We start from the raw sequence: 455,623 nt of genomic DNA, 5'->3' as shown, positions 1-455,623 counted from the left end.
TATTTGGACAGTGACACAAGTTTTGTTATTTTAGCTGTTTACAAAAACATGTTCAGAAATACAATTATATATATATAATATGGGCTGAAAGTGCACACTTCCAGCTGCAATATGAGAGTTTTCACATCCAAATCGGAGAAAGGGTTTAGGAATCATAGCTCTGTAATGCATAGCCTCCTCTTTTTAAAGGGACCAAAAGTAATTGGACAAGGGACTCTAAGGGCTGCAATTAACTCTGAAGGCGTCTCCCTCGTTAACCTGTAATCAATGAAGTAGTTAAAAGGTCTGGGGTTGATTACAGGTGTGTGGTTTTGCATTTGGAAGCTGTTGCTGTGACCAGACAACATGTGGTCTAAGGAACTCTCAATTGAGGTGAAGCAGAACATCCTGAGGCTGAAAAAAAAGAAAAAAACCATCAGAGAGATAGCAGACATGCTTGGAATAGCAAAATCAACAGTCGGGTACATTCTGAGAAAAAAGGAATTGACTGGTGAGCTTGGGAACTCAAAAAGGCCTGGGCGTCCACGGATGACAACAGTGGTGGATGATCGCCGCATACTTTCTTTGGTGAAGAAGAACCCGTTCACAACATCAACTGAAGTCCAGAACACTCTCAGTGAAGTAGGTGTATCTGTCTCTAAGTCAACAGTAAAGAGAAGACTCCATGAAAGTAAATACAAAGGGTTCACATCTAGATGCAAACCATTCATCAATTCCAAAAATAGACAGGCCAGAGTTAAATTTGCTGAAAAACACCTCATGAAGCCAGCTCAGTTCTGGAAAAGTATTCTATGGACAGATGAGACAAAGATCAACCTGTACCAGAATGATGGGAATGTTTATTGATAACATAACAGCAGACAAGAGTAGCCGGATGAATTCTGAAGTGTACCGGGATATACTTTCAGCCCAGATTCAGCCAAATGCCGCAAAGTTGATCGGACGGCGCTTCATAGTACAGATGGACAATGACCCCAAGCATACAGCCAAAGCTACCCAGGAGTTCATGAGTGCAAAAAAGTGGAACATTCTGCAATGGCCAAGTCAATCACCAGACCTTAACCCAATTGAGCATGCATTTCACTTGCTCAAATCCAGACTTAAGACGGAAAGACCCACAAACAAGCAAGACCTGAAGGCTGCGGCTGTAAAGGCCTGGCAAAGCATTAAGAAGGAGGAAACCCAGCGTTTGGTGATGTCCATGGGTTCCAGACTTAAGGCAGTGATTGCCTCCAAAGGATTTGCAACAAAATATTGAAAATAAAAATATTTTGTTTGGGTTTGGTTTATTTGTCCAATTACTTTTGACCTCCTAAAATGTGGAGTGTTTGTAAAGAAATGTGTACAATTCCTACAATTTCTATCAGATATTTTTGTTCAAACCTTCAAATTAAACGTTACAATCTGCACTTGAATTCTGTTGTAGAGGTTTCATTTCAAATCCAATGTGGTGGCATGCAGAGCCCAACTCGCGAAAATTGTGTCACTGTCCAAATATTTCTGGACCTAACTGTATGTCCTTGTCACTTTCCCATGTGTTTGTGTTGTGAGTTGTTTGTCACCTTTTGGACACCTTTGAGGGTGTTTTCTAGGTGTTTTTATGTGTTTGTGAATGCCTGCCATTGTTTCCTATGCAGTTCGAGTTCGGTTCGTCGAACATTCGACGAACCGAACTCAAACGGGAGCTCCGTTCGGCGAACCGACCTCGAGCCGAACCGTGACCGGTTCGCTCATCTCTATTTGGGACCCGAACTTGACCTGATCCCCAATGGAAGTCACTAATTGTTCAGTGTGGGTCACATATGCAGCCAGCCATAAACACTTCATTTCCGGGGGCAGTTGGGAGGGGTTTTTACATTTTATTCTTCATTTTTTTGGTGCATATTACATCTGATCAAACTGTCTTAACCCCCAGTGCAAGCCATTCAAACACTGTAAGCAGCTCACACTGGACTGAGCACCAAGCATATCCAAGCACAGGGATGCTGGAGAAAGTGGTGTTCATAAGTAAATCAAGTAAACCGAATATGAAGTCTATTTTTTTTTTTTTTTGTAAAATCTGTGTTTGGTACGAACACTGAACCTTGGTTCACTCATTCCTAGTTCTGAGTGGACTTACACTTAAGGGTGCTTTACGCGCTGTGACATCGCTAACGATATATCGTCGGGGTCACGTCGTTAGTGACGCACATCTGGCGCCGTTAGCGACATCGCAGCGTGTGACACCAAAGAGCGACGATCAACAATCGCAAAAACGTCAAAAATCGTTGATCATTGACACGTCGCTCCTTTTCATATCGTTGCTGCTGCAGGTACGATGTTGTTCGTCGTTCCTGCGGCAGCACACATCGCTATGTGAGAGACCGCAGGAATGACGAACATCTCCTTACCTGCGTCCACCGGCAATGAGGAAGGAAGCAGGTGGGCAGGATCTTGCGCCCACTCATCTTCGTCCCTCCGCTTCTATTGGACAGCTGCTGTGTGACATCGCTGTGACGCCGCACGAACCGCTCCCTTAGAAAGGAGGCGGTTGGCCGGCCAGAGGGATGTGGCAGGGAAGGTAAGTCCGTGTGACGGGTGTAAGCAATGTTGTGCGCCACGGGCAGCGATTTGCCCGTGTCACACAACCGACGGGGGCGGGTACGCTCGCTAGCGATCTCGCTAGCGAGATCGCAGCATGTAAAGTGCCCTTTAGAATTAGAGATGAGTGGACCTGTGGAAGTTCAGTTCGGCAGGTTCAGCCACACTTAGATAAAGTTTGTTTGGGACCTGCACTTGACCTGAACCCCTATGGAAGTCCCTAGTTAGGCAATTTGGGTCTCCACCCATATGTAGCCAGCCATAAACAGATCACTTCTGGAGGTGAGTGAAGTTTTTCCATTTTTTTTGCTTGGCGCACACTACATCCCACCATGCTGTTGTTACCTCCAGTGCACGCCACTCAAACACTGTAAGTGGCTTACACTGGGCTGAGGACCGAGCATACCCAAGCACAGAGATGCTTATGTGAGTGGCTTTCATATGTAAAGCATCTGAACTCTGGGTTTTGTTTTTTTTTGTTTTTTTTTAAAAATCTGTTTTCAGAATGAATACCGAACACCAAACCTGGAATTCGCTGATCTCTAGTTATCAACAATTTATCAATTTTTCAACTAAATTTCCCAAACCATTATATTAAACGACAGCATCACTGTCATGTGGTGTTCAGCTTTGCAATCACTGGGTGTCATGGCGGTGTCGAACTCTATTCCCCCCACAGAGTTTGACATACAACCTGAGGTCTCTTAGTTGGTTAGCCTGACTTGGACATCGGCTGTATTAGCTTCACTGCTCTACAGTCCAGGAGGAGTTAATTCTTGCTGGGTTTGTGAAATACTGCTAGGAGCTCAGGTTGTTTTGACCACTCACAGCCATCTTCAGTGAACCTGAATATCCACGGGTGCGCTCATCACTAGTAAAAAGTCCAACCGCGTCAGATTTATTACAACTTACTTGTCACAATTGCAGTACCTTCCGGATCGCAATGAAATCCTCTTCACTTATATTGTACTGCAATGCAGCTGTGATGCTCAGAAAATTTCGTCACATGACCGGTATCAATGTCAAAGTTGCCGTATACTCTCAGTCTTATTTTCCATTGAGAAGCAAGGTTATGTTCTTAATAGCAAGCGAATGGGTGCGAGAGAAACATCGGACTGCACTCGGATGTTATCCCAGTGCAGTGCATTATAAGCACAGGCTGACAATGGAGGAGATGGGGGGGATTAACCCCTCCCTCCCCTCTGCAGCGCCCGCCCTTAGCTTCACAGCTGTGACCCGATTGCAGGATCGGCTCACAGTCGCATGACACTCGGCTCACACTCGCAGCAGAGCCTGAGCTGGGGGTCATTAGCATATCACATCAGATGTCATACGCTCGTCTGAGTCTAGCCTTAGATTAAAAATATTTATTGGGCTTTGGGAGGGACATTAGGGGGTGGGAGTTGTTGAGTTTAGTTTATTTTAGTAAAAAGGACATGCTAACTTTTATGCATGTCAGTAGAATTAAAGTTAAATCAAATTTCTATACTTAGAATACTTTTACAAAAACCCTGTCCAAAAAAAATCTAGATTTAACTTGATTATCCTTGTGTCACTACATTGCAAGTTCAACAATGTTTTTATTTCTCCATTGAAGGAAACCTGTCACCAGATGTTGACCTTCTGAACTAAAACTACCCCCTGACCCCTGTAGACCCCAAAAATACCTTTATAAAATTTCCCTCCCTGTATATAAGTTGACCGTCCGGTCCAATGTGCAAACTAATCTGCGCCTCCTGTCCCTCCTTTCACCCTCCTCCTGTGCTGATTGACGTGGATGTCACCTTGAACACATCCACGTAGGCAAAATCTCTATATTCCCGGCTTGCGCAGACGCACATCACTATGCCCTGTTGCTGGCAGAGCCAAAAACATAGGTGTGCCTGCACAAACCGGCGACTTCTCTGCGCAGGAGCGAGATTTTGCCCAGCAATGTAGATGAAGCCGGTGATGTAATCTACACGGCTGGGCAGAATCTTGCGCCTGCACAGAGAACTCACCAGTTTGCACAGGTACGCCTTTGTTTTTGGCTCTGTTCGCCCACCTACGTGTAAGGCGTCCAAGGCGAACAATCAGCACAGGAGGAGGGCGAAAAGAGGGACAGGAGGCATAGATTTAGGATGCCCATCAGACCGGACCAGACAATTTAAATACATAGCAGGAGATTTTATAAAGTCATTTGTGGGGTCTATTGGGAGGGGGGTCAGGAGGTAATGTGCACCTTTTATAGAATGCAGTACAGGTGCTGCTTAAGGTGCTAGTTTTAGTTTAGAAGGCCAACATCTGGTGACAGGTTCCCTTTAACAAAGCTTTATGAGGTCAATCAGAAAAAGTCACTGTATCACTAGCTCAGCTCCGGAAATGTTATATTTTTGGGCACTTCATTTTTATTTTTCTCATATCACTTTTTATTCTCCTTTGTTTGGGAGACCTGATTGAAAATGTCTTGTCTCTGATTTTTATTTATTTTATTTTTTTTTATTTTGTTTTTGCTATGTTTTATTATTTAGTTAAATTATGTGTTTAGATCATGTCAAACAGACATGAGGAGTTCATTAGGTTTGCCAAGAGATCCCATCGCCTCTCTGCAGGAGGCCCTCCTTCCTTCTGTCTAACTAAGTAGTTTACAATATTGAAGGAGTTAAATAGTCTTGATCTCACACTCATGCTGTGCTAGCTCCTTAAGGTACCGTCACACATAATGAGATCGCTAGTGAGATCGCTGCTAAGTCACCGTTTGGTGACGTAGTAGCGATCCCGTTAGCTATCTCGTTATGTGTGACACCTACCAGCGATCAGGCCCCTGCTATGAGATCGCTAGTCGTTGCAGAATGGTCCAGGCCATTTTCTTCAAAGGCGATGTCCTACTGGGCAGGACACATTGCTGTGTTTGACACTGTGTGACAGGGTCACAGTGACTGCTGAGATCATTATACAGGTCGCTACTGCGACCTGTATTGTTCCTGCATCGCTGGTAAGATCTGACTGTGTGACATCTCACCAGCGACCTCCCAGCGACTTACCAGCGATCCCTATCAGGTCGCATCATTTTCTGGATCGCTGGTAAGTCGTTATGTGTGACTGGGCCTTTAGCCCTCCCCTATCTGGCACAATAGCAATAGATGTACAGAAAATAGTCAAAGGATTAATACTAAGTTTGATGGAAAACAGTGGCAGTTTCAGGTATCTTGCATATTTTCCTTTTTAAAGTGAACTTGTAAGCAGGTCAGAACATAGGTGTGGATTCTGACCCCCAAATACAGCCCCCAGCTAAATAATGGTGCAGTGACAGACACAGAAGGGTTAACTTGAAACAGGTCTACTCAAAGTGAAAAAAAGCATAGTGGTCATGATATCTCAATAAGAACACAAGGTAAATAGTTACACATTAATGTTAGTTCTGTTCTTAATGGATTAATAGCAATATTATCGTATAGACCTTGGTAGTCTCCCAGTTTTGGAACCCTACAATATTGTGGCACAGAGTTTAACAGAAATGCTAATGTAGCGCCCCTGAACCCCTCAGAGCACTACTAGGTACATCCTAACAAAGATGCAGGGCCTTCCCCCAGGGACTTGGAAGACCAGTTCTGGTACCACCAAAACACATAACATCCCCAGGTTCCCACGCCCTATTAGGGATGACTGACTAGTCCAGAATGCCACTCAATAGAATGCCACCCAGAGGCGGAGCCAATCCAGTCCACTAGAAGGCAGCCCGGTGGGAGGGGAGAAACACAGACACTCAGTCAGACAGAGAGTCCGTTAGTGACAGTTGAAGGGGACGGACGTATCTCCAGACGGGGTCGTGTAACAGTGACTGAGGTGGCAAAGGAGAGTGGTTGCCAGGGAGGGTACAGCTGGGTACCTCTGGAACCAGAGCACCGACAGGGCACAGGGCCCTAGGTCAGGCTACAGCTTCAGGCAACCTGACAAATATCTGCACAGTGAGGGGACCTTCACGGACCTTACTGACCCAACAATCCGGGGGCACCAGCAGTAAAGATTGAGCCAGGGACCGAAACAGAACATCAACCCTACAGGGTTCGCACTGCCTGCCGTATGAACGAGAGACTGCCGAAAGACAGTAAGGGACCCACAAACGCTCAGGCTATGGGGTCCCACCAATAAGTGAGAGGTGCCGGGGAAAGAGACTACCAGGTCACCACACCGGCACTGGGACAAAAAGAGACCAGGGGTCCAAACCAGCCATCCTCAAGACCACAGCTCAACAACACCATGAGTAAACAGAAGTTGCGCTGCATCCCAATCGTGTGGTCTCCCTCCTTTCTGTGACGGACCCCTCCATTCATTCCCTGGGGACCAGCCCTACTTGCGGAGGGCCTACCATCCAGGCTGCCACCACCACCAGCCCTAGAGGTTGTGCAGCGGCGGTTCCATCACCATAGCCGCAACCTGCAAGTGGCATCACAATACAAACTCTTTCACTCCCCTGTATATATTTCCTATTAAAAAATGTCCCAGGGTCACGGAATCGGGCATCGGCCATAATACAACCGTGACACAGCATCCCCGTACATATACGGCCCGGGACCAAGAACCCCATAGCCCCGGGCAACACACTAACTTACATTTTACAGGAGCTGTCTCAGACACTGGTAGAGCTCTTTATCACAAGCCACAGTCCTTCACACTCTTTCAGGCCACAGCACCACTCAAGGTTGCAGGCTACAGCTCTTCTCACTGTTTGCCTAGTAGCCTAGTCACAATAGCAAAAACATCTCCTGCAAGCCACAGTACTTTCCCAATAATTCAGTATAGAGCTGCATAAAATAACCTCTTCAAGACACTTCATGGAGTGGTTCAAAACCATTTGCTAATTCCAAAACCAAATGCCTTTCCGTCACGCACTTAGCCCACTCTCCTTTGGCAGTAATTCCAAGAAGGTCTCTTGACCCCTTTAATGCAAACTATCCAAAAGTGATGCTTTTTATCTGGATCTGCCTTATTACACCTAGAATGGTGCAGGACGGTAGTCATGAGATAAGGATTGACTTCAGACACCCTGGCATACAACATGGAAAAACTGGTCCTGGATGAGTGGTGTTCGTGCACACGACCCCGAACACGAGCTTTCTTGGGAAGCTCATGTTACAGTTTGGGTCCAGTTCGGGTCCATGGGCTGTAAAAAAAAAAAAAGCACTCATGTTATTAAAAAACATTATGATCATACTTACAGGTCCCGCGACGTATCCTCCAGACTCTGTCTCCTGGCCGCTTCTGCGTCTGTCTGATCATTACTGTGCCGCCCGGTAACCAGCACAGAGTTACAGGACCTTCCATGATGTCATACCCATGTGACCAGTCACATGTGAATGTTGTATTACCTCATTGGCTACAGACTGGTCACGTGAGTATCTCATCGAGTCGCATCGCATCGCATCACGGTGCACAATCTCCAGACAGCAGCGAGTCAGCTGTGTTTATTTCCATGTAGCTGAGTCGCTCCTGTCGAGAGTGGGGTGATGCAATGCGAGACATAAATGCAATCATCCCCTCACTGTCAACCTTTGCTTCATCGCTCTGTACAGAGCGATGTAACAGACCTGACATGGCTCTCTGTGTTACTCACTATGTATAGACACTGTCTGTGCACGGTGATGTAGCAGAGCTGACATGGGTCTCTTTGCTTCTCACTATGTATAGACTGTGTCTGTGCACAGTGATGAAGCAGAATTGAGTTTGCCGTCCCTGTGGATTATGTCGGACTAATGATTTTCTTATAATAAAGATAGAGTCTCTAAATGTTTTTTTTTGTTTTAATTCTAATAAAAAAGTTTTTCTATGTGTTGTGTTTTTTTACTGTTTCCTAGAAATGCATGGTGGCCATGTCTAATTTGGCATGACACCATGAATTTCAGGCTTAGTTCCGTCTGAAAATAAAAAGCTAGATTTAACCGCTTTATTACTCAGCATGCCACCACCATCAGGGCCACTGGACGAGTCAGGTAACGCACCTGGAAATGGCGCTAATAAACATTACACAATTTTCCAGGGCCGCTGTGGGCTGCAGAGAATCCCAGCCCTCAGATGGCTGGCTTTACCTGACTGGAGATCAAAATACGGCGAGAATCCATGCATTTTTTTTCTTTTAATTATTTTAAATAAAAAATTAATGGGCTTCCCTGTATTTTGATCGCCAACAAAGGTAAATCAGGCAGATGGGGATGGGGTGGCAGCCCCTAGCCGTCTGCTTTATCTGTGCTGAGAATCAAAAATACTGTGGAGCGCTACCTTATTTTTTAAATTAGGAAAAGCAGAGCAGTACACATGGACCTCATTCAAAGTAAATGGCTAGAGACACCTCGGACGTCCTTAGGAGGCTTAATGGTATAACGGTGGATGGTGGAGTGTCACTGGTGACATTGGACGTTGAGACACTATACATCAATATTTGTCACGAACATGGCCTTCAGGCAGTGGAGTATTTCTTGAGTATGAGCAATTGGGAACCTTCTCTGCAATGCCTGATTTTGGAATTATTGGAGTTCATATTGACGCACAATGCCTTCACCTTCGGTGAGCGGTTCTTCCTCCAGCGGCGCGGCACTGCGATGGGGGCGGCTTGCGCACCGTAGTATTCAAACCTCTTCCTGGGCTTCTGGAAGAGAAAGGTTTGCAGCGGCAGTGTGCTTGTTAGCTCCCATGTGTAGTGCTGGCTCCGCTTCATTGACGACATTTTCGCCATTTGGGGAGGAACCGCCCCGGAGCTTAAGGGCTTTTTGCACCACTTGAACTCCAATTCCTATAACATCTATCTTACTTTTCAGGCTGACCCAGTTAACGTAGACTTTCTGGACCTTACAATATCTATTGGCAATCAGGGGGCCTTAACCACCGACATCTACCGCAAGCCCTCCTCTGTGAATGCTCTGTTACACACATCCTCTGGCCATCCCAAATCTACCATCAACACTGTGCCTACAGGACAATTTATTCATCTAAAGCGAATTTGCTCTGATATGAGTTTATTTGAGGATCAGGCCAGTGAGATGCATGACAGATTGAGGGAGAGAGGGTATAGCGGAAGATCTATTAAAAAGGCGTATAGACGCGCCAAATCGGCTCCACGAGATCAGCTCCTCTTGAGATTCAATCTTGGAAAGACACGACCAGCTGAGCCTAAGGCTTTGTTTATCTCTTCTTTCAACCATCAGTGGGACCATATTAGATGAATCCTTACAAAACACTGGTCGGTTCTACAAACAGAACCAGTGTTGAAAGATATGCTGCCTGAGCGACCTCTCATGACAGCTCGTTGGGGCCGGAGTTTGCGCGACATGCTGGTGCACAGCCATTATGTCGCGTGAAATGGTCTACCGTTTCCTATGGGACGCCCTAGGTGGGGGTCTTACCCCTGTGGCTCATGTCTTGCTTGCCGCCATAGCAATATCATTAGGGCTACATCCTTTGCCTCCTCCGACGGATCCAAAACGTTTGAAATCCGACATTATATTTCCTGCAGTAGCACGGGCGTAATTTATTACGCCACGTGTGGATGCGGTTTAATATATGTCGGGCTTACGAGCCGTGAGTTAAGGGTCCAGGCGAGGGAGCATATCAGGGATATAATTGCTGCCAAGCAGGCTAAGCCTGAGAATATCGGTACCCTTAAGACTATCCCCCGCCACTTCAGGATGCATCATGGTTCTGACCCCTCTGGCCTTAAGGTCAGGGGGATCCATCATGAGCATCTTGGACTGAGGGGTAGGGATATTCATAGGGCGCTGGCACGTGTAGAGTGTCGCTGGATTTTTCTCCTCGGCACGGTGGTATCCGATGGGTTGAATGAGAGACAGACGTTTGTGTCTTTCCTATGAACCAGTTTGCGCCTTCTGCAGTTATATTTCTAGAATGTTGAATTACCTTCAGTGGGGTATATAGCCTTTATTTGGGTTGCGGAGTCCCTGTATTGATTGCATTTTTTTGAGTCTTTTAAACTTGTTTTTAATTCCCATTTATAATATGACCTTTTGTGTCTTTTTTGTCCACAGTTCACTTTATCCTGTGTCTTTTTATATCCTTGCCGGATGTCTTCATGCTAGGTCTGGAGTCGATGTCCCACTGCTCAGAAATAAACCTACTTGTGAACACCACTTCATGCTGCTTAGCTGATCATTGTACAACTAATAATGATATTATGCTGATGTCTTGTAACTATATACCTTAATATATTGTGCTTGATCTAATCTGTAAAAAAATATTTCAGCCTCTGTTTGTGGTGTTCCATAAATCTATTTTCTGCTACCTGGTTATGTTTATATGATGCTCTGGGACGTTCCTCACAGTTTTCTGATTTGCCCTCATTTTTGCCACTACTTAGCATGGCATTTGCTGTCGCACTTCTGGGTTTTGGTACTGCGCATGCGTGGTGGGCGCGGCTCTCCTTTCAGCGTCCTCTGGGTAAACTGACGTCACAAAGGGGTTTTCCCCAACCCAGGTGATGCCGGAGTAGCCGCCCACGCCAGCGCTCTGCATCCCTACAACGCTGAACTGCGACAGTTGCTGCAAATTCCATGATGTTACGGCAAGTATATATATTCACCTTGTTCCTCTTGTTGTCCATGGTCCCCTGAGGAAGTCACACGAAACACGTGTTGGGACTTGTCCCCATGTGTGTCCACATGCGATCTACTTCGTCTTGGTAAGCTCCCCTGTATTGGTACTCTGTGCTGCTGTGATACCTCTAGCTCACTGGATTTTTAGCATGTAGATCTCTGACATTGTTCAGCTTATTTACTAAAATATCTTTCTGCTATTTTGCTCCATATGTATGCTTGGTTTCTACCACTCAGCACCTTTTTTACTTGGGAGCTATTCTGTATACTATTTTGCATGTGGCCCCACATGGGGATTCTTTCACCTTTCCTTGTCAAACTCCTGTTATTAATGTTTTGATAATTTTTATATCCCATGTACTTGCTGTCTAAATAAATATCTATGTTTACCATAGAGCTTTTTACTGCTATTTTCTGACCGTGGGATATATGGATATTTAGGCAAATCTAAAGACTTCTGTCTTTCTCTGTGTGGTTATTTTTTAAATTATTTATTTTTACAGTACTGTGATGTCGGGCAATCACAGACCTGACACAGAGAATGGGCGTCTGTGATTGCCTGTTTCAGGAGGGGACAGCCATGTAGTCTTGATCAGCTAGCCACACCCACTTACCTGGAAACAGATCATACAATCATAAAAAGTGAAAATTTTGCAGTGGTCTCTCAATTTTTGCCAGAGCTGTATATATATATATATATATATATATATATATATATATATATATATATATATATATATATATAAACACATACACAGTGTATATATTTTAAAAAAAACGTAGCGCTCCGAGGTATTTTTGATTCTCAGCGCACATGAAGCAGACGGCTATGGGCTGCCACCCCTACCCCCATCTGCTTAGCTTTAACTTGGCTGGCAATCAAAATACAGGGAAGCCCTTCTTTTTTTTTTTTTAATATATTTAAAAAAATAATTAAAATAAAATGTATTGGCTCCCGCTGCATTTTCTATTGCTAGCTAAGGGTAATCCAAGCAACTACTGGCTGCTAACCCCCACTGCTTAGTGTTTCCTTCACTGGCAATGGAAAATCCAGGGAAGCCCTTTTTTAAAAAACGTTTTTGCCAAAAAACTAAAAAAAAATGACGTGGGCTTTGCCATATTTTTGTTTGCTAGCCAGGTACAGCAGGCAGGAACGGGTTGCCCCCAACCCCCTGCTGCCTATTTGTTCCGGCTGGGAACCAAAAATATAGGGAAGCCCAATTTTTGTGTCCAGCCAGGTACATTTAGGCAGCTGGGGATTGCAATCCGCAGCACAGGTTTGCCAAAGCTTTCTGGGCCCCCTGCTGCAAATTGCAGTCCACAGTTGCTCCAGAAAATTGTGCTTTCATAAAGGCACCATGTTCTGGTGCTGTAACAACTCTCCAGCAGCCATGGTGCTGGGTGGCACGCTGGGTAGTAAGGGGTTAATACCAGCTTTGTTTTACCAGCTAATATTCAGCCCAAGATTCTTAATATCAGGTCAAGTTTGACCCGACTATTAGTAATCTCCAATAAAGGCTTAAAAAAAGACACCACACAGAGAAAAAATACTTTATTATAAATAAATACACAGACACAATAGGCACTCCATATTTATTACTCCCTCTCACCCCTCCACAATCCTGGTCTTCTGTCACTGATCTATCTCTGCTATATCAGAATGCACGGGGCAGAGGAAGAACACTGCTGCTGCTGCTCCCTGCACTGTCTAATCACTGAATGAGTGATGAGAGGCTGCGGGTTGGTAAGCAGTGACGTCACTGCTGCCACCATTGCCATAGCAACCTAACAAGTGGGTACTATAGCAACGGTGATCTCCGATCACCTGATTCCTGGCTCCGCTGTTCATCACCGCGAGTGGCAGCCAATCCCTGCATGTGGGCTGACTCTGTAAAGAGCGCCAACATGCAGGGAGGGGGAGCCGAGCATGTGCCCGAGCATCACGCCGGTACACGGCACTCGCTGAGTATACCGAGTACTGAGATGCTTGCGCGAGCACTTTGTAATGGCGAGATGCACTGAAAGGACCTAGCATGACGTCATAGCTATGTGACCAGTATGTAACCAACGAGATAATACAACATTTAAACGTAACTGGTCACATGGGTATGACATCACAAAATGTCCTATCGTCAGTGATGGTTACCAAGAGGGCACAGCGATGATCAGAAGCAGAAGTGGCGGGAGACAAAGTCTGCAGGATGCGTCGTGGGAGCGGTATGTATAAAGACAATGTTTATTATTAACTGTATTCTTTATTTTACAGGTTCAGTGTTTGGACGCAAGTTTGCGTTATCTCCGACCCCAAACACGGACTCTATGAAACGTTCGGGAAAGTCACCCGAACAGGAACATCGGGGGGTTCGCCCATCACTACGGATGACAACTCACATTCACGAGGAGACCAACAGTTCATTTTAAACAACTCTTTAATATATGGTTCACTCACTGTTACAACTTCCCACTCCAAATAGCAGGCACCTATCTTCCAGCAAGTTACAGTTTTGTAAGGCATGTTCATACATAGTCTAACTTCACACTGGATTTCTTCAGATCTTACTGGTCCTGTGATTTCCAGCGCAACTCAGCCCAGCATTATAGCACAGTTTGGGATGGTCACCTTCTCCTCCAGTCCACATTCAGACTCCTTAAAGGGAAGGTGTCATCCAAAAAAAACTATTTCAATAACTGAAAAAATGTAAAGTATTAATGTTTTAATGTTTTGTTTAAATATTGTTATTTATTTTTAATTGAGCAAAATATAAAAAAAAGTTTGATATTTTCCACTCTTTCCACTAGGGGGAGCAGCTGCTGAAATGCTACAGAAATCCCACTGTAGAACTAGCCTGGATTACAGCTGCAGTAAAGTGGGCAGAATCTGCTCTCCTGTGTGTGATGTCACAGCTCCCCCTCCCAATCTGGGTGTTTCCAAAGGATAACAGAGAATGAAATTAAGGATCACAGTGCGGAGCCATTTTGCTGATGACCAGAAATGTCTAAAGTGTCACCAAGGACAGCAGGAGTATCACACAGGATAGGATTAGATACACAGCTCAGCAGGCAGTATCACACAGAATAGGATTAGATACATGGCTCAGCAGACACTATCACATAGGAAAGGATTAGATACATGGCTCTACAGACAGTATCACACAGGATAGGATTAGATACACAGTGGCAGGGGGAGGGGCTGTCAGTACTCATTCACTGCTCTGCATGCATGCCCGCAGCGGCCTCAGTAAGGAGAGTGGGGGTGAGCAGGGCGGCGTCATTGGAGACAGTAGCAGCAGCGGCGGGGGGAGGGGTGCCGGCACTCACATGCTCTGCATACACAGGCAAACAAACACACACAGCTCTGCTGCATTCACGCCGGTGGGGGTAGAGCGGGGGGGAAGGGGTGTCATTGGAGACTGTAACGGCAGGGGGAGGGGAGGCGGCCCGATGCCCTGTTCTCACATATCCTGGCGGTTGACAGGGGTAAAGTGGAGAAAACAGCATACTCTGTAAACTTCACAAACATGGCACCGTTCTCCTCCCTCTGCTGTGATCTGGACAGCCCAGGGGGTGCGTTCAAGTCACAGCAGACGCCTTCTCTATGTACAGTATCGAGTCACAGCCCGACCACGGTCTTCTATGCCCCGGGCGCTGCCATAAAGGAGGTAAGTAACTGTCGTTACTCACAGCAAATCCAAGATGGCAGCGCCCGGGGCTTCAGTAAAACTTGAATTAAATAAAAACTTAATAAAAAGGGAATTTAATTTTGTATTAACAATACTTTATTTCTTAATCACTATTATTAATACAAAATAAAAAAACGCGACACCTTCCCTTTAAATGTCCCATCATGACTAGAGTAAAGCTTTGCACTCCTGGATACTTAGGGGAAAGCTGCTTAGGTAATCGACTACATTCACATGCCAGTTAACACTGACTTTTAAGGGGTCTGGCCACTAAAGTCCTGTCCTCCGACACCTATTGTCTGAGGCCACTCTACTCAAAGATCAGTCTCTCATTTCAATGCTGTTCACACTCCGTGGCTCTGTCAGCAATCAAGATTTACGCTATTTTGTCTTCCATCTTCTCTCCTTCTTTTGTTGCCACAAACCACTCACTGTATTCGACTTTCATGATCCACCAACTATATGTCCGTCACTTTTGCTCACTAGGCCCTCCCAGGGGGCTAATCCCAACACTTAACTGTTACTGACACTACCATCTGCCAACTTCCTAAACAAGTATTATGTAACACATACACACATACAATACCTACTATACACTATACCTTACATTATATATCCCATTATCAATACTACTTATCACAGGTTACACATTACAATACAGTACATCTGACACGCCCACGCCAGGGCCGTGGGGCACTCGTTACTGGGCCGCGGTTCTGTTTCTGGGACGCCGCGGTGGCAATGCCCGGTTCCGTGAGCCTGACGGTGTCCGTTAAAGTAGGGATGATAATGGGGGTGAAACAAGGTGAACAGATATTCCCAATATTTAACAAATTTTATTATAATAAAAAATTCACACCACAGTGTAAAGCAAACATATGGCCATATAGGTCATGTACATACAAATATTGTCAAATGACAGATTAAATATAAGAAGGTAGCAGTGGTTCACAGACAGGTGATAATATTAGAGCATAGGACTTAGCTTGTAGGCTGTAATTAGTTATTTGTTCAGCACCAAAAATGTGGGGTATAACAGTCCATACGGTCCAAGCAGTTATATGCTATTGCTCTTCAAGGGTCCTTATAGTAGGAGTGAACCATCAGCCTTCATAATCCCAATAAAATAATTCCACCTCAGTAACTCCACCTCGACGCGTTTCCCCACACAGAGAGTGTGGTTCATCAGGAGGCTGTGAGGTAAATACATTATATCAACATGGAGATACATATAAAGTGCAAAGTTTGAAAACATTACCACAATAGCATGAAAAATAAGAAAGGAGATAATATGTAGTACTTGCCCAGAATGATATGGAAGTCAGGTGTGCAGGTCCATGGCGTCAGGTAAAAGGATCAACGGTGGTACAGATAATACTGTGCAGATGACCACCACAGTCCAAGTGATCGTCATGGGCCTGCACAACCATGTGGTGGTATAAATACCCCACATCATTCAAGACACCTGAGGGCAGACAGGGCGGACGCCATCAGAGTACCCAGTGCGCATACCCGATGTGGCGCACGCAGCACGCACGCGCCAAACGGGAGCCTATAAGGATCAAATAACTACGGGCCGGCTGAACTAGCACCATCAGGGCCATCAGGGTTCTCACTGCGCATGCCCGATGTAGCGCGCGTACTGCGCACACGCCGAACGGGATCCCATAGGAGTCAAACCTATTGGTAAGAGGCAGTAGCTACCGCGCGTGCGTGTGGTCTCCATAGATGCGGCACCCACGTCATCAGGAAAGTAGATCACATGACACGGTGAAGTAAATGTGGGCACGCATGCGCAGTGCCATATAATTGGACTTAGATAGATTCTTAATTCACAGAAGTCCGATACAACCACTGATAGAGATCACTAAAAGACAGCGGTGTAAGATTGCGTTATTGGGCACCACATTCACGGAAGCTACTACCCCAAACCTCTAGGTATACATATAAAGATAATATACATAATACGGGGCATTATTAAAATGGATATCATATATTGTTAGGACATACATGTAACTTAGAATGCAACATAGATAAACAGTGCATCTACTCCATGTTCTCCACAACAGATCCCATTATAGGCAAGTACAGTATATGAGATAGTAGTAGTGATCATATCCAACAATATGGATAAACACCCTATAAAAATAGGGGGGTATTCTTCCAGAATAAGGCATAATGGATTTTTCAAAACAGTATAAACCCTGTCTATGCTAAGTGGGGAGGAAGCAGTTGAAAGACAGCTGCTCATTAAGCCCCCCGGTGTAAGGGAGCCCAATTTAAATATCCACGCTGACTCTTTCTGCAACAGAAGCCTGTCAAAATCTCCACCCCTAGGGCTAGGTTTAACCAGCTCTAGTACAGAAAAACGAATATGAGTTGCATCACCACGATGAATCGTATTAATATGGCGGGAAATTGGTGTATCTCGTCTGTTCCGGATATCAGAAAGGTGTTCCCCCACCCTCCTCCGGAGTTCTCTCAGGGTCTTGCCAACGTAGTCCATAGGACACGTGCAGGATGCCCTATAGACAACTCCGGAGGTCCTACAGTTACTAAAATCACGTAAAAAGAATGTTTTACCAGTGGCCGCACTTTTTACCCCCTTACATTGTTCCATTGATCCACAATACTTACAATTACCACAACGGAACATACCGACAATTCTTCTATCTAGCCAAGTTCTTTCCAGTCTAGGTGCCTGGTACATGCTGTGAGTGAGTCTATCACCCAAAGAACGTCCCCGCCTATATGTAATGCATGGAAATTTTGAGATGTGTTTAGACAGGTTGGAGTCAGCCCTCAGAATCCCCCAGTGTTTTTTAATCACCGAGAAGACTCTATCGGACTGGGTGTCAAAAGTACCCATTATACGTGTGATGTTAGAGTTGTTATCACGTATCCTCGGAGTCATAAGCGAGTGTCTGTTGGTACTTTGAGCATAGGCATAAGACTGCTGTAGGATGTGCCTCGGGTAACCACGCTCTAGAAAACGGTCAAAAAGATCTGCTGCCTGTTTCCTAAAATCATCCTCTCTGGAACAATTCCTGCGTATACGCAGAAATTGCCCCTTTGGAATACCCCTTCTAAGAGGAAGAGGATGGTGGCTGTCCAATTTTAGAAGAGAATTAGTCGCCGTAGGTTTGCGATGTGTGAGAGTCTGGATCTTACCCTTCCCATCTTTCACTATTACCAAATCCAGAAAAGGGATAGAATCACGGTCACAGGTGTGGGTAAATCTAAGCCCCAAGGTATTGTTATTGAGACCCCCAACAAATTGTTCAAACTCAAAGATGGACCCTGTCCAGAGGATGAGGATGTCATCAATGTATCGGACCCAAAGTCCGATACATTGATGAGATTCCCCATCCTCCCCCCAAAAAACTACCGTTTCCTCCCACCAACCCAGGAATAAATTAGCATAACTGGGGGCACATGGGCTCCCCATAGCTGTACCCCTGAGTTGGTGGAAGTACTTGGTATCAAATAAAAAATAATTGTGATGTAATGTGAAGGACAGTAATTCTTCGATGAAATTACTGTGCCTCACACACTCGACGGCTCTAGTCCTAAGAAAAAAATTGACCGCCTGTATTCCCAGATCATGGGGGATCGAGCTATAGAGTGCCTCAACATCAATGGAGGCCAAGATAGTCTCTGGGCTCACGCTTACGTCCTCAAGAATTTGTAATAGATGGGGGGTATCTCGGACGTAAGACGGGAGAGAGGTAACAAATGGGCGTAAGACTTTGTCCACATAAATACCGACATTTTGGGATAGGGAACTGATCCCTGCCACAATAGGCCTGCCCTTAAGGGGCTCCAGGCCTTTGTGCACCTTGGGGAGTGCGTAAAAGACGGGGATTACTGGGCACTGTGGTACTAGAAACTCATATTCATTATCTGAAATCAAGCCAGCAAATCTAGCTTGGTCAAGTATGGGGAGAAGAGTATCAACATAGGCCTTTGTTGGGTCACTAGGTAACCTTTCATATGTCCCCCTATCCTTCAGTAGAGAGTAGCACATGTCAAGATACTTAGAATGACTTAAGACCACAAGATTACCGCCCTTGTTGGACTGTTTGATAATAAGACTACCATTTTTTGATAGCCGATCAAGTGCCAGGGATTCCCCCTCCGTGAGGTTGGAATTCAGGCCAAGAGATGATTGTGGAATTTTCAAAAGGTCATCCTGCACAAGCTTAAGAAAGATGTCAACACTTGTGCAGTTATGGGCTGGTGGAGATTTTTTGCTCGGCCTCTTTAAATCAGTGAAGGGACCGTCTCCCCTTCCCTTAGCACTATCTTTGAGGAGATCAGTGAGGGACTGGAAGCATTCATAGTCCTCTTCTTGAATGCCCAAGGCCCTACACTGCTCCTGAGTATTATGTTCAAAGAAGAGCTTCCACTTCGGCTTTCTGCCAAATAGCTCCAGGTCTTTGACCCAACTGAAGCAATCATAACGATTCGAGGGAATAAAACCCAAACCCTTTGATAGCACCGCATAGTCATCATAGGAAAGGGGAACATCTGAGATTTAGAATCCTCCCCTGGCCTGATGTGCTCTTGTACGTGGGTAATAACCTCCCAGGTGTCTCTGCTCCAAAAAGAGCCAGACGGACCAGAAGACACATGAGGTGGCCCATGATAACCAAAATGTCCATCCCTCCTTTTTTTTGATGTTTTTGGAGCTGGCCATAGATGTGGGGGTCGACTAGCTACCTCAGGGGGGTAAATACTCGTCCTTGGTCTTTCGGAATCAGACGTATCAAGATCGGAAGATGATACTAACGATGGTTGTCTATTGGGAGGTTGGAACACCTTATCCTCCCTGAATTCTGCTAAAACCCTAACAAATTGGGAGTGTTTCCTCTCTTTCAAATTATTCTGAAATCTTTCTATAGAGGTCTGTAGTAGTCCTTCCCTTCTAGTAAAGTCAGGGTCGTTTTTAAGGCGTAAGATGTTGTCAATACCTGTATTGAGAATAATAGTAGATTCAGCAAATAATTTTTTCTCCTCCTCTAGGAGTAGGGTCATTAATCTCAGGGAGGAGGCTACAGATTCCTTTCGCCACAGGGTCAAGAAATTTTAAGAGGCAGTCCTCGGGGAAGGATGGATGTTAATCCTTAATCCCCTAGGGACAATCTGGTGTTTAAGGTAGTTCTCCAAACCCTTTATTTCCCACCAAGATCGTATGTTATTTTTATAATTAGCTAGTAATTCTTTAAAGGAATCCTTAAGAGTTGAACCTGTATTCCCCGTAGAGAATTCACTAGTTGAGAATACTTGGTTAGCTTCCTCAGCCCAGGGAGCCGTATTAACAGGTCCTGATAGAAATCCTGCCATACTCTGGAAAATCAGGTAGTATATAAGATTGGATCAATAATGTCCCGGGAATATTACAGTTTAACAAGGTGAACAGATATTCCCAATATTTAACAAATTTTATTATAATAAAAAATTCACACCACAGTGTAAAGCAAACATATGGCCATATAGGTCATGTACATACAAATATTGTCAAATGACAGTTTAAATATAAGAAGGTAGCAGTGGTTCACAGACAGGTGATAATATTAGAGCATAGGACTTAGCTTGTAGGCTGTAATTAGTTATTTGTTCAGCACCGAAAATGTGGGGTATAACAGTCCATACAGTCCAAGCAGTTATATGCTATTGCTCTTCAAGGGTCCTTATAGTAGGAGTGAACCATCAGCCTTCATAATCCCAATAAAATAATTCCACCTCAGTAACTCCACCTCGACGCGTTTCCCCACACAGAGAGTGTGGTTCATCAGGAGGCTGTGAGGTAAATACATTATATCAACATGGAGATACATATAAAGTGCAAAGTTTGAAAACATTACCACAATAGCATGAAAAATAAGAAAGGAGATAATATGTAGTACTTGCCCAGAATGATATGGAAGTCAGGTGTGCAGGTCCATGGCGTCAGGTAAAAGGATCAACGGTGGTACAGATAATACTGTGCAGATGACCACCACAGTCCAAGTGATCGTCATGGGCCTGCACAACCATGTGGTGGTATAAATACCCCACATCATTCAAGACACCTGAGGGCAGACAGGGCGGACGCCGTCAGAGTACCCAGTGCGCATACCCGATGTGGCGCGCGCAGCACGCACGCGCCAAACGGGAGCCTATAAGGATCAAATAACTACGGGCCGGCTGAACTAGCACCATCAGGGTTCTCAGTGCGCATGCCCGATGTAGCGCGCGTACTGCGCACGCGCCGAACGGGATCCCATAGGAGTCAAACCTATTGGTAAGAGGCAGTAGCTACCGCGCGTGCGCGCGGTTTCCATAGATGCGGCGGCCACGTCATCAGGAAAGTAGATCACATGACACGGTGATGTAAATGTGGGCACGCATGCGCAGTGCCATATAATTGGACTTAGATAGATTCTTAATTCACAGAAGTCCGATACAACCACTGATAGAGATCACTAAAAGACAGCGGTGTAAGATTGCGTCATTGGGCACCACATTCACGGAAGCTACTACCCCAAACCTCTAGGTATACATATAAAGATAATATACATAATACGGGGCATTATTAAAATGGATATCATATATTGTTAGGACATACATGTAACTTAGAATGCAAAATAGATAAACAGTGCATCTACTCCATGTTCTCCACAACAGATCCCATTATAGGCAAGTACAGTATATGAGATAGTAGTAGTGATCATATCCAACAATATGGATAAACCCCCTATAAAAATAGGGGGGTATTCTTCCAGAATGATAATGATAATGGGGGTGATAGTATTCGGGCCAGAGATAGCCGACGTTGTAGGATGGGGCCTCTGGGACAGATGGTGATGCAGCTTGGTTGGTATAGCTCTCCACAGGTAGAGCTGAGACCCAGGTTGGATGAGGGTAGTAGTAGGTAAAGGCAGGTGTGCAGGGCCGGAGGCGCAGGCGAATAACGGAGCGAAACAGGGATGCAGTCTCAAGGTTTTTACTCACTGTAGCAGGTTTAAAGGTTATATGACTAGTCAGTGACAGCCTTTGGAGTGCTGGGTTCCACTGAGAAGGGCTCCAGCTGATTCCGGGTAGTTCGGAGGTCAAGTCCGGTGCACCTTTTTTATGTACCTTCCCTGGTCGTCTTCCTGCTCTAACTTCTATCCCGCCTGTATCACCCCTATGCACACCGTGCCCTGAGCCGGTGTCCGCGGGCCCTGTCAGGTGGCTTGAAGCTCTATCCCATGGCCCTATATGGTCACCTTCTAGCGGATTCATGTGCGGAGTTGACTTTGGTACTAAATGTGTTCAGCCTCTTGTTTTACTAGCGGAGCACGTTGGTTCTTCTACTCTAGTCTAGGGACCAGTCCCCATTCTGCAGCCAAGTCCTTTCACTCCGATGTTGTATGTGGAACGAGGCCATGGGAGTATGGTGCACTTCCTGTAGTCTCTAGGACCCCTTCTGTCTTGCGCCTGGGTCGAGCTGCACCAGCTCCAGACCACAGGTCTTCACTCCTCAACTGCTCCTTCTCGACTCTTTGACACTACAGTGTCCATTCACTAACTTTCTACAGGCTGTTCCCACTAACTAGACTCCACTCCCCATCCTGGCCTGAACTGTGTGTTCCTATGGAGAAATTAAAGGTGCAACTTGTCCTATCCACGGTCCAGTGGAGTGTTGCTGAGTGAGTGTCTGTGTTTTGTGTGCATACTGGTGGATGACCTCTTCCGTACAGGGGATGGAATACCACACCTCTGGGTGAGGTGCAGTACCTCTGTTGCGACTGAACCCTCAGGGGCACCTGACATCACAGTTCACATAACATACCATATGCAAAAGACGCAAGGCATTATTCACATTACACTACTCAACAATACAATAACCTGATTGGTATCTTCAGGGGCAGGAACGTGACAGAAATAGTCTACCACTCTTACACGCCCTTTACCCAACACCCATCTACATAGCTTGTGTGGTGCCATGCTGGCCTACATGATGGTTGAACTTAAACTGCTTACATACCCATTGCACTAATATACCTTAGTGCTCAGTACTGTAGATGCATCAAACATTTACACTTACATTTCCCTTAAATATAAAAATGACAATCTTATCATGTATGTTGGATGTTGGTTTGTCTGGTCAAGTAAACTAACAAGGGCTCTAGTGGGACAAGTCACATAAGATTCCTGGTCATTTTACAGACCGGAGCCCACATTATAACACCTAGTGAAGCATTAACAAGACTCAGACACAGCTTAAAGATATCTAAGGCGCTGTTACGATAAAGTCTTAACTCAACCTTCTTACCTGTGCCCTTTCACACAGAGTTCATATATGTTTGGTATGTAATGTTAAACCATAAGTCATAATATTACGAAACATCAACTTTTCAGAACAATATACAATGGTTAAAAAGTATCTGAAAAACTTGTCAAGTGTCCTTCCCCCTTGATCTCTGCATTAGCTTGTCATTTGTTAACATTTTCCTGGTTGGATGATATATATTTTAGAAAAGATCACATAGCATATAGCTTGAACTACAACTTCTCACAGACCAGCCAAGCATAGCAGATGAGCAGTCTACACACACTGTAAGTAATACGAGGTATATAATGTGATTGTTGTATATGGAAAATGGAAATATTCCACATATTCTTGATTAGGTACTAAAGAAAACAAAGTAGTGAACAAAGCAGATGAATAATAATTTAAAAAAATGACTGATATTTAGTCTAACAATGACAAGCTCATTTATATCGCCACAATCATTAACTTGTACTTGGGTTGCAGAGAATTGCTTTATTGGTGTTGTTGTTTTATCAGATATTCTGCAGAGATTACAATGGAAAATCTGAGAATAGACAATTAATTAGGAGAAGTCTGTCATGGGTACAATTTTGTGTATTCCTGACAACCATAAAACACACACACCTCAGGATTTTACTTCTACATTGGGACAGTTATATTTTTGCAGTCTTCTTCTGTTGAGGAAAGAACTATATTAGGGGGTGGTGGCAATAGGAGGCCACCCTCAATACCTCTTTTTATCTCACAATAATGTAAATAGCAAATAAAGTGAGATAAAACATACCTTTTTAATGAACAATTATTAAAATTTTACAGTGTGTGAAAAAACACTTACAGCACAATTGTGGTAAGTCATACAAGGAGAAAGTTTTTCCCAGAGTATAAAGTAAATAGATATATTATCAAAGTTTCTTGCCACCTATCTACTTTATGCTACTACAAAAGATTCCTAGGGTGCAGAATCAAAAAGTGTTCTCCTAGAGTGACACTTCACCACAAGGAACACAAAATACTACATACGGCAAAACACATAGACACATAATATTACATATAACACAACAATTGAGTCCTACTAGTCAAATAATCACTCATCTCACAAAGAAATATTATTGATCTCACACAGTCAATGGTATTCAGATCCTGTTCTCCTCTTTCGTAATGTCAGAAAATTCAGACTCCTGAGGCTTCAGCCGCCACAGAGTATTGCACCTGATTTAAGGTGTAATGCTGCACCCGGATCCTGAGGAGGTCGGTACTGGTTTCACCACTTACACACTCAAATACACTAGAGTTGAGCGCGGTTCGTGGTTCGAGGTTCTCCAGTTCTAGGCTCGAGTGATTTTGGGGCCTGTTCTAGATCGAACTAGAACTCGAGCTTTTTGCAAAAGCTCGATAGTTCTAGAAACGTTCGAGAACGGTTCTAGCAGCAAAAAACCAGCTAATTCCTAGCTTGGTTTCCGCTGTAATAGTGTAAGTCACTCTGTGAATCACACTATTATGACATTTCAGTGTATAGTGTGCGTGAACAGCGCCTTCAGATCACTGCTGTTTCTATAATGGCGATCGCCATTTTTTTTTTTTTTCCTTGTCTTCCTTCCCTAAGCGTGCGCGTGTAGTGGGGCGGGCCAGCATGTCAGCCAATCCCAGACACACACACAGCTAAGTGGACTTTTAGCCAGAGAAGCAACGGCATGTGTGATAGGATGTCCATGTCACATGTCCCTGCATTATAAAACCGGACATTTTCCTCCAGGACGCCATTATCTCTTCTGCGTCTTTGGTGTCAGACATCACTGTCGCAGCTCCGTCCTCCTGAGTCCTATCGCCGATACTGCTGTATGCGCTCCATACACAGCGTTAGACAGCTTAGGGAGAGCACTTTCTATCAGTCCTTTTAAGGGCTCAAACCGGCAGGGTCAGAGAGCCATAGGTGACAGGTCCTGAAAACAGAGACAGCGTCTGTGTAGCCAAGGTCAGGGATTTCGTCGCTGCATTTCACCATTAGGAGGGAATAGAAAGGCAGGCTTCCATTCCTCTACCCAGAACCCCACAATCCTGGCACTGTACCCTCCTGTCCTCTGCACACTCCAACTCATTATAACTAAGCCATTATACTAGCAAACACTCAGTGTACCTAGTAGCATCCTAAACGTGGCTATTGGACTTTGCTATAGTCCCACTAGTGCAAAGACATTTGCAGAGCATGTCTGCCTGCATTGCACACTCCAACTCTTTTTAACTAAGCCATTATACTAGCAAACAGTCAGTGTACCTAGTGGCATCCTAAACGTGGCTATTGTACTTTTGTCTAGTCACACTATTGCAAAGATATTTGCATCACGTCTGCCTGCATTGCACACTCAAACTCTTTTTAACTAAGCCATTATGCTAGCAAACAGTCAGTGTACCTAGTGGCATCCTAAACGTGGCTATTGGACTTTTGTGTAGTCACAGTAGTGCAAAGATATTTGCAGCACGTCTGCCTGCATTGCACACTCCAACTCTTTTTAACTAAGCCATTATACTAGCAAACAGTCAGTGTACCTAGTGGCATCCTAAACGTGGCTATTGGACTTTTGTGTAGTCACAGTAGTGCAAAGATATTTGCATCACGTCTGCCTGCATTGCACACTCCAACTCTTTTTAACTAAGCCATTATACTAGCAAACAGTCAGTGTACCTAGTGGCATCCTAAACGTGGCTATTGTACTTTTGTCTAGTCACACTATTGCAAAGATATTTGCATCACGTCTGCCTGCATTGCACACTCCAACTCTTTTTAACTAAGCCATTATACTAGCAAACAGTCAGTGTACCTAGTGGCATCCTAAACGTGGCTATTGTACTTTTGTCTATTCACACTATTGTAAAGATATTTGCAGCACGTCTGCCTGCATTGCACACTCCAACTTTTTTTAACTAAGCCATTATACTAGCAAACAGTCAGTGTACCTAGTGGCATCCTAAACGTGGCTATTGTACTTTTGTCTATTCACACTATTGTAAAGATATTTGCAGCACGTCTGCCTGCATTGCACACTCCAACTCTTTTTAACTAAGCCATTATACTAGCAAACAGTCAGTGTACCTAGTGGCATCCTAAACGTGGCTATTGTACTTTTGTCTAGTCACACTATTGCAAAGATATTTGCATCACGTCTGCCTGCATTGCACACTCCAACTCTTTTTAACTAAGCCATTATACTAGCAAACAGTCAGTGTACCTAGTGGCATCCTAAACGTGGCTATTGTACTTTTGTCTATTCACACTATTGTAAAGATATTTGCAGCACGTCTGCCTGCATTGCACACTCAAACTCTTTTTAACTAAGCCATTATACTAGCAAACAGTCAGTGTACCTAGTGGCATCCTAAACGTGGCTATTGGACTTTTGTGTAGTCACAGTAGTGCAAAGATATTTGCATCACGTCTGCCTGCATTGCACACTCCAACTCTTTTTAACTAAGCCATTATACTAGCAAACAGTCAGTGTACCTAGTGGCATACAAGAAGTGGCTATTGTACTTTTGTCTATTCACACTATTGTAAAGATATTTGCAGCACGTCTGCCTGCATTGCACACTCCAACTCTTTTTAACTAAGCCATTATACTAGCAAACAGTCAGTGTACCTAGTGGCATCCTAAACGTGGCTATTGTACTTTTGTCTATTCACACTATTGTAAAGATATTTGCAGCACGTCTGCCTGCATTGCACACTCCAACTTTTTTTAGCTAAGCCATTATACTAGCAAACAGTCAGTGTACCTAGTGGCATCCTAAACGTGGCTATTGTACTTTTGTCTATTCACACTATTGTAAAGATATTTGCAGCACGTCTGCCTGCATTGCACACTCAAACTCTTTTTAACTAAGCCATTATACTAGCAAACAGTCAGTGTACCTAGTGGCATACAAGAAGTGGCTATTGTACTTTTGTCTATTCACACTATTGTAAAGATATTTGCAGCACGTCTGCCTGCATTGCACACTCCAACTTTTTTTAGCTAAGCCATTATACTAGCAAACAGTCAGTGTACCTAGTGGCATCCTAAACGTGGCTATTGTAATTTTGTCTATTCACACTATTGTAAAGATATTTGCAGCATGTCTGCCTGCATTGCACACTCCAACTCTTTTTAACTAAGCCATTATGCTAGCAAACAGTCAGTGTACCTAGTGGCATCCTAAACGTGGCTATTGGACTTTTGTCTAGTCACACTAGTGCAAATCTATGTGCAGCACCTCTGCATGACACCCTCCTGCTCTGTTTTTAATAAGCTATAATGATAGCAAAAAATACTGCCATTTAGTGGCATCATAGAACTGGCTGTTGTATTCCATTAGTGCCTTACTGGTGCCAAGCTATTTCTAGCACCTCTGCATGACACCCTCCTGCTCTGTTTTTAATAAGCTATAATGATAGCAAAAAATACTGCCATTTAGTGGCATCATAGAACTGGCTGTTGTATTTCATTAGTGCCCCACTGGTGACAAGCTATTTATAGCACCTCTACATGACACCCTCATGCACATTTTGCTACGCTAATGTTATAGCAAACTCATGGAATTCATTGCTGCATTTGATAATTCGGAGGGATAGAAAGTCAGGCTTCCTTTAGCTTTTCCTTCTGTTCATAGACAGCATCTCCAAGAGCAATTTCCCCTCCACGTCTAAGTGTGGAGAGGCAGCTAGTGCGCATGCGTGTGCCGATTTACCCCAGCTGCAGCCTAATTACAGTGTTTCGCCTAGTGAGCATGCTCAGCCTGACTGTGCTATTCCTGACGCTAAGTCTTCATTTCGGGATACAGCGCATGCTCCCACACTAAGTGTGAAAAGCCTCTTTGCACAGGTGCTTGCATTCCGTGCCGGGTCTAAGTCCTGTTTTGTGCCTAGACACCATGCTAAAGCTGATAGTCTTTTTTCAGAGACTGTATTTCATGCTACTGAGCATGCTCAGGCACTTACTGCATAAGAGACTAGGTCCGGTAATGAACTCTTTGGCCCTGCCCCTGATGTGGGGGGGCACATATAGACCACAGGGCATCAGGTGTCCTCCCAAATGGCTTGCAGAGGCCCACCCCTATGACTTTTCACCGCATTATTGATGGTCAGACGATGACTGGTGAGGTGTTTGGGTCATGGCAGCCATGAGGTCATCATTGAAGTTGCGGTTCCAAATAGGATGCTAGTTATGCCACTCATGACGTGTCACTCTACTTTTGTCTCCAGGAGGTGCATTGTGGTTCACCCTGGTTTGGGGCGGACCCAGGTTATAAAAGGGGCTGGAGCCAAAAAGGAGGTGCGCAGTCTTCTATTATGCTCCGAAAGAGCACACCTCCATGTGTTTAACCCATTGCGGCTTTAGGCCAGAGGTAGGCAGGGATAGGGCGTCGATGCAGGCCACCACCACAGTTGGTAACGCAGAACGGTTAAGACCAGCTCCTGTCCTACCAGTCCTGCTTGTGCAGCCCAGTGGCATTAACAGGCCTGCTGCTGCTGATGCGCCTGCTGTCCACAGGTGTGCCCCTACGCACACGGTCAGCGTACTTAATGGCCCCTGTGTTGTTAACAGGGAGTTCCTGGGCTGGGTGGGCATGTGGACCCTGTGACGCTAACAGGGCTCACAGTCTCCAGATCCGAATGGCGTCTAACTCGGTTCAGGCTACTATTAGTTTCATAGCCACACAGCTCTGTATCCTCCACCAAACCTTCCAGTTGCCAACCTCTCCTTTTCCAACTGGGAGCACGGTGGACACTGACTGCTGATGGGGATATATACCTTTCTCTTTCTTTTCTTATAAATTTTCGTTATATAGCGGTAACATAGTATATACCACTTTATCCAAATCTGCCAGTCCCACTGTAACAGATGGTGTTTCTTCAGCAAATGTTACTGTTGCTTAACCACCAAATCCACGGACCAAAACTTTTTTCCCCTTTCCAACACACCTGTTCCCCTTTCCACCAGCATCTGTCCTTTTTCACTTCATTTTGGTATATGACCAAAAGTGCAATTCTGCAGGGACACCGTACTCAACGCCATCTCAGCACAGCAGCCATCCCTCGGTCCCTCCGATGTGGACAAGTAAAAGACCATTTCCTCCTATCCATGACAAAGCATTGAGATTCACTCTGTGCAGCACTGGTGTTTAGTGGAAAAGTAGATCTAAGATTGCGTACCACATTCTGCAGATACTCCTGTATACGTGCGTCCATTTCTATGGCAGGAATTATTTTGCCAAATTTTGTCTTGTACCGGGGATGTAACAGTGTGGCAACCCAGTATTCTGGATTACTTTGAATTCGTACAATCCGAGGGTCATGTTGTAGGTAGTGCAGCAAGAAGCCGCTCCTGTGTCTTGTGCATCCAGGAGGACCAAGTCCTTGGTGTGTTGGTGGCAGAGAGGTGAGAATCGTGCTTCCTTCCTCTGCCCTCTCCCCACAACCTCGCACAACCGAAATGTGAGCAAGCTCTCACTCATCTGCTGAGTCTTCCATGCCCATCGCCAGTTCGTCCTCCATTTCTTCATGGGCTCCTGCACCTTCCTCAACACTTTTTGCTGATACTATGCGCCCTTGTTAATCCCTCTCCCTCACCATGACTGCCGCATAGGTGCCGCTGACCATCTGGACCTCGTAGATCTTGTTATCCCTTCCGCATATGACTCCTCCTGTACTTCCTCCCCTTCCTCTTGTCCCAACACCTGACTCCGAATAATAATTACAGTGCGCTCCATCATGTAGATGACCAGAATTGTCACGCTGAGAATGACATTGCCAGTGCTAAACATCTTCGTCGACATTTGTAAACTGTGTAGCAGGGTGCATAGGTCCTTGATCTGACACCACTCCAGCAGCGTGATCTGCACCACCTCTGGATCAAGTTATCCCAGGCTATATGTCATAACGTATTGCAGCAGGGTTCGGCGGTGCTGCCACAAACGCTGCAACATGTGCAGATTCAAATTCCTGCGTGTGGGCACATCGCATTTCAGGCGTTTAACCACCAGACCTAAAGACTTCTGTAGCGACGAAAGTTGTTGAGCTGCTGTGTGCGCACGATGGAAGTGAGCACATAGCGAGCGTGCACGCTGCACAAGGCCATGTAGGCCGTGATGGTGTTTTAAAAATTGCTGGAGAATTAGGTTCAACACGTGAGCCATACAAGGCACGTGTGTCACATTGCCCTGACGATGGCCCGCAGCTAGGTTTGCATCATTGCCGCACACGGCTGTTAAGTCACCAACGGAGTCCGCTCCGTCAGTTTGTACTCCGGTCGCCAGGTGACAACGTGTTCCTTTCATGAATAGTGCTGATGATGGGAGAGGAGTCGATGCCAGCGGCGCAGATGGACGCAGGTTATGCTCACCCACTGGGCTGCATTACCTTGACAGATGCAGAATCTCTGGCTGAATGTAGCTGGTGGGTATCTCACAGATGAAATACCATCATTCAGCTACAACCAATGGGAAGACACCACACCCTTTTTTATGCCCATCCTGTATGCAGACCACTGCCAGACATAGCTATGACCTCTGGTTACTTTTACCCCCAGTTCAGTTTTATGATTTTGTGTGCTTGTTACCTGACTACTTTTCCTGCTTGCTGTTTATGTACCTTGTTGGCCGATCCGCATTTCACCTCTGCTTGTTTTCTGATTAAGTCCTGGCCGTCCCATTCTGTTCCTGTTCCTCAATTAATGTTTTGACCCTGCCTGACTACTATTCTCTGGAACTGCAGCCTTCCACAGGTATTAATCACCTTGGGCCCTGTGCAATTCCTAATCCCTGTATAGGGGTTAAAGGGTTTCAGGGTTCTAGGGGTCCTGCTTGGTGAGTGGCTTCCCTCTAGCCTATCATTAACAGCCCATCTGAGTGTGTGGATCAAGGAAGGCGTTACACCGTGCTCTCTGCAGAAGGCCATGTGGGCCAGGATAGTGCTTTAAAAATTGCTGGACAACCAGGTTCAACACGTGAACCACACAAGCCATGTGTGTCACATTGTCACAGCGAAGGGCCGCACCCATGTTTGCATCATTGTCGCACCCGGCCTTCCCTGGCTGCTGGTTGAGTGGAGACAACCATTGATGAAACTCGGTATCCAGAGCTAACCGTCCACAACTTCTCAGCGGTGTGACTCACATTTCCCATACATTTCAAAGTAAAACTTTAACCGCCTGATGGCATTGAGCTCTGCTGCCAGCATAGTAAGGAGGTGTGTGGTAGTCCTTGTGCGCAGTTACAAGGAAGGGTGGCCTGACCACACAGGGTTTGCGCCAAGGTGGAGGACCCACACAAGGATGAAGAGGCAGAAGCAGTGTATTAACTTCTACATACAGAAGAAGGATTGAAACAACTCGTGGGGACGGCAAGACTTGTACAGCAGACCCTTCTCCATCTCTCACCATAGTTTGCCAGTGCCCAGTCAGTGACATGTAATGACCCTGTCTATGCTTACTGGTCCAAGTATCTGTGTTGAAATGCACCCTGTTGCACACAGAGTTTCTCAAGGAAGTGGTGATGTTGTGTGCGACATGCTGGTGTAGCGCGGGCATGCTTTTCTTGGAGAAGCAGTGGTGATTGGGCATCTGGTACTGGGGCACAGCGACAGACATAAGGTCTCTAAAATGCAGGTTTGTGAGGAAAGTGCAGGCGGAGACATGATGTTGCCTTCATCCAACGTTGGTGCTATCGATGTCTGAGAGAGCTGTACACACTCACTTGTTTCCCCTTCCAAACCAACTGACGACCTACCAAGCAAACTGCCTGTTGCGGTTACAGTGGTTGAAGTTGTGGGTGGAAAAACAGGTGTGACAGCTGTCCCCACAGTCCTAGAAGATGACGAGCGCGCGGATGCACTGGAAGGGGCAGGCGGTGGAAGGTTCGCTCCGCTAGGCCACATTGCAGCACGGTGAGCTTCCCACCGGGCCATATGATATTTATTCATGTGACGATTCATGGAAGAAGTTGTCAAACTGCTGAGGTTTTGACCTCTACTAAGAGAACCATGACAAATTTTACAGATCACATAATTTGGGCGATCTTTTTCTATGTCAAAAAAGGACCAGGCTAGGCAAGGCTTAGAGGCCATGCGACCTGTTGATCCACCCCGAATAATGCTCAGAGGCAGAGTGGTGGCTGAGGATGCAGTTGTAGACGTGCTACCAGTGCTCCGACTCTGTCCAGGAAGGCGCAAGGTAACTTCGTCGTCGGTTGCATCCTCCTCCACCGCCTCTGTTGACCTCCTCGAGTGTCTGACTGTGGGTTGACAGTAGGTGGGATCTAGAACTTCATCATCAATTGTTGTGTTTGCACTCCCCTCCCCCTCAGACCGAGCCTCTTCTTGCCCTGACCGAATATTTAAGTTGTCATCCCAATCGGGTATCTGCGTCTCATCTTCATCAGAATGTTCCTCATTGTCTATAACCACAGGTGTTGGAAAGGCAGCATTTTGGTAGCCAACAGTTTGCAGATGCTGAAAGTCAACCTCCAAGCCATGTCATGCCCTTCTAAAAGCATGTAAAACACAGCGAGGGGACTCCAACCACAGTCTCCCTCGTTTCCACTAACTGGGCCACACACACCCCACTTGACTGGCATCGGTTGACCCCCCTTTTGAAAAAGAAAAAGATGCTTTGCATGAAGCACTCTCAAAAATACGCGTGCCTTTCCCGTCCCCTGGCTGACCCAGGGGAAGAAAAGTCCTCTGAGAGCCATGACTTGTTCATCTTGGTTCTTTTAGAAACACAGCGAGGGGACTCCAACCACAGTCTCCCTCGTTTCCACTAACTGGGCCACACACACCCCACTTGACTGGCATCGGTTGACCCCCCTTTTGAAAAAGAAAAAGATGCTTTGCATGAAGCACTCTCAAAAATACGCGTGCCTTTCACCTCCCCTGGCTGACCCAGGGGAAGAAAAGTCCTCTGAGAGCCATGACTTGTTCATCTTGGTTCTTTTAGAAACACAGCGAGGGGACTCCAACCACAGTCTCCCTCGTTGCCACTAATTGGGCCACACACACCCCACTTGACTGACATCAGTTGATGCCCCTTTTCAAAATGAAAAAGATGCTTTGCATGAAGCACTCTCAAAAATACGCGTGCCTTTCCCGTCCCCTGGCTGACCCAGGGGAAGAAAAGTCCTCTGAGAGCCATGACTTGTTCATCTTGGTTCTTTTAGAAACACAGCGAGGGGACTCCAACCACAGTCTCCCTCGTTTCCACTAACTGGGCCACACACACCCCACTTGACTGGCATCGGTTGACCCCCCTTTTGAAAAAGAAAAAGATGCTTTGCATGAAGCACTCTCAAAAATACGCGTGCCTTTCACCTCCCCTGGCTGACCCAGGGGAAGAAAAGTCCTCTGAGAGCCATGTCCACATTGTCAGTGGACAGACACGTGTGCTTATCTGCCAGCAGACCCCCAGCAGCACTGAAGACAGGTTCCGAGAGAACGCTGGCTGCAGGACACGACAAGATCCCCAAGGCGTACGTGGCGAGCTCAGGCAATTTATCCAGATTGGAAGCCTAAAATGAGCAGGGCTCAAGTTGCACAATAATGGAATCGATGTTTCCTTGCATATACTCATATATCTGTGTGTCCTCCTCTTTTTCCTTGTCCAGCTCTTTTGTTTTCGCATGAGTATATGTCCTTGTCACTTTCCCATGTGTTGTGAGTTGTTTGTCACCTTTTGGACACCTTTGAGGGTGTTTTCTAGGTGTTTTTCTGTGTTTGTGATTGCCTGCCATTGTTTCCTATGCAGTTCGAGTTCGGTTCGTCGAACGTTCGACGAGCCGAACTCGAACGGGACCTCCGTTCGGCGAACCGACCTCGAGCCGAACCGGGACCGGTTCGCTCATCTCTAAAATACACCACCAGCTTGCCCTCCCCAATGGGGACCGGGCTAGGATATGGTCTTAAGGTGGCCTTCAAACATGGGGGGGCACCACCCACTAGTGACAGGGACCAGGAGGAGGAGTAGACACCAGGGGGAGTGTGGAGCCAACACAACAGTTTTAGGGAGTTCTCCAGCAGGAGAGAAAAGGAGCAGACATGTCTCCCAGGTGCTCTGGTTTGACACAGGAGTTCACGCGGTTGCCAAGGGGAGAGCTTCATTGCTCCCTCAGAACTGGTGCCACACTCAGGGTGCAGGACCCTAGGGAAGATCGTTATCTAAGTTGGTTTTCCATAAACTGCTGGGACAGGGAGGTTTCAAGCTTTCCTGGTCACAAAGAGCCTGAAAGCACAGTGCCTTGGACAGAACCAGGCCCCACTGCAGAGCCACGGTACTTGTAAATAGGGACAAGAGTACTACTCGAGACGTACTGGGGTCCCCAAGTAGCTTTAAGTCATGGGGATCCAACTCACACAGCGCTAGGAGGAAGGGACTCACCGAGCACCAAACCGGACTGACCTCTGAAGGGATTTGAGTTCGACGGAGCCCATCACAGTGGGTGACCAGTACTATCCGGGAGAGCAGTAAAGCACAAAGAGTGAGTAAAGACACCTGGAACCACTGCAATTGACTCTGACTCATTACCGGCACCACTGCCCCGTGCCTCGGTGCTCAAATGCCATCACTATTCCCCTCATCATCCCCCCGGGGCCCACCCCACCTGCGGGAAGTGATACCATCTCCGGCTGCCACTACCATTCACCCCGGAGGACAGAAACAGCAGTGGCGGCTAAATCCCTGGCCGCATACCACAGGTGGCGTCACAACATTCATCCTACTACTACCCCATCATCTTCCCTCCTTATTGGTGTACACCTCGGGGCATGAAGCCGGGCAGGCCACCGTGACATCCTGGATCATCACACCAGCCCGAAGACGAGTATGAGATACCCTGTGCCTGACAACCCCTGCCCCCTGGGTTCTAGAGATTGAGCTTGGGGGACGAAAAAAGTCCCTGTCAAGGGTGTAGAGGTTATCAAATAAGTGAAGGACTATGGGTGCTATCATACTGAGTGAGGAGCTTTTTTTTTGCATCATACTAGCTGATTATCTATGGGGGCAATCATACACAGAGGGAAGCCATGGAGACATCATGCTAATTGATGGGCTCTAGGGGCCATCATACTTATTGAGGGGCTTCACATAGAATATAGGGTTGTCAGTGCATAATATTGAGTGGCTGTGAGTGCTATGATACTGAGATACTGACAGGATGGCTGTGGGGATATCATAATAAGTGAGGTCTGTTGGGTCATCATACTGAGGGAGCTGTGCTGTGGGGCATCATACTATGTGATTGGCTATGGGAGCCATCATATTAAGTGAGGGACCTTGTGGGCCATAATAATTGTGTGTGCGGATTGGAGATTCATGTGGAGTGGGAAACATCATACTGACAGGTCAACATACAATGTCATGATACTGTGTATGGAAGAACTATGGGGACATCAAACTGTGGGGGCAGTACTTTAGGGACATCCTGCTGAGGGTGTCATTTACTATATTGTGAGCACAGTGGGGGTTGATTTACTGTACATGTGGGAGGCATGTGGTGTTAAATTATGGGCGCGGTTCACTATGGGGATATCATACTTTGTGTGTGTGTGTGGTGGGTGCCATTTTTTTCATACACTATGCCCTTGAAAGGGATATCATGGATGAGAACACTCAAGGGGCTTAGGGGCAGAATTACTTTGTACGTAACACAATTAATGTTTCTCTTCCTGTTTTATAAAATTCGGTTAGATATGACCCTTCCTACTTAAAATCTTTTTTTGAGGGAGAGAGAAAGGCCCAATTAGAACTTTGGCTAAGAGATGCCATTATTTATATGTATGCCTCTCACAGTAACAGGCGCTTGGAACTAGTATAGTAGGTCTCTTAATGAGGGCACAATCTTCAAAGTTACACACAGTATTGAAACACAGACCTTAGCAGCTATCAACTAAATAATGTGCAAAGCTTGGCAATGACATAACAGAATACACTGCAGAGCTTGGTAGTTACATAACACAATACAGGGCAATGATTGACAGTTAGACAACAGAATGTGGTGCTGAGCTTGGTAGTTAAACATCAGAGCTGAGGTATACATTTTGGCTGTTGCTAGCAGCATCGTGACAAAGTTCACAAAGAACTTGACAAGGTTAAAATCTATTAAAATATATCTCATAATTTGGGAATTAAACAAGAGGTATAACTTTACATCTGACCCCTGTTCAGCTAGAACCCAGTGGTCTGAACAGATAATTGAATTGATACATCTGCTGGAAAACAGGCAGAAATCCTGGCTCTATATATACCAGAGGGTGAGAAAAGACAAATGTATCACCGGAATCAACTCTGCCTGACTTCAAAGTACTGCAACCAGATGCTTTGGAGCCACTTTACCAGCGTTTCTGTGAAAAGTGTAGGTTCAACAGTTATTTGAGACACATTTTCGGCATCTTCATCTGAAGGGGAACATGTATAGTCTTACATAAGTGTGCAATCCGTGCATGTTCCCAAATTAATATCGGCACAATGCATAAGGTTAATATGCTACTTTTCCTATCTATGTAAGGCTAAAATCATAATAGAAAATATTTAAATTAAAGAATCCGGTACTCGATAATGTGGTAAAAAGAAAAAAAATCTCTTTAATTTGTTCAAACATGAAATATGTATATGTATATCACTGACCTTCTTCATAAGTATACTGAATAATTACAAAGATGAAAAATACATAATTATAACTATGGACATGGTATATGAAATCACAATAAACATGAAGAAGATGAAGCAGACCAAGTAAGAAAAGATGTCGATAGACAAAAACACACTACACGTGCAATTAAATAAATTAGAAAATCATCAAAAAGTTAATATATTTCAGTAATTCAATACAAAAAGGGAAACATATATATTATATAGAGTCATTACAAACAAAGTGATCTATTTCAAGCGTTTATTTCTGTTAATGTTGATGATTATGGCTCACAGCCAATGAAAACCCAAAAGTCATTATCTCCAAAAATTAGAATACTTACCACAAAACACCTGCAAATGCTTTCTTAGCGTTTAAAATGGTCCTTTAGTCTGGCTCGGTAGGCTACACACTCATAGGGAAGATTGCTGACTTGACCGATATCCAGAAGGCAGTCATTTACACACTCCACCAAGGAGGATAAGTCACAAAAAGTCGTTGCTAAGGAATCTGGCTGTTCAGAGTGCTGTATCCAAGCATATAAATTGAAAGTTGAGTGGAAAGAAAAGTGTGGTAGAAAAGGGTGCACAAGCAACCGGAATAACCTCAGCCCTTATAGGATCGTTAAGAAAAGGCCATTCAAAAATTTTGGGCGGTGGACTGCTGCTGAAGTCAGTGCTTCAAGAGACAGACGTATCAAGGGCATGGGCTACAACTGTCACATTTGTTGTGTCAAGCCACTCATGACCAATAGACAATACCAGAAGTGTCTTACCTGGACCAAGGAGAAAAGGAACTGGACTGTTGCTCAATGGTCCAAGGTGTTCTTTTCCGATGAAAGTAAGTTTTGCATTTCATTTGGAAATTAAGGTTCCAGAATCTGGAGGAAGAGTGGAGAGGCCACAATCCAAGCTGCTTAAGGTCTAGTGTAAAGTTTCCACAATGAGTGATGGTTTGGGGAGCCACTTCATCTGCTGGTGTAGGTCCACTATGTTTTATCAAGACCAAAGTCAACGCAGCCATGTACCAGGAAATTTTAGAGCACTTCAAGCTTTCCTATGCAAACAAGCTTTTTGGAGATGGAAATTTAATTTTCCAGCAAGACTTGGCACCTGTCCACGCTGCCAAAAGTACCAATACCTGGTTTAATAACAACAGTATAACACAGTATCTCTGTGCTTAATTGGCCAGCAAACTCGCCTGACCTAAACCCTATAGAGAATATATGGGATATGGTCAAGAGGAAGATAAGAGACACCAGACCCAACAATGCAAAAGGCTGCTATCAAAGCAACCTGGGCTTCCATAACACATCAGCAGTGCCACAGGCTGATCGCCTCCATGCCACGCCGCATTGATGGCGTAATTCATGCAAAAGGAGCCCCAACCAATCAGAACATCAGAACAATTGTGGTACACAATACAGGGCTCTGAGGGAAAGAGGCAATGTTTGATAAGCAACCAACAGAACTCCATAGAGAGACTAAGGGGACGGCCATAAAACTTACCGCTGTTTGAATTCTGGGAAGTAAGAAAGAGTGCCTCTAAATCGCGGCTGCTATCGCTGGGTAATTGTGGCATACAATGTGTGATGTCCAGCATTCATTTTGAGTCTCTGTGATTGGAGCCGTGATTGTGGAAGCGATCTGTGCGTAACATCAATTCATTGGTTGACAGTGAATGGCAATCTGAGTAGCCTGGTGGCGATGCTACTGTGAATGCCTGAAAAAGAACAGTGCCTACTGATAATTTGGTCAGGATAGCAATGTGAGCAATGTGAGACAGTCAGAGAAAGGAAAATACTAAGATAATGGAAAAAATGAGGAAAAACAAAGGGGAAAATCAAAAAGAGAATTACTGTATTGCTACACAGCTAGCTGGAAATTCAGAAAATGCATAGGATCAGGCAGCATCAAAAGAACACAAACTCATCTCCTGACACCAAAGAGTGGAACATTTCCATGCCTAGGCTGCCTGCAGTGCAATAATGTACTCAAGGGCAGCAGGGTATACACCCCGAGACAGGACATGGCTATCCAATACAAGGTATTTCACCTCTGAGTCTTCGTATGTAGTCTATGCCATTAAATATCCTTGTGGGCTACTAAATATATGGGAAATGACCCAGCAGGTGGGGGCCGGATCTTGCAGCACAAATCTACCATGCGCTGTAACAAACTGTCCCTCCCAATTTGTCACAAACAAGCACTTTGCTACCTCCAATCATCATATTATCCTGATGTTTGGAGGCCGCAAACTGCTTCTTCGTGACAAATTGGTGGCAGTGGTGAAATATCTGTGTAAGTTCACAGGCTGTCTACTTAACAATGTGCCTAAAAAATTACAGGCAAGTAGTTGCTAACAGAGAGAACTACCTGACTGTTGTGCACAGTGCATAAAGTGGTCAATAAGCTTCTCCATGTCAACAAAGTAGCTCTTCTTCTTCCAGGTAGCTAACATACCTGTATTACATACCATAATCAGGTCAACGTCTGGGGGATGTGGTGTTGGGTCTGTATAAGAGGAGGTTTGGTTTGGGTAAGTTTGATGGGTGGGCCTGTTCTGAGATCCATATAAATGGGCTCTAGTCAAGTTCTATAGCTCTATTTAGTGCGTTTGGTGTGTGGCTTATGCAGAAAGGGATCATTCATTATTTACAATATATACAGTATGTGTGCAGCTTTTTTTATACTCCTTTTTAGATTATTCCTGGTAGCTCACAAGCTGACAAGTATGCAAATGAACCTTAAGATTTTCTGTAATCATAGATAAATGTCCACTCCTCTCCAACAGACTCACCCTGCTTTATTTATACCTACCTTCAGTATATGGATGATTGGCAGTAAGCCGTGATAGTTTTTTGACCTCTTTGCTTTTTTACTTGGGGTTAAATTGGCTGGGTACCATTATTGCAAGATTAATCATTTAATTGTCTGTCTATTTAAAATTCCCATACATCTTTTTTATTTTCCAGGTATTAAATAGATGGCTGTTTTACCAGTTCTACTTTTGGTCCTCGGTTTATATCCAGTAAATGAAGCAGCTGCTCAAAAGCCAAGTATACTATTATTTTTGGCTGATGACCTTGGAATTGGAGATGTTGGTTGTTATGGAAATACCACTATAAGGTAACTTATTGGAGAATTAGTCTGGTTTGTAGTTGGCATTCTAATATGTACAGTTTTTATAAGGACACATGGTTTAGGTAGGTAAGGTTTTGTAGACTGTAAATTTATTGTAAAAATCTATAAATAAACAATCCTTTATCAGTATTCACTGGTATTATATAAAAATGTCCTTCTTCCATTTCAAGTGTTCACTAGATTAGAGAGGAGCGATCCTGCCAAGGATCGGATCCATTAAAGATTGTCGATCCCGCCTCAGATTGCGATCGTATCAACGATGCTAGCCGATCTGATCGTCGATCCTAGCCAAACCCATTAGATTCAATGGGAGGTATAAGTGATGGGTTGTAAAATGGTGTAGGGGGTTGTAAATGAAAGAAAATAAAAAGGGTTAAAGTCCTACAGACTTATTGAGTCTCCTCACGGCTGCAGCACTACTTCTGAGTCCAAAAATTATCACTAATGCATATTCACTGCTTTCCCCTTCCACTGTCTGCATCAGATTTCAGCACCAAACTTGCACCTCCTGGAAGAAAACTGTACCAAAACGGCATCAAAACTGTTTTTGTGCATTTTTTTTCAAAGAGATGCAGATTTGTTGCAGATTTTTTTACACCATATTCCTGCATCCAATCTATATCCCCTGGCAAAAAATAGCACCACTACTGCATCATACCGCATGCAGCAATGACGAGATTTGTTTTTGCCAAGAGGTGTAGTTTGGGGCAGGAATATGGTGTAAAAATTGGTGAAAGAGGGTGTTTTTTTTAATATTTTTTTGAAATAAAGGATTTTTTTGGTGTTAGTGTTTATTTCTTTTTACTTATAGGATAGTGACAGCTGTGGGCTGTAATCTCCTTATATTACCTCGATTGTCACAGCACCAGGGCAATCAGGAAGAGCCGGGTAAAGTGCTGGGACTGTCGCATATAATAAATGCGGCAATTCCGCACAGCTGCAGGCTGATATATTCAGGCTGGGGGCTACCAATAATCATGAGTCTCTCCAGCCTGAGAATAGCAGACTCCAGCTGTCGGGCTTTATGTTGGCTGGGTATCAAAATTGGGGGGAACCGCAAGCCGATTTTTTATATGTATCTATATATTTATTTAAATAATAAAAAAAAAACTGCATGCAGTTCCTTTTGTATGGATACACAGCCAATATAAGTGCATGGCTGCGTGGTGCAGTCTACAGCAGACGGCTTTATCTGTGCTGGTATCAATACAGGAGGAACCCTACTCCAAATGTTTTATTTAATTACTTTTCACCAATCTAAGGACACAGACAGCGTGTGTGATTCCAACCAATCACAAATGCTGTCTCAGAGGGTAGGGGCGTGGTCCAACGGCAGCCAATCACAGATGCCGGTGGAAGGGGAAAGCGGTGAATATCTATGAGTGATAATTGTCGGACCCGGAAGTAGCGCTGCAGCCACGGGGACGTGGTAAGTACTGCTTTAACCCTTTTTCTTCTTTTATTTTACAGTGACCAATCACAGCCATGCCAATATTTGACATGGCTGTGCTGGGCAGGGAGAGGATGGTTTTTGCCATCCGATCACTTTACCAAATCTTGGTAAGATCGACGACTTTTGCGTTAAATGCTCGGCTGTCTGATCCTGATCCTATACGGCCAAAAATTGTATGATTTTAGCATTTTCTCATTTTTGCCAATTGGAATTTTTTTTTAAGGTTTTGCTTACGTAAAGTCAAAGAAAACTGATTTGAAGGGTTAATTGAATTAAAGTAACTTTATGAAAATAAGTATTCCCTATGCTTATACCAGACTAGCTCAATCACATATAATCTCTACTAACACCCTAATTGTAAGATGTCTCTGATACGTTATACTTTGTATATTTCCTTTCTTGCTTATGATTACGACAACCAAGTATTAAGGGGTCTAGACTCTGTGGTCACTGAGATAGAAAATTATGGAATTTCATTGAATGATGCAGATATGAGCACATTATATTTTTAACTGTTAGGTTATTTTTGTTGTGATAATTAATGATTTCATTTTGTAGAATACACTTAGCACTCCAGTATTTTGAGCAAAGAAGATTTTTATTATAAAGAAGTCCCAAAAAAATGCAATGTCTTGATTCTTAATCCTAGATCTTCATCAATCACAGACTGCTGTAGGAGGAAATAAATGCTGTGAAATTGCGAGCACTCGTTGGGTATGGGCACCCATATCCAGCAAGTGCTCACTATTTCACAAGGTCATTCAGCATTTATACACTTTTCCAGCAGTTTGTGTCTCATGAAGACCCAGAATTAAGGGTCGAAACTGTGCATTTCTTTGGGACTCTATTATTATATAATGCTCAAAATATTAGTGTGCCAAGTGTTTTCTACAAATTGTTATAGAACGGGTTGGAACCCTCTTTGGCAAACGACTTCATTCAAGATTAACTAATGATTTAATGTCAATCATATTTCAGGACTCCAAATATTGATAGACTGGCCAGAGAAGGTGTAAAGCTAACTCAACACATTGCTGCAGCTTCTTTATGTTCTCCAAGTAGAGCAGCATTTTTGACTGGCCGATACCCTATCAGAACAGGTAATATTCACACTTGTTAATTTTAGGCAAATATGTAAAAAAATGTAATCTATTAAAGGGACATTTTAATGCAGGTTTACAGTAAATGTTTCTAACTCTACTGAAAAAGAGACAATTGTTACTTTATATGATATGGTTGAACAAAAAGATTGGGTCCAGCATCCAGTTCTCTGTCACCTCTACCAGGGCAGTCTTTAGCTGTTAATTCAGCATCCTCGGCCTGGCATCCCATGTGCAAATTGAACATACAAGTATTAGGCTTTGCAACCTAATGAGGTAGTGACGGATGCCATGGCAATTTAAGCCCTTCAGCCCCCGGGCACTTTCCGTTTTTGCGTTTTTGTTTTTTGCTCCTTTTCTTCCGAGAGCCGTAACTTTTTTATTATTCCGTCAATCTTGCCATATGAGGGCTTTTTTTTTGCGGGACGAGTTGTACTTTTAAATGAAATCATAAGTTTTACCATATAGTGTACTGGAAAACAGCAAAAAAATTCCAAGTGCGGAAAAATTGCAATAAAAGTGGGATCGTACAATAGTTTTTGGGATATTTTATTCACCGTGTTCACTATATGATAAAAATGATGTATGTATGTGATGCCTCAGGTCGGTGCGAGTTTGTAGACACCAAACATGTATAGGTTTACTTGTATCTAAGGGGTTAAAAAAATTCACAAGTTTGTCCAATAAAAGTGGCGCACGTTTTGCGCCATTTTCCGAAACACGTAGCGTTCTTATTTTTTGGGATCTATGGCTCAGTGATGGCTTATTTTTTGCGGCTCGAGCTGACGTTTATAATGGTACCATTTTTGCGCAGATGCTACGTTTTGATCGCCTGTTATTGCATTTTGCGTAAAATTTGCGGCGACCAAAAAACGTAATTTTGGCGTTTGGAATTTTTTTGCCACTACGCCGTTTACCAATCAGATTAATTGATTTTATATTTTGATAGATCGGGCATTTCTGAACGCGGCGATACCAAATATGTGTATATTTATTTATTTTTTAACCCTTTAATTCTCAATGGTGGTAAAGGGGGGTGATTTGAACTTTTAGGTTTTTTTTTTTTTATTTTCTAAAACTTTTTTTTACTGTTTTTTATTTTACTAGTCCCCCTAGGGGGCTATAGCAATCAGCAATCCGATCGCTGATCGCTATCTGCTGATCACAGCAATACAGCTGTAAACAGCAGATTCAGTCACTTTGGTTTTCCCTATGCTCTCGGCCGAGGGAAAACGAAAGTGAAACATCATAGCAGCAGGCGTCATCACATGACCCTTTGCTACAATGGCAACCACCGATAGTCACGTGATAACACACGTGACTTCCGGTGGGGGCGGCGGTAAGTAACAAACATGTCCGCGCGCGTGCATTTAAATCTTGCTGCCAGACTTTGCCAACAAGATTTAAGGGGTTAATGGCCGCGGGTGGAAGCGATTCCACCTGCGGATAGCAGGCACGCATGTCAGCTGTTGAAAACAGCTGATATGTGTGCCGATCCACGCCGCCTGCCCGCGGCAGGGGACGGGGCTTAACGGGACACGATCCTGGACAGATAGATCCGTCCAAGGTCGTGAAGGGGTTAAACAAATTTAGGGGTGTACAGCAGTGCTGAGCTTTGTCTCATTACAAACACTTCTTGCATCCCTACTTTTGCAGTTCTGCAAACTCACCTATACTACCACCCATGTAACTCCACAAAGAAATGGAAACATTTTAGTAATCACGAAAAGTGTTTTGTGCCTTGGAACTTAAGCTAAATTATAACCTAAACTTTACAAGCCAATATCTCCACAAGACAACAGTAAGAAGAAATTAAAAACAAAACATACGGGTTTTTCAGCTTTGCAGTCACTATTCCATAATTTGGCCACATTAACCAATTCCGACTGGTGAAAGGTTCTCTTTAATCAATTATCTTTATGGAGTAACCTAACAAGATTCCTTCATAATGTAAATAATATCAGTAAGGCCATTATTTATCCTTGATTGTGCAGTTTTCTGTGATATTTAAGTTTTGGTAATATTCTAGCATAACTTGAACATGTGAACCATGAGTGATTGATATCTGTGCTCTGTTCTGGATTTGTTTAGGTATGACTGGCCATAGTAATGGTTATGAGGTGCTATTATGGAATGCTGTATCAGGAGGACTTCCTACAAATGAAACAACATTTGCCAAAATCTTAAAGGAGCAAGGATATTCTACAGGAATCATTGGTGCGTATTTACTGATTTGGGATTTTTTTTAAACTACCTTTGAATAAATGTATAAAGAGTTGTATGTTTTGAAAAAGACACTTCTCCTGAGTCAAGTGAACCAGGGTGGATCTCATCCAATTGTATTAAACCTACTACACATCAAAATTGCTCTTATATTTAGCAGGTACACATAATGACTATAGATGTTAAATTCAGCTGAGATTTTCCAGATCAGAGCTAGGGCTGCAAATCGATATTGGTTTCTAGCAGTTTTAGTTTAGATTTTTTTAAAATTGTATTTTAAATGGAATTTGATTCACGTTGTACAAACTATGTGTAGCCAGAATCAGAGACCGGCTCAGCCAAGTCAGTCAAGCATGTGATACACTGATATGCTGCATCTTTTAAGTGGTGGTCGAAACAATGTAACATGGTTAACTAGTCCAAGGAGCAGTGTGTATATAGGGGAGACTTGTCAATGTATTGGAGAAGCTGGCATCAGATAGCTTCTTGGACTATTCACCAAGCCAGGTTTTAAATCTATATCTTCTCTTAAAAGTTGCAGTGTTTCAAAGTAAAACATTCCTAGTTGCAGTGATGGAACCCAAGTCTGATTCACATTGCATATGGCTCGGGAATCCTGAATTAGATGTCAACTTAATAATGTAAATTTTAATGATATGTGTGTGACTAGTACTTGCATTATTATTTTCCAAGTTTTCTGACATGCTAAAACTTGCCCAAGCTGCTTTATCTCCCCAACTTTTATTACTGTGTTCACTCATTAATTTGGATTTAAGGTTTTTGTTCCATAAAGAACATAAAAAACCTATATAGAAGATAGATGTTAAATGTTTGAATACTGAGAGTGTGGCGCCCCTGACCTGGTCAGGCACCACTGAGTACTGCACCCATGCTGGGGACAGTACAAAACAGGTGATCCAGAAGGCTGACCGAGGTGTGACTACACAGGCGCATAGTGATCAGGTCTCACACATTTACCTTTGAGAGGACCCCTGGGGATCCCAGGAGGGGGCGAAGCCTCCATCTCCTCTCGAGGGGTGTGGTAGAGAGCCTGGTTGCTAGGTGACGTAGGCAAGAACAGGAGAGGAGGGAAGAGTGAGCCGAGGACAGTTGAGTGGTGAAGTTCAGGGAGGGCAGAAGCAGACCCTGTAGCTCTACACAATTCTGACAACGTACGCGCAGTGACTACCGACGGGGGAGAACGGTCACCTGGTAGTGCTGCCCGAAATCCACACACGGCTAAAGAGAGAGCAACGGAGTGGAAAGTAAGGAGACTGTCAGGGAGATACCAGGCCCAAACGGGTAACAGGTCCCAGTGCAGGGATAGATCCACTTGTCCTTTGCCAAACCTGCATGAGGGGGCACTTTACACCCCCAAGACAACACCACAGAGTCCGCAGCCACGTAGCCAAAGTGAGGGCCCATAGCTCACAGGAGGCAAGCAGCCGGAGTGACCTGGTCCAGGCTACAAGCAAACGGGCCAAAAAGAAGGGGAGAGAGGCACCAGCAACTTCCCTGGGCGACCCCAGCAGGGCTTCAAGCAGGGGTTACCCCAAAACACTACAGGCTAAGGAAGGCGAGTTGGTAGCCACCCTCATAAGTCAGCCTGAAGGACACCTGGTTCCAGCCTGGTTCATCCCAGCTACGCCCGGGTTACTCACCCTGCCACCATCAGTGAGTAAAATCCCTGAAAGACATCCTGCTTGTGCGTGTGAGTCATTCTGCGACTTGTAGTTCCACACACCTACACGGGACCCTGGGGCATGCCTCACTCTCAGGAGGCTATTACAACTGACTGCACCTACCATCAGCCCCAGGCACCCCTAACCTGCAGTGGCGGTCCCCATTGACCGCAATTCTGAGAGTCACGACAATCAAAATAGAGGATTTCCTACCTGTGACGAGATCCAGCCGCGTGGAGTCCCTGAAGGTAATGCACCGCTGCACCGACACCGAGCCTCGGGGCCCCACAAGAGTCTAGTTGCTGAGAACCTCACTGTCCTAAGATCTAGGGACCCAAAGTCCTGTGTGTGAATGAGCTGTAGTGAGCAACTGCTCTATTCACACAGTGGACTTGGGCTCATAAATTTAGCATCTGTCTTATGGATAGAAGATGTACAACTGGTGAAATAAGTATTGAACACATCACCGATATATTATTTTTTTTAAGTAAATCTATTTCTAAACGTGATATTGACATGAAATTATCAGCATATGCTGATAGCAATCCATCCAATCACCACATGCAAAGAAATAAAATCAGAGATGTCTATAAATAAAGTTGTGTGTAATAATGAGAAATGACAGGTAAAAAATATTGAACACACTTTCTGAAATTTAATAAAAATTTCGTACAAAAGCCTTTGTTGCTGATGACAGATACAAGATGCCTCCTTAATGGCGAAACTAGTTGCATATATTGCTCAGCTGTGATTTTGACCCAAACACTTTTCAAATCCTTGAGGTTCTGTGGGTACCTTCTATGAACTTAGAGCTTTAGTGCCTTCCTTAAATTTTCTATTGATTTCAGGTCAAGTGATTGGCTGGGTTATTATTAGTAGCTTTAGTTTCTTTCTTTGAAACCAATTGAGACTTTCATTGGGATCATAGTCTTCCTGAAATGTCCACCCTAGTTTCAGTTGCATAATACTGGTAGATGGAAGATTTTAATCAAAAATGTCTCTGAACATTTGTCCATTCATACTTTCTACAATTATATGAAGTTTGCCAGTGCCATATGCTGAAAAACAGCCCAACATCATTATATTCCCCCTTCCAAACTGCACTGTTGGTAAAGTGTTAAAGGCCTCCAAACATGGTATGCATTATGACATCCAAAGGGTTCAATTTCTAACTCCTAGGACCAGACTACATTCTCTGAGTATTTCATAGGCTTGTCTAAATGTTGTTGAGTAAACCTTAAATGTGCTTGAACATGATTTTTTTATTTAGCAATGGATTCTTGCATGGTGAACATGCATGCAGGTCATGGAGGTTAAGTGCATTACTTATGCTTTCTAAGAAACAATTGTACCTACTGATTACAGGTCTTTCTGTAGCTCTCTACAGGTGGTCCTTGGCTCTTGGACAACTTTTCTGATAATTCTTTTCACTCTTCTGTCCCAAATCTTGTGGGTAGCACCCGGTCGAGGCAAGTATATGGTCAAATTATGTCTTTTCCACTTATGTATTGTGGTCCCAACAGTGCTCAATGGAACCTTCAATAATTTAGAAATTCAGTAACCCATTTCATCTGTCTGTTTTTCAACAATAACTTGGCAGAGATCTTGAGACAGCTTACTGGTTTTTCCCATCATGAGATGTTTCTTGTGTGGCACCTTTGTAAGGAGATACCTTTTTTATAGGCCATAAGTTGAACCAGCTGGTATTATTTTTCAATAAAAGAAAGGATTGCTTTCTAATAATTGATAGATTTCAGCTGTTGTCATGACTTTGTAAGGGTGGCATGGGGCATTTGTAGTCGTGGGCGGGGACAAATCCCATCTGCTGAGCAGCCCTGCAGCGTCATTCCGTGCCCCAGCCACCTCTACAATGAAAGGGGACATTTGTGGGGACATGTGCTGCATGGTACTCACTTGTGGGTCAGAGACTCCAGCTATCCAGATCTTCTGGGCCACTTCTAGGCTGCCAGTAGCAGCTGGCTCCCACTTCTCATTTTCAGTATACGTCACACAGAATTCAGCGGACACCAGACACTTTTCTTCAATCTATAACTTTAATTAGCATTTTTATTTCAACATAATCTTTACAGTATGTGAAGCATAACATCTTCCGGCTATGTGGTTCATGGTAAGGTGTACATTCATATTGTTCCTTCTTTACACATAGATTACTCCTGCTTGCTGCTTGAGGACTTCCTGGCACAGACTCTCTCCTACTTTCTACCCACCCAGTGACTCCTGGTCTCTATTCTCCTGTAGAGTAGGGGTCTTTCAGGTGCTCTCCTAACACCAACCCTGAGCCTTAGGCTGTGTACCTCCGGTAGTGTTCCCACCGGGGATTTTCTGGGTCCAGCCAGCTGGAAACATGCATGCTTGGCCTGGCAGGCCAGGTTCTCACATCCTCTTCTCACTCTGTCCTCACACTAACTGACTTTCTAAGATACCTGCTGCCTGCAGCCTTTGCTCTGTCTCCACCTACATTAACTATTAATCATCCTACAAAATACCCATAATACAATAACGGACCAATAGGTAGCAACATCCTAGAACCTTTTTAACAAACTCCCTTAGGGACTATACCACATTAATATTTACATTCTTTACACATATATAACACAATCCATGGTGTTTGCCATGAATTTATTATCTGCTCCATTGCAACTGTCACTCAACAAGCAGCTAATTTTATAAACTTCACTTTCTTGGATATCAAAACCTAAACATCCGAGCTGACCACTACAGGTATGTAGAGAATCAGCCTCATAGTGCCAGTATAGCACTGGCATTAGGTTATACAAGAAAATCCGGATGATTGATTTCCTTTAAAAATTGTGATTTTCAGTTGAGGCAAACACTTAAAAGATCTTCAAAAAATGACCTAAGCTGTTTGATGAATATTAATTAAATATTCCAGTTTTACATCTGCAACATATTTTTATTCTGTCCCATTGTGATTTTCATGTTGCTCCCCAAATTAAATTTATAGATGTAAAATGAATATTGTACTAACACACATATGTTTTTGCTTTTTATTTTAACCAGGTAAATGGCATCTTGGGGTAAACTGTAACTCTAGGGATGATTTTTGCCACCATCCATTAAACCATGGCTTTGATTATTTTTATGGTACTCCGTTCACACTTGTCAATGACTGTGAAGTCTCAAGGCCAAGTGAGGTGCATGTGAACTATAAAAGGAAGTTATTTTTGCAAGCACAGCTATTCCTTATCGCGGTGCTTACACTTATAGCCTGCAACAAATGGAATTTAATCAACATTCCCTGGAAAATAATTGTAATCTGTGCCCTGTCTGGCACATTGTATTTCACGTATTGGTATATAGCTTATGCTTTCCAACCATACTGGAACTGTTTATTTATGAGAAACTTTGAAATTATTGAACAACCGATGGATCTAGAAGAAAAGGCTGGGCAAATGGTTAAAGAAGCCAAGGAATTTATTAACAGGTAAAGTATACAATTGCACATTAACAACAAAGAAGAGTACAATGGTTAATAGTTAAATAGTAGTAGAACATTATACTGTCGTTATGATTTATGTGTGAATAGCTCTCTAAGTCTTTTATACTTTATTAAAGCATGAACATTGTTTGGAACTAATAGTAACATTCTAAAATTTATAAGGGGTGCAAAAAAGATATAACTGCTAAAATATCCCAGATATGTGTATTCCAAAGTGTATAAGTGGCATTTATCCATGACCACTATACAGTGATACAGAAACCCTACAGTTCTCTCTTGCAGACCTGTATTGCACTTTATGCCATTGTTTGTTGCCTCTGTGGACCATTAGCCTATAGTGTGCTGATATGCTATGGTGGTATTTATTCGGCCTTTGATGTTTTGCCAAAAATCTCTATTTTATCAACAAATACAGTATAGAAATAGTGCTGGCTCCTTCTTTTGATTCTTATGGTAAAGAAGCCTATCCTCCAGTAGATTTAGGATAAAACATTATTTCTTTCAAATACAAATATGGCCACCAGATATTTTTCAGTTTTTCTAATGAAAAGTATGGGTGACAAATGTTCTTTATAGTTGTGAGGTGCAGAAAAGCTAAGAATTATGATCAAGACATGTGTTTGTGCAGTTTTGTGGGCATTAAACCAGAATGTAATATGAGCAATACTGTTTACTAAGTAAGCTTTATCTAAAGAATCTGGTTAGCCTGACATGAATCCAGTAACACTCTGGACTGATTGACAGGAATCCTGGACAACTCACTCGAGTTGCATAGTCACCTAGCCAAGTTTAAAGGGGTTATTGTGGACTTCTTTTTTTACTATGAGCCTAAGAACTAATAGGTAAGTAGTCGCTAACTACCTGGCTATTGTGCCTGGTGCTAATCTGTGCTGACATAAAGCAGTTATTGACCACTCCTGACCAAATGTAAATAGAGCAGCGGTTTGTCTTCTGCTCTGATCTGTTCACAATGCAAGACTGCCGATGTCATGCTTATTGACAACAAGGTCCTCGCTGCTTAACTGAGAAGAGTCTGCTGTCAATCAGCATGACTTCCGCAGTCACATCCCGCTGACAGAGCATACGGAAAGAGAATGATCTTCTCTGTTGATGTGGAGCAGCTAAATTGCCAGCAGGAGCGGTCGTTGAAAAATCTGTGCTGGCAGAAATCAATGCCGGGCACAACAGGCAGGTAATTATCAACTATCTGCCTGTTAGTTTTTAGGTCCTTTTTAAACATGACTCGCACTGCTGAGAACTATGGCAGCCTGTGTACCCTGAGCAATCTGTTAATGATCGCTCATTGCACATAATCTCCTGGGGTCTACCTGCGTAATTAGGCTATTAATCAACCAATGATCGGCAGTCGTTTAGTGTCACGATCGGTCCATGTAAACGGACCTTAAGATACCACTAAGGCCTGTTTCACACGTCAGTGAAAAACACAGACGTTTTTCACTGACATGTAAAAAATGCTTATGTCCCTCCATGTGCCATGATTCACGGAACACGTGGGTTGTCCATGTGCAATCTGTGATACATGATTCATGTTTGCATATGGATGTATATTCACCTGTCCCGTTCCTGCTGTCCCTGGAGGTGACCTCTCCAGCTCGGCAGCATACAGCCGCCGTTGACTCTGCTCTCTGCAGCTACTTCTGGGTTGGCTATGGCTGCGTTCATGAATACGCATGCCATAATGAGCCGGCCAGGAAGCTGCAGAGAGCACAGGCTGCACAGAGCGTCGCTGGAGAAGGTGAGTTGAAAATGCTTTTTATTTTCAATGTCCGTATTTTTCTGGTACGTGTTTCACGGACCACACCATAGTGTGCTCCGTGGAACATCAGTGATGCCAGAAAAAAACGGACTTGTCTCCATGCGGCTATCACAGACACATGTGTACGCCGCACGGAGACACAGTGAAAAATCACTGATGTGTGCACAGACCTATTGATTATAATGGGTCTGCATATGTCAGTGACTCTGGTACGTATAAAAAGTAGCACATACGTACCAGAATCACTGACGTCTGAAACAGGCCTTACACAAAGACAAATATTAACATGCAGAAAAACATGACATTAAAACAAACAGTAATAAAGCAGATTTGCAACATAGAACATTAGTTTGTATAACCTTTTCTAAAATGAGCCATACTGCTCCTTGCCCCACTTTTCCACCTTTACCATATATGTTACAAATTTAAAATATTTACACACATATTTTGCTCAGCTGAAAGACCAGTTTTTCTAGCGTGACTTTGAAGGACAGATCTCATCACTTTCATTAGTCTAGTTGCCTTTAAAACCTGTACATAATTTTTATAATAGTTTGCAAAAATGTTATTATATATTGATACCTCTTTTTTAGAGATATCTCCTGATTACTAAGTAACATAAACCCAGTAAAATTGTTAGAATATTCATTAAGACTGTATCGTTGTAAAATATATCCTACTAGGTCATTAATGCCTAGGTAAAAACATTTTTATTGTGTTTTAGGAATAGAGACAGGCCATTCCTTCTCCTTGTATCTTTCCTTCATATCCACACTCCTTATTATACTACTAGGCAGTTCAGAGGGAGAAGCCAACACGACTTGTATGGAGACAACATAGAGGAAATGGACTGGATGATTGGTACGTTCTATATACATACATTGGATATTTTTATACTTTGCGCCTTTATGAACTCATTATATACTTTATGAAACATTCAGTGTACTTTGTACATTAGGAAGCACACGCACAATACAAACAACGGGGATTAGATTTCATGAATTCCACTTGGATCTTGGATTTGTTGAAAGATATTTAACCATCATATGGATGGCACGATGGCTCAGTGGTTAGCACTGAAGTATTGCAGTGCTGGGGTCCTGGGTTCAAATCCCACCAAGGACAACATCAACAAGGAGTTTCTATGTTCTCCGTGGGTTTCCTCTGGGTCCTCTGGTTTCCTCCCACACTTCTGACATACTGAATTTATATTGTCAATCCTAATGGGGACAGTGATGATGCTGTCTGTAAACTGCTGTGGAACTATATAAGTGAGTAATATAAATAAATAAATATGTGTGATTCACTAGGAAAGTCTAGCACAATGTAAATCCATACAAAGGCACGATTGATCAACACCGGCATAGTGCATGCCTCTTTATGAATCTGGATTGACTAACAAGTGGCATGCGCTTCCAGGAAATCTTAATCCAATCAAGAAATCAAGTGAGATTTCTGGATTATGGATTGCCACAGATCATCATGAATAAAGGGGGTGTTACACGAAGCGATATCGCTGGTGAAAGCACCCGCCCCCGTTGTTTGTTGTTTGTCACGGGCAAATCGCTGCCCGTGGCACACAAAATCGTTTGGAGACGTCACACGGACTTACCTGCCTAGCAACGTCGCTGTTGCCGGCGAACCGCCTCCTTTCTAAGGGGGCGGTTCGTGCGGTGTCACAGCGGCATCACTAAGCAGCCGCCCAATAGAAGCGGAGGGGCAGAGATGAGCGGGATGTAACATCCTGCCCACCTCCTTCCTTCCGTATTGCCAGCGGCTGCAGGTAAGCTGTAGTTTGTCATTCCCGAGGTGTCACACATAGCGATGCTCAACAATAAACGATTATTTAAAAAGGAACGAAGTGTCAATGATGGACGATTTGGTGACTATTTTCCATCGTTAATGGTTGTTCCTTGCTGTCACATGCAACGACGTCGCTAACGATGCCGGATTTGCATGACGGAATCCGTGACCCCGGCGATATATCGTTAGATCTGTCGTTGAATGTAAAGGCCGCTTTATACGCTACGACATCGCTTAAGCGATCTCGTTGGGGTCACGGAATTTGTGACGCACACCCAGCCGCTTTAGTGATGTCGTTGCGTGTGACACCTATGAATGATTTTGCATCATCGCAAAAACGTGCAGAATTGCCAATCGGTGACATGCCCCCCGTATTCCCAATTATCGTTGCTACTACAGGTACGTTGTTGTTCGTCGTTCATGCGGCAGCACACCTCGCTACGTGTGACACCGCAGGAACGAGGAATCTCACCTTACCTGCGGCCGCCGGCAATGCGGAAGGAAGGAGGTGGGCGGGATGTTTCGTCCCGCTCATCTCTGCCCCTTCGTTTCTATTGGGCGCCCGCTTAGTGACGTCGCTCTGACGCCGAACGAACCGCCCCCTTAGAAAGAAGGCAGTTTGCCGGTCACAGCGACGTCGCTAGGCAGGTAAGTAGTTAGACGGGTGTTAGCAATGTTGTGCGCCACGGGCAGCGATTTGCCCTTGTGGCATAACCGATGGGGGCGGGTACGCACGCTAGTGATATCGGTAACGATATCGCAGTGTGTAAAACGGCCTTAACGGGCCCTTTAGCCGAGTTGTGCCGTCCCATACCTGCCGTACTCTGTCCCTTCCCAGCTCCTCATCATTTCGTTGTAGCGGGGAGATACTAGTGTAAAAACGCCAAAAATCACAAAATAATGCGCATCCCTGAATTTCACCAAAATTTTACAACTTTTCAAAGCTTTTATGCCAGAATTTTGGCTTGAAACCATTGATGATTTGGACCCAATGTCTATTCCACAGAACAATTTTTGCAGTAATTGTAGTTTTGATTAAAGGAAATCTGTCAACAAGTTTTTGCTACCCCATCTGAAAGCAGCATGATGTAGGGGCTAAAGGCCCTGTCACATGCAGAGATAAATCTGCGGCAGATCTGTGGTTGCAGTGAAATTGTGGACAATCAGTGTCAGGTTTGTGGCCATGTACAAATGACAAATGTCCATGATTTCACTGCAACCACAGATCTGCCAAAGATTTATCTTTTTGTGTGACGGGACCTTTAGCCCCTGATTCCAGTGATATATCACTTACTTTACTAGGCTACCTGCTGCAATTTTGTTAAAATCATTGTTTTATCTGTCACTGATCTACCAGTTCTCTGAAGATTGAGTTCTGCTTAAACCTGCCCACACCATTGATTGTGTGCACTGTGCATAGCCAGAAACCTGCTATTTAGTAGTTCAGTGAGGTTATACAACACTCATGAATATGGAGGGCTACACTGTCTCCAGCAAACAAAAGTGGCCCTTCTCTGGTCCTCCTGTGTTGCAGAAAAAAAAATCTATCTCTGCAGCATTAGAAAGTGCACTGTTCTGTCCCACAATGCAGCACAACAATTTTACTTACCTAAACTGTTAATTAAACAGGATTGTTCCTCCCATCACACCCGCAATTAGGAATCCAAAAGGCAGATGAGTGGGTTTTCTACTGTTCAGCAACATGAGAAAACCACATTAATAACTTTATAACCTTTGAAGTTAATGTACGTGAATGGGACAATGTATTGGCGGATATATCCGCAAGTATGTCCGCAGGTTTCCCGCAGTAGCTCCCATTGCTGCGGGATTCCAGCAAAATATCTGCGGTAAACCTGCGGACATTCATGCGACTTACCTGCAGAAGTCCCAGCCTCTATCTCCATAGTGGTATTTCTACATGAATAATTGACATGCATTTACGTGCGGCTGCGGAACATCTGAAGCATATTCCGCAGCTGCACATACCGCACCATTGATACAGATACTCCCCAAATCCCATAGGATAACATGGGGAGTGTATGTGTGACGCCCTGGACCAGCCAGGTAGTCAAAGTTAGAGCCCCGCACAACACCTGTCCCCTAATAAGGTGTCACCAGCCAGCCATAAAAACCGAGGGGTTAACATCTGGCTGCGCAACATCTCCCCCTGGTGCCCCGTAACTGCAGCGGTGGTGTCCATCCTCACCACAACCCGTGGGTGGCATCACGAACTTAACCACGGCTCTGGCCGTACACCTACGTCCCCTAAACCACCAGCCCTTTTCAGATCGGAGAGACCACGGGACCCCCGGGTCCGGAGACGCTTGAGCCACCCACCAGCAAGCCCGGATCCGAGCGGCTCGGTTGCAGCTGAGCCCAGGGCGGTACATCTGTACTTGCTAAAACCTGTGGATTTATCTAGAAAATCCAGATAAATCCGCAGGTTTTCCGCGTCAAAATCCGCGGGTACATTGTCCCGGGGGCACATAGCCTTAGGCTTTTTCTATGAGCCATCATGACCCTGTAAGGCTATGATATATCCGCAGGTACAGTACAGACCAAAAGTTTGGACACACCTTCTCATCTCTAGAACAACTATTAAGGGGAGACTTTGTGCAGCAGGCTTTCATTGTAAAATAGCTGCTAGGAAACCACTGCTAAAGACAGACAACATGCAGAAGAGACTTGTTTGGGCTAAGGGAACACAAGGAATGGACATTAGAATAGTGGAAATCTATGCTTTGGTCTGATGAGTCCAAATTTGAGATCTTTGGATCCAACCACCGTGTCTTTGTAGAAAAGGTGAACGGATGGACTCTACATTCCTGGTTCCCACCGTGAAGCATGGAGGAGGAGGTGTGATGGTGTGAGGGTGCTTTGCTGGTGACACTGTTGGGGATTTATTCAAAATTGAAGGCATACAGAACCAGCATGCCTACCACAGCATCTTGCAACGGTGTGCTATTCCATCCGGTTTGCGTTTAGTTGGACCATAATTTTTTTTTCAACAGGACATGGACCCCAAACATACCTCCAGGCTGTGTAAGGGCAATTTGACTAAGAAGGATAGTGATGGGGTGCTACGCCAGATGACCTGGCCTCCACAGCCACCAGCCCTGAACCCAATCGAGATTGGGTTGAGCTGGACCGCAGAGTGAAGGCAAAAGGGCCAACAAGTGCTAAGATTCTCTGGGAACTACTTCAAGACTGTTGGAAACCATTTCGGTGACTACTTCTTGAAGCTCATCAAGAGAATGCCAAGAGTGTGCAAAGTAGTAATGAATAGAGTTGAGCGCGGTTCGCGGTTCGTGGTTCTCCAGTTCGCGGCTCGAGTGATTTTGGGGGCTGTTCTAGATCGAACTAGAACTCGAGCTTTTTTGCAAAAGCTCGATAGTTCTAGATACGTTCGAGAGCGGTTCTAGCAGCAAAAAGCAGGGCTTTTTATAGCTACAGTGTGCAGGAGCCATCGCTGGCAGCCTGCCACAAGCTGGTAACCAAGATAAACATCGGGTATCCAACCAAAGCGCTTTGGTTAGTAACCCGATGTTTATCCTAGTTACGTGCAGGAAGCCCACACTTTCCCACTCAGCTCGCTCCGCCCCCTCCTGCCTGCGGCATGTACACCCGTACACAGACACACACACACACACACACACTCTGCACACACACTCTGCACACATGGCCCCGCTCGGCTTACCTGCGGTGATGAAGTCCCGCCATCCCGACCTCAGCGCTGTCACTGTCCTCCATGGCCGCCGCTTGTCACATCACCTTCTCTCGCTTCCGACCCGAAACTGACTAGCGGTGACGTCACGGGCCTCTCGCGATACTTGGCTGTGAAGGCGGCGGTCATTGAGCTCAGTGACAGGTGCTGTCAGTGTGCTGGAGATCAGCGCAGGTAATGTACCTCGCTCCTGACAGCAGCACTTGTCATGCCCTGCAGTGACCTGGGCTGACCCATTGATGTTAGCTCAGGTCACTGCATTGCTCTCCCAGCCAATGGGGAACATCCTGCTCTTCATTGACTGGGACAGTGTGGATCGTCATGGCAACCCCTTGGATTACACCAGACCTGGATTTGTTTTTCTTTCTAAGAAATTGGTTAAAGAGGGAATGTTTTGGGGAGTGTTTTTTCAAATAAAAATGTGTTTGTCGTCTATTTTTTTTTATTACTGACTGGGTTGGTGATGTCGGGTATCTGATAGACGCCTGACCTCACTAACCCCAGGGCTTGATGCCAGGTGACATTACACATCTGGTATTAACCCCATATATTACCCCGTTTGCCACCGCACCAGGGCGCGGGATGAGCTGAGGCGAAGCACCAGGATTGGCGCATCTAATGGATGCGCCACTTCTGGGGCGGCTGCGGCCTGCTATTTTTAGGCTGGGGAGAGTCCAATAACCATGGACCTCCCTAGTCTGAGAATATCAGACCCCAGCTGTCTGCTTTACCTTGGCTGGTGATCCAATTTTGGGGGGACCCCTACGTGTTTTTTTTTTTAATTATTTATTTAATTTAAAATAACAGCATGGGGTGCCCTCAGTTTTGGATTACCAGCCAAGGTGAGGTTGCCAGCTGTGGTCTGCAGGCTGCAGCCATCTGCTTTACCCTAGCTGGCTGCAAAACTAGGGGGAACCCTACGTCATTTTTTTTTTCATTTTTTTGGCTAAATACAAAGCTAAGCACCCCTTAGTGCCACATGAAAGGCACCAAAGGGTGCAAAATTACAAAATGCAGGAGAGTGGGACATTATGTGTCTTTCTGCCATTATAATGACAGAAAAGACTGATATGAAGTGTACAAGCACAAGAAAATCACCAGAGCGCTCTACGCTGTGAAAAGCAGTAGAAAATGGCACTGGAGTGAACATGTGACCGCCTCATGTAGGATGCAGCTATGGATCCTGGGTAAATTTATGCATTTACCCTCCTTCAGTTTTTTTGCAGTACACAAAAAAAAACGGAAGGCACAGGGATGACAAACAGATGACATACGGACCGTCTACGGAACGGAAACGGATGCCACACGGATGCACCCGTGAAAAAAAACGGACTGTTTTTTGCAGACCGCAAAAATGGATCGGTCGTGTTAATGTAGCCTTATTCTGATATGCCGTTTATAAACAGCAGGCAGAAATAAGTGAATAACGCCCCCCAGCGTCAGAAAATCTCCGGGGTTTCAGGGCTAGCTGAGACCCTGGAGATCATGATTCAGGACGGTTTTTCCGGTCCCCGCTCACGTGATCACAGGTATACACCGTACACCGATGATCACGTTACAGTAAATGACAGCGCCGGTAAAAAATTATTTATCTCCCATCTGGCATGAACAAACACTTCTTCTCCACTTCTTCTCCACTTCTTCTCCACTTATTCTCCACTTTTTCTCCACTTTTTCTACACTTTTTCTACACTTTTTCTACACTTTTTCTACACTTTTTCTACACTTTTTCTCCGTTCTTTTTCTATGGTCGGTCTACCCATTAGCTCTGCCATGCATAGTGTAGCTCTACACCTACTGCACATGTTACTTTATGATTGACATCTCTTTCGTACCAGAGCTGTCTAAGCCTACTCTGACCCCATATTTGTCATTACTATATTGTCCTTGTACTGTATTATGACATTTGTATCATGTGTTTCATTTCTTGCTGTGTTGCAATTTTTTTGCTGCATCCCAATTGTACCTCTACATTGTTCGAGTTTATGTTATTGTTCTCTCACTTTTATGTGATACTGATTATTGTCATTTTTCCTGATTACATGCAGATAAGTCCAATCTGACGAAGGCTCAGGCCGAAACGTCATTTGTAACTTGTTTTGGACAAAAACATATATGCTTATGAAAAAAATTTTTTTCTTAATACGGACCAATAAAGAGTGATTTTGCATTACTATCCATTGTGACTTACTGACTTAGTCTGGGAGATTTAGAGTGCCGAGGTTACTCACTAATTTTATCTATTATTACCTCTGAGCACCTATATACCAGTGAGCAGAGCTTCCTCTACAGTAGTTCTCCTGATTAGGCATGCCCTTACCTCATGAGCAGGGCATTGCAGCTTTGGTAGCAACCATTACGACATGGACTCTGCTGCTGTGGACCCGGGGAGAGTGAGTGCAGATTCATTGCACCCACACTCCTCACATGAAGGGTCCGCACTCCTAGAAAATGGGGGATACGTTCCCTGAGTGTCTTCCCCCCATATTCTAGATGGTCCAGAGTCGTCGTGGGACCCCTTTATTTTTTTTCTTACAATAAATTGGTAAAAGAGGAAATGTTTTGGGGAATGTTTTTTCAAATAAATTTCTTTTGTCGATTTTTTTTTTTTTTTTTGTTAGTACTGACAGTTTATGATGTTGGGTATCTAATAGTCGCCATGACATCACAAACTGCTGGGCTTGATCTCAGGTGACTTTACAGCTAGTATCAACCCGATTTATTACCCCGTTTGCCACTGCACCAGGGCACGGGATGAGCTGGGGTGAAGCGCCAGGATTGGCTCATCTAGTGGATGCGCCACGTCTGGGGTGCCTGCGGCCTGCTATTTTTAGGCTGTGAAGGCCCAATAACTATGGACCTTCCCACCCTGAGAATACCAGACCACAGCTGTCCGCTTTACCTTGGCTGGTGATCCAATTTGGGGGGGACCCTACTTTTATTGTGTAATTATTAATATTTATAAAATAATTATAAAAAAGAGCCTGAGGGGACCTCCACATTGGATCTCCAACCACGGTAAAGCTGCCAGCTGTGGTTTTCATGCTACAGCCGTCTGCTTTACCCTAGCTGGCTATCAAAAATGGGGGGACCCAACGTCATTTTTTTTTTTAACTATTTTTTAAATAGAAAAAATTAATGGGCTTCCCTGTATTTTGATTGCCAACCAAGGTAACGGCAGGTAGATGGGGGTGGCAACCCATAGCTGTCTGGTTTATCTGCGCTGAGAATCAAAAATACCGCGGAGCGCTACGTCATTTTTTTAAAGATTTATTTTTACAGCACTGTGATGTCCAGCAATCAAAATACAGGGAAGCCCATTTTGTTTTTAGTTATTTAAATAAATAATTAAAAAATATATATATGGGCTCCCGCTGCATTTTTTGTATTGCTAGCTAAGGGTAATCCAAGCAGCTACTGGCTGCTAACCCCCACTGCTTGGTGTTACCTTCACTGGCAATGGAAAATCCAGGGAAGCATTTTTTATTTTTTTTGCCAAAAAACTACAAAAAAAGGACGTGAGCTTCGCCATATTTTTGTATGCTAGCCAGGTATAGCAGGCAGGTGCTGGAAGAGTTGGATACAGCGCCAGAAGATGGTGCTTCTATGAAAATGCCATTTTCTGAGGTGGCTGCAGACTGCAATTTGCAGCAGTGGGGCCCAGAAAGCTCAGGCCAACCTGTGCTGCGGATTCCAATCCCCAGCTGCCTAGTTGTACCTGGCTGGACACAAAAATGGGGCGAAGCCTACGTCATTTGTTTTCTAATTATTTCATGAAATTCATGAAATAATAAAAAAAGGGCTTCCCTTTATTTTTGTTCCCAGCCGGGTACAAATAGGCAACTGGGGGTTGGGGGCAGCCGTACCTGCCTGCTGTACCTGGCTAGCATACAAAAATATGGCGAAGCCCACATAATTTTCAGGGGGCAAAAAACTTCTGCATATAGTCCTGGATGGAGTATGCTGAGCCTTGTAGTTCTGCAGCTGCTGTCTGTCTGTATGGAGAAGACGTGGGCTTCGCCATATTTTTGTATGCTAGCCAGGTACAGCAGGCAGCCACGGGCTGCCTCCAACCCCCAGTTGCCTATTTGTACCCAACTGGGAACCAAAAATATAGGGAAGCCCGTTTTTTATAATTATTTCACTTATTTCATGAAATAATTAAAAAACAAATGACGTGGGCTTCACCCCATTTTTGTGTCCAGCCAGGTACAACTAGGCAGCTGGGGATTGGAATCCGCAGCACAGGTTAGCCCGAGGTTTCTGGGCGCCTCTGCGGTGAATTGCAGTCCGCAGCCGCCCCAGAAAATGGTGCTCTCATAGAAGCGCCATCATCTGGCGCTGTATCCAACTCTTCCAACAGCCCTGGAGCCGGGTGGCTTGTTGGGTAATCATGAGTTAATACTAGCTTTGTTTTACTAGCTAGTATTAAGCCAGAGATTCTTAATGTCAGGCACGTTTGACCCGGCCATTAAGAATCTCCAATAAAGGGTTAAAAAAAAGACACCACACAGAGAAAAAATACTTTAATAGAAATAAATACACAGACACATTAGAGACTCCATCTTTATTACCCCCTGTCAGCCCTCCACGATCCATGGTCTTCTGTCTTTCTCGTTCAACAAATGCAGCTCTGCTACATCACTGCTGCATGGGGGAAGACGCTGCTTCCCATGGAGCATTCACTCCGTGAAAGCTGCACGAGAAGCAGCGTGCAGCCTTCACTCCGTGAGTGATCAGTGCTGCTAGCGGTAACAGCGGTAACGCTGACAGACGCGTTACCATAGCAACGGTGCTCCCGGAGCCGCGGTTAGCGGTGACGTCACCTCTAACTGCGTTGCTATGGCAACGGTGATCTCCGTTAATGACCGGCTGTGTCAGCCGGTCCCTAACGGAACGGGGAGTCGACCGTGTGCTAGAGCATGTCGCCGGTACACGGCGATACACAAATGTGCACCGTGTACCGTAGAGATGCACTCGCAGGTCCTACATGACGCGTCATAGTCATGTGACCAGTCTGTAGCCAATGAGATAATAGCCACGTGACTGGTCACATTGCTATTTTGACGTCACGATAGGTCCTGCATCTCTGCTGGCAGTGCCGGACACCGGGAGGATTCAGCGATCATCGGATGGAATAGCGGCAGGAGACAGAGTGCAGGAGGGATCGCGGGGACCGGTAAGTGTTATGGCAATTTTTATTAACTGTATGTGTACATTTATAATGCATTTTTATGTGTTTGTGATTGCCTCCCATTATAACCTATTGGTTCGAGTTCGGTTCGTCGAACCGACCTCGAGCCGAACCGCGACCGGTTCGCTCATCTCTAGTAATGAAAGCAAAAGGTGGCTACTTTGCAGAACCTAGAATATAAGACATATTTTCAGTTGTTTCACACTTTTTAAGTATTTCATTCCACATGTTTTAATTCATAGTTTTGATGCCTTCAATGCCTGATGAGTCTACAATTTTTAGAGTCATGAAAATAAAGAAAATTCTTTGAATGAGGAGGTGTGTCCAAACTTTTGGTCTGTACTGTATGTCCGCAGGTTTACTGCAGCTGCTGCTCGGAATCCACAACTATCCATTGCTGCGGGATTCCAGCGAAATATCTGCGGTAAACCTGCGGACATTCGTGCGACTTACCTGCGTAATTCCCGGCCTCTATCTCCATAGTGGAGGGCCGGGATTTCCACAGCTATTTCTGCAGGAATTGACATGCAGTTATGTGCAGCTGCGGGACATCTGCAGCATGTTCCGCAGCTGCACATAACGCAGCATTGATACAGCACTCCCCAAATCCCATAGGATAACATGGGGAGTGTCTGTACTTGCTAAAACCTGCAGATTTATCTGGAAAATACAAATAAATCTGCAGGTTTTCCGCAGCAAAGTCTGCGGGTACATTGTCCCATGGGCACATAGCTTAAGAGTTTCAGGTGCATCGGAGCTTAACCCACGGCTGTTAATATGTAAAATGCTGCTGTCAATCTTTGACATGTGTCGGCAGGTCGATCAATCATTCCCATTGATGTGCACGTTATATGATTGTGGAGTGCCAATTGGTTGCCATGAGAGCCGGGGTTTATTGTTGACCACCATACATGTAATTATAATCCTCCTGTGAACACTGGGCTGTTGCCGGCGTTTAAACGAGATTGTGATTTTAGCTATACATAGCAGTGCTGATGCACTGCTATGCACAGCACTAGCAATTGGATGAACACAACTTCAAGTCTCCTAAATGTACTATTAAATGCATTAAAAAATGAATAAAAAAGATTTTAAATATATGAAAAAAAAAAAAAATCCCATTTTGCCTCATTAAAAATAAAACAATTAAAATAAATGAAAATACACATATTTGGTATCATTGCATTTGTAAATTTGTTCTATTAAAATATAAAATAAATTAATTCGACCGGTAAACAGTGTAGCAAGAAAAAAAAAGATATAAACTCCAAAATTATGGGGTTTTTTGCCTCCACAACATTGCAATAAAATACAATAAGAGGCAGTTAAAACATCATACAGTATATACCCCAAAATGGTATATGTAAGAAAGTCTGCTCAGGGTACTAAAAATAAGCCCTCATGCAAGCCCATATCCTAAACATGAAAACGTTATGGCTCATATAACTTATGAGTCTCGGAAAAAGGCAACACAAGCAAAAAAATTTCTTGGAAATTTTTTTCAACACCTAAATCAAAAAAGCTATAAATGTTTAGAATCAGCTTACTTGTACTCACCTGGAAAATCCTATTATTTGCTCAGTTTTACCATAAAGGGAACATGGTAAATTAAAAAAAATAAAAATCAATTGTACAATAGCACATTTTTTGCAATTTCAACGCACATGGAACTATTTTCACACTTTTCAGTGCATTACGTGAAAAAATGAATCATGTCACACAAAAGTACAATTTCTCCCACAAAAAACAGCCCTCGTACAGCACTGTGGACAGAAAAATAAAAACGTTAGGCTATTGGAAAAAAATGAAGGAAAAAACAAATACAAAAAAAAATGGAAAATCAAAATGTAGAAAAAGGGTTAAGTTATCGAGTTTGACTGGTTTTAAAATGTACTAATTGTTTTTCTATGGATCCACATTGCGGTGCAATTTCCTTGAGAATCAGTTAATTAGAATGGTTCAGAAGATGAGAATTTCCCATCAGATGACAGCCCAGACTTTCAGTATTGCAGTGTATTAGATAATAACTAGTGATGAGCGAGCACTGGCATGCTCAGGTGTTTGGTACTCATAGCAAGTAGCTGGAAGTTCAGACAGTCATGACTTGCGTACCCGGAGTATAATGGAAGTCAATGGGGAACTCAAGCATTTTTCCGGAAGATTCCCCCAATCTGAGTATTAACTGCTCATTATGTGTACCGAACACACATTAATAATAATTTTAAAATATTGTGATTGCAGCAGAATAAGTAAGCTTGTAGATTTTGATACATGTGTAATATTAACATCTTTATTGGTTATGTCTGGTTATTCGAATGTGGGGTTTTTTAGTTCACCACTGTGGGTATGTAATAGGTTTTCTTTCATATTGTTTCACCTAAGTTATTATTTACGACCTTTCAAAAAGTCACAGAAGAGAATTTGCCCTTCCCTGGAGTAATTTATGTACATCAGGAATTTTTAGCAAGTTTTGTGACATTTTCGAAAAATAAGCTTCAAAAAGGTCACAAAAATTGTTAGATCGCAAACAAAGACTACTTTTATCTTTGAGCAAAAGTCAACTATGTGCACCATTTTGATGAATTTGGGGCAAGAACCAATAGCAAATACCCCAATACGTGATTGACAGACTGTAGACTGCTCCTTGTGGCCTCTCACAGTTCTCCTAATAGCCCACTACAGAGCAAAGCCATGACAAGGGAAGAGCGATGATGGGAGGAAGGCAAACTGTGAAGACACGAGCAGTGGAGGGTCTGTAAACCACTTCCAGGGGACAAGGTTACTGAACCTAGACTAATCTTATTGAGTAAATGCCTCTCTATTCTCTCATTTGTTCATTAGCATAGAGCTGGATGATATATAACATATACTGGATAAGTAGTTTTTCAGGTAATTACTAAGCAGAGTACAGATAGGAGGTGTGAGTCATTTTTACATTATTACATCTTTTTTTATTTTTTTCCCCTTTTTTAAAACATTTTTTTTTCTTACATTATTTTAGTGTAGATTTTTGCTTGAATACTGTCATTTTTTAACTTTCTAAAACTGCAGTCATCAAATTAACATCAAGTTACCTTATTTAATGTCACTAGAATTACATAACAAATATAATAGGTTTTTTTCATTCACACAGGGCAAATCCTTAAATCCATTGATCATCAAGGATTAGTAAACAACACATTAACTTACTTTGCTTCTGACCATGGTGCATACTTGGAAGGAATGGAGGGAAGTCCTCACCTTAAGGGCAGTAATGGCATTTACCGAGGTAAGAAACGTCACCCAAAATTTTGTATATAAATTCTGTTTGCTAACATTCTTTTTCAGACAGCTACAGTTAGGTCCAGAAATATTTGGACAGTGGAACAAGTTTTGATATTTTAGATGATTACCAAAAGATAATCAAGAGTAAATTAGATCATCAATATGGGCTTAAACTGCAGACACTAAGTTTAATTTAAGGGTATTCACATCCTAATTTGAGTTAGGGGTGCTTCACACACAGCGAGATCGCTGTTGAGATCGCTGCTGAGTCACGGTTTTTGTGACACAGCAGTGACGTCATTAGCGATCTCGCTGTGTGTGACACTGAGCAGCGATCTGGCCCCTGCTGTGAGATCGCTGCTCGTTACACACAGCCCTGGTTTGTTTTTTTTATTGTTGCTCTCCCGCTGTGACGCACAGATCGCTGTGTGTGACTGCGAGAGAGCGACGAAATGAAGCGAGCAGGGAGCAGGAGCCGGCATCTGGCAGCTGCGGTAAGCTGTAACCAGGGTAAACATCGGGTAACCAAGGTGGTTACCCGACATTTACCTTCGTTACCAGCCTCCGCCGCTCTCACACTGCCTGTGCTGCCGGCTCCTGCTCTCTGCACATGTAGCTGCAGTACACAATCGGGCTAATTAACCCGATGTGTACTGTAGCTAGGAGAGCAGGGAGCCAGCGCTAAGCAGTGTTCGCGGCTTCCTGCTCTCTGCACATGTAGCTGCAGTACACATCGGGTTAATTAACCCGATGTGTACTGTAGCTAGGAAAGCAGGGAGCCAGCGCTAAGCAGTGTGCGCGGCTTCCTGCACTCTGCACATGTAGCTGCAGTACACATCGGGTTAATTAACCCGATGTGTACTGTAGCTAGGAGAGCAGGGAGCCAGCGCTAAGCAGTGTGCGCGGCTCCCTGCTCTCTGCACATGTAGCGACGTTATGATCGCTGCTGCGTCGCTGTGTTTGACAGCTAAGCAGCGATCATAACAGTGACATACAAGGTCGCTGTTACGTCACAGAAAATGGTGACGTAACAGCAACGTCATTGTCGCTGTCGCTATGTGTGAACCCAGCCTAAGGCGGGCTTTGCACGTTGCGACATCGAAAGCCGATGCTGCAATGTCGCACGCAATAGTCCCCGCCCCCGACGCAGGTACGATATCGTGTGATAGCTGGCGTAGAGAAAATTATCGCTACGCCAGCTTCACATGCACTCACCTGCCCTGCGACCGTCGCTCTGGCCGGCGACCCGCCTCCTTCCTAAGGGGGCGGGTCGTGCGGCGTCATAACGACATCACACGGCAGGCGGCCAATAGCGGCGGAGGGGCGTAGATGAGCAGGATGTAAACATCCCGCCCACCTCCTTCCTTCCATAGAGCGGCCGGTGGCAGGTAAGGTGAAGTTCCTCGCTCCTGCGGCGTAACACACAGCGATGTGTGCTGTCGCAGGAACGAGGAACAGCATCGTACCATCGCTGCAGCACAATTATGGAAAAGTCGGAGCTTGCAACGATGATACGATAACGACGCTTTTGCGCTCGTTTATCGTATCATCTAGGATTTACACACTACGACATCGCAAGTGACGCCGGATGTGCGTCACTTTCGATTTGACCCCACCGACATCGCACCTGCGATGTCGTAGTGTGCAAAGCCGCCCTAAGGGTTTAGGAATTACAACTCTTTAATACGCAGCTGCTTGTTTCAAGAGATATAAAGTAATTGGACATTTATCTCAAAAGCTCTTTAATGGGCTTCATGGACAATTTCTTTGTTAATCCATCATCAATTAAGCAGGTAAAAGGTCTGGCACTGATTCCAGGTGTGACATTTGCATTTGAAAGCTGATGCTGTGATCCCACAACATATGGTCAAAAGAGCTCTCAATGAAAAAGAAATATTAGTCTGAAAGAAAGAAGAAATAAAGCAGAGAGATTACAGAAATGGGAGTGTCCAAATTGACTATTTCGTACATTTTGCAAAAAAGAGCACACTGGTGAGCATGGGAACTCAAAAATGCCTGGGTGTCCTCTGAAGAAAACAGTGGTGGATGATCACAGAAATGCCTTCACAGCATCCATAGAAGTGAAGAACACTCTCCAGGAAGTAGGTGTTTCACTATCTAAGGCCATATCCACATGTTGAGTATTTGGTGATTTTTTTCTGTCAGTATTTGTAAGGTAAACCAGGAGTGTTTAAAAAAATACAGTAGTGGAGCCTGTGTTTCTATTATACTTTTCCTCTGACTGTTCCACTCCTGGTTTTGAGCTACAAATACTGAGATAAAAAAACTCACCAAATACTTACCATGTACAAGTGGCATTAGTAATTATAGGGAAATAAGCATTCCTAGGAACGCTTGTTCATGTTAATTGTACAGTTTAAATAGGTAGTTTTTTGGCTTACAAATACAAATACTAAGGTTAAAAAAGCACTTTATACTCAATATGGGCACATGATCTTAGATAGTGAAACACCTACTTTTTGGAGAGGGTTTTTCACTAAATACATAACGTGTGTACGTGGTCCAAGTCTACGATAAAGAGAAGACTTCATGAGAGCAAATACAAAGGGTTCCCCATAAAGTACAAACCATTAATCAGCCTTAAAAATGAAAATCTAAAGAAGCAAATCCAGTTCTGGAAAAGCATTCTATGGACAAATGAAACTAAGATCAATGTGTACCAGAATGATGGACATAAGAAAGTATGGAGAAGGTTCATAATCCAAAGCACAGCACATCCACTGTAAAACATGGCGGAAGCAGTGTGATGGTATGGGAATGAATTACTGCTAATGGCACTGGGTCACTAGTGTTTATTGATGTGACTGAAGACAGAAGCAGCCGGGTAAATTCTGAAGTGTACAAAGATTTACTTTCTGCTCAGATTCCACCAAATTCAGCAAAGTTGATTGGACGGTGCCTCACAGTACAGATGGACAATGACCCAAAACATACTGCATCCCAGCAGTTGCTTAAGGCAAGGAAATACAATGTTCTCCAATGGCCAAGGCAATCACCAGATCTCAACCCCATTGAGCATGCATTTCACATGCAGAAGACACAACTTAAACAGGTTGCCTATTACTCGGTCAGCCCCTTCTCCTTTCTTATATATGTTCCTATTAAAATAAAAAAATTATACGTCCTTCCCATGCAGTTCCAAAGTTGTCTACAAGGTTGCTCACATGAGGTTGTTGCAAGGTTGTTATGTGATGCAAGCCCACGATAATGTTCATTTTATTCATTAGATTTTGGATAAAAATATGTTCCACAATTGGGTGTGATTAAAAAGGAAGTTCCTTTTCTAAGATAATCTTTAATATGTGTCCGTGCTATGTACTGTGTAATGGCTATTTCTGATATCACAGCTTCTGGACAGGGGGGTAAGCAAAAAAGGTATACAGACATTAGAGCATGGGATTGCAAATTATTCTTTCTTTGACGCATAACATTGTTTTTGCAAGGTAAATAATTTATCTGCCTGTTTCTAAATAATCAGCTGTGATCTGATGCTGTGCTATCTGTATACTCTTTTACTTCCTCTCCTGCCCAGGAGCTGTGGTATAGTCAGACCATGTACCTATACGGTCAGACACGGCCATTACACAGCACATTGCAGTGAAACATACAGTATATACGATTATCTCAGCACAGGAACATTTATTTCAATTACACCAAATTGTGGAACATTTTTATTTTAAGATTTATTGATTAAAATTAACTTTATTCATGGGATAATCCTTTAAGGCAAAAAGACTTACAGGCAAGCAACAACTAAAGTCAGCTGCAGCAAAGGCCTAACAAAGCATCACAAAGGAGGAATCACAGCGTTTAAATGACATCCATGGCTTCCAGACTTCAGGCAGTCATTGCCTGCAAAGGATTCTTTATAAAGTATAAAAATATGAAAATTTTATTTATGGTAAAGTAAATTTGTCCAATTACTTTTAGGCCCCTGAAATGAGGAGGCTTTGTAGAAAATGGTTGCAATTCCTAAACGTTTCACAAGATATTTTTGTTCAATCCTTTTAATTGAATCTTAAATTGTATCTCAGTTGTTTCATTTTAAATAAATAATAGCGCTATGCAGAGGCCAAATCAGAAAGGTTCAGTCACTGTCCAAACATTTCTGGATCTAAATGTATATCTAAAATGCAGGCTCGGTTGTAGACAAATTGTGGCACTGGGAAAAATTTAAAGTGGAACCTACATTGTATTAATGAATCTACATTGTGTTCATAATCATAATTTTAACTGTTAGTGAGTGAAGATGTGACGCCTTGGCAAAACCAGGTAGTCACAAAAGAGTACATCCTCCTTGCTACCACCAGAAACCCACATTCAGGTACAACACACAGCCATTAAACCCTAGCCACCCCCTCGTGATAATAAGGACACACCAGTGGGCGGGATCAGGTGGATGAGAACACCCACCTAGGGGTCCTGAGGTGTCAGAGGCGGGAACACATCAGACAAGTCTGGACAGTTGAAGTTTGGAGAGCTGACAACAGTGTAGTCAGGGGTAGCCCTTGGACTACCCGGCTAGGTGGCAGACAGTGAACAGGGCCACAGGCAACGGTCGCGGGAGACCTAAAGTGGACCGGGGCAGGGTTGTAGCCTGCCGGTGCTGACAGCGGGAATCTGGTCCGGAGGCCGTGCACAGCGAGGTGCCTGGACCCTAGGGCGAGGAAGGTTGCATGCCCCTCTCCAATTAACCAGCCGGGGACAAGGTTCCAGACTTTGTCCCGTTAACTGCCCAGATAGACCCAAATGGAAGCCCAACGCGGGGAATAGGGTGTCCGTCCAAAAACCCACTGAAATCAAAGGGTCAGCTTTCGCGGGCCACAGCTCCCAAATACATACAGAACCGGGAGTGAACTTCGCCGTTCTATGCAAAGTCGTCCAAAAGGAAAGACAAACACAGAGTGAAGGAGGAAGGGACACCTGTTCATTAAACTGGGTGTGGGACCCGAATGCGCCCTTCAATGGCAGCCGGCCACTGACAACTTGGTTTACTACTGGACTTGTGTGCAATTACTGAACTGTGAGTACACCATTGACCCCTGGTACAATCCAGCGCGTCACCTCCAGCAGCCATCACTCCCGTGTTCGGACACAGGGCCCCGGGACTACACCTCCCCTACCCGTGGAGGGGAACCCACCTTGCTGCCCCGCTCCATTAGCCCCGGGCACCCCATCACCAGGCAGCGGCGGTGCCACATCCCTCACAACAACCCAACGGGTGGCATCACAAACACAACACCTCCCTTGTAAATATCCCATTTCCGACAGTTGTGAGGACAGGCGGCCGTGCGAGCCCGGGTCCGGCCAGAACTCGAGCCGCAGCAGCGAACACAGATCCGAGCAGGCCCCCGAGAGAAGCGGCCCCCGCTCGCAACAAAAGACACCTTAAGCCATCCTAGCAGCTTTACTGTCATGATATTGCTGCAACATTTAGAGTACACAATGTCCTGGCGCCGATAGACAGCTGTCAGACCAAAGTACCATACTGACAGTGTGGCTCCCAGACCAGGCTGTTAGGAGATTTGGCAGAGTTGCACTTATGACCTCTGCAACACTGTTATACCTCCCAACTATGAAAAATAGGAAAGAGGGAAATGTACTGCAGAACACTGTGCCAATTTTACTTACACTAAGCTACTTCCGTTAACCTTGCCAAGTTCTTTATATTTGCCCACTGAAAAAGAATACCCCTTGTGAAACACATTAGTGTGCCCATAAAAGTACAAACTCTGGTTTATAGCTCCTATATTGTATAATGCCATAGATTAATGTTCTCTCAGTGCCCCATGCACAGTATATGGCTCCCACAGAGCCCAATATATACATTGTGATAAACCCACAGAGTCACACCACACAAAGTATTATGCCCCAGAGTGCACCCAACACGCAGCATGCTAACCCCACAGTACCCTAAATACAGTATTATACCCACAGGGTCCCTCCAGACAGCAAGATGCCTTCACAGTGTCCTCCCACACAATTCAATGCCACCAACACTGTCCCCCCACAAAAAAAAGCCTCCACAGTGCCGGTCAACCACAGTATTATTCACTCATAATGTCTCATTCATTATGATGTCCTCAGTGTCACATCACACACAATATGATTCCCCGCAGCCACCTACAAACACTAGAATTTCAAGCATCTTCTACATAACTTACTATGCCAGAAGGTTCTGGCAGGTCCTTCAGCCTCTACACAGAGTGACCAATGGCTCCCTACTGCATCATTACTTTCAAATAAGTCCAGAGGACAGAACTATAGTTGAAGTTGTCTATAGACTGAAAACATAGTTTGACAGATAGTCGCCTGCCTGCTCATTTCAGGGGTGGGTAGGACACAAGAAGTAGAGAAATTACTCTGTTACTGGAGGCAATGTGTAAAGGCCCAATTTGCCATCCACCAAAACTAGCCCTGTTTAAAGCTTTATTCTTACATTCTTAAGTTGGTATATAAAGCTAGAAATTGTAAAACCAAGCAAGTTTTCAATTAGAATGAAAAAAGAAAGTCTGCGCTAAAAATAGTATTCTAATTATGACTCGTTTTGAGGAACTGCAATTATTTTCAAAGTCCAGAACCTACTAATAAGTGTACATTATATATATATATATATATATATATATATATACAGTTAGGTCCAGAAATATTTGGACAGTGACATAAGTTTTGTTATTTTAGCTGTTTACAAAAACATGTTCAGAAATACAATTATATATATAATATGGGCTGAAAGTGCACACTCCCTGCTGCAATATGAGAGTTTTCACATCCAAATCGGAGAAAGGGTTTAGGAATCATAGCTCTGTAATGCATAGCCTCCTCTTTTTCAAGGGACCAAAAGTAATTGGACAAGGGACTCTAAGGGCTGCAGTTAACTCTGAAGGCGTCTCCCTCGTTAACCTGTAATCAATGAAGTAGTTAAAAGGTCTGGGGTTGATTACAGGTGTGTGGTTTTGCATTTGTAAGCTGTTGCTGTGACCAGACAACATGCGGTCTAAGGAACTCTCAATTGAGGTGAAGCAGAACATCCTGAGGCTGAAAAAAAAGAAAAAATCCATCAGAGAGATAGCAGACATGCTTGGCGTAGCAAAATCAACAGTCGGGTACATTCTGAGAAAAAAGGAATTGACTAGTGAGCTTGGGAACTCAAAAAGGCCTGGGCGTCCACGGATGACAACAGTGGTGGATGATCGCCGCATACTTTCTTTGGTGAAGAAGAACCCGTTCACAACATCAACTGAAGTCCAGAACACTCTCAGTGAAGTAGGTGTATCTGTCTCTAAGTCAACTGTAAAGAGAAGACTCCATGAAAGTAAATACAAAGGGTTCACATCTAGATGCAAACCATTCATCAATTCCAAAAATAGACAGGCCAGGGTTAAATTTGCTGAAAAATACCTCATGAAGCCAGCTCAGTTCTGGAAAAGTATTCTATGGACAGATGAGACCCAGATCAACCTGTACCAGAATGATGGGAAGAAAAAAGTTTGGAGAAGAAAGGGAACGGCACATGATCCAAGGCACGCCACATCCTCTGTAAAACATGGTGGAGGCAACGTGATGGCATGGGCATGCATGGCTTTCAATGGCACTGGGTCACTTGTGTTTATTGATGACATAACAGCAGACAAGAGTAGCCGGATGAATTCTGAAGTGTACCGGGATATACTTTCAGGCCAGATTCAGCAAAATGCCGCAAAGTTGATCGTCCGGCGCTTCATAGTACAGATGGACAATGACCCCAAGCATACAGCCAAAGCTACCCAGGAGTTCATGAGTGCAAAAAAGTGGAACATTCTGCAATGGCCAAGTCAATCACCAGATCTTAACCCAATTGAGCATGCATTTCACTTGCTCAAATCAGACTTAAGACGGAAAGACCCACAAACAAGCAAGACCTGAAGGCTGCGGCTGTAAAGGCCTGGCAAAGCATTAAGAAGGAGGAAACCCAGCGTTTGGTGATGTCCATGGGTTCCAGACTTAAGGCAGTGATTGCCTCCAAAGGATTCGCAACAAAATATTGAAAATAAAAATATTTTGTTTGGGTTTGGTTTATTTGTCCAATTACTTTTGACCTCCTAAAATGTGGAGTGTTTGTAAAGAAATGTGTACAATTCCTACAATTTCTATCAGATATTTTTGTTCAAACCTTCAAATTAAACGTTACAATCTGCACTTGAATTCTGTTGTAGAGATTTCATTTCAAATCCAATGTGGTGGCATGCAGAGCCCAACTCGCGAAAATTGTGTCACTGTCCAAATATTTCTGGACCTAACTGTATATATATATGTTACGAGGGGGACCCGGGGAAGTGTGCCTAGATGGTATAGAGACAGCTTCCACCGGTCAAGGTGCACTGTGCGGTGTAGGGAACCACTGCTACGGTTGAAGAGTGAGCGGGTTGCTGCTGACGATCGTCAGCTATGTCACAGACGATCTGCATACACCGGCTTTCCCGAACCCGTGAGGGTTGTATGGAACGGGGCTTACAGCTCGGTGTACTTGTTGCACGATGAAGCATAGTGGTGCCCACGCACGTATGCCCAAACGGAAGTCACGGAAATGTGGCACGGGGGTAGCACAGCGGTGCTCACGCACGTGTGCTTTAACAACAAGGTGAGTCTGAGGGAGTTCTGAGTAGCTCACCGAGGGCAGGGACACGGCCTGCAAACAAGGCACTGCCTGGGCAGTAAGGGCACAGCCCACAGGTAGACAAAACGACTGAACAGTGGCGTAGCAGCACACTGCCAGTCATCAAACAATAGAGAACGGTCGCGCGCTGCCATACTGGCAGGCGGAGCTTTTAAGGAGGCACAGCTCCATCCAAGGGCGGGCGTGAGGCGGTGACGATGGACTTGGCCCAATCAGGGTCCACGACGTCCCAGCCCGGCCAGTCAGGGTTCACCACGTCATCAGGCTCATCATCAAGCCATGTGACGTTAGTGGGCGAATTAAAACATGCCACGTGGTGCACATGCGCATTCTCCCGCTTCTGGGACATAGAGGTGGGATCTGTGGTCGTACAATGTGCAGGGATAATGAGACTCTTGCTGCTTCCCTGAGTAGCTATCCTCTGCAGATTGCGTAGTCTCCTAGACCTTTGGTGCTGCTGAGCAGGAGGGCTCGTGGCAGGCAAGGAATGGGAGACCACATCATTCCTTGCAACAAGGGAGCCACGAGGTGTAACATATATATGTATATATATATATATATATATATAAAAAAATTACTTAACAAAATTGCTCATTAAAATCTTTACTAGAAATAACTTCAACACAGAATTTAAAATATTGCAGACTTATACAGTTTACAGACAAAAAAAATCCTATTCATGGAGCCATATGAATGTTAGAATGCATAGGAATGTCATCTGTCCAGCCGGAGGCTCGCTTATGAAAGTGAACCTGTTAGGTCCTTTTATAGTTAATCATTATTGAAAAACAAACACTTCAATTTCATTATGAAGACCCTTTGATTTTAATGTATTTAAATCAAAGATCCATTTGCTCTCTGCTCTGGACATGATCCTTATGAAATCCCCACCTCTATAATTCCTTTTGATGTTCTGGATCCCCATACCTTCGAACCTTTAAATTTGTCTACATGTTTTACCAAATAGTGCTTTGATGATTTTGACAGGGACATCGGATGCAATAAATAACACCTTTAGTGTGACAGGTTATAAAATCATTTTTATCAATTTTCTGCCTCTCATTTATAAAATTACTCTCATTGTCTCTCCAGGGAGGAAGGAGACAAACTCTAGCGCCACCTATTGGAAGTAGCGATCCTAAATATCAAAAGTGGCTCTTTAACAAGACTTTTCATATGACTTAGGATTTATACCAGATCCGAACCCCAGTACGTTATATGAAAAGGCTTGTTAAAGGGCCACTTTTGACTTTTAGGATTGCTACTTCCAATAGGTGGAGCTAGAGTTCATCTCCTTCCTCCCTGGAGAGACAATTTGAATATTTCCCATAGGGGCATTTCAGCTTTAAGACCCCTCACTGGCAGCCAGACTGGCTTGTCAGGTCTCCGCAAGGAGAAATGATTTTCCCTTAAAATTACACTCTCACACACACTTTCCGGAAAATTTAGCATTTATGGCAAGGAAAAACTTTTGATATACATGTATGCTGGAAACATCTTTTTTTCATTCTCCGGATATCCTGGACTTTTAGGGCCAATAGGTTGCTAAAATTTCTTGCGTTCTTGAAAGTAAATTTAGGATATTGTGGTACAAATTTGCCCACAATTTTGTCTTCTTTCAAGATATCTCAATACTTACTGACTACCTGCCTTAAAAATTTTGATTTAGCAGTATGCTGTAATATAATCGGATTTCTATTAGACCACTATTTTCTTTTTCCTTATTTCTCTTGGATTCTATTAAAGGTAGCGTTCTTGGGATTGCCTTAATTTTTTGACTAGTATTCCTGAGAAACTCCTATCATATCCTTTTCCAAAAACCTTTTTTATAATCTCTCTGCCTCTTGCTCAAAATAATTAACCCGAGTGCAATTATGGTGAGCTTGCATGAACTGGGTTTTTGCAACATTTAAAAGCCAGCTCGTGAGGTGACAGCTAGATAAAGATATATAAACTATTGCTGGCAGTTGGTTTCTTAAAAGTGCGAATGCAAATTTTGTTGTCTTCTATATAAATACTTGAATCAATGTAAATAAAACTAATTTTTATTTAGATTACTAGCTGTAGTACCCAGCGTTTCCCAGGATAGTAACTAAGTCACCTACTCTGCCACTCACACCAACAAAATCATATTACCTCACACATATGCTGCCTTATACTAAGAATGTCCTTCGTTGCCTATTGCAACCAATCAGAGCTTCTATTAGTGACCTGTAACAAAATAGAAGCAGAGCTGTGATTGGTTGCCATAGGCCACCTGTTAAATATCCTGACTAACTGTCAAAACAGCCAATATATTGCCTCATAAAACCCCACACAACTAGAATACAGGTAAGGTCATGTGACTTACTTCAGCCTCTACAACAGTGTTGGCTAAGTGTCACCACAGAAATCATATTAACTTACACAAAGGCAGACCTATACTAACAATCTCCTTCATTGCCTATAGCAACTAATCAAAGCTCTTTGACCTCTAACAAAATATAAGCAGCGCTGTGATTGATTGCTATTGGCCACCTGATAAATATCCAGAATACCTGCCAAAACAGCCAATATATTACCTCAAACATCCAAACAGTTTGTGTGTGTGTGTCTTTTTTGTGTGTGTGTGTCTCTTTTTGTGTGTGTCTCTTTTTGTGTGTCTTCCTGTGTGTGTGTGTGTGTGTGTCTCTTTCTGTCTGTGTGTCTCTCTGTCTGTGTGTCTCTCTGTGTTTCTCTGTCTGTGTGTTTCTGTGTGTCTCATTCTGTCCCTGTCTTTCTGTCTCTTTCTGTGTGTCTTTCTGTCTCTGCATCAGTGTGTTTCTCTTTATGTGTGTGTTTCTTTATGTGTGCATCTCTTTGTGTGTGTTTCTATGTGTGTGTTTCTTTATGTGTGTGTCTATATCTGTCTGTCTCTGTTTATTTGGTTCTCTCTGTGTCTTTCTCTGTCTATAATAGGAGTCTATAATAACAGATACGTTCCCAGCTCCATTAACTTTAATATAAGCAGGTTTTTGGCAAATAATTCTAAAGTGCCGGGTTAAATTTTCCCCTCCAAAATATAGTCTATTACCTCCCCTAATTCAAATGACATGGTTGTGCAAAATTTCATGATTGTAAATGCGAGAGTGCGGGTTCTTTTAGTGGACATACATACACACACATATTATATATATATATATATATATATATATATATATATATATATATATATATATATATACATACATACATACACACACTTAGCTTTATGTATTAGATTTAAAAATATCTCTAATGCTTCTTGGTCCCCTGACCAAATAAAACCTATATCATCAATGAACTTGTGCCAGAAGACCAAGTTCTCACCCAGCTTTCCACCAGGATAGCTACAGGTCTCTTCCCTTCTACCCCTATACAAATTTGCATAGATAGGTGTGAACTTGGTCCCCATAGCAGTGCCCCACCTCTGGACGTACTAGTTCACTTTATTTTAAAATAAATGAATCAAAATAAAATATATGCATTCTTTTAAAAATCTGTTTCACATGTTAAATAAAAACCTGATTTCTTTAAAAAGAATATTCAGCTGCTTCACACGCTTCATGGCTTTCTATTGAAATATATAAAGACGTTACATCAATTGTTCCCATAATACATTTTTCCTCCAATTTTACATTCTCAAGGATTTGGAGAATGTGCTTACTGTCCTTTTTAAATAGGACGGTAATAGTGGGACAAATCTGTGTAGATGTAGATCTATATATCCCGACAAGTTACTTGTCAGACAGCCAATCCCCGATATTATTGGGCGGCTGGTGCCCTACTGCCATTTACTAGATACCGGCGGCTGGTCGGGAGATCTGCTTACTTAATCCATGAGACAAGCGCTTACGTTGTGTAATAATCAGCCTTGTAAATGGTAACCAAATACCACTAAAGGGAACAACATATCCCAGCACCAAAGGAACAGTGAATCAATATTTTTTTATTGTAGTAACAACTGTGTTTTTAAACATTAATATGCGTGCCACCGGCCGGTGCAGAAGACATTTCTATGCATTCTAACATTTATATTTATATGGATCCATGAATATAATTTTATTTGTCTGTAAACTGTATAAGTCTGCAATATTTTAAATTGTGTGTTGGTTATTTTTAGTAAAAGGTTTAATGAGTAATTTTGTTAAGTAATTTATTTTCATATCTTTATAAGTAGGTCATGGACTTTGAAAATAACTGCAGTGCCCAAAATGAGTCATAACTTGAATACTATTTTAATTGAAAATTAAAATTCTGTTAATTATTGGGCAAATTGGGGATATTTGCATTACGACAGCTGCTCAAATATTATACCAAGGTAGCGCTGATTAATGCTTTTTAATTTTAAATTATCTTGCTTTTTCTATTTTTTTTTTTCATTCTCTTATTGTCTACATCTTATTACCTTACACTGCTGCTGACTCGGAGCGGTTGTCGAACATGTACATTTGACACACTGCATAAAAAAACACAAAAGGCTCACTTGGATCTCGGAGTGCACTTTCTGAAGCATGTGCAGTAGGTCATTAGTAGAATGTGATGGGCAGTTGTGCAAGATCCCCAGCCAGGAGAACTGGCAAGCAAATGGTTGTCAGCTAGCCTCAGTAAAACTGGAAAGTCCAAATCAAAACCAGACTCATCGGGCACAGTCAGTAGTTAGGAAAACAGACCAAAGGGAGAACATGGAGGAACACTAATAAACACTGGAGGAGTCACAATCAAATGAGTAGAGCCACTACTATAACTGGCAACTAGGGACTAACTGCAAGAGGTTTAAATAGTAAGAGATCCCACGCCTTGCTCCAGCAGAAACTATTAACTATTAAGGTCCTTGAATGACAAACAGGGGAAACTGACTGAAGAGGAATGAAAACAATTGTTTAAAAGAACTGAGAGTCCTGAGTGGTTGATACCTTTTAATGGCTAACTGAAAAGATGGTACTATATAGCAAGCATTCGAGACTACTCAGGTCTCTTCATCAGGCTCAAAAAGGAAGAAGAGGAATGACCACATATCTCTAAACAAAATTTGTTTAAAAGAACTGAGAGTCCTCAGTGGTTGATACCTTTTAATGGCTAACTGAAAAGATGGTAATAATGCAAGCTTTCCAGACTACTCAGGTCTCTTCATCAGGCATGGTATAACACAAAATCTGAAGAGTCACATATTTATACACAACAGGACTTAGAATAGTGCAGTAAAAAAAAAAAACCAAAAAAAAAACAAGTTATATAAAACAGAACTATCTCTATGGCAGGGGGGCAAACTGTTGTGGCCATAAATTTTGCTGCAGTTCAGTGTGAAAGTTTTATTGTCCTTTGATAAGGGTCTGGTCCAGGGCTGTGACACGCTCGGATGGTCAGAGGAGCACATCTTTTAAGACTACGAACCCTTCTGATCCACAACAAGGAAAAGAAGCTACATAGACTGCGCCTCAATTCAGGACTTAATACAAACAGGTGGAGAACAAAGCCAAAACCTGACAACTTGGACAACCACTCCATTCAAGGCACAAAAGCATCTAACTGTGTTATCAATCTCTCGGATTACAAACCAAACAAAGTGGAACTTGCTGTGCTTTCTAGAGGACTCTCATTTTGTCCTACTAAAGCTCTAGACAAAATTGAACTCTGCAGCGACATGGAAGATTACTTCAGGAGACTATGTCTGAGGGAATATTTTAGCGATGCAGATGTTTCAGAATCCACGAAGACTGAAGGAAGACGGTTCTTGACAACCAGTAAAAGATCAGATTGGACACCTCCACCAGGACGTAACCCTCATCTGGATAACTATATAGACACTTTCAGAAATTTGGTAAAATCCACTTTCCTAGACACACACAGGAGGCAACCATCCAACATCAGTGCCCAGGAGAGAAGGGCCATAAAATCTTTGAAAACCAACAAAGAAATCATCATTAAACCTGCAGACAAGGGGGGTGCAATAGTCATGATGAACAAATCAGACTACATGAAGGAAGCACACAGACAACTGATGGACAAACGCTACTATAAGAAATTGGAGTCTGACCCTACACAGGACTATTACAAGGAACTTAACAAGTTGGCCTCTTGTCTGCCTGACATATCCATAAGAACTGATGAACTGATACCGGTGAGTCCAAGAATAGGCACATTCTACATGCTTCCCAAAATTCACAAATCTGGAAACCCAGGAAGACCCATCATTTCATGTGTGGGCACCCTCACTGAACAAGTCTCTGGATGGGTAGAGGGTATCCTTAAACCCTTGGTAAGGGATACAACCAGCTACATCCAGGACACTACTGACCTATTGAAAAAACTATCAGCAATAGGTCCTCTTCCATAGGGAACCATCCTTGCTACCATGGATGTGGAATCCTTGTACTCGAATATTCCACACCAGGATGGATTAAATGCTTGCAAAATTTTCCTGGAAAATACAGGAACTGATGCCAATTCTGTGGTGAAGCTTACAAAATTCATCCTCACCCATAATTACTTTGCATTTGACAATGACATATATCTACAGGAGACTGGGACTGCAATGGGAAGCAAAATGGCACCACAATATGCAAATCTTTTCATGGCCAAGCTTGAGAGTGACTTTTTATCCTCTTGTCCTATCAGGCCTCTGGCCTACTACCGTTACATTGATGATATTTTATTCATCTGGACAGAGTCTGAGGAGCAGCTGAAGACCTTCCATGAACACTTTAATCAGTTTCATCCCACCATCAACTAACACTCAACTACTCCTGCACGGAAATCAACTTCTTGGACACCATCATTAAACTACGGAACAATGAAATAGAGACATCCCTGTACAAGAAGCCAATTGACCGTCCAACATACCTGAAATGGGACAGTTTTCATCCAAAACACATAAAAAACTCTATTGTATACAGCCAGGCTATCAGATATAATCGGATATGTTCCAACAGTACAGATAGAGACAATCACCTTGAGGGCCTCAGAAAGACCTTTCGGAATCAAGGCTACCACCCAAGAACAATTGAAAACCAGATTACAAGAGCCACCAGAATATCAAGAAACCATCTCCTACATTATAAAACTAAAGAAGAAAATAACCGGGTCCCTCTTGTAGTCACCTACAATCCACATCTGGAGGTGTTTAGAGGAGCTGCACGGAAACTACAACCATTACTGCAAAAAGATGCCCGGTTAAAATCTATTTTTCCAGACCCCCCACATCTGTGTTTTAGACAGCCCCCAAATCTAAGAAGCATCATTGTCAGAAGCTCCCTGTCCTCTCCAACAACAACAGGAACATTTCCCTGCAACCAGAAAAAATGTAAGACCTGTCCATTAATATTGACAACGGACAAGATAAAGATTCCCAGATCACATCAGGACTACAAGATCCCAGGTACCGTCAGCTGCACCACAACCAATGTGGTGTACTTAATTATATGTACCAAATGTCCAACTGGGGGTCTGTATGTAGGGGAGACTGGACAACAGCTCAGGACAAGGATGAATTCTCACCGCCACACAATTAGAGAAAAAAGGATGGATCTACCTGTGGCCAAACATTTTTGTAACTCAGACCACAGCATCATGGACATGAAATTGCTGGTATTAAAAGGAAATTTCAAGTCCCAGAGAGATAGGAGACTATGGGAGTACAAACTTATGATGACCTTTGGATTCATGTCTTTTTACATCAGTTAAAAGATGTGCTCCTCTGACCATCCGAGCGTGTCACAGCCCTGGACCAGACCCTTATCAAAGAACAATAAAACTTTCACACTGAACTGCAGCAAAATTTATGGCCACAACAGTTTACCCCCCTGCCATAGAGATAGTTCTGTTTTATATAACTTGTTTTTTTTGTTGTTTTTTTTACTGCTCTATTCTAAGTCCTGTTGTGTATAAATATGTGACTCTTCAGATTTTGTGTTATACCATGCCTGATGAAGAGACCTGAGTAGTCTCGAAAGCTTGCAATTATTACCATCTTTTCAGTTAGCCATTAAAAGGTATCGACCGCTGAGGACTCTCAGTTCTTTTAAACAAATTTTTTTATCTCTACTGGCTAACACGGTACAAAGATATATTTTACTTCTATCACATATCTCTAGAGCTTAATATACGTTGGCCTGCAGGGGTAGCTAGAGCGTGGTTTTCTATCGAAGTTACAGTACCCCTCATTACTTATATCAAGAGGTGCCTCCGTACTTTAACCCCTTCACGACCTTTGACGGATCTAGCCGTCATGGTGCCCTGGTACTTAAAGACCCATGACGGATACATCCGTCATGGCGGAATCGCGGCACCAGAGCACCGGGCACCGCGATCGGTTTTAAAAACTGTAGATTCGGGAAGGAGAGGACTTGTACCTGACCTCAGGAGGGGTGGTGTCTCCTTCCCGGACCTACAGAGGCTGTGATTGGCTGACGAACGCCGCTCAGCCAATCACAGCCAGTGTTATGTTTCAGCCATTGAAAATGGCTGAAGCATTGAAATCCAGCTATGTCAGTGCAGCTGCAGCACTGGCCATTGGCTGGAGCTCAGTGAGCTTTACTATACCCGCCCCCAGCTCTGATTGGAGAGATCGGCCTTGTGACCGATTTCTCCAAGCAGCACCGTGCATCTGGGACCGGGTGAGCTCGCTGTAGGAGATCGCTCTCCTTAGCTTCTTCCTCCGTGGAATCTGAGGAGAGCGATCCCTGTGGGCGCCCATCTGTGAGTCACAGCCCCCGATCCACTGCTGCCCTGCTCCATGTGCTTCGCCCCTGCTCTCCCGCTGCGCTCCTGCACGTGACGCCGCTACTTTTCCGCTTCGCCCCTGCATGTTACGCCGCTACTCAGCAGTAAGAGAGCAGCGGCGTCAGATGCATGGGGGCATCTGACGCCGCTATTCTCCTCACGCTGCGCCCCCCCCCCCGCATCTGACGCTGCTGCTTTCTTTCTGCTGCCTGCTTGTATCTGAAGCTCCACCACCCCTGCATCTGCCACTGCACTCTCCCCATCAGCCGCTCCACCGCCCCTGCATCAGCCACTGCACTCTCCCCATCGGCCGCTCCACCGCCCCTGCATCAGCCACTGCACTCTCCCCATCGGCCGCTCCACCGCCCCTGCATCAGCCACTGCACTCTCCCCATCGGCCGCTCCACCGCCCCTGCATCAGCCACTGCACTCTCCCCATCGGCCGCTCCACCGCCCCTGCATCAGCCACTGCACTCTCCCCATCTGCCGCTCCACCGCCCCTGCATCAGCCACTGCACTCTCCCCATCAGCCGCTCCATCGCCCCTGCATCAGCCACTGCACTCTCCAGCCGCTCCACTGCCCCTGCATCAGCTGCTCCACCGCCCCTGCATCAGCCACTGCACTCTCCCCATCAGCCGCTGCACTTTCCCCATCAGCCACTGCACTCTCCCCATCAGCCGCTCCACCGCCCCTGCATCTGCCGCCGCACTCTCCCCATCAGTCGCCGCACTCTCCCCATCAGTCGCCGCACTCTCCCCATCTGCCGCCGCACTCTCCCCATCTGCCGCCGCACTCTCCCCATCTGCCGCCGCACTCTCCCCATCTGCCGCTGCGCCCCTGCATCTGCCACCTCACTCCCCCATCAGCCTCTGCGCCCCTGCATCTGACACCTCACTCCCCCATCAGCCTCTGTGCCCCTGCATCTGCCACCTCACTTCCCCATCAGCCTCTGCCCTCTCCCTGATCTGCTGCCTGCTCTCTCCCATCCCCTTAATCCTCTGCCCCCTTCCTCCCTCCCGGATCTGCTGCAATCCTGCTGCCTAGATCCATTCTGTAAGGTAGCTATCCCCAATCTCACCTCCCACTCCCCTTCCACCCTTCCCCTCGCCCCCCCCTTCCTCCGCCACTCCTGCATCCGTTGTGCCCTCACCCATCCTCCGCCGCTCCTCCATCCGCCACGCCCTCTCCCATCCATCCGCCGTGCCCTCTCCCATCCTCTGCCGCGCCCCCTCTCCCATCCTCCACTCCTCCTGCATCCGTTGCGCCCTCTTCTATCCTCCATCCATCTTTTTTCCATCCCACCTAGTCCCCCCCTCTTTCTGCAGCACATCCGTGCGTTCGTCCTAATTTTTTTTATGTAAACTAAGAAAGAAATACAAATAAACTTAGTTTAGGGCCAGAAAAATTATACTGTAGTAATCGGCAACTACAGTATTTTTTACTGAATATTGTAAGGGTCAGCCCGGTGCCACACATGAGAGCGATGCACAAGTCTCACACCGCATCATCCGGCATGGTCGCTCTCTTCCAGACAGGAGTGTGCGGCTGTGCCGCGTGATGCGTTGTGAGATTTGTGCATTGCTCTCACGTGTGGCACTTGCCCTAGTGTCAGTTGCAGGCGCTCATATATATATATATATATATATATATATATATATATATATTTTCTTTTTTTTACTGACGTCTGTATTTTTTATTTTGCCAAACTAATATTTCTCTGTATGGGGGGGGGTCTAGTTTCCAACATGGGGTCACATGTGGGGGAGCTCAACTGTTTGGGCACATAAGGGGGATCTCCAAACGCAACATGGTGCGGCTAACGATTCCAGCTAATTTTCCATTTAAAAAGTCAAATGATGCTCCTTCCCTCTGGAGCTCTGCCGTGCGCCCAAACAGTGGTTTTCTGCCACATATGAGGTATCAGCGTACTCAGAACAAATTGCCCAACAAATTTTGCGGTCCATTTTATCCTGATACCCCTGTAAAAATTAAAAAATTGAGCCTAAAATAACATTTTTGTGGAAAAAAAAGTACTTTTTTGTTTTTATGCCTCAATGTATGAAGCACCTGAGGGTTCAAAGTGCTCATTACCCATGTAGATTTATGCCATGGGGGTCTAGTTTCCAAAATGAGGTCACTTGTGGGGGAGCTCAATTGTTTAGGCACCTCAGGGGGTCTCCATACGCAACATGGCGTACGCTAATAATTCCAACCAATTTTGCTGTGAAATGGCGCTCCTTCTCTTCTGAGCCCCGACGTGTGCCCAGACAATTACTTTCCACCACATATGAGGTATCTGTGTACTCAGGAGTAATTGCACAATACATTTTATGGTGCATTTTTTCCTGATACCCTTGTGGAAAAAAAAGCTACCTGGTTGAAATAACAATTTCATGGTAAAAAAAAAATATATATATTTTCACCGGTGAACATTCTAAACTTTTGTGAAGCCTCCAGTGGTTCAAAGTGTTCATTAAACATCTAGATAAATTCAATGAGGGGTCTAGTTTCCAAAATGGGGTCACTTGTGGGGGAGCTCCATTGTCTAGGCACCTCAGGGGGTCTCCAAACACAACATGGCATCCACTAACGATTCCAGACAATTTTGCGTTTGAAAAGTCAAATGTCGCTCCTTGCCTTCCGAGCCCTGCTGTGCGCCCAAACATTTGATTTCCACCACATAAGAGGTATCTGTGTACTCAGGAGAAAATGCACAATACATTTTATGTTGCAATTTTTCCTGATACCCTTGTGAAAAAAAAAGCTACCTGGTTGAAGTAACAATTTTGTGGTAATTTTTTTTTTTTTATCTTCACGGCTCAAAGTTATTAACTTTTGTGAACCCCCTAGAGGTTCAAAGTGCTCAATAAACATCTAGATAAATTCTATGAGGGGTCTAGTTTCCAAAATGGGGTCACTTGTGGGGGAGCTCCATTGTTTAGGCACCGCACGGGGTCTCCAAACGCAACATCCCGTCTGCCAATTATTCCAGACAATTTTGCTTTCGAAAATTCAAATGATGCTCCTTCTCTTCCGAGCCTTGCCGTGCACCCAAACAGTTGATTTCCCCCACATATGAGATATCGGTGTACTCAGGAGAAATTGCACAATTAATGTTATGGTGCATTTTTCCTGATACCCTTGTATAAATGCTAAATTTTATGGCTAAAGTAACATTTTTGTGTAAAAAAGTAAAATTTTCATTTTTTCCTTCCACATTGCTTTGGTTGCTGTAAAGCTCCTAAAGGGTTAATAAACTTTTTGGATGTAGTTTTGAGCAGTGTGAGGGGTGCAGATTTTAGAATGGGGTCACTTTTGGGTATTTTTTGTCACCTAGGCCTCTCAAAGTCACTCCAAATGTGATGTGGTACCTAAAAAATTTTTTTTGTAAATTTTGTTGGAAAAATGAAAAATTGCTGATGAACTTTGAACCCTTATAACTTCCTAACGGAAAAAAAAATTGTTTCGAAAATTGCGCTGGTATAAAGTAGACAAGTGGGAAATGTTATATAGTAACTATTTTGTGTGACATATCTCACAGATTTATGGGCATAAAATTAAAAATTTTGAAAATTGCAAAATTTTCAAAATGTTCGCCAAATTTCCAAAATTTTCACAAATAAACGCAAAAAATATCGGCCTAAATTTACCATTGACATGAAGTACAATATGTCATGAAAAAACAATCTCAGAATCGTCAGGATCCGTTGAAGCGTTCCAGAGTTATAACCTGTCAAAGTGACACTGGTCAGAAATGTAAAAAATGGCCGGGTCTTTAAGGTGAAAACAGGCTGGGGGCTGAAGGGGTTAAAGCCATGCTTTTCAGGAAAAACTGGTTGAATTTCCTAATCAGACCATCAGCTGAAACCCAAGACAACTTCTGTGGCCTGCAACCTTTGCAGTGTTTTAGATACGGTAAGCACTTTCTCACCACAGGAGAATCCAAGATTTTTTTACCTCATATCCTAGGTTGATTTCAAACCTGCTCTTTATTAAATACTTATTAAAACGGTATACCTTAGAGCTATCAATACAGCAGACCGTGGTTAAGTGAAGGGGGTGCAAGGCACATAAATGTAGATGTACATAAATGTAGATGTAAGTAAAGGGGTAGTGGTATTAGGGTGACAATAAACCACCAAAAATAAAACCCAAGGGTTATAAAGGGCTTTAGGTCTAGCAATTAGCCCTCACTGTCACCTGCCTACCAGCGGAGTTGCACCATAATTTTTTGGGTGCCCCCCGCTCCTGGTCGACTCTTCCCTACCTTGCCCTAGATAGATAATTGGCAAAAAATGGCCCCAATCACCATTAATACGTGTGCAAAATAAACCATACCCAAAGCTGTCAATAGTCAACTATGAGGTAATAAGTTAGTCCTCCTCAGTTGCTAAGGAACATAAGTCTACATGCCTGAGTCTGCAAACCAGACTAATACACGTAAGGCACAGAAACCAGAATTATAAGGCCTAAAGATAATAAAATTCCCAGCAAGGACTTATCTGCCAGGATCTCCAAAGAACCTAGTTCCAACACGTTTCCCCCCGAATTTCTTTGGGTTCATCAGGGGACATTCACAGGACAATAGTCCATGAACAAAAAGGCCATCTAATAATATATATTCCAGGAGTAGATGATACAGATGCCTGGATAAAATCCCAAAATCGAGATTATTTAGTGTCCAAAAAGTGATAGGATGCTCCAAAGGTCAGATAGAGCTGTCATAATTCTGGTTTTTGTGCCTTACAAGTATTAGTCTGGTTTGCAGACTCAGGCATGTAGATTTATGTTCCTTAGCAACTGAGGAGGACCAACTTACTACCTCATATTTGACTATAGACAGGCACGGTTTAGTTTGAACACGTATTAATGGTGACGAGGGCCATTTTTTGGCAATTATCTATCTAGGGCAAGGTAGGGGAGAGTCGATGAAGAGCGAGGGGCACCCGGAAAATTATGGTGCAACCCCTTTACCTACACCTAAGTTTATGTGCCTTGCACCCCTTTCACTTGACCACGGTCGGGATGAACTGTATTGATGTATTGATGGTTTTAGGGTATGCCGTTTTAATAAGTATTTCATAAAGAGTATTATTTTAAGGGGATTTTTTTTTTTTTCAATTCATATTTCCTCTTTGAATATATATATATATATATATATATATATATATATATATATATTTTATTTCAATCCTGGCTGGAAGGGGAGGATCTTTGACAGAGCGAACAGTGAAGTACCCCTAAGTTGTGACTTAGGGGTACGTCACACACAGCGAGATCGCTACTGAGATCGCTGCTTAGTCACGGTTTTTGTGACGCAGAAGTGACCTCATTAGCGATCTCGCTGTGTGTGACACTGAGCAGCGATCTGACCCCTGCTGTGAGATCTCTGCTCATTACACACAGCCCTGGTTCATTTTTTTATTGTTGCTCTCCCGCTGATAAGCACACATCGCTGTGTGTGACAGCGAGAGAGCAGCAATCCTGAATGTGCAGGGAGCAGGAGCCGGCGTCTGACAATCGGGTAACCAAGGTGCTTACCCGATATTTACCTTCATTACCAGCCTCCGCAACTCTCACGCTGCCAGTGCCGCTGGCTGCTCCCTGCACACGCTAAGCTAAGCGGTGTGCGCTGGTAACTAAGGTAAACATCGGGTAACCATAAACCGACGTTTACCTTAGTTACCAGTCTCCGCAGCTTCCAGACGCCGGCTCCATGCAAGCGCAGCGTCGCTTGCACGTCGCTGCTGGCTGGGGGCTTGTCACTGGTCGCTGGTGAGATCTGCCTGTTTGACAGCACACCAGCGACCATGTAGCAACGCAGCAGCGATCCTGACCAGGTCAAATCGCTGGTGGGATCGCTGCTGCGTCACTAAAGTGTGACGGTACCCTTAGAGCAATGGCTATTGATTTTGTTATTTTTAGTAGACAACCATACATGTTCCCCAACATTTACTCTATGCCCTCTCTGCGTCTCATATTGGCAGAGGAACTTTGCCTACAATGTGCCCCTCTGAAGTTCACCCTGACCTCAGCCCAGACAAGAGTCAACTCATCTACAGCTTCATCAGTCTCTAAGTTATGTAGTTTACAAGGTGAGAAAGATTAAAATTGAGGGTGATACCCAAGGTTAAAAAAATAAATAAAGAAGTCTTATTAGATTCTTGATACTGATTAATAGCAAATTCTTATAAAGACAAATATTCCACCTAGACATATCCTAGACATAACAACAAAGATATTGTTCATGTGTCTGACTGGCACATTCAGTCTGGACATTGGATTCATGAAAATGGAGGCATATAAACAGGTCTTGAACCATCTGGGTGAGAGACTGCTTTTGATCAGTGAACGCTTGGTGTTGGTTCCTGTTGGGCCAGTTATTCTGTTATGATCAGTTATGTTAGATTGCCAGCCAGGTGGACTCGCACAAAAAGAGTTGTTGAATTTTATAAAATTTGGAGGTTCTGGTGAATTCAAACTATTTTCTATTCAATTTACTTTAATGGCCAAAAAAATGGCCACTGCTATTTTACACATTGCAGATTACTTCAACCACAGTAGGGTTACATGACCTCAGTTGTAACTGTGCAGTCTTTTTCTTAATCCCTTGAAGCTATCAAATTAAATATAATAGCACAGCCATTGAGGAGCATTTATCACAGCCATTAGAAAAGTTAAGGCAGGGAATACAGCAGTCATTTTAGGGTGATTTAGGATTATGAGAGGATGTGCTTAACAATTGAGATAGGAAGAAAAATCCGTAAGATTTTAGATAAATAATCAAGAGAGTACTATGTTGTACAATTGCTGCATTCAAGAAAATGGGTGCAGCAGTCTGTAAATAATAGATTCAATTGCTAGAGGGAGGAATAGTAGCGTTGGCAGTAGCAGTAACAAACTCAATGTGATTGATGAGTGATATAGTGCACCTGCAAAGTTATCAGGTTTCCTGATGCATTTGAGTTACATTTTTTTTATGAAACCAGTGTTTGGCCTCTTTCATACGTCTGTGTTTCCGGTATATGTGACGTCCGTTTTCACATGTACCATAGACACGAACACAGGTAGACCCATTATAATCAATGGGTCTGCACACATGTTTGTGTTTTCCCATGGACCGTGTGTCAGTGTGGAGTATATGCGTGTCCGTGTGCGCCACACGGTGACATGTCCATTTTTTCAGGTAGCACGGATGTCACACGGCCCGCACACTGTTATGATCTGTGTGACATTAGTGTGACACGTACTGGAGAAAAAAACTGTTTTTTAGAAATAAAATGATTTTCTATACTTTCCTGTCTCCATCCCTGCTGTCTTTAGCATAGCTGTCACTTGCTTCTCTGCCCGCTCATTATGCTCATGCATATTCATTGCACTGTGGACCTGGAAGCAGCAGCAGCATAGGACACAGCTGCATCGGGGACAAGTGACTATAGAAATTCATGCTGTCACATGAATAGCACACTGACAGCATATGGAACAACACAGACTGACACACTACGGACCCTGCAAAATGTGTGTGTTTTGCACGGACGTGTGAAAGAGCCCTTACTCAGAAATTTAGTGCTTGCTTTGCACATGTGACTATACTGAGTTTTGGCTTTTTTTTGTTCCTGATGTAATCCTTTTTTGAAAAGGGGGACATATTTGCTTTTAAAAATCTCCAAAGTTATTCCCCAATGTCCAGACATTTATCTACGACTGTCTGTCTTACAAAGTGTGTGTGTCACAAAGGTTTTCTTTAATGTATATCTGTTTCACTAAAACTTTACATCTGAACATATCAGTACAACACTTTTGCAGCTGCAGGCTTTTTGGACTTGTAGCCAACTGGCATTTCTTATGACTTATGTAGACATTTATTTGCACATGTTTTTTTGTGCACCTGTTTTATTTGTCCAATTTGACAACCATATACTCCACACCCATAGTGTAGCCTGCTGCCACATTTTGCTTTTTCTATGTGTATACCTACCAATCTAGCAATTCTTCTTAAATTCTTTTTGAAAAGGGTTGAATAGTTGTGGTTGAAAGGTTTGTCAAAAGTTAATTATAGTGTAGAACAAAATGGTAAAAGAAAAATGGCAATCACAATGGGTGGGTTAGTGTAAAAGAAAAAAAGCTCATACCAGAGCAAAGGATGCGAAGAACCGCAAGCAAAAGCAGAAGAACCACGACTGGCACCAACTGTAGTAATAAACACAAGTCAAAGTTTGCCTGTGGCATGCATATTAATGGGGAAAAAGCAGAAGGCATTATGGAATATATAGCACATCACTCATCTCAGTCACAGCAGGATGATGTTACCTCTGACAGTGAAAATTTTGGTGTCTTTCACAGAAAAGTTTGCCTTGGGGGAAATTTCTAGGCCATTTTATTAAAAACTTTTTACAATATTGTTAGTGTGCTGAGTTATTAAATTAGCTGATGGCTACTACCGGATTACTATCTGTTTCTAAGGTGAGGTGACTTTGACATAACTAAGGTGGTGTTTGTGTCATAGAGCTTGAAAAGGGTTGCATACAGTCTTAGAAAACCTCTGAGTGTTACACATGGCTTTTCAGGGCGTTCGAAGGGTTTGCAAGTAAGCAATTGGCATCATCTGAATTTGCCATGAATCAATTTTGTTGGGAAATATTTGTCAAACCTGACAAATTCAAATTTCAAAAGATTTTAGTCATCTTTACTCTTTAGCACTATTTATTTCTATGGTCATTGGACATTGCCTCTTGTCCTGAGTGACAAAACCCAGCACTATAAATGGAATGTTCTGCTCATGCACCACTCATCCAATCCAAACTAACCAACTAATGTGTCTACTTTATTTTCATGTCTACACCCATAGGTGGTAAAGGTATGGGAGGATTGGAAGGTGGAGTACGAGTGCCAGGAATCCTACGTTGGCCGGGTGTTCTTCCTGCAAATACTGTAATTGATAAACCTACAAGTCTAATGGATATTTATACTACAGTAGCTAAGCTTGGAGGAGGCATGCCACCACAAGACAGGTATTAAAATATCTTCTAGTATGATTTTCTTTCACATTTTAAGTATTTTTAACTCCTTTGTGCTAGATGACAGACAGATTCCAGAACTGGAAGCCTTTTCCAAGGAAGAATGGATGAAAATTACTCAAACAAGAAATAAAAGACTCTTGTCTGGCTTCAAAAAGTGTTTACAAAATGTGATACTTACTAAGGGGGGTGCTACTAGGTACTAACCATGTGGAGTACCCAAACAATTGCATCAGCCCATTTTCCTTTTTGTATTTTTAAAATTTAAAAGATGAAAATTATTTTTGGGGGCTAAAATACAAAGTAAATGTGTCATATTCAATTTTATGCCTTTTAGACATCATCTCAACTTCAACTTGCTTAACTACTCATAATAACCGTAATTTTGACCAGGGGTGACCAAACATTTGCACACCACTGTATTTGGTGATATTTTGCTGGGTCTATACAATGGAGAGAGTAAAGTGGGATCTCCAAGCAGTACAGAGCATTTCAGGAGAGGAGTGTACTGACCTTAGGGTAGGTGACAGACTGAGAGTTTCATAGTCGAAGAAGAAGAGTCTCCCAGTAGCATAGAGTAATTAAGCAGAGGAACATTACATAGTCAAGTCAGGAAATTAATATCAAGATATTGTAGAAGGTCACAATCTGGAAAGTGCAGATTCCACTTGCAGCACCATGTATTTCAGGGGTATGATAATCTTGTGGGTGTTCTCTTTCTCTCTCCAAGCATACAGTAAAAGATCAAATAGAAGTGGACTTCCACACTGTCGCAAGAAGATGGTCAGCCGTAATGGTTAAATCTTGATTTTAAAATGAAAATTTTGTAATTATTTCTCATTATTTTATAGTAGTTTTATAGGAACAACAAATCTGACTTTTTCCTTTACCTCTAGTGACAGAGATATATTTACAATGTATCTCTATGTGACTGCTTCTTGCTTTCCTGCGTGCAAGCCAGGTCAAGTTTACCAAATCCTTCTATACCTCTCTGTCAAGGCAGTGGCTCAATGGTAGAACTGCTGCCTACCACCACAAAGTTTGTGAGTTCTAGTCTTGGGGTAATCAGAGCAGAGGAGACTGTTTAATTTATGCACTGCAATGAGAGAAGCCACGACAAGATCAGTGAATGCTGGGACAGTGGGACTGAGCCGAGACAGTCCAGCTGAATCCGGAACAGTTGAAGGATAGTCACTCATAGTATTTGGTGTAGTGATATTAGTGATATTTGCATGTAATTAATTATTCTCTATGCTTTCAGAATTATTGATGGTAAAGATTTGATGCCTCTTCTTCAAGGACATGTACCCAACTCTGATCATGAATTTATGTTTCACTATTGTGATGAGTACTTGCACGCGGTTCGATGGCATAACACTAGTAGTAAGTACAGAAATTATATTTTGTATCTATTGCACATAGAACATTTTTTACCTATAGATAGCTTAGATCTAATATAGTAGTGTCTGCCATTTCACGCTGCCCCCAAGGTGCCTGATGTACTATGCTGTTCCTACAAGATTCTTCTGTTTATTTTTACTACTTGCTTGTATCACTGGGCACCTCTAATAAGTGCTAAACTCTGAATATGCCAGTAATTGCTCATCAGTAAAATTTATCAGTAATAATTTCAGTCATTTCAATAATTTAACTCCAATGAGCTCAATGTTTCAGTTTTTTCATAGATGTGCGCATTTAAATTTGCGTTCCTTTAATTCATTATACACAATTTGTACTCCCCCCCCTTTTTTTTGAATAGTACACATTTTTTATGTGTGTTCTATAGTCACACATATCAACACTCTTCTCTTTTTACTTCTCTAACACATCTAATTGAGCCCTTTTGATACACATACCCACCATTCATATATACAGTGCCTACAAGTAGTATTCAACCCCCTGCAGATTTAGCAGGTTTGATAAGATGCAAATAAGTTAGAGCCTGCAAACTTCAAACAAGAGCAGGATTTATTAATAGATGCATAAATCTTACAAACCAACAAGTTATGTTGCTCAGTTACATTTTATTAAATTTTCAACATAAAAGTGTGGGTCAATTATTATTCAACCCCTAGGTTTAATATTTTGTGGAATAACCCTTGTTTGCAATTACAGATAATAATCGTCTTTTATAAAACCTGATTAGGCCGGCACAGGTCTCTGGAGTTATCTTGGCCCACTCCTCCATGCAGATCTTCTCCAAGTTAGCTAGGTTCTTTGAGTGTCTCATGTGGACTTTAATCTTGAGCTCCTTCCACAAGTTTTCAATTGGGTTAAGGTCAGGAGACTGACTAGGCCACTGCAACACCTTGATTTTTTCCCTCTTGAACCAGGCCTTGGTTTTATTGGCTGTGTGCTTTGGGTCGTTGTCTTGTTGGAAGATGAAATGATGACCCATCTTAAGATCCTTGATGGAGGAGCGGAGGTTCTTGGCCAAAATCTCCAGGTAGGCCGTGCTATCCATCTTCCCATGGATGCGGAACAGATGGCCAGGCCCCTTGGCTGAGAAACAGCCCCACAGCATGATGCTGCCACCACCATGCTTGACTGTAGGGATGGTATTCTTGGGGTCGTATGCAGTGCCATCCAGTCTCCAAACGTCACGTGTGTAATTGGCACCAAAGATCTCAATCTTGGTCTCATTAGACCAGAGAACCTTGAATCAGTCTGTCTCAGAGTCCTCCAAGTGATCATGAGCAAACTGTAGACGAGCCTTGACATGACGCTTTGAAAGTAAAGGTACCTTACGGGCTCGTCTGGAACGGAGACCATTGCGGTGGAGTACGTTACTTATGGTATTGACTGAAACCAATGTCCCCACTGCCATGAGATCTTCCCGGAGCTCCTTCCTTGTTGTCCTTGGGTTAGCCTTGACTCTTCGGACAAGCCTGGCCTCGGCACGGAAGGAAACTTTCAAAGGCTGTCCAGGCCGTGGAAGGCTAACAGTAGTTCCATAAGCCTTCCACTTCCGAATGATGCTCCCAACAGTGGAGACAGGTAGGCCCAACTCCTTGGAAAGGGTTTTGTACCCCTTGCCAGCCTTGTGACCCTCCATGATCTTGTCTCTGATGGCCTTGGAATGCTCCTTTGTCTTTCCCATGTTGACCATGTATGAGTGCTGTTCACAAGTTTGGGGAGAGTCTTAATTAGTCAGAAAAGGCAGGAAAAAGAGATAATTAATCCAAACATGTGAAGCTCATTGTTTTTTGTGCCTGAAATACTTCTTAATACTTTAGGGGAACCAAACAGAATTCTGGTGGTTTGAGGGGTTGAATAATAAATGACCCTCTGAATAAACTTTTCACAATTTAAAAAAATAAAATAAAAAAGAAATAACATTCTTTTTTGCTGCAGTGCATTTCACACTTCCAGGCTGATCTACAGTCCAAATGTCACAGTGTCAAGTTAATTCCAAATGTGTAAACCTGCTAAATCTGCAGGGTGTTGAATACTACTTGTAGGCACTTGTGATGTATATATCTATGAAACTTACCTTCCATTCTCCTCAGGACAAAAACCCTGGACAATAAAATATAAAAAAGAAGAAAAACACTATATATATATATATATATATATATGTACATTTCATTGGATAATAGTCCTTTAACCCCTCCACCACCTGGATATTATCCATATTTTATTATTCCACATAAGAGCCATGACTTTATAATTTTTTGTAATTTTTTGTCAATATAGCCACATGAGGGCTTGCTTTTTGCAAGTGCTACTTTTGAATGACACCAATCATTCTGACACAAACTGTAGTGGAAAACAGGAAAAAATACAAGACCAAAAAACTTTACTCTGGCATTTTGATTTTTTTCTCATTACTAGATATGAGCGAACCGGCCGTGGTTCAGCTCGAGTTCGGTTCCTCGAACGGAGGTCTCGGTCGTGTTCGGTTCGGCGAACCACTCGAACCACATAGGAAACAATGGGAGGCAATCACAAACACATAAAAACACCTAGAAAACACCCTCAAAGGTGTCCAAAAGGTGACAAACAACACAACACAAACACATGGGAAAGTGACAAGGACATATACTCATGCGAAAACAAAAGAGCTGGACAAGGAAAAAGAGGAGGAGACACAGATATAGGCATGGCATGCCCTTCTAAAATCATGTAAATCACCGCAAGGTTACTCCAAGCGGAGTCTCCTTTTTTCCCAAAAATTGGGCCACACACACACCCACCCCTTCAGTGGCAGCACTTGTGCCCCAGTTGTACACTTCACAGCTAGATTTGCATCAAGCACATTCAAAAATACGCCATACTTAACCGTCCCCAGAATGACACCGGGGTAGGTAGCAAAGTCTTTCCTGATCCCAGATCTGTTCATCTTGGATCATTTTTAAAAACAATGTAAGCAAGGGTTACTCCAAGCGGAGTCTAACTTTTTTCCAAAAATTGTGCCCCACACACACCCACCCATTCAGTGGCAGCACTTGTGCCCCAGTTGTACACTTCACAGCTAGATTTGCATCAAGCACATTAAAAAATACGCCATACTTAACCATCCCCACGATGACACCGGGGTAGGTAGCAAAGTCTTTCCTGATCCCAGCTCTGTTCATCTTGGATCATTTTTAAAAACAATGTAAGCAACGGTTACTCCAAGCAGAGTCTCCCTTTTTTCCAAAAATTGTGCCCCACACACACCCACCCATTCAGTGGCAGCACTTGTGCCCCAGTTGTACACTTCACAGCAATTTTTGCATCAAGAACATTTAAAATCCAGAAGCATTTACTCTCCCCAGGATGACACAGGGGTAGTAAATTCCTTGTGGATCCATGACTTGTTCATTTTGATGAACGTTAGTCTGTCCACATTGTCACTGGACAGACGCGTGCGCTTATCTGTCAGCACACACCCAGCAGCACTGAAGACACGTTCACAGACAACGCTGGCAGCTGGACACGACAAGTTCTCCAAGGCGTAAGTGGAGAGCTCTGGCCATTTTTCAAGATTTGAAGCCCAAAATGAGCAAGGCTCCATTTGCAAAGTCATGGCATCGATGTTCATTTGGAGATACTCCTGTATCATCCTCTACAGCCGTTGACTATGTGTCAGACTTGTTGTCTCTGGTGGCCTTGCAAAGGATGGTCTAAAAAAATTATGAAAAGATTCAATAAAATTGCTGTTACCAGCACCACATACGGTGCTGCTGGTACGGGTAGACTTTTGAAGATGACGAGACCGTCCCATGCTTGTCAAGTTACAACTGGGAGACTCACTCCCTGCACCAGGGTTGTTTGGTGGAAAAGCTGAGCTAAGATCGAGTAACAGCTTTTGCTGATACTCCTGCATACATGCGTCCCTTTCTATGGCTGGAATTATGTCACAAAATTTGGACTTGTACCGGGGATCTAATAGTGTGGCAAGCCAGTAGTCATCATCACTTCTAATTTTGACAATACGAGGGTCATGTTGGAGGTAGTGCAGCAAGAAGGCGCTAATGTGTCTTGCGCAGCCATGCGGACCAAGTCCACGCTGTGTTTGTGGCATAGAGGTGCTAACCGTTCTTTCTTCCTCTGACATCTCCCCCCAACCTCTTTCAACTGAAATTTGACCAAGGTCTCCCTCATCCGCTGAGTCTTCCATGTCCATGGACAGTTCGTCCTCCATTTCTTCATGTTCTCCTGCACCTTCCTCAACATTTTGCCTGCTACCATGCGCCCTTGTTGATCCCTGTCCCCCATGGTCCCATGCCTGCCGCGTTGGTGATGATGAACGTCTGGACCTTGGTGATGTTGTTGTCTCTTGAGCATATGAATCCTCCTGTAGTTCCTCCCCTTCCTGTTGTCCCACCCCCTGACTCCGAATAGTGTTTAGCGTGTGCTCCAGCATGTAAATGACTGGAATTGTCATGCTGATAATGGCATTGTCAGCGCTAAACATATTCGTCGCCATGTCGAAACTGTGCAGAAGGGTGCATAGGTCCTTGATCTGAGACCACTCCATCAGGGTGATCTGCCCCACCTCTGCATCTCGTTGGCCCAGGCTATACGTCATGACGTATTGCACCAGGGCTCGACGGTGCTGCCACAGTCACTGTAACATGTGGCGAGTCGAATTCCAGCATGTCGGCACATGGTATTTCAGGCAATGAACCGGCAGGACGAAAGACTTCTGGAGCGATGCAAGTCACTCAGCAGCGGTGGTTGAACGGCGGAAGTGAGCAGACAGTTTTCGTGCCCTGTTCAGAAGGCCATCTAGGCCGGGATAGTGTGTTAAAAACTGCTGGACAACAAAGTTCAACACGTGAGCCATACAAGGCACGTGTGTCACCTTGCCCAGGCGAAGGGCCGCACCCAGGTTTGCAGCATTGTCGCACACGGCCTTACCAGGCAGCAGGTTGAGTGGAGACAACCATTTAATACAAGGATAGCCACTGGAATAGTATTAGTTATACGTCAATTATAATCAGCAATGTTTCAAGGCAGTATATCAACACTACAAAAAAATAGTCATTAAAATTTAACTTTTACTTAAATCACTAAAATGTGGTCAGAATCACAATTACAAGACAAACAAACAACCAACATGAATAAAAGAATTTGGCCCCTCCTTTTTTTGTCATAGGATATATAGTGGCCCAAAATAACACACCGCAAACAGAAATCGGATTTGTCTCACCAATTTTTTCTTTCAGTGAAGTTTCATTAGTAGAACCCAAGAAGGGTCTGAAGTATCTCCCGACGCGTTTCAATCAACTCTTCAGGGGAGTATTAAATGCATCTCAGGTCCCATAAAACATGGACCTTGCATTCATATAACATGCATTCTATAAATTTGTTCAATAAGATTGCGGTGATTCCATTATAGGTACCAATTATAGAGAGCCTGTTACCTATACAACATGCACATGGTACGGACGCCCGTGCTTCTCGCCCTATTCATATATATCAAACGCGTCGGGAGATACCTCAGACCCTTTTTGGGTTCTACTAATGAAACTTCAAGTAAAGTAAAAGTTAAATTTTAATGACTATTTTTTTGCAGTGTTGATATACTGCCTTGAAACATTGCTGATTATAAGAGAGAACCATTTACCAAACTCAGTCCCCAGAGCTGCCACAACTCAACCGCTGTGTGACTCTTATTTCCAAGACATTTCAAGCTAAAGACCGCCTGATGCCATTGCGCTCTGCTGTCAGCATAGTAGTGAGGGTTGTGTGATTCCTTCTGCGCAGTTAGAACGCTGGTGGCTTGGAGCGGAGGTGGAGGATCCAGACGAGGTGGAGGAGGCAGAAGCAATGGCGGAACTTGGACAGACAGAGGATTGACACACAAGTCGTGGGGATGGCAAGACTTGTGCAGCAGACCCTTCACCATCTATTACCATAGTTACCCAGTGCCCAGTCAGCGACATACAACGTCCCTGTCCATGCTTACTGGTCCGAGTATCGGTGGTGAAATGCACCCGTTCACACACAGAGTTTCTCAAGGAAGCGGTGATGTTGTGTGCGACATGCTGGTGTAGCGCAGGCACACCTTTCTTAGAGAAGTAGTGGCGACTGGGCATCTGGTACTGGGGCACAGCGACAGACATAAGGTCACTAAAATCCTGTGTGTCCACCAGGCGGAAAGGCAGCATTTCAGTAGCCAAGAGCTTACAGAGGGATAAAGTCAACCTCTTAGCTTTGTCATGGGTCGCAGGAAATGGCCTTTTATTTGTCCACATCTGAGGGACAGAGATCTGGCTGCTGTGTGTATAGTGTAGACGGTGTTGAGTAGGGTGTCCCTGGAAAAATGCAGGTTTGTGAGGAAAGTGCAGGCATAGACATGATGTTGCCTTCATCCAACATTGGTGCTATCGATGTCTGAGAGAGCTGTACACACGCACTTGTTTCCCCTTCCAAAACAACTGACGACCTACCAAGCAAACTGCCTGTTGCGGTTACAGTGGTGGAAGTTGTGCGTGGAAAACCAGGTGTGACAGCTGTCCCCACAGTCCTAGAAGATGAAGAGCGCGCGGATGCACTGGAAGGGGCAGGCGGTGGATGGTTCGCTCCGCTAGGCCGCATTGCAGCATGGTGAGCTTCCCACTGGGACATATGATATTTATTCATGTGACGATTCATGGAAGAAGTTGTCAAACTGCTGAGGTTTTGCCCTCTACTAACAGAATCACGACAAATTTTACAGATCACATAATTTGGGCGATCTTTTGCTATGTCAAAAAAGGACCAGGCTAGGCAAGGCTTAGAGGGCATGCGACCTGCTGATCCACCCCGACTAGTGCTCAGAGGCAGAATGGTGGCTGAGGATGCAGCTGTAGATGTGCTACCAGTACTCCGACTCTGTCCAGGAAGGCGCAAGGTAACTTCGTTGTCGGTTGCATCCTCCTCCACCGCATCTGTTGGTGTTGACCTCCTCGAGTGCCTGACTGTGGGTTGACAGTAGGTGGGATCTAGAACTTCCTCATCAATTGTTATGTTTGCACTCCCATCACCTTCAGACCGAGCCTCTTCTTGCCCTGACCAAATATTTATGTTGTCATCCCAATCTGATATCTGCGTCTCATCGTCATCAGTATGTTCCTCATTGTCTATAACAACAGGTGTTACAGTTTGTGAATAAGGGTCAACATTATGCTCAGAAACTTGGTCCTCACAGCCTGAATCAGAGTCACAAAGGTTCTGGGCATCACTGCAGACCATTTCCTGGTCTGTACTCACTGTAGCTTGGGAGCACACCTCTGATTCCCAGGCTATAGTGTTACTGAACAGTTCGGCAGACTCAGCCATCTCAGTTCCACCATACTGTGCAGGGCGGATGGAGACTTCAGAGCTGGGAGAAAGCAAGTGTGATTGGGATGACATCAGAGAACTGGTGTTTTTTGGATGCGGTAGTTGAGGTGGCGGAGAGGGCACTTGTTGGACCACTTGAGATCCATTCAAGCATTTTCTTTTTTTGGCCATCATCTACCTTTGGTCCAGTTGTTCGTTTCCGTAAAAAAGGGAGCACATCGGATTGTCCACGGTAAGTAGTAGACATCTTACTTTTCCTGGAAGATGGTCTATCTTCAGCAGATGATAATGGAGCTTTGCCACCTTCCCCACGGACAAACCCTTTTTTTCCTTTTCCAACACGCCTCTTCCCCTTTCCACCAGCATCTGTCATATAGCCACTCATTTTGATTGCGACAAGATTGGGCACTTAAAATGTGGTAGTAAAAATTGAGAGGTGGTGTAGATTGCAGCGGTGGTCTATCTTTATTAACAGCAGAATAAACAACAATAACTATCCCTGACAATGCAACTACGGCCCTTAAACTGGCAGCATAGTTTGCTATTAGAATGGCTTAGTAACAATGAGTTTGAGTGTGCAATGCAGAAGTGCTGCAAATAGATTTGCACTAGTGGGACACTAATGGAAGTCCAACAGCCACTTTTAGGATGCCACTAAGTTTACTCACTGTTTGCTAGTATAATGGCTTAGTAATAATGAGTTTCAGTGTGCAATGCAGAGGTGCTGCAAATAGCTTTGCACCAGTGGGACAATAATGGAAGTCCAACAGCCACTTTTAGGATGCCACTAAGTTTACTCAGTGTTTGCTAGTATAATGGCTTAGTAACAATGAGTTTTAGTGTGCAATGCAGTGGTGCTGCAAATAGCTTTGCACCAGTGGGACACTAATGGAAGTCCAACAGCCACTTTTAGGATGCCACTAAGTTTACTCAGTGTTTGCTAGTATAATGGCTTAGTAAGAATGAGTTTCAGTGTGCAATGCAGAGGTGCTGCAAATAGCTTTGCACCAGTGGGACAATAATGGAAGTCCAACAGCCACTTTTAGGATGCCACTAAGTTTACTCAGTGTTTGCCAGTATAATGGCTTAGTAACAATGAGTTTCAGTGTGCAATGCAGAGGTGCTGCAAATAGATTTGCACTAGTGGGACAATAATGGAAGTCCAACAGCCACTTTTAGGATGCCACTAAGTTTACTCAGTCTTTGCCAGTATAATGGCTTAGTAACAATGAGTTTCAGTGTGCAATGCAGAGGTGCTGCAAATAGATTTGCACTAGTGGGACACTAATGGAAGTCCAACAGCCACTTTTAGGATTCCACTAAGTTTACTCAATGTTTGCTAGTATAATGGCTTAGTAACAATGAGTTTCAGTGTGCAATGCAGTGGTGCTGCAAATAGCTTTGCACCAGTGGGACAATAATGGAAGTCCAACAGCCACTTTTAGGATGCCACTAAGTTTACTCAGTGTTTGCTAGTATAATGGCTTAGTAACAATGATTTTCAGTGTGCAATGCAGTGGTGCTGCAAATAGCTTTGCACCAGTGGGACAATAATGGAAGTCCAACAGCCACTTTTAGGATGCCACTAAGTTTACTCAGTGTTTGCTAGTATAATGGCTTAGTAACAATGAGTTTCAGTGTGCAATGCAGAGGTGCTGCAAATAGATTTGCACTAGTGGGACACTAATGGAAGTCCAACAGCCACTTTTAGGATGCCACTAAGTTTACTCAGTGTTTGCTAGTATAATGGCTTAGTAACAATGAATTTCAGTGTGCAATGCAGTGGTGCTGCATATAGCTTTGCACCAGTGGGACAATAATGGAAGTCCAACAGCCACTTTTAGGATGCCACTAAGTTTACTCAGTGTTTGCTAGTATAATGGCTTAGTAACAATGAGTTTCAGTGTGCAATGCAGAGGTGCTGCAAATAGCTTTGCACCAGTGGGACAATAATGGAAGTCCAACAGCCACTTTTAGGATGCCACTAAGTTTACTCAGTGTTTGCCAGTATAATGGCTTAGTAACAATGAGTTTCAGTGTGCAATGCAGAGGTGCTGCAAATAGATTTGCACTAGTGGGACACTAATGGAAGTCCAACAGCCACTTTTAGGATGCCACTAAGTTTACTCAGTGTTTGCTAGTATAATGGCTTAGTAACAATGAGTTTCAGTGTGCAATGCAGTGGTGCTACAAATAGCTTTGCACCAGTGGGACAATAATGGAAGTCCAACAGCCACTTTTAGGATGCCACTAAGTTTACTCAGTGTTTGCTAGTATAATGGCTTAGTAACAATGAGTTTCAGTGTGCAATGCAGTGGTGCTGCAAATAGATTTGCACTAGTGGGACAATAATGGAAGTCTAACAGCCACTTTTAGGATGCCACTAAGTTTACTCAGTGTTTGCTAGTATAATGGCTTAGTAACAATGAGTTTCAGTATGCAATGCAGTGGTGCTGCAAATAGCTTTGCACCAGTGGGACAATAATGGAAGTCCAACAGCCACTTTTAGGATGCCACTAAGTTTACTCAGTGTTTGCTAGTATAATGGCTTAGTAACAATGAGTTTCAGTGTGCAATGCAGAGGTGCTGCAAATAGATTTGCACTAGTGGGACACTAATGGAAGTCCAACAGCCACTTTTAGGATGCCACCAAGTTTACTCAGTGTTTGCTAGTATAATGGCTTAGTAACAATGAATTTCAGTGTGCAATGCAGTGGTGCTGCATATAGCTTTGCACCAGTGGGACAATAATGGAAGTCCAACAGCCACTTTTAGGATGCCACTAAGTTTACTCAGTGTTTGCTAGTATAATGGCTTAGTAACAATGAGTTTCAGTGTGCAATGCAGAGGTGCTGCAAATAGATTTGCACTAGTGGGACACTAATGGAAGTCCAACAGCCACTTTTAGGATGCCACTAAGTTTACTCAGTGTTTGCTAGTATAATGGCTTAGTAAGAATGAGTTTCAGTGTGCAATGCAGTGGTGCTGCAAATAGCTTTGCACCAGTGGGACAATAATGGAAGTCCAACAGCCACTTTTAGGATGCCACTAAGTTTACTCAGTGTTTGCCAGTATAATGGCTTAGTAACAATGAGTTTCAGTGTGCAATGCAGAGGTGCTGCAAATAGATTTGCACTAGTGGGACACTAATGGAAGTCCAACAGCCACTTTTAGGATGCCACTAAGTTTACTCAGTGTTTGCTAGTATAATGGCTTAGTAACAATGAATTTCAGTGTGCAATGCAGTGGTGCTGCAAATAGATTTGCACCAGTGGGACAATAATGGAAGTCCAACAGCCACTTTTAGGATGCCACTAAGTTTACTCAGTGTTTGCTAGTATAATGGCTTAGTAACAATGAGTTTCAGTGTGCAATGCAGTGGTGCTGCAAATAGCTTTGCACCAGTGGGACAATAATGGAAGTCCAACAGCCACTTTTAGGATGCCACTAAGTTTACTCAGTGTTTGCTAGTATAATGGCTTAGTAACAATGAGTTTCAGTGTGCAATGCAGAGGTGCTGCAAATAGATTTGCACTAGTGGGACACTAATGGAAGTCCAACAGCCACTTTTAGGATGCCACTAAGTTTACTCAGTGTTTGCTAGTATAATGGCTTAGTAACAATGAATTTCAGTGTGCAATGCAGTGGTGCTGCATATAGCTTTGCACCAGTGGGACAATAATGGAAGTCCAACAGCCACTTTTAGGATGCCACTAAGTTTACTCAGTGTTTGCTAGTATAATGGCTTAGTAACAATGAGTTTCAGTGTGCAATGCAGAGGTGCTGCAAATAGATTTGCACTAGAGGGACACTAATGGAAGTCCAACAGCCACTTTTAGGATGCCACTAAGTTTACTCAGTGTTTGCTAGTATAATGGCTTAGTAAGAATGAGTTTCAGTGTGCAATGCAGTGGTGCTGCAAATAGCTTTGCACCAGTGGGACAATAATGGAAGTCCAACAGCCACTTTTAGGATGCCACTAAGTTTACTCAGTGTTTGCTAGTATAATGGCTTAGTAACAATGAGTTTCAGTGTGCAATGCAGAGGTGCTGCAAATAGATTTGCACTAGTGGGACACTAATGGAAGTCCAACAGCCACTTTTAGGATGCCACTAAGTTTACTCAGTGTTTGCTAGTATAATGGCTTAGTAAGAATGAGTTTCAGTGTGCAATGCAGTGGTGCTGCAAATAGCTTTGCACCAGTGGGACAATAATGGAAGTCCAACAGCCACTTTTAGGATGCCACTAAGTTTCCTCAGTGTTTGCTAGTATAATGGCTTAGCAACAATGAGCTTGAGTGTGCAAAGGGCAGGAGGGTACAGTGGCAGGGTTGTGGGTCAGTGTACAGTAAAGGAAGCCTCACTTTCTATCCCTCCTAATGGGGAAATGCAGCGAGGAAATCCCTGAGCTTAGCTACACAGACGCTGGTATCTTCTGTAGCTGTTAAAATCTGGCTCTGAGCCTGCTGGAATTAGCCCTTACAAGGGCTAATAGAAACTTCTATCCCTATTCTGTATAGCGCTGTGTGTAGAGTGTACACAGCAATATCGGAGACAGGAGATACGCCAGCGGTGACTGACACCCAGACGCAGAAGGCATATAATGGCGTCTGGATGGGCAGATACCTGTTTTTATAATGCAGGGACATGTGACATGGACATCCTATCACACATGCCGTTGCTTCTCTGGCTAAAAGTCCACTTAGCTGTGTGTGTGTCTGGGATTGGCTGACATGCTGGCCCGCCCCACTACACGCGCGCGCTTAGGGAAGGAAAACAAGGGAAAAAAAAATGGCGATCGCCATTATCCCAGCAGCAGTGATCTGAATGAGCTGTTCCCGCACACTATACGCTGAAATTTCATAATAGTGTGAGTCACAGAGTGACTTACACTATTACAGTGGCTTTTTGCTGCTAGAACCGTTCTCAAACGTAACTAGAACTATCGAGCTTTAGCAAAAAGCTCGAGTTCTAGTTCGATCTAGAACAACCCCCAAAATCACTCGAACCGCGAACTGGAGAACCACGAACCACGAACCGCGCTCAACTCTACTCATTACTCCCTTTGCGGATCAGATTTATTTATTTCATATTTTGATAGATCAGGCATGTCTGAAAGCGGCAATACCAAAAATGTGTTTTTGGTTTTTTTATTATTATTTTATTTTCAATGGGGGAAAGATGGGTGATTTGAGTTGTTAGGTTTAATTTTTATTTAATAATCTTAAAACATAAAACATTTAAAACATTTTTTACTTTTTTTATTGATATTACTAGTCCCCGTATGAAACTTGAAGCTTACATTTTCCGATCACTTCTGCTGTTCAGAGAAGTGCTTTAGCACCTATGTGAACAGCAGAAATGCTTATCTCCTGTGGATACCGGCACTCAGCAGGCATTCAGTGGAACTACGTCATGATAGTTACATGGGTCACCAGATGGCACCTAGCTATCATTACTACCCATCGGCGCCCGATGAGTTATGTAGCAGTATGTCCAAGGTCATAAAAGGGATTAAAAAGCTCAGCATGTCAGAGGCTCCATTGATAAATATTCTTATTGTTCTCATCTTCCTCGTGCTTCTGATGTTTGTTTGCTGCACTTATACTAATGGAATCTTCCATGTTTTGTACCTAGACTTTGTGCTTATTCATGATCAATTTACTGATGTAATTCAAATAAATTTCTTGGTATATTCCACTTATCACTCATATTATTTGATTGACACTTCTATACCTCATTTGAAGTATATATGACGGTTGCACTTTGTAGTGCAAAATAGTGGTCATTCTGTGCTCCAGCTAATAATTGCTATTTCATTATCTAAATAGTGGAATATCAGTCCTCCAGATAAAAATAGGTATTTTCTCATATAAATAGTGGCCATTCTATGGTCAAGCTAAAAATTGATATTTCCTCATTTAAGTAGTGCCCATTCAGTGGTCAAGCTCAAAATTGCTATTTCCCTGTCTAAATAGTTGAAAATCAGTGCTCCAGCTAAAAATTGATATTTCCTTACCTAAACAGTGGTCATTCTGTGGTCGAGTTCAAAATTGCTATTTCACAGCTGTACGATATTTAGATAAGGGCCAGAAAGAGCATGTGCTACAGTGGATGGCAAGCGCTGCATCAAGTTTCCTCTCCTCCTCTTCATCTACCTCATCTCCACACAAAGTACAGTCCTCGGAGGTCGCACCCCAATTACCCTTGTTTACCACCATGTCTCCACTCTCCAACCACGAAACTGACTATAGGGAACCACAGATGAGAGAGTCTGCAGAGCTTTTCACACATTTTATTCCATGGGCATCAGAGGTCTGCCTCACAGATTCCCAGACTCAACAGGAGGAAAGCAGCTGCACCGATGTCCAAAATCTTTTTCAGTTGGATCCGGTGTCAAACAAAGTAGAGCACGAGCAAAATCCTGTCAGGGTCATGAGTGGGATGACAGAGAGGATGATGATAAGGTTGGAGAACCCACTTGCTGATAGCTCAGTAAAAGAGGTGAAGGAGGAGGAGGAAGACAAATACATTTTGTTGCCAATTCCCTCACAAACACATAGTGACGCAACCACGTCAAATCACTGCATCCTCAGCCACAACTCTAACTGTGGACAGCAGCAGTCGTGAGTCTGCAGTTTGCAGGAAGGGTTGCCTAGCCTGAGCCTTTTTGGAGATCACAAAGGATCACCCAACTTTCATCATCTGCCAACTTTGTAAACAACAACTCAGTAGAGGCAAAAATTGCAATAATTTGACTACTACATGGATGAATTGGCACATGCTCTATTAACATACGTTACTCTTACAAGCTTACTGTGCTAAAACATGGCCTAGCGGGCCTCCCCAAGCACTGGTTGACCCACCAACTGCATCTGCTGTTTCTTATTCATCCTGCATCACCTTCTAAACTATTCTCTCACAGATCTCCAGTCACAGAACCTCCACTTGTTTACCTGCTACAGTTGAAGTGAGTGAAAGCCCGTTGGCTGTTATTGAAGTTACAATGCCTGTTTTTTTTTTACCCATGTAAGACACTGCATACACCACATGTTTCTTTATCCAGCATTACATCTCTGCCTATGCCTCCCTCACAATTCACCAGTTTGTCGTGTACACCCTACTCCACCCTCTCTGAGCACAGCAGCCAGCCCTCGGTCACGCAGTTGTCACATAAAAAGATTTTTTCTTCCTATACATGCCAGCACTAAGAGCTTCAACTTAACCATATTAAACTGTTGGCCATGCATTGCTGCATATCCATCTGGTGGATACAGACAGTTCACGAAAATTGATGGCCATGGCAGTCCCCCAGTACTAGTTGCCCAGTCACCATAACTTCTCTAATAAAGCTATGCCTGCGCTACACCAGCATTATGCAGGCAACATCACCTGTTCCTTGAAAAACTCTGTGTCTGATAGGGTGGTTTTCACCACTGACACTTGGACGAACAAGCATGGTCAGGGCATTACATCTCGGTCACTGTACACTGGGTGACTCTGGCTGTGGCGGGGGCAAGGGGCTGCCCCACAAGTCTTGGAATCCCCAAGGCTTGAGGGACAAACCTCTGTATCTACCATGTCTAATGTGGTAGATCTAATTTCTAATGCTCAGGTGCTTGACTCGAGCAATGAGCATAATGGAAGTCAATGGGAAACTCCAGCATTTTTATGGCAGATGTCTTGAGAGGTCTGAAGAGGTCCTGGAAATTACTGAAATGGATGGAAACACCACTTAAATTGAATAACATCAGCACAGGTAATATGCCAGGGCACATCTCTGACTCCCAGCTCACTGCTGAAAACAATGTTGTCAGAGTATTACACCACTTTTACGGACTGACAATAAAACATACAAAACCGATGATAATTTTGATTTTAATGGACAAAATGTTAGAAAATATTCTTTCCTGTATATTGACATGTTTCTAAGGCAAACTTAATTAACAAGAAAAAATTGTTTTAAACCCTTAAAACCTCGACCCTTTTGTCTATATTAACACTGAGCATTCTTTCAGAAGTGCAACAGTTTCCCATTTCAGTCACGAAAAATAAACAATAGTGTGTATTAACTTTTTGAAATTTCATACCTTTTTGTCTGGGACTGTAAAATCAGATTTTAATTTGCATCAAAGTCATTAAAAACACTGCCAAAAACAGGAGCAAAAATTTAACGTGTGAACATAGCCTTAATAGCTGGTCCATCGCTAATAACTAAATTTCCCTACACCATACAGTACAGTAGATGACATAGTGCACTACAGTTCAAAAGTTTGGGGTAACCCAGACAAAATTGTCTTTTCCATGAAAAATCATACTTTTATTTATCAAATGAGTTGCATAATGAATAGAAAATATAGTCCAGACATTGACTAGGTTAGAAATAATTATTTTTACTTGAAATAATAATTTTCTCCTTCAAACCTTGCTTTCGTTAAAGAATGCTTCCTTTGCAGCAAATATAGCTTTGCAGACCTTTGGCATTTTAGCTGTTAATTTGCTGAGGTAATCAGGAGATATTTCACACCATGCTTCCAGAAGCCCTTCTCACAAGTTGGAGTGGCTTGATGGGCACTTTTTGATGATACGGTCAAGCTGCTCCCACAACAGCTCAATAGGGTTGAGATCTGGTGGCTGGGCTGGCCACTCCATTACAGATAGAATACCAGCTGCCTGCTTCTTTCCTAAATAGTTCATGCATAATTTGGAGGTGTGCTTTGGGTCATTATCCTGTTCTAGAATGAAATTGGCTCCAATCAAGAGCTGTCCACAGGGTATGGCATGGTGTTGCAAAATGGAGTGATAGCCTTCCTTATTCAAAATCCCTTTTACATTTGTACAAATCTCTCACTTTAGCAGCTTGAAAGAAACCTCAGACCATCACATTACCTCCACCATGCTTGACAAATGGCATCAGGCACTCTTCCAGCATCTGTTCAGTTGTTCTGCATCTCACAAATATTCTTCTTTGTGATCCAGACACCTCAAACTTCGATTCGTCTGTCCATATCACTTTTTTCCAATCTTCCTTTGTCTAATGTCCGTGTTCTTTTGCCTATATTAATCTTTTCCTTTTATTAGCCAGTAAAGTCACCTCTTCACTGTAGACGTTGACACTGGCATTTTGCAGGTACTATTTAAAAAAGCAGCCATTTGAGGACCTGTGAGGCGTCGATTTCTCAAACTAGAGACACTTGTCTTGTTGCTCAGTTGTGCAGCCGGGCCTCACACTTTTCTTTCTACTCTGGTTAGAGCCCGTTTTTGGTCTCCTCTGAAGGGAGTAGTACACATCGTTGTAGGAAATTTTCAGTTTTTTGGCAATTTCTCACATGGAATATCCTTAATTTCTAAGAACAAGAATAGACTGTTGAGCTGCACATAAAAGTTCTATTTTTCTGTCCATTTTGAGAGTTTAATGGAACCAACAAATGTAATGCTCCAGATTCTCAACTAGCTCAAAGGAAGGTCAGTTTTATAGCTTATCTAATCAGCAATACTGTTTTCAGCTGTGCTAACATACTTGCACAAGGGTTTTCAAGGGATTTCTAAACATCCATTAGCCTTCTAACACAGTTAGCAAACACAATGTACCATTAGAACACTGAAGTGGTGGTTGTTGGAAATGGTTTTATATACACTTATGTAGATATTGCATTCAAAACCAGACGTTTGCAGCTAGAATAGTAATTTACCACATAAACAATGTATAGAGGGTATTTCTGTTTAATGCTAGCTTCTTTGAAAAAAAAAGTGTTTTTTTCAAAAATAAGGAAATATCTAAGTAACCCTAAACTTTTCAACCGTAGTGTTTATAGTGGGAAATAAAACTAGACCAGTCAGTAGTCACAGGTAAATGTAATTTTAAAGTTTTACTAACTTTATCTGGGCATTTGTTGTGTGTGATATGATCAGAAACATCTTGTTTAATTTATGAAGGAGGGACTGTGAAACTCACAAAGCCTATGCAGACAATGTAAAAACTACCAAAAACTAGAAGGAAGAGGGACTCCGATACACTTTTTATTAGACATAAAGGAGAGCCTCATACATCTTCTGTTAAAATTGTTAGGTAGTGAAGCTGCTACACTTATAAAAGCTTTGCACTAAGTGCAAGGGCTGAAAAAAATAGAAGGAAGAACTGCAATACCCCCTGGAAGACATGAAGAGCAGGGCCTCAGACATTATTTTTGAGCATTTTTAAAGACTGGGACTCCTAGACTGGTAAAGTCTATGCAGTAAGTGCAAAGGCTACCAAAAACTAGAAGGATCAAATGGAATATTACAAACAAGTGTTATAGATAAGATACTCATATTCAATTATGGTACAATATTACAAAGAATCTGGCAAAGGCTATGCACTCAGTGCAAGGCCAAGCTAGAATTCCACGGACTGATTGTAATACATGCAGCAAGAGTAAGGAAGGAGGTCCTCTGACTACATTTTGTGTCAATTTTAAAAATATTCAGACTCCTATCCTGGTATAGCCTATGTACTCATTGCAAGGACTATCTATAATTAAAAGGAGGGATTGTACAAACAGCAAAGAACTGTAAGGAAAGAAACATTGACTATATGCCGACAATGGTAACCTATCCCTTCTTCAGCAGCTAGCCTTATAGTAATAAAGTCTAAGAGAAAGGGCTGCTAAAAAATAGGAGGCACTCAGATAAACCTTGGTAGAGATGGAGACTAGGGCCTCTGAATACAATTTACTTTAATTTTAAAATTGTTCTTAATTTGTGATTTTCAAACTGGGAGAGGTTATGCAGGAAGTGCGAGGTCTAGCGAAAATGAACAACAGATGTACAGGAGTCACTCTGAATAAATGTTAGTTCAATTTTAAACACACTCTGAATTTTTGACTTTCAAATGGGGAAAGGATATGCAGTCATTAAAGCCTGCGATATCACGATCGATTGTACCCGCCCCCATCGTTTGTGCGTCACGGGCAATTGATTGCCCGTGGCGCACAAAGTCGTAAATCCCCCATCACAAGTACTTACCTCCCTTGTGACGTCGCTGAGGGCGGCGAACATCCACTTCCTGAAGTGGGAAGGATGTTCGGCGTCACAGCGACGTCACACGGCGGCCGACCAATAGAGGCGGAGGGGCGGAGATGAGCGGGATGTAAACATTCCGCCCACCTCCTTTCTTCCTCATAGCCGGCGGGTGCCGCGGGACGGAGGTAAGCTGCTGTTCATCGTTCCCGGGGTGTCACATGGAGCGGCATGTGCTACCCCAGGAACGGTGAGCAACAAGCGCCATTTCAATTAAACGAGATTATGAAACCGAGCGACGAGTACACGACTCGTGAGCGATACTGCATCGCTTTGAGGTGTCACACAGCCCGACGTCGCAAGCGATGCCGGATGTGCTTCACAAAAACCGTGACCCCGACGATCTATCGCAAGATAGATCGTCTCGTGTAAAGCACCCTTAAGAGGCCTAGTCAAACTGACTATTAGGCATGGGTGACGTTATGGGACACAAGGATGTATAAGGCACAGACACCAAACTGGGAGAAATAGTGAGGGCTGTGTATCAGCCACTGCAATCTTGTTGCGGAAATTCTCAGTATCTACAAGCGTAAACACCAATATTTTCAGGGCAAGCAGTCTGGAAATGTGGCCATTTAGTTTTCAGTCTTCTTCCTGAGATATTGGCTGACTTCTTTTAACTTACCCATCATGTTACACAAAGAAGCAGTGTGTCTCAGGTGCACATTAAAATACATCCACAGGTGTGACTCTAATTAATTAACTCAGATGTTGCCAATAAACCTATCAGAAGCTTCCAAAGACATGACTTCATATGGACTGTCCCAAATTGTTTCAAGGCATAGTACTCTTACGGGCACTTTACACGCTGCGATATCGCTATCGATATCGCTAGCAAGTGTACCCGCGCCCATCGGTTGTGCGTCATGGGAAAATTGCTGCCCGTGGCGCACAACATCGCTTACACCCGTCACACAGACTTACCTTCCCTGCTACGTCACTGTGGCCGGTGAACCGCCTGCTTTCTAAGGGGGCGGTTCGTGCAGCGTCACAGCGACGTCACATGGCAGCCATCCAATAGAAGCAGAGGGGCAGAGATGAGCAGGCGGAATATCCCGCCCACTTCCTTCCTCATTGCAGGTGGACGCAGGTAAGGAGATGTTCGTCGTTCCTGCGGTGTCACACATAGCGATGTGTGATGCCGCAGGAACGACGAACAACCAGCACCACCAACGATATTATTAAAAGGAGCGACGTGTCAACGATCAACCATTTTTGACGTTTTTGCAATCGTTGATTGCCGCTCCTAGCTGTCACATGCTGCGATGTTGCTAACGACGCCGGATGTGCGTCACAAACACTGTGACCCTGGCGATATATCGTTAGCGACGCCGGATGTACTGTCACACGCATTGTTGCATGTAAAGCACACTTTAGTGTATGTAAACGTTTGATTTGCAGAAAGTAATAAAAATGCCTTAAAACATTCTCTCTCTCATTATTCTGGCATTTGGAAAATATAAATAATTTTGGTTCCTAATTGACCTAAAACAGGAAAGGTTTATTCTGATTTCATGTCCGAGAATGAGAAAAACATGCATATGTGTCATTTTAGATAGTGTATGCAAACTTCTAGTTTCAACTGTACGTACGCAGCTAAAAGCAGTAATATTAGAGAATAGATTAGATTTTTAGCTATCAGCAGCAGCACGCTAATACACGATCCCTACTCTCGAATTTCAAAAGACACTAATTGCAAACTAAAAGTGATATTTAAAGGGAATTCAATAGATTTTTTTTTAGCTATCAGCAGGAGAAGCACGCTGTGCAAGGCTAGAATTCCTGCATACAGGCCCATAATACACAATGCGTACTCCAGAATCTCAACCAACACTAATTGCAAACTAATAGCAGTATTTATAGAGAATAGAATAGATTTTAGAGCTAACAGCAGCAGCACACTGTGTAAGGCTAGAATCCCTGGCTACAGGCCTGTAATACACAATCCTTACTCCAGAATCTCAACCGACACTAATTTCAATCTAAAGGCCACTTTACATGCTGCGATATCATTACCGATATCGCTAGCATGCGTACCTGCCCCCATTGGTTGTGCGACACGGGCAAATCGCTGCCCGTGGTGCACAACATCGCTCAGACCCGTCACATTACTTACCTGCCTAGCGATGTCGCTGTGACCGGCGAACCGCCTCCTTTCTAAGGGGGCGGTTCATTCGGCGTCACAGCAACGTCACTAAGCGGGTGCCCAGTAGAAGCGGAGGGGTGGAGATGAGCGGGACGTAATATCCTGCCCACCTCCTTCCTTCCTCATTGCCGGTGGCCGCAGGTAAGGTTCCTCATTCCTGCGGTGTCACACATAGCGATGTGTGCTGCCGCAGGAACGACAAACTACATCGTACACGCAGCAGCAACAATAATTGAGAATAGGGGGGACATGTCACCGATTAGCGATTTTGCACGTTTTTGCGACGATGCAAAATCGCTCATAGGTGTCACACACAATGACATCGCTAAAGCGGCGGCCAGATGTGCATCACAAATTCCGTGACCCCAACGAGATCGCTTGAGCGAAGTCGTAGCGTGTAAAGCGGCCTAAAGAGTGGTACTTCAAGAGGATAGATTCCATTTTTATCTGGCTGTTTAATGCTACAATCCCTGCCTACATGCCTCTAATACATTATGCCTACTCCAGAAGCTTGTCCTACACTAAATTTAGTTAAGAGCGGTATTATTAGAGAATAAAAAATATATTTTAGCCAGAAGCACACTGTGTAACGCAAGAGTCCCCTACCTCAGGCCCGTAATACTTGATCCCTACTCCAGCAGCTTGCTCTATACTAAATGCAGCTAAGAGTGGTATTGTTAGAGGATAGATTAAAAAAAAATATAGATATCAGTAGCACGGTGTGTAAGGCTAGAATCCCTGCCTACAGGCCTCTAATAAACTATGCCTACTCCAGAAACTCACCGTACAGGGAATGACAAATAAAAACAGTACTATTAGAGAATGGAATAGATTTCATTTAGACCTGAAGAGGACTGTTTGTTTACTGTCGTACTACCAGGTACTGTGACACTATAACACACGGTCCCTTTTCTAACAGAATCTCTCTCTAGTACTTACACTATTTCCGGGTAGAGTGAGGAAAATATTGCATCTCTGGGTCTTATATAGACCAGATGACACTATGCGGCTGACCAGTCACAGTAATGTCAGTAGCCAACATGGCTACAGCATTACCATGACTGGCATGCAATCCCTTCATGTTTACTGGCTGTTAAAAAGCTTTTAAGCATACAGGGAGAGTACTTGAGCATGGCGCCCGATAACCAGAATATTTGATTGAGTATCGAGTGTTGCGAGCACTCAAATCCTCGATCGGGTACCAAGCGTGCTCACCCATCACTAATGAAATTTGTTGCTAAACTTTTAAACCTTTTAAAATTTTAACCACATAAAAGGACTTTTAAATAGAATACTGACTTAAGGTGCACATATGGTAAATATTATTATCTGATTTAATGGTTTAAAAATTTAAAATTTGAAGATTGCAAAGTTTTCCAAATTTTCATCTATTTTCGTAGATAAACGCAAAATATATCAACTAAAACTTTCCAGTAACATAAAGTGCAATGTGTCATGAAAAAAATAAATGTAGAATCACAGGGATATGAAGATGCATTTCAGAGTTATCGTATAAATTGAAATATCAGATTTAAAAACACAAAGGCAAAAATTGTCTTAGTCAATAAAATATTACATTTTTATAATAACATTTTTCATTTTTCAGGTAATACTGTTTGGAAGGTTCATTATATCTCTCCCAAGTTCAGCCCAGAAGGAGCTGGGGCATGCTATGGCTCAAAGCTGTGTGGCTGCAGTGATGAGATGGTGATCTACCACGTACCACCACTGCTTTATAATCTCTCCAATGATCCTTCTGAGAAGAATCCTTTCCCTATTAATTCAGAACTATACAATGAAGTGCTGAAAACCGTACAGAAGGCTGTGGCACACCATAATGCATCACTACATGCGGTGCCCCTGCAGCTATATAAATTCAATAACCTGTGGGATCCCCGGCTGCAGCCATGCTGTGGAAGTTTTCCTTTCTGTTGGTGCAATAAGCAAAATGCTACATAATTTTTAATAGTAGTTTTATTATTTCAAAAATTTGCATAAAACAATAAAGCTTAAGTTTGAGATTTATATAAATCTTTTTACATTCTTTTAGTCTTCCATTACACAAGCTTTGGCTGCAATCTGATCTAAAAAGTATTGATGAGTAGTGATGGGCGAACTCGGACTGTAAAGTTCAGGGTCCATACCGATCATCTAGTGACCGTGCCTGGACCCCAAGCAAGCACTTCTCAGGAAAGTCCGTATTACTGTTTGGGTTCAGCCACACAGATAAAACTAAAAAAAAAAGGAAATGGACACAAAATGGAGATTAAAGCACGACAATTATGCTAACTGACTTACCCCGCAGCTGTCACATTGTTTCGGGTTTGCTCATTAAATCTCATGAATATTCACTGTTTTCCTCGCCCACCTTCTGTAACAGCATCTGTAATTGGTTGCAGTCAGACTGCTGGTGTTTTGGTGTCTGTGATTGGTTGCCCTCACACCAGGTGACTGAATTCCGGAAGTGGAGTGTAAAAAAAAATGGCATAGAGTCCCCCGTATTTTGATACCCAGCACAGATAAATAATCAATATACATGATCACTCTGATTGGAGCGGACCCCTCCTAGCCACATATAAATCCTACAAATGACATTGGGAGTCAAAGGGCAATACTAAAAAAGAGGTGTAACTTTATTTTTCATAAACAATAAAATGGCATAGATAACAAGTAAAGTACAGGTAGACAAATAGGTCAGGGAAACACACACAAAATAAGGAGGGGTGGTACAGTTGACAATCTTGTGCATACAGGGACATATACAACCCAAGTAGGAATGTATTTTTATATGTATATATATATATATATATATATATATATATATATATACATACTGCGTGCAGACTTATTAGGCAAATGAGTATTTTGATCACATGATACTTTTTATACATGTTGTCCTACTCCAAGCTGTATAGGCTTGAGACCCAACTACCAATTAAGTAAATAAGGTGATGTGCATCTCTGTAATGAGGAGGTGTGGTGTAATGACATCAACACCCTATATAAGGGGTGCATACTTATTAGGCAACTTCCTTTCCTTTGGAAAAATGGGTCAGAAGAGAGATTTGACGGGTTCTGAAAAGTCCAAAATTGTAAGATGTCTTGCAGAGGAATGCAGCAGTCTTGAAATTGCCAAACTTTTGAAGCGTGATCACCGAACAATCAAGCGTTTCATGGCAAATAGCCAACAGGGTCGCAAGAAGCGTGTTGGGCAAAAAAGGCGCAAAATAACTGCCCATGAATTGAGGAAAATCAAGCGTGAAGCTGCCAAGATGCCATTTGCCACCAGTTTGGCCATATTTCAGAGCTGCAATGTTACTGGAGTATCAAATAGCACAAGGTGTGCCATACTCAGGGACATGGCCAAGGTAAGGTAGGCTGAAAAACGACCACCTTTGAACAAGAAACATAAGATCAAACGTCAAGACTGGGCCAAGAAATATCTTAAGAATGATTTTTCAAAGGTTTTATGGACTGATAAAATGAGAGTGACTCTTGATAGGCCAGATGGATGGGCCAGAGGCTGATCAGTAAAGGGCAGAGAACTCCACTCCGACTCAGACGCCAGCAAGGTGGAGGTGGGGTACTGGTATGGGCTGGTATCATCAAAGATGAACTTGTGGGACCTTTTCAGGCTGAGGATGGAGTGAAGCTCAACTCCCAGACCTACTGCCAGTTTCTGGAAGACAACTTCTTCAAGCAGTGGTACAACAAGATGTCAGTATCGTTAAAAAAAAACCCATGATTTTCATGCAGGACAATGCTCCATCACATGCATCCAACTACTCCACAGTGTGGCTGGCCAGTAAAGGTCTAAAAAATGAAAAAATAATGACATGGCCCCCTTGTTCACCTGATCTGAACCCCACAGAGAACCTGTGGTCCCTCATAAAATGTGAGATCTACAGGGAGGGAAAACAGTACATCTCTCAGAACAATGTCTGGTAGGCTGTAGTGGCTGCTGCACGCAATGTTGATCGTAAACAGATCAAGCAACTGACAATCTATGGATGTTAGGCTGTTAAGTGTCATCATAAAGAAAGGTGGCTATATTGGTCACTAATTTTTTGGGATTTGTTTTTGCATGTCAGAAATGTTTATTTCTAAATTTTGTGCATTTATATTGGTTTACCTTGTGAAAATAAACAAGTGAGATAGGAATATATTTGTTTTTTATTAAGTTGCCTAATAGGTCGATAGCCAAATCTAAAAAAAAAACACTCCAACTTCTAGAAATATTAAGCTTTGATATTTATGAGTCTTTTGGGTTGATTGAGAACATAGTTGTTGATCAATAATAACAAAAATCCGCTAAAATACAACTTGCCTAATAAGTCTGTACACAGTGTATATACTGAATGAATATATATATATATATATATATATATATATATATATATATATATATATATATATATATATATATATATATATATACATATATCTCGATCATCCATAAACATGTACCAACAGTAAGGAATTTGTTTGAAACATAACATGCACTCAAATTATCTAGCCATTACACCCAATGTATGACCTCAGACTAATAGCCACCAGCTGTGTGCGTTATCTTGGCTGTGTATTAAAATATAAAGGACTCCATGCTATTTTTTTAAAATTATTTCAATAAATAATGTAAAGCAGCATGTTTTAGATACTCAGCCAAGATAAAGCAGACAGCTGGGTTTGAGAGACCCATGGTTATTGAGCCCTCCCCAGCCAAAATATAGCAGCCTACAGCAGCCCTAGAATTGGGGCATCCACTAGATGTGCCAATGCTGGTGCTTTACCTGGCTCATCCTGATTGCCACCGCACCAGGGCAATCGGGGTAATATAAAAGGGGTTAATGACAGCTGTCATTTGTTAAAAAATCACAGCTGTCATTAAGCTCAAAGTTACTAATCATGCAAGTAAAAAGAAATAAACACAAAACACAGAAAAATCCTTCAATTAAAACAAAAAAGCCTCTTTCTCCAATTTATTAATTCACAAAACTCCCCTAGAGGTCAAATGTAACCCACAGACACGATGTCCCATGACAATCCTGACTCTGCTACAGCTGAGGTTCCAGTGCACAGTGACATTAGAAAACATTACCGCTCACTGTGGCTGGCGGGACACACTGAGAGTGTGAGAGAGGTGACATTAGTGAGTTCACGTGAGGGTACAGCTGGCTGTTCCTATACTATCCCAGTTGTGACCTCAAGTGAACTCACCTGAAATGAACTTAAATTGAACTAAAATCTGGTAACCTGGACTTGAGTTCAATGGTCCTGGATTACCAGATTATTGACTTCAATGGTGATGGATTACCTGATTACCTAACCAGCACAATTGAAGTCAATAATCCCGTAATCCTGCAGCATTGAACTCAATGCCAGAGTACTGGGATGTGCATGCATTACGGTAATCTGGGATTGAGTTCACCTGAGGTCACAACTGGGGAAGCAGGTGAATGCTTTGAACTCAATCCCAGATTACCGGATTAGGCAATGTGCACAGGTTGAGTATTTTGTCGCAGACATTTCAGCACCAAATCTGCATCTCCTGGCAGCAAAAGGCACCAAAAAATACTCAGCATGTGCACTTTAGCTTTATAGAAAGTGACCATGCAGGGCAACTTCAAGACTGGGTCTCCTACACAGGCAAGACCAATACACTAAGTACAAGGTCTGAAAAATATTTAACTCTGAGGGTCATATTTTATATATGGTACATATATATATATATATATATATATCTATATATATAATTGCCTTATTCTGTCTGTCTGTCTGTCTGTCTGTCTGTCATGCTCCGAAATTGTGTCCTTACGGTGACACAAAGCTGATTGGCCGCTGGGCTCGCCATGGCCCCGCCCCCCCACACGGATTGGCCTCTCGCCCCGGCTCTCTGCAGGCCCCGCCCCCCTCACGCAATGCACGCTCGCTGTGGCCCAACTGACACGGGGCTCCGATTCCCAGGTGAGTACACACACACATCAGATCACACTCACTCTCACACACACCTCACACATCACATCCACACATCACAACATGCTGGGATATCGCTTGCTTCTACACCGGCTCCGTCAGGATCCCGGCAGCGCCAGACATAACCTTGCGATGCTGGGATCTTAACGGAGGCCGTGAAAGCTGGTAACCATTATACACATCGGGTAACTAAGGTCCCTTAGTTACCCGATGTGTATCATAGTTACCAGTGTACACCGGCTCACACTCACTCTCACACACACCTCACACACACATCACATCGCATCCACACATCAAGGTCCTGCAGCTGCGGAACATACATAACATAACAGCACACACACATAACAGCACACACATACACACACACAAATCAGATCACACTCACTCACACACACACATCACATCGCATCCAAATACTCACAACATCCTGGGATATCGCTTGCTTCTCGGCGGCGATATTGTGCTGTGAGCTTCCAGGACCTGACGGAGGATCACATGGCCAGAAGCATGTGATATCCCCGGATGTTGTGAGTATCAGCGCGTATGTGCAATATCGTCAGTGTCTGTGTGTGTGAGTGGATGCGATCGGTTGTGTGTGTGAGTGGATGCGATCGGTTGTGTGGGTGAGTGGATGCGATCGGTTGTGTGGGTGAGTGGATGCGATCGGGTGTGGGTGAGTGTCGGCAGAGGAGCACGGCGTGCTGGAGGAGGCTGGGAGCAGAGAGGCTGATCTTGGGGAAGGCTGGGAGGGGGAGGCTGATGCTGAGGGAGGCTGGAAGGAGAGAGGCTGAGCAAACGTGCTCCATCCGCCATACTGCGCACTCCCCATCGTGCTGCATCCCCCATGCTGCGCACTCCCAAACGTGGTCCATCCGCCATGCTGCGCACTCCCAAACGTGGTCCATCCGCCATGCTGCGCACTCCCAAACGTGGTCCATCCGCCATGCTGCGCACTCCCAAACGTGCTCCATCCGCCATACTGCGCACTCCCAAACGTGCTCCATCCGCCATACTGCGCACTCCCCATCGTGCACCATCCGGCATGCTGCGCACTCCCAAGCGGATGGAGCATGATGGGGGGTGCGCAGCATGGCGGATGGAGCACGTTTGGGAGTGCGCAGCATGGCGGATGGAGCACGTTTGGGAGTGCGCAGCATGACGGATGGAGCACGTTTGGGAGTGCGCAGCATGATGGATGGAGCACGTTTGGGAGTGCGCAGCATGCCGGATGGTGCACGATGGGGAGTGCACAGTATGGCGGATGGAGCACGTTTGGGAGTGCGCAGTATGGCGGATGGAGCACGTTTGGGAGTGCGCAGCATGGCGGATGGAGCACGTTTGGGAGTGCGCAGCATGGCGGATGGACCACGTTTGGGAGTGCGCAGCATGGCGGATGGAGCACGTTTGGGAGTGCGCAGCATGGCGGATGGAGCACGTTTGGGAGTGCGCAGCATGGCGGATGGAGCACGTTTGGGAGTGCGCAGCATGGCGGATGGAGCACGTTTGGGAGTGCGCAGCATGCCGGATGGTGCACGATGGGGAGTGCGCAGTATGGCGGATGGAGCACGTTTGGGAGTGCGCAGCATGGCGGATGGAGCACGTTTGGGAGTGCGCAGCATGGCGGATGGACCACGTTTGGGAGTGCGCAGCATGACGGATGGAGCACGTTTGGGAGTGCGCAGCATGGCGGGTGGAGCACGTTTGGGAGTGCGCAGCATGGCGGATGGAGCATGATAGGGGGTGCGCAGCATGGCGGATGGAGCACGTTTGGGAGTGCGCAGCATGGCGGATGGAGCACGTTTGGGAGTGTGCAGCATGGCGGATAGAGCACGATGGGGAGTGCGCAGCATGGCGGATGGAGCACGTTTGGGAGTGCGCAGCATGGGGGATGCAGCACGATGGGGAGTGCGCAGTATGGCGGATGGAGCACGTTTGGGAGTGCGCAGCATGGCGGATGGACCACGTTTGGGAGTGCGCAGCATGGCGGATGGAGCACGTTTGGGAGTGCGCAGCATGGGGGATGCAGCACGATGGGGGGTGCGCAGCATGGGGGATGGAGCACGATGGGAGGTGCACACCTCCCCCCAACACACACACACACGCGCACTGCACAACACACACACACTAGGAATCACAAACAACGCCCTACACAGACACCCACACACACAGACAACGCTGCACACACAAATATACGCACATACTGCACAACACACACATTGCTCAAAACATACCTCCCCCCAAAACACACCACACCCACACAAACCGCACAACACACACACACACACAACGCTACAGACACACAGCGCTCCACAAACAACGCAACACACGCAACACACATACAACACCGCTCTCACCCCCCGCGACACTCAGAACATGTACAGTGCCCTACACAAACACTTGGTAACTACACACAACAACATCTATATATATAACAAAAATCATGCATGAACTACACAATACATAAATTCTAGAAACCCGATGCGTAGAATCGGGCCACCTTCTAGTATATATATATATACACCATATATAAAATGATATAATATATACAATGGTATAATATATATATATATATATATATGTATATATATATATATATATATATATATGTATATATATATAAATATATATATATCTATATATATAATTGCCCTATTCTGTCTGTCTGTCTGTCTGTCTGTCTTGCTCCAAAATTGTGTCCTTACGGTGACACAAAGCTGATTGGCCGCTGGGCTCGCCATGGCCCCGCCCCCCGCACGGATTGGCCGCTCGCCCAGGCTCTGCCCACACACGAATTGGCTGGCCGCTCGCCCAGGCTCCGCCCCCACACGGATTGGCCTCTCGCCCCGGCACCCTGCACGCATTGGCAACTCGGCCACGCCCCGCCCCCCTCACGCAATGCACACTCGCTCTGGCCCCGCCCCCGCACGCATTCCCCGAACCGACACAGAGCCACGACTCCCAGGTGAGTACTGTACCCCCGGGAGCCCACATCAGCATACGCCGCTAACCCAGCCGACACATACCCTCGCATTGCTGGGGTTGCCGCCGTATGCTGGTGTGGGCTCCCGTGCGAGCGGGGGACGGGATACGCTAGTAACCATGGTAGCATAGTTACCAGCGCATCAAGGTCCTGCAGCGGTGGAACATACACATCCGCACACACATAACAACAGACACACACGCACGCACACACACACATCAGATCACACTCACTCTCACACACACCTCACACACACATCACATCGCATCCACACACTCACAACATCCTGGGGTATCGCTTGCTTCTCGGCGGCGATACTGTGCAGTGAACTTCCAGGACCTGCCGGAGGATCACATGGCCAGAAGCATGTGGTATCTCCGGATGTTGTGAGTGTGAGCGCGTATGTGCAATATCGTCAATGTGTGTGTGCGTGAGTGTATGCGATCGGGTGTGTGTGAGTGTATGCGATCGGGTGTGTGTGTGTGTGTGTGTATGCGATCGGGTGTGTGTGAGTGTATGCGATCGGGTGTGTGTGAGTGTATGCGATCGGGTATGTGTGAGTGTATGCGATCGGGTGTGTGTGTGTGTGTGTGTGTATGCGATCGGATCTGTGTCGGCAGAGGAGCACGGCGTGCTGGAGGAGGCTGGGAGGAGAGAGGCTGATTCTGGGGAAGGCTGGGAGGGGGAGGCTGAGAGAAGAGAGGCTGATGCTGGGGACAGAAAAGGCTGATGCTGGGAGGAGAGAGGCTGATGCTGGGAGGAGAGAGGCTGATGCTGGGGACAGAAAAGGCTGATGCTGGGAGGAGAGAGGCTGATGCTGGGAGGAGAGAGGCTAATGCTGGGAGGAGAGAGGCTGATGCTGGAAGGAGAGAGGCTGATGCTGGGAGGAGAGAGGCTGATCCTGGGGAAGGCTGGGAGGGGGAGACTGAGAGAAGAGAGGCTGATGCTGGGGGAGGCTGAGGCTGGGGTAGGCTGGGAGGAGAGAGGCTGATGCTGGGAGGAGAGAGGCTGATGCTGGGAGGAGAGAGGCTGATGCTGGGAGGAGAGAGGCTGATGCTGCGGGCAGAGAGGCTGATGCTGGTGCAGCATGGGGGATGGAGCACGATGGGGGGTGTGCAGCATGGGAGATGGAGCACGATGGGGAGTGCGCAGCATGGGGGATGGAGCACGTTTGGGAGTGCGCAGCATGGCGGATGGACCACGTTTGGGAGTGCGCAGCATGGCAGATGGAGCACGTTTGGGAGTGCGCAGCATGGCGGATGGAGCACGTTTGGGAGTGCGCAGCATGGCGGATGGACCACATTTGGGAGTGCGCAGCATAGCGGATGGACCACGTTTGGGAGTGTGCAGCATGGCGGATGGACCACGTTTGGGAGTGCAAAGCATGGTGGATGGAGCACGTTTGGGAGTGCACAGCATGGCGGATGGAGCACGTTTGGGAGTGCGCAGCATGGCGGATGGAGCACGTTTGGGAGTGCGCAGCATGGCGGATGGTGCACGATGGGGAGTGCGCAGTATGGCGGATGGAGCACGTTTGGGAGTGCGCAGAATGGCGGATGGAGCACGTTTGGGAGTGCGCAGCATGGCGAATGGAGCATGTTTGGGAGTGCGCAGCATGGCGGATGGAGCACGTTTGGGAGTGCGCAGCATGGCGGATGGAGCACGTTTGGGAGTGCGCAGCATGGCGGATGGAGCACGTTTGGGAGTGCGCAGCATGGCGGATGGAGCACGTTTGGGAGTGCGCAGCATGGCGGATGGAGCACGATGGGGGGTGCGCAGCATGGCGGATGGAGCACGTTTGGGAGTGCGCAGCATGGTGGATGGAGCACGTTTGGGAGTGCGCAGCATGGCGGATGGAGCACGATGGGGAGTGCACAGCATGGCGGATGGAGCACGTTTGGGAGTGCGCAGCATGGGGAATGCAGCACGATGGGGAGTGCGCAGTATGGCGGATGGAGCACGTTTGGGAGTGCGCAGCATGGCGGATGGACCACGTTTGGGAGTGCGCAGCATGGCGGATGGAGCACGTTTGGGAGTGCGCAGCATGGCGGATGGAGCACGATGGGGAGTGCGCAGCATGGCGGATGGAGCACGATGGGGGGTGCGCAGCATGGGGGATGGAGCACGATGGGAGGTGCACACCTCCCCCCAACACACACACACACACGCGCGCACTGCACAACACACACACACACTGGGAACCACAAACACCGCCCTACACAGACACCCACACACACAGACAACGCTGCACAGACACAACACCCAACACACAAACACCGCGGCATACATAAATATACGCACATACCGCACAACACACACATTGCACAAAACATACCTCCCCCCAAAACACACCACACCCACACAAACCGCGCAGCACACACACACACAACGCTACAGACACACAGCGCTCCACAAACAACGCAACACACGCAACACACATACAACACCGCTCTCACCCCCCGCCACACCCAGACAACACCCAGAACATGTACAGCGCCCTATACAAACACTTGGTAAGTACACACAACAACATCTATATATATAACAAAAATCGTACATGAACTACACAATACGTAAATTCTAGAATACCCGATGCGTAGAATCGGGCCACCTTCTAGTATATATATATATATATATATATATATATTTATGCATAGATATATGTATATAGTACAAACCAAAGGTTTGGACGCACCTTGTCATTCAAAGAGTTTTCTTTATTTTCATGACTCTGAAAATTGTAGATTCACATTGAAGGCATCAAAACTATAAATGAACACATGGGAAGTGACATACCTAACAAGAAAGTGTGAAACAACTGAAAATATATCTTATATTCTAGGTTCTTCAAAGTAGCCACATTTTGCTTTGCACACTCTTAGCATTCTCTTCATTAGCTGATTAGCTGCAAGAGGTAGTTACCAGAAACAGTCTTCCAACAGTCTTAAAGGAGTTCCCAGAGATGCTTAGCACTTGTTGGCCCTTTTGCCTTCACTCTGCGGTCCAGCTCACCCCAAACCATCTCGATTGGGTTCAGGTCTGGTGACTGTGGAGGCCAGGTCATCTGGCGTAGCACCCCATCACTCTCCTTCTTAGTCAAATAGCCCTTACACAGCCTGGAGGTGTGTTTGGGGTCATTGTCCAGTTGAAAAAAATATGATGGTCCAACTAAACGCAAACCAGATGAAATAGTATGCCGCTGCAAGATCCTGTGATAGCCATGCTGGTTCAGTATGCCTTCAATTTTGAAATCCCCAACAGTATCACCAGCAACGCACCCCCACACAATCACACCTCTTTTTTCATGCTTCACGGTGGGAACCAGGCATATAGACTCCAACCGTTCACCTTTTCTGCGTCGCACAAAGACACGGTGGTTGGATGCAAAGATCTCAAATTTGGACTCATCAGACCAAAGCACAGATTTCCACTGGTCTAATGTCCATTCCTTGTGTTCTTTAGCCCAAACAAGTCTCTTCTGCTTGTTGCCTGTCCTTAGCAGTGGTTTCCTAGCAGCTATTTTACCATGAAGGTCTGCTGCACAAAGTCTCCAAATAAGAGTTGTTCTAGAGATGTGTCTGCTGCTAGAACTCTGTGTGGCATTGACCTGGTCTTTAATCTAAGCTGCTGTTAACCTTCGAATTTTGAGGCTGGTGAATCGGATAAACTTATCCTTCGCAGCAGAGGTGACTTTTGGTCTTCCTTTCCTGGGGCAGTCCTCTTGTGAGCCAGTTTCTTTGTGGTGTTTGATGGTTTTTGCCACTGCACTTGGGGACACTTTCAAAGTTTTCACAATTTTTCGGACTGACTGACCTTCATTTCTTAAAGTAATGATGGTCACTTGTTTTTCTTTACTTAGCTGCTTTTTTCTTGCCATAATACAAATTCAAACAGTCTATTCAGTAGGACTATCAGCTGTATATCCACCAGACGTCTGCACAACACAACTGATGGTCCCATCCCCATTTATAAGGCAAGAAATCCCACTTATTAAACCTGACAGGCCACACCTGTGAAGTGAAAACTATTTCCAGTGACTACCTCTTGAAGCTAATCAAGAGAATGCCAAGAGTGTGCAAAGCAGTAATCAAAACAAAAGGTGGCTACTTTGAAGAACCTAGAATATAAGACATATTTTCAGTTGTTTCACACTTTTTTGTTAAGTATTTCATTCCACATGTGTTAATTCATAGCTTTGATGCCTTCAATGTGAATCTACAATTTTCAGAGTCATGAACATAAAGAAAACTCTTTGAATGAGAAGGTGTGTCCAAACATTTGGTCTATACTGTATATATATATATATATATATATATATATATATATATAAAAATAATGTATGAGTAGAAGATTATTTGAGGTAGGCCTCTAAAATTATGTATTATTAGGTCATCATACACTCCCTGGAAAAATTAAGAGCAAGGCTCACATCCTGACCTTGTTGAAATGGTGGTGGAGGAGGAGAAATCAAGGACTGCATACCCTTGTTTGGATGGGAAGTGGCAAATTGGAATATACCACAACAAAAGGAACATTTCAATTGCCATTAGGTTTGGCTGCTATCATCTAGTGGGGTTGAGAAGTCTGTGCTAATCCATGCTTTGCTCATTTTGAGTCAGCTTGAGTCAGACTGTTAGCATTTTCAGTTGACAGGTGGATGTGTCTATTGGTTTTTATGCAAAGCAAAAAAAAAGACTGTTGCACTTTGAAATGTTAAAGCATGCAAACAATTAATGTAAGAATATAGATATGCATTACTGCATTAGGAAATCTAGGAAAAAGTTAGATATTTAGCATACAAATATGGCCATTTCTATATCTGCCTGGTAGCCATGTCAAGACATATCTTGTATACTGGGAACCTACACTGAACTATAAAGCCTCTCTCTGGGTTAAAAACCTCCATGTATAAGGGCAAGTAGGAACCTGCAAGGGAATAAAATCAACTGTGGCTAATGGGGGAGAGGTGCACAGTCAGAGGACATGACTCCATAATCTATGCTAAAAAACTCTCAATGCAGTCTCAACAGGTCAAAACTGAACATGACATATAAAAACAAAAAGAGAGACAGTGTTGAGGGGAGACTACAATGGCTCTCTTAAGGTCTGACTGCCATGTTCAGATTATATTGTCATGTGTGCACGCGAGAAAGGATAAAATGTTCGTTTATTTTTCAAGTACGAAGCCTTTATAGTTGTAGAAAAGTAAAGGGTGTTGACAAAATATAGTCCAATCAAATATCGTAGGCTGGACTCAGGACGTATAGGAATTTGCATAGTCTCTGCTGGATTGGTCAGTCCATACGTTGAGAATTCTCCTTTGTGTTCATCATCTTGAGAGTTGGCCAGGATGTAGGAGCCATCTTTAAGTTACACGTGCTAAATATCGTGTTAAGGTAAAACACTGAATATGTATATATGTGTGTATATATATATATGGGTTAGTAAAAATAAAAGCATTCATAAATATGTGTGTTAGGTTACATCAACTAAACTACATACCTGAGTCTATGAAATGGCTGAATTAAGTATTTTTGGTTACTCAATGCTTATCCTAAACAACAGTTGCACTCTGAAATGCTAAAGCATGCAAATGTGGATATGCATAGGTATGCATTACTGCTTAAGGAAATCAAGGAAAAATTTAAAAATTTAGCATACTAAAATGTCCATTTCTACTGTATATCTACCCAGTAGCCATGTCAAGGAACTAAAAGAGAAAACAGTGTATAACAGGGAGCTGCAGACCATAAATGAAGGAATAATTATTTATTTATTTTTCCCTGTCCCATGTGTGCTCCATCAGCAGCTGCAGATCTCTCTGCGTGCCAGTGTCTGAGTCTAGGCAATCACTGTAGTTGTGCAGGGGTGCACAACCATCAGGGTGAGTGGTACCTCCCATTTAATTTATTCTCACCCCTTTTAGCAGGTTCACACAGAAGCGCCCCCTGTTTTTTTTATTTTATTCCTACATGCAGTAGTCACGTCAAGGCAAATCTCGTATAGTGGGAACCTACACTGAACTGTATGTTATTATGCATCATGCAGCACTAAAAACTCTCTAATCTAAGACAAAACACTAGAGGCATGGCAGGCCAGCACCTCCAAGGCATAAAGGGACAGTTCATGCTACATGTCCAGCTTGGATACCCATTAAGTGAAGGGCACAAAAGAATCACAGAGGTCAATGATAAGGTCAGCTAGATACTCCTTCACCATCTTAATAAACGTTTGCCCCCTTATCAGAGTACCCCACGCATAAGGGCTTGGGTGCTCAGAGGGTCTAATGAAACTATCCCAGACCTGTGATAGTGTTTCCCTGCCTCTGGATGTCCTGCTGTGTGTCTCCCTCCTCTCTACTCCTTGGTTGTCTAAAGAACTCTGACCTCCAGTGCCAGCATTATCAGATGGGAATTTTGTAACCAATTCTTCAATTATGGCCTTCTGGTATCGCACCAGTTTAGTTGCCCTCTCCTTCGCAGGAAGAAGAGATGAAAAGATCACCTTGTAGCATTGGTCGAGAAGGGTGCAAAGCAAGTAATTGGTGTTGGACAAAATGCATATAACGCAAGGGTCATGTGAAAGGCAGAGGGACTTCCCTGTCCCCACAAGAAGAATGACTCTTGATCTCCTCCTCCTCCCTCTTCTCCTCTTGTTCCTTCTCTTCAGGCCATTCATGCTTAACAGATGAAAATCAGGTGTTGCTTGTGTCCTCTGTAGTCCAGTCACTCATCTCCTGTTCCTCCTCCGCAGCCTGCTCCTCCTCCTCCTCATTATCACACAATCAGCACTTTGTAGATGAGTTGAGGCTAGACTGGGTAGTGTCAACATGTGTACTTTCCTCCTCCACTTCTACTTGGTCTGCACGCAAAGCTTTCTCTTTAATTGTGACCAGCGAGTATTAAAGTAGACACAGAAGCAGTATGGTTAAGCTGATTATGGCATCATCACCGCTCACCATCTTGGTTGAGTCCCAAAGGTTTTGGAGAACAGCACAGATGTAAGACATCCATGGCCACCCATCACTTCTTATGTGCAGAGGCTGACTGGAATACCAACAGGCATGTTGTAGCTGGTATTCAACTACTGCTCTCTGCTGATCACAAAGCCTTGCCAATGGAGGTGTGCCACCCTGGCACCGACCAGGGTGCTCGGATCCGGAAGATGATCATGGCTCGAGGGGTCCGGACCCGGGCTCGGCTCACACTTCTATCTTTTAAAGGGGGTATTTACAGGGGAGAAGTTTGTGACGCCATCTGCGAGTTGCAGTAAGGGGAGTACCGCCGCTGCCGGAGGGAGTACCGGGGCAGATGGTGTGGGGCAGCAAGGTGTCAGTCCCTCCGCAGGTAGGGAAGGCCCTGGACTCTTTGTGAAGTGGCAAGATTGGAAGGTTGGGAGGCAGGTAACAAGATGCTCACTGTTGGTAGTCGTGGTGCTGGATGATGTTTGGCAAAGGAATTACACACACGCTGCAAGTAAACCAAAAGTCTCCATGTACCTCTGCCGCTTAGGGGAAGCACGTCCAAGTGATTGCTGCCAATGGTGGTGCTTGGTATTCCGGAGCCTGCCTCCATGCACAAATTTAGTGTTCATGGTGGCCCCTCGGCGTGAAGCTGTTGGGGCCCCGTTGCCCGTGTGTATGGCAGCTGTGCTCTTGATGGCTGACACGCGGGACTTTAGTGGGTTTCTGTTAGTTGGGAAACCCTGTCCCGGTCATTGTGTTGCTGTCTTCAATCTCTGAGCTCTTGGAGAAAGTCCACAACGTAACTGTCCTCCACAGGTTAATTGCCAGGACGGATAAACCTGCTCCTGACCTAGGGTCCTGTACCCCGCCTTGCTCGGTACTGGTCCGGTTATTGGGCCTTCTGGTGCCAACAGCCTGGCCAGACTATATCTGTCACACTTTTCCAAAGTCACTGCGACCGGTCCTCGATTCCTCCGGTCTCGGACTACCGTCTGCGACCCAATCTAGTCCGACCTCCCGGGAGCTACAACTCCCCAGCTCCTCACTCTTTGAGGGCTGCTACCGATCTACTGTCACTTCTCCCACCAGTCTGCCTGACCCCTAGATGGGCGGCCCTTTCCCTGCTAGACCTACCCACTGGTTTGTCTGTCCAGTCCTGGTGTGAGTGTTGATTGGAATTTGTGGTGCGGGTGGCAGCAACACCATTAGGTGGAACCTGGAACCAAGGAGGGTAGGTCCTGCATCCCTTGGAGGGGGTGCAGTTCTCTGTGGCACCCTGATATACTCAGGGGCGCCACATATGTGTTATGCGGGTGGGTGTGGATTCACTGTGCCTCAGCACCGGCTAAACCTTGAGAGGCACAACTAAGCAACTACCTCATCTTCACTAGAGCCTCTGATGGGGATGATATGCTTGTGCTAGAAGGGAGATGCCAGGTGCTACTCCACGGAGTCAAGGAACTCTGAGAGCTGACCCCAGGGGTCAGGGATGCAGGAATGGGAATACAGAAGCAGGCAGGAACTCTCTCAGGTGCAGACTGGATGGCTAGTGCAAGCATGTGCAGGCTGGTTGGCTGGTTCAGGCTGATGCAGAGGGTAAACTAGTTACAGCAGGTGCAGCAGGTATAGTAGGTACAGCAGTTGTAGCATGTACAGCTGGTACAATAGGTACTGAGTACCGAGGGGTGGCCGCTGCCATGAAGTTGTGGAAAGTCTCAGTGTCCACAAGCCTAAATGGCAACATTTCCAGTTCAATCAGTTTGGAAATGTTCCTGTTTAGTGTTTGGGCATGAGGGTGGGTGGCTAGGTATTTCTGCTTGCGTTCCAAGGCCTGGGGTAGAGATGGCTGAATCCTGCGCTTAGACAAGGAAGTGGACTTGGTTCCTGATGGTGGTTGTAAAAGTGCAATGACAGGTGCAGGGCAGGAGGCATCAACGTCTGCCTCCTGGACAGAGAATTGCCCAGCACATAGCACAGGGGTGAAGGCAGTGGTGTCACCCACACATACGGATTGTGGATCCAGGCATTTGGATGACATGCGTCTGAACATTTTGGTAGTGGTCAGGCTGGTAGTGGTCTGGCCCCTGCTGAGCTTGGAATGGCACAGTTTGCAAACAATCATTTTCTTTTCTTTTGAACTCTCCATATAAAAGCACCAGACTGAGAAACACTTAACCATTGTTTTGAGACCAGGCCACTTGTGAGCACTCTGGGGAACAGTATTCCACCTTCTCTCTCTGGTCACCCGACTGCCTCCTGCTGCCTGTTGCGGTGCTGTGAATCTCTCCCCCCTGCACTGCTGTGCTTGCTCTGCATGCCACCTTGCCAGGTTAGGTCAATGACTTAATTTTCCATTACCTTGTCTTCCATTTTGTCACTCAGGTTCTCTTCCTTGCTTCAATGTGAAGGAGACTGAGCAGACAAAAGGCGCTAATAGGGTACTAACATTACAAACGCTTGTAGGAAAAAAATAAGATGTGTTCACCTGATACAGTTGCGAAAATAGTCACATCTGCTATTGAAAGCATGTAGGTTACGGCTGCAGCAGGCACCACAAGGAGTTAGCGTCAAAATTTGAAATAGAAGTGGACTCCCTTGCTGTCGTATCAAGATGGTCAGCAATAATGGTTAAAGGTGATTTAATTACACGTTTCAGAGATCACATCTCCTTCCTCAGATAAATCACTCATGATGAAGTGGTGTCCACTGGGGTATTAACTGATTTGCGAAACGTACGTTGTGTTTTATAATGGCCATTTTTCCTTTGTGTGTCTCTGTCTATTTCATATATTAATAAACATTGTTATATGCTTTGCACTATTTATTACTCTGGATTCTCTTGTTTTTTCATATGTTTCAGAGTATGTGCTAGGCACGGGTAGTGCCCCATTGTGGGCACCCGTGTCCTTCAATATAATAAGTTATGGTTATGAGGTATATTCTTCTCTGTTCTGCTGGTGCATGTGATGGATGGTTAAAAAATGTGTGCCAAACCTCACAGAAATTAACTCTGCCAAATCAAAGTTCACCGCCTGATATAATTAATTCAACAAAAAAAGAAGTACGCCTATGTCTGAGTAATTTAAACATTGACAAATCCCGTGGGGTAGATGGCATTCATCCACGAATATTGAGGGAATTAAGCTCAGTAATTGACAGACTGCTGTGTCTCATCTTCTTATGTGGGAGTCACACGGTACGATATATCTGGCGATATGTCGTCGGGGTCATGTCGTTAGTGACGCACATCCGGCATTGTCAGAGATATCGTACCGTGTGACACCTCTGAACGACTGTGAATGAGCAAAAATACTCACCTTATTGTTGCTCGTTGACACATCGTTCATTTTCATAATCTCGTTCCTCCTTCTGTGCGCCGGTTGTTCGTCACTCCCGTGGTAGCACACATCGCTCCGTGTGACACCCCGGGAGCGACGAACACAGCTTACCTGCGTCCCGCCGGCAATGCGGAAGGAAGGAGGTGGGCGGGATGTTTACGCCCCGCTCATCTCCGCCCCGCCGCTTCCATTGGCCGGCTGCCGTGTGACGTCGCTGTGACACTAAACGTCCCTCCCCCTTCAGGAAGTGGATGTTCGCCGCCCACAGCGAGGTCGTCTGGCAGGAAAGTACGTGTGACAGGGGGTTAACGACTTTGTGCACCACGGCAACTAATTGCCCGTGACGCACAAACGACGGGGGCGGGTGCGATCGCTTATGCGTTCACACGATTTATCGTCCCGTGTGACGCCCGCATAAGACTCGCTTGTGACAAGGTTGGTGCCTCAGGATTGGAAGATTGCTTATGTGGTACTGATAGTTAACAAAGGTAAGAGGGTGGATCCAGGCAACTACTGTCCGGTAAGTCTGACATCAGTGATGTGATGTCCAAGGTTTTTGAGGGCATTTTAAGTGATGACATGCAAAAATATATTGCAGAAAATAAAATAATAAGTGACAGCCAGCATGGATTCATGAAAGATAAGTTGTGTCTAATCAACCTGTTGGGGTTCTATGAGGAGGTAAGTGCAAATATGGATATTGGTAATGCAGCTGATGTGATTTATTTGGACTTTGCAAAGGCATTTCATACTGTACCACATAATAGCTTTATACTAAAGGGTACTTTACACACTGCGATATCAGTACCGATATCGCTAGCGAGCATACCCGCCCCCGTCGGTTGTGCGACATGGGCAAATCGCTGCCCGTGGCGCACAATATCGCTTACACCCGTCACACGGAATTACCTTCCCTGCGACGTCGCTCTGGCCGGCGATCCGCCTCCTTTCTAAGGGGGCGGTTTGTGTGGCGTCACAGTGACGTCACATGACAGCCATCCAATGGAAGCGGAGTGTCGGAGATGAGCGGGCGGAACATGCCGCCCACCTCCTTCCTTCCTTCTTATCCGCTGGACGCAGGTAAGGAGATGTTCGTCGTTCCTGCAGTGTCACACATAGCGATGTGTGCTGCCGAAGGAACAACGAACAACATCGTACCTGCAGCAGCAACAATATTAAGGCAATGAACGACGTGTCAATGAGCAACGATTTTTCACGTTTTTGCGCTCATTGATCGTCGCTCATTGGTGTCACACGCTGCGATGCCGGTAACGGCGCCGGATGTGCGTCACCAACGCCGTGACCCCGACGATATATCATTAGCGATGTTGCAGCGTGTAAAGCACCCTTATGGCTCCACAAGCAAAGACTAGGGGAAACGATATGTAAATGGGTAAGGAATTGACTAAAAGACAGAAAGCAAAGAGTAGTCATTAATGTTATATTCTCTAAATGGGCTATAGTTAGTAATGGGGTACATCAGGGATCAGTGCTAGGACCAATTCTTTTTAATCTCTTTATTAGTGAATTCGAATGTAGCAGAGCTGCAATACTCATGGGACCTTGTGTGGATTACGTCAGACTTACAGGGGTGTTTTTTGAGTTAAAGAGGTTATCCGTCTTATTTTGCCTTTTTCTTGTCATTACACTATTGGGCTACATTGGGGCAGGTAAGTAGATAGTAACTACCTACCTGCTCTGCTGTCAGCCCCTCTCCCCTGGCTCAGAGCGGTCATGTGACCCCTCCTGCCATGATTTTGCTGCTTCCTGTGATGTCATGATGACAGGGCATGAGCTTATGCTCGCCTTGTCGATGGGCATCACAGCTGATGTCATTTAGCCGCCCTGCTGGGCAGGTACAGTGCGTGGAGTCTCCGCCATCCTTCCCTGCACCTTCTCACACATCCCACAGTGCAGGGGCCTTGCTGGCTTTACGCTGCATACAACCCCCATGCTGCTGGTGGCGCGCAGGCCAATGATTCCCTTTCTGATTGCTGCCTGTGCTGGGGGCATGCAGTCAGCGCTGTATATCAGATGACTGATTCACTGGCACTGTGCAGATGGGAGCGCTGTATACAGCTATGTTCAGCTGTCGCGGGGGAGGAGGGGACGCTGCGCTCACCCACTGCTCGGGTCCAGCTGCTGCTGCTGCTCGGTGGTGGCTCGAGCGGTGGGCCGGATCCCGGGGACTCGAGCGGCGTTCCTCGCCCGTGAGTGAAAGGGGGGTGGTGTGGTTTGGGGATATTGTCCGTGACGCCACCCACGGACGGTTGTGGTGAGGTTGTGACACCACCGCTGCTCTGGATGGGGATCCCGGGAGCGATGACAGGGAGCAGCTTTGATGTTGGTTCTCCCCTCCGTGGGTAGGGGGGTTGGTTGTCCCGGGGCCCCTTGAGGGGAGGGATGGCAGGCGGGTTACGGGGCCTGGTGAGGTGCAGGGTCGCGGGGGCAGCCATCTTCGTGTACCCCTTAATGAAGCGACGGTAATATCCCACCAGGCCCAGAAACTGCCTCACTTCCCTCACCGTGGTCGGTCTGGGCCAGTCTTGGATGGCGGTGATCTTCTCGGGGTCGGGGGCGACACCTTCCGCACCAACCACATGTCCCAGGTACTGCACTCTGGGATTCAGCAGATGACACTTTGAGGGCTTCAACTTCATCCCATACTTAGTAAGGGACGCGAACACCTTGGCTAGGTGCTCCAAGTGGGCTTCATACGTCTGTGAGAACACAATCACACCATCCAAGTACAGCAAGACAGTCTCGAAATTTAGGTGTCCCAGACAGCATTCCATCAGCCGTTGGAAGGTTCCGGGGGCATTGCACAGCCCGAACGGCATGCTGTTGAACTCGCAGAGTCCCATAGGAGTGGCGAAGGCAGTCTTCTCTTGGTCTTCCAGTGCCACGGCCACCTGCTAGTACCCACTGGTGAGGTCAAGGGTGGAGAAGTAGTTAGCGGTTCTCAGAGCGGCCAGGGACTCTTCAATGAGGGGCAGAGGGTAAGCATCCTTATGCGTTATCTGGTTAATCTTCCGATAATCCACACACATCCGCATGGTGCCATCCTTCTTCTTAACCAGCACCAGTCCCTAATAACCCCTGCCTCCTTCATGTTCCTCAACATGTCCTTGGCGCATTGGTAGTGCGCGGGGGGAATAGGCCTGTATCTCTCTTTAATAGGGGTGTGTGTACCGGTAGGGATGTGGTGTTGGACCCCTTTAATCTGCCCAAAATCTAGAGGGTGCTTGCTAAAAACTCGCTCATACTCCTGTACCACCCGGTATACCCCTTCCTTGTGGTGTGTGGGGGTATCATCAGTGCCGACGTGTAGCTCTCGACACCACTTGTCTAACTCCCCCAGGGATGGGTGAGAACCGGCAGTAGGCGGTGCGATTGGGGGAATGGCTTCATGGATGGTGTGGGGATCTAGAGTGAGCAATTTGGCAAGGGTAGCATACCGGGGAAGCCTAACCTCTTCCTCCCCACAGTTCAGCACTCGTACGGGCACTCTCCCTTTCTTGACGTCTACCACCCCTCGGGCGGCCATTACTGTGGGCCAGTGTTCGGAGGACATGGGCTCTATCATGGCGGGGTAGTCTCGCCCTTGGGGCCCTACCACTGCCCTACACCAAATCATCATCTCACTCCTGGGAGGCACAATCAAAGGGGCCGCATCCATCACTCTCACTCCTCCAATCTCTCCTCCTGTCGAGTTCACATGCTGGCGATACATCAGGGCCCGGATCTCACTCTGTACAGCTCTCTGTCGGCTCCCCGCCGCTGTGGCAGCCAGCTGCTGCAGTAGGGTCAGCACGTCACTCATACAGTGCTCCATCACACTAGTACCTAACACTACCTTCGGGTTATGATCACTGGGTTCATTCATTATCACAATCAAACCCTGGTGTTGCAGTTCAGCTCGTCCCACGGTCATGGCCACTTGTTTGTACCCCACTTGGGTCAATGGGAGTCCATCAGCGGCAATCAGTGTCATACTGCCATCTGGGGGGGCTAGTTCGTCTTTTCCCCAATACCGCTGATACAGTGTGTATGGTATTGTGGTTACCTGCGATCCAGTGTCCAGCAGAGCCATCAGCGGGATGCCGTCCACTGCCAGGGGGATAATGGACCGGGCTCCGATGTACCGGTCCCACCAGTCGGGGGGGCCACTGGGTTCGACTACTGAGGATTGGCCCATGGCCCCAGGGGTTGCTCGTTTAACGGACACCGTCGGGAGTAGTGGCCGGGCTTGCTGCACCTGTAACAAATCGGAGGTCCATACCGTGAGTCATTGGCCCGTCTCCGCTGCATCCAGGGGACGTCCTCAGGTCTGTTGGCGAGCTGCATCTTCCCCTGGGGCTGGGACCTGGTCAAAGGCTGGAGTGCGGCGAGGATCTTGGCGAGGTCCCCATCCATGCGGTGGACTTGGGCAGCCAGTTCCTCCATCATTCCGCTTGGGGCTGCAGGTACCGGAGGTGTTGGGAGGGCAGGGACCACCACGACGGGAGCCGTCTCAGCTGGCCATGGTGCTGCCTCAGGGACTTCCGATGCTAGAGTCTGCAGAGCTTTAATGGCCCGTTCCTTTAACACGGCAAAGCCCACATCAGGGTGTTCTAGGGCCCACAACCGGAGTTGCTTGCGGTCCTCCGAGGACCTCATCCCCTGTACAAACTGCTCCACTAGCATTTTGTTGCTGTCCACATCGTTGATGGTGTCTACCCGCTTCAGGGTGCGGTGGGCGGTTTGCAGACGCAAGGCGTAGTCCCGAATGCTATCCGCAGGCCATTGCCGGCATTGATAAAACTGCAGCTCGGCTTCGGTACGGGTCTCAAAGTCAGTCTGTAGCGTCTCAAAGATGGTGGCTACAGAGGACCGGTCCCCCTCGGCCCAGGTCTCCGCCTCCTGCTCAGCTGCGCCGGTTAGCTGCCCCAGCACTACCGCTTTACGTTGCTTATCAGTTAGGGGGTACAGTTCTAATAGCGGGCTAAGCTTCTTTCGGAAGACCTGCAACGCATCAGGTTTCCCATCATACTGCGGCAGCCAGGTAGCTCCGGGCACGTAGGGCAAGAAGAACTGCATTACCTGAGCGAGAGTTGGGGCCGCGGCACCTCCCGCCAGTGCGGCCGGGACCTGGGCGGGCCCTTTTTCATCCGCGGGTGCCACCACGGCTGCGACCGCCGCTCCTCCAGCGGCTCCGTCAGGCGCAGACATCTTGTTTCCATCCCCCTTAGTCTTTTTCCGGCTCCTCCTCTACAGGGGCGGGGTTTTGGTTTTCGCGCCTCCACTACTCGGGAAGACGCTCGAGCGGGGACTTTTCGCGCCCAAAATGGCGGCTTCTCAAAATTTTCGGCCGGATGCCTCCGGCGGTCACAAGGTGCACCTCTACCAGACGGCAGAGCGGTAAGATCCTGTTCATGACGCCAAGTTGTCGCGGGCGGGGAAGGGGACGCTGCGCTCACCCACCGCTGCTACTGCTGCTGCTCGGTGGTGGCTCGAGCGGTGGGCTGGATCCCGGGGACTCGAGCGGCGTTCCTCGCCCGTGAGTGAAAGGGGGTTGGTGTGGTTTGGGGATATTGTCCGTGACGCCACCCACAGTTGTGGTGAGGTTGTGACACCTCCGCTGCTCTGGACGGGGATCCCGGGATCGATGACAGGGAGCAGCTTGGATGTTGTTTCTCCCCTCCGTGGGTAGGGGGGGTTGGTTATCCCGGGGCCCCAGTGAGGGTTAGGGATGGCAGGCGGGTTACGGGGCCTGGTGAGGTGCAGGGTCGTGGGGGCAGCGCGGTGCCGCACGGCACAGTGGTACTCACTCAGCCAATGAATAATGCAGAGTCTCCGGTAAAACAAACGGCTGGATAGACGGGTCCCACAGGCGGCTGCGGAGTTTCTCCTCCTGGTAGGTTGATGGTGACTGCCTTTCCCTGCACCTGTGTTGTGTTTACGGTTCCAATGGCTTCCCACCGGTAACCCGCTCCCCAGCTTGGATGGATGCTAAGGGAGCCCCTTTTGCTCGCAGGCTCTGGCCCTGGGAACTGTAGCCTTGGCGGTGACGGTTTCCCTTTATGGTGTGAGCTGTAGCCTTCAATCGAGTCTTGACTGCTGGGAAACCCCGGAGGTTCCCTTCGCTAAAGGATTTGACCAGTTTTACGTCGACTCCTAGCCTGGTCGGGTCCGTAGGCGCTGCCGGATGGTGCTGGCTTCTCTTCACTCCCCGATCCGGTACCGGCGGGCCTTACGTTTCCGGTCCTTACGGTTCACTCAAATCAGCCTCTACTGCAGACGGTCACCACCGTCTGCCAACCTTGCTGTATGTGCCCCGGCCACACACCCGGACACAGTCAGTCTCCTCTCCTGCCACTTCACTTCTCTCTCCAAAACTCAACTAAACTGCACTGACTCCTTCTCCCGCCTCCAGGACTGTGAACTCCTCGGTGGGCGGGGGCCAACTGCCTGGCCCACTCCCTGGTGTGGACATCAGTCCCTGGAGGGAGGCAGCAAGGATTTGTGTTTGACTTCGGTGTGCCTAGCCGGGGTGTGGGATGTGTTGTTGTAGTAACTGTGACGTCCTTGCTTGTCCAGGGCGCCACACAGCCACTAGCCAATCGGAGGACACCAGCGAACCATTGCAGTAGCGACATACAGAACTCGGCTCTGCAGAGCGCCTGGGAATCTATCATCTGATATAAACCGTTGTCAGCAGCGGACCCTGATGCTGCTTGTGGTATGCAGGCCCCTTGGTGAACGCGTTGTCTGCAGGGGGCTGTGCAGTCAGCGAGCTCTGTATACAGCTTGATCAGCCACTGGCCAATCAGAGGCTAGCAGCAGATCACTGGAGAAGCTGCATAGAGAGCACGTCTCTGCACAGCGCCTGGAAATCAGTCCTCTGAAATAAAGTGCTGGCTGCCCGGCCCCTGCACCAGCAGTTATCAGCAATGAGAGGGTTGCAGCCATAAGAGGCAGGACACAGGCCACCGAGGGAACGAGGACAGGTGAGAAGAATTTGTGTTTGTTTTTTTGTGTGTGAAGACTGGCAGAATAGGGGGCAATTCTACAAGACAGGCACTGCTACAAGAAGTGGAGCCCAAATGGACATTACTACAGGATGGGCAAAAGGAAAGTGGAAATTACTATATTATGGGGACAGGGATGGGCACATTACTATAGTATGGGGACAGGGATGGGCACATTACTACATTATATGTGTGGTGGATGTGAGGTGATTGTGCTTTCACAGATTAGAGGAGCAGGATCACTGCTCAGTACTACCAATGATTGGAAATACAGAGCAGTGATATCTCATCTGTGCAGCACAATCACCTCACATCCACCGCACATATAATGTAGTAATTAGAGGCGAGCGATGTTCGAATCGAACCGTTCGCCAATTTCAAATTCGAGTGATTTTGGGTGGTGATCGAGTCGTTCGACGAACTCGAACGATTTGCTTCAAGTTCGGCCATGCGAGTTACCTTTCGATAACGGTTCGATCACCAAAAGCGTGGCTTTTCACAGTAAGGCTATGTGTGCACGTTGCGTATCTGAATGCGTCTTGCGTCCCCAGCACAATCCCTCTCTCTTTCCTACTCACCGATCATGGGCACAGCGCTGTACGGCTGTCACAAAGCTACGGCGGCTTTTCCTCTTTTGAAAATGGCTCCCGCTCATTATTCAATCTGGTATTCCCTGCTTTCCCCGCCCACAGGCGCCCATGATTGGTTGCAGTCAGACACGCTCCCACGATGAGTGACAGCTGTCTCACTGCAACCAATCACAGCCGCCGGCGGGCGGGTCTATATCGTGCAGTAAAATAAATAAATAAATAATAAAAAAAATTTGGTTCCCCCCAATTTTGATACCAGCCAAGATAAAGCCACACGGCTGAAGGCTGGTATTGTCAGGATGGAGAGCGCCTCGTTATGGGGAGCCCACCACCCTAACAATATCAGCCAGCAGCCGCCCGGAATTGCCGCATCCATTAGATGCGACAGTCCCGGGACTCTACCTTGCTCATCCCGAATTGCCCTGGTGCAGTGGTAATCGGGGTAATAAGGTTAGGTTAATCATGACAGGCGTCTCCCCGAGATACCTTCCATGATTAACCTGTAAGTGAAAGTAAATAAACACATACACCCGAAAAAATCCTTTATTAGGAATAAAAGACAAAAAAACCCCCCTCATTTACCACTTTAATACTCCCAAACCACCATCCAGGTCCGAAGTAATCCCCACGACGCTTTCAGCTCTGTGTCAGCTCCACGCAGCAACTGAAGTGAGCCGCGCTGTCACCGGAGACTTCACCCAGGTAGTACCTGCGTGTGTGTGAGGATGATGATGGGGGCAGTAGTGCATGTGTGTGCGGTAATGATGATGAGTGCGGTAGTGCCAGCGTGTGTGCGAGGATGATAATGGGGGCAGTAGTGCACGTGTGTGCGGTGATGATGATGAGTGCGGTAGTGCATGCGTGTGTGCGAGGATGACGATGAGTGCGGTAGTGCTTGTGTGTGCGAGGATGATGATGATAAGTGCGGCAGTGCTTGTGTGAGCGAGGATGATGATGAGTGCTGTAGTGCCTTCGTGTGTGCGAGTATGATGATGAGTGTGGTAGTGCTTGTGTGTGCAGTGATGAGAATGGGGGTGGTAGTGCCTGCGTGTCTCTCTCTCTCTTCCCTCTCTCTTCTCTCTCTTCCCCCTCTCTCTCTTCTCTCTCTCTTCTCTCTCTCTCTCAGACCTGGCGATGATCAGCTGATGCGGTCACCTGACGGAATCAGCTGACACTATAAGTTGAGCGGTGAGGCCAGCTTTTTACCGCCCGCTTGGCTAAACTCTCAGCTGATGCTGTCAGACAGGAGTCTGCACAGAAGTGTGTATTTTTTTTTTTGCACTGATGCATCAGCTGATTGTATAAAAGCCGTTTATACAATCAGCTGCTGTGTCATGTGATTCAGGCCCTTGAACCTGACCCATCATCTGATCGCTTTGCCTTCCAGCAAACCGATCAGATGATATTTGATACAGATTAGACGGCGCGGGACCCTTGACCCAGGATTACTGAGGAGGGGGTTCTTTATTTCAATAAAGATGGAGTCACTAATTGTATTGTGATTTATTTCTAATAAAAATATTTTTCTGTGTGTTGCGTTTTTGTTTTATCTGTACTAGAAATTCATGGTGGCCATGTCTAATATTGGCGTGACACCATGAATTTCAGGCTTAGGGCCAGTTGATAATATACAGCTAGCCCTAACCCCATTATTACCCAGCGAGCCACCCGTCACCAGGGCAGCTGGAAGAGTTGGATAGAGCACCAGAAGATGGCGCTTCTAAGAAAAGCGCCATTTTCTGGGGTGGCTGCGGACTGCAATTTGCAGCAAGGGTGCCAAGAAAGCTTGGGCACCCTGCGCTGAGATTCCAATCCCCAGCTACCTAGTTGTACCTGGCTGGACACAAAAGTTGGTCGAAGGCCACGTTATTTTTTTTAAAAACCATTTCATGAAATTCGTGAAATAATTAAAAAAAAAGGGTTTCCCTATACAGTTAGGTCCAGAAATATTTGGACAGTGACACAAGTTTTGTTATTTTAGCTGTTTACAAAAACATGTTCAGAAATACAATTATATATATAATATGGGCTGAAAGTGCACACTCCCAGCTGCAATATGAGAGTTTTCACATCCAAATCGGAGAAAGGGTTTAGGAATCATAGCTCTGTAATGCATAGCCTCCTCTTTTTAAAGGGACCAAAAGTAATTGGACAAGGGACTCTAAGGGCTGCAATTAACTCTGAAGGTGTCTCTCAATTGAGGTGAAGCAGAACATCCTGAGGCTGAAAAAAAAGAAAAAATCCATCAGAGAGATAGCAGACATGCTTGGAGTAGCAAAATCAACAGTCGGGTACATTCTGAGAAAAAAGGAATTGACTGGTGAGCTTGGGAACTCAAAAAGGCCTGGGCGTCCACGGATGACAACAGTGGTGGATGATCGCTGCATACTTTCTTTGGTGAAGAAGAACCCGTTCACAACATCATCTGAAGTCCAGAACACTCTCAGTGAAGTAGGTGTATCTGTCTCTAAGTCAACAGTAAAGAGAAGACTCCATGAAAGTAAATACAAAGGGTTCACATCTAGATGCAAACCATTCATCAATTCCAAAAATAGACAGGCCAGAGTTAAATTTGCTGAAAATCACCTCATGAAGCCAGCTCAGTTCTGGAAAAGTATTCTATGGACAGATGAGACAAAGATCAACCTGTACCAGAATGATGGGAAGAAAAAAGTTTGGAGAAGAAAGGGAACGGCACATGATCCAAGGCACACCACATCCTCTGTAAAACATGGTGGAGGCAACGTGATGGCATGGGCATGCATGGCTTTCAATGGCACTGGGTCACTTGTGTTTATTGATGACATAACAGCAGACAAGAGTAGCCGGATGAATTCTGAAGTGTACGGGGATATACTTTCAGCCCAGATTCAGCCAAATGCCGCAAAGTTGATCAGACGGCGCTTCATAGTACAGATGGACAATGACCCCAAGCATACATCCAAAGCTACCCAGGAGTTCATGAGTGCAAAAAAGTGGAACATTCTGCAATGGCCAAGTCAATCACCAGATCTTAACCCAATTGAGCATGCATTTCACTTGCTCAAATCCAGACTTAAGACGGAAAGACCCACAAACAATCAAGACCTGAAGGCTGCGACTGTAAAGGCCTGGCAAAGCATTAAGAAGGAGGAAACCCAGCGTTTGGTGATGTCCATGGGTTCCAGACTTAAGGCAGTGATTGCCTCCAAAGGATTCGCAACAAAATATTGAAAATAAAAATATTTTGTTTGGGTTTGGTTTTTGTCCAATTACTTTTGACCTCCTAAAATGTGGAGTGTTTGTAAAGAAATGTGTACAATTCCTACAATTTCTATCAGATATTTTTGTTCAAACCTTCAAATTAAATGTTACAATCTGCACTTGAATTCTGTTGTAGAGGTTTCATTTCAAATCCAATGTGGTGGCAGGCAGAGCCCAGCTCGCGAAAATTGTGTCACTGTCCAAATATTTCTGGACCTAACTGTATATATGTATATATATATATATATATATATATATATATATATATATATATATATATATATATATATATATATATATACTTAAAGTACAAAGAAAATTTGTCACCTTAACTTTATGCCTTTTAGTGATCATTTCATCTTCAGCTTGCTTAAGGCCTCCGACACACATCCGTGCCGCCGGTACGTGTTTGTCAGTTTTTTCACGTACTGGCGGCACGGAGACACGTACACCAATTCTACCCTATGGTAGCAGGCACACACACGTTAAACCACACGGAACGTGTGTCCGTGTCTGTTTGGACGTGTGTGCGGTTTCCAACACATGTTTTTCTCCGGCATCACGGGTGTCACATGGCCCACACCTGTACCACACGGATGTAATGTTGTGGATGTGGTCCCGTGTGACATGCGCCGGAGAAAACTCACGTGTCAGAGAAAAAAATAACAAATCTTTACTCACCTTTCCCAGCCCTCCTGTCTCTGCTGCTGCTGTTACTTGCTGTCGACCGCCGCTCATTATGCTCATTTAATATTCACTTCACTGCAGCAGCGGGAAGACGGCAGGGCTAGAGACCGAAGATCAGTACACTGGGCAGTAGGAAGGACCACGTGAGTATGCAAATTACCGGTTCTCCGTGTATTATCGCGTACAGCACACGTAGAACACACGTCGACTGCACGAACCGGAGACACGCACTTACCTACACGCAACACGCAGGGAAAATACGTGTCTCGCGGCAGAGGCCTAAGGCTGTGTACACACTGTTTTCTATCGCATTATTTAATGCGTATTTAATGCGTTTTTTAGTGCAGATTAGTCACTAAACTGAAAATCCTGATGCTAGCAAAGTCAATGAGAAACTTGAAGTGTAGTGCACATTTTGAGGGGTTTTTTCCTTGCAAATTTGGTGCCGAAAATAGTCTGCAGCATGTCAATTCTTTCTGCATATTTTCATATAACATGGAAAATTGGTCACTATTCCACACTGTATTCTTAAAGGGCCAACTGCAGTATCTCTGCTGTAATGGAGACCAACTCTCATTTAACACCTGTTACGGTGATTATGCTCACTTTAGTATGGATTCACAACTCGTGGTGCTCTGCAGAGTTCCAGTTCCAGATATGACAACTTCGATAAGTAAGAAAGGAGGCACTCACCGATCAGTGTAATATTTTTCAACTTCTTTTAATCTTCAGGCATGTGGGGAGGGGACAAGGATGGGTGCACACGGACGACGGTGGCCATTTCGCACCGATTACCGGAGCTTCCACGGGTCCATCTTGGAAGCATCAAAAAACACATGCAAACAAATTCATCAAAAGGAGACAAAAATGTGCGTTTTTGCACTGTGTTTTTCCTGCCAAGAAATGCAGAAATATTGCATAAGTTTCTGCATCCGAATACTATAAGTGCATACATAAGTTCACAATAAGGCTGTGCATTTGTTTTGGTGTACTTTTGATGCTGATTTGGTGCAGATTGTGTCCCAAATATGCATGTATCTCTTCATTCCAGTAAAGTCAATGAGAATCCTGAAGTGCTGTGCACATGTTGCTTATATTTTACTTTCAGATTTGGAGCAGAAAATAGTCTGCAGCATGTCAATTGTTGGTGCCTTTTTTCCTGGATTTTGGAGCCCTTCCACACTGGCTTCATTAAAAAAAACAAAAAAAAAAAACGAATGGCACAAAAAAGCATGCATTTTTTGGTGTGTTTTTCTGCCAGAAGGTGCAGATTTCATGCAGAAAATTTCCACAGCGTGCACACATAACCTAACAGTAATTTTGACCAGGGGTGCCCAAACTTTTGTATGCCACTAATATATATATATATATATATATATATATATATATATATATATACAGTTAGGTCCAGAAAAATTTGGACAGGGACACAATTTTCGCGAGTTGGGCTCTGCATGCCACCACATTGGATTTGAAATGAAACCTCTACAATAGAATTCAAGTGCAGATTGTAACGTTTAATTTGAAGGTTTGAACAAAAATATCTGATAGAAATTGTAGGAATTGTACACATTTCTTTACAAACACTCCACATTTTAGGAGGTCAAAAGTAATTGGACAAATAAACCAAACCCAAACAAAATATTTTTTTTTTCAATATATTGTTGCGAATCCTTTGGAGGCAATCACTGCCTTAAGTCTGGAACCCATGGACATCACCAAACGCTGGGTTTCCTCCTTCTTAATGCTTTGCCAGGCCTTTACAGCCGCAGCCTTCAGGTCTTGCTTGTTTGTGGGTCTTTCTGTCTTAAGTCTGGATTTGAGCAAATGAAATGCATGCTCAACTGGGTTAAGATCTGGTGATTGACTTGGCCATTGCAGAATGTTCCACTTTTTTGCACTCATGAACTCCTGGGTAGCTTTGGCTGTATGCTTGGGGTCATTGTCCATCTGTACTATGAAGCGCCGTCCGATCAACTTTGCGGCATTTGGCTGAATCTGGGCTGAAAGTATATCCCGGTACACTTCAGAATTCATCCGGCTACTCTTGTCTGCTGTTATGTCATCAATAAACACAAGTGACCCAGTGCCATTGAAAGCCATGCATGCCAATGCCATCACGTTGCCTCCACCATGTTTTACAGAGGATGTGGTGTGCCTTGGATCATGTGCCGTTCCCTTTCTTCTCCAAACTTTTTTCTTCCCATCATTCTGGTACAGGTTGATCTTTGTCTCATCTGTCCATAGAATACTTTTCCAGAACTGAGCTGGCTTCATGAGGTGTTTTTCAGCAAATTTAACTCTGGCCTGTCTATTTTTGGAATTGATGAATGGTTTGCATCTAGATGTGAACCCTTTGTATTTACTTTCATGGAGTCTTCTCTTTACTGTTGACTTAGAGACAGATACACCTACTTCACTGAGAGTGTTCTGGACTTCAGTTGATGTTGTGAATGGGTTCTTCTTCACCAAAGAATGTATGCGGCGATCATCCACCACTGTTGTCATCCGTGGACACCCAGGCCTTTTTGAGTTCCCAAGCTCACCAGTCAATTCCTTTTTTCTCAGAATGTACCCGACTGTTGATTTTGCTATTCCAAGCATGTCTGCTATCTCTCTGATGGTTTTTTTCTTTTTTTTCAGCCTCAGGATGTTCTGCTTCACCTAAATTGAGAGTTCCTTAGACCGCATGTTGTCTGGTCACAGCAACAGCTTCCAAATGCAAAACCACACACCTGTAATCAACCCCAGACCTTTTAACGACTTCATTGATTACAGGTTAACGAGGGAGACGCCTTCAGAGTTAATTGCAACCCTTAGAGTCCCTTGTCCAATTACTTTTGGTCCCTTGAAAAAGAGGAGGCTATGCATTACAGAGCTATGATTCCTAAACCCTTTCTCCGATTTGGATGTGAAAACTCTCATATTGCAGCTGGGAGTGTGCACTTTCAGCCCATATTATATATATAATTGTATTTCTGAACATGTTTTTGTAAACAGCTAAAATAACAAAACTTGTGTCACTGTCCAAATATTTCTGGACCTAACTGTATATATATATATATATATATATATATATATATTTATATATACACGCACACACACACACACACACATATATTTTTTTCTACATAAGTCAATATCAGATGAATGTCTTAAAAATGGAGTTGATATAATTCACTGACCATCTAGGGAGACCCTTGCTACTGTTAAATGTGTATGAGGGTATCTTCTCAGTTTTGAGCATGTAAGGCCAATTTCATATTTGTGTCGTTTTTACGGAAATGGAATCCAGCACAGATGCAGTACAGTTCATTTCTTTACAGTGGAAGCGCGACACCATGCGGACACATGCGGTAGTGTATGAAACACACAACCCACATGGTGTCGCTCTTCCACTGTTAATAAATGATCTGTACTGCATCTGTGCTGGATTTAAAATGACGCAAATGTGAAACCAGCCTAAAAAACAACTTTTCGTCCTGTTTCATATGTCAGGCCTAAGGATAGGTACAAGCAGGACACATGTCAGAGGTATAATCATAAGGAGATTGTGCCTATAGATGAGGAATAATTTCTGTTTTTATCTATCCAGTTCCTTAATATTTTCTACAGAAAAAGAAAAAGTTCAAGTCTAAAGGTATAGTTACATGGCCATATAAGGCTGGTTTTGTCGGTTGGCAAAAAAAAAACGCAAAACGCATCTTACAGGACCCATTGTCTGCTCAATGCAATGTCAATGGACTTGCGGCAACATGTGTTTGCATGCGTTTGCGTGAGGTAGTGTCAGGATCCGATGAGTTGCAGTTTTTTACCTTTTATCAAAAACGCAACTTGTTGCGTTTTTCACCTCCGTCCAAAAACTACAACTCACTGGATCCTGTACATTGCGGCAGTAGCTGCAATGTATTTCAGTGAGCGCCGGACCCAGTTTTAACAGTTGCGGTTGTATGCTGCAGGAAGGATCCTGTTTGTTGTACAGAACATAGCCTGAAAATCACACTCACACTCATTCTCACTCACTCACACTCTCTCAAGTACTCACACTCACTCACACTTTCTCAATCACTCACTCTCACTATCTCGTCCAGAGCTGCATCCACGCTGTCATGGCAGATTCAGCTCACTCCCGATCATGACTTTAATGCCCGCCCAGCCCCATTCAGCTCATTCCTGACCACATGACTCAAACTGCAAAGTCACAGGATCCAGTAAATAACACTTGCATTTGCATGCGTTCAACTCAAATTCAACAGGATCCAGTCACATGCAGTTTGCGTTTTTTTGCCTCAAGGTAAAAAAAACGCTCACGTGAAATCAGCCTAAGGCTATGTGCGCACGTAATGTTTGTCCCTGCAGAAATTTCTGCAGCGATTTGAACAGCACACGTGCGCTTCAAATCGCTGCAGAAAGAGTCCATAATGAAAAAAAAAAAAGCCAATTCCATGCGCTCTGAGTGCAGCCCCTCCCATAGACAGAGCAGGGACTGCATGCAGAGCGCAGGAAAGAAGTGACATATAACTTCTCAGAACGTGCGCTTTGGGCAGCAGCCGAAGCGCTGAGCTCTAAGATGCCACGTGCGCACATCTCCTGCATAATCTTCATAGATTATGCTGGGGACGCAGGACGCATGCAGTTACGCTGCGGTGCAGATCACAGCGTAACTGCATGCAAATACGCAACGTGCGCACATAGCCTAAGGGTATGTGCGCACGTTGCTTTTTACCTGCTTTTTACCTGCTTTTTTGCTGCTTTTTCTTCTGCGCTGTGTAACGGGGAGCCAGGGGCGCCTCTGGGCTTGTAGTCGTGGCCCCTTCTGTCAGGCGTACCCCTGGCGTCGCCGCCACTGGGGGGGACAGGAGGTGCCTTGGTGGGGCAGAGTGTGGTGGTGCAGGTGTTGTCCGGCGCACAAATACTCTTCAGGCGTGGGTCAATGCAAACAACAAACATCTTTTATTCTCCGCAGTTCTTCACACTTGGCAGTAATAAAGCACAATGCTATGGCGCTTCCTTCAGCTGAGGGGGAGTCTACTATAGCGTTCCCTCAAGTGGGCGACGTGCCTGACTACTTCACTCCGCCCGGCTCCCACTTCTGGCTACCCCCAGCCCGGACCCACACCGGACTGCTTCACCCTACGAGGTTCCGCCCGCTCCTGTCTTCTCCGGCTCCCCTGTACTTCAGCTGCCACACTCTGCCCCTGGCTGTTCCTTCCTCTTTTCTGTCCCAGAGACCACTTACACACTTTCTTCCCTCCTAACCTGCCGGCTCCTCCTCCCTACTGTGGTGACAGCCGTCCCACCCGGCCACTAGAGGGTACCCTGACAATAACATACATGCATACAATATAAAACATTTTAATTAATAACGTTTCCGGGTTAACTAGGCTTCCTGGTGAGGGGTCTACCCACCCCTTACACTCCTCCCCTCTTTAACCTGAGCCTCCCGGCCAGGCTCCAATCTAAAATTACAACTGTTAAAACCACATAAAACATGTTCAATCAACCGCGAACCTGTCCAGCGCCCGGAGGCTTGGCAGCGCTCCCGGTCTTTGGTGTGCCCGGAGGCTTAGCAGCACTCCCGGTCTTTGGTGTGCCCGGAGGCTTGGCAGCGCTCCCGGTCTTTGGCGATCACCGCAGGAATACGGAAGCTTTTCACTCAATAACGCGAAGGAGCCCCTGGCTCAGTCCAGCAAGCAGGCTCACTCCGGAATATGCAACTCAAACACAAAACTTTCTCCGGCTTAAACACGCCGGCTTCAAACAAAACAGTCCCACCATCCTCCGGTCTCGATACTCATTCCGGGTGGAAGGCCCGTTGCCACTCAGCCCTCTGAGCCTGGATGTATTCCGATAGGGACTGCCCGGGTAGTCGGCGCAGCCACCGGAAAGGCTCCTGACTGATGAGCTGCTCCACTGCTGCAGCCCCCGGCTTGGGCTCCTCAGTCTCTGACGGAGGTGAGGGGGTCGCTGCGCGGGACGGTGGCGGACTGCCCATAACAATCGTCGGGTGAGTAATAATGTTCTGGTTAATCGCCAGTACCGGCGAGGTTCCCTTCTCCGGGTCGGTACTTTGCACGGGCATGACTGCCGGAGCTACAGCTACGGTATGTCGGGGTCGGGAGGCTTCAGCCAGCACCGGTCTTCGTTGCACTTTTCGCCGGGCCTGGTGCTCTTCCCATTCTACCTCCTGCTGTCATTGGGCAGCCTCCTGCTCGGTAGGCGTACGATACACCCCCACCGCAAACAAGCCCCGGCAGCCCACTTCCCTCAGGAATCGTACTTTTCCCCCTGGGTATAGGGTATGCAGCCGCTGCGGGAGGCCTTCTGTATCCAAGTTGACGCGATTATAAAAGTAGTCGTCGCCGGTTTCGCCATCCCCGATGAAGCCATGCCCTTCTCTCTGGTTGAACTTGACGACCACTCCGGTGGTATACTGACGCTCAAGCTCTTCGCCGTGGGGACCCGCCATGATCTCCCGGACGACGGTTTCAACAAGCAGCCGCTCTTGCACTGGGTCCGGCTCGGGTGACGGGGATCTTCGGGTTGGTAGGGGAGACGCAGCACCGGGTCCCAATAGAAACCCCAGTCGTCTCTCTCTAATTTCGGGGCGTAGGTTTCTGCCGGAGTTTGGCTAGGTGCTCCAGACCCCACCGCGGCTGGCGGGGGTCTCTCTGGGCAGGGATATGGGGCTCCCAACATCCGGCTCCCCGACGGCAGTTGGGCGGCGTAGGTCGCCCGGACCTCGGTTGTGGTCGCACCGGTCTCCGCGTCCCACGTTGTGAGCCAAGTCACCCTACTGGCTTGCCCCGGTCCTCCGGGTACAGCCGGCAAGTAGGTAGGGAATCCCTCCGCAGACACCACCTGCTTCAGACGGCTCTCGTCCAATTTCTCCATATTCTCGGCAACACTAGTTCTCAGCAATGGCGTCAGGGTCAGTGGCGAGACTAGAGGAAGTGGAGGCGGGCTCACTTTTCCCGCTCTTGAGGATACTCCACCCTTAGCTTCGCACCACAGATCGACCCCTCCGCGACGGCACTTCTTTCTTCTTACAACACCGCCCACTGTACATGTCTCTGTTCGTGCCCTGGGACCGGCACCTCCCCTCTTTGGGCAGAGTGCTCCAAACTTCTTTTTCGGCACCGGCCAGCCCCAGGCTCTTCTTTTGGTGCCAATTCTTCGCGCGCTTTCTGTTTCTTCACAGACGACGGCCACCTTGCCGCCATCTTGTGCCCGGTCCTTCACCTCAGGCACTGTTTCTTCTTCCCACCATGGGACTGTAAATCTTCGCTGAGAGTCCGGATCAGGGGCCCTTGGCACCACTTGGTCTCCATCTTCTTGGAGCGGGTCCCCTTGCATATGATCCGGATCCTGCCGACTACGCCAATTGTAACGGGGAGCCAGGGGCGCCTCTGGGCTTGTAGTCGTGGCCCCTTCTGTCAGGCGTACCCCTGGCGTCGCCGCCACTGGGGGGACAGGAGGTGCCTTGGTGGGGCAGAGTGTGGTGGTGCAGGTGTTGTCCGGCGCACAAATACTCTTCAGGCGTGGGTCAATGCAAACAACAAACATCTTTTATTCTCCGCAGTTCTTCACACTTGGCAGTAATAAAGCACAATGCTATGGCGCTTCCTTCAGCTGAGGGGGAGTCTACTATAGCGTTCCCTCAAGTGGGCGACGTGCCTGACTACTTCACTTCGCCCGGCTCCCACTTCTGGCTACCCACAGCCCGGACCCACACCGGACTGCTTCACCCTACGAGGTTCCGCCCGCTCCTGTCTTCTCCGGCTCCCCTGTACTTCAGCTGCCACACTCTGCCCCTGGCTGTTCCTTCCTCTTTTCTGTCCCAGAGACCACTGCCCGTCTTACACACTTTCTTCCCTCCTAACCTGCCGGCTCCTCCTCCCTACTGCGGTGACAGCCGTCCCACCCGGCCACTAGAGGGTACCCTGACAATAACATACATGCATACAATATAAAACATTTTTATTAATAACGTTTCCGGGTTAACTAGGCTTCCTGGTGAGGGGTCTACCCACCCCTTACAGCTGTTTAATGCCAAAATGGATGTGTTCTTCTATTCAAGCAAAGTCTATGGGAATTTGGGTTTCTTGTTCACACTATGTTGTTCAAAATGCTGCCTTTTTGTGGCAGAACTTTGGTCAAAAACTCAGCTTTGCAGTGCAAAACCCAAATGGCAAAAACAATTGACATGTTGCTTCTTTGAAAAGCTGAGTTTTTGACCAAAGTTCTGCCACAAAAAGGCAGCATTTTGAACAACATAGTGTGAACAAGAAACCCAAATTCCCATAGACTTTGCTTGAATAGAAGAACACATCCATTTTGGCATTAAACAGCGCAGAAGAAAAAGCAGCAAAAAAGCAGGAAAAAAGCAGGTAAAAAGCAACGTGCGCACATACCCTAACACAGCTGACAATTGCATCACAATGCCTGGACTGGCTGGCGGCTGTCCTGACTTGAAAGTGAGAGCTGCACGTTCAGGTCAGAAGAGCCTCTGGCCAGTCCGGGCATTGCAATGCAATTGTCTTCCATGTTTTTACGAATGTCTGACTACGCCCTCAGACACACAAGTCTCTGCACAGAGCTGCTGTTTATTTAATGAAATCCGCTCCAGATGATTTAAGGTTCATTAAGAAGACACTGAACTCCTACATAACCAGGAAGTGAATAGAATCTTTGTTGTCTGCCTGTACAGAAAGTTCCTGCTATAGCAGCTTGCCATCTGAAAGACAAAGGTAAGAATTAGAAATTGGCTCAGCACAATACTTATATTGCCTTTAACCAATAATGTATCTTAAAGCCCATAGTTTTGGTAGCTAGGCATATAAGCAGTTACTCAGCTCAGAAACCTGCTGTTATGCACGAGCACATTCCTTGTATTACTGGATTTATACTAATAATTCTGAAAATGCCCCAAACCGATTACCGCAATGAAACACATTGATAAATTTTGTGCCGTATCAGCCACACCGCATCTGAAAAAGACTTTACAGGGTGATTCTATAACTTTTCCCCTTGTTTTGAAAAGTAACAGTTACTAGATAGCACATTGTTTTCGTGTTTTTTGTTTCAGTGCTTTCTTAAAGCCAGAAAGTTGACATTTGAAATCACTTTAGTTTTGTGCCATGTCTGTGATCTGCTTTTTTTTTTTTTTTTTTTTTTTTTTTTTTTTTTTTTAAATAAATAAAAGTAAACAACTGAATGAACATCCTCAGAGCCAGGTGAGTCCATAATTTTTGCCAGGGGTTGTATATGTAATGAGTAGAAGCAAGACTCCCATATACCCCATGGTCATTTACTGTCATGCACACGATATCAGTATGTAACATGCAGTAGCATGATTCCCATGTAGTATCGGACTGGCCCACCGGAGCACCGCGAAATCCTCCGATGGGCCCCAGGGCCCCCGATCCCCAGTGGGCCCCCATGCTTTATATTGTGCGGGGTACCACCTACTTTTTACTGCGGGTTGGGCAGGGGTGTTTCTCAGGGCCAGCGATAGAGTGGGCAGACTAGGCCCCCATACTCTGATGGGCCCCCCATTCTTTCCACCATAAGCTGCAGTGATCGCACAAATTCTGTGCAATCTCTGCAGTTTCCATGTTTGCGGAATGAGTTTTGGTGACACCACAGTCATGTGACTCACCATTGGTCCTTGCACTAGTGGGAGTCAGGGAAAGCCTCAGCAAATGTCGGGGCCATGGGACAGCATGGGGGGCCCACTCACAGTCTTCAGTTCTGCAGGTCCGGGCTGAGTTCTGGGGACTGGAGTGCTTGGGCTGGCAGCCGCACTATCCTGGATGCTGGATAGTTTGTTGACAGCCCTTTAGCCACATTGGAACCGAGCATTCACTGATCTATGCTCCGTGCTCCTCCTGCATTGAACTTCATCTGTGGGTGGAGCTACTGCGTGTCTGCTCCAGTCCCACAGAAGAAGAGGAGCCCAGTATGTCCTCCTGCACTGTATCTGGCCCCCCTCCACCTTAGCTGTAGGTTTCACCCCCTCCGGATCTGTATGGTGCCCCCACTCCTGAGCTGTTTGTGCCCCCACTCCTGAGTTGTATGGGCCCTGAGCTGTATGGGCTCCCACTCCTGAGCTGTATGTTCCACCACTCCATCTTTATGCCACCACCTTGTGAGCTGTATTTTCCACCCCACCAAAATCTGTATGGGGTCCCCCCTCCTGAGCTGTATGTTCCATCTCCCATGATCTGTAGCCACCCCCTCCTGAGCTGTATGTTCTACCCTCCCCCTGATCTGTATGGGCCCCCACTCATTATTTGTATGGGCCCCCACTCCTTTTCTTTATGGGCCCTCTTAGGGCAGTAGTTACCCACCTTGAGTTGTATGGGACCCCCGGAGCTGTATGTGCTGCCACCCCAGAACCGTATGTGTGATGCCCTGGACCCCAGGGGTCACAGAATAATAATAATAACACACCTGGTAGGGAACACCCATCAAACAAAACCCTTGTTGCCTCCTCCAGGGTCTGATGTCCACACCAGGTGGGGCGGAGCCAGGCGGTTGGCCCCACCCACCGAGGAGTTCACAGGACTGGAGGTGGGAAAAGTAGTCAGTTTGTAGTTGGAGTTGAGTTTGGAGAGAGTTGGATGAAGGAGTGGAGTGGAGAAGTGGAGCTAAGGAGGGTGAAGTGGAGAGACTGTGTGTGTCTGGGTCGGAGCTCAGGCACAGTCAGCAAGGTCGGCAGACGGTGGTGGCCGTCTGCAGGAGTTAGCAGACGTCTGCGGAACCGTAGGACTGGGGTCGGTCGGTGGCCCGCCGGTACCGACCCGGGGAGCGGATTGAAGCTAAGCACAAAGGCAGGGTACTCAGACCCCGACTAGGCTCGGAAGCCGCCGTAACGGTCAAATTCTCTGATTGCAGTCTGGACCTCAGGGGTTCATTCCCACCCAAGTCCCGTCAGAAGGCAACAGCCCAACCTGTCCGGATAAGAGCCATCGCCAAAGATCCAAGGGCCAGCGCCTGCGGGCAAAAAGGACACTCCCGACACGTACAAGCCGGGGAGCGGACCACCTGTGGGAATCCATAGGGGTCAAACACTTAAACACAGGTGCAGGGAAAGACAGCCGCCATCAACCCGTCCGGGTAAAGGTGAAGAAACCATAGCCGACAGCGGGCCCCGTCCATCCAGCCGTTTGGTTTACCAGAGACTCTGTCATTGACTACCAGAGTGAGTACACCAGTGTCATCCAGCACAGCGCTGCACTGCTGCCCTGCATCTGTGACGCCCTCGACTAGACAGGTAGTCACATACATAGCAACACACACACCCCCCCACCCTAGGCAGTTACACTAGCCAAACCAAAAACCCTGGTTGCCTCCCTCCAGAGTCTGATGTCCACACCAGGTGGGGCGGAGCCAGGCGGTTGGCCCCACCCACCGAGGATTTCACAGGCCTGGAGGCGGGAAAAGTGACAGTTCAGTCTTGGAGGTGAAAGTGAGAGGAGTAAACACTTGAGGTGTCTGGGTTGGAGCCCAGACACTGACAGCAAGGTTGGCAGATGGTGGTGGCCATCTGCAGGAGTTGGTGGAACTCCGCAGAGCCGTAAGGACCGGGGTCAGGCGTCGGCCCGCTGGTCCCGGACCGGGGAATGGAGTGAAGCTAAGCACACAGGCAGGGCCATCGGACCCCGACCAGGCTTGGAGCCGCCGTCAATAGTCAAATCCAAATGTGATAGGAACCCCAGGGGTTTCTCAACTACTAAAGTCCCGAAAGAAGGCAACCATCCACCCAGAGAGGATATACAGCCACCGCCACAGGCTAGAGATCCAAGGGCCAGCGCCTGTGGGCAAAACGGGCTCCTACGGCACCTATACGCCGGGGAGCGGACTACCGGTGAGCAACCACAGGAGTCAAGAACATTCTGAAAGGTGCAGGGAAAGACAGCCACCATCAGCCATCCGGGGAGAGCACAACAACAACACTGCAGCCGGCTGCGGGACCTGTCCATCCGGCCGTTTTGGTTTACCTACGACTCTGTCAGTGATTGTCTGAGTGAGTACACCAGTGCCGTCCGGCACCGCGCCGCGCAGTCCTTGCACCCCAGCCATCCGGCATCCCCATTACACCATCGGGCCTTGGGATCACCAACCCCTGCCCACGGAGGGGACAACATCTCAGCTGCACCCTACCATCTCTCCCGGGATCCCCGTTACCAGCAGCAGTGGTGCCATTATCACCATGACCCATGGGTGGCGACACGAACAATCTCCCTAAACATACCATCCCCATTTCACTCATGGATGAGGAGCGCTGCTCGAGTCCCCGGGTCCGGTCCACCGCTCGAGCCACCGAGCAGCAGAAGCCCCGGACCCGAGCATGGCGAGCGCGTCCCCTCCGCCCGCGACACATCCGCGCTGCATCCCCGCCTCAGCACCTAGCCCCTACTTACCAAATACATTCCATCCAAACCCCCCAACCGGGGCCCCGGGACCAACCGCCCCTACCCACGGAGGGGCCAACACCTCAGCTGCTCCCCCCCCCATCACCAGCAGCGGTGGTGCCCACCATCACCACAACCGACATCCCACCACCAAATCCCCCCCCCCCCTTTAACTCGTGGGTGAGGAGGCGCTGCTCGAGCCCCCGGGTCCGGCCCCGTGCTCGAGCCACCGAGGAGCAGAAGCCCCGGACCCGAGCATGGCGAGCGCGTCCCCTCCGCCCGCGACACATCCGCGCTGCATCCCCGCCTCAGCACCTAGCCCCTACTTACCAAATACATTCCATCCAAACCCCCCAACCGGGGCCCCGGGACCAACCGCCCCTACCCACGGAGGGGCCAACACCTCAGCTGCTCCCCCCCCCATCACCAGCAGCGGTGGTGCCCACCATCACCACAACCGACATCCCACCACCAAATCCCCCCCCCTTTAACTCGTGGGTGAGGAGGCGCTGCTCGAGCCCCCGGGTCCGGCCCCGTGCTTGAGCCACCGAGGAGCAGAAGCACCGGATCCGAGCGCCAGAGATTCCCCAGGCGAGCGGCGTTACCCCCCCCCCCCCCCCCAAACCTCTCTCCGCCCGCGACAACTTGGCGTACCGAAGAGGATCCTACCCATCTACTTACCATATTATACAATGAGGAAGGAAGAGAGGAGGCACTAAAGTATGCAAAAATAGTATTTTATTAAACATCAAAAGGATATTTGTTTACATCATAAAAAGTGAAACATTAAATAATTATAATTTGCATAGAAATATAGAATACTGAGGTTACAGGAGGTGGATGGGAAAAGGTGGAATAAATCAGGGAACACAATGATGTACCTACAAACACCTACCCTATACCCTGCCAAGAGGACAGAAGGAGGACTAGCCGTGGATCAGAGAGGTAGTATTGCCAAGAGGAAGAAATGAGGGGATGTAATCCCACGGTCTTGGTAAGAATAAAGCCAAAGACTGTGGAAAGGTCATTTCATGACAGTAACAGGGTATTGGCAAAATACATCGCCGAGCCAGGGACTGGCCCTGAGACCGTCCAGATTAAAAAGTTAGCCGTGGAACAAGAGGTGGGGCAGCAATAAAAACTCAGTATCAAAAACAACCCACAAAAACTATTACATGGCAGCAAGTTCCAACAAAGCGTATATAATCGTGGAGCACAAGAGTAAGGCTATAGTAACATATAAAATATGTAAATAGTAGCCAGCCCACAATCGCCCATGGAAAATGCTGGTAGCGCAGATTGTATAGTCGTGGAATGAGAGGGTTGTGATAATGAATCTTTAAAAAGTATATTAAGCAGCCCACCAAAGAAATCTATAGGACAATTTTTCCGGTATGAGGATGTGATGGAGGGTGGAAGACAGTGGCACCAGTGCCGAACACAGCAGCAAAATGCTGCTGCGTTGGGCAGTGGCGCGGTCGTGAGTAGTGACAGAGGTGACTGAAATGTGAAAAGCACAGGAGGAGTAAAAGTACAAGAATACCAGAGAAATTACCTAATAACTGGCAGGGTAAGCAGGTGGAGAGGAGGCTTCCTTCAACGACCGTTTCGCTTCAGGCGCTTTTTCAAGAAGATGGTATGCTTAAAGGTGCCGACGCCATATAAGCAGTCAGGCGCAGGTGTATTGAATCATGAAAGTATACAAACCGCAAGTGCGCATGCGCCGGCGGCGGAGGCCAGAGACCGAAGCACAACAAAGAACCACCATACTAAGGGCGCAGGCGCGACCGGTCGCTGTTGCTGTCATCATTCATCTACATGGTGTACTCAGCTCTCCAAATGTGTCCCTCGGGCCTCAATGCTTGTTATTTTCATATACATTCTATTATTTTTCCTTACTGTATGACCGCGCGCGTCTGCCGGCAGGCTGACTGCTAGAGCTCGGTTGCGCGACGCTGACCACCTGGGGCGCATGCGCGGGAGTCATGGAGACGTCCACCCTCTCGCGCCTGCGCCCTTAGTATGGTGGTTCTTTGTTGTGCTTCGGTCTCTGGCCTCCGCCGCCGGCGCATGCGCACTTGCGGTTTGTATACTTTCATGATTCAATACACCTGCGCCTGACTGCTTATATGGCGTCGGCACCTTTAAGCATACCATCTTCTTGAAAAAGCGCCTGAAGCGAAACGGTCGTTGAAGGAAGCCTCCTCTCCACCTGCTTACCCTGCCAGTTATTAGGTAATTTCTCTGGTATTCTTGTACTTTTACTCCTCCTGTGCTTTTCACATTTCAGTCACCTCTGTCACTACTCACGACCGCGCCACTGCCCAACGCAGCAGCATTTTGCTGCTGTGTTCGGCACTGGTGCCACTGTCTTCCACCCTCCATCACATCCTCATACCGGAAAAATTGTCCTATAGATTTCTTTGGTGGGCTGCTTAATATACTTTTTAAAGATTCATTATCACAACCCTCTCATTCCACGACTATACAATCTGCGCTACCAGCATTTTCCATGGGCGATTGTGGGCTGGCTACTATTTACATATTTTATATGTTACTATAGCCTTACTCTTGTGCTCCACGATTATATACGCTTTGTTGGAACTTGCTGCCATGTAATAGTTTTTGTGGGTTGTTTTTGATACTGAGTTTTTATTGCTGCCCCACCTCTTGTTCCACGGCTAACTTTTTAATCTGGACGGTCTCAGGGCCAGTCCCTGGCTCGGCGATGTATTTTGCCAATACACTGTTACTGTCATGAAATGACCTTTCCACAGTCTTTGGCTTTATTCTTACCAAGACCGTGGGATTACATCCCCTCATTTCTTCCTCTTGGCAATACTACCTCTCTGATCCACGGCTAGTCCTCCTTCTGTCCTCTTGGCAGGTTATAGGGTAGGTGTTTGTAGGTACATCATTGTGTTCCCTGATTTATTCCACCTTTTCCCATCCACCTCCTGTAACCTCAGTATTCTATATTTCTATGCAAATTATAATTATTTAATGTTTCACTTTTTATGATGTGAACAAATATCCTTTTGATGTTTAATAAAATACTATTTTTGCATACTTTAGTGCCTCCTCTCTTCCTTCCTCATTGTATAATATGTTCTGTCCGGAAGTTGGCACCCCCCCTGAGGGAACCCTTGGCTTCTTTCCCTCAGAGTATTGAATAGCCATGTTTTGCTTGTTTACCATCTACTTACCAGTAGAAGTGCACCTTGCAGCCCCCGCCGGCGGTGTCCGGCCGAAAAATTTGAAATTCCGCCATTTTGGGCACGAAAACTTCCCGCTTGAGCCGTCTTTCCCGAGCAGCGAAGGCGCGAAAGTGAAGCCCCGCCCCCAGAAGAAAGTGCCGGAAAGAACCAAGGGGGCGAGAAAAAGATGTCTGCACGTGACGGGGCTGTTGGAGGGGCGCAGGTCGTGGTTGCGGCGGCGCCCGGAGATGGCAATATGGCAGCCCTCGCCGCAGACGTGGGGGGGGGCGTGGGTCCGGCGGTCGGACAGGTAATGCTGATCTCCCTGCCCTATGTGCCTACCTGGCTGCCGGAATATGATGGGAAGCCTGATGTTTTGCAGGCGTTCCGGAAAAAGATTAGCCCGGTTCTTGACCTGTATGCCATGACCGGCAGACAGTGGGCGGCAGTAGTGCTAGGGCAGCTGACCAGCACGGCTGAGCAGGAGACGGAGACCTGGACGGACGCGGACCGGGCCTCAGTGACTATTATTTTTGAGAAACTCCAGACTGCTTTCGAGACCCGCACAGAAGCTGAATTGCGGATGCAGTTTCACCAATGCCGACAGCGACCTGCAGATAACATAAGAGACTATACTTTGTGCCTGCAGACTGCCCTCCGCACACTGAAACGAGTGGACATCATTAACAATGTGGACAGCAATAAGATGCTTGTGGAACAATTCCTGCAGGGGCTGGGGTCCACGGAGGACTGCAAGCAGCTGCGGCTGTGGGTCCTTGAACATCCCGATCTGGACTTTACTGTATTGAAAGAGCGGGCCATCAAGGCCCTGCAAGCCCCAAACCCTGATGCTCCTGATGCAGCCCCATGGCCGGCTGAAACCACTCATGTCTCAGTAGCACCTCTTCTCCTGGCTCTACCGGCCCCTGCAGCGCCCGGTGGACTGATGGAGGAGCTGGCCGTACAAGTCCGCCACATGGATGGAGACTTCGCCCGGATCCTCGCCGCACTCCAGCTCCCGACGAGTCAAGCCCCCGGAGAAGATCCAGCTCACCGACAGCCCGGAGGACGTCCCCTGGATGCAGCGGAAAAAGATCAACGACCCCCTACCTGTTACAGGTGCGGCAAGCCTGGTCACTACTCCCGGCGATGCCCGTTAAACGAGCAACCACTGGGGCCAAGGGCCAATCCTCAGGAGTAGACCCTAACGGCCCTACCGATTGGTGAGACCGGTACATTGGAGGCCGCCCCATCATCCCCCCTCCCCCCCCCACCCCCCCCGGCGGTGGACGGCATCCCGACCATGGCCCTATTGGACACGGGATCACAGGTAACTACTATGCCATATACATTGTACCAGCGGTATTGGGATGCTAGTGAACTTGCCCCGCCTGATGACAGCCTGACCATTATTGCGGCCAATGGGCTCCCTATGTCACAGGTGGGTTTTAAAGAAGTGACCTTTACTGTGGGACGTACCGAGTTAAAACACCAAGGGATGATTGTGGTGCTGAATGAATCCAGTGACCGTAACCCAAAAGTGATTTTAGGGACTAATGTAATTGAGCATTGTATGGGGGAAGTGCTGAGCCTGTTGCAGCAATTGTCCGCCACTGCAGGAGGATGCCGACAGAGGGCAGTACAGCGTGAGATTTGGGCCCTCCTGCATCGGCAGCAAGTTAATTTGATGGGTGGAGAGATTGGTGGAGGGCGGGTGATGGATGTGGCCCCTTTGGTAGTGCCACCCAGTAGCGAGATGATGATTTGGTGCAGGGCAGCAGTGGGCCCCCAAGGGTGCGATTTACCCGGCGATGGTGGAACCCACGCCTTCAAAACACAGGCCCATGGTGATGGCGGCCAGAGGGGTGATTGACGTGGGGAGGAAGAAGTTAGGCTTCCCCGTTACACTACCATTGCCAAGCTGCTTACCATAGATCCCCACGCCATTCACGAAGTCATCCCTCCTACGTCTGCACCCCCCACCAATAGCGGCACCCCCCCCCGAACAACTAGAGGAGTGGTGTCAGGAATTACATGTCGGCACTGAAGCCACACCCACGCATCACAAGGAGGGGGTATACAGGGTAGTACAGGAGTATGAGCAGGTTTTCTGCAAACACCCGCTAGACTTCGGGAGGATTAGAGGGGTGCAACATCATATCCCCACGGGCATACATCCACCCATCAAGGAAAGGTATAGGCCAATCCCACCAGCCCACTATCAATCCGCTAAGGACATGTTGAGGAACATGAAGGAGGCAGGGGTCATCAGGGATAGTTGTAGTCCCTGGGCAGCCCCACTGGTACTGGTGAAGAAGGATGGCACCATGAGAATGTGTGTGGATTACCGGAAGATCAATCAAATAACGCATAAAGATACCTATCCTCTCCCCCGTGTTGAAGAGTCGCTGGCTGCGCTGAAAACTGCTAAATATTTCTCTACCCTCGACCTTAACAGCGGATACTGGCAGGTGGCGGTTGCACCAGAAGATCGTGAGAAGACTGCATTTGCCACCCCTATGGGACTCTGCGAGTTCAACAGCATGCCGTTTGGGCTGTGCAATGCCCCTGGGACCTTCCAACGGCTTATGGAGTGCTGCCTGGGACATCTTAATTTCGAAACTGTCTTATTGTATCTGGATGATGTGATTGTGTATTCCCAGACTTACGAGGCTCACTTAGAGCACCTGGCAGAAGTGTTTGCGTCCCTTGATAAGTATGGGAGGAAGCTGAAACCCTCCAAGTGCCATCTGCTGATGCCTAAGGTGCAGTACCTCGGACACGTGGTGAGTGCAGAAGGTGTTGCTCCCGATCCTGAGAAGATTGCCGCTATCCAGGACTGGCCACGGCCGACCACAGTGAGGGAGGTGAGACAGTTCCTAGGCCTGGTAGGCTATTACCGCCGCTTCATCAAGGGGTACACAAAGATGGCTGCCCCAATGCAAGACCTCCTCGTGGGACAGACCAAGCATGGTAGGGCCCCTGGACCCCCATTTGTGTGGGAAGAGAAGCAGGAAGAGTCCTTTCGCCAGCTGAAGTCAGCCTTGACAGGGGAAGAAATCCTGGCGTATCCCGACTACACCCTCCCGTTCATCCTTTACACCGATGCCAGCAATGTGGGCCTGGGGGCAGTCTTATCCCAGGTCCAGAACGGGAAGGAGAAAGTGATCGCCTACGCCAGCAGAAAACTCCGGCCCACGGAAAGAAACCCCGAGAATTACAGCTTCTTCAAGCTTGAATTCCTAGCCCTGGTGTGGGCAATCACCGAAAGGTTAAGGCATTACCTCGTGTCGGCAAAATTCACTGCCTACACAGACAATAATCCATTGACCCATCTGGATACGGCCAAGCTAGGCACACTGGAACAGTGGTGGGTGGCTCGGCTGTCCAACTATGACTTCACTATCAAATACAGAGCCGGCCGCAAGAACACCAACGCGGATGCGTTATCCTGAATGCCCCACCTGCCTGACGGGGGGTCAGAAGATGACAACCTCGAGGAAATCGAGTTGCCCGCGTTCCACCAGCCGAAAAACTTTGTGTCAATCAGCAACAGGTGAACCTGGACCTGTTACCCAGCCAGGGGTGGCAAGAAGCCCAGGACCAGGCGCCTGCCGTCCAGTCGGTCAAGACCATGATTGAACAGGGCTCCTCCAAAATGGATCCCTCAGCTCCTTCTGAAGCCCAGCGGCTGTGGAAAGAAAGAGCCCGGCTATACCTGCATCAAGGGAAGCTATATCGGGAGCTGATCAACCCAAAAACTCATGAGAAGGTTCACCAGCTGGTGGTTCCCTCAACCGCTGGAGTTGGTCGCCTTGGACCACGTCAAGCTCACGCCTAGCTGAAACGGGTACACATATGCCCTGATCATCGTAGACCACTACTCGCGGTTCATGGTGGTTGTTCCAGTTAAAGATCTGACAGGCAGTACCGCGGCTAGAGCATTCCAGGCCTACTTTTGTCGACCGCATGGGTACATGAAGCAGAAGCAGAAGTGTTCCAAGAGTTTTGCCAGTTGTATGGGTGCAAAAAAATCAGGACTACACCATACCATGCCCAAACCAATGGGATGTGTGAAAAGATGAACCACCTGGTCCTGGGTCTCCTCAAGACACTACCGTTGGAAGAACGAAAACTGTGGCCGGAGAAGTTGCCTGACCTGGTAGACATGTACAACAACATTCCCTGTGGTTCTACCAAATGTACACCCGCATATCTGATGAGAGCCCGACCAGGCCGGCTGCCGGTGGACCTGGAAATGGGCCTGGATGCTTCAGAAGCTCTTCCCTCCACTGCAAACTGGGATACCAAGCAGCAAGCGCAGTACCGACGAATCCAGGAATATGTGGAAAAGAATCTGCGTCAGAGCCGAGGAAAACAAGAGCAGCGCTTCAACAGACAGTCCCCAGCTGTTCCCTTTGAGCCTGGGGATGTAGTGCTGAAACGGAAGAGGAGAACCCATAAGCTTGATGATCAGTGGGAAAGAACCCCGTATGTCATAAAGCCCACTGGATAGGGGAACGAGAAGACTTATCTGATTAGTCGCTACCAGGGGAGAACCACGACTACAGTTTCCAGGGACCACCTGAATAGATGCCAACACCCCTTGCGATTGGCAAATGAAGTCCCAGTCCCCATACCGAGCGGGGAAAAAGAGGTGATCCACACAGGGACTGGCCTATGCAGAACGGTGCGGTGATTATTCCGGTGATAATATTCCTACAACCCGTGGAAGAAGTGGAAACGGAAATAACCACCAGTGAACCACTTGAACCAGTGCCCAGGGATGCACCTAGACCAAGCCCCCGTAGATATCCAACTGCCATACCCGACAGACAGGAAGAGGAACCAGTTGTCTCCTCTGTCCCAGTGCCCCCCAATGACATCATTGGTGTTACATCTCGTGGCTCTCCTGAGGCAAGGACTGAGGCAGTCTCCCATTCCTTGCCTGCCACGAGCACTCCTGCTCAGCAGCGCCGAAGGTCTGCCAGACTGCGCAGTGTGCAGGAGATACCTTCTCAGAGAGGCAGCAGAAGGGTGACACCTAGTGGTTCTCCTGTTACAAGGAGTGAAGCGGTCTCCCATTCCTGGCCTGCCGCAGACTCTCCTGCTCAGCGGCCCCGAAGGTCTGCGAGGCTGCGCAATGTGCAGAGGTTTACTGCTCAGGGAAGCAGTGAGATTCCCGTTATCTCTCCACATTGTGAGACCGAGGATCCCGCCTCTATTTCCCAGAGGCAGGAGGGTGAGCATGTGCAATGCGTGGTGGGTCCTGATTCGCTCACTGACGTCACACGGCTTGATGACAAGGCTGGTGACGTGGTGAATACTGACTGGCCAGGCTGGGACGTCGTGGACCCTGATTGGGTCAAGTCCGTCATCTCCGCCTCGCGCCCGCCCTCGGGTGGAGCTGCACCTCTTTAAAAGCTCCCCCTGCCATCATGGCGGCGCGCGACCGTCCTTCTATGTTTGGATGTCTGGCAGCGTGCTGCCACGCCACTGCTCAGGCATTACTGTCTCTTGTGGGCTTGGCCCTTGCTGCTCCGGCAGTACCTCGTTTGCAGGCCGTGTTCCTGCCTTGCTGCTCCGGCAGTACCCCCGTCAACAGGCCGTGTTCCTGTCCCAGGTGAGCTCCTCAAGTCTCCATTGGACTCACCTGGTTATTGAAAGCACACGTGCGTGGGCACCTCTGTGCTACCCTCGTGCCATATTCTCGTGACTTCCACTGGCACACGTGCGTGGGCACCTCTGTGCTTCCCCGTGCAACAGGTACACCGAGCCGTGAGATCTGTGCCATACAACCCTCACGGGTTAGGGCAGATCGGTGTACATAGATCGTCTGTGACATTCCAGACGATCGCTAGCAGCAACCCGCTCACTCTTCACCCACCATAGCGGCGGTCCCTTACACCGCACAGTGGACCTTGACCGGCGGAAGCAGTCCATTTCCCATCTTGGCACGCTTCCCCGGGTCCCCCTCGTAACATTACGGTCGCGCCAAAGGTCTGGCTATGGCTGAAGAGCAGCAGTAGTTGCTGCGTTATGTGCAGCAGTTGGAGTCACGATTGGCAGCAGTGGAGCAGTCTTCCTCCGATAAGACTACTCTGACGACAGTCGCCACCCAGGCGGCTACCCAGGCTGTGCTATTGGGCAGAAGGTCTCCTCGCCTTGCGCTTCCAGAGCGCTTTAGCTGCAACAGCTCTGAGTGCCGTGGTTTTATAAACCAGGTTACCACCTACTTAGAGCTGTCCGCGACTCTTTACGCTACCGAGAAGGCGAAGGTAGCCTTCGTCCAGTCCCTGCTCACAGGGAGAGCGCTGAAGTGGTCCACGCCGTTGTGGGAGCGCGGAGATCGTGTGGTGAATAACTTAGCAGCTTATCTTGGGGCCATGAGAATGGTGTTCCTCGGGCCTCAAGTCACCCACGATTCCGCGCTGCGCCTCCTACGACTTCGGCAAGGGTCTGCTTCAGTCGGGGACTTTGCTGTACACTTTAGGACACTGGCCGCAGAGCTGGACTGGCCGGATAAGGTCCTTGTCCCTGTGTTTTGGGAGGGCCTGGCAGGGTTTGTCAAAGACGCACTGGCCACACGTGAGGTGCCTGCCACTTTAGAGTCCTTGATTCAGGTTGCCTCTCGCATAGACATCCGCCAGGCGGAGCGAAGGCTCGAGGTCTCTTCAGCACCCACGTCTTCTCGGCCTAAAAAGCGTCTGACTCCCGTCTTCCATCAGACAGGTCCCCCAGCCAGTCCTGTAGGCGACTCCGTGGAGTCAATGGAGGTGTCCAAGGTGGTCTCCTCTGCCCCAGGTTCTCGGTCTTGTGTCATCTGCTTTTCCTGTGGGCAGAGGGGACACATAGCTACCCTATGTCCCAAACCGTCGGGAAAAGACAGCGTCTAGTTTCTATCAGAGGGGGGACTCTAGACGCTACTTCTCCCTCTAGGTTGACTATCAGCGCCCAGTTGCAGTTCGGCACTACTCTCTTCTCTGCCTTGGCTTGCTTGGACTCAGGCGCTGAAGGCAATTTCATCTCGACCTCCCTGGCAACCCGATACTCAGTTCCCCTGGTTCTGTTGCCCAAGCCACTCAGGGTCCGGGTAGTCGACGGGTCCATACTACTCGATCCTATCACCCAGATCACCATCCCTCTCAGGATGGATGTACCACCGGGACACCATGAGCAGGTGTCCTTCCTGGTGCTTCCAGGGGGGACGGATGAGATCCTACTGGGCCTTCCCTGGTTGAGACAGCATGCTCCTATACTCAACTGGGCAACAGGGGAGATCTCATCCTGGGCAGGATCCTGTAGAGAGCACCTCGTGACTACCGAACCACCCGCTACCATTAGGTTGGTTGGGTCCTCAGGGAATACTGAGGGGCCGGGTTTACCGACACCTTATGAGGCCTACAGGGATGTCTTTTCCAAAAGGGCCGCAGATACTCTACCTCCCCACCGGCCATATGATTGCCGAATAGACCTGAAGCCAGGCTCCGAGCCCCCTAGGGGCAGAGTGTATCTACTCTCTGCTCCAGAGACGGAGGCTATGTCCAAATATATTCAGGACAGCCTGGCGAAGGGGTTCATTCGCAAGTCTATTTCACCGGCTGGTGCAGGGTTCTTTTTTGTGCAGAAGAAGGAAGGGGATCTGCGCCCCTGTATCGATTACAGGGGATTAAATGCAATCACAATCAAGAACAAATACCCTTTGCCCCTCATTACTGAGCTATTTGATCGATTCCGCGGGGCAAAGGTCTTCACAAAGCTGGATCTACGCGGGGCGTATAATCTAGTGCGAGTCCGAAAGGGCGATGAGTGGAAGACCGCCTTTAACACCAGGGACGGTCACTACGAGTATCTAGTAATGCCCTTCGGACTCTGCAATGCCCCCGCCGTATTTCAAGACTTTGTGAATGACATTTTCCGGGATTTGTATCTTTCCGTGGTTGCATACCTGGATGACATTCTTATCTTCTCCCCCGATCTTACCACCCATCGGAGGGATGTCATCCGAGTACTTAAGAGGCTCCGCACCCATTCGTTATATGCTAAGCTGGAAAAGTGCGTTTTTGAACAGGAATCCTTGCCGTTCCTGGGGTACATAGTGTCCAGTCAGGGGTTAGCAATGGATCCGGGGAAGTTGGAGACAGTGATGAACTGGCCTGAGCCCCGCTCGCTGAAGGCGATCCAGCGATTCTTGGGGTTTATCAATTATTATCGCCAGTTCATTCCCAACTTCTCGACGGTGGCAGCACCCATCATTGCCCTTACCCGCAAGGGCGCTAATCCCAAAGCATGGACACGGGAAACGGTAGAGGCATTTCACACTCTCAAAACTCACTTCTCCAGAGCTCCCATCCTTCATCGTCTAGACATCTCCAAACCCTTCCTATTGGAGGTAGACGCCTCTTCGGTCGGTGCAGGTGCAGTCCTGTACCAGAAAAACGAACGAGGAAGGAAACATCCGTGTTTCTTTTTCTCCAAGACCTTTTCTCCGGCCGAGAGGAACTACTCCATAGGGGATAGGAAGTTACTGGCGATGAAACTAGCATTCCAGGAATGGCGGCATCTCCTGGAGGGTGCGAAGCATCCATTTGAGGTTTTTTCTGACCACAAAAACCTCACATACCTCCAGACAGCACAACGCCTGAACCCAAGGCAGGCCCGTTGGTCTTTATTCTTCTCCCGGTTCCGCTTTATTATCCGCCACCTGGCCGGTGAGAAGAACGTACGGGCCGATGCCTTGTCACGTTGTATGGTTGTGTTGGAGGAGGACGAGGAGGAGCCTCGTCTTATACTACCCCCGGACAGCTTGAGAATGGTCACTCCCACTTCTTTGGACCAGGTGCCACCTGGCAAAACCCTCGTTCCCCCTGAACTACGGAATGAGGTGCTATCGTGGGCCCATGCCTCCAAGGTCGGGGGTCACTTCGGGGTCAAAAGGACCAGAGACCTGGTGACCAGGCATTATTGGTGGCCGAGACTACCCCAGGACATACAGGAATATGTGGGAGCCTGTATGTCGTGTGCTCGGAATAAGCCGTCCCGGCAGAGACCGGCAGGTCTTCTTCACCCACTGCCAGTGCCGGATCGTCCCTGGAAAGTGGTGGGGATGGACTTCCTGGGAGATCTGCCCAAGTCAGCAGGGCACAGGGTCGTATGGGTCATCACGGACCACTTTTCTAAAATGGTCCACTTGGTGCCTCTCCCATGACTCCCGACGTCACATGCTCTCGCCACCTTGTTCATTCAGCATGTATTTAGGTTGCATGGCATGCCTGACAAGGTGGTGAGCGACCGGGGTCCCCAGTTCGCGTCTCGCTTCTGGAGAGAGCTCTGTAAGCTCCTGCAGATAGAGCTGAACATCTCCTCCGCATACCATCCCGAGACCAATGGACTAGTGGAGAGGACTAATCAGACCTTGGTAACTTACCTCCGCCATTTTATATCCGCGCACCACGACAACTGGGCTAACCTCCTTCCTTGGGCCGAATTTGCCATTAACAATTCGGTCCATGAATCCTCTGGCCAGACTCCGTTCCTACTCAATAACGGGCAACATCCCAGAATCCCGGTTCCGATGCCCATTACGTCACCCGATACTAGAGTGGAGGATTGGGCGACCAAGGCCCGGGAGATCTGGGATGACACCCAAGAGGCTCTTAAAAGGGCTAAAGACCGGATGGTGACAACGGCTGATGTTCGCCGCCACCCTGCACCATCCTTCGCCCCTGGTGACCTAGTATGGCTGTCCTCTAAGAATGTTAACCTACGGGTACAGGCAGCCAAATTCGCCCCTAGGTATCTGGGTCCGTTTAAAGTACTACAGCAGGTAAGCCCAGTGGCATATCGACTCCAGCTCCCTCCATGCTGGGCTATAGCCAACACCTTTCACGTGTCCCTCCTGAAACCCATACGACTTAATAAATTCTCGGGGTCCCTGCCGGCTCAAACCGACTCCCCGTCCGACGACCCTGAGGTGGCAAAACTTGTGGAGACAAAAGTCATACAGGGCAAGAGGTACTACCTTGTGGAGTGGGCCGGCCATGGTCCGGAGCATAGATCCTGGGAGTTGGAGGATCATATCCGCGCCCCGGGTTTGATAGCGGCCTTCGAGCACGGACAGGGGGGGGGGGCCTAGACGGGGGGGTAATGTTACATCTCGTGGTTCTCCTGAGGCAAGGACTGAGGCAGTCTCCCATTCCTTGCCTGCCACGAGCACTCCTGCTCAGCAGCGCCGAAGGTCTGCCAGACTGCGCAGTGTGCAGGAGATACCTTCTCAGAGAGGCAGCAGAAGGGTGACACCTAGTGGTTCTCCTGTTACAAGGAGTGAAGCGGTCTCCCATTCCTGGCCTGCTGCAGACTCTCCTGCTCAGCGGCCCCGAAGGTCTGCGAGGCTGCGCAATGTGCAGAGGTTTACTGCTCAGGGTAGCAGTGAGATTCCCGTTATCTCTCCACATTGTGAGACCGAGGATCCCGCCTCTATTTCCCAGAGGCAGGAGGGTGAGCATGTGCAATGCGTGGTGGGTCCTGATTCGCTCACTGACGTCACACGGCTTGATGACAAGGCTGGTGACATGGTGAATCCTGACTGGCCAGGCTGGGACGTCGTGGACCCTGATTGGGTCAAGTCCGTCATCTCCGCCTCGCGCCCGCCCTTGGGTGGAGCTGCACCTCTTTAAAAGCTCCCCCTGCCATCATGGCGGCGCGCGACCGTCCTTCTATGTTTGGATGTCTGGCAGCGTGCTGCCACGCCACTGCTCAGGCATTACTGTCTCTTGTGGGCTTGGCCCTTGCTGCTTCGGCAGTACCTCGTTTGCAGGCCGTGTTCCTGCCTTGCTGCTCCGGCAGTACCCCCGTCAACAGGCCGTGTTCCTGTCCCAGGTGAGCTCCTCAAGTCTCCATTGGACTCACCTGGTTATTGAAAGCACACGTGCGTGGGCACCTCTGTGCTACCCTCGTGCCATATTCTCATGACTTCCACTGGCACACGTGCGTGGGCACCTCTGTGCTTCCCCGTGCAACAGGTACACCGAGCCGTGAGATCTGTGCCATACAACCCTCACGGGTTAGGGCAGATCGGTGTACATAGATCGTCTGTGACATTCCAGACGATCGCTAGCAGCAACCCGCTCACTCTTCACCCACCATAGCGGCGGTCCCTTACACCGCACAGTGGACCTTGACCGGCGGAAGCAGTCCATTTCCCATCTTGGCACGCTTCCCCGGGTCCCCCTCGTAACACATTGGTCCCAGGAGGTCCACATGCCCCAACCTAGGTAGACCCCCGCTTAGGTATAGGGAAACTGCCATCTAGGGGTGCTGTATGTTGATTGTGTATATATGTCGAATGAACCAGTAACTAATTAACCACACACTCACCTGATTTGCAACAGACAGTTGTCCCCGTTGGGACCCACAGTTTGGTAGCCCGTTGGCTATGAAGAATTTGGCACCCGTTGGGACCTTAAGTCACGTGTCTCTTTAGATACCCATACCCACATGAGAAACTACTCATGAACACGGCCAAGAACTAGCAGGCCACCCACGAACTAGTGGGTTTGTAAATAATGGTGGGCAGGAGTCCCGTTGACCGCCTCCGGAGAGGCAGGTTGGAGGAGGGACCCGCAGCGGAGCAGGCTGGGGTCCGGTCACCACCAGGACCAGTGACCATCCTCCGGGGTCAGGGGTACCCCCTGGACGTGGGGTCCCCTGAATGACAGTTGGGTGCGAGATACCGTACCCATTCCCGCTTGGGCAACCTGAACCAGGTTCTGTTTTCTGGACTGGGGAAAAGGGGTGCTGCCCGTTTCTTAAGGGCAGCATCAGGGTTTAGGTTGTTTGGGTGGGGAAACGGAAGAAATGGGACCCGTCTATTATTATTAAAAATGTTTTTATTCATGTTTGCAACGTTTAAGTGACATGCCTCCCGTAAGGGATGTTTTGAAAATGCATACTGTTTTTGTTTATTTATATTTTTCAGAAAAATTAAAACCGGTGGCGGACGGGCAGCCCGCGGATGGTCTGCGTTTTACCAAGGGGGAGTGTGACATTCTGGACCCCAGGGGGTCACAGAATAACATATATATATATATATATATATATATACACACACACACACCCACCCCTGGTAGGGAACACCCATCAAACAAAACCCTTGTTGCCTCCTCCAGGGTCTGATGTCCACACCAGGTGGGGCGGAGCCAGGTGGTTGGCCCCACCCACCGAGGAGTTCACAGGACTGGAGGCGGGAAAAGTAGTCAGTTTGGAGTTGAGTTTGGAAAGAGTTGGGTGAAGGAGTGGAGTGGAGAAGTGGAGCTCAGGAGGGTGAAGTGGAGAGACTGTGTGTGTGTGTGTGTGTCTGGGTCGGAGCTCAGGCACAGTCAGCAAGGTCGGCAGACGGTGGTGGCTGTCTTCAGGAGGTAGCGGACATCTGCGGAACCGTAGGACCGGGAGCGGATTGAAGCTAATCACCAAAGCAGGGTACTCAGATCCCGACTAGGCTCGGAAGCCGCCGTAATGGTCAAATTCTCTGATTGCGGTCTGGACCTCAGGGGTTCATTCCCACCCAAGTCCCGTCAGAAGGCAACAGCCCAACCCGTCCGGATAAGAGCCACCGCCAACGGCCAGAGATCCAAGAGCCAGCGCCTGCGGGCAAAACGGGCTCTCCCGACACGTACAAGCTGGGGAGCGGACCACCCGTGGGAATCCATAGGGGTGAAACCCTTACACACAGGTGCAGGGAAAGACAGCCGCCATCAACCCATCTGGGGAAAGGTGAAGAAACTGCAGCCGACTGCGGGCCCCGTCCATCCAGCCGTTTGGTTTACCAGAGACTCTGTCATTGACTACCTGAGTAAGTACACCAGTGCCATCCGGCACAGCGCTGCACTGCTGCCCCGCATCCGTGCTGCATCCCCGCATCGGCACCTAGCCCCTACCCACCAAATACATTCCATCCAAACCCCCAACCGCCCCTACCCTTGGAGGGGCCAACACCTCAGCTGCTCCCCGCCATCGCTCCCAGGAACCCCCGTCACCAGCAGCGGTGGTGCCCACCATCACCACAACCCTGTGGGTGGCGTCACAACCGACATCCCACCACCAAACCTTCCCCCCTTTCACTCGTGGGCGAGGAGGCGCTGCTCGAGCCCCCGGGTCTTGCCCCGTGCTCGAGCCACCGAGGAGCAGAAGCACCGGACCCGAGCACCAGGCGAGCGGCGTTCCCCCCCCAAAAACCCCTCTCCGCCCGCGACATATGCACTGCCACCCCAGAGCCGTATGTGTGCTCTTTGTGCGGCCCTGTCTGTTAGTGACTGCCACCAGTCAGTACGGCTCAGCCACATGCCTGGGAGGAGCTGGATGGGAGACAAGCGGGGGAGGTGAGAGAGGCTGTTGCCGGATTCCCCATATTAATAATATCTTTAATGTATGTGTGTATATGTATGATGTGTCTATGTATGTCAGTGTACTGTATATGACTGTGTATAGATTTATCTGTTTATATGTATTATTTGTGAATTTGTCTTTAAATGTGTATGTGTACGCATCTGTGTATGTGTACGGGGCCCAATGAGACTCTTTTGCCCGGGGCCCACAAAATCCTGGAGCCGGCCCTGACTGCTCAAAATGAGGTGCGCACAGGACCTGCAGACTTCGCCTCTTATATTGAAAGGTATGCGTGTCTTTTAGGCGCGCATACATGTGAACAGTGCAGTGCCCGGACTGAGGCGGAGGAGTTCCTCAGCACCGCACTGACATCTGTCATCACCAGGGATGCAGGGAAGAAGAGGATGCACAGGCACCAGGTAAGAGCTCTTGTGGAGCCGAACATGACATGGAGAATCATTTTAGATGCAGGGGCCGTGGTGGGGGAGGAGCAGTGTTACTTTACAAGTGACATTATCGGGCAGTGGGGGACAGGATGGGGTAATGGGGGGCAGGATCAGGCAATGGGGGACAGGATGGGGCAATTAGCAAGGAGATTTTGAAAGGCGGCATAGTAAAATTAGTATAATGAGGAGCGGAAGGGACTTTATGCAGAGACGTAGTATGTGGGAGATATTATAGATGGGGCAAGTTTTGGGGTGACATTATAGAAAGGGGCACTTCGTGGGGCTATTTTGGAGGGTGGATATTTTGTGCAGGAAGCAATAAACACCTTCTGATTTCCCCTTGTTTCCCCCAGCTAAAATAAAAGACCATGTATACACCTCTGGTGCTGGTACCATTTCAGCGCTGTCGGTAATCACAATTCGTAGCTCACATTACATTGTGACATCACAGGAGCCCCACGTCCAATCTTTACCAGCTTCTGTCTCCCCACCTTAGGAATGAACTATCATTTGAGAGACCATAGGGCTCAGGATGGGAATCTTTATCAAATAAAGGTGGCAAGGATGGGGACATTATTAAATTAAAAGGGGGCCAGGATGGGAGATATTATTACAATATGGGACCAGAACGAGGAACATACATTATTGGTTTATGGTGGACATAACTGTAGGGGCAAATTAGAGGACATTATTACTGCTGTAATATAATTTAATTTTAAGGATACTGTCTTCCATGGGGGGAACAAAAGTCTGACGTAATGTAGAAATTGGGGGGGAAAGTGAGGAATGTGCTCTGGGAATGATCAGCTATAGATGACTGTGTTATTTTTCTGTATAGTCGCGGCAGGAAGACGTGATGGCGGTCAGGGCCAGATGGAAGAGGAAAAGCGAAGATGAATAACTTCAACTAGAGACGTCACTGGTGAGTCAGTGTATTACATGTACACTCACACTATATACAGAGCTCCTGTGAATAATGTCACTAATGTCACTGGGGATCACTGTATTACCTGTACACTGTATACAGAGCTCCTGTGTATAATGGCACTGATGGTAATATTAGTGTTTAGTATTATGGTTTTTATTCATGATCATTATTGTATTATCCGGGCACTGTGTGGTGGTAATATGTAGTCTGGTCATAGTGTTGAGGTATTTATCCCTTGTAGAGATGAGCGAACCGGTCCCGGTTCGGCTCGAGGTCGGTTCGCCGAACGGAGGTCCCGTTCGAGTTCGGCTCGTCGAACGTTCGACGAACCGAACTCGAGCCAATAGGAAACAATGGCAGGCAATCACAAACACAGAAAAACACCTAGAAAACACCCTCAAAGGTGTCCAAAAGGTCACAAACAACTCACAACACATGGGAAAGTGACAAGGACATATACTCATGTGAAAACAAAAGAGCAGGACAAGGAAAAAGAGGAGGAGACACAGATATATGAGTATATGCAAGGAAACATCGATTCCATTATTGTGCAACTTGAGCCCTGCTCATTTTAGGCTTCCAATCTTGATAAATTGCCTGAGCTCGCAACGTACGCCTTGGGGATCTTGTCGTGTCCTGCAGCCAGCGTTCTCTCGGAACCTGTCTTCAGTGCTGCTGGGGGTCTGCTGGCAGATAAGCACACATGTCTGTCCACTGACAATGTGGACATGGCTCTCAGAGGACTTTTCTTCCCCTGGGTCAGCCAGGGGACGGGAAAGGCACGCGTATTTTTGAGAGTGCTTCATGCAAAGCATCTTTTTCTTTTTCAAAAGGGGGCTCAATCGATGCCAGTCAAGTGGGGTGTGTGTGGCCCAGTTAGTGGCAACGAGGGAGACTGTGGTTGGAGTCCCCTCGCTGTGTTTCTAAAAGAACCAAAATGAACAAATCATGGCTCTCAGATGACTTTTCTTCCCCTGGGTCAGCCAGGGGACGGGAAAGGCACGCGTATTTTTGAGAGTGCTTCATGCAAAGCATCTTTTTCTTTTTCAAAAGGGGGCTCAACCGATGCCAGTCAAGTGGGGTGTGTGTGGCCCAGTTAGTGGCAACGAGGGAGACTGTGGTTGGAGTCCCCTCGCTGTGTCTCTAAAAGAACCAAGATGAACAAGTCATGGCTCTCAGAGGACTTTTCTTCCCCTGGGTCAGCCAGGGGACGGGAAAGGCACGCGTATTTTTGAGAGTGCTTCATGCAAAGCATCTTTTTCTTTTTCAAAAGGGGGCTCAACCGATGCCAGTCAAGTGGGGTGTGTGTGGCCCAGTTAGTGGCAACGAGGGAGACTGTGGTTGGAGTCCCCTCGCTGTGTTTCTAAAAGAACCAAGATGAACAAGTCATGGCTCTGAGGACTTTTCTTCCCCTGGGTCAGCCAGGGGACGGGAAAGGCACGCGTATTTTTGAGAGTGCTTCATGCAAAGCATCTTTTTCTTTTTCAAAAGGGGGCTCAACCGATGTCAGTCAAGTGGGGTGTGTGTGGCCCAGTTAGTGGAAACGAGGGAGACTGTGGTTGGAGTCCCCTTGCTGTGTTTTACATGCTTTTAGAAAGGCATGACATGGCTTGGAGGTTGACTTTCATCATCTGCAAACTGTTGGCTACCAAAATGCTGCCTTTCCAACAACTGTGGTTATAGACCATGAGGAACATACTGATGAAGATGAGACGCAGATACCCGATTGGGATGACAACTTAAATATTCGGTCAGGGCAAGAAGAGGCTCGGTCTGAGGGGGAGGGGAGTGCAAACACAACAATTGATGATGAAGTTCTAGATCCCACCTACTGTCAACCCACAGTCAGACACTCGAGGAGGTCAACAGAGGCGGTGGAGGAGGATGCAACCGACGTCGAAGTAACCTTGCGCCTTCCTGGACACAGTCGGAGCACTGGTAGCACGTCTACAACTGCATCCTCAGCCACCACTCTGCCTCTGAGCATTATTCGGGGTGGATCAACAGGTCCCATGGCCTTTAAGCCTTGCCTAGCCTGGTCCTTTTTTGACATAAAAAAAGATCGACCAAATTATGTGATCTGTAACATTTGGCATGGTTATCTTACTAGAGGTCAAAACCTCAGCAGTTTGACAACTTCTTCCATGAATCGTCACATGAATAAATATCATATGGCCTGGTGGGAAGCTCACCGTGCTGCAATGCGGCCTAGCGGAGCCAACCATCCACCGCCTGCCCCTTCCAGTGCATCCGCGCGCTCGTCATCTTCTAGGACTGTGGGGACAGCTGTCACACCTGTTTTTCCACCCACAACTTCCACCACTGTAACCGCAACAGGCAGTTTGCTTGGTAGGTCATCAGTTGGTTTGGAAGGGGAAACAAGTGATTGTGTACAGCTCTCTCAGACATCGATAGCACCAACGTTGGATGAAGGCAACATCATGTCTCCGCCTGCACTTTCCTCACAAACCTGCATTTTTCCAGGGACACCCTACTCAACACCGTCTACACACAGCAGCCAGATCTCTGTCCCTCAGATGTGGTCAAATAAAAGGCCACTTACTGCAACCCATGACAAAGCTAAGTGGTTGACTCTATCCCTCTGTAAGCTGTTGGCTACCGAAATGCTGCCTTTACGCCTAGTGGACACACAGGATTTTACAGACCTTATGTCTGTCGCTGTGCCCCAGTACCAGATGCCCAATCACCACTGCTTCTCCAAGAAAAGCATGCCCGCGCTACACCAGCATGTCGCACACAACATCACCACTTCCTTGAGAAAATCTGTGTGCGACAGGGTGCATTTCAACACAGATACTTGGACCAGTAAGCATAGACAGGGTCATTACATGTCACTGACTGGGCACTGGCAAACTATGGTGAGAGATGGAGAAGGGTCTGCTGTACAAGTCTTGCCGTCCCCACGAGTTGTTTCAATCCTTGTTCTGTATGTAGAAGTTAATACACTGCTTCTGCCTCTTCAACCTCGTGTGGGTCCTCCACCTTGGCGCAAACCCTGTGTGGTCAGGCCACCCTTCCTTGCAACTGCGCACAAGGACTACCACACACCTCCTTACTATGCTGGCAGCAGAGCTCAATGCCATCAGGCGGTCAAAGTTTTACTTTGAAATGTATGGGAAATGTGAGTCACACCGCTATTCCAGAGAATAGTAGTCAGGCAGGGTCAAAACATTAATTGAGGAACAGGAACACAATGGGACGGCCAGGACTTAATCAGAAAACAAGCAGAGGTGAAATGCGGATCGGCCAACAAGGTACATAAACAGCAAGCAGGAAAAGTAGTCAGGTAACAAGCACACAAAATCATAAAACTGAACTGGGGGTAAAATTAACCAGAGGTTCATAGCTATGTCTGGCAGTGGTCTGCAGACAGGATGGGCATAAAAAAGGGTGTGGTGTCTTCCCATTGGTTGTAGCTGAATGATGGTATTTCATCTGTGAGATACCCACTAGCTACATTCAGCCAGAGATTCTGCATCTGTCAAGGTAATGCAGCCCAGTGGGTGAGCATAACCTGCGTCCACCTGCGCCGCTGGCATCGACTACTCTCCCATCATCAGCACTATTCATGAAAGGAACACGTTGTCACCTGGCGACCGGAGTACAAATTGACGGAGCGGACTCCGTTGGTGACTTAACAGCCGTGTGCGGCAATGATGCAAACCTGGCCGCGGGCCATCCTCAGGGCAATGTGACACACGTGCCTTGTATGGCTCACGTGTTGAACCGAATTCTCCAGCAATTTTTAAAACACCATCACGGCCTACATGGCCTTGTGCAGCGTGCACACTCGCTATGTGCTCACTTCCATCGTGCGCACACAGCAGCTCAACAACTTTCATCACTCCGGAAGTCTTAGGGTCTGGCAGTTAAACGCCGGAAATGCGATGTTCCGACACGCAGGAATTGGAATCTGCACATGTTGCAGCGTGTGTGGCAGCACCGCAGAGCCCTGCTGAAATACGGTATGACATATATCCTGGGATAACTTGATCAAGAGGTGGTGCAGATCACGCTGCTGGAGTGGTGTCAGATCAAGGACCTATGCACCCTGCTACACAGTTCACAAATGTCGACGAAGATGTTTAGCACTGGCAATGTCATTCTCAGCGAGACAATTCTGGTCATCTACATGATGGAGCACACTGTAATTATTATTCGGAGTCAGGTGTTGGGACAAGAGGAAGGGGAGGAAGTACAGGAGGAGTCATATGCGGAAGGGATAACAAGATCTACGAGGTCCAGATGGTCAGCGGCACCTATGCGGCAGTCATGGTGAGGTAGAGGGATTAACAAGGGCGCATAGTATCAGCAAAAAGTGTTGATGAAAGTGCAGGAGCCCATGAAGAAATGGAGGACGAACTGGCGATGGGCATGGAAGACTCAGCAGATGAGTGAGAGCTTGCTCACATTTCGGTTGTGCGAGGTTGTGGGGAGAGGGCAGAGGAAGGAGGCACGATTCTCACCTCTCTGCCACCAACACACCAAGGACTTGGTCCTCCTGGATGCACAAGACACATGAGCACCTTCTTGCTGCACTACCTACATGACCCTCGGATTGTATGAATTTGAAGTAATCCTGAATACTGGGTTGCCACACTGTTAGATCCCCGGTACAAGACAAAATTTGGCGAACTAATTCCTGCCATAGAAATGTACGCACGTATACAGGAGTATCTGCAGAATGTGGTACGCAATCTTAGATCTACTTTTCCACTAAACACCAGTGCTGCACAGAGTGAATCACAACGCTTTGTCATGGATAGGAGGAAATGGTCTTTTACTTGTCCACATCGGAGGGACCGAGGGATGGCTGCTGTGCTGAGATGGCGTTGAGTACGGTGTCCCTGCACAGTTGCACTTTTGGTCATATCCCAAAATGAGTTGAAAAAGGACAGATGCTGTTGGAAAGGGGAACAGGTGTGTTGGAAAGGGGAAAAAAGTTTTGGTCCGTGGATTTGGTGGTTAAGCAACTGTAACATTTGCTGAAGAAACACCATCTGTTACAGTGGGACTGGCAGATTTGGATAAAGTGGTATATAATCTGTGACCGCTATATAACGAAAATTAATAAGAAAAGAAAGAGAAAGGTATATATCCCCATCAGCAGTCAGTGTCCACCGTGCTCCCAGTTGGAAAAGGAGAGGTTGGCAACTGGAAGGTTTGGTGGAGGATACAGAGCTGTGTGGCTATGAAACTAATAGTAGCCTGAACCGAGTTAGACGCCATTCGGATCTGGAGACTGTGAGCCCTGTTAGCGTCACAGGGTCCACATGCCCACCCAGCCCAGGAACTCACTGTTAACAACACAGGGGCCATTGAGTACGCTGACCGTGTGCGTAGGGGCCACACCTGTGGACAGCAGGCGCATCAGCAGCAGCAGGCCTGTTAATGCCACTGGGCTGCACAAGCAGGACTGGTAGGACAGGAGCTGGTCTTAACCGTTCTGCGTTACCAACTGTGGTGGTGGCCTGCATCCACCACCCTATCCCTGCCTACCTCTGGCCTAAAGCCGCAATGGGTTCAACACATGGAGGTGTGCTCTTTCGGAGCATAATAGAAGACTGCGCACCTCCTTGTTGGCTCCAGCCCCTTTTATAACCTGGGTCCGCCCCAAACCAGGGTGAACCACAATGCACCTCCTGGAGACAAAAGTAGAGTGACACGTCATGAGTGGCATAACTAGCGTCCTATTTGGAAACGCAACTTCAATGATGACCTCATGGCTGCCATGACCCAAACACCTCACCAGTCATCGTCTGACCATCAATAATGCGGTGACAAGTCATAGGTGTGGGCCTCTGCAAGCCATTTGGGAGGACACCTGATGCCCTGTGGTCTATATGGGACCCCCACATCAGGGCCAGGGCCAAAGAGTTCATTACCGGACCTAGTCTCAGATGCAGGAAGTGCCTGAGCATGCTCAGTAGCATGAAATACAGTCTCTGAAAAAAGACTATCAGCTTTAGCATGGTGTCTAGGCACAAAACAGGACTTAGACCTGGCACGGAATGCAAGCACCTGTGCAAAGAGGCTTTTCACACTTAGTGTGGGAGCATGCGCTGTATCCCGAAAAGAAGACTTAGCGTCAGGAATAACACAGTCAGGCTGAGCATACTCACTACGCGAAACACTGTAATTATGCTGCAGCTGGGGTACATCGGCACACGCATGCGCACTAGCTGCCTCTCTACACTTAGACGTGGAGGGGAAATTGCTCTTGGAGATGCTGTCTATGAACAGAAGGAAAAGCTAAAGGAAGCCTGACTTTCTATCCCTCCGAATTATGAAATGCAGCAATGAATTCCATGAGTTTGCTATAACATTAGCGTAGCAAAATGTGCATGAGGGTGTCATGTAGAGGTGCTATAAATAGCTTGGCACCAGTGGGGCACTAATGGAATACAACAGCCAGTTCTATGATGCCACTAAATGGCAGTATTTTGTGCTATCATTATAGCTTATTAAAAACAGAGCAGGAGGTTGTCATGCAGAGGTGCTGCACATAGATTTGCAGTAGTGTGAATAGACAAAAGTACAATAGCCACGTTTAGGATGCCACTAGGTACACTGAGTGTTTGCTAGTATAATGGCTGAGTTTAAAAAAGTTTGAGTGTGCAATGCAGGCAGATGTGCTGCAAATATGTTTACAATAGTGTGAATAGACAAAAGTACAATAGCCACGTTTAGGATGCCACTAGGTACACTGAGTGTTTGCTAGTATAATGGCTGACTTTAAAAAAGTTTGAGTGTGCAATGCAGGCAGACGTGCTCTGCAAATGTCTTTGCACTAGTGGGACTATAGCAAAGTCCAATAGCCACGTTTAGGATGCCACTAGGTACACTGAATGTTTGCTAGTATAATGGCTTAGTTATAATGAGTTGGAGTGTGCAGAGGACAAGAGGGTACAGTGGCAGGATTGTGGTGCTCTGGGTAGAGGAATGGAAGCCTGCCTTTCTATTCCCTCCTAATGGTGAAATGCAGGGAGGAAATCCCTGACCTGGGCTACACAGACGCTGTTGCTGTTTGCAGGACCTGTCACTTATGGCTCTCTGACCCTGCCGGTTTGAGCCCTTAAAAGGACTGCTATAAAGTGCTCTCCCTAAGCTGTCTAACGCTGTGTATGCAGCGCATACAGCTGTATCGGCGATAGGACTCAGGAGGAGGACGGAGCTGCGACAGTGATGTCTGACACCAAAGACGCAGAAGGCAGATAATGGCGTCCTGGAAGAAAATGTCCGTTTTTATAATGCAGGGACATGTGACATGGACATCCTATCACACATGCCGTTGCTTCTCTGGCTCAAAGTCCACTTAGCTGTGTGTGTGTCTGGGATTGGCTGACATGCTGGCCCGCCCCACAAGACGCGCGCGCTTAGGGAAGGAAGACAAGAAAAAAAAAAAAAAAATGGCGATCACCATTATAGAAACAGCAGTGATCTGAAGGCGCTGTTCACGCACACTATACACTGAAATGTCATAATAGTGTGATTCACAGAGTGACTTACACTATTACAGCAGAAACCAAGCTAGGATTTAGCTGTTTTTTTGCTGCTAGAACCGTTCTCGAACGTTTCTAGAACTATCGAGCTTTTGCAAAAAGCTCGAGTTCTAGTTCGATCTAGAACAGGCCCCAAAATCACTCGAGCCTAGAACTGGAGAACCACGAACCACGAACCGCGCTCAACTCTAATCCCTTGTATGTGGTAATATTCGGTCATTATGTGCTCTGATTATGGTGTGGCGGTATTTCTCTCCTGTATGTGGCTGTAGTCGGTTACTATGTGGTGGTAAAATGTCATTGGTCACGGTGTGGTGGTATTTATCCCTTGCATGTGGTATTACTAGTCTTGGTATAGTGGACTGTGTTGTGTCTGGGGGACTTTTTTTTTTTTTTTTTTTTTTTTCCCCTCTCTCTCTATCAATAAAGGGAAGGTTATTTCCAGTAGAGATTAAATACTTGAATGCTTAACCCCTCCCTGTCATGTGACTATTACACTGTAACAAATATGCTAAATAATGGCCTATTCTAAGGCCATGTGCCCATGTTGAGTATTTGGTCAGTATTTTACCTCCGTATTTTAAGCCAAAACCAGGACTTGTAAAATCAAAGTATAATAGAAACACCTCTGCATTTTTAACCCACTCCTAGTTTTGGCTTAGAAATTCTGTTACTAAAGCTGTGTGAATTCCATGAGCAGTAATATAGGTGGCAGCTAGTGATGGGTGGGCAGTAAAATGCTTGGGTAATCAAATGAGCAAATATTACTGCTCAGGTGCTCATCTTGAGTAACGACTATAATAGAAGTCAATTGGAAACTCCCAAGTTTATAATTTTCTTTTGAGGAAACCTTCCTTGGAGGTCTGGGGGGCAGTAAAATTGCTAAAATGGATGGAAAAGGTGCTCAAATGCAATGGAAAGATGCCTGGACACATCTGACTGCCAGGTCACTGCTAGTATCAATGTTGTCAGAGTATTATGCCACTTTTACCGACTGACGAAAAAACCATACAAAACCGAGCATAAAATGGATTTTACAGGTAAAAAAAAAATGTTAGCAAACATTCCTTCCTGTATAAGTGTGTGTGTGTGTGTGTCTCAAACTTTAAAAAAGAGGGCAGGGGAACACCTCTAAAAAAAATTATGTATTAGAACATCATACACACTTTGGAAAAATTAAGAGTGATGGTCGCATCATGACCCTGTTGATGTGGCAGAGGACAAAAAAAAAAAGAAAACAAGGACTATATACCTTTGTTTGGTTGTGAAGTGGTACATGGAAATATACAGAAATAAAAGGAACATTACAATTATCTTTTAAGTTTTGCTGGTGTCATCCGGTGGGGTTGAGAAATATAGGCTAATCCATACTGTGTTAATTTTGATAAGTCAGCATTTTCAGTTAACTGGTGGCTGCGCCTATTGGTTATTATGCCTCCTTAGGCACTGAAAGCTCACTCAGACAAAACATTAGCAGCAGGAGAAGCCAGCACCTCCAAGGCATAGAGGGACAGTTCTTGCAATGTGTCCAGCTTGGATTCATAACTAAACAACAGAGAAATCAAGTAGATTGCTGGTATGGTCAGCTGGGTACTCCCCTTTTTTTGTTTACCATCTTCATGAATTTTTTCCTCTTTGTCAGCATCAAGACTTGGGTGCTGGGAAGGTCTAATGAAACTGTCCCATACATTTGATAGTGTCCCCTGCCTCTGCTGGTCCTGCTGTGTGTCTCCCTCCTCTCTACTCTTTGGCTGTCCAAAGAACTCTGGCATCAGAGCTGTCAATGGGAATGGGAATTTTTTTGATAAGTTCATCAACTATGGCCTGGTATTACACCATGTTAGTTGCCCTCTCCACCACAGGAAAGTGTTCTGTTGTTGTGTCTCTAAGTAATCACACTCAGTGGAGATCTTCAGGCTATTTATTAGGTGGTATTGTCAGCCATTGCATCTCTCTCTATGTACTATGCACTACTGCACTATGTCTGCAGTACCAGCGAGTTCCCTCTTGCTTGTGAACACATACAAGAAGAGAGACCCCTAGAGGCCATACAGCATATACATATTGCTACATCCTTTCTCTTTAAACAAGAAGAACAATCAAACTTAATAAACACAACAGTTAATCTGACGAAGTAAAAGAGAATTACAATATATACAGTTAGATATAATCCTTGAGGTGCGCAGGCTTTCTGATCATTCTGCCCGCCCTAGTAACATAAGAGTCAATGTCCACCTCTGGTAGTTGTTCTGATTCTGGTAATGTGCCTTCTGATATTGCCTGTCTCTGGTTAACAGTCTCACCCTGATGGTCACCAGTCACTGTTGGTACTTGGCTTGGACTTGCTGCCTCGTTATCTTGGGTATCAGAATATTGTTCAAAAGGCCAAGAATCATCTTGTTCTTGTGTTTTCCTCAAATATCTTCTATTTCTCCCTAGGCTTCTTCCGTCTTCTGTTACAATTTCGTAGGACTGAGGTCCTAGTTTCTGGACAACCTTTGCCTTTTGCCAGTGTTTGTCGTATTTGTTGCTTGGCTGCAGCCGTATGTTGTCATAACTCTGGAGATCTGGCAGATCCTTTGCAGATTTATTGTAATAGAAAGCTTGCCTATCTTGATTTTTCTTTAGTTGAGCTTTGATGTTTCCCACCAACTTTGGCTTTAACAGATGACTAGCGGTTGGTATGAGTGTCTTTGTACATCTACTCATGAGCCTCTGTGCCGGACTGCTGTCTATGCCTTGGGTGGGTGTGTTTCTATGATCCAGTATAGACAGATATACATCAGTACCTGCCTGTTTTGCTTTTTTAAGGAGTCTTTTGGCCATTTTTACTGCGGACTCTGCTTTGCCATTACTCTGTGGATATCTTGGAGAAGACTTCTGGTGTTCAAACTCCCATCTCTTGCTGAAAGTTTTAAACTCTTCTGAAGTAAACTGAGCAGCATTGTCAGAGAACACGATATCCGGAATGCCATATCTGGCAAAATGGGCCTTGAGTTTTTTAATCACTGTTCTCGCCCTTGTGTCCTGTAACAAATCAATCTCCCAAAAGTTAGATAAATAGTCCACTGTAATCAGGTATTCTTTGTCATTCCATGTGAACACATCTGTTCCAATTTTTGACCAAGGCCTCTGTGGAATTTCATGAGGCTGTAATGTCTCCTTTTGTTGCTTATCACTGCAGGATGCACATATTTCACATTGTGCTATGTAGTTTTTAATGTAGTCATTCATTCCTGGCCAATAAATAGATTCTCTTGCTCGCCGTAGATATCCTTCCCTGCCTAAGTGCAAAGAGTGCAGTGTTTCCAGTATGTCTCTTCTGAGTGCTTCTGGTATAACAGCTCTGTCTCCTTTAAAGATGATTCCTTGCTGCACTGACAGTTCATCTCTTATGTGGAAGAATGGAGAAACCTTCCTAGGCACATGCTGCTTGTATTTTGGCCAGCCCTGCAAGATGACAGTCTTTAAGATCTGGAGTATTTTATCCTTCTATGTACAAGTCTGTATTTGCTTAAACTTGTCTTTTGACACCACCAGATAGTCACACATATTGATGGTTTCAATTTCATTCTCCTCATCATTTGTGACAGGTAGGTATGCTCTTAGAGTATTTGCAATCAGTAAGTCTCTTCCTGGACAGTAACAGATGTCAAAATCTTATTTCTGAAGTTGTAACAACATGCGCTGTAGTCTCTTTGGGGCATTTAGTAGTGGTTTCTTTGTAATGCTCTCCAATGGCTTATGATCAGATTGCACTGTTACTCGTCGACCATAGGTGTACTGGTGAAACCTCTCCATCCCAAATACCACAGCCAGTAACTCCTTCTCAATCTGAGCATATCCCTGCTCTGTTGTTGTTAGGGCTCTGCTTGCAAACGTGATTGGCTGTTTGTTCTGCCATAGTGTAGCTCCAAGGCCTTTTTCTGAAGCATCACATTGTACCACAACTTCTCGATCTGGGTCGAAATACTTCAGGGTTGCTGCATCTGCAATAGCCTTCTTTACTGACCGGAAAGCAGTTTCCTGGTTTTCTGTCAATTCCCAGAGCACATCTTTGTGGGTTAGCTGTCTGTGGCTCACACATATCTGACAGATGCTTGCAAAACTTGGAGAGATAATTTACCATGCCCAGAAATCATTGTACTCCACACACATCAGTTGGGGTTGGCAAATCTTGAATTGCTCTCACCTTTTCTGGATCCACTTTTACACCATTTGAGGTCAGAAAATGTCCAATATATGCAACTTCATTTTCAGTTTGAATTTGTCCACGTTCAGCTTTATTTGTTTTGCTCTACATCGGTCCAAAAATTGTATCATCTTCTTATCATGATCCTTGATTGCAGATTCCATATCTTCGCCTTCTCCCACTATAAGGATATCATCTGCTATTGTTTTTACTCCAGGAAGTCCTTCCAAAGCCTGCATCAATTTCTGCTGGAACATCTCCGGAGCAGGTTTTAGTCCCATGGGCAGTCTCAGCCATTTATAGCGTCCAAATGGTAAAGAAAATGTTGTCAATAAACTTGATTCTTCAGTCAGTTCCACATGCCAGAATCCATTTTTGACATCACATACAGAAAATATTTTAGCCTTTGATAGATCTGGGAGAACATCGTCCAATGTTGGCATCGGGTAATGATTTCTTTTCAGCGCCTTGAGTGGCTTTGGATTAATGCATATTCTTAACTTGCCTGATGGTTTCTGCACTATGACCAAACTGCTGATCCAATCTGTACTCTTCTGGACTGGTTCTATCATGCCTCTTTTCTGTAAATCTTGTAGCTCTACTTTCAGTGGTTGTATTAAGGCTACAGGCACCCTTCTTGTAGGTAATCTGGTAGGCTGCACGGTTTTATCAATTTCTAGCCTGTATTTACCTTCAAAACACCCATCACCTTCAAATAAATCAGCATACTCCATTTTTATTTTTTTTAAAGTCCAAATTGCGCTCTGCATTTAGTTTGGGATTTGGTATATCCTGGGAAACTTCAACAGACATAATGTTCTGCGACTGTACTTTTATTAAAGGGGTTATCCGATTTATTTTGAGTTTTTTTCATTATTACCTTATTGGGCTACATTGGGGCAGGTAAGTAGATAGAGACCAATTACCTGCCCTGCTGTCAGCCCCTCTCCCCCGGCTCAGAGGGGTCATGTGACTGCTCCTGCTGTGATTTTGCTACTTCCGGTCATTTCATGTCAACATGGGCAGGGCCATGTTGACATGCAAATCTGGAAACAGCATGTCACCGCCCTGCTGGGCTGTACAGTGTGTGGAGTCCCTGCCCCCTTCCCTGCACCCTCCCACACATTCCCCCACACCCCTTACTCTGCCCACAACCTCCTCCTGCACTTCTGTGGGGTTCGTGACCTGGGGGCGGGGCCTGGCGGCGTCTGCCGTCAGTGCCGTGGTGTCAGCGCCAGCACCGCCCCCCTGCTCAGGATCGCACATTCAAATATACCGGCATCACAGATCACAGATGCCGGTATATTTGAAAGCGCTGATGAGAAGGAGCGTTGCGCTTCTCATCACTGCCCCGCTGTCTCTGTGCTCTCTTCAGCACAGCTGTGACGTCACTACTGTGCTGATATGTCCAGAGCACAGACAGCGCGCGAACGTGCAGGAGCGGTGGGGACCGAGGATGAGTGAGCATGTACTCCCTACATGTGTTCCCTATGGGGGTAGGGGGGGTCGGTACAGAGCGCTGTGTGTGCGTGCAGAGCCCGATGTGTGCATGCGGAGTGCAGGTGCCCGATGTGTGCATGCGGAGTGCAGAGCCCGATGTGTGCATGCGGAGTGCAGAGCCCGATGTGGGGCTGTTATTTGCAATGCTGTAGTGATAACAGGTCAGTGCTGGGGCAGAATATATTGACAGGGAATGTGTGTGCAGGGGGCGGGCAGGGGGCGAGGCTGGACACTGAGGCCGGGTGGTGCCAGCTCTGACTGGGAGGTTTGGCACAGGAAGTGGTCAGTTTGCTTGTGCTGAATGTAAACAGAGAGCTGCAGAGAATAAAGGGATAATTCAAGAGGAACAAAAGTTAGAAAACAAAAAATAACAATGTAGGGGTGTTTTATATGACAATACAGCACAGATTAGCTTAAACTCAAAAATTTTTGTTATGTCGGACAACCCCTTTAAGTCCATTGCCTGCACTGCTTTTACTCCCAGTATTGGTACATGGTTCCCACCATGCAGCACGGTAAATTCAGCTCTGTAACTTTTCCTGTTACATGGGTTCCGTATTTTGAGCTTACATGTCCCCATAGGTTTCAGAACACTTTTGTTGTACATCACCAGTACCTTGTCCGTTGGCTCAATGGAAACCTGCTTGTTCAGCAGAGCACTTGGAATTACATTACAGCTTGCTCCACAATCCAGCTGAAATCTAATGGGCTTCTCATCCAACAGGAAGGTTGCATAGAGCTGCTTGGCATCCTTGACTACTGGCTGCCTGATTACATTGACATTCTCGGTTGCAGCTGTAGCCATGTAATGTCCTCTGCACTGTCAGTGTCTGGTGTCACAGTGTGGACCTGTCCATGCTGTTTGCTTATTCCCAGCCTGCAGACAGCTGAAAAATGATTCTTCTTGCCACATAACCTGCAGGTTTCGCCATATGCTGCACACTTGGTCTTGTCTCTCTCATGTCTCTTACCACAATATTTGCATTGGATCATGCTTTATAGGGAAGCTTGGTCTTGTCTTTCCTCTCATAGATACTGCATGTACCTCATCATCACCATTATTATCACTGGTGCCTGCCATCATCTTCAGGCTGCGCTTTGTCAGCTCTGCAGCCCTGCAGATTTGCATGCATCTCTCTAAGGTCAGCTCTTCGTCTCTGAGTAACCTTTCTCTGAGGCGAGTGTCTGTGATGCCACATACAATTCTGTCTCTTATGAGGCTATCTCTGATTTCCCCAAAGCCACATATTGCAGCCAATGTCCTCAGCTCTGTCACATATCTGTCTACATTTTCACCATCCGCCTGCTGTCTTGTGAAAAACTTGTATCTCTCCACAGTCTCATTTCTCTTGGGGTCACAGTGCTTATCAAATGCCTCCACAATCTCTGCTAGGACGAGGTGGTCTGTGTCTGGCAGTAAGGTCTGGGCTAGTTCTCTGCCTTTTTCCCCAATTAAGTAATAAAAGAGCTTTACTTTACGTTTGTCATCACTGGGGGCCACTGTCAGATCCACATACAGAGTAAACTCCTCTTTCCAGTGTCTCCATGTCTGGGATAGATTACATGATGAGACATCCAGTTTCTGAGGGGGCTTCAGACCAGTCTCCATCTTGTATAATGACAGGAAATCTGTACTCACAGTTGCAATGATGTTCTGTACAGTCCCAATCTCACACACAAGCTCTGAAGATTTGTAGGTGTGTCACATGAAGGTTCTGTGCCCAGCTGCCACCATGTTCTGTTGTTGTGTCTCTCAGTAATCGCACTCAGTGGAGATCTTCAGGCTATTTATTAGGTGGTATTGTCAGCCATTGCATCTCTCTCTGCTGCCTGCACTCTGTCTGCAGTACCAGCGAGTTCCCCCTTGCTTGTGAACACATACAAGAAGAGAGACCCTTAGAGGCCCCTAGAGGCCATACTGCATATACCTATTGCTACAGAAGAAGAGATGCAAAGTTCTCCTTGTTGCATGGGTTAAGAAAAGTTCACAACCAGTCTTTCACGGGAAAGGCAGTGGGACATGAGAGTTTGGCATATATGGCAGAGTTTAATAGAAAAGACTTCCCGGTCTCCACACTAAGGATGACTCTCTATCTTGTCATCCTCCTTCTCTTCAGGCTATTCATGCAGGAAAGGTTTGTTAGACCTTTCAATAACTCTGTAGTGGTGTACTGCTTGTCACCTACTGTAAATATATCAGTTTCAGCAGAGTATGTGGCCACTTCACCAAGGCAGTGTTTCCAGCTTGCTACTGGTGTATAGGCGATAATTTAGAGATGGAGGTAGTGCAGGAACTAGTGTAGGAGATGAAGGAAACCATGATGGAAATAGAGCCCACAATTCTAGGTATAGTTAGCATGTGTGCTGTCCAAGGGTCTGACTTGGTTCCGGACTCCACAAAGTCTACCCAGTGTGCCATCAGGGAAATGTAGCATCCCTGGCCACAAGTACTTGTCCATGTGTTAGTAGTTAAGTGGACCTTCCCAGTAAATGTATTGGTAATAGCATGGGTGAGGTTATGGGACCTGTGGCTTTGTAAGCAAGGGTGGCATACTGGGAGAAATGATGGCTGCAGGGGACCGAGTCCAAAGGGACTGCCACCACCATCAGGTAGTAGAAGGCCTCAGTTTCCAAATTTCTAAACTGCAAGATTTCCAGGGCAAGCAGCCTGGATATGTGGCCATTTAGTGTTTAGGCCTTTTGGCTGGGTATTTCTACTTGCATTCCAAGGCTTGGGGTACAGAGAGAGAGAGAGCTGAAAGCTGAGACAAGGAAGTGGACATGGTGGCTGTGAATATGCAAAAAAAAAGGTGCAGGGCAGGAGGCCTCAAAGCCTGCATCCTGGATAGGGATTGCCCAGTACAGAGGAAGAGTCAGTGGTGTCGCACATAAACACAGATTGTGGACCCAGTTGTTCAGCCCACTTATTCGGGTGCTTGGATGACATCCGTGAGCATGCTGGTAGTGGTCTGGCCCCTGCTGAGCTTCGTAAGGCACAGGTTGCAAATGACCATTTTCTTGTTTTCTGCACTTTTTCCGTTAAAAAAAACACCAGAGTGGGAAATGCCTAACCCTTGGTCTGGATCTGAACGTATCTGGTGCTTTGGGAACAGTTGGACACTTTCTCCCTCTGACCACCTCACTCCCTTTTCCTGCCTGTTGTGGCACTGGGGATTCCTCCACCTCTGCATTGTTGTGCTTACTCTGCATGCTAACTTTCCACGCTGGGTCAGTGACTTCATCATCCACCACCCCCTCGTTTTCCACTTCCTCACTCTGGTCCTTCTCCTGACTAGTTGACTAAACATGACTTGTTTGCAACTGTGTCTCATCATCAATCACCTCTTGAGACAGTAATTGCCATTCCTCAATCACCGGATTTTTCTTACCATGGCTACTCAAATTTTGGGTATCACCACACAATCTCCTCATGTCCCTCTTGAAACGTGATTGGTGAGAGGCCAGAAGAACTCATGAATGGAAAGGTAAAAAGCTCCTCAGAGGTGCTTTAGTGTGGGGTCACTTGTTTTCTGGGCCTCACCATGGGAGGATGGAGGATCAGGGTAAAGATTGGCTAGTGAGACTCAATGGAGTAAAAGACAGTGTGGTGATGGGAAATGGACAGGAAGCTTTATGTGCCATCCAGCCCACAACCTGCTTGCACTGTTTTGGATTCAAAAGTGGCATCCCATGCCCCCTGCAAAGAAAGGACAGGAAGCTAGGTTTAGATGATGCATGCGTTTGGTGTGCTTCCGCAGCAGGTACTAGTTTACTATTTTGCTATAATAGTTTTAAATAAAATATGTCCTACTGCTGTCTTAACTTGTTATATATAATTATAATATATATATTTTTTTTTTTCTTATGTATGACATGAGGAATGATTCTGGAAACATGAATGATAATCACGTTATCTTGACTTGGTAGACACATGACCTTAGAAAGAAAAGTAAACATGAAGAAATGTCCCATACAAATGTTTCCTGTTCTACAGAATCATCCTGGATGTCTTCTCTTAGTGGGTTCCGTGTGTAGCGCCCCGGAGAACATCAGGGCACTACAAGAAACTGCATCCTCTCTGGGATACAGGGCCTATCCCCTGGGAACTGGAGTAACCGTTCCATTGACCAACAAAACACAAATCAAATCCTAGTGAACTCTCCACACCGGGCATAGAAGGGTTAACAGAGTTTAGCCGGCTTGGTGGGAGGAGTTAGTCTGTAGTCAGTTGGAGAGCGCACGTTTAAGTGTGCGAATGGGCCTGCACTGGGTCTGTGTAACGAGGACCCCGGGGGCACAGGAGAGAGGTCACCAGGGTGGGTACCAGAGATACCAGAAAGGAGAAAGTGTTTTAGGATCAGCTCACCTCAGGACTTGCTGTGGCCGATATCACAGATCAGTGCATGGACAGTCAACGGGCTGGTTCCCGAGAGTTGCAAGGCAGAAAAGGATTTACTTCCAGCATGCTATGACTAAGAGCCCTGTTTTGGCTTGAAATGCGTAAGACGTAATGATTTTAATAATTTGTACTTTTATACACCAATAAAATTAATAATGATTTTAGCAAGTGATTGAATATCCTGGAATTGGAATGATACATCTTCAGGTGCTGGAAGTAAATCCTTTTCTGCCTTGCAACTACCGGAGATACCGCTGGGACCGGAGCATGAATGGGGCACAGGGCCCTAGGTCAAATGTCAAGTTTCAAACTGTTTGATAAATACCTGCATGGTGTGGAAACCTTCACTGACTTCACCGAACCAAATAATCTGGGGGCATCAGCAGTAAACTAGGATCGGGGTTCTGACACTTACTTCCCCACATGGTTCGCACTGCCCGCCGTACGGAGGAGACTGTACCCCAAACGGGACAGTCGAGGCCCCCAAACACTTCAAGCTACAGGGACTCAACTAACAAGAGCGTGTCGGGGACACGGCAATCTGGGCCACTACATTGGCACTGATACTCCTGGGACCGGAACCAGCATACCGAGGGTCCATGTGAGTAGAGACTGTTAAAGTCAACCTGGTGTGGTCTCTGTCATTTCTGCACTCTCACATCTCCCAGACACTGCCCTACCTGAGGAGGGCCCAACACCAAAGCTGCCATTGACCATCAGCTCTGGGAGTAACCACGTTTAGCAGCGGCGGTTCCCATCCTTAACCGCAACTTGCAGGTGGCGTCACATGACAAAAACTTTCATCCCTTGTAAAAACCCCCATTAACAAAAGGGGCCCAGGGCACGGAAACGGGCAATGGCCACCAGAAGTGACATTCCCACATACAGATTCTGCCCGGGACAGAGTACCCCATTCCCTGGGCAGTACACGTGTCTCGGATTCTCTTTGTTTCCGTGAATGTTGTTTCTTTGGTCTGCTTATTCAAGTCCCTAGTAATTGTTCATGCTGTAACATGTTCTCTGTGTAGATAACAATTGAAATAAGATAAAGTAACAGGAAAGTGGTTCCCATCAAATAGAAGCTGTCTTTGGGAAACTTTTCTTTTTCTGGAAGGATTGATGTCCTCTTTCCTTCATCAAGGACTTGGTATTCCATATTCTAGCTTTTATTGGAATCCATTTCATTCTGGAAAGAAATGCAGTATCATTATTTTGCTACATACAATTTGCAATGATTCACATGTACACACACTTTTTGATGTCTACGAGTATTTTTAACTGCCTTCGCTGCTCATTGCACTAGAATCATAACGTGTCCCATAGCTTCAAAGTTTGCAAAGGGACCTTCTCACTTACAGTTAGGTCCAGAAATATTTGGACAGTGACACAATTTTCGCGAGTTGGGCTCTGCATGCCACCACATTGGATTTGAAATGAAACCTCTACAACAGAATTCAAGTGCAGATTGTAACGTTTAATTTGAAGGTTTGAATAAAAATATCTGATAGAAATTGTAGGAATTGTACACATTTCTTTACAAACACTCCACATTTTAGTAGGTCAAAAGTAATTGGACAAATATACCAAACCCAAACAAAATATTTTTATTTTCAATATTTTGTTGCGAATCCTTTGGAGGCAATCACTGCCTTAAGTCTGGAACCCATGGACATCACCAAACGCTGGGTTTCCTCCTTCTTAATGCTTTGCCAGGCCTTTACAGCCGCAGCCTTCAGGTCTTTCTTGTTTGTGGGTCTTTCCGTCTTAAGTCTGGATTTGAGCAAGTGAAATGCATGCTCAATTGGGTTAAGATCTGGTGATTGACTTGGCCATTGCAGAATGCTCCACTTTTTTGCACTCATGAACTCCTGGGTAGCTTTGGCTGTATGCTTGGGGTCATTGTCCATCTGTACTATGAAGCGCCGTCCGATCAACTTTGCGGCATTTGGCTGAATCTGGGCTGAAAGTATATCCCGGTACACTTCAGAATTCATCCGGCTACTCTTGTCTGCTGTTATGTCATCAATAAACACAAGTGACCCAGTGCCATTGAAAGCCATGCATGCCCATGCCATCACGTTGCCTCCACCATGTTTTACAGAGGATGTGGTGTGCCTTGGATCATGTGCCGTTCCCTTTCTTCTCCAAACTTTTTTTTCTTCCCATCATTCTGGTGCAGGTTGATCTATGTCTCATCTGTCCATAGAATACTTTTCCAGAACTGAGCTGGCTTCATGAGGTGTTTTTCAGTAAATTTAACTCTGGCCTGTCTATTTTTGGAATTGATGAATGGTTTGCATCTAGATGTGAACCCTTTGTATTTACTTTCATGGAGTCTTCTCTTTACTGTTGACTTAGAGACAGATACACCTACTTCACTGAGAGTGTTCTGGACTTCAGTTGATGTTGTGAACGGGTTCTTCTTCACCAAAGAAAGTATGCGGCGATCATCCACCACTGTTGTCATCCGTTGACGCCCAGGCCTTTTTGAGTTCCCAAGCTCACCAGTCAATTCCTTTTTTCTCAAAATGTATCCGACTGTTGATTTTGCTACTCCAAGCATGTCTGCGATCTCTCTGATGGATTTTTTCTTTTTGTTCAGCCTCAGGATGTTCTGCTTCACCTCAATTGAGAGTTCCTTAGACCGCATGTTGTCTGGTCACAGCAACAGCTTCCAAATGCAAAACCACACACCTGTAATCAACCCCAGACCTTTTAACTCCTTCATTGATTACAGGTTAACGAGGGAGACGCCTTCAGAGTTAATTGCAGCCCTTAGAGTCCCTTGTCCAATTACTTTTGGTCCATTGAAAAAGAGGAGGCTATGCATTACAGAGCTATGATTCCTAAACCCTTTCTCCGATTTGGATGTGAAAACTCTCATATTGCAGCTGGGAGTGTGCACTTTCAGCCCATATTATATATATATATATATATATATATATATATATATATATATATATATATATATATATATATATATATATATATATATATAATTGTATTTCTGAACATGTTTTTGTAAACAGCTAAAATAACAAAACTTGTGTCACTGTCCAAATATTTCTGGACCTAACTGTACATTCCCAAGGTCCACTCTTTCTGAAAATTTTGATCACTAGAGCCCTTTACTTGAATTTGGATTCATCTGGTGGCTCAATTTTCTGCATTAGTGTTGCCACATATGGCATAATAGTTTTCCTGTAATAATTGTAACCATTTGGACCTTGCAACAGCATCTTTTTGAGGAGTGGATACAAATGGCTTTTGTGGGAAAATCAATGGCATTTTTCTTTCTCATTAATTCGAATGCACTAAATTGGGTTGTAGAGAAAGTTGTTCCCCTTATACTCATTAGTACAAAAGTTATGGCATCATCCGACTTATTACCCTTAACCAAAAGCATCTTTGCAATTCTGGACTTAATTGTTCTATTCATTCTCTCTACAATTCCCGCAGATTGTAGGTGGTAGGGAACATGAAATTGTTGTTGTACACATGGCTTGCATGATTTTACCTGTGACATGAATTCCTCGATAAGATGTAATCAACCTTGGGATTCCCCAAGTTCAAAAGACATGGTTTACTAATACTCTCGCTGTGGACAGAGCATCATCTTTTCAAACAAGTAAAATTTCTACTGTTTTTGAGAAAACATCTACCAAGACCAATGCATACCTGAGACCATTTTTACTTGAAGGTAAAGGACTAATGTAGTTGATTTGTAGTGTACACTATGACTGTCTGCAGGTGCGATTTGTAGTAATAATAATAATGTATTTAACAGTTTCTGTCTTTTTAGGTCTTGGATTGATTTGGGCAAAAATAAGACATGTTTGAATAACACTTTGCACAGACGCTTCCATTCTTTCCCAGTAAAATTTCTCTTTGGCTAATAATTTTTGTTGACCCAAATGACCTAAGCTTTTGTGACGCCCTGACAAAATCAGTTTGTCCCAGGAGACTGCATCCATCTTCCAAATGCAGGACTCTCTCTCCTCCTTGTCCTTCCAACACAATCCCCAAAGGTACATACACCAGCCACAAAAGCCTAGTCACCCTCCCCTCAGGACAATAGGGACACAGCAGTGGGCAGGGCCAGGCAGATGGTGACTCCCACCTAGGGGTTATGAGATGTTAAGGGGAGAGAACACAGAGACAAGACAGTTAGTTAGTCGAGTGGAGACAAAGGAAGTTAAAGGAGTAAAGTGGTAGTCGGGGGTTGTAGCTCCCGGATTACCTAAGCTGACTAGGTGGCAGACGGCAGAGCAGGGCCACAGGCGACGGAGATCCAGTTGCAGGAGACCTTAAGTGGACTGGGGCAGGGTTGTAGCCCGCCGGTGCCGACAGCGGGAATCCGGTCCGGAGGCTGTGCACAGTCTGGGTACCTGGACCCTAGAGTGAGAACAGCTTCAAGCACCTTTCCAATCAACCAGCAGGGGACAAGATTCCAAGTCTTGTCCCACTAGCAGCACAGAGTGAGACGGAAGTTCATTGTGGGGGATAGGGCATCTGCAAGTGCCTGCTAAAATCCCAAGGGTCAGATCTTGCGGTTGACAGCTCCCACAGCAAAGACACCAGGAGTGGACTTTTCCAGTTTCATGCGGACTAGTCAACACACAAGACAACAACACAGAAGTGCAGGAGGAAGGGCCCCTGTCCAACGGTTAGCGGGACTCGAGCACACCACCTCCGCAGGCTACCAGTATCTGGCACTTGGTTTACTACCCGGACTCTGTGTGACTTTATTCAAATAGCGAGTACACAGATATCACCCGGTCCATCCCCGCAGACTGCGCCCCAGCACTCCACTCCACCCACACCTGGGCCCCGGGACAACACCTCCCCTACCCGTGGAGGGCATTCCATCCTGCTGCCCTGCTCCATTGGCTCCGGGCACCCCATACCAAGGCAGTGGCGGTGCCACCAACAATCACTGCAACCCACGGGTGGCGTCACTGACAAACTCTCCCCTGTAAATAACTCCTTTATTCAGTTGTGGGCGACGGGCTGCTGCACGAGCCCAGGTCTGGCTGCCACTCGAGCCACAGCTACAATGCCGGATCCGAGCATCTCGAGAAGCCCCCCTGCCGTGGTCTGTGCCCCCGCCCGCAAAACTTTCATGATTATACCGCGTGAATTCTAACTGTAAATGTTTTGGTACAAAAGGACGCAATTCTCCATTTGAATTGTGACACAAAGCCCTATTTTCACAAACAAAAGAATGTTTTGGATCAACCTGGGTAAAAACAAGAGGTGGATCTTTCCTCTGTTCTCCCACAAAAGAAGGGATTTGTGTGTTTTTATTCTCTGAACTGCTGAAACCTCAAAAGGTTCAGGTTCAAACACTTCTCCTGTCAGGGCAGCTCCTTTTGGCTAGCGCATCTGAAGTTGCATTTCTTACTGATAACTCCTCATCAGATATATATATATATATATATATATATATATATATATATATATATATATATATATATATATATATATATATATATATATATATATATATATATATAAACTAGAAGGCGGCCCGATTCTACGCATCGGGTATTCTAGAATTTACGTATTGTGTAGTTAATGTATGATTTTTGTTATATATATATATATATATATATATATATATATATATATGTGTGAGACTGTGACCGGGGTTATCTATGACGGCCGGTATGTCTCGCCCCGGTTGTGCTCACTCCATGATAGAAAGTAACTCCACTCCAGGGTTAATGCTGTTTCCCTACAGGCTTAAGGAAGGGTTAAAAGGAAACAGGAACGAGGACAGGTGTGCCGGGTGTGAGGGAGTGATCACAACTCTCTGAGTTCTCTGCCGGAGAGGCACATGTGTTCTGTGTGGACTTTTGTTTGGATAATAAACCGTGTGCTGTGAACCTTGGTGCCTGGATCCCATGTCCTCTGCTGCGCAGCCGACCACGCTACCACACATATGGTGGAGAATGCGGGCATGCCAGCCCAGTGAGGTGTAGCTTCCATTTCTGGTGATCCGGTAGCACATGTCCTGGATTCGAGCGGCTATACTACAGCCCAAACCCGGTGACGCCATGGAGGACATACTAAAGCAGCTGGCTCAGGCTAATGCACAGCAACAGCAGGCTAATGCACAGCAACAACAGGCTAATGAACACCTGCTCCAGTCGTTGGAACGTCAGCAGCAATCCTTGCAATTGCAGGAAAAAAGGCACCAAGAACAGATGGTTCTCCTGGCCAAGTCGATCCGTGCCGGACCGGCAGCAACAACCCTGGAACCGGGTGACGACGGCAGCGTCCGGAAAGCGGTGAGACAAGCGTTGCAAAAGATGACCCCGGGGGATGATGTGGAAGCGTTCCTGGTGGTGTTTGAGCGGGTGGCCGAGCGGGAAAAGCTGCCGACCCCCCAGTGGGCTGAGGTATTGTCGCCCTATCTGACGGGGGAGCCCCAAAAAGCGTACCTGGACCTCTGTACCGAGGACGCCTTAGAATATGTGACCCTGAAAGCCGAAATACTTGCTCGGATGGGGGTGAATACCTATGTACGGGCTCAGCGGGTAAATCAGTGGTTCTATGAGGAAGCTAAACCCGTACGCTCCCAGGCCTATGACTTGTTGCATCTCGTAAAGAAGTGGTTGCAGCCTGACACTCTGAGCCCTGCGCAAATGGTGGAAAGGGTAGTAGTTGATCGTTTTGTGCGCACTTTACCCGTCACCATTCAACGGTGGGTAGGACAGGGCGACCCAAGTACCCTGGACCAATTAGTGGGCCTGGTAGAGCGGCATGTGGCTACGCAGGACTTGATACGGGACACTGAGACTTTGCGTACCGCTCGTCGGTCCGGCCCCTCCAAGCCTAGGGCCAAGGACCCACCGCTAACACCGGGGCAGGAGTCTGCTACCGTCCCATCTGAGGCTGCGCCCTCCGTCCCTGAGGTCCGGAAGGCTATATACCCTAAACGACAACTCGTCAAGGGGGTTTCCTTCCCTATTAGATGTTGGCGGTGCCAGCGGGTGGGACATATGGAAGCCCAGTGTCCACTCACCACGGAGCCCATGGATTGTGGGGTTACCCGGTGGGGTTCAATGTATGCTCACGTGGTGTGTACCGCTGACCTGGTCTCCCTAGAGACTGAGCCCCACTTGTGCCAAATACAGGTGAATGGATGTCCGGTTACAGGCTTGTTGGATTCCGGAAGCTTAGTGACCCTTGTGCGATCAACCTTGAGGGCTAAAGTAAAGGCCACAGGACGTACCGTGGGGGTGGTTTGCATACATGGGGACCGCCGAGACTATCCCACGGGGATTGTCACCATCACAGCACCGTGCGGTCAGGTGCAACATGGGGTGGCACTTATTAACGCTCTTCCCTATGACGTGATCCTAGGAAGGGATCTGCCCTATTTTTGGACTTTATGGAAGGGACCTCCTAAGTCCCCTCAGATATTGGTCAGTCCGGGACCTGAGCCCTACAATCCTGAATCCGGGACGCCTGCCGTAGGGGTCCCCATGATAGGGACAGAATGTGAACCCGATAGGTCGCCCCTAGAGGTATTGGCAGGAGAGGCTGAGACGGTCGAGCCCATCCCGGAGTTGGAGGCGTCCCCGGATACGTTTGGGACAGCCCAACTCCAGGACCTTTCATTAATACGTGCCCGGAGTCGGGTGACAGTAGTTGACGGGGTGGCACAGCTGCCAGGTGCCCAGGTAAGGTACCCCCATTTCGCTCTTAAGCAGGATTTACTCTACCGGGTAGATGAAATACGGGGCGTGGGGGTAGAGCAGTTGGTGGTGCCCCAGCCGTATCGCCGGCGGGTCCTCGACTTGGCTCATAAACACCTGATGAGTGGCCACCTAGGGGTCAAGAAAACGCAGGAGCGAATATTACAAAGGTTCTATTGGCCCGGGGTCTTTGGGGAGGTAAAACGGTTCTGCGAAACCTGCCCGGAGTGTCAGCTTACCGCACCCCTGACCCACTTTCGAAGTCCGTTGGTACCGTTACCCATTATAAAAGTCCCTTTTGAACGGATAGGGATGGATCTGGTGGGGCCCCTCGTAAAGTCCGCTCGAGGGCACCAACACATCCTAGTGATCGTTGACTATGCCACCCGGTATCCAGAGGCGATACTTCTCAGACATACTGCGGCGAAGCTTATAGCTCGGGAGTTGTTTGCTGTGTTCTGCCGGGTGGGGTTGCCCAAGGAGATCCTTACGGATCAGGGGACCCCGTTCATGTCTAAAGTAACCAAAGAGCTATGCCGGCTACTCCAGATCAAGCAGTTGCGTACGTCTGTGTATCATCCTCAGACGGATGGGTTAGTAGAACGATTCAATAAAACCCTGAAAACCATGCTCAAAAGGGTGATCTCCAAAGACGGGAAAGACTGGGATATGATGCTTCCCTATTTGATGTTTGCCATACGAGAGGTGCCACAGGCATCCACGGGGTTTTCGCCTTTTGAATTGTTATACGGGCGACATCCCCGGGGATTGTTGGACCTGGCAAAGGAAACCTGGGAGCAAGAGCCCACCCCCCATAAAAGTGTGATTGAACACATTTTAGGAATGCAGAACCGCATAAGTGCGGTCATGCCAATTGTGAAGGAGCATTTACAGGAGGCTCAGGCCGCGCAAAGCGGCCGCTACAATAGACACGCCACCGTAATGACCTTTTAAACCCGGGGATCGGGTGTTGGTTTTAATCCCCACGGCGGAGAGTAAATTCCTGGCTCAGTGGCAAGGCCCCTACGAGATAAAGGAAAGAGTCGGGGTGGTCAACTATAAAGTATTGCAGCCCGGTAGGCGGAAACCCGAACAAATATACCATATCAACCTATTAAAACCTTGGCAGGAACGGGAAAGCCTGATGGTTTTTTTCTCCCCGTCTCCCTCCTCTTCGGGTCGTTCCCATCCGCCTCCCACGACCTCCGGAGAGGACGAACCGGAAGTAAGGATTGGAGAAACCCTTACCAAGACTCAGAGGCGAGAGGCCAGACGGCTGGTTCAGCAGAACCCCGATGTCTTCTCCGAGCTGCCTGGTAGGACCAGTCTGATACGACATGACATTGTCACCGAGCCTCACCTGAAGGTACGCCTGAAGTCATACCGGGTGCCGGAGGCTCGAAGACAAGCCATATCAGAGGAAGTGAAGACAATGCTACGCCTGGGGGTCATCGAAAAATCCCGGAGTGAATGGGCTAGTCCCATTGTCCTAATACCAAAACCCGATGGCTCCTTAAGGTTCTGCAATGACTTAAGGAGATTGAACGAAATATCCAAGTTCGATCTCTACCCCATGCCCCGGGTGGATGAGCTGATTGATAGGCTGGGACAGGCGCGATATTTCACCACGCTCGACCTGACCAAGGGGTACTGGCAGGTGCCCCTGACTGAGTCCGCCAAGGAGAAAACCGCTTTTGTTACGCCGGAGGGTCTCTTCCACTATGTTGTCTTGCCTTTTGGGTTGCATGGCGCTCCGGCCACGTTCCAGAGGTTGATGGACTTGGTGCTAGAACCCCACCAGGCGTATGCATCAGCGTACCTTGACGACATCATTATTTACAGCTCCGAGTGGCAGACCCACTTGGAACAGGTACAAGCGGTGGTAGACGCGCTTCGAACAGCCGGATTGACAGCCAATCCCAAGAAATGTGCGTTGGGACTCACGGAAGCCCGCTACTTGGGCTACGTAATAGGCCAAGGAGTGATTAAGCCCCAAATTAACAAGGTTGAGGCGATCCAGAAGTGGCCTAGACCCCTGACCACGAAGCAGGTTAGGGCCTTCCTGGGTATCGTGGGGTACTACAGGAGGTTTGTAAAAGATTTTGCGGGACTATCAGCCCCCTTGACGGACCTTCTCAAAGGCAAGAAGTCCGTCATGGTGCGCTGGACTCCGCAGGCCGAGGACTCCTTCCGGGCCCTGAAGGGGGTCCTGTGCGGACAGCCCGTTCTTGTCAACCCTGATTTCCGGAAGGAGTTCATAGTACAGACTGACGCCTCGGAGGTCGGCCTGGGGGCAGTGCTGTCTCAGGTGGTTCAGGGGGAGGAACACCCCGTCACCTTCTTAAGTAGGAAGCTCACCCCTCCCGAGCGGAATTATAGCGTAGTGGAGAAGGAGTGCCTGGCGATCAAGTGGGCCTTGGAGTCCCTACGCTATTACCTGCTGGGACGTCAGTTTCGCTTGGTGACGGATCACTCTCCACTGGTCTGGATGAGGTCCGCCAAGGAACGGAATGCCCGGGTTACCCGGTGGTTCCTTTCTCTGCAGAACTTCCGGTTTACGGTTGAACACCGGGCCGGTAGGTTGCAGGGCAACGCTGATGCCTTGTCCCGCGGCCCGTGTTTGATGGCAGGAGTTCAACCCCGCTCGCTTGAACTGACGGGGGGGGGTATGTGAGACTGTGACCGGGGTTATCTATGATGGCCGGTATGTCTCGCCCCGGTTGTGCTCACTCCAAGATAGAAAGTAACTCCACTCCAGGGTTAATGCTGTTTCCCTACAGGCTTAAGGAAGGGTTAAAAGGAAACAGGAACGAGGGCAGGTGTGCCGGGTGTGAGGGAGTGATCACAACTCCCTGAGTTCTCTGCCGGAGAGGCACATGTGTACTGTGTGGACTTTTGTTTGGATAATAAACCGTGTGCTGTGAACCTTGGTGCCTGGATCCCGTGTCTTCTGCTGTGCAGCCGACCACGCTACCTCACAATAAATATATATATATATATATATATATATATTAGAGTATATAGATAGATAAATGTTGTTGTGTGTACTTACCAAGTGTTTGTGTAGGGGCTGTACATCTTCTGGGTGTGGCGGGGGGTGCAAGCGGTGTTGTTTGTGTGTTGCGTTATTTGTGGAGCGCTGTGTGTCTGTAGCATTGTGGGTGTGGGGTGTGTGTGTTTTGGGGGGAGGTATGTTTTGTGCAATGTGTGTGTTGTGCGTATATTTGTGTGTGCGGTGTTGTCTGTGTAGGGCAGTGCTTGTGGTTCCCAGTGTGTGTGTGTGTGTGTGTTGTGCAGTGCGTGTGTGGCTGTGTGTGTGTTTTTTGGGGGGAGGTGTGCACCCCCCCCCATCGTGCTCTATCCCCCATGCTGTGCACCCCCCATCGTGCTCAATCCTCCATGCTGCGCACTCCCCATTGTGCTCCATCCCACATCCTGCGCACTCCCCATCGTGCTCTATCCTCCATGCTGCGCACTCCCCATCGTGCTCTATCCTCCATGCTGCGCACTCCCCATCGTGCTCTATCCTCCATGCTGTGCACTCCCCATCGTGCTCCATCCCCCATGCTGCGCACTTCACATCGTGCTCCATCCCCCATGCTGCGCACTTCCCATCGTGCTTCATCCCCCATGCTGCGCACTCCCCATCGTGCTCCATCCCCCATGCTGTGCATCCCCCATTGTGCTCCACAGTCACACATCAGACAGTATATATGCACACATCTGATCGCATACACTCACACACACCCCCCCACTTCTCCCTGTGCCCACCGGTGGGCGGTCCCAGCAGCTGTGCTGCGCACCGTGCTCCTCTGCCGACACTCACAGATCCGATCGCATACACACACACACACACACACACACACACACACATCCGATTGCATACAGTCACACACACACACACACTGACAATATCGCACATACGCGCTCACACAATCACAACATCCGGAGATACCACATGCTTCCGGCCATGTGATCCTTCGGCAGGTCCTGGAAGGTCACTGCACGCACAGTATCGCCGCCGAGAAGCAAGCGATATCACGGGATGTTGTGAGTGTGGGGATGCGATCTGATGTGTGTGTGAGTGAGTGTGATCTGATGTGTCTGTTCTTATGTGTGTGTGTGTTCCGCCGCTGCAGGACCTCGGGTCTCCGTATCGGTTCGGGGAATGCGTGCGGGGGCGGGGCCAGAGCGAGCGTGCAATGCATGAGGGGGGCGGGGCGTGGCCGAGTTGCCAATGAATGCAGGGTGCCGGGGCGAGATGCCAATCCATGTGGGGGGCGGAGCCGAGGCGTGGTGAACGGCCAATCCGTGCGGGGGGGGGGGCGGAGGCGAGGCGAGCGGCCAATCCGCTGTTTGTCACCGTAAGGACACAATTTTGGAGCAAGACAGACAGACAGACAGAATAAGGCAAATATATATATTATAATATAATATGCAAATGTTTATATATATATATAAAAAAAAATTTCCCCTCCTACCATGATCGCACCACCAAAGAGGGGTCCACCCATCTTAGGACAGGAAACCCACTGAAATAAAAGGGCGGTAGCTCTTCACTACATCAGTTTTGTTTCTTGTACCAAGATGGGAGACCCAGAGACCAGCTGTATAGGCAATGGTTAAGAGGGCGGTTATCATGGCTCTGAACCGGTGCTGGAAGAGCGGCTTACCTGCAGTGGCGCCAGAGTTCAATCTCTGAAGCGTCTCCCCTGGGCCATGGTAACCTTGTAGTAAGTGTGGCCATGGCAGGGTCCTGAAGATCCTCTGCCCAAGCGCTCTCCGGGTCTAGATACCTGCCTGGCAGTCTCTGGGTGCAGCTGGTGGTTAAAGTGCACCGGATGAAGAGCTAAAGTAGGTAGTGCAGGCATGGCAGGGTCCAGTAGAGCCTTTGCGCATATGCCTGGCAGCCTCTGGGTGCAGCTGGCAGAGTGCATTGGATGAAGATCTGAAGGGGGTTATCTGAACCATCAAGGGGGACTTGTTCTCTCTCCCTAATGAATGCCGCTCCAGAAAAATTTTCCATAGTAGGTTTTTATTTTTTTTCTCACTTTCACTTTTTGTACATGAAGGGGGTAAAGAATTCAACTGCAGATTTTTTTTTTTTTTTTTTTTTTTTTTTTAGCCAAACCCAATGAGACAGGGCATTAAACCCAGGAGTCTACTGTCGGATTGTAGAACATTGGGGGTCCTCGGTGGTTAGACATGTTTGCTAACAGAGCCACAAAGAAGGTAGACAGGTTCTTTTCCCTGAACCCCTTGAAGATCCTTGGATGGTAGATGGTAGATACCTTCCAGCTTCAATGGGGCTTGGGCTTGCTGTATGCCTTTCCCCCTCTTGTGTTGATACCACCAGCGGTTCTCAGGAAGATCCCTGAGGATTGATCTAGGGTAATTTTGATCACCCCATTTTGTCCCAAGTGGCCTGGTGTGGTATGTGTTGTGTTTTTGTTTTTTGTTTTTTTTTGTTTTTTTCCCCCTTGGTAATACCACCTGTTTTTTTTTGTTTGTTTGTTTGTTTGTTTTGGGATAAAGACAAAATGGCATATCCTGAGAAATAATGTCCGTTTAAACAGAATCTGGAATCACCTATTAAAACTGGTTCATCTACTCTGACAAGTTTGTAGATGATCATGAGTTTGTCCTTCATACAGCTTCAATTGAGGAAGAACATATTTGGTTTTATAATCTACCTCAATTTGATTTGGAGACAATAACTAATGGGCAAATCCGATAAGTCTAATCACTTTTCAGTACACACCACAAAGGGTTATTACTTACTAAATTCACCTTACGAATGACACTTTGATCCAACAATTCCTGAATAATTTCTCACAGGTCCAATTGATTCTGGGGGTAATTTATACTGACGCTGTGGTGTGGGATCACGTCCATCCACATTAACTACCACATCCTTCATCATACCAACTTCACTTTTAAACTAAGCCCACAAAGAAGGAAAACTTTGTACAATCTCCGTCAATACTTCATTACCACCAGTTTGGGGCCACGAATTATCTGATGATTCCACATCATTCAAACAAATGCTCCCAATATGACCATATTAATTTGGGTCTATGGCTACTGGCTTATAACCATCAGTCTTTCCAAATTGTTTTATTATCCAAATTAATAATCCAGCCCTGTTTTTCCATAAAATCTGTACCAACAATGTTTTTGGAATCAAAACACCAAATTTCCTTTTATTTAAAAAAAAAAAAAAAAACGAGTATTTTCAAAACATATTGAGCTAGCTTCACTTTTTTAGTTCCATCTTTACCACTAAAACCAACAATTGCGCACACACTGGTGAATCAGGCTTCAAAAGCAAATCAAGATTAGTAACACTTAGCTGTGCTCCTGTGTTAACAATGAAAACAGATTGTCCTTTTATAGTTGACCACAGCTGTCCATTGAAACACAAGTCAAAAATTCCACTGCATGATGTCTGAGTACAGTCCTTACTAGTCATAAAGATTATGTGGCTGGCAGGAGATCAGTACTAGGAGTTCTGTCCCTGGAACATGACTCCTCCACTGTCATCTCCCTGATCTGTCTGATTTAGGGGTACTTATGGTGATTGTGGGTTTGTGGTCAATATGAGTGGGTGTAGATGGGGAGGGGGGAATGGAGGTGCAGTGGGTATAGTGGATGATTTTGACATCAATTTTCTCTATCCAGCTTACCTGAGTCTGCCTCTGCCTTCATGAACTTTCTGCACTTCCACTTTAGGTGACCTGGGATGCCATAAAAAAAAAACCAACAATGTATGTTGCTTCTTTGTACATTATTTGTCCCTTTTTGATCCATGGGCCCTTTGTTCCTGGATGTTAGTGTGGGCCTAGATTTCTGCTTACTATTCTGATCAGCCTGTATTAGTTGTTGTTTGTCATTTTTATCCTGCGCTATGGCTATTTTAGACTTGACTTGATTTTGGTTCATAAATCTCCTTTTTCTATCAATGAAATTTGTTTCATCTTGCAATGATGTCTGCTCAGAAGCAAATGGGAAAACACACGAGGTTAAAAGCCCCTCCCACCCCCAACCTCCTCAGTGTTTTTCTTGTCCCTGCACAGGACAGATGTGCAAGACGTTTTTCCTTCTCACCGGAAATGCAAGGGCTCAGGAGGAACGGGGGGCCTCGCGCTCTCCTTCCTACCTGTCAAGAGGCCCAGGGCTGACGCATCTCGAGGAGAAGTTCCTCAGCCGTGCCAGTGGAACAGGAACTTCTGGTGTTTGCAGATGCTCTCGGCATCCTGCCAGCGGCCGCAAGACACTGCTGGTCATTTGCACGGTGTGCATTCCACCCTGGACCGTACTGCCAAATATGTTCAGTGGACCCGACTCTGACCTTCTGGGTCAGGAGGATGCTCCGGAGAGCGGCGGGCAGTACAGACTAAAAGTTTGGACATACCTCCTCATTCAAAGAGTTTTCTTTATTTTCATGACTCTAAAAATTGTAGATTCACATTGAAGGCATCAAAACTATGACTTAAAACATGTGGAATGAAATACTTCGTGTGAAGCAACTGAAAATATGTCTTATATTCTAGGTTCTTCAAAGTAGCCACCTTTTGCTTTCATTACTACTTTGCACACTCTTGGCATTCTCTTGATGAGCTTCAAGAGGTAGTCACCGGAAATGGTTTTCCAACAGTCTTGAAATAGTTCCCAGAGATGCTTAGCACTTGTTAGCCCTTTTGCCTTCACTCTGCTGTCCAGCTCACCCCAAACCATCTCGATTGGGTTCAGGTCTGGTGACACTGGAGGTCAGGTCATCTGGTGTAGCACCCCATCACTCTCCTTCTTAGTCAAATAGCCCTTACACAGCCTGAAGGTGTGTTTGGGGTCAATGTCCTGTTGAAAAATAAATGATGTTCGAACTAAACGCAAACCGGATGGAATAGCACACCGCTGCCAGATGCTGTGGTAGCCATGCTGGTTCTGTATGCCTTCAATTTTGATTAAATCCCCAACAGTGTCAGTAGCAAAGCACCCCCACACCATCACACCTCCTCCTCCATGCTTCACGGTGGCAACCAGGCATGTAGAGTCCATCCGTTCACCTTTTCTACAAAGACACGGTGGTTGGATCTAAAGATCTCAAATTTGGACTCCTCAGACCACAGCACAGATTTCCACTGGTCTAATGTCCATTCCTTGTGTTCTTTAGCCCAAACAAGTCTCTTATGCTTGTTGCCTGTCCTTAGCAGTGGTTTCCTAGCAGCTATTTTTCCATGAAGGCCTCCTGCACAAAGTCTCCACTTAATGGTTGTTCTAGAGATGAGGTGTGTCCAAACTTTTGATCTGTACTGTGTAATGTAATATATATTTATTATTATGTGTGTGTGCAGTGTCCCTGACAGCGCAGCACAGACGGAGGAAGCTACCCGCTCAGACGCCCCCTCCGAAGTCGCCCAGGTCCATGTGAGTGACTGGCTAGTAGTTAGCCTTCCCAAGGTGAGGCTACCTCTGAGCCCCTTGTATGATTTCTATAGGGTGCAGTGTCCTCAACAGGGTCTGGTACCATCCCAAAGAATGTGTCAGGGATGTCTAAGAGATGTGCAATGTGCAGAAAAACTGTGATTCCTGCATAGCAAAGATAGTTTAAGTGGAGCAGTCCTCCTCCTTCCTGACCAATATGCGGTCAATGATTAGGGAGGAAGTACTGGCCTCAATCTCAAGTGTTCCTCCTTCACAAGAGTCAAGACCCATCTCATGAAGGAGACAGAGATGGTAGAAGAAAGCATCCTCGGAAGAGGGGGAATAGTCCATATATTCTGAATGTGCAGAAGAAGTCCCGAAAGCTTCACCAGAGGAGAAGAGACCTCTTTTCCCCAGACAACATAACTACTTCCTGAGGGCTGTCTGAAAGACTATGCATGTGGAGGAGGCTGAGAAACTCCGGACGGTTCAAGATGAAATGGGGGGCGCTCAGGTCTCAAAGAAATAGGACTTTCCTGTGAATCGACATGTACAGGCCATGACTTTGGAGGAGTGGAAAATGTGGAGACGAAATTGGTTATTCCCCGAGATTTCAGAGTGCGTCTTCCCTTTGAATCTGACGACCTCAAGACCTAGGAGGATGTTCCAAAATTAATGTCCCGGAGGTGAAAGTGGACAGGAAGGTGTCAATACCTTTTTGAGGACACGTCCGGCCTGAATGAACTCATGGACAGGAAGGCTGACAGCCTCTTAAAGAAGGCATGGGAATCTTCTGCAGCCATAATTTAAAACAAATATAGCGGCCACGTCAGTAGCTAGATAAATGCTTATCTGGTTAGAAGATTTAGAGAGCCAGATTAAGCATAAGGTCCCGAGAGACCATCCTAGAATCCTTCCCCCTTTTAAAAATAACTATTGGGTTCATGGCTGACGCCTCTGCGGAATTGGTAAGATTCTCAGCAGAGAACAGCGTCCTTACAAATTCCACCCACCGTGTATTATGGCTCAAGTCCCAGGACAGGAGATAAGTGTCTCGAAGAACAAACTATGGTCCATCCCCTTCTCAGGTCTCCGGGTCTTTGGTCCTGTCTTAGACGACATCCTTAAGAAGGCTTCCGATAAAAGAGGTTTCCCAGAGGAGAACTCCCATAAGTTCCTACCCTCTTGTAGATTTTGTCCCTATCACATAGCCAGCCATGTTTCCTGTCAAAAATTTTTGAGGTTTGCCCTGCTGAGAAAAGGTTAGTTGCTACACTTCCAGTTCCGGTGCCTCCCCTTCAGTCTGTCCTCTGCTCCTCGAGCATTTACAAAACTGATGGCAGAAGCAGTATCGTATCTCAGAAGAAGGAACATAACGATACTACCCTATCTGGACGACTTTCTGTTAGGCCTGTTTAACACGTCAGTGATTCTGGTACGTATGTGCTAGTTTTTATACGTACAAGAATCGCAGACATATGCAGACCAAATAAAATCAATGGGTGTGCACACATCAGTAATTTTTCACTGATGTCCCACGGACCATGCTATGGTGTGATCTGTAAAACACGGACATTGAAAATAAAAAAACATTTTTAACTTTCCTTCTTCAGCGCTGCTGGTCTTCGGCCTCTGCTGCCTCTGCTTCAGAGCCGGCTAATTACTGGCATGCATATTTATGTATGCAGCCACAGCCGACACGGAATTGGCTGCAGCGAGGGCGGAAGCATAGCAGAGCCAAAGAGTTCAGCACCACGGACAGCAGGAGAGGCGACAGGGGAGTATACATCAGTACATACACCCTTGGAGAAAGCCACGGCGAAGCGTGTCAGGGTGTCCCACTGGTAAGGCTTTGTTAAAATATACCACATTGTTATATATATTATTTATTGCCATTTGTAAGTAAAATTAAGAAGAAAAAAAAATCAGGTTAATTTTTTTTTTTTTCCCCTGAGAGATATATATTTTTTCATTTGCCATCGTATTATCATCTACTCCACATTGCTACTATATTATACCTGTTGTCATCCTTATATGAATGAAGTTTCTACCATATATTAGTTTGTGGCACATTTAGCATTTGGCAAATTTTGTGGCTTATTTTTCACAATGTGTGATTAAGAGTATGTTATTCCATATTGTACACTTATTTTTCTTGGATACTCATAAATGTTATGACCCAAAGGAATCTGCTGCTCATGCTGTCTTCCCCCCTCCTCTCTACTCCTTGGTTGTCCAAAGAGCTCTGACCCATGCCGCCGGCATTGTCAGATGGGGATTTTTTATTTTGTTTTTACCAATTCAATGAGTTTGTTGTGTGTTCTGTGTTTTTTTTTTTTTGTTTTTTTTTTTAACCAATTCTTCAATTATGCCCTTCTGATATCGCACCAATATAGTTGCCCTCTCCTCCACAGGAAGGAGAGATAGAAGGATCGCCTAGTAGTATTGGTTGAGAATGGTGCACAACAAGTAATTGGTGTTAGCCAAAATACGTAAAACACAAGGGTCATGAGCAAGGCAGTGGGGCATAAAGTCTACCATGTCTACCAAACTCACAAAAAGCAAGATTTTCCTATCTCCACCAGAAGGATCACTCTTAAGCGGCCTTTACTTGCTACGATATTGCTAGCAATTGCTAGCAATATCCTACGCAAAAGCACCCGCCCCCGTCGTGCATGCAATTTCATGTGATTGCTGCCGCAGCGAACATTATCGCTACGGCAGCGTCACACGCACTTACCTGGTCGGCGGCGGTGCTCTGACCGGCGAACAATCCCTCCTTCAAGGGGGAGGGACGTTCGGCATCACAGCGTCATCACCGCGACGTCACTAAGCGGCTGGCCAATCAAGGCGGAGGGGCGGAGATGAGCGGGATGTAACATCCCGCCCACTCCTTCCTTCCGCATTGCGGCCGGCGGCAGGTAAGGAGATGTTCCTTGCTCCTGCGATGTCACACATAGCGATGTGCGCTGCCGCAGGAGCGACGAACTTTGATAATCAACCATTACCGATTTTTGGTTTTGGGACGACCTCTCCATGGTGAACGATTTTCACCATTTTTTAGGTCGCTTAAGGTCGCTGGTAAGTGTCACATGCTGCGATATCATTATTGACACCGGATGTGCGTCACTAACAACGTGACCCCGACGATAAAATGGTAACGATATCATAGCGTGTAAAGCCCCCTTTACTCTCCTCCTCCTTCTCCTATCTCTCCACATCCTGTTCCTCCTCTTCAGACTATCCATACTGAAAAGATGAAAATCTGGTGTTGATAGTGCCCTCTGTAGTCCAGTCAATAATCTCCTCTTCCTCAGCCTCCTCCTCCTCATCACCCAATCAGCAATGGGCAGATGAGTTGAGGCTGGGTAGTTTCACTATGTGTACATTCATCTTCCATCTTCACTTGGTCTGCACGCAAAGCTTCCTCTAGTTACTACAAGCGAGCGTTTCAGTAGACACAGAAGCAGTATGGTTACACTGATTATGGCATTATCGCTGCTCCCCATCTTGTTTTGAGTTCAAAAGGTTTTGGAGAACAGCACAGATGTCAAACATTCATGGTCACTCCTCAGTTATGTGCAGAGGCTAACCAGAAAACCAATGGGCAAGTTGTAGCTATTATTCAACTACTGCCCTCTGCTGCTCACAAATACTTGCCAATATATGTGTTATGCGGGTGTGGACTCACTGTTCCTCATCACTGCCTCAAACCTAGCAGGGTGTAACTGAGCAACTACCTCCTCATCACTAGAGCCTCTGATGGTGAGGATAGGCTTGTGCTGGTGGTGCCAGGTGATACTTAATGGAGTCACAGCACTGTGACAGCTGACCCCAAGGGTCATGAATGTAGGAATGGCCACAGATCCAGACAGAAACAGTCTCTGGTGCAGACTAGATGGCTAGGTTGGCTGGCTCAGTATGGCACAGAGGGTAGAATAGGTACAGCAGCTGTAGCAGGTAAAGCTGGTGCAATGAGTACCGAGGGATGGCCGCCGTTATGTGGTTGTGAAAAAGCATCAGTGTCCACAAACCTAAATGGCAACATTTCCAGTCTGTAAATATCCCTGTTTAGTTTTTAGACTTGTAGGTGGCTCTGCCTCCTGGACAGAGGATTGCCCAGTACATACCACAAGGGAGAAGGCAGTGGTGTCACTCACAGATACTGATTGTGAATCCAGGCTTACTTATCCAGGTGCTTGGATGACGTGCATGAGTATGCTAGTGGTGGTCTGGCCTATGCTGAGCTTGGAATGGCACAGGTTGCAAATGACGGTTTTCTTATCTTTTTTTTTTTTTTTTTTTCCCTTTTTCTCCATTTAAAAAAAAAAACCCACCAGACTTAGAAACACTTTAACCCTTGTCCTGGGACTTGTCTGCTTGCTAAGGCTCTGCAGAACAGTTGTCTGTCTTCTCTCTCTGGTCACCCCACAGCCTCCTCCTGCTTGTTGCAGCAGTGATGTGAATCACTCCCTCTCTGCCCTGATGTGCTCGCTCTACATCCCACCCTGCCAGGTTAGGTCAATTACTTTTACTTTTTGTTTTCCATCTTTTTATCTTCCAATTCCTCACTCATGTCGTCCTCCTTACTTGTTGACTTAACATGACAATTTGGCAACTGTTTGCATCATCATCCACCTCCTTGAGACAGTAACTGCTGTTCCCCACCATCAGCTTCTTTTGACCATGGTGTGATGCCCAGAGAATGGGGTACTCTGTCCCGGGCAATACATGCACTTGGGAATGTCACGTTGGTGGCCGTTGCCTGTTTCCGTGCCCTGGGCCACAGGGGAAGTGTCGCGGGCGGAGGAGGGGACGCCGCGCTCTCCCACTGCTTGGGTCCGGCTGCCGCGGCCTGCTGCTGCTCGGTGGCTCGAGCGATGGGCCGGATCTCGGGGACTCTAGCGGTGCTCCTCGCCCGTGAGTGAAAAGGGGTTTTGGGTGAGGGGATTGTTTATTGTCCGTGACGCCACCCACGGTTGTGGTGATTTGTTGACACCACCGCTGCTCTGTATGGGGATCCCGGGAGTGATGGTATGGAGCAGCTAGATGTTAGTCCTCCCCTCCGTGGGTAGGGGGTTGGTTGTCCCGGGGCCCAGTGATGAGGTGGGAGATGCAGGGCTTGGTGGGCGCAGGGACGCGGGGGCAGCGCTGTGCCTTGCGGCACTGTGGTACTCACTCAGCCTGAGACGATGACACAGTTCTCGGTAAAACACACGGCTGGAAAGACGGTTCCCATGGACGGCTGCACTTGCTTTTCCCCAGTAGTTGACGGTGACAGTCCCTTTTCCTGCACCTAAGATGATGATGGTTGCGATGGGTTCCCACCGGTAACCCGCTCCCCGGCTTGGATATGGGCCGGAGGAGCCCTACTTTGCCCGCAGGCGCTGGCCCTAAGAAACTGGTGCCCTGGCGGTGGCGGTGTCTCTCTGTAACGATTGGACTGTTGCCTTCAATCGGGACTTGGTTGTTGGGAGACAGTCTTCCCCTTCACTGACGGATTTGGCAAATTATGGCGACTCCTAGCCTTGCCGGGATCCGAAAGGCCCCTGCCCTAGTGCTGACTGTTCTTCGCATACTGCTCCAGACCGCCGGGCCACCACCCGTCCGCGGTCCTTCCAGCAACCTCCAAGCAGTCACCCCTGCAGACAGTCACCGCCGTCTGCTGACCTTGCTGTCTCTCTGTCCGGGGCACACACCCGGACCAGCTTCAGGCTTTACAAACTGTCACTTCTTTTACTCAAGCTCTTCCCTGAGCTAACTGTTTACTCCTTCACTTCCCTAGCTTAACTGCCTGGCTCTTGCCGCCTCAAGGGCTGTGAACTCCTCGGTGGGCGGAGCCAACAGCCTGGCCCACCCCCTGGTGTGGACACCAGCTCCTGGAGGAAGGCAACAAGGGTTTTTGGTTAGCCTAGGTGTTCCTAACTGGGGTGTAGGGTGTGGTGGTGTGATGACCTGTGACCCCTGGCTTGCCCAGGGCGTCACAGAAGATAAGAGCGTTTGTCATGTGACTCCACCTGCGTTTAAGGATGGGAACCGCTGCTGCTGTATGTGGGTACTCCCAGAGCTAGTGGTGATTGCAGCAAGATGTTAGGCCCTCCACAGGCAGGACTTGGTCTGGGAAATGTATAGTATATAATGGAGACCACACCAGGTTGACTTTAACAGTCTCTGCTCACATGGACCCTTGGCCTGCTGGTTCCAGTCACAGGATTATCAGTGCCAATGTAGTGACCCAGGTTACTCTATCCCCGGCAGTCTCTGTTGGTTGAGTCCCCGTAGCTTGAAGCGTTTGGGGGCCCCGACTGTCCCTTTTTGGAATACAGTCTCCTTCTCCGTACGGCGGGCAGTGCGGACCCTGTGGAGAGGTAAGTGTCCGAACCCCGATCCTAGCTTATTGCTGATGGTCCCAAATTATTTGGTTCGGTGAAGGTTTCCACACCGTGCAGGTATTTATCAAACCGTTTGAAACTTGACATTTGACCTAGGGCCCTGTGCTCCGTTCGTGCTCTGGTACCAGCGATTATCTACGGTATCCGTCCTGGCGACCTCTCTCCCGGGGTCACTGCTACACGACCCAGCTCAGGCACGTCCACACACCTCTCCGTGCACGCTCAGACTCTGACTACTGACTGACTGACTCCTCCCACCAGGCTGGCTAAACCCTTCTGTTAACCCTGCTATGCCCGGTGTGGAGGGTTCACTAGGATTTAATTCGTGTTTTTTCGTGGTCAATGGCACTGTTAATCCAGGTCCCAGGGGATAGGTCCTGCATCCCCGAGAGGATGCAATTCCTTGTAGTGCCCTGATGTATTCAGGGGCGCTAGAGTGGCAGGTAAAATAATAGGACATCACCGCACACAATCTCCTCATGTCCCTTTTTGAAACATACATGGTCAGATGCAAGAAAAAGTAATAAATGGAAAGGTAAAGAGCTCCTCGATGTGTCAAAGTGTGTGGTCACTTGTCTCCTGGGACACGCCAAGGTGGGAGGAAGGAGGATCCGGTTGAGGATTATGTGGTTCAGACTCTTGGCTAGTGAAACTGGACAATGTGGAAGACAGAATGGCATTGGGAAACAGACTGGAAGCATTATTGGTCATTCAACCCACTACCTGCTTCCACTGCTCTGGCTTCAATATTACTGTAGTGCGCTCCTTTGCAAAGTGGGACAGGAAGCTAGGTCTTGATGATGCATTTGTTTGATGAGCGGGTAAAATTTGACTTTGCTTACAGCCTCTGCATGCATCACAGGAGACTGCGTGCTGATTGCGCAGCTCACTTAGTCTCTGCAATCAGCAGTGACCTCATTCAGGCAATTTGCAGTCAATACTCCCATATTCCTCCACCTGTGACCGCAAAACACCTGAGTGACATCACTGCGGATTGCGTGGCTCTCTGTCTTTACCTGAACCTCACAGCGGGCGCTCTTTTTCTATGGCCACTTAGTTTGAATTCAGATGTAGCAGAGCCGGAATAGTCGTGGGACCTCGTGTCTATTTTGTTGGACCTGCAGGGATGTTTTTGGGGTTAATAAATTGTTGAAAGAGGGTGTTTTTTATTTTATATATTTTTTTTTTTTTTGTTTTTTGTTTTTTTTCTCCTTTCTTTCAAACTATCTGTAGTACCTGGGCGTTGCCAGGATAGTAACTGTCTGTCTCGCTCTCTGTCACTGTCGGTCTCTCTCTTTCCTTGTCTGTTTCTATCTGTCTCTATCTCTGTGTCTGTGTCTCTTTCCCCGTCTGTCTCACCACTGACATCATATTACCTCACACATAAGCATCTTATACTAACACTGTCCTTTGTCCCTATAGCAACCAATCACAGCTGCTATTAATAAACTGTAGTTCCAGGCTTCATTCACTTTAATGGAGGCATGTTTTTTTTGGAGAGTAACTGTAAAGTGCGGGGTTAAATTTTCCTGTCAAAACATAGTCTACGACGTTCCCTGAATCACATGAGGCATCTGTGCAAAATTTCGTGAATGTAAATGCGACGGTGCGGAATACATATATACATACATACATATTCATATATTAGATTAAGGATTTTTACTTTTTTTTTTTTTTTTTTTTTTTTTTACACTTGTATTTACTTTCACTTAGATTAGTAGTGGTGGGTCTCTCATTGATGCTTCCTATTACTAATCTAACTCTTAGTGGCAGGTGTTAGCTGCAATTAACCCCTTATTTCCCTGATCTCCACCACAACAGGGCAATCAGGAAAAGCCGGGTAGAGCAATGGGCCTGCCACCTCTAATGGAAGGTGCCTGCAGGCTGCTGTTTTTAGGCTGGGAGGTGGCCAATAAGCATGGGCCTCCCTAGCCTGAGAATACCAGTCCCCAGCTGTCAGGCTTTATCATGGCTGGGTATCAAAATTGGGGGGACTGCACGTCTTCCCACCCCAAACCCCCCTATTTGTTTAAATAATTAAAAAGCAGCATGAGGTTCTTCCTCCTATTTTGATACACAGCCAAGATAAGGGCACGTCTGGGGGCTGCAGCTTGTAGATGAATTCTTTCTGTGATCTAAATAGTAGTAAGTGGTAATCCAGCACCCATAGTCCAGTCTTCAGTGAAAATTAAGACATTTCTTTATTCATAAAACATGTTAAAAATATACATGTTTAAAATCCGAACAAACTTGCGCATTTCAGGTCATAGAGACCCTTACTCATCTCTATGACCTGAAACGCGTAAGGCTGTTAGGTTTAAATCTTATGTTTTTAACATGTTTAGTGAATAAAGGATGTCTTAATTTTCACTGAAGACTGGACTATGGGTGCTGGATTACCACTTAGTCCTATTTAGATTAACTTCTGCAGGGGTGGACCGCCCCTTTTCTTCATCCGTGCACCCTAGGTGGTTTGGATCACATGGCTATGGTAGGCTGAAATTTACTCCCGCTCACTTGGAAATTGCTTTCTGGGATGGCTATCATAATATGGGGGGGACTCTACACCAATTGTGTTTTTATTTATTTTTTTACACCACTATAGTGACCCACAGAAAGTGCCTGTGGTTGGTTGCAGTCAGACACTGTTACACATGCTGGGGGCACGTCTGACTGCAACCAGTCACAGATGCCAGGACGGCCGTTGGGCAGGGAAAGCAGTACATGTCGATGAGCAATAATGAGTGGCCTGAAGGCAGCTACAGCCGCGCAGGAGACATGTTTCATTTTTTATTTTATTTTTTTTTTATTTTTTATTTCCCAAGTGCTGTATTTGGATCATTAGCCGAAATTCCCTGAGAATCCCAGGCCTGGCACTCGAGTCCATTTGGAACCGCGCGGATCATCCGTACTTTCAGTCTGGGTCCACCCATCACTACTCTCCAACAATCCTAAAAGCAGCTCTCAAAGAAATTTTGCATGGTCTTTCAGACTTTTTCTTGACCTCCACTGTTCCTCTTAACTGCCATTTCTTAATTACATTTCGAACTGAGTAAAGGGCAACTTGAAAACGCTTTGCTATCTTTTTATCCCCTTTTTCCTGCTTTTTCGGCTTCCACCATTTTCATTTCTAGATTGCTAGGCAGCTGCTTAGAAGCACCAATAGCTGCTTCTTTTTGGAACAAGGTTGGAGAAAGCTATGTTTTTCTAAAACTGTGAAATTTTCACCACCTGGCCTTTCCTAACCATGATATTGAACAACAATCCAAGTTTGAAAAAAGCCAGCATCTGCCAATAATCCCTACAAAAGCCTTTGTTTTCTTATTCCATAAGATTTAAACTTACTCAGTCAGGTCTACGCATTTCGAGCAGAAATGTTGTTAATCATAATTGTTGCTGCTCAGAAACTGGCCTGAATCTTTCCGTGCACCATGCTCTCTAAGTTATCCTGTTCCATTATGGTGACCTGAGCTGTTTTCTCTTTCTATGTTGGATATGATGTTCAACAAGCCATAACCCTAAAGGTACATGCCCACGATCAGGGTTCAGTGTTTTGGACACAGTATGTTTTTGCTGCATTGTTCAGTACAAGCACAATGAATGGGATTTATAGAAATGCCATGCCCACTGTGCTTGTTTTTGGTGCAGCGAAAACTGACCTGCGGTGCAGCTTCCTGAGCCATAGCATGTCAGCTGTTTGCTACGGAGACGCAAGTGTCTCTGCAGGGAGCACACACGAGAGACTGCGACTGCCAAAGCCCAGATTGTGGGATGAGTAGCTGTGGTCTCCTGTGGAGGAGACTTGCGGCCCCGCTGTGTCCGGGACACAACAGGTCCTGATCATGTGCACGTACCCTAAATGGCTATGGTCTAAAACCTTGGTCAAGGTTATGAGCACACAAATCTCTAATGGTGGCCTAACTTTTGCATGGGCTCATTTTCCTAATTTTTAAAATGTGAAAGATGAGATAGATACTGTATATGTATATAGATATATCTTGCACACATACAGACATACAGCTCTGGCAAAAATTAGGAGACCACTGCAAAATTGTCAGTTTTTCTGATGTTTCTCTTTATAGGTATATTTTTGAGTAAAAGGTGGTAATTTTTTTTTCTTCTCTATAAACTTGTGACATGTCCAAGCAATACATTTTGTATGTATTTTTTTTTTTTTTAAATTGAGAAATGGTCAAAATAACAAATGCATTGCTTTCAGATCTCAAATAATGCAAATAAAGCAAGTTCATAATCATTTAGAAGCAACAATACTAATAATGTTTTAACTCAGGAAGAGTTCAGAAATCAACATTTTGTGGAATAGCCATGATTTTTAATAACAGCTTTCATGTGTCTTGGCATGCTTTCCACCAGTTTTTCATATTGCTTTTGGGTGACCTTATACCACTCCTGGTGCAAAAATTTAAGCAGTTCCTCTTTGTTTGATGGCTTGTGACTATCCATCTTCCTCTTGATTACATTCCAGAGTTGTTCAATAGGGTTCAGGTCTGGAGATTGGGCTGGCCATGACAGGGTTTTGATGTGGTGGTCCTTCATCCACACATTGATTGACCTAGCTGTGTGACATGGCACATTGTCCTGCTGGAAAAAACAGTCCTCAGAGTTGGGGAACATTTCCTGAGTAGAAAAGGAAGCATCTGTTTTCCAAGATAACCATGTATGCAGCTTGATTTATACGTCCTTCGGAAAGTTTAATCTGCCCAATTTCTAGAATAAGGTAATCTCTGAGTATAATTTTCAGCTTTGTACATTTCACAGTAGTTCTCCAGCATTTCACCTGTAAAACTGAAGGAAGGGGTAATTGTTGGTCCTCAGATCAGAGCGCTTAGGAGAGATTGTGTTTGAAGGAACGCTAAATGATAAGGAATTGAGATCTTGGGAAAAGCTTCAAGTGGATCTGTGACAACGTCTTAGGAAAAATAAATCTCCAGAATATGTTGAAAGTGTTGAGGAACTGCTAAATGCATACCAGTGTCTTGGAGGTTGCAGGTCTCTGAAAATGCACTTTTTGCATTCACATTTAATTTCTGCCTTCAGAATCTTGGGGATGTAAGTGATGAACAAGGTGAGCAGTTTTGCCAGAACATTAAAGTAATGGAACATCGCTACCAGGGATTTTGAATGACTCAATGATGGCAGATTACTGTTGGATGTTATATAGGGACAACCCTGAAAAATCATATCAATGAAAATCCAATGTCAAGCACTTTTTAATTTTTGCTTTCTATTTTGCATGTGAAATTATTGTGGTTCGATAAAAACGGTTTTGTAAGGTGAAGCATTTTTTTTTTCTCATATATAGATTACTGTTTTCTTAATGTCGCCAGTATATTTCCTAACAATAATAATAATAATAATAATGATGCTGCTCGATGGAAACTATGAACCTTTTTGCAATTGGGACAAAAAGATGATTCAGAAAAGTACAAAGTCATCTGCGATGATTACAAAAAATATATATATTTTTTTTTTCCATGAGTTAATCAAATGAATGTTTAAAAAGAGAAAAATGGAGTTGATATAATTCACTGAGCATCTAGGGAGATACTTGCTACTATTAAATGTGGATGAGGGCATCATCTCCATTTTGAGCATGTAAAAAAACATTTTGGCCTCCTGTTTCATGTGAGGCCATAAGGATAGGTACAAGCAGAACACATGTTAGAGGTACGAATAATCTCCGTTATTTTCTGTTCATTTCCTTACTATTTTCTACAAAAAAAAAAAAATACCTCAAGTGTAAGGGCATAGTAACGTGGCCGTATAATACAGACAACAATTGCATCACAATGACTGGACTGGCTGGCGGCTGTCCTGACCTAAACGTAAGAGCTACATAGAAATAAATGCTGACACACTAGGGTCCGTGTGTGAGAGAACTGATGAGCCAGCGGCAGTGTCTCTTGGTGAGCCAGCTGCAATGCCTCCTCCTGGCCACCAGAGGGAAGTCTCCGCAGCCTGGGAGGAGGAGAAAGGAAAGGACTTCTAGCAAGGAGATTGTGTAGAGAAGTGGCTGCCTGTTTCCTGGTTGGAGCTGAATACCTGGAGTGTTGGAGACAGCCTGCAGATGGCTGTGTGAGCAGACCTGGAGTGGGAGAGAGAGCCTGCCGATTGCTGTGCGAGCAGAGTCCACTCAGCTGCCTGTGAGTGGATATAAATGGCTGCCAGAGAGAGATCTGATGTGAAGCCGATCCCTGAAGTGAACCACACCTGAAACCTTACTATGAGACTAACTTCTACTCTGAGGTGAACTGTGCTCCTTATTGCTGGTGCTGAAGAGAACTGCTGCAAAGCCAGAAGCGAAGCAGATAGCCCTTTGTACCAGTGACCTTCCTGGATAAATCCATTGGTACTGGAAGTCCTGAGCTCAGGCCCAGCTATATATTTATGTTTTTGTGGACAAGTGTACACACTTATGCAGTATTGGTTTTGGTGCCAAAACAAGTATATTACATAATACGCAGCAGTCACCGCTGCAGTACTGAACCTTACTCATTGCATGTTCATGCTAGCAGGTGTTTAACCCCAGGGTACTTTCATATTTTGCTTACGTGTGGAGGAAGGGCAAGTAATTCGAGATTTAGCTAAGATTGTTAATTGGTGTACTGGTCCAGTTAGGGTCCTACTGGAATCTGTTCCTAGCCCAGCACACTGATCCTGGTTCAGTAACCAGGTGTTCGTACATTCCTTTGTGGTGTTATTTGCTTTCCACACTAGTTTCACCTCCCGTTTCCGTTATCGACTTTATAAACAGTTAGCATTTAAACTTAGTCTGGTCTTGTTCCTCGTTCATGGCCCGTTGTATCCTGAAAGTAATCTCTTGGTTCCATACGTATTATACAACTGTCGGACTACGCCTTCAGACACAGAAGTCTCTGCAGCAATATACTGTATATTTAATGAAATCTGCCTCAGGCGATTTCAGGGTAATTGGGAACACACTGAACTCCAAGATAACCAGGAAGTGAATAGAATGTTTTAGTTCTCTGCCTCTACGGAAAGTTCCTACTATAGCAGCTTGCCATCTGAAAGACAAAGGTAAGAATTAGGAATGGACTCCGTACACAACATGTATATTGCCTTTAACCAATAATGTATCCTAAAGCCCATAGTTTTGGTAGCTAGGCATATAAGCAGTTACTCAGCTCAGAAACCTGCTGTTATGCACAAGCTATGTACTGTACAGTAGATACTTGAAACATTCCTTTTATTACTGGATTTATAGTGATAGGGGTTCTGGAAATGTCACAAACTGATTACCGTAATGAAATGCATTGATAAATTATGCGCATTAAGTGGCACTACAGCTCGGAAGATGGGCAAAATAGCCACACCGCATCTGAAAAAGACATGTTAATCAGCAAAAAGCAGAGATTTCTGCAGGTTTTAAAGGCAGTTGGGGAAGAAAAAGGATAATATTTCCATAACATTGCTCTGGGAACATCTGTATTGAGTTAATGCACATATAATAAGCAGCAATATGAATTGTTAATACAATGAGAAGTGGGAATATGTCTGGACAGTGCAATATTGTGAGAAAAGCACATGTGAATGAACTGATCATTTATTGTGCTGCATGGGTTGTCTATATGTAATGAGTAAAGCAAGATTCCCATACACCCCATGGGCATTTACAGTCATGCACACATTCTCAGTATGTATCATGCAGTAGCATGATTCCCATGCACCCTGTGGCCTTTTAATATGCTTCATGGATTCTCATTAATATGCGCTGGGCATTTATAAGGCACAGCTGTGTGAATTCAATGAGCAGTTATATAGGTGGCAGCTAGTGATGGGTGAGTACTAAAATGCTTGCGTACTCGAATGAGCAAATCTGACTGCTCAGGTACTCGTCTTGTTTGGGGTGAACACTTTGAAATGTTCACTAGTTGCCTGCTCATGACCTAATTGATGTGGATCAAATTCATGTACGAAATAATTTACACCAGACAAATAGTCAGATGTAAGTCTCCTTGATCAGAGTATGGCATGGCTCCAAGAGTGATTTATTTCCACAGATCATCGACTTATATCAACTAGGAAAAGGGGCGTGGTTGGCTCTACAGTGGGCGTGCTTGGAGGTGTCCTTTGGACAGTGGGTTGGTCAATAGGTTAGTCCATGGGCTGATCCATGGGCCGGCCAGTGGGTTGGTCCTCTTCTCCCATCTGGACATAAGTTGCATACAAGGGCAGGGTGTGGAGAAAAGGAAGTGGTAGCCATCTTAAATGTGTCACACGATGATTATATATGAACTGACTTTTGTAAGAAGAAACTATTTCATTGGACGATTTTCTCACAATCCTCTGTCTCGAGGTTAAGTATTTGATCCAATGTTCCTCCTTAATAGTCCCCCCCCCCCATCCCCCAGATACTTTATTAACCTTCAGACCCTACCGGTTTTTTGATCGTTGAACGTCGCTCCTAGCTGTTACACGCTGCGATGTCGCTAACTGCGCCGGATGTGCGTCACAACTAGAGTTGAGCGCGGTTCGTGGTTCTCCAGTTCGCGGTTCAAGTGATTTTGGGGGGTGTTCTAGATCGAACTAGAACTCGAGCTTTTTGCTAAAAGTTTGTTAGGTCGAGTTACGTTCGAGAACGGTTCTATCAGCAAAAAGCCAAGCTAGTTACTAGCTGGCTTTTCGCTGTAATAGTGTGAGTCACTCTGTGACTCACACTATTATGAAATTTCAGCGTATAGTGTACAGGGACTGTGCGTTCAGATCACTGCTGCTGGAATAATGATCGCCATTTTTTTTTTTTTTCCTTCCTTCCCTAAGTGCGTGTGTAGTGGGGCGGGCCAGCATGTCAGCCAATCCCAGACACACAGCTAAGTGGACTTTTTGCTAGACAAGCAAGGGCATGTGTCATAGGCTGTCTACGTCACATGTCCTTGCATTAGAAATACGGTCATTTTCCTGTCTGGACGCCATTATCTGCCTTCTGCGTCTGGGTGACAGTCACCGCTGACGCAGATCCTGCCGCCGATCCTGCTGTGTACGCTCTACACACAGCGCTCTACAGATTAGGGATAGAAGTTTAATTCAGCCCTTTTCAGGGATCATTTCATCCGGCTCAGAGCCATAGGTGACAGTCAGGTCCGTGGAAACAACAGTTTTTAACAGCTACAGATAACAGCATCTGTGTAGCTAAGCTCAGGGACTTCCTTGCTGCATTTCACCATTAGGATGGATAGAAAGTGAGGCTTCTTTTCCTCTACACTGACCCACAACCTGGCCACTGTACCCTCCAGCCCTTTTTAGGAAAGCCATTTTAATTGCAGAGTGCTGCCAGTTAGTGCCATCTAAAGAGTGGCTGCTGTCCTCCATTATTGTGGCACTTGTGCAAAGCAAGTCCCACCACCTCTGTATTCTCCCCTCCTGCACATTTTTGCAAAGCCATTTTAATTGAAAAGAGTACTGCCAGTTAGTGGCATCCAAAAAGTGGCTCTTGGACTCCATTAGTGTCCCACTGCTGCCAAGCAATTTCCAGCACCTCTGCATTACACCCTCAAGCTCATTTTTACTAAGCTATTATAATTGCAAACCGTGCTGCCAGTTTAAGGGCCATAGTTGCATTGTCAGGGATAGTCTGTGTTGTTTCTTCTGCTGTTAATAAAGCTAGACCACTGCTGCAATCTACACCACCTCTCAATTTTTACTACCACATTTTAAGTGGACAATCTTGTCGCAATCAAAATGAGTGTCAAAATGACAGATGCTGGTGGAAAGGGGAACAGGCGTGTTGGAAAAGGAAAAAAAGTTTGTGTCCGTGGGGAAGGTGGCAAAGCTCCATTAACATCTGCTGAAGATAGGCCATCTTCCAGCAAAAGTAAGATGTCTACTACTTTCCGTGGACAATCCGATGTGCTCCCTTTTTTATGGACATGAACAACTGGAACAAAGGTAGATGATGCCCAAAAAAAGAACATGCTTGAATGGATCTCAAGTGGACCAACAAGTGCCCTCTCCTCCACCTCAACTACCGCATCCAAAAAACACCAGTCCTCTGAGTTGTCATCCCAATCAAACTTGCTTCCTCCCAGCTCTGAAGTCTCCATCCGCCCTGCACAGTATGGTGGAACTGAGATGGCTGAGTCTGCAGAGCTGTTCAGTCAAACTATAGCCTGTGAATCAGAGGTCTGCTCCCAAGCTACAGTGAGTACAGACCAGGAAATGGTCTGCAGTGATGCCCAGAACCTTGTGACTCAGATTCAGGCCGTGATGACTAAGTTTCTGAGCATAATGTTGACCCTTATTCACAAACTGTAACACCTGTTGTAATAGACAATGAGGAACATAGTGATGATGATGAGATGCAGATACCAGATTGGGATGACAACTTAAATATTCGGTCAGGGCAAGAAGAGGCTCGGTCTGAGGGTGAGGGGAGTGCAAACACCACGCTTGATGAGGAAGTTCTAGATCCCACCTACTGTCAACCCACAGTCAGGCACTCAAGGAGGTCAACAGAGGCAGTGGAGGAGGATGCAACTGACGACGAAGTTACCTTGCGCCTTCCAGGACAGAGGAGGAGTACTGGTAGCACGTCTACAACTGCATCCTCAGCCACCATTCTGCCTCTGAGCACTAGACGGGGTGGCTCAGCAGGTCGCATGCCCTCTAAGCCTTGCCTAGCCTGGTCCTTTTTTGACCTTGCAAAGGATCGCCCAAATCATGTGATCTGTAAAATTTGTCGGGAATCTGTTAGTAGAGGCCAAAACCTCAGCAGTTTGACAATTTCTTCCATAAATCGTCACATGAATAAATATCATATGTCCCAGTGGGAAGCTCACCATGCTGCAATGCGGCCTAGCGGAGCAAACCATCCACCGCTTGCTCCTTCCAGTGCATCCGCGCGCGCTTCATCTTCTAGGACTGTGGGGACTGCTATCACACCTGGTTTTCCACGCACAACATCCACCACTGTAACCGCAACAGGCAGTTTGCTTGGTAGGTCGTCAGTTGGTTTGGAAGGGGAAACAAGTGCGTGTGTACAGCTCTCTGACATCGATAGCATCAACGTTGGATGAAGGCAACATCATGTCTACACCTGCACTGTCCTCATAAACCTGTATTTTTCCAGCAACGCCCTACTCACCACCGTCTACACACAGCAGCCAGATCTCTGTCTCTCAGATGTGGACAAATAAAAGGCCATTTCCTGCAACCCATGACAAAGCTAAGAGGTTGACTTTATCCCTCTGTAAGCTCTTGGCTACCGAAATGCTGCCTTTTCGCCTGGTGGACACACAGGATTTTAGAGACCTTATGTCTGTCGCTGTGCCCCGGTACCAGATGCCCAGTCGCCACTACTTCTCTAAGAAAGGTGTGCCCGCGCTACACCAGCATGCCGCACACAACATCACCGCTTCCTTGAGAAACTCTGTGTGTGAACGGGTGCATTTCACCACCGATACTTGGACCAGTAAGCATGGACAGGGACGTTACATGTCACTGACTGGGCACTGGGTAACTATGGTGATAGATGGTGAAGGGTCTGCTGCACAAGTCTTGCCATCACCACGTCTTGTGTGTCAATCCTCTGTCTGTCCAAGTTACTCCACTGCTTCTGCCTCTTCAACCTCGTCTGGGTCCTCCACCTCCGCCCCAAGCCTGCCTGGTCAGGCCACTAGCGTTGTAACTGCGCAGGAATCACACACCCCTCATTACTATGCTGGCAGCAGAGCGCAACAGCATCAGGCGGTCTTTATCTTAAAATGTCTTAGAACTAAGAGTCACACAGCGGCTGAGTTGTGGGCAGCTCTGGAGACGGAGTTTGGTAAATGGTTGTCTCCACTCAACCTGCAGCCTGGTAAGGCCGTGTGCGACCATGCTGCAAACCTGGGTGTGGCCCTTTGCCTGGGCAAGTTGACACATGTGCCTTGTATGGCTCACGTGTTGAACCTTGTTGTCCAGCAATTTTTAACACACTATCCCAGCCTAGATGGCCTTCTGAACAGGGCATGAAAACTGTCTGCTCACTTCCACTGTTCAACCGCCGCAGCTGAGCGACTTGCATCACTCCAGAAGTCTTTCGGCCTGCCCGTTCATCGCCTGAAATGCGATGTGCCGACACGCTGGAATTCGACTCTCCTCATGTTACAGCGACTGTGGCAGCACCGCCGAGCCCTCGTGCAATACGTCATGGCGTATAGCCTGTGCCAACGAGATGCAGAGGTGGGTCAGATCACCCTGATGGAGTGGTCTCAGATCAAGGACCTATGCACCCTTCTGCACAGTTTCGACATGGCGACGAATATGTTTAGCGCTGACAATGCCATTATCAGCATGACAATTCCAGTCATTTACATGCTGGAGCACACGCTAAACACTATTCGGAGTCAGGGGGTGGGACAACAGGAAGGGGAGGAACAGGAGGATTCATATGCGCAAGGGACAACAACATCACCAAGCTCCAGACGTTCATAATCACCAAGGCGGCAGGCATGGGACCATGGGGGACAGGGATCAACAAGGGCGGATGGTAGCAGGCGAAATGTTGAGGAAGGTGCAGGAGAACATGAAGAAATTGAGGTTGAACTGTCCATGGACATGGAAGACTCAGCGCATGAGGGAGACCTTGGTCAAATTTCAGTTGAAAGAGGTTGGGGGGAGATGTCAGAGGAAGAAAGAAAGCTTAGCACCTCTCTGCCACAAACACAGCGTGGACTTGGTCAGCATGGCTGCGCCAGACACATGAGCGCCTTCTTGCTGCACTACCTCCAACATGACCCTCGTATTGTCAAAATTAGAAGTGATGATGACTACTGGCTTGCCACACTATTAGATCCCCAGTACAAGTCCAAATTTTGTGACCTAATTCCAGCCATAGAAAGGGACACACGTATGCAGGAGTATCAGCAAAAGCTGTTACTCGATCTTAGCTCGGCTTTTCCACCAAACAACCGTGGTGCACGGAGTGAATCTCCCAGTTGTAACTTGACAAACATGGGATGGTCTCGTCATCTTCAACAGTCTACCCGTACCAGCAGCACCGTATCTGGTGCTGGTAACAGCAATTTTATTGAATCTTTTCATAATTTTTTTTAGACCATCCTTTTACAAGGCCGCCAGAGACAACAAGTCTGACATATAGTCAATGGCTGGAGAGGATGATACAGGAGTATCTACAAATGAACATCGATGCCATGACTTTGCAAATGGAGCCTTGCTCATTTTGGGCTTCAAATCTTGAAAAATGGCCAGAGCTCTCCACTTACGCCTTGGAGATCTTGTCGTGTCCAGCTGCCAGCATTGTCTCTGAACGTGTCTTCTGTGCTGCTGGCTGTGTGCTGACAGATAAGCACACGAGTCTGTCCAGTGACAATGTGGACAGACTAACGTTCAGCAAAATGAACAAGTCATGGATCCACAAGGAATTTACTACCCCTGTGTCATCCTGGGGAGAGTAAATGCTTGTGTATTTTGAATGTGCTTGATACAAATATACCTGTGAAGTGTACAACTGGGGCACAAGAGCTGCCACTGAATTGGTGTCTGTGTGGCCCAATTTTTGGAAAAAAAGGGAGACTCCGCTTTGAGTCACCTTGCGGTGTTTTACATCATTTTAGAAGGGCATGCCATGCCTAGATCTGTGTCTCCTCCTCTTTTTCGTTGTCCAGCTCTTCTGTTTTCGCATGAGTATTTGTCCTTGTCACTTTCCCATGTGTTTGTGTTGTGTTGTGATTTTTTTGTCACCTTTTGGACACCTTTTGAGGGTGTTTTCTATGTGTTTTTATGTGTTTGATTGCCTCCCATTGTTTCCTATGGGTTCGAGTAGTTCGCCGAACCGGTTCGCCGAACCGAACTCGAACTAGACCTCCGTTCGACGAACCAAGCTCGAGACGAACCGCGACCGGTTCGCTCATCTGTAGTCACAACCACCGTTACCCCGACGATATATCTTTAGCGATGTCACAGCGTGTAAAGCACCCTTAAGCCTTTGCCCCCCTTGGTACAGACTGTTGATTAGAAAGACTGATGTACTCTCCCTACTCTGACTGCCTAGTTGGGGACTGTAAAAGACTGAAGAGGGCCTTATGATCCCATATCCATAGAATAACTAGCCTATTGAACTAGGAAAGTAGGAACTGGTATTTCTTTTCCTTTCTCAATAATCTTCTTTACACAGGGAAGGTCACAACAGACAGGCATAGTTATCATTGTTGCAGCTATTTTTATCTGAGCTAACAATCTCTGCCATCCCTTCATCCACAAAAATTATTGGTCCCAGGGATCTTCTGTACCTGAATTCTATTTCAATTCTTTTAATACAGAATTTTTTTTTTTTTTTTTTTTTTTATGGTTACTGTGACCTTTCAGGTGGGACTTGTATTACCTGGAATGTAGGTGCAACATGCGGACTTTGCAATTTTACAGACATCTCCCTTCTCAGCTAATATGTCAAGGGCCATTCTGTTTTGGAATGTCATTATTGATGTAGGGCATAGTTGGTCTACCAAACCTTGAATAAGTTCTCTAGTATAATTAACGAATCTTTGTTGATTATGATAGATCTAATTGATCCAGTGTACATTTTTATTTATGGTCACTAGAGGTAGTATGAACGATTCAAAGCCTGCTTTGACTTGATCTTTGGTTTTAAATTCGTCTGGTAACCCCCTTGGGGCTCCTATAGCATTGATATAAATGTGAGGGTCGAAACTACCTCTGGGTTCATGACTTGTTTCTCTTTTCCTTCTATGAAGGTCCTCAGAGTTTAGGGCTTCCTCCCCTTTTGCTGCTATATAAAGAGGCCTTATGGCTTTTGCTGGTGTGCATTCTCCCATCCATTCATCTTCTAAATGAGTTCTAATCTTCATGTCCCCACATATCCAGAAAACATCAGAAACGGACTGGGTCTGGTTGACCAGGTCCTGTCTGCTATACCTGCTACAATATCCTTCTGTGAAATTCTACAAAAATTGTGCTCCCTTCAGTGTTAATATAACAATTGTATTTTCCTGGATATAAGGTGATGCCTTGACCAGGCCAGGTGTTTCTGTTACTATTGGGTACTTCTTTTTCCACTCTTCACAATTGGAGATAAGCGAGTACCGTAGTATTTGTATTCAATATACTCGTAATGAGTATTTTGTAATATTCCTGTATTCTCCCTCACTCACTCTCCCATCAAAGCAATTAGATTTATTATATCGATTGGTCATATATTTCATCCACTTCAACCATAAGTAGGTCTCAGTGTACCCAGTTTCAACAACAAGGGTATCTTCAAATGTGGGATTTGAAATGGCTATCATTTTATTACATTTCTGGATGCGAGATACTAAAGGGTTTGAGTGTATGTTCTTATCATTTATCGACATCCACTTTCACGTACGCTAATTTGAACTTGCCCAGATAAATACAACTAGTACTTCCACCATATACATATCTGCCCATTAGGTAAGTGCCATTGTCAACAAATTGAGGGTTTTCTAGGTTGAGAACTAAAGGGTTACATTGACCAATGGTATCGCAGGGCTTGGAGACATTTTTTTACGGGAGAGTGTCATTCTAGTGAGTAGGGATTTGCCCCAAGAGTCACATTTATTCAAGACTGTGTTTGGTCTATACCTCCAATCTTCACCAGTGTTCCACTCAACCGCCCTCCATGAACTACAACTTTGTCCCCTTCCATCACCCATAACATATGTGTGTGTACGTGCGTGCGTGTGTATGTGTATGTACAGTTAGGTCCAGAAATATTTGGACAGTGACACAATTTTCGCGAGTTGGGCTCTGCATGCCACCACATTGGATTTGAAATGAAACCTCTACAACAGAATTCAAGTGCAGATTGTAACGTTTAATTTGAAGGTTTGAACAAAAATATCTGATAGAAATTGTAGGAATTGTACACATTTCTTTACAAACACTCCACATTTTAGGAGGTCAAAAGTAATTGGACAAATAAACCAAACCCAAACAAAATATTTTTATTTTCAATATTTTGTTGCGAATCCTTTGGAGGCAATCACTGCCTTAAGTCTGGAACCCATGGACATCACCAAACGCTGGGTTTCCTCCTTCTTAATGCTTTGCCAGGCCTTTACAGCCGCAGCCTTCAGGTCTTGCTTGTTTGTGGGTCTTTCCGTCTTAAGTCTGGATTTGAGCAAGTGAAATGCATGCTCAATTGGGTTAAGATCTGGTGATTGACTTGGCCATTGCAGAATGTTCCACTTTTTTGCACTCATGAACTCCTGGGTAGCTTTGGCTGTATGCTTGGGATCATTGTCCATCTGTACTATGAAGCGCCGTCCTATCAACTTTGCGGCATTTGGCTGAATCTGGGCTGAAAGTATATCCCGGTACACTTCAGAATTCATCCGGCTACTCTTGTCTGCTGTTATGTCATCAATAAACACAAGTGACCCAGTGCCATTGAAAGCCATGCATGCCCATGCCATCACGTTGCCTCCACCATGTTTTACAGAGGATGTGGTGTGCCTTGGATCATGTGCCGTTCCCTTTCTTCTCCAAACTTTTTTCTTCCCATCATTCTGGTACAGGTTGATCTTTGTCTCATCTGTCCATAGAATACTTTTCCAGAACTGAGCTGGCTTCATGAGGTGTTTTTCAGCAAATTTAACTCTGGCCTGTCTATTTTTGGAATTGATGAATGGTTTGCATCTAGATGTGAACCCTTTGTATTTACTTTCATGGAGTCTTCTCTTTACTGTTGACTTAGAGACAGATACACCTACTTCACTGAGAGTGTTCTGGACTTCAGTTGATGTTGTGAACGGGTTCTTCTTCACCAAAGAAAGTATGCGGCGATCATCCACCACTTTTGTCATCCGTGGACGCCCAGGCCTTTTTGAGTTCCCAAGCTCACCAGTCAATTCCTTTTTTCTCAGAATGTACCCGACTGTTGATTTTGCTACTCCAAGCATGTCTGCTATCTCTCTGATGGATTTTCTTTTTTTTTCAGCCTCAGGATGTTCTGCTTCACCTCAATTGAGAGTTCCTTAGACCGCATGTTGTCTGGTCACAGCAACAGCTTCCAAATGCAAAACCACACACCTGTAATCAACCCCAGACCTTTTAACTACTTCATTGATTACAGGTTAACGAGGGAGATGCCTTCAGAGTTAATTGCAGCCCTTAGAGTCCCTTGTCCAATTACTTTTGGTCCCTTGAAAAAGAGGAGGCTATGCATTACAGAGCTATGATTCCTAAACCCTTTCTCCGATTTGGATGTGAAAACTCTCATATTGCAGCTGGGAGTGTGCACTTTCAGCCCATATTATATATATAATTGTATTTCTGAACATGTTTTTGTAAACAGCTAGAATAACAAAACTTGTGTCACTGTCCAAATATTTCTGGCCCTGACTGTGTGTGTGTGTGTGTGTGTGTGTGTGTGTATATATGTATATGTATATATATATATATATGTATATGTGTGTATATATATATGTATATGTATGTATGTATATGTATGTATATATATATATATATATATATATATATATATATATTGTTGTCCTTATCTCAGCTGTGCCAGTTGACTCATTGAGAAAGGTGAGGAAACCCATTGAATGTTGCATGGTACTACATCACAATAATCAATCAAACTGAAAAGATTCAACATGTGCAGTGGTGTTTATACCAGAATGTGATCATCCCCCACTCCCCTCCACCCACTTGGATAATCGCAACCTGTTGAGCTCCTGTGAAGGGGTATAGAATAGCATAACACACAAAGTAAAAGATATTCTGCATTATGTTGAAGACTCTGGTGGAGGCACGAACATCTTGCAGTGGGAGGCGTGTATCCACATTGGGTTTTCTTTAAGCTTGGCTGAAGCGGGAGTAGTCAGGAGCACTTGGTAGGGACCCTCAAATCTCAGCTCAAGGGATGTCTGCCTGGTGGATTTCTTTACCAGCACATAGTCACCAGGTTGGAAAGTATGAATATCGTCACTGGAATCTGGGTCTGGAAAGGATGACAAAACTCGTGCATGTGTTCGGGTGCTTTCACATCAGTGGTATTTCGCCGCTCTGCCTGATCCATCACAACTCCAGTACAGTGCAATACAGTTCAATGGCATTGCGGCAATCTCCAGTCACATGTTGTCATGTGATCGGAGCTTACCGCGATGCCATTGAACTGTATTGCACTGTACTGGAGTTGTGACGGATCCGGCAGAGCGGCGAAATACCGCTGATGTGAAAGTGCCCTTACTGACAATTATTTAGTAAGGGCAATAACCTAATTCACAAGAGTATAATTTCCTAAGGCTAGCTGTTGTGGGAAATATTGACCCAATCTTGGAGGCCCCCCCCAAAAAAAATATCTCTTATGGTGTGAGTTTAGTGGGACCTCTGGGAGTGTTTGACTGAGTATAAGTCAATAGGCAAAATGTCTGTCCAGGGAAGTTTAACCTCCTGACTGGATTTTGTTTTTCAAGGTATCATTAATAGAGATGAGCGAACCGGTCCCGGTTCGGCTCGAGGCCGGTTCGCCGAACGGGGGTTCCGTTCGAGTTCGGTTCGTCGAACGTTCGACGAACCGAACTCGAACGTATAGGCTATAATGGGAGGCAATCACAAACACATAAAAATGCATTATAAATGTACACAAACAGTTAATAAACATTGCCATAACACTTACCGGTCCTCGCGATCCCTTCTGCACTCTGTCTCCTGCCGCTATTCCATCCGATGATCGCTGAATCCTCCCGGTGACCTGCACTGCCAGCAGAGAAGCAGGACCTATCGTGACGTCAAAATAGCCATGTGACCAGTCACGTGGCTATTATCTCATTGGCTACAGACTGGTCACATGACTATGACACGTCATGTAGGACCTGCGAGTGCATCTCTCCGGTACACGGTGCACATATGTGTATCGCCGTGTACCGGCGACATGCTCTAGCACACGGTCGACTCCCCGTTCCGTTAGGGACCGGCTGACACAGCCGGTCATTAACGGAGATCACCGTTGCCATAGCAACGCAGTTAGCGGTGACGTCACCGCTAACCGCGGCTCCGGGAGCACCGTTGCTATGGTAACGCGTCTGTCAGCGTTACCGCTAGCAGCCAGCAGTGATCACTCACGGAGTGAAGGCTGCACGCTGCTTCCCGATTGTAGTGAGCATTGTAGTTAGGATGGAGGTTCCCCAGCCCCAAGTGATGCCCCTCACTACAATCGTCACTACTACTACACTAGAAAGAAAGAAGACAGAAGAGCAGGATCGTGGAGGGCTGATAGGGGTAATAAAGATGGAGTCTCTAATGTGTCTGTGTATTTATTTCTATTAAAGTATTTTTTCTCTGTGTGGTGTCTTTTTTTAACCCTTTATTGGAGATTCTTAATGGCCGGGTCAAACGTGCCTGACATTAAGAATCTCTGGCTTAATACTGGCTGGTAAAACAAAGCCAGTATTAACTCATGATTACCCAACAAGCCACCCGGCTCCAGGGCTGTTGGAAGAGTTGGATACAGCGCCAGATGATGGCGCTTCTATGAGAGCGCCATTTTCTGGGACGGCTGCGGACTGAAATCCGCAGCAGAGGCGCCCACAAACCTCGGGCTAACCTGTGCTGCGGATTCCAATCCCCAGCTGCCTAGTTGTACCCGGCTGGACACAAAAATAGGGCGAAGCCCACGTCATTTGTTTTTTAATTATTTCATGAAATAAGTGAAATAATTAAAAAAAACGGGCTTCCCTATATTTTTGGTTCCCAGCCGGGTACAAATAGGCAACTGGGGGTTGGAGGCAGCCCGTGGCTGCCAGCTGTACCTGGCTAGCATACAAAAATATGGCGAAGCCCACGTCATTTTTTTGGTGGGCAAAAAACTTCTGCATACAGTCCTGGATGGAGTATGCTGAGCCTTGTAGTTCTGCAGCTGCTGTCTGCTCTTCTCCATACAGACAGACAGCAGCTGCAGAACTACAAGGCTCAGCATACTCCATCCAGGACTGTATGCAGAAGTTTTTTGCCCCCTGAAAAAATTATGTGGCTTCGCCATATTTTTGTATGCTAGCCAGGTACAGCAGGCAGGTACGGCTGCCCCCAACACCCAGTTGCCTATTTGTACCCGGCTGGGAACCAAAAATAAAGGGAAGCCCTTTTTTTATTATTTCATGAATTTCATGAAATAATTAGAAAACAAATGACGTAGGCTTTGCCCCATTTTTGTGTCCAGCCAGGTACAACTAGGCAGCTGGGATTGGAATCCGCACCACCGGTTGGCCTGAGCTTTCTGGGCCCCACTGCTGCGAATTGCAGTCTGCAGCCACCTCAGAAAATGGCATTTTCATAGAAGCGCCATCTTCTGGCGCTGTATCCAACTCTTCCAGCACCTGCCTGCTATACCTGGCTAGCATACAAAAATATGGCGAAGCTCACGTCCTTTTTTTGTAGCTTTTTGGCAAAAAAAAAAAAAATGCTTCCCTGGATTTTCCATTGCCAGTGAAGGTAACACCAAGCAGTGGGGTTAGCAGCCAGTAGCTGCTTGGATTACCCTTAGCTAGCAATACAAAAAATGCAGTGGGAGCTAACATATATTTTTTTTAATTATTTATTTAAATAACTAAAAATAAAATGGGCTTCCCTGTATTTTGATTGCTGGACATCACAGTGCTGTAAAAATAAATCTTTAAAAAAATGACGTAGCGCTCCGCGGTAATTTTGATTCTCAGCGCAGATAAAGCAGACAGCTATGGGTTGCCACCCCCATCTGCCTGCCGTTACCTTGGTTGGCAATCAAAATACAGGGAAGCCCATTAATTTTTTCTATTTAAAAAATAGTTAAAAAAAAAAAATTACGTCCCCCCATTTTTGATAGCCAGCTAGGGTAAAGCAGACGGCTGTAGCCTGAAAACCACAGCTGGCAGCTTTACCGTGGTTGGGGATCCAATGTGGAGGTCCCCTCAGGCTCTTTTTTATAATTATTTTATAAATATTAATAATTACACAATAAAAGTAGGGGACCCCCCAAATTGGATCACCAGCCAAGGTAAAGCCGACAGCTGTGGTCTGGTATTCTCAGGGTGGGAAGGTCCATAGTTATTGGGCCTTCACAGCCTAAAAATAGCAGGCCGCAGGCACCCCAGACGTGGCGCATCCACTAGATGCGCCAATCCTGGCGCTTCACCCCAGCTCATCCCGTGCCCTGGTGCAGTGGCAAACGGGGTAATAAATCGGGTTGATACTAGCTGTAAAGTCACCTGAGATCAAGCCCAGCAGTTTGTGATGTCATGGCGTCTATTAGATACCCAACATCATAAACTGTCAGTACTAACAAAAACAAAAAATCGACAAAAGAAATTTATTTGAAAAAACAGTCCCCAAAACATTTCCTCTTTCACCAATTTATTGTAAGAAAAAAAATAAAGGGGTCCCACGACGACTCTGGACCGTCTAGAATATGGGGGGGAGACACTCAGGGAACGTATCCCCCATTTTCTAGGAGTGCGGACCCTTCATGTGAGGAGTGTGGGTGCAATGAATCTGCACTCACTCTCCCCGGGTCCACAGCAGCAGAGTCCATGTCGTAATGGTTGCTACCAAAGCTGCAATGCCCTGCTCATGAGGTAAGGGCATGCCTAATCAGGAGAACTACTGTAGAGGAAGCTCTGCTCACTGGTATATAGGTGCTCAGAGGTAATAATAGATAAAATTAGTGAGTAACCTCGGCACTCTATATCTCCCAGACTAAGTCAGTAAGTCACAACGGATAGTAATGCAAAATCACTCTTTATTGGTCCGTATTAAGAAATTTTTTTTTTCATAAGCATATATGTTTTTGTCCAAAACAAGTTACAAATGACGTTTCGGCCTGAGCCTTCGTCAGATTGGACTTATCTGCATGTAATCATGAAAAATGACAATAATCAGTATCACATAAGAGTGAGAGAACAATAACATAAACTCAAACAATGTAGAGGTACAATTGGGATGCAGCAAAAAAATTGCAACACAGCAAGAAATGAAACACATGATACAAATGTCATAATACAGTACAAGGACAATATAGTAATGACAAATATGGGGTCAGAGTAGACTTAGACAGCTCTGGTACGAAAGAGATGTCAATCATAAAGTAACATGTGCAGTAGGTGTAGAGCTACACTATGCATGGCAGAGCTAATGGGTAGACCGACCATAGAAAAAGTGGAGAAAAAGTGGAGAATAAGTGGAACATAAGAGGAGAAAAAGTGGAGAAAAAGTGGAGAAAAAAATGGAGAAAAAGTGGAGAAAAAGTGGAGCATAAGAGGAGAAAAAGTGGAGCATAAGAGGAGAAAAAGTGGAGAAAAAAGTGGAGAAAAAGTGGAGAAAAAGTGGAGCATAAGAGGAGAAAAAGTGGAGATTAAGAGGAGAAAAAGTGGAGAAAAAGTGGAGAAAAAGTGGAGCATAAGAGGAGAAAAAGTGGAGAAAAAAGTGGAGAAAAAGTGGAGAATAAGAGGAGAAAAAGTGGAGAAAAAAGTGGAGCATAAGAGGAGAAAAAGTGGAGATTAAGAGGAGAAAAAGTGGAGAAAAAGTGGAGCATAAGAGGAGAAAAAGTGGAGAAAAAGTGGAGAAAAAGTGGAGAAAAAGTGGAGAAAAAGTGGAGAAAAAGTGGAGCATAAGAGGAGAAAAAGTGGAGATTAAGAGGAGAAAAAGTGGAGAAAAAGTGGAGAAAAAGTGGAGCATAAGAGGAGAAAAAGTGGAGAAAAAAGTGGAGAAAAAGTGGAGAATAAGAGGAGAAAAAGTGGAGCATAAGAGGAGAAAAAGTGGAGAAAAAAGTGGAGAAAAAGTGGAGCATAAGAGGAGAAAAAGTGGAGAAAAAGTGGAGCATAAGAGGAGAAAAAGTGGAGAAAAAAGTGGAGAAAAAGTGGAGAAAAAGTGGAGATTAAGAGGAGAAAAAGTGGAGCATAAGAGGAGAAAAAGTGGAGAAAAAAGTGGAGAAAAAGTGGAGAAAAAGTGGAGAAAAAAGTGGAGAAAAAAGTGGAGAAAAAGTGGAGAAAAAGTGGAGAAAAAGTGGAGCATAAGAGGAGAAAAAGTGGAGAAAAAGTGGAGAATAAGTGGAGAAAAAGTGGAGCATAAGAGGAGAAAAAGTGGAGAAAAAAGTGGAGAAAAAGTGGAGCATAAGAGGAGAAAAAGTGGAGAAAAAGTGGAGCATAAGAGGAGAAAAAGTGGAGAAAAAGTGGAGAAAAAGTGGAGCATAAGAGGAGAAAAAGTGGAGAAAAAGTGGAGAAAAAAGTGGAGAAAAAAGTGGAGAAAAAAGTGGAGAAAAAGTGGAGAAAAAGTGGAGAAAAAGTGGAGATTAAGAGGAGAAAAAGTGGAGAAAACGTGGAGAAAACGTGGAGAAAACGTGGAGAAAAAGTGGAGCATAAGAGGAGAAAAAGTGGAGAAAAAAGTGGAGAAAAAAGTGGAGAAAAAGTGGAGAAAAAGTGGAGATTAAGAGGAGAAAAAGTGGAGAAAAAGTGGAGAAAAAAGTGGAGAAAAAGTGGAGATTAAGAGGAGAAAAAGTGGAGCATAAGAGGAGAAAAAGTGGAGAAAAAAGTAGAGAAAAAGTGGAGAAAGTGGAGAAAAAAGTGGAGAAAAAGTGGAGAAAAAGTGGAGAGAAAGTGGAGAAAAAAATGGAGAAAAAGTGGAACACCCTTTGGTACCTTTCATGTGGCACTAAGGGGTGCTTAGCTTTGTATTTAGCCAAAAAAATGAAAAAAAAATGACATAGGGTTCCCCCTAGTTTTGTAGCCAGCTAGGGTAAAGCAGACGGCTGCAGCCTGCAGACCACAGCTGGCAACCTCACCTTGGCTGGTAATCCAAAACTGAGGGCACCCCACGCTGTTATTTTAAATTAAATAAATAATAAAAAAAAAACACGTAGGGGTCCCCCAAAATTGGATCACCAGCCAAGGTAAAGCAGACAGCTGGGGCCTGATATTCTCAGACTAGTGAGGTCCATGGTTATTGGAATCTCCCCAGCCTAAAAATAGCAGGCCGCAGCCGCCCCAGAAGTGGCGCATCCATTAGATGCGCCAATCCTGGTGCTTCGCTCCAGCTCATCCCGCGCCCTGGTGCGGTGGCAAACGGGGTAATATTTGGGGTTAATACCAGATGTGTAATGTCACCTGGCATCAAGCCCTGGGGTTGGTGAGGTCAGGCGTCTATCAGATACCCGACATCACCAACCCAGTCAGTAATAAAAAAAAAATAGACGACAAACACATTTTTATTTGAAAAAACACTCCCCAAAACATTCCCTCTTTAACCAATTTATTAGATTGAAAAACAAATCCAGGTCTGGTGTAATCCAAGGGGTTGCCATGACGATGCACACTGTCCCAGTCAATGAAGAGCAGGATGTTCCCCATTGGCTGGGAGAGCAGTGCAGTGACCTGAGCTAACATCAATGGGTCAGCCCAGGTCACTGCAGGGGGGTGACAAGTGCTGCTGTCAGTGAGGTACATTACCTGCGCTGATCTCCAGCACACTGACAGCCCCTGTCACTGAGGTCAATGACCGGCGCCTTCACATCAAGTATCGCGAGAGGTCCGTGACGTCACCGCCAGTGTCAGTCTCGGGTCGGAAGCGATAGGTGATGTGACAAGCGGCGGCCATGGAGGACAGTGACAGCGCTGAGGTCGGGATGGCGAGACTTCATCACCGCAGGTAAGCCGAGCGAGCGAGCGAGCGGGCGGGCGGGGGGGGCGGGGGGGGGTGGATGTGTGTGTGTGTGTGTGTTTGTGTATGTGTATGTATGTGTACATGCCGCGGGCAGGAGGGGGTGGAGCGAGCTGAGCGGGAAAGTGTGGGCTTCCTGCACGTAACTAAGATAAACATCGGGTTACTAACCAAAAGCGCTTTGCTTGGATACCCGATGTTTATCTTGGTTACCAGCTTGTGGCAGGCTGCCAGCGATGGCTCCTGCTCACTGTAGCTGTAAAAAGCCCTGCTTTTTGCTGCTAGAACCGTTCTCGAACGTATCTAGAACTATCGAGCTTTTAGCAAAAAGCTCGAGTTCTAGTTCGATCTCGAACAGCCCAAAAATCACTCGAGCCTAGAACTGGAGAACCACGAACCACGAACCGCGCTCAACTCTAATCATTAAGTCTTTCCACTTTTCCACTACTCTGAGGGGGATAAGGGGTATGTAAACCCAAATCCGCCCCTACCAATGTCCATAGTTCCTTAGTCAGTGCCGCAGTACATGCAGGTCCTTGGTTGCTCTCAACTACCTCTGGTCTCCCATCTCTGCATACTACCTCAGTCATCAGTTCTGTTGGTTAGCGGATAGGCTTCGGGCCATCCTGAGAACATGTCAGTCACTTCAAGTACATACTTGTACTTCCCTACTTTTGGCATTTGTTTATGATCGATTTGAATTCTTTGAAAGGGATGGCGTGATTTAGCCAAATGTTTCTTAGTAACTTTCTGAGGTGGCGCTGGATTGCATGTTGCGTGCACACACAGCAGGATTTTCAATAGTTTTGGGTGACAGTAGAAATCACAGGTGCCATATAAGTCTTTCAAATCAAGTAATTAAACTGATTCTTGCCTCTGAGTGATGCTGTGTGCCCATTCTGAAACCGAGGGGTACAGATTACCAGGTAGACAGATCTTTTTGTTCTTCCTCTAGACTCCAATCTTCGTTCTTTTTTAGCTTATGCTTCTTGCCATGACTTCTTTTGATCATCTGGTGTCTTGTCTTGATGTAGATGGATAAACCTCATAGGAGAGCTTTGAGGCCCTTCTTCAGGGTTTTGAGACATACACTTGCTATTTTCTCTTTCCCAAATGGATCCACAGCAAAGGTTTTTGCTGTTTTGTCAGCAAAGAATTTCCCCTTGCCTCTAGAGAATCCAATCTCCCATGAGCTTTGATCTTGATCACTGCAACCTCCAAAGGTAGTTCTAGAGCAGCCACAAGTTCTTGTATGGCAGCAGCATGTTTTACAGGAGTTCCACTAAGTGTTCGGCAGTATCTGGGAAGGCAGAAAATACCTAAGTCATGAACCACGCTGAAAGCATATCTTGAATCTCCGTGTACATGTTGACCAGCTTCTTGACAAGCCAGCGTCAAAGCCTTAAGTTCTGCTTCTTGTGTAATGAAGACAATTAGAAGGCCTTCAAGAGGGCGATAAATGTATTCTCCACTTCAGGAGTCCACATCTTAGGATTCGACTCCTTTTATAAGTTGATGCCGAAATAGGGAGTATCTGGGACTAATTTGTCATGAATTGGAGGAAATTATTTAGCGATTCTAGGGTTTTGCCATTTGTCTTCACTCCACCCAGCCGGGACCATTTCTGAACTGTTTACACTTTCTCCATATCCATCTTCAGGCCAGTGCCCGAGATTATGTAGCCCAGGAAGGGAAGGGAAGTCTGTTCACAGAGCTACTCTCAAGTTTGGTGTATAAATTATTCTCCCTCAGCCTCTGTAAAATCTGGTGAACTTTTTTACTGATCTGCAAAAGACACAGGAGAAAACACCGGAATGTCTTCCAGGTACCCCACCGCACATGAGTAGTACAGATCATGGAAAATATAGTTCACAAATTCCCAGGAAACTGCAGGACCATTGCTGAACCTGAACCCGAACGGCATCGCCTGATGCTCATAATGGCCATTACAGGTATTAAAGGCAGTCTTCCATTGTCGCCTGACCATATCTGGTTGTATGCACCATAGAGGTTGAGCATGGAGAAGATCCTGGAACGTTGGAGACAGTCGAACAATTCCGGAATAAACAGCAGAGGATACTTGACCATGATTTTGTCGAGAACTCTATAACTCAATAAATGGCTGACGAGAGCCATCCTTTTTATAAAGGGGGGGAAAAAAAAGCAGAATTCGACTCCAGCCAGAAAGGACTTCTGGATAAATCCCCTTGCCAGATTCTCCATGATTTACTCACACATGGCTTGGGTCTCAGACTGGGAGACACAAGGTAAATTCAGCTCTCGGGAGGTGAGGGGCCAGGCAGTAGGTTGATAGGCAGTGTGATTGTCCAATGTGTTTTTAAGTGTGTTTTAGCCTCCCTTCTGCCAAAGACTTGTTGGTATCGGCACAGTAGACAGATGGCCAACCTGGAATATTTGAGGGCACCACTGGTGGACAGACTGAAACGCGACAGATCATAAATATTATATATTTAACTTTATTTTTTTTTTTGTGACCAGACTGACCCCATGTGAGCAGATCTCCAGTCCAAGACAAGCTCGTGCATTTGAAGCCACGACGGACTTAGTAGCAGTGGATGCGACAGGCCAGGAAGCATCCAGAAGGCAGTCTTCTTCATGTGCTGCATTCTGACCCAGAGCTCAGCTTGCTTGGGGATGAACTGGATAGGCTTGTACAGAGGTTTTCCATCCAGGGCCTTATTTACCACTAGTCACCTGTGGTCCGATACCTGGAATGGCAAAAATATACGAACCGGAAAAAATGAAAATTTTAAAAGTTAAAGGTGTTTTCCCATTTCCCATCTCGAAGATCCTATTCCAATTTGTAGTAGGTGTATTAGTAATAATACTTCTACTAAATGCTTCCAGTTAGAAATGTAGTATAGTACTTTTGATGATACAGCCATGTCTCATACCTTATGTGCAGGGCAGCTTGAATATCTAAGATTACTACATACTTTACTACATCTCTATGTTGAGGCATTTCCTAATATTCTTATTACACCTACTGCATATTGGGATTGGATCTTAGAGATGGGAATAGCAGTTTAATGTGACATGGTGACAGGAAAACTTTAATGGTAGCAACTAAACTTTTAACAACTATGTCATTAAGACTAAGTTGCAAAGATGTTCTCGTTAGCCAACTTTTTTGGCTCCTGTGATGAGTCCTATCCTGGCTGTCCCACTCACACAAAAAGCAATGGTACATTGTGCATCCTACTTGCTAATTCCTTTTTTTCTGCTTCTGTACCATGCAAAACCGATATCGGGAGGTTGCAGGTTCTTGGACACCATCACACTTTTTTTTTTTATGAACTGTGACTTAATCTGTTTTTACTGTCTACAACAACAAATTACGGAGTCGCTTTCATTTCTTATACTGCTAAGATAAAATGAAAGATATGATATGGACACCACCACACTCTGTGGAAGCTGGGTGAACAAACTTCTTCTCTGCCCACAGCAGCCAATCGCAATACAACGTTCATTAATTTCTAATCAAAGGTTACGCAAAGAATTGTGACAGACCTGTTCCGGAAGCCTACCTCAACAAACACCTTCCTGCATTATACAAGTTTCCACCTGGTACATCAACGTAAAGGAATCCCAAAGGGTCAATTCCTTTGTCTCCGAAGAAATTGTAGCAGAGAGGAGGACTTCCGCATACAATCTATGGACCTGACGAGGAGCTTCTTGGCAAGGGGGTACCCTAAAAAGGTAATCTCCCGTGCTTTTCAACATTCTGTTTCTAGAGAAAGAAAGGATGTTATTAAAAAACAATGTGATGGGAACAGGGCAGAGCGTAAGACCAGTGTTATTACTACCTACAATAACCAATGGTCGAATCTGCGACGTATATTACAGAAGAATTGGAGAATTCTACAAAGTGAACCAGCCCTGGCCCAGCATATCTCTGACGTGCCGGGCATGGTGGCTAGGAGGGCAAAAAATCTCAAGGATTTCCTTTAGTTAGCCACTTTTGTAGACCTACAAGAAAAACGGATGGTGGTACTACAGTGGAAGGGTCCTACCCCTGTGGAAAATGTAATATCTGCCCTCTGATGATTGCTAGGGATCTAACTTTCTTCAATATGTTCCCATCTTCACAGAAACCATGTTTTTTTTTCAACTGCCGGACAAGGAACTTGGTTTATGGATTGATCTGTGGATGTCCTAAGATCTTATGTCGGTCAGACGGGTCAGGAACTTAGAAAACAGATTCAACAGCACTTGTCCACGATTGGTACAGTGAAAACTGACTTGGAAAAGGGCAAAACGATTTCTTCAGTAGCGATGCACTTTCTTAAGGAGCATGGTGGGCGTGTATCTAATATTAAGATTCTTGGACTGTAAGGAATTAAAACGAATATTAGAGGTGGCAATGTTACCCTGGATCTGCTTAGGCGTGAATCAGCTTGGATCTTCCAGCTAAATTGTCTTGCCCCTTTGGGTATTAATGAGGAGTTTTTATTTATGGGGTTTTATAAGCAGAGATGATGGTGTTTTCTTTTGTTTACCCCATTTGGATTTGGGTCCAGATGGGAGAATATACGTTAACATATATGTTCCCCGTTCCTATATATCCTTTAGCCTGTATAGGACTACCCTGGTCCCAATTGGAGCCTCGATGGTGATGCCTTTTACTATCTGGACCCTATTGGGAATGAGGCCTGGCAGAATTCAATTATAAGAGCAAAGGAGCAAAAAGGGATATATTTATATAAATATAAAATAAATAAATATGAATAAATATAATATCCCTTTTTATATAGGGATTATTTGATTGCCTTTTTGCCACCTTTGGGAAAGTATTCTCTATATTTTCTATGTTACATTCCATGGCAAGTTTGGCCCCTTTTTTTTTTCCCATAAAATATCTGGGTCCAGATGGGAAGATATATACATTATCATATATGTTCCACAATATCATATGTTCTCTGTTTTCTATATATGTTCCAGCTAGTATGGGATCATCTTTGTTATATCTGGTGCTTTAGGCCCTGTGCGCACTTGCCGTTTTTTGCCGCGGACTTCCTGCGGTTTTGCTGCATGTTTCGCTGCAGAAAATGTTCATAACATCTCTGCAGTGAATCACCAGCAAAACCTATGGGAAAAAAAATGCTGTGCGAACTAGGCGGATTTTGACAGCTGCATGTTTTGCTGTGGGATTCCCGCAGCAAAAACAATTGCATGTCAATTCTTTTCCGCACGGCGCTGCGGAATTTCACTCCATTGACTGCAATGTAATCGTGAAATCCCGCAGGGAATAACGCAAGCAGCAAATTCTGTGCGGTTCATTGCATTTTTCTGAGTTATTCCCTGCGGTATTTCGCGGTTTACCTGCGGTAATGTACATTGCTTGCCTGCGGTTTTCAGGGAAGTGATGTCATTATGACAGGAAGAGGAAGTGCAGCAGAGAATAAACACACATCACAGACACACACAGACATCACAGACATAGAACACAGACACAGACACAGACATATAGAATACACATAGAAATCAAACGGACATATAGAAAAAAAAACACGTGGGCTCCGCTGTATTTTTACCTTCCAGCCGAGGTAAGCACACAGCGGCGGCCCGGTATTCTCAGGCTGGGGAGGGAGAGGGGCAGGGTTAATGTCCCCCGCCTCCCTTTCACCTCCCGCAGCCGAGAATATCAGCCGTAGCTGCCCCGGGACTGTCGCATGCATTTTGCGGCAGTACCGGAGTGTCCCCAGCTCTTCTAGATGCCGTGATGCAGTGGCAATCCAGGTAATAAGGAGTCAATGGCGGCGGATCGCCGCCACTAAGTCCAGGCTTGATCATGGCAGCGTCTATGTGACAGCTGACATGATCAACCCGTAAGTAAAGTGAAAAAACACACACACCGAAAAATCCTTTATTTTAAATAAAACACAAAAAAGCCTCGTTCACCAGTTTATTAACCCCCCCCCCGAAACAAAGCTCCGACGTAATCCACAGGTTCTGCGCTGCTTACATCCAGCCGCGACTGACACAGCGTTGAATGCAGCCTCGCAACGAGACAGCAGAGGTAACCACAGGGCATTTCTCACGGCCGGTAAAGTGAACTCACTACCGACCGTGAGAAATACAGCGATCTGTCCTCTATCTGTCTATTTATTTATTTATCTATCTACTATCTATCTCAGAAGGAAATGATTTTTTTTTTCTTATTCAATGTGCTTTATTGCATTGAATGCAATAAAACACATATACCAAACCGCACGCGGCAATACCGCAAACAATACTGCGGTAAAACCGCAGCAAACTGCATGTGGTTTTCGGGTGTGGTTTGCCGCGTTTTTTTACCGTGGGTGCAGTAATCTTTCAATGCCTGCGGAATTTTCTTGAGAAAATTCCATTTTCCAGTGCCCACATAGCCTTATTCTATAGTTCGCTTCTTGTAAATCTGATAAAAAAACATTTAATAGCTCCCAAAACTGAACTTGAGCATTTCCTCTCTCCTTGTATGGCGGCCACCATCTTTTTGGAGTCCTGCACATGTGCAGTACCCAGAAACTCCCTCTGCCTCTATCTGATTGGATGCCAGCGTGCATGTGACTTCCAGGACACTGGAGACATGCATTACGCGGCGATTCTGAATGTTGGGAAGTATTCTGACACAGCTGATGAGGTAAACTCTTGGTTATTTAAACCCCCACTTCTTAGGTGGGCACATTCTACCCCTGACAAAGCTGTCCCATGTGACAGCGATACGCGTGGGGAACTTGTAATCCCACCCTGGCTATTTGTTGCTATGGATCCCACAATCTGGTAAATCCAGCTAAGGCTGGTAGTATCTGGGCTTTGTTTCAGGGATCTCTCTATTATCTGGATTGCATATATGATTGTTGTTTATATGTGCTGCTAATGATCTATGGGTATGTGGTAATTGTTATTTCTCTATGTATCCATGTTTGATGTAAAATTTATACTCATGCCTATGATCCAGTTACTTTTGAGTGACTCCTGGTTATATACATATTAACATAGCCCTGCTTAAATTTTACCTGTATATTGTGACCTCTGTATACAGCTAGGGGGGTGTTTGTCCCTTTACAGGGATCAAACAAGTATAAACTGAAAAATAAGGAGCGCTGATAGTGTAATACCAACAGATCAGTGAGGTAGATCAGGAAAAATACACTCCTCTGAAAAGGTTCTGATAGTCACAACCACTGATAGAGCATAGAATGATTGCGTCTGCTGCAGTCCCACGTGGATATGCATACAAATCACAGTGAAGAGGGGGTTAATGCCACGCATCAGCCAAAATGAAGATGTAGCACGTTGATGTTATAAACGTATTCTTTTATTCCATCGGTCTATGCGTTTCGAGGATATACCTCTTCTTCAGGACCAGTGCATCAACATAGTGACGTGCTACATCTTCATTTTGGTTGATGCGCGGCATTAACCCCCTCTTCACTCTGATTTTGTATGCACAGGGATCAAACAAGGAAATTGGAGGCTTCTTATGCCTTTTTAAGTGATTTTAATGTGTTTGTGTCCACTTTGTTTATAATAAAAACCAATATTTGTACTTAAAGGTGTATCCCTCATTTTGCACACCACCTTGCCTTTTTCTTCAAACTTCTCTGCCCACAGCAGCCAATCGCAATACAACGTTCATTAGTTTCTAATCAAAGGTTACGCAAAGGGTCAAACTGGTTCAAGAAAAAGCCTATGGAGTCAGTGTTTGTGAACCTCTACGTGATTGAAGTCTTTTCAATTTTTTTTACTGAGTTCAGCAAACGAAAGTATATAACAAATTACCATTTTGCTTTTCAAACTATTTTACCCTTGCAGATTGGTGTTAATGGCTGTCTGCAACAGATGTCCTATGTTAGTAATGGGCAAGGATGGGGTTGATATAATGGCAGTGTGATGACTCTAAGCTTTACAATGTTACATTTGGCAGACCTTATTGGGCTAAGTTCACACAGGGCATCTTTTGCTGCGTTTTGGGGTTGTATTTTTTTAGGGTTTTTTTTAGTAGTGTGTGGTTTTTTTGTCATGCATTTCCTTCTCCCAGCAAAATCTGAGCTTTTGATTTTGCTGTCCACACTGGGCATCTTTTGTTGGCTGCATTTTTTCAGGATGTATCCAGGATGAAGCATGTCAATTCTTTGTGTTTTTACTGCGTTTGTGAGCCCTCCAGATTTGACTCGTTGAACAAAGCCCGCGTTAGAGTTCGGTTCGGCGAGCCATTCGACGAACCTCTCAAACCCCTTAGAAAACAATGGGAGGCAATCACAAACATATAAAAAAACATAGAAAACACCTTCAAAGGTGTCCAAAAGGTGACAAACCACTCACAAGACAACACAAACACATGGGAAAGTGACAAGGACAAATCCTCATGCGAAAACAAAACACCTGGATGAGGAAAAAGAGGAGGAGACACAGATCTAGGCATGGCATGCCCTTCTAAAATCATGTAAAACACAGCAATGGGACTCCAAGCGGCGTCTCCCTTTTTTCCAAAAATTGGGCTCCACAGACACCCCTTCAGTGGCAGCACTTGTGCCCCAGTAGTACACTTCACAGGTACATTTGCATCAAGCACATTCAAAAATACGCCATCCTTAACTGTTTAACTTTCCCCAGGATGACACCGGGGTAGGTAGCAAAGTCTTTGCTGAACCATGATTGTTCATTTTGGTGCGTTTTTAAAAACACAGTAAGGGGACTCCAAGCAGTCTCTCCCTTTTTTCCAAAAATTGGGCCCCACAGACACCACTTCAGTGGCATCACTTATGCCCCAGTTGAAAACTGGACAGGTTGATTTGCATCAAGCACTGTCAAAAAAAGTCAGCCTTTACTACCCCTGTGTCATCCTGGGGAGAGTAAAGTCCTTGCGGATCCATGACTTGTTCATCTTGATTAACGGTAGTGTGTCCACATTGTCACTGGACAGATGCGTCCGCTTATCTGTCAGCACACGCCCAGCAGCACTGAAGACACGTTCAGAGACAACGCTGGGTGCGGGACACGACAAGATCTCCAAGGCGTAAGTGGCGAGCTCAGGCCATTTTTCAAGATTGGAATCCCAAAATGAGCAAGGTTCCAGTTGCAAAGTCATGGCATCGGTGTTCATTTGGAGATACTCCTGTATCATCCTCTCCAGCCGTTGACTATGTGTCAGACTTGTTGTCTCTGGTGGCCTTGCATTGGATGGTCTAAAAAAAATTATGAAACGATTCCATAAAATTGCTGGAACCAGCACCAGATACGGTGTTGCTGGTACGGTTTGACTGATAATAACGAGACAGTAACTTGCCAAGCATGGGAGAACTGGGAGATTCACCCCGTGCACCACTGGCGTTTGGTGGAAAAGCCGAGCTGCTACTCCTTCATACGTTCGTCCCTTTCTATGGCTGGAATTATTTCACCAAATTTGGACTTGTACTGGGGATCTAATAGTGTGGCACCCCAGTAGTCATCATCACTTCTAATTTTGTCAATCTGAGGGTCATGTTGTAGGTAGTGCAGCAAAAAGGCGCTCATGTGCCTTGTGCATCCATGCGGACCAAGTCCTTGCTGTGTTTGTGGTGTAGAGGTGTTAACCGTGCTTTATTCTTCTGACCTCCCCCCCAACCTCGCTCAACCAAAATTTGACCAAGGTCTTCCTCATCTGCTGAGTCTTCCATGTCCATCGAGAGTTCGTCCTCCATTTCTTCATGGTCTCCTGCACCTTCCAGTAGAAAAGAGGACAACCAGTCCATGCCCAAAGAACTATGTTGGGAAAACGCGACGTGAATTTCGAAGGCGTATAGGGGATCATTTGGGGGATATCCGGCATAAACGGGATACCCCCATATCCCGCCATGTTTGGGAAAATCATGGAGGTGATTCAGGCGTACTTAAATTTGAGGTCCTAGAAGTAATCACACAAAATGAAAGAGGAGGGAATTGGGACAATAAGATTCTTAGGAAAGAAACGGAATGGATCTTTCGTTTGGGGTCGGTACAATCGATGGGTCTTAATGAAAATTTAACATATGGGTGTTTTTTGGATTGATCTATATTTGGATGTGATATATCTGAGGATTACTTGGGGTGGTCTTGGTGTGGGGGGGAATGTTTTCTTCTTTACTTCCCTTAGTGTATGGTCTAGTGATATTGAAAAGACTAGAGGATGTTTGACTGAATGATAACCTCCATAATTTTAACCCCCCTTTTTCATTGGGTAGGGTTTCTATCGTTACTAATAGTAAGCTAAAGATCAACAATTGGTTAAGAGAGTGTAGGTGTAGGTGTAGGTCTTACTTTTTGTGTTTTAGGGACTGAATGTCCCCATTTTTTAATGGGCCCTAATTAACTTTAATATCACTATAATATATGTATGCAGTTAGGTCTCCTAAAATATCTATAAAGAAATAAGGTCAGGTAGTAAATATTACCCTGTTTTTCGTGTGGCCTTTCTTGATGTAAAAGTTTTATATGCCGAGATCAGCCTGTGGATGTTTTGTGCCGTGGGCGCATGCGCGGCGTTGCGCTAAGGAATCTTCTTGGAGCCGCTTTGAGAATATGGGCGGCCGTCTTGGTAGCGCATGTATGCGCAAGCGCGGTGGCCGAAATGAAGCATAATCTTGGGGCTCATGCGCTGCGCTATGGGAACTCCGCGATGCCGCTTTGTGAATATGGGCAGCTGCGTTGTTGGCGCAGGTTTGCGCAAGCGTTTTGGCTCTGATGATTTATACGGAATTTAACATCAGGTGTGTATGTATCAAGTGGGGTGTAAGACGTGATTGCGCATGTGCGCGGTCGCGATGGATGATGGGAGGCGGTTGGGACCGGAAATGTAATGGCTCCCGCTCTCATTTAAAAGGCTGCCGCATGGTGATTGTTTGGCGTGCTGGTGTCCTCATTTGGGGATTTTTGTGACGGAGGTTATCATGGCGTTTTGCCGATCTATACAGTCACATCTTATTTGGACCCCTTAATGATTGCTGTAGTGGTCCGGTTTTGCATACCATACTTTATCTGAGGTGTTTTTGGGGTAAGTGACATTGAATATATCTATTGTATTGTTAAAATTGGTAGACTGACTTGGTCCATATGACTGTTTCAGGGTTGGCTTATCTATATCTGCATACATCTTAGTGCTCTCCCCTTTTATTTATAGGGAGTATATTTACATGTATGTGGGGAATATATATATGGAATGGGGCGTTTGAGTACCAAAGGAGATTATCTATAGCCACAATTTAAGTAGGATCTTTATGATGTAGTCTCCACATGGGTGGGAAGTGTTTTTTACCTATACTGAGAGACTATATATATTTCTCTCTTTTTTTTTTCTTAGATCCATATCGAATATTGATACTAAACTCATGTATCAATAAATCCTCCTGATGAACCCTTTGGCTTTATTATACAAGGGGGAAACGCGTCAAGGTGTAAACTGTATCCCAAGAGTGTGGAGCTATCAAGCACAGAGTGTCTAACCATTACCATAAGGAACTTGTGACATGACATATGTCTGAAATTAATTGTCTCTATGAAGAAGGATATTATCTTATATGATTTCAAGTGGATATGTGAGAAATATTTCATCTATCAAGAATCCTATTAGGGATCAAATTATGGTTACTGGACTTTTTTATCTTGTATCATCTTTGGCATATATGTGTTTTGTTGCTTCACTGAGGTGTAGGGTGTAAACTGTATCCCAAGATTGTGAAGCTATCAAGCACAGAGTGTCTAACCATTACCATAAGGAACCTGTGACATGTCATATGTCTGAAATTAATTGTCTCTATGAAGAGGGTTATTATCTGATATGATCTCAAGTAGTGGATATGTGAGAAATATTTCATCTATCAAGAATCCTATTAGGGATCAAATTATGGTTACTGGACTTTTTTATCTTGTATCATCTTTGGCATATATGTGTTTTGTTGCTTCACTGAAAATATCTTTTTTCTTACAGTTCAGATGATGGCTTTGGGCCGATATTGGTTCTCTGTTCTGTGATGAATGACCTTTTTTTTTTTTTTGGCATTTTATAGGGTGCATGATATCCAAAATAACAGTTCATTAGATGAGTTACACTATATGTTGGGTGTTGGTTCTGTTAGGAATAACTTTGGGTATTCCAGGATGCGCTCAGTTTTAAAGCTATCCCTGTTTTTTCCTCTGTAAAAGTGACCAGTTAAGGATGTGATTGGGATGTTGAGTAGTGGTCATATAAGTATCAAAACAGAGTGACCAGGGATAACTTATGCATAAATGTGATGTGACTGTCTCTTAAACTGGATAGGGGTAGGAGCTAGGTATAGAGACGAAATATATGTTTTTTGTCTCTGTATAAAGCTCCTTAAACCATTGTGTGACAGTGAGTACAAATAGGTTTAATACATGTGTGTGTGTGTGTGTGTGTGTGTGTGTATATACATTATATATAATGTGAATAATGATATGAAATGTATATAAACCTTTTTCTCCCTTTGAGGAATGATGAGAAATATGTATTAGATTGTGAAAGAGGGATGGTTTATGTATTGCTATGCATCTATCCCCTTATTGATTGAATCCAGCTGAGACACTTTATATATGTTTTTATGTCTATGAGTCTGTTTAGCTTTTTGTACAATAAAAGGAATTTTTTACTAAATTTGGGGTTAATAATATTTTGAGATAAAAGTGACCCCTTTTAATATATCAAAGTAAGTTTCAACCAGTCCAGTTAGCCCAGGCCAACACATCTAATGCACAAACAGGATGCAGACAAACCTCTCGACATGATGGATACTTCACAGGTGCAAGGTAAATTGCACACTAGTGGCGCGCATAGGGCGCTGTTCACACTTGTATGCGCATGGTGTCCAGCCAGCAACCTATTACCACACCCTTACTATTAGATTAGGCGGGTTACCCGGACACTACTCACTTCAGCACACAAGGGACAGAGATTCCACTATGCACGGACGTATTAAGAGTAGAGATGAGCGAACCAGCCGCAGTTCGGCTCGAGTTCGGTTCGTCGAATGGAGGTCTCGTTCGAGTTCAGTTCGGCGAACATTCGACGAACCGAACTCGAACCGCATAGTAAACAATGGCAGGCAAGCACAAACACATAAAAACACCTAGAAAACACCCTCAAAGGTGTCCAAAAGGTGACAAACAAGTCACAACACAACACAAACACATGGGAAAGTGACAAGGACATATACTCATGCGAAAACAAAGGAGCTGGACAAGGAAAAAGAGGAGGAGACACAGATATGAGTATATGCAAGGGAACGTCGATGCCATTACTGTGCAACTTGAGCCCTGCTCATTTTAGGCTTCCAATCTGGATAAATTGCCTGAGCTCACCACGTACGCCTTGGGGATCTTGTTGTGTCCCGCAGCCAGCGTTTTCTCGGAACGTGTCCTCAGTGCTGCTGGGGGTGTGCTGACAGCTAAGCACACGCATCTGTCCACTGACAATGTGGACAGACTAACGTTCACCAAGATGAACAAGTCATGGCTCTCAGAGGACTTTTCTTCCCCTGGCTCAACCAGGGGAGGCGAAAGGCACGCATATTTTTGAGAGTGCTTCATGCAAAGCATCTTTTTCATCTGGAAAATGGGGGTCAACTGATGCCAGTCAAGTGGGGTGTGTGTGGCCCAATTAGTGGAAACGAGGGAGTCTGTGGTTGGAGTCCCCTCGCTGTGTTTCTAAAAGAACCAAGATGAACAAGTCATGGCTCTCAGAGGACTTTTCTTCCCCTGGGTCATCCAGGGGAGGCGAAAGGCACGTGTATTTTTGAGAGTGCTTCATGCAAAGCATCTTTTTCATCTTGAAAATGGGGGTCAACTGATACCAGTCAAGTGGGGTGTGTGTGGCCCAATTAGTGGAAACAAGGGAGACTGTGGTTGGAGTCCCCTTGCTGTGTTTTACATGCTTTTAGAAGGGCATGACATGGCTTAGAGGTTGACTTTCAGCATCTGCAAACTGTTGGCTACTAAAATGCTTCCTTTAAAACCTTTTTAACCGAGGATTTTCGAGACCTTATGCCCATCGCAGTGCCCCAAGAGCCGATGCCCAGGCGCCACTCCTTCACCAACAAAGGCGTGCATGCGCTACACCAGCATGTCGCACCAAACATCACCGCTTCTTTGAGAAACTGTGTGACAGGGTGCATTTCACCACAGATACTTGGCCCAGTAAGCATGGACAGGGGCGTTGCATGTCACTGACTGGGCAATGGGTTACTATGGGGAGAGATGGAGAAGGGTCTGCTGTACAAGTCTTGCTGTCCCCACGAGTTGTATCAATCCTTCCTTTGTATGTAGAAGTTAATACACTGCTTCTGCCTCCTCAACCTCGTGTGGGTCCTTCACCTGGGCCCAAACTCTGTGTGGTCAGGGCACCCTTCCTTGTAACTGCGCACAAGGAATACCACACACCTCCTTACTATGCTGGCAGCAGAGCTCAATGCCATCATGCGGTCAAATGTTTACTTTGAAATGTGAGTCACACCGCTGAGAAGTTGTGGACGGTTAGCTCTGGAGACCAAGTTTCATCAACGGTTGACTCCACTCAACCAGCAGCCAGGGAAGGCCGGGTGCGACAATGATGCAAACATGGGTGCGGCCCTTCGCTGTGACAATGTGACACACGTGCCTTGTGTGGCTCACGTGTTGAACCTGGTTTTCCAGCAATTTTTAAAGCACTATCCTGGCCTACATGGCCTTTTGCAGAGGACACGGTGTAACGCCTTCCTTAATCTACACACTCAGATGGGCTGTAAAGGATAGGCTAGAGGGTAGCCACTCACCAAGCAGGACCTCCAGAACCCTGAAACCCTTTAACCCCTATACAGGGATTAGGAATTACACAGGGCCCAAGGTGATCAATACCTGTGGAAGGCTGCAGTTCCAGAGAATAGTAGTCAGGCAGGGACAAAACATTAATTGAGGAACAGGAACAGAATGGGACGGCCAGGACTTAATCAGAAAACAAGCAGAGGTGAAATGCGGATCGGCCAACAAGGTACATAAACAGCAAGCAGGAAAAGTAGTCAGGTAACAAGCACACAAAATCATAAAACTGAACTGGGGGTAAAAGTAACCAGAGGTTCATAGCTATTTCTGGCAGTGGTCTGCAGACAGGATGGGTATAAAAAAGGGTGTGGTGTCTTCCCATTGGTTGTAGCTGAATGATGGTACTTCATCTGTGAGATACCCACCACCTACATTCAGCCAGAGATTCTGCATCTGTCAAGGTAATGCAGCCCAGTGGGTGAGCATAACCTGCGTCCACCTGCGCCGCTGGCATCAACTTCTCTCCCATCATCAGCACTATGCATGAAAGGAACACGTTGTCACCTGGCGACCGGAGTACAAATTGACGGAGTGTACTCCGTTGATGACTTAACCGCAGTGTGCGGCAATGATGCAAACCTGGCTGCGGGCCATCGTCAGGGCAATGTGACACACGTGCCTTGTATGGCTCACGTGTTGAATCTAATTCTCCAGCAATTTTTAAAACACCATCCCGGCCTACATGGCCTTGTGCAGCGGGCACGCTCGCTATGTGCTCACTTCTATCGTTCGCACACAGCAGCTCAACAACTTTCGTCGCTACAGAAGTCTTTAGGTCTGGTGGTTAAACGCCTGAAATGTGATGTGCCCACATGCAGGAATTTGAATCTGCACATGTTGCAGCGTTTGTGGCAGCACCGCCGAACCCTGCTGCAATACGTTATGACATATAGCCTGGCCTAACTTGATCCAGAGGTGGTGCAGATCACGCTGCTGGAGTGGTGTCAGATCAAGGACCTATGCACCCTTCTACACAGTTTACAAATGTCGACGAAGATGTTTAGCACTGGCAATGCCATTCTCAGCGTGACAATTCTGGTCATCTACATGATGGAGTACACTGTAATTATTATTCGGAGTCAGGTGTTGGGACAAGAGGAAGGGGAGGAAGTACAGGAGGAGTCATATGCGGAAGAGATAACAAGATCTACGAGGTCCAGATGGTCAGCGGCACCTAGGCGGCAGTCATGTTGGGGGAGAGGGATTAACAAGGGCGCATAGTATCAGCAAAAAGTGTTGAGGAAGGTGCAGGAGCCCATGAAGAAATGGAGGACGAACTGGCAATGGGCATGGAAGACTCAGCAGATGAGTGAGAGCTTGCTCACATTTCGGTTGTGCGAGGTTGGGGGGAGAGGGCAGAGGAAGGAGGCCCGATTCTCACCTCTCTGCCACCAACACACCAAGGACTTGGTCCTCCTGGATGCACAAGACACATGAGCGCCTTCTTGCTGCACTACCTACAACATGACCCTCGGATTGTACGAATTCGAAGTAATGCTAACTACTGGGTTGCCACACTGTTAGATCCCTGGTACAAGACAAAATTTGGCGAAATAATTCCAGCCATAGAAAGGGACGCACGTATACAGGAGTATCTGCAGAAGGTGGTACGCAATCTTAGATCTGCTTTTCCACTAAACACCAGTGCTACACAGAGTGAATCTCAACGCTTTGTCATGGATAGGAGGAAATGGTCTTTTACTTGTGCACGTCTGAGGGACCGAGGGCTGGCTGCTGTGCTGAGATGGCATTGAGTACAGTGTCCCTGCAGAGTTGCACTTTTGGTCATATACAAAATGAGTTGAAAAAGGACAGATGCTGGTGGAAAGGGGAACAGATGTGTTGGAAAGGGGAAAAAAGTTTTTGTCCGTGGGTTTGGTGGTTAAGCAAAAGTAACATTTGATGAAGAAACACCATCTGTTACGGTGGGACTGGCAGATTTGGATAAGGTGGTATATACTATGTTACCGCTATATACCGAAAATTATTAAGAAAAGAAAGAGAAAGTTATATATCCCCATCAGCAGTCAGTGTCCACCGTGCTCCCAGATGGAAAAGGAGAGGTTGGCAACTGGAAGGTTAGGTGGAGGATACAGAGCTGTGTGGCTATGAAACTAATAGTAGCCTGAACCGAGTTAGACGCCACTCGGATCTGGAGACTGGGAGCCCTGTTAGCGTCACAGGGTCCACACGCCCACCCAGCCCAGGAACTCCCTGTTAACATCACAGGGGCCATTGAGTACGCTGACCGTGTGCATTGGGGCCACACCTGTGGACATCAGGCGCATCAGCAGCAGCAGGCCTGTTAATGCCATTGGGCTGCACAAGCAGGAATGGTAGGACAGGAGCTGGTCTTAACCGTTCTGCGTTACCAACTGTGGTGGCGGCCTGCATCGACGCCCTATCCCTGCCTACCTCTGGCCTAAAGCCGCAATGGGTTCAACACATGGAGGTGTGCTCTTTCGGAGCATAATAGAAGACTGTGCACCTCCTTGTTGGCTCCAGCCCGTTTTATAACCTGGGTCCGCCCCAAACCAGGGTGGACCACAATGCACCTCCTGGAGACAAAAGCAGAGTGACACGTCATGAGTGGCATAACTAGTGTCCTGTTTGGAACCGCAACTTCAATAATGACCTCATGGCTGCCACGACACAAACACCTCACCAGTCATCTTCTGACCATCAATAATGAGGTGACCAGTAGACATGAGCGAACCGGTCGTGGTTCGGCTCGAGGTCGGTTTGCCGAACGGAGGTCTCGTTCGAGTTCGGTTCGACGAACCGAACTCGAACCAATAGGCTATAATGGGTGGCAATCACAAACACATAAAAATGCATGATAAATGTACACATACAGTTAATAAACATTGCCATAACACTTACCGGTCCCCGCGATCCCTCCTGCACTCTGTCTCCTGCCGCTATTCCATCCGATGATCGCTGAATCCTCCCGGTGACTAGCACTGCCAGCAGTGATGCAGGACCTATTGTGACGTCAAAATAGCCATGTGACCAGTCACGTGGCTATTATCTCATTGGCTACAGACTGGTCACATGACTATGACGCGTCATGTAGGACCTGTCATTGCACTCTCCGGTACACGGTGCACATTTGTGTATCGCCGTGTACCAGTGACATGCTCTAGCACATGGTCGACTCCCCGTTCCGTTAGGGACCGGCTGACACAGCCGGTCATTAACGGAGATCACCGTTGCCATAGCAACGCAGTTAGCGGTGACGTCACCGCTAACCGCGGCTCCGAGAGCACCGTTGCTATGGTAACGCGTCTGTCAGCGTTACCGCTGTTACCACTGACAGCCAGCAGCACTGATCTCTCACAGAGTGAAGGCTGCACGCTACTACCCGATTGTAGTGAGGATTGTAGTGAGGATGAGGTGCCCCAGCTCTTCAAGTGATGAGCTGGGGCACCTCATCCTCACTCAAATCCTCACTACAATCCTGAAGTGCAGTTTCTTCAAATTCATTTAAAGGCACTTGGAACGCTGAAATTGCTGCTTATAATTTAAGCCTCTATTAAAAACCTTTTTGCTTATGGATTGAAAAAAACTCTCCAGGTATCTGAAAAATCATATTGCAGTGATAGTTTCAATTGGCATTAAATATCATATGCCTTGAAGCATCACTTAATATACTATACTAGATTTAATAATTGCTCTACTACCGGCTGGGGTACTGCAACCAGACACCTGGTATCTGTTTGCTGCACTATCAATTACTTATTCTTTATTTTTACTTTTATTTTTATTTCTACCAAATGTGGTTTATTCTTCTTTCTTTTTCCTTGTTCTATTGTGTGAATTGTTTTGAATAAATTTGTGTCTAAAACAAGGATAGCAATAAAACGTATAAAATATTAATAAAAAAACCTTATCAGCGCTGGTTTATTGGGGATTTATTGGGCTGACAGGGGGTAATAAAGATGGAGTCTCTAATGTGTCTGTGTATTTATTTCTATTAAAGTATTTTTTCTCTGTGTGGTGTCTTTTTTTTTAACCCTTTATTGGAGATTCTTAATGGCCGGGTCAAACGTGCCTGACATTAAGAATCTCTGGCTTAATACTGGCTAGTAAAACAAAGCCAGTATTAACTCATGATTACCCAACAAGCCACCCGGCTCCAGGGCTGTTGGAAGAGTTGGATACAGCGCCAGATGATGGCGCTTCTATGAGAGCACCATTTTCTGGGGCGGCTGCGGACTGAAATTCGCAGCAGAGGCACCCAGAAACCTCGGGCTAACCTGTGCCGCGGATTCCAATCCCCAGCTGCCTAGTTGTACCTGGCTGGACACAAAAATGGGGCGAAGCCCACGTCATTTGTTTTTTAATTATTTCATGAAATAAGTGAAATAATTAAAAAAAAAAAACGGGCTTCCCTATATTTTTGGTTCCCAGCCGGGTACAAATAGGCAACTGGGGGTTGGAGGCAGCCCGTGGCTGCCTGCTGTACCTGGCTAGCATACAAAAATATGGCGAAGCCCACGTCATTTTTTTGGTGGGCAAAAAAACTTCTGCATACAGTCCTGGATGGAGTATGCTGAGCCTTGTAGTTCTGCAGCTGCTGTCTGCTCTTCTCCATACAGACAGACAGCAGCTGCAGAACTACAAGTTTCAGCATACTCCATCCAGGACTGTATGCAGAAGTTTTTGCCCCCTGAAAAAATTATGTGGGCTTCGCCATATTTTTGTATGCTAGCCAGGTACAGCAGGCAGGTACAGCTGCCCCCAACCCCCAGTTGCCTATTTGTACCCGGCTGGGAACCAAAAATAAAGGGAAGCCCTTTTTTTATTATTTCATGAATTTCATGAAATAATTAGAAAACAAATGACGTAGGCTTCGCCCCATTTTTGTGTCCAGCCAGGTACAACTAGGCAGCTGGGGATTGGAATCCGCAGCACAGGTTGGCCTGAGCTTTCTGGGCCCCACTGCTGCGAATTGCAGTCTGCAGCCGCCTCAGAAAATGGCATTTTCATAGAAGTGCCATCTTCTGGTGCGGTATCCAACTCTTCCAGCCCCTGCCTGCTATACCTGGCTAGCATACAAAAATATGGCGAAGCTTTTATTGTAGTTTTTTGGCAAAAAAAAAAAAATGCTTCCCTGGATTTTCCATTGCCAGTGAAGGTAACACCAAGCAGTGGGGGTTAGCAGCCAGTAGCTGCTTGGATTACCCTTAGCTAGCAATACAAAAAAAGCAGCGGGAGCCCATATATATTTTTTTTAATTATTTATTTAAATAACTAAAAACAAAATGGGCTTCCCTGTATTTTGATTGCTGGACATCACAGTGCTGTAAAAATAAATCTTTAAAAAAATGACGTAGCGCTCCGCGGTATTTTTGATTCTCAGCGCAGATAAAGCAGACAGCTATGGGTTGCCACCCCCATCTGCCTGCCGTTACCTTGGTTGGCAATCAAAATACAGGGAAGCCTATTAATTTTTTCTATTTAAAAAATAGTTAAAAAAAAAAATGACGTTGGGTCCCCCCATTTTTGATAGCCAGCTAGGGTAAAGCAGACGGCTGTAGCCTGAAAACCACAGCTGGCAGCTTTACCGTGGTTGGGGATCCAATGTGGAGGTCCCCTCAGGCTCTTTTTTATAATTATTTTATAAATATTAATAATTACACAATAAAAGTAGGGTCCCCCCCAAATTGGATCACCAGCCAAGGTAAAGCGGGCAGCTGTGGTCTGGTATTCTCAGGGTGGGAAGGTCCATAGTTATTGGGCCTTCACAGCCTAAAAATAGCAGGCCGCAGGCACCCCAGACATGGCGCATCCACTAGATGCGCCAATCCTGGCGCTTCACCCGAGCTCATCCCGTGCCCTGGTGCAGTGGCAAACGGGGTAATAAATCGGGTTGATACTAGCTGTAAAGTCACCTGAGATCAAGCCCAGCAGTTTGTGATGTCATGGCGTCTATTAGATACCCAACATCATAAACTGTCAGTACTAACAAAAAAAAAAACTGACAAAAGAAATTTATTTGAAAAAACAGTCCCCAAAACATTTCCTCTTTCACCAATTTATTGTAAGAAAAAAAATAAAGGGGTCCCACGACGACTCTGGACCATCTAGAATATGGGGGGGAGGCACTCAGGGAACGTATCCCCCATTTTCTAGGAGTGCGGACCCTTCATGTGAGGAGTGTGGGTGCAATGAATCTGCACTCACTCTCCCCGGGTCCACAGCAGCAGAGTCCATGTCGTAATGGTTGCTACCAAAGCTGCAATGCCCTGCTCATGAGGTAAGGGCATGCCTAATCAGGAGAACTACTGTAGAGGAAGCTCTGCTCACTGGTATATAGGTGCTCAGGGGTAATAATAGATAAAATTAGTGAGTAACCTCGGCACTCTAAATCTCCCAGACTAAGTCAGTAAGTCACAACGGATAGTAATGCAAAATCACTCTTTATTGGTCCGTATTAAGAAAAAAAATTTTTTCATAAGCTTATATGTTTTTGTCCAAAACAAGTTACAAATGACGTTTCGGCCTGAGCCTTCGTCAGATTGGACTTATCTGCATGTAATCATGAAAAATGACAATAATCGGTATCACATAAGAGTGAGAGAACAATAACATAAACTCGAACAATGTAGAGGTACAATTGGGATGCAGCAAAAAAATTGCAACACAGCAAGAAATGAAACACATGATACAAATGTCATAATACAGTACAAGGACAATATAGTAATGACAAATATGGGGTCAGAGTAGGCTTAGACAGCTCTGGTACGAAAGAGATGTCAATCATAAAGTAACATGTGCAGTAGGTGTAGAGCTACACTATGCATGGCAGAGCTAATGGGTAGACCGACCATAGAAAAAGAACGGAGAAAAAGTGGAGAAAAAATGGAAAAAAATGGAGAAAAAGTGGAGAAGAAGTGGAGAAGTGTTTGTTCATGCCAGATGGGAGATAAATAATTTTTTTCCGGCGCTGTCATTTACTGTAACGTGATCATCGGTGTACGGTGTATACCTGTGATCACGTGCCAAAGCGCTTTGCTTGGATACCCAATGTTTATCTTGGTTACCAGCTTTTGGCAGGCTGCCAGCGATGGCTCCTGCACACTGTAGCTGTAAAAAGCCCTGCTTTTTGCTGCTAGAACCGTTCTCGAACGTATCTAGAACTATCGAGCTTTAGCAAAAAGCTCGAGTTCTAGTTCGATCTAGAACAGCCCCCAAAATCACTCGAGCCGCGAACTGGAGAACCTCGAACCGCGAACCGCGCTCAACTCTAGTGACAAGTCATAGGGGCGGGCCTCTGCAAGCCATTTGGGAGTGGCCTGGCCACATCGTCAGGACACCTGATGCTCTGTGGTCTATATGGGCCCCCCACATCAGGGGCAGGGCCAAAAAGTTCATTACCGGACCTAGTCTCTGATGCAGTAAGTGCCTGAGCATGCTCAGTAGCATGAAATACAGTCTCTGAAAAAAGACTATCAGCTTTAGCATGGTGTCTAGACACAACACAGGACTTAGACCCGGCACGGAGTGCAAGTACCGGTGCAAAGAGGCTTTTCGCACTAAGTGTGGGAGCATGCGCTGTATTCCGAAATGAAGACTTGGCCTCAGGAATGGCACAGTCAGGCTGAGCATACTCACTAGGTGACACACTGTAGTTAGGCTGCGGCTGGGGTAAATCGGCACATGCATGCGCACTAGCTGCCTCTCCACACTTACACGTGGAGGAGAAATTGCTCTTCGGGTGTGGACTTGGAGATGCTGTCTATGAACAGAAGGAAAAGCTAAAGGTGTTTGTTACAGCAAGGAGCCACCGCGGAAACACTTTGTTCAATTGTGAGGGGAGTCATTTTGGAGTTTGGTGAGGAGTACCGTAACGCCAGTGAGCAGCATCCTGTGCCACAGACCAACATTCTTACGGTGCTGTGTATACTGCTTACCGTGAGAGGAGCGTAAAGTCTGTATTTCTGGCAACTGGACATCACAGTACCCGGGTATGGTAGGCTGTGCCCAGACAATAATGCGGGCACGCAACACTTTGTTTTATTAGCAAAACACATATCTGTTCTGGGTAGGCCGACTATATAGACAATAAGACTTGCTGCCTCTGCACTGTCAAATTGTCACATACAGTTTAAATCATAGAGGGACAGCGACACATGTTTGCATTGACAGTTGCTTTTCAAGATTTCCATGACTGTGTTGCAGAGCTGTGTGGTTTGCATTCACACTGTTATCATCTGCATTATCTGTGAGGCTTCAGCTAACAAGGGTATTCAGGGGGGGTAATGTGTTTTGTCTATGTTTACGTAGATAACTTGGAAGCTCTTGTGATGCGACACTGGTAAGTCGTGTTCGCACACACACACACACACACGCAGAAACACACAATTACTGCTACGCAGAGGGATTAGCAGGTAGTAGCCAACAGAATAGATTGTTCAATTATTTAAATTGTATGCATGGTTCTTATTGTTTTTTTTGGTAAAGTTAAACAATCATTTATCAACCCAACTGCCTAGAGTCCTTTTCCTGTTGCCTGGTTTTGCTGCATACTGGGGAGCCCACCCTGTACACGACTTAAAATGAAGCATAAGTCGCAATTTGAATTTCACTGTGCTACAATGCGGCCTAGTGTGCCTGTGCAACCACCGCCTGCCCCATCAAGTGCATCTGCGTGCTCTTCATCCTCTGTGACTGTGGGGACAGCAGTCTCACATGGTTTTTCACACTGAACTTCCACCCCTTTTCACGCAACAGGGAGTGTGATTGGCAGGTTATCACTTGTTTTGGAAGTGGAAACAGATGGTATTGTTGAGCTGTCAGACATCGAGAAAACCAACATTAGATGCAGGCTACATTATAACCACACCTGCACCTTCGTCACAGATTGGCTGGACTACCTGCAGTTAATAATTGCATTCCAGAAATGAAAAGGAGTGTAGAATGCACATGTGTTGTACCTTGCTTGGTAGCAAAGGAACACTAACTTAGTATTACAGACAATTTTAGGAAGGCAGAAAGAGTCAGCTCTTTGGGCAAATTAAATAGCGTGGCAAAAGTGAACAGGTGGGTACAGTGGCCGTGTTCTGTGGGTACCAGGACAGTAAAGGAAGCCTCACTTCCTATCCCTCCGAATGATCAAATGCAGCAAGGAATTCCCTGAGTTTGCTATAAAATTAGCATAGCAAAATGTGCATGAGGGTGTAATGCAGAGGTGCTTGAGATTGCTTGGCACAAGTGGGACACTAATGGAAGTCCAACAGCCACTTTTAGGATGCCACTAAGTTTACTCAGTGTTTGCTAGTATAATAGCTTAGTAACAATGAGTTTGAGTGTGCAATGCAGAGGTGCTGCACATAGATTTGCACCAGTGGGGCACTAATGGAGTACAACAGCCACTTCTTGTATGCCACTAAATGGCAGCAATTTTTGCTATCATTATAGCTTATTAAAAACAGAGCAGGAGGGTGCAATGCAGAGGTGTTGCACATAGATTTGCACCAGTGGGGCACTAATGGAGTACAACAGCCACTTCTTGTATGCCACTAAATGGCAGCAATTTTTGCTATCATTATAGCTTATTAAAAACAGAGCAGGAGGGTGTCATGCAGAGGTGCTGCACATAGATTTGCACCAGTGGGGCACTAATGGAGTACAACAGCCACTTTTTGTATGCCACTAAATGGCAGCATTTTTTGCTATCATTATAGCTTATTAAAAACAGAGCAGGAGGGTGTCATGCAGAAGTGCTAGAAATAGCTTGGCACCAGTGGGGCACTAATGGAAGTCCAACAGCCACTTTTAGGATGCCACTAAGTTTCCTCAGTGTTTGCTAGTATAATGGCTTAGTAACAATGAGTTTGAGTGTGCAAAGGGCAGGAGGGTACAGTGGCAGGGTTGTGGGTCTGGGTAGAGGAAAGGAAGCCTCCCTTTCTATCCCTCCTAATGGGGAAATGCAGCGAGGAAATCCCTGACCTTAGCTACACAGACGCTGTCATCTTGTGTAGCTGTTAAACTCTGTTTTCACGGACCTGACTGTCACCTATGGCTCTGACCCTGCCGGTATTAGACCTTACAAGGGCTGAAAGAAACTTCTATCCCTATTCTGTATAGCGCTGTGTATAGAGCGTACACAGCAGTATCGGAGACAGGAGCTATGCCAGCGGTGACTGACACAAGACGCAGAAGGCAGATAATGGCGTGCTGGAGGAAAATGTCCGTTTTTATAATGCAGGGACATGTGACATGGACATCCTATCACACATGCCGTTGCTTCTCTGGCTAAAAGTCCACTTAGCTGTGTGTGTGTCTGGGATTGGCTGACATGCTGGCCCGCCCCACTACACGTGCGCGCTTAGGGAAGGAAGACAAGGAAAAAAAAATTAAATGGCGATCGCCATTATCCAAACAGCAGTGATCTGAATGCGCTGTTCCCGCACACTATAAGATAAGCAGACCTGCCAACAGGCAGGGAGATGCAGCCAAAATCCTAAATATGATATATTGTATAGCAAGGATTTAAAATTTAACTTTTAATAAATATAATAATAAAATAGATCAAAGTGCAAAGTGAAGTACAATAAAAGGAAGGATCTCACCCAGTTCTTCTCCTGAGGGATCCACACCACTGTATAGACCAAGGCGGGCGGGCATCAGACCAATGACGTAAAGCCGGGGATAAACAGTATAGTTACATTACCCCTGTCGTGCCCCTGCAATAGCTTCCGCCCTTACAAGGGCAGCACCCAAGTCAGGATAACTACCCCAGTAAATACACAATAACCCTCCCAACGCGTTTCCCTCTCCGTGTAACAGGAGAGTTCCTCAGGGGAGAAAAAGAAAGTAAAGCCTGCAGTGGCAGGTCAATACATTACATTACACTACTTGCTTTCAGTAAGTGTGTTCACACACCGCTTTCAGTGTATGTGCTAATGGCCAGTGGGACGCTGTATACTGCCAGAGCCCGACCCTATATACCTCTCAGTACTCCTGTATCACCTGCAATCAGTGGGAGCACATATTTCAGCAGCCTTACTAATCGATCACCAAAAACAAACATAGAAAGATCTGCCCAGATTCTTATCAAGCTGAGCAGGTATACACATCCTCATATTCATGCAGGGCGGATCGGAATAATTTCACCCATCCTGCCCAACAAACTTACAGTTCAGGTGGACTCAAATGACTGTGCCCGTGCGATCCGCACTCAATCCATCAGGTCTAGGTTGTCCCAGAGGCCACTAGTGCGCACGCGCGGCTGAGTGATAGTTCTTACGCGCTCCAGAGTGGAACGCACACACCGCGCATGCGCGAGATCACGCTCTCCATCTATCGCGTGTATGCTGCCCGGGCGGTCACCAGAGCACACGCGCGGCTGGTTCAAAGTTCGTCCGCGTTCCACAGTGGAACGCACACACAGCGCATGCGTGGGTCACATTCTAATATTATTAATTGACAGGCGGTACTTCCGCGTACCACTCTGGAACGCACCAGCCACACAGCGCAGAACATAATGGACAACCAAGAGATTCTTACAGCACAAAAAATTAGTGTAATACATTAAATCGGTTAGCCATCACTGCCACCACTGGTACCTCCTAAAATGTAGGGGTACATAAGTAATGGCTTCTATAGAGCATAGCACATTCATCAGTCTCTTAGTCATGAATCAGTAATATTGTTAGATTCTCTGGAGCCACTTGAACAATGTACACGTTAATGAGGGAATAAGGGATCGAAATATATATAGGGTCGACATGGACCAAACTAACACTGCACAATAATGGGAGAACATAAATCATGGGATAACCCAACAAGGTATCAAATACTGGAAGAACTGTAGGGGCAAATTCACTGCACCCCACAACCACCATAATAGCTCCCACAAGCCTACTATCTCAAAAACCACGGTCCGGTGTAGGCTAACAGAAAGGCTTTATATAACTGATCATTGGCGCGGTTAAAAAGACGAAACCACCATCAACCACCACAACGTACACCTCAGCCCAAGATTTTAGATAAAGCTGCCATAATTAATCTGGTCATTAAGACCCTCAGGACGACAAGTCCGCAGTCTGAAAATCATCCTTGCTTCCTTTTGAAGGAGAAATCTATCCAAATTACCTCCTCTTGGGGATGGATTCACTCTCAAAATCCCCATGAAGGTAATTGCCTCCCTGTTGCCAGGGTGCTGTGCATTCATGTGCCTGGAAATAGGAGTTTCGCGTTCATTCCTTATATCGCCAAGGTGCTCACCCACCCGTCGGCGTAGCTCCCTGGTGGTCTTTCCAACATATTGCTTCCCGCAATGACACGTAGCTAAATACACTACCCCCCTCGTCTTGCAATTTATAAAGTCCTTCATTTTTAGACACTCTCCCGTGACCGTGCTAGTGTAAGTCTTGCCTGTCTGGACGTGACTACAGGCCACACAGGACCCACATCTAAAGCACCCAGTAGGTTTACTTGGGAGCCACGTTGTTGGTTTGTCCGGTGCCACAAAGTGACTGTGCGTCAGACGGTCACGTAAGGAACGATTTTTTCGGAATGTTATAGACGGTTGTGTACCAATAGTGTCTGCAATATCAGTGTCCATCTTCAGGACCCCCCAGTGCCGCTCCAGAATACCTCTCACTTGGTTTGCCCCCTTTGTAAAGGTCGTGATAAATCTCACCAAGCCACCATTCTCCTCCTTTTTAGGTTTTGGAACAAGGAGTCGGTTCCGATCCTGGCTCAGAGAATGGTGGTAGGCCTCCTTGAGAATATGGTTCGGGTAACCCTTATCAAGGAAGCGCTCCCTCAGGTCTTTAGCCTTTTCAACAAATTCATCCCTCGTGGAGCAATTCCGTCTGAGACGTAGGTATTGACCTTTCGGAATACCGCGTCGCAGAGGGAAAGGATGATGACTTCTCCAATTTAGGAGAGAATTGGTTGCAGTGGGTTTCCTGAAGATGGTCGTCTGTAAGCCCCCCTGAGAGTCTATCGAGACCAATAAGTCCAGAAAGGATAATTCGCTGGGATGGATGACGAACGTAAAATTAAGGCCTATCGAGTTACAGTTCAGATCTTTCACAAAATTTGTAAACTCATCCCGAGGCCCCTTCCATAGTACAAAAACATCGTCTATAAACCTAGTCCAAATTTCAATCATAGACGTATACCTGGACATTCTTTCGGAGAACACACATGTGTCCTCCCACCAGCCCAGGAACAGATTTGCATAACAGGGAGCACAGGGGCTCCCCATTGCAGTGCCCCTGAGCTGGTGGTAAATCGAACCGTCAAACGTGAAAAAGTTGTTATACAAGACAAAGTGTAACAGGGATAGAACAAACTGGTTATGAACCTCAAACTGCTGACCCCTTGTTGACAAAAAATACTCCACGGCCCTTATACCTTGTTCATGGGGTATTGAAGAGTACAAACTCTCTACATCAATACTTGCCAGGAAAGTCTCAGAGTCCACCGTGACCCCCTCTATCCTCTTCATGAAATCCATACTATCACGGATATAGGAGGGTAATGATGTCACAAATGGACTAAGGATTTCATCCAAATAGATGCCCACGTTCTGTCCTATGCTGCCGACGCCAGAAACTATGGGTCGACCTCTTAGGGGTGTGGTCCCCTTATGAATTTTAGGCAGGACATAGAACGTGGGCATCACCGGGTAGTCAGAGAATAAGAAGGAAAATTCATCAGCACCAATCAGCCCATCTGCCTTTGCTTTACCAAGCAGGTCTCTCAATGTTTTTTTGGAGAGTTCCAGCGGACTACTAGAGACTCTCTTGTATGTAGCCATATCCTTTAGACCATCCAAACAAATTTTACGATAATCTTGAGAATCCAAAACAACCACATTGCCCCCCTTATCGGAGGGCTTAATGGTAATTGTCTTGTCCTTCTCCAACATACAGAGAGCCTTCATCTCAAATTTAGTAAGATTATTACTCTGCGTTACAAGATTACTGGCTACCGATTTTGATAAACACGCCCGTTGGTCATGAGGGCTTCCAAATGATTCACACACATCACGGGTCACTAAATTCAAAAAGATGTCTATAGCTGAAATATCAGTGGTACTTGGAGGCATTTTGGTGCTCGGATTTTTAAGGTTGGTGAAGGGACCCCTTCCAGTGTTAGTAGTAGTGGGCATATCCAGATTAGCCAGCAATCTAACATCACCCAACATATCAGAGGGTATATTTAACTCCTCACACAATCGATTATCCTTTAATTTAAAGAACTTTCTCCAACGGAGTTTCCTGATAAACAAGTTTAGGTCAACAATAAAGTCAAAAATGGACATGTCGCTAGTGGGCACAAAAGAAAGTCCCTTGCTTAGGACCGACATTTCGGCACTGGTGAGAGGTCGCCTGGACAAATTAATAATTTGGGAATCTACTCTTTGCTTTTTGTTTTGTGGCTCCTCAAAAAATGTTGTCTCTCTAAAAAAGAGCCGTTATTTGAGCCAATGGGGTATTGGCGATTCCCTCTAAAGTTACCCTTATGGAATTTTCTCCCTCTCTGTTGGTTAAACGAATTGGGATGTCTACTCTCTGAGTCAGAGGCCTCTGTCTCCGTAGACGAGAGGTCCGATTCCCGCTCCCTGGCGGACGTCCCCTCCGTTGGAACAAACTGATAAACCTTATTTTCTTTAAAATCTTGGAGATCCCGCACAAATTGCTTGTGCTTCCTCTCCTTAATTCGATACTGGTATTTCTCTACTGTACTCTGTAGAAGGTTCTCTTTGGCTACAAAATCAACCTCTCCCTGAAAGGTCTTAATGAATTCAATCTGTTCTTTCAGTTTATTATCCAAAGCCTCAAGACAAACCCTCTCCTCTGTCAGCAGAATTTTCATCAGCCTCAAGGAACTAGCAGTTGCTTCTTTTTCCCATGCACTCACTAACTGAGGGGTACGGCACCTCGGTGCAGGTAGTAGCGAAATACGCAAGCCCCTTGGTACTATTCCGTTTTTTATATAATTGTCCAGGCTCTGTACCTCCCACCAGCTCGTTGTTTGTTCCTTATAGGTCTTAGTGATCTCTTTAAATGCCGTTGTATATGATGGCAGAAATTTTTTCTGAGCAAATTCTTTCTCAGAAAAAATATCTCTTGCCTCGGTTAACCATGAGGTAGTATCCGGCGCTGACGCCAAGAAACCAGCCATGCCAGATATTCAAATACAATAAGATAAGCAGACCTGCCAACAGGCAGGGAGATGCAGCCAAAATCCTAAATATGATATATTGTATAGCAAGGATTTAAAATTTAACTTTTAATAAATATAATAATAAAATAGATCAAAGTGCAAAGTGAAGTACAATAAAAGGAAGGATCTCACCCAGTTCTTCTCCTGAGGGATCCACACCACTGTATAGACCAAGGCGGGCGGGCATCAGACCAATGACGTAAAGCCGGGGATAAACAGTATAGTTACATTACCCCTGTCGTGCCCCTGCAATAGCTTCCGCCCTTACAAGGGCAGCACCCAAGTCAGGATAACTACCCCAGTAAATACACAATAACCCTCCCAACGCGTTTCCCTCTCCGTGTAACAGGAGAGTTCCTCAGGGGAGAAAAAGAAAGTAAAGCCTGCAGTGGCAGGTCAATACATTACATTACACTACTTGCTTTCAGTAAGTGTGTTCACACACCGCTTTCAGTGTATGTGCTAATGGCCAGTGGGACGCTGTATACTGCCAGAGCCCGACCCTATATACCTCTCAGTACTCCTGTATCACCTGCAATCAGTGGGAGCACATATTTCAGCAGCCTTACTAATCGATCACCAAAAACAAACATAGAAAGATCTGCCCAGATTCTTATCAAGCTGAGCAGGTATACACATCCTCATATTCATGCAGGGCGGATCGGAATAATTTCACCCATCCTGCCCAACAAACTTACAGTTCAGGTGGACTCAAATGACTGTGCCCGTGCGATCCGCACTCAATCCATCAGGTCTAGGTTGTCCCAGAGGCCACTAGTGCGCACGCGCGGCTGAGTGATAGTTCTTACGCGCTCCAGAGTGGAACGCACACACCGCGCATGCGCGAGATCACGCTCTCCATCTATCGCGTGTATGCTGCCCGGGCGGTCACCAGAGCACACGCGCGGCTGGTTCAAAGTTCGTCCGCGTTCCACAGTGGAACGCACACACAGCGCATGCGTGGGTCACATTCTAATATTATTAATTGACAGGCGGTACTTCCGCGTACCACTCTGGAACGCACCAGCCACACAGCGCAGAACATAATGGACAACCAAGAGATTCTTACAGCACAAAAAATTAGTGTAATACATTAAATCGGTTAGCCATCACTGCCACCACTGGTACCTCCTAAAATGTAGGGGTACATAAGTAATGGCTTCTATAGAGCATAGCACATTCATCAGTCTCTTAGTCATGAATCAGTAATATTGTTAGATTCTCTGGAGCCACTTGAACAATGTACACGTTAATGAGGGAATAAGGGATCGAAATATATATAGGGTCGACATGGACCAAACTAACACTGCACAATAATGGGAGAACATAAATCATGGGATAACCCAACAAGGTATCAAATACTGGAAGAACTGTAGGGGCAAATTCACTGCACCCCACAACCACCATAATAGCTCCCACAAGCCTACTATCTCAAAAACCACGGTCCGGTGTAGGCTAACAGAAAGGCTTTATATAACTGATCATTGGCGCGGTTAAAAAGACGAAACCACCATCAACCACCACAACGTACACCTCCAGAGAATCTAACAATATTACTGATTCATGACTAAGAGACTGATGAATGTGCTATGCTCTATAGAAGCCATTACTTATGTACCCCTACATTTTAGGAGGTACCAGTGGTGGCAGTGATGGCTAACCGATTTAATGTATTACACTAATTTTTTGTGCTGTAAGAATCTCTTGGTTGTCCATTATGTTCTGCGCTGTGTGGCTGGTGCGTTCCAGAGTGGTACGCGGAAGTACCGCCTGTCAATTAATAATATTAGAATGTGACCCACGCATGCGCTGTGTGTGCGTTCCACTGTGGAACGCGGACGAACTTTGAACCAGCCGCGCGTGTGCTCTGGTGACCGCCCGGGCAGCATACACGCGATAGATGGAGAGCGTGATCTCGCGCATGCGCGGTGTGTGCGTTCCACTCTGGAGCGCGTAAGAACTATCACTCAGCCGCGCGTGCGCACTAGTGGCCTCTGGGACAACCTAGACCTGATGGATTGAGTGCGGATCGCACGGGCACAGTCATTTGAGTCCACCTGAACTGTAAGTTTGTTGGGCAGGATGGGTGAAATTATTCCGATCCGCCCTGCATGAATATGAGGATGTGTATACCTGCTCAGCTTGATAAGAATCTGGGCAGATCTTTCTATGTTTGTTTTTGGTGATCGATTAGTAAGGCTGCTGAAATATGTGCTCCCACTGATTGCAGGTGATACAGGAGTACTGAGAGGTATATAGGGTCGGGCTCTGGCAGTATACAGCGTCCCACTGGCCATTAGCACATACACTGAAAGCGGTGTGTGAACACACTTACTGAAAGCAAGTAGTGTAATGTAATGTATTGACCTGCCACTGCAGGCTTTACTTTCTTTTTCTCCCCTGAGGAACTCTCCTGTTACACGGAGAGGGAAACGCGTTGGGAGGGTTATTGTGTATTTACTGGGGTAGTTATCCTGACTTGGGTGCTGCCCTTGTAAGGGCGGAAGCTATTGCAGGGGCACGACAGGGGTAATGTAACTATACTGTTTATCCCCGGCTTTACGTCATTGGTCTGATGCCCGCCCGCCTTGGTCTATACAGTGGTGTGGATCCCTCAGGAGAAGAACTGGGTGAGATCCTTCCTTTTATTGTACTTCACTTTGCACTTTGATCTATTTTATTATTATATTTATTAAAAGTTAAATTTTAAATCCTTGCTATACAATATATCATATTTAGGATTTTGGCTGCATCTCCCTGCCTGTTGGCAGGTCTGCTTATCTTATTGTATTTGAATATCTGGCATGGCTGGTTTCTTGGCGTCAGCGCCGGATACTACCTCATGGTTAACCGAGGCAAGAGATATTTTTTCTGAGAAAGAATTTGCTCAGAAAAAATTTCTGCCATCATATACAACGGCATTTAAAGAGATCACTAAGACCTATAAGGAACAAACAACGAGCTGGTGGGAGGTACAGAGCCTGGACAATTATATAAAAAACGGAATAGTACCAAGGGGCTTGCGTATTTCGCTACTACCTGCACCGAGGTGCCGTACCCCTCAGTTAGTGAGTGCATGGGAAAAAGAAGCAACTGCTAGTTCCTTGAGGCTGATGAAAATTCTGCTGACAGAGGAGAGGGTTTGTCTTGAGGCTTTGGATAATAAACTGAAAGAACAGATTGAATTCATTAAGACCTTTCAGGGAGAGGTTGATTTTGTAGCCAAAGAGAACCTTCTACAGAGTACAGTAGAGAAATACCAGTATCGAATTAAGGAGAGGAAGCACAAGCAATTTGTGCGGGATCTCCAAGATTTTAAAGAAAATAAGGTTTATCAGTTTGTTCCAACGGAGGGGACGTCCGCCAGGGAGCGGGAATCGGACCTCTCGTCTACGGAGACAGAGGCCTCTGACTCAGAGAGTAGACATCCCAATTCGTTTAACCAACAGAGAGGGAGAAAATTCCATAAGGGTAACTTTAGAGGGAATCGCCAATACCCCATTGGCTCAAATAACGGCTCTTTTTTAGAGAGACAACATTTTTTGAGGAGCCACAAAACAAAAAGCAAAGAGTAGATTCCCAAATTATTAATTTGTCCAGGCGACCTCTCACCAGTGCCGAAATGTCGGTCCTAAGCAAGGGACTTTCTTTTGTGCCCACTAGCGACATGTCCATTTTTGACTTTATTGTTGACCTAAACTTGTTTATCAGGAAACTCCGTTGGAGAAAGTTCTTTAAATTAAAGGATAATCGATTGTGTGAGGAGTTAAATATACCCTCTGATATGTTGGGTGATGTTAGATTGCTGGCTAATCTGGATATGCCCACTACTACTAACACTGGAAGGGGTCCCTTCACCAACCTTAAAAATCCGAGCACCAAAATGCCTCCAAGTACCACTGATATTTCAGCTATAGACATCTTTTTGAATTTAGTGACCCGTGATGTGTGTGAATCATTTGGAAGCCCTCATGACCAACGGGCGTGTTTATCAAAATCGGTAGCCAGTAATCTTGTAACGCAGAGTAATAATCTTACTAAATTTGAGATGAAGGCTCTCTGTATGTTGGAGAAGGACAAGACAATTACCATTAAGCCCTCCGATAAGGGGGGCAATGTGGTTGTTTTGGATTCTCAAGATTATCGTAAAATTTGTTTGGATGGTCTAAAGGATATGGCTACATACAAGAGAGTCTCTAGTAGTCCGCTGGAACTCTCCAAAAAAACATTGAGAGACCTGCTTGGTAAAGCAAAGGCAGATGGGCTGATTGGTGCTGATGAATTTTCCTTCTTATTCTCTGACTACCCGGTGATGCCCACGTTCTATGTCCTGCCTAAAATTCATAAGGGGACCACACCCCTAAGAGGTCGACCCATAGTTTCTGGCGTCGGCAGCATAGGACAGAACGTGGGCATCTATTTGGATGAAATCCTTAGTCCATTTGTGACATCATTACCCTCCTATATCCGTGATAGTATGGATTTCATGAAGAGGATAGAGGGGGTCACGGTGGACTCTGAGACTTTCCTGGCAAGTATTGATGTAGAGAGTTTGTACTCTTCAATACCCCATGAACAAGGTATAAGGGCCGTGGAGTATTTTTTGTCAACAAGGGGTCAGCAGTTTGAGGTTCATAACCAGTTTGTTCTATCCCTGTTACACTTTGTCTTGTATAACAACTTTTTCACGTTTGACGGTTCGATTTACCACCAGCTCAGGGGCACTGCAATGGGGAGCCCCTGTGCTCCCTGTTATGCAAATCTGTTCCTGGGCTGGTGGGAGGACACATGTGTGTTCTCCGAAAGAATGTCCAGGTATACGTCTATGATTGAAATTTGGACTAGGTTTATAGACGATGTTTTTGTACTATGGAAGGGGCCTCGGGATGAGTTTACAAATTTTGTGAAAGATCTGAACTGTAACTCGATAGGCCTTATTTTTACGTTCGTCATCCATCCCAGCGAATTATCCTTTCTGGACTTATTGGTCTCGATAGACTCTCAGGGGGGCTTACAGACGACCATCTTCAGGAAACCCACTGCAACCAATTCTCTCCTAAATTGGAGAAGTCATCATCCTTTCCCTCTGCGACGCGGTATTCCGAAAGGTCAATACCTACGTCTCAGACGGAATTGCTCCACGAGGGATGAATTTGTTGAAAAGGCTAAAGACCTGAGGGAGCGCTTCCTTGATAAGGGTTACCCGAACCATATTCTCAAGGAGGCCTACCACCATTCTCTGAGCCAGGATCGGAACCGACTCCTTGTTCCAAAACCTAAAAAGGAGGAGAATGGTGGCTTGGTGAGATTTATCACGACCTTTACAAAGGGGGCAAACCAAGTGAGAGGTATTCTGGAGCGGCACTGGGGGGTCCTGAAGATGGACACTGATATTGCAGACACTATTGGTACACAACCGTCTATAACATTCCGAAAAAATCGTTCCTTACGTGACCGTCTGACGCACAGTCACTTTGTGGCACCGGACAAACCAACAACGTGGCTCCCAAGTAAACCTACTGGGTGCTTTAGATGTGGGTCCTGTGTGGCCTGTAGTCACGTCCAGACAGGCAAGACTTACACTAGCACGGTCACGGGAGAGTGTCTAAAAATGAAGGACTTTATAAATTGCAAGACGAGGGGGGTAGTGTATTTAGCTACGTGTCATTGCGGGAAGCAATATGTTGGAAAGACCACCAGGGAGCTACGCCGACGGGTGGGTGAGCACCTTGGCGATATAAGGAATGAACGCGAAACTCCTATTTCCAGGCACATGAATGCACAGCACCCTGGCAACAGGGAGGCAATTACCTTCATGGGGATTTTGAGAGTGAATCCATCCCCAAGAGGAGGTAATTTGGATAGATTTCTCCTTCAAAAGGAAGCAAGGATGATTTTCAGACTGCGGACTTGTCGTCCTGAGGGTCTTAATGACCAGATTAATTATGGCAGCTTTATCTAAAATCTTGGGCTGAGGTGTACGTTGTGGTGGTTGATGGTGGTTTCGTCTTTTTAACCGCGCCAATGATCAGTTATATAAAGCCTTTCTGTTAGCCTACACCGGACCGTGTTTTTTGAGATAGTAGGCTTGTGGGAGCTATTATGGTGGTTGTGGGGTGCAGTGAATTTGCCCCTACAGTTCTTCCAGTATTTGATACCTTGTTGGGTTATCCCATGATTTATGTTCTCCCATTATTGTGCAGTGTTAGTTTGGTCCATGTCGACCCTATATATATATCGATCCCTTATTCCCTCATTAACGTGTACATTGTTCAAGTGGCTCCAGAGAATCTAACAATATTACTGATTCATGACTAAGAGACTGATGAATGTGCTATGCTCTATAGAAGCCATTACTTATGTACCCCTACATTTTAGGAGGTACCAGTGGTGGCAGTGATGGCTAACCGATTTAATGTATTACACTAATTTTTTGTGCTGTAAGAATCTCTTGGTTGTCCATTATGTTCTGCGCTGTGTGGCTGGTGCGTTCCAGAGTGGTACGCGGAAGTACCGCCTGTCAATTAATAATATTAGAATGTGACCCACGCATGCGCTGTGTGTGCGTTCCACTGTGGAACGCGGACGAACTTTGAACCAGCCGCGCGTGTGCTCTGGTGACCGCCCGGGCAGCATACACGCGATAGATGGAGAGCGTGATCTCGCGCATGCGCGGTGTGTGCGTTCCACTCTGGAGCGCGTAAGAACTATCACTCAGCCGCGCGTGCGCACTAGTGGCCTCTGGGACAACCTAGACCTGATGGATTGAGTGCGGATCGCACGGGCACAGTCATTTGAGTCCACCTGAACTGTAAGTTTGTTGGGCAGGATGGGTGAAATTATTCCGATCCGCCCTGCATGAATATGAGGATGTGTATACCTGCTCAGCTTGATAAGAATCTGGGCAGATCTTTCTATGTTTGTTTTTGGTGATCGATTAGTAAGGCTGCTGAAATATGTGCTCCCACTGATTGCAGGTGATACAGGAGTACTGAGAGGTATATAGGGTCGGGCTCTGGCAGTATACAGCGTCCCACTGGCCATTAGCTAGAAAAATATGGTGTGCACTCAGTTATTGGTAAATTGATGGAGGTGCTAGTGAGTGGACCGAGGTCCAGACTATCAAGTACAATGTAGACACTGCACTCTCCTATTCAAAGAACGAGGTATATAAAGACCAACAAAATTGTTTTAGTTCAAAAAGGTTATTTTTTGTTTTTTATTTTTGTATTTTCAAAGCTATAGGGCAATAAAGTGACAATAATACATATGGTGGGACGTTTCGGCCACAACACTGGCCTTCTTCACGCCGTATTTACACTCCAAAGAAGTGAAGGAAACTAATCTCCAATAGATGTAAGGAGTGTGTATAGAGAAATGTAGAGTAGGGGAACACCCTAGGTATTATTTTTCTATTTGTCACGGAAGGCAATTCCTGGTGGATAGGAGGTCTCAGGGTACGGTTATTCTGGAAAGGTCTAGTGAGTATATCAGAGGAGCATTTTAACTTATGGTTTCTTATGGTAATGCACCACCTTAAATCAGTAATTATTGAAGTAGTGTAGAGACCTAGTTTGGACTTAGTATTTTCAGATATGGGATCACGTTTTTTGTCCTTAATGGACTCCACATGTAGAATATAGATATAAGCATGCACTGAAAGGGTCCTTATAATGCGTACTTCCTTTGAGCCGTCCAGTATATTATCCACCACTTGCAGGGAAGGGGAGGTGTCCCTCTTGGAAGGCCGTCTTCCCAGCAGCCACAGTCTGGGAAGACGGCCTTCCAAGAGGGACACCTCAAATCGCCCTTCACATGTCGCCCATATAAGGACTATACAGGCAATAGCAAGTTGTTTTCTACACACTCCCCTTCCCTGCAAGTGGTGGATAATATACTGGACGGCTCAAAGGAAGTACGCATTATAAGGACCCTTTCAGTGCATGCTTATATCTATATTCTACATGTGGAGTCCATTAAGGACAAAAAACGTGATCCCATATCTGAAAATACTAAGTCCAAACTAGGTCTCTACACTACTTCAATAATTACTGATTTAAGGTGGTGCATTACCATAAGAAACCATAAGTTAAAATGCTCCTCTGATATACTCACTAGACCTTTCCAGAATAACCGTACCCTGAGACCTCCTATCCACCAGGAATTGCCTTCCGTGACAAATAGAAAAATAATACCTAGGGTGTTCCCCTACTCTACATTTCTCTATACACACTCCTTACATCTATTGGAGATTAGTTTCCTTCACTTCTTTGGAGTGTAAATACGGCGTGAAGAAGGCCAGTGTTGTGGCCGAAACGTCCCACCATATGTATTATTGTCACTTTATTGCCCTATAGCTTTGAAAATACAAAAATAAAAAACAAAAAATAACCTTTTTGAACTAAAACAATTTTGTTGGTCTTTATATACCTCGTTCTTTGAATAGGAGAGTGCAGTGTCTACATTGTACTCCACTGGCCATTAGCACATACACTGAAAGCGGTGTGTGAACACACTTACTGAAAGCAAGTAGTGTAATGTAATGTATTGACCTGCCACTGCAGGCTTTACTTTCTTTTTCTCCCCTGAGGAACTCTCCTGTTACACGGAGAGGGAAACGCGTTGGGAGGGTTATTGTGTATTTACTGGGGTAGTTATCCTGACTTGGGTGCTGCCCTTGTAAGGGCGGAAGCTATTGCAGGGGCACGACAGGGGTAATGTAACTATACTGTTTATCCCCGGCTTTACGTCATTGGTCTGATGCCCGCCCGCCTTGGTCTATACAGTGGTGTGGATCCCTCAGGAGAAGAACTGGGTGAGATCCTTCCTTTTATTGTACTTCACTTTGCACTTTGATCTATTTTATTATTATATTTATTAAAAGTTAAATTTTAAATCCTTGCTATACAATATCCCGCACACTATACACTGAAGTTTCATAATAGTGTGAGTCACAGAGTGACTTGCACTATTACAGCGGAAAGCCAGCTAGTAATTAGCTTGTCTTTTTGCTGCTAGAACCGTTCTCAAATGTATCTAGAACTATCGAGCTTTAGCAAAAAGCTCGAGTTCTAGTTCGGTCTAGAACAGCCCCAAAATCACTCAAGCTGCGAACTGGAGAACCTCGAACCGCGCTCAACTCTAATTAAGAGGCCCGGCTGCACCCCGTATAAAAAAAGTGCAAAAAATAAATATAAAATATATACGAGGTATTAGTAAATTGGCCAATGTACATAAGCCTGCAATCCTCATCACAGATCCTCATGCTTGCAGGTCCCTACACTGATAAATATCAAAAATAGCAACAAAAACTCCCCCAAAAATGTATTATAAAATATACTCCCAGCAGAAAAGAGGGCAACCAGTCCAGTTAGCTCAATTCTGCCTAATCTAATAGTAAGGGCATGGTAATATGTTGCTGGCTGGACACCATGTGCATACAAGTGTGAACAGCGCCCTATGCACGCCACTAGTGTGCAATTTACCTTGCACCTGTGAAGTATCCATCATGTTAAGAGGTTTGCCTGCATCCTGTTTGTGCATTATATGTGTTGGCCTGGGATAACTGGACTGATTGCCCTCTTTTCTGCTGTGAGTATATTTTAGAATACATTTTTGGGGGAGTTTTTATCTCCTCTTTTTGTTGCTATCTCCTGCACCTTCCTCGACATTTTGGCTGCTACCATGCACCCTTTTTAATCCCTCTCCCCCACCGTCCCATGCCTGCTGCCTTGGTGATGATGACCATCTGGACCTTGTAGATGTTGGTATCCCTTGCGCATATGAATCCTCCTGTACTTCCTCCCCTTCCTCTTGTCCCACCCCCTGACTCCGAATAGTGTTTAGCGTGTGCTCCAGCATGTAAATGACTGGAATTGTCATGCTGATAATTGCTTTGGCAGCTCTAAACATATTAGTCGCCATGTCGAAACTGTGCAGAAGGGTGCATAAGTCCTTGATCTGAGACCACTCCAGCAGCGTGATCTGCCCCACCTCTGCATCTCGTTGGCCCAGGCTATACGTCATAACGCACCAGGGCTCAGCGGTGCTGCCACAGTCGCTGTAACATGTGGAGAGTCGAATTCCAGCATGTTGATACATCGCATTTCAGGCGATTAACCAGCAGGCCAAAAGACTTCTGGAGTGATGCAAGTCGGTCAGCTGCGGAGGTTGAATGGCAGAAGTGAGCAGAGAGTGACCGTGCCCTGTGCAGAAGCCCATCTAGGGGGGATAGTGGGTTAAAAATTGCTGGACAACAAGGTTCAACACGTGAGCCATACAAGACACGTGTCACCTTGCCCTGGCGAAGGGCCGCACCCAGGTTTGCTGCATTGTCGCACACGGCCTTCCCTGGTTGCAGGTTGAGTGAAGACAACCATTTACGAAACTCAGACCGCAGAGCTGTCCAGCTGTCCAGAGCTTGTTCAGCAGACCCTTCTCAATCTATCACCATAGTTACCCAGTGCCCAGTCAGCGACATGTAAGGCCCCTGTCCATGCTTACTGGTCCAAGTATCGGTGGTGAAATGCACCCTTTCGCACACAGTTTCTCAAGGAAGCGGTGATGTTGTGTGTGACATGCTGGTGTAGCGCAGGCACACCGTTCTTGGAGAAGTAGTGGTGACTGGGCATCTGGTACTGGGGCACTGCGATGGACATAAGGTCTCGAAAATCCTGTGTGTCCACCAGGCGGAAAGGCAGCATTTCGGTAGCCAAGAGCTTACAGAGGGATAAAGTCAACATCTTAGCTTTGTCATGGCTCGGAGGAAATGGCCTTTTATTTGTCCACATCTGAGGGACAGATCTGGCTGCTGTGTGGAGACGGTGGTGAGCAGGGTGTCACTGGAAAAATGCAGGTCTGTGAGGAAAGTGCAAGCTGAGACATGATGTTGCCTTCATCCAAAGTTCGTGCTCTCGATATCTAAGAGAGCTGTACACCAGCACTTGTTTCCCCTTCCAAACCAACTGACGACCTACCAAGCAAACTGCCTGTTGCAGTTAGTGGTGGAAGGTCTGCGTGGAAAACCAGTTGTGACAGCTGTCCCCACAGTCATAGAAGATGAATAGCGCACGGAGGAACTTGAAGGGGCAGACGGTGTTTGGCCCACTCCGCTAGGCCGCATTGCAGCACGGTGAGCTTCCCACTGGGACTTGTGCTTGTTATTCATGTGACGATTCATGGAAGAAGTTGTCAAACTGGTGCGTTTTTGGCCTCTACTTATAGATTGCCGACAATTTTTACAGATCACATGATTTGGGAGATCCTTTCCAAGGTCAAAAAAGGGCCAGGCTAGGAAGGCTTAGAGGCCATGCGACCTGCAGAGCCACCCCGACTTGTGCTCAGAGGCAGAGTTGTGGCTGAGGATGCAGTTGTAGACTTGCTTCAAGTACTCCGATTCTGTCCAGGAAGGCGCAAGGTAACTTCGTCAGTTGCATCCTCCTCCATCGCCTCGGTTAACCTCCTCGAGTGCCTTACTGTGGGTTGACAGTAGGTGGGATCTAGAACTTCATCAAGCGTTGTGTTTGCACTCCCCCTTTCCCTCAGACCTAACCTCGTCCTGCCCTGACTGAATAGTTAAGTTGTCATCCAAATCTGGTATCTGTGTCTCATCATCATCATTATGTTCCTCATTGTCTCCACCAACAGGTGTTAGTTTGGGAATGAGGGTCTACATTATGCTCAGAAACTTGGTCATCACGGCCAGAATCTGAGTCACAAAGCTTCTGGGCATCACTGCAGACCATTTCCTGGTCTATACTCACTGTAGCTTGGGAGCAGACCTCTGATTCACAGGCTATAGCGTGACTGAACAGCTCTGCAGACTCAGCCATCTCTGTTACACCATACTGTGCAGGGCGTATGGAGACTTCAGAGCTGGGAGAAAGCAAGTGTGATTGGGATGACCACTCAGAGGACGGCTGTTTTTTGGATGTTCAGGTGGAGGAGAGGGCACTTGTTGGAGCACTTGAGATCCATTCAAGCATGTTCTTTTTTTTGTGCATCATCTACCTTTTGTTACAATTGTTCGGGTCCGTAAAAAAGGGAGCACATCGGATTGTCCACAGAAAGTAGTAGACATCTTACTTTTGCTGGAAGATGGTCTATCTTCAGCAGATGTTAATGTAGCTTTGCCACCTTCCCCACGGACACAAACTTTTTTTCCTTTTCCAACACGCCTGTTCCCCTTTCCACCAGCATCTGTCATTTTGCCACTCATTTTGTTAGCGACAAGTTTGTCCACTTAAAATGTGGATGCAAAAATTGAGAGGTGGTGTAGATTGCAGAGGTGGTCTAGCTTTATTGACAGCTGAAGAAACAACACAGACTATCCCTGACAATTTTTGTATGCCCCTAAGGCTAGGTTCACACACTGCGTTTTTTTGACGCTGCGTTTTTGTGCATTTTTGCGGCAAAAACCGCACAAAAATGCACCTGCGGCAAAAAAAGCGATAAACGCACGCGTTTTGCCGTGATTTGGTGCGTTTTTTGCTACGTTTTGCTGCGTTATTGCTCACTGCGTCTTTATGCGTTTTTTTATCAGTGAACAAGAAAAAAAGGTCTGATGTCATTTCCTTCTTCAATGTGTTCTTCATTCTCCACTAGTGTATGCAGAAGAGTAGACAGCTGCAGAACTACAAGGCTCAGCATCCTTCATCCAATAGTGTATGCAGGAGAGCAGACAGCAGCTGTCGAACTACAAGGCTCAGCATCCTCCTTCCAGGACTGTATGCAGGATTTTTTTGCCCCCCCAAACAAAAAAAAATGACGTGGGCTTCGCCATATTTTTGTATGCTAGCCGGGTACAGCAGGCAGGTACGGGCTGCCCCCAACCCCCAGCTGCCTATTTGTACCCAGCTGGGAACCAAAAATATAGGGAAGCCCTTTTTTTTTATTTCATGAATTTCATGAAATAATTTTAAAAAAAAATGACGTGAGCTTCGCCCAATTTTTGAGTCCAGCCGGGTACAACTAGGCAGCTGGGGATTAGAATCCACAGTGCAGGGTGCCCATGCTTTCTGGGCAACCCCGCTGTGAATTGCAGTCCCGCAGCCACCCCAGAAAATGGCGCTTTCATAGAAGCGCCATCTTCTGGCGCTGTATCCAACTCTTCCAGCTGCCCTGATGCCGGGTGGCTCGCTGGGTAATAATGGCGTTAGGGCTAGCTGTATATTATCAAGTGGCCCTAAGCCCGAAATTCATGGTGTCACGCCAATATTAGACATGGCCACCATGAATTTCTAGTAAAGATAAAAAAAAAACACAACACAGAAAAATATTTTTATTAGAAATAAAACACAATACAATTAGTGACTCCATCTTAATTGAAATAAAGAACCCCCCTCCGCAGTAATCCTGGGTCAAGGGTCCCGCGCCGTCCAATCCGGATCCAATATCATCTGATCGGTTTGCTGGAAGGCAAAGCGATCAGATGATGTGTCAGGTTCAAGTGTCTGAAGCACATCACACATCAGCTGATTGTATAAAAGCCGTTTATACAATCAGCAGATGCATCGGTGCAAAAAAAAATACTCACTTATGTGCTGATTATCGGCAGCTCCTGGAGCGATGGGGCGGGAGTCTGATCCTGTCCGATCGCTGCAGCAGCTGCCGGTAATCAGGGATGAAGTCTCCTGACGCATCCGCTGATAGCTTAAACCGGCCGGGCGCCCGCGTCACCGCGATACTTACGATCAGCTGATGCGTCAGGTGACTGCATCAGGTGATCCATCGCCAGGTCCTGCATCCATCGGAGGTGTCCCGGCCGTCTGCACACAGCCGGAGCGGCGATACCGTGAGAAGAGATGGGAGCGGGCATGGCACCGGGCGTCTGCAGACAGGTGAGTATAACTTTTTTTTTTTTTTCTACTGTTAACTTTTGATTTCGCAGCCGCTTCCACCTCCCGCCCGAACATGGTGCCGCACGGCAGCATACATGCACAGGACGGGAGGTGGAAGCGGCGGTGACGGTACCGGGAGGATTCACGCTTTTGTATTTACTGACAGAAGGAATCCTCTTCCTGTACACGTCACTTTACTACCCACCTCCTGCGTTTATAGCTGCGTTTTTGGTCTTAGAAACGCACCAAAACGCAGCTATTTGCGTTTCTCATTGCGTCTTTCAACATCCCATTGCACTCAATGGATGAAAACGCAGTGAAAAACGCGGGAATAATTGACATGCTGCGTTTTTGTGGCACCACAAAAACGCAGCTGAAAAAAAACGCTGTGTGCAGACAGCAAAAATGAAAACTCATAGACTTTGCTGGGGAAGCAAAGTCATGCAGTTTTCTGAGCAAAAACGCACCCGAAAACTGCGCAAAAATGCAGCAAAAAACGCACTGTGTGAACTTACCCTAACAGTGGCAGCACAGTTTGCAAATAAAATAGTGTGGCAAAAGTGTGTAGGTGAGTACAGTGCCCAGGTTCTGTGGGTCAGTGGACAGGGAAGGATCACTAACTTAGTATTCCAGACACTTTTAGGATGGCAGAAAAAGTGTCAGCTCTTTGGGCAAATAAAATAGTGGCAAAACTGGGCAGGTGGGTACAGTGCCCGGGTTCTGTGGGTACCAGGACAGGAAAGGAAGCCTCACTTTCTATCCCTCCTAATGATGAAATGCAGCAAGGAATTCCCTGAGCTGAGGTACACAGACGCTGTTATCTAAAGCTGTACACAGGGTTTGCATGGACCTGTCTAGCAGCTATGGCGATGAACGCCTGGAAATCAGCCCTGAAAAGGGCTAAAAAAACAAGCAGTCCCTAATCAAAACAGCGCTGTGTAGCTTGCACTATGGCTATAGCGCACACAGCAGGATCGGCGGCAGCAGCGTGAGCGGTGACTGTCACCCACACACAGAACACGAAGCAAACTCCAGCACTCACTTGCTTTGTGTTTATATTTACAATTTTCTCCAGAGCACCTATAAAAAGCGGTGAAGCTTAGCCATACTCTTTTCTATACCAACAGGCAGAAGGCAGATAATGGCGGCGACAGGGAAAATGGCCTATTTTATAAGGCAAGGACATGTGACATTCACAGCCTATGACACATGCCCTTGCTTGTCTGGCAAAAATCCACTTAGCTGTGTGTGTGTCTGTGATTGGCTGACATCCTGGCCCGCACCGCTGCACGCGCGCTTAGGGGGAAAAAAAATGGCTATTGGCATTCTCTCAGCACCACAGATCTAAACCGCGTCTCCCTCCGCACACTATATGCTGAAATTTGATAATAGCGTGAATTACAGTGACTCACACTATTACAGTGAAAAGACAGCTAGTAACTAGCTAGGCTTTTTGCTGATTTGAACAGTTATCGAACGTAACTCGAGCTATCTAGCTTTTAGCAAAACGCTCACGTTCGAGTTCGATCTCGAGCACCCCCAAAAATCACTCGAACATGAAATTGGCGAACCTCAAACATCGCTCAACTCTAGTGGACAATTTCCAGAAAGTTACGCCTCCTTTTTATACTGAAGATGATTTTGTAAGAGGTAGCCTACAAATATTAACCATCCCATTTTGAAATTTACTGTCTTGCTTTAGTTTACATTAATGGGCTTTTTTAAAATTAAAATTCCCTGATTATTAAAAACTTGGACTAAAACTGTATTTGCTTCTCTAAAGGTTGGTGGCCATAATGCTGAATGTTATTCAACATGCTTTAACCAAGAGCCGTGGGAGTCTATGGAAAAGGTAGTAGAATGGTCATGGGGACCTGTAGAGGCACAGAGTACTTACCTTATTGGGTCACTGATTCAACCCACAGGTTATATATAGGTGAGGTAGACTTTATTGGAAAATAGCATCCTGGAGATCAGGTGCCTGATGGGAATAGCTGTGAAACCAACAAACACTTTGGCTACATCCAACTTTTAAGGGTAGAGATGCTGTTCACTAAACATACTATTTTGCATCGGCATCTGCCATTTTTAGGGAGCTCTTCTTAGAATAAAACTTCACTCATGAGTTTAGTGCAGCAGATTTAGTTGGACAGGGGACCTTGGTTAGGAAGGGTCCAACTGTGCTACTCAGAGAAAGCTATAATGATTACCTTTCCTCAGTTTTAGAGGACGGCCAATTGACCCAGTTGGTGGCAACCCCACAAATTCAGATGCAGGGGCCTAGTAGAATGTATAATCCCATAGCGGTCTTAGCTCAGTTATTGCCATGATGACACAAGCCCTATCTTTGTTTATATCACAGATAGGGCCCCACATTACACCTGTCCCTCATGGGTAACACACAGCCAAACGCATAAACCCTAGTCACCTCCTCAGGGTTTGATGGACACGCCAGGGGGCAGAACCAGGCGGTTGGAAGATGCCCACCGAGCAGTCTCAGACAGCCAGAGGCGGAAAAGTAAACAGAAGAAGTCTAGAGTTCATGTTGGAGAGTTGTGTGGGCTGGAGCTGTGTACAGCTCCAGCAGAGAAGAGAAACCCAATTTGAGCAGGTGCCAGTGTAGGAGCCCTGGTACCGTTGGCTAGGAGGCAGACGGAGGCCTCTGTCTGCAGGAGCCGGGAAGACAGCTCGGTGGAACCGAGGTGGACCGGGACAAGGTTGTAGCCCGCCGGTACCGACCCGGGGAACCGACTCGGAAACCGAAGCACAAAGGGGGTACTCAGACCCTGAAGCTAGGTCCTGAAGCTACTGGGGGCTAGCTAATTAACTGATTGCGGCCAGGACTAGAGGTCCTGTCCACCCAAAGTCCCGACTGAAGGAAACAGCCCAACGAGGGGGATAGAAATCCACCGCCATGGCTCAGATATCCCACGGGCCAGCGTCCGCGGGCAAAGGGCTCCTCAGGAAACTACAAGCCAGGAGCGGACTCCTGAAGTTGCAAGCGCAGGTAGTCCACCATCACAAACAGGTGCGCGAGAAAGACAGAGACCACCAGCTCGGTGGGGGACCAGACTGCAGCCGGTTGCGGGCACCGACCACCATCACCTTGGTTTACCAGAGACTCGTGTGTTTACGAATAGTGAGTACATCAGTGCCCTCCGGCCGCCCATCTCCCTGCACCGCCAAGAATATCCCCTCCAACCCCCAACGGGTCCCGGTGCCACCATCCCTGCCCACAGAAACAAAAAGGAACCTGTGGACAAGAAAGCGCAATAGGGTCTTACCCTGACAAACAGGGGGTGAAAGATGAGAAATCCTGCTCACCAATCAGGGTTGTGACAGGCACAACTCCTGTAACAGCATATGTATGGATCAAAGGCAGCAGTACCCCAAGCGGCTGATAGCAGAGAAAAGTAGTGGAACAGGGCTTTAAAGAACCGCGCCAGAGATCACAGATGTAATCTTGGATTAATGTAAACTTTTATTTTGGCACAGGTCTACGCGTTTCAGGAGGCTCAGCTCCCTTCCTCAGGACCAGCAGGCACAAGATACATCAAATCTCAAGATTTGATGTATCTTGTGCCTGCTGGTCCTGAGGAAGGGAGCTGAGCCTCCTGAAACGCGTAGACCTGTGCCAAAATAAAAGTTTACATTAATCCAAGATTACATCTGTGATCTCTGGCGCGGTTCTTTAAAGCCCTGTTCCACTACTTTTCTCTGCTACCATCCCTGCCCATGAAGGGGTTAACAACTTGCTGCCAAACATCTCTCCCGGGTGCCCCGTAACTGCAGTGGTGGTGTCCACCTTCACCACATCCCGTGGGTGGCGTCACGAACTTAACACGGCTCCGGCCGTATACCTATGTCCCCAAGCCACAAACCACTCTTTTGATTGGGGTGACCGCAGGACCCCTGGGTCCGGAGACCCTCGAGCCACCCACTGAAGGTCCTGATCTGAGCGGCTCGGCTGATGAGCACGGGTCAGTACATAACGGTGGGTAAGCTGGCCTCTGGCCAATCATCTTACTGCGCAGGTATTTATGAAAAAAAAAATTGGTTAGTGTTTGTGCGGGAATGTGTTTCCCCCCCACCCTATAAAAAGCCTGATTTTAGTCAGCTGTGTCCGTCACAGCTGACGGACAGTGAGAATTGTGATGGCTACGCTTCTGCAGCAGCTTATCAGGATGGCTGACGAGGAAGACTGTGTACAATGGATGAGATTCTGCCTTGGTGGTGGTACCGCTGAAGTATCGGGTGGCCGTGAACCGGGCAAGTTAGCTGAACCCGATTTGTATCTGCTCCTGTCGTCGCCTTGGATGATGCTTCTGTCGCGGTTCGTAGGACGAGGAGGGAAGCTTACTCACCGCCAGCGTGGGAGAGAAGATCTGGGCATGGGACTGCTAGAGCGAGGAGTTCAGCCAGGCAGCCAGAAGAAATTGTCCACAGCGTCACGAAGCCAGGCCCGATGAGAATGGAAGAGCGGTCGCGCGAGATCATGGTCGGCACCAGCAGTCTCAGGAGATCTTGTGACATCATCACACGATTTCCAGAGGTCGTGTCATCAGGATTCGCCTGCCCGGATGTCGTGCGACTGGCTTCTGTCACCCTGGCTGATGTAGGAAACCTCGGGATTTCCAGCGAGCAAGGACTTCTCCTTGGGCTGTAGCATGCCGTTGCTGCTGCAAAAGAGCAGTGGTGGCCTGGCCCTCTGAAGATTCCGGGAGTGAGAGTGGCGAGGTCAGCGGATATCCAGGGCCTGCCGCTGAAGTCTGCTCGGTCACCGTCCCCCAGCTCTTGGAGCCAGGAAACAGGAGGGCTGATGGTTTCTACAGGACTGGTGAGCTATCCTATCCCCCTGTTTCTGACCATGCAGTAGGCGATGGGGATAGAGTTGGGTAGTTAATTTACAGCGCTTGCGCTGAATTTATGCAGACGTGAGCCAGGGCAGCCACCCACCCAGCCATCTTTACGGTCTGAGTCACAGTATGTTCGCTTTGTGACACAGGATGTTGGCCTCAAACATGCTTTAAGGAAGCTTTAACCTGCCAAGCTTCTCCTTTTGGTTTCCATTTGAGTGGTTCCGTTAAGGAGAGGATTTGGAAGAGGGAATATTTAGATGTCTTTTCCTTACTCCCTTCGGGTAAGGAGCCAACATGGATTGGTGGGCCTGAAGCCAAGGTTGATGCTGACGGAAATAAGAGAAAAATTTTCAATTCCATTCACAATTGGCTGCAGGCTTTTTCAATCCATGCGTCGGTGCTAAGTGAAAAATTTCCGTGTGATTTGTAGTGGGCTTTTCCAACACATTGATTCCATATTTGAGGCCTATCACAATGTTGGTGGGGTGGCTTGGCTTACATATGATGAATCATTCTGCCAGAAGATGACGGTGCATTCTAGGATGTAATGGGGCGAGAAGGACTCAGGGTTATGGTTGAACCTTATGTTGCCACAAAGGAATAATTTAGCGAAACAGGCTCTTAATCAACAGTTAAAGAAAGGAGTTTATTTTGCTTTCAACGAATCTACTTATAAGTGGCTTAACAATTGCAGGTTCAGGCATGAAGTCTCATCCTGTGGCAGCTTGTATCCGCTTGTTAGGTGCTTTAATCGTAATGTTAGCTGGTCAGCAGACTAGCAATCCTAGGGAGCTTTTTCTCAAAGGCGCAGACTCCTGTGATTTTGGCAAAAATGCTCCCATGGCTAAAGCTGTATCCAGACAGGGTGAAAGCCAACATAATAACTAATGGCTTTTAACATGGGTTTTTTGTTCCTCATTTTACAGGTCATGGGTGTGTGTTGGTCAAGAATTTACCTTTTGGTTAGGCCGCAAAGGCTTTTTGTTTATAACCATTGTGAGGTAGCGTGGTCGGCTGCGCAGCAGAAGACACGGGATCCAGGCATTAAGGTTCACCGCACGCGGTTTAATGTCCAAACAAAAAGTCCACAACAATATACATGTGCCTCTCCGGCAGAGAACTCAGGGAGTTCTGTTCACTCCCTCACACCCGGCACACCTGCCCTTGTTCCTGTTTCCATTTAACCCTTCCTTCAGCCTGTAGGGAAACAGCATTAACCCTGTAGTGGATTTACTTTCTATCATGGAGTGAGCACAACCGGGGCGAGACATACCGGCCGTCATAGATAACCCCGGTCACAGTCTCACACCACATTCAAAAAGAGTTGCTGTTAGGCAGATAAGCTGGTCCTTTTTCTGCTCCCCCTTTTTGACCATTTTCGTATTTTCCCACTAGGGGCAGTTCTGAAGAAAGAAGCTGGTGCTTTTAGGGTGATCCATCACCTGTCATACCCTAAAGGTGGATCTCTTAATGATGAGGTTGACACCAGTATTGCATCAGTTAACTATGCATCTTTCGAAATGGCAGTAGAGCTCCTTAGACTATTTTAGTCAGGGGGCTCTACTGGCAAAATTGGATATTAAATCGGCCTTTCGGCTGCTACCATTGCACCCTTCAAGATTGAACTCTAGGTTTTTATTTTCAACGAGGAATTTTATTTTGATAGATGTCTCCTGATGGGTTTTGCTTTGTCATGTTTTTCTCTTGAATGTTTGTTTGTTTTTTCTTCTTTTTTGCATTGGGTAGTGCAGGATTCAGTGCTGACTGGCGGGGTCCTGCACTATGTTAATAAGTTTTCTAATTTGTGCATGGAGTTGATGCAGAATTTTTTTGACATTCGTGGATCACTTTGGGGTCACTGGGGCTGCTGAAAAAATGGTATCCCCTTGCCAAAGATTGGAATTTTTAGGGATCACATTAGACTCTGCAGTTATGGAAAGCAGCCTTCCAGGGGATAAATTGCTCCATTTACAAGGACTGAATGACAGTATAGCTGTTAAATAAAAGTTGCCCTTCGAGAGTTACAATCTCTGTTGGGGTCTTTGAACTTCGCCCTTAGAATTATCCCCATTGGAAGGGTGTTTTGTCGACGGCTGTACGATAGTACGAAAGGTTTAAGCTCACCAGGTGCACACTTGGGTGTCTCTTGAGATGAGGGAGGATTTATTGGTCTGGCAGAGATTTTTGTGTGAGTTTAACAGAATTAGTTGTTTTCAAGATCGGTTTTGCTCTTCTGATGATCTGCTTCCTAGCATATGCACGGATGGTAATTCTGGGTTTTTTAGTTTCTTTGGGTAGTGCTTGGTCACCTGGGACTTGGCCGGATAAGTGGTTCGCTTTGGGTTTGAACAATAAGAAGGTTGTGTTAGATTTGTTTGCGGTTTTTGTAGCCGTCTCTACTTGGGGTGATCCGCTTGCTAATAAGCAGATTAGTCTTCGGTTCAGCTGTAAAGGGGTTGTTTTCGGGATCCATACCCTATTATCCAAACGTTTTTGGGCTGCGAAGGTTTTAAGACAGTTGGTATTCCAGTGCTTAAAATTCAATATTTGGTTGTAAGTGGCATAAGTTCAAGAGCCAATGTTTTTTCATCTTTGTCTTTTTAGCAGCAGCTGTCTAGTTGGAGGGAAAGAGTGTAAAAGGGACAAGTAGAGTTGACCTGCCCAAAGCACTTGTGGGAAATTTTGGGGATTTAATCCCTTTGTATATTAAAAATTAGTTTGCCCCGAATACATGGGCAGCCTATACTGCCGCATGGGACAGATGGCGGCAATTTTGTGAGTCAAGGGGTCTCAATTGATGTTCCAGTAATTTATCTGCTGTTTGGGATTATGTTCAGTTTGAGTTGTTGTATGGTATTAGTCACTCGGCTTTGCATAAAGCCTTATCGGGTGTTTCCTTTTTTCTTAAATTGTGGGGTTTTGAATCGCTTTTTTCATTCTTTCCTATTAGGCAGGTTTTGAAAGGTCTTAAGAGAGGATCAATGCAATCTGATGATAGACGTCCTATTTCAGTTGAGGAGTTAGACGAGTTAAGGGTGGCATTGGGTTCTGTATGTGCTAATAATTTTGAATCATTGCTGTTTAGGTCGGCATTTGTTCTTTCATTTTTTTTGCAGCTCTCCATATCTCTGAGTTAGTGTCTCCTAGCAAGGAGGTGGTTGGTGGTTTAATGTTCAGTGACGTTAAGGTGTTTAGCTCTCATTGTTTGATTTCTATAGTTAGTTCTAAGACGGATCAGCTTGGGAAGGGTCACTTAATTAAGCTCTCATCCATCAATGGTTCTCTGATTTGTCTGGTTTTTAACTTCAGGCATTGGCTCTCACTTCGTCCTCCCTTGGCGGGTGCTTTATTTTTACATGTCTGGCGAGCCTGCTACTAAATTTCAATTTAATTCGACTTTGAAGCGTTGTTTGGTTAGTCTTGGTAAGAGTAATTTTAAAAATGTCTTCTCACTCGTTCAGAATTGATGCCGCTACAGTGGCTGTTAGCCTTGGTTTAAAGAAAAGTAGAATTATGAAGTTTGGGAGATGGTCTTCTGGTAGATATAAGTTGTATGTAAGGCCTAATCTGTTGCTTAATTAATTCTTTTAATTTCAAAACTCCTGATCGTGTGGCTTGTTGGCCACTCATTCATATATTGGGCCCAGAAGCGGGCTGCTGTGCGGAGGTAATCCCATTGGAGGTAATCCCATAACAGAGAATCTTTCTTTTCCTCACGATCAGGTTAATATTTTTTGGGTTAGATGCAGAGGTATGAGATGGGAACACCTCCTGGCTGAATTGAAGAAGAGAGCCAGGTTCAAACCGTCACCGGACCTATTGATAATTCACTTGGGAGGTAACAATTTGGGTAAGGTAAAGACCCTTGATTTTTATTTTTCAGGCAAAGAGTGACATTATTTTTGTTAATCTTTTTTCTGCAGCCATGGTAATATTTTCTGAGATTATCCCCAGGTTGGTATGGAATTCAGCCCGGTTATTCTTTATGGAGAAAATTAGGAGAAGGATTAATAGTGTTAGCAAATTTTTTTTAGTTCTTTGGATGAATTTTCTTTTAGGCACCTGGATTTGTAAGGTTTTGAGCATGGCCTTTATAGAGTGGACGGTGTACACTTATCTGACATAAGTATCGATATTTTTAACCTAGGACTTCAGAGTATGGAGAAAAAATGGCTTTGTGGTTGTGTGGGGTGACACTAATGTCTGCATTAGTGTGCTAGTGGGGTAAAATCGCCCAGAGGCTCTGGGTGGATTTCGATATTTTATTTTGGTAATATGGTAATTTTATTTAGAAGTTGAAGTATTGTTATGGTTATGGATTTTATGAGATGTGATTTGTTATTGGTAACCCTTAACCCCTTCACGACCATGGACGGATATATCCGTCATGGAGCGTGTCCCGTTAAGCCCCGCCCCCTGCGGGCAGGCGGCAGCGGTCGGCACACATATCAGCTGTTTTCAACAGCTGACATGTGTGCCTGCTAGCTGTGGGTGGAATCACTTCCACCCGCGGCCATTAACCCCTTAAATCTTGCTGCCAAATTCTGGCAGCAAGATCTAAATGCGCGCGGCCATGTTTTTTACTTACCGCCGCCCCCACCGAAAGTCACGTGCGTGATCAGGTGACTATCGGTGGTTGCCATCGTAGCACAGGGTCATGTGATGATGCCTGCAGCTATGATGTTTCACTTTTGTTTTCACTCGGCACTGAACATAGGGAAAAAGAAAGTGACTGTATCTGCTGTTTACAGCTGTATAGCTGTGACCAGCAGATAGATAATAGCGATCGGATTGCTGATCGCTATAGCCCCCTAGGGGGACTAGTAAAATAAAAAAAAGTAAAAAAAAAAAAAGTTTTAAAAAATAAAAAAAAACCTAAAAGTTCAAATCACCCCCCTTTCCCCCCATTGAAAATTAAAGGGTTAAAAAATAAATAAATATACACATATTTGGTATCGCCGTGTTCAGAAATGCCCAATCTATCAAAATATAAAATCAATTAATCTGATTGGTAAACGGCGTAGTGGCAAAAAAATTCCAAACGCCAAAATTACGGGTTTTTTTTTGGTCGCCGCAAGTTTTACGCAAAATGCAATAACAGGCGATCAAAACGTAGCATCTGCGCAAAAATAGTACCATTGGAAACGTCGGCTCGAGACGCAAAAAATAAGCCATCACTGAGCCATAGATCCCAAAAAATGATAACGCTACGTGTTTCGGAAAATGACGCAAAACGTGCGCCACTTTTATTGGACAAACTTGTGAATTTTTTTTAACCCCTTAGATACAAGTAAACCTATACATGTTTGGTGTCTACAAACTCGCACTGACCTCCGGCATCATACCCACATATTAGTTTTACCATGTAGTGAACACCATGAATAAAAAATCCCAAAAACTATTGTGCCATCACACTTTCTTTTTGCAATTTTTCCGCATTTGGAATTTTTTTGCTGTTTTCCAGTATACCATATGGTAAAACTTATGGTTTCATTTAAAAGTACAACTTGTCCCGCAAAAACAAGCCCTCATATGGCAAGATTCATGGAAAAATAAAAAAGTTACGGCTCTCGGATAAAGGGGAGCAAAAAACAAAAACGCAAAAACGGAAAGTGCCCCGGGGCTGAATGGGTTAATAAAAAGCAACACGGACAGTTTTTCCAACCATGCTCCGTTGTCTGTGTCAGTTTATTTGAATGGGAATGAATGGGTTTTGTGTTATCATGATTGATTTGATTAATATGCTAGCAATTGAAGGATGAGAAAAGAAAAAAAGTTGACACAATGAGCATCTTTTCCTACAGTCTGGAGCACTGAATACTTTACAGATTTGACTCCTTTTGTGGTGCTAAGCAAATATAGGTCATGTCAGTTAATCACCATCAAATAAAACTTTTTTTTTTTTTAATCTACTTTTTGGACCTGTTTGCTGGAATTTCCTTCCTTCCTTGATTTTTATATTATTATTATTATTATTATTTATTATTATAGCGCCATTTATTCCATGGCGCTTTACAAGTGAAAGAGGGTATACGTACAACAATCATTAACAGTACAAGACAGACTGGTATAGGAGGAGAGAGGACCCTGCCCGCGAGGGCTCACAGTCTACAGGGAATGGGTGATGGTACAATAGGTGAGGACAGAGCTGGTTGCGCAGTGGTCTACTGGGCTGAGGGCTATTGTAGGTTGTAGGCTTGTTGGAAGAGGTGGGTCTTGAGGTTCCTCTTGAAGCTTTCCACGGTAGTGGAGAGTCTGATGTGCTGAGGTAGAGCGTTCCAGAGTATGGGGGATGCACGGGAGAAATCTTGTACACGATTGTGGGAAGAGGAAATAAGAGAGGAGCAGAGAAGGAGATCTTGTGAGGATCTAAGGTTGCGTGCAGGTAGGTACTGGGAGACTAGGTCACAGATGTAGGGAGGAGACGGGTTGTGCATGGCTTTGTATGTCATGGTTAATGTTTTGAACTGGAGTCGTTGGGCGATGGGAAGCCAGTGAAGGGATTGGCAGAGTGGCGAGGCTGGGGAGTAGCGAGGGGAGAGGTGGATTAAGCGGGCCGCAGAGTTTAGGATAGATTGGAGGGGTGCAAGAGTGTTGGAAGGGAGGCCAGAGAGCAGGAGGTTGCAGTAGTCGAGGCGGGAGATGATGAGGGCATGCGCTAATGTTTTTGAAGATTCTTGGTTAAGAAAAGCACGGATCCGGGAGATATTTTTGAGTTGTAATCGGCATGAGTTGAAGAGGGCTTGGATGTGTGGCTTGAAGGATAGAGCAGAGTCGAGGGTTACTCCAAGGCAACGAGCTTGTGAGACTGGGGTAAGTGAGCAACCATCAAGTTTGATGGAAAGGCTTGTTGGAGGAGGTGAGTGAGGAGGAGGAAAGACAATAAACTCTGTTTTGTCCATGTTAAGTTTTAGGAATCGTGCAGAGAAGAAGGATGAAATAGCAGACAAACATTGTGGTATTTTGGTTAGTAGAGAGGTAATGTCAGGTCCAGAGAGGTAGATCTGTGTGTCATCGGCATAGAGATGATACTGGAAGCCGTGGGACTCTATGAGCTGTCCCAAGCCGAAGGTATAGATGGAGAACAGCAGGGGTCCAAGAACTGAGCCTTGAGGGACACCGACAGATAGGGGGCGAGCTGAGGAAGTGGTGTGAGAATGGGAGACGCTGAAAGTTCGGTCGGTTAGGTATGAGGAGATCCAAGATAGGGCCAAGTCTGTGATGCCCAGAGATGAGAGAATCTGTAGTAGGAGGGAATGGTCTACTGTGTCGAAGGCAGAGGACAGGTCCAGGAGGAGGAGGATAGAGTAGTGTCGCTTGGCTTTGGCGGTTAGTAGATCATTGGTGACTTTGGTTAGGGCAGTTTCGGTAGAATGATGTGGTCGGAAGCCAGATTGAAGCCGGTCAAAGAGGGAGCAGGAGGAGAGGTATGAGGACAATTCAAGATGGACATGCTGTTCCAGTAGTTTTGAGGCATAGGGGAGAAGGGATATGGGGCGATAGTTTGACACAGAGGATGGGTCAAGGGAGGGCTTTTTGAGGATGGGTGTAATAGAGGCATGTTTAAAGCATGAAGGGAATACACCACTTGCTAGTGATAGGTTGAAGAGATGGGTTAGGGCTGGGATGAGGACTGCGGTGATGTTGGGGATGAGGTGCGATGGGAGCGGGTCCAGTGCACAGGTGGTTAGATGTGATCTTGAGAGTAGAGTGGAGAGATTGTTTTCTGTCATGGTGGAGAAGCTGGATTTGGAGGAAGAGGGATGAGTAGCTATGATGAGGGGCTGTGGTGATTGTGGGCCAAAGCTTGCTCTGATGTTGTCAATCTTCTGCTTGAAGAAAGAGGCAAAGTCTTCAGCTGAGATGAGAGGAGAGGGAGGTGGTGCCGGAGGACGGAGGAGAGAATTGAAAGTGTTGAATAGCTGTTTAGGGTTGTGAGAGAAAGAAGATATGAGGGATGAGAAGTAGGTTTGTTTTGCAGCAGTGAGTGTGGACTTGAAAGTGGTGAGGGACTCTTTATATGCAATGAAGTGCTCAGTGGAATGAGACCTCTTCCATCTGCGCTCAGCAATTCTGGAAGCCCGTCTAAGTTCTTTAGTCTGCCTTGTGTGCCAGGGTTGCCTGTTGATTGTGCGGGTTTTGGTGTGTGTGAGGGGGGCAGCTGATTCGAGAGCTGCAGAGATTGTAGTGTTGTATAAAGTTGCAGCGGCATCTGCATCATGTAGAAATGCAATGTCTGTGAGGGGGAGAAGGGACTGAGAAAGGGCGTGTAAATCAATGTGTTTGATATTTCTGCGAGGGTATGAAAATTTGTGGAGGGGGGGTTGCATACTTGGAGAAGAGAGGGAAGAGAATGTGAGTAGGTTGTGGTCAGACAGGGGGAGAGGTGAGTTAGAGAGGTTAGATAGGGAACAGAGGCGAGTGAAGATGAGGTCCAGCGTGTGGCCATCTTTGTGAGTAGCTGCAGAAGACCATTGGGTGAGGCTGAAGGAGGAAGCGAGTGTTAGAAGTTTGGAGACAGATGAGTGGGAAGTGTCAATGGGGATATTGAAATCACCCATAATGATGGTGGGGATGTCGGTGGAAAGGAAGTGTAGTAGCCAGGTGGTGAAATGGTCAAAAAAGGCAGTGGCTGGCCCTGGAGGGCGGTAAATGACAGCCAGTTGAAGGTTGGAGGGGGCGTAGATGCGTACGGAGTGCACCTCAAAAGAGGGGAGCGTGACAGAGGGTGGTAGAGGAATTGGTGTAAAGGAGCATTGGTCGGACAGGAGCAAACCAACTCCTCCACCATGCTTGTTACTAGGGCGGGGGGTGTGAGAGAGTTGGAGACCACCATAAGAAAGTGCAGCAGGAGAGGCAGTGTCAGAGGGGGTGAGCCAGGTTTCTGTGATGGCGAGGAAGGAGAGTTTATTAGTGATGAACAGATCATGAATATAGGATAGTTTGTTGCAGACAGAGCGAGCGTTCCATAGAGCTCCTGTTAGTGGGACTGGGGGAGCGGGGGCTGGGTGAATGGGTATGAGGTTTGCGAGGTTGCGGAAATTTGTGTTAGGTTGTTGAAGAGGGTTTGAAGTGACAATAGGGATGTGGTGAGGAGGACCAGGATTTGGAGCAATATCCCCAGCAGTGAGGAGAAGCAGTGAGAGTATTAGTCGGTGGGAGCAGGAGAGGCCATGAGATGGACGTGTGTATCTGGAGACACTGGGTGAAATGTGGAGGAAAATATCTGAGGTGAAGGTAAGATGGGTGGGGAGAATGGAGGGAGAGATGAATAGTTCATTACTGGCTTTAGGGATCAGAGGGAGCGATAAAAAGTGAAGTATTATAGGGGTGAGAGTGAATAGAAACACAAACATTGTTTACAGTGACTATGTATGCTGTTACCTTCCGGTCCCTTCCGGCCCAATTCTGGCCTAATTCAATGCATCATACTTATATGGTGCATACTTGTATTGGTGCAGACGAAAAGTCTTTGTGCAGACTTTTATTTGCCCCACTATATACACATACAAGTGCACTCAGCTGTGAAGGGGTGGGTTGCAAGACTAACCCCTTGATCACTCAATCAAAGAAAAAAAAAAAAAAAAAAAAAAAAAAAAAAAAAAGAAAAAAGAAGATGCTGCTTAACATAGGCAAAATAAACAAAGGTCATAAAAGGGGGGTGCTAAACAGGGGGGGAAAGATCACAGTGAGATGCTGGAGGATGTCAGGAAGATATTGAAGCAAAGAAAGAACAGGTCAGATATAGTGCAAAAGTAGAGTGCATGAATTGACATACCAGGTATTAGCACACACAGCAGAGCAAAGTGGAGTGAAGATCAGTTCATGGGAAAGTAGAGTGCATGAATTGACATACCAGGTATTAGCACACACAGCAGAGCAAAGTGGAGTGAAGATCAGTTCATGGGAAAGTAGAGTGCATGAATTGACATACCAGGTATTAGCACACACAGCAGAGCAAAGTGGAGTGAAGATCAGTTCATGGGAAAGTAGAGTGCATGAATTGACATACCAGGTATTAGCACACACAGCAGAGCAAAGTGGAGTGAAGATCAGTTCATGGGAAAGTAGAGTGCATGAATTGACATACCAGGTATTAGCACACACAGCAGAGCAAAGTGGAGTGAAGATCAGTTCATGGGAAAGTAGAGTGCATGAATTGACATACCAGGTATTAGCACACACAGCAGAGCAAAGTGGAGTGAAGATCAGTTCATGGGAAAGTAGAGTGCATGAATTGACATACCAGGTATTAGCACACACAGCAGAGCAAAGTGGAGTGAAGATCAGTTCATGGGAAAGTAGAGTGCATGAATTGACATACCAGGTATTAGCACACACAGCAGAGCAAAGTGGAGTGAAGATCAGTTCATGGGAAAGTAGAGTGCATGAATTGACATACCAGGTATTAGCACACACAGCAGAGCAAAGTGGAGTGAAGATCAGTTCATGGGAAAGTAGAGTGCATGAATTGACATACCAGGTATTAGCACACACAGCAGAGCAAAGTGGAGTGAAGATCAGTTCATGGGAAAGTAGAGTGCATGAATTGACATACCTGTGGGAAGATAGACATGGTGATTAGATGATGGCAGATGATAGATGATAGATGACCAAGTGCATCATAATATCTCTGGCCTAATTCAATGCATCATACTTATATGGTGCATACTTGTATTGGTGCAGACGAAAAGGTGTATGGAGGCAGGGGATTTAAAAATACTACTGTTGATAGGGTTGCAACATTATTAATCCATTGCAGAGACTGTGTACATGAGCTCTCAAAGGTACGTGCCATATGTGTAAGTGGTGATGGTGACACTGACATATTCTCTCTGTAAGTTTTTGATTTGAGTAGAGTCTTTTCGATCGCATCTCAATAAATTAGAATATCAAAAAGTTAATGTATTTCAGTAATTCAATACAAAAAGGGAAATGCATATATTATATAGTCATTACAAACAGAGTGATCTGTTTCAAGTGTTTATTTCTGTTAATATTGATGGTTATGACCTACAGCCAATGAAAACCCAAACGTTATTATCTTAGAAAAGTAGATTATTATATAAGACCACCTGAAAAAAATATTTTAAACGCATAAATGTTGGCCTACTGAAAAGTATGTACAGTAAATGCATCAATACTTGGTCGGGGCTCCTTTTGCATGAATTACTACATCAATGCGGCGTGCCTTGAAGGCAATCAGCCTGTGGCACTGCCGAGGTGTTATAGAAGCCCAGGTTGCTTTGATAGCAATCTTCAGCTCGTCTGCATTGTTGGGTCTGGTGTATCATCTTCCTCTGAACAATACCCCATAGATTCTTTATGGGGTTTAGGTCAGGAGAGTTTGCTGGCCAATCAAACAGTGATACTGTGTGATACTGTGTTTTATTAAACCAGGTATTGGTACTTTTGGCAGTGTGGACAGGGCCAAGTCCTGCAGGAAAATTAAATTTCCATCTGCTTGTCGGCAGAGGGAAGCATGAAGTGCTCAAAAATGTCATGGTAGATGGCTGCGCTGACTTTGGTCTTGATAAATCACAGTGGACCTACAACAGCAGATGACATGGCTCACCAAACCATCACTGATTGTGGAAACTTCACACTAGACCTCAAGCAGCTTGGATTGTGGCCTCTCCACTCTTCCTCCAGACTCCCTGATTTCCGAATGAAATGTAAAATTTCCTTTCATCTGAAAACTTGGACTGCTGAGCAACAGTCCAGTGTGCTTTTTCAAAACCCTTGGCCGAGGTAAGATGCTTCTGGCTTTGTCTATTGGTCATGAGTGGCTTCACACAAGGAATGCGACAGTTGTAACCCATGTCCTGTATACATCTGTGTGGTGGATCTTGAAGTACTGACTCCAGCAGTAGTCCACTCCTTGTAAATATCCCCAAATTTTTGAATGGCCTTTTCTTAACAATCCTACCAAAGCTGCACTTATCCGGGTTGCTTGTGCCCTTTTTTCTACCACACTTTTTTCTTCCACTCAATTTTCCATTAATATGCTTTGATACAGCACTCTGTGAACAGCCAGATTCTTTAGCAATGACTTTTTTTGACTTACTCTTCTTGTGGAGTGTGTCAATGACTGCCTTCTGGGCATCTGTCAAGTCACCAGTCTTCCCCATGATTATGTAGACTACTGAACCAGACTGAAGGACCATTTTAAATGCTTAGGAAGCCTTTGCAGGTGTTTTGTGGTAATTATTCTAATTTTCTGAGATAATGACTTTTGGATTTTCATTGGCTGTAAGCCATAATCATCAACATTACCAGAAATAAACAGTTGAAATCACTCTGTAATGACTCTATATAATATGTTTCCCTTTTTGTATTGAATTACCGAAATTACCTTTTTGATGATATTCTAATTTATTGAGATGCACTTGTACATTTTGATCTCATCCAGTGGAGTAACCTTAAGTTCCTTACAATAGGAAAATGTGTTGGAGGGCTGCTGACATTCTCTGTGCCACTTATAATATTGGTGTCTTTATATGGCAGGGGGTAAATAATGTTTGAAAGTGTACCAGTTCACACATATATATATATATATATATATATATATATATATATATATACATATATATATATATATATATATATATATATATATATATATATATATATATATATATATATATATATATATATAATATAAATTATATATATAATAAAATATTTTTTTTTCATGTTGATGAATCTGTTGCTCGCTGCACTAGATGCTAGTGTGGTGTCAATGTGAAATTGCTTCCTCTCAATATATTTTTCCTGTTATGCATTATATATGCTATGTCTATTAAAATAAAAAGAAATTGTCCTTTCTCACTCAGGTCAATTTTGTTTTTTGGCATCACAAGTCAAATCATGTGTCATATTAGAGCAGCACATTTGTTCTGCCCAATATAGTTAAACAGTCTTTAGAAAAAAAAAAAAAATGTACCAAGTGTCTAGCACTTCCCTTTGAGCTCTGTGTTACAGCTCATTTGGTAAAGATTCCCTGGGTGAATCAGTGATACATGTTTTAGAATAAAAAAAAAACAGAATTACAAAGCGTTCAACTAAGTCTGTAACTCCTCAGGCCAAACCAAGCAGGTCAGCAGGCTAAGCACAGTAAGTAATATAAGTGTGTGTGTGTGTGTGTGTGTGTATTTTTTTGTGTGTATATTACACACCTGAATGTATGGAAATTACCGTGATATTCGTTGTAATGCTGATGAACCAAATATTGTCAACATTCACCTTTTATCTAGTACTGGTTGTTCTAACCACTGTATAAAGTTACATTTCTTTAAAGGGAACCTGTCAGCAGAAATTTCCCCTAAAACCTAACAGATTCCCCCTCTGCAGCTCCTGGGCTGCATTCTAGAAAGGTCCCTGTTATTATTGTGCCCCTTTTCTGACCAAAAAAAAAAGAGTTTATAAAGAGGTACCTTTTTGGCTTCGGATTCTATAAATGAGACACGGGGGCGGGCAGCCTGATGGCCGTTATTCTGTCCCCTGGTCCTGTATGCCGCCCCCATCGCTGATTTCCATACTTTTGGACGCCGCCCACTGCTCCAGCCATCCCCGCGCATGCCCAGTGCCAGTCTCACGGGACTGAGCACTGTGACTTCTGGTGACGTGTGCGCAGGCAAGTGATTATGGGCGGGACTGTGACTGTTATCAGCAAGTACCCGCCCATAATCTCGTGAGCGCGCAAGCCTCTCCAGTGGTCACTGTGCTCAGTGTAGATGCTAGACTGTATGGGCTGCTTCCAGGGATGACGTCCCTTTGTCACGTGATAGGGGCGTGTTCAAAATACTATCACGTGACAAAGGGACGTCATCCCTGGAAGCAGCCCATACAGTCTAGCATCTACACTGAGCACAGTGACCGCTGGAGAGGTTTGCGCGCTCACGAGATTATGGGCGGGTACTTGCTGATAACAGTCACAGTCCCGCCCATAATCACTTGCCTGCACACACGTCACCAGCAGTCACAGTGCTCAGTCCCGTGAGACTGGCACTGGGCATGCGCGGGGATGGCTGGAGCAGTGGGCGGCGTCCAAAAGTATGGAAATCAGCGATGGGGGCGGCATACAGGACCAGGGGGCAGAATAACGGCCATCAGGCTGCCCGCCCCCGTGTCTCATTTATAGAATCCGAAGCCAAAAAGGTACCTCTTTATAAACTCTTTTTTTTTTTGGTCAGAAAGGGGGCACAATAATAACAGGGACCTTTCTAGAATGCAGCCCAGGAGCTGCAGAGGGGGAATCTGTTAGGTTTTAGGGGAAATTTCTGCTGACAGGTTCCCTTTAACTTGGCCTTAGCAGAACCCGATAGGAGCTGAATTAACAAATATTCTGCATTACTGAACACTTAGAGAAAAGTATAAATGTAAGGGTAGAAAACTTTACAATTTACTAAAATGTGTGTGTATGTATTGTGAGACGGTGACCGGGGTTATCTATGACGGCCGGTATGTCTCGCCCCGGTTGTGCTCACTCCATGATAGAAAACAACTCCACTCCAGGGTTAATCCTGTTTCCCTACAGGTTGAAGGAAGAGTTAAAAGGAAACAGGAACGAGGTCAGGTGTGCCGGGTGTGAGGGAGTGATCACATCTCCCTGAGTTCTCTGCCGGAGAGGCACATATGTACTATTATGGACTTTTCTTTGGATAATAAACCGTGTGCTGTGAACCTTGGTGCCTGGATTCCGTGTCTTCTGCAGCGCAGCCGACGACGCTACCTCACATATGGTGGAGAATCGGCGGGCATGACAGCCGGTGAGGTGTAGCTTCCATTTCTGGTGACCCGGTAGCACATGTCCTGGATTCAAGCGGCTATACTACAGCCCAAACCCGGCGACGCCATGGAGGACATACTAAAGCATTTGGCTCAGGCTAATGCACAGCAGCAGCAGACCAATGCACACATACTCCAATCCTTGAAATCGCAGGAACAGAGGCACCAAGAACAGATGGTCCTCCTGGCCAAGTCGATCCGTGCCGGACCGGCAGCAACAACCCCGGGACCGGGTGACGTCAGCAGCGTCCGGAAAGCGGTGAGACAAGCGTTGCAAAAGATGACTGTGAAGATGTAATTTACCCTCTCACTGTATATGCTGTGATACTATGTCATGATATGTATATTTCCCTGGTTGTATTAGTTGTAATTCATGTATTTTCTTGGGGGAGCTACTGGTCTCAATGTGTCTCTCTCATACAATTGTAGTCTTGGCATCTAATGTGATTATGTAAATAGCCTGTCCTCTTCTATCCAGAGTTGTGTATCTAGTCTGTAATTGCATTGGCCAGTGAAGGAATAGTCATTGTTCTGCACAGCAGGGGATCCCTTCATCTACTGTGGCTGGCAGACATATCGGAGCCCTGTGATGGACCAAACCATTGATGATAGGATGTGTGACCCCTACCCCCTGAACAAACATGGTGGGCTGGTCAAGGAGCACAGACAATGCATTTCCCTTTTTGTAACTTCAGAGTGAGCTGAAACTAAGAAGAAGAAGGAGCTCCCAGCATGTGTGGCTGTGGACACGAACGGAGCTAGGCCTGTGTGGCGGCCCGTGGGATTGTGTGGAACTCTTTGGACTACTGTAAGGACGATTGCTTTGTTATCCGGTCCGAGGATTGTCGGGAAGGGCCCCCGAATCTGTTTTACGTGGACTTATCGTGTGCTGTTCCTGTATTCCTGTTAATAAACCTGTTGGATCGTCCCTCGGCCTCGTCCATCCTTTGCTCTGTTGTACACTCCCGTCACAATGACCCCGGGGGATGATGTGGAAGCATTCCTGGCAGTGTTTGAGCGGGTGGCCGAGCGGGAAAAACTGCCGACCCCCCAGTGGGCTGAGGTATTGTCACCCTATCTGACGGGGGAGCCCCAAAAAGCATATTTGGACCTCTGTACCGAGGACGCCTTAGAATATGCAACCCTGAAAGCCGAAATACTTGCTCGGATGGGGGTGAATACCTATGTACGGGCTCAGCGGGTAAATCAGTGGTTCTATGAGGAAGCCAAACCCGTACGCTCACAGGCCTATGACTTGTTGCATCTCGTAAAGAAGTGGTTGCAGCCTGACACTCTGAGCCCGGCGCAAATGGTAGAAAGGGTAGTTGTTGACCGTTTTGTACGCACTTTACTCGTCACCATTCAACGGTGGGTAGGACAGGGCGACCCAAGTACCCTGGACCAATTATTGGGCCTGGTAGAGCGGCATGTGGCTACGCAGGACTTGATACGGGACACTGAGACTTTGCGTACAGCCCGTCGGTCCGGCCCTTCCAAGCCTAGGGCCAAGGACCCACCGCTGACACCGGTGCGGGAGTCCGCTACCGTCCCGTCTGAGGCCGCACCCTCCGTCCCTGAGGTCCGGAAAACTATGTACCCTAAACGACAACTCGTCAAGGGGGTGTCCTTCCCTATTAGATGTTGGCGGTGCCAGCGGGTGGGACATATGGAAGCCCAGTGTCCACTCACCACGGAGCCCATGGATTGTGGGGTTACCCGGCGGGGTTCAATGTATGCTCAGGTGGTGTGTACCGCTGACCTGGTCTACCCAGAGACTGAGCCCCACTTGTGCCAAATACAGGTGAATGGATGTCCGGTTACAGGCTTGTTGGATTCCGGAAGCTTAGTGACCCTCGTGCGATCAACCCTAAGGGCTAAATTAAAGGCCACAGGACGTACCGTGGGGGTGGTTTGCATACATGGGGACCGCCGAGACTATCCCACGGGGATAGTCACCATTACAGCACCTTGCGGTCAGGTGCAACATGAGGTGGGACTTATTAATACTCTTCCCTATGATGTGATCCTAGGAAGGGATCTACCCTATTTTTGGACTTTATGGAAGGGACCTCCTAAGTCCCCTCAGATATTGGTCAGTCCGGGACCTGAGCCCTACAATCCTGAATCCGGGACGCCTGCCGTAGGGGTCCCCATGATAGGGACAGAATGTGAACCTGATAGGTCGCCCCTAGAGGTATTGGCAGGAGAGGCTGAGACGGTCGAGCCCATCCCGGAGATGGAGGCGTCCCCGGATACGTTTGGGACAGCCCAACTCCAGGACCCTACATTAATACATGCCCGGAGTCGGGTGACAGTAGTTGACGGGGTGGCACAGCTGCCCGGTGCCCAGGTAAGGTACCCCCATTTCGCTCTTAAGCAGGATTTACTCTACCGGGTAGATGAAATACGGGGCGTGGGGTAGAGCAGTTGGTGGTGCCCCAGCCGTATCGCCGGCGGGTACTCGACTTGGCTCATAAACACCTGATGAGTGGTCACCTAGGGGTCAAGAAAACGCAGGAGCGAATATTGCAAAGGTTCTATTGGCCCGGGGTCTTTGGGGAGGTAAAACGGTTCTGCGAAACCTGCCCGGAGTGTCAGCTTACCGCACCCCTGACCCACTTTCGCAGTCCGTTGGTACCGTTACCCATTATAGAAGTCCCTTTTGAACGGATAGGGATGGATCTGGTGGGGCCCCTCGTAAAGTCTGCTCGAGGGTGTGAAGATGTAATTTACCCTCTCACTGTATATGCTGTGATACTATGTCATGATATGTATATTTTCCTGGTTGTATTAGTTGTAATTCATGTATTTCCTTGGGGGAGCTACTGGTCTCAATGTGTCTCTCTCATACAATTGTAGTCTTGGCATCTAATGTGATTATGTAAATAGCCTGTCGTCTTCTTTCCAGAGTTGTGTATCTAATCTGTAATTGCATTGGCCAGTGAAGGAATAGTCATTGTTCTTTACAGCAGGGGATCCCTTCATCTACTGTGGCTGGCAGACATATTGGAGCCCTGTGATGGACCAAACCATTGATGATAGGATGTGTGACCCCTACCCCCTGAACATGGTGGGCTGGTCAAGCAGCCCAGACAATGCATTTCCCTTTTTGTAACTTCAGAGTGAGCTGAAACTTGAAGAGAGCAGGAGCCCCAGCCTGGGTGGCTGTGGACACGGACGGAGCTAGGCCTGTGTGGCGGCCCGTGGGATTGTGTGGAACTCTTTGGACTACTGTAAGGACGATTGCTTTGTTATCCGGTCCGAGGATTGTCGGGAAGGGCCCCCGAATCTGTTTTATGTGGACTAATCGTGTGCTGTTCCTGTATTCCTGTTAATAAACCTGTTGGATCGTTCCTCGGCCTCGTCCATCCTTTGCTCTCTTGTACACCCCCGTCACAGAGGGCGCCAGCATATCCCAGTGATCGTTGACTATGCCACCCGGTATCCAGAGGTGATACCTCTCAGACATACTGCGGCGAAGCTTATAGCTCGAGAGTTGTTTGCTGTGTTCTGCCGGGTGGGGTTGCCCAAGGAGATCCTTACGGATCAGGGGACCCCATTCATGTCTAAAGTGACCAAAGAGCTATGCCGGCTACTCCAGATCAAGCAGTTGCGTACGTCTGTGTATCATCCTCAGACGGATGGGTTAGTAGAACGATTCAATAAAACCCTGAAAACCATGCTCAAAAGGGTGATCTCCAAAGACGGGAAAGACTGGGATATGATGCTTCCCTATTTGATGTTTGCCATACGAGAGGTGCCACAGGCATCCACGGGGTTTTCGCCTTTTGAATTGTTATACGGAAGACATCCCCGGGGATTGTTGGACCTGGCAAAAGAAACCTGGGAGCAGGAGCCCACCCCCCATAAAAGTGTGATTGAACACATTTTAGGAATGCAGAACCGCATAAGCGTGGTCATGCCAATTGTGAAGGAGCATTTACAGGAGGCTCAGGCCGCGCAAAGCGGCCGCTACAATAGACAAGCCACCGTGCGGACCTTTAAACCCGGGGATCGGGTGTTGGTATTGATCCCCACGGCGGAAAGTAAATTCCTGGCTCAGTGGCAAGGCCCCTACGAGATAAAGGAAAGAGTCGGGGTGGTCAACTATAAGGTATTGCAGCCCGGTAGGCGGAAACCTGAACAAATATACCATGTCAACCTATTAAAACCTTGGCAGGAACGGGAAAGCCTGATGGTTGATTTTCCCCCATCTCCCTCCTCTTCGGGTCGTTCAAACCCGGCTCCAGCAACCGCCGGAGAGGACGAACCGGAAGTAAGGATTGGAGAAGCCCTCACCAAGCAACAGAGGCGAGAGGCCAGATGGCTGGTTCAGCAGAACCCCGATGTCTTCTCCGAGTTGCCGGGTAGGACCAGTCTGATACGACATGACATTGTCACCGAGCCTCACCTGAAGGTACGCCTGAAGTCATACCGGGTGCCGGAGGCTCGAAGACAAGCCATATCAGAGGAAGTGAAGATGATGCTACGCCTGGGGGTCATCGAAAAATCCCGAAGTGAATGGGCTAGTCCTATTGTCCTAATACCAAAACCCGATGGCTCCTTAAGGTTCTGCAATGACTTTAGGAGATTGAACGAAATATCCAAGTTCGATCTCTACCCCATGCCCCGGGTGGATGAGCTGATTGATAGGCTGGGACAGGCGCGATATTTTACCACGCTCGACCTGACCAAGGGGTACTGGCAGGTGCCACTGACGGAGTCCGCCAAGGAGAAAACCGCTTTTGTTACGCCGGAGGGTCTCTTCCACTATGTTGTCTTGCCTTTTGGGTTACATGGCGCTCCGGCCACGTTCCAGAGGTTGATGGACTTAGTGCTGGAACCCCACCAGGCGTATGCATCAGCGTACCTTGATGACATCATTATTTACAGCTCCGATTGGCAGACCCACTTGGAATAGGTACAAGCGGTGGTGGACGCGCTTCGAACAGCCGGATTGACAGCCAATCCCAAGAAATGTGCGTTGGGACTCACGGAAGCCCGCTACTTGGGCTACGTAATAGGCCAAGGAGTGATTAAGCCCCAAATTAACAAGGTTGAGGCGATCCAGAAGTGGCCTAGACCCCTGACCACGAAGCAGGTTAGGGCCTTCCTGGGTATCGTGGGGTACTACAGGAGGTTTGTAAAGGATTTTGCGGGATTATCAGACCCCTTGACGGACCTTCTCAAAGGTAAGAAGTCCGTCATGGTGCGTTGGACTCCGCAGGCCGAGGACTCCTTCCGGGCCCTGAAGGGGGTCCTGTGCGGACAGCCCGTTCTTGTAAACCCTGATTTCCGGAAGGAGTTCATAGTACAGACTGACGCCTCGGAGGTCGGCCTGGGGGCAGTGGTGTCTCAGGTGGTTCAGGGGGAGGAACACCCCGTCACCTTCTTAAGTAGGAAGCTCACCCCTCCCGAGCGGAATTATAGCGTAGTGGAGAAGGAGTGCCTGGCGATCAAGTGGGCCTTGGAGTCCCTACGCTATTACCTGCTGGGACGGCAGTTTCGCTTGGTGACGGATCACTCTCCGCTGGTCTGGATGAGGTCCGCCAAGGAACGGAATGCCCGGGTTACCCGGTGGTTCCTTTCTCTGCAGAACTTCCGGTTTACGGTTGAACACCGGGCCGGTAGGTTGCAGGGCAACGCCGATGCCTTGTCCCGCGGCCCGTGTATGATGGCAGGAGTTCAACCCCGCACGCTTGAACTGAGGGGGGGGGGTATGTGAGACGGTGACCGGGGTTATCTATGACGGCCGGCATGTCTCGCCCCGGTTGTGCTCACTCCATGATAGAAAACAACTCCACTCCAGGGTTAATCCTGTTTCCCTACAGGTTGAAGGAAGGGTTAAAAGGAAACAGGAACGAGGTCAGGTGTGCCGGGTGTGAGGGAGTGATCACATCTCCCTGAGTTCTCTGCCGGAGAGGCACATATGTACTATTATGGACTTTTCTTTGGATAATAAACCGTGTGCTGTGAACCTTGGTGCCTGGATCCCGTGTCTTCTGCAGCGCAGCCGACGACGCTACCTCACAGTATTTATACCTTGTATAATATATAATTTGCAATGGAGTAAAGACAAAATCCCTTTCGGCGCTTCCGGAGGATAAATGGATTATCAGTGCAAGTTTGCAAAAACTTCAAGAACAAGGGTTTATTAAGGGTTCAATAAAAAACGGACAATTACGGACAACGCGTTTCAGCTAACAAAAGCCTTCATCAGGTGTAGTTTACATTGCTGGTATTAAGAAAATCTAATTTATAGACTGATCTGTCTATGTGTATGATGTAGGCGGGTATGAGGAACATGGGTGTGTACTTCCAATTAGATTATCACTCAACCTCGAAGAGGTAAATGGTGGTTCTTGTGCTGAAATCCTTATATGGATCATGTGTAGGGGCAAGCAAATATTGCTGCTATGCATGAATGATACAATTTATGAATGAAAAAGAATAAAAATTCTAATTGTTAATAAGGAAAATTTTGGTGTTTAAAATATGCGGTGATATAAAACACATAATAAATTATTCAGATTAAAAACACAATTTATTTTTTTTTTTTTTCTTCTCCTCCCTTCTCTTTCCTCTCTCTCCCTTTCCCCTTTTGCTCTCTCCCTTTCCTTCCTTTTTCTTTTAGAGAATAGTTTAAAATTCATGCACTTATATAAAAATCACTTCCAGATATATTGCATTTATAAATAAGAGACAAAGAGAAAAAAAAAAAATTGTGTTTTTAATCTGAATATATACTATATATATTCTATATAATTTGCAATGAAATTACAGTACGATACATTGTTGCTTTTTCTTTTCCAGGTGCTAGATGGCCATTTTCACGTTTCTATTTCTTGCTCTCGGCTTATGCCTAGTAAATGAAGCAGCTACACAAAAGCCAAACATATTATTACTTTTGGCTGATGACCTTGGAATTGGGGATATTGGTTGTTATGGGAATACCACTATAAGGTAATTGTAACAATATTCACCTGTATTGATGATGCTACAGTTCATAGATTTCTTGTCACTGGGTAGAGTGGAATATGGAGTATAAGGTACTTGGTCTTCACCACAGTACCTAGCATAGAAGGTTGGACTTTTCTGCAGGGGTATTCCCAGGTCTGATCACTACAACAGTTGTCAACTGGCAAAGGCCATACAGATTAGCAATATGGGGGGATTAGGTACAGATCAGAAATCATTAGAAGAACATAATAAACTGGAAGTGTAAGACAGTAATTAGGAGATGCCCGAGGAGAACCGAAAGTAGAACGTCTCAGCAATGGAAACCAGAAGACCATGCAGAAGTGTAGTGTTTGATAATCACTGTCAATAACTGGGTGTAAAATGAAGTTTCACTGTGGTATCCAAAGAGCAGGACGGTAGTGAGACAACCTGAGATTCAAAAGTCCCGTATTAAGTTAATCCAATGTGATCAGATCTAAACATAGTAAGAAAAAGTCAATTCAAACAGTATAATCAAAAAGACAGCAACTTGGTCCATCATTATGAATTTATTGCACTGTTGGCTTAATTTTGTTGTGCTAACTTTAGTTTTCCTATAATTTCAGGACTCCTAATATTGATAGACTGGCCAGAGAAGGCGTAAAACTAACTCAACACATTGCTGCAGCTTCTGTTTGTACCCCAAGTAGAGCAGCATTTTTGACTGGCCGATACCCTATAAGAACAGGTAACGATGATCTACTTGTTGCATTTTAGTTAACATTTTTCTAACATGCAAAATGGAAATTTTTAAAGCCTTATTAGGGATGGGAGAACCCGAACTTTAAAGGTCAGGGTCCATACCATTCTGTGCAGAACCCCAAACACAGACTTGACTGTACCTCCTGCTCCTGATCAGGTTTGTCACTCTAATAAAGCTTGTTGAAAGGTTGCAGAGCAGCCAATCCACAAGCTTTTAGGCTGTGGGCACTTCCAGAGCAATCGCATGGCTGTGATTTGCCAGGGAAATCGCTGTTTAAAAAAAAAAAAAAAAAAGACATGAGCTACAAATGGAAGGTAAAGTATTAAGGGCAGGTAATTTATACATACCGTGTTTCCCAAAGGATCATACTGCAGTCAGACTCTCTTCTGGGCCTGCTAATTAAAGTTCATGAATATTCACTGCTTCCACTGCCCACCCTCTGTGCTAGTATTTGTGATTGTTTGCAGACTGCAATACACGTGCCCCACCCTGTGTCCACGTCTGTGATCGGTTAAAGTCAGTTTGCTGTATAGTAGTGTAAAAATAAATATTTAACATAGGCTCCTGCCTACGTTTTTTATGCCAGCAGGTGCAATTTGGTGCTGAAATCTGATACAGACATTTCAGCATTAAATGTGAGCCTCCTGGCAGAAAGCTGTACAGAAACTGAGTCAAAACTGTTTTGTTTTTTTTGTTTTGTTTTTTTTGTATTTTTGGGTCAAGAGATACAAATTTGGTGATGACATTTTTCCACCATATTCATGCACCCAATCTACAACTCGAGGCAAAAAAAACCTGCATCAAAACCACACACTGTATAATGTGGTAATGATACAGTTTTTGCCATGAGGTGTAGATTGGGTGCAGGAATATGGTGTAAAAATTTCCGCACCAAATCTACATCTTTTGGCAAAAAAAACTAAAACCATAAACGTGTTTTTCTGCCAGGAGATGCAGGTCTTACCTGAGGTGAGGCCACAGAGTTTACTGAAGTCAGGTTACCTGCAATCAAAGAGGACCGTTGGAATCTCCAGCTGTGACCGCAACTAACCTGAGTGATGTCATTGCTCATAGTTGTGGCTTATTCTCTGCCTGAACCTCATAGCAGATGGATATTGTTCAGTGATCGCTTGCTGTGACTTCAGATGTTGCTATAAATTCTGTATGGCATGCACTCAGTCAGGATGGAGGTGCTGGTAGAGGGGATGAGAATCCCACATAGTCTATAATTCTGATCACTGCACACTCAGAAGTAGTTTGCAAAAAGTGTTCAAAGTTTATTCACAAATGTGGTACAGTGCAGTACGTTGTGTCAGGAAATGAGCGACTAAAACAACGTTTCGACCCTGCATGGGTCTTGTTCACATTGTCGCTCAGATATGCAGTGCAAAAGGCACTTCCGTGCCGGTGTCCATTAGTAATAACCAATGGTGGGTACCTTGGATGATGTAATGAGAAAATAGGCATCTTCTGAGTCCTGGTAATATAACACACCAAGTGTCTTGTAGTGACAGGGTTTTATTTATCATATAGCCTTGAGGATGGAGATAGTGACTCAAAATGTTCCTGTGTCTTGTAGTGGCAGGGTTCTTATAGTTATATAGCCTTCGAGGTGAAGGTGATAAATCTAACCCTGCAGCGTCTTGTAATAGCAGAGTTCTGACAGTTGTACAGCCTTGCAGCTGGAGATGGTTCATATAAAACACCAGCGTCTTGGAATGGTAGGGTTTTATATAATTACTTAGCCTTTAAGATTAATATGGTTAAACATTCACTCTTGTAACTAATACTTAGCGTGGTTAACTAAATGTTTTATATAATGAATTGGTTCAATTTATTGCAACGTGGCACAGTAAGGTTAAACCATTCAGTAAGGTTAAGGTTGGACTATTCATTTTAATTTTAAGAGCTGATATGTAGCACCCAGGCGTGGCCACTAAACTGTGCATGGAGCCATGCTGTTGTGCTTTTTGCACTGTTTACATCTTGCCACTGCCGAAGCTGATAACAGCTCATCGTTTGGAGTGCCTTTTATATAGCACCCCCACCAATCTGATCTTCTTACCTTTTCCAAGAAGAGATCATCAATATGTTTACAGAGGACAACCCCTTTTAATATAGCTGTATAAATACTGTCAGGCCTCCATGGCCCATTATCTGCTTCCATTTCAGCAGCAGTTGTGCTTTCTGCTGAAAACTTTGGTGTTGTGATGGGGTTTTTTGTTGTGTTTTTTTTTTGTTACAGCTTGGTAGTTAAAATATATGCTCCTGATTTAGGTGCTTGGACAGTAGATTTCTTAGGAACAGATATGCCTTATGTTGGCCAGCTTTTATAGCATCATAAAATGTTACAGTTGGAAGGGACCTCCTGGGTCATCTGGTCCAACCCCCTGCTCAAAACAGGATTCACTAAATCATCTCAGACAAATGTCTGCCCTGCTTCTTTTTGAAGACTTCCATTGAAGGGGGACTCACTACCTGTTGTGGGAGCCTGTTCTACTCGTTGAGCACCCTCACTGTCAAAAAGATTTTGTTTTTTTTTTCTAATATCTGTGTCTCCTCCCAGTCGGTTTCATCCCATTGCTTCTAGTCTTTTCTTGTGCGAATGAGAATAGAGCTAATCCCTCTATAGCAGGGAACCTCTGGCCCGCGGGCCATATGCGGCCCACAACGCCTTTTTTTTGTGGCCCCCGGGCTGATTCCCGGGGACTGCAGTGCTGGAGCGGCAGCCACATCTTGCTGGCTGCTGGCCCTTTTAAAACACCACACAGCGCGTTCAATGCTGAATGCTGCATTTCCTATACCTGAAAGGCTATGTCCCCACGCTGGCACTGCCTACGTGAGGACATACTTTGTAGGTGGGGTCGGCGTGAGTAGCGCTAAAATCAAACAGGAGAGGATTGACTGCAAATCATCCCCCAGGTCTTGCTTTTCCGGGCAGCGCACTGTGCCCGGTGGCTCCCTGTGCCCGGCGGCGGCTGCTCCTCTCTGTGCCCGGCAGCTCTCTGTGCCCTGCGGCGGCTGCTCCTCTGTGCCCGGCGGCAGAGCTCTCCGTGCCCGCAGCCACCTTCAGCGCTCAGTGATCCCAGCCTCCTGCACTTCTCTAACTACCTCCAAGCTCAACCGGGTCTGACTGTGCCCCCAGCACTCTGTACCTCCAGTGTTCTGTGCCCCTCTTTCTCCCCAGTGTTCTGTGCCCCTCTTTCTCCCCAGTGTTCTGTGCCCCTCTTTCTCCCCAGTGTTCTGTGCCCCCCCAGTCTCCCCAGTGTTCTGTGCCCCCCCAGTCTCCCCAGTGATCTGTGCCCCCCCCGTCTCCCCAGTGATCTGTGCCCCCCAGTCTCCCGAGTGATCTCTGTGCCCCAAGCCTCTCCCATCATTCTCTGTGCCCCAGGGTTGTCTGTGCCCCTCCACCCTGGCATCCCCCAGGGCTGTCTGCCCCCAGCTATGTATATAACCCCAGCAATGTGTGTGCCCCCCAGCTATGTCTGTGCAACCCAGTGATGTGTATATACCCCCAGTGCAGTGACGTCTATGCCCTGCTGCTTCCCTAGTGATGTATATTCCTCCCAGCCCTCCCCAGCAATGTTTATGCCCCCCCAGCTATGTCTGTGCTCCCCCATCAATGATGTATGTACCCCCCAGTGATGTCTATGCCCCCAGCCTCCCCAGTGATCTATATTCCTCCCAACCCTCCCCTGTGATGTATATACAGCAGTCCCAGCCAACTCAAACCTGGAAAAGCAGTTGTGAAAAGCAAAAAGATCAATATTGCCTAATATTACAGCTGCACCAAAGAGTACAAGCTCCAGCCGCCACAGTGAGTTAATTGTTTGACCAAATTATATTAGGGTAATTTTCATGTTGATAATTTTGTGCGGCCCCCGAAGGTTGGTAGAAATTTCCAATGGCCCCCGGCAGAAAAGATTCCCCACCCCTGCTCTATAGTGTTACCACCTTGAGATATTTGTAGACAGCTATCAAGTCTCCTCTGTCTTTTTAGCAAGCTAAACATGCCAAAATTCTATAACCATTCCTCATAGGACCTAGTTTGAGGACCGGTCACCATTCTGGTTGCTTTTCTCTGAACTTGCTCTAGTTTGTTGTGTGTTTTTTTGTGTTTGGTTTTTTTTTTTGTTATTTTATTTTATTAAAATGTGGTGCCCAGAGCTGGACACAGTATTCCAGATGAGGTCTGACAAAAGCGGTTAGAGGGGGATAATTGCTTCACGTGATTTAGACTGTATGCTTTTGTTAATATATCCCAAGTGTGTTCGCCTTTTTTTTTTTTTGCTGCAGCATCACACTGTTGACTCACGTTCAGTCTGGGATCTATTCGTATACTCAAGTCTTTTTCACACGTGCTGTTACTTAGCTCTAATCTTCCTATTCTGTATATGCTTTTTTCATTTGTCTTACCTAGATGTAGAACTTTTCATTTCTCCCTATTAAAAAACATTCTACGGTATTAATTGCTACCCACAGTTCCAGTTTGTTTTTAACCATTTAGAATAGAAGTCAGGCTCACAGGCCTATAGTTCCCTGGGTCCACCTTCTTCCCCTTTTTGAAGATGGGGACAACACTTTATAGTATAATTGGGTTGTCAAAACTGACCATATTATCTTGCTACAGGTAAAGTATATCTTTGTACCATGTTAGCCGGTAGAGATAAAAAAATTGTTTAAAAGAACTGAAGTCCTCAGTGGTTGATACCTTTTTAATGGCTAACTGAAAAGAGGGTAATAATAGCAAGCTTTCTAGACACTTCTCGTCTTCAGGTTCAATATAACACAAAATCTGAAGAGTCACATATCTATACACAACATGACATAGAATGGGGCAGTAAAGAAGACAAGTTATGTGAAGCAGAACTATCAGTATGGCAAGAGGAAAAACTGTTGTGGCCATAAATATTGCTGCAGTTTATAGAATAGCAGTGTGAAACTTTTATTGTCCTCTCATTAGGGTCTAGTCCAGAGCTGTGATGCCCCCGGATGGTCTGAGGAGCACATCTCTTAATTGATGTAAAAAGACATGAATCCATGTGACACATTCATTCCTGGTCTGAATGTGTCAAAGGTCATTATAAGTTTGTACTCCCATAGTCTCCTGTCTCTCTGGGACTTGAAATTTCATTTAATAGCAGCAATTTCATGTCCATGATGCTGTGATCTGGGTTACAAAAATGTTTGGCCACAGGTAGATCTATCCTTTTTTCTCTAAAGCTGGGTTCACACTAAGCGACAGCGACAACGACGTCGCTGTTACGTCACCATTTTCTGTGACGTAACAGCGACCTTGTAAGTCGCTGTTATGATCGCTGCTTAGCTGTCAAACACAGCGACGCAGCAGCGATCATAACGTCGCTACATGTGCAGAGAGCAGGGAGCCGCGCACACTGCTTAGCGCTGGCTCCTTGCTCTCCTAGCTACAGTACACATCGGGTTAATTAACCCGATGTGTACTGCAGCTACATGTCACAGTGCAGAGAGCAGGGAGCCGCGCACACTGCTTAGCGCTGGCTCCTTGCTCTCCTAGCTACAGTACACATCGGGTTAATTAACCCGATGTGTACTGCAGCTACATGTGCACAGAGCAGAAGCCGGCACTGGCAGCTGAGAGCGGCGGAGGCTGGTAATGAAGGTAAATATCGGGTAACCAGGGAAAGGGCTTCCCTTGGTTACCCGATGTTTACAGTGGTTACAGCTTTCCGCAGCTGCCAGACGCTGGCTCCTGCTCCTGCTCGCTTCATTTCGTCGCTCTCTCGCTGTCACACACAGCGATGTGTGCTTCACAGCGGGAGAGCAAAGATGAAAAAATGAAGCAGGACATTCAGCAACAAGCAACGACCTCACAGCAGGGGCCAGCTCGTTGCTGGATGTCACACACAGCGACAGTGACGGAACGTCACTGCAACGTCACAGAAAATGGTGACGTAGCAGCGACGTCGTTGTCGCTGTGTGTGACACCACCTTAATTGTGTGGCGGTGAGAATTCATCTTTGTCCTGAGCTGTTGTCCTGTCTCCCATACATACAGACCCCCAGTTGGACATTTGGTACATATAATCAAGTACACCACATTAGTTGTGGTGCAGCTGAAGGTACCTGGGATCTTGTAGTCCTGATGTGATCTGGGAATCTTTATCTTGTCCGTTATCAATATAAATGGAAAGGTCTTACATTTTTTCTGGTTGCAGGGAAATGTTCCTGTTGTTATTGGGAGAGGATAGGGAGCTTCTGACAATGATGCTTCTTAGATTCGGGGGCTGCCTAAAACACAAAAGTGTGTTTTAGGCAGTCCCCGAATGGCACCACGCTCTAAAAGCCTTCTCCCGATCCACAGTCTCTGCTTCCTCCACTGAATTTACTCATCCCCCGCATCAGACAGCGCCACAATCCATATTAAATTCAGAAAATGCTATTGCAAAAACATTTTTGAAAATGCGGCCAGGGTTCGAGCGCAAAAAATGAACAAAAATTAGTCTTAATAGTTAAATTTTTTATTTAGTAGCAGTTTAATGCATATCAGTCATGTAGTAGGTGCACAGCGGTAATACAGTATTAGCATAAGTGGTCTTTGTACAGTGTCTTTTTATAGTGAAGTCATGGCCAACTTAGAATTTGAGATGAGCGAACCTGTACGGTAAAGGATCGCCAATTTCAAATTCTGTACAAGCCTTAGCTTGTTTGATTGGGCTTAGTAACCCCGGGCCTTTCCCCAAAAGCTGGTAATGTTCATTTTACCACCATACAGTGATCATATAGTGTTAGATACCAGTCTTATTGATCATATAATTGATTATGGAATATGCAATATAGTGACACACAGGTGACATTCTTTCTTATTGGGGTCATTCACTTTTCTTGTCTTTATTTCCATCTGGTCCAGATTGATGGCAACTTATTTTTATCTGTAACTTATTTACAGAGCATATGACAAGACACATTTTGAGTTTGCACATTCCCAGCACCATCCTCGACTATTTTCAACCTACAAAAACTCGCTTTCATGCCTACACTTGCAACAAGGAGCAGTGACCACAAGTGACCATATCAGAAATTGTCATGATTATTGCTCCCTACAAAAAAATGAAATGGTGTCCCATAGAAGGTATTAATGCCCCCACTGTGCTATGTAGAAATTAATAAAACCCTGTATACTTCTTTGAAAATTATAATGTTCAAAGTGCCCCTTTCAAGCATCAAATGCCCTTGAGTGTACCTTTAAGGCTATGTGCGCACGTTGCGTCGGAGTACCTGCAGTTTATTCTGCACGTTTTCCTTCCCTTGGTTTTTGACCAAATGGCTTTTGACCATTTTTTAGCGCTTAAAACGCATGCGTTTTTACCACGTTTTTAGTGCGTTTTTAGCGCTTTTTACCTGCGTTTTCACCTGCGTTTTTGCAGATGCGTTTTTGAGATCAAGACACTGAGAAATAAAGTTGAATTAGTCAAAAAGAATGAAAAAAGAGAAAAAAGTATAAAATTTAACTTTTAATAAAACTATATGGGAAATTATCATTTTTAATGAAAAAATAGTGGTTATGCACATTTTATCAGAAAAATAGGTGAAGTTTCTAATTTTTTAACATTTTAATTTTCGGTTATTGTGTGTGTGTAAAGGAACATTAGAACCCATTAAATTTTGTCCAGAAAAGCATGCGTTTTTGGAGCCAAAAACGCAGTGGAAAAGCAGGTAAAACGCATGAAAAACGCAGGAATTGTGATTTTGGTTGCGTTTTGCCATTTCTCATTGACTCCAATGTTAAGGAAACGCTGCAGAAATGGCAAAAACAACTGACATGCTGCTTCTTTTTCAGCATGGTTTTTGACCACAAATATGCAAATTAAACGCTGCAGGAAAAAAAAGCAAAGTGCAGACAGGATTTCTGCTTTTCCCATAGACTTTGCTGGGAATCAAAAACGCATGCGTTTTAGCACAAAAACGCTGCTGCTAAAAACGCTGCAGAAACGCGGAAAAAAACGCAACGTGCGAACATAGCCTTAGTAACAATACCTCCAAAAAACGAGTAATGCTCTCAAAGTGCCACAATCTAAACTAATATTGCTTCCATTTAAAACAAATGTCCTGTGAGTGCCCCCACAACTGCTTATATACAGGTTGATGCCCTTACAACTCCCTATATATAATATTATGGCCCCCATAGTCCTTTATAAACATTGAGGCCCACAGGTGCCCTTTCAGCTGAAATGTCTTGCGGTACAAAGATCCACTTTAGCGCACCGTCAGCCCCCCTTGTGCCAGCTATGGAGCCAGAAGAGGAGGCTACTAACCCTGAAAGCATGGTCAAGTAAGAAGCATCAGGTATTACTTAAATTTTTTTACCTTTTTAAATATAGTATGTTAGAGAAGAACACCAGTACAGAGGAAATTATGGGGCCAGGACGGGGACACTACTAGAAGGATGGGGGACAGGATGGGGTACATTAAAACAGGATTGAGACCAGGACTGGGGGACATTATTAAAGAATAAGGGCCTATACAAGGGAGTTTATTACAGGTTCAGGGATATTATTAGGGTTAGGATGGAAAACATTATCACAGGGACCTGCACATCTGAACATGCTGGTGGGGGATCTGATCCAAATTTAGCATCAGGGCTCATAGGACCCTAGTTATGCCACTGCCCACATCCCCCTTTATATATAGTATGATCATTCTGATAGCTCTTCTATATACTTTATATACAGTGGAGGGAAAAAAGTATTTAGTCAGCCACCAATTGTGCAAGTTCTCCCACTTAAAAATGAGATGAGAGGCCTTTAATTGATAGGTAGACCACATCTATGAGAGACAAAATGAGAAAACAAGTGCAGAAAATTAACTTGTCAGATTTTGCAAGATTTTATTTGCAAGCCAGGCCGGCTCATGCATATGCAGTTATGCAGTGCACAGCTAACTAGAGATGAGCGAATCGGTCGCGGCTCAGCTCAAGTCGGTTCGCCGAACGGAGACCGCGTTCGAGTTCGGTTCGGAGAACCGTTCGACGAACCACTCTAACCCCATAGGAAACAATGGGAGGCAATCGCAAACACATAAAAACACCAATAAAACAGCCTCAAAGGTGTCCAAAAAGTGACAAACAACTCACAAGACAGCACAAACACATGGGAAAGTGACAAGGACAAATTCTCATGCGAAAACAAAACAGCTTGACGAGGAAAAACAGGACGAGACACAGATATAGGCATGGCATGCCCTTCTAAAATCATGCAAAACACCGCAAGGGGACTCAAAGCGGAGTCTCCCTTTTTTCCAAAAATTGGGCCACACAGACACCCCTTCAGTGGCAGCACTTGTGCCCCAGTTGTTTACTTCACAGATACATTTGCATCAAGCACATTCAAAAATACGCCATCCTTAACTGCTACCTACCCCAGTGCCATCCTGGGGACAAAGTCTTTGCTGATTTGCTGATCCCAGATCTGTTCATCTTGGCTCATTTTTAGAAACCCTGTAAGCAAGGGTTACTCCAAACGGAGTCTCCCGTTTTTTTCCAAAAATTGGGCCACACAGACACCCCTTCAGTGGCAGCACTTGTGCCCCAGTTGTACACTTCACAGGTACATTTGCATCAAGCACATTCCAATTCCACAAGCCTTTACTCTCCACAGGATGACACATGGGTAGTAAAGTCCTTGCGGATCCATGACTTGTTCATTTTGATAAACGTTAGTCTGTCCACATTGTCACTTGACAGACGCGTGCGCTTATCTGTCAGCACACACCCAGCAGCACTGAAGACACATTCTGAGACAACGCTGGCAGCTGGACATGACAAGATCTCCAAGGCAGTGGAGAGCTCAGGCCATTTTTCAAGATTTGAAGCCCAAAATCAGCAAGGCTCCAGTTGCGAAGTTATGGCATCGATGTTCATTTGGAGATACTCCTGTATCATCCTTTCCAGCCGTTGACTATGTGTCAGACTTCTTGTCTCTTGTGGCCTTGCAAAGGATGGTCTAAAAAAATTATGAAAAGATTCAATAAAATTGCTGTTACCAGCACCAGATACGGTGCTGCTGGTATAGTTAGACTGTTGATGACGAGACAGTCCCATATTTGTCAAGTTACAACTGAAAGATTCACTCTGTGCACCACGGTGGTTTGGTGGAAAAGCCGAGCTAAGATCAAGTAACAGCTTCTGCTGATAGTCCTGCATACGTGCGTCCCTTTCTATGGCTGGAATTATTTCACAAAATTTGGACTTGTACCGGGGATCTAATAGTGTGGCAACCCAGTAGTCATCATCACTTCTAATTTTGACAACCCGAAGGTCATGTTGTAGGTAGTGCAGCAAGAATGCGCTCATGTGACTTGCGCATCCATGCGGACCAAGTCCGCGATGTTTGTGGCATAGAGGTGCTAACCGTGCTTTCTCCTCTGACATCTCCCCCCAACCTCTTGCAACTGAAATTTGACCAAGGTCTCCCTCATCTGCTGAGTCTTCCATGTCCATGGACAGTTCGTCCTCCATTCCTTCATGTTCTCCTGCACCTTCCTCCACATTTTGCCTGCTACCATGCTCCCTTGTTAATCCCTCTCCCCCCACCATCCCGTGCCTGCCGCCTTGGTGATGATGAACATCTGGACCTTGTAGACGTTGGTATCCCTTGCGCATATGAATCCTCCTGTACTTCCTCCCCTTCCTGTTGTCCCACCCCATGACTCCGAATAGTGCTTAGCATATGCTCCAGCATGTAAATGACTGGAATTGTCATGCTGATAATGGCATTGTCAGCGCTAAACATATTCGTCGCCATGTTGAAACTTTGCAGAGGGGTGCATAGGTCGTTGATCTGAGACCACTCCATCAGGGTGATCTGCCCCACCTCTGCATCTCGTTGGCCAAACCAAAGAGGATCCCAGTGGTCAAAGACACCAATGAATGAGATGAGAGGAAGACCACTGGTAAAAGAAGAGACCAAGGACAAGTACTTAGTGAAATACAAAATCCATTTTAATAAAGTGCATGTGAAAGCAAAGACAAACAGTAATGACAAAAAGATCTAAAAATCGTCAGACACACAGAATTGCACAGACACCACAAGCAGGTATAGTGAAGCTGCTAGAACCAAGGGGTTAATATCAACAACCAGTAGCGAGGCAGATGGGGAAAGCATGTAATTAAGAGTAAACAAATAGTAGTCACCAATGTGTTTTCTCTCCCTTTGCAAGCGCTAGGGTGACATGTCAAATGGATATATAGTTAAGGGAAATTACCTTGAGACATGATAGGAAATGCTAGCAGGCAGGCTGGTGGCGGTGGGCGTGGCCCACCTCTGCATCTCGTTGGCCAAGGCTATACGTCATAACGTATTGCACCAGTGCTCAGCGGTGCTGCCACAGTCGCTGTAACATGTGGAGAGTCGAATTCCAGCGTGTCGGCACATCGCATTTCAGGCGATGAACCGGCAGGCCGAAACACTTCTGGAGTGATGCAAGTCGCTCAGCTGCGGCGCTTGAACGGCGGAAGTGAGCAGACTGTTTTCGTGCCCTGTGCAGAAGGCCATCTAGGCCAGGATAGTGTGTTTAAAAATTGCTGGACAACAAGGTTCAACACGTGAGCCATACAAGGCACGTGTGTCACCTTGCCCAGGCGAAGACCGCACCCAGGTTTGCAGCATTGTCGCACACAGTCTTACCTGGCTGCAGGCTGAGTAGAGACAACCATTTACCAAACTCTGTCTCCAGAGCTACCCACAACTCAGGCGCTGTGTGACTCTTATTTCCAAGACATTTCAAGGTAAAGACTGCCTGATGCCATTGCGCTCTGCTGCCAGCATAGTAATGATGGGTGCGTGATTCCTTCTGCGCAGTTCAAACGCTGGTGGCCTGACCAGGCAGGCTTGGGGCGGCGGTGGAGGACCCGGATGAGGTTGAGGAGGCAGAAGCGTTGGAGGAACTAAGACAGAAAGAGGATTGACGCACAAGTCGTGGGGATGGCAAGACTTGTTCAGCACTCCCTTCTCCATCTATCACCATAGTTACCCAGTGCCCAGTCAGCGACATGTATTGTCCCTGTCCATGCTTACTGGTCCAAGTATCGGTGGTGAAATGCACCCGTTCACACACACAGTTTCTCAAGGAAGCGGTGATGTTGTGTGTGACATGCAGGTGTAGCACAGGTACACCTTTCTTAGAGAAGTAGTGGCGACTGGGCATCTGGTACTGGGGCACAGTGATGGACATAAGGTCTCGAAAATCCTGTGTGTCCACCAGGCGGAAAGGCAGCATTTCGGTAGCCAAGAGCTTACAGAGGGATAAAGTCAACCTCTTAGCTTTGTCGTGGGTCAGAGGAAATGACCTTTTATTTGTCCACATCTGAGGGACAGAGATCTGGCTCCTGTGTGGAGACGGTGGTGAGTAGTGTGTCCCTGGAAAAATGCAGGTTTCTGAGGAAAGTGCAGGCGGAGACGTGATATTGCCTTTATCCAAAGTTGGTGCTATCGATGTCTGCGAGATCTGTACACCCGCACTTGTTTCCCTTTCCAAACCAACTGACGACCTGCCAAGCAAACTGCCTGTTGTGGTTAAAGTGGTGGAAGGTCTGCGTGGAAGAACAGATGTGCCAGCTGTCCCCACAGTCATAGAAGATGAAGAGCGCACGGATACACTGGAAGGGGCAGGCGGTGTTTGGCCTGCTACGCTAGGCCGCATTGCAGCACAGTGAGCTTCCCACTGGGACTTATGATAGCTATTCATGTGACGATTCATGGAAGAAGTTGTCAAACAGCTGAGTTTTTTGCCTCTACTTACAGATTCTCGACAAATTTTACAGATCACATGATTTGAGCGATTCTTTGCAAGGTCAAAAAAGGACCAGGCTAGGCAAGGCTTAGAGGGCATGCGACCTGCTGAGCCACCCCGACTGGTGCTCAGAGGCAGAGTGGTGGCTGAGGATGCAGTTGTAGACGTGCTACCAGTACTCCTCCTCTGTCCAGGAAGGTGCAAGGTAACTTCATTAGTTGCATCCTCCTCCAACGCCTCTGTTGACCTCGAGTGCCTGACTGTGGGTTGACAGAAGGTGGGATCTAAAACTTCATCATCAAGCGTTGTGTTTGCACTCCCCTCGCCCTCAGACCTAGCCTCTTTCTGCCCTGACCGAATATTTAAGTTGTCATCACAATCTGGTATCTGTGTCTCATCGTCATCAGTATGCTTCTCATTGTCTCCACCAACAGGTGTTACAGTTGGTGAATGAGGGTCTACATTATGCTCAGAAACTTGGTCATCAGGGCCTGAATCTAAGTCAGAAAGCTTCTGGGCATCACTGCAGACCATTTCCTGGTCTGTACTCACTGTAGCTTGGGAGCAGACCTCTGATTCCCAGCCTATAGTGTGACTGAACAGCTCTGCAGACTCAGCCATCTCTGTTACACCATACTCTGCAGGGCGGGTGGAGACTTGAGAGCTGGGAGATAGCAAGTGTGATTGGGATGACAACTCAGAGGACTGTTGCTTTTTGGATTTAAAAGTTGAGGTGGAGGAGAGGCAACTTGTTGGAGCACTTGAGATCCATTCAAGCATGTGTTTTTTTGTGCATCATCTACCTTTTGTTCCAGTTGTTTTGTTCCGCAAAAAAGGGAGCACATCGGATTGTCCACGGAAATTAGTAGACATTTTACTTTTGCTGGAAGATCGCCTATCTTCAGCAGATGTTAATGTTGCTTTCCCACGGACACAAACTTTTTTTTCCTTTTACAACACGCCTGTTCCCTTTCCACCAGCATCTGTCCTTTTGCTACTCATTTTCTTAGCGACAAGATTGGCCACTTATAATGTGGTAGCAAAAATTGAGAGGTGGTGTAGATTGCAGACATGGTCTAGCTTTATTGACAGCTGAAGTAACAACACTGACTATCCCTGACAATGCAACTATGGCCCTACAACTGGCAGCACTCTTTGCTATTAAAATACCTTTGCAAAAAAGGACAGCAGGGTACAATGCAGAGGTGGTGGGACTTGCTTGGCACAAGTGGGACACTAATGGAGTAGAGCAACCACTTTTTGGATGGCACTAACTGGCAGCACTCTTTGCTATTAAAATAGCTTTGCAAAAAAGGGAAGGCGGGTACAGTGGCCGGGTTGTGGGTCAGTGTAGAGGAAAGGAAGCCTCACTTTCTATCCCTCCTAATGGTGAAATGCAGCAAGGATTTCCCTGAGCTTAGGTACACAGACGCTGTTATCTGAAGCTGTATACAGCGTATCCACGGACCTGACTGTCACCTATGGCTCTGAGACCGAGAAAAATAGCCCTGAAAAGGGCTGAAATAAACTTCTGTCCCTATTCTGTAAAGTGCTGTGTGTATAGCATACACAGCAGGACCGGCGACAGGAGCGGTGACTGTCACCCAGACGCAGAAGGCAGATAATGGCGCCGTGAGGGAAAATGGCCGTATTTATAATGCAAGGACATGTGACATTCACAACCTATGACACATGCTCTTGCTTGTCTGGCAAAAGTCCACTTACCTGTGTGTGTCTGGGATTGGCTGACAGGCTGGCCCGCCCCACTACACGCACGCTTAGGGAAGAAAAAAAAAATGGCGATCGGCATTCTCTCAGCAACATAGATCTAAACCCCATCCCCCCCGCACACTATACGCTGAAATTTGATTATAGTGTGAATCAGAGTGGCTCACACTATTACAGTGAAAAGCCAGCTAGTAATTAGCTAGGCTTTTTGCTGATCGAACCGTTCTCTAACGTAACTCGAGCTGCCGAACTTTTAGCAAAAAGCTCGAGTTCTAGTTTGATCTAGAACTGCCCCCAAAATCACTTGAACATGAAATAGGCGAACCTCGAACCGCTCTCAACTCTACAGCTGACCCGCAAACAGCAGAGCACCGGAAGCACCCGCGCGGGAAAAAAGCATGGCCCGGAGACTTCAGCACCATGGACAGCAGGAGAGCAGTCTATATGAAGTGAAAACTGCACCCCAAATTCAGAGACATATGAACAAGCATAACTGCTTTATGATGCATAAGGAATGAAAAATACAACTAGCCATATGAAAAATGGAAAATTTTAAATGTGACATTGCATAACTGCTGAGGATTATTTGAAAAAAAGAGATATTTAGCTAATGTATTGATCTATTCAGTTATGCAATGTCACATTTAACATTTTTTTCCATTTTTCATATGGCTAGTTGTATTTTTTATTCCTTATGTATCATAAAGCAGTTATGCTTGTTCATATTTCTCTGAATTTGGTGTGCAGCTTTCACTTCATATAGATTGTGTATTTTTTGGCTAGCACCCTGTTCACATTTACAATGGTGTTCTTGCAGTCATTTTGATTGTTAAGCAGGAAAGCAGTGTCCGGAGGCAGCCTCGCAGGAGAAGGTGAGTATAAGATCAGCAGTGACTTCAGTCAGCTGATGTGCAGTGACAGCTGGAGTCCTCCACCTGTCACTGCAAAGCACATCTGTGAAGTCACCACTGATCCCGGTGGCTCACTTCACTTGCGTCCTGACCCGCTCACTGTGAGTGCCAGGTGTAGCAGAGCTGGAAGCATCGTGAGACATCTTGTGGATTACGTCGGACCTGGAGGATTGTTATTAGAGGTTAATAAAGTGGTGAAAGAGGGGGATTTTTTGTCTTTTATTTCAAATAAAGGATTTTTGGGGTGTTTGTGCTTATTTACTTTCACTTACAGTTTAGTGATGTCATATAGACGCCTGCCATCACTAAACTAGGACTTAGTGGCAGCTATGGGCTGCTGCCATTAACTCCTTGATTACCCAGATTGCCACCGCATCACGGCAACGGGAAGAGGCGGGAAAAGTCTGGAACTGTCTCATCTAATGGATGCGGCAATTCCGGGCGGCTGCTGGCTGATATTTTTAGGCTGGGGGGCTCCACATAATGTGGGGCTCCCCAGCTTGAAATTACCTGCCCCCAGCTGTGAGGCTTTATCCTGGCTGGTTATCAAAATTGGAGGGGACCGCACGTCGTTTTTTTTTTTTAATTTATTTTACTGTATGCTATAGACCCACCCACCAGCGGCTGTGATTGGTTGCACTAAGACAGCTGTCACTCAGCGTGGGGGTGTGTCTGCCTGCAACCAATCACAGCCACCAGTGAGCAGGGAGGGAGTGAATACGGGATGAATAATGATCCAGCACTGGAAGATGAAAGAGCTGGGGGAGCAATGTGACAGTTGCCCGGTCATCGGTGAGTATGAAGCACTTGCTCCTACCCCTTTGGGCCAGATTCTGTTCCCCATAAACCTTTATATGGGTAGCAGCATCTGGCCAGATACCGGGGATCAATCCTCCGCCGGCCGACCCAGAGTCAGCGGGTGATTGATCTGCCAGCCCTCGAAACCGCAGGGACCTGCGGAAAATAATTTGACATGCAATTGTTTTTGCTGCGGGAATCCCGCAGAAAAACATACAGCTGTCAAAATCCGCATAGTGCGTACAGCATTTTTTTTTTTCTCATAGGATTTACTGGTGAATCACTGCAGAGATGTTATGAACATTTTCTGCAGCAAAACATGCAGCAAATCCGCAGGAAATCCGCGGCAAAAAACGGCAAGTGCGCACAGGGCCTTAATGCTTTTTTCCCCACTGTATATATCTGTCTCTATCTAGCATGATGTCCCCACGGCTCCTTATGTATAGTAGGATTCCTCATAGTTCACTATTCATTCATTATTTAAGCACCACCTGCCTGAACCTTGTTCCGCCCTCATCCATGTTTGCTGGTCTGGCACTATGAGGGCCAGTCCTGACATTGTGCTGGTGTGTGTGGTTCTGCCACACACACTGGCACCTGGGCTGCCTTTATTCGCGGTTGCCAGTCCTGGCAGCATGGGAGCGGTTCAGACATGTCTTGGGTAAGTGGTGTTTTCATATGGTCCTGCTCATTATATGAGACCTTATGGTACATAATAATTTATAATATAGCGTTAGGGACCCCCCTATAGAGATTTGCCATGACGGGGCAGGGGGGCTCAAATCATTGATCAATCATTTGCAAAAAATCTCATTGAATTGTTACAGTAGGAATGAATTTGTGAATATTACACTTTTTTATTTCCTCCTTGCATGCCATTCATAAGCAGTGCTGGCTCCCCTCCTTTTTTTCACTATATGTAGTATGAGAACCCACAGCTCCTTATTGTTAGGCTCAAAAGGTGAGGTGGATCCTCTAAGCCGAAAGTCTGGGTGGGCAAACAGACGTCGGTGCACCAGACCAGTAGCAGGGTTACTGTAGACTGCAGACAAGTAGCAGAATTACTAGAAGCTAGGCAGACTGGAGACATCCAGAAGGCTGCTGGCAGACAGATAGCGGGGATCCTTTAGGCCGCTGGAGGACAGACAGCGGGGTTTCTGTATGCTGCTGGGACAGGTAGCAGAGTTCCTGTAGGTTGCTAGCACACCAGCGCCCCAATCCGGGACAGATGGGTAACACATATATACAGTATGTGTGTATATATAGATAGATATATCTATCTATCTATATATACACACATACTGTAGATAGATATATCTATCTATCTACAGTGTGTGTGTGTATGTATATGTATGTATGTACATATGTGTGTGTATGTATATATATGTATAATAAATATATATATATATATATATATATATATATATACACACATATACACATATACATACATATATATATACATACACATATATATATATATATATATATATATATATATATATATATATATATATATATATATATATATATATATATATATATATATATATATATATGTATATATATATGTATAATATATATTATAATATATACCACCCCTGTCGAAAATTGACTCTCCTGGCTCTGAGGACGGTCATTCAGTTTACTTTTGGGTTGTTTTTTTTTTTTTAAAAAAAAAAAAAAAAAAAAGCAGATCACAGACATGGCACAAAACTATTCAAACTATTTCAAATGTCAACTTTTTGGCTTTAAGAAACACTAAAAAAAAATCATGGAAACATAATGTGCTAGCCAGTAACTGTTACTTTTGTAATTCATCACTGAATGAGTTTCATCCAGTCATCCACAGTCCACGATTGCTTTTCCTTATCTCATTTTAACTTTATTTTTTCTGTTTTGGTGTTAATGATGGCTTTTGTTTTTAGCTTTTCTGAATGTAAATACCATTTCCTTTAGGCGATTTCTTACAGTTTGGTCACAGACATTGACTCCAGTTTCCTCCCATTCGTTCCTCATTTGTTTTGTTGTGCATTTCCTGTTTTGGAGACATATTGCTTTAAGTTTCCTGTCTTGACTCTGTCTTCCTTGGTCTACTAGTATATTTGCCTTTAACAACCTTCCCATGTTGTTTGTATTTAGTCCAGATTTTAGACACAGCTGACTGTGAACAACCAACATCTTTTGCAACATTGCATGATGATTTATCCTCTTTTAAGAGTTTGATTATCGTCTCTTTTGTTTCAATTGACACCTCGTGTTGGAGCCAAGATTCATGTCGGTCCTTTTGGTGCAACAGCTTTCTAAAGTGTGATCCCTCCTTTTTAGATGCAGACTAACAAGCAGATCTTATTTGATGCAGGTGTAAGGGTGGCTTTACACGCTACAATTTCGCTAAAGCGATCTCGTTGGGGTCACGGAATTTGTGACGCGCATCCGACCACTTAGCGATCTCGTTGTGTGTGACACCTATGAGCGACTTTGAATCGTCGCAAAAATGTTCTAAATCACTCATCGGTGACATCCCCCCCTTATTCCCAATTATCGTTGCTGATGCTTGGGCGCTGTAGTTCGTTGTTCCTGCAGCAGCACACATCGCTATGGGTGACACCGCGGGAGCCTCACCTTACCTGCATCCCGCCAGCAATGAGGAAAGAAAGAGGTGGGTAGGATGTTCGTCCCGCTCATCTCCACCCCTCCGCTTTGATTGGGCGGCCGCTTGGTGACGTCACGGTGACGCCGAACGAACCGCCCCCTTAGAAAGGAGGCAGTACGTCGGTCACAGCGACGTCACTATGCAGGTAAGTCCGTGTGATGGGGGTGCGCGATTTTGTGCATGACGGGCAGCGATATGCCCGTGTTGCACAAACTATCGGGGCGGGTACGCAATCTAGCGATATCGGTAACGATATTGCAGCGTGTAAAGCCCACCTTAGCTTTGGTAATGAAAATTTACAGGGTGATTCCATAATTTTTTCCTCATAATTGAGTGATTCCATAATTTTTCCCCTTGTTTGGTCTTGAAAAGTAACAGTTACTGGCTAGCACATTTATATTTTCATTATTTTTTTTATTTTTTTTTAGTGTTTCTTAAAGCCAAAAAGTTGTCATTTGAAATGACTTTAGTTTTATGCCATGTCTGTGATCTTTTTTTTAAAAAAAAAAAAATAGTAAACAACTGAATGAACATCCTCAGAGCCAGGTGATTCCATAATTTTTGCCATGGGTTGTAGTATAATGGTCCACACAGCTCCTCCAATAAATAGTATGAGCTCGCACAGCCTTCTATGTATATAGTAAAATGGTCCAACAGCTCATTTATATATACTAAGAGGCCCCATATCTCCCTATATATAGTATACACCTTCCATCTGCTGCTTGTTCCTGTCCTCACTAGTCCTGCTCATTTACCACCACCCAGCTCAACATCACAGTACAGTCCGTGAGTCATTCTTTACCTCCTGCGGATATTAGATGTGTTCTCCTTGTAAAGGATTCATTTCAATCAAGCTACTGGTATGGTAGACGCCTATGATAATGAAAAATTATGTCTGTTTGGAAACGAATGCACTAGAACGGGTGAGGTTGTTCCAACTTTATTTCTAAGGGCAAATGCTGAGACTGAGACACTGATTTGTGATAACTTTATTGAGATTTCTATGCATTGTCCAAATTTTCTGAATCAATTTTGTGTTGTTTTGATTCAGATTTGACACCTGAGGCATTACCATCTGTTATATGCCCTTTAGCAGGGTGCACTAGTCCCTAAGAATCTCCTTGTAAAGGATCTTTATTGCAAATATGGCCGAACTTTAGCTTCAATCTCTGACCTCTTGGGGGGACTGCCGCCTGAGGCACTCATTTTGTCTTATGTACTCTTCTGTCCTGCTTATGTGCTCACTGCTGAGGATCCAGCTCAAGGACCCATCTCACCTCATTATTTTCGTCATTCCACTGACCTGACTCCAATAGATCCCTGTGTGTCATGGTCCCTTCTCTCTTAACTCTGTATCATTTTTTTCTTTCAACCTTGGTCTCCTCTCACTCCAGTGACACCCACGCCATGTGGCCTTGTGAACTACCCAGATCTCAAGTCTGACTGTCACACAGTGAGCCCTATCTGATCTTCTAACAGGAAACATTCCCTGTCCCTGTACTCAAGCCCCTCCCACCCTGGGATAGTCCCGAACAGATTTTTTTTTCTTGCCCTACTGTGAGCAACATACCTTCTATCATTAACTAACTTTGCTGCAATTCACATTTTACATAACACTAACTCATAACATAATGCACATTACAATTCACATTATTATTTTATAACAACAATATTGGTATCTACATGGGGAACCGAAAAAACATGTCAACCTCCTTACAAGCACAATATGTGGAACACATTGATCTTATCTAGTTTTTAATACAGCATTACTAGCATCAAAGATAGAGCTCCAGACTCAAACTTCTTGCCCAGAGTTCCAGATCTCTTGTAACCACTACATTGAACCCTGTCAGTGTGAACAGGATGTTGATACATTTCAATCCCATGATAGAGCCAGGAGTCACAAGTCACAAGCTTCCTGCTCTCTGTTCATTTTCTATCCCTCAAACCAATGCAGCATTTGCTTGGACCTGTCCCGCCCACAGCCATGACTCAGTCATGGGTACGGGACTGCAATAGACCAGGTGAGTGCTGCTGAGAGCAGTTCTGCTATTTATATGTGAGGCCGCATGGCACATTTTATAAAAATATTTTAGTGTAGGACTGCTTCAAATGAGATTTGCCGTGACGTGGCGAAGCAGCTCAAGAAATTGCAATTTTTTGCCAAAAATCTCAAAAAAAATTTTTATAATGCAGTTTGGAATATTTGATGCCTTAGTGCACATTGGTGCTGGCTCCTTGTTGTTTCTTTGTTGAATTGGTCGGTGGTTGACCTCCACCTTGCTATGCACCCCAATTTGGGATGTGTTCCATCTGTATAGATTTTGGCGTTTGGTGACTGTTCACATTGGGTCATCAGGCTTTGTCCACAGGCTATATATATACTTCATGCAGCATTTGCTTGGACCTGTCCCGCCCACAGCCATGACTCAGTCATGGGTACGGGACTGCAATAGACCAGGTGAGTGCTGCTGAGAGCAGTTCTGCTATTTATATGTGAGGCCGCATGGCACATTTTATAAAAATATTTTAGTGTAGGACTGCTTCAAATGAGATTTGCCGTGACGTGGCGAAGCAGCTCAAGAAATTGCAATTTTTTGCCAAAAATCTCAAAAAAAATTTTTATAATGCAGTTTGGAATATTTGATGCCTTAGTGCACATTGGTGCTGGCTCCTTGTTGTTTCTTTGTTGAATTGGTCGGTGGTTGACCTCCACCTTGCTATGCACCCCAATTTGGGATGTGTTCCATCTGTATAGATTTTGGCGTTTGGTGACTGTTCACATTGGGTCATCAGGCTTTGTCCACAGGCTATATATATACTTCATGCAGCATTTGCTTGGACCTGTCCCGCCCACAGCCATGACTCAGTCATGGGTACGGGACTGCAATAGACCAGGTGAGTGCTGCTGAGAGCAGTTCTGCTATTTATATGTGAGGCCGCATGGCACATTTTATAAAAATATTTTAGTGTAGGACTGCTTCAAATGAGATTTGCCGTGACGTGGCGAAGCAGCTCAAGAAATTGCAATTTTTTGCCAAAAATCTCAAAAAAAATTTTTATAATGCAGTTTGGAATATTTGATGCCTTAGTGCACATTGGTGCTGGCTCCTTGTTGTTTCTTTGTTGAATTGGTCGGTGGTTGACCTCCACCTTGCTATGCACCCCAATTTGGGATGTGTTCCATCTGTATAGATTTTGGCGTTTGGTGACTGTTCACATTGGGTCATCAGGCTTTGTCCACAGGCTATATATATACTTCATGCAGCATTTGCTTGGACCTGTCCCGCCCACAGCCATGACTCAGTCATGGGTACGGGACTGCAATAGACCAGGTGAGTGCTGCTGAGAGCAGTTCTGCTATTTATATGTGAGGCCGCATGGCACATTTTATAAAAATATTTTAGTGTAGGACTGCTTCAAATGAGATTTGCCGTGACGTGGCGAAGCAGCTCAAGAAATTGCAATTTTTTGCCAAAAATCTCAAAAAAAATTTTTATAATGCAGTTTGGAATATTTGATGCCTTAGTGCACATTGGTGCTGGCTCCTTGTTGTTTCTTTGTTGAATTGGTCGGTGGTTGACCTCCACCTTGCTATGCACCCCAATTTGGGATGTGTTCCATCTGTATAGATTTTGGCGTTTGGTGACTGTTCACATTGGGTCATCAGGCTTTGTCCACAGGCTATATATATACTTCATGCAGCATTTGCTTGGACCTGTCCCGCCCACAGCCATGACTCAGTCATGGGTACGGGACTGCAATAGACCAGGTGAGTGCTGCTGAGAGCAGTTCTGCTATTTATATGTGAGGCCGCATGGCACATTTTATAAAAATATTTTAGTGTAGGACTGCTTCAAATGAGATTTGCCGTGACGTGGCGAAGCAGCTCAAGAAATTGCAATTTTTTGCCAAAAATCTCAAAAAAAAAAAAAAAAAAATTTTTATAATGCAGTTTGGAATATTTGATGCCTTAGTGCACATTGGTGCTGGCTCCTTGTTGTTTCTTCATTAACTAACTTTGCTGCAATTCACATTTTACATAACACTAACTCATAACATAATGCACATTACAATTCACATTATTATTTTATAACAACAATATTGGTATCTACATGGGGAACCGAAAAAACATGTCAACCTCCTTACAAGCACAATATGTGGAACACATTGATCTTATCTAGTTTTTAATACAGCATTACTAGCATCAAAGATAGAGCTCCAGACTCAAACTTCTTGCCCAGAGTTCCAGATCTCTTGTAACCACTACATTGAACCCTGTCAGTGTGAACAGGATGTTGATACATTTCAATCCCATGATAGAGCCAGGAGTCACAAGTCACAAGCTTCCTGCTCTCTGTTCATTTTCTATCCCTCAAACCAATGCAGTGCTACAGTTTGAGATGGTAGTGTACCTAGGAAGGAAGGGCAGCAATATTGTATCACGCCACCTCTGCAGACCTGACCTGAAAGCCAAAAGAGAAGGCTATGGTACTGGGTATCAGGATTAGGCGATTATATTCCTTAATTTTTTTTTTTTATATTTTATAAAGTTTTGGGACCATCATACTATAAATAGTGGGCTGTGAGTCCACCATATTATATATTTAGGGGCGGGTTTAGGACCATCAGACACTCTGTGGTAATGGAGAAAAGTACAAGAAATTATTATGAGCCTGCTAGCTCATTTTATATAGTTGCCATAAAATGGTTGTGCAGTAAAGAGATGTTTTTAAAGAACTTGTGGTCTCCTTCAGTCAACTGGTTAACATATGGTCTTAGCCAACCAAGGTCAATGATGTCATGCATCGACCCCACAACACAAGTCCACTCAACCAGCCAGGGCCCCATCTTTCTTGTAACATACAGGGGCGCATAAGATGCAGACTTCATGACTACTGCCCTGAGCCACACTTCATACTATTTTTTTAATTTTATATTTAAATAATTTAAATGACATTTTAAATGGGCTACTCCTTATTTCTTTTTATGGAGGACTTATCATGTTCATGGATCACACAGATTGATTTCTCTAGAAACTATAACATTTTCTAGTGTACTTTCTTTCTCAATTCCTTTCTCTTTAAAATCTATGCTTTTAAACTCATTAACTTCCAGTTGTTAAAAATCTGTCCTAGTTATTGTACGTGCAGGACTAATTACAGTGACAGTATGAGAATCAGAACTGTGTCTGATTAATAAGCGATGAGGGTAATCAAATGTACGTCTTCTGCTCTCAATGACAGAGTGTTGCTTGAAATATCAAGATGTACCCATCTTGTAGCATTCTGCTACTGGGTCTTCTACCAATGCTGCTTTTCAGGCCTAACAATGTATATAGTCCCAATATAACTCATGATAAATCTGCTTAATGTGTCTAGGACGCAGTGACTGAGCGTTTTACTGCCCTGTGGAAACAGGGCTGTGCTGAGCTGGCGGTTGGGTGAGTAACAGCTCAATCATCCAATCTAGTGCATACCAACGGCTGAGCTGTTAGTATGTTTGTCAGTTCAGCCTTCCAATCTGAAGCTGGGAGATGCTAGGTTTCTTCAGGTGTTCCCTGTTCTGAGTGATTACCCAGCTACTTAGTTCCAGATCACTGCCAGTCGTAGCATTTGCTCATCGCTGCAGGTTTGGTCTTGTTGTTCTGTGCTCTGTGTTTTGATCTATTAATGACAGACTTTGAACCTCCTCTGACCATCCATTTGCCATTCCTCTTTGCTGTGATCTGCTATCCTCCTGGTATTCCAACCCCAAACCATGACCGGACTATGCCTTTTTCTTTCACATTAGTTTATGACCTGTTCTCTTGGTTTCTGAGCCCAGAACATTTGGCTATCCTGCCTCACAGCTTGTCTGTGAATAGTGACTAGCATCACAATAACACAATAAACTTGTTTAACTGTATTTTAGTCCCCAAAATCAGGACATTTAAGCCTAACTAGTAGAGTTGAGCGCGGTTCGTGGTTCGAGGTTCTCCAGTTCGGGGCTCGAGTGATTTTGGGGGCTGTTCGAGATCGAACTAGAACTCGAGCTTTTTGCAAAAGCTCGATAGTTCTAGATATGTTCGAGAACGGTTCTAGCAGCAAAAAGCAGGGCTTTTTACAGCTACAGTGTGCAGGAGCCATCGCTGGCAGCCTGCCAGAAGCTGGTAACCAAGATAAACATCGGGTATCCAAGCAAAGCGCTTTGGTTAGTAACCCGATGTTTATCTTAGTTACGTGCAGGAAGCCCACACTTCCCCGCTCAGCTCGCTCCGCCCCCTCCTGCCCGCGGCATGTACACATACACACACAAACACACATATACACACACACACACACACACACACACACACACACCCACACCCCCCCCCCGCTCGGCTTACCTGCGGTGATGAAGTCCCACCATCCCGACCTCAGCGCTGTCACTGTCCTCCATGGCCGCCGCTTGTCACATCACCTCTCGCTTCCGACCCGAGACTGACTAGCGGTGACGTCACGGACCTCTCGCGATACTTGGTGTGAAGCCGGTCATTGAGCTCAGTGACAGGGGCTGTCAGCAGTGCTGGAGATCAGCGCAGGTAATGTACCTCGCTGACAGCAGCACTTGTCATCCCCTGCAGTGGCCTGGGCTGACCCATTGATGTTAGCTCAGGTCACTGCACTGCTCTCCCAGCCAATGGGGAACATTCTGCTCTTCATTGACTGGGACAGTGTGGATCGTCATGGCAACCCCTTGGATTACACCAGACCTGGATTTGTTTTTCATTCTAATAAATTGGTTAAAGAGGGAATGTTTTGGGGAGTGTTTTTTCAAATAAAAATGTGTTTGTCGTCTATTTTTTTTATTACTGACTGGGTTGGTGATGTCGGGTATCTGATAGACGCCTGACCTCACCAACCCCAGGGCTTGATGCCAGGTGACTTACACATCTGGTATTAACCCCATATATTACCCCGTTTGCCACTGCACCAAGGCGCGGGATGAGCTGGGGCGAAGCACCAGGATTGGCGCATCTAATGTATGCGCCACTTCTGGGGCGGCTGCGGCCTGCTATTTTTAGGCTGGGGAGAGTCCAATAACCATGGACCTCCCTAGTCTGAGAATATCAGGCCCCAGCTGTCTGCTTTACCTTGGCTGGTGATCCAATTTTGGGGGACCCCTACGTGTTTTTTTTTTTAAATTATTTATTTAATTTAAAATAACAGCGTGGGGTGCCCTCAGTTTTGGATTACCAGCCAAGGTGAGGTTGCCAGCTGTGGTCTGCAGGCTGCAGCCGTCTGCTTTACCCTAGCTGGCTACAAAACTAGGGGGAACCCTACGTCATTTTTTTTTTCATTTTTTTGCCTAAATACAAAGCTAAGCACCCCTTAGTGCCACATGAAAGGCACCAAAGGGTGCTCCACTTTTTCTCCACTTTTTCTCCACTTTTTCTCCACTTTTTCTCCACTTTTTTCTCCATTTTTTCTCCGTTCTTTTTCTATGGTCGGTCTACCCATTAGCTCTGCCATGCACACTGTAGCTCTACACCTACTGCACATGTTACTTTATGATTGACATCTCTTTCGTACCAGAGCTGTCTAAGTCTACTCTGACCCCATATTTGTCATTACTATATTGTCCTTGTACTGTATTATGACATTTGTATCATGTGTTTCATTTCTTGCTGTGTTGCAATTTTTTTGCTGCATCCCAATTGTACCTCTACATTGTTTGAGTTTATGTTATTGTTCTCTCACTCTTATGTGATACTGATTATTGTCATTTTTCATAATTACATGCAGATAAGTCCAATCTGACGAAGGCTCAGGCCGAAACGTCATTTGTAACTTGTTTTGGACAAAAACATATATGCTTATGAAAAAATTTTTTTTCTTAATACGGACCAATAAAGAGTGATTTTGCATTACTATCCGTTGTGACTTACTGACTTAGTCTGGGAGATTTAGAGTGCCGAGGTTACTCACTAATTTTATCTATTATTACCTCTGAGCACCTATATACCAGTGAGCAGAGCTTCCTCTACAGTAGTTCTCCTGATTAGGCATGCCCTTACCTCATGAGCAGGGCATTGCAGCTTTGGTAGCAACCATTACGACATGGACTCTGCTCTTGTGGACCCGAGAAGAGTGAGTGCAGATTCATTGCACCCACACTCCTCACATGAAGGGTCCGCACTCCTAGAAAATGGGGGATACGTTCCCTGAGTGTCTCCCCCCCATATTCTAGACGGTCCAGAGTCGTCGTGGGACCCCTTTATTTTTTTTCTTACAATAAATTGGTGAAAGAGGAAATGTTTTGGGGACTGTTTTTTCAAATAAATTTATTTTGTCGATTTTTTTTTTTTTTTTTTTTTTTGTTAGTACTGACAGTTTATGATGTTGGCTATCTAATAGACGCCATGACATCACAAACTGCTGGGCTTGATCTCAGGTGACTTTACAGCTAGTATCAACCCGATTTATTACCCCGTTTGCCACTGCACCTCCACATTGGATCCCCAACCACGGTAAAGCTGCCAGCTGTGGTTTTCAGGCTACAGCCGTCTGCTTTACCCTAGCTGGCTATCAAAAATGGGGGGACCCAACGTCATTTTTTTAAATAGAAAAAATTAATGGGCTTCCCTGTATTTTGATTGCCAACCAAGGTAACGGCAGGCAGATGGGGGCGGCAACCCATAGCTGTCTGCTTTATCTACGCTGAGAATCAAAAATACCGCGGAGCGCTACGTCATTTTTTTAAAGATTTATTTTTACAGCACTGTGATGTCCAGCAATCAAAATACAGGGAAGCCCATTTTATTTTTAGTTATTTAAATAAATAATTAAAAAAAATATATATGGGCTCCCGCTGCATTTTTTGTATTGCCAGCTAAGGGTAATCCAAGCAGCTACTGGCTGCTAACCCCCACTGCTTGGTGTTACCTTCACTGGCAATGGAAAATCCATGGAAGCATTTTTTATTTTTTTTGCCAAAAAACTACAAAAAAAGGACGTGAGCTTCGCCATATTTTTGTATGCTAGCCAGGTATAGCAGGGCAGGTGCTGGAAGAGTTGGATACAGCGCCAGAATATGGCGCTTCTATGAAAATGCTATTTTCTGAGGCGGCTGCAGACTGCAATTCGCAGCAGTGGGGCCCAGAAAGCTCAGGCCAACCTGTGCTGCGGATTCCAATCCCCAGCTGCCTAGTTGTACCTGGCTGGACACAAAAATGGGGCGAAGCCTACGTCATTTGTTTTCTAATTATTTCATGAAATTCATGAAATAATAAAAAAAGGTCTTCCCTTTATTTTTGGTTCCCAGCCGGGTACAAATAGGCAACTGGGGGTTGGGGGCAGCCGTACCTGCCTGCTGTACCTGGCTAGCATACAAAAATATGGCGAAGCCCACATAATTTTTTCAGGGGGCAAAAAACTTCTGCATACAGTCCTGGATGGAGTATGCTGAGCCTTGTAGTTCTGCAGCTGCTGTCTATCTGTATGGAGAAGAGCAGACAGCAGCTGCAGAACTACAAGGCTCAACATACTCCATCCAGGACTGTATGCAGAATTTTTTTGCCCACCAAAAAAATGACGTGGGCTTCGCCATATTTTTGTATGCTAGCCAGGTACAGCAGGCAGCCACGGGCTGCCTCCAACCCCCAGTTGCCTATTTGTACCCGGCTGGGAACCAAAAATATAGGGAAGCCCATTTTTTTTAATTATTTCACTTATTTCATGAAATAATTAAAAAACAAATGACGTGGGCTTCGCCCCATTTTTGTGTCCAGCCGGGTACAACTAGGCAGCTGGGGATTGGAATCCGCAGCACAGGTTAGCCCGAGGTTTCTGGGCGCCTCTGCTGCGAATTGCAGTCCGCAGCCGCCCCAGAAAATGGCACTCTCATAGAAGCGCCATCATCTGGCGCTGTATCCAACTCTTCCAACAGCCCTGGAGCCGGGTGGCTTGTTGGGTAATCATGAGTTAATACTGGCTTTGTTTTACTAGCCAGTATTAAGCCAGAGATTCTTAATGTCAGGCACGTTTGACCCGGCCATTAAGAATCTCCAATAAAGGGTTAAAAAAAAGACACCACACAGAGAAAAAATACTTTAATAGAAATAAATACACAGACACATTAGAGACTCCATCTTTATTACCCCCTGTCAGCCCTCCACGATCCTGCTCTTCTGTCTTCTTTCTTTCTAGTGTAGTAGTAGTGACGATTGTAGTGAGGATGAGGTTCACCAGCTCATCACTTGGGGCTGGGGCATCTCATCCTCACTACAATCCTCACTAGTGTAGTAGTAGTGACGATTGTAGTGAGGAAGGATGAGATTCACCAGCTCATCACTTGGGGCTGGGGCATCTCATCCTCACTACAATCCTCACTAGTGTAGTAGTAGTGACGATTGTAGTGAGGAAGGATGAGATTCACCAGCTCATCACTTGGGGCTGGGGAACCTCATCCTCACTACAATCCTCACTACAATCGGGAAGCAGCGTGCAGCCTTCACTCCGTGAGTGATCAGTGCTGGCTGTCAGCGGTAACAGCGGTAACGCTGACAGACGCGTTACCATAGCAATGGTGCTCTCGGAGCCGCGGTTAGCGGTGACGTCACCGCTAACTGCGTTGCTATGGCAAGGGTGATCTCCGTTAATGACCGGCTGTGTCAGCCGGTCCCTAACGGAACGGGGAGTCGACCGTGTGCTAGAGCATGTCGCCGGTACACGGTGATACACATATGTGCACCGTGTACCGGAGAGATGCACTCGCAGGTCCTACATGACGTGTCATAGTCATGTGACCAGTCTGTAGCCAATGAGATAATAGCCACGTGACTGGTCACATGGCTATTTTGACGTCACGATAGGTCCTGCATCTCTGCTGGCAGTGCAGGTCACCGGGAGGATTAAGCGATCATCGGATGGAATAGCGGCAGGAGACAGAGTGCAGAAGGGATCGCGGGGACCGGTAAGTGTTATGGCAATGTTTATTAACTGTTTGTGTACATTTATAATGCATTTTTATGTGTTTGTGATTGCCTCCCATTATAGCCTATACGTTCGAGTTCGGTTCGTCGAACGTTCGACGAGCCGAACTCGAACGGGACCCCCGTTCGGCGAACCGGCCTCGAGCCGAACCGGGACCGGTTCGCTCATCTCTACTAACTAGTGGTACAAACCAGGAAGAACCCAAAATACCTACAATCGCCAGCATAGGTCCTATTCCTTTTGCTGTTTGGCTGACATGGTAGCTGTTTACTTCTGCAAAATCAGGACTTGTAGCAAGGATGTACACACAGACCTTCTGAACTCAGATCACTCAACACCACACCTCTTTTACCAGCTTCGCGCTCATCTTATCAGTAAAGTGGTGTAGTGTTCAGGCACCCAAATGCTTATCAGGCTTTCCCTGGGCCACGGCTGGCAACTCCTCTCGCTAACACTCATGCTAGCTACGGGAAGTACCAAGTGAATGGCGAAGGGGAACCCTGCATCTAGGTAAGGGGGAAATTGTCACCCCCTGACCAAACCTACTGCTGGTCCCTGGGGGTCCCTCACTACCCTAAATAGGTTCCTCACTTATGCACCGAGCTGGATACCTGATGCCAAGTATACATATTGCTGGACCCTAAATAGGGAACTTTTGGAATGTGCTCTTTGTCAACCCCACAAAACACTAGAGACAAGGAGGACACACAGGGGAAGAATGCATGAATTGCTTATTGTCATGAAAATATAATAAGCAGATATGTTTTCAGGGTCTCTGGATCAGGAGTGACCCGCCCCCCTCCCACCCCCCTCTAGTGCCCTACCAAATTAACATCCAGGAAAAGATTTCCTTGTCAGGAGATGTAACAGGTACATTTCAATTAAGTTACAACATCTTTCCCCAGCTCTTCAAGGACCCCCTGCGTAGCAAGAGATGCTCCGACTACAATCTGTATACACAGGGGCGGAGTTTCTTGCAGGAATATAGCTTTTCTAATCAAAAGGCTAGGGCAGCCGAATTGTCTCCGTTGGAGAAGTATTAATATTGTGAGATACATATGTCCCCCAGACATCTCAAAATTCCATATCGCACATCTCACATATTACAGCTTAATCGCAGGACATATGGAAGAGCCACAAACTAATATCTGCCCCCCAGAACATACCGGATCCCCCTTGTGTGGTATACACCTTCTGCTAAAATCACAATATAATATATGAGGGTAATATAGTCTGCGTGGGATGCTCCCACACGGAGATATGAGGACCATGAGGGTTCCGTAATGTTGGAAGAGGGGAAAACCCCCTTCCTTACCTGATGTCAGCAGAGGTAGGGGCTGCGAGTGGGACCGAGGTTAATAAAAGCCAGTGTCTTAGTACCCACTGTGTCAATGCCAGAGGATATACATTCTGTGTATAGGATTGTCCATTTCCAAGGGGGTGCCTCTCCCCCTATATCTGAGCCATAATCTGTGACCAGGTGTAGTAATTTTTCATTTTTCCTTTTTATTTTATGTAATTGTCTATACTGTACTTGTATTGTTCCCTTTTGTAAATTTTTGTATATTTTTATACACACTGCCTTTTATTTTGGATTAAATATATAAAATGTAATAGCCTCTTTCCTCGCTCTATATAAGACTCTGAACCTGAAGCCTCTGCTATCTGAAACGGGTCCCCAGCTATCCCTAAAGTTGGGTGGTGGCAGTGTAATTATTCTTGCATAGAATTATTGGGGTGCTATCAGTGTGGGTATATAATATAAATGTGTGTGTGTGTATGTATGTATGTATGTATGTATGTATGTATGTATGTATGTATGTATATATATATATATATATATATATATATATATATATTAATATAAATGTGTGTGTGTGTATATATATATATGTATGTATGTATGTATGTATGTATATGTGTGTGTATATATATGTAATATATATATATATATATATATATATATATATATATATATATAATATTCCAAGAGCGGGAATCTGTGATATATACATTTACCCTTGCTGTGAGACTTCCAATATTTGGCATTAATAGCTCAGCAGCCTCATTTACTTATTGTCCGGCAGTTCCGAAATTGACCTGACAATAAGGGGGCGCTAGAGAGTAGTCGTGTTTATGACAAATAAGTGCACAGCTGCGGGATATCTGAGTGACTCCCCCGGCTGTTCCTGACACTTATCCACAGATGACTCTGGTAGAAGTTCAGAAAAGTTTCAGCAACAATAACACAGATGAGTACAAGTCACTTGCTTGCAATGAGACGAAGGAACTGAATAATATCACCAGCACAAGTCCAGGGAAGATGGGCGTATTTAAACACAAGGGGAATACTGATAATTAGCAGCTGGACAGAAGGAGCACTTTGAGTCCTAAAGGGGAAGAGATGAAAACCCAGCAGGGAAGCTACCTAGTACGATGAATACTAACAGCAGGAATAAGAAATTCAGGGAGCATTTTGTGCAACAAAATGCTGTGATCTTCTATTGCCAGAAACCACATGACCGTCTGTGACTTGTGACACAGGAAGACAAGAAACCCAATATTCTTACTGTCAACTGAGATACAAGGGCATGGGACCATCAATATCATTATCCAGAACCCAAAAGTGCACCACTTCCACATAACATAATCCTATATACACAGGAGAACATACTTCTATACACACATAATGACAAGCCATCCAAATCAAACACAATTCAGCTATAAAACCAGTTCTTGTCACAGTCACTCAGACTTCACAAGTCTCTTTATCCTCAAAGGAGAGCATAATATACTGTACATGTGGCCCACCCTCACAGATGAACCTGTATATCCATTGCTTTACTATGACAGATTCTTATTCCCAGGGAATAATGAAATGAAGTTCCCACTGAATGCAGAGAGTTGGAAAAACAATATATTCAAAAAAGGTTTTGTTTTCTTTTTGTATGTTTTTGGATTTTTTTTTTGTCTTTTTGTTTGTTTTTTTTTCTGATTTCCTGAAACCAGAATTACCTGTTTTTAATGTTTTAGGTAAATAGAAACAAATATGTAAATAAATTGAAATCTGCTCTGTTTAATATACCAAATTATAAAAAAATTACATTGTGTTGTTCCTCCTGTTAGTCTTCCTAAATATTTAGGAATAATTTGTCAAATGAATGCTATAATTACCCTTGACAAAGGGGTGAGTCCCTGTGTCGGGACTGTTTGAATATTGACCATGTGCACCCCAACTGTCAATTCATACGTTTTCCGCTATTGTTATTTCTTGGGGAACACTAGAATTTTCTAGATCAAACACAAAAGCTACCGCATCCTCTTTTTAAATGGGTTGTTCCGTTTTCTGATAAGTATGCAGCCCCTTAATGGCTGCAGATTTCTTGATCCTAAAAGCAAGTAGTCACATGAGCACAAGTATCAGTTTGCATGCTTCCAGCCACATTCTAACTAGTTGTGCCTGGATTCTCTCAATACAAGTGACTTGAGGGAGTTCATGTAGGTCTAGTCCGCATGTGACTGCATGTTTTAAAATCGCCTATTTACTGTCACGTGACCTGCCGCATTGGTGACAATACCAGGGAATCCTTAGAGCACACATCGCACGCTAATTGGATTCAGAAGTCTGCAGTCACATAGAGTAACAACCCCTCTAACTATGCAAGGCATTTTAAGTAAGAAAACCAGATTTATACAATTTTTGGGGGTTTTAACATTCTTTTTAACACTAGAAGTCCCAGAGAGGGGTCACTTAACATTTCTACCTTTGGAACCCAGAGACCGGTCGAATGACCTGAAGGATTTTACCTAACATCCTATAATCACCGTCTTTTGTTCTGTAATTAAGGCCATTACTGTCGCACCACAGGAGGTTGTTGTTTTCCATTTGAGTTTAGCCATTTAGTTTCTAGTTAGTTATATTCAGTTTAGACTAAGGGTCATTTGACCCTCTTTCGGGACTTCAGGGGGAGCTCGAAATTTCTGGGACTTCTAGTGTTAAAGGATTTATTTTCCATGAGCAAAGTTAATTTTTAAAGTTCATTTCAATCTATAGATCTTGGAATAATAAGTTCCACATTTAAACATGTTTAAAAAAAAAAAAAATTCTTGTGCCGAGATCTTATCTGTGTGTCTCTGGTATGTACTGTTTTTAATGGACGTGTCTAAACATAAAGAAACATGGTCTGATCATACAGAATGGTATCATAGCTGATTCTTTCTGTGAGGTAAAACATTTCCCTGTCTGTTAAAAATGTTTTACCTCCTAGAAATAATTATTCAGGATCCCATTCTCTGTTTGTGTACTTTTTTTATTTCCTCACTGGCATGGGAGATGTGGTATAATTAGACCATGTCCCTGTACAGTAAGACACGGACGACCATTACTATGTACATAGCAGGGGCACATATACAAGATTACCTTAGCACAGGAACTTTTTTTTTTTTTTTTTTTTAAACCGTTATAATTATGGAACTTATTATTATTTCAAGAACTATTGATTTAAAATGAACTTTAAAATCAACTGTTTATGGGAAAACTCCTTTAATTCCTGCTTCTGTCCCTTTGGAATATCATCTGAGCGATAGTAAATCACACGCTCAGGAGTCAGGATTTACAGAACGCAATTTTGCTTCCCACACAAAAAAGTTGAAGTTCGCTCAGCCTGAGAAATCTATAGGTTTAACTTTGACCTACCCTCAAGGACCCAAAACTTCAGAATATGCAAAATGCAAGAAAATAAAGCTAACATGTATAGTCCTATCTCAATGTGCTTTGTACTCACATATGTGATGAAGAATAACATCACACTTGCCCTTTTTTAATCCATGTTCATAGAATAATGCAAATATTATTCAGATTAATATAAATCAGTAAGCTTTTTTTGTAATTTACAGTTTGGTAATTTTACAGTATGCTTCGATCCTGTGAAACATAGCACTGAATGACTATGGTCCTTTATGAATCTTTTTAGGTATGGCCGGCCATGCAAATGGTTATACGGTACTCAACTTTAATGCCGTATCAGGAGGACTTCCCACAAATGAAACAACATTTGCCAAAATTCTAAAGGAGCAAGGATATTCTACAGGAATCATTGGTGAGCATTAGTTGTAGTGAAATTCTAAATACTGCTTCTAGATATTAAAGATGAAGATATCTATAAAGGGGTTGTTTGTCATGGACTTGCCAAACCAGTGAGGCACCAAATTGATAAATTGTCCAGATGTGATTTTTTTTGGATTAATTTCAAATCATCCAAGTAGAATAAAGTGACAACCGTGTCATTTTGCTTCTTTCCAAACTTGTATTGAAATCTCTATTTGGATTTTTAATCTGCAATTTAAATTCTTAATGTAAAATAATTGTACAATTAAGACACAAATTTTTCTTTCTTTCTTTTTTTTTTTGTTTGTTTTTTTTTCCAACCAGGTAAATGGCATGTTGGGCTCAACTGTAACTCTAGGGATGATTTTTGCCACCATCCATTAAACCATGGCTTTGATTATTTCTATGGTACTCCTTTATCACTCATGAATGACTGTGAAGTCTCAAGGCCAAGTGAAGTTCATAATGCCTTTAAAAATACGTTATGGTTCCAAGCACAGGTATTCATTATCACAGTGCTGACACTTATAGCCGGCAAGAAATGGAAATTAATCAGCATTCCCTGGAAAATAATTGGGATCTCTGCCCTATGTGTCTCAATGTACTTCATGTATTGGATTGTAACCTATGCATTCCTACCATATTGGAACTGTGTAGTTATGAGAAATTTTGACGTGGTTGAACAACCGATGGACATAGAAAGAAGTGCTGGACAAATTGTACGGGAAGCCAAAGCATTCATTAACAGGTAAAGCCTAAATACAATATACAAGATGCAAAATTAGCCAGCTCACATGGGCATGGGCTTCCCCTCTATGCAATACACCATGACCGATGTGTGTAGTACAGCAAAAGGAGAAAAATCCAACTGCCAATAATTTGGATGAAAAGCTCTAGGCTTTATTACAAACTTGTTATATTAAAAATCAAATGGCAAAAGGTTTCAAAAATTACATGACCCCCCAAGGGGTAAAACAATGACCATAGATGTAAATGGCTACGCGTTTCAGACAGATGGTTTTTTGTCAAAGCTTGGTTCGATCAGTTCCTCAGCGTCCTTTATACAATCCAATATTGAAGACAGGTGAGTAACACATGCTTCATATTATACATTTTGGTCACAAGACCCACATAAGAACATGGTCACAAATAATTGATATATCTCTACTAATATTCAAATGACCTTTATAATTAAACTTGTACAAATTTCTAAAAACTACATACAGAAATATATTCAGATACTCTTAGAAAAAATATTCATTTATAGGGATATTAATAATAATTATTGTTCCCCAACAAGACAAATAATATATAAAAAAAACAAAACAGAAAACCAATATAATGAATACAGAATCACACAATGATCAAGCATTACGTATAGAATCAAAATATAAAGATACAAAACAAATTCATATAATTTTTGAACAAAAATAGACAAATATTAGGTCTTTGAATTAATTTTGTCCTGGGAGTACACGTTTCATTTCCATTTGAAAAATTAGCCATTATTCAGAGGATTTATCAACTTATTTCATGAAGGTAACGCAATTTTTAGATGTAAATTTTTTTTTTTTTAACTTTTAAGTCTAAATATTTACAATCTAGAGGGGTTTTGATGTGGGCTAAATACTAAATAGCTCGTAATGGCCTTTTGGGAATATCATTTCATATTCTGATTCTTTTTAGCTTCCATCTTCTGGCAGATCTATCGACGACCTCCTCTTTATTTTTTAGGCGGGTACGGTATATATGCCATTCCAGAATTTGTAGATTACATGAACCCTAATGTCTATAATCTGCATTTTATATATACATGTGACCCTGTTTGAATTTCCTTTTTAGATTTTTCTCTATCGGGTGTCAAAGATGAGTATATTAAAACTTGCACATATGTGAAGCCACGTTCCGGTAATACAATCCTCCTTGCCTGTAGTAATCACCCCAAGCATACCATACGGGCTATTCCAGTAAGAGAATTCACCCGCATTAAGCAAAATTGTAGTGTGCCGTTTAATGTAAATGTGGAGCTTGACAAATCTATGGATACATTTTTTTTTTTTTTTTAAAAAGGATACTTCCCTTGTACTCTATCCAGAGCAGCATATATTGTAGCAGCAAACAGAAGAACATGTTAGCTGTTATGAATCAGGAACCAAGGAGGATCAAAAAATGTGGAAACCCAAGAAGTAACCAGAGTGGCTGGAACCTTAATGGACTGCAGATTTAATCCTGACCCACAACTAGAAGTAGCCGTGGGACGAGCCTACGATGACCTAGTCGTCTCAACACAGCCGGAGAACTAAATTCTCTTACAGATAGAAATATAAGAAAAGCTAATCTGCCTCGGAGCAATACCCAAAGATATAGATAGCCCCACCCCCCCACATGTAAAGACTACGATGATATAGGAAAATACAATACAAATCTAGAAAACAGATTCAGGAAAGATGAGGCCCAAACTATCTTTATAGGAAAGGATAGGAAAGAGCACTGTCTGCAGCCGTAAAAACTCTAAAAAAATCTCAGCACGCCTGACATGGAAAAACCCTGAGCCCACACTGCCTCTTCCCCATTATATCAGTACCCTGATGTTACTGGTATCCAAAAACACTAATATAGATGAGGGACTGAATTTAATACCAAGCATGACGAAACACAATACATTGCAGAATCATGGAGCTAAGTATACAGACACTCCCAGCAGGGAATGATCCAATTCCACCAGGAACTCCACACAAGCAAAATAGGAATCAAGCAATAGTATCAAAACAGAAAAAAACAAGACGAAAGTGGAAACAATAAGTAGAGGTACAAAGACCAACTTATCTTGAGAGGAGTTCTGGTAGAGAACAGGGCTAGTTTCAGAATGTCCTTAACACACAACACACAGGAAATCAATTGAGCACCGGCAAGTAACTGGAGAAAACTACTCAGTTATATAGTCCCAATCTGAAATGCTTGATTGTGAGTCCTCTACAGGTGTGTAACTCTCATTCCACTAGTCAACTGCACTTCCACCACTGACCACAAAAGGGAGCCCCAAACTGGAAAATGTATTCACAACAGTTAGCCCCTTGTACAGATCTCACATATCGAAATAATAACAAAAACTCACGACCAGTGTTTACTTTACAATATAGTCAGGGCTGTATTTGTCCTTTATGCTACCCTAGACACTTTAAGTGGTAGTACCCCTTACTGACAACTCAAACTATGAGTCTGTGCACACATCTATTTCAGGCAGATCTATACTGTAAAACAGTTGAAAAAGACAAAAGCTTAAAAAATGAGCATCTGCACTTAGTGCACATACATTCAGTTGTTTGAGCTTCTTTTAACCGCTTCAAGTTTTCAAATACACTAAGTGGTTAAAATAGGAAACCTAACCGTTTTTTGGACTGCTACCGCTAGGAAGTTGCTGACTAGAGCTTAGTACAATTTTAATTAAAAAATGAAAACTGAAGCCAAAACACGTTAGAAAAGAAGCAAAAAAAATAAAAAAAAAGATTCCAGGATTTCCTAACTGATCCTCCTTCTGAAAAACTCAAAAGATTTGCAGATGTCTAAAAGCAATGGTGTGCACATAACCTAACAGTTCACATTCCCTTAAGATACTAGTTAAGGTGCTCGTGCACAGACTACAGTTGGCCGAACCCAGAGATAGACAGGTACGGCCGACAGTCTGATTGTCAGGGAGATGAGGACCCAGCATGTCCAATTTCGGACTGTGGATACTTTTTTTTTTTTATGAGATGAGCACACTATCAGATGTTTAGTAGCATCTGTCTCCTAAAGAACATGCGCAATCAACAAAGTGAGTGCTCCTGTGTATGGGACAGTCAGGGAGATAGCTGCCAGCCGAATGATGGTACACCTATCTATAGTGTATTTAGTCATTGAGACAGCTATATTTTTAGTCCGACACACTGACCCTATAATGATCTACATTCAAGTCTAATAAGTTAAAGTGAACTTGTCAAGTGAAATATGCACTCAGAACCACGAGCAGTTCTGGGTGCATATTGCTAATCACGGCCTAACTGTCCCTGTATCTGGTAGCCTAGATAAAGATATCTTTTTAAAGATCATTTATGATATTCTAATGAGGCCAGCAACTAGTTGCAAGGGAGTTACGTCCCCTGGCTAGTCGGACCCATTAGCATGTTAGCACGCCCACAGTGGCTTGCTAACATGCTAATGAATGCGCAGCGTCAGAGGCTTAGTGTGCAAGATCAGAATGCCCCCGGACGTCCGGTCATGCGCATTACACCAGTTTTAAGCTGGAACGCGTACACCTGGCTGCATAGTATGCATGACTAGAAGTGTGGGACTTCTGATCATGTGAACAGAGCCGAAATCCAGCATCTGGCACAGGGGCAGCAGCGTGCAGTGAGATTAACCATGCCTCTGACGCTGCACGTTCATTAGCATGTTAGCCCACCCCTGTTTAGCTTAAAGGGGTTGTCTTATCTAGAATAACAAGTTACTCTGTGTCACTCTGACTGCAGACTTCCCAGCGCACTCATGGCAATCAAGTATGCAATATGCATTCTCTTGGTCAGAACTCTGCAAGGGGGTATGGCCTCACTTAATGAACTTGTATTGAGCAAGGTCATGCCCTCTGGATGGGTTCTAGTGGGGAATCTGCACATCACATACCCAACCGCCATCCCCAACAGTCTCCTATACTTCGGCACTCAAAAAGGACAAAGTAAACTTGATTTTTCTTGTGCACAAAAATTAACTTTATGTATCACTAAGATTTTTAAGTTATCAAGGATTGACAGTTGTACAGACATTTCGGCTATTGCATCATAAGCCTTTTTCAATAAACTGTCTGTTGATTGGTTCTTTATGATATGATATGCAAGTATCACAGATTATAAAACTCATGAATATAGAAAAGGTAGCTTTACTGACCAGGAAACCAAGATATAAAAGTATGCCTTATTAATCATCCATGAATACACTCTTAAACATCAATGTTAGTATATATGTGCCCAAATATCTATAAAGCTACCTTTTCTATATTCATGAGTTTATAATCTGTGATACTTGCATACAGTGTTGGACTGGTTACCGGGGGAATTTTGAGTAATGCCAGGCCTGGATTCAGGTACCTGCATTGCACTCCGGAGCTCTCACCTGAGCTCCGGTGTGCAGCCAAGACTGTACTGAAAGTGCTGAGTGATTCCCCGGCAATTGCGGTTCAGTTCATGTTTGCTGCAGACAGGCCGGGCTGATCTCCGGAGTTCAGGTGAGAGCACAGGAGATCACCCCGGCTTGTCTGCAGCTGACATGAACTGAACCACAATTGCCGGGGAATCAATCACTCGGCGCTCACGTATAGTCTCGGCTGCACAGCGGAGCTCAGATGAGAGCTCCGGAGTGCAATGCAGGTACCTGAATCCAGGCCTGGCATTACTGGAAATTCCTCCGGTAGCCAGTCCGACGCAGCTTGCATATCATATCATAAAGAACCAATCAACAGACAGCTTATTGAAAAATGTTTATGACACAATGGCCGAAATGTCTGTAAAACTGTCAATCCTTGATAACTGAAAAATCTTGGTGATAAAGTTTTTTTTTTTGCACAAGAAAAATCAAGTTTACTGTGTCCTTTTTGAGTGCCGAAGTATATGAGACTGTTTGAAATTTATGCAAAATTTACTTCTGAGCACTTACTGATGGTTGAGCTAAGCCTTTCTCTTATATTTGACCTCCATTCCCAGCGCAGACAACAGAGATTCCTCAATAGTGCACAGTGAGTGTACTGGGAGAACTCACAAATCTGCAGTCACACAGAGTGACTTTAGACTTGCCATTCTACACTGGACAACCCCTTTTAATATTTGCTTAAAAATATATTTTTTAATATGCAAATGAGAAGGCTTTGGTGCACCCTCAGCATGGCCTGTGCCTTGGTGCCCTTATATTTGCATAAGAAAGTCAGTTCCTTGCTTTGATTGACAGCACAGTAAAATCAGACATGCAAGCTGATTTTAGACAGTACTCATTTTTACTAATAGAGCGCTGTCAATAAAAACAAAAAAGACTTTAAATTACAAATACGAGGGTGTAAAGGTGCCCCGCAGCAAAGGCCACACCGGTAGTGCACCAAAGCTCTCTCATTTGCATATTAAATAAAAGTAGATTTTTCTGCAAATATTAAAGAAGCACTCCGGTAATTTTTTTCCCCTTAACCTGTGTAAATGTTAGTGTAGTGTAATGATTGTGATTCATTCGCTGATCACTGTTTTCTCATGTGCCTGACTCCATAATGACTGCACATCCACAGATGATCTCTGCAGACTTCCTTCTTCTCTGGTCTTCTGCAGCACATCTCAACATAGTGCCCTGAAAAATACTGTCATTATAATGTTTCTGAATAAAAAAAAAACACCAATTCTGTGCCTTAAATAAGCCCTATGCTGCCCCCCTGAAAAAATTATTGCTCCTTATTGTGCTACCTACAAAAAAATATTACTCCACACTGTCCCTCTTAATGTATATGGCCTCCACACTATCCTCTCCTATAAAATATTCCAACCATACTGTCGCCACTTATATACTATGTCCGCCCTTGTGCGCTATGACCATCACACTGCCCCTAATAAACTAAAATGTTACATTGTCCCCCCTTATACTCTATGACCACTACACCATCTCCCATCGTGTACTATAACTGTTACACTGCCTCCTAATAATCTAAAACGACACACTGTCTGCCCTTATAAATTATGCCCATCACACCTTACTCAATTATGAACTATGATCTGCACTGTCCTCACATCATGCTGCCCCTTCTTATAATTTTCCATGCATGCTTCCCCTCTGCATACTGAGCCCTCACACTGCCCCTCTCCATACTCTATTTCCTCTGCTGCCACTTCTCCACAATGAGCTCCCAATACTGCTAGCCCTTTTTACATAATGACTACATAGGTAAGGATGGTTGACCTCGGGGAGATCAACATTCAACACCGCAGAGACACCATCACGTGTTTCTCAAAGCAGCGACACTACAACAAGGCCCCCTGGGAAAATGTAGTCTTCTACTAGGCATTGCTTCCACTAGCCAGTTTCCTACTCCACACTGATGAGGTGCAAAACATATTACCAATACCCCAAAACAGCTGTCTGTGGATGGATACCATGTTTTTGTATAGGCTGTTTCCTTGATTTGGAGACTGCCCTTCCTGTGGTTGTTCCTTCCCGGTGAAAGACCTGGCTAGTTTCCTGCCAGCATTGAGAAACATGTGATGGTGTCTCCGCTGCATTCTTGTTTTGCTTTTTACATAATGAGACCTCCATGCTGCCCCACTCATCATACTGAAACCACCACACTACCTCACGCCTAATGCTGAACCCCCCCCCCCCACACTATCCCACTTTTCATACTGAGTCCTCTACATTGCTCCACTCCATACTGAGCCCACCCATGCTGCCTCTTCTGCATACTGAGTTCTCACACTGCCCTTTTCCATATTGAACCCACATGCTTTCCCTTCTCCATAATGAGCTCTCAATGCTGGCCCACCTCTCCATACTGACCCACCACTATACTGAGCCCTTACACTTTTCCTCATCGATTTTGTCTCTTGCACTATCCCTCACCCTCTGTAAGCCCCTCTAAACCCCTGTCTACAGTAATACGCCTCCTAAAACCCTGTCTACAGTATTAGGCTTCCTAACCCCCCCTCTACAGTAATAGCTCCCCCCTACACTCCCATCTATAGTAATAAACTCCCAAACTCTAAAACTATACTAAGAGCCCCCCTAACTCCCAGACTACAATAATAGGCCTCCTAATCCTCAGTCTTTAGTCATAGGCCTCATAGTCCCAACTCTATAGCATTAGCCTCTCCCCTCATGCCCAGTCTGTATTGGCCACCCCCTCATGCCCAGTCTATATTAGCCTCCCCCACCCCCTCATGCCCTGTCTGTATTAGTCCCAGCCTCCCTCTCATGCTCAGTCTGTATTAGCCTCACTCACCTTTCCTATGAATCTTCAGTTCTGCGATCGCTTACCTGCTACAATGGCTGTAGCCTTCCTCTTGCTGCTGCTCCTGTGTCCGGCACCTTCCTCCTGCTCCGGTGAGTGTTCTTTCCTCTTCTGACTCCAGGAGTTCATCACGTCCTCCTCCGCAGTATCCTGCTGTGATGTCTGCACTCGGCAGCATTGGATGCCACAGTAGGGAGCTGATTGGATTGCCTCTGACCCCAGAAGTGCAGACGCTGGCACTTCCGTGGTCATTCAATTCCCTGTGCCTGCAGTTTATTAGTATTCGTGTAGCACCCAAGGATATGGGGTACTCGGTTCCGGGCAGTGTCTCTCTTGGGAATGTCATGGTGGTGGCCGTTACCCAGTTCCATGCCCTGGGCCCTTTTTGTAATGGGGATATTTATAGGGGAGAATAACATAATGTTCACATGTTACGCCACTTGCGTTGTTGCGGCTATATGTAGGGAGCCGCCGCTGTAGAATATCTCTACTGGGGCTGGTGGTATTGGCAGCTAGAATGGTAGACCCTCTGCAAGTAGGGTTTTACCCCAGAGGGTGTATGGTGCGGAGGGCGTCGGAAGAAGGGAGTCCACACAGGTGTTCAGTGAAACTGGTTTACTCACTGCTAGTAGATAGTTGCCCAAGGCCAGCTGGTTTCGCCTCCAGGTCCCCTTCGTCCCAGTGCCAGTTTGGTTCTCTGGTACCTTCTTCCCCCGCACCGGTCTCTGGTAAGTGGGTCCCCGTGGTATAGAACTGCGGTTCCTCGTTCTGTGGTTTGTCCACTTCTGTATGCTTGACAGTAGCGTGAACCCTGTGGGGTTGGAGTCTCTGGTCCTATCCCCAGTTCTCCCTTTGCTACTGAGTCTTCAGATTCTTTAGGGTCAGCAAGGTCCTTGATGGTCCCCTTTACTGTGCAGGTCGGCATGAAGCTCTTTCCTGTCTTTGGGTCCTGTACCCCATCGGTGCTTAGTTCCGGGAGTACTCCACCGTACTCTACCGGCAACCACTTCTCCTGGGTACCAGGTCACCGTCATCCCAAGTCAGGATGTTACTTTTCTTCCACCTTCACTCCTCACCTGTCTGACACTCATCTGACTACTCTCCACAGTCTGCTCTTCCAACCTGGTAAACTAGTGGACTGGATTGGCTCCACCTCTAGGCGGCCATCCATTGGTCCCACCATAGCTGGGTACCGTTGTATGAGGGATTTGTTGGGGGGAAAACTGATTACCTGGGTTTTTGTTGGTACCGGCACTGGGGTTCTGAGTCCCTAAGTGGGTAGGCTCTGCATCCTTGTGGGGATGCAGAACCTTGTAACACCTTGATGGTTTCAGGGGTGCTACATTCGCATCTTAAAGATGCAGATACAAATAAATGAGATGCGAAGCCTCCTTCCGAAAATACAGCGAATTTATTAGACTGTCTAATGGAGAGGGAGGTAAGTTAAAAAAAAAAAAATTGATACCAGAGACTGCCACCCCTGCAGCCTGTCGCACCAGACCTCGGGTGCTTAGTGGCAAATACGGGCCTGAATATAGTTCAAATTTAACCAGATATAACATCGACGATGATCTATGCATTAGCGATTTCATGATGAGGAGATACTCTCAAAAATCCTTAGTCTGAGGTGTTCAGTTGTTGCAAAGAGAGCTAAAAAAAAAATCTGCAATCATGTCTCCCCAAGTTGTGGTGTTTTTGTTTTTGTTTGTTTTTTTTTCTTTTCAGCCATACTGCCTTCTCATACCTGGTTGTATGACAAGGGGTTTTACAAGTATGGTAGGAATAGTTGTAGAACATGCACACATGCATATACCACAAAAACATTTACTGATCATAAAAGCAGTAAGGAGCATGCTATCATACACTATATTAACTGCAGTGCAAACTATGTGGTGTACTTGATGGAATGTACACACTATAAATTGAAATATGGGGTGTCATGATCCAGGACCGGGATTCTCCGCGCCAGAATTTCCCAGATCCGGTCTGGTCATGACATGGGTTAACTCCCATCAGCCTCGTTCTGGCTTTAGGAGACACTATATCTGGTCTCTGCAATTGCATTCTGGTGCTGGTTATAGTTTTGCTCTGCAGCCTGTGACTAGCTCTGGTGAGAATTCCTGTTTGACCTGACTCCTTGTTACCGTGTCCTGACCTGTATCCTTCCCCATTCGTCCTTCTGTCCCAGCCCCTGGCTTCCTGGTCTTGTCTGTTGTTTGTGTTTCCCTCTCCATACCTGATCTCCCGACTTCCAACTTGGTTCTGTTTTCTGACTTGATTTTAATCGTTTCTTTGCAGTGACTTTACTTTCCTGGCTAAAGACCCTGACTGTTTAACTACTCTATTGCCCCCTGGTGGTTCGCCTGTTAACTGCCTGGTGAAGTTACTCTGCTGTAGTTCAGCTGCCTTTCTGTTACAGTGTTACTTTGTCTCTCCTTCACTACTCTACTGCCACCTTGTGGGGAATTTGCTGTACTATGTCTTACCAGCCCTTTGTACAGCGTGACATGTGGAATGTACGATAAGCCCCTAAATAAACATGTTTCCGAACAGATCTCTGATATTATTTCTTTGAACAATACCGAAAATATATCACAGGTAGCTAAACATTTTATTTAATGTCCTAATCTGTTGATGACCTATTTAAAGTGTGCAGTATAGAGAGGGTTTTTCTACCTAATTAAGGTGGGGGAAATCACAAAAGGGTCTTTCTCACAAGGGAGGCAAATTGGATATTCCACCTGGGTACATGCTCTCCGAATCTGTTACATTCAAGAAGGGAGATTCTTTTTCATTACCGATGTCTAAACATTATTTATTTCTGGTCGCATTTGAAATTATTAGGTAATACTTGAATTATGTGTTATACTGGATTCATATATACCGACACATATAAATAAATGTTTTCACAATCCTCTTCTTTTTTTTTTTTTTTTTATGTAGGACAAAATTCATGCAAAGACCTAATGTTTGTCTATTTTTGTGCAAAAATTATAGTAATTTTGTGTATATATATATATATATATATATATATATATATATATATATATATATATATATATATAATCTCTTTTTTTTATATTTTTAGTCTATATGTAATACTTGCTCATTCTGTGATTCTGTATTCATCTATAATGTTTTTTTTATTTTTTATATGTTTATCTTGTTGGGAAACAATAATTAATTATTAATAATATCAAAGTAAAGGGATATTTTTTCTATCGGAATATATTTTTGTATGTAGTTTTAAGAAATTTGTACAAGTTTAATTATAAAGGTCATTTGAATATTTAAGAGATATATCAATTATTTGTGACCATGTTCTTATGTGGGTCTTGTGACCAAACTGTATAATATGAAGCATGTGTTATGGGTCATATTTGAGAATATCACATTGTAATGGAATTCCTTACTCACCTGTCTTCAATAATGGCTACCATATAAAGGATGCTAAGGAACTGAACGAACCAAGCTTTGACAAAGGACCGTGTGTCTGAAATGCGTAGCCATTTACATCTATGGTTATTGTTTTACCCCTTGGGGTCATGTAATTGAAGTCTTTTGGTATTTTGCCATTTGATTTTTAATGTAGCAGGTTTGCTATGAAACCTAGAAATTTGTATCCAAATTATTAGGAGCTGGACTTTTTTCCTTTTGCTATACATATAATATACTGTACATTGCACTTTAGTAGCAAACAACAATATAATGGTTAAAGGGAATCTGTCAGCAGGTTTTTGGTACCTCATCTCACAGTAACATAATGTAGGCAAGGAGATTCTGAATCCCACAGTGTGTCACATAGATTACTGGCTGCAGATGTTCTCACATAATCAAAGAATTGAGTTTTAAGCAGCTTACATAGCAGAAATCTGCCAACAAATTCTCTTTATTAATTAAAACTGGTAGAACATTATATAATCCTATTTAGTCTATTACTGTAACTGCTCTATTTGCCTACTCAAAAGAAAGTTTTTTTTATATCCTTTATTACACTTTGGAACCATGAACATTTTGTTCAACATACAATTCTAATACTTTATTTCTAGCTCCTATCTAGCAGCCTGTCGCATCCTTTTATAAATTACATAAATATAGTAAAGATATTATATTATTTTGTGAGTTTCTATCCCACTATTGACCAATTTACAACTGGTAATATAAGATTTGTATCGGACCAGTGACGAAAACTGGCAGCAAGAAGGGTCAACATGTGGGGTTGTTACCAAGAAATCACATCAGGGACAGCATCAAAAAGCAAGCAAGTGACCAAATACAAGCCAAGGTCAGAAAGCAGGATGATTAAAATAGTATCAAAGGAGCAAAAGAGCAGAGATGTGGACAGAGAGCTAAACTAAATAACTGGAAATACTGTATGTTACAAGGTTTAAAAATAGTAAAATAGCTGAAGCTCTATACAGGGCTAATCAGAAGACCGAAGTAAGCCCTAGGCACCCTGTATGCAATCACAAGTCCCATGGAATGCATAAATCTGCCATATTATCTCACTGCAGCAGTGCCTAGTGACAGAAATTAAGAGGGGGCTGGGACCGAAATGTATATCACAGTATCACTCTCTACTTTGATAGCTATGTATTTTGTTTACCTAATAACAACATATCACTAATCATTCGGTTCCATCATGTTTTAGGAATAGAGACAGGCCGTTTCTTCTTCTTGTATCTTTCCTTCATATCCACACTCCTCATTATACTACCAAGGAGTTCAGAGGAAGAAGCCAACATGACTTGTATGGAGACAACACGGAAGAAATGGACGGGATGATTGGTACGTTCCATATACAGTACATACATTGTATATTTTATTATGAGGGTTATTGAAAGGATAAGTTTGATGTAGAAACTAAAATAGACTTATGTAGAACAGATGTCCTACTAGATCATAATCCATTTTGTTTTTTGTTTTTGTTTTTTTTGTTTTGTCTAGTGGATAGAAATCTTCAGATTGCTACAAGGCAGTCAATAACCTAAACAATTTAATACAAACATTGGCATTTGGGTAAAATTTAGGAGCGATACTGTACAGTCTTTATTTTCTAGATTTCAATGGCTGCTTGTATATATTTACAATGTTTCTTACTTTTACTCCTATGCAGAGTATGATTACACTTAGTGATATTGTGTTACTGTAAATTTGTTTTTCCTGCCATTTGACTCCCAATGACACACAAACATCTTCAGGGTTTCTTCTTTGTCAAGTGTAATCCTCCTTATGGTGTTGGGCCTTTTTGTTTCTGTAAGTTACTGTTGTAAAATGATTAAATGTTGTAAATTTCATCTCTATGGGATAGCCATGAGAAAACAATTTGATTTATGTGCCCTGTTCCATTCTAAAGAGGCTGGTCTTCACCTCTGCAATTGGAATCCTCGCTTCATTCAATTTCTAGGCCAAACTAGATGCCATAACATGGCAGAATACAGTGTGTGTGTGTGTGTGATATAGATATAGATAAATACATAATATTTATTTTTAATTTTTTTTTTGTGGAAAATTGGAGATTTATGGTTACAAAGAAGAGAAAAGGATGGAGAGTTGGATGTTAGGGGCAATGGAGAAGATGCTCATGGTCATGGCTAATGGAGATAATCAACAGTTTTAAAATCTAGAGGCATGATGAGATCGATGTTCAAGAATTAAATTTTTCTACTTCTGATTTTTTTCTAAAATTTGATAATCTAGAAACTATTAAATTCAATGAAAATGGCAAGTTTGCATTAGGCTGGATTCACACAACCATAATCGGGCTTTTGATCACAGTAGAACCTGGGTTTTTGGAGGTGGAGGCATCTGTCTTTGAAAATCGGAGACTGTACTTGGATGCCAACAGAGGGAAGTCTTATATTATTGTATATGTATGTATGTATGTACATATGTATGTGTGTGTGTGTGTGTGTGTCTGTGTGTGTGTGTGTGTCTGTGTGTATATAGAGATATATATATATATATATATATATATGTATGTATGTATATATATATATATATATATATATATATATATATATATATATATATATAAAATGTATATGTGCGTTTCTAATATTTAGAACCAGAAAGTAATACACATTCAATTTTACTAACTGTTTTTAAGTCTAATTTTGGTTTATTTTTCTACTTTTATTTTTTTGCATGGCTATACTGAATAGCTGCTCTTCCTATTTCTCTCAGTAGTTGGTGAAATAAAGTACATTTCCTTTTTCAATGAGAAAATCACAAAGAAAAGCTAATTGTTACATGCCCTTAGGCTATGTGCGCACTAGAAAAAAGATTTTTCTCAAGAAAATTTTCTTAAGAAACTTCTGGGAGTTGAAGATTACAGCCCCTGCGGTAAAAAACCGCACCATAAACTCATGCGTTTTTGCCTCAGTTTTGCCGTGGTTTTTCCGCAGGTTGGTCCCTGCGTTTTTTTACACTGTAACTGCAATAAATAATATAGATAATAGATAATCGATAGACAGACAATGGATAGAGGGAAAGATGGATAGATGAATAGATAGATAGATAATAGATGAGAAAGACCTATATAATGTCCCACCTCCCTGCATATTCTAAGCTGGCACCCTTTAGTGACTTTCATGTGGCACTAAAGGGTGCTTAGCCTTGTATTTAGCCAAAAAATAAATAATTTAAAGAAAACGACGTGAGGTCTCCCCTATCTTTTGAAGCCAGCTAGAGTAAAGCAGACGGCTGCAGCCTGCAAACCACAGCTGGCAGCTTTTACCTTGGCTGGTAATCCAAAACAGAGGGCACCCCACGCTGTTATTTTAAATAAATAATTTAAAACAAAAAACGTGGGGTCCCCCCCCAAATTGGATCACCAGTCAAGGTAAAGCGGACAGCTGTGGTCTGGTATTCTCAGACTAGGGAGGTCCACCGTTATTGGAAACTCCCCAGCCTAAAAATAGCAGGCCACAGCCACCCCAGAAGCGGCGCATCCATTAGACGAGCCAATCCTGGCGCTTTGCCCCAACTCATCTCGTTGCCCTGGTGCGGTGGCAAACTGGGTAATATATGGGGTTGATGCCAGATGTGTAATGTCACCTGGCATCAGGCCCTGGGGTTAGTGATGTCAAGCATCTATCAGATACCTGACATCACAAACCCAGTCAGTAAGAAATAGACAACAAAAAAAGTTTTATTTGAAAAAACATTCCCTCTTTCACCAATTTATTGAAAAGAAAAATCAAATCCGGGTCTGGCGTAATCCAATAAGGGGGTCCTACGACGATCCATACCATAGTCACTGTCCCATTCAATGAAGAACAGAATGTTCTCCATTGACTGGGAGAGTAGTGCAGTGACCTGAGCTAACATCAATGGGTCAGCCCAGGTCACTAAACACCAATTTTATAAACCAAATAGAGAAAATATCTTCTAATAGACCGAAAAACTAAACTTCTCTAAAATCAATTTTTATTTATAAACGTTAAAATAGTTAAATCAAGCCATATCTCAAACTATCATATATAGCTATATCGGTCAGTGAGCACACATCAGGTCGTGTAGAGCTGAATACACTCTCTGATAGGGATATTAGTCTAGCAGGTGAGGGATAGCCCAAGGTGATTTTACTTAGTAGTTTAGGGATAGCAATGAGATATTAAAGTAGGGGCCAGGCTACAAATCCCTAATCTCACTCCTTCCTGGTCGCGGAGGTTTACACACCATAAGGTTTTGGGCACCCCCGCTCAGTGTCGGCTATCCCTAATAATCCCTATAACTGACTGTGTGCCAATAATTGACCCAAAGGGGTGTACTTAGTGCTGAAGTCAGAGTGGTTCAGTCACACAATGTGCATAGTCAGTACCCTGGTTAGTATTAGGTATTATTCTTGGTCAAATGAACAGTTCCCAATCGGAATTACTTATACACACACACTCCCTTTTGGAAATGTATGGAAAAAAAAGGGGGGGTTCTGAAAGTTGCTATTTGAAACTGCTACTCAGTACAGTCGACCAACAAATTATGTGGACCCGTAATTAATTTAGTCCCAGGTAGGTAAACTTATCTTGCTGGAGAGTGAACTCCCAGAAGAATCCTGACGCGTTTCCTCCACTTTGTTTGGGGTTCATCAGGGGAGGTTACCACACTGTGAAAATTCACCAATTCCAGGTCACCTTATAGTTTTTAGTGTCCTGCAAACAGATCCCTTTAAGGTGTTGAAGAGAGTGATTTAAAGGTCCTCTTGTCCTGTGCCAAAGGGGACTTCAGCAACCCACCCTGTCAGTACGGGGCTGAATAGGATCAGCTCAGGTCACTGCAGGAGATGACGAGCGCTGCTGTCAGGAGGTTAGATGAGATCATTACCTGCTGCCAAGATCTCCTGCAGTCCTGACATCAGCGCTGTCACTGACTTCTATGCCTGCCGCGTTCTCAGCGAAGAATTGCAGGAGCCCGTGACGTCACCGCTAGTGACAGTCTCGGGCCATCTGCAAGACGTGACATGAGAACGCAGCGGGCAATGGAAGGCATTGACAGCGTTGACTTCAGGAGAGCAGGAGATCGTCACTGCAGGTAATTATCTCATCTAACCTCCTGACAGCAGCACTCGTCATCCCCACGGCTGCCAGCACTGCAGTGTGAGAAGCTGCTGATACTGCAGTGCGGCCAGACACTGACACTGCTGAGCGAGCAGCCGCAGTGCTGGAGCGGGACACAGACTGCACGGGCACCCGATGGAGGTCACATGGAAAAGCTTCCATGCGGCGTCCAGGGAGTGTGATGTGTTTACTCTCTGCTCCGCTTCCTCTTCCTGTCATAATGACATCACTTCCCTGCAAAACGCAGGCAGTGATGAACATTACCGCAGGTATACCGAGGGTATACCGCACATCATTTGCTACCTGCGGTATGCCCACGGTATTTCGCGATTACATTACAGTGAATGGAGTGAAATACCGCAGGTACCTGCGGAAAAGAAATGACATGCACATTTTCTCAAGAAATTTTCTAAATAACTTCTGCAGAAAGAATTTTCTTGAGAAAAAAATGCTGTGTGCGCATAGCTATTTTTTCCCCATAGGTTTTGCTGGGAAATGTCTGCTTAAAGATTACAAACCTTTCTCAAGAAATTTCTGCAGCAAAAGCGCAGGTAAAAACGCAGTGTGCGCACAGGGCCTTAAGTATGAAAATCTTGTATGAGTGGTCATGTGATGGTTGCTGGAATTAGCAAGCAGAGCTGAGTCTTGACTGAGTAAACAACATGCTTTTAGGATTGGGCAAGCTACAGTGCTAAATTTTATAACTAAGGCTGGAGTCACACTTGTGAGTGCCTCACGTGTAACTCGCACGAGTCTCTCATTGAATCACCCGGCATGGCCACACACTATGCATACAGGTGCGTCTGAGCTGCATAGAGATACATGCAACCAACCCGCTCCTGTCAGGGGAGTGTGCGGCCAAGCCGGGTTCTACCATGAGAGACTCGCGCGAGTTACACGCGAGGCACTAGCAAGTGTGATTCTGGCCTAAAGGAGTTGTTCCGGTTTGTAATCCATCTGTAGTCACAGTAGGTCTCTGCACACTTCTGAATGAGGCAAGAACACTTGATTGCTGGGAGATGGCATGTTGCACTTTTTCTGAGCTGGCTGTCACATTGACAGTTGTCTCAGAGAATAGTCGAATCCTACTCCGACTGGGGGCAGCAAAATGTAGTCGCTGAGGAGACCTGTTGGACTGCTGCATCAGGCAGCCCGACAACGCCATCCTTTGCCATGCCCCACGTGCTCCCAAATATGCCACTGTATAAAGTAAAGACATGGATGTAGCTCTGCCATAATACAGTTTACATCGATACCATTGATGTAGAAATCCTCTTTTTGGTTTTTCGTTAATCAACATTTACATTTTTTGCCAGTTAGATTTAGGTGCACATGGGTTGGGCTGTACACTGGGTCTTCTGTTCCTTGTATGTGATTCCCCAGCCCTTCCGTCTGCCTTCAGTCTTTAAATGACAAGTTACTGCTGGCTCCTCTGTTGGAAATCTCACATCAGCGCAGTCATTGCCATGTGCGGTTTGTGCACAGATGGAGTGTCTGTGTGAGAAAACTGTGCACGTGAAGCCCACAGCCATGATGGAAACAGAGTGATATTTTCCCCTCACCCATGACAGCACCACGTGAGAGAGGGATCCACCCAGCGAGGACAGGAAACTATTCTGAATAAAAGGGCGGTACCTCTCCCCTTCATTAGTTTGTTTCCTGTCCTTGATGGGGGACCCCTGTTCTGAAAACCGGCGGTGAAGATAAGAAAAGTCACCTACTTACCCAGCCCCTTCCGGGGTCTGGAAGAACAGGGTGAGTCCTGTAGCACCGTTCTTCGGGGCTGGAAGCGCCGTCCACCTGCCCTTGGGGGTCCTAGTGTCCGTGAGGGGGCGTGCGGCAGGAGCCGTTCGTGGGATCCCCGTCTGCCGCTCCTTCCTCCCCGCCCTGCGCTTCATGCTGACTTCCGGGTGCGCAGCAGGCACGCTGGGAGATGGAGGTGGAGCCTTGCGTGACGTCACCGGCTAAAGGTGGCGGTGCCCATGCAACGCTGCGTGACATACGGCCTGCCATTCAGGGCTGCGGGTGCTCCTGCCCAGGCACTGTGGGGAGCGTGGGGCAACGGGGAGGAGCCTCTCCTGGGACCGGAAGGCGGAGGATTGCGTTTAAAGAAGACACTTCTGGCTCTGTAGAGTGCTGGTGCCTGTGCTCTGCCATGGATACTGATGAGCAGCAGCACTCTCCGGTACATCGTCAGCAGAGCCGAAAACCTGATGACCACTCTAGTGACACCGGCCGGACGGGCCGTGGCAGCCATGACAGCAGATCCTCTCGTGACTCTGCAGCTCCTGTGAGACCTGTGGATGTTCCAAAACAGCCTTCGAAACCGGTACCCTTGATTCCTATGGTGGTGAGTGATCTTCGTGAATGTCACCTTACTCATAGTTCCCTTGTGAGTTTTTTGTTTTGTTTTATTGTTTTTTTTTTTTTTTTCCCCTGCTTTGTCTGCCCTTCTTAGGCCCCTAAAAAAATCGATGTCCAAAAAGAAGCATAAGGAGTGCCCCCTATGCAGAGAACCCCTCTCAGAGGAGTGGCATAAGAAGTTGTCTCAGGCGTGCATTCGTCGCACAATTGCGGAGGAATCTCCGGGACTCTCAGCGGACGTCCGTTCGGCTATCCACTCAGAGGTACAAGATTCCATGAAGGCTTTCTTAGGCTTGAAACACACATCCGTGAAACACGTGCGTGTTTGGTCCGTTTCCGTGTATACTGGAGACACGGCCAAACGTGCACCAATGTTACTATATCTCAGCGGTTACACTTGCGTTTTTGGTTATGTCCGTTAGTCCGTCTCCGTGATGCGTTTTGTGGGCCGTGTCTCACGCCAGCATGTCCGTTTTATTCACGCAACACGCAGCACGGACCCAATGAAAGTCAATGGGTCTGTGCGCACGTCCGAGTGACACGGACGCATCTCTGTTTGTTCCCTGTATGTTTTGTGCTTTTTTTCATGTCATGTCAGTCTTTTTTCTTTTTATGTTTCGTTCTCTCCCTCAGTCCGTCGGTCGGTCTCTATGTCTGTCTGTCCCTCTAGCTGTCTGTCGGTCAGTTCCCCCCTCTCTCATACTTGCCATTCCCCGATCTCCAGCGCGGCGCTGCACGGCTGTTATAAAAACTTCGGCGGCTTTTACTATTTTGAAAAAGCCGGCCGCCCATTAATCAATCTCGTATTCCCTGCTTTACCCGCCCACCGGCGCCTGTGATTGGTTGCAGTGAGACACGCCCACCACGCTGAGTGACAGGTGTCACACTGCACCCAATCACAGCAGCCGGTGGGCGTGTCTATACTGTGCAGTAAAATAAATAAATAAATAATTAAAAAAACCGGCGTGCGGTCCCCCCCCATTTTAATACCAGCCAGATAAAGCCATACGGCTGAAGGCTGGTATTCTCAGGATGGGGAGCTCCACGTTATGGGGGGCCCCCCACCCTAACAATATCAGTCAGCAGCCGCCCAGAATTGCCGCATACATTATATGCGACAGTTCTGGGGCTGTACCCGGCTCTTCCCGATTTACCCTGGTGCGTTGGCAAATCGGGGTAATAAGGAGTTATTGGCAGCCCATAGCTGCCAATAAGTCCTAGATTAATCATGTCAGGCGTCTATGAGACACCCTCCATGATTAATCTGTAAGTTACAGTAAATAAACACACACACACCCGAAAAATCCTTTATTAGAAATAAAAAACACAAACCCATTCCCTCATTACCAATTTATTAACCCCGACAAACCCTCCATGTCCGGCGTACTCCACGGACCTCCAGCGTCGCGTCCAGCTCTGCTGCATGGAGGTGACAGGAGCTGCAGAATACACCGCCGCTCCGGTCACCTCCACGCAGCTAATGAGATGAGTAGCGCGATCAGCTGCTGTCAGTCAGGTAACTCGCGGCCACCGCTGGATCCAGCGGTGGCCGCGGGTAACCTCAGTGACAGCAGCTGATCGCGCTACTCATCTCATTAGCTGCGTGGAGGTGACCGGAGCGGCGGTGTATTCTGCAGCTCCTGTCACCTCCATGCAGCAGAGCTGGACGCGACGCTGGAGGTCCGTGGAGTACGCCGGACATGGAGGGTTTGTCGGGGTTAATAAATTGGTAATGAGGGAATGTGTTTGTGTTTTTTATTTCTAATAAAGGATTTTTCGGGTGTGTGTGTGTTTATTTACTGTAACTTACAGATTAATCATGGAGGGTGTCTCATAGACGCCTGACATGATTAATCTAGGACTTATTGGCAGCTATGGGCTGCCAATAACTCCTTATTACCCCGATTTGCCAACGCACCAGGGTAAATCGGGAAGAGCCGGGTACAGCCCCAGAACTGTCGCATATAATGTATGCGGCAATTCTGGGCGGCTGCTGACTGATATTGTTAGGGTGGGGGGCCCCCCATAACGTGGAGCTCCCCATCCTGAGAATACCAGCCTTCAGCCGTATGGCTTTATCTGGTTGGTATTAAAATGGGGGGGGACCGCACGCCGGTTTTTTTAATTATTTATTTATTTATTTTACTGCACAGTATAGACACGCCCACCGGCTGCTGTGATTGGGTGCAGTGTGACACCTGTCACTCAGCGTGGTGGGCGTGTCTCACTGCAACCAATCACAGCCACCGGTGGGCGGGTAAAGCAGGGAATACGAGATTGATTAATGGGCGGCCGGCTTTTTCAAATTAGAAAAAGCCGCCGGAGCAGTGTGAACGCCGTGCAGCGCTGGGGATCGGGGAACGGTGAGTATGAGAGAGGGGGGGACACTTCAGTCACTCGGGGGATTAGTGGTCACCGGTGAATCCTTCACAGGTGACCGCTAATCAGTACACGGCACAAAGACAGAGCCGCAGCATGACAATGAAGTCGGGTGAAGTTCACCCGAGTTCATTCTCATCCCGCTACTCTGTCTTCCGACATGTAGTAACGACATTTTGCATCACACACGTACATTTCACACGGACAACACATACACATGTCAGTTATTTCACTCACGCACACACGGACATTCCACACGCACATACGGCTAGCATACGGGATACACACGCAGGCCACACATACCATAAAAACGGACATAAAAAACGGAAAACGGACCCGAAAAACGGCCCGTTTTACACGGAAGTGGTTTTCACGGATGTGTGGCGGAGCCCTTAAAGAGGAAAAAATCAAAACCAGTTTACTCTGCCCCTTCCTCATCTTCCTCCGGTATGGCCTTGGACTCAGACTCCTCGTCCTCAGATAGTGATGTAGGAGGCAGACCGTGCTTCTCCATTGATGATATAGGGACACTAGTCAAATTGGTCAGGGCAACTATGGGGTTGACAGAGGAGAAATCCTCTAGATCCCTGGAGGATGTTATGTTTGGAGGACTGGAAGAAAGGAAGAAGCATACCTTTCCGGTCAACAACAAGATTGAGGCGCTTATTCAAAAAGAGTGGAAGCGTCCAGACAAAGCAGGTTCTCTCCCCTCCTCCTCCAAGCGAAAATATCCCTTTGACGAGGACAAAACGGCCGTATGGGATAAGGCGCCTCGAATCGATGCTGCCGTCGCAAAGTCCTCTCGAGAAGGAGGCATCTCCTTGGAAGACTCGGGAACATTGAAAGATCCTCTGGACAAAAAAGCGGATGTCGTTCTTAAGCACTTATGGGAAACATCTGCAGGGATCTTGAGGCCGGCTATCGCAAATACCTGCACAGCCCGTTCCTTAATGATCTTGCTCCAACAGGTTGAGGATCAGTTGCGGGATAACACCTCCCGTGAAAAGATCCTATCTAAATTTCCACTTCTCCAGGAGGCAACGGCCTTTCTGGCGGATTCCTCAGCGGATGTTATCAGACTAGGGGCTCGTTCTGCTGGACTGTCCAATCAAGCCAGACGGGCATTATGGCTGAAGGGCTGTCCGGGAGATCTTCAGTCCAAACACAAGTTGTGTACGGTGCCCTGTGACGGTCACCTGCTTTTTGGGAAACAGCTGGAGGACGCATTGGACAAGGCGTCAGATAGCAAGAAGTCCTTCCCGAGGTTCCACTCTGGTTCGTCTTGTTCCTTTCGGAGGCAGAGGTTCTCCAAAGGCAGGCCCCTGGATAATCGGCGGTGGGAGCGCAGACCCAAGCGGGACTCCGGCTTCATGTTCGGGGGCGCCTCAGCCTCCTCGAAGAAATCTGCCCAGTGACGCCAGGCTACCGGTCGAAGGACGCCTTTCTCACTTTCTGGAGCAGTGGGAAAGCATTTCCTCTAACGTCTACGCTCGATACATTATCAGACTGTCTCCAGTTCCAATTTCTCCTTCAGCCACCACAGCAATTCGTCATCACTCATCTTCGGAGGTCACAGTCGGAGCAACAAGCTCTGGAATCTGAAGTCCTGCTGTTGATTGGGAAGGCAATCCTGTGCGAGGTACCCATTGCGGAAAGGGGAAGGGGGTTCTATTTCCCCCTCTTTCTAGTAGGAAAACCGGACGGTTCCTTCCGAACGATAATAAACCTCAGACGTCTCAACCGGTTTTTACAGCATTTCCCATTCAAGATGGAGTCTGTTCAGTCGGCAATAAAGCTGCTGTTTCGCGAATGTTATATGGTGGTAATAGACTTAAAAGATGCCTATTACCATGTCCCTATACATCCACATTTTCAACGGTTTCTACGAGTGGCTGTTTCCATCAACAACTAGATCGGTCATTTTCAATTCCGAGCCCTCCCCTTCGGGCTGTCTGTAGCCCCCAGGATTTTTACGAAAATAGTGGTAGAGATGTCTGCTCATTTACGGATACAGAATGTTCTGCTGGTCCCTTACCTGGACGACTTCCTGGTGATTGGGAACTCCAAGCAGCAATGTGCGGCGCATCTCCGGTACCTTCAAATGACTCTGCAAAACCTGGGTTGGATGGTGAATTACGAAAAGTCCTGGTTGAATCCTGACTGGGTCCAATCATTCCTCGGTCTCGCTCTCAACTCAGAGTGTCAGCGGTGCCTTTTATCAGCAGACAGGATTCGGAATGTTTCAGGCTTGGCCCTGTGGGCGATCCACCATCCCAGGATGTCTCTGAGGAAGACTATGTCCTTGCTGGGTACTCTGACATCTTGCTTCCCGGCGGTTCCATGGAGTCAGGTCCACTCCAGGGCTCTCCAATGGCAGGTTCTGTATGCCCAGAAAACATTAAAGGATTGTTTGGAAGGGATTGTCACCCTATCCTGGGCAGTCAGAAGCTCTCTACTCTGGTGGACGTACGTGGACCACTTGTCTGTGGGTGTTCCCTGGCTCCCTCAGGACTGGAGGGTGGTCACTACCGATGCTAGCCAGTCCGGCTGGGGAGCTCACCTTCTCGAGCACATTTCTCAGTGATGGTGGTCACCATGGGAAGCGGCACAACCCTCGAATCTCCGAGAACTGTGGGCAGTGGAGCGTGACCTACAGGCCTTTCTTCCTCCCCTTCAAGGGCGGCATGTTCTGGTTATTTCGGACAACCAGTCCACAGTCCCCTATGTCAACCATCAAGGGGGCACGAGATCCCCATCCCTCATGCAGGTGTCTTACAGACTATTTCTCTGGGCGGAGCAACATCTTCTCTCCTTCTCAGCTCTCCACATCAAGGGTCGTCTCAATGTCACGGCAGATTACCTCAGCCGCCATCACCTGTGGCAAGGAGAATGGTCCTTGAATCCTCATCTTTCGGCAGATAGTGACTCTCTGGGGCATGCCACAGATAGACCTCTTTGCCACCAGACTGAACAGGCAGGTAGTGCAGTTTTGTTCGCTAAGCCCATCGGACCAGCCCTTCACTGTAGACACGCTACAGGTTCCATGGACCTTCAGACTAGCTTATGCGTTTCCTCCAAAAGTCATGCTGCCGACCGTTCTGCAAAAAATCAGGGAGGACCGGGCGAGGGTACTTCTTATCGCACCCTTCTGGCCCAAAAGGCTGTAGTTTTCTCTCCTGCGGGTGATGTTGGTCACGGATCCCTGGGTTCTGCCGGAGGTTCCGGACCTGTTAGTGCAGGGACCAGTATTCCACGCACAAGCAAAAGGGATTCCATTTAACTGCTTGGAATTTGAGAGGTCACTGTTGAGGAGCAAAGGTTTTTCCCGACCTTATTTCTACATTGTTGAAAAGTCGTAAACCAGTTACCACCAGAATATACGGGAGAGTGTGGCAAAAATTCCTGCACTTCTCTAACCGTCCCCTGGGTCCGGAAGCCCCTATTGAGTGCATTTTGGAATTCTTGCAAAAGGAGTTTGATCTGGGGTTAGCTGTGAACACTCTCAAGGTTCAGGTCTCTGCCTTAGGGGCCCTGTACAATTGTAACCTGGCAGCCAACAAGTGGGTTAAGCGGTTTATGGCTAGTGGTAGGGCTAAGCCAGTGGTCATACCAAAGGTTCCTCCCTGGGACCTTAACTTAGTCTTGGATGCCCTCACGGGATTCGCCTTTGAGCCCCTGACAGATCTTTCCCTGAAGTTGCTTACTCTAAAAACCATTTTGTTAGTCACATTAACCTCGTCACGGCGGATCAGTGATTTACAGGCCCTATCAGTTGTGCAGCCTTATACTTAGGTCCTTGAGGATAGTCATCTTGCGGCCAGACCTGGCGTATCTCCCAAAAGTTACATCTCCTTTTCATAGAACGCAAGAGATAGTCCTGCCCTCCTTCTGCAGCCATCCCACTAATGCAGGGGGAACGTAGATTTCACACCCTAAATGTGCGCAGGGCCCTCCTACACTATATTTCAGTGACGCGGGCAGTAAGGAAGACGCAGTCATTATTCATCTCCTGTCAGGGTAGTACAAAGGGTCAGGGGGTGTCAAAGGGTACTATTGCTAGGTGGATTAGGGAAGCCATTACTTTCGCCTGTTCCGGAGAACATTCGGGCCCATTCCACCAGAGCAGTGTCTACCTCCTGGGCTGAACGTGCACAGGTATCTATTGAACAAATTTGTAGGGCCGCTACCTGGTCCTCACAGTCTACTTTTTTCCGGCTTATCGGTTGGACCTCTCCTCCTCGGCTGCTCTTTCGTTTGGTAGACGGGTGCTTGAGGCGGTGGTCCCTCCCTAATTAGGTTTCTCTGAAAAATCTCTCACGTGGTGCTGTCATGGGTTAGGGGAAAACACCACGGTACTTACGGTAGCCGTTTTTTCCAGAACCCATGACAGCACCCATATAATCCCTCCCTTTCTCATCCTTGGTGTGCACTTCTGGGTGTGCTTGTGTGTGTTTAGTGGTGATGGAGTAAGTTCTAACGATTGTTGGAGGTCCTCTCATTCTCGGTAATCAACTGACAAAGGGGAGAGGGACCGCCCTTTTATTCAGAATGGTTTCCTGTCCTCGCTGGGTGGATCCCTCTCTCACGTGGTGCTGTCATGGGTTCTGGAAAGTTACCGGCTACCGGTAAGTACCCGTGGTGTTTCAAACACATCAGGCAGAAAAAGCTTAAAGAGGAGAGGACCCAGTGTACAGTGCAGCCCCTGTGCACAAAAATATAATTACAGTAGAAGAAAACTTGAAAAAATTAACAGAACCCCAAACCCCCCAACAAAAAAAAAACAAACCCACAATTATGCCAGGTTTTTTTTTTCTCATTTGATTGGGTTATTTAATTTTATGTATTTTTCAACAATAAAATTGTGATACAAGAAGCATTCATAAGATTATGCAAATTGAGGCGGTAGCAGGTGTCTGCAAACTTTCAAGCTCCAACTTTTTATTTTATAGTCACGTTTGCAGACTTGAACTTGCAATCACATGATAACTTGTACTATGTAATGCAATACTATAGGTATTGCAGTATATATTAAAAAGCACACACTTTTATGAAGCACAGTCACAGGATAGCTATCACCGTAGCACCAACATTTCGGGGGCCTTACCTTGATAACTCATTTACACCCCACAATCTTGTCAAAGATGGGCAGATTGGCATATTAAACGGTGTGCTCCCTGAACCATGCAATTTAAATGCCCCTGGCAGAGATTGAAAATCACATATAAAGAGGTTGTCTAGTCTAAACGACAAGTCTGCAGTAACTCTGCTGCATCACTCTGTGACTGCAGACTTGTGAATCCTCACATTGTGCACTCTGGGAATATTCTGGGGTGGCCCCAGGAATAGCGGTCACATGACTGCAAGTATGTGATATGCATACACCCAGCGAGAATCCAACTAGACTGTTTCTGGCTTCATGTTATCCACTTCCATTGAGCATGCCAACAGTCTAGTGAGAATCTGGCCAGGAGCATACATTTTGCATACTTGCGGTCACTGGACGGACCTTTCCACTTATGGCACTGTGGAATTAACAACGGATTTGTTTCTTCACATATGTGTGCAGGGCAGGGATGGCATAACCTGGAAAAAATAGTGGCAGCTGGGAATAACATACTGTGGTACAGCCACATACATCATTTTTCGAAAACTGTCCATCTCCACCAGCCTGAATGGCAATATATCAAAGGGAAGCATTTTGAAAATGCTGTCGTACCGCCCTGCGCTCGGCTGCAGCCGAGCCGCTCAGATCCGGGCTCATTGGTGTGTGGCTCGAGCGCCTCCGGACTCGGGGTCACTTTGCTCTGAAAGGGTGCTGGCGCTTCTTTGGGGGGTGGTAGGTAGGTGTACGGCCGGAGCTGTGTTTAAGTTTGTGATGGCACCCACGGGATGTGGTGAAGCTGTAGACACCACCGCTGCAGTTACGGGGCACCCAGGGGAGATGGCTATGCAGCAAGATGTTAACCCCTCCGTGGGCAGGGATGATGGCCCCGGGACAAGTTGGGGAGAGCTGGGCGGTGCGCGGCCAGATGGCACTGTTGTACTCAGTTATTGACACACACAAGTCTCTGGTAAACAAAGTTGATGGTGGTCGGTGTCCGCAGCCGGCTGCGTCTGGTCCCCGGTTCGGTGGTCTTTGCCTTTCTCCTGCACCGTGTAATGTATATGTAGACTGCCTGTGCTTCAGCAATGGGAGTCCGCTCCCCGGCTTTGTATATGTTGGAGGAGCCTGTTTGCCCACAGACGCTGGCCCGTGGGATCTCTCTGCCTGTGCGGTGGCTTTCTATCCCCCTCGGTGGGCTGTTGTCTTCAGTCGGGACTTGGGTGGGAAAGGACATAAGGTCCAGACCGCAATCAGTTGATTAACTCAGTCCAGTGGCTTCTGGACCTCGTTTCAGGGTCTGAGTACCCCCCTGTGTGCTCTGGTTTCCGAGTCGAATCCCCTGGTCTGTATCGGCAGGCCACTACCCTGTACCGGTCCACCACGGTTCCACCGAGCCGTCTTCCCGGCTCCTGCAGGCTAGGCCACCGTCTGCCTCCTAGCCAAAGGTGTCCGGGCTCCAACCCCGGCACCTGTCAGACTCCTCTCTCAACTCACTCCTCCACTACTACTGACTACTCACTTCTGACTACTGACTTCTTTCCTGCCTCAGGCCCTCTGGACTCCTTGGTGGGCGTGGCCAACCACCTGGTTCCACCCCCCTGGTGTGCCCATCAAGCTCTGCGGGAGGTGACTAGGGTTTAATGTGGTTGGCTGGTGTCACATAATGAGGGACTGCTGTTATGCAGGGCACTATCTGTGACTACCTGGCTAGTCCAGGGCATCACACTGTCATTTAGTGCCAGGGCTCGTGGGTGGCTAGGAGGGCATTTCCTCTTTCTATCAATGGTTTGGAGGATGTAGAGCTGTAGACTTCCATGGGATGGTGTGGATCTAGTAGGGGATGCTGTTATGGCGGTGGTGGTAGTGATGGTCATGTTGCTGTTGCTGCCACATCATGTGCTTGCCGGGAGGAAGGTGGCCCTGGAGATTGTTAGTGGAAGTAATATGCTGACAACACAAAAGAAGAGACCAAGACCGCAGCAGAAGAGAGAGCAGGAGGAGCCAGTTCTTTCCTGATTTCTCAGGAAACTGCACCTCGTGCTTGGAAGTCAGATGATGCATCATGCAGGTGGTGCTCAGGTTGAAAAGGTTTTTCCCTCGCTTCAGCCTCTGATGGCACATCCTGCAAACCACTACACTCCTGTCATCAACACATTCCAGCAGGAAATGTATGCAATACCAGGTAGCTCGTTTGAGTTTGATGTACTGGGAGGTTTTCAATGGCGCGATGAAAGGTAGCAGCCAACGTATTGACACTGGGCCATCAACAAGGCTTTTGCCAAATGCTTCCTCTGTTGCTGTGCTGCAGCTTCATCTGCCTGAATGCCTCCTCTTTATCGGGACTGCATTCGTCACTATCCCTGCCTTCACTCCAGGTGACCTTGTCGTCATCCTTCACATCCTCTTCCACCCGCTCCTCAGCCCTGCCCTCCTTCCAGGTCTGCACACTGAGGAAAGCCGCAGCAGTTAACACCTGTATTTTATCATCCTCTAAGCTGTGTTACGGTGATCCACAGACAATGTCCACTAAGTCCCCTACAGACTCCTCCTCCAACAAAGCAAGTGGTTGGGCAACCCTGCACTTGGTTATATCCACCTCTACGGCAGGAAAAGATGGATGGGTCATCAGACCCCAGCCATCAGAGTCATCAAAAAGCATAGGTGACTGCTGCATGACTTGTGGCTAACGCTGCTTGGCTGATTTTTGAATGGGTTGAGGTAGAAGAAAGAACCATGGAATTTAGGAGACGACTCAGCTTTCAGGTGTGGACTGGGTGGAAGACAGTGCAAAGGAACTGTAAGTGTGGCGCCCTGGACAAGCCAGGGGCCACAGAGAACAACACCAACACACCCCACACTCCCAGCAGGCACATCAAGGTCAGACACAAAACCTTGTTGCCTTCCTCCAGGGGAGGAACGCCGCTCGAGTCCCCGGGATCCGGCCCACCGCTCGAGCCACCACCGAGCAGCAGCCGCAGCAGCCGGACCCGAGCAGTGGGAGAGTGCAGCGTCCCCTCCTCCACCCGCGACAAGCACTGGTAGCTGTATAATCTAAAACCACCTCAACAAGTTCTGGCTTCATCCTTTGTGCAGTTGTAGTACTCGAGCCTAAGAAATAATGAAGACCAGCTTGCATACAGAGGAGAAAGGTGTTTTAGTTTGAAGCGTAGCAGGCACAGATCAACCACACCCTCACCCTGAAGCAGCTACACCACCAGCAGTACCACCATGGCAACATCCCCTATTACATGTTCTCATTCTTAGGCACACAAACAAGTTCAGATATTTAGATGGCCTGTATAAAGAGAACTACTATAGCAAACCCTGCATGCAGCTGATTTTGACTTCTATGCAAAGTTGCGTGATGCAAAGCACCATAAGATTTCAGAGATATTCACACAGCAATGCACAGTCTAAAACACGTTTGTTTTTTGCTAGATTGAGCTAATAGATTATACTGCCTGTACGGTACTGTTTTTGACCACAACAAATAACTGTGTGATGCAGTGTTGTATTTGATTTTGAATTACATGCACCTATCACTGTCTCTCACTTCTATAGCATCCTATCCCTACAATGTATTATTTTTTTCCTAACTGCACCTATCACTGTCCTTCACTCAGACCGTGTATGCTCCCTATTCTAGGCAAGGCAAAATGGTGCCACGGCCCATCTGGCCTTTATACAGGCCAAGTCACTGGGTGCGCCTGCCAATCACAGCCATGGCAATACTTGGAATGACTCTGATGGCTCCGGAAGTTCCCACAGCCTAAATGTTTGCTGATTGGCTGCTCTGCAACCTTTCAACAAGCTTTATTTGGGTGATGAACCCGAACAGGAACCAGACGTACAAATTTGGGTAATGAACCCGAACAGGAACCAGACGTACAATCAAAAGTCTGTGTTCAGGGTTCAGCACTGGACACAAGTGTCCAGTATGAACACCGAACTTTACAGTTCGGGTTTGTTCATCCCTATTTTTATTTGTGTATATTTATTTATTTTAATTTAACAGTAAATAGGTAAATTATGACAAGGCAAAAAAACCCCTCTTGACAGCAATAATACAGCAGTGTTTTTTTATTGTCCAAGAAACCAAGCTACATCAACAGACATATAAGAAGAGCAGATATAGGTCTTTGTCATATCTAATGTATAAAGCTGTGTGTATGTGTGTACGTCCTCTAAAGGAATCTGCGCCGTTGCATTTACAATCACAAAATTTTGCACATACACCTCATTTGGCTCAAGGAACGTCATAGACTATGTTTTGAGGGGAAAATTTAACCCCGTGCTTTAGTTATTCAGCAAAAAACCTGCTTACATTAGTCAGTGGAGCTGGGAACGGATCTGTTATAATAAACTCTTATTATGGACAGAGAGAGACACAGACACACTCATACAGAAAGACAAACAAACACACACACACACAAACTGGATGTTTGAGGTACTGACTATTTTGACAGTTGCCCTGGCCTATAGCAACCAATCACAGGTATGCTTCTATTTTGTAACAGGTCAAGGAGCTCTGATTGGTTGCTGTAGGCAATAAAGGACATTCTCAGCATAAGACAGTTTATGTAAGTTAATATGATTTCAGTGGTGACGCTTAGCCAACGAGGTTGTAGAGGCTGATGTAAGTCACATGACCTTACCTGCTTTCTAATTGTGTTGTGTTTTATGAGGCAATATATTGGCTGTTTTCACAGTTTTATCCTGGATATTAATCAGGTGGCCTATAGCAACCAATCACAGTTGTGATTCTATTTTGTTTCAAGTCAAGGAGCTGTGATTGGTTGCTGTAGGCAATGAAGGACATTCTTCGTATAAGAAGCTTATGTGTAAGTTAATGATTTCAATGGTGAGAAGGAGATTGGGAGAGAGACTTAACCCCTTAACGACCGCGGGCAGTAAAATTACGTCCTAAATGTCCTAATGTTACTGCCCGTGGTCCTCCGGCGGCAGCATGCCGCGATCGGCGCACATCTCAGCTGATTTTCACAGCTGAGATGTGTGCCTGCTAGGCACGAGCAGAATTGTTATCTGCTCATGCCGATTAACCCCTTAAATGGCGCTGTTATTACGTGACAGTGCCATTATAAGCGCGATCGCGGTAAACTTTTACTTACCGCCCGATACCGGAAGTCACGTGAGGCGATCACGTGACTTCTGATAGTTGTCATGGTAGCACAGGGTCATGTGATGACTCCTGTACTGCACATGACTTGCTTTCACTTTCGCTGTGCCCGCTGCACAGTGAAAAAGAAAGAGAGCGTATCTGCTGTTTACAGCTGTGTAGCTGTGATCAGCAGATACTGCAGAGCGATCGGATTGCTGATCGCAATAGCCCCCTAGGGGGACTAGTAAAATAAAAAAACAAAGTTAAAAAAAGTTTTAAAAAATTAAAAAAAAACAAAAAAACCTAAAAGTTCAAATCACCCCCCCATTCGCCCCATTGAAAATTAAACGGTTAAAAAAATAAAAAATATACACACTTTTGATATCGCCGCGTTCAGAAACGCCCGATCTATAAAAATATAAAATCAATTAATCTGGTCAGTATACGGCGTAGCGGCAAAAAAATTCCAAACTCCAAAACGACGTTTTTTTGTCGCCACAACTTTTGCGCAAAATGCAATAAGAGGCGATCAAAACGTAGCACCTGGCAATAATGGTACCGTTAAAAACGTCAGCTTGAGACGCAAAAAATAAGCCATCACTGAGCCATAGATCCCGAAAAATGAGAACGCTACGGATCACGGAATATGGCGTAAAACGTGCGCCACTTTTTTTGGACAAACTTCCGATTTTTTTTTAACCCCTTATATAAAAGTAAACCTATACATGTTTGGTGTCTACGAACTTGCACTGACCTGAGGCATCACACCCACACATCAATTTTACCATATAGTGAACACAGTGAATAAAATATCTCAAAAACCATACTGCTATCGCACGTTTTTTGCAATTTTTCTGCATTTGGAATTTTTTTGCCTTTTTCCAGTACACTATATGGTAAAACTGATGGTTTCATTTAAAAGTACAGCTCGTTCCGCAAAAAATGACCCCTCACATGACCATATTGACTGAAAAATATAAAAGTTACGTGTCTCAGAAAAAGAATGGCGGAAAAAAAAAAACGGAAAGCGAAAAATCGTCCGGTCGTGAAGGGGTTAATTACTATCCCGGGCAATGCCGAGCTCTACAGCTAGTCTAATATATAAAGCTGAGTGTATGCATCTACGTGTGTGTATGTCTGCTAAAAGGATCTGCACCGTCACGTTTACAATCACGAAATTTTGCACAACCACCTCATTTTGACTTATAGAACATCATAGACTATGTTTTGAGAAGAAAATTTAACCTAGCACTTTTAGTTTTTTGCCAAAAAAACCCTGCTTACATTAAAGTCAATGAAGCTGGGAATGGGTCTGTTATTATAGACTTCTAATATGGACAGAGAAAAAGACACACAGTGACCCACACACATACTGTAGAGACAACACACTCACTTAAAGAGACACACACACAGACAGAAAGAGACACAGACAAAAAGACACACACAAACTGGATGTTTTAAAGTAATATATTGGCTGTTTGATCAGTTTCCCTTGTGATGTAGTGACCGGCAATGTTGTAAATGGCCGGTATGTGCCGCAGAGGAGGAGGTCCCCTGCGATCTGAACCTGGAATGTTTCTCTGGGACTTGTAGTTCCATGAGGATTGCAGTATATATTCAGGGCTGGGTTCATGAGATGGTCAGATGTGATGGGCGGGAGTGACCATCCACATACCTCCCATACATGGGTGTGTCTAATGGTATTTAATGGAGCTGTCATTTGTCACATGATCTCCATGTGCTGGTGGGAGCCATCTTGGTTGGAGCACATGGGCAGGAGATCATGTGCATACAGAGCTAGTGAGGGCTCTGAAATGTCAGGGAGCTGCAGAATCCACTGAGGCTCTGGACCAATGGCAGGGGCCATTAAATGGAGCGTGTCCAAGGGCCGGGACGATGAGCCCAGGGTGAGAGTCTCCCTGGACTGGATGAAGGCAGACTGACAGCCTGCAAACCTATTGGCAAGTAACACCCCAAGAAATGGGACTATATGGTAACCGGTACCTTATATTCGGACTGTGTGGAACCCCGGCTTCGACCCGGAGGACATCTATGATTACATTTTTACAAGTGCTGAATAAAAGCCGTTTGAATTGGACTGTACTGGGTCACTGCCTCGATCGCCCTGTGAGAACCCCGCAACGTTACACCCTGGATATTTAACAGGTAGCCTATAGCAACTAATCACAAGTCTGCTTCTATTTTGTTACAGGGCAAGGAGCTCTGGTTGCTATAAGCAACGAAAGACATTGTTAGTATAGGACAGCTTATGTGTGAGGTAATATGATTTCAGTGGTGACACTTAGCCAACACTGTTGTAGAGGCTGATGTAAGTCACATGACCTTGCCTATATACTAATTGTGTGGGCTGTTATATACTTTCAAAACGCTCTTGATTTAGGAGTTTGAGGTAAAGTACTTCACATTATTTTGGTAATCATTTAGTTAATTTGTGTTGCATATCTGTGCTGTTAGAAGTATTTCATATCATATATTCAATTACTTAACTTTTCGTTTTATTCATAAAATTTCTGCCTGTTTAATTTTGGGACTTATGTGCAAAATAATTTTTTAACACATTTTATTTTGTTTTATAGTTTAGTTACTATACCGGGCAATGCTGAATACAGCTAGTTTTTAAATATAGTTAAACTGTCATTAAAATGATAATAATTTACATCAGTCTAATTTCTTTTCAGTGTCACTATAATTACATAACAGATATATCAGGGTTTTATTTCATCCACACAGGGCAAATCTTGGAGTCCATCGATCAAGGAGGTTTAATAAATAACACATTAACTTACTTTGCTTCTGACCATGGTGGATACTTGGAAGGAATGGACGGAAGTCCTCATCTTAAGGGCAGTAATGGCATTTATAGAGGTAAGAAATGCAACCTGAATGAGCATCTTTTTGTGCACATTGCATATTGTGCATGCTAAAATTCTTATTTAGTATTCTGTTTTAGTTATAGCATGCCATTTGACAGATTTTCACATGGAGATTGTCATGGCGGTATCAGATGCTGTTAACACTACAGATTCTTATACTCTACAGTATGGTTTCTCCGGTGTTACTGAGTTATGTGCTGCCATGCGACAGCCGACAGGCTGCTTGGATCTGGATCCGCAGTGGCTCAAGGGGTCTCCGGACCCGATGCGGGATCGCGCGGCGGCTCGAAATGAAAAAGGGGGAAAAGATATTTACAAAAGGGGGTGAAAGGATTGGATAGTGTTCGTGACACCACCCACGGGTTGTGGTAAGGCGGGATACAACCGCTGCTGCGTTTGGGGAAGAGCGCCCGGGAGCGATGGGATGGTAGCTTGTGATGTTAACCCCTCTGTGGGCAGGGGAATGGTGTCCCGGGGCTCGGTGATGGATGGCTGGGGACCCGTTAGGAGTAGTGGGGCACAATGTACTCACACAGTCCAGAGATGCTGACACTGACACCGGGTAAACCAAAGTCCTGAATGCCTTTCAACCTTTGGCTGAGCCTGCTGGGTCCATGCCCTTTTGGCATTGCTGGTTGGTCTGAAGCCTTGTCCCTTGGCACTGTGCTTTCTCTGTGTGGATCCCTTTTGCCTGAAACTACTCGGGTCCTGCTCACCTGCGTGGCTAGCAGGGTGAGCTTGGGATTTTCTGGACGGATTTGGGAAGTCCTATCCTCCTTGTTGCGCTAGTACCCCGATTTTGGAGCGGGTGGAGAACGGTTCGTGAAGATTCTGTCCTCGTCGGGTGAATTACTGGGCTGCATAAAGCTCCTTCCCAGTCTAGGGTCTGCGTACCCCGCCATGCCCTGGCCCCTGCCCGGTTGTAGCACAAGGCAGCCGGTCTGCCTTCCGTGGCAGTACCGTGCCCCCTGTCACTACCCCCTGCGACCAGGGTTCAAGCTCCTACCAGGCCAGGCCAACGTCTAGCACCTGGGACGGGTACAGGAGCCCAGCTCCGCAGCCTGACCTTGTCCTTTCATGGCTCACTGACACTCCCTGACTACTCTGACACTTCTGGCCCTCCTTCTACCATCCCCCTCCATCTGGGTGGCCCTATTGTGGGTGCAGTGTGTTCCTCAGGATTTGTGTATACCTGTTCTTAGCAACACCAAAGGGACAGGACCCGTAACCAAGGAGGAGCGGGTACCATGCAGAAGGGCAGATTGCACAGCACCCTTGTGACCACCTGATAGGCCAGGGCGTCACATTTACACAGGCAGACTCAGGCATCGACCAGCTGTGTGCTCACCCATGGTCAGGCTAGCTAGAGTTAACCTCTGCCAACCTACTGGTTACTTTTTGGATCACATGTTGGGAACCTATTAATTTGAACTCTGCCTTTTTAAGATTGTGGAATCTGGCTATAGTTTATTGCTGTCTTGGTCTGTGTGCTGTTGTGTCCCAGTCCTGCTGGTGATTAAATTACATGGTGCTTGCAGATGTTGTGCAAGTTGTCCATCATTGTGTGGTTTTCTCCCTGCTCTTATTACTCCGTACCTCTTATTGTCTTATACCTCTGTGTGAGTGTGCTGTAAGATAAAGTTTTGGTTTTCTCTGTTTATCCATTTCTCCTGGTTTTATCACACTCCTGTCCTGGCCCTCCCCAGGGATAGAAGGGGAGGAGGTAAAGATCAGGGCTTAGATATTCTCACCTTCAAAGATAACTCTGAGAATATGGATAGCAGAGGGCACCCTATTCTGAGGGTCAGTTTAGTTGCCCCAGTTTCCGCTGTCCCCATAATCAATCATGACATAGTGGACCCAACGTTTTTTCCTGCATGGATTTGCATGCCAAGTCTCTTCAGGTGGCTGCGTTTAAAGGAAACTACAGCAGCAAGCTCAGCTTTTCACACCTGAGCAATTTATCAGGATGGCTGTATCATCTAAACCTAATCCATACCTCCCAACCATCCCGGATACAGCTGGACTGTACTGGATATGAACAGGTGTCCCAGTGTCACGATCGTGAGGCTTTTGTCCCGTGGCTCCGCTCATCCGCTCTCTCCTCGTCCGACTTTCTCCCCCTCCTAAAGCACATGAACAGAGCCGAGCGCTGCTAAACTGCTCTGGCTCTGTGCTGCCGCTGTTATTAGTGGGCGGCAGCAGCAGCACTTTCCTGGCTGCCGGCACTTTAAATCGGCACCTGCAGCTCAGCGTACACTGCTCTCAGCTGGGCTGCTTGTGTACGGAAGGAAGTACATCTGTGGGCGGAGCTACCGAGCAACATGCTGAGCTCTGTCCACAGATTAAGAGACTGGAGGAAAAGGAGCTGCAACACCAAGAAACGCTGTATGTGACCCCCCCCCCACTGACCCAGAGCTGTATTACCCAGCCCCCTCCTCACCAGAGCTATATGCCTCCAGTCACCCCCCCCCTCACCACATCTGTATGGCCCCCTCACCAAATTTGTATGCCCCCCCACCAGATCTATATGCCCCCAGCACCCCCCCAGCTCTGTATGCCTCCAGCCCCCTCCCACCAGATATGTATCCCCCAGCCCCCCTCACCAAATCTGTATGCCCCAGCAGCCCTCTCCTCACCAGAGCTATATGCCTCCAGCCAACCCCCCCTCACTAGATCTGTGTGCCCCCCAGCCCCCACACCAGATTTGTATGCCCCCATCCCCCCCATCGGAGCTGTATGTACCCCCAGAGCTGTATAAGCCCAAACACCAGAGCTACAGTTATGTCCAGAAATATTTGGACAGTGACACAATTTTCGTGAGTTGGGCTCTGCATGCCACCACATTGAATTTGAAATGAAACCTCTACAACAGAATTCAAGTGCAGATTGTAATGTTTAATTTGAAGGTTTGAACAAAAATATCTGATAGAAATTGTAGGAATTGTACACATTTCTTTACAAACACTCCACATTTTAGGAGGTCAAAAGTAATTGGACAAATAAACCAAACCCAAACAAAATATTTTTATTTTCAATATTTTGTTGCGAATCCTTTGGAGGCAATCACTGCCTTAAGTCTGGAACCCATGGACATCACCAAACGCTGGGTTTCCTCCTTCATAATGCTTTGACAGGCCTTTACAGCCGCAGCCTTCAGGTCTTGCTTGTTTGTGGGTCTTTCCGTCTTAAGTCTGGATTTGAGCAAGTGAAATGCATGCTCAATTGGGTTAAGATCTGGTGATTGACTTGGCCATTGCAGAATGTTCCACTTTTTTGCACTCATGAACTCCTGGGTAGCTTTGGCTGTATGCTTGGGGTCATTGTCCATCTGTACTATGAAGCGCCGTCCGATCAACTTTGCGGCATTTGGCTGAATCTGGGCTGAAAGTATATCCCGGTACACTTCAGAATTCATCCGGCTACTCTTGTCTGCTGTTATGTCATCAATAAACACAAGTGACCCAGTGCCATTGAAAGCCATGCATGCCCATGCCATCACATTGCCTCCACCATGTTTTACAGAGGATGTGGTGTGCCTTGGATCATGTGCCGTTCCCTTTCTTCTCCAAACTTTTTTCTTCCCATCATTCTGGTACAGGTTGATCTTTGTCTCATCTGTCCATAGAATACTTTTCCAGAACTGAGCTGGCTTCATGAGGTGTTTTTCAGCAAATTTAACTCTGGCCTGTCTATTTTTGGAATTGATGAATGGTTTGCATCTAGATGTGAACCCTTTGTATTTACTTTCATGGAGTCTTCTCTTTACTGTTGACTTAGAGACAGATACACCTACTTCACTGAGAGTGTTCTGGACTTCAGTTGATGTTGTGAACGGGTTCTTCTTCACCAAAGAAAGTATGCGGCGATCATCCACCACTGTTGTCATCCGTGGACGCCCAGGCCTTTTTGAGTTCCCAAGCTCACCAGTCAATTCCTTTTTTCTCAGAATGTACCCGACTGTTGATTTTGCTACTCCAAGCATGTCTGCTATCTCTCTGATGGATTTTTTCTTTTTTTTCAGCCTCAGGATGTTCTGCTTCCCCTCAATTGAGAGTTCCTTAGACCGCATGTTGTCTGGTCACAGCAACAGCTTCCAAATGCAAAACCACACACCTGTAATCAACCCCAGACCTTTTAACTCCTTCATTGATTACAGGTTAACGAGGGAGACGCCTTCAGAGTTAATTGCAGCCCTTAGAGTCCCTTGTCCAATTACTTTTGGTCCCTTGAAAAAGAGGAGGCTATGCATTACAGAGCTATGATTCCTAAACCCTTTCTCCGATTTGGATGTGAAAACTCTCATATTGCAGCTGGGAGTGTGCACTTTCAGCCCATATTATATATATAATTGTATTTCTGAACATGTTTTTGTAAACAGCTAAAATAACAAAACTTTTCACTGTCCAAATATTTCTGGGCCTAACTGTATATGCCCCTTAGTAATATCTATGCTACCAGTAATTTGTATGCCCCACAGTAAAGTGTATTTCCCCCAGTAATGTGTGTACCCCTTAGTAACGTGTATGCCCCTCAGTGAAAAACAGACGTTCTTCACTGATGTGTTAAACACACATATGTCCCTTCATACTCCGTGATTCACGGCACACAGTGGTTGTCCATGTGCGATACGTGATCCGTACTCCGTGATTGCACATGGACATATACTCACCTGCCACCGCTCCTGCTCTCCGTGGTGCTGAAGAGTCCCGCGATTCAGCATCCAGCCACCGCTCTCTCACCTCTGCAGCTACTTCTGGGCTGGCTCTGGCTGCATAAATGAATATGCATGCCATAATGTGCCGGTCAGGAAGAAGCAGAGAGCAGCTGCTGAACTCAGCATCACTGGAGAAGGTGAGTTGAAAAAGCTTTTTATTTTAAATGTCCGTGTTTTTTTGGTACGTGTTTCACGGATCACACCATAGTGTGGTCCGTGGGACATCAGTGATGCCAGAAAAAAACGGACATGTTTCTGTGCGGCAATAAAGGATACGCATGTACGCCGTACGGAGACACGGTCAGTGAAAAATCACTGATGTGTGTGCAGACTCATTGATTATAATGGGTGTGCATAGGTCAGTGATTCTGGTACGTATAAAAACTAACACATACCAGAATCACTGACATCTGAAACAGGCCTAATATGTATGCCCCCTCAAGTACTGTCTATGCCCCAAGACACTTCTGTGCTGTATATACTATAACTCCAGCCCCTCCTGTGCTGTATATACTGTAGCCCCCAGCCCCTCCTGTGCTGTATACACTGTAGCCCCCAGCCCCTCCTGTGCTGTATATACTGTAGCCCCCAGCCCCTCCTGTGCTGTATATACTTTAGCCACCAGCCTCTCCTGTGCTGTATATACTGTAGCCCCCAGCCCCTCCTGTGATGTGTATATACTGTAGCCCCCAGCCCCTCCTGTGCTGTATATACTGTAGCCTGTTATGATCCGGAACCATGGAAGACCACCATAAATCATTAGTAAAAGGTGACAAGAGCATTGGCAACTAATCTGGCCGCACATCCACTTACTAACCATCACACCTAGAAGTAGCCGAGGAGTGAACTAACATCCTGTGCACCGCGAACCCAGCCGGAGAACTAGCTATCCTAAAGGAAAGAAAGATTAATAACTCTCTACCTCAGAAAATAGATAAAGAATAGCAAGCCCCCCACATTCAAAGACTGCGGTGATATAGGAAAACACAATACACAGATGATAGGATTAGCAAAGGTGAGGCTCCCACTGACTAAAATAGGAAAGGACAGGAAAGGGGCTGATGGTGGCCAGAGAAAAACCCTACAAAATTCCAAATTCCTGATAGTACAAAAATGCCCTCAGATCGCACGATCTGCACTCCGTCCTATACCAGGCGCTCTTGTCATACTAATGAACAGAAAAAAGGAATCATTACAAGTTCAAAAAGCCATAAACACATGGACTTATAGGAGCAATACTCCAAACATAACTGCAGGGAGTTTCCCAGCTAAGAAACTGAGAGGGAAGATCCCTGCACGCAAATAAAAGAAAACAACCACAGCAAATGACAAACTCAGATAAGGGTAAAAGAACCAAACAACAAATAAAGAGCAAAGCACTTATCTGGGGTAGATGTGGTATGGAGCAGGATGAAGCAGGCTGGTGAACAAAGAACAACTGACATCCGGCAAAGCCTGCTATCAGACCAGGATTTAAATAAGCAGAGAGTTAGCAATGGAAACGCCCATTGCTCAACACACCTGGTCTCTGTCCAAGCCATTCCTGGCCACAAGAGTGCCCAGCAGCCAAAGCATAACTGACATTCACAATAGTAGCCCCCAGCCCCTCCTTTGCTGTATATACTGTAGCCCCCAGTCCATCCTTTGCTGTATATACTATAGCCCCCGCCCCTCCTGTGCTGTATATACTGTAGCCCCAAGCCCCTCCTGTGCTGTATATACTGTAGCCCCCAGCCCCTCCTGTGATGTGTATATACTGTAGCCCCCAGCCCCTCCTGTGATGTGTATATACTGTAGCCCCCAGCCCCTCCTGTGATATATACTGTATATATACAGTGTATACACTATAATATATATACATATATATAATATTATATAAAACCCCCATCCACCCTTGTGATACATACACAGCGGTGTCAGTGTGCACTGTGCGTGGCTAGGTCTGTTAAAGTCTTGCCAAGTGATCACATGCCGAGGAGGAGCTGGATAGAGACAAGCGGGGTAGGTGAGTGCGGCTGCTGCCGGCTTCCTCATATTATTACCTCCAATGTGTGTTTAAGTATGATGTATATTAGTGATGAACGAGTATGCTTGTTACTACGCGATACTCGTGCTGTACTCGTGGTCTTCATCTTTGCATGTTGGCGCTCTTTTGAGAGCCAGACCACTGCAATGCCACAGCCCTGTTAGTTGTGGAATTGCAGTGATTGGCCGGCCTTGCACAGCGTGACCGAGCCTTTATACCGGCGGGCGCGCTGTGCTCTGCACACAGCCATCTCATATTCCCTGCTTTCCATGCCCACAGGCGCCTATGATTGGTTGCAGTGAGACACGCCCCCACGCTGAGTGACAGGTGTCTCACTGCACCCAATCACAGCAGCCGGTGGGCGTGTCTATACTGTGCAGTAAAATAAATAAATAATTAAAAAAACCGGCGTGCGGTCCCCCCAATTTTAATACCAGCCAGATAAAGCCATACAGCTGAAGGCTGGTATTCTCAGGATGGGGAGCCCCACGTTATGGGGAGCCCCCCACCCTAATAATATCAGTCAGCAGCCGCCCAGAATTGCCGCATACATTAGATGCGACAGTTCTGGGACTGTACCCAGCTCTTCCCGATTTACCCTAGTGTGTTGGCAAATCGGGGTAATAAGGAGTTAATGGCAGCCCATAGCTGCCACTAAATCCTAGATTAATCATGTCAGGCGTCTCCCCAAGATTCCTTCCATGATTAATCTGTAAATTACAGTTAAAAAACACACACACACGAAAAAATCCTTTATTAGAAATAAAAAACACTAACAAAGTCCCTCATCACCAATTTATTAACCCCGACAAACCCTCCATGTCCAGCGTACTCCACAGTCCTCCAGCGTCGCGTCTAGCTCTGCTACATTCAGGTGACAGGAGCTGCAGAATACACCGCCGCTTCTGTCAGCTTCACACAGCAACTGAGGTGAGTATAGCGATCAACTGCTGTCAGTCAGGTAACTCACGGCCACCGCTGGATCCAGCGGTGCCGCGATTAACCTCAGTGACAGCAGCTGATCGCTATACTCACCTCAGTTGCTGCATGGAGGTGACCGGAGCGGCGGTGAGTAGCGCGATCAGCTGAGCTGTCACTGAGGTTACCCGCGGCCACCGCTGCATCCACCGCTGGATCCAGGTAACCTCAGTGACAGCTCAGCTGATCGCGCTACTCACCTCAGTTGCTGTGTGAAGCTGACCGGAGCGGCGGTGTATTCTGCAGCTCCTGTCACCTTCATGCAGCACAGCTGGACGCGACGCTAGAGGTCCATGGATTACGCCGGACATGGAGGGTTTGTTGGGGTTAATAAATTGGTGATGAGGGACTTTGTTAGTGTTTTTTATTTCTAATAAAGGATTTTTCGGGTTTGTGTGTTTTTTTTTTTTTTAACTGTAATTTACAGATTAATCATGGAAGGAATCTCGGGGAGACGCCTGACATGATTAATCTAGGATTTAGTGGCAGCTATGGGCTGCCATTAACTCCTTTTTACCCCGATTTGCCAACGCACTAGGGTAAATCAGGAAGAGCCGGGTACAGTCCCAGAACTGTCGCATATAATGTATGCGGCAATTATGGGCGGCTGCTGACTGATATTGTTAGGCTGGGGGGCTCCCCATAACGTGGAGCTCCCCATCCTGAGAATACCAGCCTTCAGCCGTATGGCTTTATCTGGCTGGTATTAAAATTGGGGGGACCGCACGCCGTTTTTTTTAATTATTTAATTATTTATTTCACTGCACAGTATACACACACACACCGGCTGCTGTGTTTGGGTGCAACGAGACACCTGTCACTCAGCGTGGGGGCATGTCTCACTGCAACCAATCATAGGCGCCGAAAAGCAGGAAAGCAGGGAATACGAGATTGTTTAATGAGCGGCCGGCTTTTTCAAAAGAGGAAAAGCCGCCGGAGTTTAGTGAACAGCTGTGCAGCGCCGCGGCAGTGATCGGGGAACGGTAAGTAAGAGAGAGGGGGAAGAATGACCGACAGACTGTGAGAGGGGGACAGACAAGACAGAGAGAGATCGACAGAGCAAGACCGACCGACGGGAGATAGAATGAAAAAAAAAATGACCGACATCGCTAGTAAAAAGCACAAAACGTGCGTTTTGGACATCTGAGTGCCACACAATGTTTTACGTAAACTCTTTCATGTATTAATCTCAAAAAGTAACATACACCAGCTCTATCTCACTATTTGGTATGTGCCCTTAACATTTCCACCATGAAAATTCATTTTGGTGTCATTTTGGAAGGTTTTCTGGTGAGGCCGTAAAAATGGCGTAAAACTCGGACAAAATTGTTCACAGCTGTGACTTTTGAGTGATAAATGCTTCAAGGGATCTTCCCCATGCTGTTGCCATGTCATTTGAGCACTCTTCTGAGACTTTTGTGACATTTTTAGGGTTTCTACATGCTGCCGGGGGTCATTTCATAAAAATACTCGGGTCTCCCATAGGATAACATTGGGCTCGGTGCTCGGGCCGAGTACACGAGTATCTTGGGATGCTCGGCCCGAGCCTCGAGCACCCGAGCTTTTTAGTACTCGCTCATCACTAATGTATATATCTATGTATGCCAGTGCAGATGACTGTGTATAGAGTTGTCTGTTTATATGTATTTTAGGGAATTTGTCTTCAAATATGTACCGTATATGTGCGTATGCCTGTGCCCACAATCAGGACTCACTGTGTCCTGGAGGCAGCGGGTCCTGACCTGCAGGGCTGCAAGTCTCCTCCGCAGGAGACCACAGCTGCCTGTGCCCACGATCAGGACTCGCTGTGTCCTGGAGGCATCGGGTCCTGACCTGCGGGGCTGCACGTCTCCTCCGCAGGAGAACGCAGCTGCCTGTGCCCACGATCATGGTTCAGTGCGCTGCGGTCTCCTGCTGTGTTCTCCCTACAGAGGACACATGCAACTGCAGCAAACAATTGACATGCTGCAGTCTGGAAAGACGCTCGGCAGGTCAGTGTTTGCTGCAGAAAAAACAAGCACAGTGGGCACGGGATTTCTAGAAATCCCTCCACTGTGCTTGTGTGATGCCCTAGACCCCCAGGGGTCACAGTACACTGACACCACACACACACCCCCTCCCCTGGTAAGTGACACCAGTCAACCAAAAATCCTTGTTGCCACCCTCCAGGCTTGATGTCCACACCAGGTGGGGCGGAGCCAGGCGGTTGATCCCGCCCACCGAGGAGTTCACAGGTCTGGAGGCAGGAAAAGTCAGTGAGGTGAGAAGTTGTTAGGCAGGGGAAGTGAGAGGAGTGGAGAGACTGTCTGTCTGTGTCTGGGTTGGAGCCCAGGCACGATCAGCAAGGTCGGCAGACGGTGGTGTAGGCCTGCGGAACCGTAGGACCGGGGTTGGGCGGTGGCCCACCGGTACCAAACCGGGGAGCAGACCGAAGCCAAGCACCAAGGCAGGGTACTCAGACCCCAACTAGGCTAGGAGCCGCCGAAAAGGTCAAATTCTCTGATTGCAATCTGGACCTCAGGGGTTCGTTCCCACCTAAGTCCCGTCAGAAGACAACAGCCCAACCCGTTCGGATAAGCACCACCGCCAAGGGCCAGAGATCCAAGGGCCAGCGCCTGCAGGCAAAACGGGCTCTCCCGACACGTACATGCCGGGGAGTTGACTACTCGTGGGAAGCCATAGAAGTCAAACACACTTACACAGGTGCAGGAAAACTACAGCCACCATCAACCCGTCCGGGGAGAATGAGAACACCGCAGCCGGCTGTGGGCCCCGTCCATCCAGCCGTTTGGTTTACCAGAGACTCTGTTCTTCTGTGTCTGAGTGAGTACAACAGTGCCATCCAGCACCGCAATGTTACACCCGCGCCCACGCTGCCTCCCCGCATCGGCACCTGCACCTATATCCCCTCCACGCTACCCAACCGGGGTCCCGGGACCAACAGCCCCTACCCACGGAGGGGTCAACACCTTAGCTGCTCTCCGCCATCGCTCCCGGGATCCTCCATCACCAGCAGCGGTGGTGCCCACCATCACCACCACCCGTGGGTGGCGTCACGACCGACATCCCAAACACCCACCACCGAAACCTACCCCTTTTCACTCATGGGCGAGGAGGCGCTGCTCGAGCCCCCGGGTCCGGCCCCATGCTCGAGCCACCGAGAAGCAGAAGCACCGGACCCGAGCACCAGCGATTCCAGGCGAGGGACGTTCCAAAACCCCTCCGCCCGCGACACTTGTACTGTACAATGCAGCGTTTTAGACACCGCAAAAACACGCTACATCCAAAATGCTGCAAATACTGATCGTGGGCACACAGGCTTAAACAATGTGATCAGCAGTGCTGAAAAGGATTGGATGTGGGCGTGACAAATTGCAAAATGGGTGTGGTTAGGGGCGTGGCTTAAAATTGCCGCTACGCGTGCCGCATACTTTGTCCCTCTTTCTCATCTTTAAATGTTGGGAGGTATGCCTAAACTGCCCCTCCCTGAGAGATTTTCAGGGGAGTGCAGCTGGTTTGTTGCTTTTAGGGAGACATGTAAGTGGTATTTTCATTTGTCACCTCTCATCTGGTGGTGAGGAACAGTGAGTGGGTATTACTGTCTCAAATATGAGCTTTTTCCCTGCTTGATGATTCCCCTATTTATTCCTATGGTGGATGGGTTTTTTTTCGGCACTCGGTCTGATTTATGATGATCAGGATAAAACTTCTTTAGCAGAGTCAAAAATCCGTTCACCAAAACAGGGGCATCTGCCTGCGGAAGATTACTGAACTGAATTCTGGTGGTGGTTCTAAGACACGCTGTGGAACGACCCTGCACTTTAAAATCTAATTTTTTTCAGTGTGTATCCAAGAGGATCAAGGAGGCTTTGGTTATGTACAAAACTCCTCCATCTATGAAGTTTGCCATGTCACCGATAATTTGGATTGCCAGAGGTCTGATAATACCTAGACTTTCTAGGAGAAGGCAGCTGTACCATCTTTACCTCTGGAGGACTCACCCGAGCACATGCAGCTTGAAGGGACATCTCATGTTAGGAAAGTAACCAGAGTAGATAGCAAAAGATAAAATCTAATTATTTTCTTGAAAACATTATTTTAATGTTCCTCACGAAGAAGCCCTAGGCGAAACGGCCGTCAGGGTATTTGTCATTCCATCCACTTCCAGTATGGTATTTAGTAGTCCTTATTTGACTGCTTGTGTATCCTGCTCTTTCCTCCCTGTATTTATCCTTGGCTGGCATTTTTTCCATGCATCTTTCTATCCAGTACTTCTTTTTGGACAGGATTATCTTCCTTAAATGAATTGTGTTATCACTGCCCTCATACTTATATCCCTTCTGGGCATTCTTATCTCTGTTTATATGGGCAAGTGAACTTTAATCCTTATTTTAAGCATCATTTTCTGTCCAAAAGAAAGCCATATTGGCAATAAATTTTCTAATATGTACTGGCTTGCAATTTTTCTACATCGATGGGAGTGCAATATTTATTTGCTATCCTGAGGCTCTATAAACCACTGTCTGTTCTTCTTTTTCTTCCCTGGGGCTGTGCAATATTTTTCCTTGGGATTGTGCAATACTCTATGGGAGACTTTCCTGCTTGTAGCATGCTATTTAATCCTCCCCTTTTTTTCTGCACATTTACAAACTATAATCTAAAGTGAATATCAGTGGTTTTCTGTGTTACACACATACGTGAAGTGAAGCGGTGATTGGAAGGTCTGTTTATTGGCAGATATCCCCTTTATTGTTCTATTTTCTCACAAAAATGTTTTTTTAAAAAAATTGTCTTTTTAAAATAATGTTTTCAATAAAATAATTTGATTTTATCTTTTGCTATCTACTCTGGTTACTTTATTAGTATTTCTGGATTCTAGAGTTAGCACTATTGTGATTGGGCCATTAATTTGGTGTTCATGTTAGGAAAGGCTTGTTTCTAGTGGAGCAAAATGAGTCATTTTGTTGGTATCTGTCCCTGAGTAGGGCTGAGCGGATCTGGACTGTAAAAGTCCGGATCCGCGCGGTTTCAAAGATGCCAGAGTGCCGGAACCGGGCACGGGATTCTGGGACCATGATCCGGATTTGGGAATTAAAGGGAAAATAAACAAAACAAGAAATAAATGAGTTTCATACTTATGGTGACTCAGTGTGGGATCTCGTGTTATTACTCTGGACCTGCAGGGTGTTTGGAGTTAATAAAGTGGTGAAGGAGGGTGTGTTGTACGTTATTCCAAATAAAGGATTTTTCTCTGTGTTTGTACTTATTTACTTTTCTTTTTTACTGCACTATTCTATGTCCTGTTGTGTATAAATATGTGACTCTTCAGATTCTGTATTATATTGAGCCTGATGAAGAGACCTGAGTAGTCTCGAAAGCTTGCTATTATTACCATCTTTTCAGTTAGCCATTAAAAGGTATCAACCACTGAGGACTTCAGTTCTTTTAAACAATTTTTTTACTTATTTACTGTCACTTACAGGTTATTGATGCAGGTATCTCGTAGATGCTTGTGCCATCACTAATCTGGGGTTTTAGTAGCAACTGTGCGGTGTTATTAATCCCTCATTACCCCGATTGTCACCCCACCAGGGCAATCGAGAAGAAGCGGTAAAGCACCAAGATTGTCACATCTACTGGATGTGGCAATACCGGGCGGCTGTGGGCTGAGAATACCAACCCCCAGCTGGCTTCATCTTGGCTGGGTATCATTTTTTTTTTTTTTTAATTTTTTTTTTTTTTTTAATTTAAATAAAAAAAGAATCGCAAGCAGTTTCTCTTGGGCTGGAATCACACTTGTGAGGGACTCGCACGAGTCTGACATCACATCACTGGTACAGCCGAACACTCTTTTGACAGGAGCGTGCATGTGTCTCTAGGTACATGCACGCTCATGTTCAGAGAGCAGCAGGCCGTGCTGGCTGATGTCAGTCCAGACTTGTAAGAGTCTGACATCGCATCACGGCACAGCCGGACACTCTTCTGACAGGAGCAGGCCCCATGTTTCTGTCTACATGCATGCTCACCATACTGACCCACAGATACTTGCACTGCTTTCCCTGCCCACCGGCCGTCCTGGCGCCTGTAATTGGTTGCAGTCAGCTGACACGCTGCCACTCACGGTGGGGGCGCATCTAACTGCAACCAATTACACGTGCTGGTGGGCGGGTAAAACAGTGAATATTGAATTGTCAGCTCCAGAAGGGAAAAGCGTGACCCTGGAGGAGTTTGCCGCCATGATACAGCCTGGGTGAGTACACCGTGTGTGCTCCTACTATCCTATCCCTTCCACCAATATTTTTAATCTCCGGATTATAATCTCCATTGTCTTATACGGGCACTGGATTCCGGAGCGGATTGGGTTTGTTTGTTTTTTTTTAATTGAGCAATGATCTGTTGTTCCCGTTTTTTTGCCAGTCCGAGTACCTTTTTATCCCTGAGGGAATTTAGCAGTTGGAAAAACGTTTACGCCCAGGTGGGGTGGGAGATCCTTCTTCCTCCACTACAGTTTTTTTTGGACAGTGGTTCTGGGGATAACATTTTGCCAGCAACTCATCACTGGAGATGAGCAAACTTGCTCAAAAAAGGCTTGCCAATTTCAAATTCAGTATGCGCTTTGCCTCATTCGTATTGGGCTCAGGTTCAAGAGCAATTTTCTGAAAAATTGGCAAAGATCGGTTTTATTGGGTAACTGTTTGTGGTTGCACTAATGCTTGTCGTCTACCTTATCACTTTGCTTAGGATAGTGGTGCTGTATAATGAGTGTGGGGATGTGTTTGAGGGGAAGCAACTTTGGCTGCCAGATCATCCACACATAATGGTGCAGCAAACATCCACAACGTTCAGACACAAGGGCTTGTGTCATTAGCTGCCTAACTCACATGCCACATGTCCGCATTTCATATGTAGTTGGACATCGGCCCCATTTTGTGATCACTACAGCTTAGGGACTGTGCTGATGCTAGACAATTAGCTTAGATAGTGGGTTTAATGTTAGGTAGTTGAGATAGTTAGGAGGGCAATAGTGTAGAATATGTAAGTGCAGGGACATGCAGTGTAGGTAGCATTGTGTGCCACAAATCAGCATTTCATCATCTAGTGATTGTTAATTGTGTGGTCCTTCCACAAATTTCTATTTCAGCCTTTAAATAGTGGAAAATCTGTTCTCCAGCTCCAAATTGCCATTTCAGCCGCTAAATAGTGATTTGTTAATTTAGTGACCAGTAACTCACTGGTATGGGACTAGGATTGTGAAACAGTTGGTTTAAAGAGGGATAGGGTACATAAAACATGAGTGTGAAATCCCGAGATTGTGGTGGAAAGGGGAATAGATGTTGTATTTGAGGTGTACGTGGGGTAGGTGCTAATGTTCCTGATAGCTCTACTGAACAAGCACCGGCTTGTCCTAACCAAAGAAAACTTTTATTAGTGGATGGGCTAGTCCACTCCCTTTCCTTGGCAGGCACATAGCAGTACAACTTGTAGATAAAGGCCATAGAGATATTGTGCTATAGTGGATGGCAGGTGCTGCATCAAGTGGCGTCTCCTCCTCTTCCTCAACATCACACACAGTGACACACTCCGAGCTGGAAAACCTAATTAACCTTGTTTTCCCCCCTACATCACAACTCTCCAACCACGAAACTGAGTGTGGGAAATCACAAATGGGTCTGCACACAGGGATTGCAGAGCTTTTCACATATTCTACTGTGGCCATCAGAGGTCTGCTCCAAAGATTCACAGGCTCAAGAGGAGAAAAGAATCTGCGCCAATATCAAAAATCTTTGTTAGTTGGATCTGGGGCTGGATAAAGTAGGGTCCGAGTAAAATCCTGACCCTCGTCACCAGATGTTCACCCCCGTTGTAGAGGTGATGATGATGAGACTCAGATACCTGAGGCAGATGCATACTGTACTGTACAGTCAGCACAGCAAGAGAAGGAGGAGTAAGAGGAGGAGGAGGTAGATAACCTTATGTTGCCACTTCCTGCACAAATATGTAGTGATGTTACCGCAACAAGCATTGTATCCTCAGCCACAACTCTGGCTGGTGTTAGCAGCTGTCGTATGGGCAATTCACATGGGCGGCAAGGGTTGACTAGCCTGGGAATTCTTTGTGACTGGAAAGGATGACCCAACTAGTGTTATTTGCCAATTTTGTAAAAAAAAAAAAGAAAAAAAAAAAAAAAAAGACTCAGTTGTGGCAAAAATTCCTATAACAACCGGCTCATGGGTAACCAACATTCGTTATTATGGAAATCTTGCTGCGCTAAAACATGGCCTAGCGGGACTCCCCAACAAACAGTAACCATATCAACCACTTCTGCTGCTTCGTACTACTCTAGCACCATGGCAAGTGTTCTCACACAGGTTTCCGGTCCTGCAGTTGTGGTCATGTAAAAGATTTTCCTCCTATGCTTGCCAAAGCTAAGAGCTTCAACTTCGCCACATCTAAACTGTTGGCAATGGAAATGCTGCCTTTCCACCTAGTGGATACAGACTGTTTCCAAAACTTAATGGCCGTGGCAGTCCCCCATTACCCAGTTGCCAATTGCTTCTCTAATTAAGCTGTGCCTGTGCTACACCAGCATGTCGCAGACAACATCAGTAAAAAATTATATATGTGAGATATGAGAGAGATATTATAACTATACAGCTCTAGCCAAAATTATGAGACCACTGCGAAATTTTCAGTTTTTCAGATTTTTCTCTTTATAGGTATATTTTTAGGTCAAATGTAAATTGTTCTTTTATCCTTTAAACTACTGACAACGTCTCTGAATTTTCAAGCATTAAATTTTGTATTTATTTTCTGAAAATACTAGTTTATAAAATAAAAGAGCAATTTACATTTTACTCAATATACCTATAAAGAGAAAAATCTGAAAAACTGAAAATTTTGCAGTGGTCTCTTAATTTTTGCCAGAGATGTATAGATATGTAAAAATATAGGGAAGTCCCCCTTTTTTTTTTTAATTATTTTTATTTTAGGAAATAATTAAAAAAAAAATTGTGGGCTTCGCCCAATTTTTGTGTCTGGCCAAGTAAAACTAGGCAGTTGGGGACTGGAATCCACAGTGCAGGGTGGCCCAAGCTTTCTGCCCCCCCCCACTGTGAATTTTAGTCTGCAGCCATCCCAGAAAATGGCGCTTTCATAGAAGTGCCATCTTTTGGTGCTGGGTCCAACTCTTCCAGCGGCCCTGGTGCTGGGTGGCACGCTGGGTAATAGCTTTGTTTTACCAGGTGGTATAAAGCCCGAGATTCTTGATGTCAGGCCAAGTTTGGCCCGACCATTAAAAATCTCCAATAAAGGGTTAAAAAAGACACCACACAGAGAAAAAATACTTCACAGACACACTTAGAGACTCCATCTTTATTACTCCCTCTCACCCCTCCACAATCCTGGTCTTCAACCTATCTAACTCTGCTATATCACCTTATCCCCAACGCCGCTGTTCACCGGCTGTGGCAGCTAATCCCTGCATGTGGGCTGACTCTGTAAAGAGCGATAAGATATATGTGGATGTAGATATGTGCTCGTCATTTGGTCAGGTGATGTTACTATAGTTCCGGAATTTATTCAATATATAAATTGTAATGAGCGGACCCTAAGATTCACTAATATGAAACCTGCAATTATTGTGAACTTTTTGGATTTGCAATTGTCAGGAGATATGGAGACTAAAAAAAATACACTATCAGAATTATAGAAAATTGCTAAGTGGTAACACCATTTTACGTGCCAATAGCAACCATCCTATTCACACAATAAAATCCATACCATATGGGGAATTCTATAGGCTTTGGCGTAATAGCTCCTCTGAAGCGGTTTTTCAAAGAGGCACACCACTACAGGGAGGCTACTGCAGAGACTGTATTGCAATATGGATATTAAACTGGCATTGACGATTTTGGAGATGTCTTCTCTGAGAAGGGTTGTCAGGAGTTGCCGCCGCATAGATCCTATGACTCCACCATAAGGTTGAAGCCTGGGGCTAACTTGCCGAAGTGCAGACTGTATAACCTGTCAGACCCTGAGAGACTAACTCTTAGAGTATACTATGGAGAGCTTGGCTAATGGACATATTAGGCCACACTCGTCTCCTTTGACTGTGGGTTTTTTTATTTGTCAAAAGAATGGTTCACTGTGACCTTGTCTGGACTTCCGTGAGCTTAACCAGATAACTGTTCCTGATCCATATCCCATGCCAATCATTCCAGACCAATTTAATCAGATTGCTGGTACTAAATGGTTCTCTACACTCAACCTTAGATGGGCGTATATTCTGATCAGGTGAGACAAGGGAAGGAAGGGAAAACTGCGTTCAATACGACAAAGGAGACTTCAAAAATGTTGTTATGCCATTCGGTCTGACCAACGCACCTGCGTTTTTTAAACATTTTGTTAATGATGTGTTCTCTCACCTTTTTAGGCCCCCTTCACATGTCAGTGATTCTGGTACGTATGTGCTTTTTTTTATACGTACCAGAATCACTGACATACGCAGACCCATTATAATCAATGGGTCTGCTCACACATCAGTGATTTTTCACTGAACGTGTCTCTGTGCAGCGTACACGCGTGTCCTTGATTCTGCACGGAGACAAGTCAGTTTTTTTCTGGCATCACTGATAACCCACGGACCACACTATGGTGTGATCCGTGTGTGATCCATGAAACACATACCAGAAAAACACTGACATATCAAATAATAAACATTTTCAACTTACCTTGCCTGCGATTCGCTCTGCAGCCTCTCCTCTCTGCAGCTCCTGCCCGGCTCATGAATATTCATGAAAGCAGGAACAGCCGACCCAGAAGTAGCTGCAGAGAGCGGTGGGTGGACGCTGCAGAGCTGAGGAGTTCAGCACCATGGACAGCAGGAGTGAAGGCAGGTGAGTAATGTCCATTTGCAATCCCGGATCATGGATTGCACATGGACAACCCATGTGTGCCGTGAATCACAGAACACGGAGAGACATGTGCTAGTTTTACACGTCAGTGAAGAACGTCAGTGTTTTTTACTGACGTGTGAAGGGGGCCTTAGGGAAATTTTGTAATTTATTTATCTTGACAACATTCTCATTTATTCACTGGATTTTAGTTTTCATTTGAAATACATCTGGCAGGTTTTGCAAATTGTTTGAGAGAAGTTGTACACAAAATTGGAAAAGTATGTAAGTTCAGGAACTTACATTCTTGGGTTACATTATTTCCATTTCTGGATTTAGGATTTATCCACTAAATTGCAGGATATATTTGAAATAGGGCCGTCCTGAGAACCTGACAGCTCTGCAACATTTTTGGGTTTTGCAAATTTTTATAGGAAGTTAATTAAGAATTTCTCTGCCACAGCAAGTCCTCTGACTGATACGACAAAAAAGGTACAGACTTTTTGAATTAGTCTGAGGGTGCTTTGTATGCATTTGTAGGAGCTGTAGTATCTCAAGGTCTGTTTTTTAGTAAACTGCATCCATGTGAATTATTTTCTAAGAACTTATCTCCGGTGGAACGTAATTATGATATTGGTAATCGGGAATTACTTGCTATCAAAGTAGAATTTGAGGAATGGCGACACTTTCTGGAGTAAGCGATCCATCCTGTTACTGTAATTACTGACCATAAAAATCTCCTTTTACCTTGAGTTGGCTAAACGTCTTATAGAGAGAGACCAGCTCGGTGATCATTATTATTCAATAGGTTTAACGATTTTGCAACTGATCACGTGGGTTCACACTAAAGAACACTAAAGCCAATGCATTGTCTAAGAGTTTTCTAGGGGTAACCTAGTGAGGGACCTGTTACCATCCTTCAGAAGGGAGAGGTGGTGTTGGTACTCAGTACTACGGTTAAATCTGAGATTGCTGAGCCACAATGTGAGGTGCTGCCTTGGGTTCCAGCTGATAAGTCATTTGTTCCCCCTGAGTCTTTGCCTTAGGGTTCTGGAGCAGCATCATGATTCTGTCCTGGCTGATCTGGAACTCATATTGCATTGTTTTTGGGGCAAAGAATCTGGAGTCATGTGGTGTCCTGTGTTCCACCTCTGCATGCTCAAAGACATTGTACTCTTGTCTGTCAGGCTTTTTTCAGCTTTTAGAGTTTACCTAGTCAACCTTAAGGCCCCGTCACACTAAGCAACATCGCTAGCAACATCGCTGCTAACGAACAACTTTTGTGACGTTGCTAGCGATGTTGCTGTGTGTGACATCCAGCAACAACTTGGCCCCTGCTGTGAGGTCGTTGGTTGTTGCTGAATGTCCTGGGCCATTTTTTAGTTGTTGCTGTCCCGCTGTGAAGCACAGATCGCTGTGTGTGACAGCGAGACAGCAACAACTAAATATGCAGGCAGCAGGAGCCGGCTTCTGCGGAGGCTGGTAACCAATGTAAACATCGGGTAACCAAGAAGCCCTGTCCTTGGTTACCCGATATTTACCTTTGTTACAAGCCTCCGCCGCTCTCACTGTCAGTGCCGGCTCCTGCTGTGTGCACATTTAGCTGCAGCACACATCGGGTTAATTAACCCGATGTGTGCTGTAACTAGGAGAGCAAGGAGCCAGCGCTAAGCATTGTGCGCTGCTCCCTGCTCTGTGCACATTTAGCTGCAGCACACATCGGGTAATTAACCCGATGTGTGCTGTAACTAGGAGAGCAGGGAGCCAGCGCTCAGTGTGCGCTGCTCCCTGCTCTCTGCACGTGTAGCTCCGTGCGGTGGTAACCAAGGTAAATATCGGGTTGGTTACCCGATATTTACCTTAGTTACCAAGCGCAGCATCTTCCACACGGCGCTGGGGGCTTGTCACTGGTTGCTGGTGAGCTCACCAGCAACTTGTGTAGCGACGCTCCAGCGATCCCTGCCAGGTCAGGTTGCTGGTGGGATCGCTGGAGCGTCGCAGTGTGACATCTCACCAGCAACCTCCTAGCAACTTACCAGCGATCCCTATCGTTGTTGGGATCGCTGGTAAGTTGCTTAGTGTGACTGGACCTTTAGACAGACATGTCCATGGACCACACCATATAATCACCAGCAGGACTGGGACACACAAGCACACAGACCCACACAGCAGTAAGCTAAAGTCTGCATGGGAACACAGATTCCATCATCTTAAAAAGTTGGAGAGTAAATGTGGAAGGTCCTCAACAACATGTGGTTCTAGAGGTAACCAGCAGGCTAGCAGAGATTAACTCTTGCTGGCCTGACCATTATTGAGCACACTGCTGTTTGACGCCTGAGCCAGCCTGTGTAACTCAAAAGAACCAAAGAAACCATAGTGTGGAGTGTCAGAATCTGTGGTATGAACAGCACATGATGCTGCTTTGACACTCGGCGAGTTTTGAGCAAAACTCTGTGTGACATTCCATTTGCCAAATTTTCAATCAATATTTGCAACCATTAATCCTCGGGTGTATCTACTGTCTTTTGCATTTGTGGTCGTCATCCCCATTTCTGTACATTTCTGCGGGGACACTCATCTGGTGTTCCTGGGGAGGACCAATTGGTCTCAGCACTATTGTCTACATTGAAGAAGGTTCAGCAGCATTTGTGTGACATAGGCTCTATGTATATCCATTTGGTTGACTATAAACGTGTGTCTGGTCCAGACCAGTGTGTGGATGACCTGTTCTGGTTGTCCACGAGAAACATTTAAGCTTAAAGTGACCTTCACTTAAGATAGGTCCTCGGTTTATTGGCCCATTCAGAATTACTGCTGTCATCAATCTGCTGGCTTTCCGCCAGGCAGGTATTTGTGGGCCCTGGGCAAAAGAGTCTGTGGGCCCCATCCACACATAGACATGCACAGATACGTACACATACAGGCATACGTACACAGATACATACACATACAGGCATACGTACACATATATAAAGAGAAATTCACAAAAACACATATAAATAGACAAATCTATACGCAATCATAAACTGACATGCATACATACACATCATACATGCACACACAGACACATAGAGATATTTCTAATATTGGGAAGCCGGCAACAGCCTCATTCCCCTCCCCGCTTGTCTCCATACAGCTCCTCCTGGGCATGTGGCTGTGCCACGCTGATTTGTGGTTGTCACTAACATACATGGCCGCACATAGAGCACACTGACACTGCTGTATATAAATCACGAGAGGCTGGGGACATACACATCAATGGGGGGCATACATCAATGGGGGTGCATACAGCTTTAGAGGGGGGGCATACAGCTTTAGGGGCAGTGGCTCTGGTGTGGGGGGACAAACAGCTCTGAGGTGGGGAGGTGACATACAGCTCTGGGGGTATAGTAGTATGAGCCCCCATATTCCTCCATATAGTATTATGCAGCCCCTATGTAGTATTATGCAGCCCCCATATAGCACAATGCAAACTCGTATAGCATTAGGCATCCTCATGTAGTATACAGCCCCCATATAGCACAGTGCAGACCCAGATAGCATTAGGCACCCTCATGTAGTATATAGCCCGCATATAGCACAATGCAGACCCAGATAGCATTAGGCACACTCATGTAGTGTACAGCCTGTATATAGTACAATGCAGACCCATATAGCATTAGCACCTTCATGTAGTATACAGCCCGTATATAGTACAGTGCAGACCCAGATAGCATTAGGCACCTTCATGTAGTATACAGCCGCCATATAGCACCATGTAGACCCAGATAGCATTAGGCACCCTCATGTAGTATACAGCCCCATATAGCACAATGCAGACTCAGATAGCATTAGGCACCACCATGTAGTATACAGCCATACAGCCTGTATATAGTACAATGCACCCCCATGGTCGTCTGGCCACCATGATTACACACACACACTAACTTTTCCTCGTTCCCCCACTGCTCCGGTCTCCTCAGTGCGTCCACTGCTGTAGCTCGCTCTGACCTCACTGCAGGTGAGCAGTGATGTTACCATGCTCCACTTCAGGGCTGTCAGAGCGCCGACAGTCACAGCGGGGAGAATGATGAGAGGCAGCGCGCTGCTCCGTTTCTCATCATTGCTTTAAATTCTATCGGCACCTGCGATGCCGATACAATTGAAAGTGCGATCTTCGGTGGGGGGGGGGGGAGAGGGTCACAGCGTAGGCCCAGGGCCCCGGTATTTGACCAGGTTTGCCGGGTGCTGACGCCGGGCCTGCCGGCATCATTTAAAATTCATAACATATTTCACAAATCTTTTGTTAAAATTTGTGGGTTTGGGAGCCCCTCTTTCTGTACCTCCACCTCCGGTCTTAGTAGATGGGTCTTTAGAGTTTCAGGTATCAAAAATCATATTCTTTTGTCATTCATTATTCCTTACAGTATTTGGTCCACTGGCATGGTTATGATCCTGAGGAGAGGACTTGGGTACCAGTCTCAGATATCCATGTGGATGGTCTGGTTATGGCATTTCTTCGTCATCATCCGGAGAGACCTTGTACTGAGGCTCCAGAGGCCACTCCTAGAGGGGAGGGGGGGTACTGTCCCATAGAGTGTTGCTCAAAACTCACCGATTTATCATGGTGGCATCAGGTGTTGTTTACACTACAGATTAACAGTACACACTATGGTTTCTTTGGGGATTCTGAGTTACACAGGCAGGCTCAGGTGTTGACCAGCTGTGTGCTCCTCCAAGGTCAGGCTAGCAAATGTTAACCTCTGCTAGCCTGCTGGTTACGTTTGGGATCACATGTTGTTGGGAACCTATCACATTTGCTCCCCACCTTTTTAAGATGGTGGAATCTGTCTTCCCATACCAATAATAGATAATATAATAATATAGTTTATTGCTGTGTTGGTCTGTGTGCTGTTGTGTCCCAGTCCTGCTGGTGATTATATTGCGTGGTGCTTGGAGATATGTGAAAGTTGTCCCGTCATCTTATTGTTTCCTCTATGCTCTTATATTTCTCCTAACCTCTTATTGTCTTATTCCGCTATGTGAGATAGTTTTGTTTTCCCGTTTCTCTAGCTCTGTTAGTTTTGACACTCCTGTACCGATGCCCTCCTGGAGTAGGTGGGAAGTGGTATAGGATCAGGGCTGGTCTGGAGCATGGCCAGGAAGGCGGCTCAGACATCCTCACCTTCAGAAGTAACTCTAAGAATAGGGATGGCACAAAGCCCCTTAGTCTGAGGGTCCGATCAGGGGCCCTGGCTTCCCGTTTTCCCCATAATCACTAGTGACACACATTGTATCAGTCAGTAATATTTACAATCAGATAAGGTAAATTGTTTTGTTTTTTTGGCACCAATATTAGTTTACTTTATTCAATATTTTTATAGGAACGACCTATACACCAGTAAAAAAAAAATGGAGGGTTTATTAATATTGTGCCTAATTTTACTTTTTTTAAATTATTTCCTTTCAGTCACACCATTTGTACTTTTTGTGACCAGTAAATAGTCTTGGCAATAGCCCAACCTACTGTGAATGTTTGTTCCACAGATTAGTAGCACTGTGATTATAAGCATGCACAAGAAGCAAACGCATCTATTCTTGTAACATTCTCCACTCTGGTTTTTCCCACTCCTGATACTAATGGATAGGAGCATTCATCCTCCTCTTCCCACTCTGGAGGAACTATAGGGTTCTTTACAGTTAGAGCAGTCAGACTGTGGAATGCCCTACCACAAGAGGTAGTAATGGCAGATACTATAACAGCTTTTAAAAAAAGGGCTGGATGATTTCCTCAGTACACAAAACATTGTTGGTTATAAATGACTTAGTGACTAAATGTAGAACTGGTGGAGGAAGGTTGAACTAGATGGACCTAGGTCTTTTTTCAACCTAAGTAACTATGTAACTATGTAACTATATATTGTTAGCAAACAGTAACTGGGAAATTGATCGACAGGTCATGGAAAGTATGTGGAAGCCGAAACAAACAGGTCCTTCTTTTAAGATACAATAATGAAATTGGGAAGTTATTTGGATCTATGTTCTCTCCCTTTTCTCTACGCATAGTACTGATATATATATTTACAGTTTGTCTACAGTGGCTTGCTAAAGTTTGAGCACACCTGGTAAAAAGGACTGCTATTGTGAACAGTTAAGCAAGTTGAAGTTGAAATTATCTCTATAAGGCAAAAAGTTAAAGATTACACATTTCCTTGTGTTTTAGGGAGAAAAAAAATAATTTTTCATCTTAAAAAATACAAACAGGAAAATGGACCAATGCAAAAGTTTGGAGATTTGAGGTTTCAGACCTTAGTCGGTTAGGGTTATGCTTGTTCACTATAATCGATAGGAAAGGCCAGGTGATGCAAATTTCACAACTTATTTTTAAAAATCCAGCGCCCTCTAACCTTGTGTCAAAAAACAGCAGCCATGTGTTCTTCTAAGCAGCTTCCTTGCACTCTGAAAATGAAAATTGTCAAGGCCCACAAAGCATAAGTGGGCAATAAGATGGCAAGTATTTATTGACTTGCCAAGCGTGTGTAATGTGTAGGGATGCGTTTTTACAATGTCATCTGCCATTCAGCTCTGCTACATGGCCGCTAACAGCAGACACAGACAGCCATGTAGGAGAGCTGAATGGCAGATGACAGCAGACACAGACCTGCAACACACATCCGTGTAATTTGTACGTGTGCGGTACGTATTTGCACGTATCGGAGACACGTACACACGGAGACCCATGTTAATCAATGGTAGATGGCACACACACGTAAAATCGCATGGAACGTGTGTCCGTGAGTTAAGTACATGTGTGCACTTTTCTACACGGACATGTCCGTTTTTGGCTGGCAGCACGCAGGCACGGACACGCTTTAGTCTATGGGTCCGTGCCTGCACGTACTGCACACGGAGTATGTCCGTGTTCAGCACGTTTCGTGCTTGTGCATTTTTACACTAGCAATCTTATTTTTATTTTTTTTTAATTAAATTCAGTATACTTACCTTTTTTTCTGCTGTTCTCAGTCATACTTACATTGGCGCTTTGTTTTTTTCTTCCCCCGGCTCATACCGCTCCCCGATCACCAGCGCTGCGAGGAACAGCTGTGCACAGAATGCGCGGCAACAATTACTTTGAATATGCCGGCCGCTCATTAATCAATCTCGTATTCCCTGCTTTCCCCACCCACCGGCGCCTATGATTGGTTGCAGTCAGACACGTCCCCCATGCTGAATGACAGCTGTCTCACTGCACCCAATCACAGCAGCCGGTGGGCGTGTCTATACTGTGCAGTAAAATAAATACATAATTAAAAAAAACGGCGTGCGGTCCCCCCCCATTTTAATACCAGCCAGATAAAGCCATACGGCTGAAGGCTGGTATTCTCAGGATGGGGAGCCCCACATTATTGTTAGCCTGGGGGGCTCCCCATATCAGTCAGCAGCCGCCCAGAATTGCCGCATACATTAGATGCGACAGTTCTGGGACTGTACCCGGCTCTTCCCGATTTGCCCTGGTGCGTTAGCAAATCGGGGTAATAAGGAGTTATTGGCAGCCCATAGCTGCCATTAAGTCCTAGATTAATCATGTCAGGCGTCTCCCCGAGATTCCTTCCATGATTAATCTGTAAATTACAGTAAATAAACACACACACCCGAATAATCCTTTATTAGAAATAAAAAACACAAACATATACCCTGGTTTACCACTTTAATAAGCCCGAAAAAGCACTCCATATCCGGCGTAATGCAGGATGGTCCAGCGTCTCTTCCAGCTCTGCTGCATGAAGGTGACCGGAGCAACAGAAGACACCGCCGTTTCTGTCAGCTCCACGCAGAAACTGAAGACAGCCGCGCGATCAGCTGAGCTGTCACTGAGGTTACCCGCGGCCACCGCTGTATCCAGTGACAGTGGGTAACCTCAGTGACAACTATGCAGCAGAGCTGGGAGCGACCATCCTGGATTACGCCGGACATGGAGGGCTTTTTCGGGCTTATTAAAGTGGTGAACCAGGGTATATGTTTGTGTTTTTTATTTCTAATAAAGGATTTTTTCGGGTGTGTGTGTTTATTTACTGTCACTTACAGATTAATCATGGAAGGTATCTCATGGAGACGCCTGACATGATTAATCTAGGAGTTATTGGCAGCTATGGGCTGCCATTAACTCCTTATTACCCTGATTTGCCAATGCACCAGGGCAAATCGGGAAGAGCCGGGTACAGTCCCAGAACTGTCGCATCTAATGTATGCGGCAATTCTGGGCGGCTGCTGGCTGATATTGTTAGGCTGGGGGGCTCCCCATAACGCAGAGCTCCCCATCCTGAGAATACCAGCCTTCAGCCGTATGGCTTTATCTGGCTGGTTTTAAAATTGGGGGGGACCGCACGCCGTTTTTTAAAATTATTTATTTCACTGCACAGTATAGACACGCCCACCGGCTGCTGTGATTGGGTGCAGTGAGACACCTGTCACTCAGCGTAGGGGCGTGTCTCACTGCAACCAATCATAGGCGCCGGTGGGCGGGGTAAGCAGGGAATACGAGATTGTTTAATGAGCGGCCGGCTTTTTCAAAATAGTAAAAGCCGCCGGAGCAGTGTGAATACCGTGCAGCGCCGTGCTGGTGATCAGGGATCGGTGAGTATGAGAGAGGGGGTGAGAGGGATAGACTGACATGGACAGAGAGAGAGGGACAGAGATAGTGACCGACTGACAGAGATTAGTGAATGACAGACATTGTGAGGTGCTTCAGAACGCAGCTTTTCAGCTGCGCTCTGAAGCGGACCTTTTTTAAGCTGCGGTGCAGAGCGCACACCTGCGCACATAACCTCAGACATCAAAATCGTATGAGGGATGTCACACGTTTCAATTGACTAGGTTCGTACAACAAAACGTTCAATATATGAGGAATAAACGACGTGTATGCGATCATCGTATTTGCGTTCAATCTTGATCGCACGTAGGTGTCACACGCAAATACGTCACGAACGATGTCGGATGTGCGTCACTTACAACTTGACCCCGACAACGGATTGAAAGATCTATTGAAGCGTGTAAAGCAGGCATTACAGATCATTTCCCTTTTCAATTTGCTTAAATTTCCCTTACAGATTTGTAATGGGGAGGTTTCATAAATTACTCCCTTTACTAATCTAGGGCTTAGTGGCAGCTGTGAGCTGCCATTAACCCCTTATTACCCTGATTGCCACTGCACCATGGCAATCAAGAAGAGTCAGGTAAAGTGGCGGGAAGGTCACATCTAATTGATAAAGCAATAATGGGCAATTGCGGGCTACTATTTTTAGGCTGGGGGGGTAATAACCCTGGATCTCCACAGCCTGAGAATACCAGCCTCCAGCTATCGGGATTTACCTTGGCTGAATATCAAAATTGGGGGGGACCGCACGCCGTGTTTTTTTTTTTTTTTTGTTTTTTTTTTTTTTAAATTTATTTAATTTTTTTTAAAAAGTCACATGCGGTCCCTCCTATTTTGATACAGCCAAGATGGGTGCACAGCCTGCAGCCTATAGCTGTGAGCTTTCTGTGCTGCTATCAATAGATGGAGGCCCCCATGGCAATGTTTTATTTATTTTATACCATGCCATGATAATGACGCGCATACAGGGTCTGTGATTCCAACCAATCACAGATGCTGTCTAGGGGTTGGGTCTGACTGGCTGCCAATCAGAGACACTGGTGGGTGGGGAAAGCAGTGAGTATGGATAAGGGATAATCAGTGGTCCCAGAAGTACAGCCGTGGAAGTAGTTTTAGCCACGGTGAAACTCTGTAAGTATGTCGTACTTTAATCTTTTTGCTTCCTTGTTTTTATACAGTGATTTCCCTGGCCAATCACAGCCATGCAAATACTTGGCATAGCTGTGATAGGGCTGGGAGTGGGTTTTCTGCAAACACTTGACGAACATTGTCAACTTTTGAGCAAAGTTTTCAGTAAGCAGAGCCCGAATGAAAATGCCAAGGCTTGTATCAAATATGAAATTGGCGAACACTAACCAAATAGGTTCACTCATCTCTAATTTTGACCAGGGGTGCCCAAACTATTGCATGCTACTATATGATCTGTCTGGTGATATCATGTAGTCCCAAATGGCAGGCCCCTATGTAAAAATATTTTTCTCATCACTAAAATTTTTGCTTGAGCACCACTGATCCACTTGGCATCTAACCATGCATACATTGTTGTCTGGTCTCTACACATATAGGTGGTAAAGGTATGGGAGGACTGGAAGGCGGAATACGAGTGCCAGGAATCCTACGTTGGACGGGTGTTCTTCCTGCAAATACTGAAATTGATAAACCTACAAGTCTAATGGATATTTACACAACCGTAGCTAAGCTTGGAGGAGGCATACTACCACAAGACAGGTACAAAAATTGTAACGGTTGTCTTTAGACATTTTGCATGTCACTAGGATAAGGTACAGTTTTATACAGTTATTGATTTTATAAGATGTCATGTTGACAGAACTCTCCACGTTGCTTCAAACTAAATGCCAGACTGGCATCAGGCTTGGATTAGTACTAAGGACTAGAGATGAGGCAACCTGTTCGATAATGGTTCAGCAACTTCAAATTCAGTAAAAGCCTTAGCCTGTTTAGTTCGGGCTCTGTAACCCGAGCACTTTCCCCAAAAGTCCGCAATGTTTGGTTTTGTTAAATGACTTTTCTAATAACATGTTATGATTTTGGATAGAATTGTGGTGCTGTATGATGAATTGGGGGATATGTTTAATGAGTGGAAGGGGTGGGGACTCTAGGGAAACCAGACGCATGGGGCACCATTTTTTTTCTTTACTTTGGCTGCAGGAACATCTGCAAATAATCACAATGCAGCAAACATCTACAAGGTTCAGACACAAGGGCTTGTGTCATTGATTGCTTAAGTCACATGTCCAAATAATCAAAAAACTCCGGCACTCATTTGTGATGAAAAAATTAATTGTTCTTTATTGCATATTCATTAAATTAACGTTTCGGCTAATGCCTTCTTCATAAACTGAAATTTTCAAATAAAAGTAAAAAGCATATATCAGTACCATAGACATATATATATATATATATATATATACATACATATATTCATATCAATAATTCTCATGTAATATCAAAAATGAAATAAAGTTTTTACCTAATTGATGAAAGAGATCTATATTAGGAAGAACCTCAAACGTACTTTCGTACAGTATATCTAAAGAAAAGAAGACCCGATATAAAAATAAGGAAACCAAAGGTTGATCTAGATGAGAATCTAGTGAAGAAAATTTATATACAACATACCTAATGGGAGCTCACAATAGTGAAAGGCTCCGTATACAAAGATATCCAATTTTATTATGCGAGTGAAAGAGATGTCTATGGGACAAAAACAATGAGGATTCAAAATGAAAGCAATATGTATACACAAGTCACTTATTATATAAGTAAATTATATTACCTCAATTAGGGGCAAAAGGAATGACTGCTATCTCCCAGTGGGGCAGTGATAAAGTGATAAAATCGCTATATACGGGAAAAGAAAAAGAAAAGCTATTAGGACATCTCACTAATAGTGAGGACAAAGAACCACAAAGATGAAGTCCTATAGTAACATACCAAGAAAGTGTAGACAGAACGCAGTGCATTACCTGTGCAGCCGGTAGTCAGCGGTGAATGTGGAACTATGTAATCGCGAGCAGGGTTTATATGTGAGAGGGGGCGGGTCATAGTGATCATTTCCTATATCATGGAATGCACGGTGGAACGCACGGTGAGACGCACGCCACGCGTGCGCAGTGAAATCCGGAAGTGCGCGCATGCGCAGAAGTATATTTTGATTGAAAGCGCTCAGAATTCTTGAAACTCCAAACTGGACACTATTAGATACGTGTCTGTAAGATAAACAAAAAGAAGAATGGCAGGATATAATACAATAGCCAGGAGAAGCATATAGAAGGCGATATCTAATGATAATGTGATATAAAAAGATATATACACATATATACATATATGTATACATATGAGTACAGATACGCATAGGCCCATATACACACATACCAACCTAAACTTTGGTTGACTGAACTCCGATGTCACGCTATATATATTATTATGTATAAGCCCATGTGTATGTGTACCCTGCTTCCTCTAAACACAGCATACGTGAAAAAATCATAAGTATATAGGGTCATCAGGCAGAATGGACCTCATACCTCCTTCTCAGAAATTCTCATACTCCCTGTTAAGACCGTGTGGGGAAAGGGTATTGAGCATATGGATCCAAAAGGATTCCCTTTCTTTTAATGTTTTAACCCTGTCCCCCCCGCGTCTCAACAGTGGAACATGCTCCAAAACGTGGTACCTCAATTGTGAAATCGAATGTCCACACTGAATAAAGTGAGATGGAATAGGCAACATAGTCAGCTTACACCTGATGGTGGATTTATGTTTACCTATGCGGTCTCGGATATGTTGGGTAGTTTCACCAACATATCCGAGACCGCACGGACATTTAATTAAATAGACAACATATGAAGTGTCACAAGTGTAAAATTCTTTAATATAAAAAACTTTACCAGTACGGGGATGTGTGAATTGGTTGCCTTTTAATAATATTGGAACAGTGGGGACAATGAAGACAGGGAAAATTACCCTGTTTAGGGGTAGATAGGAATGTCTCACGGGACTTGAGGGCCGTGGACCCTATATCTGCCCTAACAAGTAGGTCGCGAAGGTTGGAAGAGCGTTTATAGCTAAATAGAGGCAAAGTGGAAAACTCCGGTATCTGAGGGTAAGATCTTGATAAAACCTGCCAATGTTTTGATATAATCTTGATTATGGGATGAAAGGGATGAAAAGTATTCACAAAAGAAATAAAAGGACTATGCCTTTTGGTCTTATGAGTAATTTTTAAACTTTCTTGAAGTGCAGAATTAACAACAGGTAAGGGGTACCCACGCTGTAAAAATTTGTGTCATCTCTTCATGTCTAATCTGACGTTGAGCATGAGATGTAACTATCCTAGACACTCTTTTATATTGAGAAATTGGTAAAGAATTTTTAAGATGACGTGGATGACTACTCATGTAATAGAACAAACTATTACGATCAGTGGGTTTTGTGTACATGTCAGACGTAACATTACCCATAGTCAATCTGTATAAGAGTATCTAGAAAGCTGATGGCAGAATGGTCAATATGTTGAGTAAAAGATAATCCTTGTACTCGTGTATTGAGATGCTCAAAAAAATCATCAAATTGTGACCGAGAGCCCGTGAAGATAATGAAAATGTCGTCTATGTATCGTTTGTACATAAGGACATGGTCTTGAAACAAAAGGTGAGTATAAACGAACATAGACTCGAAATGCGTCATATAAATGTTCGCATAGGGTGGTGCAACATTTGAACCCATGGCCGTAGCTTTCTTCTGGAAATAAAATTGGTCACGGAACAGGAAATAATTTTTTGTAAGTACTATATTCAATAGATCTACTCAAAATTTCTTCTGTATAGGAGAAAATTCACTATAGTGGTCAAGAAACCAAGTGACTGCTCTCATGCCTAGTTCGTGATCTATAGATGTATATAAGGAGTTCACATCAAGAGTGACAAGAAAGGAGTTAGGAGGAAGTGGCCCCAAGGAGCGTAATTGATGTAAAAAAATCACCTGTGTCACGAAGGTATGAGGGGGTCTTAAGCTGGTGTCACACATAACGACAACGACGTCGCTGCAACGTCACCATATTCTGTGACGTTGCAGCGACCTCAACAGCGACGTCGCTGTGTGTGACACATAACAACGATCAGACCCCTGCTGCAAAATCGTTGCTCACTCCTGAATGCTCCAGGTCATTTTTTGATCGCTGCTATCCCGCTGCGCCATGCTGATAAGCTGATAATCCTTGTGTTTGACACCGCAGCAGGGACGCTACGCTACGTCTGAAACCACACAACGACCGTCGACGTCGCTATGATCGCTGCTCCGTCGCTGCTTTTTATAACATGTTTGACAGCTTACTAACGATCATCTATGGTCGCTGCTACGTCACAGAATATGGTGACGTTGCAGCGACGTCGTTGTCGTTATGTGTGACCCCAGCTTTAGTCACTAAGGGTGACAATATGTGGTCAAGAGTTATCGCCAAAGGAGATAACAGAGTCAATAGACGCCACGATGGGACGTCCAGGTGGATGCCATAAATTTTTGTGCACCTTAGGTAAGGTGTACAAAACAGGAACAACTGGACTGATCTTATTTAAGTAGGTGGCTAACTTGGTGTCTATAACACCAAGAGATGAGTAGTGATTGATCCTATCCAAAATGGTTTGTTTAATATCATTAGAAGGATCACGAGGAATGGGCATATATGTGGACGTATCTGCTAATTGTGACATAATTTCAGAGATATAATAGCTTTTATCCATCACCACTAGGGCACCGCCTTTATCTGCTGGTTTGATTATAATAGAGGCATTGTTCCTAAGAGACTTTAAGGCTTGGGTTTCACCTGGAGTAAGATTATTTTTGATGTGTAAATTGCCATTTTTAACAGTATCGATAAAATTACCAATATCAGATTTGACAAGAGCAATAAATGTCTCTGCAGGATGATAAGTCCTAGGTGGCATGAAGCTGCTTGGCATAGTAAGATTAAGATCACTAAAGGAAAATGGTTTGGTATCACGAGTGTCCGAAGGTACAATACCACAATCAGAAGGGAGCTGACTAAAATGTACCTTAAGTCTCACCGACCTATAGAATTTATTTAATTCCTGTTCCAATTTGAATGTGTCAAGATGAGGAGTTGGACAAAAGGTTAAACCTTTTTGTAAAACTTGTGATTCGAGTGGGGACAGGGTGTAGGAGGAAATATTGAAAATGAGGTCCGTCCTACCTGGGATCTCGTTGTTATTCGTTTTCCCGGATGTGGCTCTCCTCTGCCCCCTCCTCGTCTTCTTTGGTTGTAGGTACGGCGTGGTCCTACAAAAGAACTACTGTGGGACTCAATTTCACTACCGGAGCTGGCAGAAGACGAAACTTCTGATCTGACTGGGAAACGTCTACGTGGAAATGTTTCGCCACAACGCCATCTGTAGACCTGTCCACGTTTATAATCTTCCTCATCCCTTGTAAATTTATTACGTTTACGTTCCTGTAAAGATTTCTTATATTCCAAAATAGTGGATTCCATTTTAGTTTTCATGTTATTTAATTCAGTTGAAGAAAAAATATTTGAAAGCTGTCCTTCGATTGTAGATATCTGTCTGGAAATGTGTCCAGCTCCTTATGTAAAAAATCGATAGTTAGTCATCAGATCGTATGAACATTTGTTCAGGATCTGTTCAAATGTTGTGCAAAAATCGGAATTATCTGAGAATAGCGTGGGACGTAATGAAACTCGCAGGCCACGTGGTATCCGTTTTACCTTGTAATATTCTGCCAAGGTGATAAGATGGAGTTCAAGTGCTGTCTGTTGCTTCAATTCGCGTTCGTATTCTTTCGTTCTAGATTCTTCACTAGGTGTGAATAAAAATTGACCCGTAGAGGTCACTCTAGAGTGAATAGTAAAGGTTTGTTCATCATTATAAGAGAACATGTTAGAAGCCATTGATCAAAATCAAGCTGGTACACCAGGAGCACAGATCAAAAAATTTAATATATGAAAAACCGTGATGGTCTGGCTCACTGTTTAGGCGGTGCTCAGGAGAAAACTATGGATAAATAATCAAAGAACTCCGGCACTCATTTGTGATGAAAAAATTAATTGTTCTTTATTGCATATTCATTAAATTAACGTTTCGGCTAATGCCTTCTTAATAAACTGAAATTTTCAAATAAAAGTAAAAAGCATATATCAGTACCATAGACATATATATATATACATACATATATTCATATCAATAATTCAATGAAAATTTCAGTTTATGAAGAAGGCATTAGCCGAAACGTTAATTTAATGAATATGCAATAAAGAACAATTAATTTTTTCATCACAAATGAGTGCCGGAGTTTTTTGATTATTTATCCATTAGTTTTCTCCTGAGCACCGCCTAAACAGTGAGCCAGACCATCACGGTTTTTCAGAAGTCACATGTCCGTCTGCATAGAAAATGTGGACATGCGGCATATGTACCATTTTCAGAATGTGAAACGTTAAGGAACGTGATGCTGCTGGTACTGCCACCGGGGCTGTTAGACAGCTTAGCTAGGGGGTTTAATGATAGGTAAGAGAGCTATTGGGAAAGCTGTTTGCCACAAATCTGTATTTAATTTTAGAAATCGGCATAGGTACTTATCAGTGCATCCTAAAGAGTTGCCAGTGAAGGATCTAAACAGCTATTGCTATTTAGTACTGCCTGCTCCCAATTAGCCAGTGAAACACATTTCAAGGTATTGCAACATATTATGGCATGCTCCTAATTATACAGTAAAACACATATCTATATACTAGAGAAGAGAGAACCTGTTCGGTAAAGGTTCGCCAATTTCAAATTCGGTATGAGCCTGAGCTTGTTCATTCGGGCTTGGCAAACCCGAGCCCCTGCCCCAAAAGTTCGCAATGTTTGTTTTTTGGTTTTCTGCTCCCGAATGCTGGACCGCATTTCCAAAAATGCTTTTTTTAATAGCATTTTTTACCTTTGAATAGGATTGCGGTGCTGTTTGATGTGGGGATTTGTAAAATCAGTGGAGGATGCGGGGACTCTGGACCAGGAGAAGCCAGACATGTGTTTTGTTTTGGGTTTTTTTTTTTTTTTTTTTGTCATAACTTTATTTGTGGATGTTGCTGCAGCCAAACACGGCACAGCAAATATCTACAAGGTTCAGACAGAAGGGCTTCTTTGGTTGGATGCCTAAGTCACGTTTCCGTGTGCATATAAATCCCGGACATGTTGGCTCGGCACCATTTTGTAAATGTGAAATCTTAGGGAAGCTGCTGCCTGCTAGACAGTCAGCTTAGCGAGGGGAAATATGCTAGCTAGTTCAGATAGATAGGAGTGCAATAGTTTAGAATCGAGACGTGCAGTGTAGGTGAGCTTAGCTAGGGGTTTAGTGCTGCATAATTAACATATGTAGGAGAGCGATAGTTTACAATAGGGACATGCAGTGTAGGGTAAGGGGTGTATGTGTGTGTGCCACATATCTGCACATTTCATAATCAAAACAGCGTATAGTGTGCGGGAACAGCGCATTCAGATCACTAGTGCTGGGATAATGGTGATCGCCATTTTTTATTTTTCCCCTTGTCTTCCTTCCCTAAGCGCGCGCGCGTGTAGTGGGGCGGGCCAGCATGTCAGCCAATCCCAGACACACACACAGCTAAGTGGACTTTTAGACAGAGAAGCAACGGCATGTGTGATAGGATGTCCATGTCACATGTCCCTGCATTATAAAAAAACTGGTATCTGCCCGTCAGGACGCCATTATCTGCCTTCTGCGTCTGGGTGTCAGTCACCGCAGGTGTAGCTCCTGTCTCCGATACTGCTGTGTACGCTCTACACACAGCGCTATACAGAATAGGGATAGAAGTTTCTTTTAGCCCTTGTAAGGGCTAATAACAGCAGGCTCAGAGCCATAGGTGACAGTCAGGTCCGTGGAAAGATTTTAACAGCTACAGATAAGAGCGTCTGTGTAGCTAAGGTCAGGGACTTACTCGCTGCATTTCACCATTAGGAGGGATATAAAGTGAGGCTTCCTTTCCTCTACACAGACCCACAACCCTGCCACTGTACCCTCCAGCCCTTTGCACACTCAAGCTCATTGTTACTAAGCCATTATACTAGCAAACACTGAGGAAACTTAGTGGCATCATAAAAGTGGCTGTTGGACTTCCATTAGTGTCCCACTAGTGCAAATCTATTTGCGGCACCACTGCATTGCACACTCAAACTCATTGTTACTAAGCCATTCTAATAGCAAACTATGCTGCCAGTTTAATGGCTGTAGTTGCATTGTCAGGGATAGTTATTGTTGTTTATTCTGCTGTTAAAGCTAGACCACCGCTGCAATCTACACCACCTCTCAATTTTTACTACCACATTTTAAGTGCACAATCTTGTCGCAATCAAAATGAGTGGCAAAATGACAGATGCTGGTGGAAAGGGGAAGAGGCTTGTTAGAAAAGGAAAAAAAGGGTTTGTCCGTGGGGAAGGTGGCAAAGCTCCATTAACATCTGCTGAAGATAGACCATCTACCAGCAAAAGTAAGATGTCTACTACTTACCGTGGACAATCCGATGTGCTCCCTTTTTTACGGACACGAACAACTGGAACAAAGGTAGATGATGGCCAAAAAAAGAAAATGCTTGAATGGATCTCAAGTGGTCCAACAAGTGCCCCCTCTGCCACCTCAACTACAGCATCCAAAAAACACCAGTCCTCTGAGTTGTCATCCCAATCATACTTGCTTTCTCCCAGCTCTGAAGTCTCCATCCGCCCTGCACAGTATGCTGGAACTGAGATGGCTGAGTCTGCAGAGCTGTTCAGTCACACTATAGCCTGGGAATCAGAGGTCTGCTCCCAAGCTACAGTGAGTACAGACCAGGAAATGGTCTGTAGTGATGCCCAGAACCTTTGTGACTCTGACTCAGGCCGTGAGGACCAAGTTTCAGAGAATAATGTTGACCCTTATTCACAAACTGTAACACCTGTTGTTATAGACAATGAGGAACATACTGATGACGATGAGACGCAGATACCAGATTGGGATGACAACTTAAATATTCAGTCAGGGCAAGAAGAGGCTCGGTCTGAGGGGGAGGGGAGTGCAAAAACAACAATTGATGAGGAAGTTCTAGATCCCACCTACTGTCAACCCACAGTCAGGCACTCGAGGAGGTCAACAGAGGCGGTGGAGGAGGATGCATTTGACGACGAAGTTACGTTGCGCCTTCCTTGACAGAGTCGGAGTACTGGTAGCACGTCTACAACTGCATCCTCAGCCACCACTCTGCCTCTGGGCACTAGTAGGGGTGGATCAGCAGGTCGCATGCCCTCTAAGCCTTGTCTAGCCTGGTCCTTTTTTGACATAGCAAAAGATCGCCCAAATTATGTGTTCTGTAAAATTTGTCGTGATTCTGTTAGTAGAGGGAAAAACCTCAGCAGTTTGACAACTTCTTCCATGAATCGTCACATGAATAAATATCATATGTCCCAGTGGGAAGCTCACCGTGCTGCAATGCGGCCTAGCGGAGCGAACCATCCACCGCCTGCCCCTTCCAGTGCATCCGCGCGCTCTTCATCTTCTAGGACTGTGGGGACAGCTGTCACACCTGGTTTTCCACGCACAACTTCCACCACTGTAACCGCAACAGGCAGTTTGCTTGGTAGGTCGTCAGTTGGTTTGGAAGGGGAAACAAGTGCGTGTTTACAGCTCTCTCAGACATCAATAGCACCAACGTTGGATAAAGGCAACATCATGTCTACGCCCGCACTTTCCTCACAAACCTGCATTTTTCCAGGAACACCCTACTCAACACCGTCTACACACAGCAGCCAGATCTCTGTCCCTCAGATGTGAACAAATAAAAGGCCATTTCTTGCGACCCATGACAAAGCTAAGAGGTTGACTTTATCCCTCTGTAAGCTCTTGGCTACCGAAATGCTGCCTTTCCGCCTGGTGGACACACAGGATTTTAGAGACCTTATGTCTGTCGCTGTGCCCCAGTACCAGATGCCCAGTCGCCACTACTTCTCTAAGAAAGGTGTGCCTGCGCTACACCAGCATGTCGCACACAACATCCCCGCTTCCTTGAGAAACTCTGTGTGTGAACGGGTGCATTTCACCACCGATACTTGGACCAGTAAGCATGGACAGGGACGTTACATGTCGCTGACTGGGCACTGGGTAACTATGGTGATAGATGGTAAAGGGTCTGCTGCACAAGTCTTGCTGTCCCCACGACTTGTGTGTCAATCCTCTGTCTGTCCAAGTTCCTCCACTGCTTCTGCCTCCTCCACCTCCGCCCCAAGCCTGCCTGGTCAGGCCACCAGCGTTCTAACTACACAGAAGGAATCACTCACCCCTCATTACTATGCTGGCAGCAGAGCGCAACGGCATCAGACGATCTTTAGCTTGAAATATCTTGGAAATAAGAGTCACACAGCGGCTGAGTTGTGGGCAGCTCTGAGTTTGGTAAATGGTTGTCTCCACTCAACCTGCAGCCTGGTAAGGCCGTGTGCGACAATGCTGCAAACCTGGGTGCGGCCCTTCGCCTGGGCAAGGTGACACATGTGCCTTGTATGGCTCACGTGTTGTCCTTGTTGTCCAGCAATTTTTAACACACTATCCCGGCCTAGATGGCCTTCTGAACAGGGCACGAAAACTGTCTGCTCACTTCCGCCGTTCAACCACCGCTGCTGAGCGACTTGCATCGCTCCAGAAGTCTTTCGGCCTGCCGGTTCATCGCCTGAAATGTGATGTGCCGACACGCTGGAATTCGACTCTCCACATGTTACAGCAACTGTGGCAGCACCGTTGAGCCCTGGTGCAATATATCATGACGTATAGCCTGGGCCAACGAGATGCAGAGGTGGGGCAGATCACCCTGATGGAGTGGTCTCAGATCAAGGACCTATGCACCCTTCTGCACAGTTTCGACATGGCGACGAATATGTTTAGCGCTGACAATGCCATTATCAGCATGACAATTCCAGTCATTTACATGCTGGAGCACACGCTAAACACTATTCGGAGTCAGGGGGTGGGACAACAGGAAGGGGAGGAACTACAGGAGGATTCATATGCGCAAGAGACAACATCATCACCAAGGTCCAGACGTTCATCATCACCAACGCGGCAGGCATGGGACCATGGGGGACAGGGATCAACAAGGGCGCATGGTAGCAGGCGAAATGTTGAGGAAGGTGCAGGAGAACATGAAGAAATGGAGGACGAACTTTCCATGGACATGGAAGACTCAGCGGATGAGGGAGACCTTGGTCAAGTTTCAGTTGAAAGAGGTTGGGGGGGAGATGTCAGAGGAAGAAAGAACGGGTAGCACCTCTATGCCACAAACACAGCGTGGTCTTGGTCCGAATTGCTGCGCAAGACACATGAGCGCCTTCTTGCTGCACTACCTCCAACATGACCCTCGTATTGTCAAAATTAGAAGTGATGATGACTACTGGCTTGCAACACTATTAGATCCCCGGTACAAGTTAAAATTTTGTGACATAATTCCAGCCATAGAAAGGGACGCACGTATGCAGGAGTATCAGCAAAAGCTGTTACTCGATCTTAACTCGGCTTTTCCACCAAACACCCGTGGTGCATGGAGTGAATCTCCCAGTTGTAACTCGACAAACATGGGATGGTCTCGTCATCTTCAACAGTCTACCCGTACCAGCAGCACCGTATCTGGTGCTGGTAACAGCAATTTTATTGAATCTTTTCATAATTTTTTTACACAATCCTTTTGGAAGGCCACCAGAGACAACAGGTCTGACACATAGTCAACGGCTGGAAAGGATTATACAGGAGTATCTCCAAATGAACATCGATGTCATGACTTTGCAAATGGAGCCTTGCTCATTTTGGGCTTCAAATCTTGAAAAATGGCCAGAGCTCTCCACCTACGCCTTGGAGATTTTGTCGTGTCCAGCTGCCAGCGTTGTCTCTGAACGTGTCTTCAGTGCTGCTGGGTGTGTGCTGACAGATAAGCGCACGCGTCTGTCCAGTGACAATGTGGACAGACTGACGTTCATCAAAATGAACAAGTCATGGATCCACAAGGAATTTACTACCCCTGTGTCATCCTGGGGAGAGTAAATGCTTGTCGATTTGGAATGTTCTTGATGCAAATCTACATGTAAAGTGTACAACTGGGGCACAAGTGCTGCCACTGAAGGGGTGGATGTGTGTGTGGCCCAATTTTTGGAAAAAAGGGAGACTCCGCTTGGAGTAACCCTTGCTTGCTGTGTTTTTTTAAAAGGAGCCAAGATGAACAAGTCATGGCTCAACAAAGACTTTGCTACCTACCCCAGTGTCATCCTGGGGACGGTTAAGGATAGCGTATTTTTGAATGTGCTTGATGCAAATCTACCTGTGAAGTGTACAACTTGGGCACAAGTGCTGCCACTGAAGGGGTGGACGTGTGTGTGGCCCAATTTTTGGAAAAAAGGGAGACTCCGCTTGGAGTAACCTTGCGGTCTTTTACATGATTTTAGAAGGGCATGCCATGCCTATATCTGTGTCTCATCCTCTTTTCCTTGTAACGCTGTTTTGTTTTCGCATGAGAATTTGTTCTTGTCACTTTCCCATGTGTTTGTGTTGTGTTGTGAGTTGTTTGTCACCTTTTGGACACCTTTTTGAGGGTGTTTTCTAGGTGTTTTTATGTGTTTTTGTGATTGCCTCCCATTGTTTCCTATGCGTTTCGAGTGGTTCGCCAAACCGGTTCGCTGAACCGAACTCTAACGAGACCTCCGTTTGGCGAACCGAACTCGAGCCGAACCACGGCCGGTTCGCTCATCTCTACTCCTGATTCTTTCTTTCGCTTCCTCTTCTCCATCCTACCAGTGAAGCGCAAGTGTAACATCTATACAACATTCTCCTTCTCACCATTCTTTGGTCTTGTACTTCCTCATATTATGACTGGAGAACCGGTCCATTCATTCTACTTTACAGTGTCTACTGAGTGCTAACAATATATGGTATCATGGCATTACAAATACATTTCTATGCTTTCAGAATAATTGATGGTAAGGATTTGATGCCTCTTCTTCAAGGACGTGTACCCAACTCTGATCATGAATTTATGTTTCACTACTGTGAGGAATACTTGCATGCGGTTCGATGGCAGCAAACCAGTAGTAAGTACAGAAAAATAATTTGCATAATTTAAATAGAATATTTTTCACATTCTCATTGTTTTGTTTTAATAGAGTAGTGCATGCTGTGGCATCTTGGCCCATCATTGCCTGCTGTGCCACACTGCACCAGGACAGCCTGCTAATTGGAGGTTATTTACTGTTACTACCAGAGGCGTAACTAGAGTTCGATGGGCCCCAATGCAAAATTTGGACCTGAACCCTCCCAACTGTACACTGACACTCGGGATACAGGATATTTACACAGATACTCGAGGTACAGGATAATGATGCTGACATTTGACTCATTCCCCCAGCACCTAGCTTTCCCATCTGAAATCCCTGTTTCTATCAGCACCCAGCTTTCCTATGTTCTGATATCCCTGTTGTCCTCAGCACGCAACTTCCCCATGCTCTACTGTACATCTTTCCATCAGGACGCAACTTTCCCCTGCTCTGCTATACATCTTTACTTCAGCATCCAGCTTTCCCTTGATATCAAAGCATGGAGAAGCTGAGTGAAAGATGCTTAGCAGAGCATTAGAAATTTAGATGCTGAGGAAAAAAAGCCTTTCACCCAGCTTTCCCATCCCATGCTTCTATCTTTGTCACTCATCCCTGTGTGTGTGTGTGTGTGTGTGTGTGTGTGTGTGTGTATAAAATATATATATGTATGTATGTATGTCCCCATCCTGGTTAATAAGATTTCCATCACACTGCACACAGTAAAAAAAAAAATGTAATGATTATACTCACCTTCCCTCTGCTGCCCCAGTGAGTGATGTTCTCTTCTGATACAGTTTCTCCACAGGCACTCATACCCCATACAGAGAAACATATGCTGTATACTGTACATACACTATTACAAGCATAGTATACGGTGCACAATATTACATTCACTGTACACATACACAGATATACAATACAAAATATTATATACATTATATGCCCATTTCTATACACTACCCACATACCCACTGATATACACTATATACTACCCACATTCACACTGATGTACACTATATACTACACACACACACACACACACACACACACACACACACACACCATGTATTTACCTATGCAGAATTCAGTCTCTAGGAGCAGCGGAGCCGTCACATCCCTGCCCCATCCCAGGACAACAGCTATGACCAGTGAAGTCTCTGGTCTGCACGAAATGGAGGACAGAGCCCTCCCCAGCCTCACTTCAGGCTCTGCACACTGTATGTGTGACTCCCACATTGTCAACCTCTCCTGCACAAACCCTGCAGCAGCAACTCCAGAAGGAGCAGTGGGTGACAGCATCATCTGCAGAGTGTGGCCTCTAGATCTTCAAATAACACTGGAACGGCCCATGCTTTTCCCCTCTGCAGTCACTGGGAGACTGAGTTTTCTACAGTTGTTTGGGCCACCTCCTTAGGGGCCCCAGTGCAAATGCACCTGCAGTATGTCTGCCAGTGGTTTTCTGTAATATTAGCACACCTGATCACCTCTTAACACCGTTTTCCGTAGAAAGAGGTGGGCCGGATTATGGACGTGGAGCGCAGTGAATATGCATTTTTTTTAAGTAGCCGGTACACTGTCAGCCTCAAAGCCAGCTGCTGCCTCCTGTAACCCTGCGGTTCGGCAGTTTGCAGTGTAGGGTCCCGACCCGTCATTGTGCTGAAATTCAGCTGGATGTCCTGAAGTAGAATCTGAGGTCCGCGGGCCCCAGAGCCCGGTCGCAGTTGCGTCCCTTGCGACCGCGATTCTTCCGCTTTGGCTTACCACAGAAAAGTATTGAAACTTGTAAAAGCAATTGACACCAATTGCTGTCAGAATTGTCAATCAGCAAAAAAGCATCTGCAGGTTCATTTGACACCAATATGCCGCATACTTAACTTTAACCCTTCTCTTACATGAAGATCACATTTGCAATAATCTGTTTGCAAAAGATCTGGCACCAGTCAATTAGCTTAGCAATATATAAAGAGAAGGGCTGCACACCAGTGACAGTGCAAGGGGAATAAATGTAAAGCAGAGACTGCTGTAGGAAAACTGATATGAAAAATACACTTCAAGAGAGGACACACATTAACTAGGGACCCCACCGTAAGAGAATACCGTGACGAGGTGCTGGGGCTCTGTTGCATTGATCAATTCAATAGCTAAATTTCTCCTTATTCATAAAGTTCATGGCAGTTCTGCAGATACCATTGTCATATTTTCATTCTTACATATGGCTATTGTACTTTTCATGTCAGTATTCACACAGCAGTTTCTGCTATTACATTTATTCCCCTTGCACTGTCACTGATGTGCAGCCCTTCTCTCTCTCTCTCTCTCTTTCATATATATATATATATATATATATATATATAGGGTTTTTGCACCCAGTTCAGACTTAGAATGGGGTTCCAGATGTTTTTTCTTAATTGGTTTGTAGTCTTTCGTTTGTGAACCCGGCCCCACCCACACCTATCGCTAGTCCACATTTTACGTATATAGCCTGCGTCTCAGTTTCCCACACACGGTAAGTTTTGTTTTTAACTTAAAGAGAGGGCACACATTAGCTAGGGACCCCAACGTAAGAGAATACCGTGACTAGGTGTTAGGGCTCTGTTGCATTGATCAATTCAATAGCTAAATTCTCCTTATTTTTAAAGTTCATGGCAGTTATTCAGATTCCATTGTCATATTTTCATTCTTACATATAGCTAGTGTATTTTTCATGTCGGTATTCATACAGCAGTTTCTGCTTTACATTTATTCCCCCTGCACTGTCACTGGTATTCAGCCCTTCTCTATATACAGTGAAGGTTTTTTTAGGGTTTTTGCACCCAGTTCAGACTTAGGGCCGCTTTACACGCTATGATATCGCTAAAGCGATGTCGTTGGGGGTCACAGAATTTGTGACGCACATCCGGCCGCGTTAGCGATGTCGTTGCGTGTGACACCTATGATTGATTTTGACTCGTTGCAAAAATATTCAAAATCGGTGACATGGGGGTCCATTCCCAATTATCGTTGCAGCTGCAGGTACGACGTTGTTCCCTCCCTCAAGAAGGAGGTGCGTTTGACGTCACCGCGACGTCACTAAGCGGCCGGCCAATAGAAGCGGAGGGGCGGAGATGAGCGGGACGTAACATCCCTCCCACCTCCTTCCTTCCTCATTGCCAGTGGACGCAGGTAAGGTGAGGGTACTCGTTCCTGCGGTGTCACACATTGTGTGCGCTATGTGTGACACCGCAAGAACGAGTAACCTCACCTTACCTGCGTCCGCCGGCAATGAGGAAGGAAGGAGGTGGGAGGGATGTTACGTCCCGCTCATCTCCGCCCCTCCGCTTCTATTGGCCGGCCGCTTAGTGACGTCGCGGTGACGTCGAACGCACCTCCTTCTTGAGGGAAGGATTGTTCGGCAGTCACAGTGACGTCGCTGAACAGGTATGTGTGTATGACGCTGCTGTAGTGATCAACACATATCCGCCGTACGACGGGGGCGGGTGCTATCATGCTCAACATCGCCAGCAAATACTAGCGATGTCGCAGCGTGTAAAGCAGCCCATAGAATGGTGTTCCAGACATTATTTCTTAATTAATTAGCTTAGCAAGACAACGTTGTGCAGACAAACTTTTGTTCTGCTAAAGAAAAAAAAAAAAGAATGCAATTGTATCCTTTTTTGACATTGAAGTCTATGGAAAATAGATCCATTAAAGGTAATCTCTCAACAGGTTTTTATTACCATATCTGAGAGCAGTATCATGTAGGTAAAGAGATTCTGAATCCAACAATGCATCGCTTAGATTTCTGGCTGCAGCCATTCTGACAAAGTGAAAGAGCTATAAATTTTAATATGTAGTAGAGCTTTGGGAGCTGCTCCTGCCCACACCTGGCTTTCAGTGTATATTTCCATAGACATAGGCTGCTAATCCCAGAGGGGAGCGGAGTCTAACTTGAGCTCACATGCTCATGAGTCCACTAATGATAAAGTTACTGAAGCTTTAACTAACATTGCAGGTAAACAAAAGCACACCATGTGGTAGGAGATTCTGGCTGTAATCTGTATGTTAACCCTTGCAGCTTGTGGTCTTCAGGTTACATAAAAACATGCTGACAGATTCCCTTTAAAATTAGCATACATCTTTCTTATATTTGAAACAAATACAGTATTTTAATTACTGGATTCATTGCAAACAGATGATTATTGGCCTTGAGGACTAAGGGCTACTTTACATGCTGCGACATCGCTAGCATTTGCTAGCGATGTCGAGGGCGATACCACCCACCCCTGTCGCACGGCCGATATGTGGTGATCGCTGCTGTAGCGAACATTATCGCTATGGCAGCGTCACACGCACATACCTGTGCAGCGACGTTGCTGCTCTGGCCGGCGAACCACCTCCTTTCGAAGGGGGCGGTTCGTTCAGTGTCACAGCAGCGTCACTGAACTGCCGCCCAATAGAAAAGGAGGGGAGGAGATGAGCTGCCGGAACATGCTGCCTACCTTTTTCCTTCCGCATTGCCGGTGGAGGCAGGTAAGGAGATGTTCGTCGTTCCTGCGGTGTCACACATAGCTATGTGTGGTGCTGCAGGAACAACCAACATCGTACCTGCAGCAGCACCGATATTATGGAAATGAACGACGTGTCAACGAGCAACGATTTTGCACGTTTTTGCGCTCGTTGATTGTCGCTCATTTGTGTTACACGCTGCAATGTCGCTACCGGCGCCGGATGTGCGTCACTAACGACGTGACCCCGACGATATATCGGCAGCGATGTCGCAACGTGTAAAGTACCCCTAAGTCTTAGTAATACAATATAGCCCACAATTATTGACTTTCATTTCTAAATCTCTGTTCACATATCTTGTTGTCATCCATGGATCCAGCATTAAATACAGAAGACTAATTCTGTTACAATAAAAGCAAAAATGGGTGAAAACTTTGATTTCCATTCTATTACCATTTTTTATTTACTTTGTAACAGATCTGTTTTTACTAAAGATGACTCTGAGTACCACTAGTGTTCTCAGAATGCACAGTGCTTAACAAACAGAACAGCTACTGGATGACATAACCAATGGCCAACCATTGTGATCCATTTTCAACCAGCTGAAAAAAAACAGATTGTAACTAGATTGATGTCCATTGGAAGACATGTTACTAAATTTCCATCCCCATTCAGCTGAATGGATCCTGTACCGAATCATTTTAATTTCTGTTTTTTTTTTATTTTTTTTCATTTTAAAACCGATCCAAAATAAGTAGCAGGCATGTGAACATAGCCAAACTCTATGAAGACGTTTGAGTTGCTTGCATCACATTTACTAAAGTAACTGGCCTTTTAATAAATCTCGCTTATGTGGGACAGTCCAAAAAGTCAGAAAGTGAAATCTATACTTTATATAAGCATCAAGAATTGTGCCATTTTATGACCTTCCATGACTCAGTGTCTCGATCCTTCCTCAAATACACATGAAATTTCTTTGGCACAATGATAGTCATTTTACAGAATGAAAATATAGTAGTTTGAATGCTAATGAAAAGGGCACACACTTAAAACAATGCTCAGCAAAGGGTTTTCATCCACAACTGAGGCTCATTCTTTAAATTGTCAGGACACACAATTGGCACTTAAATCCCACTCTTGGTTGTCTTAATATTAATAAAGTAACTAATTTTAAAGAAACAAATGAGAAATCAAATAAAAAATTAATATGTATATGGTCATGTAAGTCTTTGCATTTTATTCAGAATCTGATTGCAAAATAGTTAAATTACCCAAATTGATAAATAATACCTCATGGTTCAGATTGACTTTTCTAGACTGTGCGTTTGAAGAACATGTACATGAAGTACACTATTTCTGGCCATAATATAATTTGTACTGATGAGCGAATATACTCGGCACTATTCGCTGTTCTGACGAATAGTATGGTATTAACGATTAGAGATGAGCCAATTTGTTTTCCCTCCCCAATTTCAAATTCGGTACGAGCATTTTCTTGTTCAGTACAAGTTCGGGTACCCGTAATGAGAGGTTGTTCGGTAACTGTTTGTGGTTTCTAAAATGTTTTTATAATAACATATTATGCTTTAGGATAGGATTGTGGCACTGTATGTTGAACAGAGTGGTACTTTTTAGTGCCTGCTAAAAATTTGCCAGTGAACCATCTAAATAGGTATTGGTACTTTTTAGTGCCTGCTAACATTTGACAGTGAACCATATTACTAGGTATGGGTACTTCTGTGGGCTATCTCAGCCAAGAAATACAGAATTTTACATGTGTGTCAGGTGTCTGACAGATTTGGGCCTAGGGTTGCGAAACAACTGTTTCAAAGGGGAAGGGTACATCAAGAATGAGTGGTAAATCACAAGGTCGTGGTGGAAGAGAGAAGATGCGGGTGTTCAAGGTGTAGGTGAGGGACGTTCTAATGTTGGTCAAAGCTCTACTCAGCGAACACCGTCTTATTCTATCCCAGGAGAACTAAGAACAACTTTTGTTAGTGGATGGGCTCCTCCACTCCATTTTTTTGGCAGCCACTCATTGCTTCCACTTGTAAATGAGGGCCAGAAACAGCATGTGCTAGAGTGGATGGCAAGTGCTACATCAAGTGTCTTCTCCTCTTCCTGCACCTCAACATCACACACAGTTCATTCCTCAGAGATGCCACTCCAATTACATTTATTTCCCCCCCACGACACAACTCTCCAACTGACTGTGGGGAAGCACAGATGGGTGGGTCTGCAGAGCTGTTCACACATTCCTTCCCATGTGCATCATAGGTCTGCTTCAAAGATTCACAGACTGAAGAGGAAAAAAGCATCTGCACCAATGCCAAAAATCTTTGTCAGTTGGATTAGGGCCCGGACAGAGCAGGGGTCCAGTAAGATCCAGAACCTCATCAACAGACATTAACACCCTGGGGTGGAGGTAATGATAATGAGACTTAGGTAAATGAGGTGAATGCATACTTTACTGTGATGTTAAGGCTATGTGTGCACGTTGCGTTTTTTTTCTGCGGAAACGCTGCGTTTTGAACTGCAGCATTTTCAGTGCCAAATTGCGTGCGTTCAGCTTCCCCAGCAAATTCTATGAGAAAGCCGAAAAATCAATGCACACGCTGCGTTATTAAACGCAGTGTTTTGGATGCCCCAAATCACTGCAGAAAAAAAACCAGCATGTCACTTCTTTTGTACGTTGTAGCTGCGTTCTCCACCCATTGAAATCAATGATGTGGGTCAAAACGCAACCAAAATTCACTTGGACTGCATTTTTGTTGCGTTCTGCATGTTTTTTTAACAAGCAAAACGCATGCCTTTCCAGTCTCTCTCTGTCAATGTCGGTCAATCTCTGTCTGTGGATGTCGGTGAATCTCCTGTCTGTCAGTCGGTCGGTCTTTCTCTGTCAGTTGGTCGCTCTGTCTGTCCCTCTCTCTGTCCGTCGGTCAGTCTCTCCCCCTCTCTCATACTCACCGATCCGAGATCACGGGTGTGGCGCTGCACGGCTGTCACACTGCTCCGGTGGCTTCTCCTCTTTTGAAAATGCCTGCCGCTCATTATTCAATCTGGTATTCCCTGCTTTCGCCGCCCACCGGCGTCTGATTGGTTGCAGTCAGACACGCCCCCACACTGAGTGACAGCTGTCTCACTGCAACCAATCACAGCCGCAGGTGGGCGGGTCTATATCGTGCAGTAAAATAAATAAATAATTTTTAAAAAAAACAACGTGCGGTTCCCCCCCAATTTTGATACCAGCCAGGGTAAAGCCACACGTATTCTCAGGATGGGGAGTGCCAGGTTATGGGGAGCCCCCCCAGCCGAAAAATATCACCAGCAGCCGCCCGGAATTGCCGCATCCTTTAGATGCCACAGTCCCTGGGACTCTACCCGACTCATCCCGAATCGCCCTGGTGTGGTGGCAATCGAGGTAATAAGGAGTTAATGGCAGCAGCCCATAGCTGCCATTAAGTCCTAGGTTAATCATGGCAGGCGTCTCCCCGAGATACCTTCCATGATTAACCTGTAAGTTAAAGAAAATAAACACACACATCCAAAAAATCCTTTATTTGGAATAAAAGACAAAAAAACCCACCCTCTTTCACCACTTTATTAAAATCCTCAAATACCCCTCCAGGTCCGACGTAATCCACACGAGGCCCTGCGACGCTCTCAGCTCTGCTACATGAAGCTGACAAGAGTGGTCACAGACCAGACCGCTCTCTGTCAGCTCCACGCAGCAGCTGAAGTAAGCCGCGCGATCAGCGATTAAGTCAAAGATGAGTTGCGGTCTCTGGTGGAGGACTCCAGCTGGCTGCGAGTAACCTGAGTGACGGCAGCGCTAATTGCGCTGCTCACTTCAGTCACTCAGGGGATTAGCTGTCACCGGTGAGTCCTTCACGGGTGACCGCTAATCAGGACGCCACACACAGACAGAGCCGTGGTATGACAATGAAGTCAGGTGAAGTTCACCCGAGTTCATTCTCATTGCGCGACTGTCTGTGTCTGCTGTCAGCTGGCATGTAGCAGAGCTGAATTGCCGGGGGAACGCACTGTCAAAAATGCATCCAAAACGCATGTAAAATGCATGGAGAAAGCATCCAAAATGCATGCGTTGTGGATGCATTTTTTTTTTTTTTTTTAACAAACGCAGTGTCCAGTCTGCCAGAGGGTGTGTTCAAAGAACGCAACGTAACGTGCGCACATACCCCAAGTCTAGAAGAGGATGAGGGTGACTGTCGGGCTGAATAGTGGGACAACAGAGAGGATAATTACTTTGTAGATCCCACTTGGTGTGGACCCATAGGCACGCAGTTGAGTAGCTCAGCAGAGGAGATGGAGGAAGAAGATGAGGTGCTTCCTGCATAGACACGGAGTGATGCAACCAGGTCAACCCCTGCATCCTCAGCAACAACTCTGGCTGTGTCCAGCAGTAGTGGCAGGTCTACATTTCACATGGGCAGCAAGGGTTACCTAGCCTAGGACTTTTTTGCGACTGGAATTGATGACCCAACACGTTCTCTGCAAACTTTGTAAAACTCAACCCAGAAATTCAAATAATTTGTCTACTACATATATGAACAGTCACATGACCAACCAACATGCCTTAAGGGGGCTTTACACGCTGCGATATCGGTAGCGATATATTGTCAGGGTCACGTCTGTAGTGACGCACATCCGGTGCCGTTACTGACATCGCAGCGTGCAACACAAATGAGCGACGATCAACGAGCACAAAAACGTGAAAAATCGTTGCTCGTTAACACATCGCTCATTTCCTTAATATCATTGCTGCACCAGGTACAATGTTGTTCGTCGCTCCTGCGGCACCACACATCGCTGTGTGTGATGCCGCAGGAACGACGAACATCTCCTTACCTGCCTCCACCGGCAATGCGGAAGGAAGGGGGTGGGCCCCCCTTTTTTGCCCTGAGGAAGCCACTTTTTCAAGCGGCGATACGCGTGGGTTAGGGGTAACCAGGCCAGGACTCCTTCCCCCCCTGCATTGTACAATTGACTGGGTAAATGTATTGGCATTTTCCCATGGTCTCTTTCTATTTTCAGGAAATTATGATTTATCATAAGTGCTGTTGATCAGTCTGTTTAGTACTCATAGGTATTCATTGGTCCTCTATAGGCAGTGACCCTGATATACTTACACCTCTGCGAGATATACTGGCTACTGTCTAGGTATATGCAGTTCTGTTTGCACAGTATATTATTCTTACTCTAAGTGGTGTCTTATTTATTGTATTCTAGGTCTAATAATTGTGTTACTTATTTAGTGCGTTACCATCTGCACTGTCACCTAATAGACCATATACTAACTAGAATATATAGGATATCCGGAATGGTGTCTCGTACAACTTTGTGGTGTTTCCAGGCTGATGAAATACATGAATAATAGTACTCTATGCTCTTAGTGTGGATTATATTATGACCATCTGTTTACAATTTTATGCCTATTGTCTAAAAACTATAATTTGGCACTCTGATATTTTCTATAGGAGAGTGCATGCAACTATTATCTTTATCCTGATCAAGCTTTGTCATATCTTGCTATCATTGCAGGGGATGTGCTATTGAAATCTATTCATACAATTTAATATTATAGGGTCCTGATCTGGCACCTATGCCTTTTCTGGCTTTTTAAATGGTTTTAATTTGTGTGTCCTATTTAATCAATGTGTGGTCATGTGCTGTTTTTGTGCCCAATTAATAAAGATTTGTATTTTGCTATATATCTTGCCTGGTGATCCCATTTTTGGTATACCTTTCTTCTTGTTATCAGGAAGGGGGTGGGCGGGATGTTACGACCCGCTCATCTCTGCCCCTCCGCTTCTATTGGCCTGCCGCTTAGTGATGTTGCGGTGATGTCGCTGTGACGCCAAACGCACCTCCCCATTGAGGGAGGGATTGTTTGGCGGTCACAGCGACGTCGTTGCACAGGTATGTGCGTGTGACGCTGCCGTAGCGATAATGTTTGCTACGGCAGCGATCACCACATATCGTGCCAGCGACGGGGGTGGGTGCTATCGCACTCGACATCGCTAACAATTGCTAGCGATGTCACAACGTGTAGTCTGGGTAACTTACTGTGCTAAAATGCAACCTAGCAGGCATCGCCAGCCACCTGACGTCCCGTCAAGAACATCTGATGCTTCTTCCTCCTCTGTCACATTTGCAACTATTCTCACCTAGGTCTCCACCCACAGAGCCAACTGCACTTGTTTACCCATTAGTCAGGGTGACTAAGAGCCCATCAGTTGTTACAGAAGTGAACATGCCTGTACATTTTGACTTCATAGAACGAGCACACCACATGTTTCGCAATCCACCTTAACCTCTCTGCCTGCTCCTCCCTCTCAGTCCATCAGTTTGTCATCTACAACCTACTCCGTCCTCTCTCAGGACACTATATCCATCCCTTGGTCCTGCAGTTCTGGTAGCAGAAATGATTATTTCCTCCAACACATGCCAAAGCTAAGAGCTTGAACTTCACCATATCCAATCTGTTGGCCATGAAAATGCTGCCTTTCTGCCTGGTGGATACAGAGGGTTTCTGAAATCTGATGGCCATTGAAGTCCCCCAGTACCAGTTCCCAAGCATCATTACTTTTCTAATAAAGCTGTGCCTGCGCTACACCATCATGTTGACCAGAGAAAGAGTGGTCAACTGTTCCACAGAGCACCCTCATACTGCAAGATCATAGGCCTAGTGTCCAATGTTCTCTAGTCTGGCTATATTTTTTTTTTATAAGTCCTAAAGACAAAAGGATAGTTATTTGCAGCATCTGGCATACCAAGCTGAGCAGTGACAAGAGCGTTGGCATGCTCAAGTACATGTCATCTAAGCACCAACACTAGGTGGTCTGAATGCCTGGGCAGAAACAAAGTGTGTGGGGGTGAAATCACTACCACTTATCCTGAGATACATTCTTCCCAATCCGCTCTCCAGGGAAAGGTGAGGATGCCTCCTCCCCTGAACCTGTTATTACACTTTCACAACTAACATCACCAACCACATCCACTTCCTTGTCCCAGTGCAGTGTTCAGTTGTCCATACCACAGACTTTGGAATGGAAGTGGAAAGGCTCAGGCACCCACAGTGCCTTCCCGAGATACCTTCCATGATTAACCTGTAACTTAAAGAAAATAAACACACACATCAAAAAAATCCTTTATTTGTAATGAAAGACAAAAAATCACCCTCTTTCACCACTTTATTAAATCCTCAAAAACAAATCCAGGTCCGACGTAATCCATGCAAGGTCCCACGACGCTTTCAGCTCTGCTACATCAGAAGCTGACAGGAGCGGCAGTAGAACACCGCCGCTCCTGTGAGCTCCATGCAGCAACTGAAGTGAGTCACGCAATCAGCTGTGCTGTCACTGATGTTACTCACGGCCACCGCTCTCTGGTGGAGGACTGCAGCTGTGGCCGGGAGTAACCTGAGTGAAAGCACAACTGATGGTGCGGCTCACTGCAGTCACTCAGGGGATTTGCGATCACAGGTGAGTCCTTCACATGTGACCGCAAATCAAGCCGCGGCACACGCACAGAGCCGCGTGATCAAAATGAAGTCGCGTGAAGTTCATCCGAGTTTATTCTGATTGCGCGGCACTGTCTCGCAGCCAGCCATGCTCTTTTTGACAGTGCGGTCCCACTCGACTCTGCTGCAAGTCTATGGGGATGCAGCAGACCGAGTGGGACCGCGCTGTCAAAAATGTGCGTTCTGGATGCTTTTCCCACTCTGTTTATGGCAGAGAAAGCATCCAGAGCGCATGAATTCTGCAGGAATTTGCGCACATTGCACTCTGCCGAATGCGTCTCAGAACGTAGCTTTTTCGGCTGCGTTCTGAGACGCACAGGCAGTGACTTACACGCTGTGGAATTGAACGCAAAGTGCACACATAGCCTAACCTTCATTCTCACTGAATAACAAGAAGCTTTCAATTTTCCATGGTTTCTCTGTACGGTATACTGTAATATTGTAGAACTTTAGATTGTTGATGCCAGCTAATTAATGAACAATAAATAAAATGATACAAATAGTTGTTGTTTTTTTTTATTTTTCAGGTGATACTGTTTGGAAGATTCATTATATTTCTCCTAAATTCAGTCCAGAAGGAGCTGGGGCATGTTATACTTCTAAGCTGTGCGCCTGCAGTGGTGAGATGGTGATCTACCACGTACCACCACTGCTTTATAATCTTTCCAATGATCTATCGGAAAATCATCCTCTCCCTATTGATTCAGAACTATACAATGAAGTGCTGCAAACCGTACAGAAGGCTGTGGCAGACCATAATGCAACGCTAAATGCGGTGCCCCAGCAGCTGTATAAATTCAATAACCTGTGGGATCCCCGACTGCAGCCATGCTGTGGGATATTTCCCTTCTGTTGGTGCAAAGAAGAAAATACTAAATTGTAATGAAAAAAATATATAATTTGTGTAAATTTGACAAATTTAGAAGTTTACTTAAAAACACTTATGGCGATACATCTTGTAAATGCATTAAAAATCTGTATTTTACTATGTTTGCCTTTTTTTTGTTTTTCATACACTGACAACAGTCTGGATTATGGGGGCATTTAGATCTGTAATGGGAGCCCTGGTACAGACAGTGAGTAACATGAGTATAACTTAAAACAAGCCACCTCTCAAAGAATATTTCTCAATTATCGATATCCAGTGTACAACATTGGACATATTCATTGGCCCCATAGACATGGGATGGTCAGTTATATGCACTGGAGCTTCACTGACACTCACCATTGTTACAGTACCTATAACTGATGTATCATGATCAGGTTTTTAACACATTAACAACAAATCTATAAAACTATCCTCTTTCTCTAAAACACAGTTGTTTTTTTATAATGTGAATGAGCTACCAAAGTAAGGAAGGTCCCATAGGAGACCAGGCTGGTCTCTGGTCTGGTAATATGGCAGTTATCACATATGTAAATATTGAAATCTGTAGAGACTTTCTCAATTATATCTCATTGACAATGTGTACAGGACACCAGAATTCTTGTATACGTTTGGGCAAGAGGGGATGCAAAGTGCCTGAGATGTGACCTGGAAGGCACAAATCTACTGCATATGATGTGATCTGGCACAGAACTGGAAAGATACTGGAATAAAGTTGTGGACCTGAATAAGAGAGTGTTTGGATGGATATTGGAAAAAAAACTCCTTTGCTTTGTGTATTGGGGTATGTGGAATAGAGATGAGTAAACCATTTAAATTCGGTTCGGGTTCACCAAATGACCATACCTCATTGGATTCAATGGGAGGCAAAATTTATGTGTTATAAAATGGTGTAGGGGGGCTGCAAAAGAAAAAAAATAATGAATAAACAGGACACATACTTACCGAGTCTTCTTGTGGCTGTAACACTACTTCTGGGTCCGCTCATTATCGCTCATACATATTCTCTGCTTTCTCTTCCCACTGTGAGTCCAGGCATCCGGATGCAGTCAGATCCCACCCCCAGCTTCTCTAACACAACAGTTGTGAAGCCCCACAGGTGTTGTATCGGTGCATACCTTCAGGGACTCCACGTAGCTGGTGCTGGTCACAGGTAGGGAATCTTCAGTTTTGATCGTGACGCCACTCTCAGTATTGCGGTCAGTGGGGACCGCCACTGCAGGTTAGGGGACGCCTGGGGCTGATGGTGGGTGCAGTCGGATATAGTAGCCTCCTGAGAGTGAGGCAAGCCCCAGGGCCCGGTGTGAGTTTGTAGTACCACAAGTCGCAGAATGACTCAAACACAGTCCAAGAAGTCTTTTAACGTGTTTACTCACTGTTTGGAGGTCACGGTGAGATGCCCGGGCGACACTGTGATAACCAGGTGGAACCAGGAATTCCAGGAGGCCGTTCTGAGGGTAGCTGTCCACTCGCCTTCCTTGCACTCTTTCTGTTTTAGGAGGATCCTTTGCTTGAAGCGTAGTAGGACCCCTCCAGGGAAGCTGTTACCACCCTGCTCCCCTCTCTCTGGCTCGTCTGCCGGCAGCGTGGCCTTGGTGGGATGGCTTCTGGCCCTGTCCCCTTATGGGCCTGGTGTGCTGCTTGGCTCAAGCTCTGTGTAGTCGTGGTGAGGGCATGAAGTACCCCCCCAACCTGTAGGTTAAGCAGCTCTGGATGATCTGCTGCCTGTACTGGGGACCTAGTTCCCCTTGTGTGCTCGGATACCGGGATCTCCGTACTCAGCCACCCCTCTTTCTCTGGATGCTCTTCAGGCCGACCCACAGTACTCCGTTCTCCTCCGCTTTCAGCTACAGCACTCCTCAGGACCTGTCTGCACGGGAGCTTCTCTGCTCCCCCTCCATACACTTCAACTTCTTCCTCTCGACTCCTCACTTCCTCTCTCTCTGCCCTGCTTCCTAGCAACCAGCCCCTGAACACACCCCCAGCTGGGAATTGAAAGTTAACTCCTTCTGGCTACCCAAGGGTCCCCTCTGGTGATGTGGGAGGCCTGATCACTATATGTTTGTGTGTGCACCTCATCCTGGCCTTTGGAGATTACCTGGAAGCATTGCTCCCGCATGGGTGCAATACTCTGTGGTGCCTGACCAGGTCAGGGGCGCCACATTCCCCCTTAGTTATCATCAGCACGTCCTCGGGCTGCAAAGACAAGAGAAAGAAAAAAAGGTAATTACAAACTTTTCCCACACAGGGGCAATTATTTACATTTAAACATGCCAGGTACCATTCCACCACCAACCACCCACATGTCCGAAACCCACCCAAAAACCTCCAGGAGGTAGGTCGCCGGTCCTTTTGGTGACCAGGTCTGGGCCATCACATTCCCCAGACCTTTCCTCCAATCTTCCTCTCCTGAGGGGAGTGGTGTAAGGTAGGCCCCATAAACAGGCGTACCCGCTTCCGAGTGTTGGAGGGCAGGCCCCATAAACAGGCGTGCCCCCTTGTTGGTGCAGAGCCATGCCCCTCAACAGGCAGACCCTGTGGTTGGTACCAAGAAGGCAACTTTTTACAATGCAAAGTTTGTGGTTAAAGCCAGTTCATAACCAGTGGTCTAACATTTTAAGGAAGTCTCACAATAGTCCTTGTGGGCACATTTCGCTTAAACGTTGCTTAACTATAACAGGTTAAACATTACACTTCATACCGTCACTTTCAACTAAACTGTACTTTGTCTATAGCGTAATGGGAGCTGACCAAAGTTGCTGCGGGTTGATCTACGCAGTACTATACTGTCATCTGTCTGAGGTTGTGTCCTCCCACCCGATGTATGTGTCTCAATGTGAATTCTGGGTGTACTGGGTACTGATACCAATGCGTGGTTTTCTGCTTCAGCTACATTTGGCACTTCTAGGTTCTGAACAGGTGCTTCTAGGTCTCCTACTTCTCTAGATTGAGTGAATGTAATGACTGGAATAACAACTGCTCCATTGTATTGAGGCCAACTTGCTGGAAAATCTCCAAGCGCAGTATGGATCATCTTTTCTTTTGGTTCTTGAACTGGCAAAGGGTTGGGAATTTCTTCAGGGATTCTTAGTTGTTCAGGACATTTCTTTAGGCGATCTCTAGAAACGACAGCTGTTGTTTTTCCTCCATCTTTGCTGATAAGGCATGTCTTTTCATTGCTAAGCGTTGATGGTAACACAGTATAGGGTTCTTCTTCCCAGTGATTGTCAAGTTTATGACGCCTTCTCTTTCCCTTGAGAACTATATCTCCTGGCATCAAAGGAACAGCAGGTGCTTTTCGATTGTAGGCCTTTTCTTGTTTCTCACGCTGCTGAGTCAGGCTTCGCTCCACACACTCTTGTACTTTCTTGTATTGGGCTTGGCGGTTGGAATCCCAATCAGCACCTTGTTGATGGTCTTCAGGGGTCTCAACTCCCATTTCCAGATCTACTGGCAATCTCCCTGGTCTGGCCCTCATCAGGTATGCCGGTGTGCAGTTCGTGGAACTCACAGGGATGTTGTTATACATGTCCACTAGATCGGGTAGTTTTTCTGGCCACTGACTTCGTTCCTCCAATGGGAGCGTCTTCAGAAGATCGAGAATGATGTGGTTCATCTTCTCACACATGCCATTGGTCTGAGGATGGTAAGGCGTAGTACGGATCTTCTGGCAGCCGTATAGGTTACAAAACTCCTTAAACACTTCAGCTTCAAAGGCTGGTCCTTGGTCAGTGAGCACTTGATCTGGATAGCCATGTGGTCGACAGAAGTGTGTCTGGAAAGCTTTGGCTGCAGTTTGACCTGTCAAGTCCTTGACTGGTACTACCACCAGGAATCTGGAGTAGTGGTCAACCATAGTGAGAGCGTAGTTGTAGCCTTGTCTGCTGGGTGCCAACTTTACATGGTCCAGGGCCACGATCTCCAGGGGCCGTTTAGTTTGGATGGGCTGGAGTGGTGCTCTCTGGCGGTGCTGGTCTTTTCTTCTAAGATTGCAAGGCCCGCAGTTTCGACACCACTTCTCTAGGGCAGATCTCATGCCCACCCAGTAGAATCTTACTTTAAGTAGGGCCTCCAGTTTCTTCCAACCAAAGTGGCCTGCACCATTGTGATAGGCTTCTAGCACCATCCTCGTATCCTTCTGTGGTACAATCACTTGCCACACCTTCTCATGCGTCCTCGGGTCAATGATGCTCCTGTAAAGTTTGTCTTGATAGATGAATAATCGACCCCTCTCCTTCCATAGGTACTGTGCCTCAGGTGGGGCTCCTTTGTCAAGGCTGGCGCCAGGCTGGCTGATCAGTTTCTTTACCAAGCCTACCGCTGGATCATTTTCCTGGGTCTCCTTCCAGTTGTAATGAGGTAGTGGGTTCAGGGTCACCTCTTGGCGGTTGGCACGCGACTGCCGACACTGTTTTGCTCCATGGCGATGGAACGCTGGCAGCTCAATCTCTTCCAGATCATCTTCATCTTCACCCTCGTCTGCTAGGTGAGGCATCCTGGACAGAGCATCTGCGTTGCCGTTCTTGCGGCCAGCTCGATACTTGACAGTAAAGTCATAATTCGCCAGTCGGGCTACCCAACGCTGCTCCATGGCACCCAATTTAGCAGTATCCAAGTGGGTCAGGGGGTTGTTGTCCGTGAAGACAGTGAATTTGGTGGCTGCCAGGTAGTGCTTGAACCGCTCTGTGATAGCCCATACCATGGCCAGGAACTCTAGCTTGAATGAGCTATAATTCTCTGGGTTTCTTTCGGTAGGCCTGAGCTTCCTGCTGGCGTAAGCAATCACACGCTCTTTGCCTCCCTGCACCTGTGAAAGCACTGCTCCCAGTCCCACATTACTGGCATCTGTGTACAGTACAAATGGCAGACCGTAGTCAGGATAGGCTAGGATCTCTTCACCCGTCAAGGCCCCTTTCATTTGTCTGAAGGAGTGTTCTTCTGCTTCTCCCCAGTGAAATGGCGGGCCGGTGATCTTTCCTTTCTTCTTTGGGTGGCCTACCAGGAGCTCTTGCAAAGGCGCTGCCATTTTCGTGTAGCCCTTGATGAACCTTCTGTAGTAGCCTACCAAGCCAAGGAACTGACGTACCTCCCGGACGGTAGTAGGTGTGGGCCATTCCTGGATGACTGTGACCTTCTCTGGGTCCGGTGCTACTCCTTCTGCACTGACCACGTGACCTAGGTACTGGACCCTTGTCTTCAGTAGATGGCACTTGGATGGTTTCAGCTTCATTCCATATCGGGATAGTGCTTCAAAGACTTCAGCCAGGTGTTTCAGGTGGTCCTCATAGGTCTTGGAGTACACGATGACATCATCCAGGTAGAGCAGGACGGTTTCAAAGTTGAGGTGCCCTAGGCAGCATTCCATAAGCCTCTGGAAGGTCCCGGGGGCATTGCAGAGTCCAAATGGCATGCTGTTGAACTCACAGAGGCCCATTGGGGTGGTGAAGGCCGTCTTCTCCCGATCTTCTTCTGCTACAGATACTTGCCAGTAGCCACTAGTAAGATCTAGGGTAGAAAAGTAGTTAGAGGCTTTCAAGGCAGCGAGGGATTCCTCTATCCTTGGCAAAGGGTAGGCATCCTTGTGTGTTATCTGATTTATCCGTCTGTAATCCACACACATCCTCATCGTGCCATCCTTCTTTCTTACCAGGACTAGGGGAGCTGCCCAGGGGCTGCAACTGTCCCTTATGACTCCTGCCTCCTTCATGTCCTTCAGCATGTCCTTTGTGCGCTGGTAATGGGCTGGTGGAATAGGCCTATGTCTTTCCTTAATGGGAGGATGACTGCCTGTGGGTATGTGATGTTGCACCCCTTTGATCCTACCAAAGTCTAGTGGGTTCTTACTAAAGACCTGCTCGTATTCCTGCACGACCCTGTAAACCCCATGTTTCTGGTAGTCGGGTGTAGAGTCAGTCCCCACGTGTAGTTTCTGGCACCAGTCCTCTAACTGCTTTTGGGAGGTCTCGCCCTCTTTTGAGTCAGCTTGTGTCAGGGGACCTACAGGTGTTATGGCGTCATCTGAGCATGTAAACAGTTTGGCTATGGTAGCGTACCTTGGTAGTCTGGCTTCCTCCTCCCCACAGTTCAACACTCGTACAGGCACTCGTCCCTTGTGTACATCAACTACCCCCCTGGCTGTCAGAATCGTGGGCCAGTGGTCTGAATGAGTGGGCTCTAGTACAGCCTGGTAATCTTGTCCTCTGAGACCTACCGCTGCTCTACACCACATCATCATTTCACTCTGTGGGGGTATCACAATGGGGTTAGCATCCATCACCCGTACACTACCAATCTCACCGCCAGTCTGTTTTACCTGTTGCTTCCTCAGAATGATTCGGATCTCCTTTTGCAAGGCTCTTTGCGACCTGCCGTCAGCACCTTCAACAATCTGGTGAAGCAACAACAACACTTCCCCTAGGCAATTTTCTATGACATTAGTGCCTAAAATCATTTGCGGGTTCCTTTCTCTAACATCAGTGTCCACAACAATCAGTCCTTGTCCCTTCATTTCCTGCCTTCCCACCTTTATGGTTACCTCTTTGACCCCGATCTGGTCTATAGGTTGTCCGTTGGCAGCATAGATGGTGAGGGAGGGGTCCGGTGGTCGGAGATCGTCGTCCGACCAAAACCTCCGATAAAGGACATGCGGGATCGTGGTGACCTGAGAGCCGGTGTCCAATAATGCCGGGGTAGGGATCCCGTCCAGGACGATGGACAGGACAGGACGTCCACCCACGTACTGATCACAGCAGCGACTTGGGCCTGACCTTCTTAATCCTGAGGACTGGCCCTCGGCCCCAGGTTTGACTCGTTTAAAGGACAGGCCCTTGCATAGTGACCTGCCTTCTGGCAACGACGACAGATGGGTTGTCCAGCTGAGTCATAGCGATCACTGCTCCTGCCTCGAGTTGGGGGACCTCTTCTCCTCCGCATCCAAGGGACGTCCTCTGGGTTGTCGGCTAGCAGGATCTGATGAGGGACTTTGGTCTCTGAGGGCAACTGCATTGCTTTCAGGATTTGTGCGACGTCCTTAGTGAGCTGCTGCACTTGGGAGGATAGCGTACTTATGGTCTCTGCTGGCGCGTTGAGTCCTTTTGCAGTCATCAGGGCCTGCGTGGAGGATTCCGCTCCTGCAGCCGTGGAACTGGCAGGGTCTGTGTCCACAGGGGGTTGGAGTGCTTTCACTGCCCGGTCTTTCAGAATGGCAAAGTCCACGTCGGGGTGTTCTAGGGACCACAGCTTCATCTGCTTCCCATCCTCAGGAGAGCGCAGGCCCCGCAGGAATTGTTCCTTCATCATCCGGTTTCCTTCCTGGTCACTGACAGGGTCCACCAGCTTGAGAGCCCGTAGTGCAGCCTGCAGCCTGAGGGCATAGTCTCTTATACTATCTTGGGGCTTCTGACGGCAGTGATAGAAGTCCGTTCTCAGCTCTCCCTCCGTGCGGTGTTCAAAAGCAGCTGCTAGTTTGGCAAAGATGGTCTCAACAGAGCTCCGGTCATCATTGGCCCAGGACTCAGCTTCCAATTCTGCTGCTCCAGTCAATTGTCCCAGCACCACAGCGGCCCTCTGTTTACCAGTCATCGCGTGCATGTCTAGCAGGGTGTTGATCTTTTTCTTAAACCCGGTCAGCGTGTCTATTTTACCGGCGTATTGGGGCAGCCATTGCGCTCCTGGGACATACAGCAAGGAAACTGGCATTATGGGGGAGATTTCGGCCGGCGCAGCTGCGACCGCGGCACCGGCACCAGGCGCTGCTGCGTTCAGCGCGACGGGGGCTGGCATCGCTTGGGCTGCGTCGCCCTGACCAGGGGCATTACCTCCTGCAGCGTCCATTTTTCTTCAGAAATCCCCGCGCTCCCTTTCCACTTCCGGGGTCAGTACGCTCTCTGAATTGTGGGGATTCTGGGGCGGCCACACCTCTTCGTGGGCGGTGCTCTTCTCCCTCGCGCGGGCTGCAGCGCGCGCTTTTGAAGATGGCAATATGGCGGCGGTTCAATTTTTGCGGTCGGACCTCTGAGGCACACGGTCACCTGTCTGAACAGGTCTAGTCCTTATCCTGTTCGTGACGCCAGAAGATGTGAAGCCCCACAGGTGTTGTATCGGTGCATACCTTCAGGGACTCCACGTAGCTGGTGCTGGTCACAGGTAGGGAATCTTCAGTTTTGATCGTGACGCCACTCTCAGTATTGCGGTCAGTGGGGACCGCCACTGCAGGTTAGGGGACGCCTGGGGCTGATGGTGGGTGCAGTCGGATATAGTAGCCTCCTGAGAGTGAGGCAAGCCCCAGGGCCCGGTGTGAGTTTGTAGTACCACAAGTCGCAGAATGACTCAAACACAGTCCAAGAAGTCTTTTAACGTGTTTACTCACTGTTTGGAGGTCACGGTGAGATGCCCGGGCGACACTGTGATAACCAGGTGGAACCAGGAATTCCAGGAGGCCGTTCTGAGGGTAGCTGTCCACTCGCCTTCCTTGCACTCTTTCTGTTTTAGGAGGATCCTTTGCTTGAAGCGTAGTAGGACCCCTCCAGGGAAGCTGTTACCACCCTGCTCCCCTCTCTCTGGCTCGTCTGCCGGCAGCGTGGCCTTGGTGGGATGGCTTCTGGCCCTGTCCCCTTATGGGCCTGGTGTGCTGCTTGGCTCAAGCTCTGTGTAGTCGTGGTGAGGGCATGAAGTACCCCCCCAACCTGTAGGTTAAGCAGCTCTGGATGATCTGCTGCCTGTACTGGGGACCTAGTTCCCCTTGTGTGCTCGGATACCGGGATCTCCGTACTCAGCCACCCCTCTTTCTCTGGATGCTCTTCAGGCCGACCCACAGTACTCCGTTCTCCTCCGCTTTCAGCTACAGCACTCCTCAGGACCTGTCTGCACGGGAGCTTCTCTGCTCCCCCTCCATACACTTCAACTTCTTCCTCTCGACTCCTCACTTCCTCTCTCTCTGCCCTGCTTCCTAGCAACCAGCCCCTGAACACACCCCCAGCTGGGAATTGAAAGTTAACTCCTTCTGGCTACCCAAGGGTCCCCTCTGGTGATGTGGGAGGCCTGATCACTATATGTTTGTGTGTGCACCTCATCCTGGCCTTTGGAGATTACCTGGAAGCATTGCTCCCGCATGGGTGCAATACTCTGTGGTGCCTGACCAGGTCAGGGGCGCCACACAGTGACTGGTTAGAATCACATACTCTTTCTGCATCCCTAGAATCGTGCAAAAATAAATAAAAATATAAAAAAATGGCATAGGATACCTCCACTATATTAATTCCCATCACAGATAAAACCCACAACTACAGGCTGCCACCTCAGCTGTGTGCAATATCTTGGCTGTGCTTGAAAATAAGAGGGAACATATGAGGCTTTTTGAAATTATGTAAATATTTTGTTTAAAAAAAACATGCAGTCTCCCCAATTTTGATACTTGGCCAAAATAAAGCCGACAGCTGGGGGCTGGTATTCTCAGGCTGGGGAGGCCCATGATCATTTGGCCCCAGAGCCTAAAATAGCAGCCTGCAGCAGCAATCTGGGTAAATAAGGAATGAATGACAGGTTATAGCTATCATCAAGCCCATGATTAGTGATGGGTAGGGGTCTATGAGACCCCTCATCACTAATTCTATAAGAAGAAAACACAAACACTGAAAAAATCACCCTCTTTCACTAATTTATTAACACCCAGGTACAACGTAATCCACAGACACAACGTCCCATGATAATTCCGACTCTGCTACATCCTGAAGTTGCAGTGAGTGGTCACATTAGAGAAGATGACCGTCTGCTGCAGCTTCAGGCAGAGAGTGACTGAGCCACAGGTGTGATCGTTGACATCACTGAGTTTACCTGCACTCACAGCTGGAGGTTTGTGACCGCAAATAGGTCAGTTTATCGAAAATTGAAAAGAGGGATTGCAATACACCCTGGAAAACATAGAAAAGCAATCCACAGGAAAAGAGGCCGCATATTAGGGTAAGATTTTAGCATAATTAATGATAGATAATTCTAAGCAATGAAATAAGACTACATATATACTACTAGACAAGACGCATCAAGGAAAAACCAATTTAAACAAAACACAAGCGACAAAGTCCTGATTTTGAAGGAAAAATTCTTTATTGATCAGGTGGTGAATAAACACATAATTAAAAACAAATAAACACAAAACAAAAACAAGAGTTTCCAGCGTGACTGCAATAATTATTAATGTATCAAGCTGATAGTCACTAAGTAGATGTATTGGCAAGGATCAGAAAGAACTATAAAAAAAACTGCATAATTGACATCATAAATGACATATAGAATATCTGATATTGCACTGGCTATTGCACGTGGCCACTATTAAATATACAGATAATATATCTCTGTTGTCGTCGGGCAGGCTGAGGTCTCGGCGGTGGTCCGTACTTCTCAATTCTGTCACTTTGAGTGGCGGGATCACATTTGTATTACACATTTGTCAGTGTTGGTACACATAAGCGCTATTTACCAAGTATGGTTGTCAGCTGGTTGCACTTATATATACAATGTGTTAGTTATACCAGCTTGCTCCTTTACAAAAATTAATGCTTTCGCCTCCTCCCTCCTCCTCCTCTCTCCCCTTGTTCAATGGTGTCATGAGAGATTAGATGATGGAATCATTTAGCTAACAATATATATGCAGTCAGTGGTAGGGGTTTCATACTGAGAGATTTATGGTGATTTATGTAAAATTTGGGTGCACAAAATAACCCTTGCAGTATATACTGGCTTTTGTGTTCATATATAATAGTGCATTTAATATGATGGTGTTGCACTATTGGTATATACAGTACATTAGTGGCCATGTGCAATAAATTAGTATGAATTTTGTTAATTATTAAGCATATATTACAACAGATATACAGTATTATCTGTATATTTATTAGTGGCCACGTGCAATAGTCCAGTGTAATATGTGCAATAAATCAGTATGAATTTTTCTTATTAGCATTAAGCATATATTACAACACAGATATATATTATCTGTATATTTATTAGTGGCCACGTACAATAGTCCAGTGCAATATCAGATATTCAATATATAATTTATGGTGTCAATTCTGCAGTTTTTTATAATTCTGATCCGTGCCAATACATCTACTTAGTGACTATCAGCTTGTTTTAATACATAATTGCCAGTTGCGGATGTAATCATATCCCACAATGCACTGTGGCACTGTCAGTTGCGCAGCTGCAGTTCACGCCCACATCATAGTCATGGTAACCAGGGACAACAGTGCAGGTGGACCCCAAATTGGGGGCTGAGTAAGCACAATTCTGTCCCAAGTCTAACATTCTGCTACCCATACCACATCCAGGTATCATGAGGTGTTGGTGTTTTAAATCACACATTTGCGATGTCACGGAGCAGTAAGGAGCCATGGCCGGTTATGTCCGCCCTTGCCTGACATAGCGACGAGACATGGCGGCACTGACGAGAGAGAGAGAGAGGGAAAGAAAAAAAATACATGCACGTTATGTTTATTTACAATAAAAATACATACAGCTTTTAACACATTTAATTAACCCGAAAAAAATATCTGTGGATAATCCAAAGCAGGCCATGATCTGCTACAACCTCTTGAAGAGAGGGAGAACCGCGAGAGTTCCCGAGTCAGCATGCTGCCATGACTAAGGTTAACTAACGTCATTCCAGGGGCCTCTCTGCCCGCTGTCACACAGCCGGGAGACAGTGATCGTGGAAGCCTTGGAATCTGACCTCAGATACCCTCACTGCTGGCAGCACTCTCACTTATGAAGTCTAGCAGGATTCCTGAGTCCGCCCGCAAACATCGCTCAGGAATCTAACAGCAGTGCCACTTACTGAAGTACATACAGGTTTTACACACAAGAAAGCTTCCTCACTTCTCCTAACAAGCCCACGTACCCGTCTGTACATTTCAGTGCATATCACTGCTTCTGGACTCCCACAGCAGAGCCAACATAAGTTACTTGACTCCTCCGAAAAAATACAAAAAACAACATGAAAACAATAAGGCTCGGACACTACGTCAACAATAATGCCGCGCTAATGAGACTCCTGAACAAAAATGCCATCATCTGGACAAAAACAATGCATATAAACGTAGATGTCACGCTCAGGAGTCACCTCGCTCTAAAGCTATTAGATTGGATATTCACCAAAAAAATGCTGCCACAATAGACATGTCGTCTCCACATTTCTACCACAATCACAAGGTGACGCATCACAATCTGCACACCACACCACAGATTCTACCACAGCAATCCCCCCTACAGCCCCTATACATAGGGCAGGATATGCAGGTGTCAAAATAGGCAATTAGTGCAGCAAGGACCTGGGCATCTGGTAAGACCATTCCTTTTTATTTGGGAATTGAATGTTACGGTGCCCAGGTCCTTGCTGCACTAATTGCCTATTTTGACACCTGCATATCCCGCCCCATGTATAGGGGCTGTAGGGGGGATTGTGTCTGTGCTTAGCCTATTTCACCCTAGGTAAGCTATATGGTGGTTGACCATTTGGGGTTTGAGCGTACCACCTTCAGCCAAGAACGATAGTGGTGATATGAATGGGCTAATTGTAATGCCCTGTTCTCAGCATTACGGACACTATTGCTGATTACGATATTGGTTTTTATTCTCACCTATAGTGAACCTCCGTTCACTTTTTATTTGCATATTATTAAAAGTTATGTTTTATGTCTTTTTGATATTATTAGCTCCTCCTTGATTCAGCTATTTACTATTGACTCATTGACTACTCCACTACTACTACAACAGCAATATTTTACCCAAGATGAAAATACTATTAAAGAACACAGCTGTGGTGACATGACCCATGTAAGTGAAAATTGCCAAGCTTTGCATTTTGCAAATAAGATGCCTCTGGATAAAAGGTTTACCCAGTGCTGTCAGAAGGATAAAGTACATCTACCCATAATACAGTATCCGCATGTATTGACAATGTTGATGACAGGAGAACACTAATACAGCAAAAACTTCATGGACAATATTCGCACTTCAGCAGTTCTTTCACTTTTGCTTCCATGGGAGTAAGTGTTTCACCACCTCCTGCATATGGACCATACTGTTTTCGTTTTCATGGACAGATCAATCATCAAACAGGCACACTACATGCAGCTGATGAAGTACCACCTAAATTTGCACAACTTTACATACTAGATACCACCCACGCTAATGAATAGAGTTGAGCGAGGTTCGAGGTTCACCAATTTCATGTTCGAGTGATTTTGGGGGTGCTCGAGATCGAACTCGAATGCGAGCTTTATGCTAAAAGCTCGATAGCTAGAGTTACGTTCGATCAGCAAAAAGCCTAGCTAGTTACTAGCTGGCTTTTCACTGTAATAGTGTGAGTCACTCTGTGATTCACACTTATCTTATTTCAGCGTATAGTGTGCGGGGGTGGTGCATTTAGATCAGTGCTGCTGGGATAATGGCGATCGCCATTTTTTTTTTTTACCCTAAGCGCGCATGCAGTGGGGCGAGCCAGCATGTCAGCCAATCCCAAACACACACACAGCTAAGTGGTCTTTTTTGCCAGACAAGCAAGGGCATGTGTCATAGGCTGTCCATGTCACATGTCCTTGCATTATAAATATGGCCATTTTCCCTCACGGCGCCATTATCTGCTTTCTGCGTGTAGGTGACAGTCACCGCTCACGAAGCTCCTGTCGCCGCTCCGGCTGTGTACGCTATACACACAGCGCTCTACAGATTAGGGACAGAAGTTTATTTCAGCCCTTTTCAGGGCTCATTTCCTCGGGCTCAGAGCCATAGGTGACAGGCAGGTCCATAGAAACGCTGTATACAGCTTCAGATAACAGCGTCTGTGTACCTAAGCTGAGGGAATTCCTTGCTGCATTTCACCATTAGGAGGGATAGAAAGTAAGGCTTCCTTTCCTGTCCACTGACCCAGAGAACCCGGCCACTGTACCCACCTGCCCACTTTTGCTACGCTATTTTTATAGCAAACAGTTCTGAACATAAATGGCATCCAAAAAGTGGCTGCTATACTAATTTAGTGTCCCACTGGTGCCAAGCATTTTCCAGCACCTCTGCATTCAACACTCATGCACATTTTGCTATGCTATTTTTATAGCAAACAGTGCTGAACATAAGTGGCATCCAAAAAGTGGCTGCTATACTAATTTTGTGTCCCACTTGTGCCAAGCATTTTCCAGCACCTCTGCATTCAACCCTCATGCACATTTTGCTACGCTATTTTTATAGCAAACAGTGCTGAACATAAGTGGCATCCAAAAAGTGGCTGCTATACTAATTTTGTGCCCCACTTGTGCCAAGCATTTTCCAGCACCTCTGCATTCAACCCTCATGCACATTTTACTACGCTATTTTTATAGCAAACAGTGCTGAACATAAGTGGCATCCAAAAAGTGGCTGCTATACTAATTTTGTGTCCCACTTGTGCCAAGCATTTTCCAGCACCTCTTCATTCAACCCTCATGCACATTTTGCTATGCTATTTTTATAGCAAACCGTGCTGCCAGTTTTAGGGCCATAGTTGCATTGTCAGGGGTAGTCAGTGTTAGTTCTTCAGCTGTCAATAAAGCTAGACCACCTCTGCAATCTACACCACTTCTCAATTTTTTCTATCACATTTTAAGTGGCTAATCTTGTCACTAAGAAAATAATTGGCAAAAGGACAGATGCTGGTGGAAAGGGGAACAGGCGTGTTGGAAAAGGAAAAAAATGTGTCCGTGGGGAAGGTGGCAAAGCTACATTAACATCTGCTGAAGATAAGCCATCTTCCAGCAAAAGTAAGATGTCTACTACTCTCCGTGGACAATCTGATGTGCTCCCTTTTTTACGGACCCGAACAACTGTAAGAAAGATAGATGATGCACAAAAAAAGAACATGCTTGAATGGAGCTCAAGTGCTCCAACAAGTGCCCTCTCCTCCACCTCAACTAACACATCACAAAAAAAACTGTCCTCTGAGTTGTCATCCCAATCACACTTGCTTTCTCCCAGCTATCAAGTCTCCACCCGCCCTGCACAGTATGGTGTACCAGAGATAGCTGAGTCTGCAGAGCTGTTCAGTCACACTATAGCCTGTGAATCAGAGGTCTGCTCCCAAGCTATAGTGAGTACAGACCAGGAAATGGTCTACAGTAATGCCAAGAAGCTTTGTGACTCAGATTCAGGCCCTGATGACCAAGTTTATGAGCATAATGTAGACCCTCATTCACAAACTGTAACATCTGTTGGTGTAGACAATGAGGAACATACTGATGATGATGAGACGCAGATACCAGATTGAGATGACAACTTAAATGTTCGGTCAGGGCAAGAAGAGGCTAGGTCTGAGGGCGAGGGAAGTGAAAACACAACGCTTGATGATGAAGTTCTAGATCCCAATTACTGTCAACCCACAGTCAGGCACTTGGAGGTCAACAGAGGTGGTGGAGGAGGATGCAACTGACGACGAAGTTACCTTGCACCTTCCTGGACAGAGGAGGAGTACTGGTAGCACGTCTACAACTGCATCCTCAGCCACCACTCTGCCTCTGAGCACAAGTCGGGGTGGCTCTGCTGGTCGCATGTCCTCTAAGCCTTGCCTAGCCTGGTACTTTTTTGACCTTGCAAAGGATCACCCAAATCATGTGATCTGTAAAATTTGTCGGGAATCTGTTCGTAGAGGCCAAAACCTCAGCAGTTTGACAACTTCTTCCATGAATCGTCACATAAATAAATATCATGTGTCCCAGTGGGAAGCTCACCGTGCTGCAATGCGGCCTAGCGGAGCGGACCATCCACCGCCTGCCCCTTCCAGTGCATCCGCGCGCTCTTCATCTTTTAGGACTGTGGTGACAGCTGTCACACCTGGTTTTCCATGCACAACTTCCACCACTGTAACCGCAACAGGCAGTTTGCTTGGTAGGTCGTCAGTTGGTTTGGAAAGGGAAACAAGTGCGTGTGTACAGCTCTCTCAGACATCGATAGCACCAATGTTGGATGAAGGCAACATCATGTCTACAAGAAAAAACAAAAAGCCAGCACTAAATGTGCACTTCAGCACTAAAAATTACAAACTGTACTTATAAAATTTTTTTCAGAATTTTGGCAAAAAATTGCAATTTCTTGAGCTACCTCGCCACGTCACGGCAAATCTCATTTGAGGCAGTCCTACACTAAAATATTTTTATAAAATCTGCCATACGGCCTCACATATGAATAGTAGAACTGCTCTTAGCAGCACTCACCTGGTCTATTTCAATCCCGTACACATGACGGAGTCATGGCTGTGGGCGGGACAGGTCCAAGCAAATGCTGCATGAAGTAAATAGCCTGTGGACAAGGCCTGATGACTGAATGTGAACAGTCACCAACCGCCAAAATCTAGACAGGTGGAATACATCCCAAATTGGGGTGCATAGCAAGGTGGGGGTCAGCCACCGACCAACTCAATGAAGAAAAAAACAAAAGCCAGCACTAAATGTGCACGTCAGCACAAAAAATTCCAAACTGTACGTAATATAAAAATTTTGAGATTTTTGGCAAAAAATTGCATTTTTCCAGGGACACCATACTCACCACCATCTACACACAGCAGCCAGATCTCTGTCCCTCAGATGTGGACAAATAAAAGGCTATTTCCTGTGACCCATGACAAAGCTAAGAGGTTGACTTTATTCCTCTGTAAGCTCTTGGCTACTGAAATGCTGCCTTTCCGCCTGGTGGACACACAGGATTTTAGAGACCTTATGTCTGTCGCTGTGCCCCAGTACCAGATGCCCAGTCGCCACTACTTCTCTAAGAAAGGTGTGCCTGTGCTACACCAGCATATCGCACACAACATCACCGCTTCCTTGAGAAACTGTGTGTGTGAACGGGTGCATTTCACCACTGATACTTGGACCAGTAAGCATGGACAGGGACGTTACATGTCGCTGACTGGGCACTGGGTAACTATGGTGATAGATGGTAAAGGGTCTGCTGCACAAGTCTTGCCGTCCCCACGACTTGTGTGTCAATCCTCTGTCTGTCCAAGTTCCTCCACTGCTTCTGCCTCCTCCACCTCATCTGGGTCCTCCACCTCCGCCCCAAGCCTGCCTGGTCAGGCCACCAGCGTTGTAACTGCGCAGAAGGAATCACGCACCCCTCATTACTATGCTGGCAGCAGAGCGCAACGTCATCAGGCGGTCTTTATCTTGAAATGTCTTGAAAATAAGAGTCCCATAGAGGCAGCTCTGGAGACTGAGTTTGGTAAATGGTTGTCTCCACTCAACCTGCAGCCTGGTAAGGCCGTGTGCAACAATGCTGCAAACCTTGGTGCGGCCCTTCGCCTGGGCAAGGTGACACACATGCCTTGTATGGCTCACATGTTGAACCTTGTTGTCCAGCAATTTTTATCACACTATCCCGGCCTAGATGGCCTTCTGAACAGGGCACGAAAACTGTCTGCTCACTTCCGCCGTTCAACCACCGCAGCTGAGTGACTTGTATCGCTCCAGAAGTCTTTCGGCCTGCCGGTTCATCGCCTGAAATGCGATGTGCCGACACGCTGGAATTCGACTCTCCACGTGTTACAGCGACTGTGTCAGCACCGCCGAGCCCTGGTGCAATACGTCATGACGTATAGTCTGGGCCAACGAGATGCAGAGGTGGGGAAGATCACCCTGATGGAGTGGTCTCAGATCAAGGACCTATGCACCCTTCTGCACAGTTTCGACATGGCGACGAATAAGTTTAGCGCTGACAATGCCATTATCAGCATGACAATTGCAGTCATTTACATGCTAGAGCACAAGCTAAACACTATTCGGAGTCAGGGGGTGGGACAACAGGAAGGGGAGGAACTACAGGAAGATTCATATGCGGAAGAGACAACAACATCACCAAGGTCCAGACGTTCATCATCACCAAGGCGGCAGGCATGGGACCATGGGGGACAGGGATCAACAAGGGCGCATGGTAGCAGGTGAAATGTTGAGGTAGGTGCAGGAGAACATGAAGAAATGGAGGATGAACTGTCCAGGACATGGAAGACTCAGCGGATGAGGGAGACCTTGGTCAAATTTCAGTTGAAAGAGGTTGGGGGGAGATGTCAGAGGAAGAAAAAACGGTTAGCACCTCTATGCCACAAACACAGCGTGGACTTGGTCCGCATGGCTGCGCCAGACACATGAGCGCCTTCTTGCTGCACTAACTCCAACATGACCCTCGTATTGTCAAAATTAGAAGTGATGATGACTACTGGCTTGCAACACTATTAGATCCCCGGTACAAGTTAAAATTTTGTGACATAATTCCAGCCATAGAAAGGGACGCATGTATGCAGGAGTATCAGCAGAAGCTGTTACTCGATCTTAGCTTGGCTTTTCCACCAAACACCCGTGGTGCACGGAGTGAATCTCCAAGTTGTAACTCGACAAACATGGGACGGTCTCGTCATCTTCAACAGTCTACCCGTACCAGCAGCACCGTATCTGGTGCTGGTAACAGCAATTTTATTGAATCTTTTCATAATTTTTTTAGACCATCCTTTGCAAGGCCACCAGAGACAACACGTCTGATGCATAGTCAACGGCTGGAGAGGATGATACAGGAGTATCTCCAAATGAACATCGATGCCATGACTTTGCAAATGGAGCCTTGCTCATTTTGGTCTTCAAATCTTGAAAAATGGCCAGAGCTGTCCACTTACGCCTTGGAGATCTTGTCGTGTCCAGCTGCCAGCGTTGTCTCTGAACGTGTCTTCAGTGCTGCTGGGTGTGTGCTGACAGATAAGCGCACGCGTCTGTCCAGTGACAATGTGGACAGACTAACGTTCATCAAAATGAATGTCATGGATCCACAAGGAATTTACTACCCCTGTGTCATCCTGGGGAGAGTAAATGTTTGTGTATTTTGAAAGTGCTTGATGCAAATCTACCTGTGAAGTGTACAACTGGGGCACAAGTGCTGCCACTGGAGGGGTGGGTGTCTGTGTGGCCCAATTTTTGGAAAAAAGGGAGACTCCGCTTGGAGTAACCCTTGCTTACAGTGTTTCTAAAAATGATCCAAGATGAACAGATCTGGGATCAGGAAAAACTTTGCTACCTACCCTGGTGTCATCCTGGGAACGATTAAGAATGGCGTATTTTTGATTGTGCTTGATGCAAATCTACCTGTGAAGTGTACAACTGGGGCACAAGTGCTGCCACTGAAGGGGTGTCTGTGTGGCCCAATTTTTGGAAAAAAGGGAGACTCCGCTTGGAGTAACCCTTGCTTGCTGTGTTTCTAAAAATTATCCAAGATGTACAGATCTGGGATCAGGAAAGACTTTGCTACCTACCCCGGTGCCATCCTGGGGACAGCTTAGGCTGACGTAGTTTTGAATGTGGTTGATGCAAATCTATCTGTGAAGTGTACAACTGGGGCACAAGTGCTGCCACTGAAGGAGTGGGTGTCTGTGTGGCCCAATTTTTGGAAAAAAGGGAGACTCCGCTTGGAGTAACCCTTGCGATGTTATACATGATTTTAGAAGGGCATGCCATGCCTATATCTGTGTCTCCTCCTCTTTTTCCTTGTCTAGCTCTTCTGTTTTTGCATGAGAATTTGTTCTTGTCACTTTCCTATGTGTTTGTGTTGTATTGTGAGTTGTTTGTCACCTTTTGGACACCTTTGAGGGTGTTTTCTAGGTGTTTTTATGTGTTTGTGATTGCCTCCCATTGTTTCCTATGGGTTCGAGTGGTTCACTGAACCGAACTCGAACGAGACCTCCGTTCGTTCGGCGAACCGAACTCGAGCCGAACCACGACCGGTTCACTCATCTCTAGCTATGACAATCTTTCCCTACAAGCTGAAGAATACTTTACTGATTGACTCCTTTCTGCAGTGCTAAGCAAATACAGGTCAGTGACTACATTGCAAGCTTGCCAATTGCTGCCTAAGCAATGTATACCAAGCAATGAATGGGGGTGATAGTAACGGTTAGGAAAGTCTTTTATGATCATGACGCCACCTGTGGTACACGGCCAGGGATGGGCCGCTGCTGCGAGTGCTGCTCTCCGGGGCTGTTGGTGAGGGTCGCAGCTGGGATGGTGTTGCTCCCCAGAGGTGGAGCGGGATTATCCTGGGTAGGATGATGGAGGATGGACGGGGGTGCTGGCAGTCCCCGTTGGCGCTGCAGCGCTGGGCTAAGTATCGGATCCCCGTGGCGTGAAGCACTTGGGGATCCCGGTGTCAGTAAAGTGTCCCGTTCTGTATGCTGATAGCGCGGTTCCCAAGTGGGGCTGGTCGAGGTCCTCAGCCCCGGATCCTATATGCTGTTTGGCTGCAGACTCGGTGGGACAGGTCTGGTGACTTTTCTAGCCATTCCCGCGACCTTTGCAGAGTTGGTAGACAGCATGAAGTATGCCTGCCCTAGGGTTCTGTACCTCAACAGCGCCGGTCCTGTGAAAGCAGCCACCTGCTTCTCCACAGCGACCGTGTTGAACGCTTTGGCCCACAGAGCCGCTTGCTGCACGTCCACTCTACTCTGTGTCTGAAGCTGTTCTCTCGTTTTTTTGTAGTTGTGTGTGTGTGTTCCAAGCTGTTGCCCCAAGCCGCTGCCACCGGCTGGTTCACTACTCTCACTAGGTCAACCTGCTTTTACCACTGTGTGCTCCTGACTCCCCTGATGGTTGCTTCTCCCTGACCTTGAGTCCTCGGTTCCAGTGGATTGGGAGCCCCTGGTGCGGTGGCGTCCTGTAAACCCAACCGTTGTAGTGACCCCTTACTGGGACTCGATCCTGGCCTGGTCCCCATTGGGGAGGGCAACCCACTGTTATGCGGGCTTTACACGCTACAATAAATCTTA

The 455,623-nt window shown here is 45.7% G+C and overlaps 2 protein-coding genes across 6 annotated transcripts; both read left to right on the top strand.

The window, feature by feature from the left end:
- Positions 1 to 39,773: 39,773 nt before the first annotated feature.
- On the top strand, positions 39,774 to 116,088 carry LOC142288045 (arylsulfatase H-like). The gene is made up of 10 exons (XM_075333482.1): positions 39,774 to 39,916; positions 42,363 to 42,484; positions 44,576 to 44,701; positions 49,432 to 49,855; positions 52,372 to 52,508; positions 65,502 to 65,636; positions 91,877 to 92,039; positions 93,307 to 93,428; positions 115,612 to 115,955; positions 116,056 to 116,088. The coding sequence occupies exons 1-10, from the start codon at positions 39,774 to 39,776 to the stop codon at positions 116,086 to 116,088; spliced, it is 1,749 nt and encodes a 582-aa protein (XP_075189597.1).
- A 37,276-nt stretch (positions 116,089 to 153,364) lies between these two features.
- Positions 153,365 to 434,913, top strand: LOC142287883 (arylsulfatase H-like). Of its 5 annotated transcripts, none has more exons than XM_075333476.1 (10): positions 153,365 to 153,540; positions 310,272 to 310,421; positions 311,024 to 311,145; positions 345,949 to 346,074; positions 346,407 to 346,830; positions 358,739 to 358,875; positions 380,363 to 380,497; positions 409,316 to 409,478; positions 421,773 to 421,894; positions 434,453 to 434,913. In XM_075333476.1, the coding sequence occupies exons 2-10, from the start codon at positions 310,279 to 310,281 to the stop codon at positions 434,806 to 434,808; spliced, it is 1,728 nt and encodes a 575-aa protein (XP_075189591.1). In that variant the 5' UTR covers positions 153,365 to 153,540; positions 310,272 to 310,278; the 3' UTR covers positions 434,809 to 434,913. The 5 variants fall into 5 exon arrangements, with proteins under 5 accessions (XP_075189591.1, XP_075189592.1, XP_075189590.1 ...); XM_075333477.1 differs by lacking the exon at positions 153,365 to 153,540 and adding an exon at positions 154,011 to 154,026; XM_075333475.1 differs by lacking the exon at positions 153,365 to 153,540 and adding an exon at positions 222,302 to 222,358.
- The last annotated feature ends 20,710 nt before the right edge of the window (positions 434,914 to 455,623 follow it).

This window comes from Anomaloglossus baeobatrachus, chromosome 2, assembly GCF_048569485.1.
Source record: "Anomaloglossus baeobatrachus isolate aAnoBae1 chromosome 2, aAnoBae1.hap1, whole genome shotgun sequence".
Classification (NCBI taxonomy): Eukaryota; Metazoa; Chordata; class Amphibia; order Anura; family Aromobatidae; genus Anomaloglossus; species Anomaloglossus baeobatrachus.
Note: the sequence above shows the minus strand (reverse complement) of the source record. Positions and strands in the feature narration are given on the sequence as shown.

Coding starts and splice junctions, on each gene's coding strand:
- LOC142288045 (XM_075333482.1), top strand. CDS start 39,774: ATGGCTGTTTTACCAGTTCTACTTTTGGTCCTCGGTTTATATCCAGTA. Junction 42,485..44,575: donor CCGATACCCTATCAGAACAG/GTAATATTCACA, acceptor GGATTTGTTTAG/GTATGACTGGCCATAGTAAT. Junction 49,856..52,371: donor GCCAAGGAATTTATTAACAG/GTAAAGTATACA, acceptor ATTGTGTTTTAG/GAATAGAGACAGGCCATTCC.
- LOC142287883 (XM_075333476.1), top strand. CDS start 310,279: ATGGCCATTTTCACGTTTCTATTTCTTGCTCTCGGCTTATGCCTAGTA. Junction 310,422..311,023: donor TATGGGAATACCACTATAAG/GTAATTGTAACA, acceptor CTATAATTTCAG/GACTCCTAATATTGATAGAC. Junction 346,831..358,738: donor GCCAAAGCATTCATTAACAG/GTAAAGCCTAAA, acceptor ATCATGTTTTAG/GAATAGAGACAGGCCGTTTC.